At 32.5% G+C, this 506,943-nt stretch overlaps 29 protein-coding genes, 1 long non-coding RNA gene and 2 other non-coding genes across 51 annotated transcripts; 12 read left to right on the top strand and 20 right to left on the bottom strand.

The window, feature by feature from the left end:
• Nucleotides 1-38,835: 38,835 nt before the first annotated feature.
• Nucleotides 38,836-54,273, bottom strand: LOC110991845 (homeobox protein slou). Its single transcript, XM_022257377.2, has 3 exons — nucleotides 53,786-54,273; nucleotides 42,002-42,309; nucleotides 38,836-40,901 (listed from the first exon to the last, which is right to left on the bottom strand). The coding sequence occupies exons 1-3, from the start codon at nucleotides 54,069-54,071 to the stop codon at nucleotides 40,656-40,658; spliced, it is 840 nt and encodes a 279-aa protein (XP_022113069.1). The 5' UTR covers nucleotides 54,072-54,273; the 3' UTR covers nucleotides 38,836-40,655.
• A 9,894-nt stretch (nucleotides 54,274-64,167) lies between these two features.
• Nucleotides 64,168-74,754, top strand: LOC110991879 (facilitated trehalose transporter Tret1-like). Its single transcript, XM_022257432.2, has 11 exons — nucleotides 64,168-64,322; nucleotides 69,344-69,496; nucleotides 70,725-70,927; nucleotides 71,565-71,751; nucleotides 72,202-72,366; nucleotides 72,575-72,711; nucleotides 72,979-73,071; nucleotides 73,476-73,587; nucleotides 73,871-73,985; nucleotides 74,317-74,472; nucleotides 74,642-74,754. The coding sequence occupies exons 1-11, from the start codon at nucleotides 64,259-64,261 to the stop codon at nucleotides 74,670-74,672; spliced, it is 1,416 nt and encodes a 471-aa protein (XP_022113124.1). The 5' UTR covers nucleotides 64,168-64,258; the 3' UTR covers nucleotides 74,673-74,754.
• Nucleotides 74,726-89,209, bottom strand: LOC110991877 (coatomer subunit alpha). The gene is made up of 22 exons (XM_022257431.2): nucleotides 88,871-89,209; nucleotides 88,387-88,503; nucleotides 87,912-88,148; nucleotides 87,392-87,529; nucleotides 86,679-86,842; nucleotides 85,833-85,970; nucleotides 85,643-85,726; nucleotides 85,133-85,319; nucleotides 84,422-84,574; nucleotides 83,771-83,991; nucleotides 83,363-83,500; nucleotides 82,845-82,948; nucleotides 82,377-82,543; nucleotides 81,712-81,909; nucleotides 81,128-81,309; nucleotides 79,981-80,110; nucleotides 79,172-79,277; nucleotides 78,541-78,670; nucleotides 77,417-77,592; nucleotides 76,843-77,058; nucleotides 75,867-76,112; nucleotides 74,726-74,998 (listed from the first exon to the last, which is right to left on the bottom strand). The coding sequence occupies exons 1-22, from the start codon at nucleotides 89,096-89,098 to the stop codon at nucleotides 74,781-74,783; spliced, it is 3,678 nt and encodes a 1,225-aa protein (XP_022113123.1). The 5' UTR covers nucleotides 89,099-89,209; the 3' UTR covers nucleotides 74,726-74,780.
• A 1,344-nt stretch (nucleotides 89,210-90,553) lies between these two features.
• On the top strand, nucleotides 90,554-91,728 carry LOC110991812 (exosome complex component CSL4). Its single transcript, XM_022257333.2, has 3 exons — nucleotides 90,554-90,910; nucleotides 91,027-91,275; nucleotides 91,471-91,728. Exons 1-3 carry the CDS (start codon nucleotides 90,728-90,730, stop codon nucleotides 91,705-91,707), a joined length of 669 nt encoding a protein of 222 aa, XP_022113025.1. The 5' UTR covers nucleotides 90,554-90,727; the 3' UTR covers nucleotides 91,708-91,728.
• Nucleotides 91,729-93,596: 1,868 nt separating this feature from the next.
• Nucleotides 93,597-103,842, top strand: LOC110991816 (xenotropic and polytropic retrovirus receptor 1). Its single transcript, XM_022257339.2, has 13 exons — nucleotides 93,597-93,969; nucleotides 94,730-94,883; nucleotides 95,114-95,346; nucleotides 95,433-95,559; nucleotides 96,005-96,139; nucleotides 97,619-97,865; nucleotides 98,590-98,713; nucleotides 99,400-99,547; nucleotides 100,880-101,074; nucleotides 101,489-101,661; nucleotides 102,582-102,712; nucleotides 103,170-103,325; nucleotides 103,650-103,842. Exons 1-13 carry the CDS (start codon nucleotides 93,901-93,903, stop codon nucleotides 103,765-103,767), a joined length of 2,010 nt encoding a protein of 669 aa, XP_022113031.1. The 5' UTR covers nucleotides 93,597-93,900; the 3' UTR covers nucleotides 103,768-103,842.
• Nucleotides 103,843-104,430: 588 nt separating this feature from the next.
• Nucleotides 104,431-107,575, bottom strand: LOC111002891 (charged multivesicular body protein 3). Its single transcript, XM_045632587.1, has 7 exons — nucleotides 107,412-107,575; nucleotides 107,275-107,335; nucleotides 106,843-107,022; nucleotides 106,734-106,774; nucleotides 106,145-106,318; nucleotides 105,825-105,977; nucleotides 104,431-105,088 (listed from the first exon to the last, which is right to left on the bottom strand). Exons 1-6 carry the CDS (start codon nucleotides 107,454-107,456, stop codon nucleotides 105,825-105,827), a joined length of 654 nt encoding a protein of 217 aa, XP_045488543.1. The 5' UTR covers nucleotides 107,457-107,575; the 3' UTR covers nucleotides 104,431-105,088.
• Nucleotides 107,576-107,693: 118 nt separating this feature from the next.
• On the top strand, nucleotides 107,694-142,655 carry LOC111002886 (glycerol-3-phosphate acyltransferase 1, mitochondrial). 3 transcript variants are annotated; one of them, XM_022273164.2, is made up of 17 exons: nucleotides 115,544-115,719; nucleotides 121,324-121,478; nucleotides 123,847-123,988; nucleotides 125,477-125,590; nucleotides 130,246-130,410; nucleotides 131,197-131,381; nucleotides 133,343-133,579; nucleotides 133,795-133,887; nucleotides 134,564-134,658; nucleotides 135,601-135,836; nucleotides 136,250-136,442; nucleotides 137,171-137,355; nucleotides 137,757-137,892; nucleotides 138,418-138,620; nucleotides 139,179-139,321; nucleotides 139,653-139,798; nucleotides 140,555-142,655. In XM_022273164.2, exons 2-17 carry the CDS (start codon nucleotides 121,324-121,326, stop codon nucleotides 140,731-140,733), a joined length of 2,607 nt encoding a protein of 868 aa, XP_022128856.2. In that variant the 5' UTR covers nucleotides 115,544-115,719; the 3' UTR covers nucleotides 140,734-142,655. The 3 variants fall into 3 exon arrangements, with proteins under 3 accessions (XP_022128857.2, XP_022128856.2, XP_022128855.2); XM_022273163.2 differs by having other exon boundaries at nucleotides 121,266-121,478; XM_022273165.2 differs by lacking the exons at nucleotides 115,544-115,719; nucleotides 121,324-121,478 and adding an exon at nucleotides 107,694-107,832.
• A 929-nt stretch (nucleotides 142,656-143,584) lies between these two features.
• On the bottom strand, nucleotides 143,585-148,064 carry LOC111002901. Of its 2 annotated transcripts, none has more exons than XM_022273187.2 (5): nucleotides 147,906-148,064; nucleotides 147,653-147,834; nucleotides 145,790-146,107; nucleotides 144,686-145,543; nucleotides 143,585-144,095 (listed from the first exon to the last, which is right to left on the bottom strand). In XM_022273187.2, exons 2-5 carry the CDS (start codon nucleotides 147,830-147,832, stop codon nucleotides 143,946-143,948), a joined length of 1,506 nt encoding a protein of 501 aa, XP_022128879.2. In that variant the 5' UTR covers nucleotides 147,833-147,834; nucleotides 147,906-148,064; the 3' UTR covers nucleotides 143,585-143,945. The 2 variants fall into 2 exon arrangements, with proteins under 2 accessions (XP_022128879.2, XP_022128880.2); XM_022273188.2 differs by having other exon boundaries at nucleotides 147,910-148,033.
• A 343-nt stretch (nucleotides 148,065-148,407) lies between these two features.
• LOC111002871 (disintegrin and metalloproteinase domain-containing protein 12) lies at nucleotides 148,408-204,876 on the top strand. Its single transcript, XM_022273135.2, has 17 exons — nucleotides 148,408-148,677; nucleotides 183,930-184,024; nucleotides 187,642-187,797; nucleotides 188,667-188,799; nucleotides 189,602-189,765; nucleotides 190,122-190,295; nucleotides 190,518-190,687; nucleotides 191,222-191,524; nucleotides 193,471-193,648; nucleotides 193,880-194,020; nucleotides 194,318-194,436; nucleotides 195,052-195,215; nucleotides 196,264-196,361; nucleotides 196,979-197,093; nucleotides 197,438-197,533; nucleotides 197,862-197,991; nucleotides 200,627-204,876. Exons 1-17 carry the CDS (start codon nucleotides 148,584-148,586, stop codon nucleotides 202,905-202,907), a joined length of 4,611 nt encoding a protein of 1,536 aa, XP_022128827.2. The 5' UTR covers nucleotides 148,408-148,583; the 3' UTR covers nucleotides 202,908-204,876.
• A 1,559-nt stretch (nucleotides 204,877-206,435) lies between these two features.
• LOC111002873 (probable small nuclear ribonucleoprotein Sm D2) lies at nucleotides 206,436-207,508 on the bottom strand. The gene is made up of 3 exons (XM_022273141.2): nucleotides 207,355-207,508; nucleotides 207,016-207,268; nucleotides 206,436-206,849 (listed from the first exon to the last, which is right to left on the bottom strand). Coding segments are annotated over exons 1-3 (360 nt in total). The 5' UTR covers nucleotides 207,357-207,508; the 3' UTR covers nucleotides 206,436-206,744.
• Nucleotides 207,509-207,699: 191 nt separating this feature from the next.
• LOC111002872 lies at nucleotides 207,700-212,025 on the top strand. Of its 5 annotated transcripts, none has more exons than XM_045632998.1 (5): nucleotides 207,700-207,758; nucleotides 208,050-208,242; nucleotides 208,469-208,780; nucleotides 209,278-210,966; nucleotides 211,160-212,025. In XM_045632998.1, exons 2-5 carry the CDS (start codon nucleotides 208,066-208,068, stop codon nucleotides 211,364-211,366), a joined length of 2,385 nt encoding a protein of 794 aa, XP_045488954.1. In that variant the 5' UTR covers nucleotides 207,700-207,758; nucleotides 208,050-208,065; the 3' UTR covers nucleotides 211,367-212,025. The 5 variants fall into 5 exon arrangements, with proteins under 5 accessions (XP_045488954.1, XP_022128829.2, XP_022128831.2 ...); XM_022273137.2 differs by lacking the exon at nucleotides 207,700-207,758 and adding an exon at nucleotides 207,795-207,806; XM_022273139.2 differs by lacking the exon at nucleotides 207,700-207,758 and adding an exon at nucleotides 207,800-207,906.
• Nucleotides 212,026-212,649: 624 nt separating this feature from the next.
• On the top strand, nucleotides 212,650-240,529 carry LOC111002909 (protein phosphatase PP2A 55 kDa regulatory subunit). 5 transcript variants are annotated; one of them, XR_006751267.1, is made up of 13 exons: nucleotides 212,650-212,816; nucleotides 224,780-224,934; nucleotides 231,226-231,380; nucleotides 232,055-232,255; nucleotides 232,447-232,583; nucleotides 233,644-233,818; nucleotides 234,056-234,119; nucleotides 234,527-234,674; nucleotides 234,850-234,928; nucleotides 235,263-235,390; nucleotides 236,100-236,229; nucleotides 236,679-237,014; nucleotides 237,105-240,529. XR_006751267.1 is itself a non-coding variant. In XM_045634392.1 (12 exons), exons 2-12 carry the CDS (start codon nucleotides 224,799-224,801, stop codon nucleotides 236,802-236,804), a joined length of 1,479 nt encoding a protein of 492 aa, XP_045490348.1. In that variant the 5' UTR covers nucleotides 212,650-212,816; nucleotides 224,780-224,798; the 3' UTR covers nucleotides 236,805-240,529. The 5 variants fall into 5 exon arrangements, 4 of the variants coding, with proteins under 4 accessions (XP_045490348.1, XP_045490351.1, XP_045490349.1 ...); XM_045634392.1 differs by having other exon boundaries at nucleotides 236,679-240,529; XM_045634395.1 differs by lacking the exons at nucleotides 212,650-212,816; nucleotides 224,780-224,934 and adding an exon at nucleotides 226,861-227,055 and having other exon boundaries at nucleotides 236,679-240,529.
• LOC111002910 (cytochrome b-c1 complex subunit 6, mitochondrial) lies at nucleotides 221,917-225,194 on the bottom strand. Its single transcript, XM_022273202.2, has 3 exons — nucleotides 225,050-225,194; nucleotides 222,790-222,835; nucleotides 221,917-222,096 (listed from the first exon to the last, which is right to left on the bottom strand). The coding sequence occupies exons 1-3, from the start codon at nucleotides 225,065-225,067 to the stop codon at nucleotides 221,936-221,938; spliced, it is 225 nt and encodes a 74-aa protein (XP_022128894.2). The 5' UTR covers nucleotides 225,068-225,194; the 3' UTR covers nucleotides 221,917-221,935.
• A 1,450-nt stretch (nucleotides 240,530-241,979) lies between the features above and the next one.
• LOC111002898 (ABC transporter G family member 20) lies at nucleotides 241,980-276,465 on the bottom strand. Its single transcript, XM_022273183.2, has 16 exons — nucleotides 276,297-276,465; nucleotides 260,157-260,321; nucleotides 259,692-259,851; nucleotides 257,517-257,779; nucleotides 254,329-254,419; nucleotides 252,474-252,621; nucleotides 251,069-251,169; nucleotides 250,703-250,806; nucleotides 248,475-248,596; nucleotides 247,684-247,808; nucleotides 246,863-247,037; nucleotides 246,323-246,426; nucleotides 244,643-244,725; nucleotides 243,993-244,146; nucleotides 243,257-243,455; nucleotides 241,980-242,850 (listed from the first exon to the last, which is right to left on the bottom strand). The coding sequence occupies exons 2-16, from the start codon at nucleotides 260,270-260,272 to the stop codon at nucleotides 242,636-242,638; spliced, it is 2,160 nt and encodes a 719-aa protein (XP_022128875.2). The 5' UTR covers nucleotides 260,273-260,321; nucleotides 276,297-276,465; the 3' UTR covers nucleotides 241,980-242,635.
• Nucleotides 276,466-283,998: 7,533 nt separating this feature from the next.
• LOC111002897 (ABC transporter G family member 20) lies at nucleotides 283,999-328,435 on the top strand. 2 transcript variants are annotated; one of them, XM_022273180.2, is made up of 16 exons: nucleotides 283,999-284,142; nucleotides 302,219-302,467; nucleotides 304,324-304,483; nucleotides 307,139-307,275; nucleotides 307,678-307,803; nucleotides 308,296-308,389; nucleotides 309,484-309,669; nucleotides 310,684-310,922; nucleotides 311,815-312,058; nucleotides 313,615-313,792; nucleotides 321,452-321,567; nucleotides 323,293-323,363; nucleotides 324,044-324,141; nucleotides 325,096-325,263; nucleotides 326,881-326,988; nucleotides 327,449-328,435. In XM_022273180.2, the coding sequence occupies exons 2-16, from the start codon at nucleotides 302,223-302,225 to the stop codon at nucleotides 327,640-327,642; spliced, it is 2,364 nt and encodes a 787-aa protein (XP_022128872.1). In that variant the 5' UTR covers nucleotides 283,999-284,142; nucleotides 302,219-302,222; the 3' UTR covers nucleotides 327,643-328,435. The 2 variants fall into 2 exon arrangements, with proteins under 2 accessions (XP_022128872.1, XP_045490183.1); XM_045634227.1 differs by having other exon boundaries at nucleotides 284,002-284,139; nucleotides 302,217-302,467.
• A 1,309-nt stretch (nucleotides 328,436-329,744) lies between these two features.
• LOC111002892 (lysyl oxidase homolog 2B) lies at nucleotides 329,745-345,687 on the bottom strand. Its single transcript, XM_045634376.1, has 9 exons — nucleotides 345,303-345,687; nucleotides 343,011-343,151; nucleotides 342,008-342,246; nucleotides 341,141-341,372; nucleotides 339,023-339,174; nucleotides 335,613-335,749; nucleotides 333,435-333,592; nucleotides 330,962-331,056; nucleotides 329,745-329,961 (listed from the first exon to the last, which is right to left on the bottom strand). The coding sequence occupies exons 1-9, from the start codon at nucleotides 345,475-345,477 to the stop codon at nucleotides 329,839-329,841; spliced, it is 1,452 nt and encodes a 483-aa protein (XP_045490332.1). The 5' UTR covers nucleotides 345,478-345,687; the 3' UTR covers nucleotides 329,745-329,838.
• Nucleotides 345,688-364,174: 18,487 nt separating this feature from the next.
• LOC111002911 lies at nucleotides 364,175-366,376 on the bottom strand. The gene is made up of 3 exons (XR_006751264.1): nucleotides 366,139-366,376; nucleotides 365,429-365,590; nucleotides 364,175-364,318 (listed from the first exon to the last, which is right to left on the bottom strand). It is a non-coding gene; the product is annotated as an uncharacterized LOC111002911 (long non-coding RNA).
• Nucleotides 366,377-375,306: 8,930 nt separating this feature from the next.
• Nucleotides 375,307-379,722, top strand: LOC111002890 (tyramine receptor 1-like). The gene is made up of 5 exons (XM_022273170.2): nucleotides 375,307-375,571; nucleotides 375,639-375,779; nucleotides 377,645-377,873; nucleotides 378,292-378,478; nucleotides 379,097-379,722. Exons 1-5 carry the CDS (start codon nucleotides 375,334-375,336, stop codon nucleotides 379,634-379,636), a joined length of 1,335 nt encoding a protein of 444 aa, XP_022128862.2. The 5' UTR covers nucleotides 375,307-375,333; the 3' UTR covers nucleotides 379,637-379,722.
• Nucleotides 379,723-403,891: 24,169 nt separating this feature from the next.
• Nucleotides 403,892-413,942, top strand: LOC111002903 (facilitated trehalose transporter Tret1). Its single transcript, XM_022273190.2, has 7 exons — nucleotides 403,892-404,774; nucleotides 407,893-408,048; nucleotides 410,676-410,874; nucleotides 411,021-411,211; nucleotides 412,229-412,611; nucleotides 412,743-412,854; nucleotides 413,661-413,942. Exons 1-7 carry the CDS (start codon nucleotides 404,723-404,725, stop codon nucleotides 413,927-413,929), a joined length of 1,362 nt encoding a protein of 453 aa, XP_022128882.2. The 5' UTR covers nucleotides 403,892-404,722; the 3' UTR covers nucleotides 413,930-413,942.
• Nucleotides 413,943-414,621: 679 nt separating this feature from the next.
• On the bottom strand, nucleotides 414,622-423,584 carry LOC111002889 (facilitated trehalose transporter Tret1-like). Its single transcript, XM_022273168.2, has 8 exons — nucleotides 423,483-423,584; nucleotides 422,015-422,170; nucleotides 420,502-420,700; nucleotides 418,626-418,816; nucleotides 417,765-418,023; nucleotides 416,659-416,788; nucleotides 415,776-415,887; nucleotides 414,622-415,389 (listed from the first exon to the last, which is right to left on the bottom strand). Exons 1-8 carry the CDS (start codon nucleotides 423,520-423,522, stop codon nucleotides 415,121-415,123), a joined length of 1,356 nt encoding a protein of 451 aa, XP_022128860.2. The 5' UTR covers nucleotides 423,523-423,584; the 3' UTR covers nucleotides 414,622-415,120.
• Trnaf-gaa lies at nucleotides 416,833-416,905 on the bottom strand. Its single transcript has one exon. It is a non-coding gene; the product is annotated as a tRNA-Phe (tRNA).
• A 3,400-nt stretch (nucleotides 423,585-426,984) lies between the features above and the next one.
• On the bottom strand, nucleotides 426,985-432,244 carry LOC123690661 (facilitated trehalose transporter Tret1-like). The gene is made up of 7 exons (XM_045634371.1): nucleotides 432,135-432,244; nucleotides 430,952-431,107; nucleotides 430,148-430,346; nucleotides 429,496-429,686; nucleotides 428,574-428,956; nucleotides 428,140-428,251; nucleotides 426,985-427,788 (listed from the first exon to the last, which is right to left on the bottom strand). Exons 1-7 carry the CDS (start codon nucleotides 432,220-432,222, stop codon nucleotides 427,523-427,525), a joined length of 1,395 nt encoding a protein of 464 aa, XP_045490327.1. The 5' UTR covers nucleotides 432,223-432,244; the 3' UTR covers nucleotides 426,985-427,522.
• A 9,832-nt stretch (nucleotides 432,245-442,076) lies between these two features.
• LOC111002905 lies at nucleotides 442,077-443,106 on the bottom strand. Its single transcript, XM_022273192.2, has one exon. It carries the CDS (start codon nucleotides 442,989-442,991, stop codon nucleotides 442,215-442,217), a length of 777 nt encoding a protein of 258 aa, XP_022128884.1. The 5' UTR covers nucleotides 442,992-443,106; the 3' UTR covers nucleotides 442,077-442,214.
• A 720-nt stretch (nucleotides 443,107-443,826) lies between these two features.
• On the bottom strand, nucleotides 443,827-445,446 carry LOC111002906. The gene is made up of 2 exons (XM_022273193.2): nucleotides 444,727-445,446; nucleotides 443,827-444,107 (listed from the first exon to the last, which is right to left on the bottom strand). The coding sequence occupies exons 1-2, from the start codon at nucleotides 445,292-445,294 to the stop codon at nucleotides 443,938-443,940; spliced, it is 738 nt and encodes a 245-aa protein (XP_022128885.1). The 5' UTR covers nucleotides 445,295-445,446; the 3' UTR covers nucleotides 443,827-443,937.
• A 765-nt stretch (nucleotides 445,447-446,211) lies between these two features.
• LOC111002907 (probable 28S ribosomal protein S25, mitochondrial) lies at nucleotides 446,212-446,892 on the top strand. The gene has a single exon (XM_022273194.2). It carries the CDS (start codon nucleotides 446,335-446,337, stop codon nucleotides 446,833-446,835), a length of 501 nt encoding a protein of 166 aa, XP_022128886.1. The 5' UTR covers nucleotides 446,212-446,334; the 3' UTR covers nucleotides 446,836-446,892.
• A 60-nt stretch (nucleotides 446,893-446,952) lies between these two features.
• LOC111002908 (ornithine transcarbamylase, mitochondrial-like) lies at nucleotides 446,953-450,970 on the bottom strand. Its single transcript, XM_022273195.2, has 7 exons — nucleotides 450,410-450,970; nucleotides 449,978-450,098; nucleotides 449,013-449,161; nucleotides 448,551-448,704; nucleotides 447,983-448,108; nucleotides 447,511-447,681; nucleotides 446,953-447,181 (listed from the first exon to the last, which is right to left on the bottom strand). The coding sequence occupies exons 1-7, from the start codon at nucleotides 450,481-450,483 to the stop codon at nucleotides 447,005-447,007; spliced, it is 972 nt and encodes a 323-aa protein (XP_022128887.2). The 5' UTR covers nucleotides 450,484-450,970; the 3' UTR covers nucleotides 446,953-447,004.
• A 489-nt stretch (nucleotides 450,971-451,459) lies between these two features.
• LOC111002904 (facilitated trehalose transporter Tret1) lies at nucleotides 451,460-457,029 on the bottom strand. 3 transcript variants are annotated; one of them, XM_045632470.1, is made up of 7 exons: nucleotides 456,608-457,029; nucleotides 455,750-455,902; nucleotides 455,064-455,266; nucleotides 454,284-454,470; nucleotides 453,450-453,826; nucleotides 452,988-453,099; nucleotides 451,460-452,289 (listed from the first exon to the last, which is right to left on the bottom strand). In XM_045632470.1, the coding sequence occupies exons 1-7, from the start codon at nucleotides 456,651-456,653 to the stop codon at nucleotides 452,018-452,020; spliced, it is 1,350 nt and encodes a 449-aa protein (XP_045488426.1). In that variant the 5' UTR covers nucleotides 456,654-457,029; the 3' UTR covers nucleotides 451,460-452,017. The 3 variants fall into 3 exon arrangements, with proteins under 3 accessions (XP_045488426.1, XP_045488429.1, XP_045488433.1); XM_045632473.1 differs by lacking the exon at nucleotides 455,750-455,902 and adding an exon at nucleotides 455,375-455,431 and having other exon boundaries at nucleotides 456,608-456,668; XM_045632477.1 differs by lacking the exon at nucleotides 456,608-457,029 and adding an exon at nucleotides 455,375-455,431 and having other exon boundaries at nucleotides 455,750-455,833.
• Nucleotides 457,030-458,008: 979 nt separating this feature from the next.
• Nucleotides 458,009-465,457, bottom strand: LOC111002902 (facilitated trehalose transporter Tret1). 2 transcript variants are annotated; one of them, XM_022273189.2, is made up of 7 exons: nucleotides 465,313-465,457; nucleotides 462,617-462,772; nucleotides 461,682-461,884; nucleotides 460,434-460,620; nucleotides 459,642-460,027; nucleotides 458,942-459,053; nucleotides 458,009-458,474 (listed from the first exon to the last, which is right to left on the bottom strand). In XM_022273189.2, exons 1-7 carry the CDS (start codon nucleotides 465,365-465,367, stop codon nucleotides 458,188-458,190), a joined length of 1,386 nt encoding a protein of 461 aa, XP_022128881.2. In that variant the 5' UTR covers nucleotides 465,368-465,457; the 3' UTR covers nucleotides 458,009-458,187. The 2 variants fall into 2 exon arrangements, with proteins under 2 accessions (XP_022128881.2, XP_045488420.1); XM_045632464.1 differs by lacking the exons at nucleotides 458,009-458,474; nucleotides 458,942-459,053 and adding an exon at nucleotides 459,509-459,595.
• Nucleotides 465,458-467,412: 1,955 nt separating this feature from the next.
• LOC111002893 (vacuolar protein sorting-associated protein 16B) lies at nucleotides 467,413-473,783 on the top strand. Of its 2 annotated transcripts, XM_022273174.2 has the most exons (12): nucleotides 467,413-467,445; nucleotides 467,514-467,633; nucleotides 467,845-467,992; nucleotides 468,351-468,538; nucleotides 468,785-468,921; nucleotides 469,273-469,300; nucleotides 469,476-469,626; nucleotides 470,033-470,169; nucleotides 470,697-470,786; nucleotides 471,861-472,016; nucleotides 472,705-472,830; nucleotides 473,744-473,783. In XM_022273174.2, the coding sequence occupies exons 2-12, from the start codon at nucleotides 467,565-467,567 to the stop codon at nucleotides 473,762-473,764; spliced, it is 1,251 nt and encodes a 416-aa protein (XP_022128866.2). In that variant the 5' UTR covers nucleotides 467,413-467,445; nucleotides 467,514-467,564; the 3' UTR covers nucleotides 473,765-473,783. The 2 variants fall into 2 exon arrangements, with proteins under 2 accessions (XP_022128866.2, XP_022128865.2); XM_022273173.2 differs by lacking the exon at nucleotides 467,413-467,445 and having other exon boundaries at nucleotides 467,471-467,633.
• On the bottom strand, nucleotides 469,035-469,106 carry Trnap-ugg. The gene has a single exon. It is a non-coding gene; the product is annotated as a tRNA-Pro (tRNA).
• A 2,816-nt stretch (nucleotides 473,784-476,599) lies between the features above and the next one.
• On the bottom strand, nucleotides 476,600-483,301 carry LOC111002884 (venom allergen 3). 3 transcript variants are annotated; one of them, XM_022273158.2, is made up of 13 exons: nucleotides 483,194-483,301; nucleotides 482,817-482,964; nucleotides 482,659-482,744; nucleotides 482,230-482,311; nucleotides 482,035-482,116; nucleotides 481,461-481,632; nucleotides 480,686-480,911; nucleotides 480,191-480,320; nucleotides 479,650-479,773; nucleotides 479,026-479,152; nucleotides 478,586-478,635; nucleotides 478,296-478,353; nucleotides 476,600-476,701 (listed from the first exon to the last, which is right to left on the bottom strand). In XM_022273158.2, the coding sequence occupies exons 2-13, from the start codon at nucleotides 482,955-482,957 to the stop codon at nucleotides 476,621-476,623; spliced, it is 1,359 nt and encodes a 452-aa protein (XP_022128850.2). In that variant the 5' UTR covers nucleotides 482,958-482,964; nucleotides 483,194-483,301; the 3' UTR covers nucleotides 476,600-476,620. The 3 variants fall into 3 exon arrangements, with proteins under 3 accessions (XP_022128850.2, XP_022128851.2, XP_022128852.2); XM_022273159.2 differs by having other exon boundaries at nucleotides 481,461-481,605; XM_022273160.2 differs by lacking the exon at nucleotides 478,296-478,353.
• A 171-nt stretch (nucleotides 483,302-483,472) lies between these two features.
• Nucleotides 483,473-505,041, bottom strand: LOC111002880 (attractin-like protein 1). 2 transcript variants are annotated; one of them, XM_045632260.1, is made up of 25 exons: nucleotides 504,721-505,041; nucleotides 502,558-502,767; nucleotides 502,197-502,363; nucleotides 501,083-501,419; nucleotides 500,304-500,447; nucleotides 499,874-500,019; nucleotides 499,419-499,537; nucleotides 498,311-498,460; nucleotides 497,828-497,936; nucleotides 496,982-497,093; nucleotides 496,330-496,437; nucleotides 495,817-495,955; nucleotides 495,541-495,610; nucleotides 494,700-494,812; nucleotides 493,883-493,990; nucleotides 493,718-493,803; nucleotides 492,688-492,802; nucleotides 492,021-492,244; nucleotides 491,471-491,634; nucleotides 490,119-490,265; nucleotides 489,690-489,915; nucleotides 488,131-488,356; nucleotides 487,571-487,676; nucleotides 486,859-487,036; nucleotides 483,473-486,627 (listed from the first exon to the last, which is right to left on the bottom strand). In XM_045632260.1, exons 1-25 carry the CDS (start codon nucleotides 504,951-504,953, stop codon nucleotides 486,600-486,602), a joined length of 3,765 nt encoding a protein of 1,254 aa, XP_045488216.1. In that variant the 5' UTR covers nucleotides 504,954-505,041; the 3' UTR covers nucleotides 483,473-486,599. The 2 variants fall into 2 exon arrangements, with proteins under 2 accessions (XP_045488216.1, XP_045488220.1); XM_045632264.1 differs by having other exon boundaries at nucleotides 488,131-488,341.
• Nucleotides 505,042-506,943: the final 1,902 nt, after the last annotated feature.

Raw genomic sequence — 506,943 nt, 5'->3', positions numbered from 1 at the left:
ACTAAAACAGGTCAGCCGGCATCATTCTGGAGAATCTCCTTACAACACGATCAAGTGTTAAATGCACACATATATGCAGTCGATTGGTGCACAGCTAGTTGAACCTACCACAGATAAGGGATAAGAGCTACAAGCTGACGCCACTAGGCTATTATTACTGCTCTGCTGCAGGAGATAAAATACATTTTCTTTTATTTGGGTCAGGGTAAGATACCGCTCATTCTAATGGTCATTTGAAAATATATACCTTGTATGCTAAAACCTTCCATGACGTAAGACAAATAAAAAAATATCCACATAAAATCTACTGTAGACCGGTTTAGCTTCGCAAACACGTGATCTGTGCATTATTAATCAGTTCTCGCGTAAACTCCACCATTACGATGATACTTACCACTCGGAGATCGCGCCATCTTGAGCTCTTGAATAAAACATGCCAGCGTGTGTCTAATGCACTCATCAATTATTACGAGCGAAAACTCAGCTATGATAACGGCTTTAGGATACGACTCAAATAGCGATAATGGAGTAAGGATTTGACATCTCATCTTTTCGTTTGCATTCACTGGTTCGAGACGTTTCGAATCGAATATGAAATTTATTTTATTTCATTTATTTATTAATACTTCGTTGCATTAATATAAAAAAATAAACATAATTAAGCAGGTAACTGCGTCGGCTTTATCGCTTTCAAGCGATCTCTTCCAGGCAACCACTGTAAAATAAAAATGTATTCAGTAAGCAAGAAGTGTGCATAATACGTATATTTATTAAGACAAATCTAAACAGAAACAAAATAAACTAAACTATAAAAGGTTATATTAATAATAAAAAGTGCACATGATACACGATAATTTAAGATCATTTTAAATTATTCTGTCAGTATCGTCAGTGGGTTTTGGAAATTTTATTTTTGTTTGCATCTATTTATTTTTTGTTCGTAAACATGGTTTTTAAACAGACATTATTTATTTCCAACACACAAGTATATACTATACATAGTAATAATAAAATATAAAGTTAAAACAATTTTTTTTTTAATATTTTTTAAATATACTTTTTCTGAAATTTTCATCGTCTATCTATATTATTATGGGTTAACGCTGTTAATATGTTCAATACCTTAAATTTGGCTATTACGAATCATAGATACCTATAGGATTCAATGGAAGAATAGGATTTCAACGTCCTGGAGACGAGAACATTATATGCAAGTTCGTCTGTGGCCAGAGAAATAAAAATAGTGGACGAATATTTAATCTGACTCCACAAAATAAATTAGCTTGCATGAACAGTTTCTTTAAAAAAAGTGAACGATGAAAGAGTGAACATCAACTGACGGATGCAACAAAAAATTATTTATTTATTTATAAAAACACCCTTGCCTTAGCAGGTGACCCTAAATTGACAAGAGTGAACAATAAGTGAATAAAATGTACAGAAGAAACAAAAAAACAAACATATGAAATTAATTAAATACTATGATGAAATTGATTACATTGCAACAAATAATAGGAAACTCTTCCAGGACTATGGCCAGGAGACGTCATGGAGGTCCAGACAATTTAAAGGGAATAGGAGGCACAACTTGGACATAAACAGCTAACATTAGAAAATATAACATTAGCAGAACATGTAAACAGCCCTGACGAAACAGTTACTTACTATTTAAGATAAATAGCATTACCTTATTATCAGAAAAAAATTTGAAAATGTTATCAAAACTTATAAGTAAATTCATTAATTGATGAAGTAACTTCTTTAATTACAATTCTATATTACCTAAAACTTCTTAGCATTTTGATCAAAAATTCAATTTGAAGTTTTTTACTCACTAGGATTAAGAAAACTCACACACGCTAACTGTAACACCCTTTAACTGTAGCACTTAGTAATTTCGCCTAATCCGATATACAAGTTTTAATACGGCCCCACTCAGCCCGCGGCAAAAAAGGGACCTCTAAGTCGCGAAAAACTGCACATTTTCACACGCTAGCCCTTGCTAAAGGGAAAATTCTATTATATGGCAAAACTGATAAACATCTTAAATATGTACCCATTAGAATTACTTTATCGTACGTACACAGGCATGTAAAGTTAAACTAAATAAAAAAACTAGACAAATCTTTAATGTAACACACATATCTTTTGTAATCATAACACTCACATTGCCGGAGAGCTACCAAGTGCGTTGTTGTAAGAATTAAGACTTACACTTTTCTTGAAGGACCCTAAGTGGCATTGGCTCTTAAATACTTCAGCGGGCAGCTGTGGTGGTGCGTGTAACTGAATTAAGAAACTCTTACTTGTGTAACGCCGGACGACCAGGTGATACGGGTGGTATTTCGCATTCTGCCTTGACGTCCGATGATGAATCTCAGCTATATGTTAATAAAAAATTAAGGGGGGGGGAATGGAGGTGTAATTAGTAAAACTTCTTCATCGCTTGTGGTTGTGTCAAAAACAAAATTTGATACATTTTTAAAGATAGGTTACCGTGCCTTTATTTAATTGTTACCTTTAATTTCTAAATTAAAGTAGCATTAAGACAATTCTAAAATCTTATAGATTATATATTATATCTACCTATTAAAAGTCAACAAAATTTCGCTTTGGAAAACTTGCTTTTGTAGTGTTCTTATCAATGTCTACATCTAACTTCAAACTGTGGAGCCGCAACAATCTACAAAAGAAACAAGTCTAAACTTCGATACAAAGGGGAGAGCGCTCGTTACCATTCATAATTCAACAGGAACTCTTCGTACGTTTTCCCATTAGAAATTTTATAACCTTTTTATTGCTTTCCCGCCAAAAGTTAGCGTAGCGGTGGAGCTTCGTATTCCACAGATCAAGTTGCGAATATTTCAAAACTGGCAAGCGAGTGCTGAACCATAAACAACTGAGGGTTTCTTTATGGCCTGAGTTCTAAGTTGTTAATGGTTTTTTAAATTGCTCTGATAACAAATAAAATTTTGTATAAAAATACCTTCCTTCATAACATGTGTATGAAGAGAAAATAATTGTGAGCTTATGTAACTCTAGTAAATAGTTAGGTTAGTCATTCATTGTTTGCTTCATCTTCAATATTTGGTGATTATTATTTCATTTATGAAAAATTAGCTAGTAAATAGTTATGCGTATGTTAGTATAGACTCATGAAAATTTGTATAATTGTATAATAATAATAACGCTAAATGTTGGCAACCCTGTCGGGCGATCTCTATTAATTAAAGCGCTGTGTAAACTGAGCTTTATCTGTCGGCCGCGGCACCCAATTAGAACGTGCCAACCCGCGCCAAAAATTATGCGGCTTAACGAATTCCCGCTTAATTTTGACAAATAAGCGATATCCGTTTAAATGGATATTTTACGTAAAAAATATTTATAACTTTATTTATAAATTAAGGTTTTATAAAATTTGTGTTATATCTGCAATAAAAGGCGATTACTATTTAGCAATGTTTTGCAATTTTATTAAAATGGATTTTAAGTAAATATTGCTTGGATACTAAATAAATCGAAAAAACCAAAATAGCTTGCATATTATAAAAGCTCAATTCCCGGTGGAGACATAACACGTCATAGCGAAATTCCTATTCATCAAGCGAAGCGCCGCTAAACACCGGCAGCCACCAGAGATAACCGACGCAGTAAACCGACAACAATACCCGGCCTCGCACTCAATAAAAGATGATAACACATGAAATATGAACTGCCGACACCCCTCTTCACAACCATTTTACCGCAGTCGATTATAACCTTTGACCCGAGATCCTTAGAATCAAAACTTCTAAAAGCAATTGACGACTTAAGACGTTTTTAAACACAAACACTGTTAGCATAATCAAAGCGCGCTCACGAAAACAAACCGCACTCTTCACAGATACAGGCAGAAATTCCTACATAAACACACAAACTTACAACGTTTCAGAACGCAGCGTAGCGGTGCGAAACAAAAGAGCGGGAAACGCCGCCATTGGTGGAGGAGGTGGGCGGAATTCTGGGGAATATGGCGGAGAAGCGGGAGGCATTCAAGGGACTGGGTGGACGGGGCCCGTGAGGTTAATTACCCTGGATAAGGCAGCGGCTCGCTAATTACTTACTTATGGCGGACTGAAATTAAGTTATCGTTGGCGGGGACGTTTTGTTTGCACAGATTATGTTCTTAGAATGGAACAAAATTGGCAGCGTTTCAGCTATCTTAAAAAGATAATGGCTCAAGCTAAAGGCTCTTGGGTATTTTTAATCGTTTAAGGATTCCGTTATATTTTCTTTCTTTTCCTTGTTAGATATGTAGCTAAATTATGTAGATCACAAAAGATATTCAAACAGTCACAAACAACACGGACAGCTGTGTCTTCAAATAAAATGCGATAAAATAAAAAGGTTCTGGCGACAAAACGCAGATACTTACAAATGGAACACATTACATTTGCGAGTGAAAATACTGTGTTGTGCCTTATCAGAAAGTTTTTAAGGTTTAAAATCGGTAAAAAAGAAAATTTCAATGTTGAAAATATGTGGGTAGGTTTATACATATTTACCACAAAAGCGGATCGACGAGAGATCGCGAGATCCGTTCCCCAGTTTTATTTTTCCAAGCTCTAAATGGAGTCGGTGGAGCATTTAAATAAGTTTCCTCTGAAATATGGTAATTTTAAGTAATACGCGGAGAGAATTTGCCACGTTACTTCATTTTATAGATTTGCGTAACAAAACCAAAGCTAAATTTGCAATTTTTAGGAAGCCGGGCTTATAAACAATTATTAAGTGGGTTTCTTATACGAGTATACCTTTTCTGCTTAGAATCCCAAAATAATGGAGTAGCCCTTTAAGAACTAAGGTTAACTAAACAGACTACAGAAAAACGGAACCCCCTTAGAAGTTACTAAGGGGGTTCCGTTTTTGTGTACTATAACTTTAAAAAACAATAAATTAAATTTGAATGGTTACTTTTAATATTGCGTTTTATTGTATATATACTTTTTATATAGGTACCACTAAAAAAGATTCGGCATAATCAAAAGACGTGCCCAATCCTATAAAATAACAAACATTGGTAACATAATACCTCGTTGGCCATGTGGTTGGTAGTTTTTGTGTTCTAATTAGTAAGAAATTTGTTAGAAGCCGCCGCGACACGCGCCATCTAGCGAAACACATGAAATATTTTATTAGCTTCCATAATCTCTAACGAGTCTTAATAATTAGTGAAGTTTCTCACCATAGATAATTCGTAAACTTAATGACCTAAGTTTTGGCTCAATTACTTTCCACAGCTTCCTTGACTATATCAAACATATTAATAGATCGTATACCTACTCACTGTAAAATAACAAATTAGTAATTACGTAATGAGGAAAATGTTGGTATATGTGTAGTATGTAGTCAAACTCTTGTCAATTACATCTTCTGAGTTCCGACTACTATTATTATACTATTACCTAGTTATCATGTCCTATAAGTCTCGTCGTCTCGACTCGTCTGCCATAGAACAAAAAGGGCTTTCGAATTCCAAGTGTTCTAAATTTAAATCACTCCATGTTACGTTCCAATGAGCGCAGGGCGCGATGCTAGTCATCCGTGCTACGTACCGATCCGCCCACAACCACCTAATTAGCTTCCGTAAGCTGTAAATCTAATGTATATTACGCCGACGTCAACGCACCGGCTTTGATCATGCGTCACAAAACGGAACATTTGAACGAGTGAACGGTTTCTGAACGCAGTGTTTAATGTCAAATGTGGCGGGAATTCCGTTCAATATGGCGGCAAAACTTCATTTATCAAAAATTTATAGAAAACATATTAATAATATTTAAGTAATGAATACCAACTTTTTCAATAAAGTAAAAAAAATACTTATTATATGTTTTGGAAATAAATGATTTACGGTACTTAAATGAATCCTTACTTCATGAATCCTTGCTCCTCCTTAGTCCTTTTAGTTATTTAATTAAATAAAATAAAAATATACAAAAAGATTCTTGAATCTCTTATCAGCTTAAAGTATGTAAAATCAAAATCCACAGTGCCGTGACAGGCGATTGTAATCGTCCTATCATATCATCCGGTGGGGCAGAAACAATCAATTAGATGCTCCCCTTTCAATTATATTCCGTATCGGTATAATTGCCTGGGGGGCGGTCTCGGTCACATTACCGACCTAACGAGCAATCGATTACTATGAGAATGTCGGAATTCCCTTTCTCATTTGTAATTAATCACTTTTTGATGCCGCCTTACTACTGCTAGATTTTATTGTTAGAGGCACATTTATGAACACGCTTTTTTATTAAAAACTATGAGATAGATCTTCCTTCAGTTGGAATTGTGGGAATAGTTATTCACGTTTAGAAAGAAATTTATTCCATTAGTTTTTATTTGCGTGAATTACAATTACTAATGTTAATATGTATTTTAATTTTATTCTTAAATGTGATGATGTAGTGATAAAATAATAATATAATAATTGTCTAAAATGACATGACTGGACTAATAATGGAATTTTAACTTTTATTCTACCTTTTAAGACAAATTTGCACGTCATTATTAGTGTGGCAGAATATGCGTACTTTAGATTGTACCACAATAATATTTTTTATTCAAGCAAAAATATAATAAAAGAATATGGCAAGGAATTGCTGTGTATTCTTAAAATATCATTTTTAGTTCCCTAGTGTAAAAATATTTTAAATTAATTTAAAAAATAAAAAAGGTTTCTATTAATAGAAATACGCTTAGTATTAACGCTTAGTCATGAATTTGTAATTCTTATGATGCTCAGTACCATTCGCTTATATTAATAATAAAATATTTTTTTATTTTCCAAAGTACCTAACTGTTGAATATTGGAATAGATTTAATGTTTCTAGTACAGCAATAAGACGATACAAATACAAAGGGAGAACCAAAACAAAATTATACGTGGACAGTGGTACGTAAAGAGCTAAACTCAATAAATGGGTGAAATTGAACGCGTACTTGATGCAAAATAGTCCCAGATTCGGCCCCAAGTCTCCAGACAAGAACCCTTGTCTGGTCAAACAGAACTTGTAAATTGATTGAGTTCTAACAAACAATTCTACGCTCCCACACAAATTGTATCTTCAATGTATACCTTATCCCATGGTAATAAGGGTGCATATATAGAAATGAGTGAATTTGTAAGTTGTCGATACGAACCCTGTAATACCCCTTTGAATGCCGTACGACAACTAAATTGAGACTCGATTTTGCTATTGGCACTGATTTTTGTAAACTTATTTTGTGTACGGAGGTGTGATACGGTTTGTCGAAATCGTTTTAGGATTTTTTACTCGTTTTATATCAACTTGGATGAATTCAACCTACCATGGGGATACACAGATGTATTTCTAAGCTTACGCATCAAAACAAAGTCAAATTGCAAATCAACTCAGGTCCATTGCAGCGACCATTGCTTTTACGTATTAATTAAAATTATTTTTTTATAATCTATGAAATAATAAAGACATGTTGTCCGTGTAAATACCTAAATATCCGCATGTGCAAGGCGGCTAAGAGCAGTTGGCCTAGTGTTCATTTCTGTTAAATTTTTAATTTTTTTCACCGCACATGCAAAGCCATTTCAGCCCCAAAGATTATATTTAGATAAGATTAAGAAATATATTTGCCAATTTGATTTGTGATTTTGATAAATGACGTCATTTTCATGACCCCAGTATCAGAGGTCTTGAATTAACTAATCTATCGGCTGCCGGTATTAATAGGGGTGCTCGAGAACAAACAGTTGTTTATATCAACGAATAGGAACGAACCGTACTACTTATCAACCTTGTGCGAATCCCTGAGAGCACTTTACGAAGCTTCTATTACGTATCACGATGTACACTGACTATAAATTCTCGCGATAGTCACTGGTAAGTTCATACGGCGATCATCATGGATTTTTAAATTTTTGAAGCCGATCTTTTGGACATAAACTTGGTGCTTTAATCACATTTGTCTGACTCGATCTGCCTGTTACTGATTGGCTTAAATGTGGAATGCTTCCGTCACCGATGCTCCAAGGGTTCGACTCTAAAAAAGTTGCTTTGGGTTGATGTCACAGGGTTAGTGTGTGAAAAGTAGTACGTTGAGTGATTTAAACAACTTCACTTTGAGTTAAATAATGTTAGTTACAAAGTACTACTGATTTAAACTAAGAATATAATAAGTGGGTTTGGGGTTATAAAAGTCAGCTATTAATATACGTTATCACTTTTGATGAATTGCACAGAAAATTGGAGTTCTTGTATTGCTATTTGCTTCCAAGTGTAAAGATATTGCACATTATTCAGAAGTAATTGCAGCTTATACATCTATCTCTTTCTCTATTGTATTGATAAAATGTTATATTAAAATATGAGCATATGATATTCAAGGGATTTCGTGGGAATTTACTGTGGCAGTGTACATCTTAGTTGCTATTGAAACATGTAATCAATACCGCATGTTATCTTACCGGGACTTAATCACGGTCTGGCGCACATTACTCAGAAGGAAAGGACTAATTGCCACATTTGTAGGTCGGCAACTATTCTCCCAAATTCGTGAACATTGGTACGACGCCTCGGTTCAGTTTTATTATCACGACTGGCAAAAGGAATGCTCAGAGGTACCCAATTTGGCGCGACTAAGTAAAGTTAAAAATGGGTGAATATTTCTTATATTTTATAGTTTTTTGTAAATCGGATATAATGAAATTCAATCACAAAATATATTAAGTGACAAAAAACGAGTTTTTTTTTTCTTGCACTCTGAGGGTTTTTGAAGAGGGATTCGGAAACCTATAGTTTTACTATTAATTATTATTAGCTTTTATTCCGAAAAAGCTAACACTCTCTATGGGCTACAATAGTTAATTTTATATTTATATATATGAGGCTATTTACAAAGTAGGCTAAGTAAAAAAATCATATTACAGCGAAACGTTCGCGGGGCAGCTAATATAATATAAAGTTACGTTTTTTACGTCTACCATAGACACGTGATTTCTTCAGATGAAGTCGGCTGCGTCTCTGTGTATGTGATAATCTTAAAAAGCATCCATCTAACAGATTTTAGCACATTTATACCAAACGTTGGATGAGCCACCAATATGTGGAACCTACCCGACAAGCTACTTCCGAGTCAATTCTACTTCGGGTCCCACAATAAACAAAACGTTCCAATTTATAAAAGGCCAGCCACGCCTCATGGCCTATTGCCATTGCGACTGTCCATTGCCAAAATATTCGAAATCCACGGCAAAGCTGCCTGTAGAGGCTAATAGTACTCTAAACCAATACATGTTTTATTGATGACGTTTTGGAGTTTAACGCATATATAGATTAGGACTGATTGAGTTTTTTAGAGTGAGTAGCATTATTCAAGTATGCTTAGAAATTTATTTTAGCTATTACAATTTGAGAAAAGTGAAATTAGCCGCTCAATAAAGCTGATAAAGCAAGAACTAGGCTTATCAACATTAGTTTTATGACAGTGATATTTAATATAAATATACAATGGAGTATAAAGATAATATTTAAAGAAACTAAGGTTGCCTAAAATAGTACAATGAACTTTGAAACCTAGTATCACTGTTTCTTTGTTTAATGAAACGAAAATACTAAAACATAATGAAAACAAGTTTACCTGGCACATTACCACCTTGTAAAATATATGTAGGTGGCAACCCAGGCCTTTGAAATTGGCTCGTTAATTTAACAACGTGCAACACTTAAGCCAGGCGCGCCAACATTTTCGTAAATGAACTGCCGTTTTCTAGGACTAAATCATTTTGCGGTGGAAACCTGCTTCGCGTTTATTCCTTATGAAATAAGGTTCAATATCGTTAAGGCCATTTGTGCATAGTTAAGCCAAGTTAAGGGAAGATAAGTTTTGTTTTATTGCAGGGTGCTTTGATAAGTTGGGCTATTTCTGGGCGTTGGCTTCGTAATTATATACATTTGACTTGTAATAATTTGTTACAATTGTATATGTGATACAGATAAATAAATAGTAAACATAATTTACCGAAGTGATTTTGGCGATCCATAATAAAGTTCAATAGAATATTTATTATACTATAATTGAAACGTAATGTATATAATGTATAATATGACAAATCAGTTCCTTACTGGTATAAAAAAGAGGATTACCTAAATATATTTTGTAAATATGAACTACAATTTAAAATCTTGATAAATGATTTAAAATTATAACCAATTCAAATACGACTTATTATTTTGAACTTGTGTACACGACATCATTAATAAGGATTATGCTAGATATATTTTCTTTGTAGGATATAAAATACTACTATTCGCAGGGTTGTAATTATTTAATAAGCTACATACTATTCAATTAACAAAAAATGTATTAATTTTGTTAATAATCATACTAGATTATTTAAAAACCTTTTCTAAATTCGCTCTAAAGAGCTTACCTCCGTCCGATTTTAAACCTGAACGTTATCATTTGTTTTAGTTCCAGTTGTTTTGTTATTGCGGTATTTTGTAATATTCAAAGTCAAATAGTATTTTTCCATAAAGCCTATTCAAATTTTACTCTTGAAAGCCAAAATTACAAAATATTGAAAGACATTAATTACACCCTTTTAAAAAATGGCCAAGATATTTCATTATTCACATACTCTTTTAAAAATTTTTTTAACAATATTTTATATAATATGTACAATGATTTTGATATATTTAATATTGATTGTAATTTGTATGTGAACACCTGTAAGAAGAAAAGTACTAGGTATAAGTACTAAAAATTACTATCTAATATATTGCAGCAGTATTTTTTAATTTTTAGATATGTGTATAGATTGTTAATTTACTAGGAACAGAACAAACTATCCGTTCCAGGGAACAGGGTGAAGAGTTGTTATACCTAACTTTTAAAATATCAGTATGTATGAACAATTAAAGAAATGACGACATTAATGTAGAACATTTACAATAAACGACTTGCCATGAATGTCTCCTTAGAGGTTTGACACTCATGACATTTACTACGCGCGCATATGGCGTTTATTTTAATGGCAACACTGAGGGGTGTTCGCGAAATTATTGCCGAGATAAGATGATTACGATTATCTGTGGTATAATGAGACAAAACTACATTTGTTGACAAAACTTATTAATTGTTTTGTAGTGACTGTATATTATCGATCGGATATTAAATTTTTATTTCATTTGTTTATTTAACAAGCAATATAATTTGCAAATAAATACATTGTTATATTTCAAATTTTTAAGTTTTTTTTTCTAATTTTATGACACGATGTAATGAAATACCAACCTTAAATTTAAATTGACTCACTGTGTTTTTATGTATTAGGAGGCAAACATGCTGGAGGCTTATCTGATGTTAAGTGACAGCGTCTATGGACACTCACATTGCCAGTGGGATGGCGGTCTTTTAAGAATTTGTGCACTCTTTTCTTGAAAGACCCTAAGTCGAATTAGTTCGGAAATACTTCAGTGGGCAGCTGATTCCAAATAGCGGTCGAGCGTGGCGAAAACTGCCTTCTGCCGTATCACCTCGAAGTCCATCGTGACTTCGAGGTGATACGGATGGTATTTTGCCTTGACGTCCGGTAATAAAACTTAGCTGCACACAGTAGTTTTTGAGTTTATTCGTAACATACCTACTAACTCTTCGTATTTATAATATTAGAATACATTTGCTTTCATGTTTTTGTAACATTTCTTTACAGTGGTCACTGATACAGCAATCCTATACCTACATCTTTTAATTTTTTGATAGAAGGGATAACGCCAATACAGAGCACTCATCGAGGCCATGGGGGCATTATTATGGTGCCTTTTATTTATGCTCTCTTTTTTTGAAACAAATTAACTTCTACTACGCAGTCCACCGTTCGCTAGCAAAAGAAGCACCTCTTATAGCAGTGTTGGCCTTGTGGCTTATCGTGCGACTCATCCCTAAGGTCGTAGATCCGACTGTGCAGCAATGGACTTTTTGGATATAATCGCTCGAACGAAACGAAGGAAACCCGGCTTGCCGATAGAGTCAATGGCGTGTGTCAGGCGCAAAAGGATAATCACCTACGGGCCTATTTTACTGATTTATGTAGTTCACAAGCCTCTTTGTATTTTAGGGAAAACTGTCAAAACGTTTGAAATGAATTGTCATTAATATAAAGTCCTTAAAAACAATTCTTTGTAATTTAAGTTATTCAAAAAGACAAGATTCCCGCAATGAAGGATAATATTTATCTAAAACACCAACAATGGCGGCGTCAACACTATAATTAGGCTAATTAAGCTGGCTGCTATAAAGCTGCATTGTCCTGTTGGACAATTACCTGTGGGGACAAGCTATAAATTGCGCTGCGAATATTTAATAATAATTGGCTTGGCTTTGTTTAACGGGGAGGCAACTGGCGGATGGAGTTTACACCCACTAGTAGAGATAGCAAAAACAGCTTCAGTGTTTCTACTTTATATATAAAACAGAAATTGCTAAAAACATACAGTTCATAGTAAATTATTCGGTGTCTCCCCTTTGAGTGGAGCAGGAGGTCCACATTGCGACTCAATCGGTTTCGGTTTTGAGCCTTGCATTTTACCTCTGTCTAGATATCTTGAAACGCTTACATTATGATTGATTTATTTATTTATAAAAACACTCCTGCCCTTACAGACGAACCTTAATTGAAAGAGTGCACAATGAGTGAATAAAATATACTGACGAGACAAAAAAAAACCATTAGAAATTTATTAGGAAAAACAAATACATGATAAAAAATACAAGAAATTAACTAAATACTAAAGGGACAATGAAAACTCCGTTAACCTATGTATGTAATTCGTTAACTAAATTAATACACCGGATAAAAAGTGCCCTTTCCAGAAAGTAAATTTGTATAATTTATGAATAGATTTTTTGTCTCTCCATGTTTGTTATGTTTAAAAAAAGTCACAGAAAATCTAGTATTTTGTATGTATTTCTTAAGTAACAATGTATCAGTGAGCCCAGCGTTGAAGTTTTTGCAAATAAATGAATAAGTATTTTTGATTCTCTTTGCGTTTGCTTTACGTCGCCAGGTAAGCTTCCACTTTCCCTGTGGGCCTCCGCTTTTCCTGTGAGTTCCAATCAGCATATACGAGTATATTTATGGTGAATATAAGACTATTCACCTCTTTCAAAAAGTCCTATTAAAAATCTTCTGCAATTTCAATTAGCATTATTTTTTTCAGGGCCCATTAGCTTAAAACATATAATCATAAAAAAAAATTACGTATTTGCGGTCATATAGACTAGAGGTATTGGAGGCTATAATTCACCCGATAATAAACAAATTCTACGACCTCCATACATACATACATACCAAATAGGTATTTTAGGATGCTCTAAATCCACAAGACTGTTTTGACATTCGGTTTGATGTAAGTTTTTAATTGCCCCCTGATAGCCTCTTAAACCATTATTCCTACTCATATTTCGAGAACACTCTTAAACATAAAGTAACCAAAATTTAATGTAACTATTAATTTGTAATGCACACATCACTGTGGCTTACATCCTTCAGTTCGACATACATCTGGAATATACCGATAAATTATATTGATATACAACAGGTCTTTAAGAATATAATATGTTATATTCTTAAAGACCTAGTAAATGTAAAATTAGATTCATTTATTGAATATTTCTCTTTTTTTGACGTTCAGAAGTGTATATTATGTTACCTATATGAATTGAATTTAAAATGAAATGAAATTGAATTATTTTTGACTTTGATATATTTTTGAATTAAATTTTGTATTATTTTGCTGTCGGTAGTGCAGAGATACAGCGTTAAGCCGGTTATGAACGGTCCGTAATGACGGTGTCATTTACGCAGAGAATTATAATTGGCCTGATAACGCCCGTTATACACAACTTAATTTACGCCAGCTACGTTATATATCGTTAAGGCTTCTTCGAGTGTGCAAATACATGTCTGTATATATTATATAAAAATTTTAATCTACCTGATTTTTACCTCAGAACAACGTATTTTCGGTGTACTTACGATGTTTGGACATAAATAATACATTATATACAATGCAATCAATGTTAATATGTGTTGTGTTAAGTAAATCTTATTAGAAGAAAACTGAAAGTGCTTGAGAAGTATAATATATAATATTATAGGAAATAACTCGCATTTACTTCTTTGTATTTTTGTGTCTGCTATGTAAATGTGTAAATTTCTTTCACCCGTTTCCTATTTTAAATACGCAAGTCTCCCATTGATATTATGATTTAAATTTAAAAAGAGCAATAAAATGCACAGTTCAATCCCCCTTAATAATAATCCCAAACAGGTGTATGGAAATACCTGTTAAGAATGTCATTATATTAGGGTGTATGTAATTAGATGCACGTGCGAATACACGTGTCCTTTATATTTTGAAATAAGATTACAGATTATAAATAATTTTCACCAATCTTATTATTGTGGTATAGAGTCTTTGTTTTAAATAAAACAAAGGAAGCGTAACAAAACAAAGCAAAACTACATAGAGAATATGACAAGTTCTAGTAACTTTGGATATTTTGCAAAAGTCTTAAAATAACGAGGCTAGTTCAATAGTAACATTATACTCTCCACTTAATGAAACCAAAAACAAATCAAATATGCAGTAACTACATGCTTTATAATAAATAAAATTCACTCGTTTCACGCTTCGCTCGCGGCATTTAATCCGCAGCCGATTTACCGCCAATTAAATCAGGTTGCTAGGCAACGCGTCATATTCATACAATTGTCATTGTTGTCAGTTGCCGCCATTCGCTTCACAAAAGTTTCAATTCGATGTTGCTAGTTGCTACACTTGTGTGGTGAGTTTGAACGAATGAAGATTAAAAAAATACTGTATGCCTAAAAAGTATTTCATGCCCTGCTGCCGCACCTTCCAATTTCTCTAATGATGTTAGTCTGTTCTGCAGCGGAACTGGATATGTTTGTGACAGGATTGAGAAGTATGAGTGACAAAGCGTGCTACAACATTTTAGTTCTAGGTCTCATCTCATTTCTGTATCCCTTCCGTGATCATTTCTAATAGACAAGTACCTATAAATATTTCGCATGTTTTTTTATTATTTATTTAATTAAGTACAAACTCATGTTTGTTTAAGATATAAATATAGTACCTAGGTAGAAAACATTCGAAAATAAATAAATTATTGTCAACATTCCTGTATATTTTTATAGGTAACCTTTTACAGGAACCCTTGTAACCCTGCATATTGTTGATTTTTCACTATTCCGATATCCGATCATAAATCTAGCTAAAAACAATTAAAACTGTTATTAGTCATCTATAAAAAAGGCCTATATGTAAACGTTTACCAATTTTTCACATCCCAAAGAGTTTTGATTGGTGTATGAATAGCCGAGAATTTCCAAGCGCTTTGCAGAGGATACTAAACTTTCGTAGGAATAGCACAAACTCACTACATATTCGTCTACGAAATTTTCATTGAAGTGAAACTTCTTTATCGACGTATGGGAGAAATTTTATGTGGTATGTTACGCGCCATGTTGCTTTTTTATCGAAGTTTAGTATAGTGACGCAAAGAATATAATGTAATATATGATAATAATAACAACAATATATTAGTTTTGAAGTTTGGTTTGAAATAAGAATAACAATATATTAATTTGAAAGTGATAAAATAAAAAGACTTGTGCAAATTTAAGTGAATTTACAAGAAAAGTGAGAGTGATTATACATTTCGATTTATAAATTCAACACGTATGAGCATGATTTTAATATTTATTTGAGGTTAACCTCACTTTTTGATTGTAAGTATCAGTGAATGTATATAAATCTGTTAAAATGAGCAAATATTAATAAATATGACTGAAAAAATTGTTTTTCTTAAGGCTTAAGCCTTATCTACCCCATTTTCGTGAAGTTGCAAATAGTAGAAAAATGATATGTCGTAAAGAAGTTTCACTTCTTACCTGTGTACTCTGGTACACACACATATTTTTTTAAAAAATATGAATTCCAGAATAACTCTTTGATCGATGATATTTACTGTTATTTATTATACATATAATATACATATATATTATGTTATGTCATTTGGCTCATAAAGATTACAGATTTCAAACCACTTCAACTCTTTATAAAATACTGTGCCCCTTGTGTTGATTTTTGAATCCGCGGCGTTATTTGGGTGGAATACGAGATAGCGGCACAGTTTTGTTAATAGTTTAATCTCCGAATGTGATCGCAACCTACCGCATCAATTATTAAATATTTCAGCCGCCATCTTGTATACGATACCATTATGTGAAATATTTATACAACATTGGTGTATAAATATTTAAAGGCATTGCAAGCAGTTTTTATGCCTTGATTTTTAATTAAAGTATCGAAGCGAACTTACAATAATTAAAATTAGTAACTTTGAATAGATTATTATCCTAAAGTGTATTAAATACATTAATTTTTTAATAAATACATAGGCGCATTTGTTCTATATTTGGAAAAATATGTATAATAATATTTGTAATAAATACGTGGGTATCAATGAAAATGTTTAGAACGGGCAGGTTAAAATTATTGCTATTGCGGCAAATCTAAAACTCTTGTTACACGTGAAAATGAACCTAACGCAAGAACGTTTTCGGTCAATGATTTATTGTGACTTTCGTTGTGGACTTACTCAACAGCAAAGCTGTGATAGGCTGCGATTAGCATTGCAATAATGCTTCAGCGCACTCCGCAAAACGGACTGTTGAATATTTAACTATGGCAGGTGTCGAGATAATGAGTCATCCGCTCCGTTTTACGAGCCCTGAAGATGCGGTGAAAGCGCATAAATATGTCATAGAAGAGACCTCTAAGGAAGAATGCAACCACTGCTTTTCTTAGTAGTTCCATAGAAAGCAACGATGTGTAGAGAGGAACAGATATTACTTCAAAAAAAACAACAAATGATTGGCAACTTTCTATATTAAGGCGTTTTTCATTCTCTAAACATTTTCAGTGTTACCTATGTATATATGAAACGCTCGCGTACACTTAACATTATAGGAATGACTAGGAATCAATTTTTAAAAATAACACACTATTTTTACTATTCCCTACTACTTAACTATGCTAAGAATATCCATTTGGCATTTAGAGTGCCCATGGGCGGTATCACTTAACATCATATGAGCGTATTGAAAGTTTGCACCCTGTTCCATAATAAATCCGTGTCATTGGTTTCTTTTAACTAAAGTAGTTTTTCGTCTCTTTCTGTGAAATCCTGTTTAACCCTTGATCAAAAGAGACAGCTCAGTACATTATTTTAAACAATTAAAGAATTATTATGAATAAACGAGTTATTATTTTATATTAGTCAGAGCGCGAATGTTTCCTGAAGGTGGCGGTGGCAATAAGAGTTTACTATCACAACTAGTATTTTTGGTATAGCGTAGTATTTTCAAAGAATTCCTGAAGATCCAATCTAAAACTGTGTGCTTTTTCTCGTATGTTTTTAATTCGGCACGTGTCTGCTCTCACATACATTTTGTAGGGATTTGTCGCAGGAGCTACCGATACACAGGATGATGCGATGCTACGCGACTTAATACGGCTTTGGACCACTCCCTTGCGTAAATAAAAGAAATTCTTTTTGGGAATGTAAAGTGTTATTTTTATTGTTAGGTTAATGTTATCTGGTATGGTTAATTCGGTTAAATATTATGGAGAAAATGAAGGATTTTCGATCTATTTGTTTAGATGCTCCTCTCCTACCTCTGTTTCGTGATGATTTGTTTTTCTGTACCTGACACACGTTGGCTACCTTATGGGTAAATCAATCAACATTCTATATCTGACAAGAGTATTAAGCGATATACGAAGACTATTGGCTATTTTTCGTTCCCTTATTTATCGACGATCCTTATACTTCCGTATGGTCATAAATATGTAAATATATTATTTATTGTAAACATTACTGACGTTGATTATACGAAGGTGCCAATTAGCTTTAGTTAAGTCGGTTAACAAGTATGTACTCTCTCCTTATTCCTTTTTTCTTTGCAATAGCTATTTCGCGGGGCAAGACAATCTAAAATCTCAATTTTCGTAAATACTATTTAGAAAGAGCATCAAAATGCCCACAAATTTGTATAGGTATACGAATATTAGGAAGGGGACACATTTAAGATTTGTATTTTTGTATGTTTGTAACGATAAATCTCAAAAAACGATTTTAATAAAAATCTTGGTGCCTTATCAGAATTTTAAAAACAAATGATTCCAGGCCGCTGTTCTTAATATTTGTCTTTAATTTCCAGTGAACGGTGTACCGAACAAAAAACACTTCGCATACGAGTATAGAGCTATAAAAAGAGCATCCTATATGAGACCCATTTAAATTGATATAAATTAATCCTTTGGCAGCGCCCCTAAGAAAGAAATCCCATTAGCTGGCGGACCCGATTAACGTTTTAGCGACCCTCCCCTCTCACCCTCCTCCCCACAAGCCCGTGCCTTCTTAAGGCCCGATATGTCGTTCCACTACATACATGGTCCTATAACAAAGGCATTGTGGGGAAATGATTAAAACGCTTGGTTTTATTTGTGACGAAATTGTCTATGAATTTAAAGATTTTAAGTGACAACGACAAACTTCGACCTCCATCATGGGAGTAGCTCAGTTGTACCGTCTTAACTTTAAATTTTTGTTGTATAAATACTGAGAATGATATAAGACCATGAAAAGTTCTACATTTTTTGCTGAGATCCAAATTGAGCCCTACAAAAACCGCTTCACAATCGGTATATTTGTTTAGAAGCTCCTTTCTTTTTCTAAAACGGGCACAATGCCACAATTAGAGATAAAAAAAAGTGCAGGCTTCTGTTTCGTGATCATTTATTTTTCTGTGCTTGATACACATTGGAATTTTTTTATTAATATTGGCTAGCACCTGTTAAAATTGACACAGATTAAACAAGACAGTGGTTAAATTAAACACACTGTTCTGTGAGGAACTTCTACAAATCTGAGTGTAGGTATTAAGGTTACGTTGATATTGAGTTTACCGAGGTTGACTGGGTCAGGTATATATGTTACCTATAACCTGAACCAACGGTTTTGATGCCATCATTTGCAAAAGAGGGGCATCCTGTAAGATTAGGTAAAATGTTTATGACAAAGAATACGCATATCTTAAAACATTGGTATGCTGTCTAAGATCAACTATGACAGTCTTTTGCGTCTTTAATTGTTTCGTTTACTACCAATATTAACAAAGCAACTAAAACCGATTTGTTATTAAATAACTAAATAAATAAGATATTATTGTTATAAATATTGACTCTGTGGGCAGCTTAATGAATTAATAAACAATTTTATTACAATAGGAACATTGCCCGACATATATCGTAGTAGTTATAAGGAAAAGAAATCGCTGCTAGGCATGCATTTAGAATTTTATTGCAATATCTACAATACATATAAAGTACTATGGTGACCTTATAAAAAAGGTTTTTTTAAAACAGGGGGTAAACGGGCAGGAGGCTTCCAGAGGAAACCAGATTGTAAGTTATGCCATAGACATTCTCAATGCCTCTCAAGGAATCTCAAGTTGCATTGCCAGCCTTTTAAGAATTGCAACGTTCTTTTCTTGAAGGACCCTTAGTCGAATTGGTTCGGAAATACATCAGTGGGCAGCAGGTTCCACACGCGCACCTACCGTTAATTTAATTAATAAAGTGCCAGCGGAAGTAATAGTGAGGCGTGACCTGAGCTGTTTACTACTGTTTATACTTTAAAGTACCTACTGCATTCAATACACATGTCTTCGAATGACCATTTACATCAAATAAACGTGAGAGATTGGTTTGGCCACTCCAGCTTATTTGATATTTATTTACGAAAGTGAATTTTAAACTTGAATACTTTAAATTAGTTATTTGATCACTTGCTTTATTTATAAGTGTATCTACATTTTTAGCTGCATTATGTAACACAAAGTTTTTTATATGTTAATTAACCTAAAGTTACAGACTACGTTAATCTATATTTTTTATAGAACCGGCAAATGGGTAAGAGGCTCATCTGATGCTAAGTGATACCGCCGCCCGTGGCCAAGCACGCAATGCCAGGGTCGCGAGTCCGTTGCCGGCCTTTTAAGAAATGTTATGCTCTTTTATTGAAAGACGCTAAGTCGAATTGGTTAGGAAAAACTTCAGTTGCAAGCTGGTTCCACAAACACATAGTGGTGCGCGGCAAAAATTGCCTTATTAGCAAATAATGAGTTGTGGAACGAAGGACGTCGAGGTGATAAGAATACTTCGACATCCGATGATGAAACTCAGCTGCAGGTTTGAGTTTGAGTATGTTTATGTAGCAGATAATATTTTACTAACAACAATGCAATGTTAACTATTACTATCATTTTGTTTCCTTTTGTCTTGTACTTTTCTATATAACTGCTATTTACGTGTTTAAGGCCTCCTCGGCGACGTTGCATGGATTTGGTTAGCGCTGAGCCTTCGTAAACTTTGTGAGTAAAAATAAAATAAAGAAAATTTTATTATTTGATCATAGTTTTAGATCATAGTTTGTCGGTTCCTATATACTAATAATAAAATACTTTTATTTCAGATACTTTACAATCCAATACATTTTTATTCCTATCATCGCATTAATTGCCCCTTTTGGCAAATGCCTCCTCGAAATACCGCCATTTCTGTCTGCACTCTTCCATGTTTTGTACCAGTTTAATACTTTCTTGCTGCATTATTCTGTTCCTTTTGCCCAGGCTATTTCGATTTAAGTTTATTTATTATACATACGTAATTCTTTCCTATCCTTCATACATTCATTTTTTTTAGATCCATCGATCTTTCATAGGTACATTTGTAGTTTTGTTAGCTGCGCTTGTCAGCGCCCAAGATTGAGATCCAAATATTAGTACAAGTATTAAAATCATTTGTAGTAAATAGGGGAGCAAACAAGCCTATGGGACGCCCAAAAAGGCCTGTTATCACTGTCCATTGACATTGACAGTGGATGCGTTGCCGGCCTTTGAGAGAGGACTGTATTCTTTAAAACAATCGGATGTCATATTTCTCAGGGAAGACAGTTTTTATAGTTCGCTAGTTCGCAAAAGAAAACATCTTGTCAAGCGGAGCGTGGAAGACTTCCAGCGTCAAGGTGAGGCTGATGAAATTTGGAATTAACGAATTCACACATTATGTAATACTTGAAAGCCATTTGGGATACAATAATACAAAATCAATTATACAGTACAATAGGACACGAGTGGCGAGTGTGCTAACAGGTGGGCCCTGCAATAAATCACTGGTCCTACTGTAGGGAGCAGTCTGTGTCTAGTCGACGTATTTGCGACATCAATGGACAATTGCAGTAAATCTCTTGTATTATGAAGCGCTTTCATACAAGGCTAATGATGAGAAAGTATATTGCTGGTTAATCCGCTTCTTGCAGTACTGTGGAACTTTTATTTGAAATTATAATTAAATCCTTTATATGTAACAAAGAACAATTCATATTCCACACAATCAGCCGTATAAAAATAGGCATGCAAATGACATATTAATTATCATAATGTCATCATAAAAAGGTAAATTATTTATAATTATTTTAAAACTTATGATCTAAATACTCGCCCACGCTATGAAGGCACCTTGCCTTTGAATTGCATTTAATCAACTAATACAAATCAGTTCTTTGAATATCCGTAACGCTGATGACGTTCAACATTGGAATTTAAAACCTCCACATTTACGTCAGGTTCTGAAATAATCAGTCAAAGTAGTATAAGGCTATTATTATATGGGCTTAATATTCTTGGATTTTATTCTATTCTGAAATACATATTATATCAATGTTTCTGACAATTAAAAATGTATTTATTATAAGCCAACCACATGATATATAATGCGCAATCTACAGTATATATAAGATATGTATTCTGAGATCATGGTAATCATAAATGTAACAAAAATTAAATACGCTTACAATTTTAAATCTTACTAGTAATTTTTTGCTTAACAATCTGGATTACTTATTAGATAACCACTTAACAAAGCTGTTTTAAAATTGATCAGCCCAGTAATATTTTCTTCGTAAAACCATATACTAAGCTGTAACCTAAAAATTAAGTATCAAATGCAAGATCGTTAACTCGAATAGATTACCATAGTCAGGGGTCTGACAATCGCAGAAGCATCACATTGATTCCTCTAATCCTGCGGGAAATCTTAATGGGGACACTCAGTAAGAGGGAGTTAGTATCATCAAAATGAATACGGTTTTCATATAATGTACAACTAGCTTAACAAATAGTGTTGGTAATATATTTCATATAAAAACGAGCTCCTTTTACTTGCGTCACTTAATTTAATGTCCTTATTATGTACCATGGCAGGGAATAGTGACGTCACAGGAAAGTTATTTTTTGTGAAACAATAATACTACCGCGAATATGTAGTAATAATAATGTAGTAGTAATAGTGTCGTCATATTTTTTATTTTACTCACAAAAACTTTGGGCGTGGCGCAATGATCCATGGGTAGGCAGATATTGAAAGAAAAAAATGTTAATCAATTAAAATATTATACGGCTAAAGGAAAAGTGATTACAAAACGATTAGATGGGGTATTTCTAGAACTATTCTGAAGAAGGTTGAGCGAAAAAAATACTTGCTTTAATCTGTACCTAGTTTTGTATATAATTTAAAACAGTAGCAAAATTGTCAAAATTAAATATTAGAATTAAAAATATTGAAACGGGTTTCTGTTACGAAATCTGTCCAAGCACTCTATTTACTATTAATTTTTATGTTCACAGATAAGATTTTAATTAGATAGTATAATGTTCATGTTCGCACAGATTAAAGTAGTTAATAAATAATGAGTGCCAAAACTAGTATCCTTGTTACCGGGATACAGCCCCATTATGTCACCGACCCCTCTCTAGAGGATATTATTTTACTTTGATTTATCGCCACTATGGGACATCTTATGTTTTGCCAAAAGGTGATAATCAGAGAACAATTTATATTTATAGCGTCCCCATTATATTGTTTATTATAACGATCGATTAATACTAGACAATTAATAATTTAATACAAATTTATTTGGCAAGTATTAACTTTAGTTAAAATGTTAATCAGTCGTTTTTATTTTAGAAAATATTCTAACGAATGCTATAGAATCATAGACAAATGACACAGCACTATAAATCATGCAACACCATAACGAGGAGGGAGTTCCTAATTTAAATAATTTGCCATCTGTAAAGCACCATTAACAACATAATTTGTATAATTTAAATGACTAACGCAGCAAAAAATTTGGATATCAAAGCATTTATTGACGCGTATCCGATTTCCTTTTATTCATATAGAGACGTCAAAACCAAAATTCAAATTAGTAACTTTGTGTCAAATCGTTAATTCAAATTTTCTACGCAGTTGACTTCGAATGAACACCGCTGGACGTTAATATAAAATTTATATTGTTCCAAAATGGTGAATGTTACACGCTATTTAACAATATTTACGGGATTTTAATGCGGACACGTGAATTCATTTAACGAATTTGCATAATCAATCTATTGATATTAGTTATATTTGAATAAATAATTTCATAGTCATTTGTCACGCAGTATAATCAATTTCAGTTTTGGATCCGAGCTTATTTCATGACTAGCGAATGTTGATTTAAATAATGAATTGATAAAATGCTGATAATATGTATTCTCCTTTTATTTACTTAGGCCATTTTCATACAATAAACTCAATTCTTCCTTAAGTAAAAGTGTAAAAATATTAGCGGTTTTTAAATTTTTGAAAATTCATCTCAGATATCTGTCTCATAATCATTTGTCAATCTAATAGGCAGGTAGGTGATCAGCATTCTGTGCTTAACACATGCCGTCGACTTTTTGGCAAGGCAATTTCCTCACGATGTTTTCCTTCGCCGTTTGAGCGAATGTCAAATACACAGACAGACAGTCCATACATGGGATCGAACCAACGGCATCAGGGATGAGAGTCGCACGCTCGCTAGGTTAACACTGCTCCCAAATTAAGTTCTTTCAGACTCGTTTATATCACACACATATAACCAGCCATACTTTTATTTTTGTTATTTTAGTTTAGTCATAGTCAGTCTTAGTATATTTTCTATCAACGATGAAGGCTGGTAACACATTCTAGTCATCTCACAAATATAGTCAATACTTGCAAAATGTTAACCTGCAAAAAGCAATATCGTGAAGAAGCAAATAAACTTTACTATTATTATTTAATTAATAGACCTTAATGATCTTATAAGAATTATGACATTACTTCGAAACGTTGTAGTCGCAGCTTCGAATTGTTTAAAACTTAATTTATTTCTCATTCGAGAATTAATCTATTACAATGATAGATATATACGATGGAAGACATGCATTCAACTTACGGCATAACCGACCCAATGCCCGTAAAAGCCATGCCAATATAATGAAAAACGTGTAACGATTGTTCTAACATTAGTAGCAAAATATGTATTTATTCTTCGCTCCCCGGAGACTTTATTAGTGTCGATTCAGCCATTATAGGTTTTTAAACCGTATCCATATAAATTAATGTCAATATCACCCCTGAGTAATATCAATCTCGCGTGTTGTTCGCGGATTACGTTACAAATAATATCATTCCCTACGCTTATTCTCTATGAATGGAAATACAATTTTGATACTTTATGCAAGCATTAACAACAATTTTTCGAAGGTGTGATTAACTTAATTGCAAATTTAAATTTATAATTTTCTATGAATAAAATAAGTAAATTATTTTATTAAAAAATCTTGAAAGGATCAAAGTTTATCGATCTCGATTAAAAGTAAATCTCCCCTTCCGTAATGAGGGTTGCCAGTTTACTGTTTCTTTATTCTATTATGTTTTAAAGAGAAATGTCAAAGCTATCAGGCGGGCACAGCGTAACGTTTAAATTGGCGAATTAACGTGAAGAGAATAATGATAATTACATCTTTGAATTTCGAACACGAACAAATCTAATTAAAAAATATTTTATGATCTGTTTACTGATTTTGCTCTGTAAAGCCGCCATTTCGACCTTATAACAGATATTGATAGCAGCATGTTTTATGTAATATTAATAGTTGTGAAACATATTTAAAAATATATTTATTGAACGGACAGTTATTTTTGTTTGTTGGAACCAACGCTAATTGCAGCTGTCAGTGTAGCAGTGTCAGTAAAACTGTAAGTAATATTTATTAAAATAAAAGATTTATCGTTACTAATTTATTTAAAAAGCTTTGCCAGTATTCGATACACTAATACTTTGGAGAATTTAGATAAATAAAATGCATATTTTGTGCCTAGCTCTTATAATATGAATACGAAGAGGAAAAAAATACATAAATTAATGAATTAAACAAACGAAAAACAATTTCAAACAATTTTAAATATTCTAGAACGTGTATAAGACGTCTCAAAATCTGCTTGAGCGTATAACGAAATGTATTAAACCCTTCGTCTATAAAGCATCCAATATTTGAAAGCATTCAAATACGCTCCTAGATAAGTATCTAGCCACAAACATAATTTTCTTGGCAAACAAAAATTACCCAGGGGTCGGCACAAAACACCTAATCAAATAAACAAGGGATGCTCAGCTTATCTCCTGCCGATCTGTCGACGCAATCTCCCGCCAAATTGTGATTTGATACCCAATATCAGTCGTTCACTCTCCCTTTAATGTAATTTTTTAATAATAACCGAGTATTATTTTACAGATTTATAAAATAAGTTGTCTTTTCTGATGGTCGTTTAATTCATGGTTTCTATTTCTTTTGTTTCCCAATTGTCTGCTGGGAATTTAGTATCTACTTACTACTGTCACATAGAATGATGACCGATGAATTAATTTCGGCTTAACTCATGTTTAGATATTCATTAAATCCTGCATTATGTAACAATTACTTTTAAGAACTCATCAGAATCACTGCAGTTCTGTATGTAACTATTATGTAATTAATAATAATAAAAATTAATTATGGCTTTTATGAACCATATTAACATATAAGCAACTTTCGTGACAAATTTTTTTCATAATTCATGATATTTCTAGTGAAAAATAATAATAATTCTGTTGACAATTTAACTTAAAAATTATATTCAGCCAGTTATTTTTCTTAAATTAACCCTCCAGCCAAAGTCATTGCACAATTAGATTATAAATAATATCCATAGAGTTTCAATACGATAGCGTAACATAGGCACGTGTCGCGCATGCGTCCCATCCACAAATTTGACAGCTAAACAAACATGGCGTCGACTGCTGAATCAAATCTTTATTAATATTAGATCAGCAAACACATTGTTCTTTACAAGGTTTTTTAAGTAAATATAATTTTTGTAATTGCAACCGTTTTCCCCTATTATTTTATAGGGAGTTGGATAAACCAATGCCTTGTTTGACTTTGGTAAATTATTCCTTATACAAACCGCTGTATCCCTCCTAAATTAAAGATATCTTTAAATACTTAATAATATTTTAAGGGTTTATATTGTAAAGAGTAAAGTTAAAGTTATGACAAATATTTTAAAAAATCGGGGATTTTAATAAATCATTCCTTTTTATTAATACTAGCTTATACATCTAACATATTGGGGTAACCCTAGGTGTTATATATGTTTTTTTATAGCCAATTGCACAAATACACACCAGCCAATTACAAGTTCAGTTCCACACTTAGTCGGCATATTATTGATGACAATGACATAAATTTTAGAGAACTTTTGGACCCAGTTCTTACTTAGATAAAAAAAAATCTCATTAGTCTTATAAATCACACCGCCGTATGCTATTCATTAGAATCAGCTATTGCATTAGAGACCGTCTACAAAAAAACTTCACAGGCGTATTCGAAACTGGTCCATTGCTATTCCGCGTATCTCCGGACGCCAGCTCTTTCTTTAACTAGAAACATATATATTCCAATGTTTATTTACTAGATCTTAACAAAATCTAAGGAAGCATATTTAGCTCTCAACCACACTCAAGACTCGTGCGCAGCGTACAAAAAATTAGTTTCTCGTGATAATACAACAACTGGGAACCGATATTTGTTTATTCTTCCCATTGCCTATTGTCGATAAAACAGGTTACTAAATTCACGTTTATGGCAAGTGGGAAATAGAGTAATAAAGAGAATTTGCGTAATTAAAACAGTTATTACGACCAATGTAAAGGCAAATGGAACTCCAACGAGACGCGAGTATATTAGCGCATCAAAACACTGGTGTTTACTCATCGCGAGAGTGCGACTATTAATTTACATACTAATTTATCTTGTAATTAAGTACGCCGCAAATTGCTATCTCAGCCCTTCATAATCCTTTCGCACTGTTGCTTGCTACTACTCACGTTGGCATTGTGTGGATTTGCCAGGTATTTATGTGTTTAGGTTATATATGTGTCTCAAATATAAATATATCTTGTTTTAAGTTTTATGATCAAATAAATGCGGGACCAGGTGTAAAATTGGAGAGATCAGTTATTAGCGTTATTGATAACATTAATTTAACCATGTAATTTGGCATTGTTTGTGTATAAAGGGTCAATTGTTTTATTTATAAACGAATATTCATGTTAAAGTTTAGAAAACCGAACCGCGCTACTTAGTATAATTGTGATTAAAAACATCTCATACCAACAATGCTATTCATAATGTAGATATACTGTAATGTGATGTACCCGTACAGTGAATTAGTATAAATATGTAAATGTATAGAGTATAATAAATGCATGTAATATTGCTAAAACATGCGGTCATATAGACCGCATGTCTATAATATGTTTTAGCCCGATCGATATTCTAGGCTTATCCTCACAAATCGTTAGATATCACGGCGTGGTGTTGACACGCGGCCGACAGACACGGATTACGGGATCTGCATCACAAAGCTGACGACTGACGACCGCCACCACTTGCCACCGTTTGCCACCAATCGCCACCGCGAGTTTACCACGACTGCGACAACTTTACGTCATTTGCACAGCCGGTTTTTAATTCCGCTTCTTCTTTTGTTTTGACTTACATACTACTATTTAATTTATTTATCTAGTATATTTTATCGATGCATTAATAATAATAATAATAATTTATTCATAGACAATGAAAAAAATAATAAAAAGTTTTGTCCTATACGCTGGCATTATTTGCCCGCTGTATTGCAATAATTATTCGTTAAACGTAGATAGCACCACCTCTGGAGTCACCGGTACTATCCACCAGGCATCAACTTAAATCTTTAATTATTATCAATTCCAAGTGCAAAATTTTTTTAATAAAAATATTGTATATACATAATTATTAAATAAATGTTTGTGAGTTTACTAACAGAATTCAAATATAATTTTTCAAACGAATGTTTCTATTAATAATGTCTCTTGATACCCAGTTGAATGTCTATTAATTCCTTTCAAGAAGCCCCCAATCGATATACGGTCCTATTTCACGGACGAACACCCGCGACTGAGTTCCTGGTGCGTTTGGAACTTTGTCGAATTTGTAAATCCACCGCTTTTATAAACTTTTGTTTTGCGGCATCCATTTATTCGAAAGCCAAACTTTGACTCTGAATGTAACAAAGACGTACAATGTTACACGAACAAACGGCCTAAGTGCTAAGAAGTAGAGGGTTTATGATATTGTTTTTAAGAACTATGTATTTAGGTTGAACTACTCATATAGCTTCTATAAGGCTATTTCTTTAAGTTCGCGCTAAGACTGCTTATACTGAAACATTAAAAATCCTCATCCGATTGAACGAATCGAAGTCTCATGGTATTTATATCCAAATTATCGTTCTAATAAGCTTTAAAACGTATATAATAGGGTCGCGTGTCCCGCACACGTCCGCCCGCGTCGGCGGCCAACCATCAACTTGCATAATTTTTAATCACACGACTGAGTAAGCACCTAATACCGTTGAACGCGCTATTGAGGGTAGAAATAGAATTGACTTTTGCAGAACGAATCATCTTTATGCGCAGTTTTAACGCTTTGTAACTGCTTTTTAATATTTATGTAATTTTATGACTATTTCTCACCGATTGCGCTTTATTGGTTATTGGACAAAAGATTTTATTACGGTCATTTAAATCTGTTTTACTGTAGATGTTCATAAGGAAGTCTGTTAGACCGTTATTAGTGAAGTGTTAGTGTGACTTGATGAGTTCTTCTCTGGGAAAAACATTCTCAAACTGTTTAAAAAAGAGCATCCTTTCCTTCAAAGGCCGGCAACGCACTCACTTAAATGGGTGTCCATGGACTGCGCTGACTGCCCTTTTTGGGCGTCCCGCAGGCTCGTTTGCGATGCTGTAAAAATGATAACTTTAACGCGATGTATAATCGTCTTTAATTGTAAATTATTATGGACGGTTTATTTAAAAACATAGTATACATAATCTATTTGAAATATTAGATTTTTACGTAATAAACCTATAGTTTAAAAAAAAAACTATGTATTTATTATTTCAAAATAGACATATTTATTTAGAAAATAAGAAGGCGAGAGAAAAACAAATCATATGTTATTTTAAACTTACACCCTATCACAGATTAATTTCCCTATTCACGCACTGATTTGGAAAAATATTAAAAAATTAAATCGTCTCAAAGGGGATCGCATTATATCGTAATAGAGTCAGCAACTGTCCATTAATCCAGCTATTGTGATGTTAAACTGTGTCAAACTGATCTATTTTTTAATTATACGCCTCGACTAACTCTAATAAGGGCATAAATAGGGCGGTAGACGCGTTATAATATATATTTGCAACAAGTTTTTAACAAAAATTTAATGTCATTTATTTAATTTGTCTCTTAAAACTAGATCAAATGTTTTTTTAACAGAATAAATGCTCATTTCTCGGAACTGCGTGGAGGGAATTTATAGTAGCCGTGCCGCCCACTCGGATCCGTGCGAGCGCCGCGTATCCGGCACTCAACGTGTACGAAGGTAATAATAATACATAATAATAATAATAAATGTATGCCGACTAAAGGGATCTGAAATGTTTTTTTTTAATAACAATAATAATATACATTAATACATAGTATTGTCTTTTATTAACATAACTTTTACACATTTAATAAAACACTTTTTTACCAAATTATCAAACACCTGGGATCCAATAATATCCAAATTAAAATCTCAAAATAAACAATCCGCGAAAATGGAGGACACCGTGAGCAATTTCTGCAAAAACCCTACATCTTTTAGTCGATACCAACTCCGGGGAAATAAATACAGATAACACAACATTTTCTGCAGCTGTAATACTTTTTGACATTTAACACCTTTGTCTTCAGTCACCGTGACCACGCACGCTGTAAAGCACGCGAAACGTCGGTTTAAATGTAAAATGATGTCCAAATAATTATAAGTTTAAATACAATAATACATAACTATAATCCGTAAAAAAGTGTTTTATTACATTAATACATATTTTCAATTCGGAAATTTCATACGTAAGGACCTAATGTATTCCCAAGTAAAGATATCCAAGACGTAGCAATTAAAACTTAAGTACAAGGGAACTCGGTGAATCCCGTTCATAATTTAAATGTCTGCAGAATTTCCGCGGAGTGCGTCTGACAAAACAAATCGTCGAAACCAATTTTCTCATACGGATTTAACGGGAGCTCTTACTGCATCGTACAGTCGAATGCGGAAATGAAAACACAATTATTCTAGAAAGATGTTGAATAAAATAAATCAGTGGTGCACAACCTTTTTAGGTCTGTCTGGGCCTCAGATTTCTGTATTTGTTTCATGATTTATCTATTGTGAATCTAATAGGACAGAATAATTGTGGGTGATCTTTTTCCTGTGCCTGACACACGCCGTCGACTTTTTGGGTATAAATGGCTCACGTTTTTTACCTTCACCGATAGAACGAATCTATGACCTCAGGTTACTCGTTACACGTTGACGAGAGTTGACGTTGGAAGCACTAAGCTAATACTGTTCTAAATATATTGAATGTTAGAAAAAATCTTGTAGGATTGGTGAATTCAAAATTTAGCACATTTCGTACTAGAATTTGTTCGTACAGTAAGAATTGGTTTGTAATAAAGAAAAGAAGATTTTTTGTGACCACCTCTTACCAAAAATAAGCTTGGGAAAGCATTCCTAGATGATGTAATATTGTTTTGAGGAATACTTTCTCACTCATCTGCAATGATCTTAGTCTCTTTAGAACATCTCAGACCTGCTGAATTGGATTGAGGTTAAGACTCTGCTAGTTGCACCTGCACGAGCTTTTAAAAACACTTTCTTTAGAATTATACAGTTCGTAGTACATCTGGTATTTATGTATTGGGTAGCGGTTTAAAAAATATATTTTTTTAAATATTTTTGACACTATTCTTAATCTTGACCATGATTTTGATTTATATTACGGCTTTGAATCATATTATACTTTAACGTAAGGTAACTGAAATTATAATAATTGTTTCAGTGTTGTGCTTTTTGAATAAATGAATAACTAATAATCATTGTGGATGCCGTTAAATATTAAACTATAATTGTTTGTTTGTAGATTTCCTAAAGAATAGGGAATCGGGAATAATTATCTGATAAGGTCAATATTATTTTATTTTTTTTTACTAAAAATGAATGTAGTTTTAGATTTTATATACTATTTTTTTATTAATATTATATATTTGAATTATTGACAAACAACTTGTCGTTGAAATATAATCGTAATCTTAGTTTCAATACGCAGTTTCATCGTCAGGTGTACTCTGCCGCCTCTATGATTCTTTTTAAAAGCTTAAAGCTCATTTTGGATTCGCCTAAATATGCAGCTTTTAAATGAAGTCTCAGACATTGCGCGTGTCCACTGTTTTGCTTGTATTCAAGATTGTAAGTTAATTTTAAACTATAAAAGTTCGTAGGCTGTTTGTGATGTAATTTTTAGGTATTTACTGAAGCTATACTAAAACATTTATTTATATTTCATTTTAATTAATAAAAATTTTTAATTTTAATTTAATTAAAAACGTAGAAATGCAGTTAATATTTCAAAGTAATTTAAATATAGTGATTATTATTATTGTTAATATAAACCGTTATATAAAGATGAAACTGACATCGAATCTATGGGTTTACTGTAATTTTAGGTTGACGGTATACGGCGGTGAAAAAGAGATTAGCATCAATTATAGATGCTAAATGAATTACTTAACATATAAATATCTCATCTGTGTCACTATTAGGATCTGTGTGGAAAGGGAATCGGTGACAGTTATGAGAACAAATATAATTCTTATTTGGATAAGTTATTGATAAAAAACTATAGAGTAAATTTTTTCAAATCGTATCAACATAAGAATTAGGACTGTAGCGACCACATATACCGCGGCGGCTATATTTATTAGATTTTCCCACGGCTATACTTAATATATAGTTAGTAATTAGTTAAATTAATAGCACGAACTTAATCACACTTTCTTACTTGAGCATATCCCTCACTCATACACTTACTTGAGATTTTTCGGCAGAAAGCACCAGCTTTTTAATGTGATTTTTTGGCATCATCTACTTAAATTAAATATCTATGCATTGATAGTTTACGTTTTAATGTTAAGGCATTTTAATAGCCTTTTCATAAGAAGATGCGTAATAATAAAAGCATCAATAACTCAGGGCTGTCAATCAAACCATTACTATTTGTTAAAACATCAGGACGTATTGTAAACTAAATTCTACGGTTTAACAGTATAAACAGTCTATATAGCTATAGTACCGGAAATTCAAAATATGACTGCTTTTTATTTTCAAATATTCTTCTGGGCTTGCAACCGGAATAACGTGCGCCAATACAATGGAAACAGTTTGAAGTATCGTACGCTCAGAAGCAATTTATTAAAGAAGTGAATACCCAATTACCAGTCTACTGACGGTTAAGTGCCGATTTCGCCGATCGCCTGATCCCGCTTTCAAACGTAACATTTAAATTTTTATTCTGAATCTTCATTTAATACGCCTGGTTGGGATTTGTATTTAACGTAAATTTATTCTAATGAATCCTTCCAAAACAGCCCAAACTAAAACCCTTCAGGCCACTATTGGCCACTATTGGGTTTCTTTTTTTCGAATGTTCGCTATTCTTTAATAGCGAGATTCTATTCGAAAAAAAAGAAAATTATATTCAAATCAGATTAAGGTTACTTCACCTGGGAAGGCGAGGTCACATTTATATCAGTATAATAAGACCATATCCAAGGCTCGTCAAGCCAATACCGACATTCTATTCCAAAAAAAAAAAAAAACGGTGGACGGTCGAAGTGACTTTCCGAAACAGCCCAAACTGAACTGTCAAAACCCTTCAGGCCAACTTCATGTATATACAGTTTGAGCAAATTAATATCGAATTATTAATTTGCTCCAACTGTATTTACATGATTGAAAGTGTACTGTATGCCTTAGGTAATGTAAATTCTAGACACATTCTATTTCCGCGCGTCTAAATAACCGTGCTATGATAAATTAAACACAAATTGGCCACCTCTGTCGTCGGATTTGTTTCCTTTGATCGTGTTTAGCTACGTTAGCCACTTTAGCCACGCAACAAATTATTCCCGCGTGAAATTATTACGAAAATATATTCGTGTATTCTGTATACCGTGAAGCATGCATGGTGGAGCATGCCACCTGATGATATTTTCTACGTTTGCCAATGTATAGTGCAAGAATTGAATCCAGAACGCCTATCCACGGATATGTAGACAATTATGAATATAATAAAAACCCTTAACCGTTTCAGGCTGTTGAAGTGTCTCCCTAACATATCCATGAAATACGAAAGGTTCCTCGCACACTCGTTACTCCACCTTCACCAGGTCATATGTTCTTTTAGTGAGACCACAGTATTACCCGTACCAATGGTGCTACCACCTTTTAGTTCTGGGCCTCAGATTTCTGTATCTGTTTCGTGATCACTTGTCAATCTAATAGGCTAGTAGGTATAAGTATAGGTAATAAATATTGTTGGTTGACTTCCTACTATAATAGCAAGTGATCAGGCCCTGAATAGAATTTTTCAGTTTTACATAAATCCTACAATGAACATGGTGAAAAGTCTTAAGTAATAATATCTAGATTCTTTAAGCTTCTAGAAAGAGCATGGCAAGTGTCTTATATATTTTCTTCCTGTATTTGATATTATCCCATTGGTATATCCGAATTTGAAATTATTAAAACATATTTAAGAAAAAATTAAACTAAAATATAAATTCAGTTTGTTATACGAAATAAAAATCACATTACTTTATGCTCCCGTCTTGTCCTGCTACGTTCAACAATAATTTCCGAAATTTATTTTATACAGGAAATGTCTCTCAATATTAACACACTTTACTCTTGAGCTGTCTCATTGTTTTTTGGTATACAAGTTCACTAAGTATAGCATCAGAGCAGTAATTTCTTAAAAAAATGTTATTGTAATTTAGATTATCGCACATGAGGACATTTAACACAAAAAAACCTAGAAGCGATAAGTGGCGAAACAAACTTTTCAGTGTCACGGACATTACTGATCACCTAATTACTATAAAAATGAGTCTGCGATGATTACACGAATACGATTTTGTAATATTTATTTATCTACGTTCTTGTAGAGAAAAATAATAGAAATCGATATGTTGAGAAATCCAAAAAAAAAAATTAGATTTTAATCTAACGATTAAATGTTTATACCAAAACTACCTTTTAGGTCTAAGCCTTAGGTTTCTGTATCTGTTCCATGATCATTTCTAGTAGGTAAGTTGGTAACCAACTCGTCTCACACAGACCGTCAGATTTGTGGCTCTAAGCATACCGGTTTCTTCACAATGTTTTCTTTCATCTTGTATTGAATGCGTACATAGACAGAAAGTCCATCGGTACACAGCTGGGAACCGAACCCACGACCAAAAAGAAAGAGTAAGTAAGTTAGGTAAGAGAGTCGCTACACTCATCTTACATTTAACAATAATTTTTAAAATCGATTTTATACAAATGTCTTTCAATATAAACATTTTACGGTCGTCATGGAATACTTTTTTAGGTAAACAAATTGCAGACTAGGTAAAACTACAGATCAATGTAATAAAGCTTGTTAAAGAGTATATAAGTAGGTAGTTTGACTCATTAGTGGAGTCTGGTGATTATTTAAATTCGCGCAGGACGTACATATAAATAATAAACTTTACAGCTTCAGGTCATCAATTACTAAGTAAAAAAAAACAAACAATGAAATGTAAGAAAATCGCATTTGTTGAAATTTCAAAGGAAATCGTCAAATTTTAAATCTAACGATTAAATGCATTAATGTAATATAATTCATCTTATAAATATAAGATTCGGGTCGAAGTAATGAATAACAGAAACATGTATGTAAATGTTTTACAAGAGAAAAATCTAACGTGCCCAATTTATGCGCATGTCAAACCTGGTGACTCACTGTCAAACAAGAATAAAAGAGTATGTCAAAGTAGTATCGAAAAGACTTCATAAATTGAAAGATAGAGTAAAACTAGAAGAAATAAAAGATGACAAAGTTTAATAATGCCGTTGCTTCTAGTAAAAGGTTGAAATGGAAATGGACAGGACCCATTACGAGATAAATGGAGGCGGAGTAATGGTTTCCTCCGTATGACAAAGGAAAACGAGGCAGCAAATAAAAAGATGGGAAGATCATATTAGTAGAGCAGCTGGCAGAGTGGAAGGTCTTAGCGGCGGCCCATGTCAAGGACAAGCTGTAAAGGAGTAATTAATAGGCTAGCCGATTAATTACTTTACATTTATATGTACCAGGATAAGTATTTTATAGCAATAAAAACTATTATTATTATAAGTTGGATTGGATTTATCTTTTGGATTGTTTTTATTGCTACCTTATGCCCTACTTTTATCTTCTAAATATCCGACTACATCGACTTAAACGAGTGTCGTTTAAATAGCATGCACTCAAACCCAACATACGTTAAAATAATTTCCAACCAGCAATTTATAGGTCATTGTGGCATCGTCAACACTTCAAAAATGAAGTGGACTATACCGAGATCAGAGAGCCGAGTGAAATCTTTGAGTCAACGGTAGCACGACAAAACGCGTATAACTCATATCATTTGTCACTTTTAATTGCCTCTTGTTGGTTGTCGAAAGTGTCTGAAGAAAGCTATATATTTTACTTTATTGTGAAATAAACGTTGCGTCCCTTGTGCACAGCTTGTGCGTTCAAAAATTGAGACATTAAACGCTGGAAAGTAATATTCTGTTCAAAGGACTTATTTATACGTCGTCGCTGATAACCACTTTGATGTCAACATGTTCAGAATTGTAAACGGCAATAAAAAACTAATGGTATCCGTTTTTCAGGCGCCATTAATCGAATTTGTCGCGTAGTCATGTCACTTCAAGCGATACATTAATCACTGACTATGCTTTAAGAAATGCTTACTAAAATTCAGCATATAAAATTACTCAGGCAAATAATAGACGAAATAACTTAATTCTAATGTTAAGGAGTTAAATGCGAATCTAATGAGGAGCGGTAAAATAATAACAGCCGCGTTTATAACGCAATAAACTAAATATATTCAGCGGTGGTGCGTGACGCGCATCCGAACGTGGCGGTTTGACAGACAATTAAAAATGACAGATGACTCGCCGCCGCCATGTTGAAGCGCGATCAAAAGAGCCCGCGTATTCCCTTGAAATAAAAAAATCGGTTAACACATTTTTAGCTAGTTATTAAGCTTGATAGATTTGTGCGACGTCAATCAATGTTACACAATTTACGTTCGTAATTTTTCTTTCCACTAAATTTTAACGTGTAACAAGACATCTTCATTACAAAAAATTTAACGAAAGATAATGTGTTCCCCTTAACAAGGTTTATGAATAGGTAGGTACTATAATCTTGATACAGTAACGCCCTCTGTGACAACGAGAATATACATATCATCACTACATATTATAAAACAAAGTCGCTTTCTCTGTCCCTATGTCCCTTTGTATGCTTAAATCTTTGAAACTACGCAACGGATTTGGATGCGGTTTTTTTAATAGATAGAGAGATCCAAGAGGAAGGTTTATATGTATAATAACATCCATTAAATAGTGGAGAAGTACTGTTATTTCTCCACTATTTAAAGGATATAGGTTTCTAATGTGATGTCGTAAATAATTACATTTTTTCCGCTTACATTGCAAACGCAGGCTGAACCCTAGATACGAGTTTTATCAAAATAATGTACTAAGTATTGTACACATTGAAAAGGTCTACAGAAAAGTCCATGGATTATGGGAAAATACACGACTATAAACGAAGATACTCGAAAAAAAAACATGGTACACTATGGTTAAATCTTTGTTTACGTTAGGAATTAAACTTATAACATGCGAACTTTTCTCCGGACCTTATTCCTGATAGTACTTGTGAGGAAATTCATACGTTTAGTCTTCAGGAGTTTGTTTAAGCGTGTGATTCCAAAGTCTGTGCACCAATAGATTGAGAGAGCTTTTGCGCAAGTATAGTTAGCTCTCGGCGCTCTGCCTGCCTGCTGCCAGCTGCATCTGCCCTACTTCTGTCAATATATTTATTTTTTTAGTTTTGATTTATCGCATTATATGTAGGGCTACACCAGCAATATCAAATCAAATCAAAATATCTTTATTCAATTAGGTAAACATGTACACTTATGAACGTCAAGAAAAACATATATACAATAGAATCCTTACAGCTGTTGCAGATTGCCATTTTCTTTATAGGTAATTTTGGTTGGTTGGGAAAATTGGACGCCCAAAATTGGTACCTAGTCATAGCAGCCCATTTTAGTGGCTGAGCTACCGGTCTTAGAGGTATGCTCTGTTTTAAAACAATAAAAGGATACCCAGAGTCAAAAAGCCAATGTTTGTTGCTAAACCTATGTTTTTGCTTGGTTGACCGTTTCGAGTTTGTTGTGTCTACCTGCATTTTTGTTGCTGTATTTGTTTTGTGAATTTTTGTATAGGTACCTTCTGTACGTTCTAGTAATAATTATTTAGTCTTGTAATGTTTTTCTCAGTAAGCGAATTTTTTTTAATTCATATGAGAAAATAAAGTTATTCTAACCGCAATTTGTGATGTCATATTTTCTTGTATTTTTAGGCATACACATTGTTTTAGAATGGATATATAAATAAATATATAAATCCGTTAAAAAAAAAAAAGTCTTGTGAAGCGGATCGTGGAAGACGTCCGGCTATCAAGATGATGCCATTAAAATGAAATAACGACTATAAGAAAAAATTTATAACATAATCTCCAAATAAAGTTTTGCTTTAGATATAGAGATTGGACTTTGTTGACGTACGTACTTTAATCATATGATTGAAGAATGTTTATATTTTGTTATGCAAACAGCCCATTGGGCAGGAGTCTCATCTGATGTTAAGTGAAACCGCCGGCCATGGACACTCACATTGGCTGAAGGCTCACAAGTGCGTTGCCTGCCTTTTAAGAATTGGTACGCTCTTTTTCTGTAGGACCCTAAATTGTTTCATAAATACATAAGTGGGCAGCTGGTTCCACATATGCACCACTATGCATGCATGGTGGGGCACGGTAAAAACTGACTTAAGAAAAGCTTAGTTGTACAGTACTAGCATTGCAAAAAGTGTCTCCTAGCACCTACAGCTGCTTTTTTTTTAACCCACTTGGTGGATGTTATAAAGTGTGGTCTATAGGGAACAGGTAAAAAGACAAAACAACTTGGAAACTATTTAATATCAACATCGACCTTATATTATCTTCACTGGCTAATATTTACAGCATTGAGCATCCACTTGTATAACTTAAATTAAAATAGGCATAGGATACAATAATTATTTACACACTATACATAGAATTTGAGAAAAAACCTTACAATATTAATTAAAATTACTATTTACAAAATATATCAGCAAGCTTACCACGACATTACAATAGCCATTTCAGATTGTAACATTAAACTAACTTTGGCACATCCGTAGAAAGAACCTTCGTAGAACGTAGAAGACTTAAAATTACAATCGGAATCGCTAGATTACGTGGTGAGCTTGCGTTAAGAGATTCTTTGACTTTGGTTACAACAAAATTAACAATGTTTTAGAAATGATACGTATTAACGGTATCTCTACTTGGCAAGATTGCGCAAGATCGCGAATGAAGGTAAATTAAGAAAGGCTTTTGCGCACCTCTTTTCAAGATATACATTGTTTGTTATTGAATGATATTTCTTATTGAATTTACAAATACGAGTCTGTCGAAAAGCATTCGTCAAAGTACCGCAAGGCATCAGCCAAGTTTGGACAAACGTAACCAAATTTGACACACAATGGTAAGATATACATTTGTTGGAAAGATAATGTTGAGGTAATCATGAAGCAACCAGGATGAGGACCAGATGCAACGTTTTGACGTTTGAAAAAATGAGACAAGATAACAATGGTGATAATCTAATTAATATTTAAATTAAACAATCAGATCGCAATATTCAAGAATCCTCTGTTTATAGAGTTCTGAATGAGTTGTTCTTTTGTTTTAATTTACAAATATGGCTTCGAAGTACGACTCTCTTTCCGAGGTTGTAGGTTCGATTTCCGACTGGACTTTCTGTCTTTGTGTGCATTTTGCACTCGCTCGTACGGTAAAGGAAAACAGTGTGAGGAAACCGGCTTTAGACCCAAAAAGTCGATGTGTTAGGCACTTGACACTAGAATTTTGATCACCTACTTGCCTATCAGACAGATACAGAAATCTGAAGCCAGACCAGGTTTTAGTGCCATTAGCATATAGATATATAGATTAGCAAGTATCTAAAATATTATTGTAGCGTTGTCTTCCGTACATGATGCGTTTATTATATTCGAACAAAGCTAATTGTAGATGCTCAGAACATTGCTTATATGACATAATTTACACTGAGCTTAAATATAAAAAGGTACATTTGATTAAAGTAACTTTTTATTTCAATACATTTCAATCACTGGTAATGCTTGCAATATGGACGGTAAATAATTTTTGCAGCTGCATTCATGAATATAATACTTTCAATAAGCCATATTACGGAATCATACATATGATATTTGATATATTATCGTCGTAAACTACAAAATGAAATCTTAATTACAAATCTTATGTTACCATATCACATCCGATTCATAATTCACTTACGCTAAATTGCACTAAATAAACATTTTAATTAAATTCACATTTTTGGTTTCTTACAAGGTCATCTTTAACTGAACGACATCTAATAAACGTAATCACCAATACAATTACGAACAGCATATGCCATAAGTCAAAATAAAAGTAAAAACATATATTAGGCTGTTCATACAAATCCTACAACCCAGTTGTTCGCTACAAATGCTTTGAATTATGACCCAATTACTAAAATTTGCAGTATTGGCATCACATTCGTCATATCAAGGCGCGAACTGTAAAACGTCTATTCACATTTTCAAATTTCCTTGAGTTCAATTTGATAGTCCACATTCGGTTTCCTTCTCGACCCTCGGGTCCTGGGACCCTGGCCGCTGCCATAATCACGTGTGGGAATGACCCAAGGATCCGTGAGAGTGGTGGTGGTTCGCAGCCAGGTGGTGGAAATATGGCGCGTAGGGGCCCGGACCTGTGAAGGGATAGGGCACGCCGTGGGAGTAGAGAAGGCCTCCTGGATAGGGCCCTGACGGGAACCCTCCTGCCGGGGGTGGAACTGTGGGGCTGTTGACGTCCATACCAGGGTTTTGCTTTTTCCACTTTGTGCGTCGGTTTTGAAACCATATTTTGACCTGAGAACGAAAATTGGGATAAATATTTTCTATGATTTTTTGAGAATTATGGACAGTTAAATATTAGCTAATTTACGGCTACGCATTTAAGAAACTCTAGAGCCGTATGGCACTCGAAACGTGACTATATCTGTTGTAATATAATATACTAGCAGACTCGGCCAAGCGTTGCTGAGGCTAAGGTTTTTGTTATATTACATAGTAGTAAATTAATCAAGGGAAACCGTAGGAGAACTTATGTGAAACGTTGGTACCACGACAAGGACCTAAACTAAACTACCTTTAACTCAGCGCCATCTGTTAGAATTGTATCAAATAATAAACAAATGTTAATGTTATCGTAATTTTAGTAAGGATGCCTATTTTTTTTGAAAATGAAATATAGCCTATGTCACTCAGGAATGATGTAGCTTTCCAACAGTGAAAGAATTTTTCAAATCTGCCAAGTAGTTTCGGAGCCTATTCAATTCATACAAACAAACAAAAAATCAAACCTTTCCTCTTTATAATATTAGTATAGATATAGATTAATAACATTAAATACTGAAAACTTTATTCATATCTAACAGTGATATGGGTGTTATAAAAGTCATCTATCGCAAGTCCCCCTGTGTTGCAGGTAACTAGATTACAATTATTGAGTGGTACATAGTTCATGTTTAAAATGAAATTTAAAAAAAGTCTTAGGCCCTTAAAGTCAGGTCCCTTAGGTCTTAGGTCAGGCCTAACTAAAACACAATTCGTGTAAGATCTTATGTATGGGTGAATAAGTATTAGAATGGGTGTATGTGCGTGTGAATTTAAGAGTTGTCATAAGTTGTTTGGAACCCCAAAATCTAAATACGTAATAAACCCTACGAGTATGTAGAATCGAAATCCAATTCAGCTTGCGATTTAAAATATCTAAATAGCTATCATATATATATGTATATTTACATTCTATCGGATTCTTAACAAATAATTTATTATCAAATAATATAATTTCTAATCTTTAATAAACGAATAACCATAGAATATTTTCTACCATAGAAAATATTCTATGATAATTTGTTTTTTCTACTCACACCCGTGTCTCTAAATGAAATCAGAATCTTACTAACCTGTGTTTCCGTCAAACTAAGGCTTAAAGCAAGATTAAGCCTTTCGCACACCGACAAATATCTTGTCGTCTTAAACTTATTCTCCAAAGAAACCAGCTGCTCATAGGTAAACGCTGTTCTTGCTCGCCGTGGTTTAGTACCACCCTTTGAGTCACGAGAACTTTTGCCCTTTTTGGAACTGCTAGGACTCTTCGGGTCTCCGTTCTCGTCAAGGTCTGATTGGGTGAGGATGTCATCATCCATGGTGGATGTCTGGTCGTCCGTCTCGACATCGTCGGCTTCGATGTCGGATTGTAGGTGGTCTTTGACTGAAACAAGACATTTTTATTAGAAATAGAACAATCAATGTAGTTTTTCAATCATATATACTCAGTGTTTGTAACTGTAGTCAAAGGAAAAAATGTGAGTTGCGTGGGTAAGCGCAAGTTTCTTTAAATACATTCGAAACCGTTTGAAAAGACATCGTTTAGACTTTGGAACAACATGACCAAAATCAAAGTTCACGGCTGAATTCTATTGTATTATGTAATTAATAACGTCATCGGATATTACGTCTATCGGCTTTTACGACCAAATATGAGTACTCCCTTCGATGTAGTACCAGAGAATTTATTGCCAGTTTTTCTCTTCCTATCTATCCCCCTAATTTGAGAACTGACAGTAAATGTAAAAAAAGCATTTCGTATACTAATTCTATATGAATAAATAATTTTGTTTAGGATACTAGCTGCCCCTGTGAGCTTCGTTTCGCCTTAATATTATTCTTTGCATGCGTTTTATTTTTCGGATGAATACATAAGTACTGAATAAACAACAAAGAAAGTAAGAGTTTAAGAAATATAAAATAAAAACCTACTCGATTTGGTTCAGTCTTCGAGTATTGCAACATATTTTGCGATTCGTATATAGATTACTAAAGACAAATAAAGTCTTCTTTCTTTTGAGGTGTCTTTTGGGATTAAAATTTATATCAAAAAATAATACAATTGTATTTAAAACTCAAGTGAAAAACTTTTAGACGCTCTAACATTTCGTCCACTACGTTAATTTTAGGCCCAGCCATGAACAATTTAATTCGTTTTGTTACAGACAATTAGTAAGACACGCGAGTAATGTGAATTGTTTGTCTTAGTCCAAGTGAGCTGGAGACAGATTGGTATTCTATTGGTTCTAGGTATCTAAATAGTTGGCTAATGCATTAAACCAAAGTCTATCTTATTTGCTTGGCTATTGTGGTTTCAGAGCGGTATCAATGTTAAAGCAGCACATGGAATTGTTATCATTTATGTATATAAACTAGACAAAATATTTATTTATTAACTTAAAACTGCTTTTTATAATAAAAAATAAAAATTTATTTATCTTAAACTATATCAGGCATGGAATATTTGAATTAAATCAATATCAGAGACTTACTTAATAGGAGTTTCGGTGCGTTTTGTCACAAAGACAAAATCGTTTCAATTACAGTAGGTACAGTATTACAATGCCTTATTACAATTACTTTTCTAGTACAATCAAAAATAGAAATAGAGTATGACTGTTGATTTATAAAGTATGAAAGGGTACACTATTTTAGTTGTATACCACCTATGATTTAACAGTCATTTGCACTGATGTGACTAACACAGTTAAATAAATTTTATTATCTGCTAATGACGCGCCTACGTGAGCACATTTAATTTAGCACAAACAGTCACATATATCAGTCAACGGGACATGCCCCAACGGAGGCCTGTCGATTGTCTATTATAAATATATGTTCTAATCAACACGTGTCTGCAATGGGTTCTCAAAGATGGCTTTCGGCGATTTTATTTGTGAAAAATTTTTTTCAAGTCGAATATTTTGTAAGGAAGTTCTAGCATTTCGATGAAAAATCAGCGCAGCACTGTTTGCTGACGAAAATAACGATTTATTGTCAATCAATTGAAGGTATTTTTCATGTAAGACCAGTACAAAACTATTTAAGACAAATAGTTATACTCGCTCCGCATAAGAGTCTTTCCTAAAACTTTGATTTTATTCCCTTTCGAGTAAAGATTCTTGCGCGGTTGGGTTCACATGCACTGAACACATGTATTACGTTGGCGCCTGGTGAACCCAGAGCTAGAGCAAGACAGAATTCCTCGCTCATCAACACAACACACACAATACGTAACACAATGTACACTTATGTATACAAAAATATAAATATCTGTAGCTATATTAAATCATACTAATTTAAAATTTACTGCCAGTTCTCAAATCAAGGCCGTAGAACCGAAGAGATGAAATGGCAAAAAACTCTCCGTCATTATTTTTAATCAAGTTTTTTGTTTTTAGTGTTGCCAGGATTAACTAAACTTGTTGTAAGTTTCTGTTTATTAATTTTAATTCAAAACCTTATTAAACAAAGACAACTAAATCGCCATTTGAGAGAACAAAGAAGCTATAAAAGCAGCGACGGACAACTTTAGTTTCGATTGCGACAGTTTAAATGAAGAACACATGGCACAGATTAATTATAACCTAAAAATTACGGGCACATCCAGCGCGCTGTCAGTATTATAACATGCTTAACCGTTTCACATCGATTTGACACTTATTAATGTTGATTTTATCGCCATTTCGCGCTCCAAAAACGATTCCGATGTCACACTTAAATACTGAGACAATTTCCTTAATATTTACACATCCTGTCGGCCATTAGAACGTATTTTACTAATTTCACTAACCACGAAATAGCTATAAATTATATTTTAATGTTTCCGGACGAAAATTGTTGCCAATGTTGCCACATTAAAAATTAAAAGCTTTAAAACTATTTCGCATTGACAACGCTCGAATGAGAAGGAAACGGAAATGGGCATTATATCATGTGGAAAACATGAAAAATTAAGATAAACTCGACGGCGTCGTAAAAATATTTTATGGCAACTTTAATTGCGTAATACAGATTAAAAAATTGTTTAATAACTAATATTGAACATTTTCATACATAAAATAAGTTTTATGCGTGTTGCGAACTATTTATGTTTGTACTAACCATTGTTTCTTTAGTAATTATTTACTTTTTAAATATGCCTTATTCCTAAAATTATTGTGCGCCTTTCTTTGTCTAATTGAGTTGAATCAAGCGTTTATCGAGGTATAAATTATTTTTTGATAGACAAAATCTGGCGTTCTTTATGTAACAATATAAACCCGAAGTATATTTATTAAATAAATTTACTTCGGGTTCATTTCATTATTTCATCACTTTGGTATTTTATTAAACATGAATTTACATCTTTTAGATTTAATGTTTTCTATGACATTAGAGTTGGCTTTGACCCAATTACGTCAATTTGTTAAAAAATGCAAAATGATATCGTTAGCCATAAAATATATTGAAATATTTTGTGTCTACGCCCATAGATATTAAAAATAAACAAATACTGATTGTGACTCCTATGAAGTAATAAACTTTTAGATATTATTAACGCTTATACGCAGGTTGAATCGGCGCATTTCACATGTTCACATGTTACCTCATTTGTTTTTTTTTCATTTGTTTCTGGTAATACTGTTCTACAAAGACCATTTAAGGCTGGGCCTCAGAGTCTTCCCTCTCCTCACGCCTCTCTGTATGTATTTAGTTTTAATTTATTCTTAATTATAGGCCAGTAGATAGTGCCTGACACAAGCCATCTTTGGATCTAAAGGATGCCGGTATCCCCAGAATGTTTCCCTTCGCCGTACGTGTTTAATGCGCACTTTGATAGAAAAATCCTTGATTAGTAACCACTCACAAAACCAACACTGCAGTGCTACAAGCAAATAAATATAAGTAGGTGTGATAAAATTCTATTAAAATTTTTATTTATTCTTAATCTATGGTATCTACCTACTACTTTAATTGCGTAATAATGTAGCTTTATCTGTGTCAACCCCAAACCGCCGGTCAAATAAACGTGTAGTGTAAACACAATGTGGGGATTTACACTGAGGGGAGGAAAAGCCTACAACAGGCTGGTTAAAATATATACTTCGGTGTAACGACTATGTGATTGTATACAGCGAACGTGTGTGAAATTGTATACGTCAAAGTCTTTTGAACGAAAGAAAGTGCTTGAAGTAACAAATTTTCGACATTCGAACCTCCGACCCTATGGTATATTAACAACGAAGCCACTTGTTTAAAACTTGGAGTAATATGCAACTTCTACAAACATTTGATATTGGTTCTAAGCAATTTAAAGTTTCATAATAAAACGCAGCTTTTTTTATTTAAATAGTTATTTGGCGATTTCTTTAAATTATGCAAAACAGAAGCCTGGAGTGATCGCTGGTGTGTCTAAAGTTGTTATTACTTCTTATGTTTTACATTTAGGTAAATAAATAAATTTAAAATTAAAATGCCAAATTTAAAATAAATGAATGCTTAATTAAATTTATTTTATAATATCATTTAATTATTAAGATATCTATTGAATTATTGACGTTTTATCATTGACCCAATACTTACAATTAAATGAATTATCAATCGAATATATCAAGCTCTAACTACTCGTATACGGTATCAATACGTAATCCGTAAAAGGAGTTTGCCGGAAGCAATAAGGATGTCAATAATTATGTCGAATACAAAACCTGTCCCTTGTCATACAATTCAAACTTCAAAGTTGTTCAAAACGTTTATACAAAATCTATGTCGTTTCAAACTTCCAAATCCCAACGCGGAAAGGCACTTGTAATCGAGAGGACTTTATTAATTACAAACTTGGACCGCAACCCCCCACCCCTCCCGCCGAGCAATTACGCACTCTAATCTCTATTTGTTAAGGCTAAAAATCCCATAACGCTGCGCCATTAACCAAACTGTGCCTTATCTTTTGGGCGTAAGCGTCCTCCTAGTTTTCCGATAGCTATCACAGAAATGTCGACTTTAGCACTCTGTCTTAGAAGTCGTTTTTGATGTTAGTCTATTTGAGCCCATCAATTTGTTAAATGAAGAAAATGGAGAAGTGTAATTTGAAAGGATCCTTGCTTCGGTGATTTTGTGGATGGGACCTTGTTCGCAGTTATGTTAAACGATATTAAGGCGTTTAGACTTAATTTATTTGGATGTGTGTTGGATCGATAAGGAATCCTTTACATCTTCTCTGTATAGGCTTCGGTATCTACAAACGATAGGGGTTATAGCTGTCAATTGTAAAATTAACGCCTTCATCTGCCGCTTATTTAACTAAGAGCAATAGACTTATATTCATCCTAGTGGCTTCAGCGTGCGACTATTATCTCTGAGGTCGTAGTTTCGGTGCATCAGTGGACTTTCTTTCTACGTGCGCATTTAAGATTCGATCGAACGGTGAAGAAAAACATCGTGAGGAAACTAGCATGCCTTAGACACAAAAATGTCGATGGCGTGTGACTGCACAGGAAGCTTTTACCTCGTCTATTAGATTGACACATGATCATGAAACAGAGATAGATCATGAGACCTAGAACTAAAAGGTAGCGCCAATGATTTATTTATTTAATAGTAGATAGATAACATAAGATTATATTGTGTAAAACAATATAGTTTATAAATATAGTTACCGTCATAGCGCGCGTTTCTTCTCTCACCATCTGTTTTTTCGTGGTTAAAAATTAGGCCTCCGTGTGATTTAATCGAAAATTATTATCATTCATATTAAATTCATTTAGAACACTTAACATAAACAAAACATTTGACCTATGTAATGTTTACTTGGCAAGGATGAATACATTGAAATTTAAGTTAAAACTGCAAATAGTATAGTAGGTTCTATTATTAGGTACGAATGTGGGAGTCAACAAGTCAACGAGTATAGTATAGGTACTGTATTCATGAAAGTATTTAATAACTGAAAGGGTTTAATAAATGCCGACTAAGCCTTATCTACAGAGCCCAATTGTATGAAAATAAAGGGTGTTTATTACGTAAAATCAGCGTGCCGGAAGTGAAAGTCTCTCGCGTAAACGAGGGGCTTAATGTTGGCAACACTGCTCGCTGACTTTTTAATTACAACCCTGAAATTACGTGAAAACAACCCTAAGTTGCCATCGTTGTGAATTACAAGTGAGGAATTTTAACTAAATTCTAAATTCAAAAAGGTTCACGATATTTTCACTTCATAAAATTTTAGTAGGTACATTACGCGTTACCTTGTCACAATATCTCAGCCAATTTAGCCAAGACAAAATACATTAAATAGCGTACTAAAACCTACCAACTGTCAATATACTTATGATATTACATAACAACAGAAACTACGTACTAAAGGACAAAACTAAATCGTTCAATTTATCTACGGAAGCTAAAGAAGCGAGAAATAAGCCAAAACGGACCTAAAACGGTGGCAAATTTATGTCCGCTTGACCCCTAGTACGGCTTATTCACCTTTTATTTTTATTTGAGTGAGCAAGGAACAAATCTTAGCGCAAAAGGGATAATAAAATAATCGTTAGATTCGTTTAGACGAGTCTAATTTCACGGATTGGTGCGCAAAGGGTGCGGCAGACGAAGGGTTGACTCTGTCTCTCTCTGACGCATGTTGGCGAATATCCTGTCTCTATCTAGCATGGACCAATCGAGTAGTTGGATAAGGAAGCTCGTTTTTCAGTGTTTGCGGGTTTTGCAAGTTTTGTTACATATATTATATCGTATTTTTATAAAGAATTTTAAATTTTACTTACTTTCGTAATACTATTTTATTTTAATATTTTGGCATACTTTTGCCATCTCTCGATTTTGCTCTATTTTTCTTATTTCTTTTTTTAGTAGGTATCTTTATTACATATTTTGCTGTAAATTAAGGTATAAAAGTATATCTCATGCAACGATTTATGGTTAACATTTTGTCAGGTATGAACCTAATTAAAGGTAATTTTCTGACGGACTAAAATGTTCCCAAGAAAAGTGTAGAAAGTCATTCTACCAATGAGAAGTTTTCCGACGATAGACGATCAACAAAATAAATAAGTATAGATGAAAGCGCTTTTCGATTTCGGATCACATTTTAAAAGGCCGACCACCCACTCGTGTACCGTCAAAGTGACAGATTACAACATTGCATGTATCAAACAAGTCGATTTAAAAAACTGCCGAGTATCAACGATCTCCCTAACGTTATAGTCATTGGAGAATGGCGTGGAAATAACGTTTGTCCTTATCTACACGATAACATCTCTATATCTCCTCGTAAAACAGTAGGTACATAGCTTTATAATAGAGATAGAGAGCCACTCTAAGACGGATTTTATATATTTATTTTGATTTTTAAATGATAAGCGTCAAAGTGTCTAAGCGAGACTCAACTCCTAGGTCCTGTTTTGATGCGCATAATAATTAATTTAATTACTTGATTATGCAGACAATTAATTTTTAGCAACTAGTTTTTCAAGTTTTTCAAGAGCTGGCTAGGTAAAAATAATAGGTTTGCTTAAACCAGTACGTCTACTATTGACGGTGGATGATCGCCAAAAACACCTATGGAACGAACAATTCAGAAATGGCTATGGCAAATATTTTTTTCTATAAACAATTTATGTACGAAAACAAATCTTAATTAATTTGTTATTTCAAAGACAAGGTCCCATAAATTAGGATATAGAAAATTAAAATTTATTCTTGCAATAAATCCATTAACGAATAGAATAATATAAAAGATTAATGTTTCCGCCGTGAGCGGATGTTGCCATTGCATACTTTCCCTTTTATGGCAACACTATTAAAAATCAATTAATGCAATATTTAAGTGATTCGTTCGATATGTGGAAGTAATTAGCAATTAACATAATAAGATAAATATTAATGTCTTTTTTTTCTGTGGAATTATAATCAAGGCTTAAATGTGTTACATGAATGGCATCTAATACATACATTGATCACTGAAAAATAATATATTTTTTATCCATATGATAATAATAATAATTATTGTTTGTTGTAATTAACCACAGATATAAAAATAATAAAAACACTTTTTTTAATTAAAATATTACAATTTTGTGTGAAAATTATGATAAGGGATGTGAATGGAGAGTCTTACTGCAAAAAATACTGTCTGTGTATGAAAACATAGGTATTTGGAGATTTCTTACTTGGTGCAACAATTTACTATTTTTTTCATGCAAAAAATTTGCATTAACTGTGCAGCTGCTTCATTTAATTACACAGATAAATAATTAATTGAATAGATATGATTAGGAACTGTGGTAGATATGAATAAATATCGTGTTTAATATTTATTAATATGCCCGTAAACATTAGGGTTTGCGTGTTTATTTCACGTAATGACAAAAGCTTTTCATACCTAACTATGCATATATTTATGTTGTGGGAAAAGAAGAATACAGGTTTAAATCACCTTATGACTATATGTTATTTAAAATTAAATACTTTAGATTTTGCACTGAGTTATCCAATTTTATATTGAGAGTTAAATTTTTCCTATATTTTTCCCTACATTTGAAAATTCATGGAAAAGGAAATTAAGCATTATAGAGCGATGTCGATGAGCGACGGCGAGACTTAGTATTATTTAGATTAGCTACCAATTCTCAAAATTTGAAAATTTGTATTGTGGCATGTTAGTTAGATTTAAAAAAAAGCTGAAAATATGTTTTTGTAAATGTGTCATATAATTTCTTTGTGTATAATTTATTGGTTTTATATACAACATATTTTAGAACTTTTAATGCTTATTGCAAAAGGTAAAGTAATTTGCATACTTTGATGTAAAATAAACAAACCAATAAATTTACCAGCATATTTCGCTATTTATTTTCTGAATAGCTGTCATTTGAACAAACCAATGCAAAATAAGGTAATAATTATAGTAAAATTATAATAGCTATCAAAACTCTAAATTAAAACATTATAATATAAATATTAAATTACGTATAGGAAAACTAAAATGTACCTATGTATTTTTAAAACCAATATTAAAGCAATGCAAAAATACAATCGTTAATAATATATGAACTAAAACCCAATCGCAAGTCGGAACTGATATTTCAATTCACAACTCATTATTACACGTTAAATAAACACATAAATTACTTTTCGGTTCCGGCACAAAAAGCCTTTCATCACGTCCATAATTGAGATAAGATTGTTCAACCTTAACACATGATAATTTAGATCTTATTACTGTTTAAATAGGGATGGAAATTGTTTTAAACAATTCGACACCTTGTTAGTTATGTCACGTAGCTAATCAAAATCACAAAAAGCAATTAATTTGTCCATATTGCCTGCTACTGTGTGATTATATTCGAAATTTAAAATTGCACCCTTTAAATGGTTGTCAAATAAGTATTATGTAGAATGTAAATATGTTTTTATTATTGCTACCCAAACTTTAAATGAAGATTGACAGCCATAGAAATTATAATAAGAATTCAAATAGATTCATAATTTAAATTAGGATCATATATATATGAACAATTAGGAAGAACTGTTAATCTGAAGTCGGTAATGCAGTAAGAAGATGTCTACCCGTGAGAAGAAAGATGAAGAAGTTACCGACTGGCTACGTGGAGTTCTCATACTAGCATCAGCATAATAGACATTAATGGTCCAAAGAGGTACCTACGCTAACCTAGGTGACATTTTCCAATCCAATAGATGATAACTACAAAATCTTAAGCAATATTATATTTTTCCATTATTATATGTATTTTGTTAATGTTAGATATATAGTATCAGTGTATGTTAAAAACAAATCTTAATTATTTTTTAAATTAGTACCAGACAGGCACGTTCAAAATTCTTAAATTAATTGGTTTAATTTGTTTTATATATATTGTTTACGGCAAACGTGTATTTCTTTATCTGCCCTTGGCATTAACAGGTAAATAATAATTTACTTCCTAGTCTTCTAATTATTATATAAAGTAAATAATACTATAAGTCATCGCTTAAGGAATTAAATAAGGTATGCATCGAACGCGAATTTAATTTAATAATAATAAATTAATAAATTATTCTTGTATATACAATAAATAAGACATTAAATGTAAATATTTAATGTAAAATCTTGTCACACACCAAGCCATACGAGACTTTTATATCTTGTAAAAAAAGTCTATTTATACGTAAATGTTATGTTAATGTTAAGCTCACCGCCGCCCATGGACAATCTCAATAACACATCTCTCGCAAGTGCGTTGCCGGGCTTTTAAGAATTGGTAAGCTGATGTATCATGAGATTAACCATTGGATTTCTTCTTTTTATGATTTTGGAATTATAATCCTTATAACAGACCTACATTTACCTAAATAGAAAACGATCGCATATATTTATTTTTAAACTAAGATTCTTGTCACTTTCCATCTCAGTGTCAACACAATTTGTGAGTGAGAGACGAAAGAGTATTTTCCTTAAATTAGTTCAGCTAGGATCTCTGAGATTATTCGAGTGACAAAAGAGGCTACAGCCCCATATTTACTTTCTTAGCCTATTTTTATTATGCGCGCTTTTAACAGTCGACATATAAAACATCGCGAGAAAACCACGCCAGCTACGTCAGACACTGAATGAAACAGATACAGAAATCTCTGACCAATTTTGAAACTACCCATTACATTTTAAATGTCTGTTGTATTTTTATTGACTTCTATTAGGGTGTGGATAAGGTATTAAACAATAGTTTGATTCGTGCCTAAATAAACGAGGACAAACGGGCTGGAGGCTCACCGCCGCACACACATTCTCAATGCCAGAGAGGTTGCGAGAGGGTTGCCGGTCTTTTAAGATTTGTACGATTAATCTTGTTAGGATTCCTTCTGTTGTTGATTATCTAATTATAATCAAACCTAGGTTTTATCAACCTGTTATCATGTTAGACACGGATTTGTTATTTGTTGAAGTAACTGTTGAGAAATTAAAACAGCTATGTGTATGCGTTAAAATCATTTTCACGTTAATTGTTTGCTTTATACGCACAGCTTGTATTGTTACTTGTAATGTCATTCTAATGTTTTGTGATATAATGCTGACAAAAACAATTTTATCTATGTTTTCGTTACGAGCTCACGTTTATTACACAATCTGCTATTTATCATGGAATTAACATACATTTAGGTTTAATATGTGTTATAAGTTCAATTATTATGTATAGTTAATAATATAATTATAGAAACAATCCATTTCTTTTTTTTTTGCTTTATTATTTGATTGATTGGTCAAAACCTTATGGTTTTTATTTTGAAAACCATTTGTTTAATTCATTCTAGTAAAAAAATCTTATCTTTTTTCTGTAATGTCTATAATAAACAATATCTCATTGCAATAATTCATGAAAATAATTTGTCGGCATTATACAATTATTTAATTCATTTACTACTTCATAAAATTTGTTTAGTAAATAAAGTAACAGCAGTGGACGTACATAAAATATTATTGCGCAATGTACCTGAATAAATATGTTTTACTTTATTTTTAATGAATATATAAGGGCGAGAAGGAGACGTCCTAGAAGATTTTTTTGAAATCATGATATCAACGTTTTAAAAAATAAAAAGCGTTTAAAGCGTCTTTCCTCCAATTCCAATTTTCTTCCCTATGGAGTAGAGACTCTTGGGCCGTGGGGTTTAAGTGCACAGGCACTAATTAATGATTTAAGTTGGCGGCTTGTAGATACCGGCAGTTACCTACCGGTGAAGTATTTACATTTTCTTTTTATAAATTTTTAATTGTTTTTATTATTACTCTGTAGGAATTTGTAAATATTTTATTGTTATAATTATTAAATGCTAGCTAGCATTTTAAAAAAGAATTTGCTTGTACTAACCAGAATCACTGTCGTCCCTATCATAATGCGGTCTCCAATATGTCTCGTCGTATCTCAAAGGAACCTCAGATCGACCTGTGAACTTGGTCGGATCTAATATATTTTCTACAGAAAATGCTATTGCAGGCCTTTCAGGGGGCCTTGTTAACCCCAAACGTCTCGTAAGATCCACAGGCGCGGCCTCTTCGACCCCAACAACATCCACCTCGCCGTTCGCTTCTCCTTCTGCCTCTATATCGTCTTCTCTTCTCTCGTCAGAACCTCGTGCCATAGCAAGCATCGTCATAGCAACGTCTATTTATCAAACCCCATCTAAAACGTCAGTCATACACAGCACAGCACTACTGAAAAAGCAATGTCTGTATCATTTATTCATTACGCGATTCGGCTCGCACTGAAATCCACGCACGCGCGATCACCATACGTCCATCTGCGCCTAATAGCGAAACGTCATTGCACGGTGGAAACGGGAAAACGCCGGGCGGGGACAGGAAAGGAAGGGAAGATCCTCGCTGGAGGGAGAAGCCAAGCCGGGCTGCGATTGGCCGAAGGAAACGAGGCGTGCCCTGGGTGGAGGAACGTAATCGAGCAATAAGGTTTAAACAATTTCGTTTAATACGTTGAATTATGTAAGAGAGCGGCGAGCAAGTAATCGCGCACAAGCGATAAGGCCATTTGCGCTACTTCGTTACGTATTAATGGGGCAGGAAATTGACTTATGAATATTAGAGGTCGCCGCGAAGTGAAGATCGGGCCAAAGCGGCCCCGGGCGGCCGGCGCCGGTTATTTTCCTAGTTAAGCGCTGAAACAATGATGTTTATTGAGTTTTGAACTTAATGGCTTTCGGCTGCGGCGAGCGTTTACACCATTACCGTGTTTGTAGAGGTCTATAAATACTCTTAGTTACCTGAGAGCGGCCGTATTAAACTTGCTCATTTTGCGTTTTAGTTTGCGATGGGAATTTGTGGCCCACTTCGGATTTACATAATGAGTCGCTTGTTATTACTGAACCATTTTTTGTATTTTATCTAGCACGTTATTTATCGGAAGAAAAGATAGTTCACCCTTTTGTAAAATTTAAATTTAAAATGGTTACATATAAAATCACATTTTTGATATTTTCTACATTTCAGTTAGTAAGAAAGATTGTTACATATTTACAAATGTGTTGTTATATATAACTTGGAAGTTCTAATTCAACTTAATATCTTAATTTAATGTACGCATCTAACATATTGTATATCGAACAAACTTATTTCTTACTAAGAAATCTAAGTACGTACACCAATTACAATAATAAGATAACATCATGCAATTTTTTTATTGAAATATCACTAAAATAATATTTTTTAATAATTAAATTTTAAGGTTAGTTATTAGATATATTTTTATGTATTATGTTATTTGTTTTGAATTGTATGTAAATAATAACACTGATGTCTTTAAACAATAAATACATCACTAAAATATAATACCTATAAAAGAAACTATTTTTACTTAAACAATTCTAAAACATTTTACTATTCGATTCAGAATCGTCAATTAAAAATAAATAGAAACTGTATCGAATCCCGGGCGATTCCTAATCATTCGTAGTTTATCGAGTTTTTATTGAGAATGTTTTATGCAACGGAGGCTGTCAATCATGGACCATTTAAGGTTTATTTTTAGTTTAATAGATGTCAGAGATTAATAGGCCTTTTATTAGAATGCCACTGCTCGAAAGCCGTATACAAATTGCCTCATATAGATGGTGTTCACTATTATAAGTTAAAGTGGTGGGCTTTATATGACGTATAAATCATAAATCTTCCTTATAAATATTATTAATAGTTATTACTAGATAGAGCAGTGTTGGTCTAGTGGCTTCGGAGTAAGACTTACATCCCTGGGGTTATATCTCCGGCTGTGCACCAATTAATTTTTTATCTTCGCACATTTAACCCTTGAAAGTTGAAACCCTGATTTAGACCCAAAAAGTGGACCAGGTATCAGATGCACAGGAGGCTGATCACCTACTTGACTATTAGAAAATTAGGCTTCTATAGACCATTTAATCGAAAATTATTATTATTATTAGGCATTCAATTGGAACACTTTACACAAACAAAACATTTGACTAACGTTATGTTTACATGGCAAGGATATAAAATATTGTAACGTTAATAAAAAGACGTATGAAACAACATGATGAATGTAATAATCAAATATACAATATTTACAATTTTCTTAACCTACATAGTAATAAAAAAAAAAAAAAAAAAAGTTTAGTTCCTGTAGCAGTGCACCTTTAACTCTGTCAGCATTTTCTCGCTGCATTGCGAGATTCGCTTATTCGATGACAAAGGCATCAGCTCTTGGGTCACCGGTACCTTTAATTATCTACTGTGTTCAACCCCACGGTTACCATTCTTGTGTTTTCGTTCTGATTAAGATATCTTGTTAGTTCTTCTTATATACATTAGTTTTCGATAAACTTTTTCTATTTCCTATGAAACACATATAAAATGTTTACATTAAATGGAGATAACTTTTGCTATGCTTTGAATTAATTAGACGTATAAGTATAACACATCTTAATTATATATCGTTGACGTCCTTAAAACATCCTGTACATGCGTTTAAAGTGTGACAAAAACCACAAAATTCCGTCTCGCCAGTAATCAGTGTTTGGTTCCGCCACGGCGATCATTGTTACCAATTGGTGTATATACAAAACCACGAGTCCAAATCATAGATATCTGCTATTTTAAAATATTGAATCCAGAAGGTTCATCATCAAAGGCCGAACTACTTATGAGCTTCTTGGGTTGCAGCCCTGGGGGTCCTGGGTACAAAGGGCACCAAATCTCCACTGAAAACAATGGGCGTTATTTTGAATTAAAAAAAATCCAATTATAAGTTTGGTATTCCTGAAATCAATTAATATATGTGTGATACGCGTCTGTGGAACGAAACGGGGAACTCCCCGTCGCTTCTTTTCGGTCGGTGTATTTTTCATGTGTACATCTGTAGCCTATACTTATAGCTTATATAACTATTAGGTTGCAAGACCATAGCCCCACAAGTTCACGTTCCGCCCATGATCATCAATCACCATTTAAAAACGTAAAAATAACTTAAATATCCTTTCTTATCATATCGTGAGATCAAAATCTGTAACTTCCAATAGGTCCTAAGGTCCTGTATCAGTCAATTGCAAATTCTTTTTAAATTATATTAATAATAATAATGTCTACCACAACTAGTCGATTTTTAATAATATCTTGTATATACATCTCATCTGTGCGTGTGTTTCTAATTAAACTTAGCGGCTGGACCGGTTTTTTATCGGGTTTATGTAATCGCTCATTAAACCAATTGAGTTTTAAGATTAAAAGAAGTACTAAAAAGTTCGATTATAAACCATCTGAAGGCTGTCTCCTTGGTATGTACAGACGTACATTTTTCTATAAACTGCAAAATAACTTTTGGGTCTGCGTTCATAATTAGCATCCGAAAGATGAAAAATCCTGGAAAAACAAAGTTTTAAATAATTAACACGCCAGAACATAAAGTTCGTTCCAATGGAGGGCTTAATTAAAAAGTTTCACGACGCGATGACGGAATCAGACAAGTCAATTAAAATTTTGGTTATTGCCATTTAAACCTCTGAACATTTCCTTATGAGTGTAATACCTAACTGGGAATTAAAAGCAGAACATAAATTAACCAAAAATTCATAGGAAAGTGTTGAATTAAATTTAATAATAAAAGGAAATCGTTTGACGTTCGAAATTCAAATTTCAAGTAAGATACGTATCTTATATTTGATAAAACGTAAGTGTTGAATTAAACTACTCATTAAAGGAAATCGTTTGACGTTCGAAATTCAAATTTCAACTAAGATTCGTATCTTATATTTGATTAAATGTATACCAGTTTCACCCTTGTCTAGTTCAAGTATGTTATAACAATATTATAGTCGTCTAAAAATATTTTCTTATTTTTTATAAACACATGGAAGCTTTAACAAATTGCCTATTAACATTCTTTAAGGAACATTTGCTCGACCACTTTAAGCGGCGTTTTAAATTTAGATCTTTAGATCCTAATCCCACTTTCGGTACATACGATTAGCTGTGACTCCTGGGTATGAATTTTCTATGTTATATCTTTTTGCCTATTAAAAAATTTATAATGAATAAAACGAAGAAATGTGTCAGCTTTATCGCTCTCCGGGGGATTTAAAGGCACTCGTGTTTCTAACGACTTGCTTCTACTAGTCATTTAAATTCGATTCAAACTACTGTTACGTTAATCATTAACCGTTAAAAATGAAATTTTATGACGATAAACTCTTACGCTGGTCATAAACGGACCGAACGCTGTAGGGCGGTCGCATTGAAGTCGTACACGACAAAAACACGACTGCATATTGCATAATAAGTCGACAACGACTGCTTAAAGCAGCTTGTGTTTTACCGCAATACAATCTGATGCGGGTTCATTTAAAAGATGGATTTCGATGAAGAAACACTGCTTCAATAACATAGCGCGAGCGTTGGCGTAGATGACACCGTAGTATGTGGGTGCGTCCAATACCTACTATAATCAAGAGAAAAAGCGGAAAGCGGGGAGGCAGTGGCGCATGGTCGGCAACAACCGCATGTAGCGGTCCGTGTATGGTGGGTCTGGCAACTCTAAGCAGACCGCTCAGGAACGGCTCGAGTAGTCCGTCTATTGCGGATATGAATTTAGTGTGGAACTGAGTACTGCAGATCGCCTTGCGACCGCTCTATAGCAGTCGGTCTTCGGCTGCAACATGCGGTCTAAGACTTTACTAAAACTAAGGAGCAGCAAACACCCTGCACTGAAGATTGCACCTTTATCAAGAACTAACATTAATCGGAAAAGAAACACCAAACAATTAAAAATCTATGAATTTCTATTAGAAACGAATATATTTCTACATGTATTTGTACGTACGAAAATATTGCTAAGCCATGTAAACAAATTACAAAGAATATTTTAAAATTATAATTAATCTACGTTGTTCCGTTTACGAGATTAATAGGAACAATTATACATCGAGGCGTTATATTAGTCGACACTTGGAATTCAAATTGGATTATTATTGTGCTGTTTGTTAGCTTTGAAGATTGTGATTTATGAGAACAGAATAAGATGGCAGAAATATTTATGACGTTATTAATTTATTTATTAAAACGTTTATAACACGGCATTTTATTTGTATTATTTCTCTTCTGTGGTTTAGGTTATTTGGTCCAGTGTAACTTAATTCCATCAGTCGAAGATTTTTGTATTATTAGAAATAAACTTATACTTACACGTACAGACCCGGATTTAAGCAGGGCAAAGAGAATTTAATAATAGAAGAAATAATAAAGTAATCTAAAGGTACTTACCTACTTGGTTACACAATAAATTATTTGAAGCTATGTATTATTATAAACTTATAATTATAATAAAACGTAGCCCTATATACAATATCACACAATTTCCCAATAAGAGCACGCGAAACGTCGGGAAAAATTTAAAATTATGTAAAATAATTATAAGTTTACTATAATACATAGCTTCAATCCGCAAATAAATTATTTATTGGAAAACTGAACTAATTTTTTTTCGTATTTCATTTGGAAAATGTGGAGGCCTGGAGGCTAGATCCTTTTGATTTCCCGAAGCCTCGAGAAGTATTGCAGTATCCTAATCTACGGTACTTTTAACATGAAGCAATGATGGCCTCTTGGCTTCAACCTAAGACTCTCATCCCTAAGGTGACTGTGCACCAATGAACTCTTTAATTATTTAACACTCTTATTAAACCCAAAAGTTTTCTGAAACTTACCCTTAGATTTGATGACGTGTAACTTTTCCCTCTTTTGCTTTAATCTGTGTGCTTATAATTACGCAATATTAAGATCTCAGATAACGCATAGGTGCGGAGGTAATTTGTCACACACCACCAACGAGACACGTGACAGGCCCAAATGATTTATCGCCGTCCAGACAAAGACCTCTTCAAATACTCCCCTCGTAAAGCAAACAATTCGAAAGCAATATACAGGGAATATCACCTTTAAACCAATGAAGGAAAAGTTCATTTCCCGCCAAATTTTGAAACTGACGTTTTCATTGACATCGCTACCGCCGCGTTCAGTAAATTCCTCGGCTAATTGTATGTATCGCGCGGTGCAGAACACATTTGTCAATTGTCGCCATCTCTTAATTGAACGCGAAGTTGACTAACTAATTACTAAACTAAACTATTTCTGGAACGCTTTGACGGCTTATTAAGATTTCAAATTGAAATTGAATGTCACGCCTAACTGATTAGAAACCGTTACTAACTTGTTTCGTGTAGGACGTTGAAAAATCAGCCAATGATTTGATGACAGTTCTATTTTCCGGTTATTTAAAAGCGATGTGTTTAGCTAATACATGTCAATATGCTTTTACAGAAAATTATGAAAAACATGTATTTATAATAAAGTATTTATTTTAGCAACATGTGCAGTGTTTACCTAGTGGCTTCAACGTGCGTCAGGCACTTTGGCTGATCACCTATACAATTAACAAATGATCATGAAACATATAGAAATCTGAGAGCCAGCCCTTAAAATGTTGTAGGGTATGATTTAATTTTTATTTATTGGCTGACGACCATTTTATTTATTTTTTAACCAGGTTATTTTTGTTTTTTATAACATAAAGAAAAAACTTTATTACCCATAATAAAAAGGGATGATTAATATAGGCAACCTAGTAGTACACATATAAACAGAAAATATGTCAAATTGATTCTAAATTTACATTTACCTGTTGGCAAGTCAAGGGCGTAAAGCGGGCGAGAAGACCTGGTAAAAAACTGTCCGCCACTCTTTTTAATACCACAAGATTTGAGCCATACAAATTGTTTGAACTTAGGGAAATCAATCCCAAAGATAAGGATCATTTAAATAATCATCTAATTTATAAAAAGATTTATTGATTATTACGTTTAACGAGAGTTATGAATTTATTCAGTGATAATTCTCTAATTTCTCTCAAAGTCCCAAAGTTTTATGAAAAAACGGATACAATTTCCATATAAGGAGTGGTTTATCTTCTGGAGCCTGGTTGGTCGTACGCTTAGAAAGAGAAAGTGCACCAGTCCCAATACTAGGATGTCGTTAGCAGCTCATTTGACATATGAACGGTACTTGACGTAATAATGTCCACTTAACACTAACAATTTTATAATTAAATAATAATAATAGTTTCCTTTCAGCATAGAGAATTTACAAAGTTTACCCAAAATTTACAATCTGTATATTTATCTACTTAATAACTTCGCTTCAGACTCAGTTACTATTTAGTGCAAGAATAGTTAATGTTTATTTAGCAGTTCCAGAGATTACATAACAATAAACTCACAATTTTCACCTCTATAAATACTATTATAAAAGTTTACTCAGGTTTGTATCTACAGATACAAGTTAAAGGAATTGTGTTATTCTTTTAAAATCGTTGAAGAAGTACCAATGGCGCTACATTATTTTAGATCGGGTCTTTTGTATGTTTTGTGAACATTTATCATATACTTATTAGAAATGCAATATACAATGTTTCAACGATAAAATAGTATTTGACATATTTTTCATGAAAACTTTATTAGCTGTTTAATTAACCAGTGATGCATTTGCTCCTTAAGGCAATACATATCAAACTAATTACGACGCAATAATAGATCCAATTAAAGTCCCAACCACATGTTTACAAATGGAATTAATTAGGGGCTAGAATGACAAGTCTCAGCGCCATCTGTGGAGGCAAACAGATCGCTTGTCGACAAGCGTACAAATTGATTCGATACGTCGTATTTTTTTTAAATTGATCCCGGAACGCTCAACGAATTTGGAGGTGTTAGGTTGCTTGCATACGTGTATAAAATTTAAAGTCAGTGTTGATGTTTTGCTTTAATTTTTTTTAATTTGATTATTGCTATAACTTGCTTATGCTCCGGCTAAGGTATAACACCAACAAACTATAGTCTGGTACCACTACTAGTCTTGGACTCCTTCATTATGTTTCCGTAAGGAAACACCCAAACCTACTAATCGAATTAAATCCATGAACATTTGCGGAAACTATGGTGACTAATCAATAAAAATTATATTGTTTAATTATAATGTAAAAAAAATCGCGTAATCAGATTCTGAAATACTTTTATTATTAAAACTATTGGATATTGTATTTGTAAAAATTTTAGATTAATTCGAAAATAGTGAAATACTTGTATACTTCGCCTAAATTATCGAATACGGACGGCAAAAAGAGAAGATCCCATCGAAGTGAGAAAAAAAGACAAGTCTGTCCGGAAATCGTTAAAGCGATTTGTCTGTGGTGACGTTGCTTGTGATTCGACAATTACAACCTATTCTGACGAAGATCCTATGATACAATATGTATAACTAAATAATAAAATGTCTTACTGCATTTATAATATTATAGTAGATACTTATACACTTAGCAGTGTTGGCCTAGTGGCTTGCGTGCACCTTTCAACCTCGAAGTGCTTGCGTTCTAAAGGACTGTATACCAATGGACTTTTATTTCTATGTGCATAAGGAAAGCTCTTTCACACAAGGTTCATCAGATTAGATCAGAAATTCGACGCCTACACTTAGAGGCGCTACTGGTTCTGGTTTTACTTATATTACATATTTGGTATTCCACCTAAATTATCAAAGATCGTAACGAGTATTTAGGTATAGAAATGAAGTTAAGATCTTGCAGAGGGACAATTTTAATTAAATTAACTACAAAAAGGAAAATCAAGATAAAACAAGATATATTTTTAGTTTGTCAGCTTCATCTGCTACCTTATAAAATAATTTATTTCCGACATTTAAATTATACTTTAATACAATGTTATGACCTTTGCTTTAGAATTAGAAACATAGATTTGAATATAGATAAATCAGTAATTGTGAAAAAAAAAACAACCATACTTACAACATCGTACCATCGAAAAAAAGGAAATATTCCAAAATGGCGTCCGCGTCTCGGCGGGAAAATTTCGCGGTATAATATTTTCACCGCAGTGAAGCGTGGGTTGCCACTAATTGGATTCCTGTTACAATAAACGCGTCAACCCCTCGTTGAAAAAACCACCCCTATTTAAAACTTTTCAGATAAAGCGAAATAAAAACAAAAGGCAATTTTGATTATCTTCTGGACGTTGCTTTAAATTGTGTTGCAAATACTATTTATTAAGTTGAACCTTAAACATTCACAGTCGAATGCATATTTAAATGTAATTAAATGAAATTAACATTTAAAATGATACTATTATTTCCCACTTTAAACTTTTTCGGTAACTATCCTTTTGAAACTCACAGATTATTAAGATGTGTTATTCTATTAATCGTTTCATGTGTACAAGTATGACAATAGTTTTAAAAGTATCCATCCATGATAATATTTCATTATCATTCCTTTATCCTACTAAAGTTTTCTCTGTCTAAATTACGTCAAATTTAATTCATCTCTAGGGATATCGTCCATTCCAAATAAAAACTATAAACCTACCAACTATAACGAATATTTATTTGATAACTACAGGAAATGAGCAAGGAGACCTATTGGCGACGACAAAGCTTTTAAAAGGGCTCCTTCATAAGACAAATGCTCATTTTTCTTCATAAGCAGTAAAAAAAAGAATAGTGGGGGAATGATACAAACAACCTCATACGGGCAAGGATTCAAAATTTTTTATATCGGACAGGACATAAAATAATTAAAAGCAGACAACATACTGAACGAATGGTCCATATTATGACAGGATACTACACAGCACATTACTTACATCGATTTAAACCTCGGGCCAGGGCAACAAGCTCTACATTAACAACACTGAACAAACATCGCTGCACATGCTGGTGGACTTTCCGGCGTATGGCATCCAAGTACGAACTACAGATGAAAACAAACGTGACTTTGACAAAAGTTTCATTGCCCCAGTTAATGACAAACCCCGACCACAGAATTTACCTGGAGCATCTATTCGAATGGATAGTACATCAACTTCAGTTAAGAAATACAAATTAAACAATTTTGCAGCATGCGGCAACAGATGGTTCGTCAATGAAATATAGTCCCAACAAGTTAAAATATCATGTCCATAATGTCTTTTCCGTGTTAGATAAAAAAGCATCTACATCACGAGTTTATTTAATACCTATCTACTATACAAAAAAACATCTAACTTTAATCATCACAATTGCCTTTCTCGTTCAGCCTTGAGTGACCTTGACTTTGATCAATTAAGGGACAGTCTAAAACATCAGTAATTAATTTTTTATTCTACTGATTTGTTTTATACAATCATTAGTGAAGGGTAACTGGTATGACGAGGTTATGGTCCAGAGTTAAACGCAATGGCCAGCCGCGTACACGTTTAAATTGATAAACAATAATAAAACAGTGATGTTAGATAACTTTAAAGCCGACTTGAAGTTGAAGTGGAGACAGTATTTGGCAGCGTCCTTTGGTAATGTATAACCATTTCTTTGTGCATACGAATCTATGTATTGTCGAAATATGTGCTGCTGTTCACAATGTAAACATAATAGTAATAAAAATAGGAATTGTTTTATGTGGATCCATTGATTTGTTACTATTGTGTTAAAGCTTTATTTATAGATGTTCGTATTAATTCCTTCATTATAAAAAGAACGTTGCGATGACTAGGGAAAGGGTGATACAAAAATCAACTTTTTGCAACCTGAGCATCGGACGGTTTTTCCAAAGTACCGATACAGCCAGACTTGACTATTGTACCGACAATAATTGTGTATCATTTACATATAGAACTTGAATTTTGTCCTTGTTAAAATGATTACTTCGCGTTATGTTAACCGGTCGTCTTGTTTTTTATTGTAATTTTTTATAACTATACATAAAAATATTATAATTCACTTATTATAATGTCAATCCTGGAATTTTTATCACGTTTTCAATTAATCATATAGAAATACAGTATCGGTCTTTAGTACATTTAAAACTTAAACATTAAATTCCGCCGAAAATTTGAATTAGGACCCAGAGTAATTACTATAAAAAAAAAGGTCTTGCTGGCTTTCACGAAATTCAAAATCAGCCGTGTATATTAAATAAAACAATACGAACAAAGGAATCTCAGGAATGAATCTATAGTCGTTGGAAACCAGTCTTAAAGTTTCAAGACTTCACTTCCTAATATTAATAGTCAAAATATTAGGAAGCAGGAAGTTTTCAGTCACGGATATAAATCTTAGTTGCAATATGCAGGTTTGAGTATCAAGGCTAACTGGTTGCTTGAGAATTAACATTCCGTCATAAAGATCACGATCAAATGTACCGCAGTTACATATAGTATAACTAAGGACACATAACTTTAACTAGTCAAAACCCCTACCGTATACTCTCTGTTTTTGCCTCTTCCCTAAAATAAGCCAGAAACAATAATATCAAGGCTACATGAAGTCTATATTAATCAAGTCGAACTTTTATTATGGTTGATTATAATGTGCTTTTCGTTTATCTATCCCAATATGTATGTACTTTCAAGGCAAATAAAGGATTTTTTTTGGCAAATCTTTACTTTATGTCTAGTTGGCTCTACAAATATACAACAGATAAAATGTAAATACGTTGTTACGGAACTTTATTGTAATATTTACACGAATGATCTAATCATCTACAGCAGTTTAATATATACAAAGTAATCAATTTAAATAATTCATCTCGTAAATAACTTGCAAGAAATAACAATTGATTAATTTTAATAGACTATTATATTCCATTGAATTAATCATTCTTTAAACGTGACAAGCGTGAGCTTTTACAATTAATTTTAAAAATAAAATACAAGTTTAATGCTAAGGAAATGTTAGTTTAGTATTTGGAAACAAAATTAACATTTCTACTTTTTGGTAAAAGCTGTGATAAAAAGGCAGATGAATGAATAAAACTTTAACTGCAACGAGACAGTTTTGTGATTAAATGGTTTGTATATATCTAAGTATAACGGTTTAAAACTCCATTAATTGGGCCATTCTCTACTAACTGGAAACTTGTCTATTGACAGTTGTCCTAACCTTTTTTTTCTAAAAAATAAAAATATAATATGTTAAGTCGATAGATAGTTATAATATATAAATATTTAAACAAGAAACCATCGTAATTTTCCCTTATTTGTCGAATTATAAGCAATTTTGTGAAAAAACGCGGCAGAGGACTGTTTTGCCACCCAGAGGAATGTTTTATCTACCCAGATACCAGTTTAAGTCAATGTTTATATGAATAAAAACACAATATTAGTTATTAAATGTAATCAAATAAATTACCTTCTTTATTAAATACTGTATCACATACAGAAATATTTATATTTATTAGGAAGAAATTGCGAGTTTCGCTCTCTGAGTAACAAATTAAAATAATTATAATCAAAATTAAGCTTAGGTACTAAGAATCAGCCTTGTTTACTTATCAATGCAGACTTATTTCTCAAAAACAGGTACAGGTATATTAAAATAATAAAATATTCGTTTCCCTTTTAGGGCAATATCTGGGTTTGGCAACTTCTTTAATACTTGGTCAAAGGACACATCAGAAACATCATTTTCATCGACTCTGAACGTGTGTCCTTTGTCATCACAAATTTTTAAGAAGGTTACTGTTAGTTCGCCTTCTTCCATATCTATCTTATTAATTACTGCAGCATAACAATATTCAGTGTTTCTTACTAGAAATTTAACCAAGACGTAATCACCGATGGTGTAATTCTGTTGGTTAATTGAACTAGGTCCAGCTAGTGCAGCGTCGTAGTCGGTCTTCATTGTGGGATCCTGTGAGTTGTCCATGTTTTCATTTTCAGAGTCTGTGTAAATATCATCTACGTTAAGTTTTGTCTTGTTTTTGTACTGTAACGCTTCTAAATTAAAATGCTGGCACTCGTCTTCACAATTGCAACTTAAACTTTTCATTATGAGTTTAGCGCATCTTGGAGCTGATTCCAGAGGACTTCTTAATATTTCAGCCTTTATTTGATGTATTTTTAGAGTGCCATTAAAGTCTGTCTAAGTCTAAGTCTGCTGTTGTCATCATTTTCATAAAAGATTCGTACAGTTTTTATGCAATCAGATGAAATTTTGTCTTTGCGAGTCCGAAGCTTAGGTACTAAAACTGATTGACGTGCTGCTTTCTGAATTCTTTTATAAGATATAGCACTATCTTTGCTTCGCCATAACTTGTACTTGTGAATTAGTTTACCGGACAAGACTTTTCCGAAAATTTGTTTTTCTCGGCAGGTTTTTAAATTAGAGTAGTTTTCTTTCAGCTGTGCATTCAACACTTGACTTGAATGACTACTTCTCTGCGAGTTACTGGCGAATCACACATTTTAATAAGTTTAGTGTTAGGTGTGTCTACATTTTCCTTTGTCTTAGCTTTTTCCAAACGTTCTAATCTCTTCCTATACTTCTCGGATTTTTTTTGTAATACTCGATCTTTTTGTCTTTATCCTTTATAATTTTGTCACGATTCTTTCTCGCATTACGCTTTCTCGCATTACTTGCATCACTTCATGGAGTGGTCATAGGACTCATAGGTAGTATTGATGGAGAGACAGAACATTAAGTAGGAGGAGAACCCTCGGTTTCGGGCGTATTTTGTCGTACAAAATTGTTTGTAATTTCTTTCAAAGCTTTTTTTTTACGCGATAGGTAGCACAGTGCTCTCTCCACTCTTTAGTCACAGCTTTGTGTTCACGTCGACTCATATCTTTAACTAGCTTTCTTGTGCCTTTTTCCTTCTTCCTTTGGTAGTTTCGTCGTTCTTTTTCCTTCAATTGCTCTCTTTTTACAGGGTCATTTTTTAGCCGTTGATATCTTAACCTTTCAGCAATTCTTTTCTGCTCTTTTATTTCTTCTTTGGTTTTAGGTTTCTTCTTTGGTGGCATTGCGTCAATACTAAAACAATAAAATAAACTTTCAAAATTGAATTTAAAACGGTAGGGTTTAAAAACAGGTAGTTATTAGGTACATATTATTGTATATTTCAAAATCCATATTAATAGAAAACAAGACCTGAATGAGCGTGGCATGCCTTTGTAAGAAAGAAAGAAGCTATCGACAAACAGTAGGTTAGTGCATACTATAAGGAATATTAATAAAATACACGGACGTCAAATAAAACAGTTCTCTGTTACATTGAACAGTTCTCTGTGTTATAAATTTCCAGAGGACTGTTGCACAGAGGACTGTTATTTTTACTTAAAAATGTCATACCACGTATGAGTTTAAATATATAACTTCATAACACTGAGACAGCTTTCAATTATCACACTAAGCAATTTTTTGTTAAATAAATATAATTATAGCACATAAAACACCGTTAAATAGACTTACCAGAGGAATGTTCACTCAACACTACAGAGACGTGGCTACCATACTGACGCGGAGTTGTCACTGCGCAAAATGGCGGCGATTTGTTTAGCATGGCGTCCGAGCAAACTTCACACTGTTAACGTTCGGTTTCAAAGGCAATGTAACCAGAATTGTCTTTAATATTTTTGTGGCGCGACATTCAAATTATGACACAGGACTGTTCAAAAAATGTCTGGACAAAATTCAAACACTAGTTTTTAGTACTAAAAAATTATCTAAAATAATAATTGTTTTTTGTTCACATGCATCAAATATTCTTTATGTTTTTATAGTGTTCAAAATTTTACTTTTTTAAATAGAACTTAGAAAAACCGAACCGACTCATACTCGATCCGGAATTAGGACATAACAGAGGACTGTTTTTAGTGGCCTTTAGACCGAATTTATGAAATGATTATGATTCTAAATATTCATTAAGCTTGACTCCTTAAGTAACAGGTTTTATATTATGTGTTTTAATAAATATGGCTATGCATTAATATAGCCAAAGTAAAAAAAAAATGCTTGGACCATGATTTTCCTGTTAGCAGAGAAAGGCCCAATTACAATCCAAATGTCTACACAAACAAAGGATGATATAATAAATATTGTAGCAGAACAAGACTGCGTAGACGTGTAGTAATTATGTTTTTTGTTTTAATATATATTATTTAAATAAATGTTCGCTGACAACGATCTGTGTAAAAAAATGTAAACGTTATATGTAGTTGTTTGTTTATTTAGACCCTATAGATCGGATATCATAAAACTGATATGGATATCTGTGGGTGTGATAGTGTGAACATAAAAATATAAATAATATGAATGGACTTTCTAACTAAAATTAATACTAGCTCATACAGTGAAGACATATTCTTTAAAGATTAATTCTTAAAAGGCCGGCAACGCACTCGCGAGCCCTCTAGCATCGAGAGTGGCCATGGGCGGCGGTCACTTAACATCAGGTGAACCTCCTGCCCGTTTGCCCCCTGTTCTATAAAAAAAGTGATTTTTTAAAACCTTTTATATTAGCACAACATGGAGATGAAATAATTTCCAATAAAGAAAAATTATACAATAATTCTAATTCGATGTTTATTTTCAGCGAGCTATGGTAGCTTATGCACGGGAATGTCAATGGGCTGGACGTCGCCGGTCTTCCCAAAACTGCGCTCCGATAACTCGCCTCTCCCTCAAGTACCCACCTTGCAAGAGGAGAACTGGATTGGCTCCTTACTTGTGCTAGGAGGGCTACTCGGTATGTGTAGCGTAAATTTAAAGTGATAACAATCCTTTGAGTCATTAATACTCGGTTTTTCTGATTGTTTTAATCTCAACACGGAAGTAAGCGTTCAAGGCTCCTATCATTTCTCACTTGTTCCTCTTAAGTTTTACGTAATGAGTAAGAAAGTTATGTTCTACATAAATAAATTGTATTAGAAGACCTGACTCGAAGGATTGAAAGACTCTCTCAAACAAACAAATCATAGGTAAAATTGTTATAACAGCGTGTTTGTCAGTGTCCATGTCGACATCTAAAAGAACTTTAACAAAGAAAGCGTCGACGAGGGAATCTAAAACACATGCTAAAATCCACCAACAGAGGCTTCTTCACCACCTGAATACGAGGCCACCCAGGTCCTCGACACCATATCACTCAAGCGGATAATTTTTTTTTAGGTTTGGGTCTCAGATTTCTGTATCTGTTTCATAATAATTTCTCAATATAGGCAAGTTGGTATTCGGCCTCCTGACCTTGACATACCTTGTCGACTTTTTGGGTCTAAGGCAAGCCGGTTTGCTCACGATCTTTTCCTTCACCTTTCGAGCGATTGTAAATGCGCGCATAGAAAGAAAGTCCATTGGTGCACAGCCGGGGATCGATCGAACGACCTCAGGAAAGAGAGTCGTACGCTGGAGCCACTTGGCCAACATTGATAGCAACTTTAAATGAAGTAGTGAACACTATAACCAGTTTTAGGTTTATAAGAGAGTTATTTTAGAATGAATTAGAATTAAGTAAAATAACATAGTATTGGGTTGGGTATCTTACCGCCGACTTTAAACATTAAATATTTATGGAAAAAAACAAAAAAATTAATATGTAATATTATAATTGCAGTAAATTATAATGTATTAGTGCTGATTTTATGTACTATATTACACCATCAATATGTCGTCCATCACTTTGTAGACAGAATTTGTAGACACGCCACATAACGTCAACTGATATGCCTCTCACTTCTGGCGTTACTTTAGTCTTCAACTGCTCAAAATTCGATAGAGGGGTATAATAAACACTTGCTTTGAGATAACCCCATAAAAAAGTCTTCTAGGGTTTATTCGGGAGATCTGGGTTGCCACATTTCCTCCAAAGCGACTTATGATTTTATCCGGAAACATTGACCCCATATTGCTGACCATACACTTGATTTGTCAATAACAAATTAATAATGACCATATAATCTTTTGATATTTATTTTCAGGGCCATTAATAACAGTGCCACTGTTAAACCGCGTGGGCCGTCGTTGGATAGTAATGGGCTCCAACATTCCACTGCTGCTTGGCTGGCTACTTGCTGGAGTGGCCACGGACTTGCCCACGCTGTATGCTGCAAGGGTTATGTGGGGCTGTGCCACGGGCATGCAGTTTGCGAGTGTTCCGTTGTATATTGGAGAGATCGCTGAGGTATGACATTGTACTACTGTACTAGTAGAAGAAAAGTATAGAAAATAATGAATTTCTCATCGCCTTAACGACAATTTAGGTGGGTAAAACAAATTAACGAAATAGCGGGTGGTACATAGCAGACAATGGCACAGTGCAGACAGGAATGGGGGGATTTGAAGGAGCTCTTTGCCAAGCACCGGTACACACAGAAAAATAATGAGATTGCAATATATTAGTATTAAATTTTAATTATAGTGTAAATGTATCTGTATCAGAAATAAAAGATGTTATAATTATTTTTAACAATATACTGTATTAAGCGATATTGTTTTGTATGTCTTGTCAAAACACACATTAAATTCTAGAATTTTTTCCTACAATAAAGTTCACAAAAAGAGTACGAATTTACATATTACAACCTAGTCTATACAATAACTATGGCTTAATATTATGTTGACTTAATTTCCTACAATGCTGATGAATAGCTTCAACAAAGGTAATGTTCATTAACAGTTCTAGTGTTCTGTAATTTTTGATACTATGTTCGTCTGTCTGAGATACCGCTCCACTACACTAGGTTTATTAATTCAAAAGGTTTAGTTCTCTTCAGGCGTCTTATTCCTGTTGTGGTGACAATTCATCCGTACATTTTCAGGACAAAATTCGTGGAGCGTTAAGCGCTCTCTTCCTGCTTTTCATTAACGTGGGGTTCCTGCTTGCCTACGCAATCGGCCCCTTTACCTCATACTGGGGTCTGACAGCAACTGGTGGCATCCTGTCTCTGTTCTACATTCCATTTACGTGGCTCATACCGGAGACACCCTTCTTTTTAGTTTATAAAGGTAAATAATTTATTATATATGTCAGCTGAATATGCTTATAGTAAGTGCATATTCATATTCTAGCGCTGAGCAATTCTTATTACTAAACAAATAGGAGTAGCTGAGGAGGAGAGAAGCGGCTTACATTAAATAAAAGACGATCAACAGCATCTCGAGTCGAAAACTCGGCGTTGCAATAACCATGACGGAATTCGATAAAAAAGATTTGTGTTTCAGTTAAAATTAAGAGAATGTTAAAATTTATTTTAACATTCTCTTTAATTTTACAGCATAACAAACTAACATGGGAGAATCAACGCTTGTTCCAATCTAGATATAATTGCCATATTCTATAAAAATACTTATTTAAAAATATATATATATATATGAGTTCCGCATGGTTACACTTAACTGTCATAAATGATCAGTGTTACAATTAAGATTTTAATATAAATATATAATATATTTTAGGTAAAACAGAAGAGGCATCTGAAGTACTTCAGAAGCTTCGTGGCCTTTCCAAGGAGGGCGTGCAAACCGAGCTAGATGGACTTCAGGCAATGATCGCCAGGGAGTTCAAGACTGAACCCAGCATAAAAGACCTTTGGGCTACAAAAGGAAATTTGAAGGCATTAGGTTAGTTTGAATATATTTATATAAATATTTATAATTTTTATATATTTTAAAATAATTAGGTATTTAGTATAATTAAGTAAATTTATTAAATAACTTACACAACTTAAACTATTAATAATCCAAAGGCTGTCTTAGGTGACTTCGTTTTCCCAAATAAATATAACCCCTTAAAAACAAAAATGTGATTTTTTTATTTAATTACTTATAGGTATTTGTGTTTTCCTCGCGATGCTTCTTCAGCTGTCAGGTATCGACGTACTGCTATTCTACATGGAGGAGCTCCTGGAGAAAGTTGGTACTAGAATCTCAGCTACAGATGGGACCATCATCATGGGCGTTGTTCAGGTTAATAGTCTCTAGTATATACTTTATATGTACTTAGTTTAAATGTATTTTACCATAATTTTAGCTAATGCATAAATTTTGAGATTAAATAATATTGTTACGAGGGGTATATTATGTCCTGAAAACACCTGACAACTATACCATTCGACTACACATGTTCTGAAACTGTCTGCAAAAAATGATTCAACCTCCTGAACACGAGGGTAACGTAAGGCAAATAAGTGGGAAATATGAACAAATTTAATTAATAAAATTTCAATTAATCAGGTGGTAACGAGTTGCATAACTCCATTGGTGGTTGACAGACTCGGCAGGAAGTTGCTTATGTGGACCACTTCACTCGGACTTACAATATTCTTAGTAAGATTTTGTTTTAGTAACAATTCTTGGTTAAACCGACGAAACTTATTTTGTAGTTTTATTTTGCAAGTCTAAAACGATCCTTTTTAATAATGTTAAATGTCTGAACGTATATATGTCATATATTAAACACTGCCAAAACGTATTATTAAATATGGGATTTAATTACAAATTAGATATCATTGAATCTTTGCTAGCCGGGCCTCTTAACAGCCCAAGTAATAGCCCAGCCTAATCATAGTTAAAAAAATTGATTTCTATAAAATTTGAAGATGACTTATCCTAATAATATTTTATTCTTCGTTATATTACAAAGCCGCATAAAGACATTCACATAGAAGGCCGTGCTCCAACTTTCTTTTAAAAACATACACTCTAAAACAATATGCATGTTTTTTTTTCAGGGTATAATCGGTGTGTACGCACTACTGGACTCGCACTACAAGTACAACGTGGTGCCGTATGCGTTCTTACCTTTGTTATGTCTCATTGTCTATATGGTGCTCTTCACATTGGGTAAGATTCAATTCTATATAGCGAATTATCTTTGATACGAATAGCAAATTTAGATCCGATATGATTAATTATTATTATCTTTTAACTTTCCAAATTCTTGGAAATAAAATACCTCGATAAGAAATAAATATAATTTGTAAAACAATCCTTTTTTAAATTTTTACGTCTTGTAAATACATACCATTTTTAATTTATAAATTTATTATAAGTACTATATTTTTAGTTTTCGAGAACCCAGATGCCAATTGAATCGTGTAATTGATGATGTATTATTATTTTAAAGGCGTGGGTCCAGTACCATGGATTCTGGTAGCGGAGATGTTTCCACCACGCACCAAGTGTCTCGCAAGTGGTATTGCCTCTTTCTGTTGCTGGACAGCCGGTTTTGTGTGGACACGGTAATATACTAAATTATTGAATCGCTATTTTTCTACGTCCTTACCGCTAAATCGTATTTAATTTATTTTAAGACTTATTGTGCTGCGATTAAATCTAACTCGTTAATAATATGAAAGCCCATTCAAATATTATAATATATTAGCGAGACTGCTTATTGGTCGCATCAAAACCTATCGATCCCGTTTATTAGATGTTATCAATTGCTTATGTTTTGTTTTTAAGATGCCATTTCGTATATGTAAAATAAACACGAAAACGCAATCTTTAACTGGCTTACAATTATAATTGTCAATTTTTAAGGCCTTATATTGACAAAAATATATTCTTCAGATTTTTCCGCGACGTGGCGGCCTCTTACGGGATATACACAGCGTTTTGGATACTAGCCATTTGCTGCGGCTTTGGTTTCATATTCTCCATAAGCCCGTTGCTACCGGAAACCAAAGGGAAAACTTTCGACGAAATACAGGACATGTTAAATAATAGGCAAGTTTCTTAACTAATTTGTACATTAAAAAAAATTTGTTGAGTTAAATTTATTATCTATGAAAACCATAAATTTTAAAGTAATACTTTATTTGAAACAAATCATAGACTATTTTTTTTAATATAAAAATATATTTTGGAATGTAAAAAAACTAATTCTTCTTTTCAGATCAAGTGAAAACAAACCAGTCGATGTATAGAAGCTATAAATAATTGTTAAGTTTGTAAATTTCGGTACAATAAAACAACTAGAAATTGCTAAATATATTATTCATAATAAATCTTACAAAATAGGCATACAATATAATCTATCTCTGGAACTGAAGGGGGCAGATTCGTAGCCCCAACGCATCTTTCCCCACTTCTGCAACTCCACAAACGGTGCAAAGTTTGCCCTTGTGTTCGGGGAGGAAGCTTGCCCCACAGAGGGGGCACTTTTCTTCCGGTTTCCCTCTGTATATGGGAAGATAGCTAATACCACAAATACTGAAGGGGTTGTGCTCATCATATAGTAATTGGTGTTCATCTGAAAAGTATTAGAGCTTTAGTGAAACAAATCATTCGTAGGATAAAAGTAGGGATGTATCCGATACCGAAACCGATATATATCGATACTTTGGGTATGCCGATATCGGCGTTTAATTGCCATTACAACGATACTTTTTAAATTTCGCGATTTTTCGATAGAAAATTAAATAAAACACAGAATTACAAAAATCTTATCAATGTTAATTTTAATTATAAACAGGTACTTCTTTTAATTTAATTATTACTTTTAATTCTGAATTTTAATAGCTAAACCTAAAGGTTTAAATCTTTGAAATGGATTTAAAATCCTATTCAAACTTATATTTTATAATAAAAATGGAAAAAACTTCAAACCACACTTAATATATTTAAGCTTAATTTAATTTTAATTCAATAAGCGTTGGTATCGGAATCGGCGATATTTCTATAAGAGTATCGGCATCGATATCGTATCGGCAAAAAGTCGTATCGATGCATCCCTAGATGTACAAAAGTATTGTCAAACATATTGTACGCGGTTTAGTTCTTTAAAATATTCGACGTTTACTTTTTTTCTGGCTAAGAACTGAATGTCATCTTTTCGATTGGTTTTGAAGGCAATCAAAATGGCGTAACGATGATTTCGTTACCAGGGATCCCCAGGATCCCCAGTACTACAGATTTATTATTTATATGAACCAGGAAAGTAAAAAGTTAGAAGATTAAAAAGTAAAACGATCATTCACATTTTTGATTATTTTTATACGAAACAATCATTTCAGACGGCAAAATAACTCGGGGCTAACTAACCATTTATGTATGGTAAAATTTTTTTTCTATAACTGTAAAGGCGACATAAAAATAAAATAGCTATCATAAAAACCAACCTGTGGGCGTCTTCTCGCAAGCCTGCAATATCTTCCTGGCCTGCTGAGCTACTTCTGGCCTCGGGCCCAGTTCCAACAATCTCCTGGCAAAGGAGGCGGCAGTTCTGTAGTTCTTCAGCTTGAAGAACATATTAAGAGCAGTTCTGAGGGTCAATATCTGATGTACGGGCTGAAGTTTGCAATGAGTGAAGTACGCGGCCATTTCACATGTGCGCTTTTGTTCCTCCAACGTGTTCTTCGGCATTGCTGAAACGTATTTAATTGATACTTATTTTAGTAATTAAAGTTCCTATAATTGAAACCATATTTAGAATATAAATTCTTAAGATCAATATTATACACATATTTCTTCATTGTAATCCCATATGAAAATGGATTCCCTAATATAGTATTTAATAAGATAAAACTATATAAGCCGAAAATATAGAAATTAATCTCCGGAACAAAACGAAATCAATTAAAATTCATTAATTTATATTTTTTATACAGTAAACTCCTTATTAGAACAGATCTGAATAGAAGCAGAGAGCAGGAAGCTAATAAAGAAAGAAATCCATAGACAAAGTCAGTTGGAAAAAGCTAAATGGCTTTTATCCGCGAAGGGATTCCAATCAACGGTACTGAAGGTTACAGGATAACAACATATAAAAATAATGTATAATATGTAATAATCTACGCATAGTATTTATGTCATAATTGGAAACTTGTATTATTATCGTCATATCTCAATAATTCTATAAAAATTGCAATAATAATGCAGTGCTCGAAAATAACCTATCTCGATATAAAACACTCAATAATATTAGGTAAAGAAAAAAAAATGGTCCAATCTAAAAATCAGTCGGTCCACTAAACCTCTCTAGGTTTGTGAGACCCCGTACTGATGACGAGAGGTTACATACTCAGTTGTTGGAATAACTTTTGAAACTGCGAATGCGTTGCCGGCCTTTTAAGACCAGATCGCGAGATGACTCACCTTTCCTAGCGGTTTCCATCTGAAGTCCAAGTAGATATTCCCGGCTGATCGCCAGCAATTGTTGTGCTTCAGCCAACTCCTGTTTACTATCGACCAACAGTAGTGGAACAAGTCTAACGACCCTTTGTAAGCGTTCCACGGCCTCCGTGAATTTTCCACTAGTCGTTAGTTGGTAGCATTGTTGGAGTTGGCTCACTAGGTCATTTAGTTTAGCGGCTGAAAATAAATAAATATATTCATTTGCTTCCCGTTTGGTTTACAAAATATTTTAATGGATTTACTTTGTAAAACAAAAAACTTGGCGATTAAAAAGAGTCGTTGAGAATTTCGTGATTAATTCTCGTAAAAAGATAATAATTGTTTTGTGTAGGGAATAGTAAAATCCACTGGACTAACTTCAATATTTCCTTAAAAGAATGTCCATTGTGAATGCTTTAAAAACAATGATAATAAAATAGAGTAAATGGTGAAAGATTCTTTAAAAAAAATAGAGAATGAAACCATAATTTAAATTAAATTATTGCATATATCCTAGAAGTGTCACAGGTAACAAATTATACATATTCATACTCACTGATAACGGGTAGCAAGTCCTTGCCACTGGCTTCCTTCCAATTCCGATGCAGGTGCGCTTGTAAAGGAGGCAACGACGCAAGAGCACTGAACATGACGCGACCACAGGAGTACATGGACAACATTGTCTCGGAGTATGGCTCGAAATTCACTATACCAACTTGTTCGTTTAGTAATCTGCAATTGTTTTTAATAAAAAATAAAATACGTTTATTTTGGAACATAAGATCATCATGGTATCACTTATTCCACGTCAATACATTCGAACCTGTTCAGTCGTATTAATATATATAGTCTATAAAGTAATATGTAGTCTATAAAAGACTTTAATTACAATTTAAACTTGTCTAATAAGTAATATTAGTACAGGGCGCGCAAATTTATAACTACCCTCATATACGTATAACAAATTTTAACGACCTACCCACATTTTCAAATGTAAAGACCAACTATATTATTGGAAATTTATAACAATTAAGTAAAATCAGTTAATTTTATTATAATTTAGGCATGTTAATTACTTGCGGTCAACAGTGTAGTTATTTTTTCTTGTGATCGCGAAACTATGATTTGCAATAGTAAAATTGTTACAGACTTTGAAAACTTAATTTTGTACGTTAAAACTTACAATTAATTTAATCTAATGTAATGTTGAAGTTAAACTCTTAGTGTTTTAGCATTACGTAAACGCGACCATGCCGTATTAAAAGTCTAAATAAATATTCAATAAATAATCACTAATACTAATAAGTACTCTGTAAGACACTATCGAGTCTATAGTGCAAGTTTTTGACAAAAAAAAATATTCAGCTTTTTATATAAAAAATATTTAGCTCGAACGCGTCCATTTATTTACAATTCAATTCATTTCATGGTTAACTTAACTTTTGACACCAGTTTTTCCAGTTTAAGTACGTTTTAAACTTACACGTCTAGCATATATAACCGTGTTTCTCTCGGTTCAAAGTTTGCCGATGAGTAAGGATATACTTTAATGACGTGGAATAAGTGATACCTATATATTATATTCCATAATAAACATATTTTTACATAAGATCCCAACGTTTGTATTCTGAAATACTTTACCATTACTTATCAAGTTATAGTACTATTTAAAATATTTACCTGAATGCGATTTCGAATTGTCCGGTAGTGACGAAATCATGAGCGGTCTTCAGCTTTCCGCCAATTGCTATTGATACACCTCGCGTCGGAGCCACAAAGTACTGGCCGTCGTCAGCGCCATCTATATCCGCTGAACGTGACCATTAGTTTTAGTTTACAATACTGTTAATTCCTATATTTCATGAAACAATATTAAAGACTGAAAATATTCATTATTTGAGAAATCTAAATAAAATCATTTTATTATAAACTACACAACAGATAAAAACGTTCATTTCTTACTCTTTCTAGTAGATTGCATGGAATTTAGCAACTAATATAAAAATATCAGATAATAATATACTAACGTGATGCAGACCACTCTTGTGGTAAAGTATATAAAACATCTAATCATGTAGTACATTCTCGCTTATATACAAAGCTATCCGTTACGTTTTATTTATACCAAAATTTAATAGGAAACACCTAATTTAAAAAAGAATTTCCGGACTAATTCGACTTTTTCCTTCTAGAAAAGAGCGTACCAATTCTTAAAAAGCCATATGTCCATGGGTCTGATATCACATTTGCCTCCAGGTCAGAGTCAGAGTTAAGTTGAGAAAAACGTAATCAGTATTAAACAAATTGTCACCTGATACTGGTGCCAGTTCTTCGGGCAGTTCTAGGTCTTCATCTTCAACGTCCCAGCCTCCATCCTCACCCACGTCTTCTACCGGTTCGCCTTCTTCGCCTTCCTCCTGGATATACATTTTATCGTTTATTATTATTTTATTATTTTACCATTTTTAAATTGAGTAATGTTGGCACTGTTATACCTAAGGTCGTAGGTTCGAACCCCGGCTGTTCACCAATGTATTTATTTTACAATCGCTTGCACCGTGAAGAAACGAGCAGGCTTATAAGATTGCAGCGCAACTATTATTTTTATTTATTTCTTTTATAGTACTCTTACAGCTAACACATATCCATATTATAAAAGAACACACCTAGACACAAAGCCAAAACAGATTACATTGATTACTAGTACAGTCAAAATCTTGTATAACATAATCGACTTATATATGTATATATAATTTTTTAATTTGGCCGTAAAACCCGATGAAGTTGTTATTAAGAAGCTAATACAATAAAAATTAGCCGGGACCTTTGATTTTGGTATATTATTCTAAACGATGTCGTCTTAAATGTTGTTTTAATGACTGCAAATAATTTGTCACATACGGTGGATTTTATTTATTTATTTTATTTATTAATTCTTTTGATGGAAACTTAGAGAAATTAACGACAGCAAATACGGGCTCTCTATCCGGCCAGAATAGCGTGCAAAAATAAAAATTTAAAACTAATTAATTTCACAAACTTATTGTATATTTTCAACAGCATTTATATATTTTATGTATATACCAAACTTAGAATTTATTAAAGTTTAAAAATATTTACATTTTCATCGTCATCTCCCCATGCTCCTCCGGCCTCAAGGGGCTCCTCGACGTCCGCTGCAACGCCCGCCACTCCGCTTGTTTCTCCGCTGGTACCTGCCCTAGAGGCTGCCGCCACTTCAAAGAAACTCCTGCAATAAGAAATAACATAATTTAAAGCACACACGTTTTATGAAAACCTGTAGAATTAGGTATTAACGAATAAATGCTAAATGATCTACCCAGTCTGTTAATAGATAGCCTAACGTTAATCGACATAGAGAAAATTGAAAATTACTTTTATATGCATTTGTCGTGCTCCTAGACAAGATTGCTATGGTTTTCAGGTGTAATTATATATTACCATTATTTTATTATATTATCCTGTAAACTAAATCGCTTGCCCCAGGGGAACGATGTCGTAAACTGTGACGACTAATGTAATTTTTTACTTCCTTAACTGATGTAGCTGTATCTTTTTCAGTTTTTTTGCAAAACATTTCACGAAAAAAAAACACGAGGATGTCTTTATTATAGGGAAATTATGTAGTTCACAATGTTATAGTAATAGTAGTTTACCTAATTTCCCCCCCTTTCCCCGCAAATAGATCGCAACAATCATACAGATTTACTTTAGATTGTAAATAATCAGAAATACTTAATGCGACAGATTAAAAACAAAATTGGTAGAATATATCGCTATTGTTCACTACAGTTAGAAATATACAGGAAATCAATATCAGGTAAGTAGGGGCTCTACTCAAAATGGAAAAACATAGCAAGGGGTCTACGACACAAAAAAGTTTGGGGAACTCTGTATTAGATGAATTTATTATAAAATAATATTGTAAATTGTCGAATAGAAAAAAACTTTCTTATGTTATATATCATAGTAATAAAAGCATTTTTTTTATTTTCCTGAACAAAATAGATTTACTTTATAATAATCGTATCAAAGAACTAATAGTATAATATAATAATTGTCATTTCAGTTGTATGTTTGTAAAAAAACTACGACGTCGTTTAATTACTTAAACTAGATCGTTTAGATGTAAAAGGAAGAGACTGGCTGCCCACAACACAGGGAATCCTAGTGTGGGGGCCAGTGCACTCTACTTTATAGAAACATTAATGTATTTTGTGTGTAAAAAAAAAAAAATCTCACTTACTTAGAGACAGCCAATAAAGGCCAGTTACTCTGTGCACGCACTACGGGTAGCGGTGGGTGCAGACCCCTCGCTTTAGGGTTTGGTTCCGGGATGGGCAAACCGGCAGTTTCTAACGCCGCTTTTAATTGTTCCGCTTCATCATTTTGCTTGAAGTTTATAGCCGTTAGGTAGGCCAGGGATAACTGACGATTTAACAAGAAGACAATTGTTTAATGAAACTGACATTAAAATATATATTTATAAATGTCAAGTTGAATTACGTCTAAACTTTTTTTTGTTTAGACGAGGCAAACGAGCAGGATGCGCAACTGTGTGAGTTATACCGCGCCCATGGACTCATTGCCAGAGTACTCGCGAGTGCGTTGCTGGCTTTTATGACTGCTGATTGCTGCGTTTAATATAAATAAATGATTTTATATGAGAAGATAACACAGAGATAGTAATTCATATGTATTAACTATTACAATTATTCTTAAATAATAGATATTTTTGAAAATACAAGTCCGATTAATCTTATTTTACTCACGATTTACAATTGGCATTCACAAGTAATTTAAATAATAATAAAATAATATTTTAATCACCTGTCCGGCATTCTTCAACAGTCTTATTCTCTCTTTGACGTCTCCAAGTAAAAGTGCGCCCTGGAACTGCGCAGACACGTCTTTGCGTATTTCCGCGATTTTCATCATCTTCCGTAGCTTTTCGAGGTTGCCAGTAATCAAATACAGGAATGACAACTTGTCAAAGTTCTTTGTGCGTTGGTAACACATTTCTACGATCTGTAACAAAATAAAAATTCACCCCGTTGTTATGAAAACTCTTTTAACAACAGCGAAAACACAATATGAAAGAAAGAGACTTTTGTAAGATGTGGTTAAGAAGGCCGATTTAGTTTTTATGAGTGTGCATTCTTATTTATTTATTAACACTTCGTTACATTACAATATATAAAAATGAACATAATTAAATGTAGGTTATTTTAAAGTATCTGGTAACCGACTAGTTAGGTAAGAAAGTCTATGTGACGATCTACATAATAGTAAAAACTATTTAGTTATAACGTGTATGTTAAGTGGGCTTAAAAAAGTTTATTTATTTATTTAAAACATCTCGTTACGATAAGAGTTCACCCTTGTAACGGGAAGAGAAAACCTATATGGAAAATGCGTGAACATTTTAACAAATATAATAATAATATGTAGCTCGTTAAAATATACAAAAAAATACTTGTAAAAATGTAGTATACCTGATGATTACCAGTAGCAAGTGCGGCTTTGGCCAACTGGTCCCACGCATCTGGCTCGTCTATGCTCTTAGCCGCTTCCAACGCGACTTCGATGTTCCCACATTGCAGTGCCAAAGACAGACGCGTACGGGCGTCTTTTACAAAATGTAGTGCCACTTCTGGGTAACCTATTAAATCATTTAAACCGATTTAAATCAGGTCTAGCTCACGAGTTGTAATGAGATATAACAATGCTGGCAGCGCAATTTTGAAAGTATGACAGAGGTTTATTGAATAAGTAGGAATATGCGTATACGTTGCTTTGAATATACGGTTATTGTCGAGAGGAAGGGATGACAATTAACAATTCTGCCTGGCTATGTAACAAATTCCGATGAAGATTTGAAATGGCAATAAACTCATTTATTAAGCAAAATTCTTATTAGGTGTTGCAAGTTGAGTGTGCAACGTGAAGTATTCATAAGATACCTTTCTCCTGCAAGTAGCCAATGATGCTCTGTCCCACCAACTTGGCCGTTCGTACCATGTGTAGTACTTGATCGTATTGACGCGTCACTAGAGCCAGTTTAAACCTATAATAAATATAACATAAGTACACGTATACCTTTCGACCATAATAAAGTATGTGGACGTAGACGTAGACGTAGACGTAGACATAACGTATATATAATTTTTCTCTAGAAAATTCCACAATATCGGGGGCAGAAATATTATAATAATTAAGCTATTTCAATTAGCAAGCGACCCAACTGTCATTTATGAATGTCGGTTATTAATAATTTAAGTAATCTATCGGCCTATATATGTTGACATATCCAATTTGAGATATGAGAGAGACATGACCGTATGACAAAATTTAACTTTAATTTGTGAGATTCTAAAATACTTAAAGTAAGTTGGATTTGTCTATTTTAATAGGAATATCTTTATGATTTAGATAAAAAATACTTGAAATTCTTGCCAATAAATATTCTAGACAATCTTACCTATATTCCGTGGGATCGATTGTAAGTATTTTTGGTCTCGCCTCACGATCCAAACAAACAACTTTGGCTGCGCCCTCTTGCGGCATCACTTTCACTACGTATACGGGCACATCCAGTGTTCGTATTATGCCGAAGTCACTAAAATTGTACTAATTATGATACAACAAATATAAACAGCTATTTATACAAGACAGTGAATTGCGAACCAGTAGGGTTATCAAAAAAATAACTAGTATTGGATAAGGCCAGCCCTCCCAAATATAAAAATTTCTGGTCTCATTATATTTTCTATAAATAAAAATAATTATCCCACATTTCATTCAAAAAAATCGAATCACGTTTACTGACACAAACTCACGACAGACACATCGTTGACTTCAAAAGCGACCCAAATATGTATAACCTTACCCATCTTTGCAGCAGTACTTAATGTGGTTAGACGTAGTGTATATAAACACTGGCTGAGGGGTGGAGTCATCAAACGCACCAGATTTTACTCTAGCACCTTCTGTCACTGTGCACAAATGCTGAAGTTTCTTTGTGCAAATGGACACTGTGTGCTTGCTTATGAATGCGACTAACGTCATATCAGAGTTCCATATTGCGTAACGGCATTTTGGGATTTTTACCTAAAATATAGGTAAGAATATATTATTAGGCTAGCGAGTTATTTATTTATTGATTTGAAATTGTTTCTTGACGATTTTTAAAGCAGAACTCTGAAAAACTAGAATTATATAAATATGCATTTGTTGTAAAATCGAGTCCAATTAATTACGTATCTAAATTTTGGACAAAAATTGAAATATATGTATATATCAACTTTTAACTCAAGAATTTATAAATCCGCTTGTATTTTTTTTTAATTCTATGTGCATAAAATATTATATAACCTCCACATATCTGTATAATATGTATTAACCTCTATTAATTACCGTGAAGTCTTGAGCTAGATAAATATGATTATTGTTTATTATTATTGTTACTTCTCCAATCCTTACTAAATATACAAAAACCTAAAAGTTTTTGTAAGAAATACATAGATTAAGTGAAACTTACAGAACCAACAATCGTCTTCTGTTGCACATCCAATAATTGTACGCACTCTGGTTCTCGCAAGAACAGCATACCAGTTCCCGCATACATTATTTCATCACAGTTGGGAGTCGCTGTCTTCTTTGATGCTTCGTTCTTTAGGTTTTTGATAATCAACTGAAAAGACACAAAGTAAATAAATAGATTTAATCGCCCTTATTTATAAAATTCAGTCTAATTGCATTTTTTTAAAGTACTTTTGTCTCTTTCTATCAAGTTATGTTTTGGCTGTGTTAAAACGGGATAAAGGACATCAAATTATATCATGATATAATTTGAATAAAGGACTTTATTATGACAAATGTTTTAGTGATATTCCACGTATTTATTATATGGTGAATAACAATTATATTATTAATTTTATTTTCAGTTGACAGGTATATAATTTATTTTCAATACTTATTATTATTGGTATTGCAGTTTAATAATAATTAAACTAATTAAATAGTCCTGGGTTGTGGGTACTAAGAAAACAATTATTCCTTGGTACATGGTACCAAGGTTTAAAATAATAATAATAATTTTTTTATTAAACTGTTTTGACTACCTCAGAATCCATTTCCTAAGTTTCTAGGCTTTGCATTTTTAATCCCTAATAGAACGTGGAACACACATTAATCGTTAAAAGCAAGCTGCCTTCAGTTCATAGTTTCAGCGGGCATCGTTAATTCCTACCTGATTATTCTTCTCTAGCGCGGCAAAGCGATTCCTGGCGATCCAAACGGCAGCGGTCGCCTGTCCCTTCTCTGGCTCTGATGTCGCATCGCCCCCTTCCCTTGGGACTTGGTACAATTCGTACGTCCAATTATCTCCAATGCGCCACGTGAGTAACATGCTAAACTCAGCGTGGTTTAGCGACATACTGCAAAATTTTGTTAACACCGCTTTTATTCGACAACCCTTCAAGGGCCAAATAGCTTGGAACCAGATGTCTACAGGTCGAAATAGTTACAAATAAATTCAGTACATATTTTTCCTCAAACATAACGTTTAATAATGTTTAAAGAACTTTATTACTCATTACAAAAAAAATCTTTTATTTACATGAGAAACTTAATATATACGATTACTTATTATATGACATTTAAAAACTATATAATTAGGGTTAAGGATAGACTCAAAATTTTTCAAAAAGTACCACAACTCCTATTCATCTTCTCAACTTGTAAGAATTTAAAACTTTACCTGTGTGGTTGAAACCTTCCGCTACCCTTGATTTCCATTACCGGGGAATCTTTGTTCGTTTGCATGTCCAGTTTACGCAATTGTCTAAAACAAAATGACTAAACTATATACATACACTACATTTGATTATTTTAGAATAAACCTATATATTTAAGTTTAAATTAACATTGACAAATTATGAGTTATATACCTTTCTTTAATATAGAACAGCATGTTATTATGAACAGCATATGCTGGTCTTTCTCTTCGCAGCTTGAAGAGAATCATACCGGCGTCGTGACCCGCTGCAAACAAGTTCAATGTTGGATGTGACGATAGCACCCAATAGCTGTAATTAATTATTAAATTACTTGACTAAAATTTCTTAACATTATAAATTCAAATTGTATTGTCTATATATTTGTCTAATATGCCACCTAAAACCTTAAATATTTATTTATTTGGTAATCCTACAGCTAACATAAATTATACATAATTATAAACAAATACACTGAAAATATAGCCAACCATGGAATACATCATTCATTTAACTACAAAAAGATTTACAAAATGGAACAAACTAATAAAAAACACTATTAAAAAACTAATTTAACTAAGCCTTATTTGATTGTGTTGTGTAATGGTGTAAAAGTGTGGGTATGAATTTGATGGTGTGTGTGTGTGGGGTGTGCTCATGATTTTGATATTCTATTTGCATTGCGCTATGGATATTCTTAATACACTTTTTAACCACATTTCAAGATAGCCTAAACGAGTCAAGGCTTAAATAGTGGTCATTGTCCAGGCTGCGCGATACAAAAGTGAGTTTTTTGCATAAATTACGAGTCTTGTAGACAGAAACAATATTAAACTATGCTAAGCCACTTTCTCCTAGACAAGACCTAGTTGTTCTTTTCACTGTCCTAATATTTTTGGAACAATTATGCAATATTTAATAACGTCTTTGAAATATGAATTCCTTCATAAATAATTTGGATCGTCTGATTGGGCCCACATATCACATATTGAGTTAATTAATTGCTGTCGCTATACTAACCGTTCATGCTCGCGTCGGAATGTATTCATGCAAACCCTTTTCGGCAAGTCCCATACTCGAATTGATTTGTCCTCACTATTGGACACTACAAGCTCGTTTCTCGCGTGGAAAAGTGCGCATGATACGTTGTTGTAGTGACCGCGGAATGTGTCTACCTCCCATGCCTGAGATAAAAAAAAAAACATAAAATATATTTCTCTATGAAAATATTAAAAAAAAAAACTTAGTTTTCATCTCACCAATGGCTTGGATATCATACCGTAAATTTCGACAGATTGGATATGGTAAAAACAATTGTGCATTTTTACTGTTAGTCTTTGTTTTATAAGTTTTGTGGAAAATTTAGACTTCCTGTTTATACACTGAACAATATACATATTATGATATTGCCACTGAACAACACATACATAGAGCTTATTTTATATTCTTTAGAGTTTTTTTATATCAGGGCTTCTGGCTGAAATTGTGACAATTTTTTTTATTACGATATATAAAAAAGTCAAATGTCAAGCATAAAACAGTGTATATGTTGCAATCATTAACTAAATTTATGGTTTTTTTGTACTAACACTGTTTATTGTATTTACCTGATTTCGCTGGTTGTGTCCACTTGTTTTAGCGACAACACTGCTTTTTATATTTTCTGTATTAATTTTGACATGTGTTTGTCCTAATTTTGTGGTCCGAATAAAAAAAATAATACTTATAATTACCTTAGCATCATTCATTCTCCACAGCTTGACTTGTCTGTCATCTGCAGCAGAAACTATTAATGGTAATTTAGGGTGGAATGCTGCCCAGTTTACTCCTCTGTCATGGCCTTCTAATACATGTTTGACTACTGCATCTGCCTGTCATATACAATTAATTAATATAGAGTTGGAGATAATACACTTACACCCATTGCATTTTTTGCCAAGCCCCTTTGCAGGCATACACAAATCCCATGTTCATCATAATTTGATGAAATATTTACAAACACAGAAGACAAACATATAAAAATTAAATTTCATATATAGTTTACATACATGTAGTAACAGACTATTTGCATACAATGATCAGTAGACAATAGGTAGAGTGGGTTTTGGTCTGGTAAGATTATTTGGAAGCTGGAAAGTGATAGACAACTATCAAACACAATGAAAAGAGTTTTGTCTAAGAAAATCTTATTTTCTCATATTCCAGGAAACATATAATTGATTCAAAAAAGCAGTAGTAATGGCAGGAGTTTACCTGTCCAAACAAATCAGTCGCCTGTGGGTTCCTCAAATGATCAGCCAGGCCACTAGGTCCAGGAGCCACACTTTTTTTTCTCAATCCTGAGAAGTCCCAAACACGGACTGACTGGTCCAATGAAGCAGACACAAGTAGATCTTCAGTAGGGTGGAATTGTGCACACATCACATAGTGGTTATGGCCTGTGAGAACACTTATGCATTGCCGGGATTGCCAGTTCCAAATCCGAATAGTCTGAAAAAAGTTACTTATAATGAAGCTGTAAGCAATTTTCAAGTGTAGGGCAAGATGAGATTATATGATTTATAACAATTTTTACAATTTATAACATGATGATTGATTTGATTTGATGCATTCAAAAACTCATTTTTATGATTATGCATAACAGTAATAACACTACACAATCTCTCAGCAATACTATAATCAAGTATATTCATTTGTAATTATATTTATTGAATATTATGTATCAAACCTGATCATCTGAAGCACTCAGAATCCAAGGGTACTCATGGTGAAAGAATGTAGTCCTAATATAATCCAAATGTCCTAAGAGGGTGAAAAGGCATCTCCTTTGCTTGTAATTCCAAATCTAATATTAAAAATAAAATTAGAAAAAGATATAAAATGTTTGGTGATTTTATGTTAGATTAACCAAAAAGTAATTACTCTAATGTTTGTGTTTAAAAAGTATAAAGCTTCACAAAATATTTAATTCAATAATAACACCAATTCAACTTAGGTATGATTAATTTAACAGCAGTGGTCCCAGAACACTAAAAAATCTCTAGTGGGTGTGTCATCAAAACATGAAATGTATCGAAGTGTCTGATCTTTTTAATAATATGATAATGATAAAACTGTACAGAAGAGCCTAATAAAGTAAGGAGCTCCTAATAAAGTAAGGAGCTCCTAAAAAGCACGAAGTCTGTTTGTATCTGATGTTCCCTAAAACAAACCTTGATTTTATAGTCATCGCCTCCAGATACAAATAACGGCTGTTGAATATGGAAGCAGATCCCACGAACAGGCCCGTCGTGTTCATCAAATTTCTCCAACAGAGTACACATACGATAATCCCACAGCTGAATTACACCATTGTGTAAACTAGCTAAGACCCATGGACGTTTAGCATGAAATGAAATTCCTTTTACCCGCGCCGACTTTGTCTCAAACTTTGTCAACATTTTAAGGACAACTATAGCGTAATTATAATTTATTTTCTCTAAAAATATTGCCGAATTATTTTAACAATACGCAAGCACTTTCGTGCATGTCAATGTCAATCTGGCTGACGTGACACGTATAACATAGTGATGTAAAATGTGATGGTATATTTGAAGGGGGTATTCATATTATGTTAAACGAATTTTAAGAATCTGTAGTCTGTACTCTGTATCAACAGAAGAGCATTCTAAAAGGATTTTGACATTTTCGGATGACGGGTTTAGGGTTATTTGAAGTTGGTTCAAGGGGAATATTTTGTAGAAGTTGGCATCACTGTACTGACTAACTTACTTAACTTCTATACTAACTAGTTAGTAGACTATAAAAATGAGGGCGTTTGTCAGTCAGTCAAGAATAAATAGGCCTATATAACTGAAAAATTTGAGGCCTATACTAAAAACTTTTAATACGATTCCAGATTTGACAATTTCAGTGTTGCAACGTTATGACGAGTAAGAAATAGTGACGTTGCGAAATTATTGACGGAAACGGAATACTTCCTGATCGAATTCCTCTGGTTTATAGTAGTACATCATATCTAAATAACTACTACTTTAATAGAAACTAAGGATTTAAAGAAAACACTTTTTTACGGATTATAGTTATGTATTATTGTATTTAAACTTATAATTATTTAGACTTAATTTTAAATTTAAACCGACGTTTCGCGTGCTTTACAGCGTGCGTGGTCACGGTGACTGAAGATAAAGATGGACCTTTGTCTTCAGTCACCGTGACCACGCACGTGTTTTCTTTAAATGTGTAAAATTTATGTAAATAAAAGACTATATAGAAACTAAGTATATCAGGACATTAAATATTTCTGAAAGGATAATTTAGTTATGACGATTAATTTTATTAAGGATTTGAGAGTTTTCTTAAATAATTGTGTATTTTTAGTAATCATGAAAAATGAGACATGAGACGTGAGAAATTGTACATCTATTTGAAAACATTTGTTTTACAAATAGATTTATAATTTTATCAATCGTTGCCGTCATCGCTATCGCTATCGCTATCACTGTCACTTTCTGTAACATTTATTATTAATGTGTCTGTGATATTTTCAATTAACATATCTAACCTTCTCATTTTTTCCTCTTCTTTGACAACATGGGATACGCATTTAGACCATTCGGTAGCCGTAATTTTTTGAATGCCTTCCTCAAATAAATTCGCACGTCTTTCAATTTGAAGGTTTTATTATTTTGAGCTACATGCCCCTTTACCTGCGCCCATATCAATTCCATAGGGTTCAGCTCGCAATGGTAAGGGGGCAGTCTTAAAACCGTGATCCCATGTTGTGCTGCCATTTCGTCTACAGCGTACTTATTAAAAGACTCTGTGTACATCACTACTTTTTAGTGGTATCATTATTTTACAAAATGACAGTAGCTAATGTCAAATATGGAATTGAATTAAAAGTAGTACAGAGTACTAACAGACCAATTCACTTGGTTGGATTAGGCTTAAAAAAAGTTATTTGGTTAATTACCCTAACAAACGTGTGTAAATTTATAAATACTTTAGAGTAAACATAGTTTAAAACAAAGACATACTATCAGCTTCTCGTTAATACGGAGAACAATATGCAAATAGATAAAGAAGAATCAAAACAAACGACAGAAGACATTAAAATATGTATACCTGGAATGCGCATAAGTCCATGCAATAAAGAAACTATGTCAGGGGCTGGCACATATGAACTAGATGGTTATATATACACGTATCTAGCAGGAATTTTGAAATCACAGTATGATGAGGTTAAAAAGGTTAGTTTATCTCGAAAGATGAGATTTTAATTACAATTTTTTTTTTGTTCAGAGTAGTGTGATTGAGTCTTATATATACCAAATTTATGTAATATAATAAATTGATTGATTTTCAGGCAAACATTTTATCCATAGAAAGTCCAAAAAGCCCTAGTGTGCTTCCTCAAATGGGAGATGTAGCCACAGCAAGAGTAATAGCTGTAAACTCCCGCTTAGTACAATGCCAGATACTTTGCGTGGGTCCAACGGTGTTAGCTAGGCCATACAGAGGAATTCTGAAAAAGGAAGATATAAGAGATATGGATAAAGATAGAATCGATCCCTATAAGTGCTTCAGACCCGGGGATGTTATTTTAGCAAGAGTTGTATCCTTTTAATTGAAGTAAACTAATATTTTTGAGGTTTAATTATTAGATTGACAATTGATCTCTTGATGCTCTGTATTATTAGTTTTGGAAGTAAAAATTTACATATTACTATTAGCGTATAAATGCTTATATTATACATTGCTTTATATGGAACAATTATTTTTAATTTTTTTACTACTTTACATAAATCAGTTACCAATGACAGAGCTACATGCTTATCACCTATCCACTGCAGAAAATGAGCTTGGTGTAGTAATTGCAACTGCTGAAGGCTCTCCACAAGGAGTAAGCATGGTTCCTATCAGTTGGTCTGAAATGCAGTGCCCTACAACATTAAACAAAGAGCCCAGGAAAGTAGCAAGAGTAATACCTGAAACTATCAATAAAGAATTTGTGTTAGCAAGTCAACCTGAATTGGGGAAGAGTTGAAAATAAAAACATTTATTAAAATTGAAGTTTTTTATTGAATATAGTAATAACAATATAAAAGAGTAATATATGTACAGTAGAACCTCGTTAAGTCGAACATCAAGGGAGACGCCAACAAATTGGAGTTATAGAGTTTTCAACTTATGGAGGATTTCCATTTAGGCGGATTTTGATTAGACATAAAGAGTTTGAGGTTTATTCTTATAAATTTTGAGTTAGAGAGAAAGGTAAAAAGAAATAAAAAAATTCAATTTGCAGAGGTGACAAACATATTTTTATTTATTATAAATCAACATTATTTCAAATCATTTTAATATAAAAAATATGGCATTAAAAAAAGTCAGTTATTTTTTTTCTTTAGATAATTTGCTTGTTCTCTATCTATAGCATTGTCTAATCTATAAAGAGCAGAAAATTCTTCTTCAGAGTTACTGGTTTGCTCTATAAAATTACGTAAGGTATTCAATGCGGTTCGCGCCTCTTTTGTGGAAACCCATGGAGCGCATGTAATATTCACGTCTTTTATGTCATCTGAATCATTAGTATCGGTTTTCTGCACTTTGACACTTGCACTCTCCCCACAAACTTTTTTAAAAACAAGTTTCTGTCTTCTTTTGAATTTTTCTAACCATCCATTACTGGCTCTGAAATTAAAGAGTCCCAATGATTTAGAGAATATTTGGGCTTTTCCTTGTAACAGTTTTCCACTAACACTTATATTTTGATTGCGACACTGCTCAAACCATTCAAGTAAGCACTCCTCCAAGCCCGGATATTTTGCAATTCGTCGTCTTTTGCAGGCCAAACTTTGACCGTTTTGTATTTTTCTTAAGATGTCTGATTCATTTTTTATTATTGTTGAAAGAGTACTCATTGGCAGGCCAAATTGTTCAGCAACATCTTTCTTTTTTTGACACCTCTTCACAGCTTCGAGCACTTCTAACTTTTCAGCAAGACTCAAAGTTTTTAGTTTACGTTTCACAGCACTCATGTTAACTGTTGTACTAATTGATGTGTATTGCAGTAGAACCAAACTACTTCTGACAGTATTTAAGTCGAAAACAAATGACTTGCTTAGCTAAATTTCAAAGGAAAATTAAAAAAACGTGAGTCATAAATTTGTTATCGTATACTCCTAAAATGTTTTCTAAGAAACAATAGTGTACTCACATTGTCGGCAAGTTCTTAAAGTCGTCTTACTAAAACTTATTTTTGTTCGAACAATGGAGGTAATAAATTCCAAATGATCAAGTCGTAAAGGTTGTAAAATAAAACGTTGCTATGCTTTGCTTGCTCTGTTTGCTTTCGTAAACGTTTTTGACATTCATAAGCATGCCTTAAGTCGCATCTAAACTGAATAAATAAATTTTGATTGATTAATTTGATTGATTGATTTATATGTTCGAGATACAGAGGTCAAATTTAATTTTTCGAGTTATAGAGTGAAAATATGTACCAAAATGGCTTGGAGGAACTCGGTGATTATTTCGATTAACAGAGGATCAAAATTTCATGTAATAGAGGTTTTGGTGTTTGCAAAACATTTCTTCGAAATTTGGAGGTTTTAGACTTATCGAGGTTCCACTTAACGAGGTTCTACTGATATATAAATGAAGATTATCTATAAATAGTAAAAACATATAATAATATCATCTGTTTTAAAATAAATATTTTATAGGCTATGTTCATCAAAGAAAGATTTTTAAAATTGGTATACTTGTGTTGGAGCCTTCAATACAAATATATAATAATGGAAATAGCTTTATAATATTGATGTACAGTCACAGTAAAACAGATGACAATTTATATCAAGTATCTCATAGTGCGTAGATTGGAACAGTTTATTGACATTAAACAGCTGATAACGAAATGTCATTCATACCAAAAAACGTCAAAATACAAAGAGATTTCAGAATACAGAAACTTTTTAGAAATTTTACGCGTTAAAGTAAGGTCGTTGTTGAGTTTTTTAATGTAAATCGATTCGGTCTCTTCATTGTTTATATCAGAAGATATCAAACATTCCATTATGTTATAGATGTACTTTTCACGATGTTATTTTACACAAACTGTTATTTACAAAGAGATACTACAGTTTGTCCCGTGTTCTAGTAAAATTTATAAGGCATTGAGCATTCGCTACAGTGATTTTCAGTGTTTTACACGGTTTGGACGCTGTGAAGATTCTGAAATATGAAGTTTGCGGAACATTTAAGCGCTCATATAACGCCTGAATGGCGAAAACAATATATTAACTATGAGGTATGTATATAGTTATGAAAAATATATTTATGTAAATGAATTTAATATCGGACAATGTATTATTCTTAACTTTTTTATGATAGGAATTCTCATTATGTTTGTGGTGTTGTACTATAACTAGTGACATGTTTCATGAAAAATAATGAATCAATGTTTTTTTATTTACCTTTTAAATACATTATTTAAACCTTATCTTTATGAGTTAGTTAAATAAGGTTGGTATTACATTTGCTGATTGAATGAGATTGTATGACCATAAACTTAATACTTGAGAATTTTATTAAATCTTATATCTTTATGATTATAATATAAAATAAAATATCAGATATATTATTCATAACTAAATTTTCCGTTCTAAGTGCATTTCAACAGTTAAATCTCACAGAACAACTACTATAATTTTATTATTATTAGCATGACTATCCAATGATATTATATATCATAAAAATTCATGATAAATATTATTTATTTCTTATGATAAATGATGTTATGTTTAGAATTTATTAGTTTAATTTATTAGTAATCTGAGCAGGAATTGCAAGTTTACTTTATCTGATTCAACAGTACATAGAGATAAAGGCTTACTAAAGTTAAGTAATTACCTGTATGAATAATTTTTTTTTTAATAACATATCTGAGTCCTTTACTATAACTTGGAGCAGAGCTTCAAGGAAATAAAATACCAATATTTTAATTTATATTTTAATTAATTATTTATGATTACTGTTTGCCCAAATGAAATAAAGTTATTATTTTTGAGGAAATGAAAGCCATGTTGTATACAGCAGTGGAAGAAGCACCTTCGGCGGAGAATGTTGAGCCAGAAGTATTGTCCAGACATTTTGCCAACTTTGATGAAACATTCTTCCATTACTGTGATGAGGAACTTAAGAAAATCAACACATTTTATTCTGGTATAGTAGTTTTAGTGGCACCGGTGCTTAAACTGTCACGTATCTTTAATAGAGAAGGACATAGACACAGCATAGTTACAGATTTATTTCATTGATCTTTTTATAACTTTTGGTGTTAGTATTCTTTACTAATTTTCAACAGTTTCTACAATTAGTTATAGTTTGATGGAATGAGAAATGATTAGAATAAATAGCAATAATAAGAAACAAGAGTAATTTTAACATTTTAGAAAAGTTGGCGGAGGGAACGAGAAAATATGCAACTCTGCAGAGTGAGTTGAAATCTCGATTTGATACAATGAAACCGAAAAGTGGAGGTGATAGCAAAAAAGCAGTACCACGACGCAAATTACAGGAATTAAAGCTGGCATTTAGCGAATTTTATCTTAGTTTAATACTGCTCCAAAACTACCAGAATTTAAATTATACAGGATTTAGGAAGATATTAAAGAAACACGATAAGGTATATTATAATTTATTGATTTCAGTAACATAATTTATAAGAGATATTTATGAGGAAATTATTATATTAATCTGATTTAATTTTAGTTATTAAATGTAAGCAATGGCGCGCAATGGCGGGCAGAGCATGTAGAAACGTCGCACTTTTACACAAATAAAGACATCGACAGATTAATCAGCGACACAGAGGCTACCGTCACAAATGATCTCGAAGGTAATATACGAGCAGCATAGCAAGAAAAAATGATAAAGCTCTTTCAATGTGAAATCTAATCTTAAGCCCTTTTCTATTGTTGTTGACTGATATTTTGGTGAATCTTGCTCAACTAGTAGCACTTCTATTACAGCAGAGCCTATGAATTAAAAACATGACTCAAAGAGCCTACTCCTAGTCCGTAATGAAAATGCATTTTTCTCATATTTTAAATCAGAATGCATTTATTATTAACGCTTTAAAGTCCACATAATATTTTTAATTTTCTATATTTGGACTATTTTCGTAAATTGTAGGTTAAAAAATGTTATCACTTAATTAACTATAACAATTTGATTGGATTCTTTGAATATTATTAGAATTAACTAGAACAATTCGATTGGATTCTTTGAATATTATTAGCGGAATAATTGCGTTGTTTGTATTTCGTAATATATTATTGTAGGTGGTGACAGACAAAAAGCAATGAAGAAGTTGCGTGTCCCACCTTTGGGAGAGCAGCAGAGTCCCTGGACCACGTTCAAAGTGGGACTGTTTTCGGGGTCCTTTATAGTTCTATTTATCACCGTTGTACTCTCAGGTAAATTACAAAAAATAGGTACATTTTTTTTATTTTTGCCTACTTTTTTTTCTAGCTTACGAAATCTTATCTCACTAAGTTATTACATAGTGTAATATTTTACAGTTTTTGCTGTAAAATACTCGTATTACACTAAATTAGTGAAACCATTGCTACGGTCTTGCGAGCCTTGTGGCAATGTGTTCATTGGGTGGTAGTATCAGTTTTAAAAAAAATCTATAAAAAAACAAATATAAATATTTTTTAGATGTAAATGCTATTTAATATATATTTTTTTGCTCAAATCTTACGCTAAAGTAAGTAAAAGTTTTTCAACTTCCTGATTGTTAATTGAATAAATTAGTTCAATTTTAGGACAAGTATTATAATTATAATATTACAATTATAAATATGTTTCCATTGAAATTTAATTATTAAATAACATGCAAGAAATCTGCTTTTGGGATAGTAAGAAAAACTGGTGAGGTTTCTCATGTTCCAGATAAAACCTTAATGCAAATAAACCTATCTCTAAACCAACATGAAGTTGCATTCTGTTTATTTAATGCAAATTTACAAAACCGACCTACCTATTTAATCTCGCCACGGTTACAGATAAGAAATATTTGTGACACAATTTATAATCTATTTGCACAGCTTACATCGTCTGTACATAGATGCTGTTTTAAATTTATTGTTTTAATATCGCAATATAATATGGTTATTAGGTTAAGCACTTATAATGCTCAGTAATAATTTATGATTTCAATTTAGAAACTTTCCAGTAGATGGATGGAAAGCTTTAGAAGTTCTAATGGCTAAATAATTTGTTTACGAATTAACCTATGTATTTTAGTATAAAAGGAATTATCTATTTATGTCTTTATGTACATAAAACTGAAAACTATACCAATACTATAATAATACCTTATTAGTTAAATCTTGACTGAGACCATGCGCTAACAACAACGCGAATAGTCACTTTCTTGTGAACTTTGAAGCAATTTGTTAATTTATTTACATTTATATAGTCTTATGAAATGACTTTAGGTTTGCAAATCTGATGTTTTCTATAAAATTTTATGTTTGGTAAAAATATTTTATTGATCAGATCCGACAAACAAAGTGTGAGATGAATTTTCTTGAGAGTGAAAACAGAATTCGCTAGAAACACTTGATTTTCGAAACTCATTAAAATTAAATTCAAATTCAGATTCAAAATCATTTATTCATGTTGGTAACATAATGTACCCTTATGAACGTCAAAATTTTACATTTACTGCCAGTTCTCAAATCAAGGGCGTAGAACGGAAGAAAAGAACTGGCAATAAACTCTCCGCCACTCTTTTTTTTTTAAATACAGTCGTATCTCATTAATAACATAAATATTATAATTTAATATTATTAAACCAAATAAATATACAGGAGCTACAATGGTAGTAAGATTAAGACGGTAATGACTATAGAGACCATATTATTTACTAATCCTCTTCTTTCCAGCACTTTTCCATGAAGGCGGCACAGAAAACTTCAAAACGGCATTTCGGTTATACCGAGGTCCGTTTCTTCTTGTTGAATTTATCTTCCTAATAGGAATTAATGTGTACGGCTGGCGTAGTTCTGGAGTCAATCATGTACTTATATTTGAACTGGATCCTAGAAAACATCTTTCCGAACAGCATCTTATGGAACTCGCTGCGATCTTTGGTGTTGTGTGGGCGCTCAGTATTTTAAGCTTTATTTATAGGTAGGTGCAGACAATTTTGTGTAAATGGATCATTATTTCCGAGTTTATCCTATACAAATTATTACATATAAGAATCATGCAAAATTGTATATCTCTATTACTACACAACATTCATACACACTTAGCGCTGAAAGTCCAGATCAAATTTCTGGCAATAAAATATATAATTTGGACTGCGTAACCTAATCTAACTTTACCATGTGTACGTAAATTTATTTATATGAAATGATTACCGCCTAACGCCTAAACCCAATAATCTATCTCAAGCCATTTTGACCATCTGAGATAGAAATCTTAATCCCAATATTGATAAAAGTGTGCTGATAACCAATCGACGGATTGTTATAGACATCTGTCGATACAAGCTACCAGGATAGGTAGATAGGTTAACTTACAGCTGTTTTAAAATAATTAAAAAGCCACTTGATATGTTTTAAACATAGACATGTATATTTTAATATTATTTGTACGATTTTATTTACTTTATTCGGTTTATATCGATTATTATAGAGTGTAAAGAGCGAAGAGATTGCATTCTATCCGTCACGAAAAATGAATTGTGTTCTAGGGTTTGGTTATTGGGATGCAGATAGAAGATCGGTCGACTGTCACGCCTCACGGTCTGATGACAGATTGTTTTCAAACTGAGATTGTAGATTAATTATTGGGTTTAGCGCGCAAGAGCGTGTTTATTATTTGCGTTTTATTATTAATAAATTTCCAGTGCAAGTTTGAGTATACCGCCATTCGTGAATCCGTTGGCGTTAGTTGTGATAATGTTGGCCTTCCTCATGAATCCTCTCAGAGTATTTCGTCATGAGGCCCGCTTTTGGTTTCTAAGGATATGTGTAAGTGTTTCATTTGTATCTCCATCAGACTTTGCAAGTTTTATTTGCCTGTCCAATAGATGCAATAACTAATCACGGGAATCGAACCGTTGATCATTGGTTTTAATAAAAAACGTTGAATTAAAAATAATATCTCTTTATTACTCCAGTAGTCTTTGTTTCATTAATGAGTTTCAAAACATCGCACTCATATTGGTTATTTAAAAATAATTGAATTGAATTTTTATCTTTATACGTTCTCTGTTAAAACATAACGTTTATAAACATTTTGCATGTAATACGTTTACAAACCTAAATTTATGAGTGAGAGGATTATAGAAAAACCCGGCAAACGTTGTTTTGCCATGTTTTTGTGCCAAAAAATTAAAGTTTATAATTAACAAAAAAAACATAAGGGATGATTGTAGAGGGGTGAAAATTTAGGGTTGCATGTATTTTTGTAATCTGTTGTTTTTGTATCGTAAAAAAATAAAAACGAAAAAAATTTCTAAAAAATAAATAAAAACATTTAGGGGTGGACCACCCTTAACATTTAGGGGCATGAAAAATAGATGTTGTTCGATTCTCAGACCTACCCAATACGCTCACAAAATTTCATGAGAATCGGTCGAGCCGTTTCGGAGGAGTTCGGTTACTAACCCCGTGACACAAGAATTTTATATATTAGATAAACTAATATTTTCTAGGGCAGGATCCTTGCGGCGCCATTTATGCCCGTGTTGTTCGCGGACTTTTGGCTCGCTGATCAGTGGAACTCATTTGTGTTTGCATTTCTCGATTTTCACTACCTTGTGGCATTCTATGTGGCCGGGGCGGATTGGTTTGATGTTAATGGTAAGATATTGTCATAGATAATGCTAGACGAAAATGTGGAAGTTTATGTTGTTTGACTTTGCTTTGAAAATCAATGGTTTATTTCATAATAAGTAATGTGTTTCATGTTTGTGTTTAAATGTACGTATTTCATTTTTGGCTGAAATGCGTTCTGTTTTAGCTAGGAATACTAATACATATTTAAATTAATAAAATTTCTGTCTATAATATTTTCTCTAGTTCTTCCCAAGTCACGCACTTAGTTATTCGACGCAAATTAGTATGGAAATATTTTTACTGTACAGTAATACCCCGGAGTTACGCGATAGGTGGGACTGAGCGCTATCCGCGTAAGTCGAATTCGCGTAAGTCGGGGTACAAATTTGCATATAAAGACATACAAGGTATGTTTAATTGGGACTGGAGACTAAATAAAACAATAATTTAGGAAATAATTATTAGTATCTCATTCTAGATAATATGACAAACTATATTAATAGAGTGTATAAACGCAATCCGAAGTTAGTTTGATGTAGAAGGTTTCATAAATTGTAATTACAAAGTCGTTTTCTTCTCCCGTATATCTTCTCGTAGCATCCTAGTAATTTTATAATTCCATGTTTTGTAACAAAAATGCGCTCTTCATTGGAGTCTATGCTTTCCAAAATTGTTAACCCTTTTTCAATCGAACTCAGGGCTTCTGTCAAGTTTACAACTGTCATTTGATCTTCCAATTGAACTGGATCCAAAGAATCATCATTGTTCATCATTGTGACTTGTCCACGCATTGATATGAGCTCATCATTTGTGACCTCCTCATTGTGTGAATCCACAAGCTCTTGAACATCATCACTATCCTACACAGTTTACATCACTACACGTCTGTGCCTGTTGTAAACTGAACGAATAATAATGCGGGCGGGGGGAGTCAGAAACAAACGCCGCCGCTTGACTTTTACTGCGCGGCGTTCAAACAAAAAACGAATAGACGAGAAAATTAAATCGCGTAACTTCGAATTCGCGTAAGTCGAGGTAGCGTAAGTCGGGGTATTACTGTACTTTCTTAATTGCGTTTTGTTCCACAAATAATACATGAGAACATAACACCTGGATTGATTGCTCAAGTCATGTTATCAGTTAATCGGCTTGGTCTAATATTTATTTTTGATCATATAACCTACAATTTCTCTGTAGGTGTTTCTTTTTAATTGTTCCACATTAGAGTTGCCTGGAAGAAATCGCTTGTTAGCAATAAGGCCGCCCGTTGCCTAATATCTTATGTGACCTGCTTTTTTTTTGTTATGTGTATGTTTTGGAATAAGGTAATACAGTATGAATAAATAAAAATTGCAGAAGAATTCGAAACAACGAAATGGTACATAATATCTCGTGCCCTGGTGAACATAATCCCTGCTTGGACGCGTTTTTGGCAATGTCTCCGGCGTTACCGGGACAGCAAAGAGGCGTTCCCTCATCTCGTGAACGCGGGAAAATATTCTACTACGTTCTTTGTGGTTCTGTTTTCGACTTTAAGAATTATTTATAAACGTAAGTGACTTTTTGCATTTGTCTTTGTCTTCTTAACTAGGCTACTCTGTGAGTTTACATCTTTTAATACATTTCTTTCACTACTTCATTAAGAAAAAGTTCTGATCTGAATTTTTTTAACAATTCACCTCAATCAGTGAAGGAAAGTTCTTATGTTCTATGGCTTGTTTAAAATAGTGTCTCATCCGAGGTAGATTCACTACATTTTATCACTTATATGAGAAAATAATAATAATTCAATGTCAATTTTCAAATTTAATGTAGATAATATTTCATTATCTCAACTTTTTGACAGCAGGATTTGTATACGTTCGTTTTCGATCTCTCTAGTGATGAAGCAAACGATTTAAATCCCTTACCTAAGGGATTAAATAGCTGTTTCTGAATAGATGTAGCAGTAACAGTTTCCCACAGCAAACTACTCAAATACATACGACAATCCGTGGCTTTACGCGTGGTTGGCTTGTCAATTCGTATCGTCGTGTTACACGTACACTTGGGACGTTCGAATGGATTGGGGGCTTCTCACGGTGGGACCTGCAGCGGAGAACGCCTTGCTTAGAGATGAAATCGTCTATAGTGTTTGGGTAAGTGTTTTGGCCCATGGCACTGGATGATGAGCTTTTTGGGGCTACTAACTATTAAGCACCTATCCGGTCGCCAAATTACAAAAAAGTACATTGTTTCTTTCCATTTTTTGGCCTTTATTTCTTAATGTATGGGGAATAGAAAACATGTATCGTGGACTTGTGTAGTTTATGTATCAATTTTGAAAGATACACAATTTAAATAACTTCGCTCGATAGAAAAAAATCTGTCATAGCCAATTTTTGACACTTTGATTTTATGACAAAAATGTATATAGAACATGTTTTTAAATTTACACGATATATTTTATCGCAAGGCAACTATCCATTTCAGAAAAAATTCTGATAAAATTACATTAATTTAATGTTTAACATAACTAATTGTTATTACGGGCCGGCGCGCCTCAGTGCTCAACTGCTCACCGCAGTACAGCCTTAATTGCGAATGTCACGATTTGTTCTTAACATACTGGATTCGAACTTAGCACTGTGAAAACAATAGAGTTAGATAAATGTTCATCAGACCATTGATTTTCGTCCACTTGTGACCTAAAATTCGTAACAAATAAGAAATTAATGTAAAATTAGCTACTACAAAGAAACTCCTAATAGTGTTTAAGGAAAATTAATCTATCTTTAGAGAAAAGCGGTCTTTTCTATCAGTGCCAAATTAATATTTCTAGATTATTAGCATATGATGGTGTTCTTGACGCCATGTTTGTCTTCGTCGAATAATAATTTGTTAGAACGTTTTGCAAAAGCCACGATTTTACCATAGATTAGAGATGTTATGATAACTTTTCTAAATTTTTTCTCATATATGTTTATAGTGTTTGAGCGTCTGTTGCTGATAAAGGTAGAGATAGCAAATAAGTTAATACACCTTTTGTTTATAGAGCGCGTATTAATTTTTTTTTTAGTTCTATTACTTTGCAATAGTAGAAGACCTGGTGTTGCGTTTCATTTGGGCGCCTGCGTTCCTCTTAACCGAGAACCAATTAGTTAGCGGCGAAACTATGATCTCCATACTAGCGCCCTTAGAAGTTTTTAGGTGAGTATTTCAATATTTCCTGTCTTTATTTCAACAAGTCCGCTTTAATTTTAAAACGTCCTTTTTGTCCTGAATCGATATTCGTCGATCTTCCGACGTTGCTTGATTTTTCAAATATAATCTCGCCGAACAAGCAAATTTATGCTTTAATTCATTCATTCATACTGGCTATGTTGTGTGAAAAACTCGAAAAAGTGTGTATAAACATATAAATTATAGGCTCAATCTATAATTTATGGTATTCACAAACAAAGGATAAACATAGGTTTCATGTTTTGTCTTTAAAAAATTGGCATATCTTTAACATGGGGCAGATATGTATCTGCGTTTGTTTTAACGTTTTTTAAGCCTAATAAAACCCCAGTATTTGCTTTCTTGCGCTTTTCTTTCGCTTGGAAACAACACCAGAACCTCCATGTTATACTCCACGTAATATATATTCGTAATTCATTTCCAGACGTTTCATATGGAACTTTTTCCGCCTGGAAAACGAGCACCTAAACAACTGTGGTAAATTCCGTGCCGTTCGCGACATATCGGTGGCACCACTCGATTCCTCAGACCAGGCTCTCATACTGCGAATGATGGATTTGCCCGATGGCGTTGTTAATAGGTGAGAGTGGAATATCGCAAACTACACGGCAATAGATGTTTGTTGCTATGGTTATTTTAACAGGTTTCAATCATAATTCTTTTAAGAATGCTCTTGAACGTAATTTTATTTTTATTGCTTCCCCAGAGGTAATATATTGGTTTTACGTTTTATTATTGCCAGTAAATAACTAAATTAAATGAATAAAGTAATATTTAACGCTTATATGAACTTAATATAAGTTTTATTATTGTTATTTAAATGCAATAATGCGTTTATCGGCTTTCGGACATGGTAGTTTGTATGAAACTGCATTCATGATTTCTGACGTATTTTGTTTTTCAGGCAAACGAAGAAAAAGAATCCGAAAAAGATAAAAGAGAACGACCGAAAACCACTCTTGAAGAAAGAGTCTATTCAAGACCTTCAACTTGAGTTAGATTTGTCCTCCAAAATGTTGTAACAAACTGTGATACGTAGCGTACGAGATATTCTCATTGTAAGCGATATTATGAGTATTATTAAATATATTATTATATTGACGTTTTTTGTAATCTACCTTCGTTTATAAAATCATGTTTATGTGTTCGTCTCTTTCTGTCAAATTACGTTCATGCTATGGCAAAGAGACATGACAGTTTAATATCACAGCGGGCAAACGCAGAACACCCGATAATAAATGATAACGCCGGCCATAGACACTGCCAATGTCAAAATTCAAAGGGCTCGCGAATGCATTGCTGGCCCTTAAACCTGTCATGTATGAGGGGGTAAATGTTTACGTATACCAGTAAACACTCTTTGGTCGGACATTTTTCTGTTACTTTTTCTTTTTAAGGTAACTTGACAAGCATAGGTATCTAGATATGCTGGTTTAGAGAGATAATAATTATTATATAGAAAGTAAATCTTGGTTCTCACAACACAGCAACACATTAGAACGCACGGGCTCGTCTTTGGAAGCACGCTTGATATATTAAATATTGAATTAACTAAGGACCATATAAACGCAAACAAATATTTAATTCATAAATTTATTGTAAACAATATCACAATTAGAAATATTACTTAAAATAATTCACAAAATCCAATTATTTGTGATTAAAGTTAAAAAAAATCTTTTTTAAATAAGCTGTTAATATTACATTGCATCTGCCACATAATTTTATTAAGTTTAGGCGCTGCTCAAAATATGTTTTTATGGATTTAAAAATGTAGCCTTTATTATTATTAATAAGCAATTATTAAATTGGACAAAATATTCGTATATTAAAATTTTAGTTCTCGTGACATTAAAACAATTGAAATTTTATTATAGAAACGCAACGCAACACAAAATAGCAAATAGTTTTCATGCCACTATATCAACAATTGTCAATGTGTAGTAATTTCTCAGTATAGCTTTCATACCATCTTTAGAAGTGAAATTAAACACATTTTTAAATCCAAAACAAAAAGTGAAAATACCTTTAGATATTGTTTTAAAATCTATAACATTCGATTTCTGTAAATACTTTCGTTAAAGATCTTAGTCCTTTTATAACATGTATAAAGTTCAAAATAAATAACGCACAACATATCTTTAATACATTAAGTTAAATAAGGCGGGGCTGAGAACTAGGAATAGGATTGGAAAGGGATAAATTATCGAGGATTTAAATGATATACTAAAATGTAGCCAGCCACGCTTCATACTACTTAAAAATAGTGCTCAAAATCTTTCCAATATAATGCATACAAACGCGATATCTATTAAGGCATTTTTTCCAGTGTATTCTTCGTATCTAAAACAATAAAATTATTCCATATGTTTCACTTACAGAACTCACTTGATGATTTATGTCAAGTTCAAAGGCAAATTTTTTAATATTTGAAAAGAAAGAAGTTAGAAGTAGAAGTTAATAAAGGTTTATACTGTTAAAAGCAGTCGTTTTGGCCCAGTGGCTGCAGCGTGCGATTCTAATTTCTGAGGTCATAGGTTTAATCAGTTGAGCAGCAATGGAATATGTGCGAACGATGAAGAAACCGACTCGCCTTAGACCCAAAAGGTCGGTTTATACTTTATCTGGCCAGATTGAAAAATTTCCTGTGCATGATTATCTATATATTATGTAACCCAATGTTCGGCCCACGCCTAACATTCTATTGTTAAGGGGGGCTATCCAAAAATTTCTTAAATTTATTTGGAATTCAATTTTTCATTATGTATTTTGAAAATTATTTAACAATTTCCTTATAATTTCTTTTTCAATCCTATCATTTACTTTCTTAAGTGAACAATTACGTTATTTATATATGTACATATTACGCATGTTGAATATGGAGGGGGAGCGCCGGCGCCGGCATAAGAATTTTAAAAAGGCTAAAAAGTGGCTTTGCACAAAAAAAGTTGGGAAATGCTAATTTATACTCAAAAGTTCGAAATTGAGTGAATTACATAAAACACTCTTACTTTGTAAGGCATTAATCAGGCTGAATTGTTATAAGATAGAACGTTTTAATCATTTCTAATTTTATTACCTATGAACGTAAAGCCTGTAATCTTGATTGCATCTCATCTAGTTCACTTTCATCCGGTTCCTCAGTGACCTCTTGACTTGTTGAAGGAGCTCCCACGGCCGTGGGCGGAGCCGGCGCTTCACCCAGCTTGCCTTGAGTTAGTTCCCATAGCACCTATAACATTTGAATTTTCTTATATTGTACTAGACTTCAGAATTTATACTAATGTCATTTTTGTTTTGTCATGTATAAAATTACAGCTTTAAATGCACATGCAAGGTATAGCGAATTTCCTAATTTAGTGAAATCTTGAAATCATTATCATTATAATCTTAGCTTACCTTGTCAACTTCACTCTGGGCTGCTTCCTCCATTTCTTCTTCATCTTCCATGCCAGACATAGTTTCATCTACCATTTCCTCAATAATACCAGCTTTCATCATTTCTTTACTCAAATCTTGCATTGTTTGGGCGATCTCTGGTAACCTAAGCAGTGCCTGCATAGCTTGCATTACCTAGTGTGGGAAAAATGTGATTCAGTAAATACATGACGCAGGTATATCGTGATAATCGACATTTATTTAAAAAAGAAAATCATTCTGTGTCCATCCCTTTAACAAGATCTAGCAAAACATTGTATGGTAACAAACATTCAAAATATATTATATTTTCAATGTAATATAATATATGTGTATATCCATATCTAGTTTAAATTTAAACCCTCATTTTATTATATCTCTGAAAATATTTATTATATCTTGTTTGTTGTACCATGTTTTATATGATAATTATTTTAGGACTTGCCTTTAGTTCTATCTTGTATTTCTTTTTCCAATTTGTCTCAATGTTGTTTTTTAATAATATAATGCTCTTATAATGCGCTGATATTTATTAATACAATACAAGGAATTATTAAACACAACAACATACCTCAGTTGATTTTTGTAAAGAACCAGCAACCCGTAATGTTGCTGTAATAAAAGTATATAATAATAATTAATAGTATTTAAAATGTTGTATCCATAAATTTACTACTTACCAAGTTGATTCTTCATTTGCATCTGCACAGAATTTAAATGTGCTTTACTAGTATATATTTTACTTATTGCTTTTCTAGACCTGATTATTTCTTTGGCCAGTATAGTGCAAACTTGTTTATCACTTTTAGATGCTGCTTCTTTTAAAGATCTTTTAATTTTTTCTTCTTCCCTTTGAATTGCTAAAAAAGATATAAGTATACAGTATAACTGTCTCAACAATAACAAGTCTTTGAGATTTTGTGTTAAAAAACAAATATTTTTTCTTAATCTCTCTGAATACAGGCAGTTTATTTGTACATATTGTGAATTTAGATGATTTTTCGGATAATTTTTTTCAAGCATTTAATGTATTGTACAAGAAGGTGACTCATTGTTATCATCATCTGACTTGTTGGAATTTTAAAAAGATACTGAAACTAGATTATCTTTACCTCGTATTTGCCTGTCTAAATTATATCCCTCTTTTCTTAACTTATGAGACCACTCGTTTACCTTAAATAATATTACAATTTATAGTTTCATTACGACAGATAAAATTACTATATATGACAAATAATACCAAGCGAACCATTTCTTTTGGATTCCGTTCTGGTGATTTACCGAATAGACCCATAGTTAAATAATATACTATAAAATTTAATGACAAAATTATACTTTGTAAACAAAAATGGATTTGTTATTAGGTATTACTAAATAGCAAATAATAAATCAACAATTTTTTTGACAACTGACGTTGGAAGGGTGTGGGCAGTCAGCACAATGACATTGAGTATTTAATAATATCCAAAGAAATAGCCTGACATAAAAAGACATCTTGCATTATTCTGTCATTTTCGTTGTTACGGTTACAGTTGTTTGTTTAGGTTTGCGCTTTAAGATGTGCCGGTTATAATTTGCATGCACGAGTTCAGAAGAAACCAAGAATTTTATCTGTCACCGTTGACCGTACCATCAGTTACTTGAAAGAAAATAAACTTTGAGTACAAAAGGTAAGAATTTTTCACATTCGAAGCATCACTAAATAACTTATAACTCTGTTGTTAGATTGTTTTAAATTGGTTTAGGCCCAAAAACTCTATGTAGATGTAGATTTATATGCCTATTGATTTAGAGAGTGTTTAGCAAAATATAAAACTTAAAATATGACACTAACGTATGATAAGTGTAAGAAAATACGGGTTGGACTTTTACTAGATATACTGAGTTTACGTTTTAAGTTTAGTTTCAAGTTTCAGTTTTGATCAATATGACTTTGCTTAAGTCTGCAGTTCAAGTTAGTATTTCATGGTATTTGACTTTACATTGACTTCTTTACATGCTGTGTGATTAAACAGATAATTAATTTTCTATTAAAATAATTAAGATATTTATTATATTAAAAGATTTATTTTTTATTAAAGTGTTACTTAAATAAACTCTTGCACTATGTTTTCATAAATTTTTAAGCACTGAAACCAGGTAATGTTATAATAAAACTTTTACTTATAACTAACTATGTTAATTGAAATGGAAGGCTTAAGAATGACCATAATCACAGTCAGTAGTATTAAGTCGGTCAGTAGCATTAAATAAATAAGCATTCTAAAGAACTTAAGTCCTAGTTTGGTAATTTGTTCAAATATATTTTTTTAATGTTTTGTTATATGGGATACTTTGTTTTGTATATTTATTTCTTTTTTATAATTAGTTAAAGTAAAATATAGAATTGTGAATTTAAGTAAATTTGTAGATATTTGTGTGTAGCAATTTATTAAAAAGAGTGATTTGTGACATGAAACAAATTCTTTATACTTGTACAATATAAGCATCAAAATATTAGTAAGCAAAGTTGATTCAATAATAATTGTTTAAGTTAAAAACCAGAGAGAGATCTGATTTGGTGATTATTGATCACCTGAGAGGCGTTTGTTAAATTTAGTATGAAATCTATTTACTCAATGCTTAAAATATAACATAGACTATGAACCAAAAAAATTTATTAGTACTTACAAAGAACTTAACAGCATAAGAATTTTTAAAATTATTATTTTATTGTTTCTTAAATACTTCATTTTCAGTACGCTGGTTTATCATTCATCTAAAAAAAATAAGTCAAGATTGTCACTTGTATCTTAACAAGCATAATTTAAATTGCACAATTTTTATTGCGCTTGCGTTTGATGCGCTTGCTTTGCGACATTCGTTAATAACGTACATCCGATTGCAAACGATGCAGCGACATATTTCGTATAGTACTATATATATAATGAACATTGTTCATTCATGTAGCATTATTAAGAGCTCAGTACTTTTATATTTAAATCCTATAGCAGGAATTCTACCATTCGTACATTCGTGTAAACGGCTTTGTTACATTATTTATGCGGTTTCTTGCGATTAATCGTCTTTCAATTGCTTTTCAGCAAATGAATATATTACATACACAACTGAAACGTCGAGTTATGAAAATAATGTAATAAACTTGTGTTTATATTAAATAAATAAAAAATAAATAATGCATTTATATTAACAAGTCTTATTAAACTTGTAGTACTTCCGTAAATAAAAAAAACAAACTCTATTGTTTATCAGTTTTAGTAATTAGGTAAAAGAAAAATCAACATTAATTACGTATTCTTGCCGATTTATTTGCTAAGAACTTAAAGGTGAGTAAAAAGGCTTAGGTATTCTGTGCACGTGTTCCATATAAAATATTATTATTATATGATGATATTGACTAGTACTAGTAAAATTAATTTTATTTCATGCTTATTTATTTTTTAAATTACATAGCGGTGCCGGAAACTTCGTGGAGAGTTAAAATAAGCACCTATAAGAGCTGACCTTTTCATAGACATAAGAACAAAATTGTTTGACAAAAAATTTCGACGAACCTAATCGATAGGGGTCATAAATCCCGCTAAAAATTGATTGCCAACATTTAGGTAACACAATGCATGTTTATTTATTAACTGAGCTTTTCCAACACATATAATAACGTAACTAAGTGTAAATAAATAAATAGCTAAATAAATAATAATATTTGTCACGTATATTATGAGTACATGTTCAGTGCACTAGTTCTTAAACTAATAACAATTTACCACGATGACGTTTTTAAAGCATCTTTTAGCAGTTTAAACTATACATTAAATAAAAATACGTTTATTTTGGAACATAAGATCATCAAGGTATCACTTATTCCACGTCATTAAATTCGAACCTGTAGGCATACCTACTCATCGGCAAAGAAGACAGAGGGTGTAGGTCGAGAGAAAAAGCCGGCGTAAAAAACTCTCGGTACTCTTTTAAAAAAGCAAATCATCAAACAATACTACAAAATTTAAAACAAATATAGCAAATTATGAAAACACATTCGATTTGAAAAATATATAACGTCGACAATGAATTATAGTGACTGTAATTGATCAAATTCTTTATATCCTTTTTTATTTTATAATAAACATAATTTCGAATTGTCGGGAGTAAGAGCAGATGGGGATTTACAGGAAATAATTGGTCTGCGTGATATTTTTTTTACATTGATTGCTTTTTTTAAATCATTGATTAAATAAATGGTCAGGTGTTCTGTGCACGTGTTTTAAATATAAAATAATATTTTTTCTTTGGGAATGCAATTAAAACAAATGAATGTATTTGGAATGTTAGAGACTTTTAAAAAATAAATTGAAAATCGAATTTTGGACTTTGTTACCTAAGTAATTATTCGAATTAAAATGTAATCTTTATGATTGATTAGGCTAATTACCTGTCCTGTATTTATCTACACTAACATCTAATAATTTGATACTTTGATTATAATACCTATTTAAAATGCTCTAAGTAGAAATATAGTTCTTTGGAGAGTATTTGTGCTACTGGTTCCACGAAAAACATAATTTCGCACATTGTTATTGTACACGCAAATCCACTTATTAGCTAAACCATCTATATAGTTATTGCAAAAAAAAAATGCTGACGCGCGGTGCGATGTGGACCATGGCAATACTTATGAAAAGTTGTATTATTTTTGTATACAAAATCATATCTACGGTTTTAGCTTCCAGCAACCGCGCCAGGCGGCAGCGATTTGGGTTTGGAGCCACGAAGGATCGTATTCCGTAATTGTAATGTCTTTAAAAGTTACAATTATTTCAAACTCTCAATCGATTTGTTAAATCCTTACGTGAAGACTAGCTTTAGCTTCGAGTTTACAGGGTCTGGAAACAGTGAAACTAGTGAAATTACTAAATTTAACTTTTTTCACGACAACGACAGTGCTTCTTTCTGGTTCGAACTCCGATAAGTACAAGTGGGTCGAATTGGGCTTTCTGCGTAAAAGAGCGCTTAATATATTTTATTTAAAAAAATATATTATTTATCAAAATATAAAAGACGACGAATGAATGAATGAATCGTTATTCTGCTTCATATAGTATACCTAATGAGATTATAAGCCAAAAACTTTTAATCTAAAAGTCATTTCATATCATTGAGTATGTACCTATTTTTTATCAATTTACAATCTTTTCTTTCTTCTACTAGTGTTTTTATTATGATTAAAACTTTCCTATTTGATTAGTGATTCTGTATATAGATGTGACCTCTAGATGTCCCGGGTTGATAATTTATCGAAATGTCAGTTTTTATTGATGTACCTACTTTTAATTGTTTTTCAAGTTATACTCCTATTGGCGCGTTAAGTAAAAATTATGGTAATAAATTTCGACGATGCGTGTGCGCGCACACCGTCAGTAGAACGGACACCGATAGTGATCAACATTTTAGTTTTTTTTTTGTGATATTTTAATAAACTTTATTTCACTAGATAATGTGTTAAAATAAAAATTTCAATGTATTAAATACCTTTTTTCTATTGTTAGTGTCGTTTTTTCTACAAAGGTAGAATATTCTTTTTTAGATTTTTATAATGTTAATACACATGCTTCCCATTAGCCTTTGAGTTTTATGGAATAAAACACATATGTTTGTCTGCATACAAATATGTCTCTTATAATATCTTTTTTCTAGTTCCCATTTGGAGAATTTGATTTAATTGCATTTCGAATACTATTAAAGTGTACTTTATATTTTTGAATGTCTATACTGTATTCCTATGATTGTCTAAACTCAGGCCAAATTATAACAATGCACTACAATATATTGTGTGTTCTTAAAATTTTCTTGTTTATTACCTGGACTCTGCGGTTTTGAGTCATAGTATCTAAGTATCACGTTATAGGCACACGCGTGGCCTGATCCAGTGGTTAGTCGGGAGTATTTTAATGATACTGTGATGGTTTAACAAAAGTATCAGATCAGTACTCAGCTTTTTCGTAGAAAACTAAATATACGAATTTTATGGGTTTTTATTAAACCCTGAATTTTTTAAATAATAAAAATAATGTATTATTTAAAAAATACACATAACGCAAAACTTCAACTTCTATTTTGTATGTTTCATAAAGATAAATAAATAACTTTGAATCCTTCACCTTAATAATATATTTAGCGAAAACTATAAAGCGAATATTTAATAGGTATTATGTAACGAATTAATTTGCACTACGATAAAATTTTACTGCAGTTGTGCCATTGTTACATCTCTTTATATGTGCCTATTAACCTTTTTGGTCCTTGACCATATAGTTTTAGTACTTAGTAGTCTTTAGCACATCGTAGAGTACTATCTGTTTCCAGGTTCAAAGTTGTCTTAACTTCGTCGTATTTAGTCAATCAGATTTTGAAGTTATCAACCAATTATGTTATGTATTGAAAGACTTTAGATACGAGTAAGAAAATTGCCCTAGAAGTATGCTTTGTTGTACGCGCCGTATTCCGTATTTATTTTGTTATATACCAGGGGGCAAAGGGGCATGAGGCTGATTTGATGTTAAGTGATACCGCCGCCCATTGACACTCAGTGTCAGAAGATTTGCGAGTGCATTGCCCGCCTTTTAAGATAGTTTCTTTAAAATAATGGGAAAAGATTGTGCCTTCAAAACAGCATTGTCAGACAAAACCTATGAAATGCAAGTATACCCTCCTCCTCCTCCATGTGAATTGAGGATGACCGATCTAACTCGAAATTTAAGGGCTATCCAAACTAAAATTTACATGTCATCAAAACATATCGTACTTACCTAGTAACTACGATATGTTTTGATGACATGTTACGTTGCAAGCCCTACTTAGCAGGTTCAATAGTTTATCTAAGTGACGCACATTCCTCGTGGAAGGATTCCATCTAATGTCACCTTCGTACTGGTTTCGTGACCCATGCCGATTTAGATTTGCGCATTATAGCCATTTGCGTATTCTGTTCCCTATGCGCATTGAAGTGATAATGACAACAACAATATTATATATTATCATATTAATGAGCACTAAGTTAAATTAAATATTCTTCATTTGACCCAACCTAATTTAGTAAATCTTTAATACGAAACAAGTATATTATATGATTAATTATAGCTTAATATGTGCATTTAAAAATCAAATATATACTATTAATAATATAAAAAAGAAACGTGTGGCACTCGGGGACTGCCGCGATAAAGCTATTGCATTGCATTTTTTATCAACCTATGCAATTATAATTGTTTATTTATTTTTTATTTATGTAGTATTTTTTTTTCTTTGACATTAATTAAATCTACCAGACTCACAAGCCTATATAGTCTATCTCGACGCGTACCGTCCGCGCTTACGTTACGTTAACGTTACCGATCTCGTCAGAGAGATGTGACACGCAGTATTCGTTCTGTCCTGCTCTAACGCACCTTTATTACGTCATAGTGTACGTGTTAGGTTATTTTCGTTACGGAATTGTTTGATTCGGTCGCCGCGCTAAAATGCCTGCGATAGAATCTATGCATAAGCTTAATAAAAAATAATCAAAATTCATTTTTAGAAACATTATGCATATCATTATGGATCCCTTTACCCTTTTACATTAAAGAAATATTTCGACTTGCGTTATATATACTATTTGCGTGTTGTTCACACAAGAATATAACTGCGTGCTCATATTTCACCATGCCTCCAGCTGATAGGGAGGGGGATCTTTGACAATCTGAGACAAATCTATGTTTTTAATTTATAGTATTATTATTTATTACTTAAGATGCCATGTGGAACATGGTGTAATGGCTGCAGCTCCTTACAAACGTTGTGTTAAACAAAAAAAAATGGCGAATGGGCAGTAAATAAAATAGAAGCATTTAATGTATAATATTTCTTTTTTTGACGATCATAAGTGTAAAATGTGTTACCTGTATGAATAAATGATTTTTGACTTTGACTATGGACTCTCTAGGACAATGTTCTACGGGATGCCATCTCAGTCAGTGCAGTAGCTTGTGCAGCGATGTTTAATTTAGAACCCGCAAGTCTCTTTGTGCTTCATATTAATTATATTGTTTGGTTGCTAATAAACTTGAAACTAAGTTTTCGTCAAATAAGACAAAATATTCAAGTGTTTTTAAATCATTAATAGATCAGAAGATAATAGTAATATTCATATTTAAAAACTATTCCTAGTTTTAACTAATAAATGACGATTTAATGTTGTCAATGCAATATATTCATCGAGATATAAATACGAGTTTCTGAGGAGCAAAAGCGACGAATCCGTAATATTATTAGTCATATGTTTTCCAAGGTCAGTGAGCCGCGAAGTCCAGCAGATGACTTCAAAATCTCTAATAGTGTCATCTAGATAATAAATAAATAGAAGGAAAGAAAAACGTTTTTATACACAATTACAGAATATTTAGGTAAAATAAAATGCACTAGCCCCCACAATAGGATTCCCTGTGTTGTCGGCAGCCAGTCTCTTCCTTTTGATATTTTAACTGTACTTGACAATAATATCTACATAACGCAATTTATAATTAAACTTTTGTGTTTTTTTTTGTTAATGTAATAATTATTGTTTGTAATTATTTTTATATGAATTGGTGAAACATTATATAACTATTTTTAAGTTATAAGTAGATACCGCAAGTACATAATGAACTTGTAATAGATATATCTTATTAAAATATTTATTTACGATTAAACCTTACAAAATTAATATGTATAACCGTATCTAATAAAAAAGGAAATCTCCCGATCTGTTATTATCTTATCTACAATTTGATGAAGCAAACTGCGGTGAAGTTCTTTAAGAATATAGACAGTAATAACGTCCTGTTTGAGTCTTGCAACGGATGTATTTAATGATTCCTTTGTATACAGTTTATGAACCAAATAGTGTTACTAGATTCCTGATTTAGCAGAAACTTTAGAAATCTAATCCATCTTGACGACTGCTTTGAGAATTCTATTTATTGTATATTGTAAAATATATCAATAGTTAACTGTAGAGGATGAACATAAAAATACAACGTCTAGTAACAACATCGTTGCTTTATTACTGAACAATATAGGTACTGTGGTGTGGTGCACTTAAAGGATATACGAGTTGCAGCTTCTTTTTACTTCTCATAAAAAAATATGGCGGTTTTGATGACCAGGTGCTGTCATCTTTCATGCGTAGTAAACACGTTATTCTGTAACACTGTATGGACAGCTATCTTTGTAAGAGCTTCTGATCTATTAACACACAGTTTCGGTTCTGCCAAGTGCGACAGGTACAGGTACACCTTGCGCACGCGCCGATCAATTTGGTAATGCAAATTGTCAGCCGCAACAATGGCGTGTCGCTTAATTTATATTCAGTCCCACGTAAACGGTGAGCGGGAAAGCACGTCACGCGTGCCGTTAGAAAAATTAATATGTATTATGTAAAATTTGACCCTTGATTTTTCGGGAAATATTCACGAACCGTGCATTTCTGGACCATTCCGCTGTAGTTGTTGTTGTAAAATAGTGAAATTGTGTCTAATTATAAGGTAATTAAAAATGTGCCTCAAATTATTTTTAATTTGCTCACATAATATTGTGAATGTTGAATCGCTGCTAAAATATGTCGATTTCACTTTTCGCGTGCGATAGCAATGCAATTCTTTGCATTAATAAAAGTCTAGATAATCGTGTTTATATTCAGTTGGTGTACGTATGTCCGTTGGTTAGCGGCTGATGACAGAGCAGGCCGTGAAATCCTTGTATTTATTTTGGGTTATTTACCCAGTAACATGAGTATGATATGACTCAGTTTCCAATTTTGTTTACAGAGACATGACAGTGTGTTATGTTTTTCAGTTTTAATTTTCACATTGTTGCAACTTCAACTATTCAGAATCATTCTTGCTCTGTAGACCTCCAACTGTTCAAAATTCAAGTGAAGTCTTTCCTCAAAGGCCGGCAACGCACCTACTAAAAATGAGTGTCTATAGGCTGCGATGACTGCCCTTTCTGAGCGTCCCACAGGCTCGTTTGTCCCCCTTATTTATAAAAAAATTGTGCCACAAAAGCACTTAAATTATTGTATAGAACTGTTTTGTTTAAATAAAACATAACTTCATCGATTATTATCTATGATAAAAATTTGTACGTTTGTATCGTTTCCTTCTTTGATCACTTCCTACATATATAATTTACTAGTTATTTTTGTTTATTAGATAACTTGTCTAATAATATGTAATAATAATGTTTATTTGTAGTCTCCGTAGAAGTAAAGTCGGCACAGACTTTGTAGTGTATTTATTTATAAAATGAATAAAGTTTTTCTTTCTATTGACTTTTGACTGGACCTTGTATCGTCATGCCTTAATGCGGTAACAATATATTTAGATAGAAACAAATCTTTCAAGAATTTTTTTTTATAAAACTTAATTTAAAAACTGTATTTATTCAATACAAAAACACAACGCGCATTAATTAATTATTATACAATATATGTATACGTAATGAGAAAGACGATCGCGGCGCTTATAAGAAAAGCCAGCGACAGAATATCGCAGATTAAATTAATGTGTAATATCCCTTACTGGAACCTAGGGCATTTACATTTCATGCTTCGTTTCATTGAACATTTTAAAGTTTTGTTTACCAAAACAAAATAAAAGTTTGAATTCATCCGGCATCGATTTTAGTAGCTCCTTGACCTCTGAGCGACCGAGGCGACAAATTAAACTACGAGTATTATTATTAAAAAAACATGCTGAGCGCATCACAAGCAATAATCATTACTGTTTATTTTATTGCGTGCCGGTGAGACCTCTGACTATGAAGGTTAAATCTCTAGGGAATAACACCAGTAAACATTCAATGATAAATTATATTTACATACTAATTTGTGATTGCTACAAAACGGCTACTTTATTCAATATATAAACCTAGTTGATGGATTGTTGACGCAGCCTACCGGTGAATTGTTGTGTTGAATCAATCATTCAAACTATTAAAGGATTTCAGAATTTAATACAAATCATTGTAAGGCTAATATTCTGTATATTATTTTGAGAATTTTATTCAGCTTATTCTTATTGATAAGGACTCTCTTGAATTATTTTTCGTGGTATACATATCAAGGTATCAATTAAATATAGAAACATTGCTTAATATAGTCTGTGAAGTCGATGTTCTTTACATAACATTTTTAAGTAATTCGTTGATGTAACTATCCAAACGCATACGGTAGCAAGGGCAACTTTTTTGTCATTTAAATGGTATATAATTAATAATTTAGCATCGAAAAGAAAAGTGCATACCAATTCTTAAAAGGCCGGCAGCACTCGCGCGCCCTCTGGCATTGAGAGTGTGCATGGGCGGCGGTATCTCATAACAACAGGTGAACATCCTGCCCGTTTGCCCCCTGTTCTATAAAAAAAATCTGCCATGAGTAAATTAAGTCAGATTTTCCGACCCACGACCCACCTGCCCACACTGCAGTGATACAAAAAAGATATATTAATAAGGCTATAGACAAAAAGATTAATGTTTTAGGCTCAAACAGAATGGCTATTAAATATCCATGTTACGAAACAACCGCAAAAATGCAAGTGGATACTTGGGAATAGAATAACAATGCTATTTTAAGATAAGTAGATCGAAAGACGATCACATTGACAACGCGTGCGCAATGACATTATAGTTACTGTTTGGTCTCGATTTAATGATTAATTTTTTATTATATTACATTTTATTTTGCCATCTTTACGTAGAGTAAATATCAAATCTCATTAGGAATACTTAACTTAACCTAAGTTAAGGCCTATAAGAGCTATATGTACACGAAATTCGCTCGTAAGTCATATCGTTTTTTTCGCATACGGGAGTCTAATACTGGCTGAGCCTCGTCTCTGAATCTTACCTTAAAAGTATTCAGTTCACTTTCATAAAGTCGTCTGCATGCAATCTGAAAGTTAGACTCACTGTTATCTTTGGTTACAAAACCCTTGTCTCTATAAATGAGAATAGTTTTCCTTAACATGAGAATGCATTTACTTCTATATAAAAAAAAAAGAAAACACTGGCGCTAAAACCTTTTAGGGCCTGGGCCTCAGACACGTAGTAAACTTTTTTGGGCTAAGGCTAGAATAGGTAGGTATAGAAAGACAGAAAGTCCATTGGATTTTGAGCTTAAAATTAAAATTGTGTGTACTGTTTTTGTTATATAGACAATATTAGATGAATAAAAATATCTTTATTTTTTCATGGCCTTTTTTGCATTTAAAGTGTTAAACAAAATTTGCGTGCATAAATATTATTTCCTTAATAAAATACTATTTAATCGTTCACTCACTCATTAATCGCAGGCGCACTTTGTTTTCGAGTTTCTTTGTTTTTAAACAAAGTAAATGAAAAGTATGTACATATATTTTTATTTACACCTGCATTGTTGTTGCGTTGGCACAAATACCTGTAACATATCAGGTACTGCCTTTGTCATTTTATGTTTGTATATACTTTATCAATATAGATCAGTAAAAGCCTAGAAAGTGATTGATTTTCTTTTCTAAAACTTGACGTCATTCATTACACTTAGTATTAATTTATAATAGACTTGTTAATTGTTTCAACAAGTTTTTAGCAGCTTTGCTGACGTCATATAAACCAAATACATGGTATTTATTGGCTATTAAGTGTTGTGTTTTTATATAAGTACAAATACCTACTTTTTTTATTATCATTGATGCATAAGATAAAATCATCATACAAATAACTATCATAATGCATAACGATTTAATTTAAAATATATTCAAATAATGTTTAACAATGGTTTGTTATACCTTGCATGCATATTATGTACAATATTTTGCTTTGTCATTTGCTATTGCGTTGAATCACCTTTGAGCTTTGCTGGTTTTCTTTATATTTTGAATGATAAATCATTGCTGAATTTGTAGATTCCCATCGACTTATTTTGTATGTACAGAAATGTTATTTCGGCTGCAAAGTATTTTATTTCATGTTGAAGTCACGTTATGAAGTTGTCCCTGTTGACAACAACAGGGACAACTTCATAACGTGACTGGAAAAGTACACAAGTACTTTTCCAATATAGTAGATAAGTTTAAATTTGATTTTTTAATTAGACATATTCGTTAATGGTTCAAATAAATAGGAGAGCATTACAATTACTTTCCTATGAAAAAAATATTCCCAAATTTTCAAAAACCTCTCGATTGCCTGTTTGTAGAGTTTTCAGTTTCTAATGGCAGGTTACAATGCGGTGAAAGAGCTGAAAACTACATCAGCTATTTTGACATCTTTTACTAAATGTTTTTTATTTTATTAAATTCAATATATACAAACATAGTTAAGAATTAACACTCTCTCTGAATGAAGTATATCTCGTAATATACTAAGAAAGAAACTTGTTTTACTGCTTTATATATTAAAAGAAAGTGGTTTAAGGTTTCATTGTAAAATCTGTAGCAGATTTACTAGTATTGTGGACAATTAATATGTATTTTATCACTACAACTAATCTTAGTAGGTATTGTTAGAGATTGGCCGGTTCTGTGATTTCAAAATATAATAACCCTTTACTCATTCCGCTCCGTCGTCTCTGAAACCAGAAAATTGTCTTAGCATCCAAAACGAGAAACATTCAGTGTTCATAGTTAACAGGACAAGCCTGTTACACTTCCTGCCATTTGCTGGCTTTCAGCTGTTCCAGGCATTAGCCGAAATTTATGATATCGTTACCGTTTAAGCCGGTGGAGTACATTCTAAGCATTGTAGAAGCAGTCTCAGATAGTACACAGTCTATCCGATGCTGGTATTTCAACACTAGATATTGTGAAGTAACATAAGGAAGTACTTATTGAATGTTTTGGTCCACAGCAACCACGCAATGTATCGTTTCATCTTTCGTCCTTCCGATTATCTATCTCCCTTATAATCCGATAGATAAATTAAACACGCATGCAAATTTAATCTCACCCAAAGGTCATGAAGTAATATTTATTATATATCCTACAATGTATGTCATATTAAGCTCTGTAATACTTATCTTATAAATAGAGGCGTCATCAATCATTGAACTGTAAAATTTCCAACTTTTAACCTCTGACCTCTTGATCATGTACATATGTCTATATAATTACGTGATAATTAGCTATCACGCTATTATGTATGTTACTGACTCTGCTAATTAATTACGATACTGATTATACTGTTTTCATCAAATTCATACAGTATTTTGGCATTATTTAATATTATCCTGACACTAAATAATGTAAACGTAGTTAGCCATTATCATTTCAAAAATTGCGTCATATCTATTCCTACATATATAAAAAATACTGCTCGCTAAATCTCGAGAATAGCTGGACTGGTTTAAGTGATACTTTCTGAAGGTTCATGGAAGCTTTATGAAAAAAATAATGTAAAATGTATACAAGATAAAATAAAAGAATAGAACACTTCATATAATTATTGAAGCGGAAACGAACCGGAAGAATTCCGTTAGGATTGAATTTATAATTTTGTAAATCGTCTTCGTATTTATTCTTTGTATGTATGTTTTTATCGTTTATGTTTTGTCTTTGTTTCAAGGTTTTGAATTTTTTATTGAGACTTCTTGATTTGATATCATGCATTATTTTTGGTCATTATTCTAATGGCATAATGATTGTTGAAATTACATTACCATTTTTTAAAGCTGTGTCCCTATAGGAAAATTATAAGATGCATAGATTATTTTGCAATACTTATCTATCTCCTTTGTGTCGACTTTCCGATTCCATTGAACCAGCGATAGTGTTTGAACTTTGTCATACGTACAATATAGTATATGGTTGCTCTGAATAATTATTATTACATCACTTTGAACAAAGTCTACATTCACGTGAACAATGCTCATTACTTTATCATCATGTAGGTCGTTTTTGTTTTCAACTATTCATCGGTTATCACGTTATTCTAAGTCCAAGTCTTTGTTATCAATCTTACTTCTGTTGACACTTGACAATGCGCAGTCTTGCGCCGTCGGCGGAAGACGCTACACGTCCTCGCATCTATAAATTTTCGATTTGGACGATTTCAGTAGGTACTCTAGAGATATCGAAAATTTTAGCAGCGATTTTAGTGAAGTGTTGTGGTAGATGAGTGTTCTCAATTGGACGGGGAATGTGAATGCCAGTGTTGAAATGGATTCAATAAGCAATGTCTGGACTGTGGTGGAAAATGTGCGGGTTGCAAGCAGTGCTGCGGAGTTGGCTATTTTCACGGCAATACTTTATTGGTTCTTTACATCGAGGTGCGTGATTTCTTTATATATTTTAATTTCCTTTGTACCTAAGTCATCTTAAAGATATAAAAATAATATAAATAAACAATTATATAGAATTTAAACTAACCAAACCAACGTTATATTGAAATTAGTAGCTATTAAAGTTAACATTAATAAAAACAGTAATTTTCACACAATAACTATAAATTGCGGGCTGTTTACTCTGGCGTTTTTGTCACCTCATCTACATTATTTCATTAGAACGTGACCTATAAAATATGGTATTATATGTTAATTATTTACCGCTAAGTGTCCAAAACTCCTGAAAGTTCCAAAGTAATCATATAATAGATAATTATAAGATTTAAGGTATTATAAAATTTAGTACAAAAAACTCATAAAGATGAGGCCTTTGTCCAATGTTAGAATATCTATAATTCGCTTGTATTAGATATATATGTGCTTTTACATATCGCAGAGATAAACTAAACGGATACACAACAAAGGAACCAATTGATATATAATTGAATCCCGCTTCACCCCTGACCGTGTGATAAAAGACTTAACATTATGGTACTCATCATGCATTATATGCGGGAACTGACAAACTTTGAGCAAAGAAAATTTGTAATAATTCTATTAATTAAATTCCTTAGCATTCCAATTTTAAATATGTCGTTTAAAAAACATAGTGTGTAATTTATATAGATCATCGTTGACTTAAGCATGCGACTCATACTTGAGGTATTTTTGAACCCTGTGCACATAGACCAAAAAGCACCAAGTGTTTTTCGGTCTATGTGCACAATGCACATGTTACTCTCGTAAGGAAGGAAAATATCGTGAGTCGGCATGTCATAGACCCAAAAGTCAACGGTGTGTGTCGGGTACTAAAGGCTGATCGCTTACTTGACATATTGCTTATAAAAAGAACAATTAACAAAATATATAAGATTTTTTAAATATATTATATTTATATGTTGTCACTAAGTAACCTGCGTAAATAATGGACGATATATGTATTTAGTTAGTCGGTTCATTAATTATATTTAAAAATTTATTGCTACGTACAACCATGGTAGGTTATGATTTGTTCCCAATTTGAAAGTTAAACAATTATATAATAACAATAATAAATAATTCGTGAAGCTGATATTAAGTTAGGTTTACTGGTATTTCAGACGTTGTTTATAATTTTGTGGCGTGTGTCACCGGGTGTCACCTTTTTGGGATGACACCCAGTTTCTCAACTTTAAGAACGATGTAGAAATAAACAAAAATCGCTAGCATAAAATTTTCTTTTTCTGGGATTCCTCCACCAGTTTTAGCTCAGCTTTATATATAATTCGGGGATTCCCGATTTGAGACCTTAAAAAATTTTTTTTCTTTATAAAGATGATTGTATTACAACAATAAATTAGTGTGATGTAAGAAATTTTAGTCTTATACAACATGACCATTAATTAGTGCCTCTACCTGAACCGGTTTTTAGAATTACAATTACTATTGTTGAGGCATGTTTTCTCAATGTACCAATAAGCCGCGTAAAATTATCATTATACATGGAAGAACTAAAAATTCTAATCAAAGAAATTGTTGTCCAGTGTGAAAATACTAAGCTTATACTGAAAATCGTTAATACAAATCATTATTGCAATAGCAAAAGCAAGATTTCGTTTTAAGGGGTCTTCTTTTTAAATTTCCTCCACAAAATCTGGACAAGTAAAGTTGCACAAATATCGTGAACGCAATGTGTTAAAGATATTCACGCAAGGATTAAGCTAGAATCAGTTAGCATATTTCGTCTTTAATACCTTAATGTTACTTAGTGTGACAATACTACTATCATATAATAATAAAAACATATTAAATATGACATTTTTAATATCTTTAGGAACGCAAGGGTAAAATGGTTGAAAGAGAAATGAAAGAAAGAAAGAAAAATTGAGCGTCGTTTTCTCTCCGTAATTTTACAATTTTTTTTTAAATTGAGTATCTTCAGATTTAAATTATTACTCTTTAATGTATAATATTCTACGGATTCAATATATGTAAATATGTGAGAAACATGTATACTAACAATACAATAATTGACCTATGCAGCGGATTGCTTAATTTGTAAGTACGTTTTTGTATAATAGGTACTTTTACTTTGCCGGTACATTGTCTTCACGTAAAATATTTAACTAAAGTATAAAATATTGTAAATTCTGTTTTAAAAGTGTAAATGTGGAGTTTTTTGCCCATTCTTCTCCATACGAAACTGCCATTTGGAAGGGGCAATTAGAATCATCTTTATATAATTTGACGTTCAAGAGTGCAATTTTAGGTGATCTAATTGGAATAAATGATTTGACTTTGAGATCATTAAGACACTGTTTTTATATTGTTACAGCCGTGTAGCAGATATGTTAGAAGTGGTAGGGGAAAGGGTAGGAGGATGGTGTGGCCGAGATACGAGCTCCCTAAGACACGCGATGCGCACCCGCAAGAGGCCGCATACAGATGTATATGCTAAACTTGATGCTGAAATTACGGTTAGTATATTTAAAAGACGCATTAGTGCAAGAAGTGCTATAGGTGAAAATAGTTCCGGAAAGACTGGGTTAAAAATGCTAGAAAATTTACTAGCGAAGATAGATGACGTCCTACTATCCCATACTCTATTCCAAAAACAATTTGCTAGAACTTTTTAGGCCTGGATGTTAGATCTATTTCGTAAGCATTTGTTTTTTCTAATAGGCATGTAGATCAGCATTCTGTGCCTGACACATAACGCAAGCCAGTTTTCTACCGATGTTTTCCTTTACAAATTAAAAGTCCTATATCGAATCTATGACCTCAGAGATGAGAGCCGCAGACCATTTGGTCAACGCTGCTTCCATACTCTATTGGAGACATGTATGGCCTTTTCTCTATGTAGCCTAAAGTCATGCATTGTTCAATTCAATTACTTTGGTTAAATTAAGCACAGAACGTTATCAAAGATGCAGTGGTGTTTTAAAAACCATTTACTTGTTTTTTGCATTATCTTTTTTTTATATATAGTTATTGTCCGAGATGGAGCACCCAGTCCTGGACTTCCCATGACGTATTTACTTTATAATTCCTTATTGCATAAAATACATTATCTCTGGTCCCTTATCTATACACGAGTTCTTAATAATGTAAATGACCGTTCCGTAATTATAATGATGATAATTATTGCGCAGTTCCCATATCTTGCCTGAAAGCTTTGAATTGTTCTACCATCTTTATTATTACTATACGATGGAAGTAAAGTTAGAATATGATATTTTGTTTATTTGATTTCCACTTCAAAATTATTTTTCGTCTAAAATAATATATTTCATAAAGTTTCGAGACTTAAAAGTATTTACTTACTTTTCATTCAATTTGTAGAGCAAGATTGGCCTAGTGGCTTAAACGAAAAAGTCTCAACTTTAATGCCAAATGTAGGTTTGATCCCGACTATGTAGCAATGCTATGTGCGCACTTAAAACTCGGGAGTACGGTAAAGAAATACATAAGGAAACAGGTCTTAGTTCCTATATGCCGTCAAACACTTACTTGCCTATTAGCAATATCACGAAAGGGATACAAAAATCTGAGCATTCGCCGCTTTTTTTTTTCAATACTTTTTGTGATGTGCTGTAATCCAGTGGCCCACGGGTCAAATATATATTTGCGTCTTTTTCGTCTAAGTATTTCTTCGTAATACAATAATTTGTATAGAAAATAATAGATTCTAAAACATCAAACTAAAAACTGGATCCAATATATTTCGTCTACGTTTCTGTTTCAAGTTTCAATTAAATTGCGTAAGAATATTATATCTAATTAATTCAGTGGAGGCCTCGCATTGATCAATTTAAATGTGTGTAGGGATTAAAGTTGTCTTATGTATTGAAGCAGTTTATTTTGTGTATGTAGACTTTGCTTTGTGTATTATTAATTTCGAATGACAAGATAAAGTTATAAGAGATTAATAATAATAATAATAATTTAATAATGTTTTTATTTAGACAAGAACATCTTCTCTGTATCGCATTAAGAATGGACCAGTGGTGCCACCGCCACAGCCTCCTACGAGACCCTCAGCTGGACTGGCCTGCGCAAGATGTGCTCCGTTATCTAGGGTATGTTTACTTGCCTTTTCTACAAAATAATAATAATAATATATTTATTTTATTTCTCACAAAAACATATACAATAATTGTCATTCTTCTTTGGACCACTGCTATTGCTTAAGTGAGACTGATGCCTGTTAAAGGTTGTGCACCTGTGTTACAGGTCATCAGGCCTCCACCACTTCGGATCGACAAAATGATTATAATACACACTATATTACACTATACTATAATACAAAATAAAACCCTTTAAAAGGTACACCTAAAAAATAAAGTTTTTTTTAATTCACCTGTTACCAAGTAGCGATAAATATGTAATAAAAATAGTATTTAAATTGTATCAATATTTATAATGTTATCGTTAAAAAATAAATAATATTACTTTAAAATGGTCGCATGAAATCTATTGCAAGAAATTCCCAGTATTACACTAAAGAAAGTTTATCGTATGTAACCTTACCTTACCAACTATGTAATAACAACACTGTTGAGCGTTCACCTCAATAACTGTAGTACTTATGTTATCAAAACTCAATATAAATTTATACTCATGTGTGTATGTTTTCACCTGTTATGTTTGATACATTATAGTATACATAAATTTTTGTCTAAGGCCAGGTGATTATATTTTTATAAGTTGAGATTTCGGTATTGTGTTGGCGCGCGTGAGACGACTAATAATTCATTTTGCGTCGTAACTATATGTAAGGTTAGATTGCGTCTGCGCAAAATTGCTGTGTTACATTTGCATATTTTTCATACAAATGCTTTTAGGACATTTTCTTAAATGTATAAATGAGTTTGATAAAATATTATCGTCAATTAAATCATTACATCTATTTTATTTGCAATACAATAAAATCAACGGTATTTACGTATAACTTGAATCAAAGATAATATCATTATAATTAATTCAAATATTTTATAGCAGATGTAAAAAACAAAATATAAGTTGGTATCAACGTGGCAAACTTAGACGCAATAGAACGAAGTGGTAAATAACCAATGGTATGATTATTTTCGCTTCTGGGTTCATTGTTTGGCCCCAAAATATCTTACATCAATCAATAACTATTTGTTTATAAATCATTAATTTAGATTTTTTACTGAATTATTTAATCAGTATGTAATCAGCGTTTATGATAGAAAAAATAAATAAATAAAAAACAGTGGCGCTACAACCTCTTCAATTGGTCTTGGACTCAGATTTCTGAATCTGTTTCATGATCATTTTTAAATCTAATAGGCAAGGTGATCAGCCTCCAGTGCCTGACACACGTCGTAGACTTTTTGGCTTTTTTGACATGTCGGTTTCCTCACGATGTTTTCCTTCACCGTTCGAGCAAATGTAAATGTGCACATAGAAAGATAGTCCATTGATGCACAACAGGAATCGAACCTACGACCTCAGGTATGAGAGTCGCACGCTGAAGCCACTAGGCCAACACTGCTCTTCACGATAGAATACGTGTGCAAAAACGGCCTTGATAAATATTAATTTTATAATTAAAATAGATGGGGATAATAGAATAAAGTCCTAAGCGTCCAATCGCGTAATATCTAAGTCCTATAAAAATTATCGGTTAGATTTTTACTGTTATCATTAATTTGAATATTTATTTCACAGATTTACGATAAGCTTAATAATGATTTATGTATTATATCTTGATAATTGAAAATAAAAAAATAGTCACGTGACTTTCACTTTAAAAAAATACACATATTTTATCTTTTAATTTGTAGCTAAAACCATGTTATGATATTATAATATTTAATTCATATTGTTATAGAAAGAAGTAGTCATTTATGATCATATGAGGGCATTATTTTAGTATGACAAATTTTAACGCGTCTAATACATTTAATACGTTATTTATACAAAATAATTAATTTAAAAACGTATAGACGAGCAGATTATAATGTATCAGTAATTTCTAAACTTATTTAGTTTCGGAAAACAAAACTTTATATTCGATTGCACTCTATTGCACAAGAATTTAATAATAATATAATTAACAAACTTGATCAACAATATGGTGCAACGGGCGGCCTCATTAAGCTTACAGGTAACCCTAATTAAAGACAGTTTAAAAAAGGTATCTTGAGGCAAGAGAGACTCATATATTAATTATATTATTATTAGATTAATTCGACTTAGGGTCCTTCAAAAAAAGAGCGTACCAATGCTTAAAAGGCCGGCAACGCACTCACGAGTCCATGGGCAGCGGTATCACTTAACATCAGGTGAGCCTCCTGCCCGTTTGCCCCATGTTCTATAAAAAAAATATATATGGGAAAATACAATCGATAAAATGTTAGTCTGTAAAGATAACTTTTAAACTTACCAACATAGAAAAAAAATCATGATTTTTGTTTTGATAGTCGTAGCTTAATTACGCGATTGTTTCAAATTTATACCAGTGCTAATAACATAGTATCACGTCTTAAATCGTGTCGGCGATTCGATTCCCGTTAGAGTTAGTTATCCGCCTACGGAGGTATTTCGTTCATCGACCCTCGTGGTTTATTTCAGTTGCGAATATACGCCTTTTCTAGTATTATAGCGATGGCGAATTATCGTGGGAGAAGAATTTTTTTTAATCTTAAGAAATTTTATAATTCTCAGCGTTCCAATTCTATTCTTCCTATCATCGATGACGAAAAAAATGTATTCTCAAAGTATAAGATATTTTAGTTATTTTCCGATGAAGAGATATTCATGGTTATCGAACTTCTGAATCGTTCACCATTCAGTCAGTAAAAATTATCAAATCATTCTTGCTTCTGTAATCTGTTCATTTTTTCTCCATTCCACTGCTTGGTAGTCCATAGTATCAGTAACACCCTTTTAAACCAGACATCTACAATGTTAAAGGATCCACCGACCAAGGATTATCGTAAGTGGACAATTCAAAAGCAATTAGTAGTCAAGTCGAATCTCGCGACGAGGACGAAATTGAGGCTACTTAATCATGAGAGGAAAGATCTATCGAACTATAAACTTAACAAGGTCCACATCCATCCTACATACAAAGTAAAGACCTTCTTTACGTACTTATTAAGAGGTCATGCTGACGGAACTCGATAGTTAATACACGAATTTATATGTAATCGAAAAACCCTGTAGTACGCAGTGGTTTAAATTAGGAATTTTGTTTTACTACAACATTTAATTCATATTCACGTGCGTGCGTGTTCGCTGATACACGAACAGGAAATAAAAAAGACCCTGTAGATTAAAATGACGATTCTAGATCCGCCCTTGGATGCGATAATCATAGACAACGAACGATCGACAGCGCAATTTGTTTGGATTAAAAATGATTTTAAATTACGAATACAATAAGCATTGCGCATTAATACTCAGAAGCCGACTTTTTGTACTCGTTCACCAGTAGGTCAATGACTCAAGGGCGCTAAAAGGCCGCTTGATTGATAAGAAATTTAAAGATCGCTTAGGATATATTAAAATCTAAACAGTAAGTAAAATCTTAATCTAAATAATTTTTTATATAGAGAATGTGCTACTACTTTCAGCAGTTGATTTTACACCAGGCTTACTTATAATAACTATTAAAATGAATTTTCTTAATCTAATGGGAAATGTGAAGAATGTTGTTCATGTAATCATTTATTTATTAATACATAATTTTATTCTGCAATTCATATTTTTTTATAATTAAACCTATTACTATTGTTAATAATAAATTGTTTACAATTAGCGTGGCATACTAAAAAAAGATGGCTGTGATTGACTCAAGTAAACATTAGATTTAATGACGTAAATCTGGCAACACATTATGTTTCAAAATATTATGTTTTGAAAGGAAGACCACGTGGACTGATGAATAATAACATCAATGGCTTTAATTTTAGAGCGGTCAATCTAAATTTAATTGTATGTCCTCGTCGTTCGTTAGTATTATGAGCGGGATGGATAACAGCCTTGTATACGCGTGTATTGTCAACGTATTCCAAATTTAAATGTGGCGTGATTGCCGCGCGCCAACCAGTGAAACTGCTGGTAGGGTTGGCGAAAAGGAAAATTAAGTTAACAATAAACAAAGAGATGTTTTTGTTTATTGTTTGTCAGAAACGTGAAATCCTCTTGTTTTCGGAGGAAATCGTGTTGTAGGAAATTTCTTTATTTAAATATTTATTTGAAACTATCTTCTGGCTTGTTATTGTTTATTTTGGACTAACATAGTTCATATAACATAGTATTAATATAATTTTATTCTTGCCAATATTTTTTATAATTTTCTTAGAGTTGGTCAACCCTTAAGTGACAGTACGTCGACCTATTGACAAATAATACACAAATTGAAATACAATGTATGTATGTCGGTTTGACGATATAGAATGCTCAAGTACCTTTATTATCACTAATTAGTTAATCAAATTACATACTTTAATTGCTTTTTATTTAATATACATTTCTGTCTTTGAATCATTATCAGCTTATTATCCTATTTTATTGTATTCTAGACGTGTATTTTTTCTAATAACTAATTATATATTGAAACGCATTTAAGAAAATAATTTGAATTTAATTTTATTATTATTATTAAACCTTTAATAAAGAATATGTTTAAAAACACATTAAAATTTATTTGCTATAACATATTAGAATAGTTAAGTTATAATACATATTTAAATTCCAGGAGTCATGGCAGGATACAAAGGCAGCGGAATCCAGTGCAGTCATCAACATTCTGGACATTGGCAGGCAGACCTTTGCGAATGGTGGAGTGGTTTCGCGGTATCTCTGCGACCTGGCACAGTGCTTTCAACTGACAAATTTTGATTATGGGGATATCGTCCCTAAGGTAAAACATTAATTCATATTTATATTATTGTGATAAATGGAAGGAAAAAGCGTCGAAGGCTAAATCTTATGCTATGATATTAGGCAGAGAAATAGTAGAAAATTGTTTCAAAGACGACCTGTAGCGACATCTACAATTTGCACTAACGAAATTTTTCCAGCCTTTAAGGCTATATTGACTTAGTCTGTAGACTGATCGAGGATTCTTACTTTAGCTTGGAGAAACAGTACACTAACCTTCCTCCACATTATTGACTTCTGATTGGTTAACGTGACAGACCTGTTATTACTAACCATAACAGTTTAATACAATCTTATCTTGAGCGCTCTAGAGTTTGTCAAAGTTTATTAAGCTAGCTGAAATACGGGGCTCAGTACATTCTGTACTGATATTAAATGCTTGCAACTTTATTTTAATTGCGTAAAACATTTATTATCTTCTTATCCATATATCATGCGTAGCCACAAAGTGTGTTTTGAAGAATTATTGATCCTTCCTGCATCGCAATAGCCGTATTAACTCAAAAATTTCAACCACATCACCTTGATGGCTGGAAGTGTTGCACAGTCCGCTTCACTAAACATTTTCTATTGCGAACGAGCGAAATATAAATCGACTCCCGGTGGGAGTTTTCCCTGGAAGATCCAACCTCCAATTGTTCAAATAAGAGCATACTCCTCCATCAAATATCGGGTATGGGCTGCGACATCTGCCTTTTTGGGCGTCCTGTAGGCTTGTTTAGCCTATAATTTTTTTTTGAGACGATAATAATTTGATGATTTACAGGTGGTAAAAGACGAGCGTTTCCAAAACGCAATAGAAGAGACGATAAAGGAGGAGTTGAATCCGGGAAAGAAAAAAGAAGAGACTAAAAAGGAATCCAGTTATGCGGCGGTTAGAAAGCGAGTTGAGGCGAAAGCTATGAAAGTTCTTCTTGACATCAGCTCGGCCATGTCCACTAATGTGCTAAAGTAAGAAACATTCTAATATTATAAATGGGATCGTTGTTTGTTGTACGTCAATACTTTATAGTGATATAGAGACCCTGAAAATGCGAACGGGGGAACTATATTAAATTTTTTTGTTGCGTCTGCTATTGTGCGAGTAGGCCGACTCCTCCTATCCGTCGCTTTATATACATATAAGACCAAAACAATTTCATTTATTTAGTGCCCAATTAGTAAATGAATAATTTAAGTAAGCCTAAGGCTGTGAAAGAGTTTTTAGTTTTCGATGGATCTGTAGTTATTTTAAAATCCTTAAACGTGAAATAATTACAATTTTAATTACTGTCCCTAGTTTACATCTACCTATAGTCATATTCATACATGTATTATTAAATATTCTTTATGTATATTGTTTCGATAACATATAAAGTATTCAGGAATAGATAAACAAAAATCAAGTACATATTTGCAAACTTCAATTCTATTCATACTAAAGTATGTACGCTACCATATGTTTGAACTTTGAACATTTTCAAATGTAAAACGTTGCCTATATGATATTGCTTCTTATGTTTGACAACGCTGTTGTGATTGTTTCTAGTACTGTGTAAACTGTATATCACAACACTCAAGAAACTATGCAAATTTTGACGTTACAAAGAGTTGGCGCTATATGGAAAGTAGAAATATCTGTATTAGATATAAAAAAAGTTTCTTTCAGACTAGTGCTAGTAATTACATAACACATAATTATGTTTTGAACGCTATGGCGTATAGTCTGTTATTTTCGCTGGACGTACTTATTTTATTCATACAAGCATTCAAGCAACCCCAATACAAAAAAAACGAATTTCTTAGAAAGTTCGGTACGTATAATGCATACAGTCGAATTTGTTATGGGGTAGGACAATAAAGAGAGAAAATAACGTATACAGTCAGCTCCGCAATTAATTAAAAACTTTTTATTACTTAATAGTCGTTATTGATAATAGGTGTTATGCTATGTAGAGTGTATCAGTGTATATGGAAATTAACCTTCGATTTAAAGTTTATCGTTAAATACGCCAATATTTAATTAAATTGTAATCATAGGAAATATACCTACTATAATTATTATAATTATAAAATTATAACAAGAAATAATAATAATAAAAAAACTCGATGACTATTGAATATAATTGTTGGTAATAGTTTTATTATTATTGATTAAAACCAGTGCATATAAACAATTATGTATCTACGCTGGTTTTAATAAATAATAATAATAAAATTATATCCAAGAACAACAGTTACCGGCTCAGAAACGCAATTATGGTACTCAGTATGATAAGCTTATATAAATGATTAAGACAAAAATTCGTGTGATAAAACCTTGCCCTTGTCTTACATGATTGCAAATCACGGCTTTCATAGCGTGATTTCGATAAGAACGTTTATAGTTCAATTTAAATCGGAATATCATTAACTAGTTTCAAGTGATTTTGTAATATTTATCATTATGAAATAAATAAAATATACATACTATTTGGACTTTATTCGTTAACGACCTATGGCCTTGTTATATAACGTTTTTTAACGATGGCGCCGTGTTTTAGAAATGGTAGAGAATTTGACCAATCATAATCAAAAGAAATGTCCCATCATTTAGTGTCACAATCAAGTCTTCGTTTGAACCGATCGAAAATGAGTGAAAAATGATAAGAGTTTATCAAACGCACGCGCATAACAAAATCAAATGATGCGCAGCTGGTTGCAACACACGTAATTGTAATATTAGTAGCGGCACGAAACTCTAGCACTGGCCATTATTGCGCAGAAGTAAAAAATAAGGTACCTGAGTGGGGCTAGCGGAATGAAGAGCGTCGATTGGCTCTCCAGTCGCATTCCGGCCCCCGCACCACAGTACACATGCGCAGCAATCGCCTCCACGTATCGGCCAGCGCTAGACTTACGTGCCTATAATAATACTTGTGTATATTTTTTAGATTAGTGGCGTGGTTATGCCACAAAGCAGTGCGTCGCGTCGCCGGCGGCGGTTGCGGCACCCGAGCGGCGTGCGTTGAGCGTTTACGCCGCGCAAACGCTGCGGGTCTACCGCTCGTCTTCGTGCCTCTTCATAGATCCCACTTTGATTACATTCTGGTCACATTCACGCTGTACCTGACTGGCCTGAGGCCGCCGCTGGTGGCTGCGGGTGATAATATGAGGATACCCTTCTTTGGGTTAGTATAAAAAGTATAGAATTAATAAAATTCTATTTAAAGGTATTTTTTGTGAACTAATTTATTTATGTACAATATCAATTATAGCAATTTCATAGCGCTATCTTCTGCAAAGGTTTTTCTTGGTGTTAAATATTAAATCATTCTAAAATATAGTCAATTAAAAAAAAAAGTAAAAAGATAGTCAATTATTTTTTAAATTGTTTTTTTTTCAGGTGGTTTCTGCGCGGTTGTGGCGCTTTTTATATACGTCGGCGAGTTGACGGCTCAGAATACCACGAAGACCCCATCTATAAATCAGCACTTAGGTAACTACACTGAATTGTTTAAACGCATAACAGAAAACAAAAAAGTTAACCTTTTACGCCCAAACCCAACCTATCTATTTTTGACCATCTGAGATAGACATCTTCATCCAAATATCGATAAAAGTGTGTGTAATAGATATCTGTCGATTCAAACTATCCATGGTAGGATCAGATCGGTGTATGTGGAGAGACCTTTGTATGATATGTTTTATATAGACATGTATATTTTAATATTATTTGAACGGTTTTATTTACTAATTTGGTTTATATTGACAATGAAATATGAGTGTTAAGAGCGAAGAGATTGCATTCTATCCGTCGCCAAAAATTGATTGTCTTCGTAGGGTTTGGTTGTTGGGATTCAGATAGGAGATCGATTGACTATACATATGAGATTGTGGATTAATTATTGGGTTCGGGGTTAACCAGCCTAATACGTATACTGCCAAATCGTTTGGGTATGGGGCATTGTTTTTATAAACAATCTTTTTATCCCTTACTTAGAATAACATATAATAATTTCAAATATATAAAAAAATGCTTAGAATGGTGCCTTACACTTCTTGTTCCACAAGCATATAATGATATGTTAACAAAAATTTCGTGTTTTTTAAAGGTGAAATAATATGAAAAGAATTAAACATTACATAACATATGTTGTTTGTATTTTTTACAGGGCTTATATACTAAATAGCTTAGCAGCAAATAATAACCTCGAGTTCTTCATTGAGGGAGGTCGGACGAGGACAGGAAAACCGCAGGCACCTAAAGGTATTATGATTTTTAAGTTACGCTGATTAAACTGTAATATTATATAATTAAAAAATAAACCTAGTGACAAAAAATGTTCTATAGTAGAACATGTCTGTACTTATGTAAGCATTAAAAGACATACTTCCTTGGCGTAACACGATACAACTCTTATTAAAAAAAATTTACCCTATTTTTATTTTTATCTTATTCTACGACACTAATATTTGAAAAAAGGCATTTAAAACATTTAAAGTAATTATAACGCATTATCTAGTTAAAGTTCATTTAAATATTACAAATTTATTTTAAAATGTTGGCTATGCTTACTTCAGTGTGTCGGTCTTTTGTGACGGTGTCCGCGCGCATTGAAAAAATTTAATAATTTTTCCTTAATGCGCCAATAAAAGTATAACTTCAAAAATTGGGTGACAGACATACAGTCATGTATAGACTTTTTATATATGTCGGCGAAATATCTTTATTCCATAAAAATTAACGCTTTAGCTTAAATTACAACCACTACCCAACCAGAAATCTCATACACTCACTTCGTTTTAGCGTCTCATCATCACAATGCTCCACTGAGTACTCATCATACATATAGTACATCATCATCATCATCATTTCCTGTTAATTCCATCATTCCCTGACTATGTATTGGTTGACGGTGTTTGTAATAGACACCTTGATAAATATATAACTTTTATTTGTGTTATTGTCTTATCTCGTACGATTATCATAATATTAACTCCTGTTCTTATTTATATTTTCCGGCTTACTTAAGGATGTGGTGAGATAAGAAATTTCCTAATCAACTTTAGTAAAAAAAAATATAATAAAAAAAAAAATTACTACTTTATTTGAACCATTTCCCAAATATTTATTATTTAATTATTAACATCGACTAATTTTGACCAGTTTTAAGAAATATATATTTATTGGAATTTTTAACAATTTCAGCGGGTATCCTATCAGTTATCCTGGAAGCTTACCTCGAGGGTACCATTGACGATGCATTATTGGTGCCGGTTACTTTGAATTATGACAAATTGGTGGATGGCAATTTCGTGAGGGAGCAACTGGGTATGCCCAAGCAGATGGAGACATTTTGGTCGGCGTTGCGTGGAATTTGGAGCACTTTGAACACTAATCATGGGAGTATAAGAGTGGATTTCAATCAGCCTATATCGTTGAAGGTATGTAATTTTAAATAATAATACTTCCAAATGACTCTGATTTGGACATTGTTTTACCAATTAAAATATATAAATTTTATATCCTACTATAAAAAATCCTATTATAAACGTGAAAGTTGGTATGGTATGGATGAATGTTTGTTACTCTTTTACGTAAAAACGAACGAATGGATTGTTATAAAACTTTATAATATTGATATACATCAGAATAACACATAGGCTACAATGTATAAATTTATTGTGTGAATTGTTCAAAATATCGGGTAAGTAGGAAAAAATCTATCATCTGCGACTTCTGCGAGCTATTCTGGCGTGCGCTGTCAAATCATTATACATAATATGTAAATATATGATGGAAATTTTTATTGGAATTTTAATTATTTCTTGAATTAAAAAATTGAATGGAATTTCAGGAGCTAGTAACGTCCTTCCAAAAGTACAATCACCTAAAGGCTGCTATAGAAAGGCCGCTTACCCCAACAAATAACAATTTGACGATGGACATAGACAGACATATCCTTAACAGTCACAGCAGTTTCTATGGAGCCAATGTCAGTGCCGATCATAAGATGATGGTAGAGGCTATTGGCAGGCATCTGGTGTATGGTATGTTTTAGTACTATTTCTTCTAAATACGATTTTTACTGTTCTATAAAAAAATACGATTTACATATTTATCTAGTTTTTTTCTTTTGAGAAGAAAATCGTTGTTTCCTCATCCTAGTTTCAAACGATAATAATATTACTGTATGAAGTTTGATATTTGACATAACTGGACGAGATTGTGATATACCAAAAAGAAAGTGGTCATAGATCATTTATAACAATAAGCCAACAATATTTTTTAAAGTTATGTTAATAATAGGTTTAGTGAACGACCTGATGTCGCAGCTTAATCAGCCGTTTAATTAACAGCCTAGCCTTTTAATTAAACAGCGCCGTTTAATTGACCTGAAATATATTCATAACAAAACCTAAACCAATGTAGCGATTCCTTCTAAAATCTATCTAATATGTAATTGTGTAGATATATGCATATATGTAGATGGATAAGAAGAGAAGATGATCGCTTGAACCATATTTAAATTTTAAATTTCTATTTTAAAATGGTATTGGAATAATGTTCACTAATTATTTGAATTTATTTATTGATTTTCACTTGGATATAAAAAGAAGAAATCGTTCTAAAGCGATAAGGCCACCAATTGCTTTTTATTAAATAATGTTTAATTTTATTTTCCTTTTATGTAATGCAACGAAGTGTTAATAAATAAATAAATAAAATAAAAAGTTATTAGGCCTTATAACTAAAAGCGATTTTTTTGAATGAATAGATGCAGCCGTATCAACACCGTTAATGTGCACGAACGTAGTCGCGTACGTCCTCCTAACAGAACAAAGGGCCGGCTGCACATTGAAACAACTTCTCGATAGTTTTGAGGCGAGATCGCGTACTCTCGTGAGGGAAGGACGTGATCTCGGATACGCGGGCGACTCGAGGACTGTATTGAAACATGCTGTAAGCTTTTTTAATTTATCTTAGTACTTTTGATCCTATTTATTGTTTTTTTTATAAAGGTAATAAACGCCACTTCTTTAAGTCCTTTTATAGGTGAGATGATTTTATTTTTCATTTTTGGTTGACGTATACTGACGAATTTGGTGTTCGAAAATCCGAAGGATTATCGAGTTCACCTATGAAACCGTCAAATGAAACGCGCTCACTTTCAGTGACAAAGAACGACTAATTTATTTAAATACATCACAGATACAATAGACCACAGTAATACACTTTGACACAACCATCACTAGGTGGCGCCACTTGTACCCTTTTTATATTTTGATACTTTCAACAAACAGGATGTCGGCTTTTGGCTGGCACCTGTAAAAAAATCTTGACTTTAAATATTTCTGATACAGATGGACATGTTGGGCCGCGGTGTAGTATCCCGCGACGAGAACCGAGTACGAGCACAATGTTCTGTGGCAGCTGCGCTTGAGTTGTCCTACTACGCTAATTCCGTTGTGGCACATTATGCCGCACCCGCTATAGTTGGTAAGTTTTGAAAAAGTTAAATCATCCTGTAGGGCACCTTGTTTTTTTCTTATAAACATATTTATTTGACAGTACGTTATATAGGATTATTTAGGATTTGAAATATTTATTTATGTGGGGTATGTAGCAGATTTTACACGCAATAACTTCATAAATATATTTATCAATGTTTACTAGATCTAACATTGTATATCTACAGCATATGTTATATACTATATTTTATAAAATATATGACAAAAAATAAAGTAAACTAGTAGTAGTATACATAAATGTTACAAAAAATCTTTATAATAAACATATTGTAATTCTAGTTTTAGAGTTTGCAATAAGCAAAAATTACGAGTAGTACAGATCAGGTATCAGATATGCACTAATAAAGACCTAATTCCACAATGGAATGGACTTTTTAGCAACCGATTTCATACACATTTGATTGTCGCAGTTAATTTAATTTTATATTTCTTTCTTATATTCCATCCAATAATTACTTCTTTGTAATATTGATTTATTTATTTCTTTTTATAGTAACGGCACTGGAAAGTATACTCGCCGAACCGGACGCGGACGCAGCGTACGTACGACACAACGAGCTAATGACGCGTTCGTTGGAACTTTGCGGGATTATGGGACATGAGTTTATACTGAACGCTCCATGTCAACGCACGGAGGAGAGAATACAGGACGCTTTGGCTTCATTGGTGCAGAGCGATGTTCTGTGTACTATACAGGTACCTTATATAATTGGTTCTCTATGAAATGTTCTTTGGGATGAAATGAATTTCCAAAAATTTTTCTATGTTTCTACGGCATTGATTTTGATATGTTTTATTATGTAGTAGAAATGTTTGTTATGATTTTACTCTAAAACTACTTGGCCGATATTATTATTGTATTATATTTGATTAAGTAGTTTCAGCGTTTACCGATATAGAAAAAGTCATTGTAGCAAAACCGGAATTTCAACATGGCGCACTACAACCATTGGGTCAAATTTGCCCCATATATACATTTTGGTAATAGAAAGATAATAATAATAATATTATTACAGTAATTAAAAGATCGTGCGTACTTACATATTTATTGTTGTGTCAAAATATATCCACGAGTCAAAATACGTTTTCTTTCTTCTTTTAAATAATATTATGTGACTATCACTTGACCTAAAAGTTACAGTTATGTGGCGTCACGTACCGCAAAGTCCCGTTAATTGATAACAATGTTACGTAAAGAAATTTAAAAAAAAATCACGAAACAATAGATAAAAATATTAAACGAATTGTTCCCAGAATGACAATTTACTGGATGAGCAGAGGTGGTCGCAGCGGTTTGCAAAGACATTAGACGAAGACATGGATGATGAGGAGCGACCAGACCCCACCAGGAATATCAAGTACAGGATCTCAAACAAACCAGAGGCTATCACGGAAAGGTACTTTGGTTTTTTAGAGCTATTTAAGTTTATAAAAACATTTTTATCTTCTCTATCTTTTTGGATATGGATGAAAGTATGAGGCAATGCATATTTATTCTCTCTTTACCAGATCAGTCTTCGAAACTATTTATTATAAAAAAATTTCCATAGTTAAAAATATAAAAAATTGATATGGCTAGTTAAATATAAGGTTATTTACTCATTTAGTAAATGACAATACATACAGACGAAGTATGCAAAACGGCAGGATACTATGATAATATAACATGGTAAACCTGTTTATAACCGATAGAATTTCTGTAAGTAAAAGTAACTGGTCTATTTTCAGACGGCGTTTATTACGTACACTCAGGCCGCTATTGGAGGCCTATTCGGCGACTGGAAAATGTTTGAAAAACGCGTCTCAAAAAGATGTGGTTACAGCGACGTTGGACAAACTCACGGAAGATTTTACACAGAATAGAATGTTGTATGGTGAGTATTAAGAGAAATCTGTCATTCATTTGTCAAAAAAGGTCGAACAAATCAGCAAGGCTATTATTTAAGCTGATATTTGTTAAATTTAATACAAATAATTTTTTTATATATTATACATACATACAGGGATACGTACATAAAATAATTTTTCACTGAAATTTTTTCTAAAACGTATTTATAAAATACCATTTAGAACGTTAAATAGTACATATTAAATAGCTTCTCTCGCCGACCATCGTGGTCAGATCATCTATTTAATATTTCAAAATCAAAATCGAAATTCATTTATTCAATTAAGATGCGTCTTAGGGCATGCTTATGAATGTCATAATCGTTTACAAAATTCGCGAAAGAGCAAAACTATTATCAGGCCATCATATTATCAGGTCAACTATTTAATATTATTATAATGAGTCTTATTGCCTATAACGTCAACTATGGCCGCGATGTTGATTTTTTGACAATCTTAAATTAAAACTGTAAACATTATGTACTAACAGCCAGTACGTTTTTGGTTATGTTAACAATCCATTCTTTTTGCTTATTTCCTTCAAAATATCCGTTTGTAGATAATATGGAATAAAACGCTCGCGTACTCCTTGCTATATAGATTTACGATACGTATAAGTATTTTATTTTAAGCATAATTTGTACCAAAATGGGGGATATGAAATAGCTCAGTATGACGACTTCAATTATGAGGTTCATATGTTACGTAAAACAAAGACAATATAAGACATTGTACTTTTTCAGGTGAAGCGGTATCAACAGACGCAATACGCAACTGTTTGCGTGTGTTGCGCCAATCCGGCGTAATAGACATGTATACTGAAAACAAAATCAGGATGATAAGGCCTATCGAACCCACGGGTCAAAGCATCCTAGACCAAGTGCAAAAGTTTAATGTGCAAACGCCCTTATTAGGAAAGTGATATGTGATAAGTGTATAAGTGATAAGTGAAGTGCGGATTTATGTAACAGTGAATGATTCCAATTCTGGTGGTACAACTGACATTACGTGAAATACACCTAAACGCCAAGCAATAAAGTCCTAATTAAAATATATGACAATTAGTAATTTCGCTAATAACGTCTATTGACTTCCTGTAACGCCTCATTTACATTTAGTTATTGTACTTTTGTTAAATGTAAATCCTATTATAATAAGTGGATTTAATGGTAACCATGGTAACCAATACTGCAGTAAGTCCACGATGTTATAAAGAGTATATCTTTCTATGTAAATGGCGCTTTATAGTAGTCATATTAAAGTACAATTTGTTAAAGAACAATTAGGCTTAATTTAGTTAAATTTTAAGCATAGCTAACAATTGGGTTTTGTATTTGATCTGAGACAAGTATTAGCGCTCATTCTTCCAACTGTCAAAATACGTTTAAAGAACTAAAGACACAATGAAACAAATACATGTTCATATTTTTCCATTGTCTACACTACTTGAATTTATGCACTTTCAAAGGATTTAAAAATACCGTAGAAAAATAAGAGTAAAGTAATAGAAAAAAAATTAGCTTCTTTTTTTAATTTTTGCCTGGTAAAGCTTGAGTTTGACAATTTTTTTACGCTACGATACAAAATTCTGTAACAGATATATTTTGTAAAAATTTCTTAGTTTTGCTGTTTTTATACAAACGACACAGACAATACCTAGAAATTCTGACAATGTAATTGAAATTCATTGTAATATTATACTCGAAATTTGACCTTTTTATTCGATTCGTTCGTATCCGCATTTTTATCTCAGTAACTGATAAAAAGTTAATAAAATAGCATAATTTTTAACTCCCAACCAAAAAAATCAACTATTAAAAAATACTGAATGATTTATATATCTCTCTCTTTCGTTTATACTTTTCCTGCATATAAGAATATGTCAGTTTAGGGAATTTCTTGTTAGCAATTAGTATTTTTAATTAGATAAAAAGCTATTTGTTAATTTATTAAGGTGTGGGTTCTATAACCGGTCATACTTTCTATAGCCATTTTGAATTTGTTGTGGGTATTTATAATCCCTTACATATTACACCTTTACTCCATTAAGGGATCACAATGTATAGATAAAGTACCAAATAGCTATGCAATATATAAATTTTTCATTCCAAATACGTTGTAATATAAAAATGTTTCACGACGAATAGCGCCATTTGACATTCGTGAAACGAAACAGTATTGTTTTTCCTACGAATAAGTAATAAATAGTTTATTTGGAACTTATATGGACATTGTGAAACAGACCCTAAATATGATAATTGACTACAGTAAAAACCGATTAAAAATTTAAAATAAAATCACCATCTGAACCCCTTTTTTTAACATAGAAAGTTTCAACATCATATGTTTATTATTTTCTAACAAAAAAGTCATGCGCAGGATCGCATGTAATAGATTTATTTTAACAACAATTAAATTTTCTACTGATAAAATAATAAACAATGTTCTACTACATAGATTATGTTTACTAAAAATCTGTGATTGTAATAAAAAAATATACATCAAAGATCTAATAATATAATTTTAATCATATAAAAAGTGATTGGATACCTATACTTTGGTATTATAAAAGGACTGGAAGTCGAATATGAACAATAAATTTTTGTATGATAACCATTTTACTCTAGATGTATTTGGAACTAAAGTATAATACCAAATTTTTGAACGCCTTGGCCGTGTAAGTGGTGGTAACACGGTAATTGTCAAATTAAAGTATTTATATACTAGATAAAACTAGAAAAATCAAGGGATCTTGGCCACCAGTTTAGGAGAATGTATGAAACCTATATGTATATAATAGATATTTTGTACGACATGTAAGAACAAATAAACTTTGTAATAGTATTTTCGTTTTATTTTTAATATGTTCCCAAAGGCACTCTTATTGTTAACTAACTTTCACCTTTCAAAGGAGCTGGGATGCTCCTCTTTGCAAAGTCTGAAACATATTAGGTCACACTTCAACAGCAGAAGGTACGCAAGGTTGGTGGCTGTAGGGTCTAGGAAAGACGATCATTAGCTTCTTTTTGGGTCCCTGTATTACTCCGCATTGCCTCCACTTAGGAGTGCCCAAATGTGTCACCATGGCCTCATGGTTTTTCTCGACTTTTGGGATGACGGGTTCGAGGCGCTAATTAAAGAGTTTATTGGCTATTTTATTTTTATTACTTATATATAGGTACAGGGTTGGATTTATAATTTAATACCTTGAATTTTATTATACTGAGTATGTAGGAGTCTCGGGGGACCTTTATTCGAACAACTCCGTGAGATTTGGAGTAATTTATACTGCTTGAGTTGTAATTTAAACTAATTAAATATTTAAAAAAAAATTTCTATATTTTGTGCAATATTAGAAATTTGTAAACGATCCGCCAGTACAGTGTGTTAGTGTTACAGTGCGGATTATTCATTAAAAATCCGTTACTTTTTAGATTTCTTTTGTTTTCTCGTGAATGTGCGTGATTTTATTAGAATTTTTTTAAACTTGGTCAACTATGCTTTGTAAACGACCGGCTTATGTGGATGACCGAGGACGATGGGCCCGGTTATTGTTAGGTATTATGTTTTGGTTTTTTTATTGAAATAACTGTTTCTGGTACTTGAAATTAGTTAGGGGTGATAAGTATACCCTCCACCATCCCTCCTCCCCGACCTCAAAATCGAGGTATTGAATTGTAAACCTTAACCATTATTTTTAATATTTGTATATTAGGTGTCACAAAGTTCTATTAGGATTAAAGTTCATTTAGGATGAGAACAAAACAATATAGTAATATACTCTTATTTTTATTATAAAATTTATAACAAAATAGAATCACTATTCATAAATAATTTTCAACATTGTACTTATTCATAAATCATAACATTCACATAAATATACTAAAACTTTAATTGCAACCATTTTTGTAAATTCTTTAAACAAACATATTTATATATAGTGCAAGAAGTAATAAGAAATCAAATTAGTAGCATACAATTAATTAGAATAGAAAAACACAACAATAGATTAAGAATATAATAAATATATATTCCAAAACAAAGTAGATTTATTTGTTTTGGAGCAACATCTAAAATAACAATAGAAATATAAATATATATACTGGCTCAATACAATAATTGGTCATCTTCTGTCTAGTTAACTAATCGTTTCAAAAGGACATGCTGTAAATGACATTGATGTTTCCTTTTATGATGTGTGTCTGATTCCAAATGCATTGTTAAATTTTCCCAATCTCCAGCTACTAGATTGCAGAAACCACAGTGGTACAGTCCAGTTTGAATCTAAAATTTAAATAAAACTTACATAATATAATATACAGAAACTATGCCAGTGTTAGCTTTGTACTTCATATTTAGGTGAGTAAAGTCGTGCGTTTAAACTTTAATTCTCGATATTATCACTTTGAATTCAGCTAACGTTTACTTATGTTGATGCACGTGACCGACCCTTGTCAATAAATATCAGTATTCAGTACGTGATTTTTTTCAATTCGTTACAGATGCCGGCACACATCTTGAACAAATGTCCTTGGATGCCGTAGACTAGACGGACTATGGTTATATACTCTATCAACGTTGGATGCGCAGAAGCGATCGCGTGATTGGTAAATCAGTTGACACTTGACGTTTGTGTCCCGCGCTGCGTCCAAATGCGCAGACTTTCTCCCACTCCCTTGTTAAAAGCTCAAGAAGTTAACCGGTATCTGTATCATACTCATAAAAATTTATTAGGAAAGCATAAAATATTGACCAAGTAAAGTTAAAGATCTAACATGTTTCGGGCATAGGGTATATATACCTGTCCCTGTAACTTATACTTAAATTTGCTATACGAGATTTTCAAAATATTTTAATATGCAGTGGGTACTTACCTCTCTAACGAATTCACCTTTCAGTGTAATAACCACGGGAATAAACATTATCGCTTTCACATGTCTGTGACTATCTTTGTGTGTTTGTAGATTTGAAATGTCAACTGTTTCCTTACATGCTTGACATCGTATTAATGAACAATTTACTGTAAACAATAAGTGGCTTATAGACTCTATACAAAGCTCCTCATTTAGAACAGTCCAATTACCAAATGGTCCGGATATTAGCGCGCTTTCATACTCCGTAATGCAATTTACGAAAATCCCATAAGGAACTGTAACAATCTTAATATTAGCTTTCTTACAATTCGCTGGCATTTCATTTCTTAGAAGATTTTTTTTATGACTACTTTCTTCTATGTGTTCTTTAATTCTTTTCAGAGACGATGATATGGTGACATCGCACACGCAGCAGTAAGCACTTTGTTTGGCGAACTTATATTTGATTTTGTTTTTTTTAGCAAGTAACTTTGCTTCTTCCTTAGCTTGGAATGGGTGACGCAGTCCGTCTTCTATTTTGCTTTCTTCTGGTTTAGTTTTGGCTGCATTCGTTTTTTTGTCTTCTTCAGTTTTTATTACGTCATTATGTTTGCTATTATTATTATTATTATCAGTGCACTTTTTGACATCGGTTTCTTTATTTTTAACACATGTAGAATGTTCAATTACAGGCGGCTTTACCTCCTGTTTTATTATTTTGTCAATTCTTGTTTTTATCGAATTTTCGTCTAATTTATTTTTGAGCTCACAGCTTTTACGAAATTGATCCAAATGTGGTGTACTATCAAAATGTAAATCACCGTCCTTAATTGCTAAGATTATATTGCAAACCATACAATGTAAGGTAGTGGTATCAACCTAAAAAAAAATATTATTATTATAATTATTGCGGTAATGCGATTTGCGCTAAACATAAACTATATTTTGTTTTTTTCTATATACAGAGCCATAAAGTTTATTTCTATTATAATACTGTATTCTTTATCATCAAGTATGCAAAATACTGTTATAATACGTTTACTTATTAAGGAAAAAACACAATTGATGACATAAGGATCGACGTATTTAACGTACAGTCAAAATATACTTAACAGTATAACTTACATTTCGGTATACAATTCCGTGTTCCTTCATGTGTACATCTTTTTGAATGAGGTGAAGAATATGCGAAGGCTGCTTTAAATGCACAGATTTATCATTAAATTCTTCACTGCAGAGGCAACAAATTGTGTCTTCGATAAGACCATTCCATGCCTGATTGTCTATAAACATCCGGTCAAAAGCAGTGACGCCTCCATCTACTTCTTTCAAAAGTCCAATTCCTACTTTACGTTCGTGGTTTTTGGATGTAACATGAAGACCTATGTTAACTAAGGTCGGTAGGAGAATATTACAGAATTCGCAATAGTATCCTTTCAATACCTGAAATTATTTAATCAATTAATTGATTAATCATAAAATCATAAATTTAAATCATAATTATGATTAATCATAATTATGATTTAAATATAAATTACACTTTTTTTTTGTTTATTAGTCCTCTAAATGAGTCTAAAATCAATTGTAACTTTACGCCTAAACCCAATAATTAATCCACAATCTCAGACGGTGACAGTCGATCGATCTGCTATCTGCATCCTAATAACCAATCCCTACGAAAAAAAAATCCATTTTTGGCGACGGATAGAATGCAATCTCTTGGCTCCTTACACCCATATATGATAATCAAAAACCAAATAAAGTAAATAAAACCTTACAAATAATATTAAAATATACATGTCTATGTAAAAAACTTATCAAACAGCTTTTTAATTATTTTAAAAACTTGTATAAGTTAAAATCTTAAGACAAGATTTTGGTAAAGTTGAACTGTCATTTTCATACAAAGGTCTATCCACATACACCAATCCGACCTACCATGAATAGCTTGTATCGACAGATGGCTATTACAATCCGTCGATTGGTATTGGCAAACTTTAATAAATATTTGAATTAAGATGTCTATCTCAGATGGTCAAAAATGAATTGGAATAGTTTGGGCGTTATAACTACTTCATTAACTTACGGTTCCTATACCATGTGGGTGTGATTGCTTTATTATACATAGATGAGAACGGGATACTTTAACATGAAATTATCTACATAATCCCGACACAAGTTTATGTTGAAAATAACTTTATTTCTCATAACAAAAAAGTATTTTATTTACATGAGAAACTTTATATTTATTTACAAGCGAGATACACGTCGCCATTAGCCTTCTCAATTTTATTCTACTGACATGTATCTTTAATGTCTTTTTGAATTTGTTAAAAAAATAATAATAAAAGCGCTATTGCGAATTTTAGACGGTAATTGATTAAATAATTGTACACCGTCGTACCCAATAGACTTCATCAAATAATTTGTACGTGGCTTCGACAAGATAAGCAAACTCGCCCGACGAGTATTGCGGGTAGTTGTGTATTTGTTTTAAATGAAAAGCTACTATGGAGAGAGGTTAATATTTTTTCTAAATTAAGATAAAGGTGCTATAAACATATCGTTGTTTAATCGTCATAATTTTGGTTTCTAACGTCAAAAAATTGTATCTAAATAGTGCTTTTATTAATTTATTTTGTAGTGTGATTACAATTTATATTATAAACCTAAAATAACATCATGCTATTACTAATAAGATGGGAGCATTTAAGAGAAACGTTACAAAATATTACGTTGCGTAAAATGTATGCGTGAAAAGTTTCAAAATATTACGCGTTATATTATGTCTTATCTTTTAAAATGGTCTGTGTAGATATCATTGTCTACTAAACAAGTTCCATTAAAACAAAGAATAATTTATAAACACTAAAAAATATAATAAAAGTCCGATAATCAAAATTTTTGGAATTGGTAAAGGTACTTGGTTATCTTTTAACTACTTTATTTTATTTAAATGAAAATATATAATAACAATATATTACTTACTTTACGTATATGATGAAATTTATACTTCTGTACATAGTTGGAATTCTGTAAATTTTCTTTATGCTCAGGCACGTGGATATGATCTTCCGCGTTGTCCTTTAAATGAACTTCACAAAGGAGGCAGTATGAATCAAAACTACCTGTTATTATTGCGTTTTTATGCAACGTTGACATCGTCATTTCTGAAAAATAAATCAAACAATAAAGTTTCAAAAATTATGCCCCTTTTATACTTTTAATGAATATAACGTACCTACTATATTACAATTCAAACGTTAATTTGAATAATAGATTTGAACAATAGATCTCATGAAAGAAACCTTTGCCTCTAAATCACGCTACCGACTGAAGGATGGAGAAAGATGTTACTACAATTGAATTGAGGGTTTAGGTACCTTCAATAAAAAAATTTGCAAAAGATAAAACGAAGTAGAATGTTGCCACGTTAATATTGTAATATTGCAGCGCACTGAAACTTGATGACATTATATCCGATTCAGAACGATGTTTTTAAAATTTAGATATTTATCTTTCATTTAGGTACTATAACTTAGTTAAAGTTTATCATTTTTTGGAATAAAAGTTGAATTAATAATATTTTTTCTTAATTTCAGTGTGAATAACACTGACATTGACAGTTGAGAAAGCAAGTTTGTATCTTTAACGTCGAATGTCGTTCATTAACTGTCAACTGTGTAGTGAAGTGTCTTCCTTCAAGTTCCTACTTCATAGCTCATACTTCATAATCTGTGACTTTTGAGTGTAGTCTCGGTTAACTTGATGTTAGGATGTGTACCGTATAGTGCCTTTATTTATTTTAATAAAATAATTCGACTTTATTTTCTTTTATATACAAAATGTTCTATGCATAGCTAAAGTTGAGTGTAATATTATGATAGTGTGATATAAAAAACAAGCGATTTGTGGCAATATGTATAGGTGTTATAGTGTTTTTGTGCGTTGCCTTCTTGTGAGTTTAATTTTATTAGCTTTGACAAAGGACTGCGTCGAGTCTCTGAAACTAAGTAAGTAACCTGATTTATTTAATAGCCTTAAGGACGAGTCTAAAGTGTTTAAAAGCTTATGCTGACCTGATTTTACCATTCTTGTTTTAATTATTTGATAATGTCTTATTAAAACTCATACAATTATGCTGCAATTAAATTTTTCAGCAAACTCTTAGAACTTAAGTTATTTTTAGAGGTAACTGTATTGAAACGGTAGATTTAGCAGAATAAACATAATACAATTTTTTGATTTCAACAATCAAAATAGGATAATATAGCAATTTTCACCCAATTCTAGCCTTTATATCAATAAAACCAGTGGCAGTTGGTTTGGCCTTTGATTTTTGTCTCTGATTTCTATATTTGCTTAAAAGATTATTTATCTTTAAATGCAAGTGGGTAATCAGCATGCTCCTTCTGATTCACATAGTAAAAGTGTCTAAATTGCTTGTATCAAAAGGAAAATTCATTACTATGCAGCTAACCATATAATGCACTGTTGTATGCTTAACTACTAAGTCAATTTGTGTAATGCATTTGCTTTATGAGTACTAATTTCTTTGACAGTAAAATATTAACTTATTAAATAAAAGTTGTAATTTGAAAGAATTAGCTGAAGTAGCAAAATTTAACAGATTTTTGAAATGAAATTGACATTTGCTAGTACAGTGAGCAGAACCCATTGCATGGTAACTAAACTCAACATCACTTTATTCATAAACATAAACAAGTTCAGTAATGAATGTCAACAGAAAATATGTTAAATTGATTCTAAATTTATTTTTATTACCAGTTTGCAAGTCAAGGGTGTGGAACAAGCAAGTATTGGCAAGAAAGTACCTGCAACTTTTTTTTTAACAAAAGGAGCCAATAACATTAAAATATTTGGGAGAAAATTATTTTATGATATACAGCATAGTAGAAAATAACGTAACCTAGATGAATTTATTATCAGCTTATATTATTCTTAGGAACACTAATTAGGATTTTGTTAAAGACACATTAATAATATGTGATGAGCAGACTAAATAATTATTAAACTCTATACACATTGAAGGTACAACGGACTGTTGTAAAAGCGGCGTATCGCCGGATATCCGTAAAAAGCTTCCGTCGTTGCGAACCACTGACCGCAAATGAGGCTAAATTAATTGCGCCCTCGTGATAATGCAAAATATCATTTAAAATAATTATTTAATAAAAATATTTAGATAGGTATAAAAAATTCAAATTTTACTACTAAAATAATTTATTTTTATTCAGAAATGGATGTTTTTGTTATTGAAAGTCGTAGTCAATGTATACAAATTTATACAGCATTAGAAAAAAAATACACGTAACGACTCGTTTTAAAATCGGTTATAAATATTTTGTAACAGAGCCATTAAGGACAAGAATAATAATGTAATATTTTTATGGAAATGGTTTGCATTGGCTAGTCGGGAAGTTGTCACTCAATGTGCAGAAAAGGCATACAATTGTGTTAAAGCTACGGAAGTTGACTATTGTCGGTTTTCCGCAACTCTTTTTCATATCATTAAATGACTAATAGATTTAATTTAATATGTTCGTCGTTAAATGGGATAACAATTTAAATATCGATGACGCTACCGTAATGTTTTTGGTTACACTAGTTCGTTTACGGATTCGTCATTGAGGCTTTTCGACCATGATATTGCAATTGTACCTATCATGTTATGCAACACAAATCACTACCTATAAACTAGAATTTGTTGAAAATAGAATAACAAATAGGATATATATGTACAATGCTTTTAAATTAAGAATGCCCGTGACTTTAAATCTCGGGCCGTACCTCCAAGTATAGTCGTACTTATAAATTATAATAAAAAGTGGTTATAAAATAATATTATAATTGACTTGAACTTTAGATTGTACCACAATAACATTTGTACCATATAATTGAAAATAAATTATTATTTGCTTTTTCAAAATAAAAATAAAAATATATGTAAATGCAGAATAATTTGAATGTCCCTTTGTTGTTAAATTGTAATAAAAATATACAAATATTATAATTGTAAAAAAAAAATAAACCTATTGTTACTTTTAACTACATTCATGTATTGTAATGATTAGTTAGCGGATGCAAAGTAAAATTGCAAACGATTGGCGTGCAAGTGATTCACAATCGATTTCCTTTGACTGACTCATTCTGTTTTATGCTAATAGCAACCTCTATGTGCCTTCTATTAGAAATATAACACGCGATTTCGTCTTACAGAATTTAATGTCTTCAAAGTTTAACGTTTAAACTTATTAAAGCCTAGTGGTCAAAATAAAACGGTATATACGTATTTACAATATTAATTAGTATTCTATAGACTACACAAGATGCAAAAGATATGGGGAAACAGAAATATAACAAAAGCCACGAAGACCAGGCTCGTGAAGACACTCATATTCCCCATATTTCTGTACGCAGCCGAACCACGTTTCCTTGCGAGATGTGGAAAGGCAGAAAACAGACGCTCTCGAAATGTGGTGCTGGAGAAGAATGCTTGGGGTACCGTGGACCGAGTTTCGTACAAACGTCTCGATACTTCAAGAACTCGGTGTTAAGCAGCGTCTATTTTCAACAGTACAATCTCGCATCCTTACATTCTTCGGTCACGTATCTCGGCGTGGCGATCAGTCCTTAGAACGCCTCGTCGTCCAGGGCAAGGTGGAAGGCGCAGACCGCGCGGCAGGCTGGACTGATCAGATTAAGTCCGCCGTAGGAGAAACACTGAATCAGTGCAGCAGGATGACCTCCAATAGGCAGCGGTGGCGGAGCATCGTGAAGCGCATTACATCTGCGCCTTCTACTTCTACTACATAGCGATCACGACCGCTCTGCCAAGAGCGAAACGAATGAGAAGAAGAATTCTATAGACTAAGCCTCTAATAAAGCTCCATCAAGAAAAGAGCGTACCAATTCTTAAAAGGCCGGCAACGCGAGGCTCTGGGATTGAGAGAGTACATGGGTGGCGGTATAACTTCACATCAAGCGAGCTTACTGCTCGTTTGCCCCCTCTTCTATAAAAAACCGAACAGCGAGAGACCAATAATTACTTCAGTTAAAAAGAACGTAACTAGACCGATTAAGTGTAAATAAAACTAATATTACAGTAAGTACCAGTTATCCGATTGATAATTTTAATTAATTACCACAAGAAAAAACTAATATTTAGTAACTAATTACAGCCTGGGATTGTTTAAACACAATGATTAAAAAAAAGAATCGTTAGGACAACGCACTCCACAGCAGCTGTTTATAGAATAACCAGTTGGAAAGAGCTCTGTTTTTAAGCTAATTGTTAGAAATACGGTCTCTTGTGTATGGTAATGGTATTTCTGTAACTTCACTATGGGAATGATGACTTCCACGCTGAGACACGGTTTCCTCCGAGTGACGTCACGTCCGATTCCTTTTTGTTTATGTGATTTGAATTTTATGGTAATCTTTGTTGAGAAAGAATATAAATTTTGATTGGTTTCTTTACTGCGATATTTCGACATGATTGTTCGTGAACTAATATGATGTATCAGGTATTTAGCTTTTAACTCTGATTCTGTTTTTTTATTAAAAACATCAAAATCACGGTTAAAAGAATAAAATAGGTTTAAAAACATACTATGAAAATCTTATTGCGTAAATGATGACTTTAAGGGCCTGTTTCACAACGTCTGGACAAAGTACCAAATAGCGATGCAACACATAAATTATTTGGAAGATAAAAGTTCCGAATAAGAAACTTCGCGTTTCAGCGCTATCTGACAGTCGTGAAACGCAAAAATACTGTTTATCCTACCAATAAGTAATATGTATTTAACTTTTTGGAACTTATCCGGACATTGTGAAACAGGCCCTTAATATGAGATACAAAGTTTTATTTTTAGAGTTATTTAAAACTGGCGGGATTTATTTACTTCAGAAGGACAGATGGATGTCCTGTATACACGTCTTAAAATAATAACAAATCATTAACATTTAGAACGAAATTATTGCATATTATATGTAAACGAATCTCGAATCCACTTGACCACTAACAAAAAATCTGAGATTTAAAAATAAATCTATCTATAATATATTTCGCAACAAAACATATTATATTTATGATTTTTTATTATAATATATATTATTTCATATCAAAATTAGCCAAATCGGTCCTGCCTACTTAAACCGTTAACAAAGCGAACTCTTTAAAATAATAAAGAATAAATTCATTTAGTAGGTAATCGAATAAATCAGCATTAATTGCCTATAAACATTACTTTGCCTAGTGTACCGATTGCATATTAGATTGCAATCAAATGTCGTAAGTTATGAACAAGTAAAGACAGCTGTTTCACTGGGAACTAAGAATTACTCATGCGATTGTAAACACTTTCTCGATCACGTGTTTAAAAATATGAGTGCCTGTAACAGCAAATAGTGATTACTGTAAAATAATTTCTACATTATAATTGATTCCTTATCTATTTAATCTATAAGAAGTTTTTTCATAACGCTCGTTCGTTATAATTGATTGCTGTTTTGTCTAAATTGTAAAATTTAAATTTAGAAGAAAGATAAACCGTTGCCTGCGAGGCGCAACTATCGATATTGATCCAATCGATACTTTTTTTTACTTAGGGTGGTGGCGCGACTGCTTGGTGCGTTAGAGTTATGTGGGACTCGCGATCGTGCATACCCACTAAAACCCCCAAGCGCCATCTATATACGGTAACAGCAGAACCCTATCCGTTTTTTTTTACTTGAGGAAATGCAATGCGCATACCCTTCCGCGGCGCGACTGCTTGGTGCAGAAGGGTTCTGTGGGACTCACATGTGCATACCCACTAAAACCCCAAGGTGCCACCAACAATCGCCTTATGCGGAATGCGGTAACAGCAGAGCCTTATCCGCTTCAACCCTATCCGCTTGGCCCAACTTGCCATATGAGCTCGTCTGTCTACTATTTGCCGACAGCGAATTGTTTCTTATTTTGAACATACCATGGGCAGAGGCGAACTTGGAGAAACTAATCGTAGTTGGTGACAGAAGGCAAAAAAACGTGGCCGTTCATTTACGTTCACCAACCAGATGAACTGACCAAGTGCACTTATCGACTTCAAAACTAAAAGAGGCGTTGGTCAGAAACGGATGGAAAGAAACCGTCCGCTCTAGATATTTCCTAGCTGACCACGACTATGCCGACTAGAGAGAGAGAGTTACCTTATAGATAAAAAAGTTTTAAACATATGTCATTTCGATAAAACATTTTTTTCAAAACGGCAAAACTAATAGTGCAATTGGATTAATCTTGATAATTCTGTTTACTTGCCGCAGATATGAACGTGAGATTATGCAAGAAACAAAGTAAAGTAAATCATATGAAAGGTGTTTGATATCAGATAATACTGAATATTACTACCTATGCTGATTAATGATTTTAGTACGATTAAAATTTTAAACTTGTGAAGTGTATCTCATTTTGTTATGAAAATATAATATACAATCAACAAAATCTATTATAACTACATGGAAGGGTCTACTCATACTTGGTCGAAAAAATGATAGTTATAACGATGACGTTGTTATTAACTATAATATAATAAAGAATTAACATTTAATAAATTACTGCAATTTAATTAAAATTAAAATACTTAAATTATTATAATTATTTCAACATTTTGCACTCTGGCCAAGTAACCCATATTTTTTAGCAACATTAAGATAATATAATATTCGATACATTCCTTTTAAATCGAAAGAATTGAATTATTTCAGAAACTTAGATTGAATATATATAAAAATTAAATAAGTAATTATTTAAGAATTTGCTCCTTTTTTGATGTTGGAAACAACAGTAGCAATCAGCAGCAACACGCAACATGATGTCTAGACGTTAATTACGACATGCAATATTCTATGATGAGCGTGCAATTAATTATTATGCTATAAATAAATTAGGCGGCACTTTATATTTAAATTATCGCTATCTATTTTTGAACGAAGTTGCTCACTATGTTATTTGGTAAAGTTTTTTTATAGAAATATTACCTAAGAAGTTGATTGCAGGATTAAAATATTAAAAAAACGACAAAAATATATTTACGTCCCGTCACAATTACTATTGGTATTATATTTAAATACTATTTGTATTTAAAACTATACGTCATGCTGCAACCATGGCATTACTGTCGGCTGCCATTTGTCATTATATGTCAAAAAGCTTATATTTTCCTTGTATATAAATCAAACCTGTTTTAAGACATTTTTATTATATTAAAATTAAAATAATTTCCGGTCTTAATTGGTATCTCCTGTGCATATAGCTCAACCTCTGTCCTCTACGTATTGTACATATAGTATTGGACTATTTATTGCTAGATATATACTATTGACGCATATACACGATTGTTATAGTGCTTTACTATGCTAGTATTGGTGTAAGTGTCAGCCGCCATTGTCGTTCTGTCAAAAAATTATAAATTAAAAGAAAATATGTATTTTATTTGCTGCTGATAGAAACGCTATTGGTCCTACATAATAAATTACTTCTAATGACTGAATGACTACTGATTATGTCTATGGAAGCTCTCCTACTATTATCTATTGAATAGTCGATAATATAGATCTAAAAATTGTTTTAAGGTTTAATGTATATGTATTTTGTCTATATATTATTCACAATTGTTATAACATTAATATAATAGCCTTTTTTTCGGACATAACATTATTATTATTACTTACTATTTTTTTTGACAAAAAAATGACAGTAGGTAATATAAATAGTTTTTTGAATCCGAGACTTCCTTCCAATATATTAACATTGTGCAGTACAAGGAGGTTCGGGTATGCGCCCAGTGTACCATGATGAGTACCAACTAAGTCAAACTTCAATTCATTTTGTGCCAATCTTAAAATGTTTTAAAGACATTCTATGTCTAAGTCTTCCTATGAAATTAAAACATTCAATATTTATTTCTTTTTTGACGTTCATTCGTACATTACTTATGTCACGTACGTGAATAAATGATTTTTTATTTTGAAAATAAGTAATACAAATATTTACTTTCTGCATTATCTTCACTCACAATCTATTGAAATAATATATTATAATCCATTAATTGAGTAACTATAATTATATATGGCAAGTGATTTCTTATATTTCTTGAATACGAGCTCAACGTTGAGAAACGCGACTGTCAACTGGGCTAAAACAAATGACGATTTAATTATAACAATATTTTTCATTCCGTTACTTTGATTATTATGCAATGAGTCACAGCGCAGGGTCAAAGATCTTTGTATACACCATAAAATTGTTTTACGACCAAAGTTATTTAGGTCAGGTTTTTAAGGAATCCAGTTAAAGGTTTATGATATTTACTCCGTGTTACGTATCAGTCAAAGTACTTTGCATTTCTCTTTGTTGCCATATATGTAACATAATTCCATGCGTGAATACCGATTTAACAGCGTTATCTGCACCATATTTAGATATCTCCCAATTGGTTGATTCAAATATACGCGAAAGTAGTATTTTTCTAACATACATATGCTTATAGGTTAAGTATGTCTATATTTCTTCGATTCCACAAAACGCCTCAATATTTTACCTTTTCTAAATATTTTAAGTCCACAATTAATAAATAATATTAGTCTATAAGAACTCACGTACCATCAAAATTACAAGTACAATTACAAAAATCTCTTTCACTATCCATTTAATTCTAATAATTATTAATATCCTACAGGCGTTGCGGGTACGAGTTATTTATTGCATTATCGTATGAAAATATCATTATAATGTGTCAAAGATAAACTTTGCTGATTATTCTGCAGCGGAACGAGCATATCACAAAGAGATTTAGGGCACGCTTTTACAAAGAGTTTAATTAAAAAATACGTGCCAAAACTTGTCTGTATTTATAAAGTTTTACATTAATTTTTATAAGACCTCTATGCGAGGGCACTGTTTTATTTAAAGTGTTGGGTAAATTTGAATGAGACAAAGTTTAATTTCTACTAAAGTTAGCTTTTACGTCTGAACTCAATTTACGTATACGTTCAAAGGTGTAATATTTAATTAAGTCGTCTTTTGTTTAAATGTAAATCACAATGATAAAAAACCGAAATGAACGACTTAACATCAAAAATAAGAATCATTTATAAAGAATATGTCCAGAAATCACTATTTTCATTCTAATTCTAATTCCGTCAAATGGTTGTTAAAACCTAGTAGACTATAAGTTTTCTTAAGGAGCAAGTTGCAATTAAATGTAAAAGGGTTAATGGGCAGTGACCTGTTAAGTAGGTCAGTATGAAACATAAGCGTCATTAAAGACATCTTGCAAGTTAAATATTAACAGTGTTTAAAATGTTATTAATTTTTACGGCTAAGGTGTAGAGTTACAACTCAGTTTGAATCATGTTTTAAATCTTGAGTTTGCCTGGAAGAGATCGCTCGAAAGCCATACGGCAGCCGCTTACCCCAATTGCAATAAAATCTCTGCAACGAAGTGTTAGGAATCAAATTGTTTTAGCCTACGTCGGTTATAAAAGCAAAATATTGTAAATAGATTTAATAACTCCTCTGAACATAATTGCGACGCAACGTAATAATAATAACACTCTATAAACATAACACAAAACAGGAGAAACATAAAAAATAGAATAAATGAAGATAAAGGATGTGAATGAGAAGTTCCATTGTGGACGTGGCAGATGCTTAAAGCAGTTTCTTCCAGACCACCCAAATAAATAATATAAACATTTAAAAACATTCCAGTACATAAAAACTAAATTACACTACAATAAAAAATATCTCCGCCAAATAACGTTTATTATTTTACAAAAAACTGTATTAAATTACGGGAACAGTTAGATATTCTTTCCAAAATAACGAGCCCTATTACCTTCGCGTATATAGATTCATTTACTTTATTCCGAAGTAGGTTGTACTTAAAGTCTAGAACAAGGCTATTAATTAGGAAGATATAGGACTGGGCTGGGCCAATTTGGATGAAATGGTAATTAATTATCAATACGCACGCAATAGGTACCGTATTTTTTATAGTGAAATATGTCTGTGCTAATTAGGCTAATTTCACAGAAAGGTTCTATCCATACCAACGTTAATTAATACTTGAGATATGTTGTATAAAACATTCTAATGGATTTGAGAGGGCAAAATTTGATACAACATTTTTGTATCCATAAGAATATTGTAGACAATGTAAGGATGTATATATTTTGTAAATGTTACAAGGAATAAATAAGCCTTAATTATTATTATATGTTGTTGAATTATCAAGAATTTATTTTTAATTATAAATAAAATGTATAACTTGCTTGGTCCACTAATAGCAATTACAGGCTTATCAATATATTTATTTTAATTTATGAAAAAAGTTAATAATAAGATCTCGGTCTAAATAAAAATATCATAAACATGCTTTCCCCACATATGTATGTATTTCTAAACTTTTAAAGAAATGTAAGTTTATAAAAGCTCTCCGAAAATACCTACATCGTTTAAGATGTATTTTGGTAGGTGGTCCACGATTTTTGAAATATTTAAACATTTAAAAACATTGTTAGTGATCCAGAAACAGGTACAGAAATCTGAGGCCTTTTCGCATTCTACGCACTTAATGCAGCGGCTCACTCGACTCACTCCAGACTATCCGCGACTCAGTGGTTTCTATGCATATTCTTTTTTTTATACCAAACAGGCAGGAGTGCCCATTGCCACTTCGTTGGAGGGCTTGCAAGTTCGTTACCGGTCTTTTAAGAATTAGTACGTTCTTTCTTAAAGGACTCTAGTTCGAATTGGTTCGGAAATACTTCAGTGGGCAGCTGGTTCCACATAATGGTGGTGCGCAGCACGAACTGCCTTAAAAAAGCTCAGTTGTGGAATGACGGGCGTCGAGTTAATACGGTTGGTAGGTATTACCCTATTAAATGAATGAAATAAGCCCATAAGGCAAAGAAACAGGCCTATATATTTATATGCTTATGTACATATCAATTAAGATAAGTACGTGATGCTGCTTTTATATATGTATATCAGATTAGAACATTTATAAATATCTATATTTAAATGAAATGTGGTCACCCCAGTATGATGTTTCAGTCGAGGGCACTGAACATCGTGTAAATGTGCCAGCTAGCGTCAAATTGAATTTTTAATGCAGTCTTCTGAGCCCTTTGAAATCTGCACTTTTTAAATACTTTTTGTGAAACGTGTATCTAGTGTGCAGTTTAATATTTTACACAATAAGAAATGTAGATAACTATGACTGATGTGATATTATGAACCATTTCTTTGTATTTTGATACTAGTTTAGGGGATAAATTGCCGCATCAGCAGCAAACCTACACTAGTACTATAGGAATCCATAGTTGTATGTAACTATATGAGGTTCGTACGGAGAACAAATCACAAAAGGAAGTGAGCAACTTCAAGTTCATTTTCATTAGCATTTCTCTTATGGTTAAAGCTGCTACATAAGGTAGTTGGTAAGTTTTTGTCTCTACATAAGCAAAGGAATTTATATGTGATTAGAATACCTTCAACAGAGGTGTCTACTAGATATTTGTGTAAACGAACAAAATTATGTAAGGACTCTTCGCCTACAAGTAATAATTGTAATCTACCCTCACATACTAATTCTAATATAAAATTTAAAAATCATAAGAATTCCTTCAATAGTGGTCCCTACTAAATATTTCTGTGGCATTGCAAAATGAAGTAATGACCATCGCGTACCAAAATGACTACCCTCACATTTCACAAAAATATGTGTAAATGTTATACAGATATTTCTTAGGTAATATATTTATATAACCTACCACAGTTTTTAGGTTTTGTCGATTTTTAATATTTAGTATTTTATGTGATGTTTCTTTAAGTGAAGATAAAATAATAATTAACAGGTCAAAAAACTCCTTGTTTAAGCTAAAAGTAGTTTATTTACAATCTAGTCTTAATGATGAGTAGTTTGGCGTAAAGCCAATATTCCAGGTCTTAATGCGGTTTAGTATTATCAACACCTTCGTGAATCGTATTTCCTGTGCTATTCGAATTCAAATGTACTTTATAAACCCCATAATCTAAAGTAACACACAAAATAGACATTTTCAATTGCAAAATGTTTTAACCATGACTAAATGTTATTTTCACTGCTTTGTTTTAGGCTTAATATCGATCTTAACAGCGAAACATTGCCAATGCACACAAATAACAGCGTTTACGTAAGAAATAATTATTGGAAATTAAAAAAAAAATTACCTATCGCGTCTTGATACTATTGACTCGGAATCTGAATAAGATTGTTTGGTTTTCCAACCAAAATCTTTAAGTTACTTTAAATTGATATTTAACTCAGTACTCACTAGGCGTTTTGTTTCATGGTCGTAAACCGGATTAAATTAATACTTAACTTAAGGTCAGCCGGTTTACGAAAGTGCGAATGTTCTTTTTTCGCTTTATACCGTTAAAAAATCGATAATTTTTATACTGTAATATCTTCTTAAAAGAAAAAGTAACATGTATTGAACCCCCATTTTCTCATAGAAACAAATTCAGAAAAAAATAGTAGATAAATTTAATACCATTCCAAATTCATTGTATTTTTACGCACAACTTGTATGTACAAGTTGTTGTCTGTAGTAAAAACGGATACAATTATTCAAATTTTGCAAATGGCTTTAGATCTCAATGATCTAATAATTTATCACGGAAACGTCATAAACTATGGGTCAGATTTTTATTACAATAGTTATAAATTGTCAATTAAACGAAATTATCATTAATTTTGACTGTGGGCTCGAACTACGTGACTTGAAGTAAAAATTATTCACAGTTATGTTACATTATATCTATAAACACTCTTCATCAAGGATCACTTGACTGACTAGTAATGTAAATTTTTTCAGCATTACTACAAAAACAATATCAAAATCAAAATCTTTCATTGGTATTATTCTATGGACATTGGTACAAGTGTTATATATTAGGTATAGGATTATGTTTTTAGTCTCTATTATAAATAAGAAATATATAAAAAATATATATACAAAGTATACTTTATTTTACGTTAAACCGGATACGAGTGCCAAGTGTAAATATTATTGACATTGAAATAGCTCATTGGCATTGAACTAGTTAATTATACAAGATTTTACAAAGGTTTTGAAGAAGCGGTTAAAATAATCATATTTTACTATTTAAAATGAATTTGTAAACAAATTTTACAAAAGCAAATAATAGTAGTTTTAATACTCATAGATTCTCAATCAAAATGGTTTATTGTGCGTATTTACGCTATCTAAAATCACACAACCAAGATAGACCCGAGACTCGTTCTCAATACACGGCAATATAAGAAAAGAGAAACTTCGCGCCAGATCAAACACTCCAGGTTCCACACAACTTCTGGCTGCCTGTCTGCCCAAGTATCTAATAAAAATTCAATCAAAATACTGATACTGACGTTTTATATAAATTTATTTATACTTTACGTACGTTTTATTAAACTAGCTTTAAAAAGACCTGTTCATGGGTCCAACTTGTGCTTTTGCAAATTATTTTTAAATCTCACTCAATGAGTCTATTTTACAAGTTATATGTAATTATTGTATTTCGCTTTCAAAGGCCCAACTTTGGCATGTTCATAATCTGTCTTCCTTTTGGAATACAACATACTATATTCATATTCTCTGCCTATTTGAGCGACACTGGATTATTATGCCCATTTCAGTCTATATGATCCGCTACCTTCGTTGGAGAAGTAATACATGTACACTAATAAGGAGAACTCCGCTGGCCTCGTCTTAATTGATTGTTACATTATGATAGCAGCTGACTATTAGTAATAAATATCATTACTTATTTACAATCACAAAACGGATAAAAATAAAAGTAGACAAATGATATAAATGGCCGGTCTAAGTTCTTCCAGACAACACTAATATAATAAATTCTGTTTTAACTTTACGGGTAACGGAAATATGAGTTTACATCGTTAAAGAGATTGAGCTCCTGCCCAGAGAAAGAGAAGCAGAGGATTAATAGATTTTTTGCAAAACATTCCCGCTTAACTCGAAAGACGCATTGTAATAATGTCACAAGTTTAAAAATAGATTACTTGCGTGGCGTCTGAGCATGCGCGAGACAAAAGCGCATAGATTCAACTGAAACGCTGATTTTATTTATATCTACTAATGTTTTTATTAAGAAACGAAGCGCGTTTTAAGCCAACAAAAACTATTATCTATGATTTTTATGAATTGGTTTTTTTAGTCTTAAGAAATCAATCAGAAGATTATTCGTCAATTTATACACTCGTTCTTTCATGGATGATAAAGCCGCGTTCCCAGCGTGATTTTTATATCTGATTATAGTATGTATTATATAAGCAAAATGAACGAATGAATTAGTAGCACTACCACCTTTTTAGGTATTGGCCTCAGATTTCTGTATCTGTTTTACAATAATTTGTCAAAGTTATAGCAAGTAGGTGATTAGCCTCTTGTGCCTGACACACGTATTCGACTTTTTGGGCATGAGGCAAGCCGGCTTCCTCACGATGTTTTCCTTCACCGTTCGAGCGAGCTTTAAATGCGCACATAGAAAGTCCATTGGTGCACAGCCGGGGATCGAACCTACGACCTCAGGGACGAGAGTCACACGTTGAAGCTACTAGACCAACACTGCTCTCTATAAACAATAAACTGTTAAAATAAATCCTTAATAAAATAAGTTTCTGTGAAAAGTTATTTCAGTATTCGCTCCTGGAAGCGTATTTGTATTCACAAGACATTATCAAGATCCGATTATATAGAAGCTTCATCGAATGTTTATTAAATGAAACGAATGAACTAAATTTTACATACTTCTGATGCCTTTATTGAAACTGACGTGTAAATAGTACTTAGTTGAATTCCCAAGAAGAGATCTTATATGATTAATCACAGACGCCATCTGCATATAAAATATGTGAAAAACATATAGAACTTACCTATGCCCCATTTGGTGGTGACAACTACTTTTATAATACATACTATTTAGTTACTCATGCGTTTAAAAACTATTTTCTTTAAATACTCACGAAATCACGATGAATTTCAGTAGCCATACATTATGCAAACTTTTTTATATGTTTCAAAGTAAAGCCTAAACAAAATAAACCGTTCAAACACGGTCGATGGAACATATTTGTAAACATATGGTAAATTAAAAATGCAGCTGTGTCGGTCATATTACATTTGCATCGTATAATAAATATCCCGAGGATACGGGTGCCTATACAATATACATGTATACGTTTTTAGCCAAGGATTCCTACCAAGCTATTTTGGTTTACGAAGTAATGACTTTATTTTCATACCATACAAGAGATACTCGCTGATCACGACTTTTGTACCCTTAACAAGAGTTTTAAGTATCTAGTTCTCTATTGTGTTACACAAACCATTTTAAGCTACTTTGAATGAGTGTGTTTGCTTTAGCTGACATTTTTTAAATGAATAAATTGTTTTCTAGCCAACAGATTCTTATAACGAAAAATAATGCATCATACATATTATACAAAGTGTAAAAATAACACCGAGAATGGTGAAAATGATTAGGTGTGATTATATATAAAGTTGTGTTATTTCACACAAACCATTTTTAACTACTTTTGCCCTGTTAAAATGTATTTAATCTACCCTAAATATTTGACAACTTTTATTACTTTTCAAATGAACTCAGGACTTCATATGCAAGATGGCTATTGTTTTAATGATAATTATGCTTTTTATACGTTAATACATACAGTTCGTATAACGTGCGAATTGTTCCTTCTGTACAAATTTGAATTAGCATCTTGAATAAGATTTTTTTATGTCTAGTACAAAGACAATATTATTCTAAATTGATTTAAACAATTTACGTTTTCCATATATTATTCATTATACTGTGTGTACGACTAGCGACTCCTTGTTGAATCGCTTTTTATGAAATATATATATATAATTTTATTATTACAACAACGTACATTATATACAAAATAAAACTTTAAGTAAATAGTCTCACATGTGCACGCACAGACACACGAATATTTATATTATATTTTACTGAGGTATTCATGGAAATTCATTGTTTATTATTTTACATTTGTTTCTGACATTTTTATAAAAGCTTTTGGCTGTCTACATAAAATTTCATATAGTAGTAAGTATTTTAAATTGAGGATTTAAAATGTAATACAAAATACAAAAACTGCTGGTAAATGCTGCCAGCATTGAAGGTACTCCCACAAGGACCAAACTTTTAAAATTTGTTTTGAATTTTCTGTTTATGAATTATTATTTTTTTAAATATTATTATTACTATATAGGTTAAGAATATTGCAAATACTGTATATTTGTGTGGAAAAGTAACAAAAAACGTACATGTACACGTAATGTATTTTGAAATTGTAAGACTCCAGATTTATAGCAACACTTTCTAAATAATTATAAAATACAAATATTAATATTTTATATATATTTTAATAAATGGCTTACCTCAACTGGACACTTGAAGCACAAGAAAATACATCAACTGATTTAAAAAAAATCTGATCGCTATTTTTTATAGAATTCATTTTATCTATTTACTAAATTAATAATTACTAAACAGTTAAGTAATGTTTTGTAAATAGGCCTAATTTGTTTTTTAGAGTCTTTACAAACAATTTAACATATTTGTTGATTTTTTAACATTTAACTTTTCAATTTAAAAGCTATGATTTGTCGAACAGAGCTTTTAATTTCAAGAGAGAAAAAAGAATTGAGGTGTGGAACACATTTATGAGATTTAAAAGCTACTACAACCCTCAATCTTCTTGTCCTTTTCTTTGATTTTATATTTTAAAGACAAGTAGGTGATCAGCCTGAAGCGCTATCATTTTTTGGGTCTAACATTTTCTTTGGTTTGATTTAGAAAAGAAAGACAAAGGAGAGATTTTCCTGTACCGTTCGAGCAACTCTTAGCACATTGAACGAAAAATCCAATAATACACTGCTGGGGCCTGCTCTGCTAACCTCACATTTGAGAGACACGTTCAAGCCAGACGGCCATCAATGCTCCGGTCATAAGATGATTCTATAAGACATGGTAGAGATCTCTTTTTCTTGACAGCAATGTATGCAGTAGATTTGGGTGGTTCAAATAAAATGTTTTCGTCACATCAATAAACACAATTGCCTCATTGTCCTATTTCAGTGAATTGACTATTTATCACTCTTCTCGTATATTTGTTATCGCAAGTAATTTATTACGCGCAATGATGAAGTCGTATTAATAAATATGTAACAATCACAATATAAACGTAATTGAACGCAAAACTTGCAAAAGATTATTTGCTTATGTATTTAAATATAGACCTAAAAACAATTAATTATAAAAAGGCTTAGAACGTTTTTTGTGGGGAAAAGAGTTGTTAGAAATAATTTCAGTTCTTGTTTTATGCACGTAAATAATAATTAAAACAACTCAGAACCAGTAAAATAAATGTTATGCCATAACGAAGAAAGAATGTTAATTCGAAAGCTGATACCATTTCCTTAGTCAGGATTTAGGATCTTTAAAAATTTATATACAAGATATACAAGATAGATATAAAATTTTCGTGTCACAATGTTAGTTCCGATACTCCTCCGAAACGGCTCGACCGATTCTTATAAAATTAATTATCCATATTCAGTAGGTGTGACAATTTTTTATAAATAATAGCAAATAGTTTTCTAGCCAATAGCTTTTTATATAGAAAAACAAAATACATAAACAGTGTAAAATTACGGCCGAGAATGGTGAAAAGTTAGGTGTGTATATAAAGATTATTTATTATATACGTAATACATGTTTAATGATGTATTATTGTTCTCTTATACCTTGTTTAGTATAGGGGTAGATTAAAATACTTTATTTGGCAGACCTTTTGTGCCCATATGAGTTTTCTGTGACAGGTGAGTAAGACTTAAGTTCGAAATATTATTTGAACTAGCAGACTCAGCCAAGCGTTGCTGTGGCTAAGGTTTTTGTTATATTACATAGTAGTAAATTAATCAAGGGAAACCGTAGGAGAACTTATGTGAAACGTTGGTACCACGACACGGACCTAAACTAAACTACCTTTAACTCAGCGCCATCTGTTAGAATTGTATCAAATAATAAACAAATGTTAATGTTATCGTAATTTTAGTAAGGATGCCTATTTTTTTTTGAAAATGAAATATAGCCTATGTCACTCAGGAATGATGTAGCTTTCCAACAGTGAAAGAATTTTTCAAATCTGCCAAGTAGTTTCGGAGCCTATTCAATTCATACAAACAAACAAAAAATCAAACCTTTCCTCTTTATAATATTAGTATAGATAAACGGATGCAAGTAGAAACTCATTTTTGTATATTTATAAATTACCTTAATATATAACTAGTGGTCTTTATTATTTTAAATATTTGCAATAAGTTAACTCACGGCGTATGATGTGGCGTGATTTTTTCAAAAATTGGTCCAGTGGTTTTTGACTATATTCGTAATGAATATACAAAAATACAAATCCTTCTTTATTATATAAGTATAAAAGGGGTTTGATGAGGTGTCTTTGAATTGCAAACTTACGTTTGAAATTACGACTTTAACGAATGATATAGGTAGATTGCAACAATATGGTTAGAGCCTTAAATCTATATGAGGGTGATTAAAAGATACACAAAAATGATTCTTATTCACCTCAGGGGTGAAGGAAGTTGATTCGGAATATTTACTTAAAAATAGGGACAGGATATCCCTTTTACGACTTACTTTTCAAATAAAGATAAAAATTTAGGTTATATATGTTTTCCGGATAATTTTTAAATCTATTAAAAATTGTTTATATTTTTTACATCAATTTCAATTATCTATTCGGAAATCCCGATAAATAATTTGACGTGTTTGTGTACCTTATGCGTTGTGTAGTAAAAAAACATTGAGATCATCTAAATAGTTCCCAAGTAAAATATGTTTGGTGATTCGTTTCACAGGATTATAACTGAAATATTCCATCAAATTACTCTCGTAACTACTAAAATACATTCCTGTTGTGTATAGGTAATTATATTGCACATTTTATCACGTATTTCCTTCCTTACCAGCCGGGTTGATATATAGCAAAATTGAATTGAATTGTCTATACTAAAAATTAACTATTTATGGTCAATACAATCAAAGTAATTGTATGGTGAAATAATGATATGACGTTCTACTTTTTTATCATTAAATGGAAAGTAAAGTCGATGAGTGGAAAGTGAAGCAATTATGTTACAAAAGCACTTCATTCGAAAGTGTCAGTTTTTATTTCCGTCACTTTAGTGTTGCTCATTTATTTCTATTTTTAAGTTAATTTGCTACTCGAATAATTACAATACCTTAATGATTTTTTATAAATATATTTAAGGGACTTAAACTCAAAGGTTTTGCAAAAATATTTATTTTAAAAAACAAAATTTACAGTTTGCTGCATTACAGTTAAAAATCATTTAATCCTATTTCTTTTAAACACGTTAATACGTACTCAAAGCAAACACGTTCGTATTCAAATTAAAAATAACAGACATGCATCGACAAACAAAGCTAGTGTCTTTTCCACGGACTTACAATTAAAACTAATTGAACATTTGTAATAACAAAATATATAATAATTAATAATCCAATTTAAGATATCAAATTATTTTTTTAAATACATATTAAGTAAGTTCTTTTGTAACGTTACGTGTTAACGTAGTCCGCCGTTAAATTCTCAATTAAATGGAGTACAAATGGAATTGATTATCTGTTCCATCATTCTCTAATTAGTACATGATTTTCTTACTAAAAGAGTAATTAACTAAGTAGTATTTTAAATATCTAAGATTTACCAGGTATAGTACAATATTAGGTCATCCTCTTGCCCGTTTGCCCCTGTGCCACAAAAAACCTGGACTCAAGGAAACTCGAATACGATTTCCTTATACAAGTGCAAAAGTACAGACACCGTCAGTACAGCTAATTACAAACTGGCCTTATAACCGCAAGTTGCAATGTTGGCCTTTATTATATTATTCATAAAGATCAAGTTCCTCTGTTAAGTGAATAAATAATGAATCAGACGTTCGATACGACTAGACAAGTTCTTGACCCCTGCGTGCATCCGCGGTTGGCGATATCAGCGTAAAACCCCAGTTTAACTTCCATAACAAATTCAAGGAATAAAAGGTTTGAAATTTATATAGAACTTTTAGGTGGGTACTCTAGTACTTCTTACATACTTCTACGTGTGAACAAAGTTAATAAAAAGGCTTAAAAGGCCAACAACGCTCTCTCGAGCCCTCTGGCATTGAGGGTGTCCATGGGCGGCGGTGTCACTAAGCATCAGGTGAGCCTTCTACCCGTTTGCCCGCCCTATTCTATAAAAAAAAAAGAATTCAACAAATTGATTGTTTTTGAAAAGGATTTTTTTATTTACATTCAGCTTTCGCTACCTGCATATTAATAGAGATATCTAATTTGTGTACCTACTAAAATGTTGAGAATATCACGGCTATTGAAAATTAACTACTACTGAAAACTATCCAGAAGGATATATAGGATTATACGTATTCTTCAAAGTATTACTTTGCCGTCCAGTTTTTGATTATATTTCTACGTGTTCCTTGATATATACGTCTTTTTTTTATTGAGGAGCGCTGTTGGAATAAGGTTGAGATTTGTTATTCTCACTGAATAGCGTTAACCTTTAACAGGAAATATAACATCATTATGTTATTGTTCATTGTCAACATAATAATTATTTTATGTATGTATGTATGTATTGTCATGTGTAAAATAACATATTCATTTGTACTTTCGGGTTTTAAGTCCGTAATAGTAAATTTTATTTGGCTATGGAGCTATAAAACGACAATAAAAAAGGATGTTTAGCTGATGGAGAAAGCGCACTAGCCCCAATACTAGGATTCTGTGTCGTGTGCCTCTCTTCGATTTGACGTAACACAACCCAAATAACAATTATAATTTTATAACTAAACCACTGTTATACAAGAAGAATTTCGGTTTTTAGTATAGGATAGGTACACAATATTCATTGCTATTGAGATATACGAACGCGTCTTTAATTAACTTCCTTTTTATAGAAGTAGGTTAAAATGATACATCCTACGTTGATTTAGATCTGCCGTTTGTTAGATGTCGTATTTTCTGCGTGTAACCTATTTAATATAGTGACAAGAAACGAACAGTAGATACTGCTTGCTGCTGCAAGCGATCGTCTTGCATTAGTAAATTCATAAATATATTTCAGATTTTTTTAATATGGAGAAAATTGTTGTTATAAAAAAACGACTTATCAGTGTTTAGTTATTTTTTAATATTTCCATCAAATTAATAATTTATATTTCAGGCCCCGTATGTAAATAATTTAATTATAGTTTAATACATTTAAATTTTTCAAATCAAGCGAGATCCAAATATTGGTAGTTTTTTTTTCAACCTTCTAATATCTAGTTTAATATAATGATCTATGTTTATGTGTTAGCTAAGTCGATCTGAATAACAGGGTATATTATTATTATTGACATTTTAATTATGTTGGTAATACGATATTTATAAATGAAATGCTCTTCCTTTGTCTCACTAAAACTCTAGAATGGCAGGAGCAGTTTGGCTATTATTGATTTTGAAATATTTGTTGAATGAAGTTCAAGAAAAAAAAAATGATAAGCATAAATAATTTAATTGTACAATATAATTCGTTTCCATCGTAAAAACATTGCGTGTCTTTTGTTTTTAGAAATAAAAAATTGTACAATAATATTAACTATGTATATTCACGGAAAATTATGTAGGTTATACCTTCACCGGGTCATCTAGTAAATAATAAATATAAATTATTGTTTTAGAAACAATTAAGGAATCTTTTTTTCTAATAATTATTATAAATGTTGTTCTGTGTATAAATAGAGGTCCGGTTGACGCCCAAAGGATATTGCTTTGAATGTAAAAGTACATATACTCAGGAACCCTAAGATATTTGTAATACAATACTGAGGGGAAACCATTTGACACTTGTTAATTAAACGATTCAAGAACATGTGGTAGAGGCGACTCATCGTTTACTTTGTATATTAACAAATATGTACGATTATAGCGTCATACGACTAATGAAGGATCGGCGGGAATTTGAACAATAAATGTGTTTGTTTTTCTGCTATTTTGTTTTTCCCATTCGCTTGTATTGGAGGTTCAGTATTTTACTTGTTTACCTAAAATATACGAGAAATTTTCAATATTCAAGTCGCATACTAAGCGCTCTATCTGTCGATGTGATCTTTTGTGATATTGTTGACTATTTGGACTATGGACAGTCAATTTTTTTTGAAAAATCGAAAGGGCATTGACCATGGTCAAGCCTTGGGCTTAGTTGACTACATGTTGCTTGAATGACACAACACAGGGTCAATGTTAGGTACTAAGTAGATGTTAGCAAAATTTATATAAGTGTTGTGTTGTTATGTGCTTGCGTTACGCAATCGCGTAGGTGCATCTTATTACAATTTATCGTAGTCAGTAATAGGATTATTTAGCTATTTTTGTAGATGATCATACTTCTATATGAAAAATATTAATTACTTAAGAATCGTATTTTATGTTAATGTTTGAATCGTCGACGACCAGTCACCAGTTTCGGCTTGACTCTGTGGCGTTGCGTAGAAAGTGGGGTCTCTCTACATCTTCTACCGCATTTCCACTGGGAGTATTCAGAGTATTACCAAACCAATCAAACTTAGGGTTCTTCGTGAAAGTGAAAGATCTTTGTGGGCAACACTTGGGGAGACCTATGCTAAAATAGACTATCAATAAACCGGTGTCTTAGAGGAAATAATAAGATAAAATTAACGTTTACTTTAAGTAATAAAATTTCGTTAATAACAAAGTAGAAATAAGATAAAATTTAACTTACATGATTGTTAGGTTATATTATTATAGTTAAGGCTAAGTATATTTATTTATTAAACTGGACATAAAAAAAACGAAGAGAAAAAATACTATGAAACACATTGCGTTAACGCCAAGTGTAACATTTTCGCATTCCTGTGCGTTTCTCGTTTTAACGTGGTAAGAATAATTATTACTAATAATTTACTACCTGTATATTTTTTCCTACAATAAAGTATACAAAAAAGAGTGCGACTTTACATACTTTATTAACTATTTTAGTTTTATTAACTCAAAAGGTTTAGTTCTCTTAAGGCGTTTTATTCCTGTTGTGTTAAGAAATTTGATTGCCTCAGCATTCACATGTCAATGTAGCCTGTTTAAATGACCTAAGGCAAAACGTTTGAAAACTTGTGTACCTTCGACGACACTCCAACTCCAAATCAGCTCTTAAAATAGCATTTATAGAAGACAAATTTATACTTGGTATACGCAAGTCCTACAATCTCAAAAAATGGAAATTATATAAGAATTGTCCAGGAAGTTAAGTTGAAGGTGTGAATGAAACTAGTTTCGCAACTCCGATTGCCGCCCACACGCGTCCTGCAGCTGGTTTGACTCACAGCAGGTGCATATGCAGTTTTTGCTGAAATTTATGAGTGCCACGCGACTGTTTGGGCCTAAAATCTCATATAGTTTTTATGTTTAGTTCTTTTTTGCTTTAGCTAAAATAGAATATAATAAACAATAAAAAAGGCCTGTATTCGAGTACACTATCACAATACCATCCGTATCACTTCGACGTCCATCGTTCTACAACTGAGCGTTTTTGAAGGCAGTTTTTGCCGCGCCCCACCACTACGTGGTATCAGTTGCACACTGAAGTATTCCGAACCAAGTCGACTTATGGTCCTTCGAGACAAATGCGTACCAATTCTGAAAATACCGGAAGTGCGCTTGCGAGCCTTTTAGCAGTGTCGATGTCTATGGGCGGCAAATGAGACTCCTGAAACATAAAAAAAATAATGCTTAACATTAGTACATGACCTCTGAAGGAGTGAAGGCATCTTCTAATTCTTCCACGTGTCTGTCATCCTCGCCTCTACTTTTCAATCGTTCATTGCTATATCTTACATTCATTTAAAGTAAAATACAATAACAAGGGTTATATTTGTGAAGCGAGAACTATAACTCATATGTCAATCATAAATTGTAATTGTTGACGTATGGGAGTCAGAATAAGGGTTAATCTTACTTTAAGGTAAGTTGCTGTTATGTTATTTTTTGAAATATATGAACGAAAATTATCAATACACCATTTTCGTTTCTAAACTTTTTAAAAGTGTCATAACTTAAAAAAATATTTTAATCTACATTTCTATAAGTGGTGGTTGAATTAAATTACTGGGCCTATAATAATATCTAAATATAGTCTGATCATTACGTTTCGCGTTCTTGTTTTAATATTTGAAAGTGCTTCATAATAAAACAAATTATATATAATTATTCCACTTATTAACTGTATTTGCGTGACCAAGACAGGTTTAAACCACTTTTTTTTGTTCAGAAGAACTAATAAAATAGATTGAATTGAACGTATGTGTATACTGGTTCGGTTTATATTAAATTTCTCTTGAATAAATCAATCTTTTGTTTATTTTTACTAACTCCATTCATTCTTGGTGTTGGCCTAGTGGCGTCAGCGTGCGGCTCTCATCTCTAAGGTTGTAGGTTCGATTCCTATTCCTGTTGTCCTGTTTTGTTCCTCCTGATTCCTAGTCCAGTTCCGGAAACTAGATTGTCTTAAATCCAAAAGGTTGACGGCGTGTGTCTTTCACACACAGTAGGTGACTTCGCTATTAGAGTAGTATATGGTCATGTAACAGATAACAGAAACAGAAATCTGAGGCCTAGACTTAAAAAATTCGTAGCGCTACTGTTTGTTTTTATTTTATTGTAGGTAGTAATCACCTATTAGGGGCAAAGTTAAGCTACCCACAATTAATGCAATGAAATGTTTACATGACTAAATCATTTCCGGCTTCCATGTATGTCAATACGATTCGAAATTTAAATTTAGTTTCAAAGATAACAAGTGTTCCTGACCGCGGGTTCCCCAAGGTTTTAGTGTGCGGGTCAACTGAGTTCATACAAAAGCTCAGTCACAAATCGGCAACTGATAAAAAAAATCTTATTAAGTATTCATCTTTCATAGTTTAAAACTATTAACACGTTTTTATCTGATTCAGAGTTTTTCCGATTAGCTGTTTTCTCTGCGCCGGCGCTTCGTGTTATTCATACGACGTCTTTATTTACACAGTGATTCATTTTATCACGTGTATATAGAAACGTGATTTAATAGGTGTAGTTTTGAATCTGAATTATTCCATCACTATAATCCTGATAATTTTGCTTGTATGGAGTAAAATAATGTTGCATCTATAAATGTGAACTAATTATGTTTGTAATTATTTAAAGTTGGGTGTTAATGCTGGTATAACGATTTTGATATACCGTTTCTAAGAACATTTAATTTAATTTGGCTACTACTGGCTTAGTAAGAAAAATTATGTTGAAAATAGATACAGACATTTACTGACAAACTTTGCCAACGCTCGGCTCACTCATACATTGGTAAAAATAAAATACACGATTTAATGTGACACGTATTTCCAAACATTACTTGTGTTCTACGAGTAATATAATTGATGCGTATGTGTGTAAAACTTGTGATGTGATATTATCTTGTATTTTTAGGCATACCCATAGTTTTAGAACGTAAAAATAATAAATAAATCGATTCATAAATTATAAAAACTAAGTGAAAATTGATTTTAAAGTAGATATATCTAGGTCGTTTATCAGAACGCTTAATCTGGATATCGGTCGTGTTATGTATAGCCAAAACGCGTTCTTCTGATCGGAGGAACATATTGGATTATCTATGGGTATCTGGAAGGTACACAAGATTTAAATTTTGTTGCCACAAGGACAAATTTTAAATTTGTTTAAATTTTCCATTAATAATGTAGGTTTAAAAAAAATATAAATACATAGTATATATTTGTGTGTTGGTTAGATAAAATCTAGTATGTTTAAAAGTTGGGGCAATCGCCAAACGATATAACGTTAATTTTCTACAATTCTCCAATCTTATGTTGGCAACTCTATTTTCGAGATGCCACTGGGGAAAAGTAGGCAAAAAATATGGCCAACCTTTCGCCGCTGTTTATTAACAATTTTGAAAGTGTACAACTTTCATTAATCAATATTTATAGGTTAACGGTAATATGTAAATGAAGAGCGTGTTTATATCAATAATTCGTCTTGAGAAACGTGACCGCAGTCACGGGTCATGACATGTCTGCACTGTTTGACAAATCAACCATGAATGCCTATGTTTACAATGCATTTGCATAACGCAGTCTAAGAGCTGATTTATTCGATATCAATGATTTTATTGTAACAGAAAGGATATTATATTTGTATAACAACGTTTTTTGCTTGCACTTTTTATGATAGAGTTGTATTCTTTCAAACATAAATTAAACTCTATTTATTAGTTTAAATTAATATAGAAATACAATATTATACAATATTATGATAATAAACTGCACTGTAAATTAAAATGCGCGATTTAAAGAAAAAAAAACAGCTCACAAAATGATGTACAATTAGCTAGTCTCTTCCATTTGACATATTCATGATTTTAGGTACATGTCATAATAAATTCTACATAAAACATTTTTTTTTATTACAATTTATTTAAGATTTTGTTATCGCAGGCTCTTAGACTATTAACAGGTTTAAAACGTATCTAGTTCAGTTGTAACGAGAGCGTCTGACAGGTGCATTTAGCGCACGATTTTGTTATCTCGTCCATACTACGTGAGATGGCTACGCCTACTTCTCTCAATCTCAGTCAGTCTAGAAGGCTGCACTTCTTACTCGTCTCTTGTCTGGTTTCAATATCTTTACATAGCAACTTACAAAATAACAGCTGTAAAATACGCTCTTACTACTATTACGACTCCTATTGTAGATATAGAATCTTTTTATTCATTCACTCACTGACTCGCTCACTCACACATTTGCGCACCCACACACTCTATCATGCACTCAGGCGTGTTGATAACAGTTGAAAAATAAATAAAATAAGGTAAAATGTAATTATTTTAAGGAATTTAGAATAAATTTTGTTATGGATAAGCTGGAAGCCCTGACTCCTGACCACTTATATTGGTCCATTCTATTAAAATAATGGCAATCAATAATTTATATATATGTATTTGACTTTATCTACTTCGAGTTAGTGTTACATGTTTTTTTATGTTCTTTTCGTTAATTAGTTAGGCACTTATTGTACTTTACCTTTAACTAGGGTTGCCTGAAAGAATTCGCTTGTTATCGATAAGGCCGCCCGTTGCCTGATAACTTATGTAACCTGCTTTTTAATATGTACGTTTTTGTACGTAACGAAGTGTAAGTAAAACCTAATATTTAACGCCGTATTCAATATTATCTTATGTTTCAGTTCACCATTACAGTCCCGATTGCGAAAATACGGAGTAGTATCGGTGCATAATTTTCGTAATGCGAAAGTAAAACTGGCCTTGTCTTAATCAGGTCAAGAATTCATTTCACTCAAAAGTTTTATTCATTTTTTAGTACATTAACTGATTTATGCGTAGATTTTTATATCTTTCCATAGTGACATTGATATTGATTGTACATAGACAATAGAATATAACCTGAAAGAGATGGGTAAATAGGGGCGTTGGATTCTGTGTTATTTTTGGAATTGTATTACTGTTTATATATAAGTTATTATTTATTTCCTTATTATCTATCCTTACAGTAACTGAATATTAATTAAAAATAAAATCGTGAAATTGTGAGATAGATAAAGTCCCTGGACATTATGTCAGAGGAGTAGAGTAAAATATTTATTAAAAAAATCCTCGTAAATTCAGCCTGTGTGCATCACTCTGTGTGTCACATAAAATATTATTCACGGTGCGCAAGACGCGCGTAAAAGTATTATTTGTACGACCGCTTACTAAGCCGAGTTATTTGGGCCTCGCAGCCCCAGTCTCTCCAACATTTCCCCATTATATACCCTACCTCTAAGGACCATAAAAATATAGTGTGATAGCAAAAGTACCTTCAATCTTGTAACCTACCATACCCAAGATATAATTCAATTTAAAAAATCCTTTGTAATCCTAGTAACTAGAAATGTCTTTTATACGTACCTACGTCTCGCTTATCTCGCTTGAACAATTTAATCATAACATTAATGAAAATATTGATATTTCAAAACACTACTTACTGTAATAATGTTTATAATATAAGGAGATTTAAGTTTTACTTAGTTTCGTTAAAATTTCCGTTTTTATTTTTCCTTTCTTTTTTTTAATGTCTGTGTTCTAACATATTTGATTTGTGTGTGAATTTTTAATGTCATTATTGTATGTTTTAAGTATTAAAAAAGTATATAGCTATAATCCGTTTATTTATATTACAGCAGCATTTATAAATGTTTTTCGTACTTAAAATAATTGTAATCTAACATATTCGTTATTAAATATGTATATGATTATTGGTACGGATCGACACGCCCAACTTTCATAAACACATGGTAATAATGCGAAGGGTTATTTGAGTTCTACGCACATGGGCGCAACAAACCGTGGCCGTGACTGAGTTGCACGGCCGGATATTATTACTATTCTTTGTTTTGTATTTCTATTGTCTTTGACGCCATCTTGATATGAGCACGTAATTTTAAGTTGACTTTTAACGTTCGATCCTGCTATTGTATAATTATATATGTGATGATAATCTCATTACCGGCTAAAACATTTAAGTTTTATTCTATAATTTTTTTTTATAGAGCAGGGGGAGGCTCACCTCATACCGCCCCCCCATGAACAATCTCAATGCCAGAGGGCTCGTGCGTGCGTTGCCGGCCTTTTAAGAATTGGTATGCTCTTCTTGAAGGACCCTAAGTCGAATTGGTTCGGAAATACTTCAGTCGGCAGCTGGTTCCACAAAGTGGTGGTGCGCTGCAAAACTGCCTAGAAAAACGCGCAGTTGTGGAACGGTGGACGTAGAGGTGATAAAAATAATAATAAATAAATATACAAAAGATTTTCTGGAGACCCCGTACTTTTACACCAGCCGAATAAGATATTACTTAGTTAAATGTATTTCATCATCAATGGCTATACAGCCCCTTGTGGGCCTTAGCCTCCTCAATTACACTTCGCCATCGCGATCTATCTAGTGCTTCCCGCGTCGAATTGCGAACCCCTATTGTTTCGAGATCCTTGACAACTCCATCCCACCAACTCAGCTTCGGTCTACCGGATTTTCTTTTGCCACCTGGTTGTGAGTTTAGTAAGGACCTTGGGGTTCTGTTAGTTGAATATATTTTATCATGTTTACTAATTTTTCGAACTTTTTTATATAATATATTATGTATTCCATCTATGACTATATCTAAAGTAAAATTGTTATCGTATTACTAAACTAAATATAGTTTAGTAAACTAATATAACACTTCATATAAGATTCAAATGTTCTTTTAAATGCGTAAAACGATTAAGGGGCTCTAAAATACCTAAATACATTTTATTTATTTGTTAGCTTGCATAATATAAGTTACTATAGTCCTGTGAAAACTATACGTATTTAATTCCTAATTCTTTTACCAGCATTTATGTTGAAAGCTTTAAAAAGCTCGAACTTACACAATAGTTCATTACTCGTGTTATTTCACTGCAGTCAAAAAAACTCATAAAAATGTCGCGTCCCCTTTTTTTACGGCATGACGCACGCCATGTGAACTTCCTTCCATTGTCAGTATCACCACCTAATATTATGGTGAATGAAGTACTGATATTTTGTACTGACTAAATATATTGTATGAAAATATTAAATATAAATAAGTCTAATATATGAAATAAAATATTTTAAAACTAGCTGTCGCCGGGAACTTCGTTTCGCCTTGATATTTTTTTCTTAGCCTACCGTTTTTAGTAGCTACATACATATCAAACATCTTGTTATGCACTTAAAACTATTTTTTTTTAAATTCAAACTTTCTCTCTATGTAAAACTTCTAAATTGTTCATGAAATAAATACTGGAATTGGTCCAGCCATCTTTGAGATTTGAGCTTAGCATATTTTGCGATTAATTTTACATATAAGATTTACCCATGCATCGATTTAAAAATCAAAGACAATATATATGACCAATCATCTCTATAAGGATTTGGAGTAGGTGTAAACAACGAATCGTCACTTGCTTAGGTCCTGAGGGTATGTAACAAGTCAGGATTCGCTTCATCCTCTTTCATGCCATTTACCATGTACCTCTTCTCCAGTACCTGCTCCTTCTCCTCCTGGTCCAGGTATGTACTCAACCCGATTTCGGCGTCCATGCTTGCCGCGTAAATCTTACTTTATATATAAATATGTAAAAAAATGTCTTGTTACAGTGTTGAAAAAAATAAAAATACACATAACCCCTAAATTTCAGCTTTCTATAATAAGCCCATCTCTAATAGCTATATTCTTACCGTAATAATCTTTATATGGCAAATTGATTGCAGCTAGTCAAATGTAAATAAATTCTCGGCCCGAACTTTACTAAATGAAACAAATGAATTTACTGTTCTTAAAACAGAAGCTAAACGTATTCTGCATAACAGGCAATGTGAAATAAGGTTAAATTTAACACAACTTTGCAATTATCTTAATCTATCTTTTGTAACATGCCTAACGGCTTAGATGCTGATGAATCATTTTCTGCTCTTAGCCAATGCAAATACAAAACAATGGTCGTTTTATGTGTCGGTGACCAAAACTAGCGCCATTATTTGTGGCAAATAATACTTTAATGATTTATTAGTGTCTGAACCATACAAACTTACAAAAAGTTAATAGTAAAGTCATATTATTACTTACACACAATTAAGCTGACACATAATATCGTTTACCAGTAATAGAGTAATAAAAACTAATCGCAAAGTATGTTGATAATCACAAAAGTTGAACACGACTGGGATGGACCAAATCGAGTACAAATTAATTTTATTTTCCCGGATATTTTTGGCTTTGGCTATATGCAGCCGTTGTCAAAAAGCATATTGTAAGTTTCTTAGAGAGATTCTTTATTCCCCTATTACTAGGCATTGACGAAGGCATAGCAAATACACATATATGTCTTTACAATGTCTACTACAATGCGTACATATTTATATGCTTATAAAACAAAGCCTTTGTACATAAACTTTCAAAGTGTATTAATTAATATAAGGAATTATTGATAGATGTAACATTGATTACACAAACGGTTTTGCTATAAAAACTCACTGCCAAGCTCCGCCATTCACTATTTACGAGCTATTAAGGTAGGGTTGTCGCTATAGCAGTTTTAAGTTGAAATTAATATGTTTTATATTTGTAGTTTATGGTTTTTCAGTAATAGGTTTTCTAGTGTCGGAATATATTTGTGCAGTATACTGTGCTGCCTTTCGTAAAAACAATTGTCATCGTTGTTATTGATTAAATTTATAATTAATATGTTATATAGAAATATCTCTTGAAAGTGATTTCTAATGTCTTCTTTCTTTTCTTTTCTTTATCTCCTATAACCCCTAGGTGGGGCAGAGGGCGTCCACAGCAAGTCTCCATCCCGTTCGGTCTTGCGCCTCGTGTTTCACCTCGCTCCAAGCCTTACCAGCTCTCTTTACCTCGTCCGCTACTGTACGGCGCCAGGTTTGTTTGGGACGGCCACGCCTTCGCTTTCCTTGCGGGTTCCAATCAAGCGCCTGCTTGGGAATATGATTGGGATCCCTTCGAAGTGTATGGCCTATCCAATTCCACTTGCGCCTCTTGATCTGCTGACTGACCGGGGTTTCTCGGCAGCGCTCCTAAAGTTGCTCGTTGGAGATTTTTTCAGGCCAGTAGATACCCAGAATATGGCGAAGACAGCGGTTGACGAAGACTTGGAGTCGGTGCGAGATGTCTTTGGTGATTTCTAATGTACATACTTTTATATTGCTTCTGCATATATAGTCAAAACCGTTTACGACATACCGTTTATATTGACCAAAATTAAAGGTTCCGACTGAATTCGGCTTTTACTATCGAATATGAGAAGTCCCTTCGGTGTCGTTATAACAAATTTTGACTGTAACTACGTCTCTATGAACGTTGCGAAAAACTGAATATAATGTATGAAATTCAAGAAGTTTTCAAGGGAAATTTCTTTGATAACAATAAAAAAAATGAAATAGCATAAAATATAAATACCATTCTACGTTTTTTTATGTTGGTAACCCTATAAAATGCGTGTTTACGGTTATTCAGTGCCATATAATTGTGACTATAATATCTGTTAGAGACATTTTTAAGATATCTATCTGCTAATTAGCTGGTTAATTTTTTTACACAATATTGCATTTTAAACGTGTTATATAAAATACAATATACATAGTGAATTGATATCATATCTTATAATTGTGGTTGTAAACAAAATATAGCGTGTGAGACACGAGATACATATAAAAATATATTTGTCTCTTTCTATTTTTATTATTATTCTAAATCAAAGAACCTGAAGACGCGCAGGCGTTGTAATGCATCATAGGTATCTTCGACTATCATCGAAAACCTAGAGGTTTTTCATCAACTAAGTACCTAATTAAGCTTAAATTTGGACAAACATACACCATAACTTTATTTGTTTAATAACTTGCAATAATTATTTATTTTGATTAATACCAAATATATACTGGTTGTGGTTTGAATGTGTTATTATGGTAGCTACATATATGTATACTTACCATCACTATGTGAAACCAGCTGCCCACTGAATCAATTCGATTTAGGGTCCTTCAAGAATAAAGCGTACCAATTATTAAAAGGCCGGCAACGGTCTCGCCGCGTCTCAGTGTAGTGTTCATGGGCGGCGGTATCACTTAACACCAGGTGAGCCTCCTGCCCGTTTGCGCCCTGTCCTTTTAATCATACTATGTGATTTATGGATTACAAGAAATCTTATTCGTCAGTACATAATAAAAAATTATCTTATATATAATAAGGCTGTATACAAATTAACAATTCGTAACAGCATCGTAATATGAGACAGTTACAGACTTCCTCCGTTATATAGGTCCATTTCGCAAGACGCTAACTATAGGTACTACATCGATGATTTTCAATTTACCCAAAGAAACCTGTTAAAGTTAATGAAACATAATAAATCCTAAGTATTCATAACAGTTACAAACTGCTGCTTACAAAACAAAGAAAATAAACCCTTGGTAAATTGAAAATTATGAGGAAACATAAATCTTCAAGTCCGTTAACTAATTCCCGTTGAGATAACGCAATCCTATGACCCGTGGTAAATCTTACCTTATCACGTCTTACCGTGTTAGGAATCAAGCTTGCGAACACGTTGCTTCCAAAGAATTTGCTGCGTTATTACCCGTTTATCCAAGACCTTCACATCTATAGAAAGAAATGTCAATTAAACTAATATGATTGAGAATAAAAGCCTAGATGACTTACGTATGTAAAACCACAGTCCTTGTTTAGGGGGAGTCGTAAATAAATATACTGAATTGTATATACAACAAATATCTACTAAGGAACAAAAGGCGACTAATAAAATATATTGAAACCAGTTTATCGATATTTCAAGAGCATTAGTAATGTTTAAGGTTGTGTGACGGTAGTTAAATGCCGGTAGTAACCTTTGAGGCATACAACTTTTTTATCGGGCATAATTTTTAGAGTAGTTATCGTTTCCGGTTTAGCTATTAGCATTACTATTTCCACCTCCACTTTTGAATGTGCTCTGCACCTCGACAGCACCTTTGCACATTGGATCCAGTTGTTGCACTAATTAAATCAGTCGTCAGAGATCGTTAGCCCTTCCACATGACCCTGGATGACAAGCAGTTTAAAATGTCATGTCTTTGTTTAAAAACAAGTATGTAATAGTAATACAAATATATAATTTTTAATCACATGGAAATTCAATGTCTTCAAATGAAGTAGCTGCCGCATTTACTGTGGAAATTGAGAAATAATATTGTCCTTTAGCATGAAAATTCTAGAAATTAGATTTTGAGTTTACTATCAGAGAGAAATCCCGAGTTAGAAGTTGCTATATTAAATTTCTGTATTGCGAAATGGACCTACATAACTGAGGAAGTCTGTAACTGTCCCATATAACGATGTTGTTTATAGACGAATTGACGAACTTTGCGTTGTGTGCATTGTATTGCGTATATTTTGATTATTAGTTAGAATAGAAATTCTTAATTCTTAACCGTATAATTTTCAAAGTCTTGCTAACACAAATGTGTGCTGTGTATCATCTTCTATTGTAGCTAGGATAATAATTTAACTCATTGAAAATGACAATTACAAATTAAGTACTAATTATAACGATTACATTTTTATTATAATAATTACTATCATTATTTTAGAGTATTGTTAATACTATATGTTTGTGTGTTATTCAAGATAAATAATTGCACAAGTAAAAAAAATAATCAGTGGCGTTACAAACCTTTTTAGGTCCAAGCCTCAAATTTCTGTATTTGTTGACTGATCAATCGAAGAATCTAATCGAAATTATTATTATTTGACAATTATATTAATTGGCATCGAAAAAAAGCCATGTTTTAATATTTTTATTGCTTCGAATCCCAGACGACACAATAATTTTTCGAAAATCATTAAATGATAAATACTTACTTTTAAAAAAATAAAAGAAGTATTTTTCCAGCAAAATACCCTATCTACGTTATTTAAGGTACTTAGATCCGTTGATAAGTCTTAAGACGTCCCATTCTTCTCAGCACGAGTCGAACAACCGTAATTAAAAACGCCATTAATTCGTTACAAAACTTTAACCGCTAAGTTTGTGTTGCAATGTGCTAATTGTTAACTAAACTAGGCCGATCTAAAAGTGTCTAAAACAACGCGTGTGGCGTTACACTACTTTGGTCGTTGATTTCATTTTCGGCAACTTTAAAATTTTACAAATTTTGACAATTCATTATGGATCTATGATATTTTAATTATAACTTTGTGGCTATGCAGGTCTTAATCGTGGTATTCCATTTGCCATAGAAATCTGAACGATTGTTATTTTCATATAGCCGGTTCGATTACCAGGTGTGTATTTAAAAATCAAATTTTGCCATTTAAAAAATGTCTCTTTGAGCCTAATTTTGCTTACAGTATTTTACTTTAGGTGGCTGACTCCACCATACGTGTTTTTTGTTTGTTTGTTATTTCAGTAACTTTGTTTCATACGTTGTAGATTAACTATTGAAATATGTAATAATAAAAATCATATTAAAACCAATTATAAAAAAAGGTCTAAATGGCGGTAAGCGACTTTTGTACAATGTAAAAATATTGCTTTGTTTTATTTGCTTAAATTTAGTGGGCTAGTTTTATTAAATTTATTGTCACGGTAATTGAAAAAAATGTGGCAATTGTTAGGTCGTTGGTCTATATCTAGGCTTAACCAGGCGTGGTTTATATGATGCCAAAATTAAAATCTACTACTACTACGGGTATATAAATAACTCAAATGTATGATAATATCGTTTTAGAACTAAAAAATTTGATTGTTTAGGAGTTCGTAAAGTATATGATTGAATAACTTATGAATTCAAGAGAGATTTCTCACACTTTAAATATTTAAAAGATAAAAGATAATAATAGTAATAATGATAATGTAATATACGGTTATGTAAGCTATGTTGAACATTGCCGCCATGTAAGACCGCTCTTACGGTAACAATTCGCAAAGCACAATGTGAAGTTGATGAGGAAACCAGTAACACGCTTTATTGAATGATATTAGGTCAAATAAATTGCTAAGGCTGAGCTAATACTAGTATAGACCCGGTAGTTAAGCACTCAACCCCGAGGGCGAGGGATTCGAACTCTGTGCATTTTCGATACATGTATTAAAGAAAGTATCTTCGATCAGCAGATTGGAGCCAAAAAGTCGATAGCTATGTAAATAGCTATTGTGTCGGTGGTTTAATATTTAATATTATTCTATTTTTGGCTGTTTAGTACAATTGTTTTTCGTTATTTATAAATCATGTTATCTGGATTACAAAAATGGATTGTATGCTTTTTATTCACAACGATTTAGCGTAATCCATTAAAACCATTAATAGATTTTATATGGAACATTACATATATGTAAATTAATTAATAATTATCTGTTGTTACAGGAAATCCGGCGGCGGAATTTAGGCGACACACTCTAGTCAGACCATTACTGCATCATGCGAGAACTAAGCGACAGATAACGTCTACTAAGGATACGGTAAGCATTTTACAATTTGGTGATATATATGCCATGGCGCAGTTGTAAGTGCAATTGTACAGTAACAGTAACAAATAATTGTTTCGGGGTTGTTACGAGTGTAGCGACTCCTACACCCTGCCATCACGCCATCCCCTGAAAAGCGCTGACAAAGTTATTCCGCCTACAGATATTTACCTTCGAGCCAGTCAGTGGTAAAAGGTCAAGGAAGCTCCCTTTAGGTTGAAACAGTACACCATCCTTCCATCTAGAACTTTATTATATTTCGGAAAACAGTCAAAAATGTTAACGACGACATCGTTTAGAAGAACATATCGGTTATATGACCGAAATCAAATAATCACGGCTGAATTCTATTGCATTAGGTACATGAACAACGTCATCGGCTATTACGACTATCAGTTTATACGACCAAATATATGTAGTCGCTTCGAAGTCGTTATAACAGATTTTGACTGTAGTTGTAAAATTAGACTTTCAAATACTGCATTGAGAATCGAAAGGTCTAATATCTCTGTTTATACAACTATAAATTTCATTTAAGGATATTAACTCTCGCTATGGTTTCTGGCAATCGAAACTAATTTAATATAATAAACTCGCTTTTATTTACGTTTATTTAATGTGTAAAAGAGTAAACATTGTATAATTTATGTTAACAAACACTCCAACTAAAAACTTTCGAGAGATTTCTAACAATATATGCTTATTGTTTCAAAAGGTGTTATAAATATTTATGTTTGCAAATGCTTATGCTATCGTTAACTTTAAAGAACTACTTTCGAAATGTGAGTCAAATGTACGCAAGCATAAGTTTAAAAAATATCCGAAAGACCAACAAAGTATGCTTTTGTTTATTATTTTTAATGCGCAGCTTGAAAATTAAAACGACTGATAGTTTATTGGGAAATAATTTGCGACAATGTATTAAGATTTTTTTGGACACATGGGCACACGGACTCTATGCCAGAGGGCACGCGAGTGCGATGCCGGCCTTTTATGATGAATAGTTTTTGACTTGTGATAACTCGTCACTGTGAAAGTAGCCTTTTAAAAAATGTTAACTGAAATGTTACTTAATTTAGAGAAATAACTAGTACCATGATTAAAAGTAGAGTTTCTCTTTGTAGAAAGCAATACAAAACTCTAAATGCGCATGGAACCTGCCCTCAAAAGTTGTATCTGGGACCTGACCCACACCAAAATCTCTGCTATTCAGAGATTGGGTTAGCAACATCAACTATAATGAAAACGCAATAGGTACTCGAGTAGTTCCAACAAAGCCGCGTTACAGAGGCTCCGGGGTCGCTGTCGCATACTATCAGGACCTCAACGGCATGTTAAACGCTAAAACCTCCGGTACAGTATATATACACATAGGAAGAAGGAGATGGATATATCTTTTCCTATTTACTCCGTCTTCTACCCTTAGGATTCGCCCTAAAGCGCTCCTATAGGAGACAGCAGAACGAGAGACGTGTTATGTTATAACATAACTTGCTCACAGAAGGATACTGCATTCCATACCTCGTCACTGCCGGCCATTTTTTGTAGATAATAACTAGAACATAAGGCAAAGCAAGGTTACCCATCACAGAAAAAGATTATGACGTAGCTGAAACCACTGCGGAACCTGAGCAAGGAACCTGCACCAAAATATAAAGCTTACTACGTTCTTCTTCAACAGCGCTTCAATATTGAGGTTTCGTACCATGTATTTTCAAGATTGCAGCATCAAGATAACCTTTTAATATCTATTGAAGTTACTGAGTAAGCTTCCTGAGGTTATAGTAGTAACTTATCTGGTTGGTGTGGTACAGCAACTGATAGCATTGCTTATATCTAACAAATGTGTCGTTTTTTATGATATATTGCTGACGGGTTGTAAATGTCATGCAATTGGTTCCGCCTTATCAAGGGGATATAATCTTAATGCAGTGAGAAGCTCTTTTGATTTCTCTTAGTTAAGTATAATAAGGAACCTGAGGTATCCGGTATCCTTTATGCCAACAAAATCCTTATGGAGTAGAAAAAAAATTGTCATGTTATCAAAAAACTGATGAATGAAACGACGTCTGTAACCGACACCGTGGTGGATATTTTTTACCTATGATTACTTATTAATACAGAGAAAATCTGTTATAACAACATCAAAGGGACCACTATATTTGGTCGTAAAAACCGATAACGTTATTCTAGTCATATATAATCATATATAACCGGTATGTTTTTCTAAACAATGTCGTTGTAAACGGTTTTGACTGTATTTATCTCCAAATCTTACTTTTTAGTTCGTTTAAAAATTTAATAATTGACGTCAATTATTTACAATACAAAGTTCTTGTCAAAAACGTTATAGTTGTTGAAAATATATTTTAAATAAAAAAAATACCAAAAGGTTAAGAAAACTAGCCTTGGTAATTTCCCGCTACCCTTTAAAGTGTGTATCACAAAAAGGAAAACAACAAAGTCATTATACTATTTGTACGGACTTGTTTATTCTTGTTTTAAAATTAGCGTTTTAGAACAGTTTAATTTATTTTAAATTATAGTTTCACAAGGTTTTGTTGGTTATTAATGACCGCAAACTTTAATATTTTGGTCCGTATCATTGAGAAATCAAACCTAACAGACCGTAAATGGCATTTTAATCATGAATTTATTTAAAGTTTTTGTTTATTTTAAATTCAAAACCTTTGGTTACGTCATTTGTTTGAGTGATTTTTTTTTATTTGCGGGTAAGTCACGTATAGGTTAGACATAAGACCAGGTACTTACCCTCATTTTTCATGAAACAATTTTTTTTTCCTTGTGGCTTTAGCAACTCTCATCCCTAAGATCGTAGGTTTGATCCTCGACTGTGCACGAATGTCTATGTGCGCCTTCATGCAATGCGCATTGACGGGCTGTGACTATATTCTGTGCGATAAAAGCGTAGACATTGTTATTTAAATAACTATTCTTATTAACATGGACAAGATTACAATATGGTTCAAAACGTGTATAGTTTTACAATAGACGTAGTATGTAAAAATATTCAATTTTACGTCTTTGTGTGCGACTTAAATACTAGTTCATTAATCTAAAATCTCCTAATAACTGTATTATTTATTCTGTGCTAATAATATCTCAAACCATCCGTTTGTTGGAGTCTTATTCGACAATTCTATTCAAAAGTTTTAAAAGGTAAAAACCGCTTGTGCATACAATTAGATTAAGATTCTTTTGTGTATTGTCCCGTATATGGGTGCGGTTCAAAAAGGGATACTTTTTATTCCATATGATGTCTTTTGAAATCGTTTGTGATCTTTGTTTTTCTCTCACAAATGCCAATCATAAGGAGATTTTATATCTGCACTGATACAATTTTAAGTTTTTGTATATCTATATACAATAATATAAATATCATAGAAATCAATAGAGAGAAAATTATTGAGAAATAAACAATAATATTAAAGAGTTGTTTTTCAAATCAAATAACTAATTATTAATAATATTACTATTCTCATATTATATTACATGTTACAATACTCTACTGTTCATTTGATTTTGGCTTAAAAAAGAGGCTTTATATATTTATTTATACAAACTCTAATGGTTTTTCATTATATTTTTAGGCTGGTATACACCACCCCGAATTGACGTTAAACATAGCAAAGGGAGAGGAAGACTATGTGCTGGACCTTCGGCTGAATGATCAAGTAGTTGCAGGCGATCACGTCGTCAGCTACCAGAAAAATGGGGAGACTATACTACATAAACCTAGCAGAGAGGTCAGTAAAGAGATTAATATAATAAAAAAGAAAACAATGCTTGGACAGTTCAGATAGAAGATAAGATAGAATCTAGTTTTCGCGAGAGGTCATCCAGTCAAAATTTTGTATGTATTTTGTTTATAAATTAGTTTGTATTTATAATAAACTTGTAAAATTACAAATTCTTAAAAATCTACTTACATTTAAAATTTGATTATGTCCCTGTCCGGATCACAGGTAAGGTAATCCGTCCTTTACAAACATGCAATATTGGAATGGTTTTATAAGAGGCAAATTCCTAGATTATATTATTATTCGAACTCGAATTTCTTTTTTCCTTCTATTGCCAATAAGGGCATTAGATTTCAAGTACTTTTTAAGAAATGCTAGCTGACCCGGTTAGCTTCGTTATCAGTAATAATATTACTAAGTTGTTACTTTAGTTATACTTATTTTAGGATTTAATTAAGGCTAGGTTGTGCAAATACAGACATGTTTTATTGCTTCCCATTGCGGAAGAATAGCAGTTTTATAATTTAGGCCTCTATTCTTTAGCGCCAATATTGCGATGCTGCAAGTATTTTCTGATATACAACATTTTTTGATGAAGCAGCACATGTCTTCAGTCGAGTTCAAAGCCTGGTTATGCATCTCCTCGTTTGCGAACAGACGGCACCACATGATGTTTGCATTCGTACAATTAATTGATTAGTATTCGATAACTTATCCCACATTTTATTACTTATTCTATTTTTCGGAGCGGACAAGAATCCACAAAAAAAGTGAAAAACATTGGTCCAGCCGATCTTGAGTTATAAGTGGTGTAACTGGCACGACTTTGTTTTATATATTTAGATTATAATTAACTTACAACAATGATTTTTCAGGAACTGAACATATGTCAATATAGGGGTACGGTTAGGGGCCGAGAGGGGAGTTCTGTGGCGATATCCACCTGCCATGGGTTTAGCGGAATCATATTCGACGGCAAAAAGTTGATGTACATCGAACCTGCTGAAGGTAGGCCTGGTTTAAGGTTTCGTAATGATTAATTCTGCGACTTATAACAATTACTTATGTTAGTTAGGATATTTATAGAGAAACTAGTAGAAGATTATTGAGTGTAGTAAATAAGTTTATATATATAGTTTTAAAGTAAAAATTAAGGAAAAGGATTTAGTAATGAAAAAAACATGTGGGTAGTGTAAATTTTTATCATAGTAACTCAAACTCAAAAATATCTTTTTTCATATAGGTAAACATGTACACTTATGAACGTCAAAAAAACAAATTTAATTAATTGTAAATTTACATTTACAACCAGTTCGCAAGTCAAGGGCGTAGTAGCGTAGTAGTAGTATTATACATTTTGTATCAGTATATTTGTAATCCTTAAACAATAAAACCACTATCAATATTCACGTTACCATAGATAGATTTATTATTTCGTATAAATTACATCTAGTTCTTTATATAATCAAATTATGCAGGTGTGGCGTATTGAATGAATAATATGGTACCTCCCGTGCCAGTACGTTTTATAGTTATATAAGTCTTTGGGTTTTCAAAGTACTCGATTTTTTGGATTAAAAAAAATTACACCTTTGCCACTCTTCCTGCTGATTATAATATTTATTATTAAAACAACTAAAATGTAGAGAATAATATAACCTTCACCTCACCTAATTTCACTACGTTATACATTATTATTATTATTATTATAATGCGTGTGGTTAGGATAAGAAGAAATCATCTCATTTATTTTTTAAATATGTGATGACAAGATTTTTAGGAAGTAGCATGTAACTCCATTTATTTCCAGATAACAATCTGGACTCCCAACACTACATATACGACCATTCGGACTTGAAGAGCAACTTCAAATGTGGCTACGAGGGCGGTGTTACCAGCAATAAAAGCTATGACCCGGAACTAATGGAGAAATATACTTCTGAACAGAATATTAATAAAATTCGAGCATCACGGGTAAATATTTGTAGTCCTTTACCTTATCTGTGAAAACTTGTCCACTGACAAGTGTCAGTGTTCACTATTACAGACTGTATCACAATTTCGTCTTATGTGTTGTCAAATATGAAAAAGTTCTATCATCAAACATTACTTGACAGCTCTTGAAACTAGATGAACTAACATTATATTTTAAAGTCGACAATTATTCTTTAGTTTAAATTTAAAACATTGTGAAGGATATTTTTATTTTTTAAACAGTCTTTTTACTAAACCGACTAAAGTAATATTTAAGGTCGAGGTTATATATGCCTTGACCAAAAGCCTCTCCTTACATCCTTCAAATTTAACTCATGCCTGCAATTCTCTTACAGTACAAACGAGAGACTTTCGAAGACACCCAAGTCCGCGGACCATTCAATGCCAACAAGCTTTCACGTTACGTTGAACTCGTGTTGGTGGCTGATAATCGTGAGTTTAAAGTCAATGGAGAGAGTCTGGAGCTGGTACACCATAGGTTCAAAGACGTTGCCAATATTATTAATTCGGTACGTACGGATTTCAAACACTTAAATTTATATTGATTACATCTGTAGCGGCGAAGACCAAGAAAAATAGGCCGAGGGTCAAGTGGAATGCGGCGTAAAAATATGGAAACTAAAACTAAAATATAGTCCTCAGTCTCTTCACTAGTCTCCGTGGGAGAAGACCACAAATAGCGCGTGACCTTGCGATAAATTTTTTACAATTATTAATTCCATCCATTCCAGGTATACGCTCCCCTAAATATCTTCATAGCGCTAGTCGGTATAGTGGTCTGGAGTGAGGGAGACGAAATCAAGCTAGAGGAGGATGGTGATAAGACGTTAACTGCCTTTCTGCATTACCGACGGGATCGGCTTTTGAGGGATATACCTAATGACAACGCCCATTTGTTGACGTAAGTTATACAACCTTATTCCATAATATATATATATATATATATAGTGACATATAGATATATTAATATATATTTATATAATTTTTTAACTTTTAAATGAGATAAAATTGTAAAACAACAACAATTATTTCAATGAATTTAGACGTTAACATTAATTTCATTAAAATGAATCAAATCCAGAAACGCAGTTTATGACGCCCTCATTATCTAATTGTAAGAAAGTATAGAACAATTTCGGTAAAAAGTGCAGACAGCCTGGCAATATTTATCTCTCTCTTCTATGAATTCTGGTATATTAGTTCTCATGTGACAATTCCAATTTCTGTTATCAGAATATTATACCTAAACGGCAACATTGTTGTATACTTGATACGTTTTCTTGACTACAATGACATGACTATAGATATCTATGTCTAATGAACTTTCTCGAGCGACTCTATGAATATTTATTGGATGCATATAGTGCCATATAAATATTGTTACTTTTGGTACTGAAAGTATCTGTACTTAAACTAAGTACGATTGTATTTTCAGCCAGCAGAAATTCAAGGATGGCGTAGTGGGAAAGGCGTTAAAGGGCCCGATCTGCACATACAATTTCTCTGGGGGTGTGGCCACAAACCACTCTAACGTTATAGGCCTGGTAGCGACCACCATTGCCCACGAAATGGGGCATAACTTTGGCATGGAGCATGACACGGAGGCAGATTGCAAATGCCCTGATGAAAAGTGTATTATGAGCCCTTCTAGTACATCTGTGACTCCGACGCATTGGTCCTCTTGCAGCCTTAGATCGTTGGCTTTGTCGTTTGAGAGGGGGATGGATTATTGTTTACGGTAAGTTAAGTTGAGGTAACTGCGTTACAAAACTAATGTAAAGTGTAAAACTAAAAATTAATAAATAAGAAAATTAAAAAAAAGCTTTAATTAGGATTTTATATACATATTTTTTTGTATTCTGCATGTATGTATCTATAGGCTATTTATTATTATAGCTTGTAAATAATTAATATTTAAAAATATTAATTTTATATGTCCGTTACTTGACATACATGGTGGGATTGTAGCCCAGTCATATTAGGTAAGAAAAGGGGTCAACCTCGGAATGAAAGATAATAAGCTGCAAATTGGTATGAACCTTTGTTTTGTCATTCTAAATGTTGTCTCAAAAGTCACAATCGTTATCGTGTCCGCGTCTTAAGATATTCAAGGTCAAAGGTCACAAAAATCGGTTTTTCGCGAATATCTGGCTTCCTATCGGTTGAATGAGATTTGCATTAATTATAAAAGTTGTAGGCTATAAAATTCCCTACAACTTTTGTTTAAACTTTTTTTTCATACGACCAACCGTTTTGAAGTTAGAGCGCGAAGTGCACATCGTACAGTCATAAACCTGTACACTTCCACCAACAAGTGTAGCAGCTCATCAACACATAAAACGTGTCTACTACCAGATTCAAACGTGGTTAGGGAAGGACTTACCCTCAAGAATGGGGCTGGATGCTTGAAAATGAAATCCTGGAGCCCATACGAACGTTATTACCTCCAGCACCAGCCGAACTACTAAACGTAATATTTTGCAATTGCAAAAATGGTTGTGGTTCCCGCTGTGGATGCAGAAAATCAGGGCTACAATGTTCTTTAGCTTGCGGCCAGTGCAACGGACAAGCTTGCCTCAACGCTTCACTGTATCCAAGTAATCCCGATGAAGAAAATACATATGATCCCGATATTCTGGAAGGTTTGGAGATGAACATGACAGATAATGAGGTTGATGACAATGAATCGAACATTTTTGAGCGACAAGAAGAAGAAGAAGACGAAGAAGAAGAAGATAATTAGCTTCCATTTCCAATTTCATTACAATTAAAATCAACAAAGATACTTTTGATATTTGAACTCACATTTTGATAAATGTATATTATGCCGTATTTAATAATAAATAAAAATATGTGTAAAATATATACTCTTACTATCATTTTAACTTAAAATAAAACTAAAATATATAATCCAGAATTAATAATATTTTATACTTAAATAGTTAAATATGAATAATTATATATAAATAATCAAGTTACTTACTTTAATTAAATATAAATAATTAATAGTTAGTACATAAATAATAGGCATTGTTTAATAATTATAATTTCCAAGTAAATAATTGACTTTATAACGTACTGATAACCATAACTCACGCTTGACCTTGCATTAGGCCGTATATGACTGTACGATGTGCACTTCGCGCTCTACCTTCAAAACGGTTGGTCGTATGAAAAAAAAGTTTAAACAAAAGTTGTAGGGAATTTTATAGCCTACAACTTTTATAATAAATGCAAATCTCATTTAACCGATAGGAAGCCAGATATTCGCGAAAAACCGATTTTTGTGACCTTTGACCTTGAATATCTTGAGACGCGGACACGATAACGATTGTGACTTTTGAGACAACATTTAGAATGACAAAACAAAGGTTCATACCAATTTGCAGCTTATTATCTTTCATTCCGAGGTGAAAGCCCTAATATGACTGGGCTATTGGTCGAATAAGATTTAACATTAATCTATTTTTGTTTGGTGTGGTATTTTGTCAGAAAATAATTTTGATCTAATTATATTGCATAATTTCCGAATTATACGTAAAACTTAATGTTTTTTTATATGAAATTATGAACGGTTAATTTTTAAAGCATTAGCAATTAACACATTTAAAAATAAAAAAAACTACTGCAAAACTTAAATGTTTTGTAGTGAATAACAAATATAATTTGTTAATACTCTGACAGGAACAAGCCAAAGAGTCTCTACGATTCGCCAACATGCGGCAACGGCTTTCTCGAGCCGGGCGAAGAGTGCGACTGCGGCCTGATCCCTTTGGCCGCGTGCACGTCCTGCTGCGATCATTATACGTGCACGTTGCGAGCGAACGCTACGTGCGCGGTGGGAGAGTGTTGTAATACTGAGGTCAGTTTTACTGTTATCTTAACGTTGTTTGTTTATTGATATTTTTTTAAGTTTTATGGTTCAATTTTCTTATTTATTTAGGATTTAGTTAGAAGTTTAATACGATACCATATGTCAGAAACGGCAGAAGGCTGATCCTGTTATTATAAATACCCATAAAAGCAAGGTTATTTATTTCAAACCGAAATGACACACACACTAGACACATAAACCATTTGTTTATATTTTTAGACTTGTAGACCGAAATCAGCTGGCACAGTATGTCGCAGTGCAGACAAAGAGTGTGACCTACCCGAATTTTGTTCGGGCACTTCGGAGTTCTGCCCTAAAGACGTTTACAAGATGGATGCCACACCTTGTTCTGATAATCGAGTAAGAATATTTTTTTGTTATATATATATATATATCAAATTCATTAAATTATTTGCTGTTAGAGCGAGAACTCGATGAATTGTAAAATAATAAAATCGGCAATAATAATAAAAATTATAATAACTTTATGTTTGGAAGCCAAAACACAATGCTAATTTAACCATTAAAAAATCTAGGCAAATATTTTTTTGTACTTATTTCACATACAAATTATAAAACTTGTTTTACTTTTGTTCTGACGCGAGAGTTTTCTACTCTTTATCTTATTGAACAAGGTATGATATTTTAATATTTCAGGCGTACTGTGTTCGTGGTTCATGTCGTACTCATACAGACCAATGCAAGTTGCTTTGGGGTTCCACCGGGGAGAGCTCAGACCAGCGATGCTACCAATCCATGAACATTAAAGGGGATAAGTAAGTCTTAGGTTTGGTCTTGGGTTATAGAATGGGGCAAATAGGCTCATCTGATGTTATGTTTTTTTCTTTTTTTTTTAATGAGGTGAAAATGCACTTATCAGGCCCGCATCAAGAACGTCGAACTTGACTGTAGGGGGGCTGGGTCTACACTCAAATCCCTCTGCTATTCAGAGGGGTAGTGAGACCCCACCCACTAACCACCCACAAAAACACCTCAGCCCATCACACGCCCTTAAAATGGGCCCTCGGGGTTCGTTCGGCATTTTACCTAAGGATCTAATGTTATGCTAGGTTAGGTTAGGTTATACCGCGAGTGCATTGCCGGCCTTTGATAATTGGTACACTTTTTTCTTGAAGGACCCTAATACGATGTCAGAATTTGGTGCATTTTTACAATTGTTTTAAGTTGTCTTGCAGGTTACAGGGAAATATATTTAATACAAACAGTTAATGTTAAATAATTTTTGTTTTACGTGTGACGCTACTTTGGATTTTTATTTTAATAATGGCGAATGCATATAAAATAATTACACTTTTACATAACTCGAAGTTAAACAGTGATTTGTAAGAGTAACTTTTAAGGGATTTTTCATAAGATTTTTTCGATTATAGAAACGGAAATTGTGGGTATCGGCGAGAAAGCACGTCATCGTTCTCTCCATGTGACCCGCAGAACGCATTGTGTGGTCTACTGCAGTGCAAGCATTTAAATGAACGACTGGAGTTTGGCATGGAGTCTGTCTCGTTGCTGTCTGCGACGTTCATCAATAATAACGGTAACGATTATTTTTTTTTTTTTTTTTTTGTTAAGTCTACAACATCTACTGATAATTTTATAAAATCTTATATCTAATATGTATGACAATCCAAACATAAGTTATGCTAAAAAAAATACAATTAAAAACATAAACAAGATAACATAATTACAATTATTATGTATTTTAAATAAAAAAAATGTTTACAAGTTTAAATTTATTATTGATTTTTTTTTATATTATCTGGCCAACTGAACCAACAATTCGTTTAATAATTAAAGCTATGCCGTTGTTAGTGGGTATAAAACTAAAATGTAATGGCTTATTATTTATTTACACTGAATCAACGAACGAATGCCATATGAACAACGAGCACAAATACGTATACGCTTTTTAAGAAAGGAAGAAAATTGGGAAAAAAATTGGGAAAAAAATTGGGAAGTCAAAATTTTTACGCTGAGTATGACTTGAACTTTAGCTCAAACCAAAGACATTTTTTTTGCATTTTTTTTTGCAATTGTAAATTGTGATTTTATGATGTTTATGATATATTATAGAAAAGTCTTGAAGTTAGGCCATGAATGAAAACTCAAGAAATCGTTGCCGCCTTGATATTGTCTCGAAATGAGACAAAATCATACAGTCGTAAATTATTAGGGTCTGGTCCTGTCCGATACAATAGTCAGGATTCATCTCATAGAAGTCAATTTTTTTTAAACCGGAAGGCAGACAATCACTTCCGCCCGATTGGCCCCGTTCTATAAATAAAAGTACGATATAAATATAGACTAGATATATATTGATGTAGATTGTAGACGTTGCGCCTACAAAATGCTGTCTCCGACACTATCGACATAATTATGCTCGCAATTCTTGCTGTGTGAATTCACCACAGTAGTAATGATATTTTTTACACATTTTCATATTGGTATAGTATGTAAGGATAATGTATGTATATCTGTAATACATACATAAATATTAAATAGTCTTCATATCGTTTATATGTAAACTGATTAATTTTCAAGTGCAAAAATTGTTGTTATTCCAATAAAAATAAATAAAATTCTAGGCTCAATTCTACCCTGTCGCACCGCCATGATTGATCTTGGTCTCAGCGATGTTGATCCCGGGATGGTTCCGGATGGAGCCAAATGTGGAAATAATATGGTAAGGATCCATCAAATTAGAATCCAAAATCATTTATCCATTTTGGTCATACAATGTTCACTTATGAACTTCAAAAAAGAAATATCTATTAAATGCTTCTGAATTTATGTTTACTGCCAGTTTTTATATCAAGGGCGTAGAACGTAAGATGCTTACAATTTCACCTAAGACCAAATTTTGTCGTGACCGCTTTCTTAACACTATTAATCAACACGCTTCATCAACAGGCTTTGGCAGACAGATAGTTAAACCTTTTTGACGCTGCTTTATTTAAATCAAAATGCTAGCGACTTCATTGAATATCGATCTTTAATTAACTGTCTAGAGATTCAATTAACTCTCTGGTTTAACAACTTTACTGCGAAATATACACTTAAGAGCGTAGTCTTCGGTACTTAGAGAAGATATTCCAAATCGAATTGAATTCTAAATTTAACTATTTTATTAGGGCTGTGAGTGGGACGGCAACATTAACTCCAATTTTCATAAAACCTTTTAACTAAAGTACTCTTTCTGTCCAATTATATTTATGCTATAATGAAAAGAGACGGAGTATATGGTAGTTGAAACGCATTTGGACTTTTATGAATAAGGTTAATACAATATTTGTATTACAGATGTGTCTGAACACCAAGTGCGTCTCAGTGGAGGATGTCATAGCGAATGTGGCAAAGAAGAAAACCGCGGACTGTCCTTCCAATTGCTCCGGGCATGGAGTATGCAATTCTGAAGGTGCATATTTGTTTCTTTATTTACATAAAAGTTATTTTAATTTGAAATAAGTGTATTCGTAAAAATCTAGTCTTTATCCTTGTTCGTACCCTGTATTCTATTTATTCCAATTGCGCAATTTTACTCTTGCATAGTGTTAACATTCCAGGCACAAAAATTATTTTCTTATTTGGTTATTACGTCAATAGTAATTATTTACTTTTGTCCACATATTACCCACAAATTCATGTTTGTCTATGCATTTTCGAAATTGCTACAAAAAAAAATACGTTTTCGTACTTATTAACTTATAACGGCCCTCTATACATTTTAGTCCCATTCTTGAAATGATTATTAATTATCAGGTCACTGTCACTGCGAGCCCGGCTTTGCCCCACCACTTTGCGCTTTGCCCGGTCCAGGGGGCTCCTACGATTCCGGACCTGCTACTGATTCCAGTTGTAAGTTCTTTTTTTGACGGTATCTTACTGATTTTTTTTTATGTTTTGCTATATCTATATATCTTATGATTGTGTTAAAACAAGATCTGCAGGGAAGTCTGTGCAGAAAGAGAACTGGCACTTTAGCTGACTAATATAATTCTCATTTGCTACGCATAATTTTATTTACATATGTACAAAAATGGTATGCCCTTATTTCGTATTAAGTATGACTCCTATCTTACTATAATGACGAAACGGTTGTCAACATTACACAAAATATCATCTACTTCAAAAAGTTGCCTAAATGCTAAAACTAAAGCTAAAACTTGTATATTTATTTTTTCAGTGCAAAGAAACTTTATGGTGGCAATGTATGTCATCTTCCTCGGAATCCTGCCGAGTATTCTGGTCATACTATTCCTTATGTACTACTCGCGACAGAACGTGCTGCACTGGTGGAAGAAACCGAGGAAAACGTACGTAGATATTTTCAAACGGCCTCTGAAATCACCTCTCTGTAATCAATCTAACTTCACCCTTAACTTTGCTAAATACTCGCCTTCTGGTGCCTTCACTAAACTGGTCTCTTTCAAAAAACCCCAAAACAAAGAAATTGAAAAAATGCAAGAGGAAAATATTTACGAAAACGTCGACAATGACTATGAAAGTATTAAGAGCGTACCAATCAAAAGAACTACAGATTGGACACGAATTTTGTCCATATTCAAAAGAAAACCTACGGAGACGAAAATGTTTAAACGTAAAATTAATAAAGACGACATTATTGTTACGGGTAGTACAGAATTGGTTAAACCAAATGTCGCGAATACACCTAAACCAATTAAAAAAATTGATATAGTAAAAACTGGTCTAATGTCAACTACAAATGAAAATATAAGTAAAGATTTAACAGTTAATATTAATAAAGTTAAACCTTGTAAAGATGTCAGACAAAAATTAAGTAAAGATAATATTGTAAATGCAGGTTTAGCATCTACTACTAATCAGAAACTTAATAATTTGAATACCGATAGACTTCCTAAATCGCCAAGAAACAATTTCAGAGAAGTACAATCAATTAGTAAAGTATACGTAAATGATATTTCCAAAAGATTTGAATTAAGAAAGGTTAATGCTAGCTATAAGTCTTAGAGGAATTTAATTTATATTCGTTAAAAAATAATTTACTAAGCCTCAGATCAAGATTACAGTTAAAAGATAATGTATACAAGTCAACAGGTTTGGAACTATGAATGCGTATTTTTTGTATACAATATTAGTGTGCATTTAGATTTCTCTTTTAAATGCTTGTGCTTTGAACGAATGAAACTATGCATGCTCATACAGGGTAATCTTTTAAGTACTTTTTTTCGATGTTTCTGTCGCCTTTTTTTGTTATTGCTCGAAAACTTACTGTCCTCCAATAGCCATTTGATGTGTATTTTTATCGTTTTTATAGTATTTGGAACTTACATGATAGCTAATTGCTAGTACGCTTATACTTAGATTGTTGTTGTTTATCCGATTTACCATGATATCTTAATATATATAGCCTGATTTTTAATTCCGTAGAATTCTGACAGCTATCATTTTCTGACATGTCAGAGATATTTTGCAATTTCAATACGGGTCTGAATATCTAAGTCTATACATACATTTTATTTGTTAGTGAATGTGTTCATTTTATTGCTTGATTACTTTTAAAGTGATTTACGGCGAGTTATCATAACATCACTTTTTATCACAAACATTAAAAATGCGCAAGTGAAGATAACATTTCATTTTTTTAAGGTTTTGTAATAAAGTAAAGTTATTAAAGTTAAATTAGTAATTTTTTTATTAAATAAATATTTAGATGTATCTTTTTGTAGGTAAAACATATAAATAAAATACCTAGCAATTTATTTCTTATATTATACTTAACTTTTTTAGTAGCAACACTTATGAAATGTCAGATTTCTACGGAATAAAAAGTCGGAGTATAGATAATTTTACATATAAAACGTAAAATAAATAAGTAGAATAATCGTAGCAGTGGCGTAGCAGGGGGGGGGGAAGGGTGTGAATTCGGGGATTCTCGCAAAAGAGCTTGACGCTGTCGTTGGGGATTTCCCGTCCCATATTCGCGATCTTTTAATAAATTTTTCATGTCCTTTATCATATAAAATTTATTGCTGGGTGCCATCCAAGGTAGCTACGCCACTGAATAGTAGTATAATTAATAATTACAAATAATAGTATAGCCTTAATAATACATATGAATTTTAACTTCGGTGAATGAAACATTTGTTGTGATTTTTTGTTAGAACAAAAGATTTTTTAATTATTATTAAAATTAATGAACGACGTAACGTCCAAGAGACGAATACTCAGTCAACTTTTAATAATTCATTTCATTTTCCACAATTTCTACTCACACTATTTATATTCGATCTTTCCCATACTTTTTATTAATAGCTTGATTATTAATTCCTATCAAGGTATCTGAAGTTGGTTGCCAAACGTATCTTCAGACAATTATTTACCATTCTATAGTATTGTTATTCATTATGTATAAGTATCTGTAGCTCACTTCACTCTTATTTGAGCAAATTGTTTAAATAATTTATGTCAACAAATGAGATTAATGTCTGTATAATACTTTAGTTTGTTTCTTACCTCTATACAGCAATGTATGTAATGCTTTATTACTGATAAAAATATAGGTGCATACATAGTTTTATATTGGTTTTGTATTTGAATTGGTATTTTAAGTAAAACTATGCATTCAGACTTTTTCTTTTTCTCACATAGACTTACTTTCCTTTCGTTTGCACATGCTTGGTGAGTTGGTTTTTGGTTTTGGTACTAATCCTTCTACTAATACCATCACTTAATTGTTGGTTAATTCTTGTAAACATTAAGATAATTTGACCAATGGTTAAAAAAATAACTCTTATTATAAATCACCCATTAGCACTAATGCATAATAATTAATATATTAAAATGGTTTTATATTTATCAACGCTTGGCTATTTTTAGTGGTACTTGCATAATAATAATCCTCATTGCATGTTTTTACTAAACAAAATCCTTAAATATTAAGAAAAATAAATACTTTTTTAATTCCAGGATTCCATCTCCAAAAAAGTCCAGTCTGCAACGCCGGTTATCTAGAAGCGCCAGCAAATTCGCATCAAATTTCCAAAACAACACACCTAATAACGCCCAAGCTGTTAGCGTTCATACTGTTTCAAATCCAGATGATATGAGCTCATCCCTTCTACGCAGCGACTCCGATCACAGCCCTGCCGGAAACGTCAACCCCTCAGTTACCTTCTTCGGCAATTTTAAAGGCTTTTCCCTTACGCCAATAGATAAAAACAGTGAGAATGACACATCGACCGCCACGGATCCGAAGAAGAGCGCAAAAATTACTCCCGTCCATAGAAGTGGTAGCAACAGTCAAAATATTGGACAGTTAAAACCAGTGCTACGATCGGCTCCACCGTTACCGATCGTGCCAAACACTGCCCGAACAAGTCCCAAAACAAGCCCGTCGATTAAGAGAACTAATAGTTCGGTACAAAATCGCATTAAAGCGTTGATGAATTCTGAAAAGAATGACGAAGTTGTTATATCAAATCCTGCCCCGAGGCCGGTTATTTCCAGTCCCATACTTGAAGCATCGACTTGCACCGCTAAAGAACTAATTTCGCCCCTTCAAGGGTCTAAAACTTTAGGTCCAATACGCGCAGCACCAACCGTTCCAACTATCACTCCAGATTTGCCTAAAAGACCTCTTAGTATGTATTCTGCAGGAAATGTGCTGCAAAAACCATTACCAGAAGAACCTAAAAAGGTTAAAGAAGGCATATCTTTGAATAGAATTGCATCATTCCTGAAACACGATAAGCCGAAAGAAAAAGAACGAAATCCGGTTGAAAGAAGCCATTCCTTACCAAAAAATCCGAACCATCAAGTCAAAGTGCCGAAAGCAGTAGAAAAGGTAGCTTTACGGAATTTGCTGATATCAAACCCGATTTTGCAAAAGGGTATTGAATTGCCGAAGGGTACAGTTCCTGTTGTATCTGACTCTGACGATGCTGATGACTCAAAAGCCTTCGTAAATCGAGCCCAAAGTATGCGAGCCCCGGCATCCCAGAAACCAACCTTACAGACATTTGCATCGATGAGGCAAGCACCGGGTGTACCCCGGCCCTTATCTGGAGTTGGCAGGCCTACAGCTCCACCTCCACCCTTGCCTAGTTCAGAAAAAGAAACTTCAATATATCAAAGCCCTAAATCGACCGAAATTAGATCAACAGACTATGTTGACTGCATAGAAGAAAAGTCGGCTCCTTTAGCCCATATCGACGAAGAATCCAGCGACAATATTTACGCTATAATCGAAGAGAGCCCAGAAAAACACGCGAAAAACTTTCCTGGCGTTTCTCATCCGATAAAAACGGCTCCCCAGGAACCGCCCGTCGGTTACAATACACCAAAACCTATCACTTCTAATTCTGGAAGCACGGAAAGCATGGGCTTACTCGGAGAAATAGTCAACGAAATACAAAACCGTAACTTCGACTCCATCTACTCGACGTCAACCCTTGCGAGAAAAAAGGAGAAAGAGAAGAAAAATGCACAGAAAAGAGATAGCACGTACATGAATACTGATTACAAGGCGCCAGAGAGCGTCTATAGCAATTCAGGTGCCAAGTCAACAACAAGTAGTGGTTACTTACACCCGTCAGCCGTCAATGTACCCACACGTATGCAAGAGGACGTCATAGAAAAACCACCTTCTCCCTCTTTAAAAGTGAATTCAAAAATTCCTACTTTCTCCAGACAAGTCACCCCACCGGGCCTGAGATCCACTAGTACGTTTAAAACTGTACCATCCTCGCCAAAAGTGATTTCAAAAAATATTCCCCCAAAAATTACCAATAGTCCTGACGTTGTATCTAGTTGTGTAGATACAAAAAACATCAAAGCCCCCGATGTGATCAACAACAATAAAGTTGAACCGCCAAAAGTCGCGTCTAAACCTAGTGTAGCTAAAACTGATAATAGACCACCTTTAAAACCTACACCGATGGAGAAAAAACAGACAGCAAAACCAGTTTTAAAGGCGGTCAACTCTGCCTCTAATTTGAAAGGCGTAGACAAAAATCCAATTAGTAGGGTCAATACGAAAACAGACTCTGTTAAAACAATAGCGGATAATTTAAATAAGAATCGGCCGAAAGTCGTACCGAAACCGAGTAGTTTAGTTCAAAAAACAGATTCAAATGTAAGGTCAAATTCAACGAAATTAGTGTCGAAACCGTCTAATGTTGCCAGTTTACAGCAAAAATTTGAAAATAGAAAGTCAATAGGCAAAGAAATTTCTAGTGGAAAGCAGTAGCAATGATTATTTTTATGAGAGTAATTATGGAACAATATTTTTTTATATTTTCATGTGTAAAAAGGTTTTTTGAATGAATGGAGCCGATTTATTTTGGTGAATTTTTGTATGGGTTATAAAGATGACAAATTAAGACTGTTTTGTGATGAAATTACTAAAATTATACTACAATGTTATTAATGATATGCAGTTGTAGAAAGTCTAGTCGAGCGTTTATTTAAAATTCAGTTTTTCAAATGACTTAATTTTTGGACATAATAATTTTTCTTTACCTTGAAGTATTTTTACTTGGCAGCTTATAAATTTATGTATAAAAAGCTTTTGCTTTATAGTTATTCTTATTAAAATAAACGTGTTCATATTTTGATATGTAGCCCTTTTAGTGAAAAAGTTTGTAATAAGTTTGTACATATTAGATAAGTAGTAGTATATTAGAACCAAAAGACGAAATAATTGTGACCCTCGAGGAATTGCACACATGAACTGTTTTACAGGCTTAAACATTACACTGGACATTTTGTATTATATTTTACCAAACTAGGTTTTAGGATTTTTCTTAGAATCTTTGTATTTGCATTTAAAAAAATACTCCACTTATTTTACAATTACCTTGGCTTGGTTAAAATTCCTTATGAACCGGCAATTATTACTATTTAAATTCGTTATACGCTTGAGTTACCTCATACCAGTCTATCATATTTGTAAGGTCCTAACATCATGTGGTGCAATACCTTTCATATGGATCTCTGTATATATTCCTCGTAGGTATAATGAAACGTTAAGTGTCTTAAACTACGATTAACTTGTATTTTTATATAGAAGAGTGATATGCGTGTTGATATAATAAAAGAATATGGTGCTAGCACAGTTAACGAGAGATTTAAAAATGATGTATTAAAGTTACAATTGTTGTATTTATTTTACTTACAATTTCGATCGCTAGAAAAACAATTTTGTACTGGTAATGAAATTTGTTGCAAGATTTTTATAATAAATATTACATAAATTAGTTCCTCAGAATTGTGTATTATACAATTATGAGGCAAGATGGTAACACTGTTTTTAAATCTCTGGTTAAATAATTTGACAGCTGAGCGTAGATAAAGTTAGTACAACAAAAATAGAGACGCTCACACTGTATTTGAAAAATCTTGTTTAGTATTTGCTTGTATTATACTATTTACTGAAAGCCATACAATAACTTACAATACAATACAATCTTCAATATGTGTTATGATATTGTGTGTTCACAGTCATTTACGTTTTATTCCCATATACAACGATCACACAGAACCATACAAATATGGCTTAATCTTATTTGGTTGAATATAGGAATAGAATGTGTCATTCGTCCATATTATGTAAATTCACTGCCAGTGTACAAAGTTGGTGCTCTTTAAGAAAGCAATAGAACATAGAAATGATTATGATAAAAATGCGATAGTATAGTGACATTCTCCACAAACCATTATTATAAGGCAAAAAATTTACGATAAGGTGAGGAATAGATAATGTAGACAATAGTCTATGGCATAGTTTCTGCTAGATAATCTTGCTAAAGATATTTAAAAAACAAAAAAAATGGACTTTCTCATTTTCTTAAAGATTTCATATTGTTAAATAGATAATCCAATGGAGCCATGTGTACATATGCATTACAGTAGATAGGTATATAATTGGTTGTGTTATATTTTCATTTGATATTTATTATTTCTATTTTTACAAGTCTAGCTATCTATACTACTTATTTTAGCTTAATCTTTTTCAAGTACATAATTTGTAAATACAACCAAAGAAATTGTATTTAAGTGTGATTTTAGCGTTTGTGGAAAGTATTTGGAGTTGGTACCAAGTTTGACTTTTATTTATAGAGAAGACTGTTATTAATTTGCACCATTTGTCACAAAGTAGTGACATCATTTTAATTAGCTTATAATTATATTCAGCAAAATAAAATGAATTATTGAAATTATCGTTTTTTTTAACACTGAAATTGAAAAAAGGCTTAATGTAGAAAGCTGCCAATACTTTTGTGTTTCGAAGTAATCTCCGTTCCTGTTTACACATCGTCGCATTCGATGGAACCATTCTTCCTTAGGGTATCTTCTATGGCATTTTCACGAGCGAATACCTCGTATTTTATCTTTAGTTCTTGGGAATAAATGAAAGTCGCAGAGCGCCAGGTCAGGACTTTATGCCGGATGACTCATTACCTCGACACCTGCCATAGTCAAACAAACAAACAAAAATCATTTATTCATATAGGTATAACACAATGAACGTCAAATAAAAGAAATATTCATTAAATGATTCTAATTTTACATTTACTGCCAGTTCTCAAATCAAGGGCGTAGAACGGAAGAGAAGAACTGGCAATAAACTCTCCGCCACTCTTTAATCGCCAATTTTTTTACATAATGTCTGTAAGGAGTATGTTCCATATGACATCTTGAGTAATAAATAATAATAAAAAAAAATCAAAAACAAAGATTTGTCCTATATCAGCAGGAGGCATGGTGAAGGAGGATTTGATGCTTCGAGGGCGCTGCTTTCTAATTTTCAAGACAATAGGCAAACGGAGATTGACATACCAGTCTGCAGTATATGTCCTTACATCTTATAGCACAACTGTCGCGAAATGACATTTCCGTCCAAAAATGAGGCAATCATCATCTTTCCTTGACTTCTTTCTTTACCTTAGTTGGCCGATCCACGAAAATAAACACCCACTGAGTTGATTGTATTTCGGTTTCGGGTTCATCGCCTGTGACGATGTCAACATCGACGATGTATTTGAATAGAGCATTCGAATCTTTAGAAATCGCTGTTAAGGACGTCCCTCGCCCGGATCATCATTGAGATGCTACGTCCTCGCTTGAGGCTTCATTAAGAAATGTTTATCGCAGCCTATCATAGCTTTGTTGTTAAGTAAGCCCACAACGAAAGTCATAATAAAACAATAACTGAAAATTTTCTCGCGTTAGGTTCATTTTCAAGTGTAAGTGTTACCCATGTATTATGAATGAGTCATATTTATCTAACTCTTAAAAGAGATGGTCTGAGGGTTGCACCCCAGAAATCTCAGAATAAACTGACATTTCTTACACCCAAAAATCAATAGCTTGTGTATATTAATCCCATACCTTAAAAGGCTGTAGCACCAGTTTTTTTTATTTTATTGAATTTTTAAATTTGTAATACACCTTCGTGTTAGTTGTTTATTGACCATGTTTAACTAATTTTGATCACCAATTGTTACCAACACTAAAATAAGATACAAAAATCTGGTAACACCACAATTTTTTTTTTAAATACTTAGACACAACTTCTGCAGCGAAAACCACTTGGAGGTGTTCCCATCATGTCCCCTGAGACATCTGCATAATCAGTATCATCAAATTCGTGTATATGATTTCAGTCCAACCCAAAAACCTTACTAGCCTAGCATTAACCGATTGCCATTTTTCAATAACTTAAACACTTATTGGAGATAGTATTTTAAAGGAATTACACAATTAATACAAGATATGTGCAATCTTTTTTTTATTGGTATCAAATTGGAACAAAATATAACTTATTACATACATTAACCTACTGATGAAAGTTATACACAGAAGAAAGTCTTACATGCAGAAAAACAACTATTCATACACTTAACTAAGCATAAATTACACTGCCACATGATCAGTATGACATGTATCTTTCTTCTGTGTACAAACAGTAATCTATGGAACATGTGCGAGTTATTTAAAGGAAATGTTTAACTTTATTTATCCTCTATATAAACTGCTCATATCCAATTACCCAATTTTATATAAGTAACCATTTGATCAGAAATTACTTTCCCGCTGCTGTAGCCAGTGGATTTCTCAAAACTAGAATTACAGAATCCCCACGTAGAAACATTTTAGAGATGAATCTATCCTTATTTACTGCTTTACCCTGAAAAGACATTTTGAATTTAAAAGAATTTCCTAGTAAGTCTATATCTTTTGAAACAAAGAAATGTGGTGCTAAATACTATTTGTTCCAAAAAATTGTAAGAAATACTATATAGGTTAGCAAAGATGTTAATCTTAAAAATGTAGTAAAATAAATGTTTGTTTACCTTCTTGCCTTTGCCAGTCCTGGGGACTTCGGTCCACATTTCCTTAACGTTTTCAAGGACCATATTGCAATGCCGGTCAAACGCTTTGACGCGCCCTAACAATTTCTTATTATTACGACAATTAATAAGCACTTGAGTATTATTTTTAACGGATTGTGTAAGAACAGACAAAGGCCCTGTACTGAATTCTTCTTCTTCTATTTTTGATAATTCTTCCAGAGTCATTTCAGAACGGGGTTTTGTCGTTGTTGCCCTAAAAACAAAACCAAAATATTTTCAGTAAGTGACAATCATAATTCTTACTACTACTTAACTACAACCTAAAACACGTTTACTTACATGGTTTAAATTTATTTAATCGAAATAATTAGTCAAATCTATGTTTTGATGTGTTTCTTGTGGTAAATATAATAAAATTTGGTTAATGAATAACGATAGGCACGCTTGCCGCTTGCGTTCACAGTCTATTACAGACCACAGATAAACAAAAGACGCAGTTGCCTGTTACACTAACATCACAGATTGTCATTATTATACTGACTATATAGTAGAAAAAAATATGAGTGATGTTGACAAATCTGTTAAGTGTTACTTTGCTGAAGCATAGAAAATATTTTTAATTATATAGTTATAATACTTTAATTTTTTATACAGCTTTTAAATTGATTTATTATATAAATATATTATCTAAGCTCAAAACTTAAATTAATAAAATTATAGACAATTTGTCTTCACATCAAATGGTATGTTTACACTTGAAATCAGTGCAGAATACAGATTGAATAAAATATGTAACGTATTTAATTAACGTTTCATTAATTGTTTTTATTATAGTAGTAGGTATTAATACTTTGTGATCGAGAATGATAAAAACAAAAGAAATAAAGGAAGGTAGTTAGTAGTAGGAGTTAGTGTTGAAGTGATCTGATTTAGGCATAACACACATAACAACATCTGATAAGTGATAACAAAATTATTGTTAATTTTAATGTTCCTTATTATTAATGTTATAACTATAAATTTGTGTTTTTCAGAGTCCCAAATGCCAAGATGGCCCACATTTTCAGTAAACACGCAATCTTGTCTGGTCATATTGATTTTTATTGTTTAGTTTGCGAAAATCGTTTTTTGACAGTAGAAGATACAATTAAACATATTATAACTGATTTTCATCAACAGCAATTAGGGAAAACAATATATGAGTCTAAAGATGATGGCATTAAAAAGGTACTGTATTAATGTAATTTTATTAAATGCTGTCCACAACACACACAATTTATTTATATTAAAAATGTTTTGTTAATTATTGAAATATATATTCTCTTTTAATTTAAAATAGTAATATTTCACTGGGAATTAGCAAAATGTGGCACTTGAAAACTAGATAATAAAAGGCATTGGTTGTGATAGGATTAAATAAAGCAATTTTCAATTATTATTTTACTTATTTCAGATTAAACTATGGTATTTCTGTGAATTTTGTAGTATAGTCTTGAAAACCAAAGCTAAAGTAAGACTACATATTGTGGAAACACTGCATGTTGCAAACAAAGTGGACCAGTTTATCAAAAGATATGGAAATGTTTTAATTGCGTTTGATGATGTACACATTGATAATGATGCCTGGGAAGGTTTGTGTGATAGCACATGCATTCTGTGTAACAATGAGTATGAAGATGTTTCAGAACACTTAAAAGATCCCATACATCATATAAACTTTATGCAAAGTAATATTGAATTTAAAAACAAAAATATTTTCCGTATGGTAAGACTTTTTACTGTTTAAAATAAAATAAATCCAATTTTTGCCAAATTGACTCTTGAAAAGTTTTTACTGTTTCCATATAAGTATTTAAAATTTGTGTTAAAATTATGTAAAAAACATATAATGGAAAGAAATACTTTGTGCATGTACTTTTAGTAAGAGAAGATCTAAAAAAATACTCTTACCTACTCCTATCACTAAACCCTCCACTAAGATATTTACTGAATTTTCTTTACACATGAAAATTTTACCATTGCAAATAATTTGAACTTTACTACTCTATTATTGTAACATTTCAAACAATAATACTATAATATGTGATGCAGAAATTGCCTTTTAACTTAATTATGATATGGCAATGTCAGTTTTTGTTGTTCTGTTTTTTATTTATACTATTTAGAAATTAATAATTTTTTTGAACCAATTGCTAAAAACCCAAAAGGATGTTTACAACTTATCATTTATTTTTTAATAAATATGTATTGTTTGTTTCATAGGTGGATGAGACTTCATTTCATTGTATTACCTGTAATTCTCAAGAAGCCTTACCAGTTAATACACATTTTGATGCATCACAACATAAAGATGTGTATTTAAAATGTCAAATGTTAGCAGCTAAACTCATTGAAGATCAAAACAATGGTGAGAAATTATCACCTACAGAAAATGAAGTTCAACAAAAAATTGATATTCCTGAACTTGCTAGTAAGGAAAAAGCAATACCTTTGGATATACAAACAGATCTACTAAAAATGCAAAATGAAGAAGTAGAAATGTATTTTCCTATACCATTGCCTGAGCCAGAAAATACTAATGAAAGTATCATGATACATAAAAAATCTGATCATCCTGAAGAAATTGTAAATAATACAGTTGAAACAAGGGTTTACACAATTAAGAATACTGTATATAATATAAAAGAAGAAGAAGAACTAATCTGTGAAGTTCTCAAAGCTGATAACTATATTACTAAAAATGATAAGGAGTCCAAATGGTGTATTTTATGTGATTGGGTTATGAATTCATCAGATATTTATGGACATATGACTAGTGTACACCATACAAACATTCTTAAACTACATAAAATGCGTATTCAAAATTCAAACAACCACAAAAATAAAAACAATACTTCTGTTGAACAAAATAAATCTTTAAAACCATCAAACATAGACACTGCAAATGAAAACTTTCAGGAAAAATTTGACAAAATTGTAAATGAAGTGCCACAACAGGACTCTGCATCAACTAAACCTCAACATAAAGTGAATAATGCTGATGAACCAGATAAGCCAAACAATAATTCAAGTATTGTTGATTCTTTAAAAAGATTCCAGGATAATCATATTAATATTAACCTTGCTAATATGACAGTGTTTTGTAGACTATGTTCCACAAAAGTTGATTTTGATTATATTTCAATTGAAGAACATATTAATCTACATGAGAAAAAGGTTAACAAGTCAGTTCCAAAAGAAAATTCCAAACAAATTGATGATGAGTTTTGTCATACACTATTGACTGAGGATGACTTAGCACTTATGATATCAAAACAATTTCAGAGTGATGATATTAGTATTAATTTTGAGACAAAGCAGGTGACATGCAAGAAATGTTCTATAAGTTTAGCTTTTGATTACAAAACCGTAAAAAGTCATATTTTAACAGAACACTTAGGCAACCATAAAGATAGTCAAAAGTCAAAACATGAAAGTAGTTCACTACTAAATCTAACTCCTCAAATAGATGAAGAAGAAAACTATGCAAACAAACACAACTTTAAACATACACCAGATCAGAATTTAGTTTTTTGTGAAATATGTAAAACACAAGTAATATTTGTCTTAAAGGATATGATCGATCACATACATTCAAACTCACACAAAGCGCAAGTTGAAGCAAATAAAACTAAAATTGAAACTATACCTTTAAATTTATTCATACAAACATTAGTAACAGTAGAAAATAGCATTTTCAAAGATCACATTATAAACAATGAATTTTGTGTGAATGTACTGAGTTTTATCTTGCTTACTAGTATTCCAGAAGTGAATATGTTTAAATGTCTATGTTGTGATGTGTATCTCCGTGAAGACGAGTGGTTGTCGCATTCAAAATCAAAAGATCATCTCGACGTGCTAACTAATATGAAACTTGTGATCAATATAAAAGATGAATTTATTCGACAGGTGAGTAAGCTTTTTACTTTTTAAATTAAATATAATATTATTTCAGGAAAAAATTGAATGGACTGTTTGATTAGTTTTCATTTTAACCATTGCATTCTAATTGTGATTAACTGATGAGAAAAAAATATCTGTAATGATTGTAAAATAATGTAAATACTTTTTGTACTCTATGGATTTATTTCTTTTTTTTCAGCTACCCTCTAGTCTCTTTCACTGTGGGTTTTGCAATATATTGGTTAACTGTTGGCAAGAGGTGATAACTCATTTAAGTACAGTATCCCATAAACAGTGTAAAATTTCAGCAAAAGTCAGATTACAGTCATATAGTTCATCAATTGCTGATTATGAGGGTAAAGTGAGTAATGAATCAAGATTTATTTATGAAATTATGTTAAAATAATTTTTTCATGTAATACATTAAAAAATCATATTTTTTATGATTATAACAATTCTTAAACCAAAATGAAATAATGTACAGTTTAAAACTTAAAAATTAGTTTTGTATAAAACATTTTTGGTTCCCAAATTTTACCAGAACACTGCGACAATATTATTTCAAGAGATAAATATGAAGATTTAATGTATGCAATGTATTTAAATAAGATTAGTTATATATGTACTTAGTTTTTGTACCTGTAGTTTGTTACTCTACTGCTCTGCAGGTATACTGTGTAAACCGATTTCCAAGTTTTGCAAACTAACAAAGTATGATCCTAAACCAATAAACGACGAAAGTCTAGTTATTATTTGAGAAAACGATTCAGATTTTAAGTATATATATGATATAAAAATCATGGTCTACATATCAGTATAAACAACACTGGTTTTAATGTATTATCTGGAGTGTAGTTTTGTATATTTTTTTGTGTACACAACTTGGTAAAATTGTAAGAAATTAGATTATACTGACTTTTGTTAATAGTTTTTAATTATACTACAATTGTTAAAACTCGTTTGGTCAACGTGGAAATGTTGCCAGTTATGATAAAAATAAGCTAAAGCTCGAAACGACTCTTTGTAAGATATTTTAACTTGTCATAAATAAAAACTTAATCAATATATGCGTTGTTTTATTACATTTATAAGAGATTTTTTAGTTTTATTCTGCTCTGCGGAATTATCACTTGCTCGTACGTGATTGTACGATTAAATAAAATATTATGAGGACACCGGATTTGCTTGTAAAGCTTTACCCAAAAATCGATATCTTCCAGGCACAGATGTATTTATTAAATAATGGAAAATTACATAGATATATAATCAATTGTAGCATTTAGCTAATAATTTTCACCGTGGTTTCTTTAACAAGTGCACTAGTTACTTAGGGTGAAACGTTTTATTAGAACTACCTGGTACTTACATATTTTTCTAAAACTAAGCCAAATTGGCTGACTGTATTATGTACACATGAGAAGAGTATATTGTTTCTGTGGTCTGAGGAAGGTATAACCTGACAAAAGATTGGCACCAACTAAATAATAATATTAGCCTTTAATAGAAATACACAATAATTATTTTAACAATTATGATGTATCTACACTTATAATAAAGCAGATATTTTATATCGCATATTATATATTCCTTTTAGTATAGGTCTCCCCTTTTAGAACTTAAATAGAGCGTCAAATTATCTTACCAAATTAATATGTAGTTTGTTTACGCTATACAAAACACGTCGAACGCGTTGCGTCTGATTATCAGATTGTATCATCGCTTTGCAGTGACCGCACGTTTTGAGGTGTATTTTTTTCCCGCCATTTTGTAAACTGGTGTTTAAGTGACGATAAAGACGTAAACAGGTTTTACAGACTATATTAAAATATACAAATAAAAGTGCATTTTGGGTGGTGGTAAGTTATAATTTTAATTAGACCTGTGCAATGGTATGGGTGTTTTTATTTATCAAATGAGGGTCGGCATTCAAGCGTTACTCCATAGATATTTTGTAGGCTGTTTTATATTTAGATTATATTAGGTCATAAAATATCGGAAATAGTACTTACATACGTATAATATTAGGCTACTAAGCGTAGTAACGCCTACAACGAATCACTTTACGACAATCATGAAACCAAATAGTCCCATTAAGATTTTTTATCAAGCGTAAATTACTTTAAGTTTGAAATAATAATTTGCAAGTAATTTACTTCAAAGTTGATGATGAGATGCGCACTCAATACGTTATGTTAAATTCCAAAACAATTTAAAAATATTGTTAAAAAAATCTTAATTTGTTCGTAATATGTAATTAAGGTAAATTACGCGAAGTATTTTGTTTGCTTTAATACTTTTTTGAATTATTGCCACGGAATAACAGCACTGTTGGACAAATTAAATAAATTAAAGGCGTGCGAATCTCAATTCTGAAGTCTCATTTCACATCTATGGACCAATATATTTTTCGCTCTAAAGTCCGCAATTAACACTTGCTCATATGTATGTAAACATATTGCATAAACCAACATAGTAACGATAAAAATATCATGTCACTGAAGGCTGATGACTAGTCTTATAAAAACAGATTTAAACTGAGATCAAAAGTTATTTTATACATAGATGTTATATTATAGAATTATTAAATATAATATAAATGAATTTATGTAATTCCCCACACCATACAATATAAATAAATAACATAGTTATATATACACATATAGTAACCCAGCTAGAATAATCCTCAAATTATTTCTGTTTAAATCTAAACCAGATTCGTTTATTTAGCAAAAAACATAACGTTCGGCAGTGTTATCCTAGTTACACCGTAGAAAACCCAATTTTGCAAAAGCCGGCTTTACCAACTCGGTCTTAGCCATAAACAATATTTCATATCCTATATCCTATTCCCACATGCCTACATTAGGTTACGTTTATGATGAAGATAAGTTTAAAATAGTCAACCATACAATATAAATTACTGTCATTCTGTTATTTATCTAAAAAGATTATTATCAAATTATTTATTAGTTCCTTCTCCGAGTTAAGTATTTAATATGGACTTAGCCGATTGCCTTGTAGAAAGGTCATAAATGACAGGCCATGGTACATTTGAGAAACATTTGTTATTATAAACGAATGTGCATTGAGACAACAGCTTTTTGTAAAGACCGTAATTGAAACAATTGTAATTTTTTGTGAGCTAATATTTACGGATATTTTGGAAACAAATCTAGGATACCTGTAGTTTCACCATTCGACTAAGTATTAAACGGTAGTAAAAACACGTAGACTTATTAATTCTAAGTGACCCTTCTGTTACCTATAAAGAATATAAGTGTAATTGATCTATTGGACATTATCGTTTTATATTCTCTTACATATGAGAAGATCAATCGACTAACATTATTGATATACAATACTGGGAGTAAAATCCAATACATTAACGTACGAAAGTCAATCTTAGATCTGAGTTTCTTTGAGATTCTGAATCTCACACCTCTAGTCGCTAGGCAGAAATCAGCATGTCCACAGATCGCTAATAATACAAAAAATGAATAAAGCAAAATACAGAAACCGAGGAGCCATTGTGTTTCTATTGTAATACTGTATTTATGTAATTTCTATTGTAAACTTAATTCTTAATCAGAATTTCTGACTTAAAGGTTTTCAGTGCATATTAAATCAGTCGAAGAACCTTCAAGGAGACATATATACGTGTCGTACAAACATGGCTTTGATAAACAAAGCGAAGGGCATGATGACCGACTCATATATTCACTCGCTTAAAATATTCATACATTATATTTATATGACATATTTTAAATACAGCGTGCACTATTTTTTAACCCATATACATAGCAATAATAAAAATCAATAAAAAGCGGCAGTGTAACTTTAACGTTGGCAGAATTTCCGCGCTATATTTATTAGTTTTTTTTTTTTTTTTACTTGGGGAAATGCATTGCGCATACCGTTCCGCGGCGCGACTGCTTGGTGCAGAAGGATTATGTGGGACTCGCCATTGTGCATACCCACTAAAACTCCAAGGTGCCACCAACAATCGCCTTATGCGGGATGCGATATTTATTAGTTGAGCGAAGAAAGCACCAGCTCTCTTCGGTCAAATAATAAATATAGTTATATCATCCTATCTCAGGTCACCGGTACTATCTACCAGACGCCAACTTAAATCTTTAATTAGCTCCAGTGCACTTGAACCCAACGGGCCAAGAGTCGCTCTTAAAAAAAATGGAATCAATCATCAAACATTTGAAATAAGGATGGAAGCACGACTTTTTTGGTCTAGCAAGCCGGTTTCCTTACGATGTTTTCCTTCATAATTCGAGCAAATGTTAAATCGCGAAAGAAAGTCCATTGGTGTGAGCCGGGGATCGAATCTACGACCTCAGTAATGAGAGTCGCACGTTGAAGTGATATACCGAATTATTATATTGAATGAAAATACTGTTTCCATGAGATTTCTTTAATTTCTGTCTGTATGTCGATTTGAACCAGAGAAATCCTTTAGAGATTTCGACCTCACCGGGAAATGAAAATAAAAATGTTTAATTTGTTACTTAATTAAACTTATACTTACATGCCTTAAAGAGTATATAAACATCAGTCTTTTTTACATTGTGTTATGTATATTGTATGCATAGACCTTGACTTTCATTATGTACTGTGTAAATACTACAGACATTGATTCACAGGTCACGGTTTTATACGATTTTTTTTAATAACGAAGTTAAAAATATTTGCAAGTCTTAAGTCTCTCAGCTTCTTCCTTATAGCTCTTTTATTTCCCGCAATTCTTCTCATATCTTCAAAACTACTGAACAGATTTTGATGAAACTTGAACTGGTCCCTATAAAGTTGTAATATACTTAACTTAAATTAATGATCGATGTCTTTTAATTTTTGAGAATTTATTGCACAAACATACATATATAGCCTAGTCGTTAGGAATGCACGCCCAACACTGTACTTACCCGGCAATGCAGTATTCGATTTTCGATGTATATTAGCGCAATTATTTCCTGTATATTTGACGGTATGAGTCGGACACAAAAGGCTGATCCCCTGTATAAAAAAATCGAGGCAACAGACCAAAATCTTAGGTAAAACTAGGGGATGTAGCCTATGGACGTACGGTGCATAAAAACAACTGAAACAGCACGCCTTAGAACCAAAAATCGGCTAATGTCAGCCATGGGCGGCTGATCACTTGCCTATTAGGAAAAAACATGATTACAAAATCTGAGGCCAAGACAACGCGTAGAGGTCGCGCCATTGTTTTTTTTAAATCAATACTCTAGAGTAGGTAAAGCCAATTATTGACATTCCCCATAGCATTTTGCTAGTTATACTAGCATGGTAAGTTGAAAAATAATGGACGTCATATTTATAATTTAAAGCACTGCCTTGACCCAGTAACTGTACTGTATTCGAAATGACAACGAAATAGAGATAATAAACGAGACGCGTTATCATCACGTGGTCTTTGGACCAAAGACCATTGGAGAACGCTGAGATGATTTCTAGCAGAATTAATGTTGATTTAAGGTTGCATTTAAAAACGATAATAATTAATAAGCGGAGCTTCATACATTAGATGAAATCAATATAGTGTCATACTATTCCAGCTATACAGTATCAATTAAAAAATTGACTTTTACTGAGAAAATATCTGAATCACTCTTAACAAGATTCAATCAATTTGTGTTGAATCACTCTTGCGACGCCGACATTTTCTGGAATTAACGCATTAATTTTTTTGACAATGTACGTGTTGTAAAATTATATATTTTTTTAAACAGCCAAATGTGCGGAAAGGACGATGAACGGTTCTATCTGCCTACATAGAGAATTCTCCATTGGTCTAACAACTGATTGACAGTCTTTTGCATGTGTTAAAAATATCTTTATATAATTTCAATCGGTAATATTCTAATTATAAAATGAAATACAGACTATTATTGGCATATTTTATTTACATTCTTAAAAAAAATGGTTTATGCAACTGTCATATAATACAGGTTATTAAAACATGAGTAGTTTTTTGAAAATGAAATGAAATACAGACTTTTATTGTTATTTATATTTCATTTCACAATTAGAATTTTACTGAATGATCTTATATAAATAAAACTAAAGCATTATTCTCCTAACAAAACAATGCTTTAAATCATTTTTTTAATAAAAATGAAATTAATATAAACGTTCCCTTGTTAACCCCGACAACGACTACCTCTTATAGAGCCCAGTCTGTTATTCAGGTTCAGTTTCATAATTGCAATATTCAAAATGTGACTAATTATTATTATAATAAATAATTTGCTACCTATAGCCATGAAATTAAATAAAGTATTGTATGCAACTGCATATAATTAGGTATTAAAACACTCGTGTAATCCTATTAAAAAAACTACACTAATGTTTTAATCTCTATTATATGACCGTTGCATATATTATTATTTCTTAATAGGCAAGAACAGCCTTTGGCCCGTCATCCAGTAAATTTTAAGTCTAAGTGTAAAATTCACGAGACAAAGTAAGCCAGTTCGCTCTAAGGCATGTAGGTTTTCGCTATTTTCCTTCACCGTACCGATGCTATGTCTATATTTAAACTAATCCCTTGATTTTGAAGCGATATTGAAGCCAATATAAATAATACAGAAATCATAGAATGATTGATTCTATTAATTTATCCGCAGACTGATTTCCGCATAGATCGCACGTGACTAAAATAATTTCTATAACTTTTCCTTCTTATCAGTATACTTATTCTGTCCTTCGTCTATTTCCTTATAGAACCTGTCACAATCATATTAAAACGTACATTGTTGGTAATTAATTGTTGTTGCCATACTTAAGAATATCGCCGTTATAGGGCTTTCTCTAGTTAATAATGTACTCGGGGTCGAGTCGGCCTAGGTCAGCTGTATTTAAAATGTACGTAGGATATTTACAGCGTCCAAGTATATGTCTACACGAGCCACGAAGATATTTACTATTCTGTAACTGTGTGTGTTCTACTACTATGATATGAGACGGATATCCGACACAGCCGCAGTATCCGAGGTGCGGACGTATCTAAGCCGAAAAGTTTACGTGCTCATTCAAGACGCGACAAAATTAATTCCCAAACCTAAACTGAACTGAACTTTTCATAAAAAATTCAAAATGGCGTATTCATTCAACAACTAACCAACCATGAGGCAAGCAAAAATAGAGGTTAAATATTGTGAAAAATAGCAACGAAAAAGCAACAAATCACTTCGAAAAATATGTGATAATTTTAATCTTAGACTTTAGAGCGACTAATTAATAAAATAATTAGAGAAGTCATTAGTTTTGTCAGAGATTAAAATAAGATTAACCATCACAAGACCTAATTAAATCAAAATGAGGTGCAGGACTAAACGCTGTGTTCGTTTTTAAACGGTTAAATCAGAGAGTTAATTCAATCTCTAGACAGTTAATTAAAAATTTATATTTAATCAAGTCGCTAAAGTTCCGCCAGAAAAGTGAGTGAACGAAACGTTTAACGAGTTTCAACAGTGAAAGAAAACATTACATTCAGATTATTTTCATAAATAATGGGAAAATTTTCTATTCGTACAAAAATATTTGTTTATTCTTGCATAGGGAGTATTGTAAAGTTCCTAAATGGTGTTTTGTTATTCTTTTATTTTCTTTTTATAGAACAGGGGGCAAATGGGCCGGAGGCTCACCTGATGATAAGTGATACCGCCGCCTATGGACACTCTCATGCGAGTGCGTTGCCGGCCTTTCAATAATTGGTACTCTCTTTTCTTGAAGGACCCTAAGTCGAATTGGTTCGGAAAAACTAAATAGTAGTTTTTAAGAAAATTCTAGTAGCACTTTTACTCCTGTATATAAAAATAATCACCCTGAATAACCATTGTACGACAAGTAACAATAATATGTCAGCCATTCACACGAACGACCTAGAGTTGACCTTTTTAAAATTGGCTTGTGAACTTTTTGTACCATACACTAACGTTTAACTACACTTAAATAAATATAATGCAATGCACGATTCTTCTTAGAAAAATGTCATACCTCCTTCTATCACATCGGGACAATAATCACAGCCAACAACTTATTCAACTTCACTGTATAGATGATTTTTGGCAATATTAAAAAAAAACATTTATTCCACTACATTATCCTACCTTAACAGTTACTACTAATTCGATAGAACGCCAAAAGAATACCCACACCAAATATCCTACATATATAACATAAAAAAATATAGTTATATGCTTAAATCTTATAACAATGTAGCAAGCAACTCTTGTGAATACAGCCAGTGCACAAACATATATGTCTACCTCAACAGAAATTTCGTTAATTATTTGTTCGCTTTGTTTGTTTGTTATTGCTCGCGTGAGTTGCACATAGCTAACCAAATGCAATCAATAGATAACATTACACTTTTCATAGAATAGGAGTCAAACGGACAGGCACACCTGATGTTAAATGAGCCGCCGCCCATAATTAGCCAGAAGGGCCTTTTTAGAATTGGTACGATTCTTTATTTCCCGATGTTTGTGACTTAAATATGTTGAATAGTTGATGCGTTGCCTAATAAATAAGGGTTCAATCCAGAAACGAAACTTTCGCTTATTATGACTTCTCATTTTATAATCTATTCCCGATGGTAATATGATTATCATGTAAACTACAGTCTTACAAATATTTATTTCCCACGCACAAATATAGAGTATTTACAATAATTTTAACCTACATAGTCACAATAAAGTTATAAATAGAAAGTTAAAAGAATTTTAAAAGTTTGGTCCCTGTGACATACTCATTGGTTGACCGAGGAGAGCACCAGCTCTGGGGTTACTGGTACTATCTACCAGGCACCAATTTCATCTTTAATTAGCGCCTGTACACTTGAACCCCACGGCCGAAGAGTCTCTACTCCAAAATAATAGTTAATGAATTGGGAAACAATATACAAAAATCGTTGCTTTCCGGTTTTTTTAAGATCAGACGAGGCTCTTACGTCATTCAAAACAGATTATAATAATTGTCTTAACTATTAACATAATAAACCCTGTAGGTGTTATTAGATAATATTGCTTATGTATTATGTAATACATAGTCCATTTAGAAAATCGGTTCCACGAACTACCTCTTCTCCCAAAAAGATGAAATTGGTAGAAATTTCGCATTGCCATATAAAACAATGTTTACGTCCATATACATTACATATACCTCTACAGCTATTTTGCTTTTATCCTGTTTAATACATATGTAAAGAAACGTGGGAATTTCAAGCAGGTGTGCCTATTCGGGATAAACAGCTGTTCCAAGGTTAGTGGCCTCAACCCGCCTTTGTCATGAAGTTGTATAAACAGAATAACTCTAGGTTACTCTAAGCCTTAAACCCGTCGATTGTTTTATTATTTACAGCATAAAACCAAAAAAAAAAATATGTTAAACATACTACCTTAAACTACTAACAAATTTACTCCAACTTAAAAAGCATAACATCATTCATTCGTCTTAAATCTTCCTAAGCCTACTTTTAACAGTACTGATTATGTCAGGATTCATATGAAATTGGTAACTGCTGGCTGAGCACAGTTCGTGAGCAGGGAGCTGGCATTCCCCGGGGTTTAAGCAATGCTGGAAGCAGACTCATACAGTCTAGCCCTCAGAAATTTAGTGCTAAATCAATTTCAGATCGCTCTCTGCGTAGCTGAAGTGATTCATACCAACGGGCCAGCAAAAACCCAGATTGTAAAAGAAAGGTAATAGTCATATTAACGCCGGTGGCCAGGATGATAAGAACCATTTTTGTATACTATCTATGATGTATCTTTCAAAATAATGCTGTCCTAGGTACCTACTTATGCTATAAAAATAATTACTTTGACGAATCCGAGACCGCTTCGGTAGTTTAGTTTAGCCTATGTAGCTAAGCAAAGACACAACTAAACCAAAACATCGTCACACCACTGAAGGTGTTACAAGCTAAATTGCCTGATAAGCCCCGGCAGAGTAGACGACGGAAACAGAAACTGCCCTGCTTCACTGCACCGTTAACTCATTTTTTAATAATATAGGTATCTCTATATATTTCACAATATAAATTTACTGCACACAAAAGCACGCAATATTTGAACTTCTTCAAAAATATGCCCATACCCCGTTCAAGTCATCCACACTCGATGACGTCACATTTGATTTCTCATTTATTGGGATACGCGAGATAAACTAAATAAAACATTCATTTAATATCTATCCTAAGACTTTTTATGGATGTGATTTATATGGCGCGCAATGTCGTTCCGTCACGATTTGGGTCAATCTACGCTACAATGAGGGACAAGGACGAAAACCCGTTTATTATATTACATTCTATTAGAAAATTCCCTAGATAGTTTCTACCAATATTGCACGGGCATACAGGGTGTTTGCCACCTACCATTCTATCAAAGTAATAAACAGCACTACTCAAACAAAAAAAATTACAAACGCCAAATATTTATAAGGCAACGCTTTGAACAGCAAAGTTTTATAATCGTTTAAAAATAAATCAGTGGCGCTACAACATCTTTAGGTCTTGGCCTCAGATTTCTGGATCTGTTTCAAGATCATTTTTAAATCTGATAATCAAGCAGATGATCAGTCTCCATTGCCTGACACACGTCGTCGACTTTCTGGGTCTAAGACATGTCGGTTTCTTCACGATGTTTTTCTTCACCGTTCGAGCAAATGTTAAATGCGCACATAGAAAGAAACTCAATTGGTGCACAGCCGGGGATCGAACCTACGACAACAGGTATAAGAGTCGCACGCTGAAGCGACTAGGCCAACACTGCTCTGCTTTATAATCGTTTAGTTTGGTGAATTTTAACTGTTAGCGCAACTTCACACGAAACTAAAATTGTTCCTCAAAAAACGTCCAACTTCGAAACCTTACTTAATGTTTAAACAATACTAGTATGAAACACCATAAACTGTTGTTATATAATATTTATTAAAGTTATACAAGTCGTTTGAAGGCTCTATCGCCAACACAATGGTCTAGCGCCTCCATAAAATCTATCGTCTCCTGGTGGCAGGTCTCAGCTGTATAGGCCTTTGAATTCACCCGGTTCTCACACCTTTCTAATATCTCTACAGCTTTCTTGACGTGATGATCTCCTGGACAGATAATTTTCTTTGTTATTCGTTCTATGTACTTTTATATTATAACTACAACGTGTATATAAACACTATATTTAAGCAGAGACAGGGCCGGAAGTAGAGGTCTGGAGGCCTCTGCCACGCCATGCCAACAGAGGAGTGTAGGCTCCTTGGCACCAAATTATTAAATAAAATTCAATCGAGTTTTCCAATCAATAATGTATTGTGAAATCAAGTATTTTGTATTTAACAAACATATTATCAAATGAAAAGTTGTTTAGTTGTGATTCCTAGTGGGAATTTATAAAAATTTTTTCAACGTCTCTACCGTGGGGCCCCTCTTTGGCGAGGCCCCGAGGCTCTAGCCCCCGTTCTAATCCGGCCCTGAGCGCTGATATAATATTTTCGAACGGAAATTTACTAAATTGAGTCTTCCTCCTATAATATAATATGGGTACTAAGGAAAATTTGACTGTTTAACTCAGAAAAATTAAATACCTTTAATTCAATCGCTAAGTTTTCTTTCTCTTTTCTTCCTTAAATCAGTCGTTAGCTAATTAGGGATTTGTAGCAGAGTTGCGTTCGTGGGTATTTAATTATTTATCAACATTAGAGAGAGTTTAAGGGACGGCTCTGAGTATGACCTAATTAGTTATTGGTGTATTGTTAATGACGGAGAATGTTTGCATCTTTAGCTATAATTTGCATTACCTTCTACACACATCCCCCTTGCCTTGGTCAGTTGATCGTCGGAAGTCTGTTAGAAAACCATATAAATATCTAAATATTATTACTAGGAGGCATTTTATAAAAAATTAAATACATCGCAATAAAATATATAATATTCAGTCAATATTGTTAATATCTTTGTCAATCACTCTACCGAAGTCTTTACAGTTCAAAATCTTTCACTAAAGGTAACCTTCATTATTTCTATATATTTTATAATTCTTTCCGTTTTTCCCTTTTCATGCAAACGAAGTTGCCCGGACAACAGCTAGTACATAGTTAATCGTAATGCGAATTGCAATATGACTCTAATGATGTAGTTTTATTTTATTAATGCAGCAAGTTTTGTGGTGTATTAAATGTATTTAAGCTATGACGTATGCAACAAGTACGCAAAGTGAGTTGAAGTAGGTAAATAGAGATAAATATACGGGAAAATCCTTTTCATATTTGTTTTGCGCTCAGGCAAAGATCATTGACACAAATGATTAGTAACAGACTTAATTTCGCTTGTACATTAAAAACTGCATCGTATCGGGTGTAGTCAGTCCGAATCGGTTTTCATTAAGCTGCTGAGGCATTGGGAACAATTAGCAGATATAATGCCATACACATACATATCAATCAAGGCTCCACTGTTATTATTTACCCATACAAGAAAGTCATTGAGGGTAAAAGAGGTATTTCACAATAAATTATTTACTGAATAATTCGACTGAAATAATAGTCTATCTGAAAAATAACAAGGGATTTGTTGCCTGTAAATCTCTAAATCCGGTGTTGGGTACGATCTGTTGGCTTATCAACGTTTTTAAAATACCTAAATAACGTCTAAATAACCCCAGTAACTGTAAAATTACTGGCTGTTGTGTGTTGGAATAAAATATGCGATGAGAGATCGTGGGAAAATAATAAATAAATTGTCGTATGTTGCATTATTTACGATAATGTATAAGTTATTACATAAATAAAGTCATTTGTTTTTCATACAACTAAAGACGCGTTTGGAACCTGGAGATCATGGTTGTTGTTAAAAAGTTTCCTTCTCCATATACTTTGATGTTCAAGGTTTAAAACTATTAATGTATATTGTATACCCCCATTAACACAACTACAGAGATTTGTCTTAATTTAAAAGTATCATTATTTGTGGTCAAAGTTATGATGTTCTTCCCATAGATATGCCATTTAGTAGCCAACGTGACCCCTATATTGTAATAAAGTGAGTTTGACAAAATTAATCGCGAAAACTTGCTTTATGACAGTCACGTGTTTAGTCATTTGCGCGTATAATTAAACCATAATTTATTTCCGCTAAAAAAAGAAGCACGACGATCTTTGAACACGATCCAAAGTTCACATGACGATATTAAAAAGTAATTGTGGTTAAGGTTCGGATTTTGAAGGCCAAAGTACGTATTACAAACTCTGTTTTTCTAAAACATTAGGAGACAGTTATGTTGCCATGGTATACATATATTTACTAGTATGATTGTTAGTATAAAAATAATATGACGTAGAATAAAATATTAAACTAGCATGTATTGCTTTCGGTAAACGTGTTTGAAATTTTACGACTGACAGCGCCTTCACGATTCATGTGTTAATATTATTTATCTTTTTCCATGTAAATGACTTAATATTGAAACCCTTTTATGCGCATTTTATCACCATGATAATGATAGTGGACTTTCACGTTATCAACGGGTGTTTATCTCCTAAAGCAGAAATTGACCATAAAATCTTCACATCAATACGATGAAACACTAATATTTTTTTTTATTAAAAAGATAGCAAGCAGCTTTTTGCATATACATATAAGCAAAAATACACACATATATATATGTACAAACGCTCTATCGTCCCTTTCCCCTTAATAGGCAACACAAACATGAAAAATCAATGTAATAAACCTAAGTTAATATCTAGATGACTCTCCAGTGTAGAGAATAATATATATTGAATGTTTCAGATATGTTTTTAAATTGAGGATGGCCACAACGACAATGGTGGTTTCGCCGTTAGCCACCCAATCCCCGCCCAAAAACAAGAGACGCTTATTTGCTGAGGCTCGTCAGAACAGTCTGCACAAACTGAGCGTAATTTTTGACCATGGAAATAAGAGTGGTGAGCTTTTTATTAGAAACGGACATTTTTATGTAACAACATGTTCTTATTCTTATCATATATTTCATTATTCCAAAGAACCTTTAAAAACATATATAGCAAAATATTAACTTACCGAATCGTAGTCAGGCATATCTATGAATCAATCGTAGTGATTTAGCTTAGTATATTTTTTCAATAGCAGCGGTAACGTACATACAAACTGTCGTAAATGACACTGTACATACGAATAGAATACATATTGCCTAGCATTTCCTTTCGATCTCTTTACAATCTACCTTTTTACCCTATCTTGTTGTAGTCTTTGACAGTATTTTTTATCTTTTTATTTAACCAAGAAATGTGTTCAAAAAAACCAAAAAAGCGAATGACCTTTGATTATTATTAATTAATTTATAATAATAATTACAGTTATTTTTACGGTATTAATCTAATTTTAAAATAATAATTGCAAACATAACCATCACTTTTTGAGTAATTAAGTTTTTGATATGATCTTGAGATAGTAGATATTATAGAGATGGTATTAATTAATTAAAATGTATTATGTATACAGGAATATTGTGTTTTTAATTAATTTATACTATTCTTTGTATTGTAGTTTTTTTACAAATATTTATAATTTAAACGTAATGTGCTTCAATCTAGGCAGGTGACGGTGATAAAATAGAGTAAGAGCTAGCGCGCACCGGTGACTTTTGTCAACATGACAAAAAAGTTTTTGTCGCTGTCACGTCACGCCTCCAAAGCGAGGTGCGCTCACGAAAGGTGACAGTGACATATTTTTTTTTAAAGCTTCATTTGGATTTCGACCGTCTCGGTCGTCATCTGTGAGCTTATAAGGAAACTCAAAAGAGAAAAAAAGCGAAAAGAATTTTAACCATGCTTCATAAACTTCGGGAACATCCAAAGAAATTTATTGGGTATTTTCGCATGAGTGTTAGAAGTTTTGATGAATTACTTCGCAACTTAGGACCTGCGTTGACATACGAAAATACAAACATGAGATTGTCATTATCATTATCGATATCCTCTTCATGCACTTTCACGTTTTGCGTAGACGTTGACGCCATTTTTCGTGCGCTAAAGACGACGATCCGAATGCAAATGGCGGAAGAACTACGTGTTGAGTGACAATTTTGTTGCCCGTGCGCGCGCTGCTATAAAATCCTACCGGCGCGGTGACAGTTTCGTCACGGGCTTGTCCGCCGACCGGCGGACAAAAATGTCACCCAATTGTCACGTCGTAACGTGCGCGCACCTCCATACATACTCATAGACTTGATGTGAGTGACGAAACAGTCACGGTGACAAAAGTCACCAGTGCGCGCTAGCCGTTGTAAATAAGGTGACGTGGCTCGCAAATCTTAAATTACCACTTTTTACAATTCGACTTATACACACTATACTCTTTGAGCGTCCGTTATTCTTGTTAGTGACAGATGATATTTGTAACAAGCTGACAAATCAAACTACCAATCCAAAGAAAATTGCAACTTCACTGACATCAGACATATTAGTAATATGTTGCCATTTCTTAGAAATAAATAGTAGAAAATTCTTTTGAGCGACCTTAAAAAAATTTAAAAATTGAGCGAGGTACGATACTTTTCCACGCATTTGTTTAGAAAATAGAACAACAGTATCAAATACTTATAAACCTATATTTAAGTTACAAAGTTATGGAATATTAAATTACTCCATCCAGGTTTTGTTGCAGGTATGTTAAAAGTTCTTTAGTTATAAAAATGGCAAACTATTTTGTATTTTTTGGTAATTTTGGCTAAATAATTTTCAAATGTAAGACTAACCATTAAAATAATTACATTATTAATTCAGTAAAATAGAAGTGTTTTAAAATTTATACGTTAAATATTTAAAGTTTGGTAGAAATATTTTCAATGGTAGTAATAGTCAGTAAGCATATGGCAACACCTCATACTGCAGGAATAATTGTTTCTGAAAATTATAAGCGCCATTGCTTTTAACCGATGTTATGGATATGATTTTAATCGGTTTTCATCCATAATTCTGTGTAATGTTTTAAATAAATAATAAAGTGATTGTGTACTAAAACTGTCGAACTTCTTAAAGTTTTTGTGCTGGGCTTTGTCATGGCCGGTAAGTGGTGACTTTTAGCGCCCGCTTCTCAAGGGCGAAAACGGAGTCTGGGATCACTATAATCGAAGATGTTTTATCGTTCTAACTCCGACGGTAAATGCAATGTTCTTGTTCTTAGTGTGGTTTAATTTTAGTGTTTATACTTGTAAATTAACAGTATCGTTTAGTGAAAAAGTGTTTTCTAATGTTTGCACTTAGTTTTTAACGTTTCTTTCTTGATTCTTACTAACATCCTGAAGTATACAGTTTGTTTCGTTCTCGCAATGATTTCTGTTTACTTTGACGCGTTTTTGCCGCATAATAATTGAAGAATACCGATTGTTTGGGTGATCAGATGATTATATTATGTTGTTCATGTATTGAAGGTCAAACGCGCGTACTCACAAGAATTACACTAATATGAACAAAATATACTCGTAAAACTATTAGAAGTTCATCGCAAGAGTGTAAAAGTGAATTCATGCTCAAAATGAGGTTACAAGAAGGTGAGATAATTTTTATAGTCCCATACGAAACCTGTTTATTGGTTGCAACAAAAATAGTAATTCCACTTAAAAAGTTGTATGTGATGGTCATGTAAATGTTTAATAAGACTTGCGTATTGTTGCCTAGTATAAGTATGCTTACATATTCCAAGGCTTACATATTCCAAGTGGAATATGTAAGCATCTGCTGATTTAACCAACAGATGTTGAATTGACCATTCTATACTTGTAACCTAAGGTCATTGATGTAGTGTATAGCCTATAATACTAAATACTTGAGTAGTAGAAAGTGGTTTTTCTTAAGTTGTGTTTTGTTTTGAGCCTTTATATGTATTTTGATTTCTTTTCTATGAACACCTAATGCAGTTAAAAATTGCTTGAATAGTATTTTTATTCAAATTAAACAATCATTTTATTTATTATCATTCAATTTTGGTTTACCACCTATAAAGAAATATATGGTGTGATATTAAAACCTTGATTGTTCATGCTGTAGGGAGGTAGTTATTTGATATAAAAGGTCTCTTTTCACTCAGTACCTGAATAAATTTTCGGAACAAGAAAATTCTATTGCCAAATTGACATTCAAGTAAATTGAGATGGGTAGTAGAGATGTATAACAAAGGATGTAACAATTACAAAGCAATTTATATGTAAACTGTGGTGTTGATCTTGAATCTATGCCAAATTGATGGAATAACTTTTCCTGGTAACTTAGGTGTTTGTTTTATTTTTATTAGTTGTCGGTGTCTGTACTTATATAATTTATAAGAAAATTTATATTTATGTATAAATTCACTTGATTGATTTGACTCATTTTAATGATAATCATGAAATGCAATAGGTATGCTTAACAGTACAGATTGACATAGTTATTTTAGTAAAGAAAGTCTTTCTGTATATGAATTTCTGTTACCATAACACTATCTGTTGTGACATGACAATGATGGATAGGATGAAACATTTTTTAGAGCAAATATTTTTTTTAATAGAATTTTTGGCATATTTTTTTAAGGACCTCTTGTAGGCTCCATTTTTTCTGTCTTTTGGTTTTCCTCCCAAACTTCTCCATGAACTTAAGCTTGATATATATATATTTGCTTTACTTTAATTTAAATAATATTATTATCACTACATAGTATAAAACAAAGTCGCGTTATCTGTCCCTATGTCCCTTTGTATGCTTAAATCTTTAAAACTATGCAACGGATTTTGTTGAGTTTTTTTTTAATAGATAGAGTGATTCAAGAGGAAGGTTTATATGTATAATAACATCCATTAAATAGTGGAGAAGTACTGTTATTTTTGAGGTTTCTAATGTGATGTCGTAAATAATTACATTTTTTCCACTTACATTGCAAACACAGGCTGAACCCTACGAGTTTTATCAAAATAATGTACTAAGTATTGTACACATTGAATAGGTCTACAGAAAAGTCCATGATGGTATATGTCTATCTCTTATGGATAACCCACATTTTTATATACAACGTTCACAGATTTTCTGTAGTGTATTTAGTATCAGCATTGCACCCGTGCGAAGTCAGGGTGGAATGCTGATTATTGATAGTTATTATATAAAATCAACTTATTTATGTCTATTGAGGTTTCTAAGAAAAAGCAAGCGATAAATTAACAGAAGATAATTGATAAGGCACCCAGTTGGTAATTAAATTGAAATGCTTTAATTAAAATGTTTTAAAAATCATTGAAATAAAAATTCAAAGATAAGTCTACTTTTTGAATGTGTTGTTATCTTCACAAATAATAACACACTTATTATGTTTAGTTATAAAAGAAAATATGTTTATATATTTTGTTTAATTAAAAATTTGAATGATAAAATTTATATATACATAATTTTTGGTCATGATTAACCTAAGTGGTTTGTTTAAGAAGTAACTATTTCACAGCAATAGTATGAAATAGGTAATTTTCAATAATGGTCCATAATTTAATAAATGAAAACTTTTATAGATGAATATTAGCTAAGGTGGGGGTAAAAAATTCATGAATAAAAAATTAAATGAGTTAAGAGACACTAAATTGACTGTAAATATATATATAAAATAGTCCCTTTGAAAAATTAGCTTAAGATACCAACAAAGCATATATATATATATATATATATATATATATATATATATATATATATATATATATATATATATATATGATTAAATCATGTAACCCCATGCTTCAAAGGAAACTTTTAATTTAGACTGAGTAGTTTCATTACTAGGGGCTTTAACAGCTATTACAGTATATCACTCCGGAATATAATATAGTGTTGTACTACTAACTAGTATATATCTATATTCTGCATATTAATATGGTAATTCTGATTTTATAGCGTCTTGTTTACAATATGGCTGTTTAAATTTTTTATATATATATATATTTAAATAACTAATAATAAACAATTTCACATCCATCCAAATTTTTAATTTGAATTATCTAGGTCATACATAATATTATGCCATATCTAGTACAGTAAAGATATACCTACTTATAGCATGATCTATTATAAAGATTGAGACTCAAGTTTCTATGGTTTTCATTCATAGGTATTAAATTACTATTGTTTTCAAAACTTGTTGTTCTTACTGCTTCAGTCCAAGCTAACAATTGCTCAAAGCATGTCTGAATATTGTGTAAAATAAAATGAGAATAATTTGAAATGTTGAAAAAGAAAGAAGTGCAGTGGTATGCAAATAGGATTTGGCTTCAAGACAGCATTTATCATTGGAGATATATTTGCGAAGTCCATAGTTATGCTTGTAACTGTATGTATTTAGACTATTTAGATTTACTTTATACTATATCTTTATCATTGCGAGAACTACTTCTAGTAAGAACTTTCTGTAAAGTACATTGCATTTACTATAGTTGTTGTGTAGCTCTTTTTGGTATACATAAATCTAACAAATAATGAAATAGTAGATGATTTACTATTTCACTTAACAAGAATAATTTAGATTTTTGTATCCTTATGTAGTTGTAAGTTCTTTAGGGTTTGAGACATAGCTACATTGCAGTGGTGTCTTTTTACTAATATTTTATTATTGGGTAAAGTATGTACTATGCATTTATCATATAAATATTTCTCAGTTTCTCTTCTTTTTTTTTATTTTAACTTGAATAGTTGTATATCTATCCTCTTTTTCCTATTTTTTACTAATTTTAGCTTGGTTTTAAGACTATGTAAGAGGTATTTTTAATTATTTCTTAGAATATTTACTTTCATGAATCTAAATAAAAGTGATTTAGCACTTTTTTATGATGGTACTTTTAATCACAAAATAGTGTCAAGTGAGTCTAAAAAGACAGAAACTCATTGGAGACCAAAATTGAATTAACTATAGTATATGTTCATTATGATATTTGAGTGTTATTGCATTGTATCTTCTCTGACTGTCGGATAAAATACAAATTGTTCTGAATATATGTTGTTCTTATTGAAAATACAAAATTAATGGCAGACAAAATCTGGTTTTGAAAATAGCTCTAGTGACTACTGACCGTGACAACTATCTTGACACAACTAAATTCACACAAATTTGATTAGAGATTTTTAAGTGCCCTAAGTTTGCCTTTAGATACTCCCGGCTGCTAAGTGCGAAACAACTCCATTGAGCTGTCTGTGGTATTACATTATTGTTCTTTATTTATTTTATTCTTTCAGGCAATGGTGGTGAGACAACGTGGTGTTTCAGTCAGGTCAAAGGTACGCTTGAAGATGACGTGACAGAGGCGGATCTGATATCCTGCGTTGAGTTCAACCACGATGGTGAACTGCTGGCCACTGGTGATAAGGGCGGGCGTGTTGTTATATTTCAGGTATTTTTGGATTATAAACTATACTTTACAAGCAGACTTGTATACCTGTGCAACATACATAGTATTTGCTAAATGATAATTTAAAAAAATATCTAAAGATAATTAAATCATCAATCTATACACAAAACAGACTACATTTTAGATAAAAATATAAATATTTTAGATTTTATCTAAAATGTAAATATGATAGGGTATCATATTATAGTTCGTGAGTACATTACGATGACGCAAATTTATCTCTTTACATGTATAGCTTTTAAATCACTGTCTTGTACTGTGTGAAATCACAGTATAATTTTTCCCTTTACACTATCGTAATGTATACACAGTAGATAACGTAGATATTGATTATAAACAAATGCGCATTGTAGATCTAGACCTCGAAATTAATTAGAACGATGAAGTCAACAAATCAATTGTCATTGTATGCTACAGTTCATATTATGTTGCTGATTTAAATGATATAATTGTCATACGGACGTTTAGTTGGTCTGCTATGAATGTTATGTGGTATGGAAAGGTTTTCCGGATACTACCAATAACAATCGATTGAATAATTGTTTTTCAGGATTTCGTATGAGGCATACACTAAATATTAGGATAGAAATAAGTTGAAGGAAAATTTAATTTGATTGAAATATTAGAAATAGGATCTCATTGTGTTTCTTTTTCAGAGAGACCCAGCGTCAAAACAATGTGTACCCAAAAAGGGGGAATACAATGTGTACTCGACGTTCCAATCACATGAACCGGAGTTCGATTACCTCAAGTCGCTTGAGATTGAGGAGAAAATCAATAAAATTAGATGGCTCAAACAGAAGAACCAAGCTCATTTTCTACTTTCAACTAATGATAAGACTATTAAACTATGGAAGGTGAGATGTTAAATAAACACGATTTTTAAGCTTTTCGTAACGGCCCCTAAAAAACTAAAAACTAAGAAAATTTTGGATAAATTTCAATATTCGTTCTGTTATCCCAAACTTGGTACGAAAAATAAATAATAAATCGCTGTGGATTCAATATAGTAAAATGTTTAATTTAACTCTGATTTTATGTTTCTCAGGTGTCAGAGCGTGACAAGCGCGTGACGGGCTACAACACGCGTGAGGAAGGTGGGCGGCCGCGGGACCCGTCACGCGTCACGCAACTGCGTGTGCCCACTGTCAGACCCGCTGATCTCATGGTCGAGGCCTCGCCACGGTAAACCTTAGGAGAATCTAAATTCTCGTTTTAATATCAGTAAAATCATATATGTTTAGTGTCGAGTTTGTATAAAGTTTTTCTTTACTGAAAATTAATTCGCATAACTTTATAAAGTAAAAAATAAAATAAAATACGTTTATTTTGGAACATAAGATCATCTAGGTATCACTTATTCCACGTCAATCAATTCGAACTTGTAGGCATCCCTACTCATCGGCAAAGAAGACAGAGGGTGTAGGCCGAGTGTTATCTAACGATGTAACCCAAGGCCGATCTAGTTCTTCCAACATCCATATAGCCAATATCGTTAATTTTAATATTAAGCTATTATTTTAATAATTACGTGAATGACTCTCAATTCAAATTTATTTCCAAATCTCGCTATCGGATACTCTTAGAAAACTTAATTGAGAGAATATGTTATCTATGAACGTCAACAGCCACAAATATTTGCGTTCCCACTTATGAATATCACGTTTTATTGGAAATCATGTCCTATCTAATCAATGTACAAATACAGTGCGTACGCCGTGAAGTTAATAAAATATAGATAGTTTAACCTGCTTATTAAAATTTCGGATTTTCGATGATAAATATTAATTAGCGATTTTTTGGTAACAATGCAAGGGCGCGATACTTTATGCGGTTTTTGAGACTTCTCTATTAGTTTTGTTATAATCAGTTAGGTCTTTAGCCTTCCAAAGCGAGTTTTCGTTGTAGGACGTGCCCGTTTTTTTTGTCTTTCTCCTAAATCAACACAGCCCACAGCCATGCATCGAATATGTCATGATTAGCATGATTACAAAGAGTTCGTAAAATGGCAAATAGTATCAGAATAAGCTATAAGTAATAAATTGATAGTTGTTTATTTGAAGTACAAATGCGTTAATGAGTTCCTGGGTTTCATTCCAGACGAAACGTATGGGCAAACTTGTTTCCATATTATAAAAAAATATATTCTACGTAAAATGATAAGCAGTACATATGCCAAAACCAGACTGTCTGAGGTTTCACTTCATACTTAAAAAGATTCTTGAAACGTTACCTTAATTTTCAGACGGATATTTGCAAACGCGCACACGTACCACATAAACTCTATATCGTTGAACTCTGACCAAGAAACGTACCTCTCGGCTGATGACCTGCGAATCAACCTCTGGCACCTGGAAATCACCGATCAAAGCTTCAATATTGTCGACATCAAGCCGGCTAATATGGAGGAGCTCACAGAGGTATGTATAGTATTAAATATTCTTTGTATGAAAATACAAGTAATACTGACAGAATTGATCTTGTTTCTTGACACCAAATTGTCATAAATAACAAAATATATATTTTTGATGTTAGTCTAGTAAAGTAAGGCATTATGAAGCATTTTGTTGCTTATAAATAATACATAAATTGTATTAGTAAAAGTATCTTCCTAATGACATAGGCCAAACTAAAAAATAGTATTTGTTTGTGTACAGGTGATCACGGCCGCTGAGTTCCACCCGACTGAATGCAATCTCTTTGTATATTCTAGTAGTAAGGGTAAGTAATTTTAATTCAGCAATTAATATAATATATATGTATAATGAAGATGATAATGAACATTTTTATTAGTATGATGGAAAAAATATATTTTATTTATAACTCCATAAAATAGAACAATGGTAAAGAAATTCATGCCTCAAGGAATATTTAGAAGCTCGTCTTGAACCTATAATAATATCAGCTTAGTTTTTTCTTCATTGTTATATTTTATCATTAATTCTCCAAATTATCTGTTGCCCGCAAATAATATTTTTTAAATAATTTAGTAGAAATAGTAATTAAAGATTTTTTATAAAAACAAAAAAAAAACTCTTTTATCTTCGATAGAGTACTTAGTAATTTATTTTAATTACTTAGTAATTAAAAGAAATACGTATTTAGTTTATTGATTCTCGCGTCCGCAGGTACCATCCGCTTGTGCGATATGCGCGCGGCGGCGCTGTGTGATAGACACGCGAAGCTCTTCGAGGAGCCAGAGGACCCTCAGGCAAGGTCCTTCTTCTCGGAGATCATCTCTTCCATCAGCGATGTCAAGCTCAGCAACTCTGGCAGGTGGGTTCTCTTCATATATCTTTATTTGTATAGAAAATATTCTTTACAAAATATGAATAGGTTTCGGAAAAGAAATGTGTTTAGAAGTTAGTAAATATAATTTATTTGAAAGCATGATTGTTCATGAATGATTAAATATCGAAAAAGATATCTTAATTTTTTATTTCTGTTTCAGATACATGATGTCTAGAGATTACTTAGGTTTAAAAGTTTGGGATTTTAGAATGGAAACTAAACCCGTAGAAACATATCCAGTAAGTGTTATTTTAAATTTTATTTTCGACTTAACCAAAATCATGTCAGTATTGCCACAGACTATTTAAATTTGTTAAATTTGTAAAATACCTAGTTAAATTTGAATACATACATATTTCTTCCCTTGTATTTAAAATAACAAAACTGCTTGATGAATTAATCAAACGTTTGTCATTTTAAAAGAATAAGTTGTTCATTACTAAAATGTCATTAATAAAGTTGAAATACCGAAAACTTGAAAATTTGCACATTGAGAAGTAATTAAAATTTGTTATGCTAATAGAAATTAAAATATTGCTTCATATTATAGATTAATACAACTTTTATTTACAGGTGCATGAATACCTCCGATCAAAATTGTGCTCTTTGTATGAGAATGACTGTATTTTCGATAAGTTTGAATGCTGCTGGAGTGGAGATGATCACCGGCTTATGACCGGCTCTTATAATGGATTCTTTAGGTAAAGCAATTTTAAAGAATAAATTTAGGTACATAATACCTAATTTAGGCGGGAATATATCAAGAATCTTCAAAAATTGCGTAATGACTTGAACGCTCCCCTACATAAGATTATTTCGAACAATCGTTGTTGGGTTGTTTGCTTATTTAGTTTTCCAGAGGTGTATAAAGTTCACTTATGAAGAGTGACAATTTAACAGTTATCAACTTTTTGACGAATTTATCGAAGATACCGATTAGATTTGCTGATCTTGTAAATAATTTTTTTGGAGTTATCTCATTTTCAGTTCTTCATTTTTGATTGATTTTCTTTTAAGTTTTATCTTATAAAGGCAACTTTGTTTATTTAAATACTTTTTAATCCATTATTAATTAATTTATAGTATAGATGGACAAAAAACAAAGTCGGTGCTTGATTATGTATTATGAAATAATATATCTAATTCCATTTATTAAATATTGAACGACAAATCCTTTGACATAGTCGAGATTCAGAACAAATTTTCATTCCTATTTTCACCATTGCGTTGCATTTCTTCTTTTGATACATACGGGTAATAATTAACCGTATGTAAACATATTAACCCCTGAGTCCTTAAAGAGTGGTCAGACGACAGACCACCAATCGCTCAACCTGTCTCGCTTTCTTCACTTATATTAGACAGAGACAAGAAGACATAAAATCTGTATTAAATATTCAATGTTTTCAGAATATTCGAGCGTAGCGGCGGCGGCGGTCGTCGTAACGAGTTGACGCTCGAAGCGTCGCGTGAGGCCGCGGCTCGACCGAGACAGCCTTTGCGGGCGCGTCGAGTCGCCACCACCGCTAAGAGGAAGAAGGTTTGTATTTAAATTAATTATGTGAATAATAGGTTGGGGCGGGGCCTGTAGCAAATTGTATCAAGAGGTATTGAAAAGATCGAAAATAAAAATAATTAATTAAGTAACGTTTAGATGTAAAAGGAAGAGACTGGCTGCCCACAACACAGGGAATCCTAGTGTATTTTGTGTCTAATAAAGTTATTTCTTTCTTTCTTTCTTTCTTTAAATACATATCTTAAAGTAAGGTCAGGACTATACGGCGGATGCATTAACACCTCCCAGCCAAGCTAAAGATGTGTGAGGCTATCGTTATCAAGATGAAAAACCACACCCCTTCTGTTGATCGGCCGCTTTCTCTCAACTTCTCGTTTTAACCTCATCAGTCAACAGTATAGTCAACAAGATTTGATTACAAGTTGTGTGTATATATGTATTAATAAATTCAAAATAAATAAATTGTTTTTCAGGATGAAATCAGCGTAGACTGCCTCGACTTCATCAAGAAGATTCTGCACACGGCGTGGCATCCTCACGAAAGCATCATAGCAGTTGCCGCCACCAACAATCTCTTCATCTTCCAGGATAAGTACTAGCGCGTCACCGTTACCGAGGATTCCGTTACCGAAGTTACTGTAACCGGGGACTTCGTTACCGTATCTATAGTTATCGTTAGTAAAAGTACAGCTACCGTAACGGAGGCTATCGTTACCGATCGGACCGTAGCTAGAGTTATGGTAACCATGGCAACCGTTAACCAGGTTACCTTGGCTAGAGTTATGGTAACCATGGTAACCGTTAACCAGGTTACCTTGGCTAGATTTATGGTAACCATGGCAACTGTTAACCAGGTTACCTTGGCTAGAGTTATGGTAACCATGGCAACTGTTAACCAGGTTACCTTGGCTAGAGTTACTGTGGATATAGTAAAGCTAACCGAGCACCCGGGCCTCACGTGATGTATAATTTGTACTGAGTTTTATATACATTTTACAGCTTATATAGGTTATAACTAAACCCCGTTTTGTACGCTCAGGTTTGGGACAGTGATGGGGCGATAATTAGAACCGATAACTACGTTGATTAACACACTAACATATCAAAAGATCTGATTCATACATAAAATATGCAGTTATATGGATTTTTAATATAAAAGAAATGAAAAATTTAATTATATTTCTTTTTGGATTTTTTATAATAAATTGACAATATTTTTTCTAAATTGTATAAAGTCAAATTTAAATAATGTTTAATTATTGACAAAAGACATTGTTTATGTCAAAGAAACCTATATTATAAAAATATGAGAAGACATGAATAAGGTCTTATAGACTCATTTATGTGAAGCAAAATCGCTATTTTAACTTAACCCAACTGAGTAGATTGGGGGTATAACGGAGTCTAGTTATAACTAAATATTAATTTTTAATCAACTTTTTTTGGGGAAGCGTAAAAAGATCATATCAAGTTTTTTAAATTAAATCGGAGGCAGTGTCCTTGGTAGTAGGAAATAACGTGTTAAAATGTATTTTTTTTTCTTATTTGTAAACTGTAAAACTCAGTACACAAATGCTATATATAACCGCCATAACCGCTTTGTTTCAAATTTGCGTCCAAAGTGTAGTCCATATCTCGAGATTGAACGAATCTTGAGTTCGCACTCAAGTCGAGTAATACTATTTTTTTCCCAATTTTGTTTTAAATCAGTAGTTGATAATTTTAACTAAATGTAAAAATTTGTTAACTTAAACTATTTATCTTCTCTTGCATCTTACATAACTTTGTCTTAGAATTAAAAAAAGCTAATCTTTATATTTATTTCTCAGAACACATTACTAATTTAGTTGTGTATTTTAACTTTATTTTATATTTTGATTGTGAAAGTCGTACTTGAGTGTGTGCTTGAGATAAGTTTCAGATCTGAGATCGCCCCGAACGCTTTAAAGATAGAATAAGTAGGAGAATCGAATATATTATTGTTAGTATTTGCTTTTTAATCTTTGAGGTAGTTGTATTGTTTATGACATTCTGAATTTGATGAAACCGCTAGTTTTTAGTAACCTTTATACAGAACCGAAACCAAACATATATAAAAATGTCTGTATTTGGCTACAGCAGATATTTAAGTCCCTAATTTTAATGGTATGAATTATGTCACAAGTAACTGTCAAAAGCTTATTAATAACTAAAATGTCAAAACAAGCGATACAACTATCTTGGAGGTTATATGAAACACGAACAATTGTAACCAAACCGTTTTATATAAAACACCACCGGCTTTAAGTAAACCTCGGCTCGCCGCAGACACGTTACTTAAGTTTAAAAAGAAATCCGAGAAAAACAGCGAACAATTTCTCGTTTATAGAAAGTGTCGTGTCTGTGGTTAGCTTTAGGCTAAATTAGTGCATTACGAATAAGTATTTTCACAATCTGTTATAAATCGAATGTAAAGTTGTAATTATCTGTTTTTAAAGCGTCATTCATGTTTTGCCAAAAAGTTTGATACGAAATAGTATTCGGTTCAACATTTTATTTGCCAATTCAATATTCTCATATTAGACTATGACTGGGTAAAAATAAAATAGCACCACACTTGGAATCCATCTATGCGAAAATCCATTGAAATTGTACATTGAGAATATGTCGAATACGAAGCGCTTGTTAACTTAGAACTTATTTATTACAACCGAGATTAGTATCGAAATAAGAATCGGTAAATTAAGTTAGCGTCATAATTTTAAGGTCTGTTTTTCCACGAATGGTTTCACATAGATTGGTCCCTTTCTTTACGGAGAAATGTGAAAGGGATGGTAATGGTGGCAGTTTGCGGACAGTCCTCTTTGGTCAAGTAAGTCTAGGACTTTTTTAAAGTAAGTCTATTTTGGAAATTTAAAACAAAAACATTCCTTAATTTATAATTGCTATAACGAGCTAGAAAGAATTTGATTCAGTAATTTTTGGAGTAGTATGGACTGTCCAGGAAACGTTCAAAATGGCTTGATAAGGATTTGTATACGTAATCAGTGAAACGGTGAACAGTCGGGCCCGTGCCTTACCGGTCGTAGTTGTTAACATTCTTTATTTATTTTCTATTTTTTTTTATTATTCGTTGTGAAAATCGTGAGCTTGCGATCGAATGAAACCTGAAAATTTCTTTAGAGGGTATTTGTTATGTTTGGAATGTAACCGTTTAAAACATTGTTGAAATCACAATCGTATCATGGGATTAATCGGGCATAATTACTTATTATTTTGTGATTCTACAGCTTTGGATAGTTATTGTAAATAAACGAACGAATGTTGTGAAGGCCTGATAAGATAACGTCACAATTGTATTATTGTATTGTACAGTTATTATATACGATTTGTACTCGTGTTAAAAAATTATGTTCATCGATATTCGTAATGAAGTTTTTTTTTGTAAGCCTTTTTATTGTATAATTTTAAGAACTTAGTCTGGTGTGTTATTATACGTTGATTTTGTGGCCGTTGAAGCACTTGTAGTCTTGCGACGCTCAGTTTTGAATCTCCCGCGTACGACACGTATACCACTTGCGACGTTACGTTTGGGAGTTGTTTTTGATCGTTTTTTGTTTTTTTTTTTTTTTTTAATTAGGGGCCTCGGTCAATTCCTCGCGCATTGTAGTTACATTATGCTGTCCGCTACATATCGGCCGATAGATAGTGATATTTGTGTGATAATTATCGTGAAAAAAAAAAATTGATTATGCCTTCGCAGCTAAGTTTTTATTGCTTCGAAAGCAATTAAGGAATTGACTTCGACCCCCGATGTAAAAATGGAAGTGTAGTATAGCGGAAACATCGTATGTTTGCGAGATGCGTGCTAGTTTAAGTCTAGATTAGCTAGGTAATAATGCGAACAGTGATTTAAAAAAAAAACAGTTTTCTTTCCTGCTCGATGGATCAACAGTCATGTGATATGTGATTTGTATTGGCGTATTGACGACAACGAAAGCGCGCGCCTGGTTTGAGATGCAAGATTCACACGGGATTGACATGACTTCAATGTCACATGCTTAGCCCTAATCGAGCTCAATGTGCCACATACTAATACACATAATGTGTGTGGTAACACATACGACCATCGTACATAGGATCAAAATGCAATTATTTTATTAGGGACGAGCGGTCTTCCCCATTGACAAAGCATGTTACTTAACCAATTTCAATGACAATTGTAGTGTGGATTCTGTCACAAATATATTTTTAAGTGCCATTAGTCGAATATCGGCGCAGGCGCGTGATGGACGGACGTTGTTGAATCCAAAATATTTCCTATAATATAAATTTTTATATCTGAGTATTTGTTTTATTTCACCTATCAGCATATTCTGTATTACTTTCGCTTTCCTATATTAAAACATTTGTACAATAAAGTTTAAATATCATATTGTGACAAACACTTATATATGCAAACTAGAAAAGATTAAAAAAACAAAAGGAAAATTTATTTTAAAGTGTGAGAGGAGCAACTGGATATCCAGACCTAGCTCGTTCATCAGAATGCTCAATATGGATATCCACGAGTTTTCGCCAAAACGCGTTCTTCTAGAAGGAGGGTCAAATGGGATATCGGATATGGAGTAAGCGGAGGGTTGGGGCAATAATCCTTATTCTTAAATATCTTGAATGCATACGATGTATCAATTTATGTTCTACTATTCTACAATGACAAGCAACATTGTATGTTTAGTATTTATTTTACAGAATCCTTTAGTGTTTCTCAGGACAAAGTCAAGTATTTTAAAGGTTTTTTTCATGTAATATCTAGGTTTTCTGTAAATGTTTATTTTCAAAAAGGTTTCAGTTATTTCTTATTCTTGAACTACTGATGCTGTTGTATATCGACACCGAAGCTACACAAATACGTAGGAACATTAATAATTGAACCACCAGATTTCGGGCGAGCATTGGTACGGCTAGCCTTTGCGGAGCTAGTCGGTTCAGATTTCATATAACCAACTGCAGACAAGGTCACGTAAGATCCAAATCTTATAAGCTGAAGAGTAATTTAAAAAAGATTTAATTAGAACTGCTGACACGGCCCACGTGGTTGTTCTAAATGTAAATAGCTGGAGGTGCGCAATACACCAACAGCACACTAGAAGAATATCATGTATGTGTGAATAGGTGTAAGTAGTATTTAAGATATTTATTGTCTTTGAACAATAAATCAGATTTGAGTATAGCTTTGTCTTATTCATTTCTCGCTTCTCAAAGTGGCAAAGACTACTTCAAGCCTTTAATTACCGGGAAGAGCCTGCCCGATAATTTAATACTACGCGTAGTTGCCTGTCTCTTTTTACAGTTCACTGGCTAGCAAGCTGTACAATGTCTGTCATGCAACTTACAGCCCACTCCCACACTAAGCAAAGGGTTCAACTCTATCAGGATTTTATTTTTGTTTTATAAGATTGCATTTAATTTCAATATCAATATGAAGAAGATATTGTTTATAGCAAATAACTATTTTGTGAAGGGTTTCATTTCTCGCTGCCTTTTTCTCAATATGCGTCAATTAAAAAATAATAGTTAATTTTGCGTCAAAATAAACTTTAATTATTTTACATTTTCGTACTATTTTTTTTAAGTTATGCAAAAAAATATTCATTCCCTAAATGTATAGAATAACGATACATGTTCATTTCAAATTATTTTAATCACTAAACATATTCAAGCGGAAGTTAATAAGTAATTATGTATTTTTATACATCATTGTAGACGTGTATTAGACAAAATGAAACTGCATATACAAGAAAAAAATATTTATTAATTATATCCCCTACATCACAAATGTATCACAAGGCCCTTTATCAGTAATTTGTCAATAGTCCTACTTGAGCAATTTTTAAACAAATAACAAAATATACTCTATTTCGTTAGTTCATAGGCTATAGAAAGAAGTTAATCTACTATAATCTGTACATTATTACATAAAGAAATACTTTAAGATTTCGTAAAATTTTAAACAAAGATAGAACTGTACTATAATATAAAAACAACCTACTTCGTACAAAATTTTGTTTATTACAAAAATACAAAATTCTAACCTAAAAGCTATGTACAGCAACCCAGATCTATTCTATAAATGCTGCCAAGATGTGCCACCTGCCACCTTTGGCTAAACCCAGTGTACTCTAATTGTCATGATTGTTGCACCGTTTGCGGTTTGGTTGTCGACCTATGTATGTTAGGTACCAACTTTTACATAACCCATTCAGCCAGTTTTAAATCGTCTATTCAGTACCACTATTAGAATAATCATTAGTTTAACAAACGTTCCAAATTCAAATATAAATATAAAACTGTTCGAAGCTTATTTCGTACCAGTTCTGTCCTACACATTGGTACCAACAAAGCACAACGCCCGAATACAGTCTATTAAAAAACCGTAATTCAATCGATCTTACGATTTCTTATATTTAAGCCTTAAGAAGCACAATGTCAAAATTAAAACGATCCATCCAATGCTTATAAGAAAGCCGATATAGACATTGTAGTCTGTAATACCGGAGCCTCTTTCCATGAGGTCTCGTAATGATCGAGAGGGCAGAGTGAAAGGGAGCATGAGAGCTACTTGTTTGAGGGCCCAGGGCATACCTTCTAAAGGCCAGAGGATACCTGAAATTAAGAGTTTTAAATAAAGCTGCAATGATTAATTATATTAACGTAAGTATTTAATAAATAATTTATAATATTAGAAGACTACATATTTCATAATTAAAATTCCCTACATAGTTATTTAAATCCAAATACATAGCTATTTAGAAGTATCAATGTGCTTTTGCCTACAAATATAAAGTAGTAATATTTCGATATCACATAAATAAATAATAATAAAATTTATAGTCCCTTTACAAGCTAACATGATACAGAATTGGTTATCTTTGAGATTAATATACTCTAAACCAAAAACACAAACAAAACATAAACGGAAATCCTGTCATAGTTCGCGGAATATCTGTTGCTATACAAAAGAGATTTTAAAATAAGATATAATACATAATAGAGATAAACACAATCTTACCACAGAGCAATATCATGGGGTAGAAGCTACCCGTGGCCACGAAGAACGCGACAGTGAAGCTGGAACACAAAACCGAGAGGAGGAATCCGTAGCACATTCCACCCAAACCTTGGAGGAAGAGCAGGATTCCACAAGTCACTATGGACCCTTTGAATGGAAGATCGTAGCCGACGAACGCTAGTACCATCATCTCAAGTGTCTAAAAAATAAAAATATGATTTATAAAATAAGTAAACGTAAAATTAGAGTTGCTATTTTGTTTTCATTTGACATAATTATTAATGTGAAGAAAAGCAGGAGAGGAGATTAAGTAAATTAGGATCGAAACTGTAAAATCTACTAATTTATTACAATCACATAATATTATTAAGAATTTATCATCGAAGTCAAAATTATTGAATTGTGTACTTTTTAACTGGTTTTATGCCTCATGAGCCTATTTTTTCTTTACACCAAACTCACATTATTTATTGATATAACATATTATTAAACATTGTGGAAGAATAAATATAAGCAATTAACAATTCACCTTTATAAATTCCTACATTAAAATTCATGGTGAATTTCGCCTGAGATGCAACGGACTATATAGTGTTTCTCGGAAAAAAAAAATATATATATATAACCAATTAATATATATTTATTGATTTTAATTCCAGCACCACATTCTTAAATAAAATCAAATCTACCATTAGTGATTTTGAGCCCATTTTTAATAACGTTTTGTTGTTTTTACCTGTAAAACAATAACTGCGCTCTGCAGCGTGATGTGAACCTGCAACATCTCTTTGGGCTGAACTCCCGCCACTGCACTTCTTTCCCAAACACCATCGAGACGGTCCGATATCATTAGCGTAGATGTTACTATGGCCGGCAAAAAGTATATAATCCTGAAAAAGTATTCCAATTTTATCTAAAACAATTTTTTAGTTACATCACAAGTAACAATATGTATTTCTTTATTGTATAATCAAATTGGTTTTGTATGCAATTTTGATTTCAGAGAACTACTCTCTCAATATTGAGAGTAACACACGGTTAAATTTGTAGCAGCGCCATTTTTTGAGTAGTAATTACGACTCGTACATCTTGCGTCTATTCTTATATTATTCATATATTTATAGTATCTATTCTGACCACAATATTTAATGTTTTAGAGTGCTAATTTTACGTGGTTTTTAAACTACACAGCTGTGATGACGTCATTTATAATAGGTTATCGCGGGAAATATCTTTATAAAAATTACTGGTATTTTAAAACTTGAATAACTCAAAAAAATCCTAGGATAGGGTAAAAATAATCACGAACTGAGGATCTGAGTTGAAAGTTGTAAAAGTATGTAATCATACTATCAGCACTTTTGATAAGATAAATCTTTGACTTACGTAATCATGACTCCTGGTGCCATGTATGACACCATCTCTGGTTCCAATGAGCCGTAGATTGGTGGCTTCATCCTCACAGGAAGCTAAGTGAAAGAGAGAGATTGATTAATATTTGATATGAGTCTTAAGTGCTTATTACACTATGCGATATTCAGACTGACTTAGTAAAACTGTCTTAAAATCTAATTAGCAAGCTCGCTATTACACTAGACTGAATACCGCATGCTAACTCATTTTTACTCATTTGCAAAGCGTACGTAGTCGGTGACGGATGTCGCCATGTGACTTAAGAAACTACCTTAGAGTAGGAGCTGCCGAGTTTGAATGACTATTAAAATGTTATATTAGTAATTTATGTTATTATATGTAATTTAATAGATACTCCATACATTCAATATGGCAATAAAAATGGCATGTCTCGGTACAAATCAAGAACAGAACCAGGCTGGCACACTTTAGTATGTTGTCATTAGAGAATCGCAGAAAATTAATTAAATTTATTGACACATCGTTTGCAGCTAAGATATTCTATAATAAGATTGATTGTCCGAACCTTCTTTCTAAATTTAAGAGTCATGTTTGTTTTTACCAATGTATCAGTGTGTCGAGCGTTGGCTAACTTTATCTATAAAAAATAAAAAACATTCCAAAGTACTTTTTTTTCTTGCGAACACGCCATGGTGCACGCGGCCACAGAAAACAAACATGTACAAACGTCTTTGCTCTGCGACTGCCGCGCGCTGACTGAATTATTTAGCGTGCTAAGTCTTATTACACTACACGATATTCAGCAAGTAAGCCAGTAAGCACCGCCGAACCCATTCGGTCGGTCTAATTAGACAGGCTAACTGGCTAACTCTTATTACACTAGGCTGAATCTTAATAAGACTGTCTGAATATCGCGTGGTGTAATAAGCCTTTTAATGCGGAAAGCTAACCGAAGTGAGATTTGAGGTCGCAGTGTCGCCTGTTACGTCATCATATTTCGACAACCATCTTGATACTTAACACACACACATTCACATACAAGCATCCACTTACATAATACTAAAAAAGTACTTAACACACACAATAGTAAAAAATACTTTCTTATGTATTTTTTTCGTAACCGTAGCTTTTTTTGAAATTTTATAAGAAAAAAAAATATGAAAAGTAATCTCTCCTTCCGCAGACTAGCGATTTTTATAGTAAATTTTTGTTGTGGTTAGGTTAGGTAAACAATTTTTTAAAGAGGACAAAACTACTGGACCAATCTGATCTACATCATGGTGAACATTTTATTTATTTATTTATTTATAACATATATATTATTATATAATACATATATTCAAAAGTTAGGGATCTACATAAAATATTTGTAAAATGTAACCAAAGGTGTAAAAAATAATAAAAATCATATATCGCGTATGCTGTGAAAACTATTAACTACAAAATCGTACCAAATGTCTATTACATATTAAATATAATAACTAGCCGTAAAGAAACCGCTACTGAACTCTAATTAACAACAAAAAAAAACATTGTTCTTAACTAAACTCAGTACAAATTATTTAAATAGGACCAAACTTTTTTTATTTTTATTAGTTTTTAATACCGTATAGACAACAAGACTTGCATATTTAGTTATGTTTATGTTTTAATAAACTATTTAAATAGGGCTTCATAATATAACAAATATACCTGTACTAGATCTTCATTGAGTCCACATGCAGACATCGCTCGTTTTGTAAAAGCTTCATACGTCTTCATAACAGTCCGTTTCAAGAAATTGGAGATTTGATGATCTGTCAAATTGTTGTAACCACAGAAGGCATTAAAATGTCTGTTTCCTATTAATCGGCGAATAGTGGTGTTTCATTAATAGACAAGATGGTAATAAGACTCTTTTATTTGACGTGTATGACTAAGGTCCGTTGGTTTGGGCGCCAAAAACACTTTTTTTGGTTCTAGTGAGAGGCCGATTACGAATAGTCGGTCTAATTGTGAAATTTGTATATCAAAGTCAAACTAACTGTATTCACATAGGTAACCAAGTACATTCATAAACGTCAACAGAAGAGATGTTAAATTAATTCTAAATAAAAATTTACTACCAGTTCACAAGTCAAGGGAGTAGAAATGGCAATTTAATTTAAATTAACCAAGAAGTGATTAATATTTGTTCATAGAACATAATCTTGAAAGAGAATCTATTAAAAATATATAAAAACTTTTTTATACCTGTCATATCCAACCAGACAGCTATAGTGCTTTCCTCTACTATGTCATCATCAACGTAGCCGTCTGCGACTCGTAAGGCAAGTGAGGAACTGAAGTTGGTCGGGAAGTAAACGGCTCCGTACGTAGTCCGAGCAGCAACGGCCATTTTGGCTTCTTCTGTCGAGTTGAAGTACTCCTAAAAAACAATACAAACTGTATACGATGGCTTCAGTCAAATATAATCGGACGTTTAGGGCCTGTTTCACAATGTATGGATAAAGTGCCAAATAGCTATGCAACACATAAATTATTCGAAAGATAAAAGTTTTGAATAAGATACTTCGCATTTCATGACATATAGCGCTATCTGACAGTCGTGAAACGCAAAAATACTGTTTATCCTACAAATAAGTAACAAATAGCTTATTTGGAACTTATCCGGACATTGTGAAACAGGCCCCTAATGTTCTATTTTTATTTGCCAAAGATTAATAATAAGAAGTGTCAAGATTCTCATTCTCATGTAATCTTGGTGTTGAGACTTGGAGTGCGATTCTCTGAGGACGTTGGAAGCCGTGCATCAACTAACTTGTCTAGGGTTAATTTAACACTCGCTCGTTTAAAGAAAACATCGTGAGAAAACCGAGCTTTAGACACAAAAAATCAACGGCGTGTGACAGGCACAGAAAGTTGATTGCCTTCTCACATATTAGAAATAACAAATCTTCACGAAATACACAAATGAGACGCTTAGACATAAAAGGTTGTAATGCCACTGTTACCAGTGTTACCCTAGTCAAAAATGTATAATATTTTGAAATTCTACTTTATATCGCACTTACCACAATGATTCCCCGTTTCTCCATTTCGTCCACAAACCAACAACTCAGCATGTGGTATTCACATATTTGTTCTTCGTTCATTGCCACCCATGTCAGGTTATTCGTTTTACATAGTTCGTTCCCCACTGAAACGATATAGAAATAAAGTATTTTTTGTAGTGTTAGCTTAGTAGCTAAGTGTTTGATGACCGAGTTATGTCTGACGTTCGAATCCCAGCTGTGAATTTAAATTGTCTTCTATACATATAAACTAGCGGACCCGACAAACGTTATGGTATTTCAAGAGATTAGGATAAAAAACAAAGTATGAAAGGACCAAAGCCTGTATCTGCCGGGCTGATTTCTGAATCTAAACCATACAGAGTGCTACCCAAACATATACAAAAAATTCATTTAAGTCGGTCCAGCGGTTTAAGAGGGGTTTAGTAACATACTCATATACAGTATATAGGTATAAGCTACGAAACTGCACACGGTGTACAAATTTGATTGAAATCGGTTAAGTAGTTTAGGAGTCTAGCGGACAAACGTGACGCGTAATTTATAAAAATTAGAATATGATATCTCACTGCGATATCTTAGTGTGGAATTCTGATTTGATTGAAATTCTGAAAAAAAATTCTGAATTGAATTGAAACAAGTCTTTGCGCTAAGTATGATTTCTGACATAAGGGTTGACAAAATAAAAGAGACGTCAGACAGACAACCTAACATAAAAATATAAATGAAAATGCTTATTCATACAAAAAACACCGTGTCATGTTTTTTTTATAATTATAAAACCTACGTACTTGGTATAAAAGCAGCTTCGTTGTTAACCACAGCAACGTTCAGTCCTTTCGGATCACGTCCAACAGCGCTGTAGAACGCCATCACTTGTAGCATTGGAAATAGTATTGAGAAAATTAGTCCGCTGAAAAAACATAAATCTTATAAAATTGGGGAACCTAATAGAAAAAAAATAAAATTTACACGTCCAATTAAGGGTCTGTTTCACAATGCCCGGATAAGTTCCAATTAAGCTGTTTAATACTTATTGGTAGGATAAACTAGTTTGTTGCGTTTCACGACTGTCACATAGCGCTATTCGTCATGAAACACGAAGTTTTTTATTCGGAACTTTTATCTTTCGAATAATTTATGTGTCGCATAGCTATTTGGTACTTCATCCATACATTGTGTAACAGGCCCTAAATCAATTAAACTAACCTTCGGTTATGTTAGTTTAAATAATTAAAAAAATAAGACAGAAGTCAATGCTTATATAGCAAGTAAAAGTTATTTCCTGTCAGTTCGTTTCCTAATAAAATAATACGCATTATAACTCTATAATTTATACAATTCTGTCGTTTAAACCAATCAAGATTAGTAAATAGTTATTTAATAGTAAATTGTACACAAAAATATGGTTATAATGACAATACTAAAACAATCGTAGTTTAATTATAAGAAGTTTATGTTACTTAAATCAGAAATCTTCTGCGAAGAATCAGTCGCAGCTAATTAACTAAGGAAATACGTATTAGTATATAAAACTTCGTTAACTCGAACAAAAGTTATGGTCTGTAATCTAAAGAGAAGTTTATGAAGTTAAGTTACGCTATCACGTGACCAACGTTGTTATCGAAGGAAAAGCCGTTTGTTCCATAAAAGATTATCCAGTTTCTATTAAAAAATTATGATATAATATGATACAGTTGAAGGTATTAATGAAAACAGAAGCCTTCTTGAATACATTGGTTCTGAAGGTTTAAATAATGTAGTAAAATAAAATTCTTAATGTTATTAAAAATGTTAAAACTAGACTATAAAATCTTAACATCTTAAGTGGTCATATTTTGCCTCATACCACACGATAAAATAAGTGAACATTTTATATTCCAAAATCTTCACAGCATTATCTTAAAATACTTAAGAAATATCAGATATCAATACTTTATTTACATGAATCAAGCCCCTTAATTAATAGTTTATTTAAATAGTCACAGGGAAAGTCTGAAACTCGCGGCACATTAACAATGGCTGAAAAAGAATCGTATAGCAGAAATATCTTACGTTTCATTCTGTTATCTATCGCCTTGTAACACAGCGTAATCAGTTTTATATAAGAGATAAGAATTTTTTCAACATAGGATGAACACCATTTGTGAGACTTTGCTAAACCTTGAAAACTATAATTCCTAATACTCTGGAGAAGGTTTTCACAGGTCTATAGTGTCTAAGCTGCATTTTACTGGACAAGATCTGACAGATCAGTTGGTAATAACAACTGATATTTTTGAATATTGAAATAGATTTTGACGAAGCTATTATAATATAGTACACTACTTAGTGTAGATTTTTACAATAATTGTTTTAACACATGGGACTTGTATGAATAAATTTATCGATGACGAAGGGAATATCCATACGATAGGAAGTCTAGTTAATAACCCCGTACACGTCTGCCTCCAAATCAGTTTACGGAAAGCGAGTGATGTGACGTGATCCGATTCCTTTATAAATATATTCATAAGGATTACGTGAAAATATTTAATAATTATTGTAATGTTAAAATTGTATTGAGTGATTAACTTGAAATTTAAGCGGCACAGATTATATCGATTTTTAAAGATGACCACAGATGTTTTCTTTCGTGTGTGTACTTTCGATTTTTTAATATGTCAATAATATATTAGCTAATTACAATTATAATTTAAATGTAACTTTTAATGGTGTTAACTTTTGACAATAAAAAAAGCTAAATTCGTTATCGATCGACAGCAATTGTCACGTCTATAGAATAAGATTTTCCTTCTCTAACTTAAGTACAGTAAAACGGTTCAAATTTCAAATAAAATCTGATGTTTAATAAATAAGAATAATTTGAATATTACTTTCGACTGTATCCATGCTATTTTTTAGCAATAGAATTTGGGGAATTCATGATTTCAATCATCAGCAACAAAAACTTATTTGTTCCTGTTTCTCAAGAAGTTTGGTTAGTAGAAAAATTAAGAACATAGGTGTTCATACATACCCCGGATGCCTTGAGAACTGTTGTATACTCTTTATGAACACAGCCTTTAACCGTCCATTCCTCTTACTTTTTAATTCTAAACCATTTTCTTGCTTAGTTAAAACCTGCAACATTAAGACGCCATTAATGCTATATGCATGAAACGGCTATAAGGGCTAATTCCCAAGTTATGGGTTTAATGTATTGATGAACTTCGAGGGTGTGTCATGTGTGTGTGAGGTGTTTTTAGTGGGCTTCTGACAAGAAAAAGCCTCGCGAGTGTAGGACCAGATTATACTCCAAGGAAGTGCAGTTAAACGCAGCTACAAAAGAAACTTGTTCTTCAGCGATAAATTGTTGTATGTAATGTATGTTAATAGCACTTACATCTCGACTGCTTGTTACAACATTAAAGTCTTCAGTTGACTGGAATCGGCTATCGTTAACTATACTGCTCTCTGGAATCACGTCCGGGGATGAACTGAGCGCTGTAATAATAATTTTGATTAACTTGCGTACCGTAACAAACAAAACAAAACGATACAAACTGATTTGAAGTTACATTTATTATACGCGTTAGAATGTTTTTTAACGTACGTCAGTGTCGCCTCTGAATGTTACCCTGAGATCTAAATATTATCCTTGGAATGCAAACAGCATACTTGCCACATTACTCAATATTTAATTTTATTATCAGGAGTCTTACTCTGTAACTTCCATTAGCGACAGCGATACCGATGTTTTTGTTTGCAAGTTCCATATAAAATAAAATAAAGCAAGAAAGTAGATAAATAAAGATAAATTATGTAATATATGTATAACGCGTTATTTATTCAAATCAGTTTTTTTACTAAAAATAAATCGACTGTTACTTTTTAGGTCTGGACCTCAAATTTCTGTATTTGTTTCATGATCTAATACGCAAGTAGTAGGTCAGCTTTCTGTGCCTGACATAGGCCGTGGACTTTTTGACCTTTTCCTCACGATGTTTTCCTTCACCGTTCGAGCGCAAATAGAAAGAAAGCCCATTGGTATACAGCCGGGGATTGAACCTACGACCTCAGGGATAATAGTCGCACGATAAAGCCACTTGGCCAAACTACTACAAGCTCGATATAGATTTCCCAATGTACGTACCACTAATGGTGCAACTTTGGAATCACCAAACAAAAACAAATTATAAGATCGTTATTGCTGCCTGTATCGCTATTGGAAGTTACATAGTAAGATCTCTGTTACGTTGCATAAAAACGATTATTGAAATCGGAATCGCGAGTTACATGGTAAGCTTACTGCTGCAAGAGCAAAAGCAATGCGCATTTATTTAAAATATTCTCAGTGTCCTGCATAATAAATTATTTATATCTTCTTACATATAAAATTAAATTCTTGTTGTAATTGTTTATTAATGAAATAGAATAAATTCCTATATAAATTCTTTTTTCTTATAAAATTTAACATCTTTGACGTCTGTATTCGTTTACATATTTAGTAATAATATCAAGAAAATAATAAAATATCAGGCCTTTAATTGAAACCCACAAAGGCGGAAGCGTGGCCATCCCGACCAATCCTGGCAGGTGCGGATAACACAAATAAATCTAAAAGACTTGAGGCGCGGACTATATGCAGTTGGATAGTTCATAGGAGTTTAAGTCAAGTAAGTCAATGTTAGAATTGCAACAAATTTTACAAAACCACAGATTAAAATGAATCAGAAAATACCTGCGTAATATTTATAGGAACTCATACTCTTTTTAGTTAAAGTATACATATATCTTAGGTTACTTACTCGAGCGTCGTCTATTCGTTCTGCTGTTTTCATTTTGAATTAACGCCATCTTTAAAAATGCGTCCTCAAGCGTATCGCAGTCGAACCTTCGTAAAATATCTTGTGGGGAGTCCTGTGCCAGCAGTTGTCCATCTCGAAGGAGACCGATCTATAAACACAATTTAGATGTTATACATCTATTCAAGTATTTGATAACATCGTCTTCCACCAGGTTTTATGTTAGGCTGTGGCATTTTCTCTTGTAATCGTTTTTCTATAAATAAATTTTTGATAAACATATTAAAATTATTTAAGAACAACTATGTTTCACGCAGAATATACAACGAACACAATATTTTTCTCAGAATTTGCCGCAAAAGTGTGCTTAACTTTGTTTAAACAAATTTTTCGAGTATTTAACTAGTTGATGTTTGCAAGTTGAACATCTCAACTCTTAGACACTTACGAAGTGTCCATAAAACATTTGAATATATTATTTAATTGAAAAATAATATAAAACTACATTATAGATTTACGATAGAGACGATGAGTCAATTAATTATTTACTTAATAATAGGTCATGATTGACGGGTTTTGATTAGTTTACAACACGCGATGGTACACAGCCTTGGTGTACACTGTGCAATTAAAAAAATACTTTATATGGTTATAAAATCTAATTAAATTTATAAAGGCTATTCCACATATGCGTTTACTTGGGAATATTTGTAGATAATTCTTTATTATATTACTCAGACTAAAGACTTTTTTTATTTAATTTAAATCTGTTAAAAACATGCAGTGGTGCTAGACCTTTTTAGGTCTGTCTGTTTTATAATCTTTTTAATAGACAAGTGGGTGATCAGTCTCCTGTGCTTGACACACGCGACATCTTGGGTCTAAAGCAAGCAATGTTTTGTTTACCGTTCAAGCGGCATGGGCACATGGAAAAAACTCCATTGATGCACAGGCGGGGATCGAACCTACGACCTGAGGAATTAGAGGCATATGGTACTAGGGCGCCGTGTTGTGGTCGGTGTTTTCTCTAATAATTGCTTTTATTAATATAGTAATATTAAGACAATTATGCATAATGCTTGATTTCCGGATAAGAGCTATGAAGGGAAATGACGTCATTGACATGTACACATTTTAATTACATAATATTTAATCTTCTAGGAATCTCTGACAACGCGATATTAAATATAAATATGCCCCTAATGATAGTGATATGAAGGATAGTGTTTTTTTAAAAGAGATTGTTCAGAAGCTTTTGGATTAAATTGTTAAAGTCGCTCAGAAGGCTCAACAACATTGTCGTAACGCCGGCGTCTGCTGGCAACGTTCACAACTATTGCAACTTGAGTGTTGTGTGATGAGTAAGCAAACATAGTATGTAATCAATATCGTATGAAATTAATATTGCGTTCACATTTAATTAACATATTCATAAAATTATAATTTTCATGTAAACTAATAAGGGGCAGCTTATTAGTTTACAAACTAACTAACAAACTTATACAAAAAATACTCTTGCATTTCGTCGGCTGTTTGGAGTTAAAAAAATAGGGTGGACAAAAAAATCTGTTTAGCGATCATTTTTCTAATTAGCGAGATGATCAGCCCTTTGTGCCTGACACACGCCGTCATCTTTTTTCGATTTGAGTTAAGGAGTAGAGTAAAACATGAAGAGTGCAAGAAAATTTCGGTATTTAGTTTTCAACTTTTCTGGGACTAAAAGAATGTTGAATGAATATTAACCGTACCCTGTTACTTCCAACAGCGATACTGATGCCAACATTTGTACGCAATTTCGATTGTTTCAATATCTGTATCGCATAATCATAGTCCATACAATAGAATACACTTAGGTTACCTTGTGTGCTTGTTTAGTTTCGTCAATGTAATGGGTCGTTATGATGACAGTTGTTCCTTTAGCTGCTAGTTCCGTTAGGTAGTCCCATATTCTATAACAAAAGAACATTAGATTATGTATGGTAATCAAAATCCTATTGTTTTAGTCACTGTTACGATATTTTTATAACAAGCCAATAAAAGTATGTAGGAGTATGCAGGAACGAACGAACTATAAAGTCTATCACTTCACGATAGAAATAGATTTTCAAATGCCTCATATGAAGTTTTAAATCCACCCAGCCATGTAAGGGTTGGTTGAATGAAATCGTAATGAAATATGACAATTTCAGTTAGGTATATGAATATTTCAATTTAATGAAAATATTATATATATTGTATGCCAGGTGTTGCGCAATTTGCGGACAACAAACCTCGCAGATCTTATTACAATAGAATTGTACTAGAACGTTTATACAATAACTAAGCACGTGAAAATGCAGAGGAAATGTTTGTAAATGGGCACATGCATGCATATTTAAAAACAAATAAAATTTAAGATTTTACGGAGAAATAAAATTAAATTATGTCCCTATGAATGAAGAATGCCTTGAATTCCAGCATTAAAAATCCCAAAATGTCTCATGACGGTCAATGTCGATTTCATTTTTAAATCTTTAAAAGATACAGCCTTATGTAATAGTTAGCCAACACCATTGTCTTATCTGCTATTGTTTGCGATTTTATAATTACGCAATAAAATACAACTTTAAAAACACGAAGAATTGTTTATTTGTCGATGTACATTCGCAATTGCAAAGTTTAATTAATTTTGATGAGTTTTATATTTAGGTGAAAGGTGTAAAAATACTTTCATGATTATTGATAAAATGAACGTTTTTTTAGTGCCAACTCAGGGTAAGAGTAAATACAATTTTGCGAGCATACCAAACAGGAACCATTCTAACGTTTCTGTAAAGATATAACATGTATCATTATTTAAAAACACCGTGCCATTGACCTTTTCCGTAAACATTTTACACGCCAACAAGCAAAAGTAAATTGGTAAAATTACGAACAGAATAATCTTCATTAAATGGCAAATTTAGGAGACGTTGCATATGCGGGACTAAATTTACGACCGTTCCTCGATCGACTGCCACAGCACGGCTACAGAACCTTCTCACTTTATTATTTCATTCGAGTAATGAGAAAACAAAAATAAAACCTCGCTGTATTCGGTAATAAGAAACTCGTTTGAAAGAAAACAGGCACATTATGAAATTTGAAAGGTCGTTTTATGAGGTGAGCAATAAAGACAAGAAGATTCTTTTACATTTTTATTCAAATGAAAACATGTAAAAGTCAATAACGATTTTTTTCAATTAGATTGGATTGTAAATTTCTTTAGATGCTTGTTTTTTGCAAAAGTATTTCGTCCTATTACACTGTCTCCTTTTCTCAGATTCAAAATAATAAATAATTAATATGAATAGAGTTTTATTTTTAAAAATATGCAAGTCAGTCGTCCTTTACAAGGCAGTAATTCATCTTCCTGTATATGTACCAATTCCTGTTTACTTCCTGGCCAGTAGCCCGAATTATTTTCATATTATGAAAATGCATACACATAAATATATGAAGTAGTTTATACTAATTAATGTAACCAGTTTAATATATTTACGTTGTGCAGGTGAATATCAAGGAGAATTAACTACCAAGGTTCAAAGTTAAGAAAAAGTAATATCCGGACATAATTTATGAACCGTATAGTATATAAGAAAAGACATTAGCTATTATGACGTCATGCTACTTGTACTTCAGCGTACGTTATTTGTTAAGTAATTAAAATTATTATTATGCATTAGATAGAGTAATGGCGGCGCCGGTGTAAATTATTTAAATAATAAAAATAACTGCTCATCCGTACCTAGGTAAAAGAGCCTGAATGATATATAATAATCAGGAAAGTAGACTGAAAGGTTTCCTTTCAGTTTTGTAATACAAATAAAGAGCGGAACATATCTCCTTCCTTCTGGTTTCTTCTATCTATGTTTGCCATAGTTATTTTGTATGATTTGGTATTTCAAAAGAGTTTTATTCTCTCGGCCAAGCTAAAATAATATACAGTATCATCCATATGACATACTAACGACACAAAAGTCAAAACAAAAATAATTAAACAATTCTACGTAGTTATTAAATAGTTTAAATCTCAGAAAAGATGTAAAAGGAACTTAAATATATAGATACTGATTAAATTGACACACAATTATTCCCCAGTGATAGACAAAAAACCTAGAGAGTTGTTCTCTCTGTCTTCTTTGTCGATGAGTAGGGATGTCTACCGATACAAATTTAAGACGTAGAATAAGAGATATCTGTATCTTATATCATAAGATGTGAAAGAATGGAAGAAGCGCGAAGGATATGTTAAGATCGTAGGACGAGTTGGTTTTTTGTCTATCTCTGGGGAAAAATTGTGTGTCAACTTAACCAGTATCTATCTATTTAAGTTCCTTATACATATTTTCTGCGATTAAAACTATTTAATAACTACATAGAATTGTTTAGTAATTTTTATGTTTTGACTTTTGAGTCATTAGTATGTCGTATGGGTGATACTTTATATAATTTTAAGCGTAAATTTTTAAGAAACGAAGATTATATATTTGAATTTTCACAGAGAATTCAATACGTAGGCTTATAGACTGTAAAATTTTAGCATTTAAAAGGGGCAAAAACATTTTCCTAGCATGTTGTTTTCTTATGCTTGGGAATGTGTACTAGAGTCAAGACACGTTTGCGAATTTCTTAAGATATTGGCAAGATTATGGAGCAATAGTTTTGCATCACTTGAGGAAAATTGCTACAATTACTTATTACAGCTATTGCGTGTTCATTAATAACATGATAAATAGCAATGCTTTGTGAAGTAATTACTGGTCATTAAGTAAATAGTTGAGAGGTTAATTAAAATAAGTCATTTCATACAAAGATACATTTTAGCAGAAATCAGCAAAATTTAGTCTTTACATTTTGTTTAAATAAAATATTATTTAATAATGTAGTCATTAAATGTTTCGGTCCACGTGTTACTTTTAGTATTGTTATACGTATATACGATATCTATGTATATGGAGAATTGATAAGAAATTTTGTTGTTGTTTGCTAGAAAAAACATGCAAGAGGTGAGCAAAGAGGACTTACTTCTCTCGCAGCATCGGATCCAGCCCCACAGTAGGTTCATCAAGAATGAGGAGTTCAGGATTATGAACCAGAGCCGCAGCCAACGACACACGTCGCTGCTGACCGCCCGACAATTGCTTGATGAAGCTGTCTCCTGCTGGTAGCTCCAGAAGGTTGCAGAGGAAGTCGTAACGCTCTGCCAATAGACTGTTCGACATGCCGTAGATCCGCCCAAAGTAGTATAAAGCATCTCGTATTGTGAACTCGGCGACTAAAGCTATGTCCTGTGAAAAATATATAATATATATTATAATAAACAAAACCACTTCTAGTAGTGTGTAGAAGTTCGATGTAAGATATTATACGTACATATAAATGTTTTATGCTCCAAAATTATTGATTTGTATGTGTAAAATTTGTAATGTGATATTTTCTTGTATAATTTTATGAACATTGTTTTAGAACTTATAAATAAATAGAATAACAATTGCTTATTCCTACGGATTTAATCCTCAGACGAGAGAATATTTTCGAGAATGCATGGATCACCGTGGATAATAATCTATATAAAGTTAAAAAAATTAAAAGCAGGTAGGTACTAAAATGAAATTAGTTGTTTTTGTAAAATTTCAGTAGTACCATTACAATAAAAAAATGCACACAAAATTGTAATATGCTATTAACAAAAGACACGTTTTTTTCTATTAAACTCACTTACTAATATTTTTATAGGTATAAGGTTATTTTTATTATTTATAAAAAAATAGGTTTATTTAAAATGGACGTCTGAAGAAGAAACGTCTGCGTCATTGAAATAAGAAATGTTCTTAAATTATCTATTAATAAAAATGATGAATTATTATTTATTTCTTTGTTGATAAGGCATGGCCCATTTGGGGACTACTTATATTATTAATAATTAATATGTATATTATCTAATAAGCATCTATCTATCGATCGTACGGTGAAGCAAAATATCGTGAAAAAACCAGCATGTCTCAAATCCGAAAACGAACGACATGTCAGGCAGAAGGTTGATCACCTTCTTGTCTATGAAATAAATATTATTGCAACAGATGCAATCTAAGGCCAAGACCCATATGTAGTTGTAGTGCCTTCGTATAATTATTATTAATACAGAAATTATGTAAAAACGTAATAAGTAGTAACATTATGCGTCTGTCTCGTTATTAAGTCAATATAACTAATGAAAACAATTGAAACACGTCAGAAAGATCGTGTGCTACATACATTAGCATTGTTCCTATGCTTGATGCATTATGACAGACACTTTAAATAAGCAAGTGCAGACTTGACTGAGAGACACAAGTAATATCATTTTTTTTAATCGGACCTAATAAATATAACTGTTGAAGGATTTTGTTGGAATTTATTGTATAGAGAGGATATAAAAATTTCAGGGCGGTGTTTGGAAAAGCTATATTTCATCCAACACACTTGACACATTAATTCATGTTTAAGTTCATTAATTTAAGCTCCTTTTTCATTAAAATAATAATTTTAAAAACAAGGCTCAAAAAATAAAAATAAAAAGGAAACGGTTAAAAAAATAAGTTAAATAATGTCATTATTTAAGTAATTAAATTTGTTATGGAAGAGCTGGGAACCCTAACACAGGCATTTTTTACTTAAAAGGGTTTCCAAATCTTACACATTGAAAAGAAAATGTACTTAAAATGAATAAATAATTGTTGTGTTTTATTATTATTATTTATTATGGTATTAATATTAAGAAAAAAAAATTCTCGGGACTTAAATTTAATAATTAGCACCTTATAAACCGACTTATTATCTACGCGGAAGGTTGTATGCTTAAACTAGTAGATTGCTTAACGACAATAATTACATAGAAATAATATACATTTAAAACTCGTTAGCGATTATTGCAGAATTATGTATGTGTATACTGATATTGAGTATATAAATGTTTTATTAGAATTAAATTGTTTATGCGTAATATGACCCTTTATCAAGTTTACATCTATCTGATTGCCGTGAATAGCTGAACCACACATGGACAATAATCCACATTATATTTATAATTTTATAGAAATAATTACAAAAAATATCGAATTTATTTTAACTCATTGTAATTTAAAAGTCTAATAGCAATTTTCTGTAACGAAAAAACAATTGTTGTTTCGACGGGAATAGACGAAAAAATTTGAATCTTACCTGGGGCATGTACCCCACACGGGGCCCGGGAAACCCACTGCCCTTCTCTCCAGGTTTGCCACCTAACACCCATATGTTTCCACTGTCCAAATGTCGTCTGCCAACGATACAAGACAGAAGAGTGGTTTTGCCGCACCCAGACGCGCCAAGGAGTCCGTAGCTGTAATAAATTATAACATAGCAATAATTGTTTATGAAGCTTTATATAAAATAAAATTTGAATACTTTTATTAGAAAATATTTTATTAAAAACTGTAAATTTGTTTTTTATACAATCCACAACTCTTAGCAAATCGTACCGTTATTTCGTATATTCTATATTCAAACTGATCGTTAACAAAAAATATATTAATTCCGTATTTAGCTGTATTGTCAACTATCGTGATGATTATTTAGTCAGCTAATAATAGCAGAATAAATTATAATAAGCGTTAAGTCAATTCACATTTATGTACATATACTTACATAGTACCCCTTTCGACGGTCATGTCTAAATTCTGAAGCACTGGTTTGTAATCATTGCCGCCCTTTTTACCATAATACTTGGAAGCCCGCTCGACAACAACAGCCGGCGTCGCCATCTTGGAATTTTGAAATATGAAACTTCAGTTGGCGCGCATTTTATGTTATCTGTAAATAATTTATAATTTTTAATTAATTGTCGTATTAAACGTACTACTTTAATGTAATCTAAAGATATTTGTGATTTAGATATAGTGTTGCGTTTGGTGTAATTTTTAATAAGTAGTTAGTTAAGCTACATATTATATAAAGAGACTTGAAAATTTAATGAAGTTTAAATATACAAAGATTATTACAAACATTGATTACTTATTTTAAGTACATAATATATCAAACATGGAAATTAATTATTTTTATTATATGTATTTGTCGAGGTTGATCAGAAAATGAACCGCAACGGTAACAGCGATCCGATCGTCAGCGATGTCTTAGCCGAAACAGAGAATGGTTTCACAAAACTCTACTTATTTAAATATAATAATAAATTAATAATTCATTGTAAGTTTAAAAATATGATTAAAGTTAAGAGATATATAATTACGTACCATAAATTAAAATACCAAATATTTAATAACACAAGTCACTTCTATGATAATTAATTTAATACTAAAGCTGTAAATAATTGTTCATAATTAAGTTAAACAAAAACTTTTTTCAGGAAAAGGCCTTTGGACCGATGGAACTGTGGAAAATTAAAAAAAAATATAATTTTAATTTTATAATTACTTGCATTGAATGTTTCAACTGTTGGCGAAAAAAAAAAAATTACTTTTAAAATGGTTAAGTTGACATATACAAATTTTGGTTTAGCAGTTCCTTAGAAATAAAAACAACTTTTTAAATAAGTTTTCCACCTACTAATTATGGTTGGGTAACATATACGTGCTTCTTCGTATTATCTGTATTGGTTCTGCCAAGCCTTAATAATTTACTCGGTATTCAAATCTGTGACCCCGATCAAATAGATTGCATACATGAGTAACTGAGCGTGGTTATAAAATATTACGTTAATAATATTATAAATATTCATCTACTTGAACATACAGTTTCAAAGTTTTCTTAACTCTTTCACTTTCAACTTGTGCAAAACATTATCAAAGTGGGTCGTGCTTAACCGGTTCTTATGACCCACTCAACTACGGACATGCATGTTTATTATGTAGATTTATATTATCTAAGAGATTGCTGTAAAGGTCATTAAACTATCCTTATTATTTCATGATGTTATAAAGAGGGCCAAGGCTGTTTCTGCTGACCTCATAGTAAATGTCAATATCCAGGAGGAGCCTTCGTGGTTCGGTAGAGAACTGGTATGACTGACGGCAAAGTTCGGTAGGAACAGTAGGATGACCAATTATTTGATTACGAGATTAGTCCCGTAATACACGCAATATTGTTAGCAACACCCCGGAGGTCAGTCCTCAACTCCGTAAATCGGTTCTCTCTTACCGTTTATAGTTTAATTTATATTGCTATTGCACTCATACTCTATGTGCACGCCTGCATGCAGTGACTATCATACATTTTCAGGATCATTCTAGCCGTAGTATAGACTTTAATGTCAATAATATTTATACTCTGTACTATCTGTTTGATTATAGATGATAGACTGTAGTCTGTGACAGGCACAGCTTACACTATATCAGTTTGAGCTAGTTTGTGCAATTTTAAAACAGTCCTAAATAGTATAAATATGTTTGACAAAATTAATTACGATATATTTCAATTATGTCGCCAGATGATCGCTTAGGCCAGTGGAACGGCTGCGCAATAATTACGTAGGTCACCGGAACACTGAACTAGCCTCATTACGTCACTGCCGACATTCTAAGACCTCTCAGTGGTGTGTCATTTTGGGACCTAATTTATAAAGTGGTCATAGGACCATACCATTACGGACTAACTGAAATTCGTGAGAATTTTAGTATCCATTAAATAAATAAAAAATCCAAAAATAAATATTATAATATGGACAGCTATTGGACTGTAGTAAAAAGAGCTATAAATCCCAGTTTCCAAGGTTACAATTAAATTCCTAAATTTAAAATAAAATTTACTAGGCGTTGATAAGAATCAGTTGAAACTTATCAACACACAAAATTATGATTTGAATATTATCTCTTAGAAAAAAATACGTTTCTCTTCTATTTAGAAAATACGTCGTATAAAACTAATGTACTAAGGCCAAGTAAGCAAGACTACTGAGATGAAGTAGGTATCAAGAAGACAATGGAATTTCATCCATTGATTATTCATGATCACTTTCATTTCATTTACAGTTTACAAGCTGTGATTAGCAACTGTAGACCAATATGAATTATATGAGAGCTAAGAAAAAAAAATGTTTACAATTAATACCAATTAATTGTAAACATTTTTTTACTGTAATGTCGTCGTTATATCCATAAGTCGTCACAGGTAACGGTTGAGATACATAAACGTATATCTGTTTTTTTAAATATATAGTTTAAATTTATTTATTAAAGAAAACATTTGCACACATTCACTGTTACTTTTAAGAAAGAACTCAGAATATCACTTTGAAATCGACCCATAAATTTAATTCCGAAACGTGAAAATGGTATGGTATTCGACCATGGTACTGGACTGATACTCGTATCTATAAACAAAAGGTAAAGTCTTCGACAGTTACTGACCATCTGTGTGAATGTAAACACAAAATAATAAATCAAAGTTAAAGTCAAAAGTCGTACAGTAGTAAAAAAAAAGAAATATACATTAAATGCTTCTAATTTCACATTTACTGCCAGTTCACAAATCAGGGCGTAGAACGGAAGAGAACAACTGGCAATAAACTGTCAGTCACTCTTTTTAATCGCCTAGTTTTTTTTGTTTGTGATACATGAAATAAATGTTTGTATCTTTGGCTACTTACTGACTTTGGTCGCAATATTTGTATGGGATTCCTAGGAATTTCATACAAATGATTCATTAAAAACAGTCGCTACACCCAAACTCAGCATTATATCCAAAGTCACTATGAATTTTCTACCGAAGTATACTTTAAATTCAAGCGACTTAGATTTAACATCGTTTTAGCTAAACGGTCGCTAATACCAAAGTCGTAATAAATGAAATCTTAATACATTTTACAATAAGATTCCTCTGTGCCTTCGACAATTATTTTTCGCTTGAATCGAATCCACGATCTCTGGGTTATTCTCCACATAAAATTATATGTTGCTACAGTTATATTATTGCGGCTTAACGTACATATTTACAACGCTCTAATAAGTGTGAGATTTTTATCACAAGCAGTATTAATTACGGGTTGGCTCGAGCGGAAAAAAACATTTTAATACAGTAAAATAAGTATGTTCCTAAATGCAGTTTTAATAATTCTTACATTAGTTTGGACTAGGTTTGATGACAATTATTTCTAAATGAACTGTTTCTGCACTGGAATGTTGTTATAATAAAAAATGTAGACTATTTTGGATTCAGAGACAAGTGTCATCTGATGTTAAGTGACACCGTCGTTCATGCACCAGTGCCATTCTCGACTGCGTTGTAGGCGTATGTATTTTACATCGATGGCGTGTATAGGGTATAAATTTATTTAAAAAAAATAAACAGTTTTTAAAAATAAAACTTAAACTAACTATTGCACCCGCCACGTCACTCACGTGGATACCTATTTCTTACACATACAAATTGTAACGAAAAATGTTATGAAGAGTACAAATGAAAATTATTTTCTCTATGTTTATTTTTAAATGACAGTTCATCAACTCTACACACAGGTCGAGAAAATTATTAAGCTGAAAGAGAAAGAAGGAAATGTGAGATTGGGACGCTAGCCTCTATGAGTAGAGTAGCAAAATGGCGACGTATTCTCATAATTATGTATATAAATCTTCAAATGTATATTTTTTAAGTAATTTAATTTATTGAATCGAGAAAATCTCTTGACTTAAAAAGGATTGAAATGTGTCTCTTAGTTTATTGATAAAAGTTTGTTTTATGTTACAGGAGGCAGACGGGTAGGAGGCTTACCTGATATTAAGTGACACTGCCGCCCATGGACACTCGCACTGCTAGAAGGCTTGCAAGCGCTGCCGGCCTTTTAAGAATTATAGGTTCTTCGGTGTTTTCGTACTTATCAAACGTGTGTCTTTAAAAATAAGAGCATTACAATTTTCAAAAGGCAACGCGAGCCCTCTAATATGAGTGTCTATGGGCGGAGGTATTACTTACCATCAGATATCGATTGCCTATAAAAACTGTTCTATCAAAAAAAACGTCAAATATGTGCCATTCTCTTGAGACACGCAAACTTAAGTAAGAGATGATTACTGTCTGTCAATATCATTATGTAATAAGTAACAGAGTATGTATATGAACATAGCATGAATAGATGGTGTTTGCAATTTTTATTAGGAAATATTACCTAGTATTTTATATGTACTATTTAAATTGTTGTATATGTTTTAATAAAAGTATGGCTGTGTGTTCAAACGCAACTCTGTATGTTTCGGGAGTAAATCAAGTTGGAGACATTATACACATAAAATTATGATTCAATCAGTTAATTAAAAATATTTCTTTTCTTGTTACCTGACCAAAACATCGTAAAATAATTTAGGTTTATCCAAAGTTCATGAGACCATTAATTAAAGTTCAAAAAACAAGTACTTAAAGCTCATAAAATGTCAATTATGAACAGTAAAATGTTTCCGGATTTCATTACACATACTCGTAATATGCTTAATGTGTTCATTAGTGCCTGCTTACCGTTAGGCCCGTTGAATTAACGGCAAAGCTCCAACAAATGCATAAAATCTAGAACTTGCTAATGCCGTCCAATAATGCATATAGTCATCTGCCGATGAGTAGGGATGTCTATCGATACAAATTTAATGACGTGGAATAAGTGATACCTGTATTGTATATTCCACAATTTTTTTTTAAATAATATTTGTTCCTGTATATTATTTAGATGACTTTGCTCTGTTTTAACCTAGGTCCATTAGTTGAAATCTTAGGTAAACTATTATTTGTAAATACTTAAGAACCCTTGCTATGTTTAACCGGACAACCCTGTCACTTGTTAAAAACCACTCGAAACGTCAATTTATTAAAAAAAAATAGTTTCACTCACGCTAATTGGTTATTGGACTCCGATTACTTTTGTCTAAGTCTAAGAGGTTGGTTTGAGGAATCCATGTTAACCAATACCTCCACAATACAAGTGATAGCACATGGAAATATAGGTACATTACACAGCTGAATTTTCAGCGAACTTCCATTAATTGTTAGTGATATAAAATTCTCCATTGTAAACCTTACGTCCATGATTAATAAAAATTTAAAGAGTAGGTAATAACGATACGAATTAAATGTTTCAAAACGGATATCAAACGTCGGACACAGGCGTTTTGGTTAAGAGACGTGGTGCGTGGTTTATGACTGACAGTTTAATATATGTTTATGTTTGTTTATTATTTGTTCATTCTGGTTGGAGGTTCTTGCTGGAACAGGCCAAGGCCCGATGGGCAGTCACCTCGAAGTTATTTTTTCGACTTACATTGTTGTTTTTTTAGTTTTTTTTTTAATTTTGTTAATAGTCTGTGCGAAACTATATTCTGAATGGAAAAAATATTCTGCAGATTTTCTTTAAACTTGAGAGATTAATAAGATGCAAAAGACATATTTTATTTGATGAGATATATGATAGGAGTTTCGTCTTTCTACGTATAAACTACTTTTAACGTCGTTATTTATGGATAGAAAAACATTTTTATCAATATAGAGCTCATCAGGTATAGGTGAATTGATTTTTGTTTTAACCAAGTAATCGAAGGAATTACCTGGCTCCTAAAACGTTGACCTCAATTCACAAAGTAACAGACTACAGGGTTATCAAACCACAATTAAAATACCAAGATATTCACATCGGTAACGATAATAATATTTATACATTGGAAAGTTCCGAAGAAACTTCTATGCCAATATAATTGCTCTGATCCTTCTTCGGATAATGTCTTAGGAACAGAGATGTGTATATCATCATATCTTTATTATTAGGTATAACATATACAATAATGTCACACGCTAGGCCAAAACTTACAACCTTTATAAGTGTTTATTTATCAGCCAAAACGTTTGTTAGTTATCAAATTACAAAGCATAAATATTAATCGTTTTAATTCCTATTATTTTATTCAAACAACAATTTTTCGTCACGTTAGTTTATAAATCTAGGTCAGAGCGAGAGACAACCGGCATTCTATGTAGGGTTGTCACTTTCTCTCACACAGAGCTGAGTAAAAATGTGGAAAGGAGCCATAAATGTAAAAATTAGAGCCTGTTCAGTTGAATAACTAAAATCATTTCATTAAGAAATTGTATGTCACCTTTGGCCCTTTGGCAAACGGGCAGAAGGCTCAACTGATATTAAGTGATACCACCTCCCATGGACGACAGTCATCTCAATGTCAGAGGACTAGCGAATGCGTTGCCCGCCTTTTAAGAATTGGATTAGAAATTAATTGCATCTGTTTTTTGATATTTTTTTTATACGAGCAAGTGATCGGCCTTATTTGCCTGATATATCCTCTTAATTTGAGTATCTAAGACATGCCAACACCTCATGTTTCACTTCACCGTATAAGCAAGTATAATTCTTGTCTGATGGTCAAGTTAAATCGTTTTGATTGTGACTTCAGATACGAATAAGAATATGCCCTAAGCCCTAATTAAGCCGCACTGCTGTAATTCTAATCAACGACATCTTGATTAGCCTACACACTAAGCGCCACAACGCAACGTATAAATTGTTTATTATATTATGTTAGAGAATACTTTTAAATTCATTTTTACACTGTTTACAAAATTTTGTAATGTATTTATATAATAAGCCTCTTATTTAGGCTTAATTAATGTAATTTTTGGATAGTAAAAATCATTTTAATGTTTGTGTTGTCAGCCCTACTGTATAGTAGGCAATGCATCGATGCAATAGTAATTTAACTGTTTTACAATCTATTGTGAGATAAAACAGATCTATTGAGTGGCTTAAGAATATTATGTCAGCTACTGGGCGTTCCAATTTCCAGCTTATATCATAAAACATCTGTGTTGTGTATGCGATGAATAAGATTTTTTTATACATAATAGTTTGTAAGTCGTTGCGTAACAAACAAATTATTTACATTTAACAATTTGACCATAATGTGTGCAGAGGTAACTATGTATTTCAAAACTGATTCTGATGAGACTCAGACAGACAGAATAAGTGTCATCGTAAAATACGTCTATTTGTATAAATATGTTTGATGATTAATGAGGTGGAAAAATTAATGTTAGATAATAATATTCACAATGAAATTACAAATGATAGAGCAAAGGGGAAAATAGCGATTAACTGACCTAATCATCATAATATAAATCCTATACTTTTTGACACACGAGTAATTATACAAGTGTTTATTGCTTAAGTAATTATTAATAATCATTAAAAAAAGATGTTCAAGAAAGATACTTACCAACCTTGTCCCTTAAAAGTATGATTTCAGACAATTTAAATACTGCTCGTATTTATATCAATCCTTATTATGTCAATAAAATTACGTTGTTTCAATATAAATGCCCTGGTGGAGATGAAATATTATATACCATCATATTTCATTCATTTTACCAGCTTTGCTGATAATAAAACTGCTCCTATTTTTATGCTCTTCAGTAAATCTTTCATAGAAGGTATCATTGAAGGCATGAAAACTGGCTCATTTAGTACTAGTATAAAAGGACCTAGAAATTCTATTGAAAACTAATGTCCTCTCTGAATAAACGTTTTAACTTAAGCGTTTGAGAAAGTTGTGTACCCAGATATATTTAGAATACTGTCCATACCATTGGAACAACTTGGTTTTATAACTAATATAGAAAACATGATTTTTTTCATGAAAGATGTACTTAAAGCCATGGATGAAGACAAGCACATCAATGCAATAATCACTGACTTCGAAAAAGAATTCGACAGAGTTGACCAGGAAATAGCGATTTGGCGATTAAAAAGAGTGGCGGAGAGTTAATTGCCAGTTCTTCTCTTCCGTTCTACGACCTTGATTTGAGAACTGGCAGTAAATGTAAAATTAGATTAATTTAATATTTCTTTTTTTTACGTTCATAAGTGTACATTATGTTACCTATATGAATAAATTAATTTTATTATTATTATTATATAATACAGATTCGAATCCTTTGGACCTTTTGGGGAGAATCGTACATAAAAAATCGTTGTCAAGCGGTTACTCTGGGTGGGTTGGTCTAATTTTAAAAAGGAGCTGGCGTTGTGCAAGGGAGTCTTCTTGGCCTTCTTTTATATCATACGTATTCTAACTTGACGATATTGGTGAAATTACTTTCGCTACTTAATGTTTGCAGACGACCCAACATTTACATAAAAGTCAAGTTTATAGACAGTCTGAAACTGAAGGAAGTATAAGGGTCAATGTCAAAAAGATTACTCTTGTGACATTTTCCCGTAGCCGGAAAAGAAGCAATACAGCTATAAACTGAATAACGAAATTATTCATAAACATACACTGTACACGACCTTTTCTTGACAGGAAATTAACTTTCTCTACTCACCACGATAATGTTAACAATAAAGGCCACAAAATCTGGTTTTAAGGAAATCGATTGTAAATAGTACTTTTTGGTGTACGGATACGCAGTTTGGAATCCCAAACCTACCTTTATAGTATCTAGAAAAGATTTTTTAATATGCATGCATGCATCTTAAGTATCGGCGTACAATTATACCTACTTGTGTCGTATATGACGTTTATAACGGAAAATTAAATTCAATTGAAATGGCGGACCGATTTGTCTGTTTAAACGCATTGAACAAAAAACCCTTGACATCAAATTCGCATTTATTACCAATGATTATTATCTCTTAGGTAAGTAATAAATACTTCTAACGAACCTTCAATTGTTTGGATAGCTAATAATAATCGTTAAGCTCATAGTCGTGATTATACGAGTTTGTACTAAGAACTACGCATTCAACGTTTTTCAGTGTTAACAAATGTTTTTGCAGGCGTGTTAAAACTTTGCGTCTGTTCTATAAAATATATCTTTAGGTTATAAAACAAAACAATCAATAGTTTAAAAACCTTTAGTATTTGTTATTTGATACAAGTTTTATTAAAAATTACTTGGTTATCCCACGGTTTTCAACTCCAAGGACCGTGTTTGAACTTTGTAGGTTGTGAGAGGAAAGCGGCGTGTTATATACGATAAATAACTATTTGTTAAAACGGATCTAAAGGCCACAGAAGGTTGTAGCACTATTGAATTATTTTAATTTAAGGTAATTAATGTGTAGAATATTATGTGTTTTAAATTATCAGAAACGTCATCTACAGAGCTGGGTAGGTAACCTCTCATGAGAGAAGGAGCATTCTAGGATGAATCCTAGGGTTAGAAGACCTGAAGTTAATAGGAGAAAACATGCCCATCTGTTACCATTGGAGGCTTTGAGCGAAACATGCTGGTTAGGTCCCAGTGGAATGCGAGAGCGACCCCGAAGCCTCTGTAACATGTTATTGTAGGAACTACTCGAGGTGGTATTGGGTATGGCTCACCCAGTCCATTCCACCTCGGACATCAAAATAAAAAAAGGTAGTCCCTCATATTAAGAGAGTTTCTGAGTTTTCCATAATATATCCTTTTATCGTATATCATTAATAACATTGTTACCCAAGCGGAAGGATGTTTGTACGCGGAAAAGCCATTTGCTAGAATTAATGTTATATTATAATGTAACTCCTAATGCAACTTTTTGTAATCTCATATAATTTCCTATTTCTACTGCGAATTAAAGATTATGCCTGTTAACATCAAGGGTGATATAAGGCCCTGCGCAACTGTGAACTATAATTTGTAAAATCTTAAAATTAATTTAAAAAATTTATTATATTTTTATAAATTAACCAACTGTTTCATTTAATAATGTAAATTCATTTATTAAAAGAAACGAACTAATAAAGTTAATTTCATACGAAATTAACTTGAATTAAGTATATACATTAAACATATCTTTTATCTGTCTTGTAATCTTGTTATTTATAAAATTGTTTTCGATAAATTTGATTAAATAAAATATTAGGTAAGCTTTTTATAGTCTATTGAATTAAGTAATATCAAACTAGTGTTAATTTACCAAAATATAAATAAAACTCCACAAATTTACATGCCTTTTCCTCCTCTCGTGTCACTGATAAAAATAAAATCGATGTGTTAATTGTCAAAGTAAAGTTGTACATTACTTAAGCAGTGTTGGCCTAGTGGCTTCATCGTGCGACTCTCATACCTGAGGTTGTAAGCTCGATCCCCGGCTGTGCACCAATGGACTTTCTTTCTATGTGCGCATTTAACATTTGCTCGAACGGTGAAAGTCAAAAAATTCGACGAGGTGTGTCAGGCACTAGAGGCTGATCATCTACTTGCCTATTAGATTTAAAAATGATCATAAAACAGATTCAGAAATCTGTGGCCAGGACATAAAGAGGTTGTAGCACCACTGATTTTTATTTTTTTTAAACATTCACCACAAACCCGCTTCTCGGAAACTTTAATAATCGTTTAAAACAGGAAAAATTGTAAGGCAAAAAAAAATAATAATATTTAAAATTGCTTCTTAAACTTATAAAAAAGTAAAGCATGACTTCTTCCTTTAATTCCTCTGGGTATTAAACGTAAACATTGCCACGTACATGGTCACTATTACGAAAACGATTAATACAGACCACGAAAAAAAAATTAAAAACAGCCTTCGGAAAGCCAACCGTGACCTTTTGCAATCTACTTATAAAATCCTTCATTGGATCTATTAATATTCTCTTAATCAAAATTAATTAACTGATTTTAGAAGCATTCACCATACATATTCAATAAAGCTTTTGGCTATTGGCGTCTTGTGGAGGTTATACAGGTCCTCTTTCTCTTTCGTTCTTCTTTGATGCGTCATCGTAAACACCTCCTAGTCTTAGGATTTTTTTGTCATTAATAAAGTTTTTATTATTATAATTATATGTATTACTACGACATTATAACATACATGTTTATTTAATCCTACACATAGCATTCAGATATACAGTTACAGTACAGTACAATTTTCTTAACCTACATAGTTAAAAAACAAAATCAAATATATGCTAAATATAAAATAATCCTGCGACTAACAAAAATTAATTTTACAAATATATATTATTAATTTTCTTAGGATTGCATATTAAACATCTCTACGTAGTTTCAAAAGAAGTCAATGAACTTTATCAGAATCAAATCTTGATATTTAATTGTTTCCGTGTCGTTAAATCATGTAGTTTACACAAAAACAATAATTGGGAAGGGATTTCTCGATTTGACGCGTTGCATTAATTAAACAATGTATTCCTCCTTGAACAAAATACATATTCATAATACAATCACTTGACGAGGCTTCGACATTGTTAACCATATTGTTATAATTACGTCATTTTTAAGCCCTCAATATCATTTAAAGATATATCATTAAAAATACTTATAATTATATAAATTTCATAAATGTCAAATGCAAGGTACGAAATAACTCTTCCTATTTCTTAGTATTTCATATATAATACGTGGGTCACACTGAAAATGTTTAGAACTGGACCTAAGAAACATTGCTAATAAAAACTTTTTTGAATTTCAATTTTAGAACTCTATGGTAACCTAATGTATTACGCATAAATAAAAAAAATAAAAAAAAATGTATTACGCATTTGTTTTTGTGAATTGGCGGCAAATCTAAAACTTTTGTTACACGTGAAAATTTTCGGTCAATGATTTACATTTATGACTTTCGTTGTGAGCTTACTCAACTACAAAACTATGATACGCTGCGAACAATAAAATATTGGCAACTTTATATATAAACTTTTTAATTTTCTAAACATTTTCAGTGTTACATACGTAACATATTATGTGAGTAGCTTGATTAATATAAGTGTTCATGATTTTTATTGCGATAAGCATCAGTAGCTATAAATAATTGTAAAATAATGAAAACAGTTGACTTTTTTCTTCGTGCAGCCGTGATCAGAATTTTAATGTTTATTTTTAAACGAATATTGGACTTAGTGCCAAAATGTAACAAACAAACAAACAAAATATCTTTATTCATCAAGTAAATAAGTACACTTATGAACGTCAAAAAAATAAAATTAATTGTAAATTTACATTACCAGTTCTCAAGTCAAGGGCGTAGAGCGGGCAAGAAGAACTGGCAAGAAACTTTCCGCCACTCTTTTCAATCGCCAAGTTTTTAATACAAATTGTTTGAAATGGAGCAAATCAATCCCAAGGATTAGGATTATTTAAGTATTCGTCACATTTATAAAAAGCTTTATTAATTAATTTACATTTAACGAGGACTTTGAATTTATTTAGTGATAATTCTCTAATTTCGCTTGGGAGTTTGTTGCGACTTAAGAATAGGTTTTGTACTAAATCCGATATTGGAAGGAAAATTATATTTAATCATGACACATGTATTCACATAAAAAAAAACGTTTTGTACTCGAGACAGTAATGTTATATATTCGAGCTTTTTTTATTTTTTCAATATTTGCCTCCAAGGTCTTATGCCGTAAACATGTTAATATAACTTTCAAGTTGTGTTTTAAATATGTCAATGTTAATAAATTCAAACAAACTCGAGTGGAATGCTGATTACATGAAATTATAGCTATTAATGATATTTCTGATACTTAGAGAATGGAATACATATATTAGTTTAGTTTCAAAAAACTTTCGTTGCTTTTTAGACAATTATCAGTGCGGGCGATGGTGAAGACTCACTAATAATTTGACAGATGGGAGTGTCTCTTGCCTCTGATATATTTATTTATTTATAAATGCTTGCCGTTCGGCACACTGATACATTAGTACAAGAAAAGAGCAGAGTTAAACATAATTTAATTATAAAAACTACAAGAAAATTAATTCCAAAGTAGTAAAGGAGAAGAATCTATGAATATCCATACCTAGCTCGTTTAACAGTATGTTAAATAATAAGAATCATATAGAAAACTTTATCAGTGTTGACAGCTCCTAAGACTGATTGATGGTTTGAACCACGTTTCTGAATTTGTCTTGTGCGACGTTATAATTTTTAATATGGCACCCAGATAAAATCCATCCTATCAGCAGTTAAAACTAAGAACCTAGCAGGAAATGTGAATTTCTGATGTATGTAGTAAAATTTAAATGATGACGTCATTCGCAGTTTAATAAAATTACTTTTTTCTGTAATAAATTTTAATGGCGGAAATTTAAGAAACAGATAAGAGAATGTATAGAATAAAAGTCAGAATTATACATTACAATCTTTATTTCCTTGTTAATATTATTTATTCTTTTTTAAATTTCAGGTCTAAATAAAAACACTTCCTAGGAAATATTTAATACATATAACAGCAAAGCCACTTTTAGTAATGATTCCGTAAAAGTGGTTGATAAAAAAAAGTAATGATTCCCAAAGTTACGAATAGTCTTGACTAGACTTTTGCCTCCAAAGCCTATACTTACAACACAAACTTTCTTCTAAAACCACAATCATCACGATAGCTTTTCATTTGATTATAATCCCTAACAAGATTGTTTCATTAATACTTGACTTAAATTCACTTTTAGTCAAGTATTAAGGAAACAATCTTTGTCGTAATTTTGGGTAACCTTTACGACCCCTAAACACACATACTGATTAGTCGAAACTCAGCGGTAAGTAGGACTTCTGCTTGTCAAAAATGTTTTATATTGACACCAGGGAGTCATACATAGCAGAATGTGTTGATTGTGTCCTGTGCCATAGTTTCAAACGGTTTAAAGTGGAGATATGATTGCGTACAGTTTCATGCCTAAACGAATGGGATATATATTTTATTAATGATAATACAATCGAGCGTCGTATTGTAAATATTGTATTTTTCATGTCTTTAATTTTTTTATCTGGTCAGGTTTTAGATATTTACTAATCTTTGTAACACCGCTAACACGAGGCTTCTTAATAGTAAAGCCGCAAATAATTGCTATAGACATTAATTGCTACTGTGTTTGTACCATTGTCTTTTTTTTTATGCAAATTTTTATTAATTCCATTCACATTAAAATATTTAAAAGTTAAAATTAAAATTGAGCAGTGTTGGCCTAGTGGCTTCAGTGTGCGACTCTCATCCCTACTGATCTTAGGTTCTATCCTAGGCTGTGCACCGACTGACATTCTATGTGCACATTTAACATTCGCTCAAACGGTGAATGAAAACATCGTTAGGAAACCGGTATGTCTTAACTTAGGAAACTGGCGTGTGTCAGGCAGAGGAGGCCTACTACTTGTCTATTAGATTGACAAATGTTTTAAATTCTGTTTTATGACACAGATTCAGAAATCTGAGGCCAAGACCTAAAAATAATGTAGCGACACATAACAAACGCTTACTTTCATAATTCAAGTGTATTCGTCTATTTTCTTGCATTTAATTTTAACAATTAAATTCTATCAACGTTTCATACGTAGGTCAATAAACCAACTTGTAAAGAAATTGACCTTGTCTTCTATTCAGGCCTTAACATGCTGATATATATTCAAAACGAGTAGCCGATTATCATTGAGTGTTACAAAGGTGTCGAAAGGATCCTTGGTTTATTCTCATTGATAACGCAATATCATTTGGTTTATTGGATTCCTACCTGAGCTTTAAGACGCTGAGAAATGCTTATAAGCCTAGTTTTAGTTACACTAATATGATTTCCTTAACTGTGTGAGAATTGGCTCAGTAGAGGTTAGGTTAAAGATTAATGTGTTTGCGATGTACCAAGATTTATTTTATAATGTTCTGCAAACATTAAAGTTTTTCACATATACACCAAATTGTTTGAATGTTTTGTCGAGATAATTCATTGGATAATTCAAATAACACAAAGATATATAATATGTAAATTAAATAAAGGAATATAAAAGCCTTAACGACTTTTACAAATACATTTATACAATAATTTGTTTATTTAATGTGAAATATACGTACTTATTATAAATGGGGAGAAAATTTTATGTTTGCAATTAATCAACTCAAAAAACTAGAAAAAAACTATTTCAATCCGGATTGGGACATTATCCGTAATAGGCTACATATAATTATGTACTTATATTTGGCCCCGCGATACACTTCACCGCTACATTTCAATATAGGATATGTATTAGACAGCTTATATTTAAGTATTTATGAAAGGCATATGACAAAATTGTATGTTTGTAATGAATAAACTCAGAAAATTAAAAAAAGAATATTTCACTCCGTACTGGGAGATTATCGCTACTAGTCTACATAATATAATTGGCGCTGCGATACCGAGAGAGACCGTTACATTTCATTATAGAATATCTATTAGCTAGATTATATTTAAGTTTTTGTGAACGGCATATGACTTGAATAATAATTAATGTATCATAATAAACTGTGCAAGACTTTTAATAATATTTTTATAAACCTCCTCTCTGTTTCGAGCAGGTGTAAACAATAGATTTTCCATACAATTGTTGTACGACAAACTGAAACTTTGTAAAACATAGTGGAGCAGTAACTTAGAAAAAGTATTTTTTATTTTATAATATAACGGATAGCAGAGATCGACTAGTGATGATTGATTAAATGACAGATTTTTTTAATATCCGTGAGAACCAAAGATAGCAGACCTAGAAATAAACAGTCAAGAGTTTACGAGAGTGTAACGAACAATAATTTTCTCATTTTGGCTCTACTTTCTGAATTCGTGATTCATACGTCAACCCGTGTTTTAGTGAAACTTGCAATAATTATGAAAGTTCACCTCTCATTTTCGTAACATCTTAATATAATAACTTATTTTGTATACATAATTTCAGTATTTGTTGTTTGGTTTTTCAGTATTAAAAACAAATGATAAAGTAATTTTATTCCAAATTTCGATCTTTTTAAATGTGAAATAGTTCAAATACTTTCACATTGAAATGTAAATAAAATCAATCTATATAAAACTACAATAACTTACCAGATAATAAAAATATCACTTCCTTGGGAACAACACTAAAATATAGGTGTATAAATTAACTCACTAATTACACTTTTCTTATAAAATAATTTTTATATCGACGGTAACAATGAAATGCGTGCGTTAGATTGTAATTCAGAACACGACGCGACAACACGACATCTGATTTGAAACTGCAGCTTACGGTCAAACGTTGGCTCTCTCTCATAAGCAGACCTAACAACCTTGAGAGTACCATTCAGAAAAAAAAACACATTATAATAATTGCTTAAGATAATCATAATTTATATTCGAGAATATTTAATATTATTATTTTCAAAAAAAATATTATAACAGCCCTCAATAGGTTTTCTGCTATAAAATATTTTCGATGAAACCCATCAATATTTTTTTTACCAGTCAGTAAGTGATAGGTTGCTTTATGTGATAAATGAAAAAGGAAAAATTGTGTTAAAAGGCCGGCAACGCACTCGCGAGCCCTCTGGCATTGAGAGTGTCCATTGGCGGCGGTATCACTTAACATCAGGTGAGCCTCCTGCCCTTTTGCCCACTGTTCTATAAAAAAAAAGTCTGCTGTCTTCGCTATGTCTTCAGGCAAGTGTTTACTGCGCTTTGCGAATATAACAAGAATCCACTGCTCTTAGTTCAATCTAAAACTTTAACAATATTTGAACCAATGTTTTCATATTCATGACGTATTTTTAAAATAAAGCTCTATATGTAGCAATTTTTTTCCCATGATAACCAGATTTCTATTGTTAGCTTTTAGTTTGTAACGTGTTCACTGTACATATTATTATTTTAAAACATTTTTTGTAGCATAATTCAGGTTTTGTAATACTTTATGACGTGTGGCTAAAGGAAATATTTACTCATTCTACTTGATCTATGGATATTTACTTTAAGTGATCTGCAAGGTGTATAAAAATATAATTTCACCGAATTTTAAATTGACTCTATAATAGTTCCGACATTAGCTCAGGTATTTGTGGTATCTAAATTATTCCCAATCGGACTTATTAACTATATATTATATTCTTTTATTTAGCCCAAATGTGTAATTCATAGTGTGATTATTATCACATTTAGTTTATTGCGACTGTCTAAACATTTTAAGTCTATCTTTAGGTGTATATTTCACGGTTAACTCGAACTTTGAGACTGTTAATAGATTGAACAAATTATTTAATTAAATTTAATTTTTTGTATATAAAATGTATGTATGAAAATATTTAAATATATAATATATGTAGGTATACCTAATAATAAATAATAATATTAATTCACATTTCTCTACTTTATCTGTAAATTACATACATATATGATTAATGTATAACAAAACGAGATAAAAACATAGGAGCTATCAAAACTCGAATAGAGTGTTTCTGTAAGAATTATATAATAATTTTTCGCAAGATGCGAGCCGGCCATGCAAGGTACTTGACATTAATAAGTAGGTCTGTGCCACTTCCGTACGTAGGTACTATAATTTGGGTGAAATAATATTTTTTTAGGGGAATTCAAACGAATTAAAGTCATTATGTAATGCAGAAATCTTTACTTCAGGCTAGTATGTTGGCGATATATTTAAAAAAACAATCTATTATTTTTGGGGCTATATATTGTTTTTATAGCGAAGTATTATAATTTATAACCTAATGCACGGAGTTTCGCTCTATCATAATTATTTTATTTTCGATCGTATGTCAATATTTATTCTGGGTACCTGTCTTCATGCAATTTGCTGGTAGACATCTCTTCCCTTTAAGTCAGGAAGTTATATTACTTATCGTCTAACGTGCTCGATAATTCTTAGTAAATCATAAAATAATCAAGTAGGAATAAAATGAATATGTAGTAATATTTATTATTTACATTTTTTTACGATTGCAGAGATTTTTAATTTTTACAATTTATCCGTAAAATAGAAGTTAAATATAACTTCCTCGACAAAGTTTCTGTCCTTTTATCCGATGAATTCATAATATTTACAAAATTTTATATTTTTGTGAAAGTGCCATCTGTTGACGATGTGTGATACTTCTTTCAAAGTAATTTAGTACTGATTTCTGCATGTTAACACAACTCGCAAGTTAAAACTTATTATAGTTCAAAGTATGATCACTAGATGTCAGGAGAATAAATATTGTGGTTAAATAATACTAAAGACAGTTATGCTGTCTTTGAAAAATGCAGAGATGTATTAAATTTAAAAAATTCTTAATAAACCGGAAATGCAAGTAAATCGTTGACCACACTAATTGTTTGTCAAAAGTACTAATTCTAAACATATTTAAAAATCATTTACCGTGTAATGACTGAAATTTATATTTTTATTTATAATTATTTTTAAAACGTTGCGAAACGACTATAGCTTACTATTTTTTACTTTCAGCTTTTTTATATTCATACAAGGTCATAATTAGTTAAGACATGACGCATGAACTTTTGCATTGAACTCTATTACAATAGTTACATCCTTTACATATACCTTATTATTTTCATTACCTTTAAAATAATATTCTTTTCTATTTATCTTCAGATTCTAGGCCTTGGTTTGTAAGGGGGGTTGAGTATAAAACAGCGCTATGCGCAAGAATTTAAAACATTCTTTGACTTGATTGTTTTTCTTGGATCAAAGTTTTTAATTGGTTTGTGACAACAATGTAAGGGATTTGCGTTGTTGTATCGTATAATTGTAACAAAGACAGGGAAATAATTGCACGTAATTTACCCACGAGGCTGCTTGAAGATCTTGAACGAAAGTTGATTTAACAAGGCTACTTATAATGTATCTATTTATTGTGGTTGGTCATTATGGAAAGTTCACTTTTTCCAAGGGTAGTTCTGGTAGAACGCTGATGAAATTGGAATGTTTCAATGTCTTAAATACGAATGCGTTAATCATTAGGAGTATCTACTTTTGCATGTTACAAATAAGTATTTCAATAGAGCTATTACATATAATAGGATGTAAAACCGCTCAGTAGCCTTCATGCTATGAAGAAATATTTTTATGAATCATTTTCTGTAGTAACAAATTACACCTTAAGACGTATTTTTTAAAATGCCTTTCAAGGTGAATATTAAAAACTTGGGTTTTACACTTAAAACGAATGGTTTTATTTACCACGGCTTAATATATTATGTAATTTTAAAGTCAAACTAAAATTCTCTTCGTGCTTGTCGTACCGAATAAGGTTCTGAATTCTTTAAAAAAAAAATACGTTTAGTTGAATTAAGCTTATGGGCTCTCCGAAATTATCCAAATGATGACCAGCTTTCTGGCAGATCAGAGCATCAACGTTGTCATCGACAAAGTATGTTCCGATTCTAAACCCGTGAACCGTTCTATCCCTGACCCTGTTTCTTCTGCATATCAATGATATGTTGCAACTTAGAAACATTAATTGCTATTCACAATAGCGCAGGGGATACTCTTTACCCTGTTCATGCATTTATTTCTCGGGTAGTTGTCGATCAGTACCGAAATAAACTTGAGTTTGAGGTTGCAGCTCCGATACCTGAAGTCTTGGACTGGGGTGGACTAAATCTACTTCAATTTAACTCAAAGAAGTCACACGTTAGTTTACACACCCTTCTTAAAGTCACAGCCAGAATCGGAATGCTTGGTGTTGACAAATCGTACCATGTTCAGTCGCAGTCATTTGGTGGTAAAGACTAAATTAGTCTCCAAGAAGCTTGGCCTGCTTAACAAAGACGTTCTTCATATTAGACCCCGCATGGATTACTATTCTCACCTCTAGGCGGGAGCTCCCCAGTACCAGCTTCTTACACTTGACTGTATTCAAGGAAGAGCGGTTCGAATCGTCGACGTCGATTCCCGTGGCGTTGCGTAGAGATGTGCAATCACTCTGCATCTTCTACCACTTTCTCCACAGAGAGTGTTAAGATGAGTTGTTCGGATGCGGACTGCAGCTGAGTTTTATCATCGGACGTCAAAACAGATGTGAAACCAACTGCCCGCTGAAGTATTTTCAGAAGAAAGATCGTACCAATTTGTAAAAGACCGGCATCTCTCTCTCTCTGGCATTGAGAGTGCCTATGGAGTGTTATAACTTAACATCAGATATCCACCGCCCCTGGATACTCCTGCCCATTTGCCGCCTTTTGTAAAAAAAATATTATAACAATAATAAAGATTGCATCCAAGCATAAAAATATTGTTTTCTTATGTTTTAAATAATTATTATATGTACGGGCATTTAAATCCGATATCATATTTTTATAACAAAACATCTCATTAGGAGACGAAGTGCCTGTTCAGAAATCGGCCTAATTGGGGTTTTATGGTTCTTCATACAGATTAGCATAGTGTAAAAGCAAATATGAAAGAATTAATATTTTGTAAGCTGTATTTTTAAATTGTTCTACAGACCGCACATAATTCGGTAATTTTGAAGCATAGGGCTGTAACAATATAATTTCTAAACAGTTGAGGGCATGTACATAGTGAACTAAGTTCCAAAGGATAGTCAATGTTAAGTTACAGATATTGAGAATCGCGTCTGGAGGAAGATGCATAGTACTGGCGCTAGCTTCCGCGATTAGCTAAATTTATGATCTAAGCGGCTGCGCTGAATTTGATATCGAATTCAATATTATTTCACAAAAGTATATAGTGCATAATATGGCATAGTTACACTCATATTATGTTAAATGTTAGTTAATAATTATTTAGAGTAAAATTGTGTAAGATTATAATAAAAATTCAGTACACACACATACACAAACATGGGCATGCTCCTTTAACGCCCAAACCCAACAACCTATCTCAATCCATTATTGACCGTAGGAGATAGACATCCTAATCTAAATATAATATTTTGAAAGTGTGCCAATAACCAATCGACAGATTGTAATAGCCTCCTGTCGATACGACCTATCTATGGTAGGTCGAAACGGTGTACGTGGAAACTTTGTATGAAAATGACAGTTCAACTGTGCCAATAACCTATCATAAGGTTTTAACTTACACCAGTTTTTAAAATAATTAATAAGCTATTTGATATGTTTAAAAATAGACATGTATAATTTAATATTATTTGTACGGTTTTATTTACTTTATTTGGTTTATATTGATTATCAAATATGACTGTAAAGAGCGAAGACATTGCATTATATCCGTCGCTAAAAATGGATTGTAATCGTAGGGTTTGGTTATGGGGATGCAGATAGGAGATGGATCGACTGTCACGGTCTGAGCTCAGATTTAAAACAATTTGGATTGAAACATTGTAGATTTATTATTGGGTTCGGGCGTAAAAGTATATTCAATAATGTGTGTGAAGATGGAGACGCGCTCGTGAACTGCTTCAAAGATTAAAAAGGAAGATTTAAATGGTGCTAAGAAAATATAAAGGTTTAAACACAAAAATGGATACACAACGTAACAGTATTGACAAATATGTTATTAGTCTCAAGTATAAATTATAAATGTGAAATATGCAAATTATTGAATGTTTTATCGTGTGTTCCTTCGAAATTATAAATTTAATATTCAGTGGTTATTAATATATTGTCATCAAATTATTTTAAATATGAATTTAAAAAAAGTCATTTAATGATTTCATAAAAGTTTATAATGAGTAAATTATCAAGTATTATGTAACAAAAAAAAAATATCTTTATTTCGCTAAAAGCTAAACACATCCTTTGGTGACTAACACGTTTGTTTTTGCTGTTTACATATACATAAAATATTTGCGGTTACTTAGTTGTCATGTCCATATAAGTGTATGCCCTTTAGCATTATATCCATAGATTTTGCCCTTGTATATGGAGGTTTTATTTAAAACTTTGTTTTTAAAACAAAGGTTTTTTTTAAAAACAAAAAAGAAATTGGAAAAAAATATAATATAACTCTCATTATATATTTTATTTAATTTTTTTCGTAATTTTCTTTGATTATTGTGTGTTAATATGTGTGTGTTATGTTTGTAATAAATAATATGTCTATGTCTATGGTTGAGACTCTGGTATTTCCGACTTTATAGCGCTGATTACTGGATAGTTTGGACATCTGGAAGCAGAAAAATCGATGCTTAGCTACAGCGAAGGAAACAAACGAACGAATATTAAGACCAGTTACGAGTAAAAAATTGTTTTGTATTTTGTATTGTTGTAAGAATGCGTAGAGATCATTATAATGATAAATCATCGAATAAAAAATGCGTCAGCCTTTGAATTTTTATAATTTAGTGGATCGGTCGTCTTTTTTTATTGTTTTTCATATGCCTAACTAATTAACACTGCTTTTGGTATTTCCTAAGTATTATTCCTGTATGTATAAACTATTTTGACGTACATCAGAAATATTGTTTAAAACCAATACATTTATCGCGAAAATTCATTTAGCTTAACGGCACAGACAGAGAGAGGAAGAGATCGTGACTACGATCGTTGAAAAATTATGTTGTGTGAATAAGTTAGTCCTGTTATGTAAATAATATAGTAAAGTTACGTATATATTACGTCAGGCTGAACCATGAGATTAATAAATTAAAGGCATTTATTTATTTCTCGTATACATAATCAGAAAAAAAAAGAAGTAGAGAAACATACACTGGAAACAGTTTTTGTGTCCACTAGGATGTCGAACAGTACTTACATACAAAGACCAATGATATTTATAACATAAAATTATAACAAAAGTATCTTTTGTATGAAAATTTTATAGACCTATGCGCGATAATATAAAAATGTCTTAGATTTTTATCTAGTCTTCTTCAGTTGTTTGTTAATTTGAAATTGTGTTACTCTAATCAGAAAAGAAATTAATATATAATTACGTTTCGTCAATCAGACGGATTATTTTTTTTAATAGGATGAAGGAAAAATTATGACTCCATGAAATTTATTTACAGGTACTTAATATTTACCTCACAATTATATATAAATCAAATGTATTTCATTGAAAATTAACTCGAAAACCTTTAGTTATTTATTATTTTGAGTTTTTCGTAAGATAACAGGGCATGCCCATGACCTTGCGACATTGCGTTGCCATCCTATGAATATACAATCACGTAAATAGATTTTAGAATATAAATAGCCTTTTACTATACAAATTTAAAGGTTAACATATAACAATTTTAAATGTTATGTCTGTCTAGCAGACGTACTCCGTCCTAGGGCGATTCCGATGAATGCATTAAAGACTGTCTTTGTCAATAGATACGACTTATTACAGCTTATAATGATGGGTTATATTCAAGGCGAAAGCCGAGCTGGTAGAAGCAAGAAGCTGTGGCAGTTTGCGTATTGCGTAAGACAGCGAACCTTTAGTAATAAAGTGGCGTGAAGAAGAAGAAATATATTTTGTGTACAATTTGCGTTATCCACGTTTTGAAAAATACATCAAAAGTGAGATAAAGACTTCATAGTTATTGTTAGGCGTAGGTTAATTGAGTTTCAATCAAGATTCAAATCTAATACATTATTTCATAAAGGTATGTATGTAAGTAATACTTAGGCACAAGTTATATATAAAATAAAAATTACTCATATGTGTGATTTTAAAACATATATTTATTAGATCCAGGTGAAGTCGGAGGTGTAAACTACCAAACAAAAGAATATGGAAAATTCTTCTACAAGCGGGTTACTCGATGATCATGACCTTTGGTGGTATAATCTAACGTATGTAAATAGAGAATCGATTTGCCTGACAGAGCTGAAGGCGAACGAGCTGAGACTCAACTCAAGTTCAGTGCTAAGCGAGCGTGCGGCGCGCGCGCATCGAAATTCGAATCCATCGCGCCAGTGTTTGTGAAAAAAAAAATATATGGAATTGTTTTTGTGACTACGATTAAAATAAAAAAAGGTAAGTGTATAGTTTTATAACGTGGCAAGGTTATAATGGATATAAATGGTTTTTTAATGAGCAATAAATATCGTTTCGTGAATTATGGATTATAATGATGCGTCTATTATGGTTATGGACCTTCAAATATTGCTTAACACCCACTTGGCTGAGTCTAGATAAAATTGTTTTTGCAATGATTTTATAAGCACAACAGATATTTAAACATTTATAGGTAGATAGAAAAAAATTGTAGATCTCTACGCACTGTTTTGTGTGTAATGTTTAAATATACGTACGAACTATTAACGAATATTTAATTTAAGCGCATATCAAGAACCTTCACGTTTTACCAAGTAAGTATAAAAAATATTGAGTTGATTTAAAGTTTTAAATTTAATACAATTGCAAACATACTCTGTGACATTTAGAATCTGATAAATCGATATTTTTGTGAACTTTACAATGCATTAATGTATTTAAATGTCCCAAATTGAATTTAAAATTAAGAAAAATAACATTTATTAAATTTATCAATTGATTGATACATATTATGTATCGCTAGAAATTGAATTCTGTCTATGGAAAAATTGTTCTATTGCTTAAATATATTTCTTGCAAATTTTAACAACTTCCACAAATGTAGATTGTTTTTATGAGCGCGTACTTTTAATATCACGTTCTGTTTTAATAATTTTTACATTTTATAATTGAGTCTAATTAAATTATGGTGACTTAATTCACATCTAGGAAAACCATGGTTTTGACAAAATTTTGCACTCTTACAGAGCCTTCTATTTGGTTTATACGGACCCTTTACGGGTATCGCATAGTTAACTAATTAATTATTTTTCTAAATTATTATTAATCAATTGTATTTTAGGAATATCGTAATGCTCGAAAAATTTAATTTCCGAACAAACGTGCTTCAAAACTAGTTTTGAAACATTGTAAAGATATTTATAGAAATCTCTGAACATTTAAAAAAAAGTGGAATTATAATATTTTTTTGTATTGATAAACTACTTACCTCGGGGTAAGTAAGTACATTTTTGCTATATATTTTCCCGCAATATATAGCAAAAAAAGTAAGTCCAAATTATTCTTTAGAAGCGTTTTGTCTTGAATATAAGATATAAATCATAATCCCTATCATATTAATTGTAAATAACACATTTGACCCTTTGTGTTCACGTTGTTTGGAGGCAATATAAAAAAATGTTTTCAGAAATCTTATAATTGGTACTAGTGAGGCTCTTGTGCGTTTTAAGGGCTACATTTTACACCACATTTTGCCACTTCGGAAACTTTTTAGTTTCTAATTCTTGTGCAGACAATGCGGACTTTAATCAAACAAAACAAAGGGAATTTCATGTTCATATAGAATTGTTAAGAATTAATTTTAAAAATCTTGTGGACCTCTTGTTTTCAATCAAGACTTCAGACAATTAGCGTAAACTATCACTCCTGTACGTTCCAAACATTTTTGACGTATGGGAATCATATTTGGCGCTGTCGCGAAGCGGGATTTTTGAAATGCTGGCTTTGTTTTAGGTTTATATCTTAAATGAGGTTAAATTTCTTAAATCTATGATACATTTAAACCAAATTGAAATACAAATAGATTACTACTATTTAGTAATAATCTATCTGTATTACCCGCCTTTGTCTCGAACATTACGTTTTCTACAAGTAAATTACCATGAACAAGAATGGTGACATGATTGGTTTTAAAGGAGTTTGCCGTAGGAAGTAGTTAAATGTCAAAGTCATTTAATTATTATTAATTATTAATAAAGAAAGCAGGAAATCAGAACTTATTTGTTATGTGTTGTTGTTATGGGTTCCTATAAAAATGTATTCGTAAAAATTAAATTTGTATTAGTATTGGTTTGTTAAGCAGAAATATCTGTAAAGTGTGAGAATTAATTAATTAAATTTGAATTAACAACACTATCGTTTCAAAAATATCACTTAATATACTTGTCGTAAATCCTTCTACTTGAATTATCCTCATACAAATGCTTACACCTTGCTAATTAAGTTCGTACAGATTTTATAGCTTAAACGCTGTTATTTTAATTTATTTCAATAGTAGCAAAAAAATCAACTGATTTTCTTTGGTCGGCCAAAAATCCTTTTACTCCCATACAAAAAAATATTATAACAATAATTTATTACAATTTAAAATAAAATTGATTTGATTAATTCATAAATTAATCATTAACTATATTGTATTTTCTTGCATAAATTAGGCAAAACTGGTTTAAAACAATATTGTTCTATGTTTAAAATTATTTAACGTACTAATATATGAGCGTTAACACAGCATTTGCATATAAACATTGTAACTGGTACCGGCAGTTATCGATTCTCTTTTTAATATAAGATTGTTTTACAGTGTGTTTATTTATTCACAAAAATACATACATTATCCTTACAGTACTAGGCCAAAAAATATATATAATAAATTATTAAATACATCATAAATACGATATCGCTACTGTATATTCTGATAAAACCTAATAGAGCATTAAATTATCTTCTTAAATATATCGTTTGTTCTCTGATATGCGTTACCAGAAAAAGAAAATGGAGTTCTAAATTATAAAAAAACCGTGATTTCCCAAAAACTGCATTTTTTTGTGTTATGACACTCTCGTTGCTGATATAAAGATGTCGATGTGTAGAGACAGCATTCAGTAAACGCAACGTCTTTGTAAACAGGGATGTGTGCAACAGACTGGTTCTGGCCCTTGTAATATTTTTTGTATTATTTAAAAAGAGTGGATTGATTCGCGACTGTGTTAATAATAAGTTCCAGTATAATTTCATGTTTAAAGAATTTAAAACGTCGAGCCATAAAAATAGTCTCGCAGTTTAGTCCGTAAAATAATTATTTAAGTCATCTAACCATTTATCTTTTATCGTAGAAATATTAAGATAAATATCGAAAAATGTACTTAATTATTTATTTTTTGCGTTGGCGTTCGGTCTAATAGCAAAGCGTTGGTCTGGTCTATGAAGGTATCATAAGCCCTCTGACTTTGTTTTTTTTTTACATTCTTACCTCCAATGGCTATTAGCGTTGAACTGGAATTTTTAATAAACATCTTAGTATCGCATTAACCACATATTACATGTTGTTTAGTAATCTGATAGACAAACACTACCAATGTCGTGTCATTGATGCGTGTCGCGTGTAATGAGTTGATGATACTTCATACATTACTTATTTATTTAATAAGTCCAAATCCTTCTGCTTTTTATGGGCCTACTACACTTAAAAGTAAACTTATAAGTTGGTTATATATGGTGTACCAAGTAGGATGAAAACATATTTTCCCTATAAAAAGAGCGAAAGGGATGCAAAAATAAAACCCCGCTAGGCGCTGTTAGAAAATTATTTTTTCGTAATAGTAAATCTGTGTCATACATTGCGTATTCTTATATTACGTTAACCTAATGCTTGTGTTTATTACTCTCCTTGAATAAACCAACTAAACCTCCTTGTCCGTTGACCCTTACAATAAAAATATTCTCAAGTTGTTTTTGAAATGTGGATCCAGTCACTATAATCTTGTTATTTATTTATAAGTTGTGTGTAATTTTATGAACTGACAGAAAAACAGATTATTTAATCGCAAGCATTTTATTGCTGTTATTCTTTAGCCGTTTAATTGCTCGTGTGGGATGTATTTTGAATATATCATATTTATTATTTCTCTTCTGCAGTGTGTAAAAACAAGAACCAGTTTTTTAACCTAATCTGCGGTAAAATAAATAGTCAGAATGCAAGACTAAACGATGTCGCGTTTTGTTTCATAGCCATTGTTAACACGCTAAGTAAAATAGTATCGCTAGTTTTTGATTGGACTAGATATTCCATTAAATACATTTGGACATCACGTCGCGTTTCGTCTTTTGTTTTTATTCCCATGAGGTTACGATGGCCGCCAAAGCGGAAAGGATTTAAACTATTAATATTAAATAAAGTTCTTTTATAGAAAAAACACACCATTGTTTTTAGACTTAAATAAAATAGCAAATAGGAGTCATGGCTCGGTGCCTAACGGTGTATTCGAATATCGAAATTTAAATTTAGAATTGATTACACTAACGTATATATTGTTTTCCGGCTGTGTAGTTTATTGTGATTCAAGGTAATCAAGAGAACAAAATATCAATGTAAATGAACTTTGAGCGGTTAGATGAAGGATTTTGTACGATTTAGGATCGATGTTTTTTTTACCTTGGGTTATGCATATAGCAAGGCAGCGATGGCCTAGTGACTTCAATGCGCGATTGTCATTACTAAGGTCGTAGGTTCGATCCCCGGCTGAGCAGTAATGGACTTGTGCGTATTTAACATTTGCTCGACCGGTGAAGGAAGGTGAGATGGCGCATACGATATGTTATCAATATTTTTAAGTATTATTTTAGTATAATATTTATAATAAATTCTGCAAATGAGCCAAGGTAAGTGTGAGAGTATTTCACAGACGTGTTTCTCAAACAGTAGCACTTATGAAATGCTTGCGCAGCCAAAATTGTATAATATATCATCACGTACTGCGTATGCGAGTTTCTTTATATAACTTTTAATAATTATTATTTAATTTCAATGATAAAACATTTAATACCAGCGATTTTTTTACATACAATCGTTTTATTATATAATATATTTGTAGTTTTATTTCTCAGAATTTTCTAACTCAGAAGAAATTCGATTTGTAGTAGATTTTAGTTTATTATTGTCAACCGATTTTAAGACAAAATGTCTGTACTTATCAAAGTAATATTTTTTGATTAATATTAGAAGTTAAATATTCTGAGCGTAAAAACCGGTGGCGTTGCAAGTTTTTTTAAGTTAAGTTTAAATATCTGAGGATAAAATTTTATATTATTATAGATAATAAGTTTCAAAACTGCCAGACGTAAATATTTCTTAATGTGTTTGGTAAATTATGATTTTTTGGAAATGATCTTTAGGTCAAGTACAGAGTTTGCGTAATGACAATACAATGAGAAGTGGGATTTTTTCACACGTATTCAAATCATTGAATCATGTTTTTGTAATTAAACATAAATTTAGATGTATAACTGGAAAAAAATATTCCAATACAATTACCTTTTATATATTATAATATATATTTATACAACATTTCCAATTCCTTAACTCCTTACCCATAAAATCTCTGCATCTTCTACCGCATTTACTATACAGAGTGTTCAGAGGAGTTGATCGGTCTCATACCTGCAGCTGTTTTTCATTATTGAACGTCAAGGTAGAATACAGTATACCATCCGTATCATTTCGACATCCGTCGTTCACCATCGCTATGTGAAACCAGCCCACTGAAGTACCAAATCAGTTCGACTTAGGGTCCTTCAAGAAAAGAGCGTACCAATTCCTAAAACTCTGTTAAAGAAGTTACAGAGTAATACCTTCAGGCGTTGCCACTCTTCTATTTAATAAAAAACCTGTTCAGGAACTTAACTACATAAACTCAGAATAACTTTATTCATATAGGAAACCGGGTACACTTATGAAGGTCAACAGAAAAGATGTTAAATTGATTCTAAATTTACATTTACTACCAGTTCACAAGTCAAGGACGTTGACTTGCAAGTAGAACTGGCAAGAAACTCTCCGCCACTAATTCTCTAATTTCGTTTTGGAGTTTGTTGTTAAACTAATAAAATTTCCATATAAGCAGTGGTTTATCTTCTGGAGCCTGGTTGGTCGTACACTTAGATAAGTTCTGTTTCGAGTACTGGTGAAAATGGCCATTTGTTTTAAAATCGTTTTTATTTTTTTGTAGATACAGATCTTTCGTACAAAAGTTTTTCAATAATTGTACTCCAGATTTGAAACATTTAATATCATTTTTAATACAGCTTAAAGCTAAAATCTTCAAGTACTTATAAATAATATTATTTATATATACTTTTCAATTAACTTACAATACTGCCTCATATGATCGTTTTCAATAAAAATCTTCAATAACAAGAACCAAAAACCAACTTTTTTGCGCACAAAATTCCATGGAGCGTAGTTATTTTGTGACTGGTTTCTTTAACCGGTTGGTAAAATTTGTAGACGTAGATATAGTCGTATTTACTTCATATAGAAACAACCACTGATAGATAACGGTTATAATATAAGCATAATATTAAAGATCGAATCGATCAAATTAGATCTAAAAATAAGTATGTCGCAAAAATAAGTACGCTCGATGGACAAGTTCAACAAAATCTTCGAATATTCGTCAAAATGTTCTTTTTTTTATAGAACAGAGGGCAAATGGGCAGGAGCTCTTTTCTTGAAGGGCCCTAAGTCGAATTGTTGATAAAAAAATTTGCCTAATGCCAAACTAGGATTCTCATTAAAAGATTTAAGTCAAATATTTTTATAATAAAACTTATGCTGTATCAGGGCGACCAGGTCCTCAGAAGAGCGAGACACTTTGTAATCATCAAGAATGCAGTCAGTATTCGTATTCTTTACATTGAAAACTATTTATTGATAATAAAAATAATTAAAATTTTATAAAAAGAAAATTGAAACAATTTTAAAACATTTTCTCCGGCAGTGTACCTTTAACGCTTCCGGAATTTCTCGTGATACTATTTTTTTTTGGATCTCCCTAAATTATTGAAGCTGTTGTAGATACTACAAAATATCGTTAAACTTTGCAATTAAAATATATCTAGTATATGTACTTTAAGGAATGAATTACTTATTTTTGTGTTTTTAAACGAATTGATATCAAATACTAAAACTCGGTCTATGCACGCGTTTAAGTCTATTATAATTAATAATTACAGTTTTCTGCTGTTCATACTATACGTATATTTAACGGTCGTATCAAAGGAAGGATTTTATTAGGTTACTTAGGACATAGTAAAGACTTTCGGGAGCGAAAAGGTTCTTTCATGGTTATTTTTTATTTATTTATAGCCTTATATCAGAATACAAGATAATACATTACAGCCATTGTTTTTGTTAATCTACGATAACTGATTCTGTGTGCCCACGATCAAAGGCCTTCCCCGTTTTCCTCCATTTCTCCTTATTGTATATCAATCTCGTCCAGGTCTTTCCAGCCATTTCCAAAATTTCGTCGGCCCACCTTTTAAATTGCCTACCTCGGTTTCTTTTAATGATAGGTTATTACAGATAATTAAATGAACGATTCTGAGTACGAATGTAAGTAAACAAACATTCCACTGATATGATGGCACAAGTGTTGCCAGATATCAGTATAAAAGTATTGCATGTTTAAGATTGAGGTCTTTGGATTGTAAACAGAGCGTATAGTAACGCAATAGGCACTAATTATTTTTATCTATTGCAATCGCAATTCAACAGGGTTACTTTTAAAACAGGGCTTTCAGCTTCGTTAAGCCCCATATGAATATTGGACCTTAATGTATGTTTGTGATAGATTAGATAGTATTTTAAATATAATTTCTATATTTATTAAATTATTTATTCATAATTCCATATGGCTATTATTGTGTTTACTATACTATTACCTAATAAATTGGCTTAAAAAGGCGACAAATCCTGTAATGATAAACACGGTTGACGGAGAGGTGCAGTCTCGATGGAGATTAAGCTCTGAATGCCTAACAGCTCTCAACACATCTGCTAATAGTCTAGCTGACTGATTGCAAGATAAAGATATAAATAAGTTTTAAAAAGAAATATTATATTAGAAGGTTAGGTTTAACGAACATATATTTAATTATACCTTCGCACACCACCGCATTATAAACCACACACATAGTTTGTATGTGTATGTAAGGGTAATCCGGCCTTCCCGCTATTACGTTTGTAATGACGTTTAAATAGTCCATACCTGCAGAACCAAACATAGTAGACTACATTAGCGAGGGAGCCAAGAATACAGGAGATATTATATTTTTTCAGGGTCAGTTCTTTTAAGTTAAAAATAAAATTAAAAACCAAAATTTTATGGTCTGTAACAAAAAAATACTACAAAAAGTGTTTATACGTAAGTTGTTGTTTGGTGCTTTAAGTCATTACCTAAATTTGACCAATTACCTACGCATGAGAGATTTTATTCATTAGAATCCGACGTTTCAAATTTGTATTACAATATTTTTATGGCTCACACGAGGTAAACATAATTTGAAATTCCATTTTTTGCTACTAAATTTACTTAAGTAATATTTGATTCTAGCGAATAATTCAATGACAAATGTACTAAGATTGACATTGAATTAAATCGTTTCTTGCAATTGCTGCAAAGGCAAAGATCACATGGAAAATCCAGATTAAATTATATATAATTTGATATATTAGTTACATTCTTAATTTTTGAACTTTATCTCAAGAATTGTGAGTCGGGCAGTATAGGGGAAGGCCCTATGGGTAAAGAAAAACCCTAGTTTTATATGGAACCACGAATTGACTGATTTTATTTATTTATTTTTGACTTTCTAAAGAATATCCAAACAATTAAATTATACACAACAACATGAATACACATTCAAACAGTTAACAATTTTTACCAATTTAAAGAACAAAACGAAAATATATATTTTTAATAAATTCGCAGTTCTAAGATGCATTGATAATTATGATATATTTAATATAAAGGAAGAATAACAAAGCTATTATTATAAAAGATGCTAGAGTTTTAAAAATTATTTTTAGGCATTTTTTCGCAGCGTAAGCATTAAGCATTTGTTTTATCACATATCTATTTTCTGGTAATATGTGTTATAATCAGAAGGTATACAATGCATGATTGAGATAGTTAAATAGTTTGTGTTGGACTTAGGAATTTGAAATAGTTGGGTTTGCCTTGTAATGTATGAAAGAGGGATGTAAAAGAATAAAAGCGAACAAATCAGGGCAGTCAATTTTAATGCAAACAGCATCTAAAAACACTCATTTTATTTATTAATTATTGTTACATTGTAGTAAAGTCATAGCATAGATATTACGCGTTTGTCTGATTGATAATATTATTTATTGACAAGAAAGTTCTGCCTACACGTAAATTATATTGAGTCACATATTATTTTCACGTTTTTCATCACAGTATGAGCTGGTGTTATTTGCATATTAAGGAAATACTATTAATCTCAGTACAACTGGCTTGAATGGCTCGGGAAGTACTTGGCCGATTCGAACAATGATAAAAAATCTTTATTTACATATAACTGTAGAGATCAATAAGTTATTAGTTTTTATAATAATTCACATTTTTATGTATAAGTATCTTACAGCAATAAAGGCTATTATTATTATTAACTATAGCTGCAGCCTAACACATAAGCCATGCGTACGACCGATTTTAGTGAATTGTTGTGTGCATATCGGTTAGGTCTGCAAATCAGACAATATCCGTTTTTTATCCCCCTAAATGTTAAGGGTTATCCAACTCTAAATTTAATTTTTAGAATTTTTTTGTTTCATTTTTTTAAGATACAACGTACAAAAATACATACAACACTTAATTTTCACCCCTCTACGATAAATCGCTATTTTTTACTTATTATACGAAGACTTGAACTCTAAGGTAATTGAGAAAAAAGAGAGCAAAACCTAAAAACCGAACAGTCTCTGGGGTAGCATTAAGCATAGCAAAATGTTCCATGGTATGCACTAAAAAGATAGACAAGGCATTAAGGAGAAACGAAGTTCGCGAGGGCAGCTAGTATTCTATCTAGCAACGTCGAGAACATACAAAAATTACGAAAAGACAGTATTAAGTACCTGCAACCCTTATAATAATGGGGCCTGGTGTCACTATCATTTTGCCCCTTAGACTAGCGATATACGTTAATAAATTGGTGCTCCTATTTCACCAGGCCTCCTGCTGATAGAGGACAAATCTTTGTTTTTAATTTATTTTATTATTCTTTATTACTCAATATGTCATTTGGAACATGGTGTTATGATTGCAGTTCCTTACAAACATTGTGTAGTTACAAAAATAGTGGCGGAGAGTTTATTGCCAGTTCTTCTCTTCTGTTCTACGCCCTTGATTTGAGAACTGGCAGTAAATGTAAAATTAGAATCCTTAAAAGTATATTTTGACGTTCATAAGTGTACATTATGTTACCTATATGAATAAATAATTTTTGATTTGATTTGATTTGAATTAAACACCTTATAAATAAATACATCAAAAGTACTTTGCTGTATATTCCTAAAGAAAAATTGCATTCTGCGCTTATCCAATACTTAACTCGGAATTTTTAACTTTTGTAAATAGACAAGTTTAAGTTTTTTTTAATTACCCTATTCGGTCTATTTTCCAAGTCTAATTTTTCGCAAAAGTCGTTGAATAGCTATCAATATTTATGTTCCCATTTCTTCTTAAAGTTTAATAGAACATTTCTATATCTATATTTGGATTTGGTTTAAAAGTAGTTATTGAATTTTTAATTAATAATATTTTAATGTACAATAATGTTTCTATTTAAGATACGTTTAATTTACATAGCTAGTCATAGGTTACTCCGACATAGATATTGAAAAATAAATATTGTTCTTCACAAGGACATGTCAATGACTATTCAAGCTATTAATAATAAGCGGAAAAGGCTTTCCGCTTACTCAGGCCTTGCTATTTATTTAACATCTTCAAGTAAATACTTGTGGCTTGATTTATCTAGATACTTTGTAAAATCAAGGTGATTTTACATAAAAGATGGAAGTTATAGTTATTTTAAAATTACAACGATTTGCAAAATAAGGTTGTTGGGGCAAGAGGCGGCCCTACCCATTGCGAGGCTCCGGGCGGCTGGAGGTTTTTACGAGGCCATATATCCTTCATGAAAAGTATATGATGAGAAAGTAGGTCTGGTTTTTTGGTATATATTGGTATGTTACCAAAAATTGAATTATGTTTTGAATGAATGAATTAGTTAACTAACTTTATTTTAATTAACTGTTAAGTTTTAACCTTAATAAGTAATTGGGTATCAAATTCAAAAGTAAAAAAATATATATATTATATATACTAAAAAAATTGATATACTTCAAATTTGCTTGGGACCTGCATGCTCATGCAGAGGCCCAACTCTTAAAAAAGGAAAAGTAAGTAAAAAGAATACTGTCAAAACCGTTTACGACGAAAACGGTTAGAACATACCGGTTATATTGACTAAAATCAAAGGTCCCAGCTGAATTCTATTGTATTAGATACTTAATAACAACGTCATCGGCTGTTACGACTATCGGTTTTTACGGCCAAATATGAGTAGTCCCTTCGATGCCGTTATAGCAGATTTTGACTGTAGTACTTTCTTATAAAAAATTAACTAAGCGAAGTAAACCAAATTACATATGGAGGTTTTACCCATTACCTCACCTCGTGATGCGGTCGATTGACATTGACAGTTCTAGCTCGTTCCACATGTGAAAGGCCTTCACAGTTCGAAGTACCGATTAAGTGCCTTGAGCAATTCGTATATCAAAATTGCACAAACACAAAGCCTCGAGATATTTCGTTCTTTGCTAATAGATCCAGTATAATCATGAGTAGTAGGAACTTTGAAAACCGCTAATTATCGGTTAACCTTTGAATCTATTAATCAAACGTGTCAGCATATTGTAATTGTTGTTAATATCACACTTCGTTTTATAACATGCGTAATTACTGATAGTAAATATATAATTAGTTTGATTTTCTTATTCCACTGTAAGTTGAATCGGAATGAATAAATTAGGTAAAAGACTAGTTAAATTAAAAGTAACTAGCAAACGTCATTTTAATTTTGTAAAAGTAATGCATTTGCATTCGTTGTATCTTTTTATGTAATAGGATGCAAACGAGCAGTAGGCTCATCCGATGTTAAGTGATATCGCCGCCCATTACACTCACATTGCCAAAAGGCTAGCAAGTGTGGTGCCGGCCTTTCAAGAATTGGTACGCTCTTTTCTTGAAGTCGTTATAATAAAGAACTTAACAATGATTATAATAAAAACGCGCTTCTCCACTCTCCTATTCAAATCTGCAGCATGTAAACCTGTAACGTGAATTACTATTAAGAGGCAAATATTTATTATTATTATATTCTCTCTATTAGCAAAGCCAAAGTGGCCATCGACGTTTTTTAAGACGCTTACGCTTTTTTGTCCTATGTACTGTACTTTTAATCTGCAAGGGTGACTCAGCAAAACGATTCCACGTAAAGTGTATTACGAGATTTATGGAGAACACCTCGATGAATATTTATTTATTCGCATTATTGACATTTCCACGATGAATCTACAAATAACAGGTATTTGTAACAAAGAAGCGAGAATAGGTTAATTATGAAGAGTCAATAATTGTATACAGATTAATATGATTTTATGGTAGATTCTGTATTTCTTATAAAATATATCTGTATATGTATGACACGTACTTCGTGTGAAAGTATATTGTAATCAGTACTTAAATATTAATGTGATAGTTATTGAAGCATTGATTTACGCAACGATATTTATATCTAGAACTAAATCTAAATCGTTTGGACATGTATGTAAATAGAACTTAGCTAAATCTATGTAGAGGTGTTAGAAAAAAATTTTGAGCCTATTAGGTAGAAATGTGGTTATTAATTTGGTAACTAAAATATTTTATTATTTTTATTTTCTGGTTTCGTCTAAAGAAACAGTCCTTCTCACCGCGAGACACGTGATTTTAAAATAACATGTTTCTGTAATGAAAAAAAGTTTATTGCAATATTATCTTTCATTCGTAATTAAAAAAATAAAGTATAAAAATGTTACTTTATATTGTTTCTATTACATAATATATAAGCAATAAATTATGTCTGCCGGGAATTAATGCAACAGTGACCTTGTAAATACTACGCCAAAAATATCACCTGTGACAGCGGACAGGTTTATTCGCAATAAAATTACGAAACAGAGTTTATACTATGAAATTAAAGACTGCATTATATTTGAATTTATAACGGATCATTCCTTTAAAACTATCTGGACAAAACAATTACTAATAGATATCCTAGTAAGTGATTAATAAATATTTTAATTAATTTATGAATAATGAGTAATAAGTTTCCTGTAGTATTAAAGTAAAACGAATTAAATTTTTGTTGAAACATTTTATCTTCCACATGGTTTTGCGTATATCCATTGCTTTTCTTATAAGTAGTTTGAAAATAGAACACATTAAAAAAAAATTTCAATCTTGAATAAATACTTTTTTGAATATCATTAAACATCAGTTTTCATTGATATGATTGAAATACAATTTCTTTGACATTTAACAACATTATTATTGATAGTCTATAATTATGAGGACGGGTCAGCCTCGCGTATAAATTACATAACCATAAGTAGGTAGTCATTGACAATGAGCCTGGTTTGGCAGAGCCTTGGCATAGATATTTCGGTCGGCCCTTACCTCTATTTAAATGAGGATGCAGTTTTGGTAAGATGTTTTTGGATAAAATTGGATCACCATGGTTTACTTAGCGAAGGACATAATCCTCACTCATAGCGTCTTCGGTATATCGTACTGGAATGTTTGCACCAAGTCTCGACTAAGTATCGATAACTTTAGTAATAAAAATGTGCTTTGTGGTTCATGATAAACAATTTTTACTTGTTTTGATTACTCAAGAACAAAAATTCGAATAATTTGAAGCTTTTAATATTGAGTTGTTTGAAATTCATTTTTATTTTTATTTTTATTACTTTTAAACATATTTGCTCTTATTTGCTAAGTACTCTATATTGAAGATTTTACTAAATATTAATTGTGTTAGGATTATTTTTTTATTAACGCATGGAGCACATGCTTCATTCTTGTAAAAGTTCCGTGGGTTTGGTAAAAAAATACTCCCTTTATTTAAATTTGCTTTACGATTTAATTAATGTAGCAATTAATATACATATCTAATCAATATACTAATAGACAGTGACACCTGAGAGTAACTGAAAAGGCGATACTGTCAGCTGTCATTAATATTGTATGTTACAGAGCTTACAAAATAATAACATCAAAGTCAAATCAATTCTAAACCGTTAATAGTTGTGGTTTCTTTGATTTGCTATTATTGCAAAATCTAAAACATAACTATTCAAATTGCTAGTTAATTTTAATAACGACTATAAAATCACCACTACCAAAGTTGGGTCAAAAATGTACTACAAACAAGTTCGCCGCATACAGTATAATAATTTCGTAAGATACTATAAAGTATGATTACTTAATCAGTCGGCAATCTAGTACAGAACTATTTTGACAGCAGTTTCCGAGGTTTTCCTACAAATTTCATCGGGTTTTTTAAATAAATGCTACGCTGTTATTATATATTACTGGAGCTGAATTTTTTGCCTTTACAACTAGGTGTAATTGCTTTGTGTTGTATTTCCTTGTAAACAACAGGTCAGTAAGGTCGAACAAACACATGTTTTTGCTGGGTTTAAATGACGCATTGTTTTCGAAGACAATCACTAATGAGTTCCTATGCGCTATGCTTTATGAGTTAAATTATCAATTTTGCTGCTTGGTAGAAGGTTAATTCCATGAAGTATATATTTGTTTCATATTCACTGATTCTTAGCAAGTCCTGGGTTCTGTTAAAACATACCGATACTAGTTAGGGATGATAGCATAGCACCTTAATTATACGAATTGTTTTTGAGTTTCGTCATAAATATACACAAATAGTAATAATCATTCCTCTTTTAAATATAATTGTTTAATGGTCGTTGGTACGGAGTAGGTGTAGCATATTCGTGAAAATTTTACAGTTTTTTTGGGTGATCCTTGTCTTTTTCACTATGATAATAGTTGCGTAAAATTCATTAGTATATTTATAACTGTCATATATACTCGTCAAATGACTATGAAATAATGGTAATGACGCAGAGGTTCTCAGGACGTATCTCATTAGATAAAATTTTTTAAGGAGCAAAAACCACCGTATGAGTAATTAACACTAGTCAGAAAGATAATTCTATGAATTATATGAATGTAAAGTCAAACTAATAACAGAAACAACAAGGAATTTTTTGTCTATAAAAATCGTGTTATAAGAAAATTCGAAAACACGTTAACATTATGTTAATAAGTTTTTCAAGTCAAAAATATTTTTTTGCCCACAGGTTAGATTTCGTAATCTGTAATATAATGAGTAGAATATTATCTGCATATGAAACTTATTAAGCCGATATTCGGACGTGACGATCAAACAATTGACTGTCTGGAAGAGGAATGGTGTGGATGAGAATTGTCTTATAGTGTGAATTTTGTAATCTATATTCGTAGTTAGTCTCTAACACACCTTGGTATAACACACATTGGTCCAAAGACTACACCAAGGTATTTGAGGTCGTTACAGTGCTTACTTACTTTTAGTGATATGTTGTTAACATATTTTGATAGTAGATGTGAAATATGTATGTAGGACAGTAACATTTACTGTGAAAAATTAAAGTTTATAAGTTTACTTAACAAATGCAAGAATCTAACTCGGACCAGACTCCAGTAAATGATGCATGAAAAGTGAAAAAGTCTGGCACCTCAGTAAAAAAAATTACGAGCTTGGGAACCAAAAACATGCGATGATTCAAGATTGGTCTAGGCCCCTTTCAAAGCTTATGGGTTTTCGTGCCGTCACCAAGCCAGTAAATAATGGAAATCGATCATCAATTGTAGACGTACATAGCAATTGCACATTGTAAATCATAATAGCTACTGCGAAAAGAACAATGTGCAAATTAAAAGCCATTACTATAATGTATTCTAACACATTACGCAAATAAGCATCACCTTCACACAGTGGATAATTACTGTTATGAAATTATTAATATAATTAATTATTTGAAATTCAATAGTAATGTTCCAAAACTTTCTTAATTCGTCTTAGAATTCGTCCGTAATCAAAGTCAAAGTAAAAAAACATTAATTAGGTAATACGCTTACCGTCAAAAAAGAAATATACAAGTTCAAGGGCGTAGAGCAAAAGAGAAGAAGTGGCAATAAACTCTCCGCTAATCTTTTTAATCGCTAATTTTTTTCTTTTAATAATGATTTCAAGCCATGCCAGCGGATAATCTAAATAAAAATGAAACATACACACAATCATCAATCGACGCGGGTTCGATTTACGCCTAAGCCAAAAATAGAAGGCTTTTAAAAATAAGAACGTAAATAAGAGAGTTTAGTGATGAGGACGTGATTGCAGCATCATGGTACTTACAAACTTTTTGTTAAAAACATTGTCAATTTAAAAGAGTGACGGAGAGTTTCTTGCTATTTTCTACGAGCTTGATTTAATAACTGGTAGTAAATGTATTTAGAAGTGCTTTTTCAGTTTCATAAGTGTAATCAAGTACTGTATAAATAATAGCGAACATAATACATATCTATGTTTCCTTACAGTTTCCTTGTAAACCAAAGTTTGGCGTTTATTGATTTGATTTGCTTAAGGACTTGCAAGTCTCAGCGCGTTTAAACCTAGTAAAACTTAAACAGATTTTGTAAGAGCTAGTCTACAGAATTTTCTTCTCATTTCCGGATTTCCTCTTTCCGGGTGACTTAGCCTCGCTTCATAAATAATGTAGGAAAATAATTTACTATAAATATTAAAAGGCTACGTGTATTACTCATACATTTATGCAGGTGGTCGCGTTTAAAACGTTCACAATGCCTTTTTAATTTAGATTATTTGATATATTGCAGTATGTATTACTCTAAACTTTGGCGATAGGGCCATAGCCATGACCATATAAGTCCTGTTACATTGACGAGAAATAATTTAGTATATGTATTATTTTCATTATATGTATTTATGTATTTAATTTAAAGACTTTCAATTCAATATAACTTGTTTATTGTTGTTGTGTCTTGAGTCATACAAATTGTTTGAACTGGAGCAAATCAATCCCATGGATTAGGATCATTTAAATATTCGTTAAATGTATAAAAAACTTTATTGGTTAATTTAATTTAACGGTTGGGAGTTTTTGTAAAAACATAAACAATTTCCATATAAGGAGTGGTTTATGTTCAGGAGCCTATTCGTACCCATTACTTCTGTTTCGAGTAGTACTGCAGAAAGTCACAATTTGTTTTAAAATCTTTTATATTTTTTGGTACATACAACAAGGCTTCAAGTATACAGTGACCTGATAGTGTCATAATATTTGTTGGTATCTCTATACTCATTCCAGAGTGTCATATGTCGGTCCAAGGGGCCATTCAGGGAGGGTAGTTAACATTTTTTTATTTTTTTATTAATTTATTTTCACTACATTTTCTATCAACAACAACAACATAAACTTATTTAATTCAGAAACTACAGGCCCTAACAAAGAAACGATCTAACATAAATTTCATCGGACACTCCTTAGTATAAAATTACATTTATTTGAGAATTTGACGTCACTATTTAAAGAAGTTGACTGAAGACGTCACACTGACGTCAGCTTGACGTAAAACGTGATTTCCCCACCTTGTTCCTGTAACTCGTATTAAAACCAGTTTCTCACGAGATATAACAAAACATGTCTGTATACTTGCTAATGATACTGTAGCATACAGCTTTGTATTAGTTATTTAATTATTATAAATATAAGAAATGAATTTTTGGCATTTTTCTTACTTTATAAGACCTATTTGGTTAAAACTACATACATTTTAATCCTAGCTAACATTAAAGATAACAACAACATAAAATCTTTTATATCAGGGGCTCAGATTTCTATATCTGTTTCAAGATCATTTCATATTTAAATAGGCAAGAAGGTTCTTCTGTGCCTTGACAGACGCCGTCAACTTTCGGTCTAAGCTGTTCCATCACGATGTTTTCCATACTAGAGTGTTAAATGCGCACATATGCAGGAAGTCCATTGGTGATAAATACATACCTTTGAAGAGAATCGCATGCTGAAGCTACTTGGACAAGTTATGTATATTATAATATACATAACATACTTAACCATACACAAACTTTTGAATTATGTTATTGCACACATTTACAACCAGTAGCTTGATGCGTAAAACCGTTGCTACAAGAGTGACGTCATAACCTTTATGTAAGCATCTATGTGTTTTTAATTTAGTAAACCTTTTTCTTTTTTCAGAAAAATGACGGCCTACGACAATGAAGGGGCCACCATATCCATGGAGGATGTACGGGAGCAGAAGCCCAGCGCCATTGATGATGAATTAGCGATGCGAAGAAATAGAATGCTTAAGCCGCAGAAGTCTACATTATCTTCTAGAAAGAAGCAGGCGGTCTGCGTCAGACGGGCGCACAAGAAATATGGGCCGACGAAAAATCCTAACGTTATTTTGGACGGATTAAATATGACAGTTCCTAAAGGTGCCATGTAAGTGTCATAAAATAATGTATGTTTTTAGGTTATAATAAAATCCTAAGAAATAATGGATAACAAATGAACTAAGCTAGTTTTTTAACATAGTTACGATGTTCCGTGATGATATAAGAATACAATACAATAAAGAACCTAGACCAACTAATATTACAATATAATATAGTCAACGTTCTATAAGACCGACAGTGTTTAGATTTAGCGTGATTGAGAAACCACCTAAGATTTTTAAAACACGTGCTAGCAATTAATTGTAGTTTTTATAATCGGCTGGCTTAAATAAATTAATATTTATATTAATAAAAACATCTACGAATCCTTATATTAAAGTTAACAATTACATAACGAATACAATTATAATCCTACTAGTATTTACAAATAATTAATTTGCTATATTTGTTTGTTTAAAAATATTTGTTGTTTGATGATTTGCTTTTTTAAAAGAGTACCGAGAGTTTTTTTACGCCGGCTTTTTCTCTCGGCCTACATCCTCTGTCTTCTTTGCCGATGAGTAGGGATGTCTACAGGTTCTAATTTAATGACGTGGAATAAGTGATACCTGTATATCTTATGTTCCATAATGAACGTATTTTTTTTTCTATAATAATCCTCAATTATATAACGATGCAATGCTAAAATTATCTTGTAATTTTAAACCATTCTTTATGTTTGCAAACCGAATTGTAAGTACGTAGCTTAGATAATGTTTTTTTAAAGACAATTTGTTAAATAGCTGTTAAGTAAAAAACTAAAATCTTGATACCGAACAAGATAAATATTTTTTCGTTCGTTAAAACACGTCATAGCGCGTTGATTTATTATTCCGTGGTCAAAAGTAAAACGGATTACAATCATGTTAAAGAATTTTATTAATTTCCAACAACGTTAGAACGCTTGGTTTTATTAATGACTTATTAAAAATCGAGGTTCGTTCGTTAATAATAGGACATAGATTGGCCATTACCGCAACCGATTTTTAGCACCAGTGTGTAAGAGAGTGGGACACGACACGGCCAATTCGGTAAGAGAAGAAGTTGGCGTTGTGGCTTCGATATCTTGCCCTGGGAGACACGACCTCCAAAATTTTTGAACAAGAGACTAATACTTCTTTCTTAAAAGAAGTTCTTTCTTCTGCGCATGGGTGTCCAGTGTTGCGTTAGCTGCCTTTAGGCTTCGTATGCTCGTATTTATTGGTTTGTGGACTCAGTTTTCGCACTTAGACTCTCAATAGGTCAGTTGTGCGTAAAGTCCTGGCTTACTAAGCCAGGCTGGCTTATTTAGCCAGGAATCCTTTCAGAAGCACAGAAGCCTCCTGGGCACTTCACAGGCTTCACAGAGCGACCTCACTGTTCCCAGGATTTTGTCGTAGCACATCGCACGTCCGTCACACATCGAAATAGTTTTAGAAATATCATAAGCCGATGTTGTATGGAGGCATGGCAGTGTGGCACACAGTCGAAAGAAGAAATGGCACGGCTGTACTATCATTTTCTCAAAGCAGTTCAGGAAATTTTCGCCCCCTTTAACTTCGTTGTAGATAGATATAACTGAGATTGACTCGGCCAAACTTAAACATGCGATGCTTTGGCCAAATCCATGTATTTATGTAATTCATAGAAGATTTGTTGATTGATATGTTCACTATAAGATGTTTGGGCTAGCTAATTACGTAATATCCTAAGACAGAAGGTCCCATAAATAGGGACTGAATAAATTATCCGATTCAGTATTACAGGGATCTTACTGTAGAAGAAACAGAACCTAAGTGTGTAGAGCTACTAGACTGGATATTTTAATATTGACTCATATTGTATATATAATATGAATAAATTAATTTTAATTTGATTTTCCAGCTATGGTCTACTTGGTGCATCGGGTTGTGGAAAGACCACTCTACTTTCATGCATTGTGGGCAGACGAAGACTGAATTCTGGTGAAATATGGGTCCTTGGTGGAAGACCAGGCAGCCCTGGTAGTGGAGTGCCAGGTCCTCGGATAGGATATATGCCACAGGTGAATATTAGATCTATTAGAGGTAGAGCTATTATAAAAAAGATGTTTCTCTTAAACTGTCTTTAAAGGCCAGTTGAATAAACATACATTTAATCAATGGCGTAGCAAAGGGGGCGCGTCGGGGACCTTTCGCCCCAAAAAAGGTGACCCCCATCCGGTCTCTCAAATTAAGGAACAATGTACAAACAAAAATATAATAATTCGGGAATTCCCGCATGTATAAGTCTAGTGTTAGGGTGCAATGCCCTTGGACGACGTACTAATTATGTTTGCACACCAATTACATCCCTCATTATACACACAATAAAAAGTAAATATGCACTTGGCAAGGCATCTTCATCGGAATGTGGGGTGAATGACACCGTTTGGGTGCATAATCGCAAACCATGCTCAAAAATTTAATTTAAATATTTAAATTCTACAAAATTGCATTAACTATATATCCGTAAGACAGAGAGATTTTTTTTAATTACTTATTTTTATGAATTTAAAGTATGTTTACATGTTTTATTTATTGTACAGTCAGATGTTTTTGCTTGCTACCGTACCTATTAGTGGCGGGGCTTGAGAATTGGCTGGTGACGATGTTAGAGTTATATAGTCACATGTGATCTGTCTATGCCAATATTGATCTTAACAAATCATTTCTAGAACTGAAAAAATTATATATAATAAGATGTGCGTATAGATGTTCCAAATGCTTTGAAATCCTGAATTTGTTTAAAATTTGACATTAATTGTATCGTTACAATTGTATTATTTTTCTGTCAGTTTTGTGTATATAGTGGATGTGACTGCCTTCAGTGAAGTAATGAACTTATATACCTCCATAATACAGCTGTTTGCTGTTTTGGACATTTGTTATTTTGCAAAGAAAAGAAAATAACACAAACACGAAACAATAGCATGGTCCTAATATGGAGTCGGGATTATATGGAACTGCTACAAGCCTTTCTACCAAAAATTTCGTATAGAAATCATACAAGCTGGGGGCGTACGTGACCATTTTCATACAAATGCTTATCACATGTCGCAAAGCTAAATCGAACTTCCCAAAAACATGTGAATTAAACGCATTGCGTCAAAAATTGAGAAGAGGTTATCACTAACAAATCTAGATCTTTCTTGGTAGAATGTTTATATCCGATAAGATTCGTGTAACGACATAAAAGATTGTATAGACTTCATAGCAATTACTAGGCGTTTAAGAAAATACTACAATAATTAACAATCGTATTAATAATCTTGAATTTTATAACCGTTATTTTATGATGTTAACGTGACGCGCAAATGAGTTTATAGTATTTTTCCATTTAATCAACCAACATTATCGCTATTAATAATTAAAAGGATAGTTTAAAAACACGATCTAAGTTAGGACGTTGGCATTAACATTAGTGTCTTATTTACTGATCGACAAGTCTTAGATGTAAATGATCGCAATCCATGGGATTGATTTGCTTCAGTTTAACTTTGTATGACTCAAAACTTGGCGATAAAAAGAGTGGCAGAGTTTCTTGCCGGTTCTTCTTGCTACATCCTTGACTTGTCAACTGGTAGTAAATGTAAATTTATAATCAATTTACCATCTGTTGACGTTCAAGTGTACTTGGTTACTTATATAAATAAAGTTATTTTGGGTTTAAGTATGGGTTTGTTTCAAATAGAACCGATGTAAACGGGAATTTTAAATTTAATTGTGAACAATTAAATTTTAAATTCAATTTAAACATTTTTAATTGTGTTAACTAAATCCTTATCCGTATCCAGGACAGGGACTAGGGACCGCTGACTTCCCCTAGATAATATAATTATTTTTATGGGTTAAAATTTATTTTTATTTTATAATATAACTTATAAGTTAACAAGGACGTTTATAGCGATAAACAAGAGAAGGCCGTATTCAAGTTTTTGGTAAAAATCTATTGGTTTTTGTTACAACGCGCCAATAGCTTAATAGCTAGCAATAGCGTTAATTACATTTGAGAGACTCTTTTAAGAGAAACAAACATTACGTAATAAAGTATTAAATTGATACGAGTATATCAGTCATTTGTGCCTACCAACCAGAATAATATTGATGTAGATAAAACTTCATTGATTGCAATTATATAATTAGAAAGGAATTTAAAGAAATTGTAGATTTACAGAACATGTTGTCCATGTACTGATTCGGATTACATAAAAATATTGATTAAAAATTGACAGTTTTACATACATTAAACAGTATTTAAATGTTAATACGTCGACAATTAGTAACTAATTTAATTAAACCCTTTGGTTCGGATGCTTTTAAGTCATAAAACTGTTTAATGACATTGCATATGTAAAATTTATTGATGTGTGAAAATTTATAAATTTAATTAGCTACTTTACTACGTTGTTCTCAGTCGTTTAACAAACATAATATTATGTTAAGAATATTTCAATATGCTAATATTTTTATTTTTTATTTTTAATGATTTGACAGCACTATAAGTTGCGGTAGCAGAGAGCCTTCGGTTCTGTTTCCAGATATATGTCGTTGGGCTCTATATAAAACATTTTTAATTAAAATGAAAAAAAAATACATAATTTGTCCTGATCATTTATTATTAAAACTCAAATATTTTTTTAGAAAGAAAGTATAAATCAATTTTAACAAATTTTCCTCAGGAAATCGCGTTATTTGGCGAGTTTTCTATCCGGGAAACCATGATATACTTCGGGTGGATATCCGGTATGACCACCAAGGAGGTGGAGGAGAAGATCGACTTCCTTGTTGACTTATTACAGCTCCCTAACCCCTCACGGTCAGTATATATGTACTTCTATAATAATTTGTATATGTTTAATTGACACTGATGTACAATTTAAGAATTTAGTATCATTTCGTACATATATATTATTTTGTGTGAATTTTTAACATTTTATTAGCTTTATAACAGAAATTCTAAAAGTAGCAATATTAATATTACAAGGAACGGTGTTATTTTTAAAACCTTTTATTTAGGATACATTTTATTACATTTCATACTATTGTATCATTTTCATATCGGTTCAAATCATGTATATTTTTAGTTTTAGGAGGGTGCTATACGATATATTTACTTATTAATAAAGTGAAGGAAATATATCTAACACGAAATACATATAAATTATAATCTACTAATTTGAAATTGAAACGAAATAATTAAGTATTAACAATATTGCAGGCAAGTAAAGAACCTGTCTGGAGGTCAGCAGCGTCGGGTGTCGCTCTCAGCTGCTCTTCTGCATGATCCAGAACTGCTAATCCTCGATGAACCAACCGTAGGACTTGACCCTGTCTTGCGACAAAGGTAAATATAAATGTAAAAATGTAAATTTGAGACTAGACAGGAAATAACTTTATACGATGCGGTTGGGTGTTATACGAAGCTTGAAACCTTTGATGGGGAAATACACAAACATATATTGTACGTTTCATTATTTAAAAAAAAACCAGGAATGAATCAAAGAACTTCCTAATTTAACGTCATTTTTTTAATTTCGTGCCATCTACAGTGTGTACCTACTGTACTAAAATATATTATTTAATAAACGTGCATATTTTTCATCTCTACAAAATGTTAGTATTTCCTAAATTGTAGTATATCTTTGTGTCACATTAAAATGTATCAAAAAACATTTCGTAAACAAAATGAATGATCCTCTTGCGTGTTCATAAAATCAAAGGACTTTTTCTGGGTATTTATTATACGCGCTATCGATTGATTTGGAAAAAATGTATTCGTCAAACCCCATTAATTAATCTCAATTAAAATAATCGAAAGCTCTTTAATTTATTTCAGTATCTGGGACCATTTGGTGGAAATAACGAAAGGCGGCCGAACGACGGCCATCATCACCACACATTATATTGATGAGACGAAACAGGCCAATATGGTAAGTGTACTATCAGCTCATCTGTCAGAACATATATTAATGCTGGTATCGTGCGTAATTAAAAAAATATTTACATAACATCACAATAATAAAATTTCTTGTATTCCGGGAGTCAGAATTTAAAAACAAATGACTCCTTTTTTGATTCTGTTTATAGTTTAGGCTTTAGTATCAGACACATTTTACGTCTTTTGGTCTTTTGACGTGTTGGTAATTTCAAAAATAGTTGCGTTCCTTCACATAAAGATCACATGGATCGAAAAATCATTGATTTGGATTTTGGAATTGCTAGTTATGGCTTGCTCAGGGTTGAGAATCGAACGTAGCATAACATTGCTTTTCTCTCTCTTTTGCTCGCTTTTACAAACATTGAAATCTTCCTTCTTATTACCAAAATACTAATAAAACTAACTCTAACTCTAAGCTAGTCATTGCCAAACAAACAAATTTTATGCCTTACTAACTAACCTTTCTAAAATTCTAATGAAATGTAACATACATAAGTTTTAATATTAAACAAATGGTACTGTTTAGAAATTAAAAAAATAGGTTTTAAGTAGTAATAATTTACTATTAAGTTACTAGGAAATTAACTAAGTACAGCGCAGTCAGTTTATTTATAAAACATATAATGAAAAACTAAAACTCAAATTACAAATAATTTTAAAATGTTTCGAATAGTTCTTAATAATCAAATAACCCTACTATGGGGCCTTGATAAGAATCTATAAAATAATACCCTCTTAATCTCAAAGTTATCTTTAAAAACTCTTTTCAAAACTATATTCCAACCAAACATTATTAAAACTGAATATTTCTAAAGTATCTGACATCGTTAAAGTCAAGTGATAAAATTCGATTTAACGATATAAAATTTCATCGCATTTATGTGATGCAAATTTTTAAATATCTTTAGAGAAGACTATAATTTTGCAAGCTATATCTCTAATATAAATAAGTTGTAATCTCTTAGCTATTTTTAATCAATGTATCCCGAAGGAGATAAACTTTTTTACGTCCATTCCAAGTTTTCTCGTTTAGTTGGTTTTTAAACAGACACAAAAATAACTGTCTACTTATGTGTGTATTTACAGATTGGTCTCATGCGTGGAGGACGGTTCCTCGCCGAAGAGTCACCGACTGAGCTGATCAGGCGGTACCAGGCAGAGAGCCTTGAAGATGTCTTCCTGAAGCTGTCAGTTCTCCAAAACATGGGGAAACGGAGACGATCAAGTATCCTCGCTGATGTAGTCGAGAAGGTGGAAATACCGGCTATACCAGTAAGTTATTATCTTGATGTCAATATTATTATTATTATTATGTATTTATACACACTAGCAGGTTAATAAGCTGATGCGCGCGTATTTTGAGATTTGGAGAAAATATCTAATCTATTTTTAAAAGAGTTCAATGATGGTACACTGATTACACTTTCCGGAAGCCTATTTCAGTCGGCCACTACCCGGTTCGGGAGAAAGTTCTTAAGGGAATTTGTGTAATAACACAAATCCACTTAGCCCACTCAAAATATTGAGTGGTCTTAAGTTTTAAAGAACTACCCCTCAAATGTGTTTTTTTCATTTAAAATAAAGAGTTTCTCAATTCCTGGCCACTATGGCCAGTGAGGATTTTATAGGTTTCAATAAAATTTCCTCTTAACCGCCTACTTCCTAAATCAGTAAGGTCAAGTGCTCATAATAAGATTTAATCCTGATTGACCTGATCATTTTCGTGGGTTTTCTTTGAACCCATTCAAGCATACTAATATACATTATGAAATAAAGATCCCAAATGCTGTAATATACGATACATTTTACGGTATAATTTCTAGTTGATTACGAATTTATGTTTTACTTCAAAAAGTTGAAATGGCTTCGGCACCTTAGTTCAGGTTGATTTTGGGATTTCACTGAAAAGTTTCCATAAATTTAACGCCTGTTTACTTAGTGCAGTTTAATTTCCAATACTCTGAAAATTATTTCCTAGCGACTGCATCGTCCACATAAGCAACGTTGATCGAAGTCTCATTTCTAAGCCTACGCTAGTGCTCTGTAGCTCAATATACCAACTTTAATGTCCACTTTTTGTAGGGTAGTGTTACAGGTATTGTGAGAACGATATCGAAATTCGATACAAAAACGTCGTTATTACATTCAATGCTTTACAGAATATTTGGAGCTTTGATGACTGTGTTTAAAAATCATAGTCCTAACTATCCAATAATTAAAAAAAATAGCAAATAACAACCACATATAACAATACGTGTTTCATAGCTTTGTTTATGCCTCCTTTAGGACCCAACAGCCATAGATGTAGAAGATGAAATAGGTGAAATATCAGGAGAGTTTGGTGACAATGTCTCAATGAGCAGCAAGGGCAGGAGTGTGATCGCCGACCTGACAACACCAGTAGAAGCTTTGCCGCCTGAAGATGAAGCTCCTGGCGGTTGTCTAGACAGAATTAAGCCCATGAGCTGGCACCACATGAGGGCATTGATATGGAAAAATTTCTGGAGTCTGTTCAGGAACTATGGGTAAGGTTTTATTTATGCTCTCAAACATCATACACGCTAAAATAAAGACAATCAAAAACATGTGAAAATTACTTGAAAACTCTATTAGGCACAACGCTAACCAGACCCATGCAACTTTTGCAACTTACAATCAAGAAACCCAAAACATCAAAGCATCCGCGAATATACAATGTAAATAACAATTAGGTAGGAATATAACAAAGAAAAGTATAAGAATAAGTATCGCAATACAGCAAGGGAATTCGTAGGTTTGAATTCTTTAAATAAAGACGGGCACAATGTTGAAGCTTACGAGGCTAACAAGGACAATAAATATTTAACACCATACTTTTTATAAGAAATCTATTATTTTTTTAGCTACCATTGTTTTTTAAATTAACTACCTAACTACTATTACTAGAAACTTCAATGGAACAAAATTGATTTGGTAGTGATCATCTACAACAACAACTCGACCACGACTATGCCCACTTTACTTCACTTTGAATACTAATTTATTTTCAAGAATATGATACAATAATATAATACAATAACTTCTCATATTATACTGATACATATAATGGCGTGCAAATTTGTCTAACATAATTAAAAGGTAGCATGTTACATAGTATTTTCATTACATTAATAATCATCATAGCAAATTATTATACGATTTTATCACTACGTCATCACATTATTAAAATATATTATTAAATTATCAAATAAAAAATATACTGTTTCAGTTACAATCATTAATAGAATAATATGTTTTTCTAAAGGTAGTATGTTTTTAGAACTCTAGTAGATCTTCAAATGTTTTCGGTACATTGTAATAAACCTTGATTTGGTAATTTATAATTCTTAGAGCAAGCAGTTTCAATACGGCTTTTAAAATTGTTTCAATTTGTTGCAGACTTCTAGCCTTCATCATTGGTCTTCCCCTATCCCAAATGGTACTCTTCTGTCTCGCCATTGGACACTATCCAGTGGGTCTACCAATTGCAGTTGTGAATTATGAACTTGGCCCAAACAATACTAATGTACCATGCGACTACGAGAAGAATAAATGCCCACAGGATCCTGAAACCTGGGAGTGGAATTTAACGAGATTCAGTTGTCAATATCTGGACTTTCTCTCAAAAAGGCAGTCGAATTTGGTAAGACATTAATTTACAGCGTTGGCCTTCTGGATTCAACTTACGACTTTCTTAATTCCTTCCTTGAGGAAGGTTCCTTTCTTCGATGGGTGAAAAAAAACATCGTGAGGAAACAGACTTGCTTCAGAGCCAAAAAGTCGATGGCGTGTGTCAGGCACAGAAGGCTGATACTCTACGTGCCAGATACAGGAATCCGAGGCCACATTCGTAGCGATACTGGCTTTTGATTACAGTTAGATATTTTCGGTATAATAGCGCAAAAATATAGTTAATTGTTAATTGCTTATAATAATCAATAGAGCAAAGGCAACAGTTGATAATATGTAATGGTTATTCCGTAGTATATAAAATGTCATTATCACCAAAAGATTGTCAATGTCAAAATAAAAGGTCTAGAAATGTATAGTAGTTATCGCTATTATATAATAAGCAAAAGAGCAAAGGCAACAGTTGATAATTTATAATGGTAATGGCCATTTAAAATGGAAATACAGATCGAACTAAGCGGGTATAAGTACTAAGCTTCAAGAAATGGGGAAACGAAATTTGTTATTGTAAATTTTGTGTTAACAAGAGAGCTTTGTCAAAGAAGCCTCAGGAAGCTTGCTTTTATTTTAAATTAAGTATTTTATTTATCTGCTATGGCAACTAAGGTTTTGAAATATTGCCTATGACTTACGCGAGCTCCAATAAACTAGATAAAGCTTTTGAAATGTTAATATTATAAATTAGCCTAATCCGATTAAGTTATTTTTCAAATATTTACGTGCAGTGAATGTTATCGTCGTTTTTTTGATTTCTACCATATTTTCCTGTAATATCAATGTAATTCAACAATATCGTGCTGAGTATTCTCTCGGTAACGGAAACATAAAATTAAATAAGGGTATAATTATACAAATTGTGGAGGCGAGTCACGACACCAATTATAGTGTAATGTGAGGAATTAATTTTAGACTATAGAAAATTTTGGCCTGAATTCTCCATTTTAAGAATGAAACGTTTTATATTTAAGTAATTTGTAACTTCTTTAACGGGTACAAATGGTCTTTAATAATGTATTCGTAATTTGACGTTTCGACTTGCTATAGTTTAGGCCACAAAGTTGATAATAGGTTGTCTATTATACATATATATACATATATAATAGCGGACCCGACGTTCTTCTGCATGATATTTCAAGCGATTAGGAAATTAAACAAAGTATGAAAGGGCTAATTTGTGAATTTAAAGAATCTGGGGTGCCACTCCACCGCATACAAAAGATTCATTTAAATCGGTCTAGCCGATTAAGGGGAGTTCAGTGACAGACACGTACAGTAGAATTATAAAATAGGTACCAGAAAAGTAATCCGTGATCCCTTTTTCATTTGATATCACTACTACTATTGAAGGCTTGAATTAAAAATATACAAAAAGATAGATAGATATGTATATATATACATATCTATCTATCTTTTTGTATTCTACTGTTCTTTTAAGGCTAAATGAATTTCTCTTATTAACCAGGTGTGCTGGCTTTTGTAGAGCTTCAACAAACATTTTTTCTTTTTCAGATATACTACCCCAACGAAGAAGTAGCGATGACAAAAGCAGAAAGAGGCGCCGCTAGAGCTGTCCTTGTCTTTCCTGCTAATTTCTCCACTAGTCTCCAGGATAGAATGAGAGATCCGAGGCATACAGACGTTTACACCATTGAAAGTTCAGAAATCACTGTACACATGGATGATACAGGTTAGTGCGGTTAAGCAAAGATAATTCAGTAAACAGGCAGAAAATAAACGTGTTTTACTACGTGAATAAGCAATATTAAAAAGACATTTCGTGATTAAGATGATATATGGATACTTTTATTGGCTTTTGAAATTTCATTAACATTCTTTGCTCAAATTGAAATAATATTTACGTAGATTTGGTTATTATCAAAACAAACTTTTTCTTACTTACGGATTTAAAAAAATGAACCACTGTGGCGTTCCACACCTGACCGTTTCTGAAGGCAGTTCTCTTCATCAAAGTATCCCCGTGGATACTTACATTGCCAGTAGGCATGCTCTTTTCTTAAAGAATCCTTCGTCAAATTGTTTCGGAAATACTTGAGCGGGCAGCTGCTGCCCCATAGTCGTGGTGCGCGGCAAAAATTACCTTAATTACCCTAACGGATAGTATTATAAATACATTATAAACCTTCTAGAACTTTTAGAAAATATTAATCAATAAATCATCTTAAAATTGAATCAAATTATTGATTATGTGCGCGCCAATTCTTTTTTCACAAATCATATATTTGTCAATATAAATAAATATTTGTATATTTGTAATACCTATATACAAATGACAGTGAAAAAATACAACTAGTCCGTTGTTAAATGTTATCTAATATTGATGTCAGTTATATTAAGATAATTTAACTGTTTAATTATTGTTCTAGTACGAAACGGCTATCAATAACCATTTAGCGATCTCACCGCTCATAAATATAAACTCTAAAACAAATTTAACTAAATTTATTTTAGAAGATTCCAGTCGTTACAATAAAATATTTCGTTGATTTACATAATATTCGAATAATTCATAAACTCGAATGATATTCGAAGTTTTATCAAAAAGCTATTAGTTGGATTTTATGTTATAAACTTTTATTGATCTAGATTATATTGGAAATGTTTTAATTTAATAGCCGTTGTTCGCTATACATTACCTTAACGTCGATTGTTGTAGTCCAGACTCAGATAAATATTGTTTGACGTGATGCAGATATGTTGTCCATTATCGGCAAGGTACTTGCGAGTCTCCTGGCAATGTAAGTGTCCATGGGCGGCGGTAAAAAAACATACAAAAATATTTATCGGTTTCGTTTTATTCGTACAAGAGGTGGTCTTCTGTAATATTATGCCACCCTAGTACATGTTTTTTGGTTTGTGGACTCAGTTTCCGCAAACAAAAAAAATAATATAGGTAGGTGCGTTGTGCGCCTAATACCTACCTACTATAAACTTAACCGAAAACAAGTATTTTTTAGCCGAAAATCGAATTCAAGACGTGTTGAACAAACAGAAGAAATGTGTTCTAACACTTTCAAATATTTTTTTTGATGTTATTATCAATATCGAAAAATTAATCATTATATGTATAATATTTGATATTGTTTTTATTTATTAAGCAAAAAATTTCGTTTAAATAATTTTAGATTGTGTTGTCCCAGTGCGACGCAAGTTTCAAATAGTTTCATATTCATTTATAACACAATTGTGACCAAATTGTTTGTCTGATGCATTTCATAAGACAACCTTTTTAAAAACTATTATTTTTTTAATATACAAATATAAATAGTTAAACGGGTAGTTTGTAAAACCTAATGAAACGCATCGGACATACAATTTGGTCACAATTGCGTTCTTCACATTACACAGAATATGGCTATATCCAAAATTATACCTTCACACCATTGAAAAAAGTGTAATTTTGAGTAACACAAGCTAAATTTGATTACCTCGATGGCGGAAACTTAATTTGTATGCAAATTACCCTTTTTATGATGAAGTTTTGGATTAAATTATATTTTACGTAAAATGTTCCGTAGTTAGTAATGTAATAACGGTTAAAATCAACATGTATTGTTAGAAATGGCCACCGCTTTTAGTGATTTTGTATGACATTTTTTAGTTGCATGCAATATATATATCGATAGTAATACTAAAATAAGCTTAGGAAACGCGAGCGAATTTTAGCGTTTCGTTTTTTATGTTTTTATTGAAATTAGATGGTGAATTCTTAGACTATTATTGTTTACGCTTTAGTGTTTAAGATACACAAATGAAAACCGAATAGGCATTCACTGTATTGTCAGCAGTGTATGACATGGTGGGTTTAGGACTACTGAATTAATCTACATGACAAATAGAATTACAAAATAACGATACGTAGACATAATTACAAATGGAATTACGAAATTTCAACATAGGCATAATGACACTTCTAAAAAACCAAGAGGCATATAAAATCCAGTCCAATAATCCATTGTTATAAAAAAATAAACTGACCTATATACCACATACTAGTGCCATTGTATTCATAAGGCCATTCTATTAAATTTTCCGTAAGCTGGCCTTCACAAATCGCAATTAAATGGTAGACGGAGTAATCCTGCCAACTGTCAGTTATAATTAAGATCGCCAAAATTGAGAATGCGTATATATCTTAGGTTTTACGGCAATTTATCTTTGTAATTTAGGTTCTCCAACATATGTCTTGAATTTATCATGATTTAGTTTGTCAAGTCAGTATATCGCCCAGCCCGGACAACGGCCAGTGATTAAGTCTTGACTTGTTTAAGCTATCGCGGAATATTCTTATTACAAATATCATATCATCATCTTATTAAGAATAACTTGAATCATCAAGCACATACCCTAACGTCCAAACTCCAAACACACACTCACACCACCACACAGCCGAATTAGGTATTACTTAGTTAAATGTATTTAAATTTTTTAATAATTATTTCCTTTCGTTTTTGTATATATTATGTATTCCATAATTGGCTACACCTTTAGTATTATTGTTTCTGTTATATATTATTTACGTTAGTAGGATAAAGATATAAGTAAATGAATAGTAAAATTAGACAATTCTGTTCCCATTGTTCTCGGAAAATTTGTCCGGCGATATCTAACTCCTTACGAATATTTATTTGTTTCGCTTTCCTGTTTTCTCACAATACATTACACATTATTCCTTGATAAGCCTCAATTTCTTAGCAATCAATCTACGTAATTAATCTTCTTGATCAATACAGACGTAAATCATTGGAGGACTGAGATTGATAGCGTATGTGTAATAATTACACTACTCGAAGGAATATGTCTTGTATATATTGGATGAATTTTCGCACTTCACTATCACTATCTATCATAGTAATATATCTTTGTTTAATTATGGTCACAACGTGTACGAGTCAAGGTTGTACATTTTTGCTCACTCAGGCTTTCTTAGTTTTATAACTATACTAGCAGACTCGGCCAAGCGTTGCTGTGGCTAAGTTTTTATTATTATTACATAGTCATAATCTATTCAAGGGAAACTGTAGGAGAACTGATGTGAAAGGTAAGGATATGTGAAACATTGGTACTTTTAACACAGCGCCATCTGTTAGAATTATATCAAATAATAAACAAATTATTTGCAATAAAATAAAATTGCGACTATAATTTGAGATTTAAATTATCCTATCTCTCAAGTTAGATCGAACTGCACATGATGTGCGAATTTTATTATAATCGGTTAAGTGGTTTAGGACTCCCTTGAGGACAAACATTGTGACACGAGATTTATATATATTAAGATATAGAATTATCACGAAAGCTACAGAAATCGTAAGCTAAAGGTTTTAGCGCCATTGGTATTCCTTAAGTCCTCTCGATTTTTATTCCATTGATTAATCAGCACCAAATATAACCACCGCAAAATCATTAAATAAAACAAATAATCACCTAATTAAAAAACTTATTTGGAAGAGCTCCTGAAATGTTAAGATGTTGTGTATTAAAATTATGAATTACATAGAAATAAGACAAATTACAATTAAATTCCTATTCACAAAAATGAATGACATTAAAAAATAATTTTCTTTAGCTTTTCTACCTTACTGTCCTATAAAGATAAGGGAGTAAGAAGGCGCAATAAAGAAACGGTATATTTTCTTTTGTAATGATAATAGGGTTCAGACAGAGGGAAAATCCTATTTAATAAACGAAATTTCTCTCAAAAAAGGAAGGCTTTCAAGGTTCATAATAGTCTTCATCTAAAACTAGACTTTACGATATCTTTGAAAAAAAAACGTAAGGCTTCGTGATTATATCGCTCAGAAAATAATAGCAGCCGTTAAAGTAGAAATTGTAGGTAATAATTAAAATATGAGATTAAAAATCTGTTGTTGCAAATGGAACATTGTCTAATCTAATGTATGTGTAGCTTATATTCATCAACATATCGAGTTTTGATTGATCTCTTCAATTGTAATGACTGATTTAGGGCATGTGTATATCGACGATAAGCACAGAACTCCAGATCTAGTTTTATAATACCAAAAGAGTCCTAGCGGGAATCTTTATTTCTCACGATAAGATTTTTTTCCTCCTAATGGGGTTTGGACGAATTCTGGCTATAACAGCATTAACAAGCTTTGTAGTTGATCTTTCTGCCTTCGATAGATAGATAGGTGTTGTTGTATCTATTGATAGTACGATATACGGCTGATACCAAGTTTTTCTGTCTGGAATATGATTGATGGCTACATACCCAAAGGCGATAATTGCAATCCTATTTTGATAACACCCCATTCCATATTGTCATTTTATATTGAAAACGAAAAAATATGTGAAGTTGCGCAAAGTCGAAAAAAGTTTTGAATATAAGATACGTGTTCCAAATTCAAAATCCAAAATAAAATAAAATGAAGAAAATGTTTTTATCTCCAAAGTATTTATACCCAGACTAGTTAGGAACATCATGTAAACCAGACTGTGCACTTTTAAATGACTAGCGTATGCCAAAATCTAAAGCGTGTTTACACTAGGCCTTTATTAACCTCAGTTAGGGTTATAGTATACATTGATAAAGTCTTGAAGACAGTATATATAGTATAGACTAGGTATTATAATAAATATAAATAAAATTTGTGGTCAATCGTGTTTAGACATTATATTTTTATATAAAAAATTCATACGTTGTAAATACTTAGTCAAATTCATACGATGGATAATAAATATTGTTGTTCACACTTATCTCAGCTATGATTTTTTATAGATAATAGCTTAGCGCCGCAGCGTCTATAATCCGTATCACAGATAATGCAAACTGAGAGCAAATCTTTTTCTGTCAAATTTGGTTTTTGCCGTTTTGGAAAGAGTGTAATTTATTAAAAATGGTGCAATTGATGTATTTTATATGAATAAGGTGTTATTCTATAATATTGTCTATTTACTTAAATAAAAAAATCTTTTTGTTGGAAATCAAATCAGTCCTATAACAAATAAATAAGAAATTGTTTACACAGTAATCAAAAGACAACTTCAACTCTTTTGTTAAACAAACGGATTTAGAATGTAATGTATAAACAAGAGGGTAGAACCATAAAATACTGTATCAGTACTAAATATAAGGATGTAGAAGAAAATTTATATTTTTATGTTTTGTGACATAAATACTGAGGGTATTTTCAGAAGTCATAATTGGCACCTGCGTCAAATTACGTCTAATGAAGGGGTTGAAGTTATTGTACAAGATCACTTATACCACAAAAATATTAAATAATATCCACTTATTTAAATAAGATTGTGAAATATAAAAAATATTTAAAATTGTATTACAATTATATATGTTTTTTTCTTAGATATAAGATTTTTTAGAATAAGTTTTTTCTGTGAAATAAATTTGAAATAAATTATTATTAATAATATATGCTTAATGAAACATGCTCTTGTGAGCAAACTGGTGAATCTTCAATGTTTTAAGGGCATATAATCATTATTATTCTATTTTACATATTTTTATAAATCAATTAGTTGAACGCACCATTTTAGAAGATATTTAGTACCTTATCTATTACATTTTATGTTCTAATATTAAGGATCGCCTCGGACGTAAAAGAGGCTTTTCGTGTGAAAATAGCAAGTCATATTCAATAAAAAGCACAGCCTTTGTTCATTCCACTCAGCCTTTGATAGGTTAAATATTCAGGAGGAATAAATTCGCTGAAGCGAGAAAGAAAAAATATATGGGTCGGCGAGTATGTCGTTCAAAGTACGCAAAGGTTTTTAATATTATAAAGACAATTTTACCCACTTTTATAAAGTTAGAGTTTTTCTAGAATTCGGCCGCGTTGAATGTGCAATAGGTGGTTTTAGTGTGTATTGATCATCTGTCATGGAATAACACACATAACATTCGATCGAACAATTCGATCGACAAATCGAACAATTCGATCTAATCCAGACTGGAATAGATCGAATTTCACAAATTTCCACAAATTTTCACGGTACGGGGAATAGCATTCAACAGATTAAAAACAGTAGGATTTAAAATTAAGGGTCTTTCAAGAAAGAGCGTACCAATTCTTAAATGGCCGGCAACGCACTCGCGGGGCTCGCATTGAGTGTCCATGGGCAGCGGTATCACTTAACATCTGGTGAGCCTCCTGCCCGTTTGCCCCCTGTTCTATATAAAAAAAGGTACTTCATTTCATTTCATTTTAAAGTTAAGCTGTTTATAAGTCAGTCATCTTTTTAACAAATAAACGTTAGGTTATTAATGAGTCAGGTATTCTATTAATCTATTCTAAGTATTAAAAATAAATAATATGTTAAACATTTTGTAGAAGTGCCTCAATAACTTCAAAGAACATTTTACATCTTGCGAGTATCGCGGTCTATTGTCCTATTTGTGAAAGATTATTCAAATGTATCATTATCACATTGTTTTAATATAACGCAGAACTGAGCTTAATAATATAAGCTAAATGTTTTTAGTTGAAATAATATATTATTTTTCACTTTCTATATAATTTCTTGAATAAAAGATGCAAATTAATTCTCACAAAACAATAGAAAGTAGAACTTGTGTTACCAACAAAAGACCATTTAGAGACCAATCTAAGTATAAATCTTCCTTATTGCACACTGGGGAATTCGCCGGAAACTATCTTGAATAATTGCTAAGGAATTGTGGCTTTTATTTTAAGCAAGGCTATTACCTCACAGCATTTTGATTGACTATCACACCTATCTAATTCGTAAATTTTATGAAACTGAATGTCCTTTTATCTTAAATTAAATATATTAACCACTGAGCCATGGAGGCATGCGTATCAAACATTTCTCTTAAGAGCAAAGAACTCGCTCACTCCAGTGAGCTTCCGTCCTGTCCTTCAGGCGATTGACCCCACCCAAGCCGAGGTTCGAGTCTCACACGCCCTTGCGTTTGAAGGTGAGCGTACCAATTTTTGAATGGTCGGCAACGCACTTGCGAGCCTTCTGGCAATGTGAGTGTCCATGGGCGGCGGTGTCACTTAGCATCAGATTAGAGTCCTGTCCGTATGTGTCCTATCACATAAATAACTAATCCTAGTGTTTAGTAAATAAGTATTTGACGACTATTCTTTATTGCATTTAAAGTTTTGTGTTATAGTTAGTGCATAGACAAATTGGTAAATTAATAAAGAATTTTTTACTTAATATAACAGCAATTTCAGTAAATATCAAATAAGAGTGCCTTATCAAAGCTGTGTCTAGATATAATAATAACAGGAGTCAATCAAAAAATATAGCTCATATCTGTTTGTTCCACTGGCAACATTTCCTGTCTTGCGATGCATACATGCCTATGTGTTCACAGATAAACAAGTCGAGTGGATGTTGCTGCGAGATATTCAGCTCGCGTTCATGGAGGCTACCGAACAGCTGACCTATGTGTGTAATCTTCCAAAGAGGATGCTGTCCATACCTGTCACTGTAAGTATTTAACACATCTTTTAATCATTAAAAAAAATCTTAATCTTGAATATTTAAATAAAACGTTGAAACGGTATTTTAAAAGCAATAGTTATAATTAAATATATCGTGCGAATGACCCACAGAAAAGTGTCCAAAGATTTAAGATTAAAATATTTTTTTCTATAGAGGAGTGTTAATTAACGTCTGTATTTATTATAACAATTAAAAAAACCACGCTAAAATTGTCATTTTAATTAATAATTAGTCGAATATTTTGATTTTGCTTTTAAAATAATAAAGCTGTCGCCTTTGTGAAAAGAATAAATTGTATATTTAATTAAAATTGCTTATTATTTCTAAAATTAATAGCTACATTTTAGCTACTATGTTTTTAAAGTAAAACATATTTAGGCACACGAGGGTAACATATTTATGGATAAAACGTCACGAAGATGTGCAGCGTTTTTGTCGAAGAAAAGGGATAGAGCGATTAAGACCAATTGACAGAGTGAGAAAGGGAGATCAAGAAAAAAAACACGCTATTGGTTGATGTATTCGTTTAGTATTTTAGATGGCGAAAGCACGTATACAGTGTGTAAACAGAGTAAATATAGATATAAAAATACATGGCATGGCAGAAGTACACCAGTAAATGATCATTGATCATCTATTGGGGCTTTTACCTTAGTAATAATTAATTTACAAAGAAGTTTTACTTTTGACATGTGTACGGACGCACTTTTTTCTCCATATACAAATTTACTATGGTCACAAGCACGGTAATAACGCTACGGATATTAAAAGTCATTGAAGAAGATTCTTAAACGTCTTAACACTTGCTGCGTTAACGTACCCCGCAGTTCCTTTCTCCTCGTATCGCTTGCTCCTTGCGGAGCGAGATAACTACAGAAACAACACCGGTATTATCAACTTTTCTTCGCGAGTTGGGTTTTGTATTACTTGGTCGTTTGGTCTTTTCTTCCCTTGGTGTGAGCCTTGATTGAGACACCAGTACTCATCATAAACGCACGTGATATAGTTGAGCGTTATTTTAATGACGAGATAGTTTTGAAACTATGGTATTCCTAATACATTGTTTACAATTAATTTAATTACCGTAAAATTTTTATATTACGTCTAGTTTAAATAAGGAATAAAACCAATAAAAATATAATTGTAGTTAATTCAAAGGGGGTTGCTGACAGTATCTTCGGAACCTTGCCTAACTCCTTTTAATAATATATTTTAATTATTACATTTTAATGTTAGTTATTAGATATATTAGTTTAAATTTGTGTGTCGATTTAGAAGCTTTATCCATGTGATTTTAAAAACAGGTGTTCCAACAATAAATTTATAATAAATATATTATTCTAAATTATCACAGAATTTACTTTGGCTTCGAGAGAATAAATTAATTATTAACCAAGATGATATCTTTAGCATTGTTATTTTAGTAACAAATAATATTAGTTGATTACTTTGTTGATTTCGCGTGGGTATTGAAATAGAAAATTCATTTCTATCTGTCTGAAATGTTATATAAGACCAACTATATAAGATTCCTTAGTTTAATTAACGTGAAAGTGTGGTTTTTAAGTAGCTACTATCTACTACTGAATATTATCCTTACTTCTGTATACGTTAAATATTAATGACCGATGTTTATGTGTGTAGCATTATTGCCTTCCACCTGTTACAATGTTTACAGAAAAATGTAATTTATTTTCGATTAATTTTCAGTTTCATAACCCCATTTACGGTTTGGAGGTCCCAAATTTCACAGACTTCGCCGGACCCGGTGTTATCCTTACGTAAGTGAATTTTAATTATATTTATAATTGGGGTTAAATTTAATTTATTACAACATACAATATTATTAAAACCGATCTTATAAACATTTTCATGGTCTAGTATTTGTTTTATTATTGAAAAATAAATATAGCAATGTTTTAGTGAGTAAATATAGCAATCTTAATTACAAATTTATGTTTTGATGATATATAATCTGTTTATTTACCCCATCATTGCAATTAGTTCCGCTAGTTTCGCGAATGTCACTTTCTTGAGTAAATAAGTTTCCATATAAAGCTTATCGTTCAGAAAACAACAATTTCAAGGATCATAATATCTGTTAGTTCCATATTTAAAACTTGTCACATGTATTTTTGTAACGATGCTGGATCGTTTTAATTTTTTTTATATTATAATGTATATTATTCCTCAGTAGCAAAGGCTTTATTATTTCTAAATTATTATTTTAATATCCAGTGATACAAAGCTGAGATAGGCCGCTAGTTACTTATAAATTTTAGATATAGAACGTCTTAACTGATCAAGTATTATGTAATAAAGTAACATTAAAATATTATTAAAAGGTGTTTTAGGGAAAATAATTGCCACATAATTCGCCTATTTCGGTAAATTTTCCTTGTGTTCTTAGGATAACGAGCACGGGAAAGTCATTAAGTATTAAATTGTCATATTATTTCAGAATCATCTTTTTCCTGGCAGTCGCGTTGACTTCCGGTTCCATGTTGGCAGAACGGAACGACGGTATACTTGAACGATCACTTGTTTCCGGTATAACAGGTAAATTACTTTTATCTATTGATCTGAAAAATTTAAATATTAAATAGGAAAGTCGTTAAAATTTTGGAAATTATTCAACAATGTTATTTTTACAGAGGAACCATAAATTAAATTATAAAATCCAGCAAGCCGATACGATAGTTGCTAATATTCTAACTTTTATAATAAAAAAAATAAAAAAATATTTATTCAATTTAGATGCGACTTAGGGAATGCTTATGCATGTCAAAAACGTTTACAAAATTCGCGAAAGAGCAACCCTACGCCATCCGTTCGCAAAACTACCAGAAGGCCTTGTTCTGAGAAGAAAAGGCAAGAAACTCAGCAAGTTTTACCCTCCCTTTACATACAATAATTCAAAGGAAAATGTCCTAATTAAAAATCAATAAGCTCTAACATTAAACTTACCCTCTAACTCGAGTGCATACAAAACAAAACTGGTTTTGTTGTTGAACATTCTCATTATTCCAACTCCTAACTTAATGAAAACATTCGTTTATACTCCTAAGTTATAATGAATTTATTTAAAATATGCCATAATGTGTTAGCACACTTCTGAGATTAACAATTATCTGTTTTGTAATAGTTGTTAATTGTATGTATGTAGGTCGCTCGCGGTGGGTGCCTTACATTCAAAAGCTTCGAAGCTCTCGTAAGCTTTTTTTGTTACAGATTCATTGTAATAAAGTATTTATTTAAATAAATCTTATATGGCGTCAATCATAATTATAGATTTAATCTATATTCTTTATCAGGTTTCCGTGTTGAAATTTGAGTTCTTAGGATTATATTTTTCGTTTTTCTTCTGTATTGTCTTTAGCCAGGCCTCGGGGTAGGCTCAAAATTCTAACATAAGAATAAAATAGTCACATATGGAGAAACGATTATTATTTATTAACGATTCAATTAATTAATATTTGTTTCTAATAAATATATATTGGATTTTGTCAACAGGTACCGAGATTCTCTTCTCACACGTCATAGTCCAGATGTTGGTGATGATATTCCAGACGGCCATGGTCCTGATTGTCGGTTTCGTCATCTTCGGCCTGACCCTCAAAGGATCTTTGGGTTGGGTTATTGTTCTGACCCTTATTAATGGCCTGTGTGGAATGACCTTTGGTAAGATCTTTATTATGCCTTGTTTAGAGAAATATTGAATGGAATAATTACTTGCATAAAGGCTTTGTTTTATTTTATTTGTTTGAGGTGCTTTGTTTATATTACGCTAGCTATATTCGGGTTGACATAAAAAATATAAAAATGTAGTTAAAGAGTTCAAGTATAATTTCCGTATGTTATATTAGTGTTTTATGATAAATATTTGTACTAAGTAAACATTCTATTACTTTAGTAGATAATTATATAGATAAAGGAAACTTTACAGGACTATTTGCAAGTACTAATTGGTAAAGTGCGGTGTTCTATTGTTTTCATGCAAATTACATTAGTTCACGAAATGTTATAAATTTACATAACTCGAGTGCTTTTCAGCAGTCGTTACTGGCCATTCTCACGTTGAATAGTACTTTCACGAACTAAGGAAAACAAAAGAACTAGATATTAGATTTTTGTAATAGAAAGCCCCATTACTTTTTTACAAAAAAAGCCGGCGATCTCAAAAATCGATCTCTCAGAAGTCGAATAAAAATCTCTACTTATATTTTTTTATTTACATAAACTTATTAAAAAAAAAAATACTACGAAATGTAATTTTACATGTCATCGTGTACATAAACTATAGAACAGATTTTGATGAAATACATATAAAAAAATTACTACGAAATGTAATTTTACATGTCATCGTGTACATAAACTATAGAACAGAATTTGATGAAATACAGGCTACAGAATCAGAATCTGACGTTAATTGTAATAAAATAAATCTATCAAAAATAAAAATAAAACTGTCTATTCTTTTTTCTAAAATTCATTGCTGACCAGTATTATTATGATAGCAAAACTAAGTATTTTTTAAAAACCACTATGGCTTTTCTATTCATATAAGAATATTAAAAGATACATCAACCCTCAACTTTATTTATTTTTGGTCTTGTGACTTTATTCTAGTGGAAAAACTGGGACACCTTTCCGGGAAAGAAAACGCCTATTTCCGCGTGAAAAAACGGAAATAAACAGAACACTTAGATACAAAATGTTAAAGAGAATATAAAATTAAATTTATAAATAATATATTCATTAACACTTACAAAAATACGTATTGTATTGAAAATGTATCCTTGCTTGCATTATTTTATCTGAGTGCGTATGGTGTATCCTATGTTATTTAGGATTTAGTATATTGCTTCTGGGTTTAGAGCAGCCTGGGATCGTAGGTCTTAAAAGAGTTTTATGTCGGATATAAGTGAGCCAAGGCCAAGGCCTTCAACCCAAGGGATGGGCCTCAGGCCTTCAGGCCCTTGGGTTGAAGGCCTTGGCGAATCCTGAGGGCCAATCTCAAGGGCGTGTGAGGCTGAGGTGTTTTAGAAGTACTCGATACCCCTCTGAATAGCAGAGGGCTTATAGTGTAGACCCAACTTCACAGTCCCCATGTCTAGCTTGACATCCATGGCGCGGGCCTGGCTAAGCTTATTTTCATCATTAATAAAAAATGCTAATATATTGCTACAGCAATAGTTTGGTTTTTGAGATATAAATCTTTCCTCTTAATATATTACAATATAATATATCGTGAAAATTTTAAGAAATTTGGTAATAATTAAGATTTTTCTCTTTCAGGTTTTGTAGTATCCTGCGTTTGCGATACTGAAAGAACAGCCACATATCTAGCTCTCGGCTCATTCTTGCCCATGATGTTGTTATGTGGTATCATCTGGCCAGTTGAAGGTAAATTCACCATTACTACCATGTATCAGTTTTTATAAAAGTATTGACCAAAATGCAGCCAAAAAAATCTGTGGTAAGGATTAAAGTACTTCTATATTGCTAGATTCCCAAGCCAGAGGCGTTCATAAACCAGGTAACACAGAAGTCAGGATACGAGCCATCTTCTTTATATCCGGTAAACTCTCGTTGCGGTCGTGATCGCTATGTAGTAGTGGTGATAATTCACGACGCTCCGTCATCGTTGCCTGTTAGAGGTCATCTGCTGCACTGATGAAGAGCCATATGACTTCTTAAATAATATGAGTCAGTTAATATATGCGTTAATATTTTTCGTTTCGATAATAAAAGCTGTTAAATTGAAAAAAAAATTAAGGTCCAATGTGGTTGAACAATCGCAATCAATCGGAATATGTTCTTTTTTTAACCTTCCATTTGTTACTGATAAATTGTGTTTAAACAGGTATGCATCAAATTCTTCAATGGATAAGCTTCGTGCTACCCCTAACTAAATCGACGGAATCCCTCCGTTCAATGTTACAAAGAGGCTGGACGATTGATGTGCCTACAGTGTACACCGGTTTTGTTTCCACCACCTTATGGATAGTAATATACTTGACAGTTAGTATATTATTAATTAAATTTAAGAAGGGATAGTTTATACTTTAAAACTAAACATTGTTTTTAAATAAGCGTAAAGTTCTTCCTTAGAAGTTTCCTATAACTTCGACACGTACGTAAATTTGATGTTTTTCCTAGCTCAAGCGTATTCTTAGCTTTTTAGTATACACGTAACTAATTTCATCGCTGCCTGTTCGTGCTACAAAATACGCACACAGAAGCTATTAACATTTTCTATTATAAATATTCTGGTAATTTGATTTTTTGTACGTCGTGCTAATTGTCATCATATACCGACTATTGTAATAGTATTTTTCTTTCTGTTGATATTATATACAATTCCTTGGCTATTTAAAAAAAATAAATCGTATTTTGGAAGTTTTGTTTTTTTTTGTCAGTCAAGAATTGAGGGGCGTAACTCCTCCAAGTATTTAATTGCTCACTTTTGACGTGTCAGGTAGTTTATGTAGTATTTATTATTAAATGTACAAAATAAGTTTAGCAATAAATTTAGATTTAGTAATTATAAAATTTACCAATTTTGTGATAAAATATTTTTTGGTGAGGTTTTTATATAGTTGCCATAGTTATTAGTTTTTAGGAATGGTGATAGTCTGTGATTTCCTTTTAAACATGACTAAAGTTTTACTTGGCTATGTGCGTACAACATGTATGTATGGAATTTAATACATAACTTTTAACTTAGTTAATATAAATTAAACCCTACATTCCATTTATTTTACCTAAAGGACACGTATCTAATATAAGTTTATTGTTTATGTACAAACTTGCTCATTGTAATTCCTTAATATTAAATTGTAATACAATTTTCTGCAGTTTTCTTTAACACTACATAAATAGAATAAGCACCAGGCAAAACAGCATATACATGCTGTGCATAGTAGAACAAAAATTCTCACAGCAACTTAAGTCGGGAATCAGCGACGTATGCTTGAATATGCTCATGGATGCTTATGTCTTAGGTATGTCATAATGGCATACCAGATTTGTTACACTCACATGCAATCCACACTGGAAAAAGTCTTTATTCATATCAATAAATCGTTCGACAGGACAACGTCTGTCGGGTCCGCTAATTATTTATCTATTTATTGCATTTTAGGAAGTTTAAGGTATTTTAACAAAAAGTAAATTATGACTACAATAAATCTCCACCTATAGATGAAACATAAATTTCATCTATAGGTGGAGAAAATTAAAAATGGATTTATAAAACTACAAAACAATTAAAAGATTTAAATTAAGTATGAAAAACCAGAAGATTTAAATTTACAACTTTTTTAATGGAAATAACTGGATGTGAGTGTGCGTCTCACAGAGTCAATGGACGAACAGAAAAGATCGATGTCAAACTGAGTTGAATATTGGTTGTAGGTCCGTACACTTAGAATCATTAATGTATTTTTCCTATAGTTAGTATTAGTGGAGGCATTTTGACGGTGCCTGAACCATTATAAGTCAGTTCGCAAGCTGAGCTTGATATTATTAATTCAACATACCTTTGACATCTATACTAGATGCGTACGTTTGTTTATCTTTGATATGTTGACGTTGAAAAACTATTTCTATTCTGACAATCAGTCTCAGCTCAAACTAGCCAACTCACCAGTTAACAATGCGGAAAACATTTCAATGCAACTAAAATTTTTCAAACCAAAATAACAATGGGTTCTAGCATTTCAATTGAAATAGTTCTAATGGACTTTTACACGTGTAGAATTTTCTATGGAAAATTACATACAGTTTTCAGTTAGAAATGTATAATTCAAATAAAACATATAGGAATGATTGTTCAGTTTTATTTTTAGTATATCTTATATCTTTAAACGAGCAATTCTTGTAATGATAGAAAATAACAAAAAGCTGGTGTTTGAGTAGTCCCAATTTAAACTGAAAAATGTATCTTCCTGACATCTATCGGCGAATAATAATACTATTTTTTGTTTAAATTGCTTTAACGACATAACAACACTAAAGCAATTCAGCATATATATTCTATACTGTTCATATTTCATCATTTTATTAGTATGTAATTCGTACTTAAATATAATTTCCAAAAAACACAATTTATAAAAAAATTAAAATACCTAGCAAAGCTCGGCCATCCAGGTACTAATGTACATTAATTAACACGCCTGTCAAAAAAAAGGTTTGTCTTCCTTTATTGAGTAGAACCATTAAAAAAACATTGCAATTAATTTTTTAATTCCTCTAAGGTCGCCCCAATTTACAGCCGTATACTGCAGCGTACGTCTCAGTGAGGCGCAAAAAACATGAGGCGGCATTGTTGTGGAAGCTTTGTTCTGCCACACGCGCGTGTGGGTTAACAGTTACCTGAAAAGAATTGAAAAATGTAGTTACATACCCAAAATAATACATCGTACTTATTTATTCGATACGAAACAGATTGGGCAATTTTTATGTTATCTTATTATTATTAGAGCTTCAACAACCTACGATACATCTTCACACTATTACAGAATACCAGCCACTGCAAAGCATTAGCTCATCTCTCTCTGCAGTCGGTAGTTGATGAGCGCTGCGGTCAGTAAGGAAACATCTGGAGCGGAAAATCTGTTTCCACCGGTTTCTGTCCAGCTACTCTATTATGTTTAGTTTTGAGGACTATGCGTCTTTCGCTTGATCGGACCATATAGTTGGTGAACGCTCACGTGATCTTTTGCCCACTGTGTTATCAACCACGATCAGTTTCTCCAAGATCTATCGCCTCAGCGCATTGTATGCTATAAATAAATAAAGGCCGGCACCCACTAAAAATGGGTGTCTATGGGCTGCGATGCCGTTTTTGGGCGTAGACTCGTTTGCTATTATGTTAAAAAAAGATATAATTCGTTGGCCTAAGGTAGACAGACAAGACAGTAAGCGGATTTCAAGATCGATTGTGCGCTCGCACTCCATGATTCTTAACATCAGATAATATAGGTTAAATATATATAGAATATAATGTTCTTCTAATTCGTAATTGTTTCAAGATTTTCACGTAAGTATCCAAATGTCATATAGCAAATAGCATATAGTCGTTATTCTATTTACCACCTTATGTTTTTATCATAAATTTTGAAACATTTGAAACAACAACCAAAACTTTACGTGAAGGAGGATCTTAAAATTATGCTATGCTTTGATGGACCAATTAGGTCCATCGTAGTTTACGCCTCGATTATTAAAAAAAAACAAACAAATTAATACTTTAGTTTGTTTGAAATCAACAAAACAGAAATAATTCTTGAATAAATACGGGAGTTTACAATTGGTATAGCAATTTGACCAGTGTTAGCATGCGAATAATTGGAAGTTTACGTTGAAAAGGTACCTTAAACGTGTAGTCGCCTGGCACGACATCTGTCACATCCACCCATTGGCAGTCGATATTGTACTGGTATATATCAGAACAGTTTACGGATACACCTGTAAAGTTTGTTATATTTGTATACATTACTTTTAGGTTTAGGTTGTAATATCTTATCTTATATCTTTAAACGAGCAATTCTTATATATATATATATATATATATATATATATATATAAGAATTGCTTATTGAAATTGAAAATCGGGATCGGCTCCAACGATTTTCATGAAATTTAGTATACGGGGGGTTTCGGAGGCGATAAATCGATCTAGCTAGGAATAAATGATAGAAAATAACAAAAAGGTGGTGTTTCAGTAGTCCCAATTTAAACTGAAAAATGTATTTTCCTGACATCTATCGGCGTTCTGCACCGTGTATCAGGCAGAACTGGTGGCGTTACAAAGAGCGGCGCAGACAGCGGTGCAGCGGAAGGAGACCGAGGTCCTCATATACAGCGACTCAAGGTCTGCATTGGATGCGGTTGCGGGGGGACGCTCTTTCGATCCCCTGGTCACCGAGATCCGCGAGCTTCTTACCCAGCACCCAGAGAAGAGCGTCAAACTTTTCTGGGTAAAAGCACACGCGGGGAGAAGAGGGAACGAAAGAGCGGACCAGTTGGCCAAAGAAGCCACTAACACAAAGCGGAGGCCAGTCTACGACCGCTGCCCGCTATCATACATTAAAAAATTAATACGCGCAGGCACGGTGCGGGAATGGGTCAAGAGACAGTCCGAAGAAACAACCGGGGCGACAACTAGGATGTTCTTGCCCGACCCAGAAGCTGCGTACAAAATCGCAAGGACCAAAGGGTTTAACCCTATAATGACCCAAATTTTGACAGGGCATGGAGCCTTCGCGGAATACCTCCACCGCTTCAAAATAAAAACGAGTCCCGCATGTGAATGCGACGAAAACACAATACAAACGGTGGAGCATCTCCTAGTGGAGTGCCCCATATTCGCCATTCAAAGGCACGATCTGGAGCAGACCGTGGGGATGCGGATGACACGCAATGTGCTGCCCGACATCCTTGCGGGGCACAGGACGGCCCTGGAAAAATTTTGCGAGCGGATTCTGCGGAGGACGCGAATATTCAACGGCGCCCGGAATATTGCTACGCCCTGTAATTAATTCAAAATGACCAAAATGCTAAATTTTTATGAAAGTATGTAAAGTGAATGTAAATAAACAAAGAAAATAAATATACAATTTAAATAAAGAAAACTACTACACTATACTAGGAAATGTAAAATGTTAAGTAAATGTGAATGCATAAAGCTGCTGTAAGAAACACAATATAATATAACATAACAATATTAAAATAAAAATAAAAAATTGAATGAACAAAATAAACACAGCAAAAAAGGACCCTGATAAGCAAAAGTCAGGGGTGGGTTCGCAGCTCCATTAAAAAAAAAAAAAAAAAAGACATCTATCGGCGAAAAATAATACTATTTTTTGTTTAAATTGCTTTAACGACACAACAACACTAAAGCAATTCAGCATAATATATATTCTATACTGTTCATATTTCATCATTTTATTAGTATGTAATTCGTACTTAATTATAATTTCCAAAAAACAGAATTTATAAAAAAATAAAAATACCGAGCAAAGCTCGGCCATCCGGGTACTATGATATAATATATGTAAATAATATATGTCAAACAAAATTACTTTTAATTTCATTTTCTTGTAATTGGTTTTTATTCGTGTATTTCTTGGTTTGGTTTCTTTTTCTTTTACTTTTGGGTTTGTTGCATGTACGATATGTGATTCTGTGTAAATATTGAACGACTACAATGTTGTTAGAAGCAATCAAACAATCTGAAGTATTGTTTTTGATGTAAGTGGCATTTTTGTCTGTTTTGAAAGTCTTTAAACCTGTTTAATGTAAAAATATCGAAAGCTAACACTTATTTTTATCTCTTTTGCCATATTGTGATTTTGCCGTGATGAAAAGATTTCTTTAGCTTACGCGTTATAATTTTAAGATTTGGGGAACGTTTTGGAGATACCCGTGTCACGGTTTCGAGCTCTTTCTTAACAAAACAAATCATTAATTTTACTCACAATATAAAGTTTTTTCCAACATACAATTATAATTTAATTTAATTTATTACAAAATACGTCTTCTATCTCATTTCTATAATTTCGTTAAGTTGTCTCGCTCTATTATAATAATTTAATTTATTAGACAATCAAGTATTAATTATGTTAGATACAGCAACGTCTTAATAAACAAATTAAATTAGTAAGGTAAGTGAAATTAAAATTACTTTTAGTATTTAATTTAATATTAGTAATTAAACTAAAAACCCTTATGACACAGAAAGTTTTTTTAAACATATTATGTTATTTATGGATTTCGTATTAAATAGAGATACTTAGAACCTGCAGCCTCACAATTTGAAGACACTCATTATGTCAACTTACCCTGATCACCATAATTTAAACAGGAATACTTCTTTTCAATACCCGGCAGGCATGTATTATCTTCTAAACAAAAGGAAGCTTTGTGTCCTTCAGCAATTCTTTGACCAAAGCTGTCTAAGACGTCAAATGTTGCGAATACTTCCATACTGTGGTAATGCCTGAAAATATTGTGAAAGTTGTAAAATATTATATATTTTTCTGTAAACTGAGAATTGTATTGACAATTTAGGGGCGTTAAAATTGATACTGAAAAATGATGCTCTAACTTAAAATGTGTTAAAATAATTTTTTATCAACTTTGACATTTTGGACACAAGCGAAGATTGTGACTATACTGAGGTATACTTTGGACTACGGGCCTCAGACTTTAGACGCTAAATGACTCCCGTAGAGCAACAACATACTTATTATAATTCGAGACCGGCCTCGGATTCGAATGGTCAGGCCAGCTTAAGCCAATTTTATTTAGTACAATTTCTAGAGACACCAAAACCACTAACAAAATTATAAGTTTAAATAAAAAAAACAAAATATCTTTATTTATATGGGTAAAACAGGTACACTTATGAACGTAAAAAAAAATTAAATTAATTGTACATTTATATTTACTACCAGTTCGCAAGTCAAGGCCGTAAAGCGGGCAAGAACAACTGGCAAGAAACTTTCCGCCACTTTTTCAATCGCCAAGTTTTTAATGCAAATTGTTTGTAGATAAATAGAACAACATATGTTCAGCATTGTTGAAACGGTCATCCTAATTGATTAATGAATGGTTGTGTTCTTTTTTACAAATAATAAATACATAGATATATATCATAGTTATTTCACACATTACGAAAACTTTATTAAAAAAAATATCTGGGTTAGATACTAGTAAAAAATACCTATTGAGCCTTTAAGCTCCGCATAAGCCTTTCAGAAAAAGATCTTTAGCTGACAGCATATCTTAGTCTTATAAATGAAAAGAACGCTTTTCGCAACTCATAAGAAGCCTGCGTCATTTACATGCATGACATATGGAAATTTTAACAATGGGTAGACTCGGCGCTTGCGATAAAATTCAGCCGGTTTATATTAACTTTAAGTAAAGTAAATATTTCTTAATAATTATTTACGTGTACAACTTAGATGTTTAGGTATAGGTGGCACATGTACATCATCATTTTACACTTTGACAATTAACTTTCATAAGATAAGATGTCATGTGAAACATGCTGTAATAGTTGCAGCTCCTTACAAATAAAAAAACACGGCGATTAAAAAGAGTGGCGGAGAGCTTATTGCCACGTTCTACGGCCTTGATTTGAGAACTGGCAATAATATTAGAAGCATTTTATGTATTTTTCTTATTTTTTTTTATATTTTAAAGTTTTCATTTTTTATTCACCATTTATTTTATTTTATAATACAGCTTTTTATTATTAAATGTAAGTGGAGAATATTGTAAATACTGTGTGATGCAAATAAATCAAATATACCTAATCTTAAAACTATATATTTAGTAATGTGTAATATGTATTATGTATACATTTAAATTTATTTCACGATATTACGTAGTTATTGTAGTGTGTACATGCAAAACGTTGCATTATAATAGTTTAAGTCGACTTCAAGACTACAAAAACCTTACAATAGCCATGTTAAACTTGGTATTTTTCAAGTTAAATATGAGTTTTACCGCATTCACAAATGAACTGGACGAGGGTGAATTTCTTTGACAGTTCCCTCGGAATTAATTAAAATACTTTAGATTTGTCGTCGCTTTAATTTTGTTCTGTTATCTGCTCTGTAAATCTACATTTAATATGTACAAATGTATAATTCACCAGAATTAATAATAATCACTAACAAAATGCTACGCACCTACGAGCCCTCTAGCATTGTGTCTATGGTATTACGTACATCAGGTGAGCCTCCCTTTTAGATAAAAAAAAAGTGTGTGTGTATGTGCTGACGAAACAAGATAAAATTCTTTTCAAAAACCTCATGTTCCGCCATATTCTACGTTAGTAGAAAAAACGAAACTAACAATAGAAAATCCAAAACGTTGACTTCGGCGTTTCGGTTTTTTGTGACGCGCAAAAGAAGTATAACTTCAAAACAAACTTTAAAAAAAAATTACCACTGTATTGTCAACACAATGGTTAATTTAAATTTAAAACAGAGAAAAAATCTTACATATGACACAGATGCCACTGCCATAGATGTTTGGGCAGATAAGGACGGAATTCAGCATTCCCAATATTCAGAGATGCGGCAGTGAACCGCAACAGCCTTCGTGTTTCAAATTGCCAGTTTGGATTTGTTTTTTGAATCTGGAAGATATTAATTATTATTATTTATTTAGTATAGTAATCCCAGCGCTAGTGCACTCAACGAATAACTATCGTAATCCAGTGATGAAATGCCGAAGTGTTAAATGTACAGTGCCACAGGAAACACTTATTTTCTATATGTTTTGAATTTTAGTTAATCTAAAATTCGCTAGTGTGCTTGACAAATTCAAAAAGGCATTAAAAATTCATGTTTGTGTGAACATAGTAGACTAAAATAACAAAGAGAAATGAAGATCTTTTAACAATTGTTATTTTTGGTTACAAATATAGGTAGGTTAACAAAACTGTATATTTGTTAAGTTAAGGTTTTAATTATTAAAACGAAAATATATTGTATAGAATACAAATCATTTAGTAAAGAAATGTTACCTTTGTGGCTTAGTTGGTACAGGTGGCTGTTTGGTATAATAACTAGGTTACATTACGATAACAGATAATTTCTCGTGTGTGTTTATTAAACGGGTAAAGCAAACAAAAACATGGTATGTTTATTAGCCCCGGTGGAACGAACAGCATAATTCAAAAGCCCATATAAACAATAATCATTTGTTGACTCAGATAGCCGATCACCTACTTGTCTATAGAATTTGTAATACAAAAACATCTGCCTATTCAATATAAGAATTTATTTGATATTTTCTTTATATGCTTTATAGTCAATATTTTGTTCGAAACATTTGGTTCACGAGTATGTAAGTGCGTGCTCCTATTTCACCATGCCTTCTGCTGATAGAGGATAAATCTTTGTTTTTAATTTATTTTATTATTCTTTGTTACTCAAGATGTCATATCAAACATGGTGTCATAGTTTCAGATCCTTACAAACAATGTGTAAAAAAAATTGGCGATTAAAAAGCCACCCTTTTTGGGTGAGTTTATTCTTTCGTTCTAAGCCCTCGATTTGAGAACAGGCAGTAAATGTAAAATTATAACTATTTAATGTATATTTCTTTTTTTTTGTTACCTATATGAATAAATGATTTTTGATTTGATTTGATTTGAGTGTTTAAGGTTATTCTCGCCATACGACCACTTTGAAGTACTCGAAATTTGTATGTGAATAATGTATTTTGTTCGTGTGACGGTAAAGGATTATTATATAAAGGTATATTTATATCGTTTAAATGTAGAAGACAAACTTATCTTACGTATTAACCTGCAAACCACGTATTTTAAACATTCCAATTTAAAAAAACAAAACATCTAACGAACCCTTACTAAGATATCACGTTTCATTGTGATTTAGTTTTTATTCCCTTACATTAAAAGCTATATTCCATTGTGAATTCAATAGGCATGTCCAGATTTATCAACATGATTGATGTTTGCTGAATAAAACGTTTATTTATTTTGAAAATTGTACGAATGTTTGATGAGTTAATTCAGTTTTAAACCGAATATAAATAGTATTTATCTATGTTGATATATTTTTTAAGTAAACCTATTTAATTCCACACGAGTATAAAAAGATACTAATCATCTTATTAGTATATGGTTAATTATTATTATTTATTAGTCTAAAGCTTATGTAATTTGTTGATGATATCGGTACTCTATTAGGGATAGTGATCTCGACAATTTTGGGATATCGGTGTAGGTCTTTAAAAATTCGTGAAGGTGACGATTGGGTTCGCATTGTAAAGAAAACTACACATTGTTGTCATGACTTAAAATGAGTGAGTAATATATCGCTTATCTCCTTTATCATTAAAAAAAAATCTAAATATTGTTGATTGCGCTATGAGTTTTGATATATATTCCCATGTCTCAAAACTTATATGAACTTTATATCCAAAACTTAATGTTAGGGGCGTAACTTAAACGGGCGATTTCAAAGCGTTTACAAAAATTGCGTATTATTTCACTCAACGAAACCTCATTACAAAAGTATCGTCAGTCTTGAAAGATGTGTTGATTCATTTACTCTCATACACGAAAAGAACTATTCGCATTTATAAGTACAGCCAAACGCACAATTCCATCTTCTTGCGATTTTTCTAAGCCGTGGAAAATAGTCTTTTTCTAGGTATTTTTTCTAGTTTTTCTGATGTGTCGCCCGTGAGTATAAGTACCTAATGTAATATTTTTTTTTTAAAGTGTCTCGCGAGCCAGATATTATCTTACAGCGACATGCCGATTAAAAAATCTGCATTTGTCATTTCCCGAAACCTACCTCTCGCTAGCCCGACGGGTTACCGATAAATTTGTGTTTTTAATTTTTAAATCGGCGCTGATACACCCTTTATAACTATATTGTTTCAAATATATAAATAACCCAATAATAAATATGTAAGAGATAGAAATCTGTGGGTTGTCTTTGAGAAATAGGTAATATTACAGAATTTATTGTAGATCTCTTTAAGATAAGCGATTCAATGCATTAATAGCCAGCGATAACAATGTTGGAACAAATCTTGAAATTTCGTTGGAATTTATTATATACCTGTCAAGGAATGCTAGGGATGAGGATATATTAGGATCGAGACAAAATAATTAAATCATTGAGATTTTTTTCGATGTTTTCGATGAATATTGTGACGACCAATGAGCAAATGTCTCGAGGGGTGTCGAGCCGTTATCTTGACTTTTGAAAGAGCGTAATGCAGGACAGTTCTGGTTGAGGAGTCACAGGTGAAGGGGTTAATCTAAGTAAGGATTCTAGCCACATGACGCCCAACTAAGGACGATTTAAATATCCATGGAGTGACGATATTTCTCCTAGATTCATATTTACGTTTCAATATACAGTGATAAAAAGTTTATGCTGTTTTCCATTGTTAAATTTTGTACCGGAGCAACTCAACGGCGTCTTAAAGTGAGGATAATGAGCATTATAAACACCATTTCATGCGGATTCATTAATGATTTTTAGGCCAAAGTCGTAAGAAAAGATAAAATTTGAGTTGGTAAAAAAAATTTACATGGGCCACAAAATCATAGTTTGAAACTATTCCTTCATTGAAGTTTTGGTACCAAAAAGAATGGCAAAGAATAGAAAAAAACAAAATGTTATGTATTTCCAAAACTTAAAGACTTTTACTAAACATGTTTTTCTGAAACACTAATCGCAGGTACCATTTTACGCATTAATTGTATTATATTGTAAATAATTTATGTTTTAAATGGCTATGACATAACAAAAAAAATATTTTTATTACGATTACGCAAATTATAGAAATCCATTCTATAATTTGCATGAAATTATAGAATTTTCTCATGCAGTAAACTTAGTGGTAGAAATAGGTAACTTACCTCATAAGCAGATTTACTCAAACAATTTTCTTCCATAGCACATTGCAGTTGGAACATAGGTGCGTCTTGCAAGTGTGCACTACTTTCTATTGCGTTCGTATCAAGTAGTAAGTCAGCTAAATAGTGACTGCATATTACTGCTGCTACGTGTCCTGAAATAAATTTAATATTTATACGTTTATAATATACTAGCGACCCGCCCCGGCTTCGCACGGGTGCAATGCTGATACTAAATACACTACAGAAAATCTGTAAACGTTGTATATAAAAATGTGGGTTATCCATAAGAGATAGACATATACCATCACGGACTTTTCTGTAGACTTTTTCAATGTGTACAATACTTAGTGCATTATTTTGATAAAACTCGTAGGGTTCAGCCTGCGTTTGCAATGTAAGCGGAAAAAATGTAATTATTTACGACATCACATTAGAAACCTCAAAAATAACAGTACTTTTCCACTATTTAATGCATATTATTATACATATAAACCTTCCTCTTGAATTACTCTATCTATTAAAAATCGCATCAAAATCCGTTGCGTAGTTTCAAAGATTTAAGCATACAAACTACAAAGGGACATAGGGACAGAGAAAGCGACTTTGTTTTATACTATGTATTCTTCATGATAAAGTAAAAAAATCTTAAATTTTAAGGAAGAATAAGCAATATTTAAAGTTAAATGTAAAAAGTATTAGCGTTGCCTGGAAGAGATCGCTTGTTAGCGATAAGGCCGCCCGTTGCGTCCCTTGTAATTTTTATGTATTGTGTTATTTGTGTTTCTTTGCAACGAAGTGTGAATAAATAAAATGAATGAATAAATAAAACATCAATTTTCATAAAGGAACGAAAAATGATTTTATATTATGTACTTTAGGTATCTCTTCCAGGTGGGAGAGATCGCTTATTAGCAGCAATAAGATCACCAATAGGCTTTTAATGTTTCTTATTATAAAAAAGTGCTGTAAAATCAAATTATTACGTAAATAATTTCAATTTGACTGCTTCTGTTGCTATGTATATTCATGATTTAGTAAAGTTTAAACGTAGGTTCTGGATTCATACCCCACCATGACAAATGGTGTCCACTTTTTTGCCTTCGAAACAAAAACAACAGGCAACATTCTTTATCTGAAAAATTTAGTAACGTTTGTTGCATATTATCGTGAATTAAAGCTGTCACAACATTGTGTACAACAAGCAAGGTTTCAAATCGACATAAGTGTATTTTAGTGTACTGCGCAAACATAACATACAAACAAGAGAAAATATAATCAAAATGTTAATGTACAAGGAAGCCCAAAAGATTGGCTGTATTAAATTATTCATCCTCTGAATATTCCGAAATGAAGTATTATCCTAATATGATGTAAATTTTAAGGAAAACGGAAGTTCTTGCACGAAGATTTTATTTTTATTTAATTTGGGTTTGAGCACAATTCTCAAAGAAGGCAGTGCTTAATACTTTCGTGGTATGAGTGTAATAATGTGCTTTCCACGATAAAAAAATTATAGATAAATGAAATGTGAAGGTATTAGTATGTTTATAAATACTACGTTTAGTAAGTACTTTACGTTGCAAGCGGCGATTAAAGATAAGTACCTAAAGACGATCTGCCCCCCTAGACAAGTGGCATTCGTTATCAAACGTTTCGCAATCGAATAATACGCACGATCAGTAAATTATGTATTCTAAGTCTGCTATTCTTAAATTATGAGTAAAACGACGTTGACTAGTTCCTATAAGGTCGCGTTACAGAGGCCCTGGCGTCGCTCTCGCATTCTACCGGAGCAAAAGAAATTCTGAATTGCCACGTATTGAACATATGGTCATCATAAACCTCGCAGACGCCATAGACGGTTTAAGCACTCGCCCGGTACAGCCCAATTAATTTTTTTTTCAAAATAACACTAATTTTGTCCAGCGTTTCCTAACGCGGAATTACCGATTCAACAAACAAACAGAATTCAGAAAGCGCGAATCTGAATAAGGTATAATATCTTATAGGTACAAAATCGAGTTCTTGGAGAACACTTGTGTTGCACACTACCCGCAAGATTTTAGCGCTTACTTTATAGTAGGATTTAAAGTAGGATAGTAACAATTAAAATATTACCTTTACCACCAGGACACATGACATTTCCAAATTGTCGATGCTTACAAGAGAACAAATTTGTTTCATTTCCCTCACATTGCACACCACTTAGAATAATTCTAGAGCTGCCGAAGTAGTCTGTTTGTAGAGCTTGTTCAGCATAACCCAGGGCAAGGTGGTGGCAGATAGCTGATGCTTCATACAGCGTCCAGCCATCAGGGCATATGCTGCCCCAAACATTGTTGTAATAGATCTAAAATGACGCATAAAATCATGCACTTATCCCTTTATCAAAAATTTTAAAAGTTTTCTCTTCTATCTAATATAAATAACCATTAAAACGCGATTAATGGTTGTATTGATTATGTCTGGAAGTTCGGATTCTGCAGCCACAGATCGGCGTGTGACGTATTTTTTTTAGCTATATAATACAGATTACGGAAAGGACCACGGGGAAGAAGGAAAAGTTGCCCAAAAAAAAGGTGGATAGAAGAAGTAGAAGCGGGTGCAGGAAACTAATGGAGAAAGAGAGACATACCGAAAAGGGGTTCCGATCGACCTTACTGAAGGTATCTACGATATAAGATAACAAGTAAAAAAATGAAATATATAAAAATGTATAATAATCTAAGATCCATATTGAAGTATACTGTGGAAATTAAAACACAATTCAACAATTTTCTCGATAACATTTCCATTCCTTCCTTTTATATCTTCTTTTTCCAATTCCTTGTATAATACGTTAATATTTGCTACATCACTAACACGAGATGATATTTGCAGTTTTGTCTGGATGGGATAAGGGAAGTGATTTTAAAGTCACTATTTAGCCCGCACGGTATCAGATCGTAGAGTATTAATATCTATGGTATATATGTTTAAACTTACCTCCACTCTTCCTTCAAAGCTGTTTCTACCTCCGACCAGTCTTAAGCTGGCACCTCTTACATTGATTACATCGTGCAAGTATCTCGTTTGAATTTCGTCTGCTCTTATTTCCTCTTCATTGCATATTACTCCTGCTGCTTCGCTTATGTCGCAGTCTGATGAACCCCAGCCAGAGAAAATACAGTGGTTTAAAGCTGTTTCAGTACCTTCGCAGACCACGTCGTCCATCCAGAATTTTTCTGTGACAAAGCTTAAACTTTTTTATTTTGTTATTTGTCATCTATTATATATATATACTAGCGGATCCGACAGACGTTGTCCAGTCTACACGTCTTTAATTTCAAAATTTAAATTTTTAATAAGCCATTTTGATGAAAATTATTATTCAAATGTTATGACAATATCTAACGATCCAGCACATGGTCACACACGATATAACACAATGATAACAAAACTTTTTTTAAATTTCGGGGCAGATTAAAATTCGAATATTATTTAAAATTTGACACTGCGATGGTAGGGCCGTCTGTCGGATCCAATGTAAAACATTCCAAAATCAACAACAACTAATAAATTGAAAATTAATTAAAAAAACATTGTCCAGCGGACAAAATTGTGAATCTAAACCATTCCCAGATCCCCTTGAACACACACAAAAAATTTCGTCTAAATCGGTCCAGTCGTTTAGGAGGAGTTCAGTCACATACACACGCACACAAGAAATATATATATTAAGATGTTAACAGATAGTGGCGCCATCGCTCTATTATGTATATATATAACATTATTATCTATTAAAACTCAGTCAACTGTTAATACTTCTCATATTTTCATGCACGGCGTTAATTTCTGGCAATAAAAAATAATAATATTTCTACTTGTCATTTTCATATGCCATATATATTTTTGGTTAAGAATCTGATGCAAACAATTTGTCTTTTCTCTATAACCATAAACTTTACGTCCTTGGCATTTTGTGGCCTCAAAGGAATAAACACACTACCCAAAGCTTCTCCATATTGTCCACCATGGGTGGCAACACCAGTTCTATTAAACGCCCGACATACTACTGTGGCCGCTGCGTTGTCCCACGAATCATCACAAACAGCACCCCAACGTCCAGCGTGGTGTATGTAAATATTTCCTGAAAAGAAGGGTTATATAGTAGTAGGGGTAATATTTTCCTGAAAAGAAGGGTTATATAGTAGTAGGGGTAATATTTTCCTGAAAAGAACGGTTATATAGTAGTAGGGGTAATATTTTCCTGAAAAGAAGGGTTATATAGTAGTAGGGGTAATATTTTCCTGAAAAGAAGGGTTATATAGTAGTAGGGGTAATATTTTCCTGAAAAGAACGGTTATATAGTAGTAGGGGTAATATTTTCCTGAAAAGAAGGGTTATACAGGGTGTCCCACGGCGATGCCACACGGAGGGAAAGTACCTTAAATATTAATGATAGGATATTTTACTGAAAGAAGACATCATTTAATTTTTCATAATAAGTAGAACTGCATTCACAGATTTTTTTAAAAATCGCCTACCTCAACCGGGAATCGAACCCGCCAAATGTGACAGTAAATTTACATGTATTTTATAATAGCGTTTGAAAGGGCTACTAATAAGCATTATTTTTTCCTTAATAACCTAGCATATTAAATGAAACTAAAAACATAAAATTTTACATTGTATTAAAAAAAATATCAAATGCTCAAAATGTGATCCGTTGTTGTTGTCTGTTGTATACAAATTCTCACTCTTTTAATAATTTCTCTTGAGATTTTAAGAAATGAGATTAATAATCTTCCTGATGCAGATCGACGAAATCTCATATTCCAGCAAGATGGGGCTCCGGCTCATAACAGTAGGAGAACAGCCGAGTTTCTTAATGAACATTTTCCTTCCTGGATCGGCACTTTTGGACAAATTAGATGGCCATCGAGATCCCCAGATCTAACACCACTTGATTTTTTTATGGGGTTATGTAAAAGATTTAGTTTACAGGAACCGGTACAACAGTGTGCAGGAGTTACAAAATGAACTTAGATGTATTATTTTAAACATCCACCATGCAAAAATAAGTAAATCGACAGGGAGAGAAATTATTAAAAGAGTGAGAATTTGTATACAACAGACAACAACAACGGATCACATTTTGAGCATTTGATTTTTTTTTTTTCATAAAATGTAAAATTTTATGTTTTTAGTTTCATTTAATATGCTAGGTTATTAAGGAAAAAATAATGCTTATTAGTAGCCCTTTCAAACGCTATTATAAAATACATGTAAATTTACTGTCACATTTGGCGGGTTCGATTCCCGGTTGAGGTAGGCGATTTTCAAAAAATCCGTGAATGCAGTTCTACTTATTATTAAAAATTAAACGATGTCTTCTTTCAGTAAAATATCCTATCATTAACATTTAAGGTACTTTCCCTCCGTGTGGCATCGCCGTGGGACGCCCTGTATAGTAGTAGGGGTAATATTTTCCTGAAAAGAACGGTTCTAGTTCAATATAGTTTCGCTACTAATTCATATCTGATAAATCAAGTCTAGCAAGAAGTCCAAAAGCCAACTCATCGTATATAACTATATAAATAAAATATAGGGTTAAATAGGGTTGCCTGGAAGAGATCGCTTGTTAGCGATAAGGCCGCCCGTTGCATCCTTTGTAATTTATATATATATTGTGTTATTTGTGCTCCTTTCTAGCAACGAAGTGTGAATAAATAAATAAATTAAATAAAACATATCTTAGACATAATGGGTCAAAATACCAATTTAGAAAGAATTTTTAAAGTTCTCGTGTCCGATTTACTCTCTGCAACACATTACTTCCTTTGAATTGTCTTGTGATCGAAACGCTCACGCCAATATTAATAATACGACGAAGACATTTTTAAATAGGGATTCATATAAAATCTAATGATTTAAGAGAAAATATATAAACAAAAAATTTACCTACGTCTACGACACAAAAATAAATATCATGCCAGACCCTTTATTTCAATAAAGAATATAATCTACTTAAAGAACCTCTTTAGAAAATTTCTTCTGGACCCAACATCATTCTGTAATTGTAAGGGTTATATAATAAAAATGAAGTAGCTGAGGCAGAACGTACATTTAGTTGACGTGACCAAACTTGACCATTTCTAGAAACTGTTAATGTGCCCAAAGGAGGTTTTTACACCTAACCTTTTACAAGTGCCTGAGTGTGGATAATTTACAAAAAGGCTTTTATTTTATCATACCAAATTTTTATGTAATATGAACAAAGTCTTATGCTAAACATTACCTTCAAAGCTACTCTCTCCTCCCAATAACTTAACTTTTCCCTCCATTCGTTTTTGTTTATTTAATAATTTCTGTATGAATGCAGCTCTTGTGCTTCTTTCATCTTCACTCAAATCTCTACAAAACGCACTCACTAATATCAGTGTAAAAGTAAATACATAGTTATGCAATCTCATTTTAATACGACACTTATGGAATCTCAGTGGTTCCAGTAGGATACCTTATGAGATACCAAATAAAAACCGATCCTATAAAAGCTTTATAAGATCAATGAAAAATCCAGCTGGTATTGCAAATACCAAAACTGAAACGCGGCCTTATAATCGAATAGTTATCAATTATGTAAACGTTATTATACGAAGTCTTCCATACAACTGACTGATCGTAGAATGAATTAAATTGTATCTCACTGTGTAGTTCAATGTCAAATGGCTATTTGAGTTCGCTGGTCAATTTCCATAGATTTGGCGTAACTACTTCAAACTACAATTAGTATGCTTTGCCGAATTGTTACAGTATATAAAAACATTACAGTCCTGAAATACTGAGCCATTGTGTATAAGTGACTGTGAATTGTTAAATAAAATATATATAACTTACTGTATAATTACGTAATATCTACAAATAAGGGCTGAGTAAAAGGAGCATCTTAATTGAAGAATTTTAAAATTCTCGTAACCAAGGCGGTAGATTTGATTTCTTGATCCTTTAACTGTGTCTGAGACGATATAATGAATAAATGTATAAAAACATAATTAATTTTTTATTAATATTTTTTATTGTACGCATCACCACGGGCCAAAATAGTCGTTTATTTGTACAATTTGAATGCAAACCTTGAGATGCAGGATATATTTCATGTGGTTAACCACATATATACTCATGTTAAGACTAAAAAGAAGTGATACCATTAACAATTGACGATCACAAATCTACTTGACCCAAATTGCCAATTGAAATGGTGGCGCTAATAAGAATACTTGTAAATGATTTTGTAACACAAATAGACTGTATGAATGTCCATTTCTTGATGATGTTTTCCTTAACTCATGAATAATATACTTATTTACTTCTGTGTAAATGTAATTCTGTCTCTTACAATCACAGCGTGAATACAATTTGAATGTTTTTGGTTTAAGTTTTATTCTTGAAAATTAAATTACAAAACGCTACAAATTTCTGTGTCTGTTTCGTCATAATTGTGTTTTCTTCATCATATTTTACTTCTAAGGCATGCATTTCCTTGCGATGTTTTCTTTCACCTCACGAGCGACAGTCCAATACGTACATAGACCAAAAGTCCATTAGTGCACAGGCTGGATTCAAATTTATTATTTACGTCCTTAGGAAAAAGTTAATACATAGCTTGTCGCATCGCTCGTAATTGTAGCGATGCAATGTTTGCATTGTCATATTTATTAAATTATTACTGAATTTTATTTCTAAAAAACGTAGATACATAGATAACTATGAAATATCTTTGCCAATCAATAATCTAATCATATTTATTCATGAGCGCAGTAAAAAAGGTGATCGTATGTTGATTTCCTTTCAGTCACATTTCTTCATTCAAAGACAAAGCATTCAATTTGTGGTTCATAGAACGAATGAATAGGCTTTAACCTATTTATCATACATATTATTTAAGTTGAGTAATAAAAAGGAAGCGGTCTAGCGAGACGTGACCCGACTAAAATTTCCAAACTAATTCACTTTGGAAATGGATCATGATCATGTAGTTAGATGATTAATAATTTATAAAAATAATCAATAATATCATTTACACACAATAATGTGGATGTCCGGTATTTGGATACCACTTCTTCATTCTGTAACAATTTAAAAAAGTGACTTGCAAGCCCGTTGTAAATTGTTAAATATGAATGCTTTTTATTTAATATCAAGCACTTATAAATATATATTATTGTTATAAAAATACAGTTTATAAGAACATAACTTTTACACATTTAACATAAATGTGTAAATCCTAAATAAGCAAACGTCAAATAATTCCAACTTGTATGATCTGTGGTCGCGCTTTGGCGCCATTCCTGAGTTTTATTATATTGACCTTTTTTATAAGGTTCAATCCCGTTTGTAAAATTGTTTGTTTTGTTGTGTTATACAGCACATATATCATATTAAGCATTTGATCAATCCCAATTGCATTGACATGCAATAGGGATTGTTATATGGGATCCCATCCCAGCATAGCAGAAAGATACCCACGTAAAGAAACTTAGCAAAAAGAAACAATTACGTTAAAATGTTAACTGTTAGTACCAAAACAGTTAAAATGAGAATAAAAGGGTTTAAAATTCTGTATTTAAGTAACTAATTTATTTACCAAGAATTGAATTCATTGAATTAATCAACTCACAATATCCATTTTATTGACATTGAATCAAGATAATATTAAATCTTCGTAATATTTCTCAAGGGTTCAGGGTGTACACATCTGTATCGGAAAAGAGGCTAAAATACTATATTTTTGACTCCTTGCTCTACTCTGCACTGTATTTTATGTGGTTAAAATAAAACGGTTAATAATCCTTTGCATAAACTTAAATAAATGTTATGTTTATTTTAGTGGACTGTTTATCTTTTTTAAATTATCTATACGCCAAGATTGTAATATACGTATAGAATTTGAATATCAAAATGTGCAAATTTGACTAAATTATTTTAGGTTCTTGTGTTAGTTTCCATTAAGCAATTATATTACCGAGTCACATTATCTCTAGTGAGGTCGTCAAAATCTGTTCCATCAAAACAAGGAAGGATTTCCAAAAAAAATATTTGAATACTTGGTCACCCTAATCTAGATTTTAGCATTAATCGCCACTTTATTATTTCAGAGGAATTTCATTTCTATCCGGAATTATTCACGCATAATCTTACTGGAGATTTTCATAATAAAGCAATTAGATTTGCCGAACTATATATAAGCTTATCATAATATAAACAGAGATCCTTACCATCTTTAAATTTACATTTAAAATTAAAGTCCGTAAAAATAATTTTTGTTTCTATTGGTTGTATCTCTCAAGGAAAACACCCACAGGGAGTCGAATCCACAGTTCGCTAGTTCGTATATTTTATTTTTCTTACTTACTGTCAATGTCTATCTATTTGTATATAGCTATGTTTCAATTTATATGAATCTAGCTGACCCAGTGAACGTGGATCCGCCTAGCAGTATAATGATAATTAATGGTATGGTCTAATTCAAAAGTAAACTTATTTTGTCACGTACAGTTATTTCCGAAGTGTCTCGAAAGTGAGAAAGATACATTAAATAATAGTAATGTTATGACCTTCAGAAAATGACAGTCAATAAAAAAAAAGTACTTTAAAATTTAGTTTATAGTTCAGTTGGCAATATATATGAAGGAAAGGAATAACGTGCAAATTTGTCTGTAAATTTTACATTATTTGTCATTTGAATTGCTCAATTCTTATATAATGTATATCGTAGGTACATATTATATCGTACGTTATTAAATTTATCTCAATTACAAGCAGATAATCATTTATTGAATAATACATATTATAATCACTGGAGACCAAAGAGCTGGCAGCTACTGCTACAAAGAATTGGTCTAGCTATTCAAAGGGGGAACGCTGCCAGTATCTTCGTAACCTTGCCTAAAGGGACTCCTTTTAATAACATATTTAGTTATTACATTTATTTATTAAATAATTAATATAATATAATGAATGTCAGTATTAATTAAATCAGAGGCACTACAACCTCTTTAGGTCTTGGCCTCAGATTTCTGAATCTGTTTCATGATCATTTTTAAATCTAATAGGCAAGCAGGTGATCAACCTCCAGTGCCTGACACACGCCATCGACTTTTTTGGGTCTAAGACATGTCGATTTCCTCACGATGTTTTCCTTCACCGTTCGAGAAAATGTTAAATGCGCACATAGAAAGAAACTCCATTGGTGCACAGTCGGGGATCGAACCTACGACATCAGGTATGAGGGTCGTACGCTGAAGCCACTAGGCCAACACTGCTCTGAATGTCAGTATTAGTATAATATATATTGTGTATGTATTAGCAAGATTCACTAGACGGATCCATAAGCCCTACAAATGTACAATCTCTATTTTAATATGATACGTGTCTTATTATTTATATTTATATTTCGAAAAAATACACGAAATCGCGAAGCAAATCTGTTTAAACAGAAGAACAACTTGTAAAGCCCCTTAAACTTCTATAATACAAATGATTAAACGTCTTGAATATTCAAATATTTAATGACTGAAGAGACTTTATTTTATAGATTGTTTTCTTAATGGTTGATTAACTGACAGAACGCTTAATGCATACTAAATAAGTGTACTTTGTGAGATATTAAATTTTGCACGTTCCATTCACAATATTACATTATCAGGCTTTTATAGCATTTAATATTAAAAGAGTGCATATATATAATTCCCATTACGAGACAATGAGGAAGACTCGATTTAAAATATACCTAGACCTATAAATATAATAGACCTAGGTAACACTGAAATTTTTATAAAATGAAAAACGGCTCTATGTAGAAAGTTGACAATACTTTTACTGTTTTTCGAAGTAATTTGCGATCCTCTCTACACCTCGTTGCATTAGATTTAAACACCGAGAAAAGCAGTGGGCCCATTTTTCCTTAGGGGTCACTTGTATTGCATCATTAGGGCTCGTAAAGCGAATATCTCCCATTTTGTCTTTAGTTCTTGGGAATAAATGAAAGTCGTTGGGCGCCATGTTTTTAATACTTGGTCACCCTAATCGGTAATTCGTTCGAAATTATAAAAATAAAACCCTTGGTCTCACTTAAAACTCATAGTTACTTGGTTTGTTAGTATAATTTGTCTTTATTTATGATAGTATGAGAACCCTCGAAGTCTCCTGCATCAAACTGGTGCTTATTGCAGCAAAAACCAGTGCCCGGTATCGTTTATACCAGGTATTTTTATAGGACTGGAGCCAACGAGCAGATGGGCTACTAGAGATACGGGTTCCTCCCATGGATACTTGCAATACCAGATGACTTAAAGGCCTCTAAGTTCTTTAGACAATACCTTCTTTAATGTAACCCTTATCAACCAAGGTTTATGCATTAAGCACAAACGTGATAGAGATATTTAGAACTTCTAGATCTTTAGAAATTCACTCCAGGCTCTCTGCTACTCAGAGAACCACACTACACTCAACCAGACCAGACTCAGCGTTATAAAACGCTTTGTTGACGTAATCTTATATCTTTAAACGAGCCATTCTTGTGTATATATATATATATATAATTGGAATCTCGGAATCGGCTCCAACGATTTTCATGAAATTAAGTGTACGGGAGGTTTCTGGGGCGATAAATCGATCTAGCTAGGAATCATTTCTAGAAAATGTCATTTTAATCGTTTTATATCAACTTAAACATAGAATTGCTCGTCTAAAGATGTCAGCCAATAAAAACTTAAATATGAATATAATCTTTATTCGATAATTATATTCATATTTCATCATTTTATAAGTATGTAATTCGTATTTAAATATAATTTCCAAAAAACATAATTTATGAAAATAAAAAAAATACCGAGCTAGGCTCGGTCATCCAGGTACTAGATATTTATATGACGTCAGCAAACTAAGGACTACACTAGTAAGAGGAGATGAGTTAACCTTCTCCTTCTCTCCCCTTCCCTTCAATATCTCGGGTTCTTTGGTTTGAAAGTACCTGAAATATCAATTAGTACCATAAAGTGCTTTTAGCGCTTAAGCGTCCAGGTGGGACGGGTGGAATTTCGCATTGTTATCTACATAAATCTACCTGCAGGTATTATTTCGGAAAAGTTACTCGGAAGACGGCGAGCAAAGTTGTCTTCTCGCCTAAAGTTGCTTCTGTAGAAAAGTACTTAACAGCGAGGTGAATAATTTACAAAGCTTTATTCTCTCATCAGTTTTTATTGTGCGACAATTATCATATATCACAAAGTTTTACCACAGGTTGCCGTAAACAGTAGCACATGTTATATACAACGAATAAGAGTATAATATGGTGTCAGACTTTGAGGCCAGGATAAGTCGGTTTAAAAATGATATTTTATAGTAATAGGGACCAAAGTCTGTTTGATATCAAAATAATGACGTAGATATTTCATTTATGCATTTAAGCATATAATCAAATGATGAATCCAATTTTTAAAAAAATGCAAAAATTTGTAAAGGCTTCATGGTTGTTTCTTTATATGATCACTTTGACACAGGCGCTCCCGTGCATGAATTTCTTCCCTATATTTTTAACAAGATTTAGGGCATGGAGCGCTGAATAAGTTATTAAGAGCATTGGTGCTCTTTCCCTCCCAAAATCGATAGCCATGGCGGTCGTAACTGCAATCTAGAGTTTGTGAAAATCGCGATCGGTATCGCTATCGTTATTGGAAGTTACAGAGTAAGGCTCTGTTTTCATATTTTTGTTTGACCTTAGAGTACCATGAATGTAGCACATTAAGAGTAGACGAACATGGAAAGTCAATCGTTTATAAGACTAGAGAAAATGTAACTAAATTTATTGCTTCTGGGTAAATTTGTCGATTTGTCATTGGGCAATAGTACCCTGCAAAACAGTAGTGTCGCATCCTCTTTAACCCCTAACAAATAATTTAAAACCTGATGTGTAAAATGAAAGAAGGTACGAATTACTGGTTTTTTTACATAATAAGAGTCAAACTTAGTAGGCTTACCTGATGTTCAGGTAAATCTGTAGGATGCCAGAAGGTTCGCAAGTGCGTAGCCGGCCTTTCAAAAATTGTAATAAGTAGGCTTTAACCTAAGATAACTTAACATATCACAAACGCCACTTAGAATTAAAAAAAATCCTCACCTACCTATTGTAATTTACTGGGATTGGGATATGAGACAGTTAAATATCATGTATGCAGTATTATCTGTTCATTTCTAAGGGGTACAAAAGCATTTGCCTCCTTAATATTGGGGTACTATATATAAGTCGTACAAAACGATGGATTTGTTTTAGATGGAGCCGTGATTCGACAAATTTACCAATATTTGTTTTTAGCCTACTATTTCTTTTAAACTGCGTAAACGTAAGCTCTAATTAAATTCCACTAATATATGTACACGCGTAGTTAATGAGAAATGGCTTGTTTTAGAACGCGTAATGTAAATGAATTAAGAGGTAGACTGAATTTTAACAGTATAAGATAAAATTATAGTAAAAAAAGTAAATATAATTTTAAATTAATAACACTAGATAATAATTAGATATACAGGGCTTACTGTCATGTATTTGTTATGATGATTACCGTTCATTTTTTATAAATAAGGCACGGATACTTTCTATATATAATCCACGGCCTCATTTACGTAGACGTAAATAAAACTTAGAAAAGAAAGTTTAAGTTCACTACGGCATTGTTGCTATGGCAACACGTGAATCAATACACGTTTTAAAATACAGGCTCATACTCTTCAAATCTGAATTTTGTTAATTAAAAAAAACAAATTCATTCGAGTACCTAGGCCATTTTCGTATCACCTTTATTTTTATTAAATTTTGTAGAGAAAGTTGAGATAATTCTTGTATGAATTTCTTCAACTTAACCGCTTTGGAAGTTTTGGTTTGCCGATGTTAATAAAGCCGTAAGTAAGCAAACTAACTTTGTTCGGGATAATCCTACATAAAGTTATATGTGTATATTGTATAACTCAAAATTAATACGAAATTGTTTAGTTAGGTTAAATAGCAGCTTAAATAATGTTCTAATATCATTTATTACTCCAATATTCCCCATTTGATAATTTTCGAAGTTTCAGTATTACTCATTCTTAAAAGGCCGGCAACGCACTCGCGAGCCCTTTGGCATTGAGTGTCCATGGGCGGCGGTATCACTTAACATCAGGTGAGACTCCTGCCCGTTCGCCCCCTGTTCTATAAAAAAAAACGTTGAACCTCACGTAGACTACGGTAAAAAAACATCCATAATGAAATAGAAATTTATTTGTTACGTCTAGGTCTTATTCACTTTGGGTTTTTCATAGTACATGATCGTCTTTTCTTGTGAAAACAGCAAATGAACACCCACCTCTCAAGTGACGGGATTGCGGCCGAAAATCCAGTTCTTTATAAAAATAAGTAATTTTAAATTCCGCTAAAAATATGCCTTAGATACGAATTACCGTAATTTACTTTAAAAAACTTTATACTGAAGGTCATTTTATTTCCGTAGAAAGTTCATAAATAGATGACTCTTGAATAATTTAGAGCGAGTGCTTTGTAAGAGCTGTTAGTGGCGTAGGAGGACAATGTGATTAATATTTCTAGCGTTATTCATGATTTATAATTCTTGCTAACTTTATAATTGTTTCGATATCCTAAGGCGATTAACGAACTTCTATTTATTTTGTTGATTATACATTGAGTGACGATACAAAAGATTTCGTAAAAAAATTTTTTTTTGTAATTAACACACCCCAATATTACATTTTGTGGTAATTGAAATGAATGAAAAATACATTCGGTTTATATTATACACTTATTATATAATTCCGTTTTGTGTATATTTTAATTTAGTTATGTTGTAATATAAAGTATGAAGTGAATATGTTTTGCGTGAAGACAACTCACTTCAGTTGAAACTATATTCATTTTCGTCATTTAAACTTAGTGACTTGGAAATTTTGCGTGGCTAATAGCTGAGTTGAAAAAAACTTCTACGATACTTAGAAGTGTCAAATCATTGTTACGACCGACTCCAAATAAACTAGCAAGAAAGTCGGTAAAAGCCAAATATTTCAAACAAACGTAATTATATTGTTAAACCAAAGGTAAACCATCTATATATATATTGTACAAGTAATGGCTGTATAATTTGCTAACTCAGCCTTTCTTAGTTATATAAGCATGGCGTTTTCTTCAATTGTCGGAGTTACGCCCTGAGAGTATAGCTAGACTCTTTCTTCAACAATTAAATGTCGGTAGTCGGATGTATGGAGTCATTCGTTTCATAACAATTAATTAAATCATGAGAGTTCCGCCCCGAGAGTATAGCCAGACGTACACTCTCTTCAACTGTTACGTTGCATTCATTAGTTACATAGCAATTAACATTTTATTATTTCGCATATATTTTGTTATTGTACATGAATGGACAATATAGTAAAGTTATAATCCTCTATTATTTAAAGCACCCGGATGTCCTAGAAGCCGAAAATCCGGATATATAGTAAAAACATATATTTAGTCGATGTTACAAATTATATAACACACTAGCTGCCCCCGCGAGCTTCGTTTCTCCTTGATGTGATTTAATCAGCCTACCGACATGAAACAATTTGCTATGCAGAGATTGTTCGGGTTTCTTTCTCTGAGTATATAGAGAAAAAAATCACAGGAAGGAGACATTTCTCTATAAACCTCAGAGTTGAAGTCATAAGTTTTTAATTAACAAATAAAAATTAAGGTAGATCATAGAGGGATGAAAATTTAGGGTTGTATGTATTTTTTTTAATCTAAAATTGAAAAAAAAATTAGGGGTGGATTACCCTTAACATTTAGGTGGATGAAAAATAGATGTTGTCCGATTCTCAGACCTACCCAATATGCACACAAAATTTCATGAGAATTGGGAATGCCGTTTCGGAGGAGTTTATCCACAAACACCGCGACACGAGAATTTTATATTTAGTTATAGTTAGTGAGTTTACTAAAGAAAAACAATTAATTTAAGAAGTAGCAATGGGGTAAAATACTGTAACCATTCGACATTTGTATTTGCTCAATATTTAACTACAGGTTAGTTTTAAATGCAATGATACATTTAAATAAGAAAATCCAAGTTTTCCACTACGTTGAAAGCCACAGGCAAAGTTCTACTTTGAATTAAAAGTTCTTGGTTTTATAAAGAAAGTTTAAGTGACTGCCTCACCGGGGTTTTTTACAGCTCCACTAATAGAAAAGTTACTAATATCTAGTTAATACTTTAACTGCCTTAGTTTAGTTCATCACCTCATTAAATCGTGGATCAAGTGATCGCGAATGGCGAGGAAAATAGCTTGCGTTAAAGTTTATAGCGAATTATCATTTAAGACTTTTATATTTATACTTAACGTTTCTTATTTCGGCCAAACAATGTTTTTTGCTCTGGGACAGCCTAGGGTGGTAGTAATCTAACACCTTAATCGTGAAGCCGATCGTGATACAGTAATACAGAGACTTTGTAGGCCGAACAAATAAAGTTTCGTGAGGAAACTCGAAAGCAATGGCGTGGCAAAGTCGCTAAAGCTGTTTTGTTTCACCAAGAAAACGCCCCCGCGCACAAATCCAGAAACTGCGATGACTTGCGATGTCTGACTAATGATGAGTTTTAATAGAGGATAAATGCAATAATTAATTTAAATTATCATTTTTAATTGATCAACTCTAGAATATTAAATAGTAATTGATTTTACATTATTACTTCTAAAATCTAAATCAAAATAGATTTCCTCAATATTTAATATATAATATTTATACAATAACAATCAGCTATGAAGATCATAACAGGTAGATAATATGTGAGTGTATCATAGATTTATAGTCTGGACTGGATATACTCACCCTATATTAGGCCTTTGACATTTCAATAATTTATCCCACTTGAATAATTCATTACATAGTTTCTGAATTCCATTTGTGGCAAGTTTTAATATCAAATTAGTAGTGGGCGGTCTAATAGTTTTTTTTGAAGTTATACCTACTTCTTTTGGCGCGATGGAGAAAAATGATGAGAGTGAATTTTTACGATGCGCGTGCACACAAACACCTAAATTCGACATTGTAGAGTCAGCTCTAGGTGGCATGGAAATCGATAACTATGTTCAAGTTGTATATTCTAGTATTTTTTTTATTTAGAACACGTTTTTCGTAAAAGTACTATTAGACAGTGTGAATAAATAAATATTATTTTGGTGTTTTTAAATCAATTTCATATACGACGGTTATAGTATTTACTAATTATTTATTTATTAAAATAAAATCTTTTTGATTAATTTTAATATTTGTCGCTAATCACTACTGCATTTTAGTTATTTTTTTTCCATACGCCAAAGAAGTATAACTTCTAACGCGTGTACATAAGTACACATACTCTTTTTTAATGATCTACGAAGCAGATGTAGAAGTAGGTACGGTAACTGTTTATTACGTATATATCATATTGTTTTAAATTATGAAGTTTAAAAACACACTATCTTATGTATAGCACTATACTTTAAATTTATATGTATTACATTGCATGCTTGTCTGTTAATGTAAGCCAACTGTGTAAAAATATTCCTTAAACATATCTACTTTATATCTCTGTTATTGCTTTCATTCTGTTTGTGTAATGAAGTCAAATATTTAGATAGAACTCAAATATAACTGAGGCTTAAATAAATTGGAGTTTACAATCTCAAAATACTGAACACATTCTACATAAGCATTACTTGCTATCATGGTTCAGAAACTCTGGAAATAAAATCATTGTTTAAATAGATTTAAACATATACGAGTATCATCACTATCGTAATGTAATTTAAAATAAAGGGGCACCTATTAAGTTAGGGCCTCAGATTTATATATGCCGGCCGGTTAAGTCTTATCAATAAAGTCGTCTTTATAACCAAACTCCACGATTAAATAACATTTTAATCAACATTAAAAACTGAACATTTCCGACCGAATAGCTAACATTTATCTAAAAAACCAATACATTTATAAAATATCGGCGTCACGATAAATCAAAAGGGAATTCCCCCATAAATTCACGTCCGTAGGTTGCTTTCAATTGAATTTACCTTAATAAAAAGTATTACGAAACAAGCAAAAATAAACGCACCTGCTAAAACCAAAATTTTGAACAAATTAATCGCTTTGATTCACTACGATTTTGACCTTTGCACATTTTAAATATATTTCTGTAGTAAGTATGTTTTAGACTTACCTAATAAAGAGTATATAATATATGGCCGGATCCATGAATAATTAATCTTATTCTTTAGAATTATTAATTAATAATTTTAATAATAATAGCCTTTTTTATCGGACATTTCGGCGTATTCTTTATTTTTATTTTTCGTAGATTGATTCTTTCTTCCATTTCTGCTTGTCCGCTTGCCAGGTGGCAAAGGCCTCCTGCAATCTACTCCATTCTGGCCTTTCTAAGGCCACTCTACCCCATGTTGTTCCCTAACCTGGGTAAAGTTTGTTTACTGTTTTCTTTATAATGTTGTTTTATTTTATTTTTGGAGGGTTAATACTCCAAATTACTCCAAATTAATAATTAGTTACATAAATTTTTTTAAAGGATGCAACGGGCGGCTTTTTCGCTAACAAGCAATCTCTTCCAGGCATCCCAAATATCATCGACCAAATCATGTACAGCGTAAATACTTTAAAAACAGGTATTTACTTAAACTTTCACGCCGAAATTCAATACATATACAATATTCTTGACGATCAGAAGTCGCGTCCAATTACCCGAATGGGAAAGAACGCAGTTGAGGTGAACAAAAGTCAACACGCAATATTTCGTCCCGTCAAAATTTCATCATATGATGTAGACAGCACCATACATACATACAGAGGGCAACGCACTCGCGAGTCCTTTAGCATCGAGAGTGTCCATGGGCGGTATCACTTAACATCAGGTGAGCCTCCTGCCCGTTTGCCCCCTGTTCTATGAAAAAAGCACACACACAAATGAATATGGATATTGTTGTAGACGACTCGCACGTTACATTGACTTGACTTATCAAATTTGATTAGCGCGTTTCCCGTTTAAGCTAGAAAGCAAATTACCAATGACATAACAATAGTACCTACTACATACATTTTTAGGGCAAAATATTATTTATGTTTTATTGTACGCGATTTTACTAAAGATGCGTGAGGCCTGTTTGAAGCATATGTGATAAAGTATATTTATTATTTGATCACTACCCTAATTAGTAACTATTATAGTGAAGATTAAGAACTAATTCCAAGATAGGCTTACTTGTCAGAAACAAATTACAATTTAGGCGTAACCCAGAAACATCCAGGTCAAGATAGGATTCGGTAAACGTAACAGAAGTGCTGACTCAGCCAGCTAATGACACACCTGAACCACAGGATGTTCGGAACAGTAGCTGGATAAGAGTATATTTTTATTTCTTCAATCTTTAAAACTAAGTAGGACTTATGTCAAATACTCTACAAACTAAAGTTTTTTTTAACATGGACAGCAGGGTCATCTGATAAGTGATACTGCTGCCCAAAGACACACAATGCCTGAGGACCCCAAGTGTGTTACCGGCCTTTTAAGTTTTGGTAAGCTATATTTTTTTTTGTTGATCAGGGTGCAAACGGGCAGGAGGCTCACCTGATGTTAAATGAAACCGCCGCCCATGGACACTCTTAATGCCAGAGGACTCGCGAGTGCGTTGCCGGCCTTTTAAGAATTGGTTCGCTCTTTTCTTGAAGGACCCTAAGTCGAATTGGTTCGGAAATACTTCAGTGGGCAGCTGGTTCCACAATGTGGTGGTGCGCGGCAAAAACTGCCTTGAAGGATTTCGAATTGGTTCGGAAAACCGCAGTAGTGTAGCTTACTATTTCTACTAACCCTCCCATGGGCACAGCTTTTCATCAAATATAATAATTATTGTCCCTATTATATTTTCTGACATTTTACCAAATAAACCTTAAAAAAACGTTGAATGCCTAAATTATTCTGTGATGTTCTGATTACACTATTCTTGCATAGAGCCTCAACTTGCGTACTCCTTACGCCAGCCTTTCCATTGTAACTAAACAATTTTATTTACATATTATTGTCTTTTATTAACATAACTTTTACACATTTAAAGAAAACACTTTTTTAACGGATTAAAGTTATGTTTACAACGCGAAACGTCGGTTAAATTTAAATTATGTTTAAATAATACAATAATACATTACATTCGTTAAAAAAGTGTTTTCTTTAAATTTTATTTATAGTTAATACGACGCATATTATTTGAATTAAATGTTGTTTAAAAATATGAGAAAATTTAGCCTTCTTTCTACCATCGCTATTTACATACATCCGTGGCGGAGGAAGATATGAAACGCCAGCTAATCGACTCCATCTGCAATGGACGGGAGGAAGGACAACAGTTTCGCCTAATATGTGCCCTGGTCTGAAGCAGTAGTCTTTGCCTAGCTTCATCCTTAGGGCTTCTAAGCATCGACTGTGTATAAACGGATGTTTTTCGTAAGCGTGATACGTGAAGACAGTACGTGTTAAGCACAGGTTAAACTCTCAAAGAAATATATGAATTCTGATAGCCGTGTAATTAAGATTGACCTTTGACCATCATTATATTGTGTATGTACAGTTGCTTTGACTATCAGATAGAATTGAATGTATTTAAAATACTATAGATTACAATATTTTCACTGTATATATATTTTGATGTTAAATTCATGTATTGAATAAATATAAATTGCGGTGGTAATGTAGGTCGCTTTGACGCGATCCAATAGTAGAGAATAAAATGTATATTTTCAGTGTCTCTCGGGATCACACAAATCATTTTCTCATTTTCCGCTGGTATTACATGGCCTACTAGATTTCGCAGTCGTAGTTTATATTGGTATTGAAACACGCAATTTGGTAATTATTTCCTATCTATTACAATAGCCAACTAAAGAGGCAAACTTATGACACTATCTATGGACTATGTATTTTAGCATCTTTATAGAGTCCAGAATATAATACGGCATTAAATTTTTTCTAAGAAAGTTTAAGTCAGGAAGTTGGCAGTGCTATGTGTCTGCTAGGTCATGCTCCGCTCATTTCTGACAATCGTCTAGGTGAATGTTGTGAAATAGAGAGGGCACTTGTGTCTTACACTCATACGTGAAATAATAATAATTTTAAAGACCGCCGGTCCCCTTAGGGCCTCAACTTGTTTTCGCCTCACTCAGTAGGGCTCGAGTACCCGACCGCGACCAACCAAGAGTCTAATGGCGTAATAGCGGGGATACCTGGTTTTCCTTCTGGCCGCGCTGGTATAACCTCCACCTCACCACAACCCTAGCAGATCCAGATTTTTTCATAATTTCCAATATTCCATAGTCCTCATAAAATCATTAATTAAATATACTTCATTATTAAACAATATCTGTGGATTAGATCTAGATTTTTGCAATAGTTACTACATCGGCCGTAGACTGCCTAGGTCTGTGTTAACATACAATTACAATATACAATTTACATATCTTTTACTCATATGTATTTTCTTAATAGTCGTTGTCAATTCCTCTCTCACCATTCTTTCTCCATTCACTCACACTATAATATTCCCACCCAAAAATCACAAAACAAATTTACGGTCTTCTCTCAATCGTAAAATTGGTGACCATATGTGACAGATATGTGACATTTATTAATGTAACATATTAAAGAACCTATAAACGGAGTACACTTATGATATTTTTTTTCTTTACGATGTAGCTGCGTGAAAATGTTTACCCGTAGGGTGGAGACGAATACTACATGTTACTTTGTCACCTCTCCAGTGCAGTCCACTCGTAATATATCTTTGCACATGCGCTTGTCAGCCTGGAGAATATTACCTAGTCATAATATCTTTATTCATTTAGGTAAACATGTAAACTTATGAACGTCAAGAAAACAAATTAAATTAATTGTAAATTTACATTTACCACCAGTTCGCAAGTCAAGGGCGTAAAGCGGGTAAGAAGAACTGGCAAGAAACTTTCCGCCACTCTTTTCAATCGCCAAGTTTTTAATACAAATTGTTTGAACTGGAGCAAATCAATCCCAAGGATTAGGATCATTTCGGTATTCATCACATTTATAAAAGGCTTTATTAATTAATTTACTTTTAACAAGGGCTTTGAATTTATTTAGTGACAGTTCTCTAATTTCGCTTGGGAGTTTGTTGTAAAAACGAATACAATTTCCATATAAGGAGTGGTTTATCTTCTGGAGCCTGGTTGGTCGCACACTCAAATTAGTTTTATTACGCGTATTATACTGGTGAAAGTCACCTTTGTTTTAAAATCGTTTAAGTTTTTTTGTACATACAACAAGGCTTCAAGAATATATTGACCTATTTAAAGTTCGAAATTTAATTGTCTTTTTTAAATGTAGAAATTACTAGAATTTTCCACAAATTCACGGACTGTTAAACAAATATGAATCAAGAATAACAAGGAAAAGCAAAAAGAATTTTCATTTCGATCATAAAGATTTATCAGGTCTGCACTAAATTTAATAACGTTGATAAATTATTTGGACTTGTCAAACGCACGCTATAACTTTTGTGAATGACCCCTGCATGCTATAATGTTTGCGCGTGAGTTAACGTCTTAGGATAAAGAAAAGACCCTTTATGGATGCTAAAATATTTTAATTCGATATTCAGTTAGATCCAATAATCATTACTTATATATGTACTGTAGAACCTTGCAAACCCGAAGGAAACCTGAACGCGTTGCTTTACTGAATAAGGAGGGTATTAAAGGCATTCTAGATATCCTTATTAGCCTTTAAATCAGATTTTACCCAACAAAAGAAATTTTGACAATTTGTTAGAAGGGCTTGAACAAATGAGCATCAAAATTTTCAGCCATGTTAAATTTATGTTATTGCAAACAATTAAAATTAACACCTATATTATTTTAAGTGTTTTTATATTTATTCTGCATCGGCTGGAATGGGCTTTTTTGCTTGTTTATACGCACCAATGGGTTGGGATGATGGTTAGCCTTGTCGAAGTGGCGTGTGGACGCCAACATTATACATTTGGCTATAGCAGGGAGCACCAATCGCGACCATTGTTGCCATTTTCGATTTATTCCCAACTAGCTAACCAGTGAAACTGCGTTCCGCCTGTCTAATAATATCATGTTAAAGTTAGTGAAACTTAATTTAGGATTTCATTAAGGTAATAACATAAATACAACTTTTTTGCAAATACAGAAATGTTTTATTGCTTGCCATTGCGAAAGAAGAATGGCTGTTTTATACATTGGCCTATTCTCTTTAGCGCCAATGCTGCAAGTAAACCATGTCTTCGATCATGATCAAAGACTGGTTTGCATCTTCTTATTCACCTCAAGATCGGAATTTCTTGAACTGATACGAATTCGATGTAAAATGATGCGTAGTGTTGCCATGGCAATAAATTAATTTATATATTTTTATTCGATAACTTATCCGATATTTTATTAGTTATTTTGCTATTGGAAGGGGAAAAGAATGGAGTAAAGAAGAGTTTTATATAAATCGTATAAGTAACACGACTGTTTTATAAATTTAGAAGATAAAGCCTTCTCAGCCATCTCTAAAGCTGCTTGTGTGAGTTAAAACATCTTTTTATCACATTGAATATAGCTTTCAGTAGTTAGTCACCCCTACATATTACAACTGGACACCCTCGTTATAAATCACTTGTTTAAATAAAACAATTCTTCGTCTGAGTACGTTTAAATGGCCAATATAAATAATAGGCCATCTTATATTCAAAAATTAAAAAAGCCTCAAGTCTTATATAAAAGATATGACTTATCAAGTCGGTTGATAATAAAAGTACAAAAAAGTAGATCTTGTACGATCTTAAAATAAAAAAGATAATTCATAATGTTGAAGATTGTGGATTTTGTAAGTATAAAAATTCAGTAATATGTAGCTGTGTCCAAATATAATTGCGATTTGTTCCATTAGTAGATTTAGTTTGTTTGATTTGTAAATTTCGAACTAAAATCGATATCATTTTGGCACAAACAGAAACCGTCAGATACTTTCCTGTAAGTGCATTCATCTAATTATCTTATCTGGGCCCAAGGGTCATATAGGGTAGATTCGCTAAGGTATATTAGTATTTTGCTTCCAGATGGATGTTTCAATATTTTCCGAGCACACAATATATTCCGTGAAAATTGCGCGGCAGTAGAGCCTCTGACGTCGTCAGGGCTAGACGTATGTTTCCCTTAGAAAATAAACTTTTATCACGAACGGACTTTCATGATACCAGTCTTATATATTTATAAAATACTTAATAGCTGTGATTAATTCAAACTAAGTTTTAATACGCGTTTGTCGATAGACGAGCAACTGTTTTGAATTGCAGTTTTCGTTAATATTTATTTAAAAGGTGTTTAAATCATCATGTTAATTATAATGAACCAGTGTGGAGTGTTGCAATAATTATTTTACTATTCGTGATATTTGTGACCATTTGTTGTACTAATTTCAAGCAAGTAATTTGGTGTAAGTATTTAATAGCATTATCAATTTCAAATTCAAAATTATTTAATGTACGCGAACGTTAAAAAGGAATATACTTATACATATTACAAGTTCGAATTGATTGACGTGGAATAAGTGATACCTAGAAGATCTTATGTTCCAAAATAAACGTATTTTATTTTATTTTTTTTTATTTTATTCATAATAGCAACCTTTGAACCCTTTTAATATATGCATATAAAATATATTATGGGTTTTAACAGATATTTATAAGCGAAATGTAGCTATTTAAAATACAAGGTACATTTTTTACCATTAAAGCTTTTCTTGGTCTTATTATGTGAAGATGGAGGTGTTGAAATATATTCGGAACTACGAAAACTAACCTTATCTAGAAAAATTTAAATGCAAAATTAAGATTACACAAAACTTGAAGAATATGTGGAGGAGTATTAACGCCCTTGATTTGAAAACTTGGAGTAAATCTATTTTTATTGAAGACACGTGTCCTATAAGACTATTGATACTTATTTTATTTAGATTCTTATATAATCAATCAAACTTTAACTTAAACAGAAAAATTAAACCAATCATGTTCAATTAAAACCGATTTTAATTTAATTAATTAGACCAGTGACTAATAATAGTGCCATTAATTATAATTTTCTTAAGATTAATTAAAGCTAAGTTTTCATTTTATGTACATCCAGGGCCGGCTTTTTTCAATTTCTCCATGTACCTGTGAAAATTATTGTTATTTAAATTACCAACAAATTTTTATTTACAACCCATTCTTTGTCTCCTTGACAGGTTGTCATATCTTGTATGTCATGGATAATAGAGTCAGTTGATTGTGAAAGTCAAAGTCAAATCATTTATTGCAATTAAACCATCCAAAATGGCGCTTTTGATAGATCAATAAAATATAAAGATGAAATAAACACATGAATAATTTGTTTTAACCTTAGAATGTAACAAACAACAAAAAACAAGGCGGTTCAGGAAACTTTCTCGTTTCTTTTAGCCGTATTGAGCCTTGTGTGCCTTTAATATATTGAGAGCCTTTAATCTGAATTAATTTTAAGCTGGAAATTGAACCTACAAATTGATAGTAAGAGCATTGCGATTTAAAAAGAGAAACAGTTTCTTACATAAAATGGTAAATATCTTAGTCCTAGGGATAAGAACAGGTATCCTATAACTACAATATAATTAAAGAATATAGCTGATTTTTTTAGTTTTCATTAAATACACTTTCCATTAATATAAAGTTGATTCTGTATAAATCTTTGCCGTGATAAAAGCAGGGCGCTTATTGGGAAGAGGAAGAGAATTGAGGAGACTTTCTAAAAAATATTATATTATTATTATGTTAATTAAGTAGTTTAGTAATTATACGCACTGTGTTTTACCATCCTAAGGCTCATTTTGAATGTGGAAGAAATAAAAACAACAACAGAGAAACAGAGTTTGTTTAAAACAGGTGCTTTATAGTTTCTTTTCAACAAGAACCCGTAGGGAGACTAACGCTGACAACGATGTATTTCCGAGCTTTCAAAGCAACACGATAAATTGGTACTTTTCGTGACATGAAGCTTTATGAAGAAGAACTTATCATAGATCCTTTCACTTCATCCGTTTTTTATTTTTATATCAATTATTGAGTGGCACTAACTCTTGAGTTCAAGCCTTATAAACAAGTTTATGTGTATAGTATATTTGTGTGCAGCACATGTACATGACGGTTTTCTTTCTAAGTTCACTATCACTGTGCCCATACGTCACTGAATAGAGACTTACTTCGTTCGTATATTTTTGAATAAATGAAACGCTTATGAAAAATACTTACTCTTCACAAGTAATGCATGGGGGTCCACAGGGCTCTTACTTCTTTCTCAGGACAGCTAATTACATTCCAAATAAAACTGTGGTCCGTTTCAGTATTTGGAGCGCGTATGAAGCCACCTTCATCTTCGTAATCATCACTTGCACGGCGATCGCGTCTTATTTCCTAGTATTAAAAAATATTAGATAGATTTACTAACATAATCATTTTGTGTAGAATTGATTTGGAAAATTAAATATCCAAATTGGTTTATATAAATGAGCGTTGACTATAAACCAGGCCAGGTCTTGTTGCAACTTAAAGGTTTTAAAATCACTATTATTATGATAGAGAAGGTTTAATTTCTGTATGTTGTGTAAATGAGATTACTGTTTGTAAATTGGCTGACGGTGGACTATCGTCCCTGTGGTTTAAGCTGGGCTAACCAATGTCTATTTCTTTGAGCGTAATAAAATTCGTATGGTAAACACTTTGAATTACATACACAAAAAAAGTGTCAAACAAATATAATATGTAATCTGAGGTCTACAAGCCAATTGATTTCATATACTTTGTTATAGTTTGCTGTAGTCAGAACAATAAATATAAAAAAAATTAAAAATTAATAAAAAGGAAATTAAAATAAATTTAAAAAGTTGGTGTCAGTATACCTCTTTTTAAATACGAATATTTTTATCATATCATGTTACTGTAATAAGACAATGACTACTCACTGCGATATTTTTGTTGAAGTTTGCTTCATTTTGACTTTCATAAATACGTTGACATTGAATTTGAATAAAATGTATGATAACAAGATACACGAGATGCTTCTCCATGTCGCTTATATTTAGTACGGCGTTGATAACAGTATAGATGATAATTAACATAGGTTGACCTATCTAAACTAGAGAAATCACCAGAATGTGTTACGGACTTATAGAGAGAGCACGGATAATCAATGCATCAAATCAAACTATCAATAAATCATCAAAAAAACTGCATGCTATTAAATAGAATTTAATTTTTTAAACATTTAAAAAAACATTTGACAGTTGAAACAAAGCCATTTTACATTTTACGTATAGTTTATGAAACGATTTCCATTCAAACTTTGTTTGTGCTTCCGTTTAGTTCAATGGCTGACAAGAGCGCCTGTTTTCCATACAAAAATCTATTGTACATTACATTGCCTTTGTAATTTAACTCATAATACGTGCTAATTTTGTGGTTTGATATCGCATAGGTAGATAATCAGACTTCTGTGCAACATGAAAACATTATTCATATAAATAGGAATATATTTTCTAGATGTTCCTTTTAGAGTAATTATGGACATTATATTCTTATTTATATACGTATAGGTACAAGTGCCATAAGTGTAGTTTAGCAGTAGTATTTTCACTAAAGTTTTATTTGGCTATTATCATATTAAAAAAATTAGTGGTTAGCGGTTTTAATAAATATATATAAGCTGGTATAGCTTTCAATGAAGTCGTTCTGCGTTTATTAAATCATACCAGTGAGAGAGCGAGACTGTTATACAACAAAAATCTAAACTTGGAAAAACAATGTTGGTAGATTTAACACCTTTTATTTGTGTTCGCATACATCGTTAAGCGCAGAGGCCAAGACAGATTTTCTGAAAATCACAAATTTACCTTATATTATGAGTTATAATTTTAATATTAAAGTGTTTATTACCTATATGTAACCGGCAGTTCGAACCAGTACAGCCAAAATAATGACGGTATTTGAAATCAAATTTCTTTAGTTTAGATAAAATTAGACGTAATATTTTCAATGAGATGAGAGTAAAAACGGTGAAATACTTTTTTCTGCTGTTCATGAGAGAGATACGGGAGTTGCACACAGCACAGTCATGTCACTTTGACAATTTGCTTTATAAATAAAAGCTCATTTATATTAAGTTATTTTTAAGTAGGAAAGAAAATTCATTTCCATATAAATTTTATTAGACCAGTTAATTTGCATTTGTTTATGTTATTTATGTCATACGATACCGTAGACTTCATAAAAAAATGTGTTACATTTTAATAGACTAGACGCAATTTACACGGCCAAAAGACAGCGTGGCCGCAAGGCTAAGATTTATAAATTTCCCATAAATTAATAAGGCATGATATTATCTGTATTTGCCAGCTGCGTTGTGGGGAGAAGTACACGTATGAACTTTCAGTTTAATATCTGTATTTGTATTGTAATTAATTCATTACTGTAATTCCGATTATAACAAAAACGATTTATATCACGTCATGGTCTTAGTATCTGATAAAGCGATTTATAACTACAAGCACAAGTCTATTAATCAGTTAATTTAAATATATTTGATGACGTTTCAGGTATTAACAGTAATGTTGTTGAAAAATTCATTTCATGCTAGACCGAATACATAAAAATTCAATAATGAATTCGCTCAACTTAGTTAAGGAGAGTGGGTCTAGGATCTCTTGATTGTAAGTGATTACAAACTTAGGTATACAGTGACCTATTAGAAATGTAAAAGCAGGTATTCTTAAATAAGAAAGACCGTTAAATAGAGAGTTCGTTTTTACCTACCTATTAATAAACATATTTGAACAAAGTTAATTAAAAAAGTAAAAGTTAAAAAATCTAATTCTAATTATAAATAATAGATATTTATGATTTTGTATTATTGATCTATATTTTTTTTATTATACAGATTTAAAATCAAATATTTTGAAATATATGTATCGTTTCTTCATTATAAGTACGGGCAGTTCTCCCCGTTGGAACCAAAAAGTTCAAGAAATCTGAAAATATGTATCGTATTAACCCAAGACGTTTTTGTTATCACTTATTTTAATTTTTAAATATTTACAATATTTAAACCTTAAAAGTAATAATACAAAATAATAATAAATATAATAATAAAATTTAAATTACTCCAAAGGGAAGAAAATCGAAATTGTCCGAAACACATCTTATATTTATACAGTTTATTACTTTGTGCCTGCCTTTCCAGTGTGTTTGCTTGTCCGAAGGAGGTGAGACGGGGCAAACGTGTCCACACAAGTAGCATCATTTTCGTCCGTCCCATTTTCCAAGGGATCAACGACATCCCGTCCGCTTGCCATTATAATAATAATTATTACTTATACTATTATAAATTACAATTATTTGGATTGGACTCACCTGTAACAACTGATACATTCACCCCATGGAGCTCTGGTTGTCCCTGTAGGACATTTTGTTATATCGGCAATATAATTGAATGCTTCCAGCTTGTGAATTAATTGCACACTGAGAATAATTAAAACAAAGACAACGTAGTACTTCATGTTTGTTCAACGACTGATTACGTTATAAGTCGAAATTGTTGAGTTTCCGGTACTCCATTTATTGATAAAGTGATACAAACATTGAACCGCTTCAATGCCGGATAGAGGTCTGAGGGCCTCGAGCTACAAAGGAGAGGAGGCCTCAAAATGTTTTGCAAATAAAGTAGTAATTTTCCCAGTCAAGTTTTCCAATAAATAATTTGTTGTGACCAACGGGCAGTTGAATGACGTGGTATAAGGGATACCATGATGATCTTATGTTCCAAAATAAACGTATTTTATTCAGAAGTACTATAGGGGGGAGGAAGGGGTTTTAGATTTCAATTTTTTTTTAGTTTTCTAATTTGGTGATTACGTCAACAGTAACTATTTTTTTTTCACATATCACCCTCAAATTGTATATGCTTTTCGAGGATTCCTACAAAAATTTGAGAATTTTGCTTATTTTTGCTGAGAAGAGGAAGAGCGGGGTAATACATTTTAGTAAAGCTGATTACGTAATACTTGAACGGTCCCCGAGTACCTACCAAGTATTTTATTTTTTATTTTCCTTACGATCCTCTTTTGTGGAGAATTAGTTTAACGATATTAACTCTAAAGTGCGTGTTTGTTTATTAGTTTTTTGTCGCCGACTCATTCAAAAAAATATGATAGCTGCATCATATATTCGGTTAGCCGTAGTTAGTATAATGCGATTCGCTAAAATTTCATTCATTTTTGAGAATCAACGGTCATAATAGATTGCAGTGACAAATGAATTTAAATTAGATTAATTAATCATTTTTGAAAACGAGTATTCACAAGTCAGAAGAAGAATTATACTAAATATAACGAAGATACACAAAATCGATAGTGAATATATCAGATAAAAAAGCAAACTATGCCCTATAAAACTATATTATTGGCAATCTTGTTACTTGCGTAACACGAAGAAAAGATGATGGGCTGATGGTTGGTAAATATGGAGACAGGGAGCAGGTACCCAAGAGGGGAACATATCCACAAACGACTTAATAACATTTAGCTATAAGTAATACTAATAACATTTGAAATAAAACTTAACATATGGAAATAAAAATACATTATTATTATTAACATTTTATAATCATTAATGGCATTTAGGTACACGGTATCATTATATTAATTGTCTGGTGATAATAATTACAGTTTCTTTATACAATTACTGCAAATGGGACATTCACACATCACACATCCTGGAACTACATTTTATCCTGAGTAATGTTATTTATTTATAAAAACCAAGGCGATCCTAAGTTTACAAGAGTACACAATAATTGAATGAAATTTACAGGCAAAACAAAAAAAATATTATATTAATATTTTTAACAAAATAAATCAGTGGCGCTGAAAACTTTTCAGAGGGCTTCAGATTTCTGTATCTTTTTCATAATCATTTGTCAATCTAATTGGCAGCCTATGCCTGCAGCCTGACACACGCTGACAACTTTGGGTCCAAGGCAACCTAACGATGTTTTCCTTCATCGTTAAAGGAAATGTTAACACACATAGAGAAAGTGCATTGGCCGGCGAGGATCGAACTTGAGAGTCACCCATGACAAGAAGCTAACACTGCTTAACATCGTTAATTTAATTTAATTTTTCCAAAAGAAGATCAGACAGTGGAGCATTTGCTTCTACACTGCCCTATATTAGCATCGTCCAGTAACGACCTGGAGCAACAAATGCAGATGACTATAGACAGACACACACAGACCGTACCTGGAACGGTTCTGGGAAAAAAATATTAAATATATAAAGGCGGCAAACAAGACCGAAAGAGCGGGTCTTGCGGGGAATTGCGCCCCGGCTCGCCCATGAATATTGTAAATAAAAATATTACCGATGTAGTCGGGGCGTAATTCCCGACGCGTAACACTTCACACTATTTCACAAATGTACAGTAGCAGTGAAATGTATTTTTTTGTTTTTTTTCAAAAAAAATGTGAGATAGAAAAAGGAAGATAAGGAAGAGCGGGGTAATACATTTTAGTAAAGCTGATTACGTAATACTTGAACGGTCCCCGAGTACCTACCAAGTATTTTATTTTTTATTTTCCTTACGATCCTCTTTTGTGGAGAATTAGTTTAACGATATTAACTCTAAAGTGCGTGTTTGTTTATTAGTTTTTTGTCGCCGACTCATTCAAAAAAATATGATAGCTGCATCATATATTCGGTTAGCCGTAGTTAGTATAATGCGATTCGCTAAAATTTCATTCATTTTTGAGAATCAACGGTCATAATAGATTGCAGTGACAAATGAATTTAAATTAGATTAATTAATCATTTTTGAAAACGAGTATTCACAAGTCAGAAGAAGAATTATACTAAATATAACGAAGATACACAAAATCGATAGTGAATATATCAGATAAAAAAGCAAACTATGCCCTATAAAACTATATTATTGGCAATCTTGTTACTTGCGTAACACGGAGAAAAGATGATGGGCTGATGGTTGGTAAATATGGAGACAGGGAGCAGGTACCCAAGAGGGGAACATATCCACAAACGACTTAATAACATTTAGCTATAAGTAATACTAATAACATTTGAAATAAAACTTAACATATGGAAATAAAAATACATTATTATTATTAACATTTTATAATCATTAATGGCATTTAGGTACACGGTATCATTATATTAATTGTCTGGTGATAATAATTACAGTTTCTTTATACAATTACTGCAAATGGGACATTCACACATCACACATCCTGGAACTACATTTTATCCTGAGTAATGTTATTTATTTATAAAAACCAAGGCGATCCTAAGTTTACAAGAGTACACAATAATTGAATGAAATTTACAGGCAAAACAAAAAAAATATTATATTAATATTTTTAACAAAATAAATCAGTGGCGCTGAAAACTTTTCAGAGGGCTTCAGATTTCTGTATCTTTTTCATAATCATTTGTCAATCTAATTGGCAGCCTATGCCTGCAGCCTGACACACGCTGACAACTTTGGGTCCAAGGCAACCTAACGATGTTTTCCTTCATCGTTAAAGGAAATGTTAACACACATAGAGAAAGTGCATTGGCCGGCGAGGATCGAACTTGAGAGTCACCCATGACAAGAAGCTAACACTGCTTAACATCGTTAATTTAATTTAATTTTTCCAAAAGAAGATCAGACAGTGGAGCATTTGCTTCTACACTGCCCTATATTAGCATCGTCCAGTAACGACCTGGAGCAACAAATGCAGATGACTATAGACAGACACACACAGACCGTGCCTGGAACGGTTCTGGGAAAAAAATATTAAATATATAAAGGCGGCAAACAAGACCGAAAGAGCGGGTCTTGCGGGGAATTGCGCCCCGGCTCGCCCATGAATATTGTAAATAAAAATATTACCGATGTAGTCGGGGCGTAATTCCCGACGCGTAACACTTCACACTATTTCACAAATGTACAGTAGCAGTGAAATGTATTTTTTTGTTTTTTTTTTCAAAAAAAATGTGAGATAGAAAAAGTCCCTGGACACAATCGCAGGGGTGTAGAGAAAATAAAAAAAAACATCCTTAATTACTATTTAATTTTTCGTTGTATCATTGAGGACTTTGAATGTTATAAAAATTAAAGCAAGGAAGTAAATGAGTTTTACTTAGGCTTATCTCATTAACAATTTATAGTATCCCTTAACAGTTTCCTCCCGGACGGCCAAATTTTTGCTGGTATCTGAAATCATGAATATTAATGTTTCATACTTTATTTAATAAAGAATTTAGTCATTATTTAAGAGAGTTTATCTGGTATTAACTGCTTATATGTCCTTGTTAGAGAGAGATTAGTTGTTTATAAAATAATACTGACACATTTGTTGATATTTGAGTTGATATTTATTTTTCTTTAGTTACTACTTGAACTACTATTGATCTAAAAGAACCATGCCTATCTTACATTGTATATGGAAGAAATAACACGTTCTAGTATAAGACTACTCACTCGTAACAGGGTATACAAACACCCCACGGCGCCCTAGTCATCCCCGCGGGACAACTGGAAGAGTTGGCAATAAAGTCATCATCACCACCTTTGCCGTTGCTTTCAAACGCCATGCCATCATCATAATCATCAGCCTGCCTTGTTACCCGTGAATTGGGCATGCATTGCACACTGATAATTAGTAGTAGTAATACGACGTAGTGCTTCATGTTTACTTTTAAAACTGATATAGAAAATGTAACTTTAGTCTTGAGTGGATGATAAGGTGACATCTCTCACATTTGACCGCTCGTGAACTTGACGCGACTCTTTTGAACCGTGTGAGATTAATCGCAATGGTTGGGTCGGATTTTATATTAAATGACACGAATTTGATGATACTTATTTTGTAGGTGTCTTCGGAAACTTGATTGGACACCTCCAAGTAATTTTCGCTGCCGGAGTTGCGTCTAAGTATTTAAAAAAAAATTGTGTAATGTATTGGAAGATGTAAACAAACCGTACATTTTCTAATTTTCTATTGGTTCGTGGAGATGTGACATTCTGTAAAAAAATCGTTTTTTAATTAATCGATTTTTCATGCTCAGAAATAAAAATAATTGATTTTTTATATTTATCGATTATTTCATAATTTTTTAATTTCATACATTTAGAACAATCACATGGTTTATTGCGCCATCTACCTAAGAAAAGAACCGCAGTATTTATTATGCATCAATTCTAAATGTAGGGCTAGAAGGCTTATACTTTCGAGAACTGAACTAACAACAATAACCTCTATTTGCTACTCATGAAAATACAGTATCAGTATTTGGTGTATAATATATAATTATAAACTAGTTAATATAAGCCAACTAAGGATGATATAAGTCAACATTTAGTGCTCAGCTCCCTCTTAATTTAACCAATAATTGTGATATATTAATGTATGCATATTAAACAAAAAACATGACAGCGTTGAGTTATGTAACCCAACATTAGTTAAAAAAGAAAATCAATGGCGCTACAACCTTTTTAGGTCTTGGCCTCAGATTTCTGAATCTGTTTCATGATCATTTTTAAATCTAATAAGCAAGTAGGTGATCAGCCTCCAGTGACACACGTCGTCGACTTTTTGGGTCTAAGACATGTCGGTTTCCTCACGATCTTTTCCCTCACCGTTCGAGCAAATGTTAAATACGGACATAGAAAGAAACTCCATGACAAATATATAAAAAAAAATCATCTGGAACACGCAGTTTAGCCATGCTACAGTTCTTCACTCTGGCTTAATATATAGACACAGAGACACAGTACTAGCTAACGTGAGTGAGCTGAGATAACACCCCTGATTTTGAGTTTCGGTTAATTGATGCCTGGAATTGCATCGTTTTCGAAAACTTTTGCATCGTTTTTGACATTTCATCCTCTTCGCGTAACACGGTCAATTAAAACGTGAAAAATGCTTTCAGAATTCGGTCAAGAGATCATTTTACATCATCCGACGATTCTCGGAATTCATTTACTTACGAAATTCTATGTCATATCATTAGGATTTTAAATTTTGAGCACCTTAGTAGTTAGTTGTTATTAATACAATATTTTCAAAATGAAAAATATAATATTTTTTTGCAGATTTATTTAATTATCGCGGTGTTACTGAAACAATTTATGGTTCAAATGAAAAATCAATCATCAATCGTCACATTTATCACAGAAGCAGTTGCCAACTCCTACATAGGAAGTGCAGACTTCACTCGCTTAACTTAATTAACCTGAATCTAATCTTCGCTGGCACGTCCACACACTAAACAATAAAAATTTAGTTCCGAGTTTTGTTACGCACTTCCTCGACAACAACATATTGCAACTAATTTAAAAAGCTTCTCCATTTATCCTAAAAAAAAGTCATATTATTTTTATGATTTCATTGAAATTTAATTTAAAACATCCTAAATATAATTAAAGTAGTCAAAATACTGCTTCTAAATAATTATACGGGTTACGCATACCTATGCGTTTTGTCCAACAAATCAAGTATTGAAATAATTTTAGTAGCTAAACAAAAAGTAACGATCACAAATAATATTTAAATAAACGTGCAAATAGCTTAATAAAACATATAACTAAAAATAAATCTGTGGCGCTACAACCTCTTTAGGTCTTGACCTCAGATTTCTGAATATGTTTCACGATCATTTTTAAATCTATCAGGCAAGTAGGTGATCAGCCTCCAGTGCCTGACACACGCCGTCGACTTTTTGTGTCTAAGACTGTCGGTTTCCTCATGAAACTTTCGTTCAGCGTTTCAGCAAATGTTAAATGCGCACATAGTTATGATATTCCTCAGGCCATTATGATTCCTTTGTACCTGATACGCTGAAAATATTTGGGTTGAGTGAATGTCGTATGAGTGAGAGTTAAAATCATACTAACGTCTAACAGGGCACAATCGGGATTCTAACACGTGACCTTAGTACTCTGCCAGGCCACTAAGTCTAGACTTTGCTATAACGTATATATAACTATTTTTATTAAATTATTACAAACGATGTTCAACATTAATTATTTTTCACACAGTAGATATAAAATTAACATTAATTCATTTGTTTCAGAAAATGGTGGATTTTAATTCAACGGCGTAACTTATGATCTCTCTAATAGATTACAAGGTAGTTGAAACTTTCATAAAATGGAATGCCTCAGAACCAGACGGCGAGTTATATATAGAAAATGTAGAAAAAGACGAAGAAAACGCAAGTAAATATACATATCAAATGGTAGAGGAAAATCCGCACTGTAATAAGACAGTGTGCACAGAATACGAAGCTTTTGAGGCAGCAGTTGTAGTCTTTCTGTGCGGTTTAATAGTCATTACTGTAATAGGTAAGTTTATATTAATAAAAATATATAGTCTGTGCAAAACTTTGTTCTCTATTCAAATATTTTTTAGGTAACACATTGATTATATCAGCAGTTTTAACAACAAAAAGGTTGAGGACAGTCACAAACTGTTTTGTAACAAGCCTGGCGCTTGCCGATCTTCTTGTTGGTATCTTTGTGATGCCGCCAGCGATAGCGGTTCATATAAGAGGTAAGATAGTCCAAATTTTTGTTTGCTTGTTGGCAACCAATTATTATTATCCAAAAATTATTAAACGTTTCTCGTTATATTTCAAAGTCGCTGGCTCTACATCTCAAAATGTGTCTTAGCCTAACGATAAAGTCTCCTAAAAAATCCCACGAAATCTAGTTTTTAATTATAAACAATTACTGTTATTTTTAACTTATAATTTAATTTACATTTTTATTAATTTTACTATGCACCTTTACATCCGACCTTTACATCCGATCAAAATGCTAATTATGACACTTTATTTACTTATTTTTTTTCTGATTTTCTGAAATCTAACTACTTTACTTATTTAAATACATGAATGTGAATTGCGTGTTACGTATTGTTTAATGTATATAGCATAGTTATTTACTATTATATTGTATTTTCGTTAACAAACATATATACGCCGGTGTACGTACATAAAAATATAAAGTTTTCAATGAATACTTTTTTTAATGAACTGCTTCAATACTTCTTAATTGACTAAAACTAGAAGGAATGCTATTCATTGCTAATCCTTTAAATTTGTGTGCCACACGTGATAACTGATTTAGAACAACGGTTTAAAACATTTTGATCTATGTATAAAATTAATTTAATGGTTGAATGATTTTTTAGGTTACTAGGGGAACAACGCGGCAATCCGTTAGTATTACGCAGATTATCATAAGCTCTCAATAATTTACGTTTTAATGAATGCGATTTTGAATTTAACAATACTGCGTTTTATATTTATTAATTTTCACTCATTGTTCATCTAATTTTATGCTCGATGAATTGCATCATATGGAAGGGTTTATTAAAAAAAAACGAATATTTAATATTATTATTATTACTATAATAATATTACTACTATAACCGTAATCACTAATCATTATATAACCGTAACTAATATTAGGCAAGTCGCCTTTTATGCCTTAAAAATACAGTAATAGGTTGTAATGTACTTCCATATCATAGAGCACAGAGAGTGTTGGCCTAGTGGCTTCAGCGTGTCACACACTTACATACAACACTCACTCACACGGGAAAAGATCATGAGGAAACGTGCCTTGACTCATAAAGTCGACGATTTGTGTCCCCTAATTGCGTATTAAATGAACAATTGATCACGGAACCGATACAGAAATCTGAGGCACCTCAAAGATTGTAGCTCCACTGATGTTTTTCTACATTTACACATACATTGTAAAATATTCATATACTGAAAACAAATTTTGCTTTTTAAATATAAGACCACAGTTCCCTAAACTTTTTTGTATCGTAGACCCCTTGCCATGTTTTTCCGTGTTGGGTAGACCCCCTACTTACCTGATATTGATTTCTAACTGTAGTGAAGTTTAGTGTTAAAAACTTAAACTAAAAACACACGTTAATTTATACATTTATTAATTGATTTTTTTTTGTTTTTACAAGTTCAAAATGTATTGCGACCACAAAGCGAATACCAACATCCTTTTAAATATTTTTGGCATATTTAAATTAATTTATACATTTATTAATTGTTTTTTTTTTTATTTTTACAAGTTCAAAATGTATTGCGACCACAAAGCGAATACCAACATCCTTTTAAATATTTTTGGCATATTTAAACAAAGTCTTTACCTACAAATACACAGTTTGACATTGGAGTCTTTTGAGAAAATGATTGATCGACTTTTCGAGGCCTTCACGTTTCATTAAATTTTCGCTTTTCACCTAAACTGAACCGACGAATAATGGTTGTGATAATTCATAAGCTTCAAAGGCAATGAACTCGTGTAAAATGGTGCTAACAAACCTCTGTAATTAAAATAAAGTAATTTATTTAATAAGATTATTTAATCCTTCCTCTTTTCCAGGCGAATGGGAGTTGGGATGGATCCTATGCGACATATGGATCAGCCTAGACATTCTCCTATGTACTGCTTCTATTCTATCATTATGTGCTATAAGCATAGACCGGTACTTGGCTGTTACGAGGCCACTGACGTACTCACGGCGTCGGAGATCAAAGAAACTTGCTCTAACAATGATTCTGTTCGTTTGGATTGCTGCTGGTGCCATTACATGCCCTCCTATGCTTGGATGGTTAGTATTATATGTCTACCATGGTATACACGAAGGCTTGATGCTTGCACGCAGTTTTTTATAACACAAAACTTGAATCAAATAATTATGCGATTATTTACTTTACATCGAAATGCCTTTTCATCTAATATCATTCTTGTGGTTAGTTTTTTTTTAAATGTAACTAACATTACGCTACAATCGAAGACAGGCGAGTGAAGCCACTATTTAATATGTTAAAATTAAATCAAAAATCCAAATCGTACTTATTTCGCTCAACTGATAGGGTATAGGTAATATTGTTGTATTCAATTTATAAAAATTAAAAAAAAACTAAAATTATTTACATTGTAACTTGTGTGCTGTTATTACAATAATGTAAATATAATGTTATAATCGCACAATAGAAAAAATATTCTTAAAAAGATAACTTTTTCAGGTATGAACCAGACCATAACCAAGGTGGTGTCTGTAGATATAACCAAAACGCAGGTTACGTCGTGTTCTCAGCCATGGGGTCATTCTTTCTGCCCATGATTGTCATGGTATATGTCTATGCCAGGATATCATGTGTCGTGGCAAGACGACATCAGCAACTGGCCAGTACAGCTAGTAAATGTACAAAGGTACTAATTGTCTCACACAATTATGTATTAAGATATTATAACTAACCTTAGTTAATTATTAGACAAAAAATACTTTCTAAAATCTAGTTTTATTTTATTTTGTTGTTTAATTATTTCTTATTCTAAAATTAATACACTATACAATAAAAACTAATAAACTTAAATAATTTAATTTTAGACAGCATATTTAGATATGTCTGTATCTAAGTTATTCTTTTACCAATATAATACATACAATAACCTTTGTATATATTTATTCGATCTACTCTGAAGTGTAAGGTTTGAAATTAGAATAAAAACAGTAACTGGTGTTTTGTTCATTACTAATATTAGATTATTATAAAAAGTCCCTTAGGAAAATGTGTCCAGCAATGATTAAACTGCTCTATAACTAGATAGCGTTCTAAATTCAATTTGAAAAGCAGGTAATTAAATTGCTTGAAGCAAATACCTACTGCAGAACTATAACTGAATTAATAATCTACCAGGGAAGTACATTTATAACTTTTATGACATACAAAAAAAAAAGAAAAGTGAGAAAGCACTATCTATCTGTACTGTTTGTTTCGTCCCAGGTGACCTCGTTTGACCACATGCTGATGATACAAATTGTTTCAGAAAGCCAATTTATCCTGTATTCGCACGGAATCCGATTCTGGGTCGGATAAACTTTCCCTACGACAAAGCGCATCTAAACAAACACCACAACACAACGATAACCAAGAACAAAAATGCCCTTGCTGTTTCCGAACTGAAAAGAGACAGAAACTGAAAAGGGAGAAGGAGAAAGAATCCAAATTCACCGAGTTTAAAGCGAACTACAAGTATAAGAGTTCAAGGATTTCCAGGAGGACACATTCGATAAGAGATCATGAGAACAATAGAGTGTCGTCGTTGCGAAGAGAAACCAAGACGGCTCAAACGTTAAGTCTAGTGGTGGGAGGCTTCGTCGCTTGCTGGTTGCCATTCTTCCTCTATTATCTAATGACTCCTTTTATACCAAATAGTTATGTTTACCCAGTCCTTATGTGTGTATTGACATGGTTAGGATGGTTTAACTCAGCTATAAATCCATTTATTTATGCATTTTATTCACCGGATTTCAGATTAGCGTTTTGGAGGTTGACTATTAGAAAATGTAAGAGGAATAAACGTTGATACACAGTTTCTTGTAAGTAAGGTTACGTAAATAATTATTATATACATATATAAAGTAAATAAATCAGTGGAGTACAACCTCTATAGGTCTGGGCTCCGATTTCTATTTTATAATAAATTAGTACGTGATCAGCCTCCTGTGCCTGTCGACTTTTTGGACCTCTGATCTTGGTTTCCTCACGATGTTTTCCTTCACCGTTCGAGCGAATGTATTTTTTTTATATAATAGGGGGGCAAAAGAGCCTGCGGGACGCCCAAAAGGGCATACGTCGCAGCCCATAGACACGCATTTTTAGTGGGTGCGTTGCCGTCCTTTTATAAAATGCGAACATAGAAAGAAAGTCCATTGGTGCCGGGGATCGAACCAACGATCTCAGGGATAAGTGTCACATAGTAAAGCCACTGGGCCAGCACAAATATACTAAACGAATTACGATTCCCTTTATCACAGCAGTCTTGTTTCAAACTCTTGGTTCTATACGAAATTATAGTTTAAAATACTTGCATAGTAGAAGTCTTTGAGTAAATTATCATACTGTATCAATCACCAAGGAAAGAATGACATGAACGATAAATTAAAAGGTCATGATTATATTTAACTCGCGATAATAAAGCAGGATGCTAAGATTTTTAAACATTATAACAATTGATTATTTATATATTTACAGAAATACATAACTTATCTTCCTATCCAATACGATAATGTCGAGAAACATAATATAAAACTAAACATATAATATATACAATATCGCTATTGTGAACTCACTTTGCGAACATATAAAAATGTCGATAGTATCTGATGGGATCTGTGCAACAGACTGGTTCTGGCAAATAACCTTGGCCGTAGCACATAGGTACAACAAAACCCAGATTTCAGTATATACTATATGTTTTATATAGTACATTATTATATCTTTTGAATATGAAACAATCAAGCATTTAAGTTGGACTTAATTATTCACAGTAATCATTATATTAGTTTTTGTTGACGTATCTAACATATCTACATTTTCTCATGATCCCGTCATTTGAAATGCCAACATGAAAAATGTTTTAGCTTATTGCCTTCCACATTCATCCATCTTAGTTTTTCCTCAAATAAAAAATATTTCTCCGCTCTATTGACATAACTTATTGTAGAGAATTGTCGACGGTTGGCAGTATTGAAAGAAAAGCTACAATTCTGTAGAATAAATATGAAAATCAAGTCTTAAGAATTTGCCTTTTAAGGCTATTAGAAGATTTTTTGTCCCTTTCATTAGGGAGAGACATTGAGGCTATTTATATGGGTCTTCTCTCTCTAACCGATACATTTAATGTTCGTCGAAAATAATATTAAATAAGTATTTTAATACCAAAATAAATCTAGTCGGTAATAATGAGAGATATATTTCTTTAATATGTAGGCTTTGACTTGACAAATTTATTATATTATTTTGTATGTTAAATTATGTATTTTACCCAACATATTAAACAGTTTTAACTACCCATGTGACCCGCCATGAAAATATAATGTTATCATCAAATTTTATTAATGTAATATATTTTAATTTTTATTTGTAAATAAATATATTAATTATTTTCAAAGGTGTAAAAAACTTATGACTTCTACGCACTCATGTATTAAGATACATATCTTATTTTAGATAGAGTGTATATTATTATGATTTCCACTCTTAAAAGGGTAAATATGATTTCATTGACATTTCAACAACGAAATTATTACTTATATTTTGCGTGTGTGAAGAAATTCTCAACTGCGCTAACGATATTTAATAGTCTTATTACGAATGGAAATTATATAATATGATTAGATTTAACCAGGTGACGTTGGCAATTTTTTGTCGGGATTTTTTTTATGTTTGTACTTAAAATACCAATGAACTATGTGAAACAATTTTTTTGAAACAGATTTCACAAGTAATCACTGGAGGCGATGTTACATTTTTCTGAATATTTAGCCTAAGAGTAGCATAATTTGTTAAACTATTACAGACAATACTGGTCAAGCAGTATTTTATTTAAGAGATATATGTAATTATTATTATAACTTTTGTGATACGAATCTAATAGAACATTAAACATTTCAAATTTGATTCAGTGTTTTTGGAAGTACCTACCCTTTTAGATAAAAAGCAGTACTTTTGCAAATATTTATATTTTATTAATTTAATAGATTTTCTACTTTCTAGCATTATTGATCACAGACGACGTCTTACGTAGCAGTAGTTGTAACGCAAAGGGAGTGCAATGGATATGTAACACGATTCTAAACAAGCTTTTATATTATAAACAGACAAGTAGAATCCCTTAACACCCCGATGGAACAACAATGGAATATAACTGACATTTTTGTCTATAGCAATTCATTCATTCTTTATCGACAAGGCCTGTTTATAGTCAGAAATACTCCTACGTCACCTACGTTTTTGGTACATTTTGACCGTAAGAACCATGTGCTTTCCCTATGAAAATAACTTTCAACGTACGAGCTAGCTAGTTAGGAAGCTTACAAAAATTCATTGCGCAACAAGCCCGGACTTGAATGCGCGACCCCTCAAGTGAAGAGGGCTTAGCTTAGCCTAACACTACGCTAAACTTGAAACATTTTAATGAGAGTGCTTTATAGAATTTATCTTCGTAATCCCCTCACAACTACGACCATTAAGTTCAGCTGTCTCTTTGACAACTAAAGGCCATTCGCTCCATTTCTCACAAAAGGCGAAGACTTTGAAGTTTTCTTTTCAGATTTTCCTTATTTTAATACCTAAGGTTGAAATACTTTCATTTATTATAACAAATTAAAAGTATCTGGTGCTTAGGCATTATGTGGGGTGATTTTGGTAAGAATATAAGACAAGACACTATAAGACACATAAAATCCACATTGAAAGAAATCTAGAAGAGAGAGAGCAGAAAGCCTTAATTGTTAGTTGTTGGGCTCCCGGGTCACAACCAAAGTTAGTTTTTAAGTTAAAATAAATAATTATACAGAACGTGTGCTATGGAGAGACAACCTAATTTCTATGAAGATATTTTGTATTTACATACATTATACATTAATTATTATTGACGCAAAGTGTTGGGAGTCTATACTATTAATAGGCATTATTACCTCTATTTTATGAATACAATAGTAGGGCAGAACGCTGTACTAGGATGGTTCGCGGTTTACGGCTGTTTTCGGGTGGAACATTCTAAACAATTGTATCGTTTGGGACAACGTGAATAAATCTGAAAGCTGTATTAATTGCTTTTATTGGAATATACTGCTTTGTATTCCTTGCGGCCTGTGTGAATATCCCGTGTAGAAGATTTTTTGGGGCTTGCGGCTTGTGCACCAATACCCGATAGCGCCATCTTATTATATATTATAGCGTCTTTACTGTAAAGTAAGAGCAGTCGCAGTCGCTGCAAGGATACATACATTTTCAGTATTCTTCAGTTTTTTAGTATTCTTTAAAGACGTTTAAAACAATCGCGACAAATTTACGCAAATATTACTTAAGATTCATCTCAGCGCCACAGCATCATGGTGGCGTCATTAAATAAATAGCTCTTCAGGTCCCTTAATACGCTTTGACAAATCCGTCGAGCAGCTAAAACGATACCTTATAGGTAAAATATAGGATCTATAAATCAGTAGGTATTGTTTTTAACCTACGTCAAATATGTCACGTTTTCCTGACACTTTGTGACAGGATATCAACCCATATCTATCAGAGTGGGCGTCATCTGTTCCTGATCTTGGTGACGTATTCTAATAATTTCCCGATTTCTATATACACACCACGGTGGTTGCCACTGTAGATTGCTAAATTCCAAATTTGATTTATAAGTATAATTTAATTACAAATAACATTAGATAATTAGCCAAACAATTATTGTATTTTAAATTGTGGCCAAAGACAGCGAATTTCTTTTTTTAATTAGCATCATAGTATATTATATATTTCAACTGTAAAAAAAATTGATTGTTAGTTTCATAGTTAAAACCATGGCTTTATTGCAACTACAATTTCATACTGTATTCTGAAATTCTAAATTCGAATTTTACGATGACAAAAAATTGAACGAAGACTTTAATAAAGCGCTCGTAACTCAAAGGGAACATGATAATATGTATATAGTCAAAAAATTAAACGTAACAGTAATATTGTAATTTTTACACGAATACTACCTTTGCTTAAAGGTAGTTTTTTTTATATTTTATAGAACAGGGGGCAAACGAGCAGGAGGCTCACCTGATGTTAAGTGATACCGCCGCCCATGGACACTCTCAATGCCAGAGGGCTCGCGAGTGCGTTGACGGCCTATTACAGGTAGTACAACAAAACAATAAAGGAATGTTCTTGGTTACTAATTAATAATAATAAAGGCGAAACTGACCTAACACAGCCTCGAAGATTAGGTTTTCAACGTGTTAGTTTCTTTACGATGTTTTCTGCGCCCGCAGATTCAGGGGCTAGCCTATGACTCCCGTATGTCAAAACATCCCTTTTAACAGGAAAAGCTTAATTTGCACCATTTGTGCATTATTCGTTATATGGGGCTATACAAGCGCGTTATGCGTAACTTATACAACGTTTTCCTATAACGCGGAACTAACCTACCGTACAGGAGGGTTTACTGTATTTATAATAGATAACTTACATGTTTACTATTACATAGTACATGCTTATACATCACATTACTACTCTATTTTTGTCTTAGAATAACGAGTCAATATCATTTTTAAAAACAATTAATATTTCTTTAGTTATGCTAGCTAATTTTGCGAAAATGCACGACACATAAATAAATTTCTTAGAACTGCGAACCTAACCATTTCATATGAACTGGAAACGTTTAACCATACTTCATTCTAGTAGAAATACAATGCATTACGAGAATAAATAAGCTTAAGAGACGATTTAAACCTTGGATTCAGATTTTTTATCTCTTTGATCTTATTTTTAGATTCAAGCTTTTTTTGTTTGTTGTAGCTAAAATAGCCGTCCAGTTTTAAGTCTTACATTATGGCCTTTGTAATGATTTCCACTGTATTAATAGCGCATATAGAAATCCCATATCTCCATAGCAGATGTAAAACTTATTAAGGGATGGAAGTCACGTTCCTAAACTAACACTGCTTATGCAAGAGTGCATTTAGACTCATAATTCTGTATGGGGCTATCCTATAAACACCTTACAACGGTTGAAGTACAAGGGGTATAGGCAGTAAAGACCCATTAAATATTTATAAGTTTCCAGTACATTTTACCGCTGTATATGAAAGCTGATGTCGGTTAACTCATGAATATGCAACTTTTTCGCGAGCGATAAATTACTATTTTCTCGGAACTCTAATTTTTTTTGTAACAGACAATTCAGCCTGCAAATTATAACAATGATACAGGCTGTTAATATAGTAAATTCTATTTAAAATGTGAGCTGTTACCAAGTCCAAACACGTAAGTGGAAATACCCCTTACGCCCGTTTTTATGAAAAAAACTGTCAAATTTTGACACATTGTGTCATCTACCTAAACGACATAAGAAAAACAGTTTTGCTGTATGTTCTCAGTGTCCTGTTAAGTCCTCGCCATAACGCTCGCAGCAATCACCGTTCCATCGTATACGAAATTGATTTAATAAAAACAACAAAATAATATTTATTTATTCACACTGTTTAATTGTACTGGTACGAAACACGTGTTCGCAACATAAAAATACTAGAATATACAACTTGAACATAGTTGTCGATTTTTATGCCTCCCAGAACTAACTTTACGATGTAGAATTCAGGTGTCGGTGTGCGCGCGCATCGAAATATTCACTCTCATCATTTTTCTGCATCGCGCCAAAGGAAGTATAACTTCAACAAATAGAAGATTAACTATCACACATCCATCGCGTCCAAGCATCCGAATGAAGAAGGAAAAACAGAAAAACGCTTTAAAATGACATCATATTCTGCACGCCAATATCTCGTCTCATTAGTCGGTACACGAATATATCTTAATATATATATTTCTTGTGTGCGTGTGTATGTGACTGAACTCCTCCTAAACGACTGGACCGATTTAGACGAAATTTTTTGTGTGTGTTCAAGGGGATCTGGGAATGGTTTAGATTCACAATTTTGTCCGCTGGACAATGTTTTTTTAATTAATTTTCAATTTATTAGTTGTTGTTGATTTTGGAATGTTTTACATTGGATCCGACAGACGGCGCTACCATCGCAGTGTCAAATTTTAAATAATATTCGAATTTTAATTTTAGTCTGTCCCGAAATTTAAAAAAAGTTTTGTTATCATTGTGTTATATCGTACCAGTAAATATATAAGATACTAGCGGATCCGACAGACGTTGTCCTGTCTACACGTCTTTAATTTCAAAATTTCAATTTTTAATAAGCCATTTTGATGAAAATTATTATTCAAATGTTATGACAATATCTAACGATCCAGCACATGGTCACACACGATATAACACAATGATAACAAAACTTTTTTAAAATTTCGGGACAGACTAAAATTAAAATTCGAATATTATTTAAAATTTGACACTGCAATGGTAGCGCCGTCTGTCGGATCCAATGTAAAACATTCCAAAATCAACAACAACTAATAAATTGAAAATTAATTAAAAAAACATTGTCCAGCGGACAAAATTGTGAATCTAAACCATTCCCAGATCCCCTTGAACACACACAAAAAATTTCGTCTAAATCGGTCCAGTCGTTTAGGAGGAGTTCAGTCACATACACACGCACACAAGAAATATATATATTAAGATATAACCTAAAGAAAAACTTTAGCCGGACAAGAAGCCTTACTGTATAAGATCCAACTGTATTTGAAAGTAAGTAGTAGTAAGTAAAAGACAGTAAAGATAGTTCAAAAATATTGACGACAAAAATGCATAATAAAGGCTGAGCTAAAATATTCCTCGTCTCCATGGTTTCAAAGGAAAACGAACTCTAAAGAATGTCATTACGTATAAAAATCAATATCAAAGTGCCATCCATAAATTTTCTTCAAAGAACACAGTATTGAAACTCGTTGAAAATTGCATTTTTCACAATAATTGATGTTCTAAATTTTCGCTTATATTGGGCGACCCGACTGAGTTCAGAGAACCAGTTTTTAATAAGCACATTGTATATGCACTTTTTTGTTCATATATTATAGATATATATCCATATTATTGTGTAAAGTAAACATCAGAAAGAGGAAATGTTTTAAAAATGATCGATAGAGCTTTTCGGGGTTAAAATGTTCTTCAAAGATTTTGTAAACAAACGATAGAATTTACACGAAGAGTTGTGTGTTTTACTTAACTGATAGATACGTAATTATATCCTGATGATTATTCGATTTTCGTGCCTATTGAATAAACATTTTGTTATAAAATTGATGTAAACGATGACAAAATATCTAAAAAATTGATTTAGACTAAATCAATTTTCAGGCGAAGCTAGTATGGTATAAATAGCTTACAATTGCGTTAATAAAGCCGCCATTGGAATATTGGTATCCCAATTAGTCAATTGTAATACGATTCCCATTTCAATTGCTAATTAATTGAGTGCCTGTCGCAATGCATAAAAATAAAATACAGCTTATTGTAAATCGTAATGCATTAATATTGTAATTATATTAAATAAATTTATCAATTAAATGTTTTATTTTATTGGCGAGTCTTTTGAAACACGTTAACAGACTCAATCTAATTCTTTATAAAACCAATTATATTGAGATTATTCAGTAATATCGGTATAATTGCTGGGCAAAGTATGCGTATGACTTGTAACTATAAATCAGAATGTAAAATTGAGACAGGAATATTATTCACCTTATATAATATGTATGTATATTATGTATAATGACGAAGTTATCTTATTGAACATTGAGATCAATGCTAATTTTACTTCTCATTAGATTAACTATATAACAGTACTCTCTATACAAGAATAATGATTCATGTTATTCTTGTAATGAAAGTACTTGTTGAGATGGTATTGTTCTATACTTATGCTAAACTTTCTGATTAGATTGTGATAAATTATTTTGTTTATCACTGATATAAAACATAACGCAAAAAATTGTTTACTGATTCCGCGTTACGCAGTGATATTTGCTTTGCTCAAAAATACCATAATTCATAAAACAAACCAAAGTATTATGGGACACAAAGATTAAGACAACGATTTCCGTGCTTTTTTAATTTTTCGGAAAAAGAACGGAGACTTCTGCTTTTTAAGAAGAAATATAGACTTCATTCGTCCATTCGTCCTTAATGCTTAGTTTAATGACAAGATCTTTAAATTAATTAATAAAAAATAATAATTATATACACACGTCACAGACTACATAGTGTTATAAATTCAAGCACAGACTAAATATTATAAAAACGGACACGCTCTAATTTAACCACGAATGTGGTCACTGTATTATAATAATTCTATACAAAAAAGGATCCGAATATAATGTTGTATAAGAAAAAATTGAATCCCTCATCCAATGACAGCGCAGTAGCATTTTATGAATAAGCTTAGCAAACACAGTTTGTTTGTCTTTCAGCACAGCTCGAGCTTAACAAGAATAGATAGTATTTACATAGAAATCGATAGCTCGACATTACTTGCAACTGGGTATTAAAACCGCATAGAAATGTAATCAAATTTAAACCCCAAAGAATTATGACAGAGCTCTATGTATGAATTGTCTTTTGTTTGTATTATTTAAAAATAATTCAATGGCGCTGCAAACTTTATAAGCCTCACATTTCTGTATCTTATGATAATTTGTCAATCTAATAGGCAAGTAGGTGATTAGCCTCTTGAGCCTGACATATGCTGTTGACTTTTACAGTTTGAGCGAATGTTAAAGGTGACATAGAAAGAAAGTCCAATGGTGGACAGCTGGGGATCGAATCTACGACCTCAGGGATGAGGCCACTAGACAAATAGTGCTGCAAAATAAATGCTCTTACAGTTGACAGTGACATATTATAAACCGCTTAATTAATATACAAATACAAAAGATTATAAAAAAAACATTTGTTTTATACATACCTAACTTAAGTAGAAATCAAATTGAAAATACACAGTATACTGAGTTTTTATTGTATCTATGTAATGACTTATAAAAAATAGATTAGATCCCCGATTTTATTTAAACGTGGATTTAGTTTTGCTTAAGAGTTGTGAGTCAAAGTTGAATCAATTAATTTACGAAAATAGGTGGTTGAACTTTCCGCCCGCTCAGATTCTGAAATCTGACTCCCCCATTTGTTAAACGAATATTAAAAATTAATATATTATTATCATTCAACAATCTACTACTTAGTTACTAGAGAATAGAATAGATTACTTACTAGAGATAGAGAATTTAACTTATACGACCAAGAATTTCTAAATGTTTTGATTACACCAATTGAGTTGTAAACTGTTCGTAAACTCAGTTAAAAATTAAGTATTTTTTAATGAAAAGATAATTAAATAAAAAATACTTTCCTTGTACTTGAGTAATTTTCCGCAATTTCCAAGCTCAAATTTACCCATTAATTACATTTTCCTAGCTGTTAATTGGCCGAATACGTTTTCCGTAGAGATGAAAATTTTGTTAACACAGATTAACTTTGTTCAGATTTTTTTTGTAGCTGGTCATTTATTTACATTTGATTCGTTACAGTTAGGGAATGAATCTTACCCAAATGATAAATCGTTGTTAAACAAAGCAATGAAGACGCCATGACAATTCATGAAAGTTAAATAAATACGGTAAAGTTAAAATTGTTGATGGCATTATATATTTAAAAGAAAGACATTGGTTTTAAGTATGTTACAATTTCAGAAACTTATTTTAAAAAACTTCTAGCCTCATGAAGGCTTTCTTTACCAACAATGAGAAACTTATAAGAGAAAAGCATTATCTCTAATAAGCTTTTATGGCTTCGAGAAAAACGGCTCTAATCCCAGTACTTATGGTTGATTATGAAATAACAACAAATTGCGGAAAACATCTGTGGGTGGTCGTAATAAATATCTTTATCCGCGTATTCAATCTGAGTGAAGGATGGCTTTTCGTAATGATAATGTTTTCAAACTTTTTTCACTACCTGTTTTCGCCGTCTCTTTTACCTTCTATTTAATCAATGCGAAGCAATTTTACGCTTATTGTCGTTTCGTTATGAGCGAAAAAGAAATATATAAAATGAGTATAAAAATTAATCATTAGTCGGTTTTCTTATGTAATATTTCTTACAAACGTGTGCAAAGTTAAGATGCCTTAGCAGTCTGGCTATGCACTCATCAATGAATTAGTCTATCTATAAGCGAAAGCGTGAGGAATCAGGAAGTCTGAACTCCAAAAATTACGTATGAACGTTATATGATACGTTTCACAGCACTCATGCTTTTTCACTACCGTATGTGTCAAACTAAATATAATAATCATGATAAAAATAAGCCATAATTAATTACATATATGACCATAAGGTAATATAATATTTTAAATTATCTCTTAAATATGATGCAAGATGCATACTGAATCCTATTATATTGATATATGTATAATTGTCTTTTATTTAAAAATGAGGCTTCGTATACATAAAACAACTTAGCTCGTTTAACATTAAAACACCGAGTCTTGTTTAACTGTGTGCCAAAGGCTTCTACAGTTTGAAATTTATCTTAGCTCGAAGTTATTTTATAGGATGCAATATTTGCGAAACTGTCTTCAAAAAGTAGACTACTTTTATATTTTGCTTAAATTGAAATTTACAATGTGATATCACGAAAATAAAAAGGTTACTTATTATATCACACTATTATGATGTCAGAATGTAGTGTTATTAGAGACATATATTAAATATCCTTATAAGTAAATTAGATTAGACTTGGTGGACTACATCATAATGTTCCATGGAACGCGATGGACATCATCAGGTCTAAGTAAAATACATGTATAAAAAACTAATAAATAGTTATGTCAAAAATTTTATACTTTACGGGTGTATTAAACAGTTCGATTAGATTTACTAGATCGACCATATAATAATTATAGACGCGGTTTAGAAGTTTTTAGGTTTTGAACTGATTTAAACAGTTTAATAACATACGGCTCTAAGTTATGCGATTACTTCGACATAATAATAGTAACATTTTACGTAAGCATCTCAAGCCATCACAAAAACATTGTGCTTAAGTTGCACCTGAAGTTTTCACGAAAATTCATCCAGAATTATGTCAAACCAGACACGTAAATGCAAAATGAAATATTATCGTCTGAAGCACCTTCAAGCATAATAACAAACCAGAAGTGGAAAATATTTGTCTGTGAATGAAATTTTAGGGTCGATTCTCAGGGATGAAGAAACTCGGTAAAATCTCGTCTCGAGACGGAAAGTCTAACTCCCACATTTCATTTTTTTTATTTACGAGAGTTAAGTATCGCTTAGTCTGAATTTTACCCAAACGCATTTCTACATATGGAGGCGTATTTAACTAACACAAAGTTTACGATCATAGTATATAAATATTTAGCTATTAGCTATCTATGAATAACTTTAAGCACTTCTGATAAATAGCTCTTTAAAACACCAAAGTAAAACAAAGGTTCATAAATCTATTTGCGTCGAGAATTGATAAATCACTATTTTGTTTTTCACTAGGTATTAGTTACTAACAGATCAAGGCGTTAAATTTGCAGCTCCAAAGACATTTTAGAGATAAAACATTTTCGAAGGATTTTTTTTTATTCTGAGGCGAGTCTTACATATTTAAGTGTCGGAATTAATATAGAACACGGACGAAAGATACTACTTATTTTTTGTAATAATTATATAATAATATATATAATGTAATATTTAAGTATTTTTTTATAAAACAGGGGCAAACGGGCAGAAGGTGAATACTTAAAACAGTTAAACACAAATAATTGAGCAAAGCCATCGAAATACGGAAAAACATGGACTTAATTGAAGTTAAGGTTGCGTTAGTCTAGATTTTTGACAGCTTGTTAGGAGAGCACCACAGGACGCACAATGAAATGGAAAATAAAACTCCAACATATTCCACAGAAAGTTTAATATTTTACGTTTGAAACTAACGAGCTATACGGGTTCGAACATAACGAATATAATAAGTGTAAATATAACCATAAATTTTTTTAAGCCTGCATCTGAATTTAATATAACTTGTTTACCATTAGACGATGACTGCCAACCTGAAAGGTGGACCAATGTATTCTGCCCCACAACGCTCATGTAAGATATATTGGCATACACTGTCATCGTGAATAACGTGGAAGTACCACATCAAATGTAAAAAGCCAGAGCTACGGCTCAACCTTTACTGGATGCTAGGAAGAAATTCAAGACTTTCTTTAGATAACAAACTTTTTATATATAAAGTCATCCTAAAGCCCCATTTGGACATATGGCCTCCAACTGTGGGATGCAAGTGATACCAATAAAAACATAACGACAATAGAACAAAATCCTAGGAGCAGTTGCAAAAGTACCAGGGTACATAACCTACAACGAAGTTCAAGAACACCTAAAAATGAGAACTATCAAAGAGGAAATCCTGAGACTGGCAGCTAAAAACAAAGATCGGTTGAGCTGTCATCCGAATGAACTTGCTCGCCAATTCACCATTAGACAGTATGTGAGTCGACTAAAACGTCACGATATTCTATAGCTAGAAGACCGGCAGTCGCTCTAGGCAGAAGATGAGTAGATGCTTCCAATGGGAAGTTACTCCACAAGCACCACAAACAAAGTCGCTCATAGCCTTAAGGCTGATTGCAAATTACCACCATTACCACGAGAAAAAAAAAATATATATATAATAAAAACAACAACTATTCTGGATTGGATAAACTTTTCAATGCTTAATAAAATGCAGAATATAAGAACTCAAGAGTTCAAGAGACTGAAAACATTCCCCGCACTGATATTATATCTTGATTAAGAGAATATACAGCGTTTATACAAAGACATGCTATTTCACTAGTTAAATACAAATGTGCAAAGTATTTTACGCAATCTTACGATATCAGTATTTCTTTTTCATAAGGACTGTCACGTACGAGATACGAAAAACGAATCCGTGCTTCGACTTTTGATATCAAAATAATGTTGCTATCGAAATAAAATACGAAAAATACGCAGTATAAACGCATTTTAAGTTATGTATGAGATATAAATAAATAAATAAATCAGTGGCGCTACAACCTCTTTTGTTCTTGGCTTCAGATTTCTGAATCTGTTACATGATCGTTTTTAAATCTAATAGGCAAGAAGGTGATCAGCCTCCAGTGCCTGACACACGTCGTCGACTTTTTGAGGCTAATCCATGTCGGTTTCCTCACAATGTTTTTCCTTCACCGTTCGAGCAAATGTTAAATGGGCACATAGAAAGAAAATCCATTGGTGCACAGCCGAGGATCGAACCTACGACCTCAGGTAAGAGAGTCGCACGCTGAAGCCACTAGGCCAACACTGCTCATTGCTTCATGTAATAGGAAAAGCTGTTGGCAACGAGCTCTGCAAACACATTACACACTATGCGTCAGCCGTTTCAATATTATCTTAATGATATATTTGATACACTTATTAGCTGACAAATCACGTAATAAATTCGTGAACACGACCTTACCAAATACATGTTTTCATTCATTCATTTCATTCAGGTTTCTTCTTGTTCTGAAAAAGCAATTTCGCTCAATTACATCTGGTAATGTCATGGCATCACCTAACATGAGGTGAGCATCGCGGGGGCCATTAACGATCTAAGAATAATTTTTGTCGTTGTGTAAATGTATACAATTTATGTATGACTACCGAAGTTTCAATTTGTCTTCCCACTTAATTGATTTCAGTGTCCATATCAAATAATATCATCCTAAAATAATTGACATCATGATGAATGATCCATGAAATTCGATTCAACAGACGCGGTGTAATTTAGCAATGTGTGACAGACATTATATGTGTGAGGTTCCGTATAATTTATTCAAGTTAATGAGGTGAGAGCGATTTCAATGGCTTTCAACGGTTGACTGATTCATGTGGCATTAGAATCATATCATGGGAGAAATGCTGTGGATGATCTTGAAATAAGAGTTTTATTGAATCAAAACTTTGTATAAAAAGTTAGATTCATTTATTCTTATTGACGACAAGCTGCCCTTTTGTGGAACTGCTTTGGAAATTTTGATAGACTAACCATAATTCTGTGCTGCTCTTTGGGAGTGAAACGTGGTAGGCCACTAAGGACCGGCACTTCGCACTGGCGCCAAGTCTTAAGCAGCCGTCGTCTTTGCTGTATTCTGGGTACCTACCAGCCCGAGAAGATCTCTAACAAACAACTTTGGGAGCGCTGCTGAGAAAACCCAAGTAGCCAGTAGATCATGCAAACCTGCCTTCGTTGCAGATGAGGACAAGAGAGCCGAAAAGAGTAGAAGCAAATTGAAAGATGAGGCACAAAATTGACCGCGATGGAGATGGATGGACGCCCTCTACCAATTCTAAGGGTTATAGGACGTTAAGTAGTAACTATAATTAGTAATATAATATGGAACCCTAAAGTGTACTCAAGACGTTATTAATTGAAGAGAGCGAATAAAATACGAGTGACGGATTATTCGGAGGGTAGATTTATTTTGATTGCTTCGGATTTAGTAAAACTTGAACGGTCCGCTTTTATTAGATTTACTATCATTTTTTGTTCATCTTTAAGAATATATGTATCTAACTTAGCGAATTTAAAAGATGTAAATATCCGTGAATTGGTTTGTCCAGGGTATATATTTTAGGGTTTCAATTGTCATATTTTAATATAAGATTTTTCAATCGAACATATTAGTTAAAGGATCTATTGATTGAAAATCAATTTCTAGATTTTATTTATTTATGAACTGAATTGAAAAACTTAATTAACTCCGACGACCCCGGAACTGGCCTCAGGGTTTTTGCCACTTCCTACGGATTTAATTAAATCAAGTAAATAAGCAAAAACGTCTCAAGGCCATTCCTTACGTTCAATATAAGTTTCTATAATGGTGTTTAGATTAAAAAAGAAAAAAAGGAGTATTAAGGTGACGAAAGATGAAGCGGTTTCTAATAAAGATAATTTTTGACTAAATAACGGCCATTTAGAAACGATGTTATACTTATTTGGCGTAATGGAATAAAAAGATTTTCAATTTTTTTTTCTACGTCTTTAGTAGAAACGAGACTAACAATATCAAAAAAGGTTTAAAAACAATACATAAAAAATATTATTATAACGCAATATCTCGTTAAACATAGTTTATTTAATATCACAAAAAAACTTTAAATGTTGAGACTATAGCTAACTTCAGGGTGTCGGTTTTTTGAGATGGTGTGCGCGCGATCGTAAAAAATTACTCTCATCTTTTTTCCCTAACGCGCCAAATGAAGTATAACTTTAATAAAAAGAAAATCAAAAAGTTAGGTCCCTGTGGCTGTTACAGCTGGCAGCATTTTCCTCCTGTATTGGGATACTTGTTAAAATATTTTTATATACTTAACTACAAATATCTTAATACCGTTAATGTGAAACCCGAGAAAATTACAATTAGTTTATTGACCTCTATACATAAATACTACTATATATGTACCCACTTCAAACCTCAATTTATCGATAACTAATTAGTGACAATATGGGTACTATGGTTTTAGGCAAAATATTTGATAGTCTGTTAGTACGTAAAATCGTGGCCTGCCGCGTTTGCAACGTGATTAAGGTAGGGCTGTGAAAGTAATAGTCGATAGTCGATAGACTATTGTTAAAAAGATAACAGATGATATAAAGATTTTTTTTTAGATCGTTTTAGAATGCACCTTGTGTGGACACGTTAGCCCCGTCTTACTTCCCTCGGAGCACAAAAGATAAATCATATAAAAAAGATAGTAGGTATATTTATGTATATAAATATCAGTAAGATTTTATTTTGATTAAAGAAATTAACTTGGCGTTTCGATTGCTTTAAATTTTGACTGAGGTCAAATCATGTCCAGGGAGAGCAGTCATTCTCCGATATCAACGAGTACTTTGTCATCATCCGTCAACTGAGAAAACGGTGTCTTGGAATAAATGGCACAACATGAGATTTTCCAAATAAAGGATGTAATTCATCTGGCCTTTATAGGTTTGGTTTATCTGTCATTAAAAAGTACAAACAATTAACCCTCTTTTGTACCGTAAGTATTTTATTGATATATTTGTGATCAAAAATCTATAGCCTCCTAAACATTTTGACACCTTATAATATACTTTTGTATATATCTAGTTTCTTTTTGCCTCTGATGATACTCACAGATACAGTGGTTAATTTTATATTAATATTAATCTATTGCATGTGTTCTATAGTCCATGTACACCACAGTTTTCTATATGGCGAGTGAGCACGAGGCGAGGACCTTCTTTTGTTCGGTGCGCGTACTTATTCGTCTCTTTACGAATCACGACTAATGGAACAGCGAATAGATTATTCGCCTTGACAAGTTTAAATATTACTCAGTATTAATAATGTTCTATCGTTATATATCGATCACATCACTAATGAATAAAAGCGTGAAACAAATCGACTGGAGCGTATCCTTGCATAAAACCAGACACATTTATCAATAACAACATAAAGTGACTTTCGTGAAACATTTATTAGAGTTATCTCCTATTAATTTTCCATGACTTTCTTCGCTTTTAAAATAAAATCCACGTTATCTAAAATGTCACAGCCCGTGGGATTTCGATTTCGGAAACAGGAAAGCGTTATCCCGTCAACGGAGACACATTTCAACATCCATTTCATGATTCATTTTTCTATAAACCAGTCAACCCGAGTCTATATACACGATACAATGCGAAAGGGAGTCTTGGGACCAGGTTGTCCTGAACGCTTACCCTGTAACTTATTTATGGATTTGGATTTTCATAGATGGAATATCATTTGGGTCGTGATGTGCCAACCTTGGGGCATCAGCACTACGGATATTGTGAGACCTACATCGATATTGCATACGAAAACTTTGGTATGGGTATCGCTGTAACTATTCGAAGTTATAAGATTTGAAGTTACAGGGTAAGGGTGCTGAAATATCTACATACTCTCAACGATGGATGCGTAAAAACCATTTCCATTTTGAATTATAAATTATACGCTACCAATCTACGGCTAAATTAGCTATTTTTATATTATTATTAAATAGTATGGACAACTCGTTAGTTTTGAAAAGATAATTGTATTTACCTTCACGGCCCTTTAAATTATATCATAAACTTTGGTTGTTTATCAAATAAACGAGCCAGTTTGGACTTGAGAATTTATCGGGATATTTTATAACTTGTAAACCTAAAATTAATGATGCCTTTAATTTTCAGTTCAACATGAACAATCGAATAGTGCCGTTAAGTAATTAAAATATTTCAAACAAATATTTTAAATATTATATATTTTTGCCTTACGCCAGTGGAACTGTCTGCTAAGCCTTTACTTGGGATCATTTAACAAAAGTTTTATGGACTATAATAATTGTACCACATTTTTTATATTATGAATTTAAAAAAATGTGGTACAATTATATCGAATCATACATCATGTGTTTTCAATAGGTAAGTCAGTTCATGTATGAAGTTAGAAGCTCCTCAGGATTTTGTACACTGAAGCCACTAGGTACTGCGCAAAAATATTAGTACAGAAAGCTTTTAGAAAGTCTAACGCTGGCCATAGACGGACCGCATGTTGCAGCCGATACCCACTGCTCTTTTATTTCATTCATATCCGCAATTCACAGAGTTGCAGCAGTCGCTCTGCGGTCGAGTTTCCGCTACCGGACCGCTACAAGCCGTTGATGCCGACCGCGCGCCACTTCCTGCTCGCTTCCCGCTGAGGACCAATCCCTTCCTCGTAACCACGAACAATCTAAAGTACAGTCGAACAAAACTGCTCCAAGCAGTCGTAGACGACTGCAACATGCGGTCCGTCTATGGCCAGCGTACCTCATAAAAACTGTAACAATCTAAATTCTTTTCACTCATGTGCTCTTGTATCTCTTTCTGTTGGAATGTGTTAACGCTGTGATAAAAAGAGATCAATACAGTACTCAAAATCTGACTGATCTAATTAATATGAAAACGGGGGCATAGTTTAGGTATCATTTATGTGTAAACATCACAATTCACAGACAACCGTTTTTAATTGATCAGCTTAAAAAATGTGGCCCCGTACTCACAGCTTTGACATCGGATTAAAATACACTCAAAAGAAGAGTTTACAATAAGTTATTTTTATCTTAATCCTCTTTGTTTCATATCCAATCTATTACTGCAATATATTAAAAGGTAAATATCTTAAGACATAGTCTAGACAGAAATTTCTATTATAGTACTTAGCGTTACCTTAATATACCTATTAGTTACATAAAAACCACAGGAATTATAGAGCGCTCGTTTCTATCGTTCTCATTACTCTCGTAATTTAAACTGCTACAAGCTGTTTAGAGTTGTCGATGTCGACAACGATGTCGAGTCGATGGAAATGAAAAGTTTGAAACACGTCACGGACAAATGGCTCAATACTGTAGCAAGGAGCAAGTCGTAAATGACAGTCAGATGTTCCAGGAAATGTTCAAAGGTAGAGCATACAACAGAAGGATCGACGAGTGCTGTAACTAATTAATTAAACACTTTCCTAAATAGTTACACTGCCTTTACGGACGAACGTTAATCATCTGCTTGTTTGACCTTGTAATTTTGTATATACCATCGACTTCGACGAATAAACGGAGCATTTATTAGTCCACTTCGAGTTTCGTTTTACGGTTATGGTACTGATCTAGCTATTGTAACCTAGATAAGGTGGTCGATAACACGTAGGTATCATAAAACAAATGACGATTGCATCGCTATGATAATAAGGGCTGCATTTTTATTGCATTTTCAACGTTTGCATGTGTTGTTAAATATGCAGTAGCTGTAACGTCCGACTACATGTTTCCATTATTTAAACAGGAAAAAGGAGAAGGTACTCAGCTAAATTCCGGATTGAAGTCTAAATAACTGCTTATATGTCCCATATACAAAACTAGTTATTTTAGTTTATTTAATTTTAACTCTTTAGTTATTAACAAACCACCGCGGTTTACTAAAGTAACATACAAAATATTTTGTAAAATGAAGAATAAAAAAATTAAAATATTATGGACATACATAAGTAAAAAAAAGAAGAAAGAAACTATAGCTACATATTATATTGTGAAGAATACGAGTAGTTTAACATCTAGGCTTTCTAGTCCTAACTAGACTACTAGTAAACTCGTATAAGTAGCACCAAAAACCACGAGTGGAGGGATGTTCAAATAAACACCGTGGTCGAAGCTCAGTGTCATGTTTTTAATGGAGTTTCGCTGCTGGCCTTAAAAGCCCTTAAAACTCAGCTCAACTGGAGTGTCAACTGTCTTATATTGTTTAAAACAAGGGCTTATAACTAAACTAAATAAGGCTGTGGGGTTCAACGCTATACTAACAAAAACTGTAACCTGACTTATGTATGGGTTTTTAAAACTAAATGACACATTTGTAACATATAATGAAGAAAATAAGTGATCGTTTATCCTCGGAAACGAGGACTGTTATTGTACAATACAATGTACAAGTGTATGAAAACCTAAAAAGTTTATTAATGACTACCAAAACAGACGTTTGTTTGACAAGCTTAAGATAATTTTTAACATTTAAATATTTAAAAGTACTATATATATATAAATGACTTTTATATTATATACATATAAAATTACAACTTAACTGACATTAAGTTACATAACTCACCTAACATCTAATAAGATATTTTTTGTAGACTTATATTTTATCACATACCATCCATTTTACCGATAAAACGTAACACCAAGTTTCATGTTTGATGTCGCGCTCTATAGGTAATGTATCATTGTTCTTACTGCTCGGGGTAGATAAGAAAGACAATTTTCGTTAACATTAACTTTTATGATACTTGTATACTTATATCAATCACTGTAATGTACGCTTTTGTTTCATTTAATCCTTAGTTCAAATGTGTATGTTTCGAACATTTAAACTAATGAAACAATTAAGAAATTTTTTCTAACTGTTTTTGTACTAAATAGTGATGAACTGGAATCCTCTAGAAACTGGTAATCGAAACTATATTTCCTATTTTATTTCAACCCTGACGTACATATATACATGTCCGCGTTAGGTTTTTTTTATCATGCCTTATACCTCTTCCCTAACACGACTTTATTATAGACATGTATGTTCATTAATTTGCTCGTACTATATTTCATGGGATGCCACCTGATTTCACCACTTGTAGCCGCTGAACTATCCATTCGCATAGATCCTCCAAGTACATTCTGTGTTCTGGGTGTGTCACTAACTGAGGCAAAGACTGTTTACGTCAGAGCTACGTTTGCGTTTTACGTTTGTTTTCAGGGCAGTTCAGCAGCATGTGCAGCGATATTTGTTCACTGTTTTTATGAATTGGTAGCGGGTTGAATGATAATTGGAACTGGTGGTAGCAGAGTTATTAGATTACTAGTCTACTACGAAAGACACATGTCTGTGATGTTTGTGTAGAAAGAGTTCAAGACATTTCAATCCGGAATTTTTTTTTAAACCTTAATATGCTCTGGCAGGTCACACCAGGGCATTTCTTATGGATTTGGAAAATAAGGGCTTATTAAGTATTTATAAAATAAAAAAAAACTATCAGGAACGATAGAACTATTGCTACGAGAACTTTATTATTTTGTGCTCTACTGGTAAGTTCTGATAACGTCACAGACATAAGAGACGCCTCGAGGAGGCATACACATTATTGTCTATGTCTACTATGGTTTTTTTATAGAACAGGGGGCAAATGGTAAGCTCTTGTTCCTATTTCTTCTACTAATATACCAAATTTAAATTTATAGATATGGCCCCGCGAAGGTGGAGGGAAAACGTTGGATGAAGATCGGGGAACCGGTCGTACGAGCCCAGTGGGACATCAGAATTCAAAACTTAGACTCTCTGCACACCAAGAATGAATAAATTCCATATGGCGTAAATTCCAGGAAATTAATGTAAATACGTGCAAATGTATGGAAATCTGTATAGAAGGCTTAGTAATCCTTCACACGTACTAGGACGTTGCCCGTATTACGGCAAAACGCTCCAAATTGAAGCAATATTCCTAAACCACAGTCATTTACACACAACGTCATTTCATAGAAGATCGCTGGTAGGGCTGGCAAATGAAATAATGTAGTCCCTTCTTCATTTCAAAATACATCCATATTTAGTTTTACTTGTAGTTACAATTCGGTCGTACCGTACTTTTGGTTAGTAAACAAACAAAAAAAAACTCCTATGGGGGAAATGGAAAGTATATCAACGTTTTAGCTAATAAACATCCATTTTTTTGTAGAACAGGGCAAATGGGTAGGAAGCTCACCTGATGTTAAGTCATACCGCCCATGGACACTCAATGCCAGAGGGCTCGCGAGTGCGTTAATAAACTCCTTTTACATTAATACAATCGAATTCAAAACGTATTAAATAATTTTATTTACACAATTAAAAATATAATAGTAATTGGGTTGTATAATTAAAGAAATGAAATATATTCCGTTAATTAGTTTAAGCGTATCTGTTATTTTCGTTAGAACATTTTCTTATTCTATGAAATTGATGGAGTCGACATATACGATTGTTGGCAGCATATTTTAGATATAAAGTATAGTGCTAGCCCTATCTCGGCCGTCTAAATTACGCTTACCCGCATAATGTGCGTAATAAAACTCTTTGTTTTGTGCCACCCATTGTTTTTTTCACTCGCAATATCAACCTTTTTCATTACGCTCTAGAAAAAGCCGAGTGTTTAGTGAAATTTATTTGTGTTCTAAATTTAAAAAATAATCCTTTGGAAAAAGCTGGCTGAAGGAGTATCCTTAAGTACATATCAAAAGTTAACAGACGAAATCTACTAGATCTCGAGTTCGCCGTCTTTTGTAAAACTACTATTATTGATGATAAAATGCTGCCACTCGGGACGTATGTAACTACGCCTTAAGTTAAACCTTCTAGTTCTAAGTGTATTGAAAATAAATATTAAGGTCAAAAACTGTCAGAAACAATTACTTCCTAGGCAAGGCAGCAGGGGCCAGGTAACAGTTACCATACGTATCATGACACAAGAAATTTATCTATATATATTATATAATATTATACTAAGTTCAGGCCAGCATGTTTTACATGTTACGTTTTTGAGCGGCCCTATCGCCGGCCCTATCGCGGCCGTATCTATTTAGATAGTGGCTAAATATCTAAATATATAAAACAAAGTTGTGTTAGTTACACCACTTATAACTCAAGATCGGCTAGACCGAAGTCAAATCTTTCAATTTTAGTTTTTATTTAATTTTACAAATACTAATAGCATGTGGTGCCATCGGTTGACAAAACTCGCATCATTTTCGACGAAATCATGTCAGTTCAAGAATTGAAAATATCGGTATTTAGGCATAAGAAGGTGCATTAAGGTGCATTATCTACAAATAATGCTTATAATTATAATTTTTAGAATAAATAAAATTGTCTACGAGTATATAAGACACGTAAATTATTTTATAAAACCATTATATTAATGAAATAATTTTAGTGTTGGTTTTGCATATTTAATAAAATACAATCTCAATGGTTATCTACAAGTAAAATTATCAGAAGGTTTTTTTAAATTGTCTCGTATTTTTTTCAAATTAAAATAAAAAGCCTATTGCGTTTAGTGTGGATTGGGACCCTTTGTACTGGGCCCTGGGCTGCAGCCCAAAAACTCCTTAGGTAGATCCTCCCCTGTATAGGACACTGTATATTGCATAGATATATATCGTTGAGACATAACCAAATCTCCCACTAGAACGGTTAAATTCCATTTTGTATTTATTCCTTTGATTATATCTCAGTTCGTATTTCGTGTCAATAACCGTCTGATTTATATCGAAGAGTTAAGATCATGGGAGTGATATCGTCTTTATTTTAAAGTCTATAAATTTATTGACTTAAATGCATAGTGAAAAAAAAAATTTAATCATTAAAGTTTTTTTAGGATTTAGCTTCTTTACAAAACAATTGAATATGGAATTAATATTCTTTAAGCCTTGTTGTATGTACAAAAAATATACAAACTATTTTACAACAAAAGTTGATCAAATATACTACTTCTTATATGGAAATTGTATTCGTTTTACTACAAACTCCCATTAGAGAATTATCACTGAATCAATTAAAAACTCTCGTTAAACGGTAATTAATATTAAATAAAGCTTTTTTATAAATTTGACGATTATTGAAATGTTCCTAATCTTTCGAATTGATTTGCTCATATTCAAATATACAATACGTCATGTCAATATTATGACTGCCCTACAAACAAACTGTATGACTCAAAGTTTGGCGATTAAAAAGAGTAGCGGACAGTTTCTTGCCAGTTAAATTTGAATTTTCTTAACTTTAAACTACCTTCTAAATAGTCTTCTTTTCTTGTCGACTACAATTGTTTGGTAATACTGAATATAATTATATATATTCCAAAATAATTCTTATTTAGGAACTAAAACTCGCCTATTTAAAAGAAAACAAAACTCCATACAAAAAAACGTATGAAGAATGAATGCAAAATGTTGTAACTAATACGAATTTAAATAAATTATTTAAATCTATTTTAACAATGAATATATTAAACAAAGCCTTTTAAGAAACTGCGAGTCCGGATTTTATACTTCCTTTACACAGTACTTTACATATTTACACTATTATTGTAAAGATGAAAGATGTATTGAAGAAAGTCGAAAATTATTTCATAAACAATTCTTTATTGTATCTGATAGACTACATGAAAGTTGTATGACACTGTAACAGGCAGGTAGTTTAACATAATAGATCAACTGTTAAATATCAGTAATTGAAAAAAAATCCAAGATATTAGATGTAAACCATTATAATAAAACTATGTAACGTCCCTATTCCTATGTATTTACTATGTCATAAGTAAAACATTATTGGAACCTAGAGCCCTTTTTTTTTTCAGTCTTTAACTAATGATCCAATTACAAATTGTATTACATTACACATAAAAACAGTTAAAATGTTACGAGCTAGGGATCGGATAGAAACCGCCGTAGATCTCTTCAAGGCTTTATTTTTAATTACACTAAACTGAAAATTTTACTACTTCACTACATTTGCTCTGAAATAGTCTGAAAAATGTTTTAGCCAACGAGAGGAACTTCATGAAAATTACAATTTTCTTGAATAGAGCCTCTTCTGGAACGGCCATAATTCACAGCTTGCTGAAAACGTCTTTAAGTGGAAAAATCTAGAGAAACATTTAATCAAGTCAACATATCTTTGTAACAATATTTTAAAATCACCAGCGGTGTTATTTTAGTGCGATTGTCGATCTCGTCGGTCTCGGTTCGAATCACGGCGTTGCACAAATAAAGTTTCTCTATGTATGTATCATTAATCTTGCTCAAAGGAAAATTTTGTGAGGAATCCGACTTGTTTGAAACCCTAAAATTTACGATGTTGAAACATATTACACGCGTGCCAGGCTGATTGAAACGGATTTAAATTGGGAGGAGGATTATTTATAAACTACATACAAACTTAAAATACAATACAACTTTTACAAACACTTAAACATACAACGATCGTTGTAATAATTACACCGCTAATTTTGAGATACACATATTCCACGATTAAAGATTAAAAATGCTATTAGTGACGTTATTGCCTTAAAAAATTAATCACAAACGATATCATAATATTAGGCTGTGTTTCCGCCATAAGACGTGGGTGGTGACTAAAATCCCATATCATTTAAAATTGAAATGGAAAGAGAATTTCGTACGTGAAGTTTCACTTAAAAAAAAGTTACCATTTATAAAGTCTTTATTTAACTATTTTAACTCCGTTTAAGATTGTACATTGTTTCTCAATAGCTAATCCGTGATAAGATACAAGTGATTGTAAAACAGTTAGTCGGTAAAATGTTTCATAATGTGCTGCGGTATAGAAATCAGATTTTAATTACTTTATGTGGTAAGTAATATTCAGCAGTAATTTAGTATTTAGATGAATAATAATATAATATAATATAAATATTTTGTTATTATAATACAAAATTCGTTAAGTAAAAATTATTTACTAAGCACTTTATTCTAATAAAACCCGATATTAGTAAAGTCAAAAAGAATTAAGTTATTTTTGTATAATCTAATATTGTAAACATAAGATAAATCAGTGGCGCTACAACCTTTTTAAGTCTACGCTTCATATTTCCATATCTGTTTCATGATCATTTGTCGATCTTATAGGCAAGTGACATCCTCATGTGCCTGATGCGCGGTCGACTTTTTGGTTTACCGTTCGAGCGAATGTTAACATATTACATTTGAGCACAGCCAGGGGTCGAACCTACGATCTATGACTCTTTAAATGTTTTATTGATCGTTTATTCAGGCTTCACTATCACTAAATTTCTTAGTAAAAAAGAGACAGGTGACGTCATTATTTGCTTCATTGACTACGAGAAACATTTGATACGGTAATGTACGACGTTATTATAATCCGTCAAAACAATATAGAAAGTTCGATCACCGCCTTTAAGAAAAAATATCATGGTATATAATATATGACATACCCCAACCTGATTATAGCGGCTGTTTTATTAATATAGGTAACATAATATTTTAATAATAGAAAAATTAAATGACTCAAATTTATATCCACAAATAGTCACAGTCCCCAAAATAGCATAGAACGAACGACAAGAATTGGCTTGAACCTCTCCGCCACCATTCCAGCACTTGACATATAAATTAAAATAACAAACTAACGGCTAACGCCTCAAATTAACTGCAGACATTTAACAATACTCAACAAATATGTCGTTTCAAACTGCAATTAAATAAGCATCAAGCTAATTACTCTAATAATTAATTTAATTAGCTTCAATACTATAATATAAATGCATATGTTAATTTATACATTTTATATACCCTGTATTAAGTACAAAGAAACAAACATTAATACTAGAAATTACGACCTCTTAAAGAATTTATCGCAAACAAAACCTTCATCTAAACCTCTACTAAACAGCGCCATGCAATACGCAGCCTGAGTGATGGTCAGCGATTTTATTTAACAGTAAATGACTTGGATCGATGACGTTACACTTGAAGTTACTTGCCTATTCTGTTTATTTCTATTTAGTTCTACTTTTTACCTACACCAAACTATCAGTATAGCGTCGGCAAACAACAAATTTTATAATATTTTCCTGTTTAAGTGTTATGATTTTTTTTTGAAAAGTGAATTAGTGCTTAGCCAAACATTTTAAAATATTATACTTCACTCAATTATTGTGTAAATTGAATAAATATTTTTGTATATAAGATATTTCAGCTTTTTATTTAGGTCACATGGTAGTTTATTAGTTAGCCGATAGTTAAACGGCGATGTTTAGTAAAGAGACTAGGCTCTTAACTGAACGGCTAATTAAGCTAGTTGGCTACGACATCTTTTTGTTGGCTACATCTTACAATATTTTTTGTTTTATTACCAAGATTTATGTTACATAACACACTTTATGATGGATCGTGGAGAGGACCATGTTTATGTTCGATTCCATTTCCGCATGTAGACAATCTTGACTTCAAGGTGAACATTTTTCATCATATGATCAGCTATCGCACTGTAGCGTTATTGTTTTTCAACAAATATATATATTTTTTTGCAATAAACTTCACAAAATCTGTAATAGACCAGTGCCGAAGCCTTCAAAAATGGTAAAAAATGAAAAAAAATTACAGTAGAATGAAACCCATTAGAAATGCAGGGGAATATGATCAAAATGAAAGGAAAAATAAATTACGGTCGATCCGAGTTCGGGAAGTGGGGGGGGGGGGGGGGGGGTGAGTTTTTAAGGGTGAAAAATTGTTTATCTTGATTTCCGGCGAAACTACCAGTCCTATGGAGAAAAGTTAAATGGCAAAGTTGTAGGTCATAAAAAGATCTACAACTTTGGGATTCAAAATTTTTTCACATAACCTCAAAATTTAGGTGAAAAATTCAAAAAACCATGTTTTTGGTTTTTTTTATATCTTTTTTAAAAAGATTTTTTTTCTACGAAATTTGGTGAAAACTTACCTTATTATGTCCCAAATATACTGTTATTTATTCGATTAAAAATATTTATTTTTTCGCCTCATTTTAACTTAATATCAAAAAAGCACCCTAATTTTCAATCGAAAATTCTGACGTCAAAATTTCAGCTTTTTTCAAAAAGTTTGGGGGCTTTTTGTTCGTTGAAATATATACTTTCTGATGGTGTAAAAAAAATATACATTACTTTAGGAAATATTATTAGAAAATGCAAAAAATAGGCTAGGGCGGCAGCTTAGGGAACTGGATTTTTACGAACATATTGTATTAATTTCATAATACGAGTTTACTAACATTCGTTCTTAGAACATAGTTTTTTTAAAGAGATTGTTTTTTTTAAGCTTTACTTTACCTCGGGGATTTGAATTTATAATAAAGAAAAAACATAAAATTAACTAGCGTCACAAAACTATAGAAAAGTGGGTAATTTCTTAGTAAGATACAAAAAAACTGATTTTCTTACGTATTATATCAAGATAGTAAACAACAAACGACGCTCGCAGATAAATTCAATTCCGCAAGATTAATTATATTTGCTAATCTCGGTCATATTTTCAAGGATTTAAGATTTAAGATATTTACCTAAAAATGTTAGTAGATAAAGTACCAAACCTAATGATGCAACGAACAATTTTGTGCCTAGTGTCCTTGAGTGAACTCTCAGATTTAAAACTCTCTTACGTTCTCTCTACTCTACTTATCTTAAGAAATGCGTTTAAACTTTTATTTTATCCTATCAGAGATTTTTATGGTCTATGATTCATGCCATGACAAATGATTTCACATTGTCTATTTGTCTTATTTAATACACTCCGATCTTTCTAGAAGTGCAATCGCCGACTTTTCCATTTCAATGCGCCGTCTAATTTTGCCGTCCGGCCCTCCTGAGACATTTGATCTTAAATATATAATGTCAATGAGTCTATTTATACCTAAAAACAATTATATATTATATGATAAACTGGGCAGATTTTAAACCCTTCAAAATTTTCAGGGTATGTGGGTCACCTGCTCTGTGGCTATGGAATCAGTTGGACAGCGCCGATTATTCCAAAATTGGAGAACCCTGACGAATCTCCATTATCAAGACCACTTTCCGACATAGAAATGTCTTTGCTGGCATCTGTATTATATATTGCTGGGTTACCGGGTAACTAGTTCTAAGTATTATTTTAAATGTAGTGGAACTTAAAAATATTATGTAAAATAATAGAAATGTTAACATATAATTGAAATCCAAAAAGATTATATGTCATTCTGACTCCGTTGATTTAATTCTGTCTTTACCTTCTTTGAATTAACTTGTACTCGTATATAGATAGATAACTAAGGGTGTTTCAGAGTTGACTTAGCGCCACCTATGGGTGTGATTAAAAAACGAGACTGCCTAATATATTTCAACTAGCTGACCTGGCGAACTTTGTTCCGCCTTAATGGCAATAAATAAGCAGTTTGGGTTTTTTTATTGGAAAAAATACAAAAAAATTAAATACCTACATTAATCATTCATTATTATTTCTGTATTTTAGTACATAGGTTGCTCTTCACTTAAGTACCTTGTGATACACATTTTTTCATTTTTTGTTTTATTATCAGGCGCAAAAACAAACAACGCTGATGGTCTTCCGACCCGTGAACATGCCACGTATAATTGACCATGGGAAAAACATGAATGTTCTAGATTTAAACCACAAACTTTTAAGGATTGGCCTTGTGATTTGTTGATGGTCATGGCAAATGCAAGACGTATCGGAAATTGAAGTCTTTTAAATTCAAACGGCATATCGGTTGGGATCATCGGGATCCTCGGAATAAGAACTTCCTCACCTTTGAATTTTCCTATCATTATCGTAGCGTAAATTACATTGTTCTTCAATTTTCTAACCACCAAACGCATACCATTATGTAGTTCAGGTCATCTACATCTTTATTCTTTTTCTTCTTTTTTATCAGTAAGCAATGTAACTCTCATGTTTGTTGTAAGCTGCAGTTTCGTCACATAGCGCCATAGATTTGACGATTTGAGGCAAGCGTTTATTTCGTCGACAGCCGTAGATCTTGGAATTACTGGCAGTATTTGGCGGAAATCGCCAGACAGTAAAATCATTGCTCCTCCAAAACATCTCGATTCATTGCGTAAATCTTTTAATGTTCGGTTAAGTGCTTCCAATGCACGTTTATGCGCCATTGTGCATTCGTCCCAGATGATGATTTTCGATGCCGCTAAAACTTTGGCCATTGCTGAGTGTTTTGCAATATTACACGTTGGTTCTCCAATAGTTTGAAGATTTAACGGTAATTTTAATTCTGAATGAGCCGTACGGCATCCTTCTAACAATGTGGCTGCTATTTCAGAAGAAGCAACTGCAACCGCTATGTTGGATCTCGCCCGAACAGTTGCTAAAACTAATGACATGAGGAATGTCTTGCCAGTTCCACCAAGGGCATCTAGGAAATATAAACCACCATTTTCATCATCGTTTGCCTTCATTAAAGTATCATAAACTTCCTTTTGTTGGTATTTCAACAGGGGTACATTCGTTTGAACTACTAAATCTAATTCCTGGTGATCATATTCACGTTCCCGTTCCAATACTCGATTAAATGCGTCATTCGACAACAACAACAAATAGAAACATTCATCATTCTTTGGATGAACTGTATACATACGACAATACCGAGTTTTATAGTTCTCTTCACTGTTTATACGAATGGGCAATAGCACTATCATTATAATTAAATTGTAAATTGTAAAAATAATTAAACGTATTTATTTAATAGAAATATTTTGAATATTGATTTCTTACAAATATCAAATTGTCATATATACGTCATTACATAGCTGTCATTATACGTCAATTACATAGCTATCATTTGCGTTTTATTATTCCAAGTCTGATTCTTATTTGTTATACCACTTTTTATAGTGACTGACGTTTCATGTCAAGTCCCACGGGAACGCTGTCGAACGGGATAAAAAGTATCCTATGTCCGTCTCCTGGCTCTAAGCTACCTCCATACCAATTTTCACTCAAATCTGTTCTTTCGTTCTTGAGTTATAAGTGGTGTAACTAACACGACTTTCTTTTATATATATAGATATCTTTCGCGTTACGGTTTGTATTCGGAATCGCTCTAATTTCAAGGTTGAGATCTTGAATTTATTATATTTCAGATATATGTTTTTTTCATATCTTTTTGCAACGCATATATGATTAAATTTTAAATGTAAAGACATTTAAACGGAGGTAAAAAACGTTTTCACTGAAATCATACCAAAACCAATAGAAACCAAGTTTCTGAACAACAACATTACTTACTATTATGTAAACTTGGCTTAGCAACAACTCAGCTTACCATGAACTTTGAGCGTCTTACAACAGCTTTCGAAATCTCAGCCTGAGTTTGATATGACACGCACTCATACTAACACTAAGTACAGTAATATACTTAAAAAAAAAATAATTAAAGTATGTTCTATATTCTAAATAGTGCACAATAAAAATTCTAGAACATGTCTATTATAATGAAGTTCTACACTGCAATACACACGCTATAAACATTATTATATGTATTTTTATGGCAGAGAGTGGCACAGTGCAGAGAGGAATGGCGGGATTTGGAGGAGGCCTTTGCCAAAAAAGGGCACACAGATGCACCAGAATTAGATTAAAATGAAAATTTGTTTAAATGTATATAAAATATATAATGTAAAATGTATCTGAATAAAGGCTATTATTATTATTATTATTATTATATGTATTTTTAATTCTACAGCTGTTCTCTCGATGAGCTGGTTCTCCAACTTCAAAGGCCGAAAAGCAAGTTATGTTCTCTCGGCAATTTTTTACATCATCGGTTTCGCAATGTTGGGGTCAGCTACGAACTTCACGATGATGTTTATTGCTAGAATCATCAACACATTTGGATTTAGCATAGCGAATATGATAAACACCATTTATATCGGAGAAATCGCGTAAGTAGTTCAGATATTGCAAGATGTGACGGGGTGAGAAGATTCACCATTTTGTTTTTGTATTGCCAATTGCATATTTTCTGTTCTTTTATCACAAGGATAATTGTAATGTATGAAGTTTATATTTTTGCTTATTTATTCTATAGATCAAGTAATATTCGAGGGATCTTCCTGACTGGGCTTGGAGTTATACAAACATTGGGATCCCTAATACTATTCAGTGTCGGACCTTTCGTTTCCTACAGTATGGTCTCATATATTGGTGTTGCTATATCTTCAGTATATTTCCTGGCAGTTCTCTGCATACCTGAATCTCCTGTATATCTCGCTTTGAAAGGTATATTGTTTTTTTTTAATTAATTTATAAACAAGTAACTAACTAATAAATTAAAGTAGGACAAAAATAATATACATTTTTATATGAGTAAAGAAAACTTAAATAATTTCAAACATAACCTTAGAATAAATAAAATTAAAATTAAAAATAAATCGGAAAATTAGTTAATTGTTTTGTTTTAGGTATGGTTTGATTTTGTCAGGATTTATTTTGTAAAATGGATTTAATAAATACGCTCCGTATAACAAAAACCAACCTGTTATCATGAGAAACAATAAGCTTAAGGTTATCTTTTAAACTCATAAACTAGGGGCAATATTTGCTGACCACATTTCCAGATTATAACATAGTTTATATAAGTTGGGTGTGTCATGTGCGTATTACATAATATTACTTTATAAGTAAGGAGGATCAGCCTTTTCTGCTACCGTAGTCTATTTGCCGATGCCAAAATATCTGAATCATTGATACATTCATAACGGACGCGTTGATTAAACGTAAAAAGAAACCCATTTCACAGCTGGGACGCTAACTATTAAGCAGATTGCAATTATCCCTACAATTATTTTAAATTAGACTCATTATAATGTCGGGAGAGCCATCGAATCTTTTTGCACGCTATATTCTTAATGCTCTTATTTAATCATTAATTTCTCTAAGAACCCCATCCCCATATGCGACAAGATATTCATAATTGTTCCATATGCCTCTTACGAATCAAAATTATCTGCGTAATCCGTCCATGTTATAGAAACAAACCAAGATGTTGATATTTTCCACCTTACCACAGAGGATTTGAGGAATTATTTTTACATCCGGGAAGACCCCGACTTTATTTAGTAGTAGTGTCAGATTAGTTTTTTCTTTAAAATACTAAGTTGACTATACTGTTTCATATATTTTATGCATCAATCTGTTTTGTCTTTGTATGTTGTCTTAGTGCTCTCGTTCGTGTTCTTTTAACATTTGTTTGGTGTAGCTTTAAGATTGCTTATAAATAAAATCTTATACTTGTAGATGAAGACAAAAAATTAAGCCAAGTCCTCCAAATACTTGGTAGGGAATCCGAAATAAAAAACATAATGGAACTAAAGAATACTCAAGTCAAAACAAACGATTTAGAGGACTGGAAAGAATTGTTTACACTTAAATGCAACAGGAAAGCATTATTTATTACAGTAACTATAAGCGTATTGAACTATTTAAGTGGAATGTTAGTGGTTGTTTTTTTTTCGACGTCGATTTTCAAAATGGCGGATTCATCTGTCGCGCCAAGTTTAGCTACTATTATCATTGGATGTACTCAATTGGTGGGGAGTATTATTGCTCCATTCTGCGTGGAAATATCAGGAAGGCGAATTTTGTTATTGGTTTCAACAGGCATTTGTTGTGTTAGTATGGTAAGTGTAAGTTTAATACTTTAATTTTAAAAGATGCCTCGAGGCTTGCGCATTGTAAATCCTAGTTATATATTTTTGTTTTTCAAATGATGAAAAGACAATACATGTTCTAATACATGCTTCTTTTGCAGGTCGTGTTTGGCTTTCATTTCTATTTGATACACATAAACTCACCCCTTGTGGAGCACATTAAATGGCTTCCCTTAGCCTCATTAGTGGTCTTCTTCATGAGTAACAATATGGGTAAGATCATTTCGTCACGTATTTTTCCGAATATCATATGGTGCAAATAATGTAAAACGAAAGGAAACCGATCAAAACTCCCCTATATTTCGCGTATACGGCGTGGATTAAAAGCGATTAATATTGGCCAAGTTGATGCCTGTCATATTGCGTGATATTGCCATTCTAAAAAAACAAATGCTATCGTGTTTTTTAAATTATATATGACAAACCCCAAGATTAACCTCGTTTTTCATTGACTAATAAATCAGTTATTTGCATATATTTAAAATTACATAATAACACAAGAAATTAACTAACTACTCTATAGTATGCACTAACAAATAATAGAACTTTTGCCAGTTCACTCAAAGGACAGTGAAAAAGGTCCGTTATGTTTGTATATCGTTAACTAAATTAATACACCAAACCATAATTTTAACACTGAGAAGGTAAAAACACTGTCTGCTACTTCATTTTATGAAAAACTAGCTGACCTGGCAAACGTCGTTTTGCAATGTATATAATTATAATAAAATATAGGGGTTGATCGTAGAGCGTTCAAAAATTAGGGTTGTATATATTTTTTAATGCTGTTGATATAGTTAATAAAAAAAATTAAAAAAAAATTAGGGGTGGACTACCCTTAACATTTAGGGGGATGAAAAATAGATGTTGTCCGATTCTCAAACATACCCATTATGCATACAAAATTTCATGAGAATCGGTCAAGCCGTTTCGGAGGAGTTTAACCACAAACACCGCGACACGAGAATTTTATATATATCATGTAAGATAATAATTATCTCAAATGTCTACGTTTCCAGGCTTTGGCGTCATACCCAGTACACTAACAGGGGAATTATTCAACTCCAATGTTCGAAGCAAAGGCACGGCCTCCGTCTTCGTGGTGTCGTGGATCTCTGGCTTCATCATCACAACCATTTTCAACACCCTGATCTCATCTATTGGCGCTTATGCCGTCTTCTGGTTCTTCGCCTTTACGTGCGGGTTGGCTTTTCTCTTCACTTTGTTCTTTATACCAGAGACAAAGGGCAAGAGCTTAATAGAAATACAAGAAATGCTGAGTAAATGATTTATTATTTGTATATTGTGTATTATTGTTAAAGTCTTGAATGTATTTTGGTAAGAAGATAATATACTTCTTGTGTGGACAGGATGTAGTCCAGTCCATATATCTCTATCTGAATAACCTGTATTCATCTCTAAAGGCTGCAAAATAAAGATATCAATCGGCTTGTAACAAACGAAAATAGTGAGTTTTGATTAACTTATAAATAAACAAATTTTAAAAAATTCATAAAGTTGTTTCATTTATGGACGACAATGCAATGGTGATGTGGCAGAGTAAGCAAGTTGTAATAATAATTTATTAACGATACTTCAAGAAAGCACCTTAAGAATAAAAAATTATTGTCAATGATTATGTGTAACATATGTATGTCTTTATAAAATAGATATGGAATATAATATAATATGGAATTTGATGAGATGAGAATAAAATACGATTAAGATTAGATTGCAATTCAATGTTAAGATATTTCAACATACAATGTTATACAAATAACATACATGGATTTTAAATTTCTTGCTGTTTTTGTCGAAGATCACAAGGATTAAAATCCACATATCAGTATTAAACACGATAAAAGGAAACGAATGAAAATTAGATCTTAGCAAATAATATCAAAAATATGCAGAAGAGATAAGATTTTTGTATGTGGGCACCGTGGGTTAAAAACATAACGAAAATATCAAAAGACATCATCATTCGAAAATTCGTTTAATAAATAAATCTAAATGCTATGTTTAGAGTATTTAGACACCTCGGAGAAAAATCTTACATAGGTCATTTATTAATACATTCCTATCTCGATTGATAAAACAATGGTTCATCGGTAGTCTCTTAAGACATAGGTCCCGGCTTTTTATCACAATAATGAGCTAATATAACACAACTTAATGATGAATTAAATAACTAATTTACATATATTTCTCTCAAAAACTGCTTTCGCAAAGTTCAATTGTGGTACATCAGTCATAAGTTCGGCGTTTAAATGCATATAAAATTACTATCTTTTGATCATCGAGACAGGTTTTTTTTTCTTGACTACCTTACATTTTAATATTATTATTATTTCATTATTATAGAGAAATTATTTACATCTAGTTTTGCAGACATGGTTATTTACTCATTAAAACAATTTAAAAATTGATTAATCGAAAATCTTTTGTTAAACAATATTTAAAATACCACAACATAATACTATCTACTTAGCATTTCTTGTATTTCATTCAAACTCTTTCCCTTCGTTTCTGGTACACACTTTAAGGTAAATATAAACGCGACCAGACAGGAGCAGGAAAATATCCAGAAAGTGACATCACCGCCCATGATCTTCACAAGGGAACCAAAACTAGTGGCCACACCGAAACCAATAATCCACGCGGTTGTCATGGAAACCGCTGAACCCGTGCTACGAGCGTTGCCTCGAAACATCTCACCGACCAAAGCACTCGGCATAGTTCCAAAACCTGCGAAAAATAAATTAAATAAATGTTTGCGTTAATTAAACTGTATTAAGTATAAATAAGATAAAAAATTAGATGTAGGTAAAGAAAATGTTATTTTCTAAGCAGCAATCACTCGTTTTATCCAATAAAAATGGATCTATAGAAAAAATAATGACTTTCGTAGATTTATTTAATACGAAGACAATTTTACTGAGTACTTGTAACGATAGATAATATAGTTATATAAGTGAGTAATAGTTAATATGGTGTTTCATTTACCTATTTAGATTAATTTATAATTTTTCCATCTCCGAGGTTAAGAATGTTTAGTTTTTGTTAGTTTATTATAGTGGATGTGTTTTGATTTAACAAATGTATAATAATGATAAAAACTGATAAAAACTTACCTATTTCATACGAAAAGAAATACATAATAAGTGATAGCAAAGGCAGCCAACCAATCTCTGATATAATAGAATTCTGAGCTCTCGCCAAGTGGAAGTAGGTGCCAAGAATCGACTGAAAGTACATAAGATATAGGCTAATTAAATGAAATCAATTAATTATTGCACAGTTCCTGGGTCAGGCTTAATAAAGAAATATTAGCTTCTATCCGCATCTTTATCCGTGTATGTTTTGTGTATTTTGCAAAGATTTTTTACAGAAATTAACCAGTGACGCTACACAGTATACACATACTTCTTACGTCCGGGCTTCAGAAGTATGTGTGATTGCCATATTTTTCTAAAAGGCAAATAGGTAATAAACTTTTTGTGCCTGACACGATTGTGATGTTTTCTCGTTGGTGCTCTAGCGCAGAGACAGGGAGAACCAACTAGCTCAGAAAATGAGGATGACAGTCTCTGATACCATTAGGCCAACATTAGATAAAACAACTAATTAATTGAACTTCAGGAATAACTATCTATTCGTCTCTTCAGTTTATCGCTTTCTGTATTTGTTGACACAAATTAATATAAATTGTTTACATAATTTTCGGTTTCAATCTCTTGCAAAACTTTAAATCAACTCACTATAAATTGTGTATTAACAAAATTATAAGTGTACATTCATCCTTCCATTCACCTCGTCTTGCTTAATCACAATCGTCATTAAATTTAATTTGTGTTTGTATTTTAATTTATATATTTATGTTTACATATTTTTTAATTTAATTGTTATAATATATAATCTTTGTTCAGTGCGTGCGGTGCAGTGCAGTGTTGCTGGTGACAGCAACTTAAATCTGAGTTTAGAGAGATATGATAGTGTTATTTTTAAAGTACTTACCAGGCTACATGCACAAAACGCTGTTGATACGAGTAGTAATATTCTTCTACCAGCTCGTTCGACAACAAAAGGTGCTATCATACTAGCTAATAACCTTGTGCTGCCTATTACTATTGTAGCTATGTCAGGCCTAAAATATTTTTAACGCATTAAAAAATATATAAAAGATATAACTGCCGAAACCCGGGATTGAACCGGGGACCTTTAGATCTTCAGTCTAACGCTCTCCCAACTGAGCTATTTCGGCGATACTATTACTTTTGAAATTTTGTAAAATTCGTTATAAGTACCTAAAAGGTTCCATAATTTTTATAGCGATTTTAAATATGTAATTCTTAAATTATAACATCGCACTACGGAATTTAAGAAAATTTCAACTATTAAGATTTATTTGTTAGTTAGCAATAGGTACATTATTGATTTCATAACTTTAATTTCGAATTAAAATTAAATCAAATTAAATTATTGGTATTGATAACTATACACACTTATTTTTAAAACTCTTATGTTTATGATGTATTGAACCATATAGTTAATTGTTTGGTAATTGCAATGTTTATTTACAACTTATAAAGCCAGCAAAATACCACACTGTATAGTACTTGTTAGAACCAAGTACTATACAGGTGTGGTATTTTGAACACTATTATTTTAGTTACAAAACTACCCAGAGGTTTGTGTTTGTGATTCTATACTGCAAAGAAGTTTTTAGAGTTTAAGTTTATGGTTATAGAATCTTTATTGTTGCTACAATCTAAACTTCTCTTAACATTAATTTGTTTGCACCGTGTGTCTTGTACAAACAAAGTTGACAATGCCATCTAGTATTAGATTAAGAAAGCTATCTAATGGTGAAATAAAAAAAAATAAAAGAATTCAGATTCAACTTGAATGTGAATTTAAGCAAAAAAAAATTTACATTGAATGTAGGAAGATCAAAGTGATTTGACTGATTATGCAGTTTTTTCATTACGTCCACCATAACATATAGAAACTACCAGTTTCAATTTTCATTATTAATTTTTCAAAAAAGTAAACGTTATGCTCTGGAGTCTAGAGTCAAGACTGTAGGAGTAAATAAAATTCTATTATTGGTTAAAACAAACCTTATAGACGATCCAGCCATCTGAAAGATTGTTGTTGCAAAAAATAAAACTGCCGCAACACCACTAGTCTGCTGCAATGTGCACAAAGTTAGTGTTATGCCTAGGCTTCGTCTGTTCGTCTTGACTGTAAATATCTTAATCCAGGCTTTCCAGCTACTCGCTTCGTCTGGATTTGTGCCTCTCACTGATTCAAATATGCTTTCTAGATCTTCAACTCTGCCTAAGGATCTAAGTGTGTTTTTTGCTTCTATTTCTTTACCTGTAAACGTATTTTAGACTTAATTATATGTAAGTATGTTACACTGGATTTTCCTACAATATCGGAAAAATACTAGATAATAAAGAAATGCTACGACACTTGACCTTGGCCTCACATTTCCTGTAGACAAGGAGGTGATCAGCTTTCTGTGCCTGACAGACGTCGACGTTTTAAGTCTAAGAGCGCGGCCACACGATGCGTTAAGAGTGCGGTGCGGTGCCGCAACGTCATCCTACACACAAATTACTATACCATGTCACACGACGCGTTGCGTCGTCGCGCCGGACTTGTGACCTGCGAGACGAGGCGAGAAAAATATATTGCCACACCGCAACGTCCGTTTAGCTCGCAGTAAATGCGGTGCGGCGCCGCACGTGTTACCACATCGTGTGGCCGCGCTCTAAGGCGGCATGGCACCCCTTCATTTTGTCACCATGTTTCATTGGATGTTTAACTTCACATGCGAGTGTTAAATGTCCACATAATTATATAAAGGTTAATTATTACAGCCGGGGTTCAAACTTACGACCCCAGTGATGAGTTTCACACTAGGTCAAAACTGCTCAATATCAGTCAATTGATTTTAATAATAATATTTTAACCTTTTATCGCATAATAAACTGGCGATTCCGGGATGAAAAATATACCTATAACATGTACTATGTTAATAAGTAGGACGAAATAGCCCGTCATTTTATAGGAGACAAACGGACCGACACAGTAGGCAGCTAGAGTACCAGAAATACCCACAATTGATGTAGAAGTTAGAAGAATACCACGAATGTTTGTGGACCTGAAAGAGTAAAAGTTATTAAGAAACTATATTATATCAATCAATAATCATATATTAAGCATAGGTAAGTGGTAATGTATTTAATTATTTATTTAATTATAAGTAATCTAACAGCTTACTTAATTCATATTATTATATAAAATACTAAAAAAATACAGAAAGCCAAAACAGATTACATGGATTAACAAATTATGAATAAAGAACAGAAAACAAGCGCTTAAAAGACAAAGATACATTTAAAAAAAAACAAAAGAATAAAATTAAAAATCTGAAATATGACAATGTATTATATTATCTATGAATTGTGTTTTTTAAGGAAAAGATTTGCATTTTTTAAACATAAGAAATGTTAGCTTTTATAGGTTGTTCTTCTTTCTTATATCTTTAATATATTAGTAAAAAAATGCAATAAGTTTGTGTGTGCACACAAAATGGCGTTACAGCTCGAATGACAATTTAATCTCAATAATTTTAAAATTATATTCTCAGTAATCCATTCGCCGTGAGTTTGTCAAAGAATTAAGCGACAAAGTAAAATTCGCAAACATTTCCGTATTATCAAACGCGCAAGATTAAAAAAAATATTAAGCAGGTTAAAGCACTGCAGATAGCAAAAATTTATATCAAAAAGTATTAAATTTTTTTCACTATCTTCATCTGTGAGTCATGGTCAAACGTTTTAACACCACTATGGAGGAGATAGATGAATAAAATCTAAAAAGATTCGCCTCTGAGATACCACCTACCTACAAAACATTTCAGACTGACATATAAAAAAAATCCACTTATGAAGTTTATATAAAAATCATGAAATAAGATCAGAATTACCAATTTTACGGCTTCATAAACTTTCTATGATATTTTTCATTATTAAGGATTTCCGTTTATTACATATGAGGTATTATTTCTAAACCCTTTCATTCCATTACATTGGAGATTTCCGCCCAGGCTGATCGAAACTGTAGCTATGATTTTGTTGATAAAAGTTCCATAGTCGTATTTAGAACAGAGGCCGGTCTCTGCTCGGAGCAGAAAGGGAAACCAAAAGAGAAAAAATAATCAGAAGAAAAAGAAACTGTGCTGCAAAACAACTAAGTATTTATTCATATGATAATATCTTTTTTCATCTTATTCCTTGTTTATACATAAGGATCTCTGCATTTTCTACCGCATTTACTACGGATAGTATTCAGAGGAGGTGGTCGGATGACTTTCATCGGACATCGAGGCAAAATACAAAATTCCACCCGTATCACCTCGACATCCGTCACACAAATTAACGTTTTTAACTTATCCGACTTAGGGTCCTTCAAGAAAAAAGCGTACCAATCCTTGAAAGGCCGGCAACGCACCTGCGAGCCGTTTGGCACCTAAGTGTCCATGGGCGGCGGTATCAATTAGCCTCCTGTAAAATGTTTCATAACGACATCGAAGGCACTACTCATATTTGGTTGTAAAAAGTGATAGTCGTTACTACCGATGACATTGTTATTAAGTACCTATTACAATATAATTATGTGGTCATAGACAATAAATAATCAGTATGACTCATTAATATAGGTATCGAGTATTTCATATTTTATTAGTGCCTTCAAGGTTTCTTTATAATTACTTGCTTGTACGACGGTCGATTGAGAGTGTGCTGTGAAGGACTTTAAAAGTATGTTATTAATGTATATACTTACGCTATTTCTCCTACGTATACTAAGTTACTAACAGTCACCATTCCCATACCAAGTCCGCTTATGATTCTTATAGCGAAAATCATTGCTATATTTTTCGTTGTAACGATAAGTATTATAGCCGCTAAGTTGAGCATTCCACCAAAGAATAGGCATGGTTTTCTTCCCACTATGTTTGATAGGTAACTGGGGATGTAGGGACCTAAAAAAACATAGCTTAGCTTTTAATTTGATCGATCAACTACAGACCATAATGGTAAAAAAAGTACGATTGAAAATTGTTTTTTAATACAGTTGCTCAAAAAGTGGCATATTGCAGGGAGGTATAGCGTTCGGAAAGTGGGCTATTACACACTCGTGCTTTTTCTTTGCCATTCCCGCACTCGTGCGTTTTCTTTGCCAACTGTCAAAACAATGTGTATTAAAAAGAAAAAACCAATCACGAAGGTTTTATTAAAAAACATTCATAGAAGTTTTAATGATATATGATTTCTAAATATTATAATAATTGGATTCAATAAGTTCGGTTAGGTTTCTTTTCATTTCATATCAATGAAAAAAATATTAAAAAGAATTTTATAATATATGCAAATACGTATTTTTAAAAAGTTTACTAATAATTGGATTCAATAAGTTAGGTTAGGTTTATTATATTTCATATCAATAAAAAATATATTAAAAAGAAAAAACTAACCATGAAGTTTTTACTAAAAAAAATCACAGAAGATTTTATGATTCATGCAAATATTTTAAAAAGAAGCTACTATTTGTTTAAATATCAGATTTAATGATTGGACTCAATGAGTTAGATTTGGTTTTCTTTCAATAAAAATAGTCTACTGAAGAATTGGCTGTATGGGCCAAGTTCCCTTTGCCTACCCAGAATGGCGCCATTTTCCAAAAATTTTCCTTCGAGTTGAGTTATTTGTTGCACAAAATGAGTAATTTTGACGATATTTTATTTGAATGAATACCACCCGAACGCAGTATAATTGCATAAAATGCTTCGGAGAACAATTTACCGGAAACATATCTAAGTGCAATGAATTTATTCCGTAGATAGAAGAGAAAAAAAGTAAATAGTTTAATTAAATTGCTTAATTTTTTCGCAACTGTATTAAAAATAGTCGTTCAGTACACGTGCGGTACCGTCATTGCAACTTGTCCCGACTGTCAACCCTCACCTTCGGCTGCGCCTCGGCTCGGGTAGACATTTGTCGGAACTCTTTGCAATGACAGGCTTTCCGCACTTGTAATGAAATATACTATTTACGATCTTCAAAATATATAAGATACATTCCTTTGCAGGTATTTTTCTCTTGATGAACAATAATTAAAACCACACACAAATGTAATGTTGACCCATATGAGTTAATTAAATTCTTATTTATTTTTATTACATAATTGTCAGTCCTTAACAAGAAATCAACAATAGCCGTGCGATTTTTTTTAAAACTGTTAGATAATAAATAAATCACGAAACTCGTATCCATATCCGATATCTAACTATACTGACCAACAATAGATCCTAAATACAACAGTGAACCAATCCAGGATACCTGTAAATCTGTGATAACCTCTTTCAATGGGCTTTGACTCAAATCTTGTAGTTTCGGTATAATCGGAGCTGACCAACCCACACTATATCCATCTATGAATTGACCTATGTTCACTGGAAAATAAGTAAAATAATGGCACGTTGAAGGTAACTTTCGAAGCTTATAAAAAGAAAAAACAAAAGTGGAGTCACTAGGCGAGTAAGCTTTCCAAAAGTAGCCTGCCTGCGTCGGTGACAGTTTAGGCATTTTTGTAGATTTGTGTGTAATGCCCGAGTTACACGAGGCTAGTTTTTCAAGCTAGTACTGTCCTGGCTGGCTTTTTTGCCACATGAAAACAGAACATGTAACTATTTCTGTTTTCACGAGGCCAGGATTATTTTAAGCTAGATTAAACCACACGTCTGAAATGAGCGTCTAAATGAGCATGCGAAAAAAGCACTATTCGGCTGAATGCGTTACTTCGAAAACAGTGCCAATTCGCACGAGACGAACAAGAGTTACAAGTAGGTAGAAGAAGAGTTACAAAAACCTTGTGACTATCTCAGTCTTTAATTCGCCATTACTTTTAATATCCATGCTTAGTTTGGGCATCTTCAAAGCGACGTGTTTTTGAGACGTGTCACTGTGACAAAAATAAACAAAGCGTACAAAAATAGCGTAGCTTACTAGCCAACAGAAAACTAGCTTCACCGGCCACGTGAAGTTAGTACACAAGCCAGGATAGTAAAATCAGTGAACTCCATCCTACAAAAACCTTGGCTTGTTAACTAGCTTACTAGGTCTAAAATTAAACTAGTTTTGTCTAGGTCGTCGGCCAAACGTACTAGCTTGCTAGCTGACTGACACTAGCTTGAAAAACTAGGCTCGTGTAATTCGGACATAATAGACGAGATAATGTCTAGTAAATCATTGAACGCCGCCGGCACGCACGAAAAAACGTCTCAGGTCACTTTCTGCCTGAGCCGAGCGTTCAAGCGAATAAGAGAGGCAACAGGCAGTATCTGTGTCTGCGATTTTATTTATAAAATGAGAAATAATCAATCTTCTGTTCCTATGACGATTGTGATCCTCCTTTAAGGCTTTTTTTTTTTTAAATTGGACCACAAAATTAGGACAAACACATGTCAACATCAACTTACTTTCGAAATATAAAAAAATGCGGTGCCGTCCCTAGGACATGTGGACACGACCAGAAGGCTTATAGCTTATATCTGCTTCCATAACGTCCGGTTAACACCATAACGTCCTGGTGGACGGATAACTTTAGTTTAGTTCGCTGAGTTTAGTTTTTATTTAGTTAAGTAGACGATAGACGACCAGCTTTGAGGCCACAGATGGCGCTGAGCAACTTGGTCTTTAAGAGCTAATGAAAATTATCTTACGTTAGGTAAGTTACTATTTTAAATAATTATTTTACATACATACCACAAGCGACAATAAGTAATTGTGTCCTTATACCACTCATCTTATCACTGTAATGGGTACTTGTTTTATGGTATTCATTAAATAATTACTTTGTTATTGTTCATGCTTCACTAAATACCTAAATATAGTGACAACATTTAGGTATTTTACATTCGATGTTAACGTTAAATCGTTCCGTATGTGTTGTAGTTTTGTACTAATTTTATTATAATATAAATTATGAACACATTAATTATGATTGTAATAAGTTAATTAACATTTTCCCAATAGCTTAGTCGATCTATTAAATCGTGTATGTTAATAATAATATTGTTAGTTGACATCTCATATGCATCAATTTTTTAAGTAAATAGTAATAAGAATATTAATTATTATAATTTAAATCACATTAGCGAGTCACCCCAGGTGTTTAATTAAGGAGCATCACTTAAACAGTATACTTACACAAAACTACCTGTTAATAATAAATATATGTTAAATGGCAGACTTATGGCTTCGATCAATTTCTTATATTGTTACTTAAATAAAATTCTAAGAATTAGTTATTAATTCGCCTCAAATATAAGAGGTTTTCCTTAGTTAACCTAGACTTAAGGGGAGTGGTGTTCAACTGCAAAGGCGCGTATTAATGATTTGAGTTGGTACCTAGGGTAAGAACATTGTAAATACTGTCATATATTATTGTAAATTACAGTTTTAAAGAAATTATTGTGCAAAATTTCCATAACGTTACCCTAAAATACACACATTTCTAAATCATGACTACCTAAGCGACCTACTTATATGAACTTATTCTACATTATAGTAACAAGACAGCAAAATATCGAGTTACAACATTGTTTATTGTAAATCTTCAATGCTTGCAATGCTCCAGTTTCTTCTAACAAAAACCGCCAGTATGAAAACTGTTAGTGAAAAAATCATTGTATATATAAAGGCGGCAAACAAGACGGAATGAGCGGGTCTCATGAATATTGTTAAAAAAAATATTACCGATGTAGTCGGGGCGTAATTACCGAAGCGTAACACTTCCAATATGTACACTATTTCCCAAATAGTAGCAGTGAAATATTTTTTTTTGTTTGTTGAAAAAACAATGTGAGATATATAAAGTCCCTGGACACGATGGCAGGGGAGTTGAGTAAAATAAAAAATAAAAAATCGTGGCGAAATAGCCACGATTTACGAATAGAAAAAACGGGGCTTTATTGGATTGTATAGTGTTACTAAGAGCAATGATCAGCATGCGTCTCCCATCTCTGAGGTCGTAGGTTCGATACCCGGCTGTGCACTGTGCGTTCTTTGTATGTGCGCTTTTAACAATAGCTCGATCGGTGAAGAAGAACATCGTGAGGTAACCGGTTTGTCTTAGACACACAAATTTGAATAGTTTGACGGCATTGTACTTTTAATACTGGCACAATTTCCTCGCTGTATTGCGAAACTTATTCGTTAAGAAAAGGCACCAGCTCCGGCTTCAGTGATATTGTCTACCGAGAATTTAAATCTTTAATTAGTGCATGTGCACTTGAACCTCACCTTACCTTGATTCATCATAATATTTCGCCTGTATTAGGGCTACAGCAAAACTCTTTGTTTCAAGTTTCTTATATTTTTATTTATATAATTGCAAAAAATAATGATCCCTAATATATGTTAAATTAAAATACTTTATTAACAACCAAGTGTAATAAATTTGTATCGCCTAATTACACTGATTAAAATTCATCATAATTTAACTGCTAATTTATAGTAAGACCGCTAGCGATAACTTTGACGTGCGTTTTTAATAAACAAAAGTTAAAAATTGAAAAGTTAAGAAAAAAAAACACTAACGTCTGGACCTGTGCTTCTACGGTCCCAGGGAGACATGCTTACGTCACATGGTAGGCATAGGCCCACCCCTCCGTATCCTTCTTTGGGTTGAGAGGCGTAGTCATGGCGCAGGTCAGTCTGATTCCCAAGAAAGTTTTGGTGCACTATTCTCCCCGAGGTTGCCAACCCTGTTCTTGGTCTAAGACCACCAGGTAAACTATTATAGGGATGGGGATGTCACGTGTGAGTATGATGTGTCCTTCCGAGTTTATTGTCCGAAATGGAAGAAAGGATGGTGGGGAACCGTACCGGGGGTTGAAGGAGTCCATTGGATGACGGAGCCAGTTGTTGTTGCACACAACATATTAAAAAAAATTATAGAAAAGTTGGCAGTTTCCTAGCAGAACCCTAAGTCGAATTAGTTGAGAAATATTTCATTGGGCACCTGGTTGCAGCGTGTGGCGGAAACTGCCTTAAAAACGCTCAGTTGTGGAACGGCGGACGTCAAAATGATACGGGTGGAATTTCGTATTCTGCCTCGACGTCCGATGATGAAGTTGAGCTGCAGGTATAATCCGAACAACTCCTCTGAACACTCTCCATGGTTAATTCGGTAGAAGATGTAGAGTGACCCCACATCTCTACGCAACGCCAAAGGATCAAGCCGATCGTGCTATATTGATAGTAAAATCATTGTGATTTATTAACGAAAAATCGTCATCTTTTCTACTGCCGTTTTTTATTTTACACTTACCAAGCAAATTGCTCACATCTTAGTGCAGGAGTTATTAGAATTGTACCTATTTTAAAATACTTCATTGGTGCTTTGTTTTATGTAAATATTAGAGAAATAATTTAATCGAAGGATAATTAAAGGATTTTTTCATATGGGCCACACGTCATATACTCCGCCATATTCTGACTATGACAATTAATATAAACGAATCAAGTGACATATGAATCAGATATTATTCAAAATATAATAAAGTTCTTAAAACCGGTTTTAGTTGATGAAACGTTGATGATTATCAACTTTCCATTCTTAAAGCAACTAATATTAAAAATACATTTTTATCCAATCATTAGAATGACATTAAAAATATTATTACTGTGTCAACAATTTTAACGATTCCTTATGAATCGGCTCTTCCTGTCCAACAAATTTCATTTATTAGATACTCGAGTGATTAGTTGTGGATTGTGTTTTGAAACATGTCCAGCAGGAAGGCGCCTTGGGGTGCATGCATATCGTGTGTCATGTAAGTATCGTAAAAAAACATTTAACGTAATGTTCACTTTCAGATTTTGAGTCAAGGCTTAGCGGTAAGGCTAACTTACGTAGGATAATGACACTCAATTAAATGGAAACTTGCTTGACAGACTTAGGGTCTGTTCACAATGCACGGATAAGTTCCAAATAATCTATTTATTACTTATTGGTAGGATAGATACTATAGTTGCGTTTCACGACTCTCAGATAGTCATGAACCGCGAAGTTTCTTATACGGAACTTTTATCTTTCGAATAATTTATGTGTTGCAAAGCTATTTGGTATTTAATCCATACATTATGAAACATAATTAAAGTCGCGAATATTTCATTATTTTTATTATTGTTTAAATAATTGACATATATTATTTAATTATTATTTACATTTATTAACAGTTATTTAGTTAGGTATAAAAATAGTACCTAATTTAACTTAATTAACCAAAAAAGAGTTAAATGAGGTACTACGCTCATAAATTTTATTCACACATTCACTTCAAAAAATTGAAGAACTTCACTTCAAACTAAATATGTATTGTAAACATTGAAACATTAATATAATAAAAAATAGAACTTCAACGTAAAATTAACACTGGTTTTTAAGTTTTTCTTTACAATTTTATCAATTCTTCTATCCATAACCTTACTTAGATTTCAAGGAATAAATGGTTCAAAAATTACTTTAATTCGTCCATCCGTCTTCGAGTTTGGCGCTTAGCAACAAGTTTGTGATTCAATTGTATTTATATAGATTTGGAATATCCATACAGTAGCAACAACGGCAGTAAGACTATCGAGAAAATGTGTGTGACACACACAAGTTTTATTAATATATACTATTATTATTATTGCATCTTGTTATTAGTACAACTCGAATTTTACTTTTGGAAGTTTGAGTTGTGGACGTACTTAGAAAAAATTATTTATGTTACTTATAAAAGTTTTGATCTCCCGATTTAACTGAGCATCTCCTGAATTTCATTAAGAGTTTTTCCTTTTGTTTCTGGTAGGCAGAAGTAAGTGAAAATAAAGGCAAGCACACAGGAACCTCCGAAGAGCCAGAACGTAACGTCGCCGCCGAGGGAGTCCACCATGGTGGTGAAACTGGTGGTGAGAACAAATCCCACCAACCAGGTCATGGTGATAGCGAGAGCCGAGCCATTCGATCGTACGTTGGTTCGAAACATTTCTCCCACGATTGCATTTGGTATAGTTCCGAAACCTGAATTATTTTAAAGCTTAATTATTTACGACAGCGGCTAAAGGAAATTAATATACTTATTTACATATTAAGGTTTACATAAGTGACAACTGTTTTTATTCTTCCCCTTAACCACTTGGCGCTTAAAAAAAGTTGTTATAAAAAACAAAATCGCATAACGACAACAAGACGAAGATGGTAAACTTAAAATACTTTTAAGTTTTATTATCAATGAAAGCATTAATTATCAATGAAAGTTAAATTATTATCTAACAAAAACCAGGCAGTTGTAAACTTCAGGCCAGCGTATAGAGGTTCTGAGATACGTCTTTAACATCAGTCTTATGCCTGTATGTAATAGTAATCACGTACCTGCTTCATAGCAGAAGAAATAGACTATCAGAGCAACTAAGGGTAGCCAGCCGACAGTCTTTACGGCGGCGTTATTCACTCTATCCAAATAGAAGTATACTCCTAGAACTGACTGAAAATGTAATAGAACAATGTAGTGTAATGAAATAGATTTAATTTCCGCCATAGTGCATAATCTCTAATCCCTCCAGATTCCGAATGCTTTAAGTTTAGAAGGCACATGCTAGCATTAGCAAACTTAACACATTTTAGACTGCGGTTTTAACGTTTTAAATTCTGCCATTAATTAAGTTCTTGATTGGTTTCATAAATGGAATCGGTATTGAGAGTAAGAGAGAAAGAGAAATATTCATATACATTGATGGGATGTCTTATGATTCCCAATCCGAGACGTATGTCATAATCTTATATAAACCTGATAAACAAAAACTTACCAGACTAAGAGCACATGCGGCCATTGAAATCAACAACAAGATTTTGCGACCCGATCGATCTATAAACGTAGGTGCAATTAAACTTGACAATAATCTTGTAACACCAACTATTATTGTCGCTACATGGGGTTCAACAGATGAACCGGCTTGAGCAAAAATTGTTGTTGCGAAAAATAGTACAACAGCCACACCGCTCAATTGTTGAAATGCTCCCAGAGTAAATGTTATAAATAAGGACATTCTATTTGATTTTATTGTGAATATTTCGATCCAATCCTGGACTTTTGTCGTCTCTTCTTGCTGTTTGAGAGCGTCAATACTTTTCTTGACGTCATCGGAACGTCCCAGAAGACAGAGAGTCTTTGTAGCAGTTAATTCATTTTCTGAAAGTTTTGTATCATTGATATATTTCGGAGGCCCAATCGTGATCTACATACATACTTTCTAGAAGTACGTGAAAAGTCAGAAAGGTGCGTAACAATTCCTAAAAGGCGACGCACTTGCAAGCCTTTGGCAATGTGAGTGGCTATGGACGGTGGTATCACTTAGAATTAGGTTAGCCTCTTACGAGTTTGCCTCTTGTTATATAAAAAAAGTTATGTAAATAACGTAACAGATTGGCGTAAGAAGTGAACAACAAAAAGTTCGAACCCCGGCTATGTGCGCATATAACGGTACGGTGAAGTAAAATATCACGAGGAAACCGGCATGCGTCACATGACGGCGTGTGCCAGGCACATCTAGTCTATCTAGTCTATCACCCGATTTAAAAAAAAATTATTACAAAACATAAACAGAAATGTAAGGTTGTAGAGCTACTGTTTTTTTTAATTATACACAAAATATAAGAATATTTCAATGGTAGATAATTTATACATGACAATAACTAGATAAAGATAAGAATATTGGAAACATTATTTACCTTTCATTGCATGATATATCGGTGATTCAGGTATGAAAAATAGCCCAAACACATGCAGTATAGATATTGCCAGAGCTATGTACCCTGTAGTTACATACGAAACATATGGCGCTACCGCATAAACAAGGAGAGTCCCCGATATCCCAATAATAGACGTCGAAGTTAAAAGAATCCCTCGAATATGGGTTGATCTACAAAAAATATTATTCCACGTTAAGAATATCATTAGTTCTTTACTCATTTAACGATGAGTTAAACCAATGTGTTAAAAGCTGAAGTCTACGAAAAATGTATGACATCTAGGATTACGAGACTAAGGCATTGAGAGTGTCCATGGGCGGCCGTATCACTTAACATCGGGTGAGCCTCCTGCCCGTTTGCCCGCTGTTCTATAATAAAAAGCTATTTTCTATATATGGGCTCATCAAAATTACCACGGCATGGGGCAAATACTTTTGTACAAGAGACTAGACGATCAACTGATTGTAAAAATTATTTGCTTTCTTCGTAAAAGTAAAGCTTTACTACGAATTCAAGCTTGAAATGACAAACAAAGTTTAAAGTACATTAAAAAGACAACATACACAACACACAAAGAAACTAAAGTCTTCTCTTTACATGTACGTTAAGTATTAAAACAAAATACACTTACGCAATTTCTCCAATATAAACTAGATTTCCCACTGTAGTGATCCCCATACCAAGACCACTCATAACTCTGATGGCATACACCATGGCAATATTCTTTGTGGTCACCACCAAGATATAAGAGATGATATTCAAAAAACCACCAATAATCAGGCATGGTTTTCTTCCAATGAGATTGGCAAGAACCCCAGTTACGTATGGACCTAAAATTTATTAGCATCCTTGAAATCTAATTACAACAATATGTGTCGAATTATGTGTTACCTCCTACGCTTACCAAGTGTGTGTTTGGAGAGACTTTGCATGGTGTTTAATTGTTATTGTTATTTAATATGAATATGATGTACCAGTAGCGGATCTACAAATGGGGATTTTCAGCCCATATCCCCGTGGATACAACCCCCCCTGCCCTACTGACAACAATAGGCGATATCTTTAAAAAATATCTGACATTTTAAATCCAATCATAATATTAGAATCCTATTCCTATCCTCTCTATTACGGAAATCTTACTTGTAATAGCCCATACGATCCCCCATGTGATTTACTATAGACAAAGAGTAAGATAACTGGAAGAGTTTTTGCATAGATACTTTGCTCATAATCTCACTGTTAGCAGTGTCTCGCATCAATTCTGTCGTAGATTAATGTTTACACAGCCTTGGGTACATCGATATTTGGGGATCAATTTATGGAATATTCCAGACAGTTCTGTAATGCGACCAATAGTTATTACGTTAACCAGTATAATATTAGATGCAGATTGGAATTTGGATAAATAAGTGTAGCCTTCAAAGCAATTACCCACCTACCAAAGCACCAATATACAAAAGTGACCCCACCCAAGAAGCCTCAAAATCCGTGATTGGTTCTGGCAATGGATTATCCAAGACATCCTTCATTTTAGGTATAATTGGTGCTGACCAGCCGACGCTGTAGCCAACTATAATCTGGCCTATGTTCACTGAAATTTATTTATTTTTTTACAATCGCTTACCAACGCTCGGCACACATTGATTATAATATATTATATACAACGGTACATAAGAAAAATTAAATAATCATTTAATTTGACAAACGCTTATATACGTGAATATAATAAATGCGAAGGAAAAAATTAATTGGTTGGTTAAAGAATAAAATATTTCAAAGTGTAATAATACGATATACGGTATATCGTATTACACATAACAAATACGAGGAAAAAAATAATTTGTTGGTTAAAGAAAAAAATATTTCAAAGTGTAAACAATACAATATACTATATACCGTATATCGTATTGTTACACATTTTTCTCATTTAAACAAATCGGTACAGATTTATCTGTGAGGTTATATATTCAAACTCTGACTGTGCCCCAATAAACATTTCATTCCATGTATACGGTGAAAGTAAACAACGTTATGAAATCGGAATGCCTTCGATTTAAAATGTCAACGGCATGTATCAGGCACAGAAGAACGACCACCCACCTCCCTAGTATAGAAAAGAATAATAACCAAACAGATATAGACGTAGAAATCCAACCAATGATTGGAAAGCCAATGGTTAAATAGATATAAATGGACTAGTATATATTATAATTAAAAGCGATTTATAAAGATAGTGTAATTTATAAATAACTTTAGTTCTCATGTCACAAAGCGAAGGAAGAGTATAAGCTGCTACTGCACGTTTGGGAACGAATACAATAGACAAAAAGCTCATCAGAACCAGGAACATCCCAGGCAACCATAAACCCAGCCATAGCATTGATCATTCACAAGAATCCTACTGCTTGAAAAAAAACAGTTTGAAAAAACAAGACACGGAAGAAGACGAAAAAAGGCTGGCCAGTTCACATTTTGTCACGTGACCATTTCTATAGAAATTCGATTGGCGTTACTGGGTCCACGCCCGTCGGTGATTTCATCATTATATGAGTACAAGGGTGTAAAGATAAACCCTTTTACTAAAAAGATTCTATTACACTAATTAAAATGTTACTTACAACATGAAACAATCAATATCTGATTTTTCAAATTTTCCATTTTAAATTTTCTCCCAAGTTCTATATACTCGCAATTTCTGTCGTCCATTGAGACGAACGTTAAAACGCGCAGTCCTCAATTATTCATTCAACTTATCTATATCAAATGTGTTTGCTAATTGATTGATGAATATCTTGGTGTAATTATCAAATACATATTTTAGGGTCCCGTTGCCAATTTATTTTCAAACTATTTTTAACTTACCTTAACGTATATGTAGGGGACATAATTCTAAAATGAGCGAGTCAAAATTTAAAAAAAACTGTGTGTACTTATGTACACGCGTTAGAACGCGTGTCCTTTGGTTTAACAAGATAAAAAATTTAAAGAAAAACACTTTTTTAACGGATTATAGAAATAAAAGACAATACTAAGATAAAAAATCTTTCCAAAAAATTAATTCATGTTTGCAGAACAAACTACACTAATAATAGAAAAAAACTAAAATGTTGAACTTCAGGGTTCACTTTACTTCAATTTACTTCACAATTTTTCCTTAACGCGCCAAAAGAAATATTAATTCAAATAATATTAGCAGTTGATTTTACAAAATTTATTTTAACGAGATAAATAATTTGTTTTTCTAGCGAATAGCGTATATTGGCTAGCAGGTGCAGAAGACTTGGGTAAGTTGAACTCGAACGAACGAATGTATAAACTTGTACGTTTGTTTGAGTTATACCCAATGGGTCAATTTAAAATTCATTAGCAAAAATTATTTGTTCACTTATATCTTTAAAATATCGAAATTGTATTTTAGTTTTAACTAAATTAATTATTGATTGAAAATATATTAATTAATTTGTTCTTCAAACGAAAAACGTTATTATTGATTTATCACTTTTATTATCGGGTAACAGAATAGTAATTCATGGTAACAGAGGTGTTTCACATACAACAAAACGTATTCGTTTTAAAAAATCCATGATTATTTAAGATTTAGTCCCGCGGTCGCTGTAATTTCTGTCGCCTTTTTATACAGATTTTTAAATACATTTCTTAAATTTATTAAAAGCCATAAAAGTGCCTGGGATTTTATTAAAGAAACGTATCCTTTTCCCAAAAAAGAATTACTAACTTTAGATAGTCTAGTACGGGGAAATTTCTTTTCCCAAAATTAAAGAATAATAAATTCTTATTAAAGAATAATAAAATAAATTAAAAACAAAGGTTTATCCTCTATCAGCAGGAGGCATGGTGAAATATGAGCACATACTCGTGAGAACAACACGCAAATACGTAGTAGAAACAACTAATATCACCGCATACACAAATTCAAGTACGACCAGTCACCACAAGTAGCACCCGTTCACGAGTATGACGCATGGCCAGCCATCGGCCCCTTCGCCATATTTTAGGGAGAGAGACAACCCGACGCATGGACGCCGGCTCAAGCAATGACATTTAAGTGATTCCATTCCCATTTTATTCCCTGGAACTGCTCTCTTTTACTTGTTTCACCACTTATAGTAAAGTTATACTACAAATTATAGTAAAGCAAAAATGTAAATTCTTAGTTACGTAATTTTAGTTTAATAAAATTTTATGAGGTTGATCTAATTTATTTATACTCGGCCGATTGTCACATTTTTATTTTTATCTATGAATTTGTTTTTGTTTTTTGTTTTTAAGCGATAATTTTGTATAGTACTAAAAAATAAAATGTTTATTCAATTCAAGTACATTTTCATTTCTAGTAAAAAATACCTGTGTCAGGATTCCCAGCTCATCCATAAACAAATTTAATTCTAAATTACTTAAAATAATTACAATTTTTTATTTGTGTGGGTGCAAATGTGTGAGTTGGGCTTTGACAGCTGAGTGCTATGAATGTCAGCGCGCACGAAAAATGTTGAGAAAATTTTCCTATTCATGCGCACAAGCATTGTAACTGTAATATGACAAATTATTATTTATTGCTTTAAGTTAGTAATGTTTTCTAAGCTACTAAATTTTGTAATTTATCGGAACCGTTACAGTTTGAAACAAATATTTACCCTAAATTAGTTAATATAGTGAGTGAGAGGGTAGTGCGTGCAGCAACCGACAACATAAGCTCCGTCTAACAGATATTATTATAAATATAATTAGTGAATAATACAGTGCACATTTATGTTTAAAAATCGTAAATCGATCAAACTAACGGCCTACAAAATGTTTAATGCATAAACTTCGAACAATTACTTGAAAAACAACATTCTGCAACGTACCGAGTGAGTGACACGGCCACGGACCAACCTGCTAATTTTAACTTTCCTATAACCTGTGAAGTCGGAAGTGTAGAAGAGAGACAAAAGTGAAACATTTAATTGTGGAACAATAACTTAATATATTTTGCAGTGAAAGTGCATATGTGGCTGTAGCGTACTTATATTTACCAGCCTTTACGTCAAAAATCACTCGCAAAACTAAATATATAGAGGAAATTCAAACATTCCCTCGTACTACTAGTTGGCCGCTTCCGTACGAAGACGGCACTCAATTAACGGAACCAAGATCAAATCCCGACACTCACAAACATTTTTATTTTATTTCTATTTCTTTTTTCTTTCGATTCAGAGTAAAAGGACAGATAGAATGGAAGAAATAAAGAATATATTACAAACAATGCAAGAGGCAATTTACCAACAAAAACTCGACATGCAGGATATGATGGAAGGTATTAAAGACACAATTAATCGAAGCTTAAATGAAAAGTTTAGAGAGCTGGAAAACCGAAACAAAATCACAGAAGAAAACCTTGAAATTCAAAAAAATAAAATAAACCAACTAGAGCGGAACTCTCGACGTAAAAATCTACTTATTTTTGGCGTCGAGGAAAAAGAAAACAGCTACTGGGACCTAGAAAAATCCGTTGTAGGAATAATCGATAAATGCTTGAACATTAAATGCGACAAAAACAGCATCGAATACGTGAGAAGATTAGGAAAAAAGGGGGAGAAGACGAGACCCATAATCTTCACACTAGCAACGATGGGACTAAAAATAAAAATCCTTAAACAAAGGAAAAATTTTGAGTCATCACCCTATTACATTAAAGAAGATTTTTCTCCAGAAATCATTAATAAACGCAAGGAGTTGCAAATAATAGTCAACACAGAACGAGAAAAAGGCAGACTAGCGATTCTAAAGTACGATAAAATTATTTATTTAAAAAATCCAAACACTGTCTCTGAAAGGTCAAGACCAGGAAAAAAGAAGAGAAACCAGTCAACGTCACCAGAGTCGAAAGAAGACAACTGCGAAGCCGATACAACAAGAAAAGCAGCGAAAAAATTATATAAAAACAATCACATAGACAACTACTTGACAAAAAAAACAAACTCCAAACGTCCCGCTCTAGAAGAATCTATAGCATGTCAATAACAATTACAAGCGCCCCCTCCACCTCTCCCAAGCCGGCTGGTCACCGTGGGGGAAAAAGACTATTACCCTTCAAATCCCAAAATAAAAAATAATTCCCTCAAAATAGTCAATCGCCAAAAAGACAATCAGCACCTGTATATTGCAACAATTAATACTCTCACTCTAAGAAAGGAAGAAAGCCTTACTGAGCTAATATTAGCAATTGAAAAAATTCACTGGTCCATTATAGGCCTTAGCGAAGTTCGGAGACTAGGAGAAGAAATAGAAGACCACGGTAATTTTGTATTTTATTTTAAAGGCGAAACATCAGGCAAATATGGAGTCGGATTTCTTATAAAAAAAGAACTTAAAAAGAATATCGAGGAGTTCTTGGGAATATCTGAACGAATTGCTATTCTGAACATTACAATGCCACAATCGAACGCAAAATGGTCTATAGTACAGATTTACAGCCCTACGGAACAAGCCAGAAACGCCGATGTAGATTCCTTCTACGCAGATCTTAGAAGAGCTATATTAAATTATACACATAAAAATCTCATTGTTATGGGAGATTATAATGCTCAACTAGGTAAGAGAAGAAAAGGAGAAGAAATTATACTAGGCCCTTACTGTACAGGGAAAAGAAACAGGAATGGAACTAAACTTATAGAATTAGCATACGAAAATAATTTAAAGGTTCTAAATAGTATGTACAAAAAAAGACCGTCAAATAGATGGACATGGATTTCACCAAACGGACTCTATAAAAATGAAATCGATTTTATTCTCACAAATAGGGCTAACATGTTCAGCGACTGTACAATTCTTAAGAATCTAAACTTCAATACTAACCACCGTATGGTCAGAGCTAATCTAAAAATAAAATTAGAGAAGACTAGACCTTTTAAAGCTAGGACAAGCGAATCAAAACACCTTATCGGTAATATCAGCGAAATAAAAGAACATTTAATCCAACTAAACTTGGAAGAATTATCAGTACAAGAAAAATACAACAATGTTTTAGAAGCCATAACTTACAGTTCAAACAGAGTGCCTGCAAATAGAAACAAGTGGCATTCGGTATCAGACGAGACGTCCTTACTCCTTAAGCAAAGGCAGGAATTAATTAAATTGGAGAATAAAACGAAATCGATCAGAGTAGAAATAACGAAGCTTAGTAAACAAATTAAATTATCACTTAGGCAAGACATACAAAAACTAAGATTAGACACACTTGAACGGTACATAAACAAAACTGGTGGCATCAAGAAAGCTGTCAAAGAACTAAAAACTAATATTAACTGGATCCCAAATATAAATAATAAAAGAGGATATAAAATAACCAAACGCCCGGATATTGTCTCAACGGCGACAGATTTCTACAAACAACTATACTCTACCCAAACAAGCAGAAAGAAAGAAACGACGCTAGAAGATGGAGAAGAGGTACCTGATATATTGCCAAGGGAGGTAGAAAGGGCTATCGAGACTCTGAAAAAGGACAAATCACCGGGTCCAGATTACGTCACCAACGAGCTTTTGATAAGTCTAAAGGAAGTATTGGTACCTACTTTCACCGTTCTCTTTAATGAGATAGTTAGAACGGAATCAATACCCGAACAATGGGCAAACTCGACGATAACACTTATACACAAAAAAGGAGACAAGAGTGACATCAACAACTACAGGCCCATAAGCTTTATAACGAATATATACAAAGTCTTCGCTAAAATAATTCTACATAGACTTGGTAAAATCTTAGATGACAACCAACCTATAGAGCAGGCAGGTTTCCGGAGTGGATATTCGACAATAGACCATATCTTCGTAGTAAGGCAAATCTTAGAAAAAAGCAAAGAATATAATCTCCCAATCTACCTATGCTTTGTTGATTATTCTAAGGCGTTTGACTCTCTGGAACATGAAAAAATATGGCAAGCCTTGCAAAGTCAGGGGATAAACAATAAATATATAAAAATAATCAGGAATATATATAAAAATGGAAAAACTAGAATAAAAATGGATAAATTAGGAGGGATTATAAATATTGAACGGGGAGTGCGACAGGGAGACCCTCTATCACCTAAACTGTTTTCGGCTGTTCTGGAGGAAATTTTCAAAAAACTAAGTTGGGATAAGTACGGACTAATGATAAACGGCGAAAGATTGAACCACTTAAGGTTTGCAGACGACCTAATTCTATTTGCCTCAACACGCGATGAACTGGAGAAGATGGTCTCAGACCTTGACACAGAAAGTAGGTTTGTCGGTCTGAAAATGAATACCGAGAAAACCAAAGTAATGACGAATTCCAGAAAGGAAAAAGTACTGTTAAATAACAATATTATAGAATACGTAGATGAGTACTTGTACCTCGGGCAGACAATATCTATGACCGATTCAACAACAAAAGAAATCGACACAAGAATAGCAAAAGCATGGAAGAGCTTTTGGGCGCTTAAAGAAGTCATGAAAAATAAGAAAACAAGCATGGTAATTAAAAGAAAGGTCTTCAATACTTGTGTACTACCTGTACTAACATATGGATCACAAACTTGGGCGCCTACTAAAGCGCAGTATACAAAGCTACAGGTGTGTCAAAGAGCGATGGAACGAGGTATGATAGGGAAAACAAGAAGAGACAAAATAAAGAATACAGTATTAAGGAAAATAACTAAGGTAACAGATGTTACAACAACGATCAAGAAGCTAAAGTGGAAATGGGTGGGACACATCGCAAGAGGTACAGAAAAGTGGAGCAAAAAACTGGTTAACTGGTGCCCAAGGTACAGCAAGCGCAAAAGAGAGAGACAACTGAGAAGGTGGATTGACCACATTAAAGAAACGGCAGGTGGTACATGGCAGAGAGTGGCACAGTGTAGAGAGGAATGGCGGGATTTGGAGGAGGCCTTTGCCAAAAAAGGGCACACAGATGCACCTGAATTAGATTAAAATGAATATTTGTTTAAATGTATAAAATATGTAATGTAGATTATCTGAATAAAGGCTATTATTATTATTATTATTATTAAATGTGTGAGTGAGTATGTGAGTGAGTCAGTGAGTGAATATATATATATATTAGGTCCTTACACATGAAATTGGCGTTTTGTATGGGAGGAACAAAAAGTCGAATATTTTTAAATATAATATATTTAATTAATCAAAGTATGAACCATTGTTTTCTATGCACTTTTGCCATCTCATAGGTAGTTCATTGATCCCTTTACTAAAAAAACCAGTCGGCCGGGAATCAATTAAATTTGTGAAGGCGATTTGGACTGCCGCAAAAGAGTTAAATTTTTTCCCTTGCAAGAAGTTGTCCAAATTTCGAAAAAAAATGGTAATCTGTTGGAGCAAGTACCGGGGAGTACGGAGGATATCTTAGACATTCCAATTGAAGCTCTTCTAATTTGGTAGCCGTCCGTTGTGCAGTGAGTGGTCTAGCGTTGTCGTGAAGTAGCAGTGGCGTGTAGCGATTGACCAGCCTAGGTTGTTTAGCCGCTAGCTTTTCCATCATGGTTTGCAATTGCTGACAAAAGACATCAGCCGTAATAGTCTGGCCAGATTTGAGAAAACTGCAATGAACAATACCGGCACTAGTCCACCAAGCGCTTACAAGAAACTTTTTTGGGGTTAATTTTCGCTTGGATTTGGCTAGCTGGCCAGGATCTAACCATTGCGCTGAGCGCTTCCGATTATCGTAAAGAATCCATTTTTCATAACAGGTAATTATTTGGTTTAAAATACCTTCATTATTGTGGTGTATATCAACTTGGGTCTCAGGCCGTCCACGGGGCTTGTTCTGCAGGTCGAAATTTCCAGAACGAAAACGTTGGAATGAAAAATGAACTGTGTTTTCTTTTGCAACATGACCGCCATACAGATCATTCACCCCGAAGGGTGAAGTAGTTTCCGCAGCACTAGTGCCACGGCGGAATTCGTACTCGTAGAAAATGCGATACTTTAAGTTTTCCATTTTGTAAAATGAGTGACGCAAACAGAAAAAAAAACAGAAGAATAAAACAAATGAATGACGGTCATCAAAGCACAAATACATGAGTAAATAGCTGTACAAATTTGAATTTGTAATTCCTTACCAAAGAGGAGAAAATCGTGATTAAAGTGACCAGTACGAAAAACGCCAATTTCAAATGTAAGGACCTATTATATTTTTCTTTAAATTCAATATTTTTAAGGCTTTATTCTTTTTTAAGAAATGTAATTTTATGTGTTTAAATCAAAGGATGTGTACACAAAGCAATAGACAAATTTACATCTACCCTAATAAAGATTTTATTAATAAAATTGCATTGAAATGCAAATTGAATAGGTATACCATTAGTAAAGTAAACGACGAAAATAAAGAAATAACTAGTTGTCAATAAAGATACATAGATAAGTTTTCATCCACGATCTGACAAAGATAAGATTTTGTGATAATCAAATGTCAAAACGCTACCATCTACAGGTCGTGTCGGTACTAATGTACAAAGATAAAGTTGTTTCTAAGGCAGATTAATTTATCAATCAAAGCCACACATATCGTGTGAAAGAATGTTTATTTGCAAGTAATTGTAAGGATCCAAGATGCACGGTATATAATATTTAATCTATATTAACCACTCGCGTACAATAAGAGAATATATGCGAAATAATTAAATGCTAATTGCTATGAAACGGATGTGAAATTAATATTATTGTTGGTCTCTCCAACAATAACAGTGTATCAGTCTGGTATTACTCTCGGGGTGTTATCCGGCGATTTAGGTAATCTTCATGCTTATAAAACTAACAAAGTTCAGCAAAATGTACCTACAACTCTGGCTCGCCTCAAGAACTATTTCTATTGATTACTATAGGAAGTGTTTAGCTGTGTAAACAACGATTTAATTGACGATCGCATTACTACGATATAAATACCCAATAAACTGAGTTACGGTAATACGAAAAATACCCATTGTATGACAATAAAAAGACTCGAACGCGTAATCTAAAATGAGTCGCTTTCTTCTAAATATGTTCTAAATCTTAAAATGTTTACTATTATCAGATGTCTATGTACTCAGTTTATTATAGCAATCAGCGGTAAACTGCGACGGTGACTTAAATAGCTCTGTTGGTTCCAATCATTTGTTTTATTTTATATTTTTATTTATTAATATTAACCTGGAATTAAACCAAAGTTTAGAATTCTTCGCGAATAAAACGGAATTACAGTACATGTTTTTATTTTCGATAGTGGGCTTTTAAAGAAAGCATTATTAAATGCCTATCTCTTACATAATCCGTGTTTCCCATTGTTTTTTTTGAAGTATCAATATACTGTCAATGTCAATGACTAGTTTAAAAAAAACAAATTTTTGTTTTTTTGAAAATGACGAGAGTAAATTTTTTCGATGAGCGCACTGCGTCAAAAAACTGACACTCTAAAGTTACGTTTTTTCCTGTTGTTCAAGGCTAAAGATAAAGAAATTTTTTATCTTATTACGCCAAAGAAGTACAACTTCTAACGCGTGTACAAGGTACACACACTTTTTTTAACTGAAATGCCCTAGGTATACTGTTTGTTAGATTACATTATATACCAGAAACAATAGTTGTAGTCTGATTTTAAAATCAAGAATCATAATATACTTAATCAGTTTTACGAAACGTTTGTGTACATGTTTGTGTAAGTTACATGATGATAGAGATAGTCACGTACTTAAATAATTACAAAATTTTAGGATGTTCATGGTAAGTGTACTTAAGATATAGATACAATGTAAGCCAACCACTTAGTACTATAGTAAAGCGTAGGTATTATTTTAACGAGCAAAACTGTGTGAGAAAGTTATTGAAATGTACATAATAGCCAGGTTTAGGACTCTGTCACCACAGTCCAAACTTCGGACGGAGTTAAATTGCCAATCAGACACACAATGCCGATATATCTCTAGGATATGGACGTATTCTCGTTACTACATCATTTAGGGTGGATTCTACCAAACAAGAGTACCTTAATCTTAATCTTGAAATAAATCGTCAGTTAATCGAGAGTAAATCTTTTTTACGTTTTACCGTCTACAATTTTAAGTATAGTGGGTATAAGCGTCAAATATCGTAAGCGTTGTTTAAATTTTTTTAGTTTTTAACTTTTAGGTCAACACATGCACGTAAATAATGTTTATATTGTAATTGAAAAAACACAAAAATAAAGTATAATAAATCATCTCCTTTGAAAATGTATGTATATTTTAATGCTGTGAAAATAATTTTAAATAAAGATGACATTGAGAATATTATATTATATTAGTCCATGAATAGGTACGTTTGAAAAATACACAGATATATATCCAATTTCACGCAGGAATAAACTTTGATAGTAGTTTCGAAGTTATGTTCAAATATAGAATTTTTAGTGTCTCGCAGACGCCTCGGGGACTACCTGACTTTGGAAGTTTATTTTTTCGCAATATAAAACGTATATTAAATTCTTGATTAACTTTACTAACTACTGTTATTTGAAAAACTAAATATTTGTCATAATTCGTATATTTCTCTGAATACAAAAATATTGTTCTATCAACAAATAAACTCTTCGTCAATCGCAATGCCTTTTAAAACGTAACCATATAGTGTAAGATTCTAAGTATGTTTCCAGTTGACAAAGTATTTATAAATGAACTTCATGCTTAGAACGTATATATTTATCGTTTTTTACCAGGGTTGCCAGGACAGTAGCAGGACTTTGGATAACTTTCTTTAGGATCTCTTCCAGGTCCTCCACCGCTATTATTACCCTGTACAACATTCTTCATTTGCTGCATAAGATCGTTTATTTGATTCGTCAATTGACCGACTGTATTACACATTTGTTCCAACGCCGGCATTGGGTCTGATGATTGACCTAAATCTCCAGGTGGTAATGAGCATCCTGAAGGGCAGAATGGAGGGCTCTCCGGACTGGGCGGCATCTGATGTGGTAAAATCGCCCCGGCTCTCAACGGAACACTAGTTTCTTTGCATGACGGACCGCATGAACTTCCTTTTCCTTCTTTTTCTCTTCCTGGTTGGTTCGAGCCTTTGCTGTTTTCCTTACATTCTTTACCACATTGGCCTAAGGGACAACCAGACCCGGCACCAGTATTTCTCATATTAGTTCCTTTCTGACCTTGTTGTTTATTAATTGGACAGCCAGTGTTGTCACATTTGGGTGCAATATTAGCGGGACACTGTAAGTTCGTGCAACTGTATGGCTCATCCGAGCGGTATTCTTTTGGAAGTGAGCTGTTGCAATCTGGACAAGGACAGTTTACGTGAATAATACCAGCTTTGATGTCCTTTATCTTACCGGGAGTGTAGTTGAGGCAGGCGTAGTGAACCCAACACTGACAAAAGCCCTGGCATTGTAAACCATTCTTTCGGGTTACTGGTCCCAGACATATTTTGCATGGGTTTTTTATTTTCTTACAGGGTTTTGACATGGCGTAAATTAATAGATTAGCTCCAAAGATAATCCTTATACATGTTTGTTTTTTTCTTTAATTTATTAATATTGTACATTATGCATGATTAATTTGACGTCAGATTAAGGGTGTGAAATATATGTCATTTCAGTCCAAGTAAAATCATAGAGTTCTTTTTATCATAGAATGACAGAACATGAACAGAATATATACAATCCAGCCCCGTTTTAAATTACACATGAGGTACATTGAATGAACGAGATTTAATAGTATACTTTAAAAGGCCGGAAACACACTCACTAACATAGACGTGGGCTGCAATAGCTGCCTTTTATGGCTATTCCTTTGACCCGTATCTCCCACCAAATAAGAAAACACAAAAGCAGCTCATGTTCCTGCATATTCTCATCTGTTCTCATTATATTCAATAGGGTTATTGTGCGTGTCAAGAATTATAAAATTATAATATCTCTATTATATAATATTCTCGTGTTACAATGATCGTTCCCATACTCGTCTGAAACGGCTCGACCGATTCTTATGAAATTTATCTGAGAGTCGGCTTCTATTTATCCATAATATAATTTATACTAAACATTCTTTTCCGAGAAAATATTATTTCGTTCCACAGTCATCAGCAATATCTACATTATCAAGCTATAGACTTTATCCATTTTCTTGAGGCAGAAAATATCTGTCGCGGGATTTAAGGTCGCAAAGCTAAATAGTGAGTATAATTCAGAAGTCTTCTTACATTATCTTTTACGTAATATCAAGAAATAAAAGAAGGTATATCATATACATGTTTTATTTTGAATCTGACTATTATTTCAGATTGCATTCATTGCTGACTCACAATATAAACACATTTCTCGAATTCCCGTTCCATACATCTTTTGAGCATTTTTATATTTAAACAAATAATGAAATAATTATTTAAGTAGTAAGGCTTTTAGTGATTATATTAAATTTTATTGCTTTCAATCATTTTAAACATCAGCTCTCTGAGCTGGCTTGAAAGTCTTCCAACTGTTTTGCACATTTCATCCAGGCTTACAATCAGCTCTTTTTGGTTTGACGCAGTAGGTAACTTTGAATCGCTAGATGATGCCCGTCGAGGAATACATTTGATATCTGCAAAAATAACAATCAGTGCCAACGTAGTAAGATCTTCCACATACATTTGATATTACGTAGAGAAGTATTCCAAAATAATCGGTTTACTCGCCTTTCCGTTTGACGAATTTTCAGAATATGTATTTGTTAATGGGGCTTCTAAACGGGCCATGTTTTGCTGCTATTGGTGGCTATTGGCAAGTAATACACTATTGGCAAGAAATTGCCATCACAAAAATATTTTAATGGATCTGATGGTCTGGAAATCTTTGGCTGGGCCATGTCTTGCAATATGTCTGCTATAGCATGGCCCATGATGCAGACTCTTAAACGGGCTACACAAACCGGCAACAATGGCTGACGAAACCACACTTGTCGCAGCAGCTTATATTGTTTTAGAAGCCCCATAATATAAAGTAATAGTGATTTTGATACTAATTTTAAAACAGATCCATAATCTAATCTATTTGAAAATATGTACCCGGTATATGCTTGTATTTGCCAAATACATAGCGTATAATTTGAGTTATTAATTATTGTTTCGAGATGTTTGTGCGGAAGGCCTATAAAAAACCAATCAATAAAATTTAGAAATGTATCCGCTGCAAAAGAACCTATTTACCCAAGCAATACTTACTGATGCCACTGTCGGAAGATGACGATGCCAATTCGGACGTAGAATGTGTTCTTTTTTGTTTACAACAAGGTCCACAACGCGAGGGTTCAGGCGATATTTTTGGAGAAGTTTGTTTCGAACGAAATGTTTTATTTGGTGGGCAAGCCATAAATAATTGGGGGGAGGTGGAACCCGTCGTTGTTCTTGGCGATAAAGATGTATTAGAGGATCTCAGTGACACATCATCAGATATCATCCCACAAGATGTGTGAGACACGGGCATGGCATCCCTGGTATATGGAAGATCATATTGTGGTGGGTAGGGTATAGGCTTAGCAGACGGTCCAGATGCAGATGTGCATGTTTTCTTAGCCGAACAACACTTCTGGGTGTCAGGTGCATCACAATCGGGGCAGGGGCAGGTTATTTTAACATGGCCATCTTTCAAATCCTTTATTTTACCTGGACTAAAATCTAAGCACTTATAATGCGCCCATTTCTGACAAGCCCCCTTGCACTGCATTCCTTTCTTCTTATTTACCGTTTCGAAACATATTTTGCATGGGTTTTTCACCCTTCCACTTTTCATGTTTCTACAGAATAATCAAAAAACTTTAACGTAGGCATTCTATCGTAACATGGCTTTGATATGTAAGAATTTCAAACATTTGGTTCAATTTTGTTTAATGTGTTTTTTCTTATTATCATTTTACCATTTTTTATCAAAATAATACCGTATAGCTCTTGCCAAAAATTTAAAAAAAATTAAGTCAAAAGTATAATTTTAGCTATGATAAAAATAAAAAGAGGTTCTACTTCTACGATTAATGGTCTAAAACATGAAATAACACTTTTAAATACCTTTACCATAAGTGTAGGTCTACATTTATTGCCTTCGCCTTGGATGTATCAATGTTATATTTATTTATTTATTTATTTAGTACTCCTACAGCAAACATAAATTATATAAAATTACAAACAAATATACTGAGAATATAGCCAAAGATGGAATAGCAAAAATATTTAAAAAAGGGAACAAACAAACAAAAATTATTTTAATACATTTGACTAATTGTGATTTAATTTATTTAACTAAGCCTAAATTAGTTGTGTTGTGTTGTGTTATGATATTGCTTCAGTTGAACTTTGACAAAATATATTTTGCATTTCAATAAAAAATTTACTACATCAAGACCAAAGACTGTACGTTTGTTTTTATTATATGTAAGTAAAGTAATGCTGTCGCTATAGAATGTTAATTATAAAATACAAGAAAGAATACACAATAATTAAATTGTAGAAAAAATACATCCCTACTCGATTCGATTTTAGTATAAATCAAGACAAATTGTATTTAAATATAATATCTAACTGCACAGTGCACACCTCATATTCTGTGGTCAGTAGTCACAATCATAATCGATGACAATTTGAATGATTGACATTTGTCAAACTTCAAAGTGACATTTAATAAATTACCTAAATCCAAAATAAGATTTTTGTAGCCTGTTTCACTAAATTGAGATTTGAGACTTCAGTACACATAATATTTTTCGATTAAGGTTAGGTGTATTGCGTGAAACATTATAAACAGTGAAAGATTTATCCAGTGAAGAAAAACAATTCACAATGCCGTTCATGATAGGAAGAGCACCCCTTCGACGCACTCTAAATTACTTGAACGGTGGAAAACTTGTTCTTAAAGATAAAATTAAGATCTTCTCTGTAGCTTACAATATTATTGGCCAAAACAATGCAGGAGCTAAAGATTTCGTTTTCTGGTATTTACCACAGATCCAGTATAAAAATCCAGATGTCCAAGTAGCTACATTAAAGAACCTAACACCTACACCATTTATTAAATGTTACTTAGAAGATGGTAAACAAATTTTGGTAGACATTGACAATAAATCAAAAGAAGAGATCCTTGAACATCTTTTACATACTATCGGGAAATCAAAACATGATCTGGAAGCTGAAGCTATAGCTGCTGAGAAGAAAGATAACCCTGCTAACTTTGGTGCTGGATGTGAAAGAGCTTGCATGTGTGAAATTTATGGACAAGTCCCCTGCTCTGGTGTTGTAACCTTACCCAAAGTGATGAGAGGAAAATATAAAAATGCAGATTAGTTAGTTTTGTGCAGTTTTTAGTCATTAGTTAGTGTACAAATAAAGTAAGTTTTGTTACCATGTATTTTTCTACCCTTGTAAAATTCAGAAATCTTCAGTTACAGAAAATACATATACATTTCCCCCAATTATCCTTGTCTTATCAATTTTTTTATATACAAGAAGGTTATCAAAATGTATGATCCTTTATTGTTGATGCCATTAGGGCTGCAGCAATGTATTGAAAATTTTCAAACGCTTTAAATGTTCTTGCACGATCATGGAAAAAAAGGTTGTCATCTACTTCTTTGCCCCTTGGACAAGTATGAAGAAATATCCATGAGGGGCAAGCTAGTTTTTCTATATCCTGAAATTAAAAGAAATGTTGATACGTCATGCTTTGTCTTGTATACTATATGTGACACAAAACCGTGTTAAACTCTGCCTGCCTTTCAATATTTCCTGCGTTGTAATATTTAAGGATAATGTTTTGTTTTATCAAAACTATTATTGAGATACATCATTTCAAGTGTTACAGATAGAAAAGTATACAAAATACTAATAAATTTTCTATTCCCACAAGTGCATAAATGAAAATAAGGCCTCTAACAATTAGTAAGTATGTGAACGATAAAATATTAAAGCCGTTTAAAAGTGTACATTATTATAAATACATAGTATAAATGTTAATATTACCTGGCCACATAGCTTAAATTCACTCAACTTTTGGGCATTTTCTGGACCGGCTATGATAACATCAGCCTTACAAAGAGCTTTGTTTTTGTCTGTGCATGCTTCAAGGCTGGTGTGGGATTGTGAACATAGTGTCTCACCTGCCTTGTATAGAAGAGGGCTTACTGGTTGTTTCTGCAAGAAAAGCTCATATAATTTTCTCTTACGAACTTTTTAATTTTAAATAGTGTTAATCTATGAACCAATACTTATGAAATATGAATTACAATCAAATATTTCATATATTCAAACTTTCATAGTTGTTTTGTATGTAGTTCCATGCATAAACGCAACCACAAAGAAATCTTTTTGTGCTGCAGGTAGATACAAAAATTATAAGACTCCTTAAGTGTGATATTTTTGTTTACTTTAAATTCCTAATAGTATTAAAAGTAATTTTAAGCTAGTATATATTGATAAGACATAAGGTACTTACAGAACAGGAACATTTAAATTTGATATTCGCTCCAAGAATTGGACAAAGCAACAAATATGAGTTAAGAACTGGATGGGGAGAACCAAAATATGCTATGTTTAATTTTCTTATTGTCCCAAATTCTTCCTAGAAACAACCATACTTTCTCAACAAAGTAAAACTTAAGTAAGTAGTTTTACTACAACTAACAAATTGTATTTCATCCACCTTATTTTTTCGCGAACAACAAGCGATTTCTTTCACAGATATCTAGAGGGCCACCAGCTGATTAGCGATACAGCATTCGCCATGGTCACTCGGCTGGTGACCTCCTTGTATACCTTAAGGCTTAAACATAGGTGGGCAGATGCAAATGAATCCAAGGGGGAGGCGCTGGCGAAAATTTGGCACAGAACACCGCTCACGAAGCTTCCAACCTATGGGCTCCCCAAATTGTGTAGCTGGAATTCCAGCTTTCTCGCTGATCGAAGCATCACGGTGGTTATCGACGAAGCATTTTCCGCCCTTGAACATTCACCGGGTCGGGTCCCTCAAGGCGGTGTCCGATTGTAGTACTTAAAAAGCTTACAATAATCGTCATGATAGTAGCCATTGCTTGTATAGTAGAATGTGTTCTAGATGTCATACATATCACGGGCACCAAAGATTGCTTCGCAAATCTTTGAAGGCATGTATGTGTAGATGTTGCTACGAAAATCGCATCCGCCATAAATGAAAATACTCTGCAAGTTTTTAATTAGTGATTAAAATGATAAACCTTACATTCATTATTAAGGTTTCAATTTTTGATTTAATAGCCAAACCTAGACAACATTTAATGCGATAAAAAGATGAGGTACTTGATCGTGATTATTATATAATATGAACTAGTAATTAATTTGGTAAGCAAATACTTTGAGGGTTAGCTAGAGGTAGCCGTACCTAGTTTAAAATGTAAATAACGCAGAAATCTGTTTGTCCCAAATACACTTACGTATTTGCTAGTAAGTGTTCCACGGGACTTTAATAATCTATAACTGTATATGATTACCGGCCATTATAATCATGGTTCCAAATCAGTCGATCTACAATATTAACCGCATCAGCGCCGAGTAAAGTTGCTGCTTTAGAGACAGCCATGTTTAACACTGGTGCATTGACTTCTTGTAGTATCATTATCTTTGAATTTTCCAACAAATCCTATAAGGCATAGGTAATGGGTGATATCTAGAAGGCGCTATATGTGGGCATGGCTCCCGTATGTCAAAAACATATTGGATTTTGACATACGTTAGTCCTAGTTTGCGCTTAGTCTCAATTCTGAATATTACCGCAACAGGATTTCGAATTTTTTTAATTTTAGTTCATAAAGTTTGATTCATGAAAGTGTAAACAGAGGTTTGTATCTTAAAGCTACAAGCATATTCACTGAGTTGGTTTGAAAAGATTTGTAACCAAATAGTACGGGACCTAGCGTTTGAAAAGTAAGAATTTTAAGTCGGCAAATTTTGTGATGTCTTCCTTCTTGCACTTTCTGGCTGGCGGTAGCGGTTGCGTTCATTAGTGAGCATCTTACCTGTTCAGGTGATAATCCTGGATTTTAAAAATCGTAATGTTTAATTTTTTGTTTGTTAAATAAGTAGGATTATTACTTGGACAGGTAGGAAAATTAGATATTTGTATGATAAATCTTATAAACTACCAGGCGCTGTAAATTATGTATTACTAATATTTAATGTAGGCGTTAATATGTATGGTATAATACTTTGTAAAGTGAAGCTATTATTAGTATTTTTCTGAGCTGTTTAAATTAATATTTTTCCTTTATCATTATTAGTGTTTTAGGTCAAGTAAGACTGTATTAAGGTCTTTGATAAAAAAATATCTGCTCCTAGATCATTTAAAAGACACGTTTCTAATGTATATTGTACACAGCCGACATTCTCTTCTCGTCGCATGTCTGGTGTCTATGGTTATTCATATCGCTTTTCTCTTAAAAAAAAAACAAAAAAATACCAATCGCTTTCCATGTGTGTCAATTAAATTACACTTTAATCTTAGTGCGCTGTTTATTATTTCCATAATCATATCACCAGTCCAGTCTTTGAAGCAAATGAGATGTTTAGGGGTAGATCCACTGAATAAAAAGGTAAATATTCAGTTAATAATTGATATAATTCGACAAACATCATCAAAGCTGTTTTGGGGGTAAAATACGATGTGGTTGTAAATACCGGCCTTAACATTGAGTTTTTTTTCATAACAGAAAAAAGTGCTGAGATCGGATATTAATATTTTTCTAAAGTAAAAATGCGTGAACTTTTCTGTACCGCTAAGATATTTTTCAAACAATGTTCACTGTAATGATTGCCTTTTTTTAATAAATCCAATGGATGCTCAGCTTTTTACGCTGAAATTTATTACGAGTAAAAAATAGGTAATATTTACATGCAACAATTTTGAATACTCCTCATAGTATGTGTAATAACATGGTTACATAATTTTATTGTCAAAAAATTCATTTTCTTTACATTAAATAAATTCAGGTTAATTTATTACAAATTCCAATAATTGATTCCCAGTTATCACTACGTCAACGTCACTACTTAAATGTCAATATCACAATTAACATTTTTTTAAACGCCACAGACTTCGCGATTGCGACTCTCGAGTCAATTGTTCATTTCTCGAGGCCTATCATGAGCTTTCTTAAAACAATCCAGTTAGAGCTAGCGCGCACCGGTGACTTTTGTCAACATGACAAAAAAGTTTTTGTCGCTGTCACGTCACGCCACCAAAGCGGGGTGCGCTCACGAAAGGTGACAGTGACAATTTTTTTTTAAAGCTTCATTTGGATTTCGACCGTCTCGGTCGTCATCTGTGAGCTTATAAGGAAACTCAAAAGAGAAAAAAAGCGAAAAGAATTTTAACCATGTTTCATAAACTTCGGGAACATCCAAAGAAATTTTTTGGGTATTTTCGAATGAGTGTTAGAAGTTTTGATGAATTACTTCGCAAATTAGGACCTGCGTTGACATACGAAAATACAAACATGAGATTGTCATTATCATTATCGATATCCTCTTCATGCACTTTCACGTTTTGCGTAGACGTTGACGCCATTTTGCGTGCGCTAAAGACGACGGTCCGAATCCAAATGGCGGAAGAACTACGTGTTGAGTGACAATTTTGTTGCCCGTGCGCGCGCTGCTATAAAAACCTACCGGCGCGGTGACAGTTTCGTCACGGGCTTGTCCGCCGGTCGGCGGACAAAAATGTCACCCAATTGGCAAAAGTCACCGTGACTGTTTCGTCACTCACATCAAGTCTATGAGTATGTATGGAGGTGCGCGCACGTTACGACGTGACAATTGGGTGACATTTTTGTCCGCCGACCGGCGGACAAGCCCGTGACGAAACTGTCACCGCGCCGGTAGGTTTTTATAGCAGCGCGCGCACGGGCAACAAAACTGTCACTCAACACGTAGTTCACTAAGTTGCGAAGTAATTCATCAAAACTTCTAACACTCATTCGAATATACCCAAAAAAATTCTTTGGATGTTCCCGAAGTTTATGAAACATGGTTAAAATTCTTTTCGCTTTTTTTCTCTTTTGAGTTTCCTTATAAGCTCACAGATGACGACCGAGACGGTCGAAATCCAAATGAAGCTTTAAAAAAAAATTGTCACTGTCACCTTTCGTGAGCGCACCTCGCTTTGGAGGCGTGACGTGACAGCGACAAAAACTTTTTTGTCATGTTGACAAAAGTCACCGGTGCGCGCTAGCTCTTAAGGTGCTGATAAGGTTAGGTTCCTAAATTCAATAGCATTTTTTCGTACCATCCTATAAATTGGAACGTTTTGGAATCGCAAGACCGAACGAAAGAAAGCTGATAATTTTTTAACATTTTTAGTAACTACAAAAACAGCTCAAACTAAGGAGCCTACCTATATAATGAAATTGAACTTCCTAAGATGTCAATTATAGTACATAATACCTACTAAAATATCTAACGCACTATCGATTCCTGAGGTAAAATAAATAGATTTATTTTATTATTTTCTTCCCAGCACTCCCTGAATCTCCAAGAAGGACTTTTGCTTCGTTTCGGGCACACAAAACAATACAAATATCATGTATATCAGAGAGATGACCGCAAACGACCAGAAGACGGTAGCGGACCCCAGGGTTTCTGTTAGTAGTGGGAAATATTTCAGGTTTAAAAAGCCAACGATCATGGTAAGTGTTATGCAGACTGAAATTCCGATGGATCTCGTTAAGTTATCGAAGAGTTCGGCTATCAAAACTACGCATAAGCTACCAATACCTGCAAAGAACGAGAATTAGAAATGATTCAGTGATTGCATTCTCATAAACGCAGACTTTGAATAATAAAAATAGATCTGGTCGTCTCTGTGTGAGAGTGATAAATATAGTTAAGAATATTTTAAATACAAAAACTATTAGACCGATTTCGATATTTCGTTCACCATTTCAGCTGCATCTACACTGACTGACTGGATTTTTCAAAAATGTAATATAGCCTATGTCAGTCAGTCAGTTTAATAGGGATCCCTAATAAAAATGCATAACTATAACCCACGTGATAAAATTATCCATTAAAATCTGTCATCGCGTGTAAAGTTCGAGTGGAGTTAGCATACCAAGTATGTTAATTTAAAATTGAGACATGAAAGTTAGAGCATAAGGCTCTAATATTTAACAAATTTATTAATCTCTATATATGTTAAGTCTCGTCTTTATCCATAGACATTTTTAAGTCTGCTGTCTGATCATTCATGCGGGCAAGCAGCCCATAAAATTCCAACCCAAAATCTTATTAATTGAGCAGTAAGTACTTTGTTTATTTGATAGTACGATGAAACTTTGCCCTGTTGGATAGGCCTGTTCGAACAGTCTGTGTATGTGTAAACCTACACAAAAAAATATTAAAAACATAGTAATCTAAAGACAAGGGCGTAACTAATAACTTGTTTTTGCTTAAGTTCATAAAGTACTACATACCAGCGTTGTAACAAATAACCACTATAACTAATGATACAAGAGGTAAGTAGTTCATGAAACCATTGATTGTGTCTCCAGAATCTTTCACGTGGAAGAACAAGCCCAGACCGAGCTGAAATAAACATTAAAAAAATTTAACATTTGGTTCCAATGGAATTCACAATAAATTGATTTTAAGATGTACATATACTAATATAATAAAGAAAACAGTACACTTTAAGCTAGTCAGTTTATATGATCAGACGTGATTTGATAACCAAGAACATTGGGTAGGCTTTTTTCGCATTTTCCGGTTCATCAATACTTACCTAAACGAAAATACAAAAGACAGATTAAAAACAATAAGCTAAACATGGGTGGACCTTTAAACCTAGGTAAGAGCAATTTGGAAGTAAGGAATCCCTTGATTATGATTGATCAGTTTTAATTTTTCAGTTCCATTAAAACTTACAATGTTCTTACCATTCCAATCGCCAATCCACCGAGCGTTATCGCCAATATAGGCTTTCTCCCAGCTCTGTCACTCAAAATGGCCGTCACGAAGCACGCTACTACCTGCATCACTCCAAAGATTACAGAAACCAGTTCAGAAGACACACTGGTATTAGTTACCTCTAGGATAGTCTGTAAATATAGAGTAATGGAACTATATCCAACTAATTGTACTCCGATACTTAAAAAAACTGCAATGCCCATAGATTTTATGAATGCTACATCCTTAATATAGTTACTAGTTATTTTAGTACCAGAAACACAAGACATCTCTTTTATTTCTTCTTGGGCTAAGAGTTCGGAGTCTCGCAGGTATGTAAGGGTTTTTACGGCTTCGTCTATGAGACCTAAAAAAAAACATTTTTCAATTAGACAGTAATATTATGTTAGTAGTAAAAATTTGCTTTTATGATTGCATTTGGTTATCATTGTTGACATATATTTCTCAGCAGAGATTCCTACTTTGTCTATGATATGTTTATGACTTGAAAATCTATTTATTATTTTGTAGTAAAAGTTACACAAATGAAAACCGAAATAGGCATTCAGTGTCTTTATTGTAAGCACTGTATTACATGGCGGTTTTACGTAGACATAATAACAAATGGAATTACGAAATTTCTATATAGACATAATTACACGTCTAAAGGGGATATATTTTAATCATTTAATCACACTCTATATTGATTCGATTAAAAAGGAAGGGGGCATGGTTTGGATTTAGCGGTATTCAGAACGGAAGGGGGGAACATTAATAGACAAAAATATTTTATCCATGCAAACGCAGATTTAAATCACACTAACCTTTCTTAACCATACAATATGGACTATCTGGTACGAAAAACATAGGTACGACCATTACAGCAACCATGGTGACATAAACGATGTTTACCATTAAGTACGACGCATATGGACCCAATGATAACATTATAAGCATGCCAACTGCATTTAGCAGTTGTGCTATTGTGCCCAAAGCGCCACGGATTTGCTTCTGAAAAAAAAAACAATTTTTTCACAAAAAAAATCGGTAAGATATTGCACGCCCAGTTACTATGTGGTTTAAAAAAAGAGAATGTACCAAATATTGGGCGTAAGTATCTGCATCTGCTATATTGGTCAGCCTTGTATGTCTAATCCAAACCAATATGTTTCATTATTATCGACTTTTTATAAAACAGTTTCATCTGTTATTATGTGATATCGGCGACATCATCAATGTCAGAGGGCTAAGATGCAGCTTTGGATTACCAATGACGATATGTAATCAGTGCCGGATTAGCCACGAAGCAAGAGTAGCAAATCTTACGGGGCCCATATATGAATTTACATAAGTATTATTAAAAAACTATTTTGAATATAGACTTATTTAAGCTGATGATTTGCTTCACTAATATCTCTAAATTTGTCGAAAAAAAATTATTTGTAACGGATTTATTTTATTTAATACCCTAAACTTGAGAAGGGCCCTTGATAGAATTTGCTACAGGCACCGCGAATGCTTAAATCGGCACTGTATGTAATGTGTAACCAAAATCAGATAAATAAAACTTATTGAACTTGACAAACACCAAAAATACAACTTACACTAGCAATCTCCGCGCTGTAAGCTGGCATAATAGACAATATACCAATTTCACAGGTCCCCGTAACACCTCTAACAAGATACAACATCCACACTTCTCTAGCAAATATGAGCAGTAGATTGATGGTGGCTCGTAATATATTTAGGCATAACATAACGTTCTTCCTGCCATAGAGATTTACTGACCAATAGAATACTGGAAAGACTGAAAATAATAAAAATGTATAGATACCTAAAGGACGTGAATTACAGTGCTTAATAGAGTTTTGCTGGAACATTCTCGCTTTTATGTAAAAATAATAATAATAATAACCTAATGGCGCGGTGATTCTGGGCTCGTTCGATACAATTATTGTTCAGGTTAGGTTGCCTATAAGAAAAAAACAGTTATAGAAAAAACCGCAGTAAATGCATTGTTGGGATTTAATTGCTATTTTTCTAAGGTCGTAGATTCGAAATCCGCATGCACTTTCTAATTATTCTCCCATACTGTGAATGAAGTCATCGTGGGGAAACCGACATGCCTTAGAACACGTGTGAGGCGTGGAAGAATCATTTGCCTGATGAAAAACGAAAATGTTCACGAAACAGACACAGAAATTTGAGGCCTAGGAAGATTATTTTACGGTCATATTTGTCAATTTCTCCATACTTGTTAAAGATCTATATGATATGGCATTGTACTAACACACGATGGAGCTTAAGAAACCAATAGACACGATCCATGAAGCTTGATCCTCATTAACTCGTTCAGAAAGCTGTGTGTCTTCATTCATCAATTTTACAAGCATCGGTGACGTCCAAGACAGGGTCATTCCCATGCCAATAGAAGTTAAATTAACTGAATATAAAATTGCTAATTTTAATTATTTATTGAATTATAGAATAAATTTAACACACATACTATTTACAATATTCTTAACCAACATAGTAATTAAAAATGGATAGATAGAAAACGAAAATTATTTAAAATATTTGGTTTACTGTGGTAGTGGCAGCAACAATATGGCGATAAATAAAACAAACTTTCATTTAGTAATTCCTTTATAAATCATATCATAATTGATATACATAGTAATCGTTGCGTTTATATCGAAATTGTATCAAATTTTTATTAATAAGATGTGGATGTATAAAGGCTTATTATTATTCATAGCGTTTATATTAAGTACATATAAAGTATTTAGTTATTAATTATTAATCGCGTAGGAACGTTCAAATGTTTCGTTACGAGTTGGGGGGGGAGGGGGGGTATTGGTGTAAAACATTACGATGCGGGGCGGGGAATTAATTATGCGTTATTGTTAATATTATTTTCGACTTTCCGAGACTTTATACCACATAAATGACAACTTTAAGGTTTAATGAGCCACTGGGTGGTAACGAAACGTTTTACATGGGGGTCAAGAATCTCCAAAAAATTGCGTGACATAATACTTGAACGCTAGGGAGCGTTGTTAAGAAGTCTTGTATTACTGACCATTTAAGACATTGATTGAAGTAGGTGTTAACGATACGATATGAGTTAAATATTTGACTAAAATACCTGATATAACAATTATGTATTGTCGAATATTCGCTGTGGCACCCATTTCCACATAAATTACTTTAAATAGCAAAATAAAATATCCTCATTCTAACAAATTAGCTATTTAACTAACTAATATGCACTAAAATTAATTATAATTTAACACTAGCTGTTTTCCACGATGTTGTGTGCATCTATGAAAGTCTGTCAGCAAATTGTTTGTCTACATATTTATTTAATTATTTTTGGTAATAGAAGTAATATTTATAATTTAATAAATATGTATTGAACTCGTTTTAACTGACGTTGGATACAGACTTCCAAATGTATATATTATAAATAAATTATTGCTCAAAACATTTAATTCTCTTGGTAATACATTGTTTAATATGTCAATTCCTACATATTGAAGATGTTCCAATTTCGAATTTATTGTGTAGAACATGTTCATACTCAGAATCTCGTAATAAGTGATCTTTTAATCTAATCCAAACATTGGTTGTGTTATATTAATAACACTTTCAGAGCCTTAGTTTTTTGATATATACATCAATTATTTGTGTATTCTTTCTTCTTTCCTTAGTTTTAAATACGCTACAGTTATATATGTACACAAAGTACTCTGCGTTCCATTCCTCTAATTGTATCTAAATATACCTACCTATATTGCTGTATCTCACATATAAAATAAATAAAAAATGCAATTACTCTAATTTAAGGACTAAGTTTCTAATTATAGACAGACCTGAATCAAACTTTTTATAGTATATAAAATTCGTGATAATTAAAACGTAATGATAGCGTCATAAAAATTTATGGACACGAATAAATTCAGTTGCCATTATCACATGGTCTTGCAAAAAATATTGTTTGTTAAAAATAATTGTGAAAAATATTTATACAATACATTATTCTGGCTAATTAATTTATTTAATAATTACTGACCAAATGTTGCATTAACTGTAGTCTTCAAGTAGTGCCTTGGTGGTAAAATTGTAATTATAAATGTAATAATACAAATGTAATATATGTACTTAAATTAAAATTTTATTATGGAATATAAACATGGATTATTTTGTATTTGACTTACAAAAGTCATGTTTAACGTTGTCTGTCTTCTAAATCTTACCCTAAGAAACTAGAAAGAAGACAATATGTAGTATAAGAAATAGGTCATCTCTAGAGTAGTGCAATGAAAAGCTGAGTTGTCCAAAAAATTTCGCGTTAACATTAAATATTTTTTATTAGATTTAAATTGAATCTTTATCTTAGGCAGAAGGATCGCCGACTCTATCAAGAGTAACCTAGGTTATATTAATAAATCATATTTCAACATTGTTCTGTGTTATTCAATTCTTGATTCCTATTAGCTTTGAGATAATATCTTGAACCAAAGGTTCCTGCCTCCCCGTCTCCTAAACTTAGGTCTTACATCTCATATATTTGATTATCTAGTACAACTTGCTAATATATACGCAATATATATTATACAGATACTCCTGACATTTATTACATGTAAATTTAAACACACACACAGTGGCTGGCAGGCTGTTCACTAGCCTAAAATATTAGTTATACAAAAACTAATTAAAGTGAATTTAGCTTACACCCTTCTCAGTTTTCCCCAATGAATCCTGAATTTCACTAAATGTTTTATCCTTAGTTTCGGGTAAAAATAGCGCAACTAAAATGCCAACAATGACACACATTCCGCTAAAAAACCAATATGTCGACGCTGGTCCTAGAACTGACGTCATATCGAAAAAGTACTTAGATGTTGCGAAAATTGTTAATTGGCAAACCACTAGCCCTAATGTTGTACCGAAGGCTCTTGATGGGCCTTCGAATAATTCGGCACCTATTGGCCAGATCAATGATCCAAATCCTAAAAGAAATGTTTGGTGTTAATTTTGTCTTGATAAAATTTATATCCGACACCTTTGTATTTGTCAATAGAATATATTTTAGGAATTGTCACTTTTTATAAACTATAAAAAGTCCTAAAAAATTCCTAAAATATATTTATACAAACAACATACACTGTTCCAACGATGGGCTAACTTTACGGAACGTTGCTAAAGTATTCCATACAAATGTATTATGTTGATAAGTTATCAATGATAACAGTGTCGCCGCCACAAAAGTGTGGGATATAAATTTATTGATCATTGTATATGCATACCAATACTTGTGTCTACACAAAATGGAGGCGACTTAAATGTTCAGTGTAAAGACTAACTTCTCTTGTTGATTGACTGATTTCGACGATTGAAGTTTATCGTTAAATCGAAAGACGTTACATGGAGATTACAGTGTGTTTAATATAATATACAAACTAGGAAATATACTCACCAGCTGAATAGCAGAAAACTACAATTATTAGTGAAATTATTGGCAGATAATTCATAAATCCAGTAACATTAAATTCTGGGGAAGACAGTTGAAAGAATACTCCCAAGCCGATCTGGAACATACGAATGTGTATAAAAAAATTTTTAATACGATTGAATGCATTTATATTTACAATTACTTAATAAGTAAGAAGTGTGGCACGGCGAGTAGTTTTTGGCTTGCTTTAGAATCAAGTTTGACAAAGATTCTATCAGTGCAATTAACACTAGCTTCTACAGCCAAGGCACAGAAGGCTTATCTAGTTATGTATTAAAAATAAAAATGATTAAAGAAGAATTTTTTTTTATTGAAATGAGGTAGAGATGCGTGAATTAAGTGTATTCTTAAAAAAAGTCGATATGCAATTTTGATTAAAGCAGTCTTCTGTGTCTTTATAACAAAATAAATACTGTATCTAAAAATTTAGCTATTGGTGTAGTATATAAGCTTATATATAATAAAATAAATAATAAAACTAAACAAATTATCTATTTTTACTTTCCCGTCAAAATATAATTTGAAATCCAATATTGCTTAATTAAGCCATTTCGAAGACTAATTATCTTTATTTAAAGTTGAAGGATACCTTCTCCCGGACATGAGCCACATGCCTTCCTAAAATTGTATATACATTTACATATGTTTCTGTGAAAATATTTACCATTCCAATAAACATGCCACTCAATGATAGTATTAAGATGCGTTTTCTCTCGAATATTGCCGTCAACAAAGTGACTGATAAACTTCCCATCGTCTGAATGACACCAATAATCACTGACGCAATTTCCGGAGCAACATTTGTCTTTGTTGATATTAATATTGTTTGCAAATAAAACGAGACAGCATTGAAACCAACTAACTGCGAACCCCCATACAAAAGAAAACAAAGCAGAAGTGATTTCAAGAATATTTTGTTTTTTAATAATTCGACTTTGCTGATTTTTATTGAATTTTCAGCAGATTTTTCGTAGTCTTCCAATTCTAGTTTCGCTTGTGTCTCGGAACCTCGTATTTCTGTTAGTGTTTTTAATGCTTCATCTGTTTTTCCTGGAATTAGAGTTGTAGTAAGTAGTAATTTTTATGTGTCGACATCACAGGAGAACGAAGAGCTGGCAGCTACCTCGCACAAAGAATTAGTTTGCTATTCAAAGGGGGAACGCTGCTAGTATCTTCGGAACCTTGCCTAAAGGGACCCCTTTTAATAATATTTTTTAATAATTAAATTTTAAGGTTAGTTATAAGATATATTTTTATGTATTATGTTATTTGTTTTGAATTGTATGTTTATTAATAAATTACGGTGATTTGATAAATTGTCAAATATTGCGGAACTTCAGAATCGATTGCAGCTATAGATAGATATAGATATAGATAGATAGAATCTCGTACGTTTTTGCGAAAGACACAATTAAGTCTCGGATCTGAGAGTGTAATAATAACATACTTAACTTACCCTGAGAATATTGAAAGAATGGACTCTCAGGTAAAATTAACACTGGTATAGTAGTAATTACTACCATAGCTAGTAATATATAACTGTATGTGTAGTAGGATACAAACGGACCCACAGACAGGGTAATTACAACTCCCAGTGAAGAAAATAACTGAAGGAATGTTCCAAGAGAACCACGTTGTGTTTTCTGAAATATATTATTATTTTGTATACTTGGAGCATTGTTGGCCTAGTGGCTACAGCGTACGACTCTCATACCTGAGGTCGTAGGTTCGATCCCCGGTTGTGCACCAATGGAATTTCTTTCTATGTGCGTATGCGTGCGTCAGGCACTGGAGGCTGATCACTTACTTGCCTATTAAGTTTAAAAAAAAATGATCATGAAACAGATTCAGAAATCTGAGGCCAAGACCTACAGAGGTTGTAGCGCCAGAGACTTTTTGTTTTTTTTTATATGTACCGGTTATATGCTTACGTCTACCATTCTTGCAGCGCGTTCATATCTCAGCTACTGTGAATATTACTGTCAGCATGCGAAAAAAACATAATGTGGATACTGGCACCTCAACGAAAATTGTTGACGTCTAGATAGTAGATCTGAGAAGTGTGATCATAAGCTACCACAAGATGATCAATGAAATCTACTGAATTTCATATTATACCGTTATCAATGGGGAATTGTATAATAATATAACTATTATATATCTTTTAAAGTATGTATCGTACCATTACTAACAGTGTGGGCATTTTTAAAGCAATGCCTATCATTCATTCGAATAGATATTGAAGAATACTTTTATTATTTCTATACTTTTATAATCGTATAATTATATTATATTGTGATAGGTAAAAACAAATTCTCCTTTTTATATTTATTTTATTTTATTAATTTATATAACAAAGTCCGAAACAGTCAACGTCTCGAGACCTGATGACTGTTTCGGACTTTGTTATATAAATTAATAAAATAAATAAATCGACCTAGTCTGGGCCTCAGATTTATGTATCTATTTCGTGATGTTTTGTCAATCTATTAGGCAAATTGGTGATCGACCTCCTGTGCCTGACACGGCTTTTTTTGTCTAAAAGTTTTCTCACAATGTTTTCCTTCACCATTAGAACAAATGTTAAAGCCGCACATAGAAAAAAGTCCATTACGCACAGCCGAACTATCGACGTCAGGAATGGGTCTACTAGGCCAACACGGCTCTTAAAAAATAATGTTAAATTAGCGTAATTATAACTTACACTGGCAATTTCAGCAGCGTAAACCGGAACGACACAAAACAAGAAACAGTCGTTTAGCAACATGAACGCTCGTGCGAATATTACCATCCATACTTCTGTCACGAAGATAAGGAAGATCGCCATAGATAGCTTCGGTACCGCACATGCAAGTACACTGTATTTCCTGCCTATTTTGTCTAATAGAAAACTGCCTATAACGTTTGCTGAAATACAAAAAATAACATTTATTTTATCAATACAAAGAGCCCTGTAAAATGACTATAGACTATAGAATGGTAAGAGGTCACCAGTCTTCCATCACGGTTAGAAAACGTTAGGTGTATTTCTTTGCATTTATCATTCCCATGGGTAATTTACAAAGCTATTCGTTCAAACAATTATTCTATTTAGTAAGATTACTAAAGTTTTATTGTCAGGATTAGAAGATTATAAGGAAAATTGTTAGTAATTGTACACTAAGAACATTTGCTGCATTAATTATGTATGATAATTTCAATACAAAACTCAAATATATGGACTTTTATGAACAGTTTTTATTCAAAACATCTTCAGGAATGTCTTATTGCTTTTTGAGTCGCATATGTTTTATTCAAGTATAATTATTGTTTTATTTTATCTTTGATTCAAAATGTACGAGAAAATATATATAAACTAAATTAAAATATGCGGACCGAAGTGTATGTAAATTACAAAAGCTAGTACTGACAGTTAGTACATATCTACAAAAAACTTAAATGCATATATTTATTTTACAACAAACTTTTATTATATCACCTGCGGCTACTTTAAATCATCTTAAATAAAGTAGAAATTACGGCACATTTTTTATCCAGTTTTTCTCTACATTAAAACCTTCTTCAAAGTTCAAATAAAAGTTTTGCACTTGGCAACATATTTTGAGATTCATTTATTAATATAGATAGAAGTATACTTACAAAAGGAACTAATAAGGTATCCCAAGGATACGATCCAAGATGCTTCATTTTCTGTGATAGGACGACTGAGTGGAGTTTGTAAGGGATCAGCTAATTTGACTAGCATTGGTGACGACCAACCCACACTCATGCCTGTCGTTAGCACACTTAGGTTTACTAGAAAAATCATTTCACTAAGTAAAACTTTTTAACAACCTTCTTTTCATTACAAAAATGTGTTTGGTCACATTTTCGGGCGAAGGCGTGTCAAAAAGGAAAGATTTACGCATCAGGGAAGTTTCTGTTACGCTGTTTTATTTAAGACGAAATCTACGGATGAGAACTGAAATCGACAAATAGGAAAAAGGAGTACTTTGTACGCACAAAGTACTCATGTCAGAAGTGAAACTTCTAAACTTTGTAAATTAATGATTACTAAGGTAAAAGCCCCGATAGATGATCATGAATCTATATGATCACTTAATATATTTGTGTATCTATATTCACGTTGTTAACATACTGTATAGGTGCTTGTGATAGTATAAATAAATCAAAAATCTGCTAAAGTTCTCTCTCCACATCTTCGTGACATCCGTAAAAAATTACCCTCATGCGCCTAAAGAAGTTTCACTTCAATAATTTTCTATATATTTAATTATTTCTATGTAGTTTAAAAAATGTAAATACTTTGACATATTAACATTTAATAATTATAATGAATAAATGCATTTATAAAACGACGAAAAAGAAAGAAATAATTTGTACCGAGTAGGAATATCTTGTATAAACAAGATTAACGAATATAAAAAGTAAACTTCAGAAGATTAAAGTAAAATAAACGAGATACACTTTATTTGATCTGGTATTTACTTATAGCAGACTGGGGTTAGGTAGAGGTTAGATAGCATAATTCTGTTTGATATAAGAGATATGCTATTCGATAAAATTAATATCACATTTCTGATCAGACATTAGTCCTTAGCGATAATTTTTTGACTTTTATCAAGCATTTAAATACTACCCTTGAGGCTAGAGCAGTGTTATCCAACCGTTTTTGTGTCTTTCTAAAAAAATTATTAGACTCCTTATAAAAAATGTATCACACATATTTTTAATATAAAAAATGAATTGTTTATGATTGTTGTCCAGGGCATTTCACTAATTCAGATTTGAATGCTAAGTAAATAAATAGGTATTCCTACTTTTTTAACATTATTATACTAAAACGTTTTGCATTTTCCGAAAAAAAAAATTTTTTCCGAATAAACTATACGAATTCTATATAAACGATGCAAGATAGTTTGAAATACGCCCATGAGGTTAGTATCGTGATTATGCTTGTTTTTGGTAAGCAAGGTGATGTAGACGGCATCTTGTTTAACATGGCTTATCTATTGCTATGTTAATTCTGTCGCTGCTGGTAGCATAAGATTCACCACAAAAAGAACAAGCAGCAAGCTATGATATGCCTGCTATTAACGTTTTAAAAGTTGCCATTTTAGGTGGTCTAATTGGAATAAATGTTTTGACTTTAACTTTGACTTTGACTTTTATGATCACATAGTTAAGTACTTAAATTAGATAGGATAGGTGACATATTTTTTAACCTTATTGACTAAATAAGTATACGGAATGGTATAATATCATACGGAATAAAATTTAATTATATTTTTAGCAATAAAAATTAAAAAACATATTCCGTATTTTCGTTCCATTATTGAAATTTCTTTTTTTATTTGGTTTCTTTCTTCTACATTTCTGATTTCGTTTTGTTATCTTTCTTTTAAAATATTTGTTGTTCTGAAAAAAATTTTGATGCTCTTTCTCTTCTAAGTCTATTCGACTTAGGGTCCTCCAAAAAATAAACATTTTCAGTGTTACCTACGTATGAAATTATTTTTTCTTTTTTTGTTCAATAATTCAAGCAAGAAACACATGAGTAAAAACCTAACAAGGCGCCTCATTCGACAATTTTTAGAGTCAAATATAGTGTGAGCTGCAAAGTTCGTAGGCTAACACATAGATTTAAATAACTAGTGCTACTAGTGTTAAATTAAAATTATTTTAATTTTATATTTAAGTTCCTTTATAGTAAATAATGGGTTAGTGATTATTATGATTTCCTTATTAAGCTGATAGAAGTCGGAAAATGTTGAACAACCCAGATTGAATAAAACGAGTATTGGAGATTGATACATCAAGGTTACTACTTAGCATAGGGTAAGTATACGTGTAATGTGTGACTAATAAGATTATATGAATATGTTAGTAATAAAAATCCAAAGATATCTTAACAATGTGAGGTCATAGTGAAAAATTACAAATTTTCTAACCGCTATGTAAATAATTGACAAAATTTATAGTCATTTAATAGTCTCAAAGTACTGGTTTTCATCCCAGATCAATAAGAATTATTATCTGTTAATTATTTAGTATATTATTTGTTTATAAGAAAATTATCCATGCAACACATCACATGTAAATCGTAAGTACATAAGCGAAAACCTATGATTAGGAATTTTTTTGTCATAATTAATCTATAATCTAGAGTCAGTTCAATAAAACAGTAGTAATTAAAAAGTACCAATGTACAAATTCTTGAAAGGCAGGCAACGCACATGCGAGCCTTTTATGGGTTTCACTTAACATCATGTGAGCCTCCTACTACATTAAAAAAAAAACATTTTAAGTTCTAAAAAAGTATATAAATTATTTACCTATGAAGACTGATGAGTACTGCCGAATAATTTCTGGTGATAATTGTAACATCATTATACAAACATAAAATATAAACTCGCGCTAACTACAGATCAGTCTTTACCACTTGTCTTGCAAATATATACTGAAGGACAGTAAAATGGCGTTATAATCTTAAGTAGTACCTATATTACAACATAGGTAGGTATTTAAATTTGTTATATTGCAGAATATACTAAAGATCTAATTATTCTGTAAATTTCCATATTCAGTCATAATTAACAGATTAATTGGACAATGTGTTTACACATGTTTATATAAGAACAAAAGATTTACATAATATGTAAATTACGTATATACGAAAGGAAAAAACGCGGGAAACAAAAAGTAGGCAAAGTAGCAAAAATTGAAAGGCAAATTTAATCTATACCTAAATAAAAACTTAAACCTCACTAAGAGCATAATAAACAAGATTACGGTGTGCCATAAAATATATCTAGATTTTCTTTAATGCACTTAAATTGCAAGAGCGAGACACAGGTGCATAACAGTAGTATAACTACAAAAATCTTATTTCTAGCAACTCTAGAATTACAAAGAATGGAAAGTTTAGTAAGGTCGGTATGAGTTGTACGAGCCAAAGCTGTACATTATCAGGCTTTATTTTTTATAACCTTGGCGATTACCTAAATCATCAGTGTTTCGCGAGAGTATAGCCAGACGTAACACAAACCTTTATTGAATGCCTTATGTTAATATTTTACACGTGACACGTTATCATTTATATACAATAAGGACCTTGGTTAGGCACAGCAATGTTGTGACAGGGCATGCTCCACAATAGTTAATTCATACATTATTTATTTTATAATGATAACTTTTTTTTTATAAATTAAAGTCTATCGGTCAGACACTCTGTAACAGTGTAATAACATTTCCTATATAATAATTCCTTTAAAGATTCGGTTAATCTCAAGTCATTTGCCGCGCTCTTCAAACTTTACGGTAATTTGTTATATTTTTAATGAAGAGGTCAATGGTCCTGATTTATGCAATCCCAATTTGGACGTAGGTGGAACCAGTTGGCCTTTACGAGAAGGTATCAGAGAGTAAAGGTCCTATCTATCTTTCCTTTTTTTTAACATATCATAATACTAACGAATAAATTTACATGCTTCCAGTATATATATATTGTGTGTTTGAAAAACTGTGTCCAGTTTGTGTTTCCACCACACCAACTTCTTCTATTTAAGATTATTTATACAATAAATAAATAAATAAAATATGTTACGTAGGGTAAGGACATTGTTCCGAATGAAGTGAGGCTTTCAATATTTCCTACGTTAACATCTAAAATTCTCAAAAGATTTTTTTCCTTATAAATACTATAGTATTATATTTTATTTATGTCTAGCTAATATAATAGCGTAGTACATACCTTTGCGCAATAGCTCGCTCTTAATAAAATCACCAACCTATAAAGGTAAGTAATTAATAATAATAAAATATGCACCTCTCATGGCTAGCTTTGCTAGCTATATTATTAACGCTTGTCTGTAAATTACAATATTATCAAATATCATAATACTAATATATTTAATATTGTGTCAATTGCATACATGCATATAACAAAAAACGTATTTTTGGATTATACAACTACAACCATTTAAAACTAATCCCATTTAATTTTGAATTACATGGACAACATGAATATGCATCTATTTGAACAAAACTATCGGTTTTTTTAGTTGATTTGTATAGTATATTATACATACTACATATTTGTATATTTTTACATCCCAGTTAAGGTTAACAGAAAGAAAGACGTGAGTGGAAGCTACAATTTTTATATGAAGTTTTATTAATGAAAATGCAAGGCTGAACATTACGAAGATTCCACAAATCCTGTGATGACACCTACTATTCTTCGGCTAAATTATCAAAATTTATCTCTTAACTAAAACTTTGTCGTGACATGAATGTCTAGTTTAAGATATTGTAAACTTAAACTATAATTATTTATATCTTACTCTAACTTATAAATAATCTATGGTTCTTAGGGTAATTTTTACACTGTAGTATTAACATTTGACAAAGGTAACACTCGAATCAGAATAAAAAAAACAATTTGTTTCGTAAACAAATAACAATTTGTTAGTACAAATTGGCATACTACTTATTAACTATATTCCTAAATATAATATTACTATATTTTTTTAAGTTTTACTAAATTTAACCGAAACGGCCTGAAAAAGAATTCGAAAATTAAATTATGGATGACGATGACTACTGGAATAATAGTGAAACCAAAGCAAAAGCATTTAGTTTTGATGATGATGTTGTAAGTACAATTTCCTAAGTAATATGTAAAAAACTATTTGTAACTTTGTAATAGTATGAATGCTAGAGGGATTAATATTTTTTTTAAAATTAACAACAATTCATTTAATGAAAATATACATACATATTATGTTGCACTCAACATTTAGTTTCACATACTTACAATTGATCATAGTAACATACAAATTTCAATCCGACAAATTATATTTCAGTTGTCAACTCAAGAAATATTAGCTATTGGTCAAAAGCCATATTCCGGGCAATCAAATGATGTACCATTCAGTTCTACAATTATTAATAATACCAAGCGCAATCTCATCCCACTGAACACCCTTATTTCTCCTAAAGTTCTGGACTTAAGTAAGTAGCAATTTTATTTAGTTTTGAATACTCAAGATATTTTGACATGTCACACACATAGATCCGGAAAGTCTAGAAAAACCCTACTCAATGGCTTGATTAAGTAAAGACTTACAGGTCTTATTATCAATCACATGCAAAGACTTTCCAAAGACAGGGCAAAGTGGAGGAAGTTGTGTAGATTAATAATTTTTGTAAAGTTTTAACATTAGGGATCTGATTATGATTATTGAACTATGAACTTGTGAATAAAAATAAATTTTATTACATATAACAATCAACAAATCAATTAATCACTGAAATTACAAACTAATTGTATATTAATATAATGTATGTAACAACTTTTTTGTTATTTCAGTTGTATTGGCCCAATCAGGAAAAGATCCTAAAGATAAAATCCTGGAAAATAATGACACTACAGTGGCAACATTGAAAAGATTAATTTTAGGTCGAAGTTGTTTTTTACATGTCCACAGAAGCCTGAAGAGTAAGACTGAATTACTTGATGGGGCTCTGGCTATGGGTGATGGAAATGCTATTTTAACTGTAAGTAATAAATTTGTAACTGCTTAGTCAACTTATAAGTAAAATTTATTACAAAGTAACATTTATTATAGTGGTAATTCACTGCATGAATGACAATGTGATCTCTGGTATGATTCCCATGATTAGAATGCATCAAATATGTGGATTGGATGTTTCTAAACTCTAACTTTAGAAGTTGTTTATGTTTAAACAAAAGTAAGACAAAATACACTATTAAAATAATGTTTAATTATTATTTTATTCCAGGTAGTACTTTTTCTTATTCAGACATTAAACAAAAAGATTGTTCATGAATTATTATCATCAAGACCACTGGCACTAAATCACTATATTAGCTATTTGCGGAGTGAAAGCAAAATAACGGAACTTTCAGATCTACTTACGTAAGAGTAAAATAAAATAAAATTACTATATAGGTTATGTATGTTATGGCTTAACTACTCTAATAGAAGACGGTTATATCTGATTAAAATAGAAGGAAAAAAAAATATTATGCGGGCTCGTCCGGGATTTGAACCCGGGACCTCTCGCACCCAAAGCGAGAATCATACCCCTAGACCAACGAGCCACGTGAACTAAGGTCTAATTTTTCAATCAAATTGAACATATCTTTTAAAATATGGAGATTTTACGTGTATACAAAATGTAATTAAATTAAATGTAATGTCCGTATCTAACATTTTTTTATTTATATTTAAAAATATTCATATTATGCTCCTTTTTATTAATTACAGAATGCTAGGAAGAAGCCCTGAAGCTGCGGTCAGTAATTAAAAATATACTAGAATAGTCTATATGATTATATTATATGTAGATTATAAATATTTGTATTGGTAATAGCCAAGGAGGTCTCATGTTCGATTTCACGCGTAATGAATTAATTGTTTCTGGTTGTTTGGCACAGAAGACCGATGTTTTAAATTGTAATTTTTTTTAGGTATACCAATTCCAACATATAGTAAAAACACAAGGAAACAGCGTAGATGGCTTATTAAGAAAACTAAATAATATATTATCAAATCATTTTAATCAACCCGGTATCGATGCTCATAGTACCAAAATGTTAACGGATTATATAAAGTTATTGGGTAAGAAATTTTATTTTTCTTACCGATCCTATATATTTTCATTATATGTATATATAAATCTTGTCATACAATTTTATATGACAATTTGATGAATTTAATGCTTATTTACTTGTTTTTCAAGTAACAAAAATCCCCTGTCAGACAATATTATTTAAATATTTACGGGAAAGACGCATTGCGATTTTCGCGAGTCGCTTCCCCTTCCGTTTTATACAACATTACAAATTTAACTAATTTCTCAGAAAAATCTCTTTGTGAGATCTAGTTGGTTTTGTAATTAAGTCAATTAACAAAAAGATTATATAATTATTTATTAGTTAAAAGAACTTTGGCACACAGACTAAAAAAGTTCTGTGGATCTGTTTATAAAACGTTTTATCTCCATTAAATTAACTTCGTATTTCAGAATGGCAGAAATACGTAAACAAAACTGAGCTTAATAATAAATCGGTGTTAGAATGTCTAACGCATTGCTGTCAGTTGCACTGGCATGAAGGAGCTGGGAACATGATGTCACCTTTGACATTGTGTCAAAGACAACAGGTAGGTTTGTCATAGACAAGGTATAGGCTGAGCGTTTGCGTATACAGTTAGATTGTCGTGTTTAAATGCGAATTCTTTGACTGAAACATGTAACATTAGTTATGTTACCTAACATTAGTTAAGTAACACATAGGTCCTTACATATGAAGTTGGCGTATTTCGTACTGGCCACTTTAATCACGATGTTCTCCTCTTTGGTAAGGAATTCCAAATTCAAATTTGTACAGCTATTTACTCATGTATTTGTGCTTCGATGACCGTCAGTCATTTGCTTTTCATTTCATTCTCCCATACAAATGGCCAATTTCATAAGTAAGGACCTAATATATATATGAATAAATAGGAGCGTAAACAAAATGTTGCTAACATTTTGTAACATTCTCGTTTCCGATGTCGAACTCTTCTATAAGTCTATTTACTTCTTTGTTAATCCTGCGTCGTTACATCGCTACCCCTCATGTTATCTATATGAGTGAAGAAAACTGATTATTGATGTTTTGAAACTAATTTTAAATATCGATTTCCAGATTACTCCACTTCAATATGACTGGGTTGTGTTAAATGTTCACGCGAATTCCAATAAATGGGACATAGTGGAATCATTATTTACGAAAAAGGTAAGTTCAAAATCGGAATGACTGGATGTGGTGTCACTATGTGATTAACGTATATAATCTGTTTTCTGAAATTGTAAATTGTCTAAAGATTGCGTTCTGTCATATGTTATTTTAAAGTGTGTCTTTGATATAAACAAAAGAGTGCTTTGTTGCGGATCATAATTTTCCAAAAATTTGCAAAGTACTTTTACGGTAATGTCCACAGAGCTAATGATGGAAGCAAATGTCGTAGTTTCCATGGCAACACTGCTTATCATGTCATTAATTATTTTTTTAAGTGACACTTCTTTACGCGCATGAGGGTAATTTTTTTACGGAACGTCACGAAGATGCGCAGCGTTGTCAAAGAAAAGAGAGAGAGAGAGCGATTGAGAGAGTGAGAAAGGGAGATCGAGAAAAAATACACGCTATTGGTTGATGTATTCGTTTATACATACATTTTAGAACTTGAGAAGGCAATTCTGTCGCATAACATCTTGTGCAGTAAACGCAGATTTTTATATTATTTATGTCATCACAAGCACATATACAGTGTGTAAACTGTGTGGGTATAGATACACAAATATATGTAGTGAACATATTATACTGGTACATGATCATCTATTGGGGCTTTAATTAATTTACAATGAATTTCCACTTGTAACATGTGTACTTTGAAGGAACGCACTTTTTATTACGTCAATCAATTACACATAAAATGTTTTTTTTATTAATGTTCAACACATCATATATAATGCTATATTTATAGTAGGTATATGCAACAAGGTATCTTTTCTAAAATACATCTCAATTATGGCAAACATAAATGTTACAAAAAATAAAATATTACTCTTAAATTTTAGATTTTCAGGAAATTTGGAATTACCTGTGTTTTTTTATAGAACAGGGGGCAAACGGGCAGGAGGCTCACCTGATGTTAAGTGATTCCGCCGCCCATGGACACTCGATGCTAGACGGCTCGTTAGTGCGTTGCCGGCCTTTTAACAATTTTTGCTCTTTTCTTGAAGGACCCTAAGTCGAATTGTAATTTAATGTATATGTGACAAAATTTAAATTGACATATATTTTCCGCAGGATTGGCTTGGCCGTACAACTGTATCTTCACATATTCCAATAGAAACCTTACTGTCAAAGTTGAATGAACTTCAAGCGAACAAACGAATGATGGCCACTTGCCTTAACAAAATACAGAACGCCGATGATAAATTACGCCTGGCTTATAAATATAAGGTATTATGAGAGTAATTTTTTCATCCTAGTAATATTTGAATATCGAACACCAAAACGATTTTATAGGAACTTTACAACAGACTAACAATATTTAAAACAAAACAATATTACTGAAAAAAGTGCTCAATCATACAATCGTTCTTCCCTCACCAACAAGTTTATATTGCTATTTTTAGTAGTAGGTGCTCAATGTCTATAGTCTATGGCAATTTATTACTATTATATTACTTATCTGTGGAGCCCATAATATCATTCTAATAACGATACGTTAATAGCCATATTTATTTTTTATTTAAGTTACGCGTTGCCTTCTAATTTTGTGCACATGGACGTGCAAATCTTACGCACAGAAAGCTTACTTTTTAATTTTAAAAATATTATTGAACACATACAACAATTTGAGGGTAAATTCCTTTCCTTGCAGAACTGTTTTTTGCTTGATTAGGTCGAATTCTAAAACAGTGTTAGCCTAGTGGCTTCAGCGTGTGGTTCTCTTCCCTGAGGTCGTAAGTTCAATCCCCTGTTGTTGATCGTGAAACAGATACAATTTGCGGCCCAAACCAAAAACCCAAACCTATAAAGATTGTATCAAGGTCAAATTCTAAATGTATTAATATGTATTTTGTGGTTTTATCTTTGTGTATAAAACTTTTAAATAATGTGTCTAAAACATACAATAACATTTTAGATCCATTCGGTAGTGATAGAATCTCTATTAAAACAAAAAGACCGCACGGCTCTCACAAACTATAAGATGACACTCAGCCCCCAGTCAGAAGAATATATACTTGCTGAAAATACTTTAAGGGAGCCTGTGAGTATTTCTCTATACCAATAAATAATAAAATTTAAAAATATTAACAAAATTTTACTTGAGCTTTGATTTTAATTGACGACATATAGGTATTAAACAAAATTGTATGTATGCATACAAATCCGTGCAGAAGTTTTTGTATTTATCGAGAACAGTTCGCTTCGAGCAGTGTTGGTCTAGTGGCTTCAGCGTGTGACCATCATCCCTAATGTCGTAGGTTCGATCCTCGGCTGTGCACCAATTGCTTTTTTTGTGCGCATTTAACATTCGCTCGAACGGTGAAGGAAAACATCGTGAGGACACCGAAAAATCGACGGCGTGTGTGGAGGCTGATCACCTACATGCCTATTAGATTGAAACATGTTAATGAAACAGATTCAGAAATCTGAAGCCTAGACCTAAAGAGATTATAGCGGCACTGTTTTGTTTAGTTCGCTTCACAGGGAAACTAGGTTATAAAGGTTTTTTATAACCCCGCTATGATGACCTACTTTACGCAACAATTATTATCGTTTAGCCAGAAGTTAAATATATTATCTTCATAAATCGTTAAACCTAGTACTATTCCGTTTCGTTTAGTGGTTAATCAATATCAGTTATTGATTGACTACTAAATGGAAAGTAGCTAGTAGCATTTATTAATAAGATTGAATTTGAATATTTGAAATAAAAAAAATTGGAAAACGTGCAAACTTTTAAAGTACGCTTCCGTCTCTTTCTGTTAAATTGTATTAAAGCTGTAATGAAAAAAACAGTTTACTTAAAATGGTGCAAATATACTGTTTTTTTAACAAGCGGTTGGATATCATAACAATCGCTCAAATTCTTATTTAAATATGTTTCGATGTGTATAATAAAATATATATCAAATTATGTTAGTTACTGAAAATAACAGTTACAATTTTTGTTTCAGTCCATCAAATGGAAGAATTAAACACATTTTAATTTATTGTAAAATTTTATTACATATTTATAATCATATTAAATAAATGGTAATCACAATTTTTAATTTTTATTTATTTCCCTTCAGGTTATTCACACAAACGTTATACAATAATAATTTTCATATATTTGATAAATATATTAATTATTTAGTTTTTTTAGTACACTTTAGGGTAATTTTGGAAATAAATTAACCCAAGTATTATTATCAAATACTGTCATTACATTTTTTAGGCTTATAAATAAAATAAGGACTACTTCAAAATGATACAAAAATACATACTACTATAAACTAACATACTACTTCTACTCTGGTACTTCTTAATCAATCATCGTTTGCTCCACAATTACATTGGTCCTCGTCGATTTCCACGCCACAACAACGCAACAACTGTACGATACAAGTAATACATAGAAGGCACTGTAGGACTTTACAGCACGCCCTACAACAGCCACCGCAACAACACATTTTCAACTAATAAACAACAAAAACTGATGAAACTTTGACACACTCTAAATTCGGAATAGAGAAAATTTCCAAATTCACACTGGTTTAGAAGCTCGGTGGAAATCCGAGAAATTGTTGCATATATTCCTTTCGCACAATATTGCTTCCAAATCCGCGAGTATTCAAATAGTTCCAAATTCAAAGGATTAGAGTAAACTACTTGTTTGTTTCGTTATTGCTACGACCTTATTATTTATACTGTAGGTATGCCACTTGTACTGATTCTTATCTTATCGTATTTTTATCAATATGTATTTAGTGATTGTGAACGGTCGTATATATGATTCAAATGTGATGTTATAGTTATTTCCAAATTCTAATTTCTTAAGTATTTAGATAACTATTAAGATATCGTTAAGATAACGTTAAACGATTACCTATATACCGTCTTCATTACTGAAGGTGATACCTGTCTTTAGAAGCCCTAACCGACTTGAATTGATAGCATTCACAACTGCTATCAATTCTGACGAAGTTGTTGATGTCTATTGATTCCCCAATGGGGACAACAAGCTAAGATACATCTTTGTCTGTTTCAATGATAATTTTTCTTTATTATACGTCATCTATATTCTGATCTTTTTAATATTATACCGTGTTTCCTATCGATTTTTACCGTAGGAAAAATAGAGCACATAAATACTGATTTTTGGTTTGTAAGTAATGTTAAGTACTTTTCAGTAGATAATTACTATTAATTTTAAATAAATATAGAGACGGTTATTAAATAGCCTTTACGATTACATCAAGTAAGAAAACAAATGCTCCTCAGAATAAATGCAAAATAATGGTGTATTTTGCATTTATTCTGATATTTTAACAGACGACCAGAAACACCTTCGCATAAACTGGTGTCGCTAAATGTTAGATAAGTTCAACGCTCAAAATGCTGTATTTGACATCGTCACAGAAGTGATGAAGCTGGATATATCGCTACGAACACGACACCAAAAGACAATCAGCTCCGCTTGGTATTTCTTTTCGGGGATCTACCAACTAAGGTAAAGAAAGGAAGAAAAAATCGACAGCAGCGCCCTCGAAGTAGGATCCACCTTTACCACGACGATGCTTCAGCGTACTCCGTAAAACGGGCTATTGTATATTTAACTATGGTAGGTGTGTAGATAATGAGTCATCCGCCATGTAGTCCTGACCTGGCGCCCTGCGACTTTCGTTTATTCCCAAGAACTAAACATAAAATTCAAGGTATTCTCTTTACGAGCCCTGAAGACGCGGTGAAAGCGTACGAAAATGCCATAGAATCCATAAGGAAGAATGGTCCCACTGCTCTTCTCACTGGTTCCATCGAATGGAAACGATATTTAGAGAGGAACGGAGATTACTTCGAAAAACAATAAAAGTATTGGCAATTTTCTACATTAAGCCGTTTTTTCATTTTCCTAACATTTTCAGTGTCACCTTGGTATTTCTTATCGTATAACTATGGCTATTAAAAAACTCGGTCACATGAGCAGTCATATATATTTTTGCTAGACATCTTCCTAGCTATATATTTTTATCATATATATTTAGCTATCATATATATTTTTGCTAGACATCTTACCCGCTCTACGCCCTTGACTTGCGAACTGGTGGTAAATGTAAATTTACGATTAATTTAATTTGTTTTTCGTGACGTTCATAAGTGTACATGTTTACCTAAATGAATAAAGATATTATGACTATGACTATGGCTATGACATGACGAAGCGAGCACTAACAAAGTAGCACCAGAGTACGCGTTCGCCTAACACACATTTATATAGTTACTTTGAAATTTAATAACCAAAATGCCTTTATTTTAAAAGTGACTTAAATTTATCTGTAAAGGACACAAAAAACCTGGAAAGTGTTTCACTGTTTAATATATGTAATACGTTAAAAATCACAGTTTTAGTTTTTTAATATTCATCTTCATCTCTGCAGCTTTCACAGCAATCTAGTCCACATAGAGAGAACAGGGCAGCACACAACGCAAGACAACATGCACATCTTAAACATCTACAACAATTTGAACAACAGCAGCACATATCCTTGCCATTTACTATAAATTATTACACGATTCGGTTCATTAGAATTTTAGTTTAAATTCACACTATGGTATTAACAGCATTTTAAATATAAAATTGTGTTTCAGAAGGGCTTTCGTATCCTAACACTTTTGTCTTGTTTGACAGTTCCGAAAGTTATAAAAGATTTTGACATCCCATTATGAAAGAGGTTGTAATAATAAAGGCTGCTAGAGTTTTTTATCAAAATAAGCAAATATTTGGAAAAACTACGCTTTCTAAGAGGAGCTAGAAAAAATAAAAACGCAAATTGGAAATAAAAATATATTTGTTATCTTTTTCGTCCGGAAATCTTGAAGCCTGTGTCACGAAACAATTGGTCCACATCATCTTTATCGATCATCAGAGATGGCTAAAACAATCAATTATAACGTATGCCGGTACTTACGTTAATACCCCACCGCGGCAAGAATTTAATGGTTAGCAAGTGACAACCGAAACAAAACCTTTTTTGGCTTCTAAAGTGTTTTGATTTTATAAAACGTGATTAATTTTACAATTAATCACTTTTATAAACCTTAATTTATACCTTAATTTTATATTTAATCATCAATAATTTAGGTTTAGGTTGTCCACGTCAATCATTAAATTTTTCCCGCAGTGGCGTTATTACGTAAGTAACCAATGCCATTATATTTATTTTAACCTGTGACTTCTATATAAATACATAAAGTCTATTCTTTACATATAATCATTTTGTCGATTCGAAGAAGTGGAGGCCTGATGACCTGTAACTCAGGTGCACAACCTTTAGCAGGCATCAGTCTCACTTAAGCAATAGCAGTGATCCAAATAAGAATGACAATTATTGTATATGTTTTTATATGTTTTTGTTTTTGTGAGAAAATAAATAAATATATTATTATTAAATATATTATTATTATATATTACTCTAATTAAATTGTATACTCTGTATCTTATGTTTTTATATTGATTGAAAGCGATAATCTCAAGTACTATATTCAATCAAAAAAATATATTTGTGTCAGTTATCGGTATTAGGTTCTCAGAATTTTTACTATCATCAAAATTCGTTCAAGGATGAAATAAAGTCATATAAGGCTATTATTTACACACACTTAATCAATTTTTAGATAAGCTTTTACGGGAATTGCCACATTATCAAGGTTTTGTATCTTATCTAAACGGCTTACTTATTTTTATAATGATCATATTTTACGTGAATAAAATTAGTACCTACTATAGGAGCAACATGAAAAAGACGCAGAAATCTGACTGTGACTACTGAAGGAACAGAAATATTTATGTAAATCTAATATCGTTCTAATTGACGAAAAGACTTAGCAGCCCAAACCCGAACCTAAACATTGGGCTTCTTCGTAACGGTTTTTGACAAAAAGTATCTGGTTATGTGTTAGTTATTTCGACTATGTATTTCCGTGTTGTTCCCACGAGAATGTAAGTCGTCAAAACGTCAAAAAAAAAGAAATATACATTAAATGATTCTAATTTTACATTTGCTAGTTCTCAAATCACGGGCGTAGAACGGAAGAGAAGAACTGGCAATGAACTCTCCGCCACTCTTTTTAGTCGCCATTTTTTTTTTACACAACGTTTGTATGGAGCTGCAACAATTACACCATGATGTAATTAATAATTTTAAAATAAATTAAAAACAAAGATTTGTCCTCTATCAGCAGGAGGCATGGTGAAATAGGAGCACGCACTTACATACTCGTGATAACAACACGGAAATACGTAGTATAAACAACTAATATCACCGCATACACGAATTCAAGTACGACCAGTCACCACAAGTAGCACCCGTTCACGAGTATGACGCATGGCCAGCCATCGGCCTCCTCGCCATATTTTAGGGAGAGAGACAACCTGACCCATGTTACATGTCACCCACATATACTACAACTAGTAAAACTAACTACAATTTTTCAACAAGACAATTTCAGTCAAACCGAAGTACTTACCAATGAAGATCTCTCATATTGGTTCTCCGGTTTATTAAATAAAGCCTTTGCGCCCGGCCTGAAAGTCATTACAGTCACTAGACAATGTGTTTTTGTTAAGAAATTGGCTCGAGAATTTTTCTTTGAAGACGCCACAGCCCTTCGTTTATATAATTTGTACAATTAAATATCATTTCATTTACGTTAAATTTTAAAAATCTTTTTTCTCTTCCATTCAAATTATCATGACCAATTAATATTAAAAGGCATCCTGCAAAGCCATGGGCAACGAATTAACGATGGTGTCATACCTTCGTGGTCTAAATCTTGTCTGTTTCCATCTTTGCCTGATCACTTGCTCCTGAAAATTGATTATACGACCTTGAAAATGGATCTAGATCTAGGTTTATTATTTCACGAAAATCTATGTTCAATTCATAGGATAGAATGATGTGACAATATAAAAAGTAAAGGTAATACAAAATACAATCAAATGGCGTGGAGTGCAACTTGTTGATAAAGGAATAATTTAATATGGAAAATGTACAACGTTATTTCATTTCTTTTTCCATCGGCTTATAAAGATGCATGGCACATTGACTCACTAGTCACTACAAGTAACTGTAGTATTTGTACTAGTTGTAGTAGTTGTAGTTTCTTTGGAAATGGTCTCCATTATAGTATATAGCATTAATAAAAGCAAAAATATTTTTTACGTAACGTAACGTAAACAACCGTTCATCAGTTTCACCTTATGAACTGGTTCTTGACGTATTTGCGGTGGTTCCACAAAACCTGTATCAACAAACACATCTTCTTTCGTCTGACTTCTGTACAAATGTTGTAACTTATCAGCCAATTTTTTTTCATCGGAATCTCTGTAAGTAATTGTTTTAATCAGACGCTCCACTTATAATCATCTGCTTATTATTTTCATATCTGCGTCTTAATTTTTTTTTATAAGTCTAAAATTATTAATCTGACCGGATAAAATTAAGTGACTGTATTGCGGTACATTACACTTAGGTATCAAGACTTTCAAGTTTGGAGCGAATTAATAATAATAATACTAAAAAAGTGTTTATACATTTTAAGTACATTTTCATTCCTAGGAGAAAGATCTGGAAACCCTTTTAATTAAAAAATACCTGTGTCAGGGTTCCCAGCTCTTCCCTAAACAAACTTAATACCTAAATTCCTTAAAATAATTACACTATTTAACCTTATTTTATTTGTGTGGGAGCAAATGTGTGAGTAAGTATATGAGTGAGTCAGTGAGTGAATGAATAAAATGTGTAATAATGTGACTCTCAGAAGCAGCTCTAACTAAAAATTAAAATATTAAACATTGTTAATTTAGCATTTCATTCATCACCCATTATCCAGTCCATGAACTTCTAATCGTGGTCTAGTCGGCCATGCCTTAATTTGGGTCCTACTCCGCGGTTTTTCTAATTCCTGTTCCAAAATATCTATTGCCCTAGTCGTCTTCCGTGTTGCTGGAAAATATATCAAAACCAAACTAAAATTCCTATGTTTGTATATTTTCCTAGATAAGAAAAATTGTACTAAACATATAGCCAAGTTGAAATATATAAAACAAACAAAAGGTATAAGTAATACAGAAGGAAAAAATACTATTCAAAAAATAAAAATTCTTCAATACAATTTAAGTAATATCTTATTTGGGTGTGGGTAACTAATGTCAAAGATCTTTAACTAACTTAAACTTAGTGCCGAATGTTATTATTCGCTTTGCATATTTTAATGGAAAATATTTTACCTCCATAATGTAAATTGTATTGTGACTCTGATATCTGCTTCGTTCTATTTCATCTTGGGTAATTTGGTACGCATTTTCGATGTTTTCAAATTCGTAATAATTAGCTTTATACATATTTCGCTGTTTTACTTACTGAGATACCCAATATCCAGGTGCTTCCGTGGCAACTTCTCTTTATCAACTTTCTCCAACTCTGCCTCATCATCTTCATCACTTGCATAGTCGTCGTACTCTTCATGTCTCGACTCAGTGGTTTGTCTCATCTATAAAGTACTAGCTATTACCTACCATTTAATTTAATTTCCAGCTTCCAACCCTTGATTGAGAGTTTTTGATATACTAGTACTATAATAAGTAAAGGTGGTTGACATTAGTAGAAGTGTCGAACGTCGATAACAAAACGGTAGCATAATTACAGATACTTGAAGCTTAAACTTATTTTTTCATTTACTTGAAAACGCAATAGTAGACAAGAAAATCAGTGATAACAATAAAAAATAAAAATAGTGGTTGCCTGGAAGAGATCGCTCGAAAGCGATAAAGCCGCCAGTTGCACTCCTTCATTTAACTATGTTAAATTTTTATATTGTAATGTAACGAAGTATTAATAAAAAATTAAAAAAATAACCGGAGCACACAGCAAGGGATACGAAGTGCGTATCTTCCTCGCGGTATGAGCAGGGCACGCAGCTAATGGACCGGGATTGATGGTCCTCTCTCCAAGCATGTTTGTGTGTGAGAAGTCACATACGAGCAGCATTCGTGTGTGTGCGTCGCCGTGGGTCACCGCGCCACACCCAACAGCTCTTAGCGTCCACACTGCTAATTGACTGAAGTGGCCCCAAACGCTGCCTCTGTTATATTTGAAAATGTTTACATAGCTTTTTTGTCTAGTAAAAAACAAATCCCCCCCCTTCAATCTTCTGTCTCTCCCACCTCCTAGACTCGATATTATTAGGTGTGAAACGCTTGCATAGATTTCTTATAATGGTCATTGCACATGAGGAAAATTAAGTTATTCCTTTTAAAATTATAAACATGAATTACATACGGAAGATCTAAGGAAGATCGCTGCCGTTGCAGCACGTGTCTGGTCAACGTATGGGCTTCAAGGAATCGTTTTGCTGTTTCAATATTTACCGCGTTTTATTAATTTTAATTCAATCTAATATTTTAGCATTATATTCGTATCGAAAACGGATGTAGTTTTTTGTTATTTAAATATAAGTTTATTAATATAGTAGTTATATAATTATTTGTTTTTTTTGGGAGTCCAGAATACGAATTCGTAATTCATGTCATTAACATACAAATACAATAATAATATTTACGTTCCGTATGCCCGCAGTTACTAAGCTAATATTCTAAAGTTTCTGATTAATATTTTCTACTTATAAACTTACTTAGGAGTTAATCTAAACGGCGCAATAAGCTGTTTGGGCTGCACCCGCCGTCTTTCTCCCCACCAGGCATCGAATACTCTGCGTATGGCTCGCTGAGCGCTTAGTTCTTCCGAATCACTGGAACGCCGCCATCGCACCTCACCCACTGTTTGACCCGCATACGGATACCGAACTAGACATAACTATTTACTAGAATGTAACACTTCTTAAAACGGCTTCGGCTTTTTGCTTCTTTTTAGTTAAAAATATTTAACAGTATTTACAACGAAGTTATGAGATCAGTTACCAAGCCTACTAGCCTAATGGTCTGCGATGTGTTTGTTTCAAAATAAAAACCATATAGCACTTTGCATAGTGAAACCTAACCGTCGCGCTGGGATTCCTGGAAATGACGGTGCCTTTCAGGGAATGGTACGTGTTTTCTTGAAGGCCTCCAAGTAGGTTCCACAAAAAGTTCCTTAAAACCACTATGTTGTGAAATGCCAGACATCCGAAGACAGAATTATTTTAGCAATAGTAACTTTTGGTATTTATAGTCGACCTTCTTTAGGTAATCTTTATATCGACAACTTACCAGTGGCTCTACAGTCATCGTGCACAAAGCGACATTGGTCTGCAAGGCGTTGAGCCAAGTGAGCCAACTCACGGTCCCAGCTCTAGAAATTTAAAATTACCAATTACTTCAAAAACTTACCAAATTAGAAAGGTTTTAAATGCCAACCTACTTTGTACAGATATTATACAATTATGTATTCTGATAATTACTTACAACCCACATCATAATCTCTGGTTTGGGTATATGTGCGCCGCCACGTACGCGTTCGTTGCCCGTTGCTATCCGTTGTCTACGCCTTAATAACACGATGACTATGAGGAGAACCATGTGATATAACTTAAATATTTAAAAAGTAACTTAAGAGTTTGTTAGGTGTGTGTGTGTTATTCATTAAACCGTACAATATAACTTTGCTCAGGATACTATGAAAGCAGTGTTTGAACAATACAACAAAAACTTTGGCGTTTAAACCCGACTGTAACACCAATATTTTTTTCTTTTTAATTAGTTTATTTGCTCGTATGGAGAAAATGACCAGGGAGAACGGTATGACATTTGTGTCAGACACAAAGACGGTCACCTCGTTGTAAACTATCAATTCCAGATTACACTACAAATATTAATTATGTTAAAGAAACAAACCTGTTGATGTAATGGGTTATAAAATTTCTTAAATCCCCGGTGAAGTTAATTTTGGTATAATTTACACAGTATGGATTAGGGCCCGGCTGAAATGTTTTAGTAATATAACTGATATACTAGTAGTTAAAAAACTTGAGTTTTCTGAAAAAATCACTTACAACAGGAAACTGACAAGCTACATGACGACCTTTACCCTGACACAGTCGCCTATACCGTAACGAGCAATAAGGCTGGTCATCCACGAGAGATGTTGCCACTGTTAGTGTCAGGAATAGGCATGAAAAAGCTTTAGCATACATTTGGAGACTGAAAAAACAATACGAATTTTTAGATTGCATAAACAGTAGTGCAACAAAATACTGAATTACGGAAATCCATAACGGAAATTCTTCCTTTCTAATATTTGCCCTTTAAGGCTTGTCCAGAAGGAATCAATTATTTCTACAGAAGGATTTATAAAACATTTGATACACTTTTCAAGTAAATCGTTTTGAAAAACGTTAAATGGTTTTTACTACATATAAAATAAACTTACACCCAACTTTATTAAGCAGCATTTCTTTGCATTGTAAAATAATGAATATAAAAATAGTTATAAAACTGAAAACACGTTAGAAAAATTATGTATGAAACTAAAATATTGACAATCACAAGCGTCAAAAGATTTTTTATCAAAGTTCAATGTTCCAAATTCATTTCCCTGCCATCTGTTGCAGAAGTCACTAACTAGTATAATGTGAAGGACAAATCCCGGGGAGGAATATACAAGAAATAATTCTCCTATATAAAAGAGTAAACAATAGAAACTACAGTAAATGTTCGTTAAATTTTATTATGAAATACAATAATTTATATCAGGATATTTACAACGTTACACGCTTACAACTATACATTATATTTTATTTTAATTTCAACAAAATTACACGTCTATTTCGAAAATGGTACGTATTTTACATAAGAGTGTGGTACACATTTACAGACAACCATCAATAGATGGCGCCACTAGCTCGCTGCTACCAAAACCATTGTTTACAACGCCATCTAGTTTTAAGACTAAAGAAAGTGACTACAAACACTGTAACTTAAAGTTTCTATACAAAATTGGTGTATTATTTAAGGTGTGTAATATAAATACATAATTTTTATAACAAGACAATTTATATAAAAATTCGAAGCGATTATCAAAACAAGCTACTTTCATATATCTAAATACAATAATTTTATATAAAAATATATATATTTGAACACAAAATTAATTTGGCAACTATGTAAGCAGACCTGCAGATATAATTTTATATGGGCTAAAAACCTAATTTCATTTTTCGAAATAATAATATTTTATTAAAACGTCATTTATAAATTGAATTTCAAATTTGAAAACTCGATGAAGAAAACGAGATCATAGAAAGTTTCAGGTATTTTTTCAAAGACAGGTCCTTGCCTTTGTAACGGTAAATAAGGCTTTTAAAAAGTTATATTTTTATGAAGAGTGATTATTATAAAAAAGTTCTTAGATTTTTGACACATATGGAAGTATTTGAAGGTATCCTTTCCTAGAATATCCATATTCTTAGGCATTAGTGAACGGCGAAGGGAAATTTTGGTGATTTGTTTACCTTCTTATTTTTTACCTACTTTTGAAAACAAACAAAACTTGGCGATTAAAAAGAGTGGGGGAGAGTTTATTCCAGTTCTTCTCTTCCGTTCTTCATTTGAAAACTGGCAGTAAATGTAAAATTATAAGTATTTAATGTATATTTATTTTTTGACGTTCATAAGTGTACTTTTTGTTACCTGTATAAATGATTTTTGACTTTTGAAAAAATAAAAGGTTCGTATATTCCAAATTAGAATACCTTATACTCAAGCACTAGTTATTAGTTTTTATATACTTTTTATATTAGAAGTAATTTTAAAATATGTTGCACCATCACAATTAGTTTTATTATAAACATGCTTTTTACTAGTATTTTATTATTTATTTTATTTTCGAAACAATAATATGTCCGAAGCCACTTGTTCTGGACCGTTCATCATAAAAAAGGTCGACATTTTGAATTTCCTTTTTTTAATTCAGAGGTATATTTCAAAGGGCTGACGAAGTTATTTTTAGTAAATTTACTACAAATAAAAACTTATCAATAACTAGTGTTCAAGATATATCAACTTAAAATAGTGTGATGTACACTGGCAGTATCTAATGTGGGGAAAAATATAAAACGTAAAGCTAAATGTATTAATCAACACGAATAGAATACTTAAACTATAATCTATGACTACAACAAATAACTTCATCCGAATGGCTACTCAAACGTATGAACCTAAAAATCCAGACATCAACAATTTTAACTGTTTTAATTTGAACATAAATGCAAAATTGTATTATGCTTATTTTAATTTAGTCTCATTAAGAGTAATGCAGATAATTTTGAAGAAAAAGTACTGTTTTTTAATGATTTCAATGTGAATTGAGATACTATATGTTTGGGGAAAATTTTCCTTGGACTTTGGAATTTAGAAATGTCTATTTTACTTAACAAACGATGTTTAGTAAAATTTTATGGGACAAGATTGTTTTGCATTTATGATTCAATTTAACAATTATTCATGGGATCACTTATCACTGCTAATAATTCCGAAACAACATAATATACTATTTATTACTTTTGCTTAGGGGCCGTTCAAGTATTACGTACGCATTATAGGGGGTGTGGGGGGGGGGATACATAGTACCTACACATTGTGTATGCTAAAAAACGAAATGCATTTTTTTCGAGGATTCCTACAAAAAAAATTTACGTTGATGTACTATCATTTGTGAGAGCTTTGCCTACTTTTCATGACAAGTAGAGGGGGGGAAGGGGGGAATTAATTGCAGTAAATCTGCTTACGTAATACTTGAACGGTATCTTAAAGGTAAAAGCACATCAAGTGGTGATAAGGGTGCTGAACAATTTCACGGTGGTATTTATTGACCCTAAATTAGATTGTCAAAGATTCCGATTTATTGGACATATTTTGAAGCTTTCAGTTTTAAGCTTCTAACTCTGATTTCATCTGACACCTTTAAATTTAAAAATGCCATTTTAAAGGTCGAAATCCTTAATAACTCAAACCGGTGTTTGATTTTACGGGATTCAAATGGAAAAATAAAAGGATCCATTTCCCAAACAGAAAACTTAATACTTGAGCTACAATTAAATGCATTCATTAAGCCTTTTATACACGATTTACACTTCAGTCATAAAAATATAATAGTCGATGCGATATATACATTCTTATCGAATATACATTTTATATCCAAACACATTGAAACTCACTACTGTAAAATATAAAAATCCTACCAATCAGAAAATATTTTTTTATTGTACATAATCAATATGATACTAGATAAAAATACTTCATAGGCTGTTGAATTCATGATAAAGTATCATTAAATCTATTTAATTTTATATAATTAGTTGCTATTATTGCTTAAATAAATTGTTGGATATCAGACTTTACAATATAAGCAACCATATAAATATCTATTTCGTATTTGATTTAATAAAATATTGCATCAGAGAATCCGTATCGAAGGACCAAAATTGATTGTGGTCCTTCAGTCCGGATTCTCCTATTAGACGATAAATCTTAGAATATTTAATTTCAATAAATCTTAACCATGATTAAATAAATATTGTAAAAGAATAAATATAGCTTTACGCTCAACTAAATACGTATTTAGCATTCTATAGCAAAACAAACGATAGCTGTCCTCTACACCGCATGCATAATGAGCAAGATAGCAATAGTCCGTGTCAATTGGCACCAATATGACGGAAACTAACTCAGAACGGCTTAACCAGAAAAGATAAACTTTACACTGGACTGGCACAGTTTATACACATATGAGTATTATCCGGAGCGTGTTCGAGCCCTAATATGTACACTTACATTTGTTATTTACACTGGTTGTGATTCCGAGGTCTGGAACAATATAAAAATTATTCAATTAATTTATAACAATATTTCTTAGAAAATATTTATATATATATATATATACATATTACATATATATGGTGTAGATCATATATAATATCTAAGCGAAAATAACAGTACAAAATATTCCAAATATTTTTTAATGTCGTAAAGTATAAAATTTATGATGAAAGTATACGGGAAATAGAAATACCAACATACTCAAAAAAAATAGCATACCTATCAGCTCGGTCATGATGGTGGTGTCCCAAAGTGACAAGGGCTGAGGCCACTGCGAGTCCGCCCAGGGGCGGAGCCCTACCCGTGCCGCCCGTAGGTAGCCTTACGAGTAGTGATAATACTGCCGCTCTGCCCCACTTGCAGGGCTCTAAAGCTACTGGGGCGGGGACACCTGCACCTAAGTGTTTACATAGGCTTTAAATTTTATATACATTTATAGAGAGAGACATATATATATCTATACATATATATATATGATAAGTATAGATAGTAGATCAGTATTAGTATTTATTATATCTAATGGATCAGAGATAAATTTCAAACGTTTAAATAAACGGAGTGGGGCGGCTCAAGTAAATAGGAGTTTGATCAAAGTTCTATATTTTAACTATATATATATATATTACCAATTATTAATAAATATAATAATTACATTATCGACAGTCAAATGTATGTTTATTTTTAACCCTCGGAGCTAAAACGAATGGACCGATAAATAAACCGTTTTTTGCTAAATAGTTGCTGCTGCAAATATCCACGTTAAGGATATTACATAACTGATCAGGAGGATACAGTTAAACTAAAAATTGCGTCTTACTTAATAGATACAAATATATTAATTGATAAATGAATTGTACTAAATATATAGTTTGTATTAATGTACATATAATATGTATCATTATGGTTTTAAAATATACTTGACGAATCTTACCTCCCCCGCCCCTCTCAAGCTCGACACAAACTTGACTAAAAGGCCGCGAAGCCATTTGTTCCATTTCTACAAATAAACGCTGCCTTCTTCTGTATAAGTCGTATTTCTGGAAACACATACAATTTTAAATTCGACTAATAACACTTTAACTGTAACATAAAATGTGTGAACCGATTTAAAATAAATTGATTCCCTTTAATGGCGAATTTAATCAACTTAGTACCGAACTCGATTCGTGGCAAAAAAATATTCATATGGCACAGAAAAAATATTTTATCAATCTTTAATTTGGTAAAAACTGAAATGAAAAATCAACAGTAAAAAGAGACAGACATAAATTCATAAAATATAACGTGGCATAAAATGAAATAAACTTTAAATTAGTGTGTATTTGTTTTTTTTTCACTCGCTTTTTCCGTTGCATCCGGGTTGAAATCACTAAAGAAGTTCAAAAATTTAATTGCAAGCAACTATATTTACTTTATATTAATCTTAAATTAAATTACAAAAGACGTCAACGATTCTAAACCAAAAAAGAACACGTCTTATCAAAACCATACCTGCTTAATCTTCCACAGAGCGGCAGCAACTAGCAACAGCAGTAGGAAGCACGAGGAAAACGTGATGAAAAACTGCTGCAGGTTTAATTTCGGATACTGCGAGAACGAGATCTGTATCCATAGCGGAGGTCGGAAGTCGTATACGTAGACGAAGAATGTTGTTAACGTAACATTATCCTCGACCCCGAATGCGTGTTCCGATTTCGCGAACCTGTATTGAAAGGGCCTTTACTTTGATTATTTTTAGAACTATTTGTATTTCTCTTAAACAAATGAACGAGCAATGTTTGGCTTCAGCGTGCGACGTATTCCCGAGATCGTCGAACGTCGTCAATTCAACGTGCAATTAACAATTGCTCGAACGGTGAAGGAAAACATCGTGAGGAAACCGGCTTGCTTTAGACACAAAAATCGACTGCGTGTGTCAGGCACTGGAGACTGATCACCTACTTGCCTATTAGATTGACATGATCATTAATCGCATACTGAAATCTGAGACTTAGATTTTTTTAACGAATTATGAATCAGCCACCGAGATAAATTGTTCCGTAATATAGTCGTTAGTATGAACCAGACTACACATATAAAATACTACACATATAACTACCAGTGGCGAAGAGTCCATACAAGCCGATTCCCACCGGGTTACCTTTCAAAAATCAGTTCCATATTCATACAAAAGTATTTACATTCTATTTCATTAACAAAGTATTATTAATTAAATGCCTGCGCGATTTACAATAGCAATAGTAATTCTTAGCAATACCCTAAGTATCACATTTCATTTTATAGTCGTAAATTAATCAGCGCGTCAATTTTTCGTACCTAAATTACATTAAAGGTAACTCGACGAATTACAGCTTATCTCGGCCAACGTTTTACTATGAGGCGAAAAGAGACAGAGCGTGTCAAACCATCTCTTTCTAATGCTCGCTAACTGTACGTAAAATTTAAAGAAAGATAAGGCTGATCGCGACCGGCTTGCAGTTCTCTCCTCTCCTCTATTAGAAAGAGACAAAGAAATTATTGTTATTGAACCACGGCACGGGAGAAAGAAAACACGACAAAATTAAAAAGAATTAGCGTTATAATGAAATCCTTCGCAAGTCATATTCTTTTTTTTTGGCATATTTTCGCGTTCCATTTCGTTTGGTTGAAAATAGATTATTTTTAGTATGTGACATGTGTTCCTATACCACTGGTGCGTGATGATTTCGTTTGTTATATTTTAATATTTGTGTTATTTAAACTGTGACTGATTCTGTAAGGTAATTTAATCGCAGATTTGGTTAAATACTGTGGATTTTGTTTGTTATTATGGCTTTAATTCATATAGAGTGCTGTTCAACATTTTTTTGGACCGGCTTCCCTTTGCCAAAATTTCACCCTTCGCCACTGATAACTACACTATATAAAATATTCTGTAAGTGCAAAAAAATTTTTTTTTGGAGGCAAGTATACGTAAGCAGGTTTACTGCAATTTATATAGTAGTAAATAATATATAAACACACACAGAAATGCATCATGCCTCAGTTACTTAGAATTTTATAATACTCACTTATATCTAAAATTGGTGCAATTAACATCGCTGAAGAGCGTTCGCTCTGCCGGATCCGTACGCGTACGCACAGTGAGATTCATACGTGCGTGGGCCGAGCACGTTATACTGAAGTCCGCGTCTACATCAGGCTTTACGGGCGCATTTCGAAAGTTGATCGCGGATAGGTGACGGTCCTCTTTCTTCGATAAGTTAAAGGTGAATTGGTAGTCGACAGCTAGGTCGTCTGGAAATATTAAATTTAACACTTTTTTATCACTCTTCAGCAAACCTAATTACTATACATTCAGCTAATTTAACTTATATTATTCTAATTAAATTATATAAATCTTGATCCGTTAAATCTTATTATCACTATATGTATTCATTTGTCACAGTAAATAAATTTTAAAAACATTTATAAGCAAAAGATCTCGAATCTTAACTCACAATAACACCCCTTGTTATACAAATCGGCGTGATAATGGTTAGTATTATCGCACTTATCACAACGATCTCCGGCCAATCCCTTGGTACTGCAATAGCATCGACCAGTGTCCGCCGCGCAAGAGACGGCTTGCGCGTTACATTCACAAGCTGAAATATAAAGACATTTATAACTTCCTTTGACATAAGTGTGGAGCCGTTTAGCTTTGAGATAAGCTAGTAAATATTATGTTAGAACTTCACCCAGAAGTTATCTATTCATAATTATTTAAAATGTAATTATAAATAAATGAAAATGCGAACTAATGGCGAAACAGAGTTATCGACTTTTTACTCGAAACCTTTTTTTATATTTTATTGATAAAGTTTGCCAACGCTCGGCACACTGATACATTGATAAAAACAAACATAAAATACAGTTTTTAATGTGACAAGCACTTAGAGGCAAACATGACATTCGTTTAGAGCACATACAAATATCAATCGAAACAAAACAAACATTACAAAAAACTAAACAAAAATCGATTTTAAAGTGTGAGGGGAGCAACTATGGATATCCAGACTTAGCTTGTTTATCAGAATGCTTAATCTGGATATCGGGGAGCTTTGACCAAAACGCGTTCTACGGAAAGGAGGGACAAATGGAATAACGGGATGCCTGGGGTATCGAGAGGGTACATGAATCTTAAATTTAGAAAGAAAATTCGAAGGTTTTCTCCTCCCATATAACATTTGAAACAAACTATACGATTGCTGTTACGAAGGTTTTGGGAGGCTAGTTTCTGCTGTAAGCACCTGTGATATGGATAACCAGGCTTCCAATCCACAGCAGTCATAACAAAAAAGCGCATAGAGTAGGCAAACAAATTTAAAGATAAAAAGAAACAAAACGGTCAACTAGATTACTAAAAAAATAAGTTAACTAAAAACTATTTGATGACTACATGGATGTCAAAAGATATTATGTTACTATAAGGGCCTGTTTCACAATGTCCGGATAAGTTCCAAATAAGCTATTTGTTACTTATTTGTAGGATAAACAGTATTATTGCGTTTCACGTACTGTCAGATATTTGTCATGAAATGCCAAGTATCTTATTTGGAACTTTTATCTTTCGAATAATTTATGTGTTGCATAGTTAATTGGCACTTTATCCATACATTGTGAAACAGGCCCGTAATGTTTTTTGTATTTGTGTGCATGAATATTTTCAAAGCCTTAAATACTTTGAAATACTAAATGATGAAAAATGATTACATAGTTTTATTATACAACAGATTATACTAAAATGATTACATAGTTTTATTATACAACAGATTATACTAAAATGATTACATAGTTTTATTATACTTACGTTGACACACTCCCCCGTTAAGTGGCGATCCCCAGTGCGCAGGCGCACAGACATCGCAATGGTCTCCCACAGCTCGCGCAGCGCACGGCTGAATACACCGATTCTGACTGTCACATATCGCATGGCCATTGCACTGACATGCGGGACAGCGGGTGAAGTGCCAACTGTCAAAAATATAAATACCATAACTAAAAGATTGGTTAGTTATGAAATAACTCCAATTAAATGCTGTATTTTTAATGAATAACTAACAATTTTATTCTTTTTTTTTATAGAACCGAATGATACCGCCGCCCATGAACACTCTCAATGCCAGAGGGCTCGCGAGTGCGTTGCCGGCCTCTTAAGAATTCTCCATCACTTTAAAATAAAATCAGTGGCACAAAAACCTCTTTAGATCTTGGCCTCAGATTTCTGAGAGAATCTGTTCCATGATCATTTTTAAATCTAATAATTAAAGTTTAAGTTATTGTTCGAGCCATTTATTAAGCGAAGTCTTGATGTAACTTGCATTCAGAAAAATATATAGATGCTCTTAAAAATATCTTACCGTCGATGTGGACAAACATGTGGATGGTGCGGACGTCTCTCCCCTCCCGGAAGACATATACCCCTTCCCCCTCCAGCCCCATCATCACACCACCCACACGCTGGTTCTGCTCTGCATGATGCACAGGATACGTGAGCAGCACATCCGGTTACGTGATTGGAAGTACATCCGTTAGTCGACCAGGCACGGCATCCACCAAGGGGAAATGAAGCACCATATGCATTCTGTTTGTCAACAGAAGAATCGATATTAGTAGTTATTGTATTTTTAGTAAAAATATTATATTAATGAAACATTATTTTTATAGTAATTACATATGTATGTAACAACTTCCGTTTATAAACTCGAAAAATGTATATGTTGGTGAGAAGAACGAAACTCTTTTTTTTATTAAAAAAAGCTTAGTCAATGAGCTCTAGATCCACACAAAAAAAAATAATTAAAAACTTTTTGTTTGATGTTTTTTTTACTTTGAAGGGAAAATTATTATTTGTGTATAATGTGATCTAAAATGCGAGAGATAATTAGTAAATTATCGTTCACTTTTCACGATGAATCGATTAATATTGTCTTTCATTATCTTTAAGTATAAACATCAATTCATATTAATTAGATGACTGTAATAATAATATTCGTTAGTTAAAATCCGGTATACATTTTACCTTACCTTATCAACACACCGTCCCGTAGAAGCGCACCAAATACACTCCTCGGCCGTGCAATTAGCGCACGTTGTCAACGTCGCGCACGCTGCGTTGCAACCACTAGTTGCGGCCACGCTTCTGAAATTACATACATTTATGTGTTATTATATTTTATTTAAATTACATACTCTTTCATTGAAATACCGGGTTAATAAATAAAATCAAGCATGTCGGGACGTTCTACTTAAGGGAATCATCTAAACAGCTTCAAACTATTTTTTTTAAATGAAGTTTGTCATTTGACAGCAACAGATTATGAGTTGAGATACGAATTGGGAAGTCGAAAAACCGCTAACTACGTCTCTGGTAAACAATAAAAAGAAATTTGTTTTAAGTACAACAAAAACTTTATATATATGTCGCAGCCTAGTTTAATAATCCGTTCGATTAACAGCCTAGCCTTTTTAACTACACAGCGCCATTTAACTAGGGGCCTGAAAAATATTCAGCCGTAGCATTTATTACAACATTCAATAAACTGACTGACTAATGCTTAGGCCATTCGCACAATAGAGTGACCATGTGACAGACATAAAAAAAATCTTTAAAAATTAAATTGCTTGAGTCAGTCAGACTTGTCTTCAGACAGCTAAATTCACATTATTTTACTACCCTCTTCTATCCTACTTATTTTTTTTTTCATTAAACTTTGGAAACAACCATCAAAGTTGTGGTATGCCGACGCCATACTTATTGTTTGATGTTTCGTTTCAAATTTTAGACTGGCAGAAAGTTAAAAAAGACTTGATTGAAATTAACAGTCAACTGGCTGGGCAAGTAATGAAACGTCTTCGATCCAACTCGTTTGTCTAGCTGCTTGAGCAACTGGCTGAATATCTTCTAGGCCGTTACTTAAGAGGCTAAGCTGTTAATTGAAAGGCATATTAAACTGATTTAAAAAAATATAAAATAAATAAATATATGTATTACAAAAACATTTTGTGTAGCAAATCTGTTAAGAATGGGCGTTGGCCCTTTATAATACCTTCTTACCTTAAATCTGTAGTAGTATTAGCTGGACGACATTTAACTGAATCATAATCCCAGTAACAAGCTCGTTGGCTCAACTCCTCGGAACCCTGAAAACCCAAAAAAAAAAAATTGATACACTGTAATTTTTTTCATAACCAAACGATTCTAAAACAATTGTACACTAACGTGGGGATGTCTGTGGAGGTGGGCGTGACAGGCTGCGCAGGAGTGGTACCGCGCACACATCTCACCGCCAGACCCGCCTGACCCGCATTCTTCCACACTCACTGCAATCTGAGAAAAGAGGAGATAAAGTAGACTGCGACCACAATTGAAAGATTTTGACATTTTACTAATGATTTTGTGTCTATTTTAAAAAGAATTTCTTATTTTTGAAGTTATACAATTAGCGCATTAGAGAAAAAAATATTAGATTAAAATTTTACAATTCGCGCACACAGTCACAAAAAACCGATTCGCTGAAGTTAGCTACAGTCGGCATTTTATTTTTATTGTGAGTGTCGTTTTTTCTACAAACATAGAATAAGGCGAAATATATTTTTTTATTAAAGATTTTTATTTTGTTACGCCAAAGAAGTATAAAAAAGAATTCTCTTTCTTAATAAATTATTATTTACATTATTGCATTCTTACATTCATCACTGCTTCAAGCTATTACCAAGAAACGGTGAAAACATTTTATTTTATTCTATGTAACAAACTACTATATGTACTATGTGCAGTAAAAGTTTACTTAAATTTTCACCAAAAAAATCGGTAAACAGAATCATGGATAGTCAATCTCTTCTTGACCGCTGTCAAAAACTTCACGCTGAAAGAATGGTTAAAAAGCTTTTGAAACGAGATGATATTTGATTGACGATCTAAATACGGGCCTAAATATAACGTCTACTCTTTTACATAAATTTTATTTTCTTTGTGCGTATAACCTCTCACATAGACATTTTCCGTAATTAAATAAAAATTGTATTAAAATACTAACCTGATGCGAATGCCTGACGCAGTGATGCGAGGAAGCCATGCACGCACCGCACCATGCGCAATTTGCAGCGGCGCACGACTCACAATATTCTGCGCTTGCGCATCGACGGTCATCTACGAAAAAAATATGATATATTGTAATATAAGCAGATTACTATAAAAGAAAGGCCTCAGTGTGGCACGCTTGCTTCCGGCTGAGCTAAGTTTCCGGCTGAGCTAAGTTTCCGGCTGAGCTAAGAGCGAGATTCCTTTCAAAAAAAAAAAACAAAAAAAAAGGGCACGCTGGCATTCGCTGCCCGGACGTTGACTAGAGTGGTCGTTGGTTTCGAAGCCGCGTACTGTGAGTTTGTTCCATGTTATTTTTATTCGGTGTGATTTTGTGTAATTGTTTTAAGATTAACGGTTGTGTTTTTAGAATATCTAAAGTCGTGTTGTTTTGTTTGTATAAGTCAGTTTTAAGATAATTTTAGTGTGATTTTGAGAATGCCGTGTTTTCTTAATCATCAAGAGTAAATCACTTCATAGGTTATTTCCAATTGTTTATTTTTTTATTTAATTATCACTTCTGGTTGCTAAAAGTAACATATACAAAAAAAAAACTGTTTATTTGTAAACTTACTGCCGTGTTATATATTATTATTAAGATTAGTAGGTATTTGTAACCATTACAATAATCGTAACCATGGCAACGCAGTGTGATTGCCTCCACGGTTGTAGTCTACGTTTTCTAATAAGTCGGTTATTTATGGTCGTTGTTGCCATGGCTACGAGCCTTTTTTATTATTTATAAAATGTACTCCACTTTTTAATATTATTATATCTGCAACTCATTAAATACTTACCGAAAACCGGTGGCGCCATGCAGGCTTTTACAGAACTATCAAACGAGTCCTTCCAACCAATTTCTTCAATCTAAAAAAAATAATTCTTTTAAATAAATAGAAAATTCTGGAAGCATCTCTGAAGGTAGTCTGAAATATTTTCTACATAATTGATTTCTTCTTTATATTTGTTACCTTCGATTTCTATATTATTATATTTTCCTTCCATTGTTAGCTTTAAATAGATTTTTTATGAACAACCTCACTCTCTTTTACACTAATAGATAAATAAATTACCGCAATACAGCTATCCTGTTTCCACACACAGGCAAGTCCATACTGCGCTGTATTCAGGCACGCGGCTTCGTCTGAGCGCGACGAACATTTATCACCAACAGTAAATTTAAGGGCATCTGAACGAAGACGGCCGTCAAACCTGAATATTTAATTTATAAATTATTAAAAACTGAGAGATCACTTTGGAAAAAATAAAATAAAATTTATGACGCATTATAGCTGTGATTTTGATTTATCTGTATTATCCTATGATTTTCTTCATCTCAAAATGTATCTAATAAAGTCAAAAATAATTTATTCACATAGGTAACACACAATTACACTTATGAACTTCAAAAAATATATATATACAAATGTATATATATATTTTTATACAGATGTATATGTTATGTATGTATGATGTATATGCAATAAATGCTTCTAATTTTACATTTAATCGCCAAGTTTTATTTTTTTGTTTTATTAATGCGAAACGAAGTTTGCGGGCGCAGCTATTTTAAATAAAACGATTACCCAGCGTATATGATAGCGGTTCGACGGTCTTGTAAGGGTAAGACTGACGCTGCACTGCCTATTCTAGCCGATAGAGGACCCATCGGTGCAGGCAGCCATTGTTGACATCTGCAAGGTATAAAAAAAAAAATTTAATGTCAGTTGTCACTGTCTTAACACATTGTCACCAAAAAAAAGTTAGTTTCAGTCTTTTTCGGACGGTCTCGTTACCGAAATATAAAATTGTTACAAAAACATTGAAAGTATATAGAGCAATCCGTTTATAGTAACGATGTTCGAGAACTCTAGAGCAAGATTGCTACCGAGTAACGACTGCACAATTCTAGAACAACTATCTATCTCTTTCTCGCACATTGCTCCGTCCTTGTCGTACGGCGTTCTAACGTAGTCGACCCGTCTTCGTAACAATACTTATTATTTGCAACAATTGTGATTCGTCAATTTTCCATAAATAAATTTGTCACTATACACACATAATACGTGTATTTCAATTATTATGTTGATTATTACGTTCAGTTCCAAATATGGAACATGGGGTAATGCACAAGTTGTTGATACATAAATCTATCTATCTACGTATACCATGTTACTCTCTATTATTTAAATGAATTATCTATTACATAAATCATAGCTTAATAATATTCTATCTTACCTAACATCATATAAAAGGGCAGCCCCAGAGAAACATTTTGCAGTCGCAGGGTTTGACACAGATGCGACTGCACTGTCGTTGTGTGAATTACCACCGTACACTAACATTACACCTGAAAGCAATAGATAGAGAGATCACATATACAGATACATATTTAAATAGATTGATAATTCTAAAATGAAGTAGTTAGTAACTTGTATGAAGTAAGAGCTAGTATAAGAATAGAATATAAGTAATAGTTGTCTCTGAATTCTGTATCTGTTAATGATCATTTGTAAATGTAATAGGCAAGTAGGTGATCAGCCTTCTGTGCCTGACACGCCGGCGACTATTTGGTCTAAGGTGAGCCGGTTTCCTCAAGATGTTTTCCTTCACAGTTCGAGAGCGATTGTTAAATGCGCACATAGAAAGTCCACTGGTGCTCAGCCGGGGATCGAACCTACGACTTCAAAGATGAAATTCGCACTCTGAAGGCAAGACCAACAGTGTACTTTAATCATAATTAGTTAATTATGGTTTAATAAGTTTTTGATTTTTGAATATGTAATAGCCAAAAACGTGATATACATGAAACAATGTTAAGAGTTATCATAACAAAGTAGACAGTGCAACCCTAATAAAACAAAAATAAAGATTAACTAAAACTATTCTTTACTATAAATGGTCAAAACACAAATTAGACATTGCAAACGCTAAATGTATTTTTGCTCCTAATTCTATGCCAACATTATTTTTTACTGCCTATACTTTGTTGTCAAAAAATCAGCCAATTAGATAATTTTAATCATTTGTTTAATAGACTGCACTATTTAATGTATATTTATGATAATTTAAATAGAAAGTAACCTGGTGCCACAAATACAGCTGAATGTAAATATCGGGGCGTGGGAGCGGAAGGTAGTGGCCTCCATATACGCGTCTCAATTTCGTATTCGTACAACGCCGCTGACGGAGCCTGGAATTACAAATTTAAAATAAGTAAAATTGTATACGCAGTCAAACGTACGTATACGTAACTTAAACAACGTATACGTACACTAAAATAACGTATACGTTTAAAGTAAAATAATTGTTGAATAACTAAATCGAAACGAGTTATTGTTAAGTTTTACCTACTTATATTGTATGAATATCAGTTATTAGATATGAGCTTACTTATAATAACTTATTTACGCCATATGCATAGTCGTAAAATCCACATCCCAACGGGGCAATAAATAAATAAAACATATATGTTTTATTAATTATCTTTTAGAGAGAGATACTATTTATAGGAGTGTTTATTTGATAATTGTTAGAACAAAAATCTAATTCAGAGAGCGAACTAACCTGAGTGGCCTCCGACTCCGATACTAATCCCGCGTGCACGTACACTCTACGTGATAAATCGTCGTACGCGGCCGTGTGACCGAAGCCCGCACGAGCTGGCCACCCACGCGTGACCGCAACTGACCATATACCTTCGTCTATGTAGTACTCCTGTAAAACCAGAACATTTCATATAAAATCCTGGAGATGCCTTCATTCTGTAGATACGACTTTAACATAAAAACAAACACAAAATTAGTTATATACTCAATTATATCTTACAAAAGTATCGTCTAGATCTGACAAGCGGGTTCGAGGACCTGGCAACAACAATAACATATACATTTGAGAGAAATTTTAAACTATAAATGATATCTCCAGTCGTAAATAACTATACTCTGATTTTTCATTAGGTAGAATTCTGACATTGCATAAGTGTTGCTACAAGAAAAATTCTGCACCAAAAATGGGAAAATAGATACCCATTTAAGGGCAATAAAAAATGCTACGTATGTTTTGTGTTTTACCTACAAAAAGGTAAATCTAAATATTTACTTACTCAAGTGGCGTAATACAAAAATAACATATATCAATGAGACGAACAATATAGCGAATTAACTTTAATTACTTTATTTTATTATATAGCTGGCATCACTGTCTACTAATTCCAGGTTTAATCACCTTTAAAAAACATTATTCCTACTTGTGCGTTTTTACTGTTTGTGATGAAAAGGGGCATTATTATCAGTCGACGTTAAAGCAATATCAATTTTATTCAGTGCGTGTGAAGCATCGCACTGAATAAAATTGATATATTCAGTAACATATAAAATGTATATATAAATGTTCAGACTATTTTTATTATTGAAATTGAAAAATGTGCCCGGCCAAAAAGGTTTACTATCTCAGACATGTCAAAAAATGAAAGCTGTCAGAATTCTACGGAATTAAAAATCAGAGTATAAACAGCCAAATTAATGTTTAATCAAATAAATAATTAAATATTATAAACTCCTAATATAAACTATAATAATAAAATATGTAGAAAAAAACACTTGCAGCTTAATAAGCGTATAAGTAAGGCGAATTTGAAAAATCCCTCTTCCAATATTATAATGGTCTGTCTCACCTGTACCAAATGCATGTAGCCGTAGTGCGGGGAATGCCCGAAGAATACCAACATCACTGGTTTCTTTGTTTTGCCCAAATGTACTAAAACCGCCGTGTGACCAGATAAATGGAGGCCACCTAAAAACATGTTTACTTAGCATACATTTTAAAATTTATTAATATTTTACAAGTTTTAAAAACTAAAGTGATTGTCTTTTTCCTAATCTGACCACAGTGAGGTAAATGATGCATGGGACACAAATCATATTCTAATTCGTATCTCAAGCCACAATCTCGTCTTGAGCTCAGTCAAACATGTCATAATTCATACAGAAAAAAAATATTTGACATTTAAATCTAGATTTACGATAAGTTGACATACTAGAATACGTTCTTAAATCACGCATTTTAAGATTATTTTACAAGAAGCAAAGCTAGTTTTTACTTTACAGTTTTTGGTCCTTCGAAACGTACCACAATGTCCTAGCGGCGGTCTGTAATGCGGCGAGCAAGCAGTGGGTGTGACATTTCGCCATTGAACGGATTCCGCGTCTATCATTCCCCGCCATACTTCGTTGGTCACTTCCCCACCACGGCCTTCTACGCCTGCTAGACCACCACTGAAAAAAAAATTAAATTTTGGAATTAAGGTCATTCACTCCAAACTTCCTTAATGCTAGGAAATATATCGCTATCGAGTGATATACGAACGAAGCTTATAACAGATACCCGACAATTTAATGTATAAATATTTAAATTAACATTAATCAAAATTATTACAGTTGTATGATAAGCTTTCGTTCAAAGTTAATTTTTGGACCACAATTGTGAATCTAAACTGTTAATTAATTTTACATAATTGTAGTCAAATCTAAAATAAATTTGTCAAACTATTGTATCTTACCCTCTATCAGGCTCGTCTGACGCAACAACACCTCCATAGACAATAATCTCGTTGCCATAGATTATGGAGGAGTGTGCGAATCTTGGGGCCAGTATTTCCCCGCGAGCCTCCATAGTGGTCCATTCTCGTTTCGCTGTATTATATCTGAAGCGAAAAAGTATAGTCAATTCAAATGTTCAAATAATCTCCAAATATCAATAAAAAAATGATTAACATTTTTAATAAAAGCAATGTGCAAGTCGAAAATACATCCTGAATAAGAGGGGTCCATTAATAAATTTAAAAATCATTTATTCATGTAAGTAACTTAATGTACACTTATGAATGTCAATTAAGAAATATACATTAAATGCTTCTAATTTTACATTTACTGCCTGTTCTTAAATCAAAGGCGTAGAACGGAAGAGAAGAACTGGCAATAAACTCTCCGCCACTCTTTTTAATCGCCAAGTTTTTTCTTTTACAACAAACAATACTAGCAACCATAAATATTTTAATATGCTATATTATGCAATATAGATAAGTTTTTGTAGTTAAACTCTATGGTTGGTAGATTCAGTTTCCGCACTAACTTGGTCAATTGTGCCTAAATCTGGCTCTATTAATATATTTAAAAAAAATTCCTTCCATTGTAGTCAACTACGGATTAAACTTTAGTTTTATATTTAGTTTTAAAATCTTAACCATACTCAAGAAAAAATTGTGGTCAATAAATGGAGGAATAAGAAATTATTTCATACTCTTGCCATAGCAAATGTTTCACTTAATTTATTACCCACCTGAACACAAACTCCGCCTGCGAGAAAGTCTCCCCACCAATCCTTAACAAGTCATCTCCATACACTAACAGTGAATGTCCTGCTACTGCCGGTGGGGTATTTCCTGGCCTGTCTCCTCCTTCTCCCTCTTCCCTCCACTCCCAACCCCACGATCCCAGAGAACTATCTTTACTACAATCTGACCCAGTTCTTGAAGGTGTACATTCGCAGCCATGTGGAGTGCATTGCCCTGAACCATATTCCGCATTACAATTGTCTGGACAAACAGGATGATCACAGGCTACCCCTATCCAGTCAGACTCGCATCTACATGTGCCTTCTTCGCATTCGCCATGATCTGGAAAGTAACAATAAAGCGTGAAAAAAATCTATCACAAGAGATTTTTTTTTTTAATTAAAATTCATTAAAGTGTAATACTTTCTGAGAATGTGTATATTATTTTGTATAAAGCAATAGCGAAGTTAAGTAAACACGTGTATTTAAAATGTTTGACAGACATATTGATGAAAAACCTTGATACAAATTTCCGGGTGACACTACAAAATACTGGCCCATATGCTAAGTTGTATCTAAAGATATCTGATATTGAACACTGTTAATATGTCAAAGGGAGTAAGTATACCACGTGAAACCCAGTGACTCTTTATATCTAAAAGTTACCATCATGTTGTGTAAAATACCAGAAATTAGAAAATTATATTAACAATTGCTCGAACGGTGGAGGTAAACATTGTGAGGAAACCGACATGTCTTAGACCCAAAAAGTCGACGACGTGAGGAGGCTGATCTACCTACTTGCCTAATAGATTAAAAAATGATCATGAAACAGATTCAGAAATCTGAGGCCAGGACCTAAAGAGGTTGTAGCGCCACTGATTTATATTTATATTAACAATTACGCGTAATTCAATCCCCGTAACGTTTAACATGCACGAAAAATACTTGAACGCTTCCAAACTTAATAAATGAATTTAAAAAAAAAAGACTTTTTGAAATTTAATATCTCTTAAAACTAGATTTACGTTCTAGATTATGGGCCTAAGAGTGACAAACATAATTGTCCAATTCAGTTTATAATACAATTATATTAACACTTTTTATCACTGTACATACTTGAACAATTCGTCCTATGATCATTTGATGGGCACGAATAAGTTGCGTACGTAACGTTGAATCCCTCCATCGCGTACGCATCATCAGAGAAGAAATGTATAAGTGCACTGCCAGAGCGCGCTATCACTTGCCTCGTCCAACCAGACTCCCCTTCTTCAAGTACACCACTGCAATAATATTAGTTGTTATTAATAACAATCTTATAAACACGGACCGCAAGAATCGCTGTTAAATATATGCTTTGAAAGTAAAATGATATGTTTTGTACAATAAATAGTTTTTTATACCTATAAAAAGCTATTGAAGAGTAGTCAATATGCACTACATATTATTAAAAATAGAGAAATGTCTTATGCCTTACCTAAACACAGCCAATAATTTCTCAGCCCTTACACTATCACCGTCATACACATACATGTGGTCCCAACCACACTCAGTTGCAAATGATTCCAACCGTATCCTTATAGGGGAGGGGGAAGGCACAACAGGAGGTGATATAAGCCATGAGCATTGTGTGCTTACACTGTAATTACCTGCACCATCTGTTATGATGCCTGATAGTTCTGTTAATCTGAAACATCAAAAGGTTTATTAGGTAAAAAAAAACTGATAAGTTCATATGAAAACTGTATGAAATAATAAATATGTATACTTTTTATTAGGTATTACTAAATTTAAATAAATATTATTTAATATTACAATATTAATATAACTATTAGGAATATTAAAGAAACGTAAGTAAATAGGAAATCAATTATGTGTTAGAGGCCTATATATCTTAACTAAAAATCTTTTATTCATTTTATTTAAGTTACAATATGAAAATAACAATAATAAATACTACAGTCAAAAACGTTTACAACATCATTAAGAACCACACCAACATCAAAGGTCCTGGCTGAATTCTATTGAGCTAGATATAATAAGAACGTAATTGGCTTTTACGATTATCGGTATTTATGACCAAATATTAGTAGTCCCTATGATGTTATTATAACAGATTTTAGCTGTATTTTTAAGTTATATTAGAGTATTACAATTGAGATAAAATTTAGAATACAAGAGGAACATATAAATTGGTAAAATTTAAATTTCATAGACAGTTTTACAGGAATGCATGCACATACATCATAATAACCTATTCAAAATCACTTAAATGTCAATGCTTTCATAAAAACAAGTTTGAGGGTCACATTGTTATAATTTTAACATACAATGTTATCAAAGGTAATGAATTTGTATATGCTGTACCCATGACCATGTAACAATGAACAATAAATTGAAACAACAATATAATGTAATTGAAACTGGAACAGATTCTGTTGATAATTAATTGTTACCATGCTCATGCAACTAGTATAGAAATAAAAACATTTAAATAATCAATAAGCAAATTGAAGAAAGATGAATATTGTAGAATTTTTAATGGTCATGATTTATATCTGTTTCCATATATAGCTGATTTTTATTAAATATGAGACTCATTTAGTAGTCTTGTCATATTCAATTCCCTTTATGAAGTCATACATCAGTCAACTAAGTATGTCATGTCTATTGAAACGATACAGACATTGTATCTTTATTGTAAAGAGGACCAATGCAACCTATGATATTAATACATAATCTGACCTACTGCAAACATATAAATATTTTGTTATTGTACATTATAAATATATGAACAAATTTTATAGTAGCATTTATAGCATATATATAGCATACTATGACACACTATGGCATATAATATTATTAATTTTTCTTTTATGTCTTTAATTTATATTTAAGTGTTAAAGAAAATTTACTGCACAAATATATTATGGTTTGGAATACAGTTACAAAAATTAGTAAAGTAAAACACAGGGTATACAAAAACTTTTGAAGTTCAATTTCTAAATTTAAATTTAATCAGAATCACAATTTGTGGATCCATAAAGTTAAATATGTTTAAGTTTCTTACTTGATTTCTTACACTAAGAGAGATTATAAACATTTTGTTGGCGTAGTACTTTACAATTATAAAATTAAGCCTATTTAGGAAACCTTACTTTTAATATTTGAATAGAACAAGTGCAAAGAAGGAGAGAAAAAAAACAGCTGTATCCTGTGTTACTTATGTTTCTTAACAAATACAAAACTTGGCATTTGTAAACTGATTTTGTTAATACAACTATTTAGGATAAGGGGGGAAAATAGTAAGAGCCTTATATGATTCTCCATAAGTCTGCATGTATCAAACCCTACATGTATTTTAAAGCTTCAACATATTACAAGAAAATATAAAAACTTTTCCAATAGAAAATATTATCAACACAATTTGATGTTATAAAACCCTTACACATTAAACACGTAACCTAGAAAGTTAAAACGACCTTCATTTATTCACTCTGAAGGAAATAACGAAGCCAAAGTATATAATTGGATGATCCTACATCGATGTTTTTGCAATTACTCAGGTGACATGCTGAATGCTGGATGTCAAATAGGGTCACTGAACTAGTTGAAAATTTCGAGTAAAAGTAGAACTTACTTTATTTTACCGCCGCAGTGCTGGCACTCAGGTCCCTGCCACCCTTCATTACACACGCAAGTATCATTTTTACACACTCCTTTCACACAATTGTGATCACTACACTTAGTAAGAACACCATTACAAAACAATAACACGATCAAGACTGAACACAGAAATGGCGAGAACCAAGAACATTTTCGTCTGTATTTTGATTTGAAAAGAAATAAAAACATCTGCAATGACTCTACCATTTTGATGAATGCATTTTCAACGGGTTTTATTAACTTTTAAGAAATTGAGAATATAGTGGTGCGTCGTGTAGAATCCGTACGGTATAGTTGTCAGGGTGACAAGACTAAAACAAAAATTTCCCAATCTAAGTATAACAACTTCCTATGTCTGAAACTGATATAAAATATTTTTTTTTAATATTTTAACATAATTTACTTATAAAAGCAAAATTCACTTGACTTAAAAATATTTTTTTTTTATAGTTAATGAATTCAAACTTCAAAATATATAATTGTCAGCTTGTCTGATACCAACACTTCCTTTACGTTTTATTAGAACAGCAACATTTCATTAAATATTGGACATTTAATGTCATTATCTCTGACAATAGACTCCCATAAGTTGACAACAACGAAACTTAGATGAATAACAACAACGTATCACTTCCAATATGTATCAAAACATAAACACTAAATTGACAACTAAAATAGGAATTATTATTTTATAATTTTGATACTTTATCCCTATGATCAAATAACCAACACAGTCTGATGTTTATGACATCTAGTGATAAATTTTGGAACTACGACCAATTTAATATAAAATATTATTATCTTTTTACATTGCCGGAGGAAGTCGTACAAACTGCCACGGCACAAATGTCGGGGGAGTAATCATAGATGGCGTATGTTGTACAAATTTTAAACGTTACCCTATTTCATGTTTATCGGAAACTAGGGTCATAAAAAGATCGGCTATGTTTTTGATGTTGCTTGCTTGCTTTATCTAGGAAGATGTACTTATATTTTTAAATTATTACTCATGAAACTACGAATACTATTAAAATAATTGCAAATAATTCGATTCAGACTCTACTTTTTATGTACATTTACTGTTTTACGTTTCATATTTGTATAATCTTTAGAATAATCTGTTAGTCTAAAAGGAGATGATTTAAAAAATACAGAAAAGAAAATTTAATTAGATTAAAAGGCAAGGTTGTTTTCTAACTGGCTAGATACAAAAAAAAATATTTTTCTCTCCCTCATCATTTTCATTATTAGCACATCCATTAGGAGGTGGAAATTCTAAGTCGAAGAAAACATCTCTTTGTTTTTTATTTAACGAAAAATGTTTTATAAAAGAAAACGGACGATCACAAAAATTACAGCGTGTTTTCTTTTGTTTGGAATTAGTTTTTACTTCGGTGCTTCCCTAGTCACGTCATTGTTACAAGTAGAAAATTGTTATTGGCACTATGAAAATTACTGTAATTAAAAGAGTTTGACATCCTAACAATTACTAATTACTCACACTCTCACATTCGCTCTTGCACTTCTATGACAATCGATTTTATAACAGCGACAAGTATAAAATATAATATTTCCTATGTTAAGGTATATGTATATATAAATATAATATATCTATAAAAAAAACACCTATTCTTCATACAATCGTCAAACTTAATACAAAAACTAGATTTCACAACAAACAAAATACAAATCAAATAAAGCTTTTATCGTGCTCAAGAACATCACAACAAACCCAATATATTGGAAGAAACTGTATAGCTATAGTACATTCTACCCTAAGCAAAAAAAAAAGAAAACGTCCAGAAACCGCCAATTTCCCGCGCCAGTACCGAATTGGCGGGCTGTCCCCCCACGAATGCAGCTGCGTATCCAAGGTCAGTGTTGAGTGCATTGCCCAAAGTGCACGAAACTAACGCACACAAACGTACGTGTGCGCACACGCGAGCCAGAATTACTTGCGCGTGTGTGCTACCATAAAAAGTAACCGAATTGCGCGGCAAAGATTAATAGTTTTTTCAATCAGATCACTTCCCTATATAATTATGAGATTTATTACTGTTTTAAAACAAAACACACTATGATGGCTGATAATTGAAATCTGAACATCACGAGAATAAAATAAAAACTTATTCCTATCTTACATTAAATCCCTTTATATATGAACTTCTGACGTGCCACGAATTAATCTAAGTCTTAA

This window comes from Pieris rapae, chromosome 2 (genome assembly GCF_905147795.1).
Source record: "Pieris rapae chromosome 2, ilPieRapa1.1, whole genome shotgun sequence".
NCBI classification, from domain to species: Eukaryota; Metazoa; Arthropoda; class Insecta; order Lepidoptera; family Pieridae; genus Pieris; species Pieris rapae.
This window is presented reverse-complemented; position numbering and strand designations above follow the sequence as displayed.

Coding starts and splice junctions, on each gene's coding strand:
- LOC111002889 (XM_022273168.2), bottom strand. CDS start 423,522: ATGAGTGGTATAAGGACACAATTACTTATTGTCGCTTGTG. Junction 418,024..418,625: donor AGTTTATTATGCGATAAAAG/GTTAAAATATTA, acceptor ATACGTTTACAG/GTAAAGAAATAGAAGCAAAA. Junction 415,888..416,658: donor CGTTTTGTGCATGTAGCCTG/GTAAGTACTTTA, acceptor ATGTACTTTCAG/TCGATTCTTGGCACCTACTT.
- LOC111002908 (XM_022273195.2), bottom strand. CDS start 450,483: ATGAATTTTTTGACAATAAAATTATGTAACCATGTTATTACACATACT. Junction 448,109..448,550: donor CTACTATCATGACGATTATT/GTAAGCTTTTTA, acceptor GGTTGTTTCTAG/GAAGAATTTGGGACAATAAG. Junction 447,182..447,510: donor AATTTAAGCTATGTGGCCAG/GTAATATTAACA, acceptor TTTTAATTTCAG/GATATAGAAAAACTAGCTTG.
- LOC111002873 (XM_022273141.2), bottom strand. Junction 206,850..207,015: donor GGACTGGCAAAGGCAAGAAG/GTAAACAAACAT, acceptor ATGTCTTTTCAG/GGTAAAGCAGTAAATAAGGA.
- LOC111002910 (XM_022273202.2), bottom strand. Junction 222,097..222,789: donor AAGGGGGATGTGTGTAGAAG/GTAATGCAAATT, acceptor TTATCTGTCCAG/GAGATCATCACGTCAAGAAA.
- LOC111002893 (XM_022273174.2), top strand. CDS start 467,565: ATGGATGACGATGACTACTGGAATAATAGTGAAACCAAAGCAAAAGCA. Junction 470,787..471,860: donor AATCATTATTTACGAAAAAG/GTAAGTTCAAAA, acceptor TATTTTCCGCAG/GATTGGCTTGGCCGTACAAC. Junction 472,017..472,704: donor GCCTGGCTTATAAATATAAG/GTATTATGAGAG, acceptor ATAACATTTTAG/ATCCATTCGGTAGTGATAGA.
- LOC111002892 (XM_045634376.1), bottom strand. CDS start 345,477: ATGAGATTGCATAACTATGTATTTACTTTTACACTGATATTAGTGAGT. Junction 343,152..345,302: donor AGGAGAGAGTAGCTTTGAAG/GTAATGTTTAGC, acceptor CCTTCTTTTCAG/GAAATATTTACATACACCAC. Junction 329,962..330,961: donor CAGGCGACTACACGTTTAAG/GTACCTTTTCAA, acceptor AATTCTTTTCAG/GTAACTGTTAACCCACACGC.
- LOC110991879 (XM_022257432.2), top strand. CDS start 64,259: ATGTTAGATAACTTTAAAGCCGACTTGAAGTTGAAGTGGAGACAGTAT. Junction 70,928..71,564: donor ATATTGGAGAGATCGCTGAG/GTATGACATTGT, acceptor GTACATTTTCAG/GACAAAATTCGTGGAGCGTT. Junction 73,986..74,316: donor GCCGGTTTTGTGTGGACACG/GTAATATACTAA, acceptor TATATTCTTCAG/ATTTTTCCGCGACGTGGCGG.
- LOC110991877 (XM_022257431.2), bottom strand. CDS start 89,098: ATGTTGACAAAGTTTGAGACAAAGTCGGCGCGGGTAAAAGGAATTTCA. Junction 83,501..83,770: donor AAGTACTGCTGCAAAGATGG/GTAAGGTTATAC, acceptor GTACAATTTTAG/TGACTTCGGCATAATACGAA. Junction 74,999..75,866: donor TTGCGAGAAGACGCCCACAG/GTTGGTTTTTAT, acceptor AATACTTTTCAG/ATGAACACCAATTACTATAT.
- LOC110991816 (XM_022257339.2), top strand. CDS start 93,901: ATGAAGTTTGCGGAACATTTAAGCGCTCATATAACGCCTGAATGGCGA. Junction 96,140..97,618: donor TATCACCGTTGTACTCTCAG/GTAAATTACAAA, acceptor TCTTCTTTCCAG/CACTTTTCCATGAAGGCGGC. Junction 97,866..98,589: donor ATTTTAAGCTTTATTTATAG/GTAGGTGCAGAC, acceptor ATAAATTTCCAG/TGCAAGTTTGAGTATACCGC.
- LOC111002904 (XM_045632470.1), bottom strand. CDS start 456,653: ATGGGTGCCACAGCGAATATTCGACAATACATAATTGTTATATCAG. Junction 455,903..456,607: donor ATACATAATTGTTATATCAG/GTATTTTAGTCA, acceptor TTTTATATTCAG/TTAATTTAACTTCTATTGGC. Junction 453,100..453,449: donor GTGGATTGGCGATTGGAATG/GTAAGAACATTG, acceptor TGTTTATTTCAG/CTCGGTCTGGGCTTGTTCTT.
- LOC111002902 (XM_022273189.2), bottom strand. CDS start 465,367: ATGATGTTACAATTATCACCAGAAATTATTCGGCAGTACTCATCAGTC. Junction 460,621..461,681: donor ACGCTGCTGAAATTGCCAGT/GTAAGTTATAAT, acceptor AATATATTTCAG/AAAACACAACGTGGTTCTCT. Junction 460,028..460,433: donor ATTCTTTCAATATTCTCAGG/GTAAGTTAAGTA, acceptor CTCTAATTCCAG/GAAAAACAGATGAAGCATTA.
- LOC110991812 (XM_022257333.2), top strand. CDS start 90,728: ATGCAAATAGATAAAGAAGAATCAAAACAAACGACAGAAGACATTAAA. Junction 90,911..91,026: donor AGTATGATGAGGTTAAAAAG/GTTAGTTTATCT, acceptor ATTGATTTTCAG/GCAAACATTTTATCCATAGA. Junction 91,276..91,470: donor ATGTTATTTTAGCAAGAGTT/GTATCCTTTTAA, acceptor TACATAAATCAG/TTACCAATGACAGAGCTACA.
- LOC111002890 (XM_022273170.2), top strand. CDS start 375,334: ATGATCTCTCTAATAGATTACAAGGTAGTTGAAACTTTCATAAAATGG. Junction 375,780..377,644: donor GATAGCGGTTCATATAAGAG/GTAAGATAGTCC, acceptor CCTCTTTTCCAG/GCGAATGGGAGTTGGGATGG. Junction 377,874..378,291: donor TGCCCTCCTATGCTTGGATG/GTTAGTATTATA, acceptor TAACTTTTTCAG/GTATGAACCAGACCATAACC.
- LOC110991845 (XM_022257377.2), bottom strand. CDS start 54,071: ATGACGATGCTTGCTATGGCACGAGGTTCTGACGAGAGAAGAGAAGAC. Junction 42,310..53,785: donor TAGGGACGACAGTGATTCTG/GTTAGTACAAGC, acceptor GTCTTGTTTCAG/TCAAAGACCACCTACAATCC. Junction 40,902..42,001: donor TTAGTTTGACGGAAACACAG/GTTAGTAAGATT, acceptor TTTCGTTCTCAG/GTCAAAATATGGTTTCAAAA.
- LOC111002905 (XM_022273192.2), bottom strand. CDS start 442,991: ATGTCAAAACCCTGTAAGAAAATAAAAAACCCATGCAAAATATGTCTG.
- LOC111002897 (XM_022273180.2), top strand. CDS start 302,223: ATGACGGCCTACGACAATGAAGGGGCCACCATATCCATGGAGGATGTA. Junction 302,468..304,323: donor ACAGTTCCTAAAGGTGCCAT/GTAAGTGTCATA, acceptor TTGATTTTCCAG/CTATGGTCTACTTGGTGCAT. Junction 326,989..327,448: donor TATCATCTGGCCAGTTGAAG/GTAAATTCACCA, acceptor GTGTTTAAACAG/GTATGCATCAAATTCTTCAA.
- LOC111002886 (XM_022273164.2), top strand. CDS start 121,324: ATGAGTGTTCTCAATTGGACGGGGAATGTGAATGCCAGTGTTGAAATG. Junction 121,479..123,846: donor TATTGGTTCTTTACATCGAG/GTGCGTGATTTC, acceptor ATATTGTTACAG/CCGTGTAGCAGATATGTTAG. Junction 138,621..139,178: donor ATGTTCTGTGTACTATACAG/GTACCTTATATA, acceptor AATTGTTCCCAG/AATGACAATTTACTGGATGA.
- LOC111002906 (XM_022273193.2), bottom strand. CDS start 445,294: ATGAAAAGTGGAAGGGTGAAAAACCCATGCAAAATATGTTTCGAAACG. Junction 444,108..444,726: donor ATCTTCCGACAGTGGCATCA/GTAAGTATTGCT, acceptor TTATTTTTGCAG/ATATCAAATGTATTCCTCGA.
- LOC111002880 (XM_045632260.1), bottom strand. CDS start 504,953: ATGGTAGAGTCATTGCAGATGTTTTTATTTCTTTTCAAATCAAAATAC. Junction 498,461..499,418: donor GCTACATGCATTTGGTACAG/GTGAGACAGACC, acceptor CTGGTTTTACAG/GAGTACTACATAGACGAAGG. Junction 486,628..486,858: donor CATCATGACCGAGCTGATAG/GTATGCTATTTT, acceptor ATATTGTTCCAG/ACCTCGGAATCACAACCAGT.
- LOC111002884 (XM_022273158.2), bottom strand. CDS start 482,957: ATGTATGCTAAAGCTTTTTCATGCCTATTCCTGACACTAACAGTGGCA. Junction 482,312..482,658: donor ATAACCCATTACATCAACAG/GTTTGTTTCTTT, acceptor CGTGTTATTAAG/GCGTAGACAACGGATAGCAA. Junction 478,354..478,585: donor ACAAGATTTAGACCACGAAG/GTATGACACCAT, acceptor AATGACTTTCAG/GCCGGGCGCAAAGGCTTTAT.
- LOC111002907 (XM_022273194.2), top strand. CDS start 446,335: ATGCCGTTCATGATAGGAAGAGCACCCCTTCGACGCACTCTAAATTAC.
- LOC111002891 (XM_045632587.1), bottom strand. CDS start 107,456: ATGGGTCTATTCGGTAAATCACCAGAACGGAATCCAAAAGAAATG. Junction 106,319..106,733: donor CTTTACAAAAATCAACTGAG/GTATGTTGTTGT, acceptor TTCCCACACTAG/GTAATGCAAGCTATGCAGGC. Junction 105,978..106,144: donor CCCAGAGTGAAGTTGACAAG/GTAAGCTAAGAT, acceptor CAAATGTTATAG/GTGCTATGGGAACTAACTCA.
- LOC111002871 (XM_022273135.2), top strand. CDS start 148,584: ATGTATAGGTGTTATAGTGTTTTTGTGCGTTGCCTTCTTGTGAGTTTA. Junction 188,800..189,601: donor GTACATCGAACCTGCTGAAG/GTAGGCCTGGTT, acceptor ATTTATTTCCAG/ATAACAATCTGGACTCCCAA. Junction 197,534..197,861: donor ACCTGCTACTGATTCCAGTT/GTAAGTTCTTTT, acceptor TTATTTTTTCAG/TGCAAAGAAACTTTATGGTG.
- LOC123690661 (XM_045634371.1), bottom strand. CDS start 432,222: ATGGACGACAGAAATTGCGAGTATATAGAACTTGGGAGAAAATTTAAA. Junction 428,252..428,573: donor CCGCATGTGCTCTTAGTCTG/GTAAGTTTTTGT, acceptor TTACATTTTCAG/TCAGTTCTAGGAGTATACTT. Junction 427,789..428,139: donor TTTCTTCTGCTATGAAGCAG/GTACGTGATTAC, acceptor AAAATAATTCAG/GTTTCGGAACTATACCAAAT.
- LOC111002898 (XM_022273183.2), bottom strand. CDS start 260,272: ATGGCGACGCCGGCTGTTGTTGTCGAGCGGGCTTCCAAGTATTATGGT. Junction 247,809..248,474: donor CGAAGCTGCTTTTATACCAA/GTACGTAGGTTT, acceptor ATATCGTTTCAG/TGGGGAACGAACTATGTAAA. Junction 244,147..244,642: donor GCACCAGGAGTCATGATTAC/GTAAGTCAAAGA, acceptor ATACTTTTTCAG/GATTATATACTTTTTGCCGG.
- LOC111002909 (XM_045634392.1), top strand. CDS start 224,799: ATGGCCACAACGACAATGGTGGTTTCGCCGTTAGCCACCCAATCCCCG. Junction 224,935..231,225: donor TGACCATGGAAATAAGAGTG/GTGAGCTTTTTA, acceptor TTATTCTTTCAG/GCAATGGTGGTGAGACAACG. Junction 234,675..234,849: donor AAGCTCAGCAACTCTGGCAG/GTGGGTTCTCTT, acceptor TTTCTGTTTCAG/ATACATGATGTCTAGAGATT.
- LOC111002872 (XM_045632998.1), top strand. CDS start 208,066: ATGGCCCACATTTTCAGTAAACACGCAATCTTGTCTGGTCATATTGAT. Junction 208,243..208,468: donor AAGATGATGGCATTAAAAAG/GTACTGTATTAA, acceptor TACTTATTTCAG/ATTAAACTATGGTATTTCTG. Junction 210,967..211,159: donor AAGATGAATTTATTCGACAG/GTGAGTAAGCTT, acceptor CTTTTTTTTCAG/CTACCCTCTAGTCTCTTTCA.
- LOC111002901 (XM_022273187.2), bottom strand. CDS start 147,832: ATGACGATGTCAACGTTGCATAAAAACGCAATAATAACAGGTAGTTTT. Junction 145,544..145,789: donor ACGGAATTGTATACCGAAAT/GTAAGTTATACT, acceptor ATTTTTTTTTAG/GTTGATACCACTACCTTACA. Junction 144,096..144,685: donor AAGGTGAATTCGTTAGAGAG/GTAAGTACCCAC, acceptor TTTAAATTTTAG/ATTCAAACTGGACTGTACCA.
- LOC111002903 (XM_022273190.2), top strand. CDS start 404,723: ATGTTTCATAATGTGCTGCGGTATAGAAATCAGATTTTAATTACTTTA. Junction 408,049..410,675: donor ATATATTGCTGGGTTACCGG/GTAACTAGTTCT, acceptor TTAATTCTACAG/CTGTTCTCTCGATGAGCTGG. Junction 412,612..412,742: donor GCATTTGTTGTGTTAGTATG/GTAAGTGTAAGT, acceptor CTTCTTTTGCAG/GTCGTGTTTGGCTTTCATTT.